The sequence below is a fragment of the Epinephelus lanceolatus genome, chromosome 8 (assembly GCF_041903045.1).
Source record: "Epinephelus lanceolatus isolate andai-2023 chromosome 8, ASM4190304v1, whole genome shotgun sequence".
NCBI classification, from domain to species: Eukaryota; Metazoa; Chordata; class Actinopteri; order Perciformes; family Serranidae; genus Epinephelus; species Epinephelus lanceolatus.
In genome coordinates, this window is record NC_135741.1 from 15,500,238 (window position 1) to 16,059,162 (window position 558,925).

General features: G+C 41.3%; 9 protein-coding genes, 1 long non-coding RNA gene and 1 pseudogene across 23 annotated transcripts; 4 read left to right on the forward strand and 7 right to left on the reverse strand.

Annotated features, from left to right (window-relative positions):
• The first annotated feature begins 1,075 nt into the window (after window positions 1–1,075).
• LOC117258412 (cadherin-4-like) lies at window positions 1,076–341,298 on the forward strand. Its single transcript, XM_033629314.2, has 17 exons — window positions 1,076–1,379; window positions 2,683–2,794; window positions 134,919–134,942; window positions 223,440–223,666; window positions 236,272–236,469; window positions 268,470–268,625; window positions 276,264–276,408; window positions 279,965–280,137; window positions 287,334–287,471; window positions 299,841–300,026; window positions 304,479–304,735; window positions 314,291–314,433; window positions 325,660–325,899; window positions 327,531–327,767; window positions 331,088–331,227; window positions 331,332–331,496; window positions 337,020–341,298. Exons 1-17 carry the CDS (start codon window positions 1,323–1,325, stop codon window positions 337,224–337,226), a joined length of 2,805 nt encoding a protein of 934 aa, XP_033485205.2. The 5' UTR covers window positions 1,076–1,322; the 3' UTR covers window positions 337,227–341,298.
• On the reverse strand, window positions 329,286–337,107 carry LOC117258413 (uncharacterized). Its single transcript, XR_004501758.2, has 3 exons — window positions 336,989–337,107; window positions 336,828–336,915; window positions 329,286–329,394 (listed from the first exon to the last, which is right to left on the reverse strand). It is a non-coding gene; the product is annotated as an uncharacterized LOC117258413 (long non-coding RNA).
• A 52,878-nt stretch (window positions 341,299–394,176) lies between the features above and the next one.
• LOC117258742 (transcription initiation factor TFIID subunit 4-like) lies at window positions 394,177–416,672 on the reverse strand. Its single transcript, XM_033629863.2, has 16 exons — window positions 416,408–416,672; window positions 415,486–416,244; window positions 412,260–412,414; window positions 410,458–410,577; window positions 407,041–407,181; window positions 406,768–406,890; window positions 406,501–406,590; window positions 402,949–403,170; window positions 402,688–402,823; window positions 402,259–402,370; window positions 398,551–398,720; window positions 398,315–398,445; window positions 398,096–398,221; window positions 397,797–397,853; window positions 395,754–395,873; window positions 394,177–395,626 (listed from the first exon to the last, which is right to left on the reverse strand). Exons 1-16 carry the CDS (start codon window positions 416,640–416,642, stop codon window positions 395,459–395,461), a joined length of 2,865 nt encoding a protein of 954 aa, XP_033485754.2. The 5' UTR covers window positions 416,643–416,672; the 3' UTR covers window positions 394,177–395,458.
• Window positions 416,673–418,816: 2,144 nt separating this feature from the next.
• lsm14b (LSM family member 14B) lies at window positions 418,817–421,841 on the forward strand. 2 transcript variants are annotated; one of them, XM_033629916.2, is made up of 8 exons: window positions 418,817–419,032; window positions 419,174–419,337; window positions 419,425–419,554; window positions 419,678–419,872; window positions 420,065–420,151; window positions 420,230–420,385; window positions 420,900–421,029; window positions 421,125–421,841. In XM_033629916.2, exons 1-8 carry the CDS (start codon window positions 418,912–418,914, stop codon window positions 421,288–421,290), a joined length of 1,149 nt encoding a protein of 382 aa, XP_033485807.1. In that variant the 5' UTR covers window positions 418,817–418,911; the 3' UTR covers window positions 421,291–421,841. The 2 variants fall into 2 exon arrangements, with proteins under 2 accessions (XP_033485807.1, XP_033485808.1); XM_033629917.2 differs by having other exon boundaries at window positions 419,693–419,872.
• Window positions 421,842–424,289: 2,448 nt separating this feature from the next.
• Window positions 424,290–437,330, forward strand: LOC117258903 (calcium-responsive transactivator-like). 4 transcript variants are annotated; one of them, XM_033630127.2, is made up of 11 exons: window positions 424,290–424,551; window positions 425,366–425,442; window positions 425,544–425,628; window positions 426,458–426,590; window positions 427,026–427,277; window positions 429,321–429,485; window positions 431,493–431,594; window positions 432,122–432,214; window positions 432,343–432,462; window positions 432,553–432,680; window positions 435,260–437,330. In XM_033630127.2, the coding sequence occupies exons 1-11, from the start codon at window positions 424,483–424,485 to the stop codon at window positions 435,284–435,286; spliced, it is 1,251 nt and encodes a 416-aa protein (XP_033486018.1). In that variant the 5' UTR covers window positions 424,290–424,482; the 3' UTR covers window positions 435,287–437,330. The 4 variants fall into 4 exon arrangements, with proteins under 4 accessions (XP_033486018.1, XP_033486017.1, XP_033486019.1 ...); XM_033630126.2 differs by having other exon boundaries at window positions 424,295–424,551; window positions 432,550–432,680; XM_033630128.2 differs by lacking the exon at window positions 431,493–431,594 and having other exon boundaries at window positions 424,296–424,551; window positions 432,550–432,680.
• Window positions 437,331–438,382: 1,052 nt separating this feature from the next.
• Window positions 438,383–442,190, forward strand: mtg2 (mitochondrial ribosome-associated GTPase 2). The gene is made up of 6 exons (XM_033628455.2): window positions 438,383–438,892; window positions 440,588–440,735; window positions 440,898–441,013; window positions 441,125–441,343; window positions 441,434–441,572; window positions 441,697–442,190. The coding sequence occupies exons 1-6, from the start codon at window positions 438,635–438,637 to the stop codon at window positions 442,089–442,091; spliced, it is 1,275 nt and encodes a 424-aa protein (XP_033484346.1). The 5' UTR covers window positions 438,383–438,634; the 3' UTR covers window positions 442,092–442,190.
• Window positions 442,191–448,594: 6,404 nt separating this feature from the next.
• Window positions 448,595–463,901, reverse strand: LOC117258066 (cadherin-like protein 26). Of its 7 annotated transcripts, XM_078169897.1 has the most exons (20): window positions 463,774–463,901; window positions 462,344–462,463; window positions 462,101–462,247; window positions 461,830–461,974; window positions 461,568–461,737; window positions 461,304–461,435; window positions 461,026–461,208; window positions 456,116–456,423; window positions 455,861–456,003; window positions 455,544–455,768; window positions 455,193–455,420; window positions 454,823–454,941; window positions 454,514–454,597; window positions 453,717–453,773; window positions 453,302–453,352; window positions 452,689–452,739; window positions 452,048–452,098; window positions 451,799–451,858; window positions 451,569–451,649; window positions 448,595–451,466 (listed from the first exon to the last, which is right to left on the reverse strand). In XM_078169897.1, exons 1-20 carry the CDS (start codon window positions 463,807–463,809, stop codon window positions 451,203–451,205), a joined length of 2,655 nt encoding a protein of 884 aa, XP_078026023.1. In that variant the 5' UTR covers window positions 463,810–463,901; the 3' UTR covers window positions 448,595–451,202. The 7 variants fall into 7 exon arrangements, with proteins under 7 accessions (XP_078026023.1, XP_078026027.1, XP_078026025.1 ...); XM_078169901.1 differs by lacking the exon at window positions 453,717–453,773; XM_078169899.1 differs by lacking the exon at window positions 453,302–453,352.
• A 12,723-nt stretch (window positions 463,902–476,624) lies between these two features.
• Window positions 476,625–485,079, reverse strand: LOC117258067 (B-cadherin-like). 2 transcript variants are annotated; one of them, XM_078169904.1, is made up of 17 exons: window positions 484,975–485,079; window positions 482,779–482,889; window positions 482,525–482,671; window positions 482,252–482,396; window positions 481,983–482,152; window positions 481,721–481,852; window positions 481,442–481,624; window positions 480,483–480,799; window positions 480,236–480,378; window positions 479,919–480,143; window positions 479,577–479,795; window positions 479,207–479,337; window positions 479,026–479,109; window positions 478,795–478,884; window positions 478,329–478,388; window positions 478,141–478,218; window positions 476,625–478,039 (listed from the first exon to the last, which is right to left on the reverse strand). In XM_078169904.1, exons 1-17 carry the CDS (start codon window positions 485,008–485,010, stop codon window positions 477,803–477,805), a joined length of 2,508 nt encoding a protein of 835 aa, XP_078026030.1. In that variant the 5' UTR covers window positions 485,011–485,079; the 3' UTR covers window positions 476,625–477,802. The 2 variants fall into 2 exon arrangements, 1 of the variants encoding a protein (XP_078026030.1); XR_013491931.1 differs by lacking the exons at window positions 476,625–478,039; window positions 478,141–478,218 and having other exon boundaries at window positions 478,617–478,884.
• An 11,066-nt stretch (window positions 485,080–496,145) lies between these two features.
• On the reverse strand, window positions 496,146–509,634 carry cdh26.1 (cadherin 26, tandem duplicate 1). Its single transcript, XM_033628382.2, has 19 exons — window positions 509,440–509,634; window positions 506,977–507,036; window positions 506,792–506,884; window positions 506,549–506,704; window positions 506,299–506,446; window positions 505,571–505,740; window positions 505,351–505,479; window positions 505,077–505,262; window positions 504,679–504,953; window positions 502,644–502,786; window positions 502,285–502,515; window positions 501,966–502,187; window positions 500,804–500,928; window positions 500,441–500,515; window positions 500,190–500,255; window positions 499,889–499,963; window positions 498,526–498,564; window positions 498,284–498,355; window positions 496,146–497,397 (listed from the first exon to the last, which is right to left on the reverse strand). Exons 1-19 carry the CDS (start codon window positions 509,464–509,466, stop codon window positions 497,179–497,181), a joined length of 2,511 nt encoding a protein of 836 aa, XP_033484273.1. The 5' UTR covers window positions 509,467–509,634; the 3' UTR covers window positions 496,146–497,178.
• A 12,017-nt stretch (window positions 509,635–521,651) lies between these two features.
• Window positions 521,652–544,732, reverse strand: LOC117258899 (dysbindin-like). 2 transcript variants are annotated; one of them, XM_033630123.2, is made up of 4 exons: window positions 544,209–544,732; window positions 527,827–527,976; window positions 527,584–527,733; window positions 521,652–523,878 (listed from the first exon to the last, which is right to left on the reverse strand). In XM_033630123.2, the coding sequence occupies exons 1-4, from the start codon at window positions 544,249–544,251 to the stop codon at window positions 523,586–523,588; spliced, it is 636 nt and encodes a 211-aa protein (XP_033486014.1). In that variant the 5' UTR covers window positions 544,252–544,732; the 3' UTR covers window positions 521,652–523,585. The 2 variants fall into 2 exon arrangements, with proteins under 2 accessions (XP_033486014.1, XP_033486013.1); XM_033630122.2 differs by having other exon boundaries at window positions 521,652–523,881.
• LOC144464166 (E3 SUMO-protein ligase ZBED1-like) lies at window positions 537,303–538,723 on the reverse strand (annotated as a pseudogene). The gene is made up of 2 exons (XR_013491957.1): window positions 537,865–538,723; window positions 537,303–537,692 (listed from the first exon to the last, which is right to left on the reverse strand). The product of XR_013491957.1 is annotated as an E3 SUMO-protein ligase ZBED1-like (transcript).
• Window positions 544,733–558,925: the final 14,193 nt, after the last annotated feature.

Sequence of the window (558,925 nt, forward strand, 5' to 3'; positions counted from 1 at the left end):
GTTTTTTTTTTTTGTTTGTTTTTTCTGCGATGAAGCAACCAATGAAATCTTGCCGACTAATGACCTTTTTGGTTGACTAATGTTTGGTCAACTATTATGGGGCAGCCTTGCTCGCCAGCGAAAGTAAAATCTCGTTTGGTGTTTTGTTTTGCTATATTTGAATTGTTTTTTGCTGCTGTAGTGTTTTGCCTGCTGTCTCTGATCTGGCACCTCTTTGCCACCTTTTGATAAAACCCCAACTTCACCTGTGCACAGTGGAGGTAAATGGGGGTACAAATTTCCCAAACACAGTAAATAAGAAAGAGGAAATACAGGCAGTGGAGTCTCTGCAGAAAAACACACACTCCTAGTGGGTGGATTACTTTTGTATGAGTCTATACTTTTTTTTTTCCAGGAAAATCCTGCATAGTTCATCTTTAAACATGTGACATATTCTCCACAGACTTATAGCATTATCATACAGGGACAAGCTTAAGAACCCATCAGTGAGATGAGATGCTTTTATGCTTTTTAGTTTTTACAGAATTAAGTAACTGGTGTTACAGTGATCAAGATGGAGCACAGTTGAGGGCTGGTGGTGGTGGGGGGGGGGGGGGGTGTTGGGGGGTTAAGGCATGTTTTTTCACTTGTGTTGATCACCTGCAGGTCAGGTGGTGCACCTACTGCACACATGACATGTGCAGCCCCTTGGTGTGTGTGCTAAGTTTGTGGAAATTGAACCGTGAGGGATTTTTAAATCAGAATAATGTAGAGCAGATATTAAACTTCTGAGTGCGTCTGCTCGATTAGTTAAGTGTCTAAATCTAATGATGCACATATCAGATGTTGGAGCTACAGTGTTGAAACTTTGACGGCTCATGGTTGATGACTTTGCCATACACTTGGGCACCGACACTGGAATCATGGTTTACCGAGCCTTTCATTTGAAACCATAAAACTGCGGAGCCCTTTTGCTCGCCACAGGAGATGGATTAAAATACCGGGGACCTCGGAAAGACGTCAGCGGTGTGTGGTTGTTTGATCCAAAGCTCCCAACCAGTGTTGCTTTAAGTGCGTGTGTGGAGTTTTCCTGCACCGGGTGATAGGAGGGGTTGGAGAGTGACGCTGGCTGCGCCTTGGTGCTGAGCGGAGCGCTCACCTGCAGATGAGAGAGCCGGGGAAACTCGGGGCAGAGCTGCAGCACACACTCAGAGCGCAAGGAGGGACGTAACGAACAGCCAGAATAAGAAGAGGGGAAATTACACTATTATCGGAGAAGATTTATAAATCTACCCTCTTTGTGGTTCCTCGTCCAGGCAGCCCTGGCTCGCTCGCTCGCCACGATGAGAACTGACTTCGCTCTGGTCCTGACAGCAGCCCTGCTTCTTGACACATTCTGGGTGAGATTGATTTCATTTTTTTTTTATTTTTTCAGAACAGCTTGTTCTGTGGAGAGGAGTTGTGAGAGTGCAGCGTCTCAAGGTGCAGTGTTTGAAAGCAGCAGCACAGAAGCTTGAATAAAGTCATGTAGTCGGATGGAGTCCAGTGTCAGTCCAGTGTGCTGCTGCTGCAGCGCAGCGCTGCTCCTTATTTCCCTACAAGTACGCTAATTGGTTCCCTAATGATTTTCAATGTTTCTGACAAAAAATAAAAAAGAAAGTAAGAGTTAACGACCCAGTATTACCCGCTCGCATCCTCGCCAGATTTCCTCTACATCGCTGCGGGTTCATCACAGGGCTGCAATATCCTACACAAGTTTAAATTACAGCACAATTTAATCACCAAGGATGATGCCTCTGTTTTTTCTTTATGAATCCAAATGCTTATTTTAGCAGAACATCCCACTGTAAGGCGTGCATGACTAAAACGCATTCGCCTACAATAAGTTAACCTTTGAAGTTGTAAGATGCTGTTCAACCTTTTCTCGCCATTTAATCAATAAAAGCTGAATTAAGTCGGCGCCGGTGGGCTACTCCTAATGGCGCACCAAGTAGCTCTGCTAAATCTCTCCCCCTGTGCTGCTGCTAAAGCCATTACTCTCATGTCATGTAAATTTAGGAAAATGACACACAGATATTTTACCCCCGCGTTATTCCTTCCCAAGAGGAGAGGACCTAATGCGTTATGCCTCCTCTTCATTCAGACTCCAGCCAGCCTTGGCACCAGCGTGTGTTTGTGCGCGCGCACAGTTACTTGTGTAGTGGCTGTAGTGGGTCAGATCCTTCAATTTAACCGACAGTGAGCACTAAATGTTGGGTGCGAAGTTTTTCTGCAGACCGTTAGAGTACTGTGCACACACTCACACATGCACTGCTCAGTTCCTCCTTTAGTTCTCTGGACCTCTCTGCTTGTGTAAAACCCACACTGAGGGTGAATTCTGCTGCATTCATGCAGTTTTCTTTAGCTGTGTGTCTCTCTTAACCCTGAGCACAATACTCTCAAAAATGTCTACATTTCAGCACAGGCTGCTCTCTGTGTGGAGTGAGTTACACACAACATTTTTTATCAGATGGTGTCTGAGTGTGGGGATTTAATCAGCAGCGTGCCTACCCAGGAGCATCTAGTTGATAAACTTGTTGAATATATTTCTGCTAACTGCTGTACAATACGCCGCCGCTCTCCAAGGCTCAGGGCCAAGGAGACGCGAGAAATCAATGGAATCCATGTTTATCGATGTCTTACATTGTATTCTCTTCCTTCCAGAGGAATAATGGGGAGCATGCTTCAAAAGGTCCCTGCCAACCTGGCTTCTCACAAAGCTTCTACTCTGTGCTGATTTCAAGGGATGTACTGCAAGGCCAGGGCATATGTAAAGGTAAGCCCTTTAATTGGCGAGTCACATTTTTTTATGTTTTGTCAGGAAGATTTACAAGTGAGTAGAAGAGCTCTTTCTCTGCATGGCAAGGCCGGTGAAAGGACATGTGTGTAGTGACGTGTTTTTGTTCAATGCCAGGCGCTGTGTTTTTCAGATTATGAAAATAGCATTTATGCACCTGGATGGAGGTAAAAGATTAAATTCTGTAAACTGATGCATGTGTTTGAAGCTAAGGATGACACATGCAGCCGTGTAAAGTTGGTTCATTGCTTGTAATGTGACGATGCAGTGGCTGAGTGCTTCTGACAAACACCACACAAACATGTTTTGAAATTTTAAATGTAAAAATGCACATGGATATGACACATGCTATTTGTTTCACTCCTAATGCTTGCATATTACATGCTAGAATTTGTTTTTGTGTGCTGACATTGTTCGACCTCTTCAACATTATTATTATCATCACTACCGTCATCACTATAATCTTATGTACTGTCACCTTCACAGTGCGACGTCTTAGCCGGTTGTATGTGTGTTGCTCCAATTACACAGTGAGCCAACCAAGTTTGAGGGCCCGATAGTGCAGGAAATGGAATCGACATCCTGTGTCTAATCTGGCACTGCTCCTGCCAATGTGGGCTAATTGCAATTCTCTATTGATCCCAATGGTTTTTTTCTCATAGCTCAGCTAAGCTGTATTGTTTTGCTGTGGGCGCACAATAGCTCTTTTGTGGGTCGACTGTGTCTTCAGCAGCTGCACAATATATATTTCTCACTCTCCTTAGCAGTGAGGGACCTGGCGGGGATACAGCTGTCTAGACTCTCTCTCTTGAGTGTGCACATAGACACACACACACAGGCGCGTTAGATTAAGGATATACAGTACAATAGGGTCCTGTATATTATTTTTTGGTTGTTTTCTCTCTTGTGTCTATATTTGTGTTTGCCCTTTGCTGGAGTGATATAAGTCTGCAGGAAGGTATCAGCTTGATTTTAGTGTTTCATTAACTCCAGTATATTGTAGCCCGGCTGGAAGTGGGATTGGATATGGGACATTGTCGCTGATAGTGAGCTCGCTCTCTGGTGTGGTAGTGATGTCTTCAGCCCAGCAGGGGGTGTCAACACAATCACAAACAATCACAGAATGAGCCATCACTGCTGCACAGGAGCCGTGTGTTTCAGAGAGCATTATTTATCTGGTTTGGTCTCAGAGAGATGAAATTGTCTCTCTACGTGTGTCTCCATTCAGACATAAACTAATCTTTAGAGGTCTAATAGGGTTGTTTTTAGTATTTGGAATTCAATTTGTCACTAACAAAAGATGTTTTAGTGTGATCTTACTGCACACTTAATTTTTTTTTTTTTTTTGCTTTTCATTAAGCCACACAAAAGTCAGCTTCAAACATTGCTGTGTTATCAGACCAAATAAACCAAGAAAGTCTCCACTCAGAAGACACCCAGACTTGCAATTAATTTGCAGCATTCCCTTGAATCACATTCACAGCATATGTTTTAATTTGACATGTAGCTTTTGTTTTCTCTGTGTTTGAATGGATCTTGCTAAAGTGACGTGCTCTTCTCTGCCGTGACACACTCACAGCTGCAATGTCATCTTCATGTGCGTCTGAGAGCACAGCTGCAGTGGCCAGACACACACACACACACACACACACACACACACACACACACACTGCACACACACACATCCTATGTGATTTACAGGGCTCAGGCAGTTGATTTATAGTTCTTAAGGGTGTCACTGGAGGGAGGCAGGAAGCTACTCTGGAAAGGCTTTAATAATAACATTGTTTAACCCAAAACCGTCAGATGGGGGCAGGAGTAATGACACCCACTCACGCACACACCCTTTCATGCACACACACATACACACACACACAAACATACTGTATATATATTCATGTTAGCCACCCGGGGAATAATGGGAAGGACAGAACTAGGACCTTGGCCATGATGGGGAGGATGTGTGGGTCTAGACAGGAGGTCGGCAGGGAGGAGGAGGGTGTTACATTTCACATTTTATCATTTTGAGTCAGTACCAAATTGCATAAAATGTAGAAGACTGCTGTAGTTATTGAAACAAACACGGCAAATGTGATGAGAGATCCGAAGCTGAGGACAAAACAAAGGCCAAATCTTAGTAAGATGATACTTTAACAAATGCAAACTGTATGAAATGGATTTAGGCTTTGTTAAAGAAGAACTAACTTTCCTATAATTTCTTCAGCATCTCAGTTTGCTCGTCATTTTCAGGCTCCTCATGAGCAATTTTCAGCTTCCCATGACTTTGTTTTTGACTAATCTTCCTTTAATGAGCAGCAGTGCTCCTTTAGATCACTTCCTAAACATTCTGGGTGTTCGGGCCCACTGAGGGTTTTCATTGATAAACACAGTGTTTCCAATAAACATTTATAAGTATAAATTCTCCACACTGCATTGTTCCTGCTGAGTGGATTGATTCGCTCTCTATTCAGCTGGAAAACCCCTGCCAGTTGCCAAAGTTAATGGCTGAGACGCACATAAAAACAGGGCACTGCTTTGCTTGTGCTGGTGAGACTATAAGGTCAGATTGCAAACTGGACATTTAATGGTTATTTTAAGATTTGATTTGCATATCGTACAGTGCAGCGTTGACGAATTTGGGTCAGATGGTGTTTTTATTTACACTTTAGCAGCAAATGGATTTGTGTCGTTATATGAACAGAAGAGAAACAGCAGGGGTTGAAGAGGTGAGATAATGGATTTAAGAGGTGAGAAGTCTCATTTATCTTGTGTGTGTCTGTATATGTGGGTGTGTGTACACGTACATGTACTTTATGTGTGACGCATTCAGTGCTGAGGGCGCCTGCTGCGTTTTATGCCTGGTTTTCATTAAAGCTATGACTGTCTTTACCACTCACACTCTGCATACCATTAGAGGTAGAGCTCCGCCAGGCCTGCTTAGTGTTACACAATGACTGATACACACACACACACACACACACACACACACACACACACACACACACAGGCATACTCAGAAAAAAAAGTTTCTTCTGCTGATAATCCGCATAACAAAGTTAGTTTTTGCAGTCAGAGTTCATTACTGTGGTCTGAAAAGCACAATCGGTCGTTAAAATAATGTGGAGTTTTGATTCAACAATAGATGCTGTCACGATATTTGGAGTGTTTTGTATCCCGCAGACGAGAGGGGAGGACTTGGGCCATGGCCAGACTCGCTCAGATAAACAGAGCCAGCTAACGTAACCTCATCCCATGTGTCCCTTCATCCCTCTGCTGATTCTGTTCCTGGTAATGAAAGCCAGGGATGGTGGTTTCAGCTCAGTGAGCCCACTCTGCTGACCTTGGATTTTGTTTGGGTTACTGGTGGTTTTGGGCAGCCCTCACTCTCTGTATATGCGACTGTGGTTGTGTTTGGCTGAGTGTGTGTGAGTGTGTGTGAGAGAGAGCCAGAGAGAGCGAGGTAAAGGGAATTGAAAGACAGATTTGGTCAATTCTGATGCGTACTTGTGCTTCTTTTGGACATGCCGGTACCTGAGCTGTAACAATGCTGACGTCCTCAGTGCAGCGTCTCAGAGGGAATTGGAGATTTTGTCTGCAGTCATCACTTTGTTTTTAGAAACTCCACTGATGCTTGGCTCCATTTTGAAAATTAGATCCCCTCCAGTAACTCATCAGCCAGAATGAATGGCCTGAATGTCTGTATTAAGGTGACCATATCTGTCCTTAACCCTGCGGGCTAGCCTTGGGATTGCTATTGTACTCGTAAATACATTTTCTGATGCACTGTAAGCACTTGCGCTGTCTCTCTCACCCTTGCATGTACACAATCTCTCACACTCTTACACACACACACTCAGTGTCTGTTGCAGTGTCTTAATATGCTGCCATTCAGGAGAGATTCACCTCACAGCTGATAGTATTTAAATCTATGCCTCACCTCTCTGACCCAGATCCCTTCCCTCTCCCTTCAGTGCCACCTTGTTTCTATCATATTCACAGAGTATTCTGGCTGTTGCCCAATAGAGGGATAACCAGAGCCCAGTAGAAATGGATGAGAGAGAGCTTTGCATTCTGAATAAAACAAATTGTTCAGAGCTGTAATTTTTCTCCAGGACAATATTTCCAAAAATCTCTTCCAGCGGGTACCCAGAAGGCCCCGGGTGATGAGTCTCACACGCTTTGGTTGGTGAAGCTTTCCTGCGAGGCTTTAGGTGATTTTTCAAAATCCAATAGCCGGGCTGTTACTTTGCTGTAGGCTTTGTGTTCTGAACATCATTTTGCAACTTGGAACGCAGAATTTGAAATAGAGTAAGTATCAAATTTAATACACATCGGAGAAAAAAATGACACTAACAGGATCCTCTTAGATGTTAATAACACCAAGAAGAAGAGTTAAATTACCGTCCTCCCTCTGCCCAAAATCAGAGCTGACATACACTCATCAGCAGCTCAGAGTGCTGGTGATGTGATGCGGCGACAGAAGTCCGCTTGGAAGGAGTGACTCATAGGAGGCTGAATAAAAGATGCCATTTCTTTTCACACGCTCCATAGGGATGGACAATACATCAATTTTCTCTTTCCCTTTACCCTCAAACAGAATTAGATTGTTTTGATTTGCTGTTTACCTTTTGCCCCAAATCTCATGATACACAGCCTGCAGTGTTATCTGGGTCGATAGCAGACAGGCGTCCTCATGGAGATTAGACATTGTTGGAATACAGCCTCCTTTGTTTCTTTCTGTTTCTGCCTAAATCACTCTCATTGTTCCCACTCATTATTAGTTTTGGATCTCTGTGTCTTACTTTATTCTAATCTTTAGCGAAGTCCCTATCTCGCTTTGATTCTTTCTTCTCGCTGCTGTGAATCATTCATGTTTTGTCTCCGCAGCCCCTTCCCATATAACCATCTAATCTCCTGTTATAATGCAAAATAACAACACAAATCCGTATTCTCTCTCTGCCATCTGTTTGAACTATTACATGGTTTATGGTTAATTTTTGCGAGGATATTCAGTCACGGAGACAGGCGCAGACACAGCCGCTTTCCGTGGTTATTAATTACGGAGACTCACGAGGCTGACATTTGTTGGATGTCTTGTGAAACGTCGAAGACGCTACAGACATACCGAGGTGCTGGTTTATGATCTTCAGGCCAAAGGCTAATCTGACCTGAGGGAGCTGTTACAAAAAGCCAGTTGACACATATTTACTTAACATGTAACCTTAGGCCTGATGTATGTGTCCAATAGTTTTTTAAGAATTGTGTGTGGACTTTCCAGAGGGGCTCATATAGATGATTTAGCCACATGGTGGAGCGTTTCTTCCCCAGTTAAGGTCTAGACATGAGTGGTTTATGGGATAAGCAAGGGGGGGCAGGCGTTACACCTGCAGGAGTTCCTTTTGATTAATATTGTTAGGCTTGGGAGCCCACGCTGTGAAACAGTTATGTGCTTTTGTGTGCTCGGTATATGCGTTTTGTGGTTGAATGCACTGTGTGCACTCAGGTAGCTGTCGTCCGGCGCTCTGTGCATAGCGGGTATTCGCCAGGTTTTTCCAAGCTGGTCATTAGAAAGGCAAGCAGGAGAGAATGAGGAAAGAAAGAAAGCAGGTGGAGGCCATTATTTTTTAATGAGATTTTTGACATCTTCTCCCTTTGTTTTGAGAGGAGGGACAAAGGAGACAGGGAGGGAGGGAGGGAGGAGAGTGGATGAACAAATGTGGGAGACTTCCTGCAGATTGAGTTACTCTGCGGTGTGTGTGTGAACTCTGTATCCTTGTCATCTGCTCGGTACATTAAGAGACCTCCTGCCTTGGTATGATGGGCCTTCTGGGGTCCTACAGGACCAAGGTTATGGCCCTCCTGAAGACATTAAACCCGTTTAAATACTTTGCTTGGACTCTAGCTCTTTAATGCACAGATGGTCTGCACGGGCTGTGAAGGGCTGTGAGATGACAAGGGGACACTACCAGCTCTCTCACACACATACACACACATACACACATGCACATTTTGTCTGAGGTTAGGAGGGTTTTTTTGTAGGTGGTGTCAGATTAAGACTCCACAGCGGCTCTTGTAAGGTGTCCCTGCTGTCTTTGGTAAAATAGTTTGTCACGAGCAGCAAGAGCAATGCAAGGCGCTCCCAGGGCTGTTCTTTTGCTGGGATGTGGTGGACAGGGATTACACCAGCAGGATAACGATAAGCCTACAAGGCTGTTTTCTCTTTGCTCGAGAGTCACACTGACCATGTCCTTCAGCGAGGCTACTGTCAGAGGGAGGGTGAAATAGAGGGTGGAGTGGAGGGTGATAGACTCTTCCCTCTCAACAGGGTAGAAGAGGAAGTATAAGATAAGGCTCTGTAGCCTGAAGCAGCAAGTACATTATCATATATGGTGCTGCTCACTGTTAGTGCACGTTCATGCAAACACACACACAAACACAAAAACCCATTATAGCACTCTGAAACAAATGGGATCTAGATTTCCCCTCCCAGGCTGCCCACTACTCCAGTATAGCTCTGGCCTGAGCCCAAACGCTGTGGTGTCCTCATCCTGCCCACTCACTCCTCCACTGCCTCTGTTAGTCTATGGCAGCATTTTAATTACAGCCTAATTGATTGCGTTAGGAATGAAGCCATGGTGAAAGCAACCAATAAAGTGATGATTCAGCTATCACGGTTCCATCACTTCTTATTTTGTCAGTGTGCCGTGATAAAGACAGGCAGTGGCAGTGGAAGAGACACGGGTGACATGATTTTGCAGTTGAAGGTCCTTTTGTCTTGATATTTCAACTTTCAATTTCTGTTACTGTTAAAGCACTGAGCAGATAAAAAATGCATGAGCCCAGTTTGGATGATTTTTCCTCCGAAACCCTTAACTACAGTTTCTTGTAACAAAACATAATTAAAGAGAAGCAAAGTTAAAGCTCATTTACAGCCATTGTTATGAAAACTCCTCATTGCAGTGATATAAAAAAGGAATGTGAAAAGTGGTTCAGCGTTCTCACCTCTAACCCAGCCCTCAATTATCTCTCCTCCCTGCCTAGTTTCCCCAAGACGAGACCAGATCGTTATTGTTAATTAAAGAGACTTCTGTCCATTCCTCACACTTTTCTAATCAACCAGCAGACGTGTATGATCTCTCTGAGAATGTGGGCAGGACAAATCCAAGAGCATTACAGCCTCATATGCTATTCCTTTTGCTTGAAGATCCCTCGTCTTTGTTAAGGAGAGGATGAAACGAAGGATGGAAGCCCTCAGAAGACATGGCTGTCTGGTAATCACTAATTGTGTCCTGAACTCCCTGTGAATGTTCCCCATTAAGTTCTTAAGTTCAGCACACAGCCGAATCATCGCCTCCGAGCAAGGAAGCCATGCAGGAACACGGGGAACAGAGGGAGAAAAGGATAAAGGAGTTGAGGGTCGACAAACAGTGCCAGTAATGTTAATTAATCAGAAGACAATGAGCAGTCCCATGGTGTCTGGCCCACGATATTCAACAGGCTAAAGGCTAATATGGGCTAAAAAGGCACCTCCAGAGGAACTCTGGTCTTTGGAAAAAGTGTCTGATGATTTTTGTCAAGATAGATGATGGCTTTCTTCAAGACATACTTTATTGATTTCCCCAAAAAGAGGGGAGGGAGTGTTTATAACTCCCTGTCGTCTGAAGCAGAGTTAGCTGGCTAGTTGGGCAGTCCTTTGAGTTGCTGTTTGAATGTTGATTCGTTACTCAAGGACACTTTTGGCAAAAAGTTGGTTGCGGGGGCATTTAAGTGACCTTTAAAATAAAAGCTTTTTTGATTGACTAGACCTCATTGATTGAGAGCTGCAGTTAACACTGGTTGTCATATAAAATATGTCCAGCTTCAAGAGGCCGACAGCAAGGACTACAGTGTGCGATGGTTGTGATGGAGGGATAGATTCACAAAGGGATGTTAAGACGACTTGTATGTTCAAATACATAACAGCACCAATCAGGGTCTGATCTGGCTAACAATAGTTCATGTCATCTTAAAGATATGTCAGTAACCAGCTATCCACACGGTCAGGGTAGTCAGTGCTGCTTTCACAGATTCCCTGTTCACATCTTTTAACCATCTTCAAATTTGGTTTTCTCTCAACATAGTGGAGCCGAGCACATAGCATATCTGAGTACATCAGGAGTCGTTAACTGAGGTTCTGATGGAAACCAAGCTTGCTCGGCTGTTATTGGAAAAGGGGCAGGACTTAGGAAGGGTCCCTTGACAAATTGATTGATGATAAAATGTCAAAATGGTGGCCGGTTACAATCACGTGTTTTTTGGATCTCAAATTGATGCCTTCAAATAAACCAAACCTACCATGTTAATATAAAACATTAAAGAGCATCAAATCGTCACATTTTATAAGTTTGAACCAGAGAATATTTTGCTTGATATTTGACTCAAAAGATTAATAAATTATTAAAATTGTCGTCCCTTTTTTGGCAGTCGACTAATTATGAATTGACTGGTTGTTTCAACACTATATGTTATATTACAAGTCCTTAGATTGCTTGGTGCAGCTTATCCATCGCTGTGTTGATACGATAGTTGTGTCGTAGCAGTGGAGAAATGTTCAGAAGATCAGAACACATTGTTCTCTGATCTTTGATCTCTGATGTATAGTTCAACTCTAATCTATCATTCAGTTCTCAAAAATGTTAGATTTGATGTGAATAATTGAATGACCTCTATGTGTATGTTGGAGCATGAATCCATGTGGGCATCCATAGATTTTCATGTCTTTCTTTATTGTATTGTAATGCATGCTGTTCCATCCCCAAAACTAAATGCACAAGGGAAGTAGCACGAAAAGGCTACAGATTCTTAAACAGAATTTATGGGGTTGTTGAATCTGCGTTGCTGTGACTAAAGTAAAGACTGATGTTGTATTTAACTGTAGATATCAGAATTTTTGAAACAGGGTTGTAGTAGTGCTGTCACTTCTAAACTAAAACACATGTCATTTTCTAAAATCACTGTTGCTGTTTGTATGGTCTCATTTATTTGTTTCGCTGGCTAATTATCTGTGAAGTTAAGTGTCAGCATGACATCACAATGTAGATGGTGCGCCCAAATTCTTTCTGTTTTTTTAATTCATGGGAGGCAGCAGGGGAAGTTCAAAAGAAATCACATATTTTAAGTGTGAAACTCATGTCATAGACACTTCATCGTAGCTGTGGCAAGGATTGTCATGGAGTGTAGTAAGTTGCACATTCTCAATTACTCAATTAATGCTGATGCACTTTTGAAGTGACCATGACTATATATGGTTACAGTGCAGTCCACAAAGCTGTATTGAGTCTGTTTTGGATTTCTGCTGCAGTGGTCACCGCAGTGTAGACTTTCCAAATATAGTGCTGTGCTGTGAAAATTCCAAACTTGATCAGCGGGAAACAGTTTAAGCAGTGATTTTTGCATTCAACAATAAGGCTTTACTTTACCTTAACACTTGATTTCTCAAAGAACCAAAGGAGTCAGAGATGTTTAGAATGTTCATAACCAACTGTAACATATTATAGGGGTGTGCCATATTATAATGTTAAGGATAACAATGGTGAAATTTCTAATATGATAAAAAAAAAAAATCACATTTTGCTAATGGCAATATTTAGTCATTGTCCTGCGTTCATGTAAATTCAAAATGGAGGAAAACTTCCAAGCGAGTCTATCATCTGGATGTAGTTTAGTTTCAGAAGGGCACATGTGCAACAAACAACTATCCTTTTGCAAAATATGCCATAAAATGGCTGATGCTAAAGGTAGCAGTACCATGAATCTGTTCCACCACTTCAAACATCACCCAGTGCAGAACACCACAGTCAGGCCAGTCTCCACCAAAAAGACGGTCAAACCAGCCCCCATGTTGTTTTGTGGAGGTTCATTATGGTAAGATCTGTGTAGTATCTTAGCTGTCCCTAGGACTGCACTCTTTTGGACAGAGACCTCAGATGTTGTACCTTGAATCTGCTGGAGCCACTCTCCCGGTTTGTGGGACTACCACTGGCACCACCGTTGCCTTTCCACCCCACATCTCTTCTTGGTCTTCTTTTAGCCCTTGGTATTTTTTGAGCTCGTCTTCCTTCTTCCTGATGTTGTTGTCCCTCAGGTTTTTTACATCTATCACCACTGCATTTTTCTATTGTTTGTCTAGCAACACGATGTCCGGTTGGTTGGCCATCACTAGTTTGTCATTCTGGAACTGGAAGTCCCACAGGATCTGACCAAGGTTCAAATCCCGGTCAGAGCAAGTAACACATATCCGGTCTGGACCCTTAGGCAAGGTTCATCATGCTGCTAGCCTACCTCAGGGATATATCTACAGTATATCTGTATAGTTGATATAAAAAAAAAAAAACCTACTGGGGAAAAAAAAAACGAGTAAAAATTTGAATATCAGTCAAATTTAATAATCAAACATCTTTTCTAAAGACCAGTCTGACTTCAGAGTGACAGTACCTCCCCTCAGAGAGTCACTCAGACAATAGCAGGACATTTTGATGTGGTGATGTGTAATCACACTAGTATGATCATATGGATCAAAGGGTTAAATTAAACAGTTATTTAATTTTAGAGAAAATATGAATATATACATTGTATATTGCTGCATAGGCTAAAAAACAATCGTATTTATCAGCCATATCAACCAGCCCTAAACTGTTGTTCATCCCAACATCAAGGCTTCATACTTATTCCATAATACAGTTAGTGATTGCTGTGAAGAACTTTAATTATACTTTGGCTGATATTCTATAGAGCTCTGAGTGAGGAGCTGAATGCTAAAGATTGGTATGTGACACTGCAGCATTGCTCTGTCTGCGAGGCTAAAAAGGCCTTGTAATACTATTGGTCAAACTCCATGATTAAATGTAGGCTAGAGAGCCAGCCGTTTCAAGCCTCGGGACCAACACGCTTTTAAAAGCACACTGGCCAGAATTTCTTTCTTCTCTCCTCTCCCTATCTGTCTATTGTCTTTTTCAGCACATCAGAGGAAGAGGCAAAGAGCAAGGGTAATAAAAGGCCCCGCTTTCCTCCTCTGGGCCTGGGAGAATGTAGAGAAGCAGATAAGTTGTCGAGCTCTGAATCTGAGAATGATCAAAAACAAAGTGAATCCTGTGGCCGCCGAGGGAACAAGCTCCTGTGAGGGGAGCGGGGTAAAGAAGGGAAGGGGAGAGAGGGAGGAGGAGGAAGAGAAGGGCTGGAGAAGCAGCCACACTCAGAAGAGAAGACAGTGTTTGCTCATCTCTGGGGTAGAAGGGGATGAGAAGCTGCAGACAGGTTGGCAAGCAGGGCTACTTTCTGTGCTCTAAGCTAGAGCTTGGATAGACAGAAAGATGGGTTCAGTCTATGCCTTTCAATGGTTTATGAAGTATGTAGCAGAGTGTTGGTGGTCTTGCATGATGATGGGCGGACTGTTGGCCTCAGTGCACAGTGGAGATAATGAGCGTTTTATTGACCCCCTATGAACTGGGCTTTAGGAAAAGTTAGTCACACGCAATCAAATGTTGCACGTGCGTAGGCTTTTATACATGCACGCACATATATTGTTGACTGTCCCTAGAGGCGTGAGGAAAAACCCTGGTCAGGAGGGGGTGATTGATTATCCTAAACACAGAAATGAAAGGATTACAAAGCGACGGTGTAATCCAGCTGTCAATCACACCTCATTAGCAAACATAGGTTTCAGGACCAGTGAAAGGTAGAGAGGGAGAAGAGCAGCAGGGGGTGGATAAACGGGAAAAGGCGAGGGATAGAGATGGTTGGAGTGGTAGGGGAAAGAAGCTAAGTAAGGGAGGAATGACGAGGATATAAGAGAGTGGGAGGAAGAGGAAACCAAAGAAAGAAGGGGAGGAGGAGTAGAGGTAAGAGCCTCGCTATTCTGCTCAGGGGGCTCTGCGGAGAGTTTTTATTAAGCTTTCATCTGCCTTTCCTCTCCTCCTTTACCTCCCTCTGCTTCCCCACCCCGGCAGCACTAACAAAAGCAGATGCAGGGAGCGCTAGCCATGTCAGTCACGTCTCAAACCCACAGTTCTGCTTGTAATTCCCCGATTAATTAAGAACAGTGATTTGTTAATTTAATTGTAGGTGTTGGGTCGTTTTTTTTTTCATCCCCCCCCCCCCTTGCTTTCTTCTGCCGCTTGCTCCCTCTCATCCTCTTGGCAGACTAATTTGCCCTGCAGCTTTGAGGAGGGGAAATGAAAGGTATAGCAGAGGAAGCCTTCAGATGGTTTATTAAGAATTGATTTGCCACGGTGGCACAGAGACAGACCGAAGGGAGATACACGCTGACGTGCCTCCCAGGCAGACACCCCCGGGCTGTGGGGGAGAAAGAAAGCAAGAGTGGGAGACAGAGAGGGGGCATGGGAGCATAAAGAGATTATTGTAATATTGCCTGGGTGTCTTCACGGGGTACATTTCAGAGCCACTGTTGACCGACCAAGACCACCTAACGAAATCCGGATTCACTGAACTCTCAGCAGTTTTAATTCTTCAGCTTGTGGCCAATTTCTTCCACATGATGAAGTAGCTGGCAGTCTGTTTGCAGTGGTAAATGAACAGGCGCTGTGTAAAAAAAAAAGTCGGCACACCCCGTTGTGAAATATTTGATTTCTGTTGTTTATAAATGCATATGCTTTAGATGGCAGTGGCAGGGCTAATCTGGACAAAATGACAAGTCTTGCACAGCAGCCAGCTAATATTTCCCTGTCGCATCAGAACAAAGTTCTTTTAATGAATTTACATTAGCATAGTCTGCCTGTTCCAAAAGACAGGCCCGGCCACCTTTCCCACTGTGAGTTGGCTACCGTGCTGTCACATCGTCTTGCCCATGAGCAGACGCGCACTGGACAGCATGGGAGGCAAGAGATAGATGACAGATCAGAGGCATTAGAGCTTCAAAGCTTCGGAGAGAACAGAGAAACAGAATCCCCCCCAGCCAGGAGAAATAGCTAAGGAGGCAGTGCATCTTATCTTTAGCGGCTCATCTCCCCACGTCTCCACAGAAGCTGCTGCCCCTTCATTTACAGCTGGTCAGACACGAGCCATGAAAGCTTATTGACTCTCCAGTCAGGTTTTTTCATCCCTGCGTGTTTCTTATGTCAGGTGAGGTTGTTGTTTCTATTTCTAATCTTCATGAGTTGATTGGCCACTGCTGCGTTCCATTTCCTCTCATCACAGAAGCGTGGCATTTCTCATTATCCCTTCACTTAATTTATGCACAAGTTATTCATAGTTTGGTAAATTACAAAGTTTAGCGACAACAATTTGACAGTTCCTGTTGTGTTTTAACAAAATGGGTTTTGGATTAGGGATGTGTCCTTTGTTTCCTTCTTTACGCATCACAGTGTGTGCGTATGTCTGTTTGCGTGCAAACAGGCGCAGGTGCACGTGTGTGCAAAATTGCAGGCGGCAGCTGCTGAAGATTGAACTTGAGGAAGTTTGTTTTCTCTTCCACCAAATGAGATGTACAGAGGAAAATGGAAATAGAAAAGCGGAGTAAAGACACTCAATGGGACGCTGATAAAAGACTTGGCCTCATCATGCTACAGCACCTCACAACAACAACATTGTCGGTATCTATGATGAAAAGGATTTACAGAACAGAGGAGGGATGTAATGACAATATCTTAGCCATGTGACAGGCAACATGCATGAGCTTGAATTAGCTGCCAGTCAGAGAGGCTTTATATAGCTTCACACATCCTTGTTACAGATGACCACCTTATTAGGTATGTAGCAATGTAAACATATACACACACTCTTATCAGCCACAGTAAAAGCACAGTTGGCATTTCCTTTAAATCAAGACCATCATTGAGTTGACAGGGCTGGTAAAGATGTGAGCTGCTCAAATGAAAAGACTTTTCAGTAGCGTCTTGCTGCCTGATGCTTGCTGTGACTATAAAGTACTTGTGGTTGACATGCTGCAGCATAATGACTCTGTTAAGTAAATAAGCATTTTAGTGGTTTGGTTTCTACCCGGCAACTGGCAACAATTCGGTCCAGAAGTTTGAATAGCTGTGGTCTTCTACCTTAACTGCAATCTCGTCTCTGGCCAGAAAAGCCCTAGAGGAGTGCTTGTCTTCTCAGAGGAGGGTGTGTGGAAATGCTGAGTCGGATGTGATACTCACTGGACAGAGAAAATAGAGACAAATGATACTGCATTGAAGGGCACGACTCTGTTCTATTATAGTTTAGAAGGTAGAATATTCTTCATAGACGCTTGCTCCGTCTTATAGAGTAGAGGTGGAAACATCTTTCATCCATTTGATCCACATTTCCACTCAGGCAGAGGCGAGGCTGAGGCGTTCTAAATGGAACTGTGCCATAGAGGAAAAGCCATTTTTCTTTGAAGCACACACACATTTGGATACACATGATTGCTGCAGTGTGCATTGCAGCACCACTTTACCATGTAGAGATCTATGGAGCGAGACGTTGCGCGGAAAACAATCCACAAAGTTAAATATGATGTCACATCGAATTCATCACATCGAATATTTTCAGCGTTGTTTGTCTCATGTCAATAGACTGCTTGCAAGTTTCGCCAGGCATGATCTTGTTTGCGTGTGTGCGGCTTTTGTATGTCAGCATAGAAGTGATTTGTCCTGCAGATGCAGACTAATGAATGAGGCATCCTGCTCGTGGGCTGATATTAGCCTGGGTAGCAGTTCCTTTGATGTGATTAGCTCCATGCACTCTCTTGACAAATTGGGCTGTCCTTACCTCACAGCTGAAACACTAATCTATGCCAAAAAACAAAGAAACTCCCTCCGCTTAACAGAACATGTAGCTCTATATGTGTGTGTGTGTGTGTGTGTGTGTGATGAATGGATAGAATTGAGTTAATAGTTAAAACAAGAGTCCACAGCCACACTAGTGGCTCTCTGGGGCTGGACTTAGGTACAGTGGTGCTTTCAAGGGATGGTCCCAACGATCAGTTTCTCTGATGTTTAATTAGAGGTTCAACTCTGACTAGTCGACTCGTCTGAGAGTAAGAAACACTCAGAAAACAGTCAAACTGTGCATGTTTGTGTTAAAAACAGAGAGAAAGAGCGAAAACTATTGATGATCAGAGCCAGTGTTCTCATATCTCGAGGTTAACTGACGAGTATTTCTGGTGCCGACTAGGGAGGGTAGCAAGGTTTTATCGACTAGTCGACTTGCTCTTGCTGTCTTTGTTCTCAATGCTAACACAAAAATGCCACCATGTTCGCAATGACAGTGGTAACCTTTGTTATCATGTTTACGCTATACAGCTGAGACTGATGGAAATGTCAGTAGTTTTTGATCATAAACCAGAGTGTGCTGGATCAAAGTGAAGGCCTCACCACAGTTCGGTAATTGATCCTGAAGGGACCATGAATGTCAAAGTTCCTGGTCATCCATCAAATATTTGTTGAGACATTTTCACCCCAAAACTCTTGAGATTATGAGAATTTCATGCCAATCATTCCAGTAGTTGTTTTGGCAGTCTGTTATTGCCATCCATGGAGCCATGCCTGTAAAGTGCAGCTAAAAATTGTAAGAGTGAGAAATAATCTTACTCACTATCATGTTCTAACACACTTAGTATGCTACACACTGATATATTTGTAGTTCTCCTACCTGAAGACAGAGATTCAAGTTATCAGTCGAAGAAACCAAAAAAAAAACAAAAACAAAGTTTTTTTGTCAGTTAGTGTCCAGTGCAGGCTACTTCTGGGAATGTTTCAATTGTTAGATTTAGCTGCAGAGTCCTCACTTTCACACTACTCTCTGGTACAGGTGGCAGCTGATGGGAGGAGAGGCTTTGCCCGTCAGGCTCCGAGATAGCTATATCTTCTGCGTAGAAGTGCTGAATTCACAGCTCATAGAAACTTAATACGATTGCGTAAATGTCACACTGAATGTCCCGCTGAACACCACTCAAACTTTGTATGGAAAAAAAGGGACAAAAAGTTGAATATTTCTGTTGAATAGCCAAATCTCAGTCGACTGGGGCGGCTGTGGCTCAGGAGGTAGAGCGCAGATTGGCGATATGATATCCGGCTCTTTCAATCTGTATGTCGAAGTTGCTGAACCCCAAATTGCTCCTGATGGCTGTTCCATCAGTGTGTGAATGTCCAAGAAACAGCAGGTGGCACCTTGTAGGGTAGCCTCAGCCACCAGTGTGTGAATGTGACTTGTAGTGTAAAAGCGCTTGGAGTAGTTGGAAGACCAGATAGATGCTGTACTAGTGCAAGTCCATTTACCATAGTTCTGAGTCGGGTAAAACTCTATATATTGATCTAGAAAGCGAAGCAGCCAGGCCAATGAGCAAAACTTTCAGGAGGGGTTTTGATTAATTTTAAGTGAGCGTCGACTCCCCACCTTGCTGTTTTCTCACCAGCATGTTGGGCATGTGTCCAGTCAACTGCAGGAAGTGTTCATGTTGATGTTTCTGTGAAGGGGGAGCACTCGTCCGTCATCTGCAGCTTGGATAAAGTCTGACCTAATTGTCTACAGAGTAATTTTGGTCTACACGTCGACAGCACCCCTAAATGTCTGAGCCTTGTCAGGCCACAATGAGCAAAACAAAATTTGTTAACTGTCTGTGTGAGAGGCTATTAGCAACTGCCTAGCTGACAAAAGTAAGGAACTGGATGGCAATTAGCATTATTGATGGATTGGATCAATGAGTGATTGTCCTCGGTTCCCTATCAGTTTTTGCCAGCATCTTTTTTCACGACCTGGATGTACAGAGGGTTTAGACTCCACCCAGTAACAGAGTTGGCCTCTTTCACTGTCTGATTCAGCCAGTGTGAACACGGCCTCTTTAACTGATATTGTGACTGTTGTTAGTCCAGTCCTTGTTGAATCCAAACACTTGGATCACCTTCATATTCTCTCCTCTGTTCTGTTGGAAATCCACCATCAGGTCTTGATGCGAACATGCACAAGCTTGCTTTCTTTCCTAACCACTGAATGTTTGGACAAAGAGCACCACAGCACTCAGGAAATTCAGAGCAGACTCCTAGCAAATAATTTTCTTCTTCATCTGTTTGCAGTCAGATTTATCTTGGAAATGAACACATAAAACATCTCGCTCCATCCCTCTAGCAGCTTTAGGGAGATTTTTCTAAATATTTAACTTTAATTTAGATACCAGTGCACAGAGGTAATTGTATTGGAGGACTTGCTCTGAAACTTTTTGAATAATGGAAGTCCATCAGTTCAGCCACTTAAGATAGCATTTAATGAATTAAGCAGGCCCTGGATGGGTGACCTGAGGTGGAAGACAAAGAGGTTGTATATATTACACCTATCTGATGGGACGTCTGCACATTAAGCATAAAGTATTCTCATGTCATCATCAGGGGAAAAGGGATTTGCTTATCTTAGACTTGGAGGAATGGGCTTCTTTTCTCTTTGTCGCCTATTACTGGGCCACAGAGGGAACTTGCCCTGGAATTAAAACGTGTGTTTGAATGTTCATGAAAGCAGTGAGACATGTTTGGGCCTTGACATTATGATATTCTCAATTGTTGTTGCAGAGATGAATAAGTGCTCATATGCACACCAGGATCAACATCACACCCATCTCCCTATTTGCTACGTCCCCTTTAGTCTGCCCCAGCCCCACCCTCCTCAGCCTGTACACCCCCCCACCTCAGTCCTTTACTGTGGCAAGTGGAGACTCTTATCATTGATTTTCTCTTTTCTCTCCTCTGTTCACTCACTGCAGCGCCTCCCAACTTATCTGGCTCCGGCAGAACAATGCTGCAGTAGGAGGGCACTCAAGGACAGATTAGATTGTTTGGGGATTCTCATTCCTCATTTTTTCATACTTCTTGGTCTATGTGTTTCTATTCTGTAGCACATTCCCACCCCTGTGATATTGTTTATCTGCATCTTTCACTTGCAATTGCAACGACTTCTGCTCTTCTTCTGCTTTCTGGGCTGAAGAATAATCTGTGCCTGCCTGCCTGCCTGCCTCGCTGTCGTGTATTTTCCTTGTGTGACTGTGTGCATTAGTTAAAACTGTAGTTAAGGTTAACATGTGTGTCAGCCTGTTTGTGTGTTTTGTTTTTGTTTCTCCACAGTGCTGAGTGTTTGTGGTGGTAGCGCCTCCTCTGTCTGAGCCATGGTAATTACTGTGCTTCACTGCCTCTGTAGAAGTCAATGAAGCTGAACTCATTGTCTCTCTCTACATGGAAGTCAACAATTGTGTGAATTCCCTAGTGACAACACAGCCACTGCTAAACCAGCTTCCTGCATTTTTTATCAGTCTCAATGTGTCTCAGTTTGTCCTTTGTCTCTCTTTTTCGCTCTCTCTGCTTCTGTGTGTGTGTGCGTGTGTGTGCATGTGGTTGTTGTTTCCACATCCCATTGACTTCTAGCAGGGGTAATTGAGCTTAAGAGTGTTATTTAATTTTCATGTATGTATTTCTGTATTTAATTTGAATCATGCAGTCTATTCAAAGTTGCTAACAGCATCTTAATCTAATTTCCAAACAACAGCAGCCAGAAGGCATCTCATTGAGAGTGAATGGATTTTAAGTAATATTTCTTTGCAGACTTTTAGTACTAACGGTCGGTTTTGTGTCTGTTTATATCTTTAAAACGGCATCCCACGCCACACTCAGCCTCCCCTTGGCTGTGTGTACAGTAACTGTGTCCCGGTGCTGCTGAGATAGAGAGGAAATGTTACCATTAACTGTGCTGAAGCTAAAACCACTGTGACCACACTGGCAACTTAATGGGAGATTGTCCTCAATCCCATACTCCCTTTGATAATATTTAACCTTCACACTGCACTGCAGAGCACACTCAATGGTGAATAGGTTAGCCTCAAACCCAGGCAACCTCAATGGAGTGTGTGAGTGGAGTGCAAGCGGAGCGGGGATGTGGGGTGTGCGTCGTAAAAGGGAGGTTAGTTGCATGGAATGTGTGTAATGGGATGGTGAACCAAAGTCAGAGATGCTGGATGTGATTTAGACCATGGTGGCTTGGGTTAGCTAATTGCTGTTTGGGATAGGATGAGATAAGATGGAAAGCGATGGACAGCCTCTGAGCACTTGGATGGAGGTTGGCTCCAACTGTTTTTGCCCTTTCTGAATGTGGATGGAAACCCAGCAAGCGATATGTTGCTATGGCAAAAACATAAGCCAACACTAGTCATTAATTTCTCCCACCTTCTCTTATACTAATAGATTCTGTTGTATGTAATATATCAGTGTATGTGTGAGACAGATAAGGGGAGAGGAGCAGGAAAGTATGTAAGGTAATACATATTAAACAGAAGATAGCTCAGTTTTTCAAATTTAAACCAATAGTGTAAACAGTGTGTTCTACTAGTAATGATGGAAAGAGAGGGAGAGAGTGTTAGAGTGGGAGCAGGGTATGGATTGAGGCAAGGAGTACAATGCAGATGTCGTTAATGCGATTCTATTGTCCAACAAATTGGCGAGAGTATACTTATGCCTGCTAAAACAGCACGCATGCAATTAGTGCAGAGACGGAGAGAAAGAGAGCAAGTGCTTTGCATGCCAGTCGCGTGCTGTGCGAGTCTTTCGGCACCAGTTAGCTTCTGTTGCCATGTTTAGAGTGTATAAATTGGTCCGCAGTCGTGTTGGCTCACAAACTGTCCTCCACAGTGTCCATTTGTTTCCATCATTATGGCTCCTTAATAGGCCAACTGTGGCATCTATCTTAAATAGCTTGCTTTGCAGAGGTTTACTTAAAGCTAATTAAAAAGATTTTTCCCCTTTAGGCGGTCTGTTTAACCTCAAGTATGCATAACGCCCGGACAGAACTCCACCAGTTAATAGTGCTGAGAATAGAGCTAACAGGAGAAGTAATAGGAGGCTGAGAATCTCAGCCGGTCTCTCGACTCTTTAGTCTGGAAAATTGGCAGAAGGATGAAGAGATTTTCTTGTGCTGTAAAAAGAGATCTGTAAAGGAGAGATTAGGATGAGGTTACCATCTCACTGAGGAAGGTAGAGGATGGTGTTGTTGTTACTCCGTGTGGAGATGCTTTTGTTTACAATGGCCTTTACTAGGAAATGTCACACAAAGCACTCAGGCATCAAGGGCCGCTCTCAGGGCAGGGCCCAAGGCTGCCGCGACCGACATGAACATGAGGCGCACAAATACTAAACCACCCACACATATGCACTGACATACACACGTACATGGATACACACACAGTTGCACAGGACTACAAGGACTTAGTCACAGTCTGTGTGATGTAACATATACAAAGTCTACCTAAAAGCTTGCGGCTCAGCACCAGCAATGCTTGTTGGAATGTGAAGAGGTTACAGATACCATTGTTGTTGTTATAAACACCCTTCTTTCCTCATGTATTCCTGTTTTCTTCAGTCTGTTGTGAAACAACATCTTAAAAGTGCTCTTATTGTTTTTGCAAATCAACCAGTGTTGTCTCAAAAATGACACATTTGCATGATCAGCAGGAGGCTTAAGTGAGACAAAGATCATTGTAATCGTCTCACATGACATTTGATTTATTTCTCCTGCTCCTGTTTGTATTTTTGCACCGTGGGTCTCAGGGGGGAAGAAGGGAATAGCCTGCTGAACTAGGCCAGCGGAGACACTGACATTTAGACTCAAAGGCTAATGGGATGCCTGAGCCTGCCCTGCGCTCGCTGGCTCTTTGTCAGGGTTCTCAGATCAGGACTGACTAGCCCAGGCTCCTTTTCCAGACCGTCTGGAGCCCTCATGCGCTCTCTCTCTCTCTACAGATGCAGCGTCTTTCAAATGTGCCAACTTTTTCATTGAGTCTCCTTGTCTGAATGGTAGTAGCTGAAGTCAGTATGGCTGTCTGTGTATCTCTCTGGTGGTTGCAGCTGAATACTCAAGTCATCTCACACTGGGAAAGGGCCGTGGGGAGGCCACAAAAGAGAATCTCATTGTCTCCTCTAATGGAGGCCAGGGACTCATGGAGTTCTGCCCTTACAGTGGTAAAGCAAGGCCTTCTACAGACCAGTCATTTATTCTGTCTAAAGGCTCATTTATTCTATCCCAAGGCTATGTTGTGAAAAACATCTCTAATGATGATAGTAATACCCAGTGGGTTAAGATGTTAGAACGATCTTTCATCTCCTGTGAGATGTCTTCGTGTGACCTATTCTGTGACCCTCAGGGCCAATGCTGCCTATTGGAGCCAGAAGACTCATTTGACATAGCTCAAAGGCTGTCTTAACCCCTGCGGTAAACTCATAGATCACCATCGCACATCCTCAGAATATTTTATTATCACACTGCACTTAAATACTTTTCTGCCACAGACATTGTGACACTTTAAGGTAATGGATAGCGTGGCCAAAGTTTGAACACACCTATTACTGTGGAAGAAGTCAGACATATTACAACCCTGATCCCAGAAGTGCAGGGACACTGTGTGAAACGTACATAAAAACGCAATGCAATGATTGGTATTAAGAACTTTAAACATTTCAATCTATCAAAATTATGCGCAAAAAAGTGGAATGACACCTGAAAAAAGTAGTGAGTGTTTGCAGTGAGAGCTTCAAGATGCTTCCTGTATGAGGACAGTAATCTCTCACAATGCTCAGATGGGGTTTCAGCACGTTCTTCCGCACACAGTCTTGAAATGTGTTTTTTGGAGGCCGGCTTCTGAATCTTGAGGAAAAAAATGTAACCTTCATAACTTCAGCATTTATCATCCTCTGTGCACAAATGCTTACTGAGTGTTGTTAAAAGAAAAGGTGATGTACAGTAACCCGTGGTAAACATGCCTTCGTTCCTACTTTTTCAGAATGTGTAACAGGCATCAAATTCAGAATGAGTGTATATTTACAAAAAAACATGCTCATCACTTTGAACATTAAATATCTTGTCCTTGCACTGTATTCAGCTTGCAAATCATAGTCTTTTTTTTTTATTATTAATCAAGACAGCATCCCAACTTTTTTGGAATCGGGGTTGTACAAAATTTCTGCATTCATTTTTTTAATTATGTATTTATACACATTGTGGTAAGGTTGAGTGGAGGGAGGACAGTACACTTTAGGCACTTAACACAGTTTCCTGTGCTGCTGCTTTGTTGTAATGCTTACAGTATATGTGGACATTTGGCAGCTCCATTAGATCAGTTAAGTGGTGTGTTTTACTCATTCATTTCCACCACCTTGACGCCTTCAGTCTGGGGACTGGGAAAAAAGCCTCACAGAGGACTTCGGAAATCTGGGGATTTGAGTTGGTGACTCTCTGATTCTTCCAGACGGCTGTTCTAACCTTCAGGACATTAGCAGGATGTGAAAGGACACCTGTTATAGGAGTGTTCTTAAATGTTAGATTTAAGTGTTCCTCGTGCTAATGGAATTGCTCTTTTCCCCCAAAAGGCAGTAAAAAATTTAAATATAAAAAGAAGAAAGAGAAAAAAAAAAACATTTCCACAGAGAGGGAGGAGAGACAGAGTGAATGAGAGGTTGTTTTGCTCTTGGAAATATCAGCGTAATTAGGAGTAGCATATCATTTACAAATCAGGCCTGACATTTAGGATGCTGGCAGGTAATAATGGAGAATCGTATTTCACTCGTGTGATGAGAGGAATGTCTTCCTGATTGGAGAGGGGCAATGTGTACTGCATAGCCCTTTTCCCAGGTGTCACAATCAGTCCTGTAGCAGCAGATGTTACATTAGTCACTCTGTCCACATCAAAGTTCCCACGTCCTGTTTGAGTTACAAACGAAGTAATGCAAACTCCCAGTCAGCCTTGTTGAGGTTTTCTTCAGTTATGAGTATGATGAAGAGAATTAGTGATCCCTTTCCTACTAGCCTGAACCTTGTGCTTCAAACATCACTGCTGAAACCGATTGCTTAATGAGTCCCACTGTTCTGAGAAGACTTAAGTAATCATTGAGGATTTGCCATCTCGAACGACTCCCATGTACACCTCAGCAATTGTCACCTTTTGTCCTGTCAGGCCTTCTGTTCTATATCAGGCTTTTACAGGAAGCCTGAGTGGTAGCGAGTGAACCTAGAACCATCTGTTCCAATCGTATCACTTCATCTGTGATCCAGTTACACTGTGGCATGTTACTAAGAGATGCGTCCCAGATAGAGCATAAAACATCAACGCAAAAACAGCAGTGCTACATCTCTCCTAGGCATACGCAGAGACAGAGCAGAGCAGGCAGACGTTTCTTATAAACACTTAGTCAAACCAAAGTAAGGGCTATGCTGGATGGGAAAGTGGCTACAGCCTCTGAACATCATGGAAATTGCCTTTGTGAATGAGAGGCCCCTAAAGGCACCATGGTCCACTTGAAAAAAATATTGGACGGATACTGAGACAGAGCAGTTCATCATCTATATTTGGGGTTAAATAAGTCGTGCTAGCTGATGGTGGTCTGATTCAAGAGGAAGATCTGTGGATAGCTTTGATCCATCCTCTGCAACCCCCACAGAAATGTACCTCCTTTACAGTGACATAACGAATAAGTGTACTCCCTTCAGTGTGTGAGTGATAAATACACATTACCCACAATTACTTCCGTGCTTTATAACTGCAGATTTGGTAATAACAGTGCACTGGGGTCTTCCCATGCTGTTTTATTATAATTTATGAGGGGCTCTCATGGCACCACTGCAGAGAATGGAGCAGTTATATATCTACTGTAGTGCGTGGCTGAGGGAGACTGCCATGCAGCCCCGGAGAGCAACGTTCCCTCGTTGCTTTGCTGCCAGTGATGAATGTCCTCGGATCGTAGGTTGTGAAGGCCCTCACTCTGGGTTAATCTCGGTATAAACAAATGTGAATAAAAGCTGCAGAGCACGATTTGTTTCCCATTTTAGCTATGCAGCGTGCACTCTGATATCCACACACCTACAGTACTTGACTCATTTAAAACGACAGCTAAAATTGAGCTCGCATATTCCTTTCAGTTGAACTGGATTGACAAATTCAGCATTTCTCAGACAGCAATGCTGAACACATTGCCAAGCTGTGATAGGTAATTTCTGAGGGAGCAGCCTTATCTGTCTCTTCCCTCTCCCTTCCTCACAGAAGAGGAGAAAAGTGGAAAAGAGAGGACAGGAGACGGGAGTAGTCGAGAGAGGAGGTGGATACATGTAGTGTGATCTGAGGTAGCTGTCTGCCAGTCTGCTGCTTTTGTCCTGCAGAGGCTGAAGCTTCAGCCCCATGCTAGAACCCCCTTACATCGGCAAGCACAAACCAGTTCTCAGATATATATCAAACACAACGACTACACTGAATCTCCATTAGACCCTATCAAGAATAATGAACTATTATTTATCTGCCAGTAGTGTTTAAAGGGATTGTTCAGGTCTTTTGATGTGGACTTGTATGAGCTACTTATTCATAGTCAGTGTATTACATACAGTAAAATGTCAGTCGGCATGCCCCACAGTTTGAAGAAGCAGGATGGAGTCTAACATGGAAGCTAGGGAATGTACTACTGTGGAGGGGGCAGCAGCAAAACTTAACACCACCTAAACAAAACGGCGATATCCAACAGGACACTGAAACTGATCTGTCACTGTCTTCAAAGCCAGACTCCAAAAAAAAACCCCAGTAATTTGAAAAAAAGAGTTGCTGGTTAACTGATGCCTCGATCAGTTATTTTGTTTGTGTTATTGTTGGACTTTGGCGTTAAAACGGGCTAGTTTGATTTCCCAAAAGTCACACAACAATACCAACTAACTACTGATCTAGGTCGCAGTAGACAAGCAACTCCCATGTTCAGCAAGCTAAAATTACTTTTTTTGTCAATGGAGTCTGGTGGCTTTGACAAGAGTGTAGATGGGAACTGAAGCTGTTAATTGCTTTCTTATCTTAACACGCTGTCTGACGGAAGGGGAAAATGGCAAATATACTCTCAATACAGTGTACACTTAACCTGTTATAGTTTTTGTTGGGTGGGAATTTTTTTTACATGGCTAAAAAATGTTTAGCTGCTGCCCGTGTCCACAACGGCACATTGCTTAGCTTCCATTGCAGTACTCCTGCCACTTCTACAAACTGGGGCGTGCCGGCTGACATCATCATTTATTCATACCCTGTTAGGGGTCATGGGTGTGCTGGAGCCTATCCCAGCTGACATTGGGGGAGAGGTGGGGTACACCTTGGACAGGTTGCCAGACTTTTGCAGGGCTGACACATAGAGACAGACAGCCATTTACATTCACATTCACACCTACGGACAACTAAGAGTCACCAATTAACTTGCATGTCTTTGGATTGTGGGAGGAAGCTGGAGTACCTGCAGGAAACCAGGGTTTGAACCAGGAACTTTCTTGCTATAAGGCAGCAATGCTAACCTGCCCCAATTGGCATCTACTGTAATACCCTGAATACGGTTAAGTGACCCATATATGTACCAATCTCAGGATATCCGAACTGTCCCTTTAAGGGAGGATAGAGGAAAAGAAAATGATGGGATGAATATTTTAACGTTCTCTCACAGTGGGCAGGAAAGAAGTTGCATGATAGTATTTATATTTACAAGGCCTCAATACGTACATTATAACGTTTTATATTTTTGTGCATGACTGTTTATACATGTATGTTAAGTATTCTGCTAAAATGTCTAGCTCTGATTTGTTTTTCTTGGTAAAAAATACACAACAGCTGAAAAAAAGGAGTAGCTGCCCACACAGCAGCTCCAGCGAACATCTGTCACAACCTGTTGCTGAACTGTTTGTGAAATCAGTCTCACCTTGTTTATGCATCTATTTGGAGGGATGGTTTTGGGGAAGGACACGGTGAAGCATCTTTGTTTAATTTAAATCTGTGTGGAGTGTGTTTGAGTGAGAGTGTACTCTGTGACCCACTATGTAACAAGCTGAGAATAGATCATTTGCCCTTTTCGCTTTAAAGCTCGAACACAGACGTTGTCACAGTATCACTGATGGAAACCACTGCACGCAGTTGAGGATGGGTGAACCAATTTGTATGCTCACATTCTTGCTCAGTATTAACATGGACTGACTTTAATCCATTGTCCATTTACATGCCTGACCGTACAGAATTTGGGCTTTGTTAAAGTTCATCAACCCCAAAACCTGTGCTGCATTGTATTAACAGTACTTAGTACCTGACCAGTCAAGCAAGCATAACTGGCTTAAGTTTGTGTGCACTGGTTTGACAAAATCCACTAAATTACTACTTTTTGCATTTTGGGTGTGTGACATTCAAAATGGAGGGCTGAAAGTGACCTTGTCCCTTCACACCGTTCTCTGCTGGAGTGAGATTGGGTTGTAGTATCAGCTGCAGGCGCAGAGCTTCAACAATTTGACATTTTCCCTCTATTGGGAGGTCATAGTGTGTGAGATGCTCTGACGCCAGAGACATTTTATTCAGCTCTGGAGAAAAAGTTATATAAATAGAAAATGGTGTTGTGTTTTTTTAACCCATCTCTCTCATTTAGAGGGGAGCATTCACTTTTTCATTCAATCAGCATCACATTTAGAGGCTCTACAGTTTCATATTCCTCACCGTATGATTCCATCATTTGGTCTTCATCAGCGAGACTCATCAAGCGACAGAGGGTCTCAGCATTAGCTGGTTAATTTGCATGCCACTCATGCTCCCTGACTGCGCAGTTTGAACAATAGAGAAAATTATGAAACTCTCCTTGAAATTAACTGCATGAATTGTTCAGAATTGATAATCTCATCAATAATAAAGCCTTGCTTTGATTCAAAATAAAGAACTTTTAATACACTTTTTAAAAGGAAAAGTGGACCTTTCATGGACCTTGCTTTTTTTCTATCCAATGCCTTTTCATTCATTTGCATCAGTTAATATTTCAGCCGAAAAATATGGTAGAATAACTGTAATGTGCATTGGCTGAGCTGCAGTTATAGCCCACAGCGGGTGCTGTTTTGATGTGCCCACCTGGTTAAATGGTTCACACATTCAGCAAGAGGAGTTCAGGGAGGATGGAGCAATAAACTCCACTAGCTCTGTGTGAGTGTTTGCGCTGCGGTGCATAGGTCAAGGCTAATTGCATGAAATACATCAGGGATTCAATAATACTGGTGGCCTTACAGGTTATTTAATTTTAATGCTCATGTACAAGAGTCCGAACTTCCATTTGAGGTGCAAAAGATGGACAGTTTTTCTACCTTTCATATATTATCACTGTAAATAGCATGAGATAATGGCTGCCTGAGCATTACACATATTTATTTAATAATACACCACTGTCCCCACATATTAGTTTTTTATAGAGATTTACAAGAACATACATTTAAAAGCTGTCTGTTGAATTGCTTGGGAGAAAAAAGAGACAAGAGGAAACAGATGATGCTGATTGTTCCCTGTTGACTGAGGCGTTTCTGAGAAACTGATAATCTTTTTAGTTGCGAGGAGAGGATCAAAAGGATGAAAAATGCCGAGAGGGCACTGCTATCTATCCATCTATTTATCTCTCTTTCTTCTCCGTCGCTGGATCTATCTCTGCATATCCCCCCATGTCCTGCCTTATTCTTTCTGGCCATTCATCATATTCCTGTGTCCAACTGCATTCTGATCGCTTTCCTGCTCCTTTGTCTTCCCATCTCGTGCCTTTCTTCTTTTCCGCACCGTCTCACTGTCTTCCTGTCTTATCTAACAGGCCTCTGGGTTTCTTTGTCTATCAGTAGAATTTCCCACTCATATCATTCATCCCTCCCTCCTCTCATCTGCCATCCCTTTCTCACTAAGTTGGCCTGGATGTGAATACAGCTCGGGGTATGCCGTGGCTATATCCCACTGCATCAGAGTGGTTTAGATGTGGCGACTCCTCCAGTCTCTAGCAGTGACCCTGTCAGCCAAGCAATGGATTTCCCTGGAGTGGCAGAAAGGGAAGCCAGTCATGGACACCTACCTGTCAGTGTGGCCAGAAAAGGAAAACCATGGTGTCACTGTAGAGCTAATTGCCATTCAGAGAGAAAATGTAATTCCAGTGAAACCACAAATGTAAGTCCAGTGAAACCACTAGAGAAGAAGATAGTGAGATTAGAATCAATAGAGGAATAGTGTGTGTGAGAAAGAGTGAGAGTAGGTGCGTTTACACTGACCGTAATATTCCACTAATAATCATAATAAAAGCCCAATCGGACAATAAATGCCTCATGTTACCACCTCAATCAGAAGAGTCTGACCAGATCGGAGGGAATCAATCAGGTAAAGAGGGGTAGTGTAAACATTTGATAATCCATTCAATAGGAACTTACAAGCACCTCACAATCATGTTAAAAGCTTAATGCGATATTATCTGTCTGGTTTGAAAAAATATATTCTTTCTGTGCATGTTTGCCCCCCAGAAGGTAACATTAGGTGACGTATCTGCTGCGTACACAGCAGCAGCACAACATGCCACAACAGCTGTTTGTACAAGCCTCCCTCTGCTGATTTTATAGCGAACCATTCATAAATCCAAAAAAAAATATTAAGCACTCTGCTAGTGCTACGTTTTTATGTGAGTGCTGTGATTAATAAATGTATTCTTTGATCTGAAACAGTAGCCTGATGTAATGCTCTTGCTACAGGCTGAATTGTAGAGTTGCTGGACATAACAATCATCTATCCCGACCACAGGTGGATAAAGAGAACTGAATATAGTGTTAGAGGCGGACACCCATTCATTTCTATGAAAGTTGCTCAGTTGCTCATGAAGCCAAGAAAGTGTGACTTCCCAAGTGTAAAATTACCTGGATCTTACGCACCATAGGACCCATAGAGCAGGCACACAGGAGACTTTGCCGGTCGAGCAGCAAACTTCCCCTGGCTGTGCCAGCTAACCTGCGGTTTAGCCCTCTGCTAACTTGAATGGGGATGAAATGATTTAATCTAGCAGCTTCTCTAGACTTTCAAAACAGACAGAATGGATCAAATCCCGATAGAGAAATGAGTCGAGACACCAATTCCCCAATGTAAGTCTATGGGAAAAAGTCTTTTTGGGTGCAATGGCATCATGTGACTGACCTGGAAGTTGTAGTTAAACGTTTTTTGGCCACTCTGTCAAATTGGGTTCAAAGTCAGTTGACTTCCTGGGGATGCCTGCAAATGAGACGCGTACAGAACATTGGTAAATTGTAGCATCCACTCTATTAACAGGTGAAACCACCTCTTCTCCTTCTATTCTGTATGTATTGAATTTAGAGATGCACCGATCCAGCTTTTTCAGTTTCAATCCCGATCCCAATGCTGTGGCTTTGAGTATCAGCCGATACCCGATACTGATCCGATACCATGGTTGACCTAAAAAGCTATATACCTTTACATGTAGAACAGAAAAGACTAGAGGCATCAGGCATTGATGACTACACAGTTCTTTCCTAAGATAAAATGAAACAAGATGAAACAGATTAATGCAATGATGAACTATTTATTTTTAACAAAAATAAACAATTGTGCAACAGCAGTTGAAATAGTGTGAAATACCTCCACACAGCAGATTCTCTCCTTCGCTCCATGATGTATGACATAGCTTGCGTCGCAATAGATTTAAAGGGAAAGGATCGCCTCAGGTATAGGTTGCATTTTCCGATACGCGATCCATCTATTTTGATCATAGCGGGGCCGATATTCGATCCAGATATCGAATCGGTGCATCCCTAATTGAATTAATTCAATTTTCTCTGCAAGGTTGGGGAAACAAAACTTTGGGGCATGTGAATGCACATCTTATTGGATCACTTTATTTTGCGTCCATGTAAACAATTTTTTTTTGTGTCTACCAAGGGTATGTACAGAGTTTGGCAAGCAAGCATTGCATGTATGCAGCTACTTATATATGGAATTTTCTGCAGAAGGACTTCCAGCTGCATTCATTGGTTTAGGGCTGCACGGTATATGCGGTAGACGGTAGAAATAATATAAATTTGGCCCACGGTAGAGATTTGCGCTCTAACATCCTATCGTCGATGACGTCTTCGCACCTGCCTCAGTGTGAAAATGGCTGCAAGCACAGAGACAGCGGAGCAAGAGGAGCTGGTTCACATCCGTGATTTAGCGTAGCACGTGCAACATGTGTTGCTGGAGAACTTGTGAGTGAGTGAGTTAATGTTTTATGAACAGCCCCGGACTTCTCAGACTCTTTTAGCAACTTACCGCTCAGAGGGAACTCATTCAGTGTCTCCTCTGGCAGCAGCACAGCGTCTCTCCCTCTCCTCTCTCGCCGTGCGCACATGGGAGTTGGTTTTCGGCAAGAGAGTTTGTCATAAACCTTTGGTAATGTAAACCTATGTGATGCTAGGGGCTCCACCAAAAACGCCATATGTGAATGTGTGATAGTTGTGGTATCATAACAGCCTGTCACAGGTTACAGCGTGATGATTAGAGGAGAAATGGCAGAGCATAAAGGTCCAGGTGGAAAAAACCCAACTCAGTCATTTAGGATTTTGCTAAAAGAAGGAAATTACCTTTTGATATAGATCCCAGGGGACATTTTGCACCATAGAGTACTGGGTTTTAATTTTGAGTTTTGAGATCTGCATTCTGCACAATAAATGCTCTAAAAAATACATTATATCTTTGCTTTTGTTGTTGTTTTTTTTATCAATTTAGCTTTGCTAAGGGACTACAAAACCCATTCAGAAACACTTCTATTATAACTTTTACACTTAAATTTATACCGTGATATATACCGTTACCGTGAAGGGATTCGATTTATACCGTGATATAAATTTTAGGTCATACCGCCCAGCCCTACATTGGTTCCTCTCGGCCATTTCAAAGCACTGGCGAAGGATTTTTGTACACAATCTGTGTGTGTTTTATATGGCTTGTTTTAGAGCTTTATATTTTTATTCTGTATTTTTGTTCTATGTTGTTGGTCTGTCGGTCTCTAATCAGAGTGATTTCAGTCGGATTGAAGAAATATCATCCGTGTAACTGGAGCACTGAGTGACACTGGCGTCAGAAGCACATTTGATGTTGCTGTCAACACTCAAGCTACAGTATTTCCTCAAGAGCTCCTATCCAGGCTTCATGTCCGCCCTTGCTTGTGCGCTCTCGGTCTGACATATTGAAAGAGTTGGAGCATAGAAAGACATGGAGGAGAGGAAGACAGAAAAGAGAGTGGTCATTAATACTAAGGGAATTGATCTACTCAGGTCTCCATGGGTTTGCCTGTCTGCCAGTGATTGTAGTGTGCTCATTATCCATCTCTGCTCCAGGTAATTACTGGCTTGTTTTGATCGGAAAGCTTTTAATTAGTTGCTCATTAGCATTGTTTAATTAAACTCACCCCATGCCTTTTATAACAGAGGAGTGTTCTTTCCCTTCTTCATTAGATGTTGTTGGATGAGGTTATAGTGGGATTGAGAGATAATAGGTGGACAGGACTGTATGTTTTTGTGTTATTAGCATTTAGTAAAGTCACTAGTATTTTTGCATATATTGTGTTCGAATGTGTCCATCCTTTTCAGAGAAACAGATTCTTCCTTGCAAAGGTGTACAGGTGGAGAAAAAGAGGAGGGAGGAGGTGTGAGAGAAATCACATATGCAGAAACTTTCCCCTGTGCCAAAAGTGTTGTTGGACAGTCGCACACTGAGGAGCTGAGGTGGCAGGAGGGGGTTTAGAGATGGAGAGACAAGGAGAGTAAGATGAAGTGGGAGGAAGTGGAAGAAAATGTTGGAGCCCAATGTGAAAGGCTATGTGAGAGGCCTCTGAATAGCGAGGCTGCACAGTTGAGTAGCTGGACAAGACACAGACAGGACAGCGAGAAGAATGCCAAATGCAAAGACTGATGCTCCACTTTTTTGTCCATCTTCTCCCTTTCTTCCACCCCCCGTGTCTATCGCTCTGTCTCTGTCTATTTCCCAGCTCTCACTCTATTCTTGTTCTTTATATTCCTCCATGTCGCCGTGCATCTTTCATGCAGCCTTCCTCATGAATTCTCTCCTACATATTCAATTCTTTATCTGAGCTTATTTTCTCGCTTTCTGTCTCCGTCTATCTCTTTGCTTCCCTCTCCCACCGTGCAATAGCTGACACAGTATTCTTCCAGCTGAGTAGTTTAGAGAAGGAGGGGTATGTGTGTGCGTAAGAGCGTATGTATTTGGGCCTACATATGTGTGTTTGCACATTGGCTGAGCAGCGACTGAACAGTCATAGTTTTGTTTTCTTAGCACGTCCTGGCGGAGTGTGACAGTGAACAAAGTGTCAGTGTGTGAGGGTGGAATGAAAGCCAGCCCCGAGTGTCATAGCATGGCCCAGATCTGACACTCTGGAGCCCAAAGCTAGGGACAGTGGCCGGCTGTCCGAACGATGTGGACGAAACCAAACTCTGCGGACTTAGGCCTCGTGAGGAGCGAGGAGGAAGCCAATGGGGATGTGAGGGACAGTAGGTGGTCAGGGTAGACTTAGCCTGTTGGTGATGAACGCTGTCTGGGCCTCACATGGCAGACTGACTGGGAAGACAGACGGAGAGCCACAGAGTCACCCTTCCCCTGACTGAGTGTCATCACTGCTGCCATACTCCACAAACAAAGTCATTCTTAGTTTATGATTGAAACATTTTGGACTCTGTTAACAGAGCTCCTGGAAATTCACCAAAAAAAGATACTTTTAATTTCTTATGATGAGGGGTGGGACAAAATATTGATACAGAAATATATTGGATTACTTGCAATAAACACGCCGGCGCTCTTAACCGATTCCTCATGCTAATTTTACTCACCAGAGTCACCACTTCATGACTCCTCATGGCGGTGCTTATGAAATGAATGAGGGGAAAGTGAACACAAGTTTACAAACTTGGTTCTAAGACAAAACTCACATGGGGAAAATGATGGACAGTGCAGACAGCGCTGGAAAACTAATCAGTCACCGTCTTTTTCAAGTTCAAAGTCTGGGCCCACTTCAGCCTTTACAGAACGGATGAGACAATAACGACAAAGACTACGCAGTATGTGAGAACTGTCTCATGAAAGTAAAGTACACGAGCGAAACAACAAACATGCATAGCCACATGGTTAGGGGTCTTTTTCTTCACCAGTTACAAAAGCAGAGTGATGGATCGTACATGATTGTCTTGCAGTGTATCATGTATTATTATGATACCATCATCATTATTTGCAAGGTACCGTGACAGTATCGTGAGTTACTACTACATATCATCAACAATACAGACTTTTTTTGTTGCTGATTAAGCCTTAAGGGCCAAAGTTTGCTCTGTGTGTCTCACTTCCTGATCTAAAAGGACTCGGCTTCTATTTTTGAAGTCTATACAACAGATGGTATGTGTTCAGCACAGCTATTTGTTGTCACTTTCCAAACAACGGCTCTAACAAAGAAAAAATTGAACGGTTTTATTTTCATCTGCTTATCTCTCCTGTCACAAGAAATCAGCTCTTTATGACCCCTGCAGCAGCGGCAGCATACAAACAGCCAGAGCGTGCCATCCTGAGCTTTGGGGCTGTACATTTATACTCGGGTAGTAATATTGAATTATCTTGTATTATGTCTCTCCTCTTTAGCTTTGAGATAGCCATGATGATCCCCCATGCAGCAGCTGCCCCCCCCCCCCATTCCTCTCCTTATAGTACATTTATATACATTAAGCTGCCATCTCCTTGGAGGTGAATTAAATCTCTGCACAATTCCACTACTCATTGCTCTCCACTGCTCTATCCTCCTGCAGCTCAATTCCCAGCGGTGGTTACCACTTCCGCAGCAGAGTTTGTCTCTGTAGGGGGAAAAAAAAGCACGGAGTCGTCAGCATTGTGAATGCTCCCAGAAAGCTAAGGGGGAGCTCTTTTTGCACCGGTACTGTACGCAGGGGTTCTGGCAGGGTGATTTGGACAGCCAGATCTAGGAACTGGAAGAGCTATCAAGCCATTAGGGAGTATGGAAAAGTTGCAGAAATGAGCCTACTAGGCATTGTGGGTAAAGAAGCGGGCTGCACTTAAGTATCCTCACAGGACAGAGAGGAAAACAGCAGCATGCCTCATGTGTGCGCTCAGGCACATGTGTGTGCAAACATACCTGTGCGCACATGCATGAATACGCACACACACGCTTCCACACACACACTCATATAAACACTGGCAGAGTGAGGATGCCCCGCTCGTCTGCTGGCTCACCGAGTTTAATGGAGAGCCAAACACACTGCCTCTTACAAATTCAGCTGAGTAGCACAGAGAGACAGAGGGAGAGGGCTAGATAGAGAGAAGACAGGAATAAGTCTGCAGGGGTTGGGGTGGGGGGGGTACAGAGAGAGAGACAAAAAAAATCAATGATTTTACTCCAATGTTTGAAAAAGGGAAGTGCATGGTGAGCGCAGAGATGTGGCCGACCTTCAGGTATCCTGGCGCCTCCCTTTCATGTGCAGAGCAGATTACCGAGTGATTTTCAGTGGGAAAAATGAACTCACTGATGCATTGCGCTAATTTCATTTAACATTTAAAGAAATGAGAAGAACAGGTCCCAGAGAGTAGCCACGGGCGAGGTGGAAGGAGGGATTCTGGGAGGGGAAAGGAGCTGTGTGAAATATGGTGCAGTCAGCAGTTTGCGTTGAATGGAGTGAGAATGAGAGATAAGCCGGGAGCCATCAATTCATTACTCCACACATTACTCATTTTCAACTATCCCTTTACATCTCTTGAACTGTGGTCTGTCACTTCTTCCTTAGTCTGAACATGGGCGTGATCCTGAGGAGTGTTGCACTTCACACTGAGAGGTTGTTTTTCTTGCTGTTCATCGACATGGCAGACTACACGTGTGTGTTTGAGGTCAAAGGGCCGAAGCCCAGTGTCATGGAGCAGGTTCAGGATTTTTCTTGCACCATCAGCACAGCTGTATTGGCTGTGGCAGAGATGCTTCTCAGCGATTTCTGCAACATAAAGAGTTAAGATGGCTGTGCTCTTGACTTCTACTAATCCTATTACTCGAGAGTGCTGCTCTTAGAGGGCTCCAACCTCACTTTTATTGGAAATCCTTTGCCGTTATAAAGCCTTTTAGCCTTTGGCTGGGCTATTGCTCTCATAAATCTAGTTCCCTGGCCTTTGGGCAATTCCCTCATGTTTGTATTATTGCAATGTTACTTATAGACATGTGTATACCGACAGAAACCAGCTCTCTTATTGTCATAATGCTCCTATCATTCACCTACACAAGCCTTTTATGTGCTTTTTTTTATCAGCTGACTTACAGTTCTACACTTTCATTAATGCCATTCCGACCGAAACAACTAAAAGTCAGACAGAGAGAAAGCTGGGAAACAACTAGGGCTGGCTGTAATGCTTCTAATTTCCTCCTTAGCTGATCTCTAAATGTTTGTGCTTTGTCACTGCCACTACACCACAGAATAAATTTACTCTTTCACCTCCCTGTGCCTCCTCCTCCTCGCTCTCTAATTCATCTCATTTCCACCTCGTGGTTGGTTCAATCCCCACCTCCTTTCAGTGCTGGCTCCTCCAGCGTCAGGCTAGCGCTGCTGGCTGCTCCGTATTCTGGGGCCGTTGTGTCTCCGGTGGAGAGTGATTGTGCCGGTGGCAGGGAGGTCAATTGGAAGAAATTGCGTTGCAGCCACCGTGGAGCTGAGGCGAGAGGGAACAAACTGGATATTAGCCCAATCCATGTAGGCTGGCGTGTTTACACCATCCACTGCTCCCCCCATCCCCCCTATGCCACCACCCTCAACACACACATGCACACTCACACATTCCTTCACTTTGGTCAGTGGCTGACTAAAGAAATGGACCCATGCCAGGGCACTATTAAACATCATCCTGCATTCGTGCAAATCCAAATTTCCATGTGTGGATACACTCACAGCACTTAGTGTGACAAAATACAGATTGTATTATTAAAAGGAATTTCTGCACTTTCTGCCTTGTGACTCTCCAGCATGTCCCTGCAGCCTTGTTAGCCAGGCCAGTAGAGTAAAGCCACACAGCTCAAGGTTCCTGTGTGTCGGCGCTTAGCTCAGGATTAAAGTGTGTAAATTTCAGCTTCTGGGGGCAAAACTCCAGTTGCCTGCTCACTTTGTTCTCTCCCTTGGTGGAAAACAATGTTTTTCAAAGAGTGTTTGTCAGTACGGGGTGTTTTTCTATGTCTCCCATCTGATGCTGCTGGATGGGGTAGAGGAGGAAATGCTTTTTCTAGGTGACATATAGCCGCACAGTAACCAGTCAGCCACTGTGTGATTTTACCTGTGTCAACAGGCAGGTGTAGATTCGGTGATAGACATACTGCATCTCAGTCACATTAAAATCTGAAAGGATGCAGTACACTCACTGCTGATGTGTTCAGGGGAAACACTTCATATTTTTTTTTAAATTCATACAACATTATGAACAAAAAATCTTTTTTAAAGTCATAGAAATTAATTTAAGAAACCTCCCTGTCCAAAAAAAAAAAAAAAAAAATCCATCTGTCACCATTTTGTGTGTGTCTGCAGACAACAAGACTAATCCTCGCCACACAGATGTCATTTCGATAATCAAGGCTACAAATTTGATATTGGTAAATAAACTAACATGGCCACGAATCGATGCTGCATTCACTCACGTCGTTGATGACCCCATGATGCTTTACCACCCAGAGGACACAGCGTACTGAAAGAATATTTTCTCATCTTGCATGAGATAAGGGCCCAAAGTCACAATTAGTAAAAGGACAACGTAAAAACTTTTCTTGGAAAGAAAAGAAGAAGAATATTTCTCAGAGTCAAACCATTCAATATATACAGTAGCTTACTTAAATTTTCATGTATTGAATCATACATACAAAAAATGCATCATTACATATATTACAAAAAGCTGATTTTAATATGGCTTAAATTATTCTTAAAAAATAAATGATGTTCTAATTTGGTAAAATGTGTGGGAGACTAGAAGGGAGAGCAGTTTACCACCACAGTTTTATCAGACACCTACTTAAATGACGACCTCTGGGTCCCAGCAGTGGCTCACTACAGTTAAAACCTATCAACACCTGGATATTGAGTGTCGATGTTGTTTGTGTTTACAGTATGCTTACATGCAAGGGTGCATCTTTTGTTATACTTGGATGTTTATACACCTAATGCAAAAGCAGGTTTGACTCCAGTATAAGAAGATATCACTATGACAGATTGTGAACTTACTTCACAATCAGGCCTTAAATATATTTAAAGAATACTTAACCCTCAAAATGACCATTAATGTCTCAGTTGTTCATGCTGTGTGACCTTAAATTCCTGAAGAATCCAGAAACTGCAAATATTATTGATTAATTGAAGTAAAACTATATCAAAATGTGTTTTCAAACTCTCACACAACTCATGCAGTTTAGTCCAAGTCTCATGTATCCAGTCGCATGCTCAGCGCTCCCACAACATGCTGCATCGTCTTGCCTTCAGCCCTTTCTGACCGGGACTAAAAGTGAAACTTATCTATGCTTTCACTTTTAGTCCCGGTCAGAAAGGGCTGAAGGCAAGACGATGCAGCATGTTGTGGAAGTGCTGAGCATGCGACTGGATACATGAGACTTGGGTTCTACTGCATGAGTTGTGTGAGAGTTTGTAAACAAATGTTTTGGTAAAGTTTTACCGTTGTTAAAAATTTGCTTCTACCAATGAACAATATTCTGTATTTTTGGATTCTTTGTTCACCGGAGGCATGTGAGGAAAACAAAGTTTTCTTCTTGAAGGTCACAGGGCATGAATAATTGACAGATGGTCATTTTGTGGGTAAAGTGTTCCTTTAAGCAATACTTGGAAAAAAAAAAAAAAAGATTATGATCAAGCTGAACTAAGTTTACAGACAATGAAAGGCATGGCAGCTTTATTTGTATAGCACATTTCATACACAAGGGCAAATCAAAGGGCTTTACAGAGCAATAAGATGTACAACATAATGAAGGTTTCAGAAAAGAGAATAGATGCATGTTACATTTATAATAAAGGAGTTGGTACCGAGAGAAACACCAATCATAGCTCGTGAATGCCTTGCCGACGACATATATGTAGCCGGATTTGTTCATTAATGTATCAGTATATCAGTTCTGTTGTACTGGGTTGGCAGCAGACGCTTCCTTGGCAGGTGTCTTAAAACTTTGGTACATGAAACTAAAACTTTCTGCACTCAGTAAATGAGATAATTTATGTATCTTGTCATTTACGTAGGTGAGCTACTCCTTGAATCCAAACACCTGTGCTGCACTTTGCTAGTTTGCCAACTTCGGTGAGATCCGGCAGTAAACACGAGCATTGCTATTTGACTCTTAAGCATCTCAGAAACTTTGGTTCTATTCTTCCAAAACCTTCCTGAATGTTTGCCTGCCAAAAATAAATCCACACATGCCAAAACACACCAGTTTAGCAATGTGCTCACCGTTACTCCGCTCTGTCTTCTGGGTCAACCAGGAGGGTGTGCTGAAAACTTCTCTAAAACAAGGTCTACCTCTGCCAGTTTAACAGAGTGCTACTTTTGCTTTTCCAATTCACACAAAGTCAGAAATGTTTACAATATTCGCCCAGGGTACCAAGTGTACCAGTGACATATACTTTATTGCACAAATCCCAGACAGCCTCTGCGAAGGAAGAGGAAGACGTGCCGCCACCCATCTGATCTGATATCTGCGAGCTTCATACACATACTAATGGAGGTTGGCATTGGCAATTTCCGGTTGAGACCTTTTGTTGTTGTGATGAGTAATTAACAATGGCCTACAAAGATGTTGGTGTGAATATTTAATAGTGACAAAGCGGGGGAGTGAGTAGACAGTGTTAAAACTACGACTCATGTATAATTCATAGTCGCTGACAGTGATTGGACTATCTCTCTCTTACTCTCACTTTCCCTCCCGCCCTCCTCTCTCTCCCTCTCCCTCCATATCCCAGGGTACACTGGGCTCTCCTTGTATAGAGGAGAATCCAATGTGGAGTGGCACTTCATATCTTGTTAGGCGATTTATTCATGGTAATGAAGGGTTTTAATGTACTGTACAGCACAGAGCTCCGGCTTTGGTTGTAACAGCGATGATCTGTGGGATGGATTATTTGAGCACTGGCTTTAATTTAGATTCAATTACAAGGCTGGTGTTGTAGGATGGGATGTGACCTCTAATGTCTGTCCATGCTGTCTCTCTCTGAGCCTCTACAGCCAAGCACGACACAGCAACACTCGTTCAGGCTTTACAAGTCTGAGACTGTATGTCAGGGACAGACAAGCCTGCTTTTCCTCTCAGAATTTCGTTTTTCCCATTCCTCCCTCTCCCTCTTTCTCTCTCCCTCTCTTCAACCCCTCCTTTTTCCATTACTTGGTCTGACTTGCTGTTTGCTGTGGCTCTCTTATCTCCTTGCCCTCGCCATCTCTGTCTCTCTCAGTCTAGGCTTGCCAATACAGTCCCTCATTTGTAAAACTCTTCACCTCTCCAACACACTTCTCCCCACAGATTTTTGAGCACATTCACAGATGCAATCTCACACACACATGTGCACACGTAAGCACACACGTATTCATACCCACACACCTTTTAGATGATGTCTTGTCCCCATTCATCCTCCCACTCTTTGCTCTAGAGAATAACACGTTTCTTCTCTAAAGCAGCCTTTCACCGGGCAGCATCACCGGGGTCCAGAGACCAGGTTTAGTGCTGTTGGTTTCCACCAGGCTGCTCACACATACAGCATATGCAGTGTGTGGAGCAAGATGGATGGAGTGATTATAAAAGAACACATGCTTTGACATTTATTAGTTGCTTTTTAGTTCAGATGTTTTCTCATTTCCTAGCAGCATTGGAGTTAGGTTCTTTTTTTTTTCTTTACAACTAAAATTGATTGCCTTGTTACTCAGCATCTTTCATTCACTCACACACATATTCTCTCTCAGTCTCTCTTTTTCTTTTTTGTCCCCAGCCAGTTGGAGGGAGTAAATAACTATTGATTTGGGACAACTGAAGCTTGCTAGCTAAGAAGCTATTGCGCTAACTGCTCCCTTTGTCCCCACTGTTGGTGTGTAGCTCTATCGTTTACCTTGTGCATGTTGGACCTTACAGAGTGTTCAGTTTGAGTTTGTTTTGAAATACTAACAGTGGTGGCTGGTGTGGCATGTTATCTATCTTTGTACGTCATCTCCCTGTGCTCAGGACACTGAGGAAAATAACAGCTAGTGTTTTGAACCGTTTGTGTGGCTATTTCCAAGGTAAGCCAGCTGAAGTTTGAAACATTTACAGAGGACCTACTATGCTTTGTCTCATTTTCTGTCATATATAATAATATAATGTTGGATGTTAATATTAGACGTAGATAGATAATAAGGTGAGTAAAAACCTCAGGCTGTAGACCGTTCTGAATACTGTTTCCAGTGGGTTCCACTGTCGAGACAAGCTTATGCTAAGCCTATGTGATGGATATCTTCACCTGATGATCATCATGTAATGATTATCATTTAATGGAAATCTGCTACTGGAAGTATTTACATTACGTACACTGCTACATGTAGCAACATGCTCACGTCAAGGAAACAGTAACCTTGGCTGCCGATGTTTTTAATTTCTCCCCAGTTTTGGTTCGTATTCCCGCTAAAACTATGGACTGTATCAATTAATGAAAGTAGCTACAATGATGCCATCCACTGGTTTGTTGACCGTGTTTTGAGGCCTTCACTTCAGCATTTCAGCTGTCGCCATCTTACAGTAATTTTTTGGAGCCACAAGTGACCATATTTGGACAAGAGGGTGGAGCTGTGCATGAGCAATGAGTAGATCTTACTCACTGACTGTTGCAAAGCTATTTTTATTGCCAGTTGGAGTTTAGAAATTAGCAGTCGGACTCAGCATTTGTGAACGCTGCTCTATGTGCTTCTTCTGGGTCCACACACGAAGGGCTGGGAAAGCTGTTTTAGTGGAGTGTAATCTGTCAACCAGCGGCAGCAACCAGCTGACAAAACTAACAGTATCGGCCTGTAGGACAAAAGCTATAGTAGCTTTTTTAGGAGAAAAATAATTACCTACACGGACAGTGATGTTCGCAGTAGGATTTTGCCAGAATCTGACATTCATCAGTTCTCTGTCTTATCAGTCTCCCCTGACTTGTGTTAAATTCGTATTTCGTATAGGCCATGTGGTCGTGGTGTCGTAAACACTGTTCTGCAGTTTAAATGTAGCGGCGTATCTGGTGTTTCTGCCAGCAATGGAAATTGTCAAATTGTGTGCAGACTCCGCCTACTTGGTGCACGGCAGGCGTGTGCTGGTGTAGGAATGGTGTGGACCCAATGTCTGACTGTCATTTTGTACTGAGACTACAACATGTACACCAGTGAGATGTAAGGAAAACATGATACTGGTTCCTTATAATACATGATGACATGACTGCCACATATACTTATAAAACTAAATTATTTAAATTAGTAAGTAAAATAATCAAAATACATCATATACAAAGGATAAACTGTTTCATAAAAGTGCCCGGCAAGTTTGTTAGGGGATTACTTGAAATACGGTTATTTTATTAAAGTATTTTTTAAATGCTTCAAAGACAGGAGGAGAGCTGCATTTGTGTAAATAATATTTTGGCAGCAGAATCAAATTGTTTTACAAGATGCACAGAATTCAGACAGAGCTAATCCAGGTCATATGACATGCTACTTCAATACAGTACAAATATTATTGGGACCACAACTGCAAATAAATATTATCCAGGAATTCACATCATAGACACCACTGACACATGATCAGGATGGTTGCACCTCTGCCTCAGTCTGAGTTAGCCTGTAAAAACCTTTTATTGGTGATTTTTTTTCATGGTAGAAAGTGCTGCTATTCTCCATTACAGTCATTCACCCAACTTCAATGACGGTGCAGAGACGCCAAGAGCACAGATGTGAAGGACCGCAAAATGCTGACCAGTCAGAGCAGACTGGGTTTTTTCAAGAGGAAGGCTTAAAGAGACAGGTGCTAAAATGGAGCGTTTCAGACAGAGAGTGAACACAGGTATATTCAGGAAGACAGACTGAGAGAAATGATGTGTATTTTGAACATTAAAGCATGTAAATATGCTGTGGTTAAAACCCCGAGTACAAGTATTAACCTAAAAAAGAGCATAATTGGCCACCTTTAAAATACTTTTTGGCCATGTCTCTACATAGTACCAGTGTTTTAACATCCAGAAATTTAGGTTTACCTAAGTTTCCTCTGAAAACAGTGGTCCGTGGTGCATTTAAATACAGACAGGGAAAATAGTTTTTCCAAAACAGTGACCCAGTATTGATCTTTTCTAGAGATCTTGACCTTAAACTGACATATCCTCCCAGTTGTGAAGAGTATGAGATATGTTGGTTTCACTCACAACCAGTAAGATGATTCCTAATTCCGACAACATACAGATGTCTGTGCAGACGCTTTATGGTGGGTGTGCTGATGTGCTTAATGTGCTCATTAAATCAGCGACAGCGACACATGTGTTTCTGCTCACTCTGCCCACATGAGGCAGAGTAGTAATTCAATCTGCAGCCTCCCTGGTTAGCCACATGTGCTAATGCCTGCACCAGGCCTTGATGCAGCCTGACACCGCCGCACTGGAGATCCAATCAGTATGAAAGCAGTGGTTGCCAGGATTGGTGCGGTGAGATAGTGAGTTATTGGACTCTGTGTGTGTGTATGTGTGTGTGCACGTGTTTGATGTTGGGTGGGGGTTTAAAAGAGGTTCGACGCCGGGCCACTTTTGGCCTCCTTAGCACGCTGGGGACATTTTTGGTGGCCAGAGAGATATCAGCCTCATTTGAGTTTTCATTTCATTTTTAATCAGGCAGTCCAGGGAGGCACAGTCATTAATAGAGACACACACTGTCCACCAGGATCTGGATGTCCTACAACAGGGACACAGAAATAAATAAAGACAACAACCAGAGGCAATTATGTTTTTTTCCACAAGGTTTTTTTTTTTTTATTTCTCAAGTCAAAACAAATTAACCTACGGCTGGCAAATGCAAATGGCTGATGTTTTTATGCCCAGCTTGAAAGGGTGAGTCATCCTTGTTATGGTGTCATGTCTGTCACCTTTGCTTTGGCGCACGCACAAGACAAATCTGTGTGTGCGTGACCTGGCACTGGCCTCACTGACACGCTGGTGATTGAGACAAGGAGACAATGGTATCAGCGGGTCATCTGCTGGCGCCTGTTAGAAGAGACAGCATCATTAGAAATTGCTTTGCATCATTAGAAATTGTGTCACAATTGAGTCACACACACATCCACTCCTCAGGCAAAGGAGTAATAGCTGTGGCTCAACATTTCAAACGCACTCTTCCGCCCTCTCCCTCCCTCTCCCTCCCGTCCTTTTTCCCTTCCCACCCTCTGCTCAGCAGATTCACCATAACACTGTAAACCAGACTGTTGGAGGCTTGGAGCCAGGAATAAATGGAAGTGACACCCCATGTATCCTTCCGTGTGACCTCAGGCCAAATTCCCTATGGAGTATCACCACCTCCACTGCTCTGTTGCCCGTCACAGCAGTTGAACTACTGCACTTGAGAGCTTTCTAAATCCTCTCTGTTGTTTAAAAGACCACAAAAAGACAACCAAGTTTCACTATCACTGTGATTCTCCTTCTAAAATAATGGAGATAATCTGGTGTGTAGGACAGGTGCCAAAGTTTTTGTTACAGGGAGTATGAGAACAGTGTTTTTATGAGATACGGTAGTCATAATTTAACTTATTTTCACTTACTTATGGTTTTTGTACCAGTTCCCTGCTGCAAGACAACACAGCTCACTGCAGTTTACCGTTAAAAAAAAAAGGGTCTCTCAGGCCAAGGACAGCTTAGAGTGTACTTCAGGAAAAATCAAGTGGAGAGAAAAACACTTGATGCTGCAAAGTTCAGTTATTTAAAAACCAGGAAACAGTGGAACCACAGAATATTTGTACGCCAGGTATTAACCTGAAACATACTCATAATACGACCTAACTTTCCGGCAGATTTTTGTCTTTTTTGTGTTTTGTATAAACATCTGCATTTTTCTTTACAAATAAAAACCATGGATGAAAAGACAAACTTTATATCTCGAAGACAGCACAGAATGATCCTAAAGTTTGACAGATAGAGAGAGAAGATGCAGATGTAAAGCCATGATGATGCGTTTAACCAAACATGTAAACTGCACCAATTTCCCTTTCCTACTCCTTGAATGAGTGTGTTTTGCTTGTGTGTGCTTGTAATGTATGCCTGACACTATGTGCGTGTGTGCACATATAGAGTCTGAGTAATAGAGGGTTGAGGATGCGGATCAGCAGGGTTCAGCTGCCCAGCGTATGGCTGAGTGATGCTCTCCGCCTGGCCGCCACTGCACTTCCAATACACAAACACCAGCATATTTCATAAACAAGCGTTGGCTGGTGTGCTCAGTCTCAGCGCCACCTCAGATCAACAATATTAATGCACTCCAAATATTAGTTTTCTCCCTCATTACCAAGCTGGGTGCTCTACGCCTGAACCCACAGCAGTCCTTGAGGATGGAGACAGCAGGATGTGTGTTTGTGTGTGCCGCGTATCAAGCCAATTACACTGTAATGCCTCTGGTTTCTTTTGCTCGAAGAGAATATTTTGCGCCTGTGTGTTTGCTGTTATTTGTTCTTATAGACACAAGTATCTGTATATTGCTGCTGACGAATTCATATCACTGCACTGAATTGTGTTGCACTTGTTTGTGCAGCAGAATATGAATGCATTTAGACAAGAGCCATGACAGTCTCGCTAAAGAGTTGCTTCTCGCTAAGCCTAAGTGGGAGAATAGTAAATAGAGAAGGAGAGGAGAGCTGTGCATCGTGAAATCCCCATCTGCTGTAAAGTGGGGCGCTGACACTTTCAATCTGTTCGGCTTCGCGTTCGTCCCTCCCTCTCAGCTCTCTCTCCCCTCTCCATTATTGCTCTCATCGTTGATCTTCCCTCTGTGTCTGCTTTTGTTTCTCATGGGCAAAGCCTCCTTGGTCTGCTTTATACAGTAATCACAGATCCATCTCAGTGACGAGTCCTTGGCTTGAGTCCCACAGTGTAGGTACTAGCTGTTGAAAGCAACCTAATGCATTGAATAAATTCTTAGCGTTTCATAGTCCTGGCCAGCATAAAACATCCCTGGTGACAGTCATCTAACATGGCAAGTAAACATTTGCTTTTTGACCATGCTTTCACCCCGTTGTAATTACATTGTGGGTATTCAGTTTTCCTGGAGGGATCATAGGAAATGTTTTGCACTGCGCGGACGGGGCCAACATGACCACTTTCTCCTGGGGCGCAGGAACAAGTGGTGCGATTATTTTCTGCTCTTAAAACGTTAGGCTCTTTAGCCTCTTCCTATGGTTAGAAGCACTGGGAAAGTTGTGGGTACAAAACCACTTCAGTACCATGAAATGTGCTTTTGGCTCTGGCTATGTTTAGGAAGAAGACGCTTAAAATAAGACTGAATATTGCAACATGTCCTGTACTCACAGCAACTGTGGGAACACCACGCGTTGGCTGTCTTTGTGAGAAAATGCTTCCCTTTGTCTCCCGTGCAGAGAGAGCAGTAGGTAAATTCATTCAATTATCAAGCTTTTCAAGCTCAGTTAGGTCAAGAAAACTGTTACATTAGATCCAATCAGAGTGAGATAGCAGGTGGATTCCTACCCAATTTGCTGGTCTAAATGTGATTTCCACACATACATAGATACATAATTCCCTCGTGGGGTTGTATTTCCTTTTTGGATTTACCTTAAAGAACTTGTTTATCCAGGAAATTAAGTGTGGAATAGAAATATCAGCGGGTCAGTGCTAGCTGCAACCTAAAAAGAAAATTGCCTTTTAATTTAGTTTTTCCCCCGAGTATTAATAGATACAGTATTTTTCAGCACTTAGTATGATTTATTTTGTATCACATTTTCTTAAATATGGTCACACATTACCATTACCTAATGTCCTGACCCCATAACATGCTGCTACTGCATCAGCTGTGGTACTACTCTTCCATTTTTCTCTGAGTGCTACTTATTGAGCTGGGTGTGAGAGACACACACACACACACACACACACACACACACACACACAAACATGTACTGCTGGTTAGTCAAGGGCTTTCTGTAAAGCTAGATTGAGGGATGAGGTTGTTGAATAGAAAGAATGAGAAACTGAGGGACTGCAAGTGAAAGAGGGAGTGGAGGGGTGCTAAAAGGGTCACAGTGGCAGGTCTGAAATGTACAACCACTTATTCATTTTTCTCCTAGTTTATATATAGGTGTATGTGTTTGAACACCTGCTGCTTTTATCAGGGCAGAGGCTTGTTCATACCCACACTGGAAGAGAACTTTTGCAGGTGCATATGCACATGCACATGTAGACTATGCCTATCCTCTTTCAGTGTGTGCATATGTGTTCATGTGTGCATGTGGGAATATGTTGGAATGCTTTAAAATATTTTACATTGTTAGTATAGTGATGGCTTCACCTTTATGAGGTGGAGGGCTGTGGTTAGGTGGTTGAGGGAGCAGGTCCAAACTTTGCTAGCGACATACCTTTTATACCTCAGAATTAAAGTGATAGTTTGGATCTTTTGAAGTGGGGTTGTGTGAGGTACTTATCCATAGTTGGTGTATTACCTACAGCGGCTGGTGGTCTGCATGATTCCAGTTTGGAGAAACAGGCAGGAGTATTGTCACAGACCTAAGCAATGTACTGATGTGTACAGGGGCAGCAGCGAAACATATTTTAGCCACCGAAAAAAAAATTAATGTCAGTTTAAGTGTACACTGTATTTAGAGGATTTTCACCTCCTTACCAGGCCGTCAGCAGCTCTTTCCGCCAGAGAGGTGAAGCCGTTATCTACACTCTCTTTAATGCCACCAGACTCCTTTGACAGCAACAATAATTTTACCTCACAGGGCACGGGAGTTACTGATCTACGGCTACCTCGGTTGGTTAGTTTCTCTGTGTTAATGTGTGACTTTGGTGTTTTAAAGGAGTTTGGATTCACCAAAGCCACACAATAGACCAGCAACTCCTGTGTTCTTCATTGAAGACAGCATAGCTGGATATAAAGGCTTTCAGTTCCCCATCAAAAGGGGCTATCTGATAGCAAGGAAAAGCAGTGAAAATATTCTGAATATAGTGTACACTAAGGTTCGGGCAGTATCACAATATTTCAGGATATTTTTGTCATAACAATATTCCTGACGATATAACAAATTAATTTAAGAACATAGAATTGCAGCAAAGTAAATGATATAGTTTTACAGTTTGCTTTCAAATACTTAGTAAAAACTAAACAAAAATAATCTCTCATTTCTTTAGTTTGTGAACAACAACAGTAACTCAGAGTGAGATTCAGATTCTGTATACAATATTAATAGTTCAACAAAATAAAATCTACCACAAATTACACATTTAAACAGCTCCCAAATACAAAAAATGTACCCTGGCATCTATATATATAAAGCAACAGCTGATTTCCTTTTTTTTTTTTTTTTTTTTTTAGCAAAATCCTAAATGATTAAGTTGTTGGTTTTCCACCTGCACCTTTATGCTCTGCCATTTCTCCTCTAATCATCACGCTGTAACCTGTGACAGGCTGTTATGATAGCACAACTATCACACATTCACATAAATGGAGTTTTTTGTTGAGCCGCAAGAGTCACGTAGGTTCACATTACCAAAGGTTTATGACCAAATCACTTGAAGACACCGTCTCCTGTGTGCGCACGGCGAGAGAGGAGAGGGAGAGACACTGTGCTGCTGCCAGAGGAGCCGCTGAATGAGTTCCCTCTGAGCGGTATCTCACTAAAAGAGTCTGAGAAGTCCGGTGCTGTTCATAAAACATTCAGGACGCCACAGTTTATTCCACACTACTGAAGCTGCGCCTCTTTTTGGAACCACTGCAGAGTCTGTAATAATTTCACTTTCAGCCATGCTTGTTGTTGCCGTGGGTAACAGTATGACATCACTGTCAACAAGGTGAAAAATCTGGAGTATCACGATAGAATTTTCATATCATATTGAAAATTATACTGCTAAGATCGTGAACAAGATGACATTGCACACCCCTAGTGTGCACTTAAATGGCTAAAAAATGTTGCTTCCATCACAGTGCTTGTACTTGTGTTGACCACCACTTGCTGTATTGTAACACACTGACCATGGATAAGTAGCTCATGCAACCCCACTTCAAGAAATCAGAGCTATTGCTTTAAGGTGCAGCACAATAGCCTCTGAAAATGGAACAATGAAGAAGAGGGGGACACAGAGCATAATCAAGGGGGCCTTGGAAACACCAAATGTATGGTCTCCAACCCTCTGCGGTACTGTATTGCTCAGGTGTAAGCACAAAGACGCACACTCTCACAGTTTTCCTCTTACACACAAACACCTTTTTCCTGTGTTGGACATCCTGAGGGAAAGCCAATTCCCCCAGAGACTGTGGCAATAAATGAGGTTGGGATGGCAGTGGAATGGGAGGGGATGGAGAAAAAAAGGCTAGGGAGCAAACAGGAGACACTAATGAAGTATGAAGGGCTGAGCATGGCTGCATGGTTCCTGCCAAGCTCCAGCAGCCCCTCTTTTCCCTGAGCTCCACCTGCCCCAGGACACATAGAGGGAGGTGGGTCACAAAGGACTGCAAAGCTCACGCTGAATTAAAAAGAGCAAAAAAACTATTTTAACAATTATTCTTCATCTTCTGAGCATTTTATTATAATTGCACTGCAGTTTTTCATCCACGGGGAACATTTAAAGTTTATTCCTCTCTTCTCAGCTTCTCACCCCTTTGTACCTGGCACTTTGTAGAGCTACATAAAAATGGCATTGCAAAAATGTCAAAGCTATTACTGCATCACTCGCACAGCCTGCTCTCAACTCTGCTCTTTTCCTGTTATTTAAACATGCCTGTCTTCATAAGTGCCCACACACTTGTGCATGCACTCAAGTCCACCCATGTGCGTCGCATGATCACAATACCATCTTGTCTTTCAAGCACAATTGTTTTATGAGGAGTCCAGCCTCCATCTTGCCTACACCCCCCACCCCCTTCTTTAACTCCCTTCCGTTCTATTAATGTATGCTCACCACTTAAGCAGGAAGTGAGCTTATTTAGCTGACAGCACATCATCTGTGTCTGCTTCATATCTGCTTCATCCTCTATCGTCGTATCACTCAGAAATTAATCATGTCCACTATTATTAAGGACATTCTAGCAAGAGACGAGGAAGCTTTCCAGAGGAGACTCGAGCGAGAAAATACAAGAGCATCCCTGAAGTGGTCATGGACACTCAATCTAATATCTGTTCCTGATACAGCAGCTGATTGAGTGGGGCTAATCAGAGCAGGACAAATAACAGCATCATCTTAGGCCTGTATTATCATCATGTCTATTATATTTTATTTGTGTACTTAAAATAATTTTAAAAATGTAGATGTGAATGACCTGAATCATGAAAACAATTTTCACACTTGTCTGGTCCACACTAGTTTCTAGAGTTGGGCTGCAGTTGACAAGTATTTTCAATGCCAATTAATTTATCCATTAGTTTCTTGGTCTATAAAATGTCAGAAAATGGTGAAAGACATTGATCGTTTTTTTCCGAAAGCGCAAGATGACGTTCTCAAATGTCTTGTTTTGTCCACAACCCAAAGATATTCAGTTTACTGTCATAGCAGAGCAAAAAACCAGAGAATATTCACAATTAAGAAGCTTGAACCACAAAAATTGCCTGTTTTTCTGTACTCACACGGATTAATCGATTATCAAATTAGTTGGCGATAAATTTAATAGCTGACAACAAAGCCATTAATTAATCCTTGCAGCTCTGGTGCTTCCTCTTTTCATGCTGTAGGACATGACTTAAAAAAACTAACAGCGTTAACTGTGCACCCTCACTGTTTTGACAGTACACCACATTTATCTGAACAAATACAAACTCACTGAGCTTATCCAGCTGTGCATCTTTATCAGTCACTGACAAACTTTCAGAGGAAGCTTGAGTGGAAGGTATGTCTCATTTCGCAAAATACATTTTTTACGAGTCCTCTCATCACTTCCATGGAAACTAAAGAAGGAAGTGGAGACGTGAGAAAACACACATGGAACGGAAACAGGAGATGTCTTCACTGTGTGTTTGTCAGCTGTGACGAGTGATGTCCAGTCAGGAAAAAGCTGCGGGCATTTGCATTTAAGATTGAAGTAGTGCCAGGTGTGTGCGTATATTCTTTGTGTGCATGCGTATCGTCCTGTGTTGCACTGCAGTACATACCTGTCAGTGTGTATTTCTAATATGCATCAGTGAGTCCACATCTGTTGTCATGGCTTTGCTGTGACATGCCCTGAACATGTCAGGAGAGTGGTCCTCGCCTGTCACCGGTCTGTCAGCTCTAAGTGACTGGCACGATCTTGATGTGTCCCTTTTTTGACCCCTAACTTTCCCATTTGGAGTAAAACAAAATCCAGTATTCGGTCATATTTATATTCCGTAGCGGACCATTGACTTCAGCTTCAACTCTAAAATAAAACGGATTTATTATTGTGGGTTTGAAGGTGGATATGAAACATAAATTGCAATGATCAAAACCCCCCAATGTTTATATTGCATTTCTGTGAGAGCGTATATGATGTGCATTCTGAGCTTTGACAGTGATGGTGGTTTGGAGCTTAAAAAAAGAAGCCTGCAGCTTCTGCTTGGCTCCACGCCAGACAGCGGGACAAATAAATCTCTAATGAGGACAAACATCCCACTGAGGATATGGTGCTAACATCAAACAGCCCACCACTCTTTGAATTGAATCCAGGTTTTCCTTAACTGGTCGACTAAGCAGATGACAGAAGTGAAAAATTAAATTTGCTTACAGTGCTGACTGCGATCGGTAATCGACTGCTGCAACCAAACTTCCTCTTCTTTCTCCAAAGATTAAAATTATCTGTGTACTTTTTTAGCATGTAAAATTTAAGTTAAAATTGAGATATTGTACCATGTGATTGGCTGTTCACAACCACATTAAAGGGACATAAACAAAAGTTGATCGTTGGCCCAGGACCAAACGCTGAGCTATTCTGGAGAGATCGCTTGGGCAAGCAGAAAATGCCACTTTTATGCCATCCAGGCAGATGCAGCAACCCCTGGGCGAGGGCTGCAGACACATGTTGTGCGTGTGTTTGTGAGTGTGTGACTGATGGAACATGGTCAAATAAATGGGCGAGTAGTAAAAGGTGGAGCAACTGTTTCTCTTGCAGTTTCAGTGCTAACTTGCCTGTTTTCCTTATCCCCTTCATTAAAATTTCTTTAATCTGCATTCTCTCCCTCTGTGCTCCCCCCACTTTCCTTCTTCTCTGTGTGTGTATCTGTATGTATGTTGTGTGTGTGTGTTTGTTCATGCGCCTGTGTACGCCAGCTCAGGACTAGGCCCAGGGAGAGATAATGAAATAATAACTCTTATCAAACCACTGCAGACTGAGTGCAGCTCTCTCTTTTGCTCTTTCTTGCTTCTCTGCCTGCTTGTCTTTGCTGCTCCTTGCTCTGCCTCAGCACTCGTCTCTCAGGCTGATTCCCTGACTGATTCTCCCTGCCACTCAGACGCCGCCGCTGCCAGTGCTCGTGACGCTCCCGCCGAAGCATACAGTGCTAATCCAGCTGCGGTGTACCGAGCGGACACAGCTGATTCTCAACCAGATGCTTAGTTGTGCTGTGGGGTCTCTGAGTGTGGCTGCACATGTAGATACAGTTTATAGAGGAAGAAGGTGAACTTACAATGAAGGTTGTGTTTGGCGATTTTAAAGCCAGGATAAGGGGTCTTCAGACTGTGGAAGATGAAAGTCTTCCAAACAGTGGCCTCTGCTTCATTATGGATCCAGAGCCGCTCCTCAACCTACAGATAAATTATTCACAACACGGCCCAAATGAATGATATTCTTTTTAACCCTCCACGCATCCCTTTATCTCTCCATCCCTCCAACCTGTCTTACCCACTGTGGTGAGGGTGTAGGAAGTTCTGCAGTGAGAATCCTTTGCCAGAACCTTAAATAAAGGACAGTTTGGTGTCAGCCCACTAATGAACAGTGAGGCTTTTTATTACCAAAGCTTTAATAGGCTTCCTCTGGTTGCTGCGTATCTCATTTGTGTTTCAACGCTGGTTTGATTAGTGGCCGGTGCGATCAAGATGCGCCACCCCCTCACTTTTATTTGTCTTTTTTCTTTTTCTTTTAGTCACAATAAAGTTTATACCATAATAGCCTCACGTAAGTCAAGTTTTTCTCTCCCAGCTTCCTGTCTCCCCTCTGTTTCCGTTTTTCTATGGTCTATTGTCTATCTCATCGCTCACTCACTGCCCATTTCCCACCCCTCTCTATCGCTGTCTGTCTGCACTGGCCTAACCATTTAAAAAAGAACATTAAAAAGAGATGGAAAGGGATAAGGTGAGAGAGGCTGGAGAAGAGGAGAGAGTGAGCGACGTGAAGAAGCGAAGGTGAAGGAGAAGGAGGAGAAGGCAGAGGTGTGAGGCAGAGAGCAGCGGAAGCCTAAGTGATGCTGACAGGGACACATTTGCTCCAGAGCTGTGGAATTGTGTTGTGTGAAATTGAAACGGCGGAGCATCAGGAGCAGTTATTTGCAATAAATTTCAACTGCTTCAACACTTTGAAGGCGCCCCCCTACCACCGCCATCCCTGCCATTCCCACTCCCTCATGTTTTTCAGTTACCTCCAGCTATATTCTCCCTTTCTCTTATTCCCTTTGTCTTCATCTCTATCTGTCTCAGTTTTATCTTTGCTGGCTTTTCTTCTCTCCTTCCTTGTCTGTTTCCCTTCTTCAACTGTCTTTGCACTGCTGGTATCCCTTAGGCCTGCTGAGCGTTGTGTCCAAGCTTGACAGTTGACGCCCAGGCTTGGCTTCTCCACCACAGGCCCCTCTCATCCTCATCTCCCTCCCTTTAGCATCACACTAAGCAGCAGTGACAGGCACTGAGGCTGTCAGCCAGTCAAAGAGCAGAATTAATTTGTTTAATTTCATACCTTTTCATTTAGCCACCCACCCAGTCAAGTCACGGGGTGTCAACGCATCCAATAAATTTAGCATGCATGCTATTTTTTGGTGGCTGTGGTTCAGCGGGGGGTCGGGTGGATGCCAACCCAGAAGAGGTGGAGGACCTAGAAAACATTAGCACCTTTCATACCGTTAATGTATCAGGATGTAATGGAGTGTTTCTAATAATAAAAGGCAATTTCCAAAATAATTTTCGCCAGCTGATTATACAAGTCCATTTGAGCTCTAGAGGCCTTGTGATAACATTGCCCACAGACCTGTTACACGGGAAATGGGAAGTGACATGATGTTTAGCAGCGTGACCTCTTCTGAGCCTGTCAGGTTTTTAAGGAGCTCACAGATGCTGTGATTAGAATATTAATTATTCTGAGTGCCTCTCATGGTGTGTGACCCCCCCACCATTCACCCATTGTCCACAAGGTAGACTGTATAATAAAGATGGATGACATGTCAGCTCTCCAAAAGTGAAGCCAGAACATCTCAATCACCCCCTGGTGGCTGGTTGCGGCATAGGTCATAACTGCCTCCACATGTTAGCAGATGGGACATGGACCAAACTAAAAGATCAAAGAACATGTGAAATAAATTATTCCTGAAGATGGTTTCTGTCATTTTAGTTAGATCTTATCACGCTGTTGTATGTTCAAATGTTTTTCTAAGAGGTTTGGTTTATTTGACACTTTTAAAAGAGGGTTTGACGCCATGATTGACAGATATCTCGGCCAAACAGTGTGCTGGAAATCTGTGGCACTGCTTGGGATTAGCCGGACGAGTGTATGAGCGTAAACTTGATGATGCGGAAATCACTATTGTGCAGACCATAGCTCCAAATGAAGTCATCAGTGTAAGATGGTAACAACTGTATCCAGGATATTTTGGCTTCATTTTTGTACAGGTCATTTTGTTTTCTTAGATTATTTTTTGGGCTTTTGCCTTCATGACAGAACAGCTGGAGAGATAAAAGAAAGTGGGGAGAGCAGCAAAGGGCCACAGGATGGATTTAAACCTGGGCCGCTGCAAAGGACTCAGCCTGTATGGGGTGCACACTCTACCTGGTTGCCCATACAAGTCATATTAAATGGAAGCCATGTCCGAGTCCTGCACAGGTCCATTTTTGATAATCGGCACCCGCCCATACCCGTAAAGCTCAGTACCAGAACCGACCCGTTACCTGTCATTACGTCTAGGTCAAGATTAAACACACACAGGCTACAGTCACTCACATTAAGCTTGGTTCTCCCTTCTTTGATTGCTAATCCAGCAGAGGAAAAGTCTCTTTCACTGGCTGCGCTAGATGCCAGGATGGCGAAAACATTCCATGCAATCACTGCCAGGTTAGGAAACATTTAGGCATGCCTTCACCACCATTAAACCTCAAAATGATCCTCCTTAAGCATCTTGAACTTGATGTAAGCTGCCACCTCATCCGTGGGCTGCAAAGTTAAATCACTGGAGTCCTCCACATTGATTACAAATGTGACGACGGGGTCAAAGTTTGGACTTGTGTTATTGACTTTCAAAATAAAAGGAATTGTGGCTCAATAATAGTGATTAAGATGTCAAAATAATACACATATACGCCACCATGTTTTGTTCTCATCCACCGCCCACCCAAGTGTACTTTATTTTTACCTATGCCTGTACCCATGAATATATATATATTTGTATTTTTTTTTTTACATACATACCTGACCTGGTGCAGGGCTGACCTGACACTTGTGTATGTGGGCAGACGTGATGCTCTTCAAATTTAAGTTAAGCTGGCTTCAACTTCTTTCGGCTCTCCAATGACACAGCAAAGCGTCAATCAATCGTTTGTTTTGTTTCCAGCTGTGGTGATTAGTTATTTCGCTTAGTTAGCTGATGCTATGCTAACTTACGCATTGCGGTTCACACAGGGATGGAATGGGGCGTCGGAGCGTGATGTTTAAATGAAGCGCAGACACTGCTTAAAACCTTCAATATGTTATTTACTAAATACAAACTTTAGATGACGTTCAGCTGAGGTGCTTTGTGGGAAGTACCAGATGCGCACAAGCCTATGACGACAAAACTAGGTTAATAAGTGCTTGAGCAACACTTCAACGGCAAAGCGATAATATTACTGGTCACATTGTTGTTGCTCATAGTGTGAACACAGCAAGAGTGGAGATGTTTTGTTCATCTTTATATAGAGTCAGTGGTACACACACATACACGCACACAAAGTCATGTCAAGTTTCTTAATAGCATATTTAAAAACAACATGCTGACTTAACTGTTGTACAAAGAGATAAAATAAAACCAAGAAATGATAAAATAAAACACTCACAGGAGAATATAAGCATGGAACACCTAAGATCTAAGGATTACACTTAGACACACATGTAACTAAAAACAAAGAAGAAGAAACAGATGTGCAATTCCAATCAATCCTCCGCACAACAATGGCCCCAACACCACTCCAGAGAGCCATTCTGAAAGCAATATCCAATCTAGTGGGTGAATTTATGTACTACTTGCAGCAGCATACGGTACAGCTACAGTTGCCCATTGGGCATAATGACACATTTGAATAAGATGTAATAAATTAGATCTATATTTACTCGGGGGACCTCGTCTCTCTTGGCCGTGGCAAAGGGATAGTTTTCACCAATGACACACTTTCCTGCTCTGGGCCTCGGCGCTGAGGCACGGCACTGAAGTGTGCATTTCACGCAATGATTCCTCCTGATTCAAGTGCCTGGCTGGCTGTGGGCATGTTTGACTGGCAGGGAAATGGGGGTTGTGGGGATAGTTTACCTCCAGTAAAGATGAATTATAAGTGATTCATTTACCCTGGGAGAGTTCCACAACACTTTGACTTAAGGGCAGGCGATACGGCCAAAAAACTAAATCTCAAATCTTTTCAGGCTTGGGGACAACTCAAGAATTAGATTTTTTTTTCCCCACAAAATACACGAAGACTAAGACATGATTGAAACATCATATGTTTTAGGATGTCATGTGCAAGGCAATTGAGTTAGAATATAGTGGTGCTTGTAGTGATTACGTCTGTTCGGGTCCAATTAATTTCTATGGGCAGATGATTATTACAATCAATTTCTATTGACATTTTGTATATAAAGTAATGAAACAAAGACAGCATTACTATTTACAGTGTCATCATCAACAGCCATACCCTGCCATTTCCTAAACACAATGCTCGCTCAAACCAGCCTATGGAAACTTTGAAAATACTTTCCCAGGCTGGCTGACACTCCTCTGCCGTCTCCCTCACCAAGGGCCCACTTCAGGGGCCATTACGTGACCAGGCATCACTAATCCACTGGGTGGCTTCAACCATAGGTGCTTTCCCTGTGCGCATTCGTTTCCTGTCTCCATCACTGGTAGCCATGACTAGTAGCCGTAAACTTTGAGGAGACTACGTTTTTCATTTAGAGGAAATTGCTTTCCTTTTCCTGTTATGATTTCAATGTGCATGCAGCAGCAGCCTCGAGTAGCCAGCTGGAAGTAGACTGCTTATCAAAGGAGCAAAGTATCATAAAAAAGTAACATAACAATAACAAAAAATTGAATTAAGTCAAACTTTTTTTCCATATATTGTCACATATATAGACCAGAAATGAACACTATAAGTGGAGTACTTTATAACTCTTAAGCAGATTATTTAAACAGCATTTGCACTGGAGTAATTCTGTCCCAGGCTTTTTGATCCACATAAGCAGTTGATCACTGTAACTGTGATCACTACAGTATATGCAGATTTCACCGTAAATGATCAACTCCACTTGGAAGAATGTCATAGTTAATGCTTATCCAAAATATACAGGTTATGGGTGCATTGTCCCAAACAGCTGTCAGTAATTCAACTTTCGTGAAGCAGACATTTTACACATCATGCAGCAATCTTCAGTTGCTACTGACAAGCAACATTAAAGCAGGTAGTGATTTATGTTTAATGGACTGAGTGTCATTTACTTAATCTAAGCTGTTTCCTGTGTTTAATATTACCACATCACAAAGCTCTTCTTGTGATCAAGCAGAGAACATTTCATTTGAGAATTCAGCTTTTGTCTGATATCATTCAAGCAGTTTGTGCAGTTGTGTCGGTGTGTGAGGTTACGTTGCAGCAGATGTGATTTTTGTCACAGCTCAAAGTCTCCTCCTACGTCCTTCATATGTATACTAGTTTGAGTTTTTATTTTCAATTTGTAAATGCACACAAGAGGCTCCTGCGTCTCGTTTGGATACATATAGTTGAAAATTTTATTTGGAGTGTGTGTACGTGTGTGTCGATCCGATTGTTTAGACTTAATTACACCATGTTACTAGCCCTGGGAACTCTCATTGACTCCGTGACTCATACATACTCCTAAGGGGAATGTTAACATGCAATATAAACTACAATCCTTTCCATTAATTATACCAGACCACAGAATCACTTGTATCAGCAGGCATTAAAGTTGTGTTAATCCACGCTTCTGTTTTTGTATTAATATTGATGTGTTCATAAAAAGCCGGGCTCTGATTAGTAAGACCTCCAGGCCTTTGATAGAGGGCTGTAGGGATTTCTGAAAAATGCATGAAACATAAAAGTAATATGAAAAGTTTATTAACTCTAAATATCCCACTGCCAAGCGTACATGTGGTTACACAGCGCTAATTAAAAAACACTTTTACATCCCTGTGGAATACCTCCTTTTATTTTACAAGTTTTTGTTATTTGTTCCTGCATTCTTTGTTTACTTAGTACAGTACGTTTGGTGTGACGGCGCACAGACGCCCTGTGACACCTGAATTCATGCATGGAATGTATTATTTCTTTAAGTTTTTTAATAAAGGAAGTAAACCAAGAGGTCAATTTGCATTTTTTCTAAGCACGCTCCCAGGAGTTCTGTCACTTTGTCCTGAGCGACGCTGGGGAGGAGGCAGAGGTGGCGCATCACTGACAGGCTAGCGCTAGCAGTTCTCTAAAAGCACTGCAGTCGCTCAATGCAGGGAGCTAATGTGTTTGACCCCTTTTTCCCAAAGGAAGTGCTTTGCTGCGCTTGCAGATGAATGAATCAGCATGTTTATAAGGGCTCCTCATCAGTCACACCATTTTCTTCCTTCCGTTCTTTTTAATCTTTGCTTGCTGTCTTCATGGTGTCCTGACACAGTGATGCTAAACAGTCATTAGCTGAACTCAATATATTGTCAGGGGGATTTAAGTTGAAGTGATATCGCGCTTTTGATTCTAAAATAAGAAACAGAGGCGGAGTCTGCACCCAGCAACGGTGAAATAATAGCTAAAAAAAGTTCCTGTAGTGGTCTCAGATCACTGTTCAGTGAACCATCTGGCCTGTGGGATTTATTCAGCATGACTTCTTAACCTTGTCTAAAGGCAGATATAAACTGTTTGTCACTCTTTTATCCCCTCTTTCTTTTGTCTCTTTTGAACCAGTAACTGGAGGCAGCCGTTTTAATATTCCCCCTCTACTGATCTTTCCTAAGATATTCACAAAGGCCCGTTTTTTTCATAGCATCTGCTCACATGGTGACAATAAGAGTTCATGAAATGTTAACTCTTCAGGCTCTCTCACTACGCTGCCCCCTGATCTCCCTCTATCCTTTTTTCCAAGGCACTCTCCATCTCCATTGTGATCCTGTCTGTTTGTCTCATTTTCATACATATTACATATTCACTGCTCTTATCCATTTCCTCCCTTGGCTCCACAGTAGCTCTTTTCTGTCTGCAGGGAATGGCTCTGGATACAGCCAATGGCATCAGCAATTTCAATGTGCGTGTGGGTACGTGCAAAATATTTGTGTGCCACTGCTTCTTTGTTGTGTTTGTTTGAGCCCATGCGTGTTTGGGATTGCACGTGGGATTCCAGTTCATTACAAAATGAATGTCGGATACAATAAGGAGGTCCTGGGGTCAAATTCCCGTGCTGGTCTTTTTGTTAGTGAGGTTTTCAAGCTTCCCCCTGTGGTTGCATCACTTTCTTTCTTTTACAGTGCAAAGACATTCAGTTTAAGTCAAGTGGGAAGTCTAAATTTAATCATAGGTGTCGGTGTGATTGTGAATGTGTTTGTCTCTTTGATAGACTGGTAATCCCTCCGCGGTGTTTCCTCGCCTTTCACCCAGTGCATGCCGGGATGTCGGCTCCTGAATAGGAATTAGCTGGAGCTGGACCAATTAATGATCAGCCAAAATTAGTTTGTGGATGATGCATCAGAATCGGCGCGTATGATAGCTGACAACAGCAAGAATAGCAACAAATTGCGTTACATAAATGCCAAAATTAACATCATCCCATAGTTTGACCACCAAAGAGGAGTTTGCATGTTCTTCCCATGTCAGCGTGGGTTTACTCTGGGTACTCCAGCTTCCACCCACAGTCCAAAGACATGCAGGTTAATTGGTGACTCTAAATCGACCGTAGGTGTGAATGTGAGTGTGAATGGTTGTCTGTCTCTATGTGTCAGCCCTGTGATAGTCTGGTGACCTGTCCAGGGTGTACCCTGCCTCTCACCCAATGTCAGCTGGGATAGGCTCCAGCTCCCCCTGCTACCCCTAACAGGATAAGCAGTTACGGAAAATTAATGTATGTCAAATATGTATTTTAAAGACTTTTGAGTGTATGTAATTAGTATTTGACAGGAGTGAAAAAAATCCTCAAATGTTATTTCAGAAAGTTACTTTAGAGTAATTTGTATTTTCAAAATGCTCAAACTTTGTTTTCCATGATTCATAAAACATAAAGATTGACTAGGTCAAAACCTGGCATATGGATAGAACGTGTATTCAGTGTTGGAGGGCTTTTATTTCAAAACAAGGGCTTTTAATTTGAAACAGGAAGTGGCAGAATGTCGCACTGGACCTGCTGTTTCGGTCCCGACAAAACAATCATGTAAATAACTGTTAAATTAAGGAAAAAACTCTTAGACACACTCACACAATAGAAGGGACCCTCTTTCTTTGAAGCTGTTTCCACTGATCAGCTCCTTTATGCTGCTTTTAACACAACCCTCCCCTCTTCAGTTCTGGTCCGCGATGTACGTCTTTGCGTGACCGGTGGAGGCTGAGCAGCCATCTGCCTCTATCAGAGCCAAGTTTCGCCGATAGCCACAGTTTGAAAATCGGCCTCTTCATCAGAGGTGAATATGCAATATAATATTTTGATATTACTTCATATACTTGGTATTAGACAGCTGTGGTATTTCATCCTTGCACGTCTCCATAGAAACTATATATGAACAGAAACAGAGCCTGAAAAACCCAGACTTTTCTGAAGTGTGCAAACAAGGTCAGTAGTAAAATGGCCAGCTCATGTGTCCGAGATGAAAGGGACACAGGTGTGTTTGTGCAAGCAGAATTCTCACAGAATTGCTTCTTCATCATTTTTCTGTTTGTGCGTGTTTTGAGAAAGTGCACGGAATAAAAAACCACATAGACACGTGGGCCAGGCTGAACACTGAACCTCGTGCAGTCCAGAGGTTTTGACTTCTCCATCCCCCCTCCTGTCACCGGAGCAATGAGCGATGAGGGTCAGTGCTCAGGTTAAATGACCAGACTCAGACCCGTCGTCAAGGCAGCAAGTCACCCGGTAACGGTTGCTGTAGAAAGAAGCATGCCCACAGCTCGTCGAATTCAGCCCTCACACACACACACTTGTTCGTATATTCACTCACACAGATGGAAAAAGGGAAAACAGTATCAAACACAACTAGAGATGGATAGAGATAGATACCTGCATTCACACACACACACTCACAGAAACACACATTCAGGCCAGGTAAGTGAGCCTATCCCCCTGCGGCAGTGGCTGAAAGGCTGCTCAGCGATCAGTGAAATGGAGTGTTGCTCAGCTCAGTCTGAGCTTTATTCTCTGGTCTCTCTCCCACTGAGACAGAGCCACGTCCACCACCAACACCACATAGATCCTCATCCTCATGGGTGAGCAAGTCCAGTTGACTCAGATAATTCTTTAGTAACTTTCAGGGGTGCTGCACTTGGTGCTGTTGTACTGGCTTGCATTGCAAGTGTCACTTTTATTCCTCCACCCTGACATACACTCTCAAATACATGATTATCTGCATCAGTGGACATACAGTAATAGCTCTTTTCCATACATGTGTGCTGGCCTGGCGTGACTCAGCACCTCAGCCCAGCGTGGCAGGGATTTGCATCTCCATTTATTAGGGGCTGCCAGCCAGAGGGTGTGTCTTAATGTGATCTTGTGCTTGTGAACTAACAGAATGTTGTTCTGTCCGCCCTGTTGGTGTTATTGTGGTCAACAACTTTCTTCAACTGTTGTCACAGTTTTTTAATTTTCTCTTGGCACTGCATGACTGTGCGCCGGATGTCCATCTTCTCCAGCTTGCTTGCAGTGTCTCAGCAGCATAGCAGTGCTGCTGGAGCGTAATGAAACAACGCTTTGCAATGTTTTTCTCCAAGTGAGGAAATATATTCGCAGTTGAAAATGATCTAAAAGTGCTCGAAGATCCAATAATCATGAAGCATATGTCATGCAAGAGAGACTATAAAAACAAATGGAATTGTAAAAGTTGTCATATTAACACTTAAGATGTGAGGAGTCTATAGCTAAGTGTATATGAAATATGCATCACTCTTCTGACGGTTTCTTTATTGGCCTTTTCTGCATTATTCTCTGAGTAAGGATGATGAAGCCCATCTGATGTAACTGCAACCTGCTTAGAGACAGTCGGCCTTGGCCAGACTCTAGAAATGGCCCATCTTGGCTGTGACTTGGTGCAACTCGGTGCATTTAAACTGGTAATGGAAACACAAATCAGTGCGATATGGTTTGATTCAGCCCGGCCAAAAGTGCCTGTTGTTGCGCAGTAAAAACCATGTTTCTTCACACTGTGATTGACATGATTTCACTGATGCTAGTGGTGTCAGTTCAGGGATGGCAAAGTTAGTCTCTGTGTCCGTCTGTTGGTCCACCGCTTTTGAACATAATGAAAAATCTCAACAGCTGTTGGATGGACTGCCTAACATTCATATTTGCCTCATTCATTAAAGCTACAGTGGGTAGGTTCAGGTGGCTCCTCCTTGCAAGAATCCACCTAGCCCGAACAAAAACAACCAATCAGACCCATGGGGAAAAAGCTCAATATCTTCAGGACACAACTTCTGGACAAGCTCTACGAACACAATGGCTGAAAACAACCACCAATAATGGAAAAAGCCAATCCCGCCTTTGCCAACAACAGCGTGCACGGCAAACACAAGTAAACAGAAAAAAATGAAAGCAAGTTTCCATCACTGGTCTTCAGTTTACTTGTCTCTGCTGGTGCGCTGTTGTTGGTTGCACAGCATGTGCACAATCAGTGATTGTCACTGAGGTAGCGACTGCTCCTGGATCTGATTGGCTGCTTTTGTTGGGGTGTGGTGGATTCTTGCAAATGACATTAGAAGCACTAGGAGGAGGCAGAAGAAGATGATTTTTGCACTGATTTATTTATTTGGATCCCCATTTGTCACCACCTAGGTAGCAACTATTCTTCCTGGGGTCCACAACATTACATCATAGAGTTAAACAAATATGTAATTAAAAACCCAAGGCAAAAAGAAACAAATACAACCCCAAAAAAACAGAAACCTACAAAACAAAAAACAAACAAATAAACAAAGAAAACAAAAGGAAAGTGACAGCTTATTTGCCCAAAAGAGCAAATATGAAATATTTTTTTCTATTAAAGTTACTAACTACAGCTTCCAGTACTTCCTTTTGCAGTTGCTAGCAAGTACTTTGGTTTATGACCAAATGCCTGTCATTCCCATCAGCCTCTGCTGTGTTTAGTGCTAATTAGCAAATGTTAGCATGCTAACATGTTAAGGTAAGGTGATGAACATGGTAAGCACTACACAGTTAAACGGTATGTCAGCAGTGTCATTGTGTTAGTATTTAGCTCAAATTACAGCCTCACTGAGCCACTAGCTGCAGACGTTTAGACTTGTTGGATGAAGCCAAACAATCACATGCTCCTCTGTGAGTTGAGGAAATGTTCCAACGTTAATTGCTTTGTGGAAGCACTAGAAAATGTCAAAATGCCTTTTAATTAAGCTTTTAAAGAAGGTCCTTAATATTTTGGAGATGCAAGGTTTTCACCTGTGAACAGCGCGTCCCTGACTGTGTCTGCATGCATGTTTTTTTGTTTGTTTTTTGTGTATCCTGTAAATGTGTCTCTGTGTGTGTTGGTGTCAGTATGTGTATCAGTTTGGTCTGTAGCAGAGGGCGGTGTCAGTTCTAATCTGGGACAAAGCAGGGATGGAAAGGTCAACTCTGCAGTGAAGCACAGAGAGATAGAGACGCACACACACGATATGGACAGAGACAAGCACACATATAGACACATTGAAAAGCAAGCACACAAAAGAAGATTTTTATGGGAAACATGACTCATGTGAAAAGGTCAAGAATCACACTGGGGATTTGCAGGTGTATGCCACCTGTATGTGTGTACATAGAGGTGCATTCATGTGTGCGTGAGCAGATACAAGAGTGAAAACGATGAGAGTGCCTCTGTGTGCTTTTTGGGAGCCTTGTGATATTCCTCATGGGAGGCAAAAAGACAATGTAACAGTGGAGCGAGAAGCGAGAGGGAAGCAGACAAGAGAGAGAATGGAAAGGGAAGAGAGCCAAGAGAGTTGAGTGTGAATTTCCTTAAAGTGCTCCATTTGGTGAGTCATTATTTTCACTAAAGCCGCAAAGAGCATTTTGTTCCCCAAAGGAGTCACTCCTACCCACTCCATCCTGCCTGTTCTTCTCCATTCCTTTCTTCCAGAATGCCAGCTAGTGTCTATCATTTGTTTGTTTTTCAGATGACTTTTCCGCACTTGGAGCTCGGGGAATGTCTATGATCTTTTAAGATTTACCTCAAATCTTTCAGTCTATCCTTCATAAATAAAACATTGTCCAAAGGACCAAATTAACATTCCATATTCAGTACATTGTCTGCTGCCCCTCCTTGCTTATATCCATTTTTCTCAGTGAAGACTGCTGATCTGAGCTGATAGATTATGTCTGTGAATTCATAGAGCAGTATTGCTTACTCATGCATATCTGTCATAGCGGTGATTGTGTCCTCTCTGTGGGATCTGGCTGCAGCCATACAATCAGCTCAGTGTGATAAATAGGAACACAGAGAGAACAAACCTTGCTGTCACTACAAATAAACATCTGTGGGGGCGCCTTAAGGCCGGCAGAGGCTTTCTCTTACACATAAACACACTCCGTAACACAGATCCAGAGACACACACATTGACACACAATCCGCCTCCTCCCACTGATTCAGTTGTTCAGAAGGTTACTATCCTCTCCTGCGTATTATTTCGATCTGCAGAAACAAACGCCCTCGCTCCCTCTGGATTTCGAGATAAGCAGATTGGTTTGTCTTTCGGAGAAGACAAAAGGAGCTCAGTCACCACAAAGGTTTATAAAATGGCACCACCACGGTGGTAGAGAGGAGACCGAGCTCGCAGGAGCCTCCAAAGCCTACCTCTAATGCCAGAAAATGTCACTTCCCATATCAACAATAAAGACATGCAAATTCCTACCCAGGTACTTTAGCCAGGGTTTTACATCTGGGTCTCCTGCTGGCATGTGAACCACCATGTGACTGCTCTGCAGGCTGAATAATTTTTTATTATTTGTAGGAGTTCTTTATTCATATTCAAAATCCCACCACCGTCTCACTGTCACCCACCTTTTTTTATTATTATTATTATTCAGGAGCAAGACATCAGTTTCTCTCCACTTTGGTAGTTGGATGGCAAACATTTCATTTCTGCTTTAACTTGGTGTCAGCTGTGTTTTGCTCCTCTGCCTCGCTCCCTCTGTCTCTCTTCATCTCTGAGAACAAGGTGAAGTTCAGCAGACTGCGTGGCTCCACCAAGGGCTTGAAATGCTAATCAGAATTGATCTGGATGGGGATATTAAAAAACTGGGGTGATTGCTGTCACAGTGCTCAGTGTGTGGCTGATTCAGAGCATCATAAATATTAATGGTGGATGCCCATCAGAGATGGCATGTCACTGGCAGTCCCATGATTACCCGCAGAGTGTTGTGCATGGCAACCTGTGCAAGTGATTGGTTCAGACACGCAGACAAAGTGTTGGGCGAGTGAGAAGCCTAATTGAAAGCATAAACAGTGGTGGCGATGTGTGTAGTGACAGGGTTGATTAGGCTGCACCCTTTTACATGGTTGAGCTTCATTGGGAGATCTAATGGAAAGTGTCCAGTCTCTTACTGGCACAGCTGGAGACACTCAAGGCAAGTTGGTGTGTGTGTGTGTGTGTGTAGATGGCTTTAGATTGAGGAGCCATAGACGTTAATAATGGAGCAACACTGACAAGAAAAATAGTAATGTGTGTATCAGTCTCAAAACCCACAAATGGATACGCAATTGACTGATTGAATTTTGGGTGGCACAAATATTTAGTTTTAGTTATTTATTAATTGATTTTTTTCCAACCCTTTTTATTAGAGTTAGGATCGACCATGTTTTGTGTTATTTAAACTAGGCCAGTTAGGGGAAGAAGGGTTGCCAGGTCTGGTAGAATTTGTTTTCACACCCTCTATGAATACATTTTCGATTGTTTTTTAATAACATGAACATAGAGAGATAATGAAGTTCAGTTCTGCTCATAAGTTTACATACCCTGGCAGAATTTTTAACATGTGTATCATTCTTTAAAGAAAACATGAGTGATCGGGCAAAACACATTTCTTTTATATTAAACTGGATATAAATTAAACTATAAGGCATCACAGAATGGCACAATCATTTAACAGTGATAAAGAAAATACTGAAAAGGTCTCTGTGTAAAAGTTTGCATACCCTTATTTGATAAAGGGGGGCACCGCCTAAATTAAGAGTGTGCTATTTCCATGGCCCAGGAAAGTTCAGTCAATATTTGGGAACATGAGCTGCTCTCTCTCGAAGCCAGAAAGCAGAGAAGTAAATCTCAAACTTGTGGTGTCATAGGATTTAGAGTCTGGAGCTGCTCCATAGACAATGAATTGGAGCCTCATTTTATTTATACCCAAATGAGTTTTAATCTATTGTAGTGTTCTCAATTCTGAAACAGAAAATGTACCCATATACTCAGATCGTTCCCCTGGGTGCTCTTAATGTCATCTAGAACATCTTTTCCAATTCATTGTCTATGACGCAGCTCCAGACTCTAAATCCTATGACACCACAAGTTTGAGTTATAGCACTGTAGTTTTTGGAATCAAGAGAGGATTGTTCATGTTTATAAGTATTTTTGTATGTCTCAGATCAGAGGAATAACGTAGGAATATGAAAACAGGTGTAGTTCCCCTTTAGCACTGTTTATTACCCCCCTTTAGCATCAGTGACGGCTTGCAGTTTTTGTGATAGTCATGGACGAAGCACTTTATTTTCTCAGGTGGTAAAGCTGCCCATTCTTCTTGGCAAAAAGCCTCCAAGTCCCATAAATTCGGAGCTGTCTTGCATGAACTGCACATTTGAGATCTCCCCAAAGTGGTTCAATGATGTTGAGGTCAGGAGACTGTGATGGCCACTCCAGATCCTTCACTTATATCTGCTAAAGCCACTGAAGGGTAGATTCTGCCTTGTGTTTAGGGTCATTGTCATGCTGGAAAGTCAAACGTGTCCCATGTGCAGCATCCAGGCTGATAGTTGCAGATTGTCCTCAATTTTTGTTTTTCTGATTTGTTTTTACTGATAAATACCACATTCATCCAGCAATCAAGTTTGAATAAATTCCCCGTGCTGCTGGAGCTTACACGCCCCCAAACATCAGAGATCCACCTCCATGCTTCACAGTAGCAATGCTGTACTTTTCGCCATAGGCCTTGTTGACTCCTCTCCAAACGTAGTGTTTGTGGTTGCAACCAAAGAGTTTTATTTTGGTTTCATCGCTTTACACTCCAAATGACTTTGTTCCAGAAGTTTTGAGGTTTGCCTAGGTGCTGTTTGGCATATTGTTAGTGGGCTGTTTTGTGGCATTGGCGCAGTATCGTCTTTTTTCTGGTAACCCCACCGTGAAGCCCATTTTTGTTCAAGTACCTCCATGTTGTGCATCTTGAAACAAACACACCACTTCTTTGCAGAGAACCCTTTACTTTAGCTCAAGTTGCTTGTGGATTTTTCTTTGCATTCTGACCAGTTGTCCTTGCAGTTGTGTTAGTCTGTCTGACCACACCCTACAGAACCCCTAATTTTCCCCTTTTTTTAAAACGACTGATTGGCATTTTTAAATCTGTGGCTATCTTTTTACATCCTTTTCCTGATTTATAAAGTTCTACCACCTTCTGTCGCAGATCCTTTGTCAGTTCTTTTGCTTCCCCTCATGGTTCAGTATCCAGCAGAGTCAGTATAGCACTGGATGAAGTGTGCAGGGGTCTCTCAAGATACTTTTTATTCACAAACTAATTATAATCAGAAGTCACAGGTGTGGAAACCTACCCTTAATAGCAGTTTTAACTAGTGTGTGCCAGCTTGTGTGGCCAGATATTCAAGAGTATGTACCTTTTGATTTGATTTCAGTTATTATATTTATTTAAAAGTCCAGTGTGTAGGATTTAGAGTGATATATTAGCATAAAACATTGTTAACATTAGTAATGACCTGAAAATAAGATTTTCTGTGTTATTATTACTTTAGAATGAACCGATTATATCTACCTGTGAAGCAGGTCCTCTTTCGTCTGCCATGTTGTTTCCACAGTAGCCCAGATCAGACAAACCAAACCCTGGCTCACGTTTTGTGTTGGCCACCGCAGTTCTCTCTGACATGCTTGACACACAGAAGTTTTAGTTGGTTGCAATTTACAACGTCGTCACTAGATGTACATACTAGACCAGGGGTCCGTAACCTTTACCACCAGAAGAGCCATTTTTGGTCCAAAAAACAAATTAATTAAATCAGTCTGAAGCTGCAAAATATATTGGAGCCTTGTAATACAGCCTTATTAAGTCTAAATAAGCTCATCAACATTACTTATAGGTCTAATCATTAATATGTCTTATCATTAGGTGGCTACTCTGCATTAAAATATTCATGAATATTTGTAACAAATCTGTCAATGCACTATTAAATTCAATATTTTAAGACTTTTGCTTTCTGGAATTGGAATCCACGGCTAGCTTTGTTAAGGTGACTCAAGACAAGCCACCACTCTCGACGTTGTTATGCTCACATTTTAGTTGGCGAAATTTTAAAACATTTTTTTTTAAATTTGATGTAGGCCTGTAGGTTTTACATTTTTACAATTGGATAATGTAAGAATCACTTTAAGCCTATAATGATAAATAAAAATTAAAATGTTCTAAAATAAGCCTGATTCATTTCCATGTAGCCTAATTTTCGGTCAAAGCCACAGGGAGCCATTGGAGAGGGACTAAAGATCCACATGTTGCCTACCCCTGCACTAGACTTTAGAGGGTGTGATAGTGAAAGGCTTCATCTGAGTACTATCTTTAAATAAAAGAAAAGTTTTCTGCATGATTAGAAATATTTTCAAACATAAAGAAGAGTTTTCACAAAATCTGCCAGGGCGATGTAAATTTATGAGCACAGCTGTATAAGTTGAAATACACTAAAAATTTGGCCACTATTTAGTTTTAATTTGGATTGTCTTAGTTGGAATTCTCTGCATCTATCAAATGTGTTTTTGTTTACTTCTCTGCAGAAGGTGAGAGACACATTCTTATCGTTGTTTCACCACAGACAAAAACATTCTCTTTCAAGTCTCAGGTTGGCTTTGGAAACATGTTATCTCTGTCAGTCTTTCTCACTTTTCTCAAATAACACACACGCGCACACACTTGTCCTTATCAGCTCCAAGACACAGGAGTTTCTCATCGACTCCAAGCCAGGGCAAGTAACGTCTTATAAGATGACCCCTGGACACAAACAGGCTCCCTCCTCCCCTTTCCTCCTTTTGAAGGGTGCCATCGGCTAAGCAAGGCACGTCTGTATTGATGCACATAGTTGGCAGTCTGCAGACGAGATCCACAGAACATCCAGGGCCATGGAGAAAATCAATGGTTCCCATCTCTGCTTGCTCCTAACTGATTTGAGGGCAGGGGATGGATACTGTTTATGACTTAATTATCTGCTCTGTCCAAATTATTCATTGAGGTGCAGCATCATAATCCACTGCCTCCTTAGGTCAGGTCTTATTGTCCATAGTTCACGTTACCATTAACTGCAAACTGTTCACACTGGCAGTGTCTTTTGGCATCAATGATAAAGGTGTTTTTTCCCTCACATCACAGCAGCCGAGCTCACTTAATGAAAGTTTCACCCCCCTAAAGCTGGAATGTAACATTTTGATTCTGCTGGTGATGGAGGAAAAACAACTTTGAGATCTGACACTTTGAGTTGATCCTATGATTCAAGGACATGACTAGAGAGAAGTTGTACACAAATAATTTGACATGCTGTTCAGAGATAACTTTTATGTGACTATGCTGCTTGATATGATGCGTTTCAGATCTGTCAGCACTTATATTCAGACGCACAGAGGCGCATTCATTTCGACAGAGAGTAATTCAATCAGTGATGCTGATACTTGTAAACAAACCTTGCGTAGATTGTCTACAGTCTCCCACCTGATAATGCTGCAAGTGGCTGAGGTGTCACCTGCCGGGGTAGAGAGAGGATGTATGTGCCTGTCGGCCTCCCTGCCTTCCCCTCCAGCTGTCAGCCATGGCCCACTCTAACGAGGAGAGGCAAGGCTAATTGAATCCTAAACACTTCCTCCTTCTGCTTATCCCCGTCTCTCATTTCCACTGCCTGTGAATCTCCTACCTTCACTGCAGGGATGGGTTAGAACTCGGGCTTCTAGGACAGCACGACATTAGGCTTTAGACTTTGTTATTATTTTAATGTTTTTCCCCATTTAGTTGTCGCTTTCTCTTTTTCCTCTCCCTGTCCGTACCTCTGCTCTCTCCTCCTCTCATCACTTTTATCTCTAGTGGTTCCGTCTCTCCCATGGCCCAGGGCTTAATTGCTGTTATCCTATTACTGTTTTAATGGTCCGTTAGCACTGAATTTGGTTGATGAAAATGTATGAGCATAACCATTAGCGCGTTTTCTCTCTCAAAGCTGAGACCAGCATAAACAGATATCAGCACAACGATCAATCTGCGCTGTTTTCCTCGCTTTTCTTTCTTTTGTGCATTTACAGAAATGTGGGCTTCAGCGGCCTGCTCCAAAGCTGTCGGGGTTGCGATCTCAATCTTGGCACAGCTTGCTGCAGTTTGCTGGGGTCCAAAGGCCAAAGCGCTTACTGAAGTAAAATAATTTTCAATAAAATAAAGTGCATTAATGAATAAAACAAGCACAGTAATTGCATCCCAGCTCCCTCTCAGCGCGAGCAAAGTTGAAACTCTTTGTACTTCTTTGCAGCCTTTTTTTTTTTCAAAAGTGGGTTTTAACCCCTGCTGTAGCAGACAAATAAGAGCTGCTTGAAGGAAACCTCTATGAATATCAATCGCACTTGGGAGTCAGAATGAGTCAAATCCAGCTCCTCAGGCTGTGTGATACAATGGTCAAGGTGGGCCAGATTACAGTTGATTAAAGTTCTGTGCTGCAAAGGTTTGATCATTTTTATGAAAAAGTAAAATAAAAATGGTGGGACCTTTAACTCTCCGTTACTTCTCCTCGGAGGAATGTCTGCATATTAGAGGACAGGAGAGCTTTGGTAGAGAGGGGATGCTTTTGCTCCTCTGTCCTGAGGGTCAACTTTTAAGTAATGACAGATGAGCCGAGGCTCCACTCTGTCCCCACTCGCTGCACGTTCTCTGATGTTAATGGCCTGTGATGCTCTGATAGACAGAAGCATGTCCAGAGATAAATCATTCAGAGGTCATCGGTGAAGCTGTCACTCATGCACTCTGATGACTGCCTGTCTGGTTCTTCTCCAGTTCCCTGTCTCATTGTCTTGCTGTCTGTCTGTTCCTTTCTCTCTACATTACACACTCCCTTTCTCTCTGTCTTTTCCAGTCTGTCTCTCTCCTCTCATTTTGGGCCTTTCCCCGTCTGGTCAGCTCTCACCAGCACTGCCCACTGTGCTCTGAGTAAGCTGCTAAGTCAGGCTTCAACAGGCTATAATGTCAGATGTAATGGGAACATTTCATTTCATTAAACACACTCTGTCCACTGAGAAAACTATTGTTGTTTTGATATATAAGGATTAATTATTAACAAACAGCGTTATGCTTGTTGCAGGCTGACACGCTGATGAGTACAAGCACACAAATTGGCACATGCACGTACACACGCACACACATGCGACACACATACATACACAAACACACACGCTGCAATTTCCCATGACAAACACATCTTATAAAATAGATTTCCAGTAATTACTGCTGTCATCGCATATTCCCCCTTCTCTTTATTTTCTCCTGGCTGTTGTGGGTTTAAGTGGCTGTTCTGTGGAACAAGACAAGCAGTGCTCCATAATGAAGTGTTTAATATTTGATGCCATTGGATTTCACAGCTAATAAAAGCTGCGTGTGTGCCTCCATTAGCCCTCTGTCCAGGCCTGAGAATAGTGCTGCATGGCTGCACAATGTAAATCACAATCTGTCCACTGCCAGCTAATGGAGCAACCCAAAAATCTGTCATGATAGAAAGTAACAATACATACACTATGCTAGAGTTTTACAATCACAGATTATAAATTATTCACACCCGTACTTTATGCTGCTTTGGCGCATGGCTGTTTGTGCCAGGGGATGTGGAGATATTTTGTTGGAGGAGATCCTCTGTGTTATCTGTTAAAGAATATTTGAGAGGTGTGAGACCGTTCCCAGTTACTTCTGTGCGTGTGTGTGTGTGTGTGTGTGTGTTTCGGAGAGAGAAAGAACGTGTGAGAGAGGGAGCAACAAGAGAAAAGAGAGGAAAGTGAAAACATAGGGCTTGATCTCTTGCAGTATTGATGCTGCCAACATTCAGCTGCCAATGCAGCTTTCAGCGGAGAAAAGAAATATAACAAAGCCTATATTTATAATCACATTCAAGTGGATGCATAATTGTATGTATTTTGTAATGCAATCTGTATTCATGGGTGTTTTTCTAACATACTCTTTCTGTTACATGTCTCACCCCCACCTTGATGACTTCTGGGAAAAAACAGGTAAGACTAAAATGATTATTTTAAATGACTATTTTCATCTCCCACTCTTCTTTGTGTTCCCTCTCTTCTTCCTCCATTGCTCTTTGTGCCTCCTACGTCCTTAAGCACCCCAGAGGAAATGGCAGAGGAAGTAAGTGGCAACAAATTTCGATGCTAACAGCAGTGTCAAGTCATGACAGTCATTGATTCTGGACTGAGAAGAGAACTGGTCGAGGGAAATGGTTGTTTAGGTGGTTTGGTATTGTGATGGGTTGAGTCAAGCAGGCTTTGTTGTGGCTTGTTTTGACAGGCGCTGTGTTTGTGTGCATTGTTACCTGGAGTGAAGAAATGCGGGATGGATGTAGTTTATGAAAGTACACAGAAGTAATTAATAGCTGCTTGAATACTGGAAATCCCAATCCTTTCTTTATATGCTGTTATGATTATACTGTCAAAAGTAACTCCTTGTGCATCCAAATGTGTCATCCTTTGTCTTCATACAGTAGGTGTGTCCGTGCATGCGTGTGTGTGTGTGTGTGTGTGTGTCACAGTAAACAACACAGGGGCTTCTCATGAAATGGCAGCAGCAGCGTTCACTGTTATGATGTAGAAGGTCTTTTATCAGCGAGAGCCACCGAGCCATACCTAGCCTAAGCTTGCATTTACTTACTATTTGGTATTCACCCATTGCATTCCCGTTTTTTTTTATCTAGAGCTCCAACAAACCACTCCTCACTGCAGGAAGATCTTAGCACCTGCTTCATAAGAGTCACAGAGCAATTCACACACTCAGTGCTTTCACAAAGCTGTGGCGCTGTGACAACTATTTTGTAGGATTCTTTATTTAGGATGCTGAACTGTCAGGCTATTGTATCCTGATAAAAGCAAAATGCTCTAAATCAAATCATCCAAAAAAAACCTCGGGAGTTGGACAAGAATGAATGATACGGTTATTCCCATAGTGTATTTCATTAGCAAGTAGTGACTGCATGTGTCTGAACACACACACAGCATAAAAATATGCTTTTTAATGAAAGATCCAATCCTAGAGAAATCTCAGTTTGCGGTCTGTGGTACTGATGCAATTTAATAACATCCTGCTCACCAAGATGCATATTAGTGCAGGTGACGGTAAAATGCTTAACCAAACCCACACATACAATCAAAGCCTCCTGAGCGCGAGCTGCATTTGAGGCGATACTGATCAGATATGCAGAGGGTTTAATTTGAAGATACTGGCTATAAAGACTCATATTCCTTGCTAAGGAAGTGGCGCTCCCCCTCCAATTATATTTAGATTACAGAGTTGGAACAAGCTGGCGTTAGAGCTATTATTTAGGGAGGAGTAAAGGTTAGAAAGACTCCCCGGAGTAACCACATTCAGCAGAGTCATTAGCTGGGGGACTAGGGGCATTACATTGTACGTTTTATTTTCCATTTCCTGTTCTCACTCTTTTACATTCTCTCCATATTTTGCATGAGGCAACGCAGCGCTGTATGATCACTGTGGACACCCCTGCTGATAGGCCAGTAATGTGGGTATATTCAGTGGAAATTTATGGCATTTTTATGCTGGAAGTCCACTATGATGACCACTTTTATTTATAGAAGGAGTGATTTATACATTATAAAGGCAAAAAGATGGAGTTCACATGCTTTGATTTGGTATGTATTACAACATACAAGATAGCTTCTGGTCTGTGGGTGTTCATGACATGCCATGCCTTAAACTTAAATAATAGATAGATAGATAGATAGATAGAGCCTTTCGTCTGCACTTTGTTTTTGTTCCAGCTGTGTTTTTGCACATTTTCTGAAAGCTTATGGACATGGACAAAAGCGGGGCAGTACCATCAGAAATCATGGGGGCGGTGCAGTGTCGTTCAAGGAAGATACGACCGTAGGACACGAGGAAGAAATTTTAAAAATGGCGGGACGGCTGAATAGGTGAAACGTATTCTCTCTGTCCAAATGTTTCGATGTATTTAATGGCCTCTACAATGCTGCCTCCTTTAAAAGCTACATTATTACGCCCTCCTCCACCATCACCAGATATCTTGTTGTCAGAAAATTTTGACCCCGCCCTCTTGTGCCATCTATCAGATGTATCTATGCCAACATCACAGACACGTAGAAGTAAGTGGGCAGTGACAGTCACAATTTTTAAAATGGGTGTATCTATTTTTGTACATATCCATCCATCCGTTTTCATCCACTTATCTGGGACCAGGTTGCGGGGGCAACAGGCCAAGCAAAGCACCCCATATGTCCCTCTCCCCAGCAACGCTTTCCAGCTCCTCCTGGGGGACCCCAAGGCATTCCAAGGCCAGATGAGATATGTAATCCCTCCAGCGTGTTCGTGCAGATGCCCGAACCACCTCAACCGACCCCTTTTGACGCGAAGGAGGAGCAGATCTACTCCGAGCTCCCTCCGAATGTCCAAGTCCGATCACATCTCTAAGGCTGAGCCCAGCCACCCTTCTGAGGAAACTCATTTCAGCTGCTTGTATCCACGATCTCATTCTTTCAGTCACTATTTTCATACATGAAGGGGTTATAACTGAACCTTAGGAGAAACCTGAGTTAGTCGCAGAGAGACAGTAAGAAGGAGGTTACAACTGAGGCAAAGAAATTCTGCAATACAAACACAGCTCAGCTCAAACAGTCAACCTGAGGAAAACAATCAGTCTGGTGAAAATATATAAGGCATGTGGGCAACTGCTAAAATATTGAAAGAGTTTGGAGAATTCTGAATGGAAACTTCAGAACACTTTGAAACAGGAAAAAAAAATATGAACCACGTCAAGAGGATGGGGAATTGAAAAAAAGAAATGGATGCAGCAGAATCAAGGCTTGCTGAAAATGAAGATCATGAAATGATTATCAGTATGCTGTTGATCCAAACTCAGCAGCGGCAGAGTCAATTGAAAGTAAAATATGAGGATGTTGAAAGCCGAGCCTGCAGGAACAATCGGAGGATCTGGTCTGTGCCTGAAAATTGTGAGGAAAATAATATGATTAAATTTGTGGAGAGACTGATACGCAAGAAATTGGAAATAGGAAGAAAACTTAACAACGGGCACATCGGACATTTGGACTGACAATCATCGCATCTGCTGTACATCGCAGAAGATTTCAGTTTGGGGAGTTAAACTGTGGAAATCTCTGGGGAATGATTTTAAATCCCTAAGAATTATGCACGTTAATACAGTGTATACGGACTGAATAATTAACAGTATGAGCTCGATGAGTCATATTTGTTTTGTCTTTTATTACTTGTATGTGTTTTGACGTGTGCATCGATGCATACGCAGACACAAAAGGTTATTAAAGCTTTGGCAGGCTGCATTGTGGGTTGTGTTTGATCCATGACAATGTGATAGCAGTATACATCATGGACACCACGTACTCTGCGGAGGGAAAATAAGGTGGATGAAAATTAAAACGTATTGTAAAACACCAAGACTGATGTCCTGTGATGCCTGGGTACACACTCTGGAATCCACCCTCTTCGCCAAGTTGACTGATTTGTCTAGCATCGTCACATGAAACAGTGTTTTTTTTGTTTAAAAAAAAAAAAAAAAAAAATCCAGTGAGCGCTGCAGGGAGACTAACGCCATTGTCAAGCTGTTGTCAAGCGTTGTAGTGGAACCAATGAGGAGTAATAACATCCATTGCAACAAGATAGACACTGCAGTCTGAATTGACATGTCGTCTCAATATTGCCTGACACATTGTAGTTTGTTTTTACTTTTCTCCGCTCCACTCTTAAAACCCCGGTTGGCATGTCCACACATCAGTGTCGACTTAAAATGATGTTAGATCCAGGTGGATACATTGGTCTTTTGTGATTGGTTAGGGATAAATCAAATCTCCCTTCCTCATGAAAATTCGTTCGAGTGGACACAATGTCGGACTGAAGATGGAAACGGAGTGTAACGAATTTACAGTTCTGTCTGATATCAGGCAATTCCTGCTGTCATGTTTCACATGTAACCAGAAAACCCCTCTGTCCTTGAATCACCAATGTTTGTGTGTGTCCAAGAGAGATAACCGGCAGTCTCAAGGGTTTTGCTACAACGGGCCAACACTCAAAGTAAACAATGACAAGGCGTTACATCAGCTGTCTTGCCAAGCTGTCAGTCAGTCACAAGTGAGCAGGATTAAAGATAGTCAGACCTGTGGGTCAGCGAGGGGAACTCAGAGTTTCCTGTCAGACAGAATTGAGTATGATTTGAAGTATGATGATCACGTGACTTTACAGACGGCATGAAGGTTTGTCATTACATGCTACACGACTCATCCGTCTGCTAGTGGTACAGTCACAGCAGATGTCCTGAGCGTTCCACAAATCCAGCATATTTTTCACCAATACTGTGACACAAGGACAACAGAGCGGCTGGAGGAAATGACAACAAACATTAGAGTGCGGCTGTCAAGATTTTGATTATGAATCAAAAATCAATTGAAATGAGCTTTTGATCTTTTAATCATCAACAGTCAAAAGCAGGATCAGACCCCCCCCCCCCAGCACAAAATGAAAACATTAATGGCATCCTCTGTAATGTTATCTAGCTCAGTGGAGGCAAGGTTCTTTCTGTGTGGCGCTGAGGTTGGCAGGGGTAGTGTGGTAGAGAGAAAATAGTCCCTCCATGAAACTACTCCCAATAAGGTCTGTGGATTATCTTGATTAACGAGGTCATGTTTTCTAGAACAAGACATCGCTGTTAAGTTTTTCAGATGTATTTTTTGTGCTTTGAGCACCACAAGCCGAGTGATATCTAGTTCCATTACATTGGAGAGAAGGTGGACATCTCTACAGCTGATATCTCCAACACTTGGCAAATCACAGCAAAACAATCTAGACTGATAAACAGCACTACAGGTAAGAGGAAAAATACGTATTTTTTAGGGCTGTCAAAATAACATGTTAATTTCAGTTAATCACAGAAAAAATAACGCATAAAAAAATTACCGCTGATTAATTTAATTTGTTGTGCCCTTTGACCCCATGCGTCAGTGAAGGCCACGATTGCTGTCACATTATGGAAGCAGACGAGACGACATTGCTTGGCCCTAGGAACGTAACATTTACATTTAAAAGCGCCCAGATGGAACTGCTGATATGACATTGTTATCTGCAGTTTCTGCAGTAAGGAATTTTCGTACCATCGGAGTACCGGTAGCATTAAATATCATCTCAACAAAACAAATTTAGCAGTGAACCCAGATGCCCAAGCTAGCACAGCCTCTGATGCTAGCACTAGCAGTGAGCCTCATTAAGCCAGACACAAACTGAGTACGTCTACCTGTGACCAACGAACTAAGTCTCTTGCAAAATGGATTGCAATGAACTGCAGACCAGTTTCGGTGGTAGAGGCCAGGAGGACAATTGTGTCCGAAATCCAGGAACCTTTCCACAACACATCTGCCAAAATTCGTTTGAACTGAAATTTTTAAAAAAAATACTTTAACAGCAATAATTGATATATATGATAAATTTAGATTAATTAATAACAGAGCATGTAATTAATTAGATTAATCTGTGTAATCGCATCACAGCCGTAGTATTTTGGGAATGAACTGTCCCTTTATACATCAAAAGTCAAATGGAATCATGGATTTGGAGAATCGTGACACCCCTGCTGTGGGGTGGAAGGATGTTTTCAGTATAACCTCTGCTACAGCTGACAAAGTGACAGTATGTCCACAGAGCCCTTCTGTAATAGAAGATTCTGCTGGTCAAACCTCAAGGCCAGAAGCCTTTGCAAAACATCACTGAAAAGAAAACCGAGCACCCCTGCAAAATCAATACATTGTGCACAGGTTTGTCAGCTTTAGAAAGGCCTTATGAAGGCCTTGTTATTTGGTATCACATCAGTGTCAGACTTAGTATCTTTAGAAGAAACATACATTTTGTCCCACACCAAGATGTAATTTGGAGGAACAGCCTGCCTACCACAGACTGTAACCACCAGGGACCACAGCTCTGTCCAAACACATCACACACTCAGTCATACTCAGTCGCACAAGGTTATTGTTGCCTCAGACATCAGCAGCTTCATCATCAGGCCCAGACATATTTTACATCAACTGATGGTCTCAGACTGATGAATGAGATATGTCATCAATGGTAAACAGTGTGATTTATGAAGGTGATTTCACGCTCTGCTTTCACTCACACCTCTTCTAACTGCCCTTTCTACCGCTCCAGTATTTATATAGATTGGAGACGCATAAAACACTGCTCATGTAAAGATTTGTTTACAGCCGTATGTACAGTTAGAAAGGTGACATATCTTCTCTCCTTTGCACTTAAGTTTAATATTTAATATCAGTGCTTGGCTCCTGCATAACAAAGCAGGTAAGCGGGCAATAGAATATGTTAATGTGGAAATAGTTATTCAGCAAAACAGCTCCCTAGGTAACAATGACTAGAGAGAGACTGAGTGAGGAAAATGAAGAGGGGAGAAAGGAGGGGGCTCGCTCTACATGCCAGAATAAGCACCTCGAAACATTTTTATTTCTCTGTTTCTACAAGTTGCATTTTCCCCCAATTTTTTCCCGTCTGTGCTCAAAATAACAGAAGAAGGAATCCTTGGTATGTAAGCCGCTATTGTGAGAGTCAGACATGAGAGTTGTGTGAGAAATCCCAGGACGGCTTCTTACAAAGAATTACTTGCATCGATGTGCGAGTATGAAGAGAAGGCAGGGGTGAAAGCGGAAATATGCAGTAAGTGGAGAAATATTAAGAGCTGCTATCTGCGGGTGCGGACGAATTTACAATTTCAGTTATTTATCGGACGAACTCGCCCCGGGATTAGATTGAGGGCATTCCGGTGGTGCAGAAAAAAACATACAAGCCTTCCAACAGGCATACGTGCCACCATATGTGTTGTAGGTGTGATTAAGTGTTTGCATTAAACGTGTGTGTGTGTGTGTGTGTGTGTGTGGTCCCTGAAACAACAGTGTGATTATCTTCTTGGCAGCACTTATCTGTGGCTTCCAGGAGATGATGACGAATGCCCTTCAGCGGTGCATTTGTCGCTGACACATCACTATATGCATATTATAGTATATAATGTAAAAAAAAAAATGTACAACTCATGCACACATATTCAATTACACACACACACACACACACACACACACACACACACACACACGAGGGACAGGGACAGGAAAGAGGTAGGAAAATAGGAAGGAAGGACGAGATACCTAATGCTTTCTAATGGTATAAATCAGTATTTGCTCGGAGGGATGAGGAGGACCTAATAGTAATTAAGGAACCGTCGAGTTCTGTTGAGTTCAACTATTGAACTCAGTTTAGTTGATAATGAGAAAATCAGTGACTGGGGAGGAAAAAGTGAGGTTTGAGAGAGGGTGCCAGATTGTCAGCTCCAGTACTGTAGCAGTAGCCCGCTTTGATTGATTGCCACAATTCCTCTCTAGGAGTAGAATAAATGTTTACCCACCATGTTAAGTGTGCAACCGACAAAAAGGCATGTGTGTTTGTACCAGTTTGTTTTTTTGTTTATGTAAGGTATTACAGGCATGAGCTGTGCGTCTGTGTTTGTATTCGCTCAGACTCCCGGGTTGATTTACTAAGCTTACTGCAAATTACCTTCAGAGTCACAAACTTATGCGTAGCCGCATGTTTTCAATTTAGTTGGGTGTTTACGAACACGGAAGATGCAAATGGGCACAGCCACGGTAGAGTTACTTTAAATGCACTTTTGTTAATTAAGACCTGGTGCTGGACTATTTACCGAAGAGAAAGTGCAGGATCTCTGCTAGTGAGCTTTAAATATTGGTGGAAGACACAAACATATTTGGAACTGCCGTCATGCTTTCCTTTCCATTAAGGAGAAGGGTGTACAGGAGGAAACAGCCGTAACTTCTTGCAGTAATCATAACAAAAACTAATAAATTGAGCTTGAAACCTTGAGTAAGAAGCCTGTCGAATTTTTAGTTATCTCTGATGTAGTGTAACTTCCAAAAACCGATACTGTGTCCTTTCTCAAATATATACCAAAAGGCTTGTCGGCTCTCAAGGTTTGGCAGAGGTTGAAGCCTCCCAGAATTATTAAAGTTTACACCAAGGGATGTTTTTGGTGGTTGTTCAGTCCTTTAATGTGCAGGAGCAAACCTCATGTCTGTGGTTGTCCTTCAGCAACATCACTGCAGCAAACAGATAAAAAAAATCCAGTAGGTAATGAGCTTATTCAATCAGGGTGTTTGGGATTGGACCTGCTGTAATCCACTAAATAAGAGGAAATAAAAAATACAAACTAGAGTGGAAGGCAACGGAGGGACTGTGGCAAGGTAAGAAAAATGTTTGTGTGAAAAATATCTCGAACAAAAGTTAGATGACCACTGCTGGTCTTTGTGGTGGTGGACATGCATGCGCATCACATGCGTGTGCGTGGGTGCGTGTGTAGGAGCTTGTGTTGCTCCTTGTCGGAATTGTAGAAAGAAAACACAGTAGCTCAACATATAATTAGTCAGAAAAGCAGAGACAGCAGCTGTGAATAATTTAAGATGGCAGTTTATGCAAATGGTCCAAATCTGGGACATGCTGCAGAAGGTGTTAGCATTTTACTGCTGACAGGATGAAACAGTGCTGAGTAGTATATGAGGTGTACAGTCCGTACACGGCCAAAACACTGCCAGCGTCACTCCATTAGTTTCACATTTGTTTTGGAAGGAAAATGTATCTTTTCACACGGATGTGGCACCTGTGCGCACGGTGCTACGCCGATGCCTTGTGCTAATGATGCATTTAAAAGGCAAAGAAAACACTTTCTCACAAACACCTGGATGGCCTGTGATCATCCCTAGCTTTTACGAGTGATTATGACACATTTAAATAAAATATATCTGTCATGAATCTTAATTTTATTTTGTAGTTTAGTTTTGATGGCCATGAAACACTGAAGTGATGGCAGATAGACACATCGCTGTTACCCAGGGTCATTCTACATCAGTCATCGGCAGGTCTCTTGATGGCTACAGTCTCTCTTCATGAAACAGAACAAAGCTGGAAGTCTTCTTAAAACTGAGCACTCACCTCTAGCACAGAAACATTCAAAGTAAAACTTGATCTAAGAGCTGAGCTGTTGGTGCCATGGCAGGATAGTGAAAGCACCTTCTCTTCTACCTTCAAGCGCCTCATGGGAGAAAAGTTCGACTTCTGCTTACTTTGCTCAGAGACGACTGCATTAGAGATTTGAGTAGACTTTATTACCTCTCTAATTAGACTCCAATTATGGAATTTTAATATGGATTATTACATGCAGTACCCGACACACATCACCACCTACTGAATTCATTTGCTGGTGTTTAGCCATGCTCAGAGGGCTGGCAGAATGGAATTCAAAATAGGAGTCGAGAGAGAGAGGAGGGTGTGTGTGTGCACATGTGCAAGATGAAGCAAAGCTACATTTTCGTGTGATATCCCAGTATTATCGAGCCGCTGTCATTTAAATGTGGGGCTGACAGTTTCTGTAACCAGAGACACGGCGTATTGGCTGGATATGCTCAATAATTATTGCCCTGTAGCGATCAAGAAGAGTGCTGAGGTTTAGCCAGCATAAAAGGGCCATTGTGGCCGTGTCTCAGATGCTGACAACCACATTGATTTGCATGAATCAAGCTTATATGCCTATGAAGCTCAAACACAGCACTGCACTGTTAATCTGCTCAATCTTTCTTCTCGTCTTTGTCTGTCTCTCTTTCTCTTTTTTGCTGGCTGCCTCCCTTTCCTCAGTGTTTTACTCCGGCGTCTCCCCCTCGCTCGCTAGCTACGCTTTTGTCTCTTGTGCTGTGCTAGTGGTTTTCTCAGTTTGACATTCAAACAGTATCCATTAAATATGCCTCCGCATCACTGCTTTGCCATTACCCAGGAATGCTATTTTGAATTCCAACTTGTCAGCAGAATGAGGTTAAAAACATCAATACCCATAAATCCCCAATATTTGAATATGGATCCCAGTACAAAGGGACTGACCACAGTAATAACAGCAGCAGGGCTAAACTGTAAGCCAAAGCAGAAACCCCCCTAACTCAACATTGCGTGCTATTATCTGTGTGTTTCAAAGCATGCTGGAGCTGAGTTATAGGGTTTTCTCAAGGATAAATGGATTCCAAAGCAAGATCCTTCCTCAGCAAACTGCTGTAGAATTCACTGTTATAAGTATATTCAGCAATACTGAAATTCATTTCCACTGTCAGACGTGGGGATGTTTTCCCATGAAAAGGCATGCAAATGTGGGCAGGAGGTAAAGGCAAAAGGGAGAGAGTGTTCAGGTGTAGAGTAGAAAGGCAAGGATAGATGGATGACGAAAAGAGAGAGGAAGTGAAGGAGAGTACACATTGTACCTGGCCTCAGAAATACTCACATTGGTAGATACCTGCTCTCTCCGTCTCTCTCCTTTGTTTCTCTCTCTTTATGGCCACTTCACGCTCACAACAGGGGGACTATTTGTTTCTCTGAGTGGATTTGCTTCTCTCATTGGGCATCTGAGAGAGCCAGAATGACAGAATGAGCACACACTCTCCCGGAAACGCGTTTACAGACAAGTTGAAACCAATAAACAGCACTCGTGATTTACACACACAAACACACTTGTGCACACACACGCAAACAAACACAGTCATACAACAGGAGTCCAGCACTGCCCCGTTCGGCTTGAAAAGTATCGAGGAGATGAGAACAAGCATGACACATTCTGTAGTTTTTAGTGTGATGAAAGGAGAACGCTTGAGTAAGACATGCAAAGAAATATGGAGAGGGAGCAGAGAGGTGATTCATTGAAGTGGAGACGCTCATTTAAATTTTTAGAATTTTTAGGATTTGTGATACTGTGTGGAGTGTGTGAATGCCAGACTGGCTGTCTGGCTGCCATTCATTCTTTAACAAATCATCTCCTGGAAAACATTAAAACCATCCCGAGCTTCAGGAGGAAGGAAGTAATACTCACATTCATTTACAGACATTGTTTTGGCTCAGATGTGAATAAAAATCTAGCTTTGTAGGAAATTGACTTTTTATTACAGATACAGTGAAACATGAAGGGAGCAGACACTCCTCATCACTGAGGATTAATAGTAAGATCTCTTCCAATTGTAGAATAACTGTCCAGTGAATTAGCCACTGTCCAGGGTGAGTCAGCCAATTTGCTGTTTTCAGGCCATTAACCTCTTGCACTCCACCCCCATTTTGTAGCAAAACCGCCTAAAATGACATACCCAAATTAAAATGACTGTAGCGTCTGAACCACTCTGACTACATGCATGCATGAGGTCTTGCCAGAAAGAAAACAGGTTTCTTGTGAAAGTGTCAGAAACACTCTAGGTGATACAGAGACAGAGTAATGGGCCTCTGAAGTCAGTAAAAAATTGAAGATTTTGCCTAAAATAAAATAAAAAATGTTTATCAGGATGAATAACTGTCTGTGGCTTCATCTGAGCAGGCAAATGACACTGTGGGGCTGTAGGCACACTATCAATGAACAGTTGTTTCAAATTTGAAGAAAATTGCTCAAAGTATGACCATTCTACAGTGTTTTTTCCATGAAAAGATCCAGGCGGAGCTCCAAATGACAAGAGCGCTCACTCCGCTTCAAAACAGTACTATCAGTGATCAAACAACACTTGAAACATTGTACCTTATTGAAATCAGGTGTGATTATGATAGCTGTGGTTGTTTATGACACAGAAACATCAGAAAATATCACCAAATAAAGCCATATGAAACGTGAAAGTTATGATCCCACCTACTAGACGGTATAGCTTAGCCAAAAATAGTGGTAGGAGTGAGACTCTTTCCTTTTATAAAAGATCTAAGTCTCCACTTGCAGCTCCGCTTAAGATCACGAGTAATCCTTTAACTTTTCCCCTCGAAAAACGGCATGACATGACTTGTCACCACTCATCGCCATTTTGGACTTTGTGTGTTTAGGCTGCTCTGGTGCAAAATCCATAAGAGATAAAAGAAAAACAATGTCATTTTTGAAAAGTCGAGAGCTTCCTGAAACCGGCAATACCAAACATCACATGGTTTGATGACGTAGTGTGCCTGGGAGATTTAACAGAGGAGGGAGGGAGCACGACGTGGGCGTCCAAGTGGAGTTAGAGAGGTTAAATGTCTTTTATCAGTGGTGATAGGCGTCGTGGATGTGGAATAGCAGAGGCTGCTACACCTACTGTTAAGTTGCGAAGGCCATTATCAGGCCATTAAAGGGTTGACCAGAAATGGCCCCGAAATCATAATCACCAGAGCTACCAGACTTGGTTTAAATACATAGTAACTTTAGTGTGTATAGAGCCAGATTGTTTTCACATCTAACTGGGTTCATTTAGGGTCTATTTGAGCCAAACAAGACTTAATGAATGGTAGAACAGTGGAAGTCTTATTTTGTTTTTGTTGACTTTGGATGAAGTGTATTTTACAATGATAAAATTACTGTTTATTTAAATGGTGTTAGCGATTGTTGGGCTGTTTCTTGTTAAACAAAAGGGATCTTAATCTTTCACAAAAATGTCTGTCTCTGTAGGGATCCTTTCCATTATATTATCAGACATTTACAATAACAATCTGAGCCTGTCAGTTACAAAAACAAGCACTTTCAGTAGATGTACATTGAGGATGTAAATGCCCCAACTGGTTACACTGCAGTATGTTTTCCCGCTGACGGCTGCTGGAGCCTTCTCTCTCAATACTGGACCAAATTAACATAAAGGTCTATCTCTGTTGGGATCCTTTCCTTAAATTATCAGACACTTAAATTAATAATCTGAGCCTGTCAGTAGCAAAACAAAGCACGTTCACCGCACAAGTGCCCCTAGAGGTTACATCGCAGCCTGATTTGCAGCTGCTGGCTGCAGTGGTGTCACTTAATACTTGACCAATTTGAAAGTCGCTTTGATGCAAAACGATGGGAAAATACTGAAGTTATCCTTTTGAAAATTCATCACCATATGTATCGTTTTTATCTGCCATTTTTTATGTATTTAAAGCAAACTGCTGTTGATGAAAAGATTGAGTGTTGTGTAGCTCAAGTCCTAAGTTATAACCATTTTGATTTACAACACTTCAGACACATACTGTGCAGTGGCCTATGTAGCACTGATGTAGGCTATGGTCAGCCAGTTTGAGGCTGCTGTGAGGATTTATAGTTAAGGGATTTATGTAGAAATGCTTCTTCTCCCCGAGCAACTCAGTGCACTAATACTCTCAGTCCCGTAGCTTTGTAGTACACATGAACAAATATTTTTTACACACACACACACACACATACACACATATGGTCTCAAAATGGGTAGGATATCAAAGATATACCAAGCCTGGCCTGGGGCAGAGCTCTGCATGTTGACCCACTCTGCAGTAAGGCCTAGAGGAGCACATCTCTGGTGCACTGGTTGAGCGGCTAATGAGAAACTAAGGATGAAATGTGTGGCTTTATGTTACGAGACTTTGTTCAAGTCAGATTAGGAAGGAAGAACTCTGAGCATATCCCTCAAACTATGCAGTATACGATAAAAAAAGAGGCAAGAACAGAGCCCAGAGCACTATAAAATAGACCCAGCATGTGTTCTCTTCTTTATCATGCTGCCAAGAGTATAGTTTCAGTTCTCTCACTCAGCAGAGACTGTCATAACCTGAGTGACAAGATATGGACATGAAAGGCCTGGTAGTCAGAAAAGAACGATTTAAAATAAATTGGGTTTAATATATTGAATTGAGACATTCACCACACTTTACTGTACATGCATTGCTTCAAAGGTTCCATCACAGGGTTTGATAAATATATATATTTTTCTTTTTTAATCATGTCACTGCTGAGCTGGGGCTGTGACAGGCGCATACTGAGTCGTAGAGGCATGGTTTGGCACACTGGAGGAACACGGGTGAGATGAACCAGTGAGGTGTAACTCATAGGCCATAATTGTATTTTCTCACTAAATTGCCCAGAGGACAGGAACAGTGGCTGGTTGGGGATTAATTCAGTCTAAACTGATTTAAGCGCAGTGCATTTCAGCAGTTGATTAATCATCACCTATGAGCTCTTGATTTTATATATCCATTAGCTTTTAATATGATTGCCTTGTTTTAGAGACGTAACCTTTTCCAAGATTACATTAGTTATCTGAGGCCACATGTTGTGGGAAATGAGAAGGAGAGAGCAAATGTGAGTGGAGATGTGGAGGCTTTACTTTGCCACTGCAGTCAAATAAAGGTGAAGCTACAGAATCTGATGCCGTTAATATGATGTTTTTTTGTGCAATGAGGGTTGAATTTTAAGTAGTTTGCACCAGTTCATGACTCTCTTCAACACTTCTGAGGTATCTATCCGATGTTATGCTGAGGTTGTTTGTGATGAAAGAGCAGTTTTATACTCATCACCGTCATGTGTGTTTGTGTTAGCGTCAGAGCTGCAACACACCCAAACGGTGAGAGGAGTCAAAACTTAAAGAGGAACAGAGTTTGCACTTTCTTCCTCTGAATAGTGAGTGTCAGGCAGCTCTTACTGGTTGTGTAACATCCACAGCAAGTTTCACTGATCAAACGAGACAGCACTCAGAGGGCATACAATTATACATAATAGAAAATGCTCCAAAAGTTTATATGCTGCAAAGACCTGTCTAAATTGCCACATGGTGGTACAATCTGTACAGAAACCTAGTTACGTCTTCCTTAGGGCCGTGACACACCAAGCAGACAGTCGGCTGTTGGTCAATATTGAGCTGTCAGTGAACATCTGTCACCGCATTTTTTGTCATGTGTCCCACATTGTTGGTACATATTAGCCTTTCTCTTCTTTATTTTTTGGCCAATTTAACATGCCAAATCAGCGTCGGACCAGACAGAGCTCGTCAGTGAATGAAATAACTCTGATTGGTAGATCAGTGTCATGCACAAGAAGAGAATCGGAAGTGAGGAGAGTAAACAAACAGCTAAAGTCAAGAGGGTGTGAGCTCGAAACAAACTCGTAATATTAGATAATTTTTTTCTTAGCAATTGAGCACATTAGCAGAAACGATTCCTAATTGTTTGTGTCACTGTTTGCTAGCGTATAATAAATATCTTTGTTCTTTTAACATCAGATTGCATTGCTAATGTGCTAACTGGCTAACAAGTACCTTGAATCCATCCTGTCTTTATTTTATTTTATTTTATTTATTCACATTAAAAAAAAAAAATAAAAATTAAATATTATATATTGTAGGAAAACAACCCTATGAAACAGAGACAAATGAGAAATCATGAACAGACTTACAATGTGAAATATAAATTCACATTTAATGTCCGAAAAGGAGTAGGAAGAACCAACATGCTTGTCTAGTCCTACCCCCAATCCCAAACTATACTAATCCATTACTAACCAAATTATTACATAAATACATTCTCCTCACCATCAATCAATCACACATTTACTCCATTGCACTTCTTAATACCTGATAACCAATATTACTCCATGCCGTCAGCTTTAGCCTTTGTGGTGTGTTTAAGTGCAACTTTTTTGCTGAGACACAATCAGATATGACACAACAGTCAGTCTTCCTCACCACTAGTTTTACCTTTATTGAAAAACTAATCTTTTAGAAAATTCAACCTGAGATGAATCTTAAGTAGAGGTTAACAGTGTCATTTAATCTTTATTTTCAGCAGTTTCTTTTTGTACTCACTGAAGGTTTGAATTATAAAGCTAAATAACGTTAACATAAAATAATATGACAGGGACATAAAAGGGCTATTTCTTTGACTCCCATTAGTTTTGTTATATCTTGGTCTACGCAGATGACTTGCGTTTTCATTAAGACGAGGAAAGGTCAAGGAGTTGACTTTATCATGCATAAGATGTAAATGCTCTGATAATATGCATAAAAAATCATATTACTTAATTTCAACTGAATGACCTTCAGGAAAGAAAAATTCATCTAGATAATGCAACATCAACGGTAAACAAATAATAATGGCCTATTTTATTTTTTATAAAACCCTTAAACTCTTTATGGATCCTCCCAGTAAAATATGGCCATTTCCAGCACTAGTTTGGGTGTATGTGTACATGTGCTTGTAAATGTACAGGTGCATGTGCGTGTGTGCGTGCGTGTGCGCCATGCCCTCACTAAAGGAGATCGACTGCATGCAGGTTTTTAATGAATAATTTACAAAAGAGGTTGAATTATTGAGGTAGAATTATGCTAGTCTGAGCCACCCTTAATTAGCTGACCCCTCAGTCCACTAATTTACCCTCCATTAAGGGTTCGCTGAGCGACCTGAACTCTGACCTCAACTCACACTCAGCAGTCTTCACAGTCCGGGCATTCTCCTCTTCTGTGTCCTGTTTCCTGCTGGGATTAATACAGCATCTATCCGTCTAGTGTAGCAAAGCCTCAACCAAACCTACACTGTCCCTTTGCTGCATTGTAGAGACTTTTATTAAGTCCCAACAATAAAAGACATAGATGTAGAGAGAATACAAAGTCGAACATAAAGATTTTAAGATCTGAGATTGTCTTAGTTCTTAAACCAGATTAACATCTATATATGTGATCAAGCGTGTAAGTACACTGTAGTTCCCTCCACCTACAAGCCTAACAGTGTTCTCTCATTTTGGTTTCATAAGGGAGCATGATGTTATGAATTATAAAGCATTTGTATACGCATAAATAAATTAGATAGCTGTCCTTGGCCTTTAGTGAGTCTAACAAACGACTGATCCTGAACGCCATCTGCCCTCGGTTGTTGTTGTAGTCCACATACTGCTTACTTTCTGTCAACTGGCTAATCAGTCTTTATGGACTTACTGGTCACTTTATCAGGTACACCTTGTTAGTACCGAGTTGGACCCCTTTTGTTCTCAGAACTGCCTTAATTCTTTATGGCATAGATTCAACAAGGTGCTGGAAACATTCCTCTGAGATTTTGGTCCATATTGACATGATGACATCACGCAGTTGCTGCAGATTTGTTGGCTGCACATCCCTTGTTTCAGTACAAAGATGCTCTATTGGACTGAGATCTGGTGACTGAATGTTCAAGAAACCAGTTTGAGATGATTTGAGCTTTGTGACATGGTGCGTTATCCTGCTGGAAGTAGCCATCAGAAGATGGGTACACTGTGGTCATAAAGGGATGGACACGGTCAGCAACAATACTCAGGTAGGCTGTGGTGTTTAAACCATGCTCAGTTGGCACTAAGGGGCCCAAAGTGTGCCAAGAAAACATCCCCCACACCATTACACCACCACCACCAGCCTGAACCGTTGATACAAGGCAGGATGGATCCATGCTTTCATGTTGTTTACACCAAATTCTGACACTACCATCTGAATGTGGCAGCAGAAATCCAGACTCATCAGACCAGGCAACGTTTTTCCAATCTTCTATTGTCCAGTTTAGGTGAGCCTGTGTGAACTGTAGCCTCAGTTTCCTGTTGTTAGCTGACAGGAGTGGCACCTGGTGTGGTCTTCTGCTGCTGTAGCCCATCTGCTTCAAGGTTGGACATGTTGTTGGTTCAGAGATGGTGTTCTGCAGACTTTGATTGTAACCAGTGGTTATTTGAGTTACTGTTGACTTTCTATCATCTTAAACCAGTCTGGCCATTCTCCTCTGACCTCTGGCATCAGATGCTCACTGGATATTTTCATCTGACCATCCTCTGTAAACACTAGAGATGGTCTCAGACCAGCCTGTATGGCACCAACAACCATGCCACGTTCAAAGTCACTTAAATCACCTTTCTTCCTCATTTTGATGCTGGGTTTGAACTTCAGCTGGTCATCTTGACCATGTCTACATGCCTACATTCATTTAGTTGCTTCCATGTGATTGGCTGAACTGGTGTAACTTATAAAGTGGCTGGTGAGTGAATATTGAATGTAAACTACAGTTTGACAGCAGCCAGGTCCTGAAAATCCTCAGTAGATTTTCCCAGCCTCGTACTTCAGCTGAACATGAACGAAGCTTTTTTTGTCTTTAACAAAAACCAAATGTAGCTTCACAACATCATCTGAATGACATGAAAAAAAAAAACAAGAAAGGAAAGTAGTCTGAGATTACTGTCTGTGACAGATTTTTGATGGAGCTGTTGTGTCAGACGTGTGAGTAGCCCATAACCAAAAAAAATGTTTTTATGTCTTTATTTTTCAAACTGCAAGTATTGCTCTTATTCACATAGAGAGACATTGTTTGGAACATTCTTCTTGTGAATGTTGAGCTTTGTCCAAAAACATTTCTGTTCTATTGGCTGCAAAATAAATGTTATGTTTATGCCATAGCAATATAGCAATATATATTTTGTACATACCTCTTGCTGTGGACTGATAAAGCATCTCATCCGTCTTCAGTCAGGCACTAAGTGCACTTGCCCACTCCTTCCTCTCTCTTCTCAAACAGAGTCATTTTGCAGCTCCCTCCTCAGTCCCCCTGTGATACCTCACTTTCCTTATGGAGGGTAAGTCTCAGAGGGCTGGTGACAGAACAACCCTCTGGATGACATGTTCTGTATGTGGAGGCTTTTTTGCTTGTTGCTGGGGAACATATTCTTATATGAAGTCACAGCTGCTGAGAGACAACACATCTATTTCATTTCACAGTCTGGATTCAGTAACCCATATGGTGAGACAGACAAACATTCCCACCAGAGCTGTTGCTGCAGTTAGGTGTCGTGTCATGGCTCTGTCCGCCATGAGAGTCAATACTGTGTGGCTTGATTCGATTGTCCTGAAGCACAAAGACAGACAACAGCTACTTGGTGTCCAGCTGTGTTGGAGTCTTTGTCTCAGTTGCAGCTCAGATGTTCCAGTGGCTGGAGGAAGACAGAGCCTGGGTAAGACGTCATCTACTGCTGCCTGTCCAGCTGTTCTGATAACTTAACTGCTGCTTAATAAGAGACACTCCTTGCAGCAGGGGCAGGGCAGCCTCATTTTCTGTGGTCAAGGACATGTTGCTTTGCCTCCCACACCCCGCATCTCACCAGTGATAGAGGAATTTATTCTAATGGCTCCTATTGAGGACTCATCCTTGATGCTCTTCCAGTTAATCTGAACTTGACCTGTTGTTGTCTCGTTCTCAGTTGGAGGAATACTGGTAGGCGTTGCCCATGTCATCGCCTGTTTGAGGACTTGTGGTGTAGAGCAGTAGCAAGAATTGTTTTTCACTTTAACTTTACAAGCCGCGTTATGATATATAATAAACCATTTCCAATGCTTAAGGACCACCCAAAGCAGCAATAATAATAATATTAATAGACTTTATTTATATAGTACCTTTCATACAAGAAATGCAGCACCAAGTGCTTTACAGTCAGGGTAAGATAAGCATGGAGTGCTTCACATGAAAATAGAATGAACATTAAACAGAACTGATTCATAAAATCATAGAATTGTAAAACTGTATATCATAAAATGAAGTAAGATTTTTAAGGAGCTGCAGCAATGTGATGTGTAAATGGAAAGTAAAAAGCGTAAAAAGAAGAGTTTCAGACCTGTATCAGGAAAGTCAGAGCTAGCTAAAGGCTAAAGTCAACAGATAGATTTTAGCTTTCTTTTTTAAATATTTAGTGAGCTAGCTTCCCTGATATCAAAAGGTAGTGTGTTCCATAGCTTTGGGGAGTCATTGACAAAGGCTACATCCTTCCTGTTCCTGGAAACCTCCAATAGACCAACCTATTCTTGGAGGCTAATGGTAAACAAGGGAGTTAGCAATGTAGCATGATCCCAGCCCATGTAGTGCTTTGTATACAGGGAGGAGCTTAAAATAAAATTTAAATGTAACAAGAAGCCAGTGCAGATCAGCTCAGACTGGCCTGATGTGCTCTCTCCTCTTGGTTCTAGTTAATAGCCGAGCTGCAGCCAAGTCTTAATGAGCTGAGGTCTCTCTGGTGTTTTTTGGGAGGCCAGTAAAAAGTGCATTACAGTAGTCGAGGCAGCTTAAAATAAAGGCATGAATCAATTTCTCAGCATCTTTTTCATTTAGAGATGGTCGTACCTTAGTGATGTTTCTGAGGTGAAAAATGATGTTTTCATCACCTTGTTAATGTGGGATAACACCAAGACTTGTAACCTCAGATTCAATCCAGGGTGTTAAAATCCCCAGATTATTAAGCAGCATTTCTCTTTTTGTTTTAGAATAACTATAAATACATCATTTCAAAAATGTTCTAACTCCAGTGGATGGAAGAGTCCATACCACAACTGTAACAACAACAACAACAGTAGCAAACAGTATCTTTGGGATCTTTTTCGTGTGATTAGATGAACAATAGAAAATCTGACAGCCAATCAAAATCCTTCCAAATTTCAATAGTCCACAACGGTTTACAGAGTGTTATCATTATAGTTGTCGTTTTTGATGTAGACAGCCCTTTCTTGTGGTTCACACTAACCATAGGAAACTAATTACTAATTAGCATGTTCGTTAATTCAATTAACTGCACTTGTAGCGTGCAGTGGTAATTGTGGCACCCAATTTAGATTGAGTTTTAAGGTAGGGTCACATACAGTACAGGCCAAAAGTTTGGACACACCTTCTCATTCAATGCGTTTTCTTTATTTTCATGACTATTTACATTGTAGATTCTCACTGAAGGCATCAAAACTATGAATGAACACATGTGGAGTTATGTACTTAACAAAAAAAGGTGAAATAACTGAAAACATGTTTTATATTCTAGTTTCTTCAAAATAGCCACCCTTTGCTCTGATTACTGCTTTGCACACTCTTGGCATTCTCTCCATGAGCTTCAAGAGGTAGTCACCTGAAATGGTTTTCCAACAGTCTTGAAGGAGTTCCCAGAGGTGTTTAGCACTTGTTGGCCCCTTTGCCTTCACTCTGCGGTCCAGCTCACCCCAAACCATCTGGATTGGGTTCAGGTCCGGTGACTGTGGAGGCCAGGTCATCTGCCGCAGCACTCCATCACTCTCCTTCTTGGTCAAATAGCCCTTACACAGCCTGGAGGTGTGTTTGGGGTCATTGTCCTGTTGAAAAATAAATGATCGTCCAACTAAACGCAAACCGGATGGGATGGCATGTCGCTGCAGGATGCTGTGGTAGCCATGCTGGTTCAGTGTGCCTTCAATTTTGAATAAATCCCCAACAGTGTCACCAGCAAAACACCCCCACACCATCACACCTCCTCATCAAAATAGCCACCCTTTGCTCTGATTACTGCTTTGCACACTCTTGGCATTCTCTCGATGAGCTTCAAGAGGTAGTCACCTGAAATGGTTTCCACTTCACAGGTGTGCCTTATCAGGGTTAATTAGTGGAATTTCTTGCTTTATCAATGGGGTTGGGACCATCAGTTGTGTTGTGCAGAAGTCAGGTTAATACACAGCCGACAGCCCTATTGGACAACTGTTAAAATTCATATTATGGCAAGAACCAATCAGCTAACTAAAGAAAAACGAGTGGCCATCATTACTTTAAGAAATGAAGGTCAGTCAGTCTGGAAATTTGCAAAAACTTAAAATGTGTCCCCAAGTGGAGTCACAAAAACCATCAAGCGCTACAACGAAACTGGCACACATGAGGACCGACCCAGGAAAGGAAGACCAAGAGTCACCTCTGCTTCTGAGGATAAGTTCATCCGAGTCACCAGCCTCAGAAATCGCAAGTTAACAGCAGCTCAGATCAGAGACCAGATGAATGCCACACAGAGTTCTAGCAGCAGACCCATCTCTAGAACAACTGTTAAGAGGAGACTGCGCCAATCAGGCCTTCATGGTCAAATAGCTGCTAGGAAACCACTGCTAAGGAGAGGCAACAAGCAGAAGAGATTTGTTTGGGCCAAGAAACACAAGGAATGGACATTAGACCAGTGGAAATCTGTGCTTTGGTCTGATGAGTCCAAATTTGAGATCTTTGGTTCCAACCGCCGTGTCTTTGTGAGACGCAGAAAAGGTGAACGGATGGATTCCACATGCCTGGTTCCCACTGTGAAGCATGTGTGTGGTGTGGGGTGGTGTGGGGGTGTTTTGCTGGTGACACTGTTGGGGATTTATTCAAAATTGAAGGCACACTGAACCAGCATGGCTACCACAGCATCCTGCAGCGACATGCCATCCCATCCGGTTTGCGTTTAGTTGGACGATCATTTATTTTTCAACAGGACAATGACCCCAAACACACCTCCAGGCTGTGTAAGGGCTATTTGACCAAGAAGGAGAGTGATGGAGTGCTGCGGCAGATGACCTGGCCTCCACAGTCACCGGACCTGAACCCAATCCAGATGGTTTGGGGTGAGCTGGACCGCAGAGTGAAGGCAAAGGGGCCAACAAGTGCTAAACACCTCTGGGAACTCCTTCAAGACTGTTGGAAAACCATTTCAGGTGACTACCTCTTGAAGCTCATGGAGAGAATGCCAAGAGTGTGCAAAGCAGTAATCAGAGCAAAGGGTGGCTATTTTGAAGAAACTAGAATATAAAACATGTTTTCAGTTATTTCACCTTTTTTTGTTAAGTACATAACTCCACATGTGTTCATTCATAGTTTTGATGCCTTCAGTGAGAATCTACAATGTAAATAGTCATGAAAATAAAGAAAACGCATTGAATGAGAAGGTGTGTCCAAACTTTTGGCTTGTACTGTATATTAACATTTACAACCTGAAATAGCCTTTGTGTTGCGTTCATTTGCTGTCATGTAAATTTCAAATCTCAGCACTAAACACGAAGTAGCCCAACAAACAGTAGGTTCGTCATAGGCCAAACCCAAACATCATTGGTAAATATTTATGTGGTAGCCACTCTTTAATGGGCATGTGATTGCACATTACATTTTTAACATCTACTTTTTATTTATTTTTTTAACTAATGAATTCCATGTAGTTCAGTCTTTCCAATATAAATTTACAAATTCAATTAATATCTGGGCAGGATACCAACACAGGATATTTAATTTGAATTCAGCGATGATTGATTTGACTGTTGTGTTTTTCCTGATTAACTACAGTTTGAGCATAGTGCAAAACTAATGCAAGTCAGAGTTTAGCCACTGCCATACAAGCTTCATTTGAATCTTTTCATTAATTTAAAATTAGCTCCCACTGATCCCATCCCCAGGTGTATGTGGAGGAGGCATGTCTCTATCGTGTGTCTACACAGTGGCCCCCAACAAACTCCAGGGTGTTTTAAAGGATTAACGACAGATTGAGCTTTGCTTGCTTGAAGCTAGCAGAAGTATGTCTTGTTGTGTTACAACGGCATCGAGCTCATCCCCATCTAGCTCCACGTCTTGCAGTGGTTTGTGTGCCTGAATGTATGTGCACGTCTGAGCACGACGTCGAATGTATATTTGTTGCATTTCCACCCCTGTCACTCATTCGGATGAAAGCGCAAAAGCCTCTGTCCGGGACCAATGCTATCACAGTGTCAGATCCCCAGTCTCCAGCACTGTGGAAAAACGAGCTCATGAGCCTTTACAGCAAGCAGAATAATTAATTTTTTATCAAAGGAGATCATACCATCAAGGGTTAAGAGTGGAGAGCTCTGGAGGGAGCATGTGTTAATGTCGTTTATGACTTTGCAAATTATGCATTATGGGCAAGAGCAGAGTGGAGACTCAAAACATAATTACATTGATTTCTCACTGATGGCTACAAATAATGACATTTCTCTTGATCCAGGGGAAGAACAGGATGGATTGTGAGGCCCGGGGGCACGCAGGCTCTTACATGCGCTTAGACTCCAGCTCATGATGCCTTTTAAAAACATTATATCACACAGGCATACACACATGCACACAGCACAACATTTGCCTACATACACATTCAGGTCATCATCTTCTCCCATGTAGCCTAGATACAGTCGAAACACACACACTGGCATGCATGCAGAACACAGACACACACATCTACACATACACAGAGACCCACACACAGATCTTTATTGCTTCATCTCCTCCGTAGCTCTTAGTTTCCCCTGGAGGGTTCAGTTTAGATGAAATGTCAGTTTTAATGGAAATGGGAATGGAATAACAAAAAGCACGTTTCTTGAATTGCATTCCTGCAAAGGTGTTTCTGCTAGATGGCACCACTCGGGCATTTACTAGTGCCTCGCATGGTATGTAGCATTAAATTCCACCCAAGGCAAAGGACATTGCTTTTATAGCTGTCATTTCAGAGTGGAGAGCAAAGTTAGACTGTTTTTCTGAGGTGCACTAAATTATGTAGAAATGGGGAGAGAGGTTAAAGTGTCGCAGAAATAGAACACACAAATACACTAAAGAGCTGGCAGACCAATCCACTTGTACGAGCCATCCTGTTTACTTTAACACGCCACATAGAGCCTGTAAGACGACACTATTTGCTGTCTTAGCAGTGAGATAAAACGTCATTGCGGTGCCGTATCTTTTCTTGCATAGACAGTGGAAAAACACAGCACAGACACTTGGAAGTGAAAGATCAAGAATAGAGAGGACAACACTGGACAGGTGTGTCAGTCTCCATAGATGCTATTGAGCAGATAGGTCTCGTCACAGAGACACAGGCTCTCATCTCTCACCCTTCTGAAACATGATAAGGGGGCGAGCTTCTCTGTACACCCGTTATCTCCACACACATACAGGATCTCCGCTCTCTCTTTGGACGACTGCCGTATCGCTGCATCTTCAGAAACACCCTTCTCTTTGAGAGAGGATATCTCAGGGGCCAACCTTATCATTTCATCACTCATCATCGCAGCTTCAAAGACCCAATCACATTGCAAAGACATGAGGAGAAGGACACTGTTGTTGCGGACTTTTGTGTATTTGCACGCCGGCAGTGGGCCTCTCTTTATGATACTGCATCTTTAAATGTCTTATTTCTCTCATTAATATCTGATTTTTGTCTCTATCCATGCGTGACCGTTCTTTGTAACCTTCCTTATCCCCGTCTTCCTTTTTCTTTCCTTATGCTCATGACCCATAGCGGCTATTGTGTGTCCCTCCAAGTGTGTGTGTGACACTGCAACACCAACTCGCCTTTCTGTTTGAGCTCCATTAACTCCTTTTTCTAGTATTTAGCTTTGTTTGGATTGGTGTCATGCCCCTAATCCCCACACCGCATGAAAATGGACCCCTTCCTCCTCCCTAATTCCCCTCTGCTCTGCTATGCTTTGCTCTTTTCTTCTGTTTCTTTTAGCCCTATTGTCCCGATCTATCAATCCTTTTCCTTTTGTGGCCACTTTCACTTTGATTTGAGCTCGTTCCACACTATAAAAAATGTGTTACTTAATTTTGAAAGAGGTCTTTTTTTCTGTGAAAAGATTAGTAAATCACAAAGATAAGTTCTCACAGTGTCAAAACAACTCCATTTGTTTTGGATTTTCCTTTTTAATTAGACATCATATTTTTTTTTTTTTTTAGTTTTGCCTCGGGATATTTACGCTTGTTTTGTAGGAAACAACCTGAAATCAAGTGAAACTGTATTGAAAGCAGGTGGAATTATCACAGCCCATTTGCCAGCAATGTTTCGCTCCTCTTAATTGAAATAGGATTTACAACAGATTTAAAAATGTATGTGAGACTAAATGAGCCGTTAAGGTGGACATTTTTTGCAGTGCATTCCTTCTCTCTCTCTCTTACTTCCTCTGTACATCTTTCTGCTCCACTAACCACCACTTTCACTCACGGCCCTGCTCCCTGCTCTCATCTGACAGTATCTGCTGAGGAGGGTGAAAGTTGGAGACAGGGACAGAGACCCTTCAATTCCTCTGTCTGTCCACTCTGCCCTCCTTATTCTTTCTTGGTTCCCTTAATTTTTTGTCTCCTTAGTTTGGTACTAAACTGTAGCACAGCTATGCCATACTACCATGTGTAAGATATAACACCCTCTGCTCCGGTCTGGCAACCCAGCAGGATGGTATTTGCTGTGTTTGTCTTCTCTCTGCAGTATATCACCCCTCTGTCCTCCTCTGAAACCGTCTTCTCCATCAATCTCTGCCTTTAATTCTCTTCCTCTGTGTCTGCCTCTTTCACTAGCTATCTTTCACTCTCCCTCCTGTCTCACTTTGTCTCTCTGCATCCTTGTCGCTGAGAATAAGCAGGAATCCCCCAGTTAGGCAGTCAGGTCGTCCCAGTGCTCCGTGTGCAGTACCAGGCCAGACACAGCCCAAGGTGACTGTATGTAGAACACTCCTCAGGAGATGGGGAACACCTGCTCGGACAGAAAGGCACACACACACAGGCATACATGCAACACAATATCTCCCTGTCTCTTCCCTATCTAAAGTAACAACTCATTGAAATTTGATTCTCAAAGCCAAATGAATCATCATTGAAAGCCTTTGGGTTCCTTTAGTTGTTTATCTAGGTGTTTATACAAAGAGACATGATTAACCCTGTCCTTTTTTTGCTTGACCATATTTTGAGCTCTGATCTTTATCTTCATATACCTTGATAAGGTCAATATGGGGTATGATAACCAGATTATGCAATATTGATTTGCTATTGAGCCTGATTGTTGCCAGACGGCGCCCAGCAGGTGGCCTTGAGGCATAATCAATTTATCAGCAACTTTAATCGACAAGGACCTCTGCAATAAAGACAGACAGTGTGTCCTCAGGTAATCCAATAGAGCCAGCCTTTGACACACACTGTTTTGTGTGTGTGTGTGTGTGTGTGTGTGTGTGTGTGTACTAGTTGTGTCTGTCTGTTTTTGTTTTCCCTTCTATGTCTGGATGAGAAACAGTGAGTAAGACGTGCACACCTATTTCATGCAAAATAAATAAATAAAATACAGTACTGATAGTATTCAGGCGAGGCCACCAATGATCCTCCTCTCCACTGTCTCTGCCTTTTTTTCCCACTTTCTGTCCTCTCTCTCCACCTCCACATTCACCCTCCATATCTTGTTGTGTAGGTGAAGATGAGTTATAGTGGTCACAGCGATGCTGCTGATAGATGAAGGTGAACTCAGCTCTGGCCTACAACAGGAGACTTTAGAGGACACTGAGGCTGCCATCCATCGTCCCAGCCACCTACATACGCCTAAACCCTCTCTGCACACTATGCAGTGCATACTACTGTGCGCAGTGTAGTTTAATGAAGTGCAGGGCTTGATATACCACGTCAATATCGCTGTTCTGGTTCAGTGCATTAATGTAGTCCAGGAGATCTGTGAAGAATTGGTAGCCACCTTTAAGCACACACAGAGCTATGATGCGGTGTCCCCCCATGTCCGGGATTATGTCACGGGCCTGACACTCACAGGCAGCTGTGGCTCAGAAGGTTGAGCGGGTCTTACACTAATCGGAAGATCAGTGGTTTGATCCCCGGCTCCTCCGGTCAGCATGTGGAAGTGTCCTTGAGCAAGATACTGAGCTCTTGATGGTTGTTCTATCAGTGTTTGAGTAGCCTTAGCCACCAGTGTGTAAATGTGTGTGTGAATGGATGAATATGACTCAAAAAAAGTGCTTTGAGTGGTCAGATGACTGGAAAGGTGCTATACAAGCGCAGGTCCATTTACCAGTTACCATATGCACAGTAGTGCACGTAAAATTCTCAGTTCTCCGTGCACTAGTACAGCTGTTACCGCTTTAGCATTGACTCACACTCACAATTGACGAATGTGGTATTATTTAAGTAACACAAAAACAATATTTTTCAATGCCTCCATTCTTACTCGCTAATACTAGTGAAAATTGAAAATGATTTTAAACATAATACTAAATTGTCCTCATGTAGCACACTTGTTTTCATTGTTAATGTGTAGTTCATTTATTTTACATAAATATTTTAATAGCAATAATGGCAGTTTTTTCAGTTTTTAGTGCTTTGTCTATTAAAAAAAACATGAATGATCATGATTTTTTTTTCTATAACTTTCAGTGTCCCATTTAGTTTCAGTCACTTTCACAAACATCATTGAAAACTGTCGTAATCATGAGGAGTTGACCTCAAAGTGTAGAGGTCAATATTCAATGAGTAATATTTATTTATGTATAAATTAATCAATAAATTAATACTCATACAAAATTAAAGGAGTCACCAAAGTAGTCCTTATATGATTTTTATTTTTTTTTAAGTTGCCATATTTGTTGAGAAACTGCCCAAAATGTTTCTATGACCAAAATGTGAAGTAATTTCACTGTACATTACTGTAATTTTGGTCAGACTTGTCCGCAGCCATGTGGAGGTGCAGATAAAGGACACCAAGGGTTCAGTAAAACTTTTGTGTGTGTGTGTGTGTGTATGTGTGTGTGTGTGTGTGTACGTAAGAAAAAGTTGCATTTAATTTTAAAAGTTATATGTACCGGTACATCTACATTTGCTTTGGTACTTTGGTACTAGTTATCATCATCGTCACACCAAGTAGCACCCGTTAGCAGGATTTTCATGCTGCAGCATCTACTTGTTTCAGCTCTGCCAGATATCTCTTTGATTAAGCACCCAATCCATTGGGCGCAGGGATGTGCATGTCTTTTTTTTTTTTTATCATTTCTTATGTGCCTTGATGCTTAACCAATACACTGTATCATCCTGGTGTACGTGTGAATACATTAAGAATGTGCTGCGGTTAATTTTTTTTTTCTGAAGAAGTGTCAGTAATGTAATCATTAAGCAGTATATAACCCTTGGGGTAAATTTCTGAATAATCTTTAATTTAGTGTGTCAGACTGTCAAGGCAATGCGTCGCTGTGTCTCCCTTAAATGTGATTATAAGCCACAGGTTTACTCTGCAGTGCACTCTATCTAAGGTATCATTCCCATGCTCTATGCATTGGAAAAATATTCATGACTTTGCTATATACAGCATGCCTTTACACTTCGCCTCTAAACTTTCCAGTACATATAACCTCATAAGATTTCAGTCAAGTCCCCCATTGAGCTCCAGTCACCGGTTGCTCTAATCAACCCAGCGACTCTTAACTCAACATATCCCAGCTTCAGTGTTCGGGCAGTTCATCTTGTCATGGTTTAAAGGACAACCCTTCTGCTAGTATTATCAGTATCCTACCTCGGTGCCACACCTGCTCCTTTATCAGCCGCACGATAGCAGGGATGGTGAGCAGCGCCGCTGGGAGAGCCCAGAGTCCCACTTCCTTATCCTGAGCGCCCAGGTGTGGCCCTCTTCCACATCCGCTATCGGCAGGAAATTACACGCACCTTAAGCCCATTACCACTTCAAAAGGAACAGGCACAGGGAAGCGGAGTGGAGTCTTCCCATTAGTGCCCTGCAGCATGCAGTTGTGCTGTACCTGTTCCCACTCTCAATAAATAATTAATAATGGCAAATTCATTAGGCTGGCAACAAATACCATATAGGTCATCCAGGGGTCTGTTGGTAGAGGTGAAGAAAGGTGACGCATGTAAATGTCAATATGTCTTATAGCATTCACTGTATTGAGCTTTAAATCTATTCCATCAGAACAGGTGTATGAGAAAAATCCTTCTTGGGATTTATTGCTTCCCTTGCAAAAGCTACGGATTAGAATTATTTATTGCTGTGCGTGTTGCATTTTTTGACTCATGAGTAGACTCCATTTTCCTGTCATCTGCAGTTCTGATGGCTCACCAGAAAGCCTGATGTTTATACTCTTGCCTGTAACTAGATATTTTACCACCGGCTGACATGCATTGCAGTTCAGTATCTAAGATGCACATCCATCAGTGCTAGAAATGTTTACATGTAAATGAATGGATGTGTGGAATGAGAAAGTAGGCACAGAGAGGGGGAGTTTGAGGCTCAGGAGAAGAACATTATCACTGCTGTCAGCAGAGTTGATCTGCGTGTCATCATGACCGCTACGTTAGTTTAGAATCCATCACTGCAGAGGAAATGTTCTGTCGCCGTCACTATGGAAACAGAATCAGGAAGTACAGACAGTGCTGCCCCAAAGTAGACAGAGTGGTGGTGAGCACACACATAAAATTGAAATGTCTTCCAAGTGAAGAAAAGAAATAGAAAAAGAGATGGAAAGATATGCTTGGTTGGACAAGCAATGCAATGCTTGACTGAAATGATTAAATTGTAACTGGCGGCTGAAGTGTGTGCGCGTGCATGTGTGCGCATGCGGGCGCATATGTTTTTGTGTTCCATGTGTGAGTGTTTATATTTTGTATGAGTCAGTGCAGAGGAGATGAAAGCATCCTTGGGTGTCATAAAACATTAAGGTCTTGTACTTATCTGGCTCTTATCGCTCTCTGTGTCCCAGCTAAACTGACTTGCCCCTGGGAGAGCCCTAATGCAACACACATGCTCAACCCGCTAAATATTTCCAGGCGGAAACTTGGTCCAGTGTTGGCATAAGATCCACACTCTGACAAAAGTGACATACTTGGCTTGTCATCATTAGGCAGTAAAAACTGAATTATGACCCCCTTAGATGGAGGAAGGATATCGGTACCAGATCAAACATATGGCTCAGATTCCAGGTGTAGCTGTAAACCAAACCTTGTCCGTCGTCTTACAATCCTCAACTCCCTGCCAGACATTGATCCAACTTTGGATATCACTTGAGAACTTTCAGTACAGTGTGTGAAAATAAAATAAAACTCATTTCCTGCAGCTACATAAACATAGCGGCCAATCTTCTCCATCAGCTCCTCCATCCGTCCTGATTGTTTAATGCCCATGAAGGCAGAGAGATGGTAATGGAACGGCTGGTCTTGGCACCTTCTGCTATCAGCTGATGGACTGTACTGTGCTGCGCCATGATTGTAGTATCTTTCATAAACAATGACAATGACAGAAATGCCTCCTCACAGATCAGGCGCTCTCACTCTGGGCTGTAACTCCACGTGAGGTTGATCCTGTGGGACAGACATGACTTAAATCTTTGTGAGGAAGGTAGAAGACTGAAACAAAAAGCAAAACACTCTTTCATTCTGGTTGAAGTTGGCTTTCACAAGATGAACTTACCAGTGTTTAGATATTAATAAAAAAATCTATAATGTATCTATATTGAAATTTGTTTCTAAATTTGCCTGTTGTTAATAGCTGCTAGTTCTTTACTGCCACAACACTGGATATACTGCTCATGCTACTGCTCAGGCCAAAATACCTCTAACCAGCTGACTGCAGCTTTATGCACACGCCTCATACAGTAACCCAGTGTTTCCTATATTGATATATTTAGTCTTATTGCACACAGCTCCTTTGCTCAGCACTTCCTTGCCCTGCTTCTTTCTCTGTTTATCGGACCATAAATGAGACATGAATTAGCTAGCTAGCCACCCCCTCACTCCCCGCTGCTGTGGACTGCTTCCCCGGGATGAGAGCAAGCAACAGCATGGAAGAAGGACCAACAGTCAGCATCTGTAGCACCTCGAAATTTGGCCAATGCAAACCCCCAGCGCCAGGTGTCACAGTAAGCTGGTGGCCAGCAGCAGTATGGGGCCAACCCTATGTAAAGGCAGCAACAGAAAGGTTGCTCATCTGGCAGCAGTTCAGGGCTGTCTGGTCCTCTGGAGCTGGGGTTTGCACTGATTAGATTTGGGTTGCTGCAGCTGCTGACTGGATGTCCGTCTTCAACTTTAACTTTATTTTGTCCCTAGTGGGCAATTAGTTGCACAAAAAGTAAAAAAAAAAAAAACAACACTTCACAAGACATAAGAGAACACACTCTACAATGGGAAGGAGGTAGAGGGAACCAAATACAGTGATCTGTAACAACAGTGGTCATAAACAGCATTCATCAATATCAACATTAACACCACCGTCGTCGTCATCATCATCACCCCTCACATGATCATAATCAAGAGTGACAATCAGCCAAAAGAGTGGCCTCAGTACTAAGTATGACTCAAAAGAGAAATGGCAGTAGCAAGCTACTGTGAGCTCTCCTCCTGCCGAGGTGGTGTGAAGTGGTTGGAGTGAGGTGGAGGACACCTTGTGAGTCAAGGCTCTAATGTTAACCACAAAATGTGAACTTAAAGCCGCAGCTATGAGCCTTTGACTCTTGTTAGCAGAAGGTTAAACTATTAGCAGCATTTTCTCTCCATCTCTAAAAGGCTTTGTTGATATTAACATGTGTTTTGTTTCGTTTGTCTGACTCTCTTTTTGATAAGTCCATCTGTTGCAGTGTAGGCAGTTGTTGCCACTGCCGGAAAAGCAACTTTCTCTGCAGGACTCTCTGCCATTGAATCACGCTTTTACTAAAAAGGTGCACGCGCATCTGCATTTGTTGAATAACCAACTCTCTCTCTCAGAAATGACCAGTTATTGGCCAGAGTGTCCCGTCATGGGCTTGATTTACTAAAGGCTAAAAACAGCCAAGACGAGGTGCAGAAGTCTGCTGTTCTCTCAGACCACGTGAATTACAATATGCTTGATGTTTATTATGAGATATTTGCCCGGCGATGCCAAAATTAAACTGCCTACCCCAGCTTTAAGGCTTTAAATGTGGCATCTGCTGTCATGTTTAACAAATGGTATCACATTGTGGTTCAAATATATGGTCAAGTGACAGTGAGAATATCAATGGCTTTTATCAAGTTTTTGGCAAAAGGACGAGGTCACTGTAGATGTAAATTCCGGCACAGAGCAGAGAGGACAGAAAACAAATCAGGTTACAGAGCAGTGTGGGGAGACAAGACTGTCAACATTCATTCACTTGGTTCAGTGTGGATATAGAATTTGTAGCACACAGAACGAGACCACATGGTGGGTTTGTATTTGTTTTGTGGGGATACAACAACAAGTCAAACAATGTATTTCCATGTTTCACAGACACGGGCAGGTCTGCCATAAACTGGAAGTACAAAACAAAAAGGAAAAGGACAAAAAGGACAGGCCTCCTGTGCTCCTATCATAACTGCACTGAATGTAATCAATTACAACAAAAGCACCTATAAATGCTTCAAATCAAAATATATATATATCCTTGGGGGCCTTTAATTATTTCTGCTGCACTGTACACTTCATTTATCACAAATGTTTGAGTTAATGTGCTGACCTTTTTACAGAGCACGATATCTTTCAGCACAGAAGAACATTAAGAGTTGTGCTGTCCTTGGATTTAGACCATTAGTAGTTAGCTGTAAAGAAGTCATGCCCTGTGCTGTATGTACAGCAGCGAATGCATTCAGTGCTCATTCTGTGAATCCACAGGCAGCGGGGATTATTAAACTCTGTATATCAATATGCTGCATTCTACAGATGAATTGTTAATATACCTCTTGTTGTTGATACTGTAAGATTGTTGATCTGCTGAACCCTGGATCATAAATCCTGTTTCTTTTGTGTTGTTCACACAAGCCAGGCATTATCATTTATGGCCGCGTCCATTTGTAGTCACATTCATGCAGCACTCTAGCACCTAGTGCTCCACTAAAATTGTGCAAACCGGGAGTCCTCATTCATTTAATGGAACTGCCTCTCGTTTCCTCAATAAAGAGAGGCATCAGCATCTTTCAGCTGGTCTGCAGGGCTCATTTAAAGGGCCCAGGGCACAAGATGCCTTATTTCTCCACAGGCTATGCTTCCTGCTGGTAATTATCCTACAGGCTTTGCACAACAATCCAACATGTTCTGCTCAACAGTGAGCCGCCTGTGGATTCTCTCCAGCTGTAATCTGTGATTCCTGTGTCTTTAGGGGATTATATGGTGGTGTTTCGCTATCTGGCTGCAGATGCATTAAAAAGGGGGGGCTGTGGACAAGAGTAGATGAGATTAGCCACATCTACATCAGCATTATCCCCAGTAGCCAAAATAGTCTATTGTACATTTCCTTGAAAAGGCAGATCGACGTTAGACGAAAGCACAGTGCAATGCGAGTCTGTTTCAACATATCAGCTTTGTTTAAATGTTTATAGTGGAGAGACAGGAAAATCGATTGAGGTAATACAGTATGCTGATGTCCGAGTGTGTTTATCTGGCAGTGGATACAGTCTATGGAGGGGGGCTGATGAGATGATCTTGATCTGTTATCTCATGCAAATTTCCTGTGTAATTTATTGTTTCTGGCACACACTGTTTTGCACACCAAGGTGTCTTGGCAGAGAATCTCTGTCATTGGGCTAATGCTTCCATGCTTTATTTCCCAAACAGAAACTGAGCTTATGTTTTTTGCCTTCACTTCACTGAGGGTTTATGGTTGGAGCTGCCAACCATTGTATATATTTAAAAAAAGAATCTGTCTTGAGTCTTGTATTTTACTTTGTGGCTACGATTTGGTTCAGGATTGTTAATAGTTAGAGCTAAAGCAGGCTTGTTCCTGTAAAGTCGTTTGAGACGAGCTATTACTCCCCACGTAGATTTGTACCCAGGATGTCACAGTTTTTACCCAGGATGTCCCCAGACCACTGCCCAGGGGCTTCAGTGGCAGATCTTTAATAAAGAGTGAGCCTCCTGGAGTGTTAGTTATGTTTTAGGGAGGAGAGATTGGAGGTTTGAGGGTGTTGTAACAAACCGCCATCTCCCTCCTTGCTCTCTGTGGGAGCTAAGCAGTGTGATGGATTAGGCATGAGGAGTGTCCGCTGGTTTAATGGCACGTCCAAGGCAGCCTGAGGAGATGGTTTTAATCATATTTGCCTCCTCATTACCCTCCCGTCTGCTGCCGTAATGCTGCGCTGGGATACCAATGGCAGCCAACTGCACCTCCCCACAATCATACAAGAACAACACACCTTCAAATGAGATACACTATAAAAGCTCCTTATGAGCTTGTGCCATTTTAGATAGCTTGACTGTGTTTACAGAATTCCCTTAAGTAGAAATACTGTGTAAATGCTGCTAAATGTGTTTACGCCTTAATAACTACTGGTCACCCATGAGATCTCCCTTGTTATTGCTGGTGTAAGAATGTCCATTGTGATGTCTGAAGGAAACAGCTCATTATATCAACACAGATTTAAAAACATTAGGTGGTGACTTTGTTCTGTGGCATCGAGATGTCTTGATACCACAAAAGGAAAGTAATTTCTTTTTACATTGCTGGAGGAACGGGAGTTTTGTGATTCAAAATTAGCTTCAAGGAGCGGTGGCTTTTCCATAATAAGCAGAGTAGCGACCTTGACAACAGTGTGTTGGGGATACTAGACAGCTGGTTCTTATCTCTAAGGAGACCTGCTGGAAGTCTGCTGTGTGACAGTGATGCCTATCATTCATTTAGCCATGACCTCATCCTCCTTCACGAACATCTCAAGAATTGCAATCTCACAGCAACTAAAGCTTGGAGGAGAGAAGAGCCTTCAATACCTAAATATACTTTATATTTATATGAAGGTCAAATGGTATTAATAGCCCGAGAACTCTGAAAAGTGAAGTAACTAAGAAAATATCTGTGTGTAGTTGTTTGTGTCAGGTCTGTCACAATATCGAGTTATAGTACGATATATTGACATGACCTTAATTTTTTTTTGCTAACCTCGATATTGCCCGTTGTGTTTACATTCGTGTTTGTTTAAATGAGAATGTCACATACATTTTAGCCAACATGACGCCAGAAAAAACAGCAGGGTTTTCCCAATCAGTGTAAGACTTGGGCGCAGCAGTTCTCCCTCTTTTTCTCTCCACCCCCGCCTACTTGCACGAGTCATAAGAAAAAATAACACTTCAAAGGCGTCACAGCGTAGCTTACCACCAGCCTGCAGCAGGACTTTTGGAGTGGAAGAGGCACAGTCCTGATAGTCATTAGCTTGCCAACCCCTGGCAACGAGCCAAACAGTCCATTGTTTGTAGTTATACCCTCCAACAACTTCATCCTCCACCAACAAACTGCCTGGCTCCCAGGCCGTCCGTCCCCTGGAGCCTACTGTTGCACACTGGACAAATCATGGAGGTATCTGTGGCGTTCCTGGAGCTACGCTAAGCTCGTCTATTAGATGCAAGAGGCATCACTTGGTTTCGTTTTTTGTTGGCCAGAGTTTGTGTTTAGTCTCAAACTGAGTAATTTTGGGCTACTCCTGTATATATTAACAACTGTTAATTACCTTTTTAAGATGTTAAAAAAATCACATTCTCATGTCTAGAGAGCTTAAAGTTCATTGCTGTTTGAAAGGGTGCACTTGCATTTTTATGCTATTTTTATACCATCATATCAGCAACATAAAATAGTCTCAAAATGACAATAATATCTTTTATCAGTTATTTCTGAGACATCAGTGGTTAGCAGTAAGGCATAACTAGTAACATGTTACAGTAATATTACTTTTTCCAGTAATGAGTAGTGTAAATACTAATAAAATTTCAGTGATAATACAACAATTACTCCAAAACCAAACAACTCATTACAATGTTATTTTTGTTACCACAACACTGCTGACTTGAAATAAAACATCACATCAGCAGTCTCATTTTAGTAATCATTGCGCTGCGCAGGCACATCACAAAGCAGCAAACTAATTTGGAGGATGGAAACACTTACCTCAGCAGCTGGAAATATTCCTATGACTTTGATTTTGTCGTGAGGAAAGATGGCAAGAACACTGTTGCTGCAGGTAGTCAGACTAAAACTCTTTCCATTGTGACAAGCACGTCCTCAAACCTTAGGTATAAAACACCTCGGCTACTATGACCAACAACACAACAATGAGAAGCTCCAGGAAATAAACCCAACCAAAGGTGAGCCCTCCTCGGTTGCAGAGGTCGGTGGAAAATACTGGTCAGAAGCAAAAAAGGAAGCTATCTAGCCTTAGCTGCATTTACCGGCTATTACCCTGACATTCACACAGAGGTACATATCTGAATTTTGGGGAGATACGCAGTTACCAATTTTATGGCGTGTAATGGAAAAGGAGTATATCAAGTAGTGTAATGACCTACTGTTGGCAGGGAGTGGTAAGTAAAGTAACGTTACTACTTTTGGAAAAGAGTAATGAGTAATATATTACATTTTTGGAGTAACAACACTGGACAACATATCATCAAACAAAAGTAGTTATCGTGACAGGCATAGTGACTGTCTTCCAGTATGCTTCCTCTTTCCTTGCACCACAGCCTTTAGCTGCTTCATTTCCATTCTTGGTCTGGGGACAAACAGCCCACTGTGTTTAAAATATATTTGTGCAGCTCAGGTCGTGGATGATGTTTTGTTGTCGGGGCAAATCAAAGAGTTTGTTGTGCTTCTGTGTTCAGGTTTGGGGGACAAGGGGATTTAGCTTAAGCAGCACTCACACAAAATAAATAGTTCAATATTGTGAAAATTGGAGGCTATTGTCGATGCTCTCTCCTCATATCTCAGTTGTTGATTTGGACTTACTCCATATCTCCCCTAAAATTAGTTCAGCCTCTCTATTATCTTGTCTTTCTGTATTTTCAGGGAGCGCATCATCCTTTCAGGTGCCTCTGTCATTTTTCTGAGGTCTTTTATTTTTTATTTATTGGAAAGTCTCCCTGCTTGTTGCCGTGAGCAGTGTGAGGGGGCTAATTGCATTTCCAGCAACCTTGTTAATGACAATGTTGTAATGGCTTTCAGCTATTATTGAATTGACTTTCCAACATTGCCATTTTAGTTTACACAACTGCCATTTGCTTAAAAGCTTTGCCTCTGTACTTCTGGACAAGCTGGCATTGTTTAATATGTGCATGTGATAACAGGCTGTGAATAAAATGGGTTTCCAGAAGACTCCATGGGGGCAGATTTTTCAAGTGTGTGTTTTGGCTTTGGTGCAGTGCACATTATTTTATGAAGTGTGCAGGTGTCACTGTTGTTTGTCAGTACAAATTGTACTTAGGGGGATGAAAACCTAAAAGACAGTACCCAAGGGCCATTAGAGAAGATTTCTGTTTATTTATTCACTGCTCGTGTTAGATTTACTTTATGCCTGAAGCAATATAGTGACTTTTCCTGAAAATAACTCAAGAATGAACTGCAGTATTTCTTAAAAATCTTTTGTAAGTAGTGTTGAGTTTAATGGTGAGACAGTGCTGAAATTGGTGAATATGTTTAATTTTTGCCACATTTCCAGTTTATGTCCATCAGCTTCTGTCAAAATATTTAAAGGGACAGTTCACCCTGAATTCAGAATCACTCTTTCTTTTCCCTTTTACCTGTAGCGCTATTCATCAGCGTAGATTGTTTTGTTGTGAGTTGCTGAGTGTTGGAGATATCAACTGTAGAGATGTCTGCCTTCACTTGAATATAATGGAACTAGATGGCACTCAGCTTGTGGTGCTCAAAGCGCCAAAAAATCCCATTTGAAAAACTCAACAGCAGTGTCTCTTTACTGAAATCACGAGTCAGTTACTCAAGATGATCCACAGACCTTGTTGTGAGCAGTTTCATGTAGGAACTATTTTCTTTCTACAAAATTACCCTGACCAACCGTATCACCATACAGACAGGAAGCATGCCTCCACATCTAGCTCACCTAGCACCGCTGAGCTAGCTAACACCACAACTCAGTTGAAGTCCATGGGTACATTTCATCATGCTAACATGTCTCATTGCTTCCCTTACTTGCTTCATTTCCTCGCATCCTAGTCCTGCCCAGAGGAGATGGGAGTGGAGGAAGTAAGGATGGGACGCAAGGACAAAGGCGCAAAAGCTACTCAAAGGGAACTCATTTGGTTCCATAAGCTACTTCGATTAAGGCCCTGACACACCAAGCTGATGGCGGGCTGTTGGTCAATGTTGGGCCATTGGTAAGTGTCTGTGGCCCTCATAGGTGTTGTGTCCTGCACTGCTGGCCCTCATCGGTGCTAGTTGGCTTTTTTCAGAAACATTTTCTGATAGTTTGTGTTACTGTTCAATATGCTTTGTTCTTTCAACACTGAATTGTGTTGTTGATGTGCTAACTGGCTAATAAGCATCAAGACGGTTTTCAGGTTTCCTGAGTACCGCTGTCTACTGGTGTGATCATGTGCAACTTTTTGGCCAAGACACAGGCAACGCAATAGGGGGCTTTCATCGCCACTAGTTCTCTGATGTCAAATTGGTGTGTCTTTTGCATATGGCATGCTACACAGGTGTTTCACCTTTCAAACCGACTGGTACGGATGTCCACAGACAGAAAAATAATTAAATAAGAATTTCAAAACCTTACAGTATCTTTCATAGATAGAGATAGATAGATAGGAACATCTCTTATAAGCCTATTAAAGTTTTGCAGATTCAGGAGGCCTTTATTCATTTAGATATGTAGCCTACATTTTTTAACATAACCAAGTCTTAGTAGTATTGTTACTGTTGTTGGTCCCATGGGCAGGACTAAGACGTGAGGAAAGGAGGCAAGAGAGGGAAGCAAGGAGACACGTTAGCATGATGAAATGAACCCATGGAATTCGGCTGAGCTGTAACATTAGCTAGCTCAGTGGTGCTAAGTGACCTAGCAGCAGAAGCACACTTTCTGCATGGTGGTGGCGGGTGTAGTTTTGTAGAAAGAAAATAGTTCCTTCATGAAACTGCTCACAACAAGGTCTGACAATTATGTGGAGTTACTGAGTCGTGATTTCTGGAAAGAGACATTGCAGTTGAGTTAATCAAATGTACCACAAAGCAAGTGCTATCTAGTTTCATTATATTTGAGTAAAGGCAGACATCTCTCAAGGCCAATATCTCCAACACTCGGCAGCTCACACCAAAACAGTCTAGACTGATAAATAACGCAACGGGTAACAGGACAAATATGTATGTTTGATTTTGGGGTGAACTGTTCGTTTGTAAGTCACCCAACACGGACATCATTCTGTTTTTTCTGTGACCACCATCACTAACCTCACTTTGATCACACACGTCATACGAATACGCAGACAGACATTTGATCCACATCTTCGGCTGAGTGTTCCTTTGTGCCAGTGTGTGCCAGTTCAATTCAATAAACCATTTAAAGAAGCGGGTGGCAAACAGAACTAACTGCTACTTTTATCACTCTATGACTCCTCCAAGACAAATCTGAGACAGCTCTAAAAGATGCAGTTCATGTTCTCACCTCTCTCCTACGCTGTTCCTCGATCTCTGTTTCTGCCAGGTATTGATGGAAGAAAAGAGCTTTTACTGTGTATGCTTGCACAGTTAATATAAATCTCTGTTTCACCTTTTTACCCAGTGGTCGCTCAAATTCAGAGAAGATATGTCAGACTTTGAAATGTGCTTAAAGAGAAATGTTAAGCTGAATGCTATCAGTGCAGTATTTTTCTTCATACTGGATATTCTAGTGCTTATGTGTACTATTCCTTATGGTGTGTGTGTGTGTGTGTGTGTGTGATTGACAGTGGTGCCTGTTGGGTGTGACAGTGTGACAGAGTGTGCTGATCCCACTGCTGGCCCTGCATCACCACATTTCTCCTCTATCCCACTTCACTCCCTTCATCTCCAACTCTATTTATCTTACTCATTCCACTGGGCATATATGTCTTGGTTGTCTTAACTTCCTGTCTTTTTGTTGTCCTCAAAGTGTTTTATTGCTATTAGCCACTCCACCATCATTTCTTGTCAACACGGGAGTGCTACAGTTCTCCCTGCAGAGGACAGCAGAGAGAGCAGATAGTCCTCAAAGAACAGCTGTGAAAGGATAGTTTCTCCCTCCTCAACCTTGCACACTGGTTACCTGAGTAAGGATGGATTGAGAGAATAAGAGAGAGAAGCATTCGATTGTCAGAGCCAAGGAAAGCAGCGGGAGGTCCACCAGTCTTCCAAGATCGCAAACGTTGCATCTGAGCTTCAATAGGACTCATTCACTTGATCTCCTCTTGTTGAGCGGTTGTCTGCTCGGCTCTTTCTTTCCAACTGACTAACCATTCTTTCACATGCTGGGCGATTTAAGGCTTCATTGATAAGATGATGGGCCGCAGGTGTGTCCAGGTCTGAAACCGGATTTATTCTTCTGCAGCAGGTTGTCTAAGAGGCTCCTGGAGGTACTATCAAATCTGACATACAGCTCCCAAAAATACAATTATGCAACAGAGATACTAAATGAAGAAAGGCTAGTAAATTTGGAACACCTTTTCTTTAAAACTAGACAACATCCAAGTTTCTATCTTCACGTTACTCATGATGTTAGCGTTAATTAATGACAGAAGATAAAACCTGTCATCTGCAATGTCTGTCATTTTAACAGTAAAAGTGGCGATCAGTGCCAACTAAAAATGAGAAGTTATTTGAATGTTTTTGTACCTGGCCTTTGCAAATGAGAAAGCGAGAGGAAAGAGAAAAGATTTGTTCACACAGCGAATATTTAGTATTTTGCTAATCCAGGTGTCGAAACTCAATCACCCATGGAAATCATTGTTCTACGAAGACACAGGTGCAAACATTTCCAGTTGCTTCTGCGTCCACCTGCCTAAATTTATGCTCATGTCTATTTTGCAAGTGTTGTTGGTACTTTTGTGATTGGCATTGGACGATAATGGCATGTGGCTAACAGTCATCCAAAGGGATAAGGAAATCAACACATGAGTCCATTGTCCTCTTTCCGTTTTCTGCTAGATGGCCAGGTCAAGATGTTCAAATGTAACCATCAGTAAATATTGAGGAAAAGATGGAGAAGATGGGCAACAACTATGATCTTGACCGCAAGAACAAGCAAGCATCCTGCTAGCCATTGTGTCCCATATCAGTTTTCAACAGGATATCAGGAATGATAATATCCTTTGTTTTACTGAAACTTGACTAAATCCTGGACAGTGCCATTAAACCAGGTCTGATGTGTCAGTGGGGATGTGAGATGCTGTCCTGTTCCTGCTCACCCTACACCACAAGGGGAATAAACACTCTGGATCATTTCTGTGCATTGTTCAGAGGTGGCTGCCAACCGTGCGACCATCTTTTTGAGGTCAAGATATGTAAACCAACAATGACACGAACCACCAGTGATGCAAGAGATGACAGCAATCAGAGTCTGGAGCATGTTCCAGAGTATCACAGTTGATGTCACTGATGACATTTATTAATTCACTGAGTCTGTGGGGTATTTAATTTGTAAAACAACAGAAGCAACTGCACCCAAAACTACAGTTAAATCATTACACAACCAGAGACCATGGTTTAGCAGAACCATCCGAAAAAACTGACAATTATTAAAAAGGCAAAAAAGGACTAAATTTCAATGCACAAATTCAGTGAGCTGACAGGATTGCATTTTACTTGAGTGGTACCTGATTGATTGACATTAGAATATTCACTCCCACTGTCCCCTTCCCACAACACAAAGTCCAGTATAGATAATGTATTTGTTATGAGCAAGATGTATCATCCACTTTAAATGTGTCAATACCTGTACTAGTGATGAGTGAAATGCGAAATCCTCATTTGGGTGGGTGTGTTCAGTCTATAGGTGTACTCGCTCATCCCTATAAAGAAGGTAACCACAGAATTCTTTAGGCATAAATAAATGCACAGCGCTGCCTAATAATATATGACACATCTATCTAATGTTGCAGTGCTGATATGACCACTATCACGTTAAATCCCATGTTCAACCATGAATAAATTCCTACGGGACGACTGAAGACTAAATCTGGCTCTAACAGCCAATACCCCGCAGCACTCAGAGTGGATTGTATCTTGCTTCACCCCCTCACCCTCCTCAAGCCTGGCGAGCTGTCCTCGGCTCTGAATTAGACATTCAGGTAGCAGCCACTGTCGCTCTTTCGCTGGCCCTGAGGCTGTTGTGTGGCTGCTTTTTCATGTTCTGCTACAGTGCATCCACAAGTGGTTTATAGAAACTCTGTCACAATGCCGGCGAGAAGTATTAACTGCACTTTGTCATGTTTTGATAGACAACGGATTGTGGAAATGTCTCACTGGACTTCACACTGACAGACAATCTGTTTTTACCTACTATTTTTGGACTTGAAGGAAGCGTGTCTAGACACTTTCTGTTCACTGACTCTCTCATTGACTCTGTGTATAACTAAAAATCACAAATGCCAAAAAAAAATCTTTTTTTACACAGTGGTGCCCACAGGCTAAGGAGTTAATAGTGGTGGTCATCCCAGCTGTATTATTCAGCACAGCATTCGCAAGAAGCAATTTCTCCAGTCTGCATGATTTCACATGAACTCACCAAACTTTGGTAACAACACACTGTCGGTACTCTTGGCCTTTTTTTTATTTTAAGAATAAAATACAAACATTCACAAATAACATTTTGACTTTAAATTTTAAGTAATGCACAGAACACACTGAAAGCTTAAAAGTGGACTTGACCTGACCAGAACCTGTAAGTCTGATTTGACTTTTCCACCTCACTGAATTGCATGTGAATTGCACCCAATGGTTTGTGAATTACATTCAGCTCAGGGAAGAATGACTCACACGTGTAGGTGTGTGGTAGTTTGGCAAACACAATTTCACAAGATTGGCTTCACCAGCTGCATCCTCCAACATCCCTGAAAACCAAAATAGACATAAATAAGCATTTAAATTAGTTGTTGGAGGGAGTAAAGTCAAACTTTTCGCACTAGAGTTGTTTTGTTTTTTTAATTTAACAGAAAACAATGGATTGGATTGAAATGAGTTTTCTTTCATTTCATTTCAGTCGAGCTATTCAATATGGAATTTTAAAAACTCAGTTGTTATCTGTGCTGGCTGTAGCATACTTAATGTATTCCCCAAATGAATAGGTTGGTAGCAGCAATAGAGTGTTAAAGGTTTCTGTATGTGGTTAGAATTTAATGCACGGGGCAAAATTAAACTGCCACGGAGAGAAAAAAATTAGCTAAAGCTGCATTAGTGGCACTTACTTGTTGTTAGTGTAATCTAATAAATGAAATAACAAAGCTTTGTGTAGAGATTTGTGTCTTCATTCTTTAGATAAAGGCCTGTTTTAGCAGATGATTGCAATGAACAAATCTGCTGCTGATTTCTTACTTGTCCATTTTACTTAAGTGTGTTTATTTAATAAGCATCCACAATGACTGTTTACATGTTTTCATGCTGCGTGTTATTTCATCAGACTAAAAGCATTGACCTTTACACCTCCCTAGTATGTAGCTTATTTAGCTTTTTGTCATATGTTAACAATAACAAGAATAGGACACAGTTTATGCTTAATATTCTCCTTATATTAAGTTCCCAAGCGTTCCACACAAACAATAGGCTTATGATGTGCTGCAGCTATACACCGTGAGTGCTCTGACTGAATGAATAGGTTGGAGATACACTATCTAGCCTGAGGCCTATGTAATTCTCTGTCTCATGCTCAAACCTCATCTTTATTATTAAGGCTCTATAGAGAAGTGCACCCAGGGTGAAAAGGAGAACATTTGTTATGAATATTTGTGCGCATATGGAATAGTAAGCAATAAAAAAGTATTTAAAAAAAGGCAGCAATCCACCCAAATGTTTTCTGAAAGCTATTTTATGGTACATGCTTCAGACAGATTATTGCATTGGATGTCATTTGAATATGAGCTCTGAAAATGAAGATTATAAGAAATAATGCTCTACAGATGTTCAAGCTTCAGATAGCTCAGTTTTCTTGGTTTGAGACTTTCTCTCTAACACTGGCTCCTCTTTCATGCTTTCACTCCTGCTCACTATATGAATGGCTAACTAACTTAAGAGCATCTATTTCTATAGTAGCAGCTGGTTGTACCTTTCATCTAAATAAAATGATGTGCAGCACTGTGTTTTTCTCAGTAAAAAAGACCATGGTAAATTCTGATAAAACAACAAGGTTATAAAAAGAAAAAGGCTACATCTTCTCCCGGCTACCACTCATTTGGTACAGTAACAGCAGCAAATGAAAACATTTGTTGTTGCTGCTGTCTCTGCTTTGAAATGGAGGCTTTCTGTCAGTATGTGCCGTCTGTGTGTTTGTGCTGATTATGAAAACAAAATTTGATTTCCTTCAGGATATTAAGTAATTTTTTAAGAAAGTGTCACCTGCAAAATATTTGTTATCAAGTAGAGTGGACAGTCTTCATTGCCACACAAACAATGTCTTTGATTGAGTCAATGCAACAGTATTAGTACAAGTCTTTTATCTCTACATCATATATAATGGTCACTCTTAACTATTGTTTCTTTTTGAATACTGCAATCAAAGTAGCCAAATTTAAGCAGCTCATCATGGCTCATTCACCAAGATAAAGAGGCTCCAACAAAGCAAATTGTGGAGAATGATAAGTTAGTGGTTTGTAATGTAAAGCCCAAAGAGTCGCAACGAGACAAAACTGTTTTACAACATTGCAGCAGGAAGTTGCAGCAGTGTGAACCGGACCATCTCAGCGCAACTCAAGCCGGCTGATTGTGTCATCTGCGACTCAGCTTGTCAAGTCGGCAGTGGCTGGTTTTAGAATCTAAGGGTGCTTTCAGACCTAGATTTGTCCTGCTTGAAAACTAGAAAACAATGTTTTGATGCATTGGATGTGCTGAACGTGCATATTAAGGCAGTACAGGAGGAGGTGCACATTAATAATCCTCCAGGACTGTAACATGCTCATGTTTAACTGAAGCAATGTGTAATGTGACTGCAGTTGGTTGGGATCGTGGTCGGCTACATCTTCATGTTCTCACCACAGATGTTCATTTGTAACCAGACCAAAACCACCTCTTCAAGAAGGTCTCAGTCCGGTTGTTTTGGTGCACACCTGAGTACGATTGCTGTGTTCACACCTGCCCAAACAAACTGCACGTAGACGGCAAATGAACTTGACTCTGACTGAACCGAACTAAACAGGGCATGTGTAAAAGCACCCTTGGGCACGTCACCTGTTTTAACAGCCAATCGTCTTGCAGTGAAGTCAGCTGGTCAAGTCAGTTTCAAGCTGTCGGCCCACAGCACGTTTGGTTTCTGTGGCATTCTCTAACAGCAGCCCTCCGTCTCCGCTGAGCCCAAATCTGTCTCATTTACATCCCCACTGCTGCTGACACATATGTCAGTCTCTGTCCCCATTGTGAGTTGGTGTCAGAGGGTGGTCTTTGCTGCTGCTGGCTGTATGTGCGCATGCCGTGCACACACACATTAAAAATAAAGTACTCTTTCAGTCAGTACTAGTACCTGAAAAGCTGAAAATCAGAACAAAAGTACAGAGAGTTGGGGCACCCACTAGCTCACCTTGCAGAGCAGGTGCCCCATGTACAAAGAATGTGTCCTTGCCGCAGCAGGTTCGCTATTCAGTAGCCTGTTGGCGCGTGTGATGGGGGTTCTCAGTCTGCCCGAGGGAAGGGTGATGCAGAGGGGTTGTCCTGGGTGTGAGGGGTCCGACCTTTTGTTTGTGGCCCGTGTGAGAAGACGGCCTGAGTGGATGTCACAACGGTTTGGTAAGGGGATGCCGATAACCCTCTCCGCCGTCTCGACAACCCATTTATTAACCATTTATTTGTATTTTTATGAAAAGAGAACACTTTTTTTCTTGGAACAGCATTAGATTGGATGTACAAAAACACCCAGTGACTGTTATACCAGTTGTGACAAAGGTATAAATGGCAAAAGTAACAAAGGTAAGAAGTGGATTACTGCCTCAAAAATTTACTAGAGCAAAGATTAGAAGTACAGTTCTAAAAAAAAGAGACACCAAAAGTACTCGTTGCTTAATAAAATGACTTTTTTACTCGTGTTGTACTTGTAACACATTACTACCCACCCCTGTGTAAACTGGCAGGTTTTCAGAATGATGCAGACTGGCACATTGCAAGTAGCTCCATCTCGTCTTGTCCTGAATCTTTGGTCTGAACAGGGCTTTACATAATCAGACATTAGGTTAGTGGCCCTGACAAAATGGGTTGACTAGTGAGGACGCGGCCGTGACTACTTGGATAAAGTGTTTCCTTTTATTCTTGTAATCATCTACTTCCCCTTCCCTTTGTCCCCTCTTAGATTTTCCTCAGTCATTGCGTTGAAGTGTCGTATATGCAAACCATGCTTCCATTATTTTTGCTCTCAAGAATCCGGCACTTCTGCCAGATACCTGCCAAGACAGAGAGGAGACAATGGGAAGAGGTGATGAAGGGAAAAGCATCAAGAAAATAGGAGCCAAATAAAGATAGGTCAAGGGTAGGATAAGGAGGGAAAGAAATAAAAATGGGGGACAGGAAAGTAAAAAAAAAAAAGGAGAGAAATCTCTTGTGGACAGCTGTGGGGGAGGCTTAACAGGGAGAGTAGATGGGGAGGAGGATGGAGGGTGCCACTACTTCTCATCCACTGTCTGATCTGTGGGTGGCAGTGATGACTGATGGAGAACCACTCAAACTGAAGGTCATATCCGAACCCCTGCCATTTAGACTGCCACTGTCGCAGGGGAAAGGATAAATAAAGCTCAGATTGTCGTGTTTATTCACCCTGCTTTCTCTGTGGCTTTGTCGATGGAGGAGCGAGAGACAGACAAATGAGGCAGGAGCAAGAAAATGGAAGCTAGGAATGTCAATTGATGATTCAGAGTTGTCTAAGTAGGATTTATCTTATTGTAGATTTTTTTTCCAACAAAAGACATTCACACACTGTCATCCTCAGATTAATATTCAATTTTAATAACAAAGACTTGATCCTCCTTGTTGTTCTGTCTCCCATCGTTTAATACAACACAATTGATGTTTCAAATCGCTGATTTTTTAAATGCAGTCCTATTATTTAATGATTTGTCTTTCCTCCAGACATCGCTACAATAGGGGTGGTGAGTGATGGAAATGAAAGGATAGCTTTTCTTCAAATCCAGCTAAGTAGGATTTTGGTTATCACTGTGATTATTTTTACAAGAGAGAACAGACAGCGGTAGCGATTACATAACCATTTGTCATCTAATCATGTACAGCCCCAAAAAGGGTGAAACAAATTCCTGGAGGAAAAATAAACTACAGCAGACAGCATGTTTCTGAGTTTGCTTTGCCCAGATTGTCACAAGGCTTAAGGACAGCAGTCTATCACTGCTCCAATGTCCTTGCAGTCTGGCTGGGACACAGAGCTATTCGTCTGGCGCTGGAACCAGAGCTGGAGCCGGACGTTCAGATGGGGCTGTTATCCCCCAGGCAGGGCAGGATTCTCACGGCCAGACGACCTCGCTGCCCAGACTCTAATATCTGATCAAGAACCATCTGCTGAGGCTGCCAGAGCCCACACGCCCCCCATACCCCAGACCTCTCCAAGGAGAGCCCAATGGGAAATCAAGCTATTAGCGGGCTATTAGAATGATTCTGATCACCATTTGAAAAGCAATGCAGCACAACAGAATCATCACAGAGAGGCCACTTTTGCTGCTGTATTGACTTGGGAAGGGGCATCGTTTTGGTCAGCCATTCCTGCTCCGTCCCTCTGTGTCAGCCTTTCTCGTTTATACCCTTCTTACAACTGAAACCCTTTTCCCACCAACCAACTAATGGATGCCAACTGATCTGGAATCATTGTTGTGGGTTAGGGTTAGGGTTAGGGCTTGGTACTCGTTACCTTTAAGGTTTCAGAATCTAAAATACTTTATTGATCCATGAGGGGAAATTGTGATTCGTTACAGTCGCTCCGATGTAAAGACTAGAGAATTGTAAGGAGTAAGAACAAGAGTATGAAATAGAGTTATGTAAATATAAAGCATTAAAGTAAAATAAAAATTAAAAAAAAACATTAAAAAATAAAGTATATATCGTCACTGTGCTGAGGCTGTGAGTGTAAAGGTTTTACTACAATTTATACATCAGTAGAATAAAACAAGAATAGAATAAGACTAAACATAAGAAGTATGTGCTTTTCTGTCCATTACAGTACAAGGTACTGACTGATAAAGTCCATTACCAAGTGGTAGTGAAATTTCTCCAGTCAAACTATACCTGCGTTTAATCCTTTTGTTACCCAGATCGCAGAAAATGTGACTTTGTGTGTGGTTTTGCTTGCAGCCAATCACAGCAGGCATTCTGCAGTGTAATGTGAGAAGTGATTGGCCCACTACCACAGCAGCTACAACCAGCTTACAGTCTGTGGTGTGGTGAAGTTGGGTGAGGTGTATTTAACAGCTGTTGCAGTTCAGTATGCCGGGATGCCACCAAAAAGGCATTCAGAAGTATGTCTGTACTACACGACTGTGGCATTTAACCCGAGTGAATGGTTCCATTCACATCATGGGTCTTTCTTTTGCTCTGGCAGATGTGTCCGGTCCCCTTTTGATACAATGATTGACAGAGGAGTGTCACTGGTCCAGATATGAAAAGTCATACATTACTCATTTCACTGCTCTGATTGGTGCAGTGGTTAGCATTGTCGCCTCACAGCAAGAGGGTTCCTGGTTCGAGTTTGCATGTTCTTCCTGTGTCAGCGTGGGTTTTCTCCAGCTTCCTCCCACAGTCCAAAGACATGCAGGTTAATCGGTGACTCTAAATTGTCCGTAGGTGTGAATGTGAGTGTGAATGGTTGTCTGTCTCTATGTGTCAGCCCTGTGATAGTCTGGTGACCTGTCCAGGGTGTACCCCACCTCTCGTCCAGTGTCAGCTGGGATAGGCTCCAGCCCCCCTGTGATCCCTAACAAAAAAAAAAAAGAATGAATGAATGAATGGATCATTGGTTGTAATTGCACCCAGTCGGCTTTATCCAGTGCGATGCAACAGGCTTGTGAAACACAGATCAAACTGTCTAGGCAGTGCTGATGAAATAGAAATCAGGATTCTGATACGACATTGCCTGTTTCTTGCCTCAGACGTTTGTGGAAGCACATTTTACTGTACTGTTTAGCTGTAATTGAGAAAATTTGTCACCTGGGCGACCTTTTTTCCTGTTTAAAAACAGACTAAGCACCGCCCCAGCTTGCATGTGTCATTGCTACATCACACGTTTTTTTTGCTCTGATTTTTTGGAAGTCAATCCGATTTCGTCCATAGGCATTTTTTGTCTGTACCTGTTGATAACCTCCCCCTAGAAATCAAAATGAACTGAGAGGTTCCAGACTTATTCACATTTGTGAATTAGTCAAGTGATGCTAGGCTAGAGATAGTATCAAAATAGTATCAAATGAACAACTCTCTTTCTATCAGCATCAGTTTAAGGATACTTGTCTTTTTACTGGAAAAGCAATTTTTGAAACAATACCCAGCACTAATGAGAGGACATGCATGAAAATAAGTTTGAACGCCTCACAAAAAGTATATAGAAGGTGGCAAAAGTGCAGTTCACATGAAGTTTTTAATGGCCTGTGCGAACAGTCTCTGCTCCTACTGTGTGCCATGCAGAACCATTCGCCAGGCCTTGATAACAGTTGGTTAATGGGTAATGTGCCACACAAGAGTGATGCTGCACTTTCTGTTTTCATTTTGTTGCTGTAGTGCAGTAATTAATCCAGCTGAACCCTTTGTGCTCACAAAATAAATGCTTTCCATTTTCATTAATAGACAACTCATTAGTACATAATGAGCAAGAAGGCAGCGCTCCCCACTCTCCCTGTGCAATACGTAGCAGATGAGCATGCGCTACACTCGGCTAATTAAAACCTAGGATTGTGTTCTGTCTTCTTGTTTTCTTCTGTGAAAAGAGCACAGGCACGTGCTTTTAAAACATTAGTTTAATGAGTCATGGTATGTAAGTGTTTTACATACCAGGGGAAAAGACAATAAAGCCAGTACTGTATGTGTGTATGGCATGTCCTACAACAACGTCCATTCGCAAGCTCTTAATTGCAACAAACTGCAATTCCTTGGGAGTTAAATTTCTAAATCTAAATTGCAGCTAATTTTAAGATTTTATTTGTCAACTGATCTAAACTTTCCCCTCGTCAGTCGTAAACCATTGATGGAAGTCCTTCTTCCATTAGCGGTTGAACACACAGACATTTAAATATAATGATTAAAGTAGTGACAAGCTGTCTGTGTGTCTAGATGATGGTCTTTAGCTGTCAGCGACTTTTCATCTGGACCGTAATTTGGAGCTTCCTGCTAAAGGGGACATCTTCCTGTTTTCTCCAGTCACCTGTCGTCACAGGTAGAATAACAGTGGTTTGGACTTCTCTCAAACGATGTGGAGAAAAATCATCCTCTGTGCACATTTAGGACGCTCTACTCCCGGGAGTGGATGTTGGCAACTTAGACATTCAAGGATGGAACGCAGCCAATGTGCATTTAGCAGGAACAATGTTTAGTTTGGGGTGTTTAAGCAGAAAACATATGAATTCAGTCCATATCATAGATGATTTCATATGATTTATTTACCATCACTTAGTCCTCCAAGAATCATTAACATCCAGGTCAATGGTCACTGGTGTCACCATCCATCACATAGTAGCTGCTTTAGTTCGTAACTTTAACTGATGAGCTGTCACTGTCCACCAGTGAGTGTGATTAAGAGACGAACAGCTACAGTGTTGGAATTTATCCTAATTACATTATAGAGATGATATATCAATAGTGCTTAATCATCTGAAGACAGCAGCATTTGTTTCCTCTGCAGTCTGACACTTTACTGCACACTCCAGTCCATACGCAGCTCACACGCAGCCACATAACTGCCTGTACTCACATTTGTGTGCATGTACATATGCAGTCATACTCGCACAATACATGAACACTTTCGGCTTCATTTGTCTTAATGAAGTGATGATTAGCTGTAAGGATTCTTCACTTCATGATGGGGATAAAATCGAACCCAATTTCTGGATGTAATTAAAACTATTCTCAGAGTGGACTGCTGGAAGGCCACAACTTTGAGAGGTCACTGGAAGACAGGATTCCAATAGCAGTCTAATTCAATCAGTGCAGGATGTATGGTGTATGTTGAGGATCAGGGGGTGATTCCTTAACGCTCACATACACTGAGCATGCATCTACAGTCTGAAATCTAGGCCTGGCTGCTCATCATCTGTAAAGGACCAGCTGCATCACAGGATGTCAGTGACTGCCGTGGGTCGATTTTAACTAATAATGCCTCTAAAACTGTGGTTTTAGTGTGATTTTAAATGCTAATTATCTGAGTGTTTTTATTCCGTGTTCACATTATCTTCAGTGTGCTGAGTTTAATGACCCGAGAGCATCCGAGGACCTCTGAAATCCAGCCGTATAAACTTTAGAGATGCAGAGCAGCAGTCAGAAAATGAACTCTGTTTCCATTAATTCCCAAACAGAAAATTTCAGAGGTCTTACAGGATGAACGGTACAATCTACCCCTTAGAAACACCGGCTCTACAGCATTTCCGTGTCACAATTATTACTATTACAATTGTTATTAATTACTGGAGAAGTGCAACAGTGTTTGTGACAGTAAGGGACTCTTCGTTGTTTATCAGACGGGGATGGCTGGGGTCTGACTTGTTTTTTGTTTTGTTTTGTTTTTCATCTTGACCCTCCCCAGAGCTACAAATATTTTTCCTTGAGCCTTCCTCAGTGACTGTGGGGAAAGTATGACTCTGCCTCCACCATAAATAACCATGTTTTTCAATACTCACACCAGACTCAGGTAGTGTTGGAGCCGGTGCAGCGATCAAACAGCACACAGGGAGTTATCACGGAAACAAACAGCTAATTTCTTAAGCAAAATGCAAATCCTCCTTACAAATCGCATCATCACACAAGCTGTGTGTACACTTCAGCAGAATGGGGGTGCATGACAGCCACACAAAACCAACAGAATTTAAAAAGTCTACACACACGCACACACACACGTCACAGCGTGGACTCAGCCAACATTAGCAACATGTACATATAATGACTGTTTTCCCAAATAAACTGTAACACAAACAACAGTGGCAGCAGAGGCCAGAATGATATTAGATACTTGGCACTGCAGCTGTTATTAGATTTTTAAAAACTTACCCTTTGGTGATCAGAAGTTAAAAGTTGAAATCAAAAACCTGGATTTGAAAAAAGCCTTGGTTTCTAACTACTGCCATAAATAATACATGGCATGAAAATTTTTTAAATGAGACATGTAGAATAAAGTGATTTTTGATTAAATATTACAATCTCAAGCTTGGATTTTGTTTCCTTAGGGCTGCCATTACTAAGAATTTTCCTTGTCAATCAATAATAATCATTTAGGGCCATTAGTCGACTAGTCGCCCGCATGTTTACCACATTAATTTAATTATTAAATGATATATTTTGGGCGGGGCAACACAGTGGTTTGAGTTGAAGGTGTGAGAAAGAATAGTATCAGTAACATTGTTAACACTGTGCTACATTACAGAGAAATACAAAACCGTACTAATGAACCTTCATTAATATAGACCTATATTTTATCTACAAGTGCACGTCACACACTGAGCGAGCCGCCTGTTAATGACGCTGTCGGCAAAGCAGTAACGATTGTGCTAAGTGGCTAATGGGCATGTAGCTACTTCCATGTTTCAGATGATACGTCATGTTTGTAGTCGACCAATAAAGATGAGTTTACATATCACCTTGGGTTCATCCTTCACCTTCTCAAAATGATCCCACACTTTGGATTTCCTGCTCAACATGTTATTAACTAGCCTGTGGAATAACCGCAGGTACCAGCCCTGGAAATTAGGGGCCGTACACATGCTGCATCTTTAACCACCTGGAAAATGTGAGGTCGGGCGATGAGTGCTACTCTCGTGCCTTTTTTGTTCCAACTTTCAAGAGCACGGCGGCAGGTTGAGCTGTTAATAAGTGTGTAGGCCTGTCGTCTGTTGGACAGATGTAAAGCTCTGGGTAGCCCTGCACTAACATGATCAACTTTTTCATATTTATCACAGACTGATATTTACAGAAGAAGGGGAAGATATCTGTCAGCTGTGATTGGTTTGTAACCTGTCTGACTGCTGAGCGTGGCCACTTCCTGTGTCTGTCCTTTCAACTAAATTTCCATATGGTTCAGTAATATAGGTTTTGTTTGTTTGTTTTTTTCTGCGACTAAGCAACCAATGAAATCCTGACAACTAATAACCTTTCTGGTCAACTAACATTTGGTCGACTACTAGGGGGCAGCCCTGTGTTTCCTGATGGAAGCGTTTGTTGCACATATTGTATTCAAGAACCATCAAAATATAAAAGTCTGACAATAATTTCTGCTTCTACACTTTCTGACTGTAATAGATGGTGTCATTTTAGCAGCGTTTTTAAGAAAACATGCCTGTCAAACCAGCAGGCGGGCTTGGGGGTTTAGGGGGTATTTACAATAAATACAAAATACATCCATTTAAAGTTGTATGTCTCTCCCCTAAGCCAAAACACCCCCACCCCTCTCATAAATAACGAACAATCCCTAGGCAAGGTTGAGCATGTGACATAAAGAAGATGAAAGCAAGGAAAGGGGAAAAGAGGAAAGGAGGGCAAAAGCTAAGAAATATGTACACTCAGCTGAGAGACGGTTGTTGAAGCTGCGCTCATCATCGCTGATGCTAGCTTTCACTTTGATCGTTAACTAAAGTTATATTCATCACACAGTGTTTATGGCCTCAGTCTAGTCTCGTGCAGGTGTACCAATCCTTCGGTCAGACATGCAGTAAGGGTAGAAAGAAGCAGCTTATTGGTCACAAAAGAGAGGAAGCATTCTCAATCAAGTTGAAGCTTTCCTTGCGTATAATATTCTATGTTTTGATGCTCACAAGTGACAGATGGCACAAAATGTGCCAAACTGTGCAGAAAAGTGCTGACAACAAAACTGCTGCTGACAATCATCTATGGTGCAACGTGTTCGGCAACTTTTACAACACAGCACTTTCTGCACAGTTTGGCAACTCGTGTGTTATTTGTTATGTGAGAGCATTAGAGTATAAAAATGCAACTTCAACTTGATAGAGAAATATTTTTCTTTTTTCTCTAAGACGAGTGTTTGTAGCCTCGAAACGACTACACACAAAGAAAGACTCTTGCTGTGGAGTGACATGAGATGATGTTGTAAAAGATGTAATGGTTCCTTCAACCACTGCTGCCTCCAGTCTTTCAAAAACAAACTTCCTCCCGCTGAGGCAGACTGAAGAGGCAAGCAGAGAGAGAATGGTTGGCACTTTGGTAGTGGTTCAGATTTTCTAGCATGCCACTTAGTGCGTCCATGGCAACCACAGGAACCACACTGGAGAAAACAATGGAGGAGTTAATTTCACTGGTGTCTGAATATTCCGAATTATATGACACATCTTCACCAGCGAACAAAGGTATGAAAGAAACGAGGTCTGGAGGAACTGAAGCTGAGAGCAACGGTGTTTATTTAATTAGTTACCTGTCTTGATTTATTCTTAATTGATGCGGGCCACAGGGGCAGCGGTGGACCCTGTTATCTCTCAGTCAACATGCGGCAACATCACACACATCACAGTGTGGCAGGATTACTGGCGCCTGCTGCGGGCACCAGTAATCATTCCGTCTTTTATTTATGATCCCTCTATGATCCTTTCAAGGGGTTCGGTGTAAACCTGTTTTCAGTGGTTGCCAGTCAGTGTCATTATGGCCTGGCCTTATTTGGAGCATTAACTAATTCAAGCGTAGACACTTCCCTGTCTGTGTCTGTGGGCGTACAGTAAATGAAGGCTGTCATTTAGAGCAATTTCAAGTTGACAGCTTTTCATGTCTTGATGTTTTACTTCTTCTCTGTCTATTTGCTGTCTATGTATCGGATCAAAAAAAAAGTAGTCGCAGGGTAAATAGATGCATTTTTAATGGGTAATGAATGTTCTAAACATCAACATGAATACTCTGTAGCCATGCCTGATTAGCTATTAAGATCTCTAAAATGTGCTTTGGTCTAAGTTTGCTTCTTGACTTGTTTTCTATTCAGACTATAGACATCAGATTACATTAGAGTCTACCGATAAGAGGGCGCATGTTTACCTAAATGAGTAGGGCATTGTCTTGGTGTCAGTCTTCCTCTTAATCACTCTCCTCTCCTCTACTTTGTTCATTCATCCTCGTTGGCAGTGAGAGGCGAAATTTATGAAAGGTAAAGCGCAACAGTTGATAGATGTTTATTTCCTTATTCTGCAATGTGCCTTAAAAAGTTGTTTTTACTGTCCTCAGGCATGCTTTTGGGCAGTCTTAACTTTACTGGGCTTCCATACATATATTGCAGTGGGAAAGCTGTATTGACATATGCCCTACTTTACATAATACTCAAACCCATAGGAGCACTGCTGCGAGTGCACGGGCGCATCAGAACACCACTCACATATTCACTGCAAATTAGTCTCCAAATCCATATAAGCCACTGATAGCTGGGAAGAAATGCAGTAATCAATGATGGAGGTTTTCTTTACCTCCCTAAACAGCAGAGTTATTAATGCGCACTGACACCAATCAGCATGGTGTCTCTGCTCCGACCCGGTGAGTACTAGAGAGATAAGGAGTGGTTTCTCATGATTATTTATTATAACTTAGCTGGTGTTCATTATTTATCATTATCAAAACAGTGTTAATAGAGAGCACGCTACCACATTTTCTTTCAATTCCTCTCCTACCCAATATATTATATCAGTGTGCGCAGAGAGGAAGTGACATGCGGTGTAGCACCCCGCTGTTTACTGCAGGTAACTGTGCGTAGGGGTAATTAATTAATCTATAATTGAGAGTATGCCTTATTATATTAAAATTAAATCACAGTTAAGTTGTGTTATCTCCTACGGTGCCTGGGTAGGGACATGGAGAGGGGGAGGGGGAAAATATCAAAGGTTTAAAAAAACAGAATATGTACTTCTGCAGGATCTCACAAAACTTTTTCAGAAAATGAAAGAAAAAAATAGCACCACGCACACATCTGTGGGAGAGGTTCATGGCATTTTATTTTGAGATTGGCCTCATGTATGAAGACATTAAATCAGTGCTTGGCAACAGGCATGGTTTCACTAGCACATTTGCCAGAAGAATGTCACATTTGAACATTTTGAAACATATATCAACATTGCAAAACAAAGTGATGTACTGTATGAGCTTACTTTGTCATCAGGAGGTAGAAAGGATGGTGGATGGAGTGATATCTTGGCGAGACACCTGCCAAGCTGCAGACCACTGTTCGAAACCAATAAGCAACAACACCTGTTGGTTTTGGCGAGTCGTTGTTGCGTTTCTAGCAGCTTTTTGGGTACTAAATATGGGTGTTATACAGTGATCCATTGCTGTCTATCCACTGGGAATAGTGCCATTAAAACCTGTTGTTTTTTTTTTTACAAGAGACACTGCTGCATTTCCAGCCGGGATAGTGCCACCAAAACCGTGTATTTTAAGCCGAAACATGATCTTTTCCTGACCATAACAAAGTGGTTTGTGTCCCTGAACATAACCACGTTAACCACAGTGTTGTTAAAACGTAATTTTTCAACGTATCAACGACATTATTATGTGCAAATGTTACTTTTTTGTCTTTCGCAACAACATACAATGTACCGGCAGTTGAGTTGTATTTACACAATGAGAAACATCCGAAGAGAATACTAGTGTGCCCTGCGGTCCCTCTGCCTCACTCCATGCCACTTTGAGAACACTTTGCCGGGAGGAGAGCTGGCGGCAGCTCTGGAGATGGACCTTCTCTTAGTGGTTGTGGCTCAAATTCAGCCAATGCAAACACCATCCTGGGATCATTTAAGGGATCATGGGATCAATATATTTGTATAATACCCAATTGTTTTTAAAACTGGGCTCAGTGAGTGACCCTGACCCGGAGAACCCATTGGTTGTTACTGGTTGTTGAACATTAAACTGTGGTTACTGTAATTTGAAGCATTCTCTGGCACAAGAGTTTCCTTTGGGATTAATTAAGTTCTATTAAATTTGAATTAAATTGAATTTGGGGTTTGATAAATGGTAAATTCCTCAGATTTAATGCCCCATATCACTATTTTCTAGCTACGGTAGCTGTCATATTTTGTGGGACCTGCATGGGAATGCAGCCATCAAGACTCCAAACTATTTTGCTTTTTGTGTGTTTGTTTGTGAGATTGCGTAAAAGTACATATTTTTTTCCCTCCATGATCCCTCCTGGAGTCTGTAGTCACCCCCCTTTTTTTTAGCCTCTGCAAGCTCTTGCCCAGAAAGCTTTTTCTTCTCATTATAGTGCAGTAAGTACTGTCTCTTTCTCCAAATTAAGTCAAGCTGATACTCTAGAGTACAGTTTAAGATAACTATTACTAACGAGTCTTCCATCGCAGCTTTTCTTAGCTGATCTCTTAATGTGCTGCAAAAATCATGTAAATGATGTGAGGTGCTAAAGTAAATGAAATGCCTGTCTGTTGTCCACCAGCTACCTGTCACTGTTGCTGTCTTAGTCGCTTAGACTTGTAAGACGTGTGGTTTTGGCTGCCATTATAATTCCTGTAAGCTCTTTTTAAGCTCTTTATCTTTAACTACATTGACGGATCCAACGGGTTTTGCAGTAGCATTACATAATAGTTTTATTTTTTTTAATTCACAGACATGGAACAATGTGTATTTCACAGGCTGTGGTCTGGCACATGTTCTGTTGATCATCATTTGGACTGTGGGTATGTTTTACTGTTGACTGATAAGGTTCAGCTGCTCTATATTGTTGGTATGATGTTTAATGTTCAGCACAGAGACCGGTAATTTTGCTCAAAACATTTACTGTTCTCCAAAGACACGTTTTATTTTACATGAGTTAGTGTACACAATGTTAAATGCTTAAGCTTAAAACACTAAAAAATATTTGTAATTCAATTCTGTGATTTGTAACTTTTAAATGTGAGAATCAGGTTTGTTTATCACCACAGACAACACAGGCAGTGAGCATCTCTCTCCTTTCTCTCTGGTTGCCTGTGTTTTCCTGCAATGTTTCATAATCTCTGTAAAACTGATCATCTACTCAGAGTAGTTATCTTCCAAAACTTTGAAGACACTCAACCTACACTGCTAGCGCTTGCCAGAACATTTCTGCCTGACATATGGTAGTCTTTGTTTTACATAACAAACAACAAAAAGAGTGGGATATGGGCCACTGATTGTGACGTGACGGGTAATATGTTATCGTCTATGCAGCTACCCTGAAGGTTTTAACAGTGGTGAGAGTTTGTAAGCCTTTGGGGTGAGAAGGAAATGGACCAAGGATTTTCTTTTAGTGATAAGGTTGACTGCGCCAGGCTGTGAGAGTGCTTCACTAACTAATTATTTGAAGCCTCCACTCAGATTAGGGTAGACATGCAGAGCTTATGGACAGTCGCATAGCAGACAATCAGACCATGTAATAACCAGCGGGCCAATATTTGCTCAAATCCACTGTAACACCTCGCAAAACAAAAGTGTGTAAAGCCCTAATGCTCAGTCCAATCCCACGCCACACTGCCTTGATAAACACCGAAGCCACCCCCACAATAGGCGCCATCTTTACTCTGGCAATTAGGCAGAGCTTTGGATTATCACTTCCTCAGCCCAGCACGCCACAAATCCATCCGGATTCAATTATTCCCCTCCCATGTCTATGGCCATTTGGGCTTCTTGGGCACATGGCCAGTAGAGAAATGTTCTAAAGGATTTCAACTGCTGAAAGTACAAAGTTATACAAAAAAAAAGAGCTTTTTTTCCTTCTGTTTTTTATTTATTCTTGCATCCTTGCAAGTTTGACAAGTCTATTAAATAAAAATGAAACCTTGGGAGCTTACAAGCACTGTCCCGGTAAATATTTTATGAGAACAATAAGCTAAATTTACTGTATTTTTCTCCTGCACAAATGCGCCTCCTTCTTTTTTTTTTTTTTTTTTTTCTGTTAATGTTCAGTGTTGTATAAAAAATGTGTTGCAGTACATCCTTCCCTTGAAGCAGCCCATGTTTTGATCCACGCCTTGTGGGCCAGGAGTGTCTCTAGTGGGCTCTGAGTAAGAACCTAAAATGCTTACTGAAAGGATTTGATTTGCTCTGTCTCGCTGCACCTCAAAGGCATTATTTTTACTTATTAGAAAGCTCACTCAGGGTAAATTGTGTAAGAGATCAAGGGTTTCCAGGGGTCTGGAGACTCTCATCTTTCTACTTGAGGCCTCTCTTCGATGTGTTTGCTCTGATGCTTTTTTCCCCCTCCACTTGGTTGGTCCTTTTGGAGTGGAAAAAAGGCTGCTGTGTGTATTACTCAGACACACCTACTGAATGTGTCCCCTATGTGTTTTCATATTCAGGCACAACTAAGCGTGCATGAGTGGAGTAAAGTGGATATTCTTTGCAGTTCTGAGATGAGAGACCCCCCCCCCCCCTAGTTGTGTACCCCCCCCCCCCCCCCCCCGTGTGTGTTTATCCTCCTGGGTGGCTCGTTTCCCTCCAAGCAAATCACCGCCATGGCTGTCATCTCCTTCATTTTATGTGTCTGCTATACAGCAGCCTGTCAGCTCCTAACACATTCTTCTGTGTGTCTCCTCTCTTTTATCTACAGATACCACGGTGTCATCACAAAAAGGTAAGACAGCACTCAATCAGTCACCTGTGGATCCCCATGCATTTTCAGATGGGTGGCGCGTGCACGTGTGCGTGTGTGTTTCTCCGTGTGTCTGTGTGCATTCTCAAATTTTTGCTAATGAGATGAAAAACATTTCATGGTGTTGTTGATGTTGATTTGAAATTGAGTCATTCGGTGTTTCTGCTACAGAACAATCTGTTTGATTACAAAGTCAATCACTCACACCCACTGACACCTAGACTAAATTACCCTGCTATCCCGCAATGATAGACAGCCCACAGTCTGTTTTGCATCGCTTTCTGTAAGTCTTATGTTAAGACTAATCACAGTTCTGTTTAGACTCCTCCACACTTTCATGTGTATGTTAATGTGTAGTTGGGGGAGGTGATTGTTTTGCATAGTGGCTCTTCAGGGAGAGACGTGGGGGATGTAGGAGGAGGGGGAGATGTTTGTAGGAACGTACCTGTAGGCTGTTTTGATTTTGTTAGATGATGGGGCCACACAGTCAAACTGTCTAAACAGCTCCGGGGGTCTTGTTCTGAGTGGCAGCCCGCAGGTGTATGCACCGAGCAGTCCCAGCCCTCTACTCTTCATAGTGGAGATACGGTAATGGCAGAGGGTGTGTCACGCTCTGTGATTGCAAAGCAGGAGCAGACAATCACTCAGGAGAACTCCCCGCTGATTTTGTTGAAACTTTCTTTGATTTCCCGCTGTGCTTATAAGAACTTAGGTGTTGTTTTGTGCGAGCTCGTACCAGAGCAGAACAGAAGGCAGTTGAAAATATTTTCATTGTCACCTGGATCTGATATAATGTGCACAACATGTACATCTGAAAAAAACCTAAACAGTTGGCTTGTGTCTATGGGAACATGTTTTCACCTCACAAAGCTTCAGATCTGTTAAAGCTGCTTGTACAGTGCAGGAGGCATTGATATAGTGCAACTGTGTGACAGGTTACACTTAGTGTGCCCTCACCCACCCACTCACACCCACACATACACACACATACATAGTGTTGTGAGGCCTATGTATGTGATGACTATGAGGTGTACGATGCTGTCAGATGGGCCTATAAAGGTAAGTGATGTGGGTTGCCTGAGCCCCGCTCTCTGATAAATGTTGAAGGGGAGCAGAGGCTGGCATGGCGTACATCATCCCTCCACAGCTGCACTCGCATATGTTTCTGAACGGGAGGGAGATAAATAAGGCCACGCAACCCTGACAGTGAATGAATGCCCACTGTTGTTAGCCCGTGTGTGTCTGTGTCTGACTTCTGTGTTTGTATGTCTTTCTTTTCCTGCCCATCCAAAACGTCCAATTCAAATCCGTTTAGTCGGAATCATCAACAAAAACATTCGCTGTCTCTCGGCCCCACACGTTGAGAGTGCCACAGAGAAAAAATAGACTGCCGTATTCATCCATACACTGTGAGTTATGGATGGCTTTGCGGTTATGACAGTGCCATCGGTACCGAAGAGCCATGGGGCCTTGAGGCAAAGATAGTGTACATAAACCATGTGTTTGTGTGTGCACAACGCTTAAAAGACTGGCATATAAGTGTGTGTGTGCATATGTGCATGTGCCTGAGCATGAAAGCTGGAGAAAGCAGGACATTTGTGCACACTGGCAGTGTCAACTCCCCACAGTCTCAATCTGTTAATATTCAACATGAGAGATGTGGGTCTCCCATCTGTTAAATGAGTACAATGCTACAGTACACGTGTTAGACTGAAGGGCAGCATATAGTATTTAGGTCCAGGTAGTTTTCAGGCCGTGGTTGTGTAACCTTTACTATTGTTCCTCACCAATATCATGATTAATACAGGACCTCATTATAATGTGACCTTATTCTTTAGTTCCCTACTTCTGTGGAACATCCCCACTATCCGCCCCCCTACCATGACATCCTTTATCCAACACCTCTCCACCCCCTTACACTCCTCCTCCCTCTCTTCTGCCAAATGAAGTATATTTATGGCACCTGTGCTGGAAAAACAGTCTCCAGGAGACGTCCCTCTAATTTCATTTTCAAAATGCCAGCAATAAATTTATCAAATGGGCTGAATCGAATCGGAGTCACACGCAGTGCCATCCGTCATGGGCTGTCCCTCAGGGGCCTGTGGGCGTACTTAAGCCGGCCAAAAACCTCCGCTGGCAGGAGAAAAAGACTGAGTGTTGGAAAGGGAGGGGGGTCCTGGTAGGAGAGAAACCAGATGAATGTACTGGAGAAATATGCTGAGAACAAAGATGTGCGTGCATATCTTTATGTGCTTAGATGCATATATGCAGGCATGAATTAGCTAGAGTGTGGATGCATATGTGTATGCAGAGGTCAGTGCTAATTCTCTGACACATAGGATCCTCACGATATCATCTGAGTTAAGCACTTTGGCTGTCAATGTGCCAGTGTAATAATTGATTAATTGCAACACAAGTTAATTGATTGTTTTGCTGGTTTTTGCATTTGTAAATCCCTCTCAGTTCAAACACCACTTTGAGCTTTATCTCCTCCCCTGCCTCTGAAAACTCCAGGTTCACACGCTCTGTGCCCTCCCATTCCCCCTCCCATCTCGCACTTCCTCATCCTTTGTACCTGACTTTGGCACCTTTGCCTTTCTCTTTAAGTGCCTTTGTCCCTGCTTTCCTTTTGTTTCACCCCTCTTTCCCCGTGCCCATCTTTTCTTCTCCTCTCAGCGTTTATCACTGTGCAGGTTAAGCCAGGCGTGAGTGAGGGTAAAGCAGCTTAGTACTAACAGGGCTAATGAAGTCAGGCCCCGTATTCCTCTGACGGGGATCAGTGGCGCTACTCTGTGAAGCCTGTCAGCGTTTAATGATTAGATGAAACATTCAGACACCCGCTCCGAGAAGACAGGCACACTGATATGTGGTAATACCCAACTGTGGTCTCTGTTACACAGATCCACAAACATTCATGCATGCGCACGCACTCATCATGCAAACACAAACCGTACGGTCACACACTCACATGTGCGTGCACACATGCACTCCCACTCCTCCCATTTTTGCGAAGGTGTTGATTTATGACTCAAACATGGCATCAAGGGTATACACTGCAAAGTGATTGGAAGAAAAACGAATGACAGAGACTCAGAGAACGAGCAATCTGGCTATTGATTCCTGTCATGTGCAGGAAGGTGGAGAAAAAAGTGAGCTGCATGTGAGAGATTTACCCCTCACCTTGATGAGCAGATTGTAAACAACTCCACACGCTCTATTCAAGATGCATGCTGTGATCCGTGATTTTCACTGCTTCTCAATTCTGCCTTAAAAAGCACGATAGAAAATCAATCAAAAAGGCCAACGTCTCTAAACCTTTTTGAACATTTCAAGATTCATCACTGATTCTAAATCCTATTAGATAGAGTTATCCTCCTCTGGATAACTTGCTCACTCTTGGCAGCTTAATGTGTGGTTGAGCTGGAGTATGTGTTGTTAGTATGTCAGCAAGTGTGTCAGTGTCAAAGTGGGAGGCTGTTTGTGTGTTTAAAGGCTAAAACTGAGGAATGGAGTGACAGAGGCAGTGGTTGGGTCAACAAGCTGCCTGTTGGAGAGAGTGAAAGGGTGCCTGCGAGGGCTTAGCCGCTTTTTGCCCCATTAGCCGCACATGCTAATTTACCTGTCAACTTACATCTACACAAGGAAACTACACGACTTCTCTCTCTGTTTCTCTTTCCGCACTTGCCTCCTCTCTAAATCCCTAAATCTCCAGATCTCTCACTCATTACTTTTTTCAATATTTTCTTTCCACTGCTGAAATGCAAAAATATTCCATCCTCACACCAGTAATTTCTCGATCTCATGTGAAATTACCTGTTTAGCTCTAGCCAAGGTGTACTAAAGGGACAGTTCCCCACAAAATCTAAAATACATGTTTTTCCTCTTACTGTAGTGCCATTTTTATTGATAATGATAATATAATGATAATAGAATAACCATACAGTCTATGAGAATAACTTAATTTACAAAGCACCTTACATACAAGAAATACAGCACAAAGTGCTTTACAATAAGGGCATTATAAGCACTGCGTCCTTCACATGTAAATAGACATAATGGACATAAAACAGACAAGGCTATTCAATATAAAAGGACATTTAAAACAGTTTAAAACATGGATTAACTTATTCATAAAGTCAAAGAGATTTGTAAAACTATAAATCATAAAATCGAGTAAGATTTTTTAGTAAAAAGAAAGAGTTTCAGACCTGTTTTAGAAAGGTCAGAGCTAGGTAGAGGCTAAAGTGAACAAATTTGTTTTTTGCTTACTTTTAAAAGTATCTAGCGAGCTAGCGCCCCTGGTATCTATAGGTAGTGCATTCTATAGCTATTGGGCATCTACTCGTGGAATCTGCTAACTCACCTGAGCCGGCCAACATTGCAACACAGCTGAGGAGGACACCGCTGATATTAACAACTCACACTGTCACAAACATGAGCCTCTTATCCAACAGTGGATGCACACTTCCTTCTGCATGGTGATACAGTCAGTGGGTGTAGTTCTGCCAAAAGAAAATAGTTCCTACATGAAACTTCTCACAGCAAAGTCTATCAAACATTATCTTGAGTAACGGGGTCGTGATCTCTGGAAACACACATTGCTGTGTGTTTTCAAATGTATTTTATTTGGTACTTTTAGCACCACAAGCTGAGTGCCATCTAGTTCAATTATATTCAAGAGAAGGCAGACATCGCTACAACCGAAATCTCTCCAACATTTGACAACCCACACCAAAACAGTTTAGACTGATAAACAACACTACAAGCAAGAGGAGACTTGTGTTTTTGATTTGTGGGTGAACTGTCCCTGAAGACATAAAAAATACATTCATGTGCATTTCTGCCACTGTGCAGCTGCTGTCATGTATCTCTTGGTTTAGAAAGCCTCTTTACTTGGAGAACCTACTTGGAAATATAGTTTAACAAGGATTGAGCCTAGAAATCCCATGTAGTCCAATGACTAGTATTTATTATGTAAATGTTCATAATTATATGGGGCACCTGGCTCCACCTGTTCACATATTCAATTGTCCTTGGTCAAGACACACTGACCCTGATCCGCAGGACAGTGCCTTACATAGCAGCTCCTTGGCCATCAGTTTGTGAGTGTGTGTATGAATGGGTGAATGAGAGGCCAATTGTAAAGCACTTTGTCCTTTAAGGTAGAAAAACACTATATAAGAGCAGTCCATTTACCATTTTATTTTATGCCTGAAGCTGCTGAGGATTTTTAAATCTATTAATAATTTACCTTCAGCGTTTCTTCCCTCCTCCTGTGATGGGTTGGTAACTTACCAATTAGCCAAAGGCTGTCTCTGACAGTACAACACATCCAAATAAGAATTAAGGATATCTTTACCCTAAATACATAGTACAGAAAAACAAGGCTTCTCGTTATTTCAGCACTCTAAAGGAGCACATCACTACTTAGCATAGCAATTAGAAATGCCCACAGCTTAATTCTCAAAATTGGTAACTGATAATCACAATGCAGTAATCCTCGTGTGATCTTCGCAGCTATTAACAGCCTCGTAAATCCAGCTCCAAAAAGCCTCTCTGACACCGCTGCCACACAAGAGTGTGATGAGTTTGCAGCATTGTTCAGAGACACAATAATAAACATTAAGTTGACTACTAGCTAGGGTGTAAATAATGATGTGTGAGAGACCTTGTCTGGGCTCATTAAAAAAGTAATGCAATTAAAACCTCATCATGCTCCCTTGATCCTGTCCTAACCACCTTTTTTATGTGGAAGTGTCAGCGCTCAGGAAGTCGTGGTCATTACCTAAAAGCTGCCATCACAAATCCAACCTCTTAACCTCCGAAGTTCTTCACACGCGTTGACATTTTTACTTTAATTTAACTAGGTTTTATTTAGATAAAGTCTTACCTGACTGTTACCACAGCACTAACACAGCTCCAGTTGAAGCCAGAAATAAAATGAGATTAAATGTGGCAGAAAGAACCAATTAAAAAAAGTCCAGTTTACATTTTGCCCTCGCAGTGGAAGGGTTTATTTGTGATCCTTTTTTTTCTGCTGAATGTACATATTGTTATTATGCAAAAGAGACTAAAAATTCATTATCTGTAATTATGCTTGCAATTATAATTGTAACACTATTATTAGTAATAATGGTTTAAAGGTCTAGTGTGTAGGATTTAAGGTTATAAATGTCAGAAAGGGAATATAATATAATATGTAGGATTTCGTAAGTGGATAATTACCTGAAAATAAGAATCGCCCTGTTTTCATAACCTTAGAATGAGTCGTTTAGGGGGTGGATCCTTACCCATGGTGTCCACATGTTGCACCGCCATGTTTCTACAGTAGCCCAGAACAGACAAACCAAACACTGGCTCAGGATAGTGCCATTCGCATTTAAACATCTGCCACCATAGTTGGCAACCCCTTTGTGAAGAGTTGAACAGCATTGGGAAAACACAGATTTTTAATGTCAAACTGCTGAGAAAGAGATCTCTGCGGATAATTCAGCTCTTGGTAAAAACCTCCTTAATGTCTGGATATTAAGTTCAGGGTCCGACGTTAAGGTTTTTTCCTACTTAAGTCTTTGAAATCTCTTTATTCTTTTGTTATCTCCTAGTTATTAAGAAATTATTATTAGAAGAAGATTCTTTATTGTCCTTTCTCAGCACATTACATACATTGAAATGAAATCTGACCTCTGCATTTGACCCATCTTACTGTATACACTGGGAGCAGTGGGCAGCTGCAGTGCAGCGTCCGGGGACCAACTCCAGTTCTTTTGCCAGTGCCAGTGGTCAGGGTCACTGACAGGAGTATTCACCTAACATAGCCTACATATCTTTAATTATATAATTATTTATATGTCTCTATGGATATGTTTACATAAATCCCCAATATTTAATTTGCCTTTAAAAAAATCCTCTTCCTTCAATTAATTTGACAATGTTTATTGTATTGTATTATATGTATTAATTCTCTACAGGATCTTGTATGTTCCTGGCGACAGAGCAGAGTGAACCATCTTTCTTCTCAGAGGATCTTTGTCCCATGAGAGCAGGCAGCATGCTGTTCCTATCTATCGCTCTGCTCTCCGTGTCCGCATTTAAAACATCTTTCGCTGGTGGTTTGACAGTCACTAGAAGCACATTATGACCTTTTGTAAAAGTTTCTGTGTGGTACCTGTGTTCTACATGAGCTAACGTTAGCGGGTAAGGACTGAGAGGCTGTCCGGTATGTGTGTGTGTCCGAGTCGGTGCTGCTTGCCCGATTGGGCATGTCTGCGCAGGGTCTGCTGGCCCGCCAGCTATTTTTACTTGCCCCGGGCTTTCGGGCAACCGTTAATGTCGGACCCTGAAGTTATCAGAGAATAAAGGTGAGCTCACATTAGTAGATGCTGGGCTAGCAGGCCAGTCTGTGATGAGCCGAAAAGCGTTGGAAAAAAATGCTATTTCTAATGTGTTATTCAATGTTCATGCAGGTTATATTCACCTGGTCTGCTTTGGAGAGGAAGAGACCTCTGCGGATAATTTGGCTCCTGATAAAAACCTCCTGAGCAATGAACACTGAAAGAATCCTAACTGAGAGTCATTTGGCACATGGGAGAAGTTTTAGCGAGTTGCAATCTGCAATCCTCACCACTAGATGCCACTAAATCCTACACACTGCTCCTTTAAATATCATCACATATACAGAGAGTAAACATTTCATTAAAAAAACATTTAACAATCATTACCCTCACCTATGGTCATGAGCTCTGGGTAGTGACCGAAATAATGAGATCGCGGATACAAGCAGCTGAAATGAGTTTCCTCCATGGGGTGGCTGGGCTCAGCCTTAGAGGTAGGGTAAGGAGCTTGGACATCTGGAGGCAGCTCAGTAGAGCCGCTGCTCCTTCACGTCGAAAGGTGTCCCAGTTTATTTCTTTATTTGTCATAGTTGCTGCCCAGCAATATGTATCCAAGCAGACTTGTTAACCTTTTTAGACTGTAAAATCCACTTTTCTTCATATTTTCTCAGCGGGGCATAAAAAGTTTGTTTGTCATTATTAATTAATGGCATCATTTGTTCTAAACAAATGTATTTATAACCGGGTGTTTTTATTTGATGAAAGGTAATTGTATTAACCTTCACAACTCTCTAAGTATACTTTATGTTAAGACATGATTAGAGTAATTTATTATCTTTACTACAGTTCTCTTTTAAATTATTTCTGCTGCCTTTGTCCTTTGTCAAGTAGACATGTAATAAATATATATTTCTTACAGTTCAATGATTGTTTCATTTCTATGGTTGTTGACTTAATTGGTTGGCAGTAATTACATGGTGAATATTTTTATGAAATCAAACAATAAATAAGTTGGGTACTGAGAGCAAAACAGACAAATAATAAAAACATAGCTGACACGTGTCACAACGTCCTTGTGAAGACACGAGCTGAAGTACTCATTTTAATTATTTTCAGACTCCAGCATCCTCAGCAGTGTGAATTTAAAGAGCTTTGTTGATCACATATTTATCATATGGTGATACAGGTGGTGCTTTGTTTTACTTTGATTCATAAGTTTTCCCAACTGCCCACACTGTAAGTGTTAAAATACATTGTCATTAATGTTTTGTTTGGAAAGGAACAAAAATATGTTTAACCAAAGCTGGCACTTGTTAACAATGACACACCCTTTTTAGGATGCAGGGATAGTTGTCTAGTTGTTCTAGTTGATAGTTGTACACTTGAGGATCTACCACTTTGGCTGTAATTAGTCAGTCACCGATATTTCTTTTATCAAAGGCTGCAAGTAATCACAGACAGTTTGCTTCCTATTCATAATGTTTCTTCAGTAACTTAATGATTTTTAGCCAGGCTTAGGTCATGGCTCTAAGGGTGGCACTGTCAGTCAGCTGGTTGGGCAGACCACCGCTTTAGTTCAGAATGAAATACCTTAACAGCAATTGGGTAGATTGGCATGGGGTTTTGCACAGCCACTCTTGGTCTCCAAGGTTTGGTGACGCCGTTATTTTAACTCTAGTACTAGCAGGCTGACATTTTTTATTTCTAGAGAATGGCTGCGGCTCAGAGGAAGAGCAGGTCGTCTACCAATCAGAGGAACGGTGGGTCAATCCCCGGCTCCTCCAGTCTGCATGTCGAAGTATCCTTGCACAAGATACTGAACCCCAATAAAAGCGTGTTGAGTGGTCGGAAGACTAGAAAGGCACTATACACGTGCAGTCCATTTACCATTTATTTTGAAAACTATCTGCATTTGTATGTGGAATATGTTGTCAACTATACAAGATTTTGGTATTGGTGTTTTGGTTTCCATGTGTAGTCCTTTTGTAGTCGCCGTAGTACTGACCAATCATATTTGAGCGGCAAGTAATCAGTACATGTAGAGAGCAAAAGAAGCGGAACGATTTGGCTGAAAAGCAGTCTCAGAACCCATCAGCTATCCTCGGACAATACAAATTTTATTAACTTTTTTAAAGTTTTATCTGCATCCATATGTGTATATCTGTTTATAGAGATAAAGCTGAAATCACTGGTGCATGGAAGAGGAAGTCTTGGCCTGGATATCCGCTGGCTACACAGAATTTCTCGAAATATTGCCCATTGCCCCAGAGGCTTATCGTCGTCAGACCTATAGGCATTGGGTTCCAAGATTTGAAAACTATTAGATGGTTTGCCATGCAATTTGGTACAGATATCCAGAGGTTGAATCCCAATGATGCTGATGATCCCCTACCTTGAACCAACAGGTCAAAGTTTTCACTTAATCAGTCAAGTATGTCAAACCTATTGGACTGATTAGCAAGAAATTCTGGACATACATCGTTCCTAGATGATGTGCCCTGACCATTTTGATGTCTTTTTTTTTGTTGAGAGTAAAATAACTTGACAACTGTTGGATGGTTTATATAAAAATTTGTTCACAAATTCATGCCTCCCTCAAGATGAATGGTAATAATTCTGGTTATCCATTTACTGTTCATCTTGCAGCATCATAAGGTCAATATTTTGTGCCCAAATATTTTGATTGACCATCAGCTGATCTGATCTACTGCACTTTTAGTGCTGATTAGCTAAATTCAGCTTGCTAACATGCTAAACTAATATAAGAAATACAGTAAACATTATAACCACTAAACATCTGTTAGCATAGTCATTGTATGTTAGTACACAGGTGTTAGCATTTAGCTCAAGGTACCACTGTGCCTAAGTACAGCCTCACAGAGCCAAAAGCATGGCAGTAGACTTAGTCTTGTTGTCCAGCTGCCACCTGTCACTATAGTATAATTGTAGTATATTTAATGACACAAGCCCTCCGTCTGTGCCAGATTGATTAAAATGAGGATCTGCTCTTGCAAGCCTCATAAATGGTTGTTTTTTTAAAAATCTAAATTCTATCACCAAAGTTGTTAAAATTGAATTTTAAGTTTTCAGCCCTGCTAAAAAAAATATGCTTTGGCTGTACAAGGCTGCCCACACAAAGAAAACACTACAATTTTAATCTAATTGACTGATTTGAACTATCATCAACCTACTCCCACGAATTTCTAAGATGCAGTTAAACTGCTCAAAGCCCTGTGTGTGGTGAGTGCACTAACAGGAGTTGCTTTCGCGGCTTCCTATGTAGCAGTAATGACTGAATGAGTATGAGCGAACATGCAAGGTTTGTTTCTGCTCCTTCCTGCACATGCTACTCTGGATGCCCATGACTACTTTGATCTTACACACACGCATACATATATTTATATATATATATACACACTATTACTTATATACATATATTAATTCTAATTCCGCTGTGTGTACTCTGCAGGAGACAGGGGTCAGGGTCGTTACAGACATGATCTTGTCTGTTGTCTCCCTCGGGCCAACTAATAAGGCCTGTGATATATGAGATATAAATGCCAACAGAAGACACTGTAGGTTCATGGCAGACCCCCAACACGCATAATTGAAATCTCCATGAGAAGATTGGTGAAAAAAAGACATAGGTTGTTATGGCGTCACCTGTGCATGAAGCAGAAAGTAGCTTTTTTCTGCAACATTGTGAAGGGCCCTTCGTTATTGCTCACCAGAGACTGATAATGCGTTTTGTTTGCCAGGCTAAACTCTGCAACATGTCCAATTGAGTGTTAGCCAGCGATAAAGATAAAGACAAAACCACACAAAGAGAGCCTCAGCAGACCCACATCTTAGACTCATTAAGGCTGTCTGGGCACTGAAACATTTCTCAGGCAAAGACAGAGAGCAGGGTAAAGCAGAGACAAGTATAACAAAAAGAATGGAGATGGAAGTAAACTGATCGCAACTCTTTCTTATAGAATCCTGTTCTTAAGTCTCTGCTGCCAATTAGATATGAGAGCAGCCTGTTCCCTTGACAGATGAACTTAATTTGATATTCTGTGGTCTGCTCAGCAGGGTGCAACACTGATTGCACTAGTGGATGGAGTTTCCAGGCCATCCATACAGGCTAAGTGTAATTGACTATGTAGAGATAGACCGCAGCTTATCATAACTGTTCTCTCCCTGGTAGAGCAGTTCCATTTAAAAGGTGCATCAGCTCTGTATCTGATGGTGTGTGGCAGGTATCTGGAAGATTAGAGCGCGGTTGCAAGCCCAGAGATGCTTGTGTTGCGGCGTGGTGTCACCCAGGAACAGAGCTGCAGTAATCCCACGGAGCAAATAATTCTTTGTCATGATTCAACAACATGTTATTGTCATAGGACTACCTGCTCCGAGTCACTTAGATGATTCATACATCTTTGTCTGTTTACTGACAAGACGCCACAGTTGGGCTCGAGGCCCTACGGGGCAGGCATTGCCAGGGAAGTGGGTGGCATATTGCACCCAGCAGGACAGCTCCTATGTGGGCCTGCTCGGCAGAGGGATTTGGCCAGCTTGGATTAGCTCAGCAGGGTGAAACAGAGGGATACCGACAGGGAGTGGAAGACAGAGTACATCAATCTCTGCTCAGTACATGGACACCTGAAAAACCTGAGAAAAAGCTGCTGAGAGTCATGGTGAGTCTTGTTCATAGACTGGTGCCCAGTACGCAGCAGTGAAACATGAAACTACCCACATCTTTGCCTTTTGCTTTAAACGCTGCGTCTCATTAATTAGACACATTAGATTATAACATAATCTTCTGCAATAGTTTAGCCCGTTTTCACACTTTTAGATTTCTTCTTTTTACATTTAAGTGCAGCCATAAATTTCCCAGCGAAGACATGTGAATATTCATCGAGATGCCCATAATGAGATAAACACATCTCCTGACTCCACAGTCACACTAATTAAGCAGGCTTTTTCCTTCCACAGTGCTGTGCTCCCAAACCTCGTCAACTGCTCAAAAGCATGTCACCACAGTAATGGCAGATGGGTATTCTCATGCCAAAAATTAATAACTAAGTTGAATAGTTGAAAACACACAAACAGGAAAGAATGCAGAGCCAGTTGCCTCTGACAGACTGCTGAGGAAACGTGTCTTTATTCTTTGCTCAGGCTGGTTCATTTCTGTCCGAGGGATGGATCTAATCCAAGAGTTTATTACCAAACTTCAGATGCAAAGCCTATTCGTTTTCTGACACCAAAGAGGGCCAAGAAAATGAATCGGGGTCTGGACAAATTGGCATCACCCACACAAGCGCAGTGGGAAGAAATTTTCAAATGTAGAAGTTGTCTTCCTTCAGCTCTCCTCCAGCATCTTTTAGACTTCCTCTGATAACTATTCTGATTTTTACCATTCACACATTCACAGCGCATTCTGTCGAGTAAATGTTTTACAGTACAGGCCAATGCACGGACACATTTAAAGCAAATCATTATGTTACTGCTGTCTTCCCTGTGGGCCTATGTAATACGATTATGCTCTATTAGAGAGCAAGAGAGAGAGAGAGAGAGATGAGCAAAGGAGGGGGTGATGAAGTATCACAGTGTGAGGTGTATTTGCTGTATCAGGTATTCAGGCCCCGTATTCCCTTCTCCCAACACCATAGAATTCCCAGGGTTCTCTCTCTGCTTTGAAACCAAACAAAGAAAAGCCCCGGAGGCGTTCTCGTTTGGAGTCCATTATAAAAGAAGACAACTATAAACAGACATCTTATGACCAAAAGAAGAAGCAGAAACAGATGCCTTTCAGGAAAAATGATATTAAAGTAGGGATGCACCGATATGGAACTAATACGCTGACCGATAATTACCTGCTTCTCATGGCTGATAACCGATAATTTCACATTTTTGTATTTTAAAAAGAAGTGTATAGCCTGTAGTTTATGTACACACACACATTAACACTCAGCTCAGAAAAACAAGTAGCTGTGTCTCTCACACACACAGCCAGAGATGTAACAATACAAATAATTGCTAACTGTAGCATCACATGGTTAGCGGTTATTAATAAGTTTAACAACAGAGCCTTTTAAAGCTTGGTGTTGGATGTTAGCCACTGCTGCTAATTAGCTCGTGCTAACACTCTGGAGACGGTCCTTTAGCGATCTCTCTAACCTGTTCGGCGGTCAGAGATCAGACCCTCTGCGCAATGCTGTTGTCTTCCTCTGGAACTGTAAAGGACGTCCACACTGTCCACAGCATGTTTTGCCCTCCAGTTGTTGTTGTTCTCCTTCTCTGCGTTTATTGGCAGCTTGCAAACAAAGTTTAAAGGCACATGTATTGCCACCCACTGTGTCTTGTGTGTAGGTGCTGCCCTTGTTAAGTCAATGAAAGCAGTCTGGCTTCATAATATCTATAATTTTAGTTATCGGAATAATGCATAGTTAAAAAGATGTCCCGTGTTATCGGCCAATAATTATCGGCCCGATATACGTTGTGCCTCCCTACATTAAAGGATTAAATATTTAGATAGAGAAGAAAGAAGAATCATTCATCACATTGTAATGACTTAACACAGGGATAAGGGTGAGAGGAGATGATGATCACCAGGTCTCTTTGGGATTGTTGCCATGCTCCCCTGCTCCCCTGATGGGATCAGGAATAACTTGTTGGCAAGTGATTAAAAAAATATCCGCAAAATGATTAGTCTTCTTCATAAACTCAGATCAAGGATTATTAAAAAAAAGCAAAACATTTGTTAATTTATTCATTTGAGATCATCCATGCGTGCCTTTTGGCTCAAGCGAGACAGCCAAAGCCCTTTGGTCACCTTCCCGTTGTGCTCACAGGGCCTGTCCTCCTAAGCTCAGGTCTTTGTACCACTTTAAGTAACCATTTTACACTCAGCAGAATTCAGGATAACAAATTATTGTGCAAAGCTACGTAAGTTTCCAGTCAGCCTGTTTACCCTGGAGAGAGACATGGCACCTAGGAAGCAAGATAGGCCCAGATGGATTATTCTGGGCTAATTCCGAGCACAAATCAGCTCGCAGCCATCAATAATTCATGTGGAAGTCTTTTGAAAAGTAAACACTGCTTAGCCCATTAAGAATCCAGATTGGCACAATGCCATAGTGGCACCAATACTGTACACAACTTAACTGCACATGCAGAGGGTCTGTTGCCACTACAGAAAAGTGCTTGTGCTCTATATGGAAATCCAATGCTCATTAGAAGGAGACTCTTTGCAGACCCATAGCCAGTGTTACCTGGTGCAGCATTAGCATGGAATTGATGCTAAAGATGACAGTAGAGGGAGGCAATTAGAGTGACAGCTGGTGCTGGGATGTGTTGAGTTTTGCAGATTGATCTTCTCTGTCAGCTTTGTTCCTGTAGACTTCAGACACATGGGAGACTCAAGCTCTCTTTCAGTCGGTAAATGCACGTAGCTAAATGTTACAGAAGATCACGCTCCCACTGTATAGTTCATTCTCACTCTTCTTTTTTTTCCCAATATCATTTGCACATTGACTTTCCTTCCCGTTTACCCTCAGCCAGTTTTTGCTTGTTTGTCTTTCATGTACTTTTTCAAGGTCTGTGTGTGGTACTGAGGCTGCGGGGAGTTGCTGGGTGTGCCGTATGTTTATGTTGCTTTTAGCTATTCCCCGTCCTCGGCAGCGTTATTCCCACCTGAGCAATACAAGATAGGGAGTGGTCTCTGTCTGTCTAATGCTCATTAGATAAAGAGAGGGTTCATGTACTACACTTCCGCCAGTGGTATCACAGTCTGTTTGTCTGTCTGTGTATTTTTCTCTGTCTTGCTCTCTTTCTCTCATCTTGCAATGCTCTGGAGATGGTCTACTCAGTACAAACAGCATCTGTCCGGGAGAATAATAACATCTATAATCGTTCCCCGGAGAGTCAGCAGTGGAAAACAGAGTGTTTCTTATCCTTCGTCTTCTATTTTCTTTTGCAACTTAAAATTTCTGATATATGATTTACAGACAGCACAGACTGGGTTTTCTCTAAAACCATTAGTTTAGAGTTAATAGCAAGAATTTTACATGAGCGCTTGTATGAGACTCTTTCTACATATTTTATTTTTCTCCTCCCTACATCTTTTGAAGTATAGCTTATCAGTCCAGGAGATGGGATTTCATGTATATGGTAAATTGACTGCACTTGTATGGCGCCTTTCATCTGACCACTCAAAGCGCTTTGACACTACAAGTCACATTCACCCATTCACACACACACATTCACACACTGGTGGCCGAGGCTTTTTCTTTTTCTTTGTTCTTTTTTTTTTTTCTTTTTTTAACACACTCACACACAGCCATTGGGAACAATTTGGGGTTCAGTATCTTGCTCAAGGATACTTCGACATGCAGACTGGAGGAGCCAGAGATCGAACCACTGATCTTCCGATTAGTGGACGACCTGCTCTACCTCTCAAAGTTCACTTGGAGAATTGCCATATTAGATTTAAGCTCAAAACAGGGAAGGTGCAATAGTATTTTTGTTTTTGTTTTGTTTTTCTTATCTTAAGGCGCTGTCTACATTTATACATATTTTTTTAATAACTGGTTAATTTGCTCCTCGTTTTGGCCTTGAATCCACATGCAAACAGACTTTCAGGTCAGTAAAAGAGTTTTTTTTTGTTTTTTTTTTTCAAAAGGCCTTCTGAGGTGCAGATTTTTCAAAACTCTGGTTATTGGTTATCCATGTGGACATGTAAAGCAGAGTGTTTGAGAAATGATGTAATCTCCTAGATTTGTGCATGCCTATTTTTGCTTTGTGTCATGAGTGTACGCAAGAAACACACGTTTTGTTCGCATTGCTTGGTCTGATGACACTTAAACTTTGTATTGCTGCACCACTTCACAGACAAACAGAAGCATCTGCTGCATGCAATGTTTTTGCTCTACCTCAATGTCTTCGGTTTAAAGTCCACCTGAAACTACGGTTTTGGATCAGGCCTGGTCAAACCAGCAGATGGTGGGGCGATTTCCAGAGTGCTATCATTGTAGATGCAGATTGAAAGGAAAACTTTTCTCATGTCCACAGCATTACTCATATCTTTAAGTGAGTTAATCAACGGTGATTAGGTCTCCAGTAGGTGTTTTGACAAAGGCAACATTGGCCTGTACATTTCACTACCTCTGTGACGAGGGGAGACTGCTGAGGGCGGCTAACAACGAGCATTTGGAGTCGTTTAGTGTGGACAGAGATATATTGGGGACAGTGATTCTTTAAAACAGAGGGGAAAATATACATTTTCAAAAATATCTTTAATGTGTATGAGAGGCTTATAGTTTATGGCACTCATTCCTTCCTTTAACCCCTCTTCGGATGTTTGAAATAATCCCTGAACACAACTCTCTAACAGGTAAATATCAAACAGCCAGTTCCTGAAGGGAGCGACTCATCTCTCCAACATGGTATGTGAGGGAAAAGTATATTCACATAGGATCAGGATTTTTATGGCAGGTTTTCAGGCATATGGATTTATGTCTGAATGCAGAGAGGAGGGAGATAGAGAGTTGGCGGGGTTCCCAGGTGGATTAAATGCTTACTTTGTACATATGTGTAACTGTGTTTGTAGTGAGTGTGTGCATAGGTGAGCCTGTTTGAGTGAACATGTATGTGCAAACTCCGGCGTATGAGCGTTATCGCTCTCGCTGCAGCTCACTCCATTAGCGGGTAGGGATTCCTGTGCTCTGCTCCTAGCCAGAGGAGACCAATTAAAGCCATCAGGCAGCGTCGGGGGAGCCGGGCTTCTCTCAAAGCCTGCGGAGCTGGAGAACAGAGAGTTTAGACTGGCTCCATCTTCCTCCATCAGCTCTGCTGTGTCTGCAGACAGTTAGTACAGGGAGATTCTGGGGCAATTACAGTTTTTATTATAATAATAATTATGATGAGCATCTTCACAGTCACAAGATGCTGGGTTGCAGCACACACCAGCAGAAGGTCAGGTCAGTCTATTATGGCGTTAACATATAAAGACAAGTTATCACTCATACTTATTCTTAAGGGCAGTTCACAGTCTCCAATCTAGTGCTGCTGGGCTGTGGGAGGTTGTTGACATTTCCCACAGGCTTTATGGGTAGTGCATACCATATAAATTCTACCTGTTTAAAATGTATCTCAGTTCTTTATAGAAAGAAAATAACAGAAATGTGCACATTTCTCTGCTCAGAATTATGCGTTTTAATCCAATGGAGAATTAATTCAGATTTAACTTGCTCCCAGGGTTCATAAGAGTGAAATTACGTCCTACTTTGGTAACTCTGAACCCTCCTTTTTGTACGACCTCATTAGACTGACAAAAACTTCATGATTTAAAAAGAAGTTTTCAATGCTATTAGGAAGCTCGCTTGAGTACTTTTGAAAACAATCCCGTCTCGGTAGTAGAAATGCAGAGAGAAGTAGCAGAGATTCAGCACAGTTTGAGGCCTTCCCAGTGGGTGTTATTATTGTGTGGTTTTCCTGCAGCCTTCCACACTAATGCTCCTCTCGTCAGTGATGCTCGACCATGCTTCGGGGCTTTGTTATAGCATGGAGGCCAGAGATGTCATACCCTGTTACAAAATAAGGCACCAAATATGAACTTCCTCTTTCCCTTCTCCACCCCTCCCCTCCTGCTCTCCCCCCTGCCCTGGGGATCACTACCGTAGAAATAGAGCCCGCTCCACATAGTGTCTACTCAGTAGGTAATAACTCGCCGTGAGGGCTCAGATAAAGAGCTCCATTCATTAAAGTGGCTGCTCTCTTTCTCCACACAAGTGACACCTATCCCCTGGGAGAGCAGCGGTGAACTACAGGGTTGAAGCTACAGGCACAGCCTTCGCCAGCCCTGATTGCCTCCGAGCTATTTGGAGGAGCCTAACCCCCTCTACACACCAGCTACCCAAGCCTCATTCTCCATCTGATCTTCATTTCTTTCAGTGGGAATCCCTAATCTTTTTTTTTAACTCCATCCTTCATTCCCCTGCCTTCCTTTTTATACACTAACTCATTGCCTCTATTATCTCCTTCGCCTTCACTTGCACATCTCCATCTGCTGCCCCCAATCGCACCCTCCCCTCCTTTCCACTGCTGTCACTTTGGTGGTTTCCCCTGACTCGCTTTGACTTTCTATTTCCAATGCTCATCACTATCAACAGCTTTGATCCTTTCTCTTTCCTCTATGCATCCTTCACCATCTCGTCTCTCGTGCCTCTCCTCTCCTCTCCTGGCCTGTCTCTTCAGCGCGTCTGTGAGGTCCCAAAGCACTGGAAGTCGCTGATGCGTGTACCGGTCAGCGGTACTCATGGGTAATGTGTAGATCATTCATCCTCTGGACAGGTATGTAATAGAGGCGGGACGAAGAGGAGAAAGGGGACAGTGGGAGATCTCTGGAGGTATGAGAATCAATTTCATCGGGAATCACCGGAGCAAAGAAGCAGAACCTTTCTCTCTCTTTGAGCTTCTCTCTTTCTTCCCCTCTCTTTCTCTCACTGTCTTCATTTCCCCACTCCCTACTATCTCATTCCTCTCTGACTGCTCGTACTGATCAGCTCACAAGACTCCTTAGCATTACACTAGCCAAGCAGCAGGATAAATCCCTACTCAAATTAGAACACAGAAGCCATTATTTAAGTCAACCCCCTTCTCTTGGCTCCAGCAAGAAAATTACAGTCTCGTGTTCAGAACTGCAGAATAAAGGAAACGCACTCTTTTTTTCTCCCTTCCACCAAATCTCTGTGGGCACAGTAGTGCATCAGAGCAAACAAAAAAAGAAAGAGCCAGAGAGAGAGAGTATAACCCACAGAGATTGCCCCTCTAGTGCTACTAAAGCTGGCCACTGCAAAAGGCCTGCCACACTTGGACTGGAGAGCCAGTGGAGACAAACAGCAGTAACATCAATGCAGGCTCATGCAGTCACCTGTGAAATCAAGCTTCGCTTAAAACAGCCCAACATGCATGCGCTTGGTACCTGTAACAAAGGCGTGCATGCTAATGTCTTTAATGGCATGACCAACCAGCACAGGTTCCACTTCATAAACCGAAATGAATGGCTATTGGCTGACTAACACACACCATTTGACCTGGCACACTAGGGGAAACGATGATGTGGGAGACAAGGAAAATTGCTCATCAATCACCACCATGGATGGTCAGGCGCTCTCATCTTGTAGTAGTAATGTTCAGTGAATTGATTATGGAATGATGAGGTGGAGTAAAATGCTGCGTCTCGCGCATTTATAGCAGACTGAACAATTTTTTTATTTATGGTCACCATAAAAGGTTTGCACAGATGTTAATGTTTCTACACAATGCCTGCAGCGGAGTGTCAGTTCTAAGTGTTATCTCTTATTTGGGAAGGAGACAGTGATGAAGTGATATAAAGAATGTGTGAGAATTAAAAGGAGAGACAGAGATTGAATGAGCGACAGAGAGAGCTAAAGGAGGTTCTGCCGAGTGGGTTTTCCACTCTACTAGTACAGAAATGATGCATAACTCCACAGTATGCCCTTTAATTGGTGCTATTAATATCAGTTAAAGTTTTAATACCTATTTATTAAAACTTAAACTTTTTTTCTGAGGCCTAATGTGAATAGCATTATGAATCTCAAGGGCTGTGCTCTATAAAAAGGCTCAGACATAAATTATTAATGCTCTACCACTTCATCTGCAAGATCTCACTCCTACAAGATTTGTTAAAAAGGAAATAGCCCAAAGGTCTAATATTAGGATGAATTTTCAACATTAAATACTCTACATGCGAGTTCCATATTTCTTGAATAATTCTGTTAAAACTGTACACGTCACATCCACATAGCTGGAAAGTTTTCCCAGGACCTTTAACCTACTCATCATTAGCCTGTGGAACCTGACAGGGGATGTCTAGTCCAAATTGGTCATGTATAAAATGTAAACAGAGTGTAGCGGAAGACAGAGAGGAATCCTAATGTATACAGCAGCCTAATTTGTCTGTTTGTATCATTAAAGTCCTTCCCTCTGTCAGATAATGTGTGATGTGAGCAGCCCGAGCACTTATCTGCTGGGGAAAAAAAAAATCAGCAAATATGAACAGAGAAACATTTTAGGAAGCTGCAGATCCAGTTATCCCCTGTTATTAGAGTTAATTACGGTTCAAAGATTAGAAACTTTCTGCTCTGACACTGAGTTATCTGTACTTTAGAGTTTGAACTTTACAAAAAAGTTTTTAAGTACAATCAGCGGGCAACGGAAGGAGCGGTTTGAGCTGCCCTCACATAGCCTGAGAAGGGAAGATGACAGGAAAAGATACAGGCAAAGCAGAACAAAGATCGAAGAGGCCATTTGTGAAAACACAGAAGTTTGTGTTGCCTTAGCATGAGATATCTCTTTCAAATATTATCAGTCCATAAAAGACTGTTATCACTACTATTATAATGCTTTAGATGGGACAAATAGGACCTACCAGTATGCCGGCATCGTTAAACTGTCACATTTTCAAGTTTTGCTTTCAGTGTTGTTAGGATAGGTGCCAAAACTATGTGGTCAGATTACATAAAAAAATCATATAGTTTGGGTTAAAATGAGTTGTAACATCGACTTTTGATGTCAGCAGAGGTGAAAGTCCTGTGCTTGTCCAACCCATGAAGCCACCCATGCCACCTCCCTTTGCTGGCTATGTCGCTCTTTACACTACATCATCTGACATCCTCCTTTGCTCCCATCATAATTACGAGGGTCACTAGGTGGCAGCCTAACAATAAATGGAAATGTAGTAGGTGGAATAGGGCCATAGTACAGTCCTCAAATCTCTGCTCCCAATGACAGCTGATAACGACCATTTAATGGGCTGATAATATTCTCAGCAGGTGCATTAGGAGGAACGATGGATCATTCCACTGGACTGACAGTTTCCTATTAACATTAATAGAAGAATATAAGATGCCCAACCCCCAGAAAAATGTTGGCATTTTATTTTTCTGCAAACCACGGATATGCTACATGTCTATGTTATTTTGCAGCAGATATGTTCAACTTTATATCTCTTTACGTTTCAACAATGCTGTGGTAAACAAGTGGTGAGGTTTAGGCACTGAAATCACTTGGATATGGTTGGGACATGATCATTTTTTGGCTTAAAATACCCAATTTTGGTGGCAAAATTTTGGCTATTAATGCAGCAATGTCTTGCTAAAAAAATATTACTTTTGTGGCACTATATCCCCTGAAGAATAAAAGCACCGAGACACTAATAAACACTCATGTTCATTGGCCAAAAAGCCACTGGAAACACAACGATGACTTGTTTAAACAGATTCAGTTTTGTTACTTGTTGGTCTTGGACAGTGGTCTGCAGCTCGGCAGGCATCTTGCGTAGATGTCACACCATTCACAGAGTCAGTTCACATACTGCATCACTTCAGAAACGTTGATATAATACGTATCAAACATATAAATGTAACATTTGTGGTTTGCAGAAACATACAATGCCATCATTTTTCTGTGGTGGCTGGGCTGTACATGCCCTTTGTTGAATGTAAAATAGAATCACTGAAACATGTTTAAGTGAACATATTATGTTGATGAAATGTATAATATGAGTGTTGTGTATCTTTTATGCAATTAAGGTGGTTTTTAACATAATTTGTAAGCGACAATTGTCAGATAATGACCCAGCTTTCATGGCATCGATGCTTTTGGTTGGAGTTGTCAATAGGCCGTCACCTCTTGTACATATAAAAGTATTTAATTGACTTGTCTGGTTGAACTTGCAGGCATAATGGCACTGGCATCTTACTCCTCCACGCTCTACTTCTTTTCCTCTTTTCTTTCTTGTATCCTCGATCAACCCCCTCAACCCCCCAGTATTCTATTTCATCCCTTTTTCATAGTGGTCCCCTGCACCTCCATCTCCACCTCATGGTTTCAGCTGGAGAGTATGAAATGAAGCTTGTATAATTAAATATTAACAGCCTGCTGATGAGGGGATTGAGAGCGAGGGTGGGAAGAGGAGCACACCACCGAATCCTCTGCCCTACTTCTTACTGTTAATGTCCACTGGGAATTATTCATGTATCAGCTAACCTGCACTGGCACCTAAGGAGGCACAGGGGTAGCAGCGAGCTGTGCCAGAGTGGCACTGAGTGAGCCAGGGTCAATCAACATTAATAGAAATCCTATTGGGGGAATAGAATTCCAGGGTGGAGGGAAGCTTTCATTATTAATTAGCCTGTCAGATGCTGTTCGTATCTGTTTGGATGAGAGTTTCAAAAGGGAAGTGGCTGCAGTATGAAGTTTTAGCTTTAGTGCAAATTGCAAGTGAATAGGTGATCGTCAACATGCCAGTGTCTCCGCAGACCAAAGAGTGCTGTACATATGTTATTTGAATCAATTAGCTCACACCACGTGTTTGTGCACCACACGCAAAACATGTCTGGATTAATAATCCTTTAAAATATGGCCATGAATAATTCTGAGCCCCAACTTTTACCCAGAATTTGATGTTGGCACTCATGAATAAAGCCAGATGACTTGTATGGGGAAGCGCTAATTTTAATCCACTAGCTATTATCATATTTGTCTTCAGCTGACTCGCAGCTTAACATGTACTAATAGCAGAGGAAAATGTGTAAACCCTCCTAAGGGACAATACATGTTCCAGTTTTGGTGTTTGTCGAGGCATTAACATACACAAGTCCTCGTAATCTCAACAATTAGACTTGATTAAACCAGGGTTTATGCAGTATCTGAGCAGTGTGAGTGGATCGGCATAATGTGCTGCACGGTCTTTTAGTTTCACTGGGCATCATCGTAATGTGTAACAGAGACGAGATTTTAGAAACGTCTCCCTCATTATGATATAAAGCATTAAAAGATGTGGTAAACTTGAGGCAGAGTCTTTGCTGAGTTGTGCTTACTGTTTGAGTGTTAGTGTTGCGTAGCGTGCTTAAGCTCTCTCTGGTACTCATTCTGGTCCAGTCAGGCTATTAGAGACCTCTCTGCTCACACCTCATAGAGCAGAGTGTTGGTTTGTGTGTGTGTCGGTGCGTTGCTCCGTGCATGCGTGCATCGAGGTTGTCTTTAAAAGTGGACACGGGCAACGTTCCCTGCCACGGCCCCTTAATTTCTCTCTGTGAGATGTCCATGTTCAGAGTGAACGCATCACGCAGCTCAAGGAGGCCGTGAAGCAATTAGGGCTCTCTGACGCCCCTGGCGTGTCAGCTCCAGTAAATAAAGGTCCCCACAGCCCCAGGCGAGCTATGATGGGAGACAACACAGAACAGACTTCAACTTCAGCCGCTCCTTGAATTCAAAGGAATGAAACACCCACTAACCTTCCACTCCTGCTCGACTGAATCACAGAGCCCAGTGGAGAGAGTGGGAGGTGGGCAGTGGCTGAGCATGTTTGTGTGGAGTGTGTGATCTTCCATCTAGAAGTGACCACCCAGTGAGGCTAATGGTCCCAGTGCTTTCCACATCTCCAGCTGTGTGAGCAGGTTAACCAACCTCCACACAACATCTATGGCATGACAAACTTGTTTTGGTTTCACTCGCGCTTTATTCCCACAGCTTTCATGTGTGTTTCTCAACGCAGTGAAGCAGATTCTGGACGTTGTTTTCATGAACCTGATGGCCTGTATGAGTGCGAACATAACAAGACTTGAAACTAATCAGATATCAAGCTACCGAAAATGACAGGCGACTTTTTCCTCTGTCTCTCACCTGCTGCTCCAGGCTGATTACCATTCATCTATGCAGACAGACACAACACCCAAACACTTGAGTCAAGTTTTTAAGCCTCATATGCTTAATGAATGTTGTCTCTGTTTGGTAATATTACATCCAACCCCTCCCACAGCTCAGTAGAAGAAAATCAGTTTTTCCATCACACAGGCTCGATTGAAGGTCGAGGAGCTCTTTTGTTCCTCAGTCTGTCACCCTTTTTAATCACCCAAATGGCCTCTGAATAGCCTCAGTTTACCTGATTTGAACACTGAATTATTTGATTCGTTGCACTGTAATGTTTAATGTGATTTGTAGCATTTGTTGTACTTATGTGAAACAGTAGGGTGGGCAAAAGGGGTTCCCGGTTCATATCCAGAGTGGGGGGTTTGAACCCAGGGTGGGGGAGCCCGTCTGTGTGGAGTTTGCATGTTCTCCCCGTGTCAGTGTGGGTTTTCTCCAGGTACTTCAGCTTCCTCCTACAGTCCAAAGACATGCAGGTAAATTGGTGTCTCTATTGTAGGTGTGAATGTGAGTGTGAATGATTGTCTGTCTCTATGTGTCAGCCCTGTGATAGTCTGGCGACCTGTCCAGGGTGTACCCTGCCTCTCGCCCAGTGTCAGCTGGGATAGGCTCCAGCCCCCTGGAACAGGATAAGCGGTTACGGAAAATGAATGAATGAATGTGAAACAGTTGCTGCTTTGGACAAATTTCAGTTTTTTTTCTCCTAACAAAGTAAAATCAAATCACACACTAATCATGGGGCGATATGAAAAATGAATGTTCTGATTATTTTGGCCAAAATAATCCTGATTAACATTATCCTGATAATCATCAACGTTTTCTTAAAACGTTTAAAATTGCACTAAAACATACTGGAACCACCCTACCCTACATTTTGTTGCAGGGAATATATTTTTATAGCATCGCATATAGGACACACATCTTTTTTTTTTTTCGTTACAAAAAATGTAAGGCTTTTCAACAATTTAAAATGGCATTTTACCTTTTAAATGTGAAATATGCCAATACTTGATTAAGATCTTTGGCGTTTTTTTTTAGGTAGGGGCGTATGCAGCCTGTTTTGCAGTGTCTTATTGTTGATTTCCCAGCAGTCTCTTTGGGTGCTGCTGGACACAATATTCTCCGTTATCCTAATAATGGAAATTTAATTCACCACAACTAACTTAGTGTGTGTGTGTTTTTTTTGTTTGTTTTTTTTGACAGTCCACAATAACATTGTATATATTGTCCCATCCCTAATGCACACACACACAAGCAATTTATCCTGCCCTGTGGTCTTCTGAAGGGCCACAAACTTACCTCAAACTTGAAACTTAAAATAGCTGATCAAGCCCCTCTGCATGACACCACATATTTGTCCCCCTTTGGAGTTTTAAAATCCAAATGTGTTCATTATTTGGTTTTTAAACGCCTCCCAGCAGCTCGCGGGAGGTATTTGTTATCTACAGTCTGAGGAACAAAGTTGAGCCAGGGAAGGAAAACACGGGGAGAGAAAGAAATTGGCAGTGAAAGGGAAGAGTAGATGATTTCCCCAGCTACTGCTCTGGCTTTAAAGAGTAAACATAATAATAGAGCTCACCTATTGGCGTCTGGGGTTTTGGCGACCCAGTCACACTCAGTATTACTATGGGATGCACTGCTCCAAATAGCTGCTTTGTTAACCATCTCCGCAGCGAGGGCATGGCTGAAATGAGGGTGAAAGTCTCGCATTACACCACTACTAATGACACCATTACTACCACTACAACTACCATGAATCATAAGCATGATCATTATTGGCATAGCCATTTTCAAAGCACATTAAGTGACTAAATGAAGACAGAAAAGATTAAATTAACAGGAAAAACACAAAAATGAGATGGCAACTTAGCCAAAATAGTAGTCATTAAAATAAAACATGAAAAGGCAGGTCAAGGACTATTAAGTTAAGATAATTACGTAAATGTTTGCTTTTTAAAAATGGGCTTTAAAAGATGATGCTGACGGAGCCTGAACTCATTAGGAAGGTCATTCCAAAAACAGAAATAGAAACTGATTGCAAAGCTTCAACAATCCCTTGATTCAAACACATCAGGAAACGTCTTTGACAACATATTTCGTATTTGTGTTCCCTTTTTTTTAATCGCTGTGATAGATCTAGGTGTGTATGCTGATGCCAGTACTTCAGAAGTGTTTTGTGTGGGTTTAGGAGCAATATCGCTTGTTTGGTGTTGTTGATAATGTGATTCTGCTAATGACAGTGGTAATTGCAGTGGGAGAGCGAGGACTGGCCTGTTTGTTGCTGAGCTTGTAAAAGAATGGCTGAACATGCACCTGCCATCTCCAGAGATGCTCATTAAAGAGGAGAGATGCCAAGTTCCAACATCTCAGTTCCCCTTGCAGGCACACAGTTGAAACTGTACACAGTGTAGTTACACACACATCCATACAAGCACACTCACACTCTCACACACACACACACACACACCCCTGCTAATCAAAATGGGATTTTTTTTTTTTTTTTTTTCATTTGATAAGATTTTAATTCTCTGTCCACATTTGCCAATTCCTCGGAAACAAAATTAAACATTTCTCTCTGTATTGGTTCCCCAGCTGCAGCGAGAGTAAATGGCAGGGATGCAAGTTAAGGTGTGAAATTACAACCTAACACTATCTCCTGCTCTCCAAGTTGAAATCAGGGCAGCAGCTAATGCCGTGAAGCACTGACTCACCTTACTATCATTAGCTATTTTCACAGGCTCCCCCAAATGTATACCGATTAAACAAGAGGAGATGAAAAAAAAGTATCTATGTCTGACTTAGTCTGCGGCCCTACCCTCGTAGGCAGCCGTGCAGATTGATATTGGCAGATCAAAGCATGCTGAGTGGATACTGTGTAAAGAGTGAAATAAGATGTGCTTGCTCAGTGCGGACATATTTGCCAATGGCTCCAATGAGATCACACCTCTGGTCATAATTTGCATTCGTTTGCATGTTTTAATTTCTGTTTCGTCCTCGTGCCACATGAAAGAAACACCTCTATATGTACATCGTGTGATTGGGGCAACTCAGTCTAATTAGGGTTGGGCACCATTTATAGTAGAGCTGATACTGGCACCAGTTCTGATACCTGGATTTCGGAATTGGTAGCCAGTGGTACCTTTTTGGTACTTTGCCTTTTGGAAAGTACCAAAAATTTGTTGTTCAGTATCTTGCCCAAGGATACTTCGACATGTGGACAAGATACTATCATGACGGATCGGTCCTGCAGCATTTTGGTTCAAGCAGCAGCAAGCATCATGCCCAGCTTCCTGGCTTCAAGGTGCTTCCCCCTCTGGTCTGAAGTTTAACCCAGCAGCTCTGCAGAGCTCTGTTGCCGGCCTTCGAGCTCCATTGCTGGCTTCCAGGCTCCAGGGCACCTCTGCCCTCTGCCTGAAGTTGAACCTGGCAGCTCCGCCAAGCTCCGTTGCTGGCCTTGGAACTACATGGTTGGCTTCCAGGCTTTGGCGCACTTTGTGGCACCGGCACCCAGCATTCTCACCCAGATGCTTTCAGGTACCAACGTTTGGCACCAGTGGCTTCAACGTGAATCGTTACGTGGTGTAATTTGGTCGGTACCCTTAAAAATACCAAGTTGGGTATCCAACCTGAAGTCTAATCAACCCAGTCTTGTTAAAAATCACATGTATAACAAGAGTTCCTGAGCCTGTACGTGAATCAGTGTGTGAAGCTTGAAGGTATGTGTGTGCTTTTTCATGAGAAGAAAGCTCATGAAGGCCAAGCATGTGAATGGAAAGAGGATTTTGAACTTTAAACCATTTCATCTAATTGGTCTGCCCATTCCTCTGACTTCCCGCTGCTTTTCTGCTCTACCACCACAAGCCCTTTTACTCTCGGTGAAATAAAGTGCGCTCTCGCTGAGTGTGTCACCTCCGCCTTTTACTGTCAATCACGTCTCTCACTTTCCTCTCCTCCCCCTTTTAACTTCCCTTATCTCTGTCTTTTAAAGCTCCTTGTCTCTATCACTCCCCCGGCCTCTCCCCCCACTCCGAATCATTTGTTCGATGCCTTTGATTTCCTACTTGAAGCCAGGAAATGAAAGGTTAGGCGCTGTGATTGTTAGCGGCTTGGTTCCGGTGTGGCCTGCTTTAGGCCTGTCAAACGACCTCTTTAAAGGTTCGACAGGAAGAGCAGGAGACACGGATGAAAGAGCAAAAGATGACATTTGTCTCTCACAAAAGTTAAGCATTGTCTTTTTTTCCCACATTTTACTGCGTTCTGTGTCGTGCCCTGTCTCTTGACAGCATGTTTTCCCTTTAACATCTTCAAACACTGTAACAAATTATAAGTATGTATCTGACTGAGTGTGTGATTGAAACAGTTTTCATCTTTAAATGTAGTCTTCACTTTCTTCCCCACTTCTCAAAGGAAAGGAAATGCCCAGGGATCTTTTCTGCAACCATCTTCACTGCTGATTTTCCTTCACATTGGGGGTTTGCAAAGAACAGATTGATCCCAGTCACTTTGTGTCTTTGTGCTGCCTCTGATCAAGACAGCTTAAAAACTGAGAATAACACAAGAAGGAAGTAATGAGGCACAGATATGGCAAACAGAGGTTAAGAATGTAAGGAATAAGAGAATAGTGTTCGAATACGGCATACAAAGCTTTGTATTTCAAAAGGTGTGTTATGCTTTTTTCTTCCGTTTGTGTGAAGTGCGTGTGTGTGTGTGTGTGTGTGTGTGTGTGTGTGTGTGTGTATGTGTATTAGAAAGTTAGAAAGTGGAGAACATTTCTGTCTGTTAGAACATTGACACAAATAGAGTGAAAAGGCTTGATAATAGATCAGTATGAAAGACTGAATATTACCAATGATGACTGGGCAGTATTGATTGATTTTATATCGATGTTGTGATACGAGACAAGATATCATTTCATTTTTTGAATATCATAATGGTGTTTTTTTCCTGGTTTCAAAGGCTGCATTATAGTAAATTGATATAAATCAATTAGTTAAAAATTTATTTGTCACATGAAGTCACACAAGGTACATCTCCAGTAAACTAGAGATAGGTACTGAAACTAAATCATCAAAGACATTAGTATTGATAAGCTCTGATGTTATTGGTTCTTGAATTGGTACCTTTACACATTTGGTTTGATTCATTATCATCCTGCAGCCTCTGACCACACACACACCTACACGACATGGTTACATGGTGAACAGCTGAGCGGCCACGGTGGAAACAAAGTGAAGATAACTCGAAAATCACTTGAGTTGACGGCCTTTATACTCGCTACTGTAAGTGCTATTAAACCATAGCGAGTAAAAAGTCAATACTTTATCAATACATGTGTTCAGCAAGCATGAACATGTTAACATGCAGACAGTGATATTCAATATGCTCCGTCCACAGTCCCTCATCCACCGCCACTAATGTTATGTCTTACACAGTAGTTTAGACAGCACGCTAGTTCGCCTAATAGCGCATTGTTGCTAATAAGCTAAAATGACTGCTGTCGGGATGTAGACGTAGTTTGCTACTTATCTTAAAATTGGGCAGACAACTTAGCTGCTGGCTGAGACAAACAGCCCCTCCTCTCTATACCAGCACTAATGCTACCTGCACACAGTGAATCACATCAGCAGAGAAGGAGCAGGACAGAGGACAGGAGGACAGAGGACAGGAGGAGTGACTAATAAAAACTAAACTTCACTCAGTATTGTGATGTCAGGACTATTATTTATATAGTGGCTTTGCTGTTGTTAAAATTACTGTTGCTGCTCTAGAAACAATAATAATTTATATTTCAAATATTCAGGTATCCTGTTCTGAATTTATTCTTCTTAAGTTAATATATTTTCTAAAAAACAATTATTTAGAAATGAAAAAGAACCAAGAAAGTACTGAATAGATAGTATTGAAGAAAGTAGTAGTATCGATAGAATCTTAACAATACTGATCCCTACAGTTAACTGCCATCCTGCCAGCTCCTTCAACTATCGCATTGCAGTTTAAACCCTGTGCCTCTCTAACATTGTGGGCTCCTGCTTTATACTTGCCCATGTTTCCCATTGAGCTGCAGTTTGTGTTTCTATGGCATCATAAATGCTTCTGGTAATCCATGGTTACTGGTTGTGTAGTTTTGGGTGCAGTTTCTTCTGTTGTCTTACAAATTAAATCCACAACAGACTCAGTGAATTCATTGATGTCCTCTGTGACGTCAATGGTGACCTCTTGGAACTTGCTGGGCACGCATCGTTATTTTTTCACGTCTCGACATTGACAAGATGGCTGAGCGGTGTATAGCAGTTAGGTGTGAGCGATATGGCCTGAAAATAATCAAAATAATTAGTTAAAAAAAAACAAGCTATGGAGTTTTTGCTCTTTTTTGCCATGGGTAACAGTATGATGTCCATATGTCGACAAGGCAGAATATTGCGAGTATTAGGATGAACTTTTCATATGATATCAAAAATTATACTGGTATTATCATGAACAAGATGATATGGCACATCTCTAATAGCAGTGAACCAGCGTGTTTATTCCCCTTGTTGCACAGGGCGAGCAGGAACAGGACAGCATCTCATATTCCCACTATCATACCAGGCCTTACTGACCATAAAGCACACACTTCCTTTGCTTTTCTTGCAAGAGATTTCTGCTGGTTCCGGATATCCCATTGGAAACTGATACGGTCACAGATGTAGTCCAGTTTATTTTCCACCTGTGCAATGGCTAACAGGATGCTAGTTCGGACGGTACCTGTTGTCTCAGTCTTTTCATTGATGTTTACTGATGTTTACATGTTAAAACCTTGAAATGGCTAACTAGCAGAAATGCAAGACAAGAGTTTATTCGGACGTGTGACTCACCATTTACTATCGTCATCCAATGCCAACCATAAAAAGCACCGCTAACACTTGCAAAATAGATAAAAGAGCATAAATATAGCATAAATATAGCCAAGCTGAGTCGACTGGAAACGTCTGCACCTGTGTCAATCAGAACATCAATTTGCTGAACTTACCAGATTGTTGCAGCTGTTTGCATTTACTGTTACCCACTTAGTCATTCTATCCACATAACTGATGATTATATATCAAAAATCTCATTGTGTAAGTATTTTGAGAAAGCACCAATAGTCAACTCTGCAATATCATGGTAATATTAGTATTAGGATATTTGGCCAAACATTGTGATATTTGATTTTCTCCTTATTGCCAAAAAAAAAGAAAGATAATTGACTCAGCAAAACATGGTCTTTATGTATCCACATCATGTTCTGGGAGCTTAATTGTTATTCAGTGCTGCGTTTTGGTCTTCTTATCTTGTTTTTTAGATGAAATCGAGGCAAGATCATTTTGCTGACATGGGAGCACCTTGTGCATCTTTCTCCATGCCCGGGTCCCCTCAGGCCAGGACTGGTCATTTGGCCACCATGGCAACGAGAACCTTACCCTGTTCCCATATCCGCCCCAGACTAGTTCACCCTGAAAATGTCATATCTAATATTGACTCATTTTAGCATGAAACTTTAATAAGCTGTCAGAGAGGGGAACCCAACCAGACACTGTCCATAAAGGGTATATCCGGTCTCAAATTATTGGCCTTGTTCTTCTTCTGCAGACCCATTCGCATTTATCTTTCACTTTCCTCTCTCTTACATTCCCTTAATGTATGGCTGTGTAATATTTCATAGCTGTGCATGAGTTTCTTCATCCCATGTTGCTTCACATTACAATTTCATCCTCTTGGTTGAGATTCAGCTTTTTTCTCCCCTCCATTCTCTTTTTTCTGTGCTGCTACTCCACCTCTCTGTTCCTTTGTTGTCTGTCCTCCTGCTGTCATCTGATTGATGCCTTTGCCAGTGTGCTGCGTACTTCATTACTCTGATTTTACCATGTCTCAGGTGGGCTTTGCACTGGGGAGACTGAAGAACTAGAAATGTGTCAGTGATGGTTGGGGGCATGGTGCCCTACTGAGCAAATAAAATCACCCAAATAACATCACAAAATTGCCTCCTGTCAGTGCTCCTGTGACAGAAGACGGGAAGAAAGGGTTGCATGGAGACCATTCGAGGAAACTAGTGGAGACAAATATTCACATAGACCACTGGGGCCAAAGGACCAATATGCCGCATGGTTGAAACATATATACCAACCCTCCTGGACACACAAATGATGTCCTGACAGGATTTGCAGATGGCAGAGGTGATACAGTATATTTGGCATTACTTTAGACTCAAATGCCTTTAACCCTTGCAGTATGTATTGGAGTGTTTTATATGGTGCTCTCAGCACCATGGTAAAAGAAAAAAGAAACCATCTCTGCAGACTTGTGTGCAGTGTAATTACAGAGTTAGTTGAGCTCCACTACTCTCTTATCTTCTCTATTGGGACAAGAGCCCCATGAATGGACCCCTCTTGTTCCCCATCCTCTCCAGCAAGCACCAAATCACTATCAGTAATAGATTTGCTCTCAGTCTCTCTCGCTCTTTATCTCTTTCTCTACCTCTTTCTCACACTCCCCCCCTCGCCCTGCTTCTCTTTATCCAGCTGCTTTCAGTCATGGAGTCTGTGCGGGGTTCATTTATCTGTTAAAGAAATGACTTTGAGGCTTTTGCACATAGGTGTTCGTCATGGAAAAGTTACATGTTGTGTCTGTTCTTACAGGCAGGACTGCTACAGACAGAGTGAGGGAGTGAAGTGTAGTGTTTTACAGTGAGACGGTGTTTACTGCAGCGTGGTGCTAAGCTGCCTAGCTCTCTAATCCTTAGCACTGAGGGGAAATATTTTCCAACTTTTTACTCAAGTAGTGTAGTTGTGCTACTAAAATGTCTCTTCAGAGTTCAGTCTGCCACTTGGAAACAATCTGTGTGATCAAAGAGCAGCACTCAGCAGCGTAATTTCCTCACCCGCCACGAATGGTTCAGACACTGTATGCAAAACGCCATACATGAGAGCATCATAATGTTGCGCTGGCAACGGGACCGCTTTTATTCATACCTGAGTCACGAAGAAAACGTTGCTGCAATGAGTAAACAAAATGCTTGAACACCTTTTACAGGAAACGTAATGCATAAACATGTGAAATTGTCAAAGTATTTTCTGATTAGGGTGCATGTCTAAAAAAAAGGACTTATGTATTGCTCTTTTTTCTCAAGTGTGTGTGTGTATTTTGTGTGTGCGCCTCACTGCGAGGTCTGCTTGTGCATTCAGTAGGAACTAAAACACAAATGGACTGTGAATTTTGTGTTTACAAAAGCCTTCACTGCTGTTTTGCCTCTTTCTTTCTGCTGAGGACAGCACTGGGTGTCAAAACATAGTGGAGTTTGACATCCTGACGCTGCTTGAATCTCAGGCCAGAGGCTGTCAGTTCACTGAGAGGGAGAGGGAGGCTCAGTGCCTCGTTTGAAGGCCTGTCTGTTTGACATCGCTTTCCCTCGCCATCTGACTGCATTATCTGTATTCTTATGCAAAGCCTGTATAACTCTGTCATTCAGAGCGTACAGCCACCGCGTTTGTATGCCTGTGTTTCTCTGTACGTGTGTGTCTCTGTGCTTGCACACCTAAAAAGCAGTGCCGAGACCTATGAAGTGTTAACACAGTGGTTTTATTCAGCGAGGAATCCTAACGAAGTATCGCTGCATGTCTTCTAGCCCCTCTGTGAAATTTCCATCTCAAAAAGAAATAGTGCTTCTCCATTTGAGGAGAAGCCACGGGAGGAGAGGTGGAAGTAATGCTGGACATGTCTTCCTCCGACATTCTCCTGACATAGCTGTCGTTTGAAATATCTATAATGGAAATCTTCTGGCTACACTCACAGTGTGAGAAGAAACATGTCAACTACAATGTCTGACATTCTCTAAGCCTTAATTAGGAGTCAACTGGTCAAACAACATTTGGGTACAATAAGAAAATCACATGTAGCAGGCTGTATGGCCACATAAACACACTGTCGCAGCCAGACCCAATGAAACTTGTTTCCTTGACTCCGCTGACAGCTTCCCACTTTCTGCTGCATAATAACTTTGACAATGTGCTAACAAATGCAGTATCCACCACAAAAACGTGTGTCACGTGATGGTGACGTTAGCCATGCCAGCACAGTGTTGGTGTGCAGCGTTTGCTGTCTGTTGCCACCAAATTGACAAAACGTGATATCAGCAGGAGGGGTGTTATCTTCAAAACACACTGTATTGTTCAAAGCTGTTAACCCTGTTAAAATTTGTGGGGATTTGCATGCTTGCTTTTTCTACTTTTTCTTATATTTCGAACTTTTTTTCTCTTCCAAGCAATTAACGTGTGAGTGAACTTGCCGCCTCTGCGGATTCCTAATAACCTGTCCTTGACTTACTGAAAAGATAGATGAAAAAAAAGTGCACTGGGTGTTTTGGAGAGCAGAAAACTGTTAATTGAAACCAGGAAAAAAGAGAAAGAGAAGATGTGTACAGCACATCACAGTTCTCTCTAGAAGCACTGTCAAACAAATTGTCTGTCGGCTAATAATGTAATAACACAGCTGAACAAAGCATTCTCTTCAAAGACATAGCAGAAATAGGATGAGGGAAAGAGAGTTGTGTTAGCTTAATTTTACCTCTTTCTCCAGACTTGACAGTTTTATCAACAATGCTTCAGCACGGATAAGAAAATCATGTTCATAGGTTCTGTGCTCAATCTGCCCTCTGTCCAAGTATTTGCTGAGCTGCGTAGCACATGAAATGAGTGTTTTCCCTCTGTCTAAACTTGCTATGCTATGGAAGGAGAGTTGTGCTTGCAGAAGCTTTATTTGAATTGCAAAAATTTAAATACATCACACTTATGATCTCAGCAATTGAATAAAAGAGGATCTGCCTCAGGGATGTATTTAAAGATTGAATCTGAAAGGCACAGTTAAATTGAATGCAATAACTTAAAAAGTGCTTTTCAAATTTGGTTTCCTAATTAAAAGTTCTTTCTCTCATTCTAATTTAGGTTAGAAGCTAGGTAATCTGGAAGCTGACTTCTTTGCATAAGGCACCTTTATTCATACTGCAAATTGTGTTTTGTATAAATCATGTGGCTTTTCAACTTTTTATTATAGATGTGTGATGAGAACTTGCATACACAGTGTCTGAGGAGAAACCTAAATACCTTGAAGAGAAAATACAAATGAGGATTGCTGTAAAAGCTGAGAGAATAAATAACACCAAACTAAAGAAATCATTCTGAGTGAAGGGTGTTATAAGCCCCTTTTACACAGCCTGTTCAAGACAGTGATGTCACACCATTATTTGACCTTGCTGTTCTGTATAAAAGGTACGTTTGCAGAGTGAGGGGATGAAGTTGTCTTGAGGTAGAAATAGCGCCAAATCAACGTCTGTGTAAAAGGGACAGGGGGCAGGACAAGTGCTGTGTTAACACCATTTTATGTGTGTGGCTCACAGCCGGTAGATTTAAAAAGCAGCTAGCAGCAGTTAGCAGCTAACTCAAAGATTAAGAGTTGTAGTTTTATTGTTGTTGCTACTGTTATTGTTGCAATGACTTGATGTTGTGTTGTTTTGCTGTCCCTTAAACCATTGTGTCATGAATATGTCTCTGATTCCTGCCAAGGGACTACAGATGAAAATTAGTTAATAGCAAACTCTGGTGCAGCTAAGTAGCCCGTGAAATAAATAAATAAATAAATAAATAAATAAATAAATAAATAAATAAATAAATAAAGAGAACATAAACTGAAAATGTCCACAAATTGGGAAGGCATTAAGACCCACAAGGTTAATTATTGATATTGCCATGTTATGCCCTTGTTATTGTTTAGAAAGCGCCCCCTGACAGGTACTATATGTCACACTAGAAGTCAACGCTGTTTTGTTACACATCACGCCAGTCACACCTCTATTGTTTCCAGAATACCAACGGGCTGTCTAACAACTCATGCTGAGGCGACATTATGCCTGCCTTGATTGGTTCTGTATGAAAAGCAAAGCTGGTTCAAAGGAGGGTCTTCGTTGCAGCCCTATCGCTGAATGGCGACAGGTATCCAGCCATGGGGTCCAGATTTCTCCTAAGTGGGCGATCACACAGAAATGAGATGCTAGAGACGCAGACGCTTCAAAGACGCTTGAAATGCTGGAAGAGCTTATTCGCTGTGCGCTAGCTACTGGCGTGTCTAAAAAGACGCCGGAAAAACCGCTGTCTAAAAAGACTCTTGAACGCTGGTCAGACGGGCCTATCATCGGAAAACAATGGTTTTACTGGCGTCGCGTTTCTAGCGTTTCATCTCGGTGTGATCGCTCCCTTAGTCATTAGTTAAAAGACCATACAGTTAAATACATTTAGGGTAATATTTGTGTTTGGCCATGTCTTTGAGCCGGTTTGCTGTCTCTGTCACGTAGTTGTCCGGTAGTCACTCATTTTACAGCAGGATACAACACTTTTCAAAATAAAGTGTGTTTTTAACAAACCTGTAACTTTGGCAAGTCACTTGCAATCCATTCAGAATGGATCCGCGACCCACCAGTTGGGAACCACTGGGTTCAGGGCCAAACTTGTGAGTTGGGTACAAAAATAAAACAAACTGTGAGACTGTGAGATAAGAAAGATCCATGCAATGGAAAGAAAGAAAAAGAAAGTTACAGGATAGCAGATGACATATACATATATTATAAAACACAATTCCAGTGTCATATATTAAAAAGTATAAATTCAGATGTTCAAGATTAATTGCAGCTATAGAGAATATTACACCACAGCTGTCACTTCATGCATATTATTTCTTCCCAGGTGTAAAATTAATCACTCAAAACAAATTATATTACATTTTAAAAATATATTTTCTTAGTGCATATTTGAAAAACACTTTAAATCCCTGCTCTTGCTTTCCAAATCAACTTCAGAAACAATGTTTCTTACAGTTGGTCTTGTTAAAGAAAACACATTGTGCTCTCACATTTCATTTAAATATGTGCATGCGTGAGCTGAACCAATGACGACCACACATTTTTGCAAAACCATACTTAATACAGTAGGGATCAAAAGGTTGGTTGTAAGAAACGGCAATGACATGCAGCCTGTTCAAAACTAACTTGTCAGAAGCCTGTTTATCACTGAACTTCCAAGGCTTTCCAACTCTGACAAATGGAGGTGATCGTTGTGCTGAGAGAGAGCAGAGGATGGCCTGAGGCAGAACATTCACCTTTGACATGGAGAATGTATTAGCTTAAATACGCCATGGTTTCCACTCCTAGCATACATCTCTTGCTTAACTAAAGGCAGGCAGCAGCAGAGTAGCTCATTAGAGCTCGTTCTGTTTTGCTGGTGGGTCTGGAGTGGACTGGGAAAATCAGAAGACTGTGCACGCTGCTGGATGTAATTCAGACTATAAGCAATATGCATTCTGATGGAGGAGGTCTAATCCATACATTTAATCCTTCCTGGTTCCCCTCAGATTTGTTGTTCTCTTTAATTAGCTTTTCATTGTAATTGGATTGTAAAGAACTTGAAAGAACTTTGCTTAGAGACATAAATAGAGAAGGACTGTATTCATGAAGAACTGCATACAGTGTGCCGTATAGCTCGTGTGCTGTATAGCTGTCAGCTGCTATGAAATCTGAAGGACACTCAGCTCCTTGCGTGTCATCTCATTCAACAGTATTTCTTCCAACCAGCATCAAATACACAGTGTCCTTACTATTCTCAGATCAGGATTTCTATACTACATCTTCTTCAGGAGAGTCCACTTGTTATTCAGACCATATCTGCAGATAGTGAACAGCATAGTGGCTGGACTGTATTCCTTTCTGCTGTGATGGAGAAATATAATGGCTGTACCAAAGTTAAAGCTGCCCTGATCAATAATTTTATATTAATGATAGCTCAAATGATTGTGTAAAGTGAAAGGGGTTGCGTCAGTGTTTCCCACAGGTCTGAAATATACTTGTTGTGGTCGCTGGCGGACACAGCCAGCAGCTGCTACATATGAAAAACACTGGCACGGTGGTTCATGCATGTTCTCCCTGTGTCAGCGGGTTTTCTCCAGGTACTCCAGCTTCCTCCCACAGTCCAAAGACATGCAGGTTAATTGATAACTCTAAATTACCCGTAGGTGTGAATGTGAGTGTGAATGGTTGTCTGTCTCTATGTGTCAGCCCTGTGATAGGCTGGTGGCCTGTCCAGGGTGTACCCTGCCTCTTGCCCAACGTCACGTGGGACAGGCTCCAGCCCTCCCACTACCCTTAACAGGAAAAGCAGTTACGGAAAATGATTGAATTAAATCAGTATGCTCTTTTCTAACCACAGACAGAGTTAGTCTTTGTCATCTGTTTGTCTGCTTGTATGTGTATGTGTGTGCATGTGTGCATGTGTGCATGCGTGTGTGTTTCTGGTCGTCTCCCTCTGTTTCAACTGATAAATATGGGGAGTAAGTATGTAATTTAAACATCACAATATTTTTAAGAAATATAGTAGGTGGTCAGATTTTGAAATGTCATTGTGTGGGGTTAAAATTGGGGGAATTGAAACTCCAGGAGAAGGGTAGGCGGGTATGGATTGCATTTTTATCATTTATCATAATCACATCATTTATATTATATATAATACATAATTGATATGGTTTATGTTAACAGTGTGTTTTCTTAGCAGATTTGTGTAGAAACTAGACGCAGAAACTGCAAATCATGAACAGGTGTTGTTTTGAAGACTGTTTCCCTTTTGGTGTTTCCCCCTACTTAAATCTGGATCAGATGTTATCCCTAATGCTAACCACAGAGAGGGGGGCACTACAGGAAGCATAATATTAACAGGAGGGGAACACTATTGGACACTGGCACTCTGGGGGGCTTTCACTGCAGCTGTAGTTCCAGAACAAACAGGTACGGCAGGGGTAGAGTGAGAGGAGATCGTTCACTAGTTAATCTGTTGTGGATGCCGTCGTTCTCTTGGACAGATTATAAAAAAGAAAAGTGCTGCTAAAGGTCACCAAATATACCTTGGTGTTAATATACCTGGGCAGCCCACCCAAATAAAGTTTCTGTGTTGGGAACACTTTTTAGCTCGAGACTTTTCACCTGACTCTTTAAGGTTGACTCAGTTCCACAGGGCATTAAAGCATCTTTCTGCTCATCGTTGGTTTTACAGGCCACGACTTTACTGTTTGGATTCTAATCAACCCTGTTTCTTCCCGCAGCAGGCAGCTGCTTTCAGCAAAAAAGCTCTGATAAACCCACTGTGCTCTTAGAAAGAAATTAGATCTAGTGAACATGATGTGTAACACTGGTGGGACCAAGCTTTACAAGTCACAAGTAAGTTTCAAGTCTTTGCACTTCAGTCCCAAATCATGTAACAATTTAAGACAGGCAAGCCCCAAGTCAACACTAACAAGTCCTAAGTCAGTTCCCAAGTCTTAAAACTTGAGTTCCGAGTCAAAAAACAAGTCATAATGTGCTCTTTGCCAAATGTAATGCCGTTTTTACACAAACGTAATATATAATAATTTTATAAAACTCTTGAATGCTTCTTAAAAGTAGTACAAATTTAAAAAAAAAAAAAAAAAAGTTTATTGCATCTCCATCTGTTATTTTTGATCCAAATGTTTTGCATACTGCAATTAGTTTTTTTGTTGACCACCATGCGGTTCTTGTACATAAATGAAATTAACATTGGTGTCATTTCTTTTTAAACTGGCGCTCAGTAACGTAGTATTAGTTTCTCACAGGTTTCTCCTTGACTGAAGGCTGTCTCACTGGTAATGAAGTGTCGACTTGTTAGAAATGAATAGTGTTGATGCTAATTGATTAAAAAAAAGAGGGGAAATGAACTGATTCATGGCTCACTTTTTAAATAACATACTTTTTAATCTTACAGTATTTGGGTAAGTATAAGTATTTGGAAGTCAGAAGGTTCAAGTCCCAGTGAAGTCTCGAGTCAGTGATGTTTTATTTTTAGGTCAAGTTTCAAGTCTTCTTTTACTTCATCAGGTCATATGGTTTGTGACTTTAGTCTGACTTAAGACAAGTCATGTGACTCGAGTCCACACCTCTGGCATGCAATACCATGATAGACCAGAGCTAAACAAAGAGAGGAAATATTGGACTTATGTTTGTCAAATGGCCGACTGAAGTGTTAATGTTGCTCCGTGTCTGCTATATGTGGAAACAGTCAACTGTTTGCTTTCACATTTGACACTAAAACTATACAATGCTGTGTTTATAGTTTGCTCTGTGGCCCCAAAGTGGTCAGAAAATCAATTATTTCTGCTTTAACCACACACAATGACATCTATGAAAAAGGCCTGTTTGACAGGGCAGCAATTGTTGAATATTTGAAACAATGAAATACATTTGTGAGGATCTCTGAGTGGGTTGTTGCTCACAGAAGAGGTATTACTAATGGCTGTGTTGATTATTTTTGGTATTGTGGGGTTTCAACAGGAAGCTGTGTGTCACAAACAGATGGAGGGATGAGTAAGAAAGGAAAGGAGTGATGGATAGACAGACAGACATACAGACACAGATATAAACACAATATTCTATACAGACTTACACACACACACTCACACTACTGCATCCTTGGACCAAAATATACACACTTCTGCCCTTCTCTGATTTAATCCTCAGATTCAGTGTGCGTATTTGTCATTTCTGGCCAGCACATCATCTGCTCTAATCTCTCTGTAATTGCATTTTGATACTACACACACAAACACACACACACACACACACACACACACAGTATCATACACATACAAACATAAGCCATAGCACCTGCATCAGAGGAAATCCCACTGCCCTAAGAGGCGCGGGAACAGAGGTGTTTTGTGGATTATGGAGTGCGTGCCGTCTCTAAGAGAAATCTCAGCTCCAATGAAGGGATGGAATGATAGAGGAGGTGTATCCAGGATATCCGAGACATACAGCCAGACTGGACTTAACCACTGCCACCACACACTGTACACTAACAGAGCAATCCCTCGATAGATCTGAGCAGCCCTGGAGATCCCTCTGTTCACATCTATCTTTGCTCGCGCGCACTCACACACTCACACAAACGCTTGTCCATCACAGTAGTGTCATGTTTCTGGAAGTCAGCATTTATCAGGCCAGAGGCCAGGCGCAAGAGTCCAGGGAGGAATGTGTGGTGGCCTGTCAGCACAGTAGGATCAGTCAGTATTGATTTCAGCAGTACATGACCCAAACTGTACTTCTGCACCACTGTCTTCCATTACCAGAGTCCTGGAAGGGCTACTGCGATAGAAATATGTCAAGACGGCACTTAGTGAAGAAAACTTTATTTATTTATTTTTTTTTTTTTTTTAAATACACTATGTTTGCAAGACTCTCCTCTGGGCTATGTGTATGTAAAGTGAAGTGTGTGTTTTGCTGTTTACAAAAGGTTGAGGCCAGACAAGCATAAATACTTGTATAATAGATTGACCGGTGAAAGAGCAGGGCGCATCAAGATGGCTAATGTTAGCATTAGGGAAAACATCATAGATTCAGCTGTACATGTTTGAGCCTCAAGCCCCTTTTCCACTGTCCTTTACCGTCTGTCTCCACCCAAAAAGCGTTCAAACATCACTCGAAAGTAGTCTGCACTTAGGCCTTGTTTACATGGATCCTGATACAAATAGAAACTAATTTTTATTTATCCCGTATAAAAAAAAAAATCCAGGTTTACCTGTGTTAAAAAAAAAAACAACATACACGTGCTAATTTTGGTGGAGAAGGGGTGTCAGTCAGACTTAGACTCAGGTGAGTACCAAAATCAGCAACTAGCAGACATATCAAAAGAGTAAATCTATTAAGCATCGTTTATTTGTTTATGTTATGTGTTAGCTTGTAAGCTAACTGGAAGTTGCTGACAAACTATAAGTGGTTGTAAAACATAGAGTATCTGCTTCGATCTTTGGAGGGGTTGTTTGAAGATAGTGGAGGGAAACTGCAGGCTACATCCCAAATTGTCACACTCTACCATGTTTGTTGTCGACACTTGCACTATGCGAATGCTATGTCTGTCCTGACTGGTCTCGCTCACCAGACCTTTCTTAAGAAAAGAAAGGTCTGGCTGGGCCGACTCTCACTTTAAGATTGGAGAAAAAAACGCCCCGGCTGCTTGTATTTCTTTCAACCAATCACAGTCGTTCTGGGCGGTGCCACAGCAACGGTGCGCTTGCAAAAATATTGCCGGGGGGAAACAGGTTTTGGCGTAACATGCCCACAAAAATATCGCCTACAGGACGCGAACCATGGCAGAAAAATGGCTACATCCCCGCAAGATCAAACACTGCAAAAGTTAGTAAAGGACGTGTTGAAAATGGTTCAAAACTGCTACGCAACCGGAGGTGGTAGGGCAGGACTTCAGCGGCTGGCTCGTTCCGCCCAATGAGAGGCTGATTTATGCAGCGAACTTCCGCCCACTCAGACTAGTCCTGACAAGTCCACTCTGTCCTGGACGTTTCAGGTTTCTTCGCTGGTGTTGTGTCGAAGTCTGTTTTCCAATCAGTGTGTTTCCCGTTTCAGACAGTGATTGGATTTGGTATTAGTCACGCACCTTTTCTAGATTACCTGGTGTATGCTTGAATCTCAGACTTTAAATAAATTCACAGACAGACATCATCCCCTTTAGTAGAGAAATGTTGAAACACAGTTGAGAGACAGTTTATTCAAAGTCATGACGTAAACAGACAAAGACAAACACAATGCTGAGTGGAAGGGGACTTTAAACTCTGCATGGCAACATAGAATCAGTGTTATCGTTTGGGGTCACATCCTTTGAAAAGATACTCTTGTATAGTAGTCAGTATCATGATGTTCAAAATAGGACTGCAATGATCAATACATTTTTTCAATTAATTAATTGCTTATTAAATAAAAGCAACATATAATTAGAAAAAAAATACAGTCACAATATTTCTCTCAACCAGAGCCTACAGCAAGTTCTTGAAATCATATGGTAGAAACAATAATTAATTAAATGTCATGTGGTGTAAAATAAAGAGAAACAAACACCATTTTTAATATAGCAAATGTTAAATAGTTAATTTCTACTTGAAGAATTAATCAGTTCTCAAATTGATCAGATTACATATCTGTATAGAACAACTAGTCAATTAAATGATAAGTTGTCCAGAACATTTGGCAGGGAGGAAAGCACACAACACACAATGATGACTTTGATCCAAATATTAATCAAAATCTAATAAATCTGTTGGTGCTTTTTTGCTTATCTGTGTGAACACAACCAGTTTAATCAATACTCAAACAGTCACCATACCAAATGAGTAAATTTTAATCTGCGTGTGTGCACATACATATCAGAGAGAGGGAGAAGCGGTGAGAAGAGAAATCCTGCTGAGGCTGCGTTTGTCAGGTAAATGGTGACGATGACAGCAATAAAATGGAGATACTAATGGTCATGAAGGCAATAAAAGAGTGTGTGAAGTAGCCTTCCCAGAAGACTCGGGGGTTGAGGTGATACTAAGACTAACTGCTTCAGAATGGTTATGGCTGTCATTACAACGCCTCTGCATCTCTAACAAGGATTATTGTACAGAAAAGGACAACCCAGGAGACACTTAAATCAGCGTGTGTGTGTATGTGTGTTTTTACAGTAAGTATCTGTATCCAAGTGTGTTTTATGTTCCAGAATCAAAGACTATGAGCTCCTATGTGTTTTATGTGTGTCTGTAGTGCTCTCTGTTTTTCGGTGAGCGCTCCCAGTAGTGTGTTTAAAACCGACAGCGCAGGGGAGAAAGCCTGGGAGCGATGTGTGCTAAAAGTACATGTCATCTTCAATAAAGGATGACAGAGTTCACAGGTCTACAACTGCATCCTGTTCCCTGTACAACTAGGCAGCAGCATTATGGTGCACACAGAGTGCCTCTTCACAACAGCGATGAAACATTACTCTATTCATGAAGCGCTGGTTTGAATGCTGCTGATGTCAGGGACGATATTATGATGTGGTGCAAACTGTGTTCACTTTGCCTGATGTCTGCGGGGAGAATGTGAGCCGCCCTTTGAAATGTTTTGCCTTCCTGCTCTCACATTTCAATTCTGTATATTTGCATGTAATCTTAGTCTGAAAAAAAAAAAAAATTTCAAACGTGTAAGGTACATTGTTTTCTGCACAGGAACAGAGCGTGCTAGTCCTTCAGCTCGCCATAGAAGCCAGACACTTATACACATACTGACAGGTTAGGAGAGACAAGTACAGACTGTGTAAGGAATAAAAACAGAATGAAGCTCTGCGTGAAGACTGCATCATATTGCCATCATTACCTCATCCCATTCTGCATGTATTAGGGAGGAAATTCTGTTTCATACCCTCAAAGAACACGTTGGCAGGATTTTCATGTAAGGAATGCACAGAAAGAGAAATGAATAATAGCTGACGAAATATTCGGCTCATTAATATATACATATATACAGGATTAAATCTGTGTCTAGACGGGTGACAACGGGAAAAACCTGAATAAATGAGTGGAGAAACAACATATGCTTCCACACAGGTGCACTGCATGGTACAATTAAGCAATTAACATCCAGTCATGTTCTGTAGCATGTATGGAAATGCAGAGCAGTCCCAGTTGATGCTGATTTTACATCAGCATGGCAAGAGGAAAAGCTCCGAGTGACTTTGAAAGAGGGTTTGTTGTTGGGGCATGGATGACAGGAGCTTCAGTCACAAAGACTGCGTAACTGGCTTCAATAGGAACAATGACTAAAGTGACATCTGAATTTGGGTCTATGGGAAAGACATCTGTAAATGGAGTCGGAAAGTGTAGTCAATGTTTGATGACCTTGATGCTTGTGCGATATGAAAAACAGCAGAGCAGCTCTTCCTCAAGTGACTGAGGATGCAGGAAGGGTCACTGCAAATCAATACAGAGTTCTTCACCTTTAACTTATGATGAAACATTTATATAGTGATGCAAGTCTTCTCTTCCAGGAAGACAGTGCTCCCATCTATAGAGCACTGGATGGTTTGATGAGTATAAAAATGATGTGAATCATATGCTATGACCTTCACAGTCACCAGATCTCAACCTAGTTAAACACCTATGGGAGGTTTTGTACTGACATGTTAGACAGCTCTCTCCAACACCATCATCAAAAATGAAGGAATATCTTCTGGAAGAATGGCGTCTCTTCCCTCTAGTAGAGTTGTAGAATCAATGTCATGACGCATTGAAGCTTTTTGGCGGCATATGGTGGGCCAACACTTTACTAAAGGCGGGCTCAGAATTACGAATGTTCCTGGCGACTGATTTCCCTGTCGACTAAATGAAAATTTTAATTAAGACTAGTCGACTAGTCTAAAACAGGAAAACACTCATTTTATGGTGAATGTGCTCCAGCCTGGAGGTTACCATTTTGCGTCCCGGCACGGTGAATTCAGGCTCGACATTTTGTTCTTGTCGCTTCCTGAAGCTTTTACCTCCAACAAAGTTAAGTGAAAACATATCCCGCGAGGTCATTGTCGTGATGAGCTGCATTTTCTTCTCAGACCAGGCGGGATCACAGCGTCTCCGGATGAACAGTGTCAAATTGGTCTGAGCAGACGTTGTTCCGTGCAGGATAACATCCAAATGCTTTGAGTTGACTGAGGTTGCACATTGCTCCAGTCAAGTGATTATATGCCAGTTTTTTCTGACACAGCCTACATGCTACCTTGTTTTCATTTTCTAGATCAAACTACAGCCAAACTGCGCTGGTTTTGCGAGAGAACATCTCTCCATTTTCCCACCATGCTGTTTAAAAACTCCCACGTTACCGCAGGGAGGGGGACTGCTGTCTGACGGCTCTGTAGCACCCACTAGTGGCGGCAGGCTGCATGACAGTTAAGCGGCCTTGTACATGAATAAAACATTAATTCGTTTTACCGACTCACATTTCTGGTGCCGACTAGCGAGGGGACGGACGTTTAATCGTTTAGACAACTAATAGCATGCATCCATACTCAGAATACAGGAGTTGGCCCTGGAGTCACCCCTCCCCATAATCGGAGGAGAAATCCGGACTGGGACTTTTGTCGGTACCAGTGTTCGGCCCAGATTATCCAGTAATGTGAGAGGTTTACAAATCAAATATTAAACCTCCCGAACTGCGCACAGGCTCATCAGGGCCAACCAAATAATTTTCTATAATATTTGATACTAAGGATTTAAAATCTGGATGATTGCAGTTATGATTTCATTGGTATGGAGAAGCTGATTGTGTTGCAACAGTAAACATTCTCACCCTTGAGGCTAACGTTAGCTAGCATACCACTGTTGACAGATATTAAAACTGACAGGTCAAATCTCACCTCCAGTTCCTGCTGGAAAATAGATGACCTGTGTTGACCATTTTCTCATCTAGACTTGTTTGGCCTTCTGATTTTTTTTCACACTGTAAAGCATTGCTAACATTAAAGCATGTTGTTGCGCTACGTCAGTGCCCATTTTGTTTACATCTGCTTCCCCATGACATCACGATGAGGTGTTGCATTCACGCTCCCTCTGTGATGCGCCATTGTTTTCAAATCTTGTAGTGTGCTCATGTTTGAGGATAGAGGGAAGAGCATATGTGCAGACTCTCTCTATGTGTGTGATGCAAACTGATTTCAAAGGTCGCTACAAATTTTAAAACTTATGTTGGTTTTCCTTTAATTTGTCACCCATCTGTGCAAACTACAAATAGAGAGAAAGCAAGCATTCCTTTATTAGTCTCTCAAAGGGAAATTCAGTTTTATTTTACACTTTACACCCACACATGCCAAAAATACACCCACACACACACAAACAGGACCTTTACACATACATTAAAGCAGAGATGTCAGAGCGAGGGTGCTGCCCAGGGACAGGCGCCCTGAGCAGTTGGGGTTTCGGTGCCTTGCTCAGGAGCACCTCAGCAGTGCCCAGGAGCATAATCTGGCACCTCTCCAGTTACCAGTCCACATGGGGACTTGAACCACCCGAGTCCCCACAGACTGAGCTAATGATGCCCTAGAATTCTTGGCTGCAATTTCTGTGCCACTCTTGTGCAACTACTGCGCTAGCTTTAGCAGAGTCTTCAGTACATATAATGAATACGTTAAGGGTGAAGAGCAAATGCCAGATTCCTGGCCTTTTTCAGATTACAATGTCATTGTTGCTCTGAGCTATTTGACCTCTGTCAGCTCTGTCTCATCTTCAGCATGTGGCTGCATTAAATGGTCTCTTTTAGCCAGGAATTCGAGCTCAGTGAAGCTGCCTCAAACCACTGATTATATGTACTAGCAATGGAACCTTTAAAAGCAAAACCATTGTTATTGCTTGTGCTTTGTGGTGTCTTTTTTGGAAGGCAAGATGAGCTCCCACAAATCAATCACAAGTCATAAATACTATTTAGAGTGACATTTGTCACTTTCAGAGCTGCGCTGAACATGCCAGACAGTTAATCTGCTGGGAAGAGCTGAGAGGACTTGTGAGGCAGCAGATAGCCACCTCTGGGCTGACAGAGCGTATCTCAGCTCTGTCTGTCTGCCCATGTCATCTCTATCTCCCTCTTTTTGTACTCTGTATAGCTTGTGTACACTGTAAAGGCTCACATACATATACACAGGCACACACTGACGGGAGGACACACACTTATGGTAGCACACTTGCCCCCAGTCTCCATTTTTCTGCACATGCAAGCAAACTCACACAGACACACACACACACACACACGCACACACCAGAAAATCACATACCTGCTTACAGTCCGCACTTAAATACACTCAGCAGCTGCCAAGCTCATCAGGGTTTATATCTTCTGGATCTTTCCATTTTAGAAAACATGTAGCCAATTGAAAATGGACAGATTAAGTTCTCTGGATGAATGTAAGCATGAGGCAGGAGCTGTGGTGTTTTTATCTGTATTGGAAAGAGAGAGAGAAGGAAGGAGAGAGATAGCGTCTGTATCAGACTTAGGCTGCGATTCATTTCAGTTCCTGGGGCCTGGTCCTATCTGCTCCTGTTTACTGTGTGCAGCTCTGATAGCATCTGGACAGGAGGCAGACTTAATTGTTCTGCTGTAGCCTGTAATTCTTTTGGCTCCTGAGATCTGTTGCAAGGACAATTAAAGAATGAATAAGAGCGTCATCTCTTCAATTAATCTCTATTCACATCATATAGATGGAAGAGAACAGACTGTTTCACTTAACGCCCATCTGCTTACCTATCTTTGAAGATAAAAGATAGACACTTTATCTGTTTCGTGATATGAAGCTGCTTTATATGCTTTCGTGATATGAAGCTGCTTTATATGCTTTTTGTAAAGTGGATAAGCGGATATCTGTATCCAATTTTAAATATATTTTGCAGATGAATATTTACTGTTGTTTAAGATTTAAAATTAAGATAATTAAGATAATGTCCACCAAGATATTCTTACCAGTTAATAAAAAGGGATACCTAGATAGCTTTATGGCTAAAACAATTGGTTCATTAATGGAGTGATTAATTAGTCATTTTGATGATGAGGGAAAGGGATAGTATTCTCATATTTGAAAAGCTGAAAGCATTTTTACATAATGAACGATTAAAGGGATACGTAGCCAATTCTCACTGATGTCTGTGCCACCTCCTGTGCCTCCAGCTCCTGGTGCTCCCTGCCTGTCCACCCACCAAAATCCATTAGATGGCGTAAAATGATGTGTGAGGGGGGATGCGCCTTTCACTCCCTCAAAGACCTGGAGATAGTCACCCACGCTCTCATCTCCTCCCGTTCAGACTATTGTTACTCGCTGTACACCGGTATTAGTCAGTCCTCTCTGTCCCGCCTCCAGCTGGTTCAGAACGCCACTGCCAGACTCCTCACAGGTACCCAGAGGAGAGACCATACCACACCTGCTTTGGCCTCTCTCCACTGGCTGACTCTAAGGTTCTCCTGTTTGTGTACAAAGCCCTCAATGGTCTGGCCCCATCCTACATCGCAGACCTTCTGACCCCCTATTCTACGCCCAGGTCCCTCAGGTTAGTTGACCTGGGGATCCTGGCTGTCCCACACTCCAGACTTAAGCTCAGGGGTGATCGTGCCTTTGCTGTGTCTGCCCCCAAATTGTGGAACAGCATCCCCCTCCCAATCAGATCTGCCCCCTCCATTGACTCGTTTAAGTCCAGGCTCAAAACTTACTTTTATTTATTAGCATTTGAGTCCCCTTGATGTGGCTTTCTTTGACGTATGCCTATGTGTTTTGAGTCTCTGAATGTATGAGCTGCGTACCTGACAGTTATTTTGCCTCTCACATATGCACTGTTAGCATTTTTTCCTTTTGTACCGCACTTTGGTGAATGTGAATTGTTTGTAAATGTGCTTTATAAATAAATTTGATCTGGTACATACTCCCCACGCTGCAGTGGCACAGATCTCACACACTCACTAAAATTATGGACACACCAATTCCATTAGATCCAGGACTTTTTCCTCCTAGGAACAAATTTGAAACTAAATCAAAGCTCCAGGAAATTTATCGATATAGCTCTTGCTGTTTCCAGGAAGTGTATTGCATTAAGCTGGAAGTCAGATTCCCCCCTCTCTATATCAAAGTGGACATCAGAAACGATGATATGAATGCCTCTAGAAAAGATCCCCTATGTCCTGAAAAACAGATAAGATGCCTTTTTAAAGATTTGGCAGCCTTTTATTGAACATATAGAAACATTACCTTCATCAGCTGTGGACTCACTGTTATCTCTGAACTGGCTCCACTGTAAGCTAATGGTAACTTTTTTTTCCTGTATTTTTTTAAATTCTTAATTATTTTAAAAAAACAAAGTTCATTTCATTATTTTTTGATTTTATTTATTTTTAATATTATTTTTATTTTTTTCCTGAGGGAATATGTTGTGATGTTCATGTTAAATTGAAAAACTTAAAATAAAATCTTCAAAAAAAAAAAAAAAAAAAAGAAAATCAGCAAAGTGTCCCTTTGATTGTTTATTATGTAAAAATGCCAAAGAGTCCAGCTTTGCAAATAAGAAAATAGAATCCCTTCAATGAAGCAAAAGTTTGCTGGATGAGGTGAAACGCGTCATTTTGTATCATCCGGCGGATTTTGGTTGGCGGATGTGCAGGGAGCTCTCGGAGCATTCATCTGCACACACTCCCCACACCATGTTGGCACAGATCTGGTTGAAAATTGACAAAGTATCCCTTTAAATGTTAATAATGTTAAAATGCCAAAGATTACTGCTTGTCAAATGTGAGAATGCGTGCCATTTCTCTGTAATATATCATTTGAAATTGAATTTCTTTAGAGATTTGGATGGACAAAAGTAATTTGAGGGCAGCACCTTGGGTTCTTAGAACTTCCAATGCACACTTAATATTTTTTAAAATTTTATAGGCTTAATAATTAATCAATTCATTCAAAAAAGGATAGATGGATAGTATTCTGTACATCCATTCATACATGCACACTATACATACACAAACACACACATACCCACGAGCCAATGAGCTCACTCGACCCCCTGCCATGTTCTGATTTAAGAGTAAATGCGGCACCATGTTCCCTGTTGCGATAGTGATGGGTAGCACTGCGCCTGCTGCTGCGCACTCCTCGTTTCTCAGCTCCCGATTCAGGGTTTAACAGGGGTGGACTTGGGGGCAGCGATAGAGGGGAGTAGGGGAATCGTGGGCTCCTCCATCATCTGGTTTACCTCTCAGCGCCTCTCCGCCAGCTTCACACACTGAATAATGATGCACCACTCCCTCCCTCTGATTACACTCCCCACACAGTCAGTGACCCACTGACAGACCACACACCCCCCCCCCCCCCCCCCCCCCCCGCCACTGCAGCACTCCACATTCCTTTCTCTCTGCCTTTTGCTTGTGTTCAGTGTTCATTTCAGAGTTGATCTGATCACAATGGAACACTCTCCATAATAAATATAGATAAAATAAAGCTGCCTTGCCTTTTAACAGGATCATCATGGGGAGAAAAGGGGGATAAGAGATGGCAGAAAAAATCCTGTATTATCAAGAAGAAATTCATTGCACACAGTCCCCACAGAGACAACTGGATATTGCACCTTTTGCCTTTTTCCTCAGCAGTGCAACCAAAAGTGTCCCAACCCCTACACCCTCATCTCATACCCTAGCCCCAGCCTTACAAGATGTGGCTTTTCTGAGCTGTAGTCTGGTATAATTTTTAATTTATAAGTCGCTATTTGTTGGGCAGAGGTAGGAGTGTGATTGTATTCACAGTGCGCAGCAGTGTCCAGCAGGTTTGTCAGTGACAGCTCAATTCTGAATTACCAAGTGCCACCAAGCCCTCAGAGAGAATCCAGAAGAGCTGGGTTGTCTTCCTCCTCTACAACAGCCATAGCAAAAAATCACATCCTTATTCCAGGAGGGCAACTGACTAATAGACAGTTCCTTCCACTTTTAGCTACTTATTGTTCTGTGCACAGTGTGTGTTTGTGGGAATAGGTGTGTTTTCACTCGAAGAGAAGAGCTCCGCTGGGACCATCTTCAAGTTTTGCCAGTAGTAATTGGTACTTAAGATTGGAGTGCTGCTAAGCAACATTAATTGGGAAAGAGTCTCTGTTGGCTCAGCCATGGCATTACATTTTATGTGGATGGCAGTACTGATATTGTGTGTGCATTTATTTTTACTGTCACTGTCATTTCCTGTATGTCGCTTATTGAATACTTTTGAGCTGATTTGTTATCTGCCTTACATTTTGGCTTCCTGAGAGATATTAAAGGACCATACCGGCGTTTTAGACTATTTATATTTACATATATTTTGTCACGAGCTGTGTTAGTTTTAGTTCATATTAATTGTTTTGCCCGCCTCACAGTTAAAATCTGCTTGCAGAAAGAATTGAAACTTGATTGGCAGTAGTTTGGTAATTCATTCAAGTCAGCATTACCTGACTTAACATTAAAGATAATTTTGCAGATAGAAAAATGAAAAGTTCCAAATCTCAGTTGATCTTGAACTCTTACGTTAGTGTTGTGTCGGTTGTGAACGAATCGTTCAAAAGAACGAATCTGTTGAGTGAACATACTGAACTGAATCACTTCCAGAACTGATTCGTTCATTTCTCAGTTCAGTTGAGCTCAGCAGCGAGCGTGCAGGCCGGGAGTGGAACTGCTGATTTGGTCCATGTGAACGATGAATCACTCGTGAGACTGCCAGGGTGCAGGGAGAAACTGCCTACCGAGTGACGAATCACTCAGTGAACGAATCACTCGGTGAGCGGCGTAACCCCGATCCCTAAGTGATTCAGATCATATCTTCTCAGCGATACACATTCATAGGGACTGTTTTCTCCAGGCTAACGGCTAATGTAGCCAGAAGTCAAGCCACATGAACACAATCACACACCTCCCCATTGTTTTAACAGACTTAGTTTCCAGATAAACAAACTAAAAACGTTAGGCTGGCCAGTAATGAGACTCACCAGTGCAGGGCAGACGCAGACTCAGCTCAGCCATGTATCAGTTCAGTGAATCGGACTACGCAGTACACAGTCAGGGCTCCTCCCGCCAAGCACTGAACGATTCGGTAAACAAATCTTTTGAAAGAATCTTTTTAATCAACTGATTCTAGTGATTCAGTAACACCTAAAAAACTGCTTAGCCCATCACTATCATACATTGATTAATGTTAAAATACCCACATTTCTACCCCTATAGGTGATGTCAATGGTTCATCTGTTAACCACCAAAGATATTTTTTAACAGCTTACACTTGTCAGTCTATAGGTTAATTTACATACGCACACACACACACACACACACTCCACTAACAGCTTGAGGGAGACCCGCTTCCACCAGCAGCACCATAATCCAACCTCTGGGAGGGGACTACCACTGCAGGCGCTCTCTGATACACGCGAAAACACACAAACAGTGTGTGCAGATGAACATAGAACATTAATTAACATTAGATTCTGACTGATCCTGTCAGCGTGTCTGGAGATTTGAATAATCAATGAAGTTAACGCTGCTGTGCCTAGTGCCTAAATGCGCACAGCGTCTCTCTTAATGGGGAGACACACTTATCGTTTCTGCTGCTGTGGGATCGCTGCAGCGGATATAACTGCAATCCACGCATCATTAATATACAATGCACAATATAATATACCTTGCTAGCTGCCTCCTCAAACTGTTTGTGCTCTGTGTTTACAGTATATGGGCACAATGATGAGCCTGGTCTATAAAAAACAAAAAAAAGGGCCTGAGCCTGGCCCAAATCAGCTCAGCATGTCCCGACGGACTTTCAGACCTCGAAACCACAACCCTGCACATGAGGAGAGGGAGGCGGGTAGTGAGGTGAAATGGTACTTGAGGGAAATTTCTCCATCTGTGAGAAGACATTATCTTTTGCAACAATGACCTGATCAAAATGCAGCAATAAACTTCAGCAAAGCCAACAGAAAATAAAAGGCAAGACGTTTATGGCACCAAACATTAAAATTTCAGCACCCCTAAATGGATAGCACTTCAAACGGGCCGCCAAAGCTCATTGAGTCAATGGAGGGAGCAGCTTCTGAATTTCACGTCATTTTGGGTTTTATTTATTTTAATTAACTGCTTAGTTACCAGTTAATGTGCGTCAGGCTATCAAAAGGAAAATTAACTGAAACTAACATCCCTATTTCCCATCCTGTATTGTAACATTTCAATTATTACCAGTATATTTGCTGCATTTTTCCTACAGCCTCAGCTGTGGAAGGATGATTTGAACTCTGTGTGCCAAATAGTTTTTCTTCCCAGCTTTATATAATAATCTAACTTTCCTTCACCTGGTGAGGCAGAGTGAATGAAGGTTTGCGAGAGGTGCACTGTATACTAAATATAGTATACCCACAGGGCATCATAAAAAAAAAAAAGCCTCAGCCAAACACAAGCAACGCCTTCCTTTGCCTCGAACAACAAATCACTAAATCTTCATTTGGTAATTGAGCCGGTCGCTAATCCTGTTTTGATCCGTATCAATTAGATTTTGCTTTTCACCCCTTTTTTTCCTTGAGCACTTTCAGAGTAGTCAACGCCTATTGTCTCCTTTCTTGCACACAAGTATCCTGGACTATAACAAGAAATAGCCATTTGGCTGATATCGATGTGGCCTTCTCTCCTCCCCTTCTTACCATTTATGGCAGCATAAACAAAAGTGCTGTTTTCATCTTCTGTCCGGCTGTGAAGCAGCTGAATGGACAGATCAATGATCCTATGAAAGCCGTTTATACTTTGTGCTCCCAGTGCGTATGTCTGTGTTTGTGTGTGTGTGCTCGTGCCTAAGTGTATGCAGGTTTCTGTCCGTGTCTTTGTACTCGTGTTTGTGTGGAATCTCATCCTTTCAACTGTATCGACAGTTTGTTTTGCACCCAGTAATTATGGCACAAAGATACACTCATTATGTCTCTGTAAGTGTGTGCCACTGCTCAAACCCACTGTGAAGGGAAAAAAGCAGATTAAGCAAGCAAAATACACAAAAAAAAAATGAGCACACAAATTAGGCTTCTACAGTTCTTTATTCTGTTATTCAATATTACCATTTAAGTGTGAAAATCCAATTCTGTGTGACTGGGGACTTGGTTTTCTAATGTAATTTGATTTATAATGGACTGCGGTGGGAAAGGGCTTTTCAACTTATATCGCTATTGTAGTAACCTCCCAGAGAGGTTTGAAGCCACAGGCCAGCACTGAATACTACCCACAGTTAAAAATTAATGTTTAAAGGACGGTGCATTATTTTTTGTATCCTGCTTAATGAAAAGCCTCACTTTTTGGTTAAATGCAGTGCAACACAAGAACTTGAAATGCAGGAGTTGGCTGAAAGGGAAAGGAAAAACAATGAGAGTTATCTGTGTGTGTGTGTGTGTGTGTGTGTGTGTCAAGGGGTGTCTGTAGTGTTTGGGGCATTAATCACCCACAGCCCACCCTCACCCCTGACCCTGCCTTTTAATTGCATCCACAGCTCCTGTTCCACTTCTGTCTCCTGCTGTTTTTCCTCACCTTCCTCCTGGAATGCTTCCCCTACATGGCCAAAGTGTCCGCTGCACCTATAGGAGATGATATCGACCAAGTTGATGTTTCTTTAGCTTCCTGTGTTCCCCGCCCTGTTTTTCATTGTCCCGTTTTCCACTTATTCCACCCTCTTTTTTCCAAACAACACCACCACCACAGATTAGCAAGTTTCCCTCCCTGGATGTGATGTCTCACATTTTGATTTAAGCCCGTCTGTCCTTCTTGAATAGTATGACCCTCGTCTGCTCTGATGAGAAATGCAAGGACACAAATAAATAGACTTGTTTGAGTACTTTCTTTTCACCCCATTATTAGAGGCTTTGCCTTTCAAAATGTCCAGTCGATACTGATTTGCGAAGAATTTCTTTGAGTGTTTGTTAGTCTTTCCTTCTCTGTGAACAGACAGGTGACAAATTGAAGGAAACCCCTAATTAAGTGAATGGAGGAGCATCAAGAATGTAGATACGAATCAAATGCTATGACCTTCGCAAACACCAGAACACTGTTTAACACCTATAGGAGATTCAATAGGAGGTGTTCCATCCTCCTTCCATCCTTCAATCCTGTGAGATTCCCACAGGATGGAAGTCAATTTCATTACTCACCACACAGGAAAAAAAGTCCTCAGGAATCAGCAGGACAAGAATCACGATAACAATACTGAGCTAGCAATGTCAAGTCAGCAGCTATTAGTTCATATCCACAGAGTACAGGAAATACACTTGGGTGGTATCTATTTTTTTCATGCCTTCATACCCTCCTGAAATTTCACTGGGGCATATGTCAAAATAAAACCTTTGTTCACCAAGTTAGACATGAAAATGCTGTAAAACTAGTCCCAGTTAAATGCCCAGTCCCTTTTACTAGCCTGGTGTAGCTACACATTTTCACAAATGAAGGCCTGTCTCAATTAGACACCTGGTCTGGTTGCCAAGCAGTTCATTTTTATACCAGTTCTTTGGATGTGTAAATCTGGGTTGTTGACTACCCACTTGAGCTAATATCAGTTAGCTGTTTAGATCATGCACACAAATATAAATGGTAAGACTTTTGTCTAAGCCGGGACGATTAATTGGAGTTTTATGGTATGCTGTTTTTCCCCATGGTCCTTCTCTGCTGTTGCTGGCCGGCTGTTTACAGTCCTGTGTAACGTTATCCCCAACCCTCACCACTCAGAGTAGCCATGTCTGTCAACTCAGCTGCCTTTTCCACCATTAGAAACTGGAGCCTGACCTCTGGTGGCCAGTGATGTGTACTACATATAATGAGTTAAATAGAGAGAGGACTGCCTGTAGTAGCCAAGCCCCTGGGAACAGCGCCAGTCTTTGAAGCTAATTTGACCGAGTGGTCAAACCGTGGAATTAGCAGATGAAAAACTGGAAGATAACTGCTCGGCTGTATGGGCCTGAGGGTGCAGTAAATCCCAGTAATTTTGTACCTGGGGAGTCGAACTTTTTTGGCTTCATGCACCACTGAGCAGCTTTCTTAGGAATGAACGTGACCCCGCCTTCAATGCTGTATCCAGTTCCCTTTATGTATCTATGGTATGAGCCCACATGTTGTTTCATGTTAAGCATGTGGAGAAAAAAAGGATAGTTTAAGATAATATTATTGCAACTAAGGTGCTAGCTTCTGTTTGTGCATTAATGGTAATTCCTATTATGTATTAGCATCGAGCTAACAGGCTAAGCACTTGTTATGTGCCACATGGTACAGTTATTCTAGCTATGTTAGGAGTTAGTTCAGCATTATGCACTATTGTGTTATTAAATATGCTTAGTTTTTATGTATGATTAAGCAGTTCTAATATGAATAAACACAAATTTCTTCACATTATTTATAAGCAAACCATGATGGTACAGGAGTCATTCTTCCACAGGAGTGAAAATCCACTCCAGTGTCTCCAAGGGCTGAGATTATATTGATTTTTTCTGACTGTGGTGAACGAGGAAGCTATCACTGCAATATTGCTGTTGCGTCACATGACCACAGTATTGCAATGATGCAGTTACTGTCACAGCCCGAGTGTCACTCTCTAGTGTTCTGCACCACCAGCCACCACCGTCATGCACATAATGAAGGAATATGTTTTTGAAACAATGGTGCTCATCCCTCTCGTCGAGTCAAGACACTTGTAGAATCAGTACAAAAAAACACCGAAGCTGATATGATGTATTTTTGTGGTGCAGGGAAAAAAAAGAAAACATGCAGATAGAAATATTACAGCTCTATTTTGAGGCAGCGCACTTTAAAAATCTGCCAGGGAAAGACATAAAGGATAAGTGAAGAAATGAAAGAAGCTATGGATGGAGCAAGAGGCAATATGTATAATGAGAGAGGGTTATGTGTACAAAATCCTCCAGAGGAATATGCAGAGATGCAGAGGGAGGCTTGTATGCAGACTCAGTAGCTTCTCTGCCAGGCAGACAGGTGCCAAACACTAGGGCAGAAAACTTGTTCTGGCAGTAGCAGACACCGCCACCTCCTCCACATGTCCTTCTTTGACCGCAGCCAATACTGGAATACACAGCATCTGGGACCCAACCCACCAGACATAAACACTGTCTCACACTGTCAGACCTCGTGCACCTGTGACTGACAGTTCTCTTTATGTCTTCTCAGTGATGTATGCAGTATTAATGTCTCATCTTCTCTTTCAAGAGCAGTATAAATGCTTAAGCATATTTTTAACATGGTTCAATCTCAAAAAAGTATGTCGAATTCTAAACACAAAACAAGCGCTGGCAGTTGAATGATCGAAATGCGTGGTTCAGTTCCAATTATACTGTCAGGAGCCTGCAGGCAAGGGTCATGTAACCAAATGAAAGAAGTGATTCCTAGCATCAAGACGATGCAAAGTTGTATGTTAGAGGAGGAGAGGTTAGGCGTACAGACAGGGCCTGGGGCTGTCTGACCTCAGGATCAGGTCATTAGATCCAAACCAGTCAGAGAAAATGTAACGGAACTAATAATGACGGATCCTACTGACCTCGAGCCCTCAGCCTTGCAAGCGAGAGCAAGAGAGATGACTTAGCCTTGACTCAAATGGTCAGGCATGGAGAATGTTTGAATATACAGCCAGCTTCCTAATGAGCAGCCTAATGAGGCACTGACAGGACTTTTGTCTCTTCCTGCACTGTTGTTCAGTCAGTGATCAGCTGTGACAGAGGCAGAGGACCCAATGACTCAGGGAGTGACTTGCCAAAATCTGATTTATTGAACAATAAACTTCTCTTCATCTCGGCGTCGTTACTCATATTAGCAGCTCGCGTGATGCGAAATATGACTCAGTCGTTGAATATGATATATATTGGAATTGCTCAGACAGGCGCATTGTGCTGTTGTCTCTAGCAATGCAGGCATTTCCATCCCCGCTTACACTGTTATTGTGCTCTGTTGTCACAGATCTAATTATCTGTTTTCAAAGCTTTGCACTTTATGATTTTTCATCCAGCTTATCGTTTTTCTGGTCCTCCCCCTCCTCCCGGTTGCGTGACTGTACCATTAAGTGTCGTCTTTACTGGTTTAGTCGTAACTAAGCATCTGTCGTGTATCTGATGCACAGCATGGGCGTTCACAGCCACAAATCAAGTTACAGCAGGACTTAAAATAAATGAGGCTCAATCTAACCCGTGGAGAACACATTTAGTGCTTGCAGTGTGTGTGTTTGTTTGTTTGTATGATGTTTAACAGCAGTGATAATTAGTACCAATCGTTGCTTTGATGGTTTCATTTGGTTAACTTTTCACAGTACGAATCGCAGCCTAATAACCAAATGCAGATTTCTTCTCTTTATTTTCTCCACGGCGGTCAAGGCCAGCTCACTGGGGTCCACACATTAAAACAGACTTTAAGAATTGCCTCCTACCTCAAATACTTCTCATTACATGCTCTTGGAGGGAAACTTTTCTCTTCGCCTTAATTGCTCGCAGCTTTGCCTTGCTGTAGTGTAGATGGAGAGAAGGTTTCTGACCACTGACACTCTTGACACAGTGTGAAAGCTCTTAGCCTCTTAGCTGTGTGTGTGATAATCAAGCGGCTGTATCAAATGCTCTTCTGTCATGTCCGCGGCGGACGCCTGGAGACTTGAGGAGTGCACTCTTTATACAGTTAGCTTACAAGCACATAGCCTGTCTTCCATCATACGGTCCTGCCATCTCCCTCCTCTTCCGTGTGCCAAGAGATGGAGCTTTAGGCCAGGGCTGACAAAACGGCGTCATTATCTTAGCATTTGCGTCTGCCCACGTTCTGCCTCTCATTCATTTCACAGCTAGCCTCCTCGCCCCAGAGGGAGAGATAGATCATGTGGGTGAAAAAACAGAGACCAATCAGAAGAGAAGGTCTCTTCGTCTGTGATTCTACCCTTTCTCGCTTCTTTGCCTTCTCTCCTGCCACTAGACCCCATCTACTGCTCCCTCATGGTTCACCAAAATGCATGATGCCATTATTAGGACTCCCGCTAGCACTGAAAGAAGCAGAGAGAGAAAAGGAAATGGGATGTTGCAAGAGAAAAAAAGAGGTTAAGCTCACCTAGTAGCTAAGTCAAAGGAGACTGTTGGAGTCTGTGAGGTGCAGTACTTTTTCAAACTAATGTGTTTTTTTTGTTGCTTCCATACAGAGTGATGCAAATAGGTTCATACACAGAAACAGAGGAAAACATACTGTACTCGGTGTGCGTTCACAAAAGCGTAAACGCTTGCCAAAATGTGAGTGGACACACTGAGCGAGGCAGGTCTAGTGGAGTGATTGTCAGCAGAGTGTCACTGGAGTAAGCGTGGGCAGGAATGAGAAAGGACAGGGCACAGCAGGCGCAGCCCTTTAAATCCAGCGGTGAAGTCTGAATCATTTGCTCTTTAATGGCAATCATAACTCATTGTGCAGTTGTAATGTGTTCCACATTAACAGTGTGGGAGCTGGCTGTGGCTCATCTGTGCCTAATGCGCTATAGCTACAGGCTAAGAGCGCTCATCAAACACTGTTCAACTATCACTTCCTCCTCTTAAAGTCTTTTGTTTACTTTGTGCACTCCTCACGCCCACACTGCAATGAAACTTCGAAAGGCCCGAGACACCTCTCGCAAGTGTATGGTTTCTGCTGCGAGTCTCTTGAGACCACGGTTACCTATATTTAGCCATTAGAGGTTATATTTGCTCATTATTTTGTGAGAGCACTGCAGTGAAGTCTCACTTGTCAGGGAGCAGAGCACCTTCTGATGCTAATGAGGTGATCCTGTGGCCATGTCTATAGGCCATATCCCAGGAAAGTGTCAGTCTGGGTGTAAACCTTTGTGCTCTCGCTCTACTGGAGGCATCCAAGGTCTAGGAATAGAAGCAGCGCAGGTGAGGCTTTGCAACCAGGCAGAGCTGCGAATGAGAGGCAATGTTTGTGTCAAAGGACTGATAGATAATGATGGATATGCCTGGATAGAGATGCTAGCGTGCACAGACTGAGCCGAGACAATGAAGCTATGCAAACACAAGCATATACAGTAGGTATGCTTTTCACCTGCAGACAAACACACATGCAAACATGCAATTCATTTTGTCCAATAAACACATACAGTAATAACTGGGTTGTCTATACTGTGATTTTATTATGGTGGTCTGGTCTGTACACACAATATCCATTGCATGCCTGTCCGTCCTGGGAGAGGGATCCCTTCTTAGTTGCTCTTCTAGAGGTTTCTTCCATTTTGGTGTCTTCCATTGAGTTTTTCCTTTTCTGTTGTGAGGGTGTAAGGACAGAGAGTGTTGTATGTTGTAAAGCCCTATGAAGCAAATTGTGATGTTTGACATTGGGCTGTATAAATAAAATTGAATTAACCTGAACTTGTTGCACCAAACCCGGGGCACCAACTGCAAAACTTTGTTTGATCTCTTCCACTTCTGATCTTGAATGTATGTTTCCATGCTTTTAATTTAACATACACTACTCAAAAAAATGAAGGGAACACTTAAATCATCCCGGTACCTAACAGCAGTCAGGGTACCATGAGCTATGACATGGAAGTCTGTGCCACTCTCCAAGGATATGCTTCCCCAGACCATCACTGGCCCAACGCCAAACCAGTCATGCTGGATGATGTTAAAGGCAGCATAATATTCACCACAGCATCTCCAGACTCTTTCACATCTGTCACATGTGCTCAGCGTGAAGCTACTCTCATCTGTGAGGAGAACGGGGGACATGCCAATTCTGGTGTTCTCTGGTGAATGCCAGTCGAGCTCCACGGTGCTGGGCTGTGAGCACAGGTCCCACTAGAGAACGTCGTGCCCTCATGCCACCCTCATGGAGTCTGTTTCTGACAGTGTGGTCAGAAACATGCGCACCAGTAGCCTGCTGGAGGTCATACTGTAGGGCTCTGGCAGTGCTCCTCCTGTTCCTCCTCACACAGAGGAGCAGATACCAACCCTGCTGCTGGGTTGATGCTCCTCTACGGCCCTGTCCAGCTCTCCTCGTGTAACGGCCGGTCTCCTGGTATCTCCTCCATGCTCTTGAGACTGTGCTGGAAGACACAGCAAACCTTCTTGCGACTGCACACATGGGTGTGTCATCCTGGAGGAGCTGGACTACCTGTGCAACCTGATTGGGCTGGAGCTACCGCCTCATGCTACCAGCAGTGACAAGGACACTAGTGGAACATAAAACTACAACAAAAGGAGAGAGCAGCTGTCTGTGGACACCACATGTAAAACCATTCCATTTTGGGGGTTGTCTTGCTTTTGCCTCTCCATTGCACCTGTTGTCACTTTCATTTGCACCAAAGCAGGTGAAACTGACTCACAAACACTTTGTGCCTCCTAAATGGACAGATTGATACCCCTGAAGTTTAACTGACTTGGTGTCATACTGTGACCATTAAGCTTTCCCTTGATTTTTTTTGAGCATTGTAGATTGGATGTACTTGTGACGACTATAGGTGCCATGCTATGACACATAGACACTCACTCAGTACATAATAAAACACTCCTCCTACCCTGGCCATGTTTCACCCACACCGGCACCATCACCCAGTTCAGTCCTCCCCCCAGGGTTAAAGAACCACCCCTTCACTCTCTGCACGCTTGTTTGCCTGAAGCGTGCAAGGATTAGCTAAAGCGATTATCACAAGCTTTTGCAGTTTTGTGAAGATGAATCATGGTAATGCTACACGGCGAAGCGCCTCATGCATTTCTAAACCCCTCTACTTGGTTTGTGATTTTCCAAACTCACGAGGAGCCAGTTGGCTTTGCCTCACCAAACCAGGTGCAGGTGAGTCAACTGTAGCCAAATTGGCAACTTATCACAAGTACATGTGTGTCCGCGTGTGCACATACTGTATGCAGACAAGTCGACCACACGCATCTCTGTGTCTCAAAATCATCTACAATAGAGCACAGGCAGATATGCGTGGACATGGAGCTGCGTGTTTATTTAACATGCTATACATAAATCACCAGATACTGTCACTAACTAATGTTTTGTTTTCTTTCACACTTTACAGACCTTTAACTCAACATAGCAGCTTTGTAATAACATGTTTGACTCTGCTTCACTCAGTCAAATAGAGATGTCACACATCCTATGGGGACAACCTGCCTTTGGCAATTTTTGACATTGCTACAATGCTGTACATCACTAGAGCATGTTTGCCTACAGGCTTTCTGACTTCTAAGTGCCATATGCTATTTTAGTATTATGAGTGAATAGTGTGCAAATGTCCAGACTAAATACAAAATCTTTTCCAGTCTAGTTTACATCCAGCCGTCTACGTAAAAACTTTATTCCGTTTCCTCTGGGTCCTCTTTTTCTACAGCAAAGTTATTTTTCCTCTTCCCTTTTCCACTGCTCATAGTTCCAACTACACATTAGCGCCTCTCCTGCAGATGGTGTGGTCTAATTGTGCAGGCTTTTTGCCGTTCTGCAGCCTCCCTCCCTCCATGCCATCTTCCAGGCTGAACAGATGATCACGGCCTCTGGTTTCTCTCCCCGGCCCAAAAGGCTCTGGAGGATGTTCTCATTAACAGGACTTGTCAGAGCAACCTGCTAGCACTGCTAATATATTTCCCCCGTACACACAAAACATACCATAAGCAGACCACACACACACACACACACACACACACACACACACACGTATTAAACTCACACTGATGCACATGAGCTTATTTGTGTGCATATCCCCTCTAACAAACACAAAGACACACACTTGCCCTCCTCTCATAAAAGCCCACACATAGACACACGCCACATGGCCTCTCCAATAGTGCTCCAGGGCCTTCTCCTGCTAGATTGCACAACAATTAGCTGCAATGAAGGTTAGTGCCGCATCTGACAGTCTGACAAATGATGTATGTGCATTTGTTTGCGAAGCATATGTGTTTGTTTGTGTGTACCAGAGGATTTGTTTTTGGGAGGTAAGGGAGAGGGTGGGCTGTTACACTGCTGTCTGTGTTTGTACCTCTGGGAGCCCTTCTCTGCCAGCCTCCTTCAGCCCACAGCTTCTGTGATTCTCTCCCCATGCTGTGTGTTTGTGTGCATGTGTGTGTGTGTGTTTGAGAGAGGCTTTAAGGGTGTTTGCCAGTGTATAGGTGTTACCTGACAGGCTCGTCATATCGGTGTGCACCTTATCAACAGTTGCAGCAAAGCGTTCCTGTATTTCACACTTTCACCCACAGGAGAGAGATTTGGACCGTTCAAAATGTGTGTGCACATAAACACACACACACACACACACACACAAACGCATTCATATGGACACACAAACACACTAAAACCACTCGGCTCTGTCACTCTTTGGGCTATGCCCTGTTATTGTCTATAAGCTCTAAGATACATTTAGCTGACAGTTTTAAGACCCATCTGTCACTTCTCTGTAAAGGCCACTCATTCAGCTCACAAGAAGGTTCAGAGCTGCTCCATAATAGAAAAACATCATGTACGCACACACATAATGACACAGATGTCCTCGGGAAGATGTTGTTAGTAATCATCAGTGACTAATGTTTCTCCTTTAGCTTGCTTGATGACACTATACTCTTGCTTACAGGTTTACACACACACAATCCTGTATGTGTCCACAGATGTACCCACACACACAGGTTACATGTGTCATTTGTTGATTCATAGTATTCTACCACAATTAGAGGTATACGTTTATTTTGACCAGAAGCTCCAGTAAACATCCAAGTCTGTTTACGGGCCCTGGGGAGTACCACTGCACATATGAAGAAGTTGTATGAAGCCTTTTGTGGCTTCAAAGAGTTGCCTGAAATCTGATAAACCATCTCAAGTGATGTGACTTGAGTCAGCGTCTGTTGGAGCTGAAGACTCCAAGTTTGACATGAAAAAAAATCTGGGGGTGTAAAGATTGAAAGAAGTTTACGAGACATGTAGCCCACTTCTCATCTCTGCTTAAGGCTAGCGGTTTGAGGCCACATTAACTACAGCTAGTATAACACACCAGGAAATGACGGTGTCTCTGGTTCTGCCGCATTAATATTGATTTTTTTTTTATGTCTCCGCGCCAGCAATAGACGTGGCCGGAGGCATTATGTTTTCAGGTTGTTCTTCCATACCTCCATACCTACAGTACAGGCCAAAAGTTTGGACACACCTTCTCATTCAATGCGTTTTCTTTATTTTCATGACTATTTACATTGTAGATTCTCACTCAAGGCATCAAAACTATGAATGAACACATGTGGAGTTATGTACTTAACAAAAAAAGGTGAAATAACTGAAAACATATTTTATATTCTAGTTTCTTCAAAATAGCCACCCTTTGCTCTGATTACTGCTTTGCACGCTCTTAGCATTCTCTCCATGAGCTTCAAGAGGTAGTCACCTGAAATGGTTTTCCAACAGTCTTGAAGGAGTTCCCAGAGGTGTTTAGCACTTGTTGGCCCCTTTGCCTTCACTCTGCGGTCCAGCTCACCCCAAACCATCTCGACTGGGTTCAGGTCCAGTGACTGTGGAGGCCAGGTCATCTGCCGCAGCACTCCATCACTCTCCTTCTTGGTCAAATAGCCCTTACACAGCCTGGAGGTGTGTTTGGGGTCATTGTCCTGTTGAAAAATAAATGCTCGTCCAACTAAACGCAAACCGGATGGGATGGCATGTCGCTGCAGGATGCTGTGGTAGCCATGCTGGTTCAGTGTGCCTTCAATTTTGAATAAATCCCCAACAGTGTCACCAGCAAAACACCCCCACACCATCACACCTCCTCCTCCATGCTTCACAGTGGGAACCAGGCATGTGGAATCCATCCGTTCACCTTTTCTGCGTCTCACAAAGACACGGCGGTTGGAACCAAAGATCTCAAATTTGGACTCATCAGACCAAAGCACAGATTTCCACTGGTCTAATGTCCATTCCTTGTGTTTCTTGGCCCAAACAAATCTCTTCTGCTTGTTGCCTCTCCTTAGCAGTGGTTTCCTAGCAGCTATTTGACCATGAAGGCCTGATTCGCGCAGTCTCCTCTTAACAGTTGTTCTAGAGATGGGTCTGCTGCTAGAACTCTGTGTGGCATTCATCTGGTCTCTGATCTGAGCTGCTGTTAACTTGCCATTTCTGAGGCTGGTGACTCGGATGAACTTATCCTCAGAAGCAGAGGTGACTCTTGGTCTTCCTTTCCTGGGTCGGTCCTCATGTGTGCCAGTTTCGTTGTAGCGCTGGATGGTTTTTGCGACTCCACTTGGGGACACATTTAAAGTTTTTGCAATTTTCCGGACTGACTGACCTTCATTTCTTAAAGTAATGATGGCCACTCGTTTTTCTTTAGTTAGCTGATTGGTTCTTGCCATAATATGAATTTTAACAGTTGTCCAATAGGGCTGTCGGCTGTGTATTAACCTGACTTCTGCACAACACAACTGATGGTCCCAACCCCATTGATAAAGCAAGAAATTCCACTAATTAACCCTGATAAGGCACACCTGTGAAGTGGAAACCATTTCAGGTGACTACCTCTTGAAGCTCATGGAGAGAATGCCAAGAGTGTGCAAAGCAGTAATCAGAGCAAAGGGTGGCTATTTTGAAGAAACTAGAATATAAAACATGTTTTCAGTTATTTCACCTTTTTTTGTTAAGTACATAACTCCACATGTGTTCATTCATAGTTTTGATGCCTTCAGTGAGAATCTACAATGTAAATAGTCATGAAAATAAAGAAAACGCATTGAATGAGAAGGTGTGTCCAAACTTTTGGCCTGTACTGTATGTACATCCCATCCTTGTGAACACAATATCTTAAGAATGCCTCAAGGGAATTTGAAACACATTTGGCACAAAGGTTGATTTGGATTCAACAATGAACTGATTAGATTTTGGTGGTCAAAGGTCAAGGGAGCTGTGACCTTGCATCCATCTCATTCCCATGAATATGATCTCTCAAGAACACCTTGAGGGAATTTCTTCACATTTGTCACGAATGTCCACTTTGAGTCAACAATAAACTGATTAGTTTTTGATGGTCATTAGTCAAAGGTCAAGGTCACTGTGACCTTGTCTGTCTCATTCCGGTGAATGTGATCTCAAAAATACCTTGAGGGAATTTCTTAAAATTTGGCACAAATGTTTAATTGGACTCAACAATTAACTGACTGGATTTCGGTGGTCAAAGGTCAAGATCAGTGTGACCTTGCATCTGTCTCATTCTCGAGAACATGATATCTCAAGATCACCTCAAAGGAATTTCTTTAAATTTGACACAAACATCCACTTGAACTTAAGAATAAACTGATGAGAATTTTGTGGTCAAAGGTCAAGGTCACTGTGACCTTACAAAATATGTTTTTGGCCACAACTCAAGAATTCATGTGCTAATTATGACAAAACTTCACACAAGTCTCTATTAGACATATATAATGAAGTGATGATATTTTATATCCATAAGTTCAAGGGTCAACTTCATAAAACACTTTTCTGGCCGTTATTAAGTGTTATAACTCAGGAACAGGGGAAATATTTTGTCAGATACTTAACTGGTGACACTCATCTTGGGTGCCCACCTTGAAACTGTGCTGATTGTATAGATCTTCTGTGCTGTTGGGAGAACAACAGGTGTGAAGCATCCATGTTTTCACAGACATGGATGTAAACTGTAAGAGAAACTTTACTGGTGTGCGGAGGCATACAGCCACGGGGCAGTAATTCTATTTTTTTCAACAAAAAACACAAGAAATTGAGGTTAGTGAAAGATCCTTTCAACACTGATATTGAACTGTTGACACTGGAAGGAAATTGAGGTGTAACATCATCTAATCCACTGGTTCTCAAATTATGGTACGTGCGTGTGTATGTATGTACAGTACAGGCCAAAAGTTTGGACACACCTTCTCATTCAATGCGTTTTCTTTATTTTCATGACTATTTACATTGTAGATTCTCACTGAAGGCATCAAAACTATGAATGAACACGTGGAGTTATGTACTTAACAAAAAAAGGTGAAATAACTGAAAACATGTTTTATATTCTAGTTTCTTCAAAATAGCCACCCTTTGCTCTGATTACTGCTTTGCACACTCTTGGCATTCTCTCAATGAGCTTCAATAGGTAGTCACCTGAAATGGTTTTCCAACAGCCTTGAAGGAGTTCCCAGAGGTGTTTAGCACTTGTTGGCCCCTTTGCCTTCACTCCGCGGTCCAGCTTACCCCAAACCATCTGGATTGGGTTCAGGTCCGGTGACTGTGGAGGCCAGGTCATCTGCCGCAGCACTCCATCACTCTCCTTCTTGGTCAAATAGCCCTTACACAGCCTGGAGGTGTGTTTGGGGTCATTGTCCTGTTGAAAAATAAATGATCGTCCAACTAAACGCAAACCGGATGGGATGGCATGTCGCTGCAGGATGCTGTGGTAGCCATGCTGGTTCAGTGTGCCTTCAATTTTGAATAAATCCCCAACAGTGTCACCAGCAAAACACCCCCACACCATCACACCTCCTCCTCCATGCTTCACAGTGGGAACCAGGCATGTGGAATCCATCTGTTCACCTTTTCTGTGTCTCACAAAGACACGGCGGTTGGAACCAAAGATCTCACATTTGGACTCATCAGACCAAAGCACAGATTTCCACTGGTCTAATGTCCATTCCTTGTGTTTCTTGGCCCAAACAAATCTCTTCTGCTTGTTGCCTCTCCTTAGCAGTGGTTTCCTAGCAGCTATTTGACCATGAAGGCCTGATTGGCGCAGTCTCCTCTTAACAGTTGTTCTAGAGATGGGTCTGCTGCTAGAACTCTGTGTGGCATTCATCTGGTCTCTGATCTGAGCTGCTGTTAACTTGCGATTTCTGAGGCTGGTGACTCGGATGAACTTATCCTCAGAAGCAGAGGTGACTCTTGGTCTTCCTTTCCTGGGTCGGTCCTCATGTGTGCCAGTTTCTTTGTAGCGCTTGATGGTTTTTGCGACTCCACTTGGGGACACATTTAAAGTTTTTGCAATTTTCCGGACTGACTGACCTTCATTTCTTAAAGTTATGATGGCCACTCGTTTTTCTTTAGTTAGCTGATTGGTTCTTGCCATAATATGAATTTTAACAGTTGTCCAATAGGGCTGTCGGCTGTGTATTAACCTGACTTCTGCACAACACAACTGATGGTCCCAACCCCATTGATAAAGCAAGAAATTCCACTAATTAACCCTGATAAGTGAAGTGGAAACCATTTCAGGTGACTACCTCTTGAAGCTCATCGAGAGAATGCCAAGAGTGTGCAAAGCAGTAATCAGAGCAAAGGGTGGCTATTTTGAAGAAACTAGAATATAAAACACGTTTTCAGTTATTTCACCTTTTTTTGTTAAGTACATAACTCCACATGTGTTCATTCATAGTTTTGATGCCTTCAGTGAGAATCTACAATGTAAATAGTCATGAAAATAAAGAAAACGCATTGAACGAGAAGGTGTGTCCAAACTTTTGGCCTGTACTGTATATATATATATGTGTATATGTATGTATATATATATATATATATACACACACATATATATAATGCTATCAAAATACTTTTCCAATTAATTTAGCATGAACAAGAATGAGGTCACACCTGTGTAATTCGTGTTGTAATCCAAGCCTCTGTTTTTGTTGTTGTGGTAAACGGCAATATTTGGCCATTGGCTAGCTAACTGCCAACACACTGCACTGCGCTCAGACAGTGGTTACGGGCTGTTACAGCTGATAATGGTGACAGCGTCGTAGCAAAAGTGAAAAAACACCAACCCTCTTAGTCCTCTCCAGGTTAACACCATTAGCTCTGTCATGGGATCCCTGAAATGTTTTCCTGTGAGATTTTTGTTTTGATATTAGCTTGCTACATCATCACGTTCATAACTGTAGTGTGCACATACATCCATGATTATCTCAAGGCAATTGAATCGAACGCAACTGGACTTGGTTTTTTTCTTAGAAGACGTTTCACCTCTTATCCATGAGGCTTCATCAGTTCATGCTTGTCTGACTAGGCTGGAACTAGTCTGACAAACTGGTGTGGAAGCACCCAGGTATTTAACCTCTGGGGAGGTCATCACAAGGCCAATGATGTCACTGGTTTGTTAGTGCTCCAATGGTGTGTCAACGACAGTTGTTGAAACTCCTGCTGCAACGGTTGTCACTGGAGTCGTTAGAGTCACATGAGGCCATTTGTGAACGACCGTTGTTTTTAGAGGTTAAGTTGTTAAGCCTCCTGGGCAAGGATGAAAGGACAGCATTATAGGTGGGGGATAGGTGGTGTCGCAGACCTCCTCCTCTATTGAGAGATGGCTTTTCCAATTTCACATAGATGGCTTCTTTTACACCTCTTTCAAACCATCGGTCTTCCCTGTCCAAAATGTGCACATTGCTGTCTTCGAAGGAGTGTACTTTCTCCTTGAGGTGTAGATAGACAGCTGAGTCTTACCCTGACGAGTTAGCCCTTCTATGTTGGGCCATGCGTTTGTTTAGTGGTTGTTTTGTTTCACCAATGTACAAGTCTGGGCATTCTTCACTGCATTGGACAGCGTACACTAGGTTGTCCAATGCAGTGAGGAATGCCCAGACTTGTACATTGGTGAAACAAAACAACCACTAAACAAACGCATAACAAGACAGACAAGCATGAACTGATGAAGCCTCTTGGATAAGAGGTGAAACGTCTTCTAAGACAAAACCAAGTCCAGTTGCGTTCGATTCAATTGCCTTGAGATAACTATGACCTGGATGAATGAGAATATCCACAGGCACATCCATGATTAGTTACAAGCTAAGCTGTGACATGATGCAGAGGTAAATAAATGGTATAAAACACTGCAGTGGTGGCTCCAAACAGGAACTGTTAGGAAGAGAATTGCAGATCAGGAGTAGAATACTTCGAGCAGCCCTGTTGAGACTACAGTGGATGACAATCAACCAAGTGCGAGTGGCTACTGAAGTCCGCACAGCAGCTGATGAGGGGGTGGCCCTTGCAGTGTATGAAAGTTGTGTGGTGCCAGTTTTAGTGCTATTTCATTGCGCAGGGTGGCTGTGGCTGACAACAGTCAACAATTCATAATCTTCAGGTTAGAAATAAACCTGCCTCCAGCCTGAACTGTCAGTGGCTGAATAGAGTAAACCTATGCTACTGTAGTTTAATGTTGCAGTGGCGGACGTTGAAGAGCCTAATATTTTCTAAGGTTGTTTGCATTTTTAGAGCTAATCTAAGATGAACTGTAGAAATACTGGGCTGTTTTGAGTTTTACCCATTAGAGCTACAATAGCAGTGACAGACAACAACTCAGATTTCATGAGTTTATAAGCTTTAAAAGTTTTTCTTTAATTAACCTCTTTAGTTTAAGTGGTTGATATAGGAGTAATTATCTTTTTTGAAAAGACACTGTTTGATCCAGCTCTAACTTAAAAGCTGGAAAATCAATGCACAGTAATGCAATTTTAAATGTTAAGTGTTACGTGTTAAGAAGTCAATGCATCATTTACTTTATGGTGTAAAAGTTCCACAATCACTGTTGATAATTACTGCTTTGCACTTCTAGTGTTTTTACTCAGTTTTGGAGGCGTGTCACTGATTTGCCCGTCTGTTGAACTTTCAGCTCAGTTCCTGTCTCAGTGAAACTTCAGACCCACTAATTGCATGGTTCAACCATCGTAGTCCACCATCAGCCCTGGGATTTCAGGGATCACAGCCTGATGGCTATTTTTCAAGGGGAAAAAAGTAGCGATATAACCTCTCACTACTGTAAAACCATGTTCCTTATCCTCCATACAGATTGTGTAATTACATGTATGTTTTTCCACGGTTTAAAGGCTAGAGGGAATTCTCTGTTTTATGCCTTGACCCCGACAATTGGAAAAACAGAACCTTTTCTTAAAGTTTTGATAGAGAGATGTTGATTAGATTTGAGAAATACAGCCTGTATTTCCTCCAGCAGTCGGGGAAAGCAATTTTGTGCTGTTTGCTTCCTTGGGGAAGCTTGAGAAAACAATATGAAAATGATTTCTTTTTCTTTACAACAAGCATATTTGATGCTTGCAGGCAAACACTGAAATAAAGGCAAAGTTGAAGCCTTTGTTTTTTATGGCCTGTACTAAGCTGCATTTTTTTTATACTAGTGTATCTGCATTTTTCCTCATGTTTTCTTGATGGTGTGACAGAGAATATAAAGCAACGCAGTGGTTGCTGTAGTGGATAGGGGCTGGATGGTGACTGGGAGCTGTTCCAGAGACGGCTGATAAATATAAGAGTTGAAGAGGAAAGGACACGCACACATAGAGGTGCTGACCTTGAGATGGCTGTCATAGACACCTGAATCTATGTGGATCCTGAGGGTGGACTGAACAGACAAAAAGGGGGTGGAATAAGGTTAGCAAAATTAGAATGCATGAAAGCAAACCCAAATCCTGCAGAGCCTGACTTGATGCAAATTGCTGACGGCAGCAGTCCCTCTCAGAATAAACTGTACACTCACAAAGACAAGACGGCCATCACCCCTCCTCAGCCTTACTCCAGCCTAGATCAACATCACCTCCAACATCATCTCTCACCCCTCCTCCTCCTCCATGAGCAGTCCTGCAGACGCCAGACCATGTTACACAAACACACACATGCTGACCTCAGTCTGCTGCGCAGGTCCTGATCGGACTGTATCAGATCTCTTGCTGCAGGGCTTTTGGCATTGCAAAGTACTTGTACATACAGTAGTGATACAAAATCTGGGCTAACCCTCAGATATACAGTACGTTTCCTATCCGTCATTGGATTTGTAGGCTATCGATCCAGAAAACTCACTGCACCACAACCACCAGAGCATTTTAGAGTTTGTTTTTTCCCTATAACCACAGAAAGGCAGAGTAAAAGGCCAAATGACTGCTGTGAGGGAATGAGAGGAGCGCAGGGATACGAGCTGTGGTTTGCTGTGTAAATACCTTTTGACTGTGTTAACTGTATGTGTACGTATTTGTGTGTATGTGCGTGTGTGTATGCACCAGAGCAACTAAGCTTGCTGTCCAGACCACTACTGTAAAGAAAGTTGGGGAAGTTTGTGCTTACTTTTATAATGCTGTTATTTCCTCTTCTTTTTTTCTACAAAGGGGCTTTTCTCTTCCTGGGAGAGGCTTTATTCTGTCTGATCCCTCTCTCTCTTTCACTGCCTTCTCTCCTAATCACCACTAAAGCCAGCCCTAATTGCCAAAAGACATGATTTTCTCTCCTTTTCTCATTCTCACTCGTTCTTGCTGTCTTGCTCTCTTTCTGTCTGTCCTCAGTTTTTCATATCTCACCACAAACACACAATGCAGACAAGAAAAGGTGGGATATGATTTTTTTCATTCATACCAAGAATGAAGCAATTATGAGTGGGTTCAGTTTGATAAAGCCGGAGCTGTGTACAGCCATAGACTATGAAATAATGGTCATAGCTGGCGACATCACCTTTTGGTTTGTCGACTCCTGTTTTGAAACTTCAAGTTAGGTATTTCTCCTGCCGCCATGTTTAATTTCTTAATCCAGAGGTGAACATATTTTGATGAAAGGGTTGATTTGACTCATAGACTGTGGTGACACTTAGCAGACAACCTGGCACTCAAAGCAGCCCCGCCCTTAATCATGTTTAACTTGAGTTGTACATAAATTGAGAGGGGGTCAATTCACCCCCTGTTTAGTTGAACAGAGAAATTAGCTACAGAGACCAAAAGTTGTTCCTGTACCAGGCTGTAAACATGTTTACTTCTGCTGTAAAGTTGGGCATTTTAAATGGTGGTCTATGAGGATTGACTTGCCTCTAGAGCCAGCCTCAAGTGGCCATTAGAGGAACTGCAGTTTTTGGCACCTCTGTGACAGCTTTATTTTTCAGCTCCGGAGGTTGCTGCTTGGTTCATATATAGCTTTGCCTTTCCTTTTTTTCTGAGTTATACAGTCACTTACACGCTGTGATTGTTTGGAGTCATGTTATGAGTTCAGGCAGTGGTTCAGTTCTCCTTGCTGTGAGAGATGGCTGAGAATTGATGAAGGCCAATCAAGCACTTCTGTGCTTGTTTAGAGGAATACTAATCAGTCATTAGAGAGGTGCTGATTAGTCAAAAACAATGTCTTTGGGGTCGGCCTCTGTGAATATGTGTTTGAATGCGCATGTGTCCTTGCGCATTATTGATTTGTGAGCTTATACATTCTTGGGCATGCATGCACTGTGGCGTACTCTCCTTGCATACTGTCCTCATATACTGTAATACAGAAGGGTCCTTTTAAGAACCTTTGAACAATTACATCCCCCCATACTATCACCTTGTAGACTGCACAGTTTAGTGAATTTTAGTAAAAGTTCTTATTGTCCTGCTGCTGTGAAGATTAGGAAAATCTCCACCCACTGTGTCTGTTACTGTCCAGGAGCCAGAGGTGGAGGAAGTACTCATACCCTTAAGTAAAAGTAGTAACACCACAGCGTAGAAAAACTCTGTTAATACAAGTAAACGTACAAAAATATTAGCATCAGATTAAAGGGTGTGCCATATCATCTTGTTGACATAGTGATCTTATACTGTTACACACGGCAAAAACAAGCATGGCTGAAAGTGAAATTATCGACTTCACGGTGGTTCCAAAAAGAGGAGCAGCTTCAGCAGTGTGGAATAAACTGTGGCGTCCTGAATGTTTCATGAACAGCCCTGGACTTCTCAGACTCTTTTAGCGAGTTACTGATCAGAGGGAACTCATTCAGCAGCTCCTCTGGCAGCAGCTCAGTGTCTCTCCCTCTCCTCTCTTGCTGTGCGCGCACAGAAGTCGGTGTCTTCAAGTAATTTTGTTGTAATCCCTTGGTAATGTAAACCTACGTGATTGCAGCTCAACAAAGTACAACATAAATGTGATAGAGTGTGATGATTAGAGGAGAAATGGCAGAGCATAAAGATCTAGGTGGGAAAAAAACCCCAACTCAAGTCATTTATATTATTTCATATCATCAAGAATATCATTATTCCAAAAATACCCAGAAAATCATAATATTATTTTAGGGCCATATCAACCCCTTATCAAACTATACTTAAAGTTCCAAAAGTAAAAGTGCTCATTAATTGAAATAATATCACAATTTATTAGTTGATTTGTATTTTGTATCAATAACCTAAATCGTCAGAGTAACTACAGTAACTAATGTGACAGTGGTTAGTATCTTAGCCTCACAGCAAGAGGGTTCCTGGTTCGAACCCAGGGTAGGGGAGCCCTTCTGTGCAGAGTTTGCATGTTCTCCCCGTGTCAGCGTGGGTTTCCTCCGGGTACTCCAGCTTTAGTCCAAAGACATGCAGGTTAATTGGTGACTCTAAATTTCCCATAGGTATGAATGTGAGTGTGAATGGTTGTCTGTCTCTACGTGTCAGCCCTGTGATAGTCTGGCGACCTGTCCAGGATGGCGACCTCGCCCAATGTCAGCTGGGATAGGCTCCAGCACCCTGTGACCCCAAACAGGATAAGCGGTTACGGAAATGAATGAAACTAAAGCTGTCAAATAGATGTCGTGAAGCAAAAGAACAATATTTGCCTCTGAAATGCAGTGAAGTAGAAGTATAAAATAAAGTACAAGTACCTCAAAACTGTACTTAGGTACAGTATTTGAGTAAATATACTTTCATTGCACTACTGCCAGTCAGCCCAGGGAAAGTCCAAAAACAAACAAAAAAAAAAAACAATTTAACTACATGTGTGTCAGCCTAACTGCTTCTCTAAACTGATGATGATTGGTCTGTGTCAGTGAGCAGAAAGTTTGGACAACTGACACACAAATCTTAAAGCTGTACCCAAACAAGGTGTTTGGACAAAAACAATTAAGTCTCTTAATAGCCAACATTGTGTGTGCCAAGTCTCCAGCAGCTCTGAGATCAGCCAGCCTGTTAGCACTAGTCGACCCCCTTCCAAGACTATTCAGCCTCAGCTGCAGCAGCAGCAGCACCTTCATTAGCCATCCAACAGCGCCTCGACTTTGAGAGGAGCCAATCTAGATACTCAGGTTGACTAATTCATTCATTTGACTCTGAATGTGTAGTGTGGTGAAGTGAAGATTCTCTGTAAAGCTGGCTGGCATGTATTAGTGCTAATTCCATACAAATTAGAAATACCTAACACCATTTAACGACTTTAAATGAAAGAAATTTGACTTTGCACTGCAACTCATAGATAGTTTACTTAATCCATATTAAAAACAAATGAGCTGCTGCAGAATTATCTATATAAACAGCACCATGCCTTCCTCGCACAGCATCTTTTTAATTGGTGTTTAACCAATGCTGACAGAGAGTTTTAAAATAAACGCAGATGTTTTTGAGGAGGCGTATGACCTCCACACTTGCAGGAGTGCCCCTGTATTTACAAAGCAGTACACATACATACTCCTATTAGTATCTTTGTGTTTGCCTCCAGCGCTTCCTTGTTTCTGAGTCTTTTCTCATTCATTCCGTTAAAATTTAATGTGGAACAACAGTAATAACAGATAGGATTTTCTAGAAAACCAATAGAGGTGTTTGGGGGTAAAAGTTGCCAAACTCTCTCTACAGCCTAATATCTCATGCTGACATTTTGGATTTTCACCCAGAGAAAGTGGAGCAGGGAAGTAAAGTGTACTGGTGTTCAACCAAACAAAACACAGAGTAAAGCTGCTTAATTTTACATAAGACACCACAGGCCATCCATATCCAGGACACAGGCAACATTCGCTTTATGGCACACAGTCTGCTGCTGTACAACAGTGTTGCTGTACAAGCAAGGCCAGGAAAGTTTAGAGAAACAGAAACTTGGAAACAACAAAGATGTTACATGACTGAAATTCCAAACAAGAACATATTTAACTGCCCAGAATGAAAGCATTATTTTTAAAAGCTAATGAGATAGCATTTTTCCCCCAGTCACAACAAACAGTCAGCTTATGCCCACAAAACAATCTCTTTTCCTTGCAAGTTCTCCATTTCCTCTCGACCAAACAAAGCCTCTTTCAATCTTTCTCACCACTGAAGTACAACAGTGAAACAGCAGTTTGTGAAACTGTGATTACCATTAGCTATCACAGTTTTGTCTGTGGAAACCTGAAAGAGTTAAAAACTCTCACCTCATTAAAAGTCTTTTTTTAATTAGTTGTGTCTTTGTAGTTTTCAAACATGACAGCTCTAATTCTCTCACTTTCCCATGTGCGAATGGACATAAAAAACATTAAACAGTCAGATAATTGAATCAATACAAACAGGTTTGAAAAGCTGAACTAATGTAATAGCTTTGCTTTCATGCATGTGTGACTGATAAGCAGCTTTTAGTTTTGTGGAATACTTCATACATTTGTAATCCTGTTTCTTTTCATAAAAGAACGTCCTATTACTGGACGATCATACAAACAACTGTCCAATGCATGTCTCCTGTCATACTGTGGGGGAGATGGGCCGAAAATATATGTTATGTTTGTTGACATTATGTCACGAAGAGACTGTGTGCTCAGACCAACTGGTGCTAGGAAGGGTTCTTCTCAGCATGTAAATATCAACACTTGTGCCCATCAGACATGTTGTTTTGATGAATTATTCTACACAGCTTCTTCTGTACATCAACAGGCGTGTTGGAGACAGGACACATTAAAAAGTGGTTCACACAGCTCCACGGAATACTATGAATCTCTTACAACTTCTCGTTTCGCTTATAACTCACTCGGGACTATCTTTCACCCTGTGAATCCTCCTAAACACTGGCCACGTGTCAGGTTTTTTTAAATGGACCGGCCAAAATGTCACCAGGAGCTCCACATGTTAAATTATAACACAGGTAAATGTGTGGCTGCAATGAGCAACATGATGTGTGATCCCTTCCTAGACGACTTCACACCCATTCTCACCTGAACCCATCTAACCCTAACGACACACAAGATGGCCGGGTGGGTCAACCACTCCAATATCCCAGCTGCACATCATATTTTTTTAAAATGGACTGGCCAAAATGTTGCCTTGAACTCCACATTTTAAATTATAATGCAGGTAATTGTGTGGCTACAATGAGCAACACAATGATCGAGATTGTTTGGGTTCAACACTAAAGTTTAAAAATTGCCATCCAATGTCCCAGACAGCAATAAGGGAAAACTCTCTTCAAGGTTCCTGAACTCTCAGTGCATCATGACCGGGAGAACCCAGTGAATAAACAGGTGAAAGTAGTTAATGTTAAACAAAGTTATGGTAACAGCTTTTCATCTGCCTACCTATAATAATGCATTCTGTCTGATCCCACCTCTTGTCCAAGTGTGCCACAGGTGTGCCCATGGAAGAAGGTGTGTTTATCCCCACTTCCACCAAGCAGTGCAGTACCTTACAGTTCAGTACGCTTTTTTCCTGTTTCCACTGTGAAAAGTTGTGGATGGTACCAATGGAACTGTTCCATACTGTCCCCATTTTTGGTCCCCCCTCTGTTGGGGTACCTAGCACACAGATCTGGTACTAAAAGGTGGAGCTGTGAACACTGCAGTCTGTTGATTGGTCAATAGCAGACGGTCACTCTGCTCAGGGCTGAGTTGTGGCTGGTTTTGAAGCTTGTGAAACCACTGTTCATACCATGGAGACACTTACATTTATTGTCATCCTCACTCAGAGAAAAAAAAAGCGTCATCGAGTGTTGTTCCTGTGGGCTACAGCAACACAAAACTGCAGTGCTTGCCTGAGAAGGACTAAATGCTATTTTTAAATATCCCATGGAGAGAGACTCTCACTGCAGCCTGTTCTGTTTTGGTGCAGACTTCCATCTGTGTCACCAGTAATGAGGAAATACAGCGAGTGCTGGACAGAGCAGTGAGTGACAACAACTGCCTACATTTAAGAGTTCTGTTTGAAGTGGGAATGCTAGGGTCTAAGTTACCATATCTGAAGGGTTACTTTTGGTTCTAAAGGTACCATACTGAAAGTGGCTTTTGGCACTCTCCCAACACACATGGCTGACTGTGATCTGGCCGCGCTGCTTGGTTCCTGATCCTTGACCCCCGTGGTGTCTTGTTGTGTGTTCAGAAATTGGGGGTGACAAAAAGTCTTGTTGTCCTTCCTATTCGGACACCAGTGGCCTGTATGTGCATACGCTCTGAGTGTTTTTATTATGTGGGCTGTTCACTGCCATCATGCATTGAAGGTTTCTGTGAAAGATGGAGGGATGAGCCTGTCCCCATGATTGGCTTCAGTGAAACAGCTCCCTGATGGCATTCTAACACTGCTTTAAACACCCTTCCATCACAAGTTTGTTCTCTCTTCATAGTCTATCAGTAGTGGACAGTGGACCTGGCTCTGTTTAGTCAGTCACTGAGGGCCTAGCCCACTGTAGAGCTCCGCTCTACTCTGATTAGACTGCACACTCCCCACGGTGCTTCTGATCAGCAGCCATACTCGTCTCTCACCATCCATCTCTTCATGCCGCCCTCTGTTTCCATCTCTCTGAGCTCCATCGCTCTCCCTTTGTTGCTCTTTTGCTCTCTTTTTCTCTCCTCTTTCATTCTATCCATCTATCCATCTGTCCCTATCTCTCGGGAGGCCAGCCCAATTAACCTGTTTAAACAGCCATCTGAGCATCCCATCCATTCCAATGTGGCTGTGTGATAGAGAGCCAGATCACTGAGCCAGGATCCCACTGCCAGGCCCCCATCCGCTGCCCTCCCCAGCCTCCACCTCACCTCACCTCCCATTCCTCTCTGCTCCTCCTCATCATCTTCATCCTCCCCTTTCTGCCTCCTCCTCTCCTGTCCTCAATGGGCCTGATTGTAGCCGAGATCAGGACTGGTAAGAGTGGTTTCTTTACTGTTTTGTAGGGCAGGGTGACATCTGATGCATTCAATGCACCCTACTTTGAACAATTTAAATGGCTGCAGCTATAAACTCTGCTGCCTCTGGAGATCTCCACTTTAGCAACCGCAATCTGCCTATGAGCTTTCTCTCCTCTTTCCTTTCTCCTCTTTAATGGTCTTTCATTCATTTCGCTGTCTCTCTGATTGCCACCTCCGCACACTCCATCCTTTCATCAATCTCTCTCCCTCTCTGCCCTTCCCCTTTTCTCTCCCCTCCCTCTCCTCTCACCTTCTTCTCTGTCACTCCTTAGCTCTCTCCCTCCCTTCTGACTGCATCCCTTTCTCACTTCCCTTTCAACACTTGTCACCTACTTCCTGTCAGGCTGTCCAGAGAACACCACAAGAAGGTCACAACTCTTTTCAGCATTGCTCTCCTCCTTGTCCTTGTCCTGTTGGAGGGAGAAGGGAACTTTAATTAGAAAAGTGGAGGAAAATGTGAGGATGAGGTATGGGGTGTGATATCATCCAAGCAACACTTAAGGCACCATTTCATCGCCTTCCAAGCAATGGTGATAAAGAAATCATGGAATATATTTCCTCCTTGTGTGGGACCACACATAGCATGGTAGCATTTGTAACATTTCTGTTGGTGTGACTGCTCACATTGACTAGACAGTGGAGAAGTGCTGGGCTGGCTGCTTGGCACACTGGGGTGTCTGTGTTATTTGCCAGATCAATGCACAACCTGGGCCCACTGCTTTAGATGACTTGTTAATGTGCAGCACTGTGCCGTTGGGCTTCATTGCTCTGTTGTTGGCCGATTTTATAATCTCTCTTATAGCAGTATCGACCCAACTGAGTGCAAGAGGAGCTATTGGTGGTTTGTATGTGTGTATGTGTGTGTGTGTGTTGTTGGAGGGGTAAAATTGGCACTGTCTTTTTCTGTTTCTTTAATTGGTGCAAGAACAAGACCCTCTGGGTACTCTTTGCGCAGCCTGTCACTCCATTTGTGTGTGGGTATTGGTGCAGTTAGTTCAGCTTGTCATTGTTGAGACATGCAAGCAATCATAGAGAATAAGTGCCTACATGCACACACACAGGAACCGATTATACGCCTACAATATCTACACTACTACTTACCTCATTATTTATTGGCTCATCAATTTTGTCTTTCACTGATTTTCACTGGAAGATTTTTTTTAACCAATATACAAAGTGAGCAGCATATTGAATCACCACAAGATGGATCATGGGTTTAGGCGACCCTATTTTCTGGCCTGCAGCATTACCTCCAAGTAAGGAATTGAGAAATGAAGTGGCAAGTTGCTAGTCTATCACGTTGCTGTCACATATAGACACACAACCATTCACAAACACACCGAACCCAGGACCCTATCACCACAAAGTCCTAACCACTGCAGCACCGTGTCACCTTTTCCCTTTGAGTATACAATGTTTGTGCTGAAATTCACCCAGTAAATTAATGAAAAAAATATTTTTTCAGGGTTTCCCACACATTCATTTATTTGTGGCGGCCTGCCACGAAACTTAACCCCTCTCTCTGTTGGGTCTAAAAGTTTGCATTCACTTGCAGCAGCCTCTCCTCTCCCCCATCCATCTGATCTGATCAGCTCTGAACAGCTCAACACATCAAATATCCACCCTGAGAGTCCAAAACTGCCACTGAGGGAAAAAATAACTAGGAGAGCTGCGCCTGTGCTGCGTTCACAGACCCACAAAAACCCTTAAGGAGTTAGAGAAGGGACACAGAATGATAATCCCCCCTTCTGATATGGTAGTTACAGGTATGCTATGCAGGAATTGCCAGTTACTATTTGTAAACACAGCATTGAAACTTTGCCCCTCTCAAGTGTATGCACACTGCAAGCTACTAACGTTGGAACATTATATGTACTGAAATGGAAAAGCCAATACTTTAGCAAGCTAATTAAATTAACTGCCAGGACCTACCTGTCCAACAGAAAACAGGCCAACCCAGCATCACTCTTAATCCCCATCCTTTCCTTCAGTGGTCGCCAGCAAAAGTGAAAGTAAAAGCCAATAAAAGCCCAGATTTGCTCCTGTTTTGGAACACTGTGTCTGCTTGGTGTTTCTCCTTGCTATATTTGCTTTTTTGGCTCTGTGTCCACCATTTTTGTAGTATCATCTTGAATGCAGACCGCTATTAATACCTATTTAAAAAGTAGAGCTTTAATTTTCTGCCTGCCGTGCTTGGGCCGGGACAGGCTGTAATACTCAGTATGTCCCCCGGGACTTGAATTGGGTCGGGTTTCCGCCAATTTACCAATGTTTTTTTTTTTTTTTTTTTTTTTTTTTTTTTGTCCTTTGGTAAAACTGGCACTTCTCATGTGTTAATGGCAGGAGTTGCATTGGTCTGAATCAACAGGGAAAGAGAGGGAAAGGGAGAGAAAGACAGCAGGGCCGGGACACTGAGAGACGAAGAGTGATGGAACAACAAAGCAATATAGTGGAGAACCAGGAAGGAAAGAAAGAGTGCATGAAAGAGGGGGACAAAAAAATGAGAGAAGGAGAGAGAGGGGGGGGAGGGGCTGCAAAGCTACCCCTTTTCGACAGTCATGGGCTGGCTTGGCTTGGTTTGGCCGTCAGCCCAGCACAGCAGGGATTTGCATTTCCATTACAACAGGGCTACCTGCTTGAAGGTGTGTCTTTAACTGATGATGGCTTGTTTTGAGCGATGACGTTTAAAAGCAGAAGGCTGATTGACGACTAGTCCCTTTATTTTTGCTGTATGTGTTTTCCATAGCAGGGCAGGTAAAAGAAGTTTATCTGTTGGAGGTGAGCCGTTTGCAGAGGTGCAGTGAGAGCCTGTTGTCTGCAGCTCTTCATCAACATCTCACTGTGGCTGTTTCTGCTTTAACTTTCCTCCCTGCTGTAGTATTAGACTCGACTTTATTGAAGAAAAGCCGCTGACAAAGTTCCACTAATTTGGTGATAACACAATTCATTTCCTATAGATTCTTCACAGTAAAAGTCCCCCGTTATTTTGTCTTGTATAAACTTTTATTTTGAAGCAGCAAAATAAGGAAATGTTGAGTTTTCGAGCAGCAACATCACTAATACAGCTGAAAGCGAACATGAAACAGTAAAATAAAGCAGATATCTGAAGTAAAAACAGGACGCGGCAGAGAAACTAAACTCCGCCTTTCTCTCTGGTCTCCTGCAAACAGAGGTGAAGGAGGGATGTCCGGGTTTGGTTGAGGTCAGCAAGATGTCACCGCTACCTGCTTGCAGTTAGGCAGCCCTGCTTTTGAACCTACTCTAGAGAAGGTCCATCTCCAGCGTGGCTTGGCGTGGCACAGCACATCTAAACTAACAATGGAAACACAAATCGGCAAAGCATGGCTTTACTTGCCATCTACTTACGCTCTGCCTCCCCAGCAGTGGGAGAGATGTGTGTAATATGCAGTGGAGAACATCATCTCCACACCACATTGCCATAGACCACCGTATGCTCTTGAAGACAGAGGCGCACAGAAGGGTGCAGCCCATTCTTCCAAACCTGTTGCGCGTGAGAGGAAACACACAACCCCTAGTTTGTAGTAAGTGTTTTGATATTAAAAAATATAGACTATGTATTTTACAACAGAATTCAAGTTTTTATTCAGACTCAGGCCCAAAACTGCAGCCGTGGTTTGGGTTCGGGTCAGGCTTGGACAGAAACTGTGTCGGTTCATGTTGGGTCAAAGCTCTATTATAAATTCCTGGCCTTACCCTAGCTGTCTTGGCTGGGGTCAGGGTCTCTGCAGATAAACACACCTAGAACATACCCCCCCTTGCTACCCTTCTCCTCAGTGTTCAGCGTCAGTCTACAGGCCTCTACAAGCCGTGAGCGCAACACTGCTACACTGGTGGCTACGTGCCTAGTTTAGAGAGAGGCGAGACAATAATTGGAGGACAGTGAAAGAAGGGACAACAGACCACCTGCTGCTTGTGTTTTTTCGCTGTGTTTGACTGTCTCACAGATACGACGTCAAGGACTTAGAAATAAAATAGAGCATGCTTTGAGTTTGATTTTTTGACTTTCCTATTGTTATTATAATCAGGCAGCCTTCCAAAACTCTATTTGCACGGACACATGTTTGCCAACTGGTGTGTTTGTTATTGTCTCCCCCCTCCCCACCACCTTCTAAATCTAATCTTTGAGAATCTCCAAAAATAATGGTAAAAGAAATGAGACGGGATTAGACAAAAAGGATGGAGAATGAGACAAACAGAAAACAGCAAGCAGGCTTTTTTAGAGGTTTGTTTGGGGTAGAAGTGTTGAGCTACACAAAGACAGAAACAATTGGATAAACAGCGGAGGCTTTTCTGCCTCTTGGGTTGATGTAATCCATCTCTTACGTCCTGTCTCCTCCTGTCTAGACCAGGACACTTGTGCAGCACCTGCTTCACTCTGTTGTTGAAGAGCTGTCCCCTCTGACTCAGCTCTGAGTGGCTGTCTGGACATCTGGCCTTAGAGAGAAGGGTACTGACATGATCACAGGCATATTTAGGGCCAGACAGGACAAAAAGGCGGATTTACTCACAGTTTACTTTCTGTAATGGAAGCCGGTTTCAGCTGTCGGTGAGATGTGGGTAGAGAGGAAGAGAAGATACAGGGGAGAGTTACGGCCTTCAGCTCAGGGTTTCCTACGATGTGCCGTCTAGACATGGTAATCCCCGAGAGCAAGCTAGGAAAGGCTGTGGGGTGCCGTTAGGAAAGAAGGAGATGGGGATAGGAGGTCAGTAAAGGCCACACTTGTTTGTGATTCATCTTCTCATATACTGAATAAAAGTCTCATAAGCGATCAAACACAGGAGTGCACTGACATTGCAGAAAGCTCCATGCTGAGCTGGTACTGTCTTAATTTGATAGAAAAAGTGTCTACACCGGAGAACACAGAACTCCAGAGATTTTCTCTCCTGCCTTGACCTCCCTTTGATTACTTCTCTGTCTGTGTACCGTGTTGTTCCTGGAATATCGTATCCCCTACTTATTGTATTGTACATAATGTTCAGTTCTCAGGGAGGTTTATGAGGACGTTTTTTATATTTTAAGCTCATTTGCCGCATATTAGCCACAGATTCCAATCAATACTTTGTGTATAGTGCAAGGATGCTCTGATGATTTAAGCTTGGGTTTCATTCAGCCCCCGCTCATACAAAATGTTGTTTTGGGTCATTTCATTTTCTGTTTGAGTATAACTATTATTTCTTTCAATCCAATCAGAGCCCTGTTTTGTATGGCGCTATATATGGTGTGAGTGTGTGTGCGCCTTTGTTAGGCATTAATTAAAACAGCCTTTGTCGTTCACACAAACGGACAAAATGTTTAAATGGTATAAATAAATATGCACATTTTTAATTTGAAATGCTCAGTCAGAGACATACACATACTTTTTTGGGAGGGAGTTTTTTATTATCCGCTGTCATATGCTGTACAAATTGAGGTGAATTTGGGATTTTTGCTGCTTTAAATAAAATGGCCTTGACTATATTCTGTATAGCAGAGCTCTTCAGCTATGTTGTTTGGAGGGCCACATTTTCAGGAAGGTAAGGGCCCTAAGGTCGAACATTTCCCTGTGCTGTTATTCTCATTATGTATGTACCCTTGACACAACACGCCACCACGTTTTCAGAACTTTTATTTTGCAACAATGCAGCTTACTTTTTCATCCATCCATTCATCCATTTTCATCCACTTATCCTTGGCTGGGTCGCGGGGGCAGCAGGCATAGCAAAGCACTCCAGACGTCCCTCTCCCCAGCAACGCTTTCCAGCTCCTTCTGAGGGACCCCAAGGTGTTCCCAGGCCAGTCGAGATATGTAATCCCTCCAGCATGTTCTGGGTCTGCCCCGGGGCCTCCTACCAGTGGGACGTGCCCGAAACACCTCCAGTGGGAGGCACCCAGGAGGCATCCTGATCAGTTGCCCGAACCACCTCAACTGACCCCCTTCGAAGCGAAGGAGCAGCGGCTCTATTCTGAGCTCCCTTCAGATGTCCAAGCTTTTACTTTTTACTTACCATCTTTATTTTTTACAACGTCTATATCAACCTCTCTTTTCCTCTTCTCTGTGTAAACAGCCTTCAGTTCAGTCGAGATTTCACAGATTTTTTTGTCACGACTGATGGCCTCAGCTGAGTCATTCATGGCTTCCCAGTTGTGTTGAGGAGCGCAGAACTAAATGTTTCTTTTTACAAAATCTGGTCAGTACAAGTGGTTTATTTTTGGCCAGATGTTTAAATGAGATAAGAGGAATAAAGCGATTTCTATTTTAAACTTAGATTTGATTATGTTTCCTGACAGAGGTGTTCGACACACATGATACATTCAAGGACCAAATCAAATGGTTTTATTTTGACAGCATTCAAGAAATCAGGCCTTTCAATCCTGCTGCCGAGTTGTTCGGTTCAGAGGTAATTAGGTCAATTGAACTGCTGGTTTGAAGGATTTAATGTAGCAAAATATCCATTATTCACGTTTTTTTTTTCTTCTTCAGATTTTAATGTTATTTATTGTAAACAGAACTGATTGGGATCCGGTCTGGCTTGATCCTTGATCCAGCGTTGGCCTTCAGGCTGCCAGCTGAATGAGCCTGTTGTGGAGAAACTTGCATATAAGCCATGCCCTCTGAGTGCAGGAAAACAATTCCCTGCAGTGTCATTATTAGCACTGACTGGATTAATGTGACTGTAAAAATGCAAAACGTTTTTGTGTAGTGGTCTATATCAGTGGTATGTAGGTTAAATCTCTGGTTTGAAGTTTTATATCTTGTTATACAAAAACATTGAGCCAAGAGGAGGACAAAAGTGGATTTGGGACATTAGGTGTGAGAACGTACTGTCTGAGAAAAGAGCGGAATTGTGAATCAAGATAAACAGACACGCTGTTCATATCAGTCACTTTCAACTACACCCTTGACACCCATCTCAAGCAGGTTTGACGTTTCCTTAAATACATTCAGGCTGTATGCTGACATGAAAACAACAGAATGGTTAGAGAAATGGAAAATGGATAGCAGCAATTTGATTTAAAGCAAATGGGCGAAACATCACTGAAGCCAATACATCCTCAACTCCTACCTAAACAACAGAATAGGTTGCTTGCCAATGACTTCCACACCATATGACCGTTGGAGAGAACCAGCAACAGGTGCACATTGTGAAATGGTCACGTGGTTAACATTGTAAAACAGTTTGGTTAGGTTTAGATGAAAGTCCTGCTTTGGGTCAAAATTAGTATGTGACGCAAGTGCGTTACGTTAGTAAGTAAGATAAGTCAACACTGACAAAGTCCTGTGTATGTTTGACTCATCCACCTATTCTGACCTCCTCCCTATGCAGACTTTGTCACTCTTTATACTAAGTCATCTGGGGCCGTATTCACAAACATTCTGAGAGCTCCTAACTTGGGCTAAAAATTTTTAGAAGTCCTAGCCTAGGTGTGATTTAGGAAAGTTCTCAGAGCAAGGAAGGGACAGAAAGGGAGGAGTGGTTGACCCCATTGCTAGGTATGATGCATTCTTTTAACAGATGTGATTGGTTGTCACAGACCAGCCCCTTTGTGAGCCTTCAAGGTGTGGACACCCAGTGGAAATGAGATGAACTGCTGACTGTGAAAGTGTTGTCATTGTTAGTGTGATCACTCTGCTGATGGAAGGTTGAGACAGACTCAAATCATCACTGCTGCACTCTTGCATTTTACCATTTTTTCCAGATATTTTTACTACAGTGATCATTTTATTGCTGGCGTTATAATGTTATTGCATTAGGTGGAAAATGCGTGCGTATCCCCAATGAGATCCATGCAAAATCTAATCTGTGGCCTTTCATTTACTCACTATCATTCTGTGGTTGGAGAATATTTCTCTAATCTCTTATTGTGTTTCCACCATTTCCTCCTCAGCTTTAGAAACTCTTAAGCCTCTTAAAAGTCCTTCCTGATCCAGTTTTTCACCTTAGGAGCTCTTTTAAGGTCTGAGATGCTTCGTGAATAACTTTATAAGGGGAAACTCTCATAAAACGTCATAATTCTAAGAATTTTCTTAGGAGCAACTCTCCTTGTGAATACGGCCCCTGACTTCCTCTTTTGCTCCCGTTATAGTTACTACAGCCACCAGATGTCACCACCTAATACTAAAGGTAATTTGGGATCATAATAAGCTGCTTGCATGGACAACCTACATGGCACTTTTTGGGGGGAAGACAGTTTGAATGAACCTGGTCAGGTCTCAGAATAGAAATGGTTCAAATCCTCCTGAATCCAATGAATATATTTTGCAGGGAGATGGTGATGTGACATGTCAAGTACTGCAATGAGTGTTTGTCTTTTTTTTTCATATATGTCTTCAGTTTATCTCATCTTAGAGTAAACATAAAATGTAGAAAGAGGAGGACGGGACGGCCTGTGCGGCAATCATGGTGAAGGCAGATGACCTCACGGCTGAGAGCTGAGTCGAGCTGCCAGAGATAACTGGGGAAAGACTAGAAATAGAGCGATTTGGCCTTCAGATTAAAAGCTTAAAAGCATAGTATTTGTCAGTCAAGAAAAAAAAAAAAGCATAGTACCGTTAAAATGCCACAACACCAGTGGAATCAATATTTCCTGACAGAACAGTACAGTTTATGTCTTTTGGGGGATATAAATGTACCATATGCAAATGAGACTGACAATTTGAATATTGTGCTTCTGCAGGTTACTGCCTGAATGTATCTTTTAGTTTCCCTTTTGTGTTTGGTGTTTCTTTAAAAAGCAGCCAATTTTTATTGGAATTACAACCAAGTCTCTGAAATTGTAGCTGTTAATTACTGCACGTTCTGCTCGGTCCGCTTACAAACAAATTCAAGCTCTATTAAGGCCAATTATTCAGCCCTTGTACAATAACAGCACACCACACCATCATGTGGCAGGTTTTCTTCACATGCAGCTGGAGAGAGCAATCCTCAGGGTCTCATCCGTGTGATGGTTTGGCCTATAACTAATGGAGACTAATGGTGAGATGCACAAGTGTCAAACCAGGCACAATGATATAGTACAATCTCTCAAAGTGGTCACTACTTCCTATACTGAATGTGTGTGGGCGTGTGTGTGTGTTTGCATGTCTGTGAGTAAGAACTGCTGTGTCAGCACCTATGTGCCACATGCCAAAACACACTTGTGTCTAATTCATTACTTAGCTGTCACAGAAATCAACTGCTTTAATGAATAGTATATTAAATCTTCTCTATTCTCCTGTCCACAGTGAAGTTCGATGACTGCATGGGGAATGAAGCCGTGGTTTTCCAGAGCAGCGACCCTATCTTCAGCGTGCGAACAGATGGCTCCATCTTTGCCCAGGGTGAGGGAGCCAGCCTGGATGAACCAGTCCAGTTTAAACTGACAGCAAGTGGTCCACACACACATGTTTGGGAGACCGTGGTCCAACTGGCCCTAATTGACCCACCATCACCTCAACAAGATGAAAATGAGGTGAGTTTTTACTCTTTACCGAGCACGAGCACAGACACACAAATATTACGCTTCAAATTCCAATTATCATCCCAGAGTTTCTTCTTCCTGACATTTTTTTTTCAGTGGTCTGGTGATAGCAACAGTCAGGAATCAGGTCAAAACTCCTTGGGGTTTTAGAGAGAGAGAGGGAGGGAGCAAGACTGGAGCAGAAAGAAGTAGCAGTAGCACATGGTTGAAAGTGATAGAATCACACTGCCACAGGGGGAGAGTATGATTCCCCCCAGCCATAAGCTGTTATTGGAAAACATCCTGTGCCTTGGATACCCCAGGGGTCCTGGACTCTTCCTCTTCTATTTAAAAGCTGTCATAGGTCAGACGAGGACTGAGCATCCTAGGCTCAACCGCCCCCATGACGACAGAACCACAGCGCCAGATCTGACAGTCAATATCAGCACATGTTGATCAGATTAGGTAACAACAACAACACACATGATTAGGGGCCTGTGTTCACTAACAGCACAATTCTAGACATCTTGTGCAGGAGGTGGGCCAGCCAGTTCCTGATGAGATCAAATCTAGCTGAGATGGATGTATCACTTAGGAGACTTAATGACTGACAAAGATCGAACAAGTCTTGGTAGGCAAACTGTGAACCAGCTGTGACTTAGAAACACACAAACATTTTGCTGCAATTAAAAACACTGAGTGAAAATAATTGATGGCATTTTAAAAAAAAATATGCTTGGAATAGCTATAATTAATGTGTTTTTAATAACGGATAAAATTATTGTAACATGAAGGGGGTCGCTTTTAGTCACAAGCCCACAGAGAATTATCACCTAACTTGGCAGTTCCCCCCAATTTTGGCAGCTGTTTTAGCATCAAAGCTCTAAAATCCAAGCAGAAAAATAAAAAATACAACTAACTTGAATGTTCCTCAAGTGACCACCTGAGTCTGGCTCCAAATGCAAATCAGTCCCCATAGACACCCAAATTAAAATGCCCAAGTTTACAGCGGAAATAATGATGCATGTTTACAGTCTGGTGCAAAAAATGGTTTGGGGATGAATCTTTATATAACTCATCCGTTTAAATTTTATCAAGGCTTAAAACTGTGCATAATTAGGGGCAAGCCGCTTTGAATGACAGGCTGTCTGCTCAGCTTCTCCACAGCTCCATCCTCTCATCCAAATATGGACACTTCTGGTTTCAGAAATACAATATTGGTAATAATAGTAATACATTTTATTTAAAGAGCACTTTTCATGGTACTCAAAGACACTTTACATTAGTTAAAAATGATCATGTAATAGACTACAATAAAATACCCCAGGTTTGGTGCTTGGTTCTGAGTGGTTGAGTCAGGAGGTTGGCATCAGAGGGGCGAAGACTTCAAGAAGGAGTATGGCGGTAGAGCAGGTCAGTGAGGTCGGAGGGGCCCTGGTTATGGAGGGCTTTGTAAGTGAGGTGAAGGACTTAAAATTGGATGCGTTGTGGGACAGGAAGCCAGTGGAGGTTCTGAAGGACAGGGGTGATGTGATTGCAGGAGCGGGAATGGGTGAGCAGATGGGCAGCAGAATTGTGGATGTATTGGAGTTTATTTAGGAGTTTGGATGGTGTACTATAAATCTTGCTGTTACAGTCGTCAATTCTGAATCTGATAAAGGCATGGATAAGAGTTTCAGCAGCAGTGGGGGATAGTGATGGGCAGAAACGAGCTATGTTTTTCAGGTGGAAGAAGGCAGTACTGGTGATTTGATTGACATGTTTTTTTAAAGAGAGGTTGTCGAAAAAGCGGGAGTCCATAACCAGTGGGTGACGTCACGGTGGCCTTTATCTTCATACAGTTTATACTAAAAACCCATTACACACTACCTGTCCAGCACCAGCAATCAGACAAAATTAGCTACTAGCTGATGAACATGGTAGTAGTGCCATAGTGGAGCATTTAGCAGCTAAAGAGCCAGATACCAAAAAGCAGAGCAAAAACAAGAGTGAACACAAACACGACTCCAAAAGCATGCTAATGTTTCTCTTTATGTGGTGGAAGAGTAAATAGGCAACTGTTTGCCATCTCAACTTCACAGAGTTTTCAGAGTTTTTTTATAGTTTGTTTTTGCTGCCTGTGTCTTTGCAGAAATACCAAATTTATCCAATGTTGCCAGAAGGGCTGCACAATGAATTGAAATATTATATTATTATTATAATTATACTATAATCACAATATTGCTAAGTGCAATATCCACAACTCATATCACAATTGTAGTATCTGTCAAAATAATTGCAATATGACTTTCTCTTTTGCATATCATGCAGCCCTAGTTGCCAGTCAGTATATCATTAAAAAACATTTATGCTCTGATGGATTGAATGAAAACCACAGTAGAAATTTAAGATGCAAATTTAGGGACTAAATTGAACCATTCCAGTTAAGGGTGATGGGTAGTTGCATCCTAGTTACACTTGGCCAGAAGACAGCAGAGTCCCTTTACAGGTTGTTACTTTATTGCAGCGCTTAGCCAGATACACATCCAAACCCTCTCACACACATAAGTCAGATATGTAAACACAGAGATTTTCACAACATTTTAGACGGACTTCAGAATCCATGTACTGCCGTCACTTTGAGTCTTGACTTAATCATAACCCAGCTGTGAACTTCAGATGTGTGTGTAAGCAAAAGATGAAAATAAAATCAATGCAATGCTCCTCTGATGCCAGCGAGGGTAGTTTGAATGATTGAATGTGTCTGACTTTTCCGATAGTTTAACTTTTTGAGTATTCAGATTTTCGGAGCTAGCACTTGAAACTATTTAAAACCAGAAGCGTTCAGCTGGATTTGTCTTTGTAGTGTGCACGGCCAGAAAAGAAGAAAAGATAGCAAAAAGTCAGTAATAGAATCATAGAGACAAATAGAGAGGCGGAGTGGGACATTGGCCAACAAAGGATCTATCAGTGGGAGTGGGTGTAAGGATGAGTATGTTGTTCTGGCTCGGAATAGGTTGGCCTTCGTTCTCACACTTTTGTAGTTTAGGCAGCTTCGAATGACTCACTGGTTGGTATGGTGTGAGCTTCAGTATTAAACAACAATGTGTTAAAAGGTCAAATGACTGGCTATTCTGCTTCAATTTCCTGTGAGTCAACTAATATGAAGATCCTCAGGAGCCACGAACAAACAGACGAACAATTAGAGAGCGAGACGGGGCCAGAGGTCAGAAATACGCTACACATTGGAACAAACATGTATGCAGCACGAGCAGGAGCAGAAAGCAGGGCGCTGAAACAAAATGTGATGTTTCATTATGGAAATGGCGCTTTGTGGCGTGCTCTGTTGAATAATAACTTCCAGATGTCTGGGTAGCCAGGGGCTGGCTGATATCAAAGCGTGCAGGGTTTTGGGGAGGCAGTGGCATGGAGGGGAAGAGCTGGGACCACCGCCAGCTGGCTAAGGCTGATGGCACCAGGGCTGGGGGGCCGCATCCATTTCACACTCAGTGACTCCTGTTCACATAGCGTTAGTGTGCGTAAGCGTGTGTGTCGGGTATGTGCGCGAGAATGTTATTTGTTTGTGCTTTATTTTTTTTTGTGAGAGATTATGTTGGATCAAGTGTGAATTATGCAAATGCTGCGTAAAAGTTTAATTGCTGTGTATGGTGGTCTACGTGTGGTCGCGTCTTTGTTTAGGGCATACAGTACAGTATCTTATGATTGGAGCCTATAGCTCTATGCTGAGTGCAGGGTTGCACGTCAAAGAATGTGCTCCTTTCTCTGTGTTCGATCGAGGCAAATAACACATCCTTTAAATCTCTGGAATCTGCCGTCAAAATTCTGACTCCAGTTTGCCGCTGCTCCTTATCCTCCATCTTTCATAATAGTTTGAATGAGTGCGCAGACATCTCCACTTAACCTGTTTTTTAATCAATTTCATCACCTTCCTGTTCTTTCTCTCTTTCTGTGTGAGTGTGAATAAGAAAGAGTGAATCAGAGCTGCAGGGTTTGATCAGAATTACACCATGGCTAGAGAAAAGCCCACTTAAGCCTTTTGCAGCAGTGCTGGGCACAGCTCGCGCTTTGTCTCTGTTTTTTTTTTTATTCCTCTCCATCTTTTTCTCTCTACATCTCTCCTTGGGGAGCTCACTAGTACCTGTTAGCATGTGTAGATAAAAGGATCTGGAGCATGACTTATTTAGGCAAGAGGATGGGAGGGGGGCCACATCTGTTTCTGACAACCCTCCTCCTCATCCCCCTCACTCCATCCCAAACATGTCTCGCCCCACCTCTGCCTCCCCACACGGCGCTGGTGGGATGTGGGGCAACCATCCCCTGCAGTCAACCCCACTAAGCCTTCCTCTCTCTGAAGAAAAAGAATACATTTGTCCAGACCCAGCTCACATCTGTCTCATCCCGCTCTACTGACAAACCCTGTTTGCGCACACAGACATGTTGCACTTGGCAGAGGTTGGTCTCCTGAATATGGACTGGATGCAAAGGATCATGAGCATGTTTCAGTGAACTTGTCACACAGCACAGCGAACATGAAATATGGCAACATGTGTGTTTGGATGACCAGTTTGTCTCTTATACAGACTGCCAACACAGTACAAGAGGAGGAGGATAGAGTATTGGTGCTTGGAGCGTGAGCGCAAGCTGCTTAGGCTCATAAGTATGAGCAAGTTTCAGGAGTTATAGCGCCCTCAGTGGCCGAAAGAGGACCTGCTGCTCTCCCCTTAACTAATAATTGAAGACAAACAATTTTAAAATGCTGTATTTAAGTTGTAATACTACATTTTGTCATAAGTTTATAGTTTACTAATGACACATTTTATTAAAATTGGTATTGACTGTAGTCTATTTACATCAATGCAGAATTTTTTCAAGCACTGTAAAGACTTCACCAGCTGTGTTTAGATTTAAGGTTCACCCTTGATCTTGGAAACAGTAGGTGACAAAACTTTTCATATATTTTTTTATACCGATTTCTCACAGTAAATGTAGTTAAAGCTGCTGGAACCACTGTATTTGTATTCTCGCATAGATCAGATGACTAAGTATATGTAAAAGATGGCTTTCATAGTGACAAATCCAAAGAGAATTATCACCCAGCTCTCCAGTTTTCCTCTTGCCTGGCAACCAGATGAATTTACAAGCTCATTTTTTAATTTCTCTGGCAGATGTGTCTGGTCCCCCTCCTGTTCAGACAGATTTCCACCCAGCCAATACTGGGCATGTTTCAGAAGATGACTGAAAACTTACAGAGCCTTCTTGCTCAATACAAAATACGAGACAATCGCATTGGGGATATGGTGGTAAGCATAAACCTAGCTTAAGGAAGGTTAGATCATTTTTTTCAATTCTGATCCGATGAGATCAGATGCTACACCATCACAGCTCGTCTCCACATCCTGTAGGCTTTTCAAAATTTCCGTTGCACAATGCTACGTAACATGTTTCATTGTTCTGATTGGTTGTGGGTCTAACCAGCTGTGTCCAGAGGTATTTTGACTTTTTGCTTTACAACTGTTGATATTGAGAGGTTCCAGACTAATTTGCCTTTGCAAATTGTTTGGTCAATGCCATGCTAGTTGCCCTCAGCTCTACAGAGCCGTTAAGCATTTTATAACTAGTTGTTTTGGTTATATAGCCCGCGATCTTGAAATCTATCAGATGGTCTGACACTGACAAGCCTTTGTGGGCAACGGCCAATATCGCAGAAAATCCTGTGTAGCAAGTGAATATCCAGGCTAGAGTTACGTACCAAACGTCCAAGGGTACCAACAAAGTTAGGCCTGTACTAGTGAGCACCATTTCACGCAAGATCTACTGTACCAAATTTTGGTGCTTGAGAGCGCATCTGCATGAGAGCAACGTGTTTATACAAAAGTGCTGCAAAGCCTCCCGAAGCCTGGAAGCCAGCTACATAGCTCTGAGGCTGGCAACGGAGATTTGCGAACTTCAGACAGCAGGCAATAGCGCCAGGAAGCTGCAGCTTAGAATTAATGTGGACCAGGGGCGTAAAGTGGAGGGACAATGGCCCCTTTGCTACTTTCTGCCCCCCTATTTCTGGCACCACACCCATATTGATGCTCATTTTGCTCTCAGCTACACATGTGTAAAGTTTTATCACTGCATCCTGCACAGTTGCGTTGCAATCACATTGACAAAACTGTCCAAATACAGACAGATATATAAACACAGAGCAAAGAAGGATAATCAAAATGGCTTCTGTGGTAGTTCCTACTACAATAGGTATCACCAGGACCACAGTATGCTGTGATGACACACACACAGACTCACAAAGGGAAAACAATACCAGCCATTGTGATGTTGGTTTGTAATTACAACCATTTGAGAGTCCAAATTTTGTAGGTGATTGTAGCAAGATTTTTTCACCCCTCATTTCCAGAGAGACAGCAGTGAACGCTGTCTTTCTTTCAGCCTAATGCCACCATCCTTTACCTGTGTAACCAGCTCTCCTTCTGCACTGTTACTAAAAGTGCCCTGGATTGCACAGTACATGATGTCTGAAATGTAGCGCCTGGTTGATGAAACTAAACATGACACCTTAGCCCATGCACCTCCACACCCCACACCCCAACCCACTCACACAAACACATACACACCATATGCCAGGTTGCTTGACACATTTCCTTTAAAGCAGCCTTAAAAGCTTTTCTCCTGGGCGTCCATCTAATGAAGTCAGCCTTGAAAGCATTGTTTCCGCTGGCAGATGCAAGCCAGCCCTCTGAGGGACGTTGACCAGGCAAGAACAAACGGAGAGAGATAAAGAGAAAACAGTTTTTATAGACTGCGTTGTACAGGACCCCTAAACTTTCAGTGTGTGCCAGAAGCCATTGCCATCTTCCAACACTGTAGCCTGCGCCTGTGTTGTATTTTATTTTTATTCTCAAATGTCAACTGCTGGGGAGGAACTGTAAGGCTATGTATTGCACAGAGGTAATATAAAATGAAAAATTGGAAGAGGTATTAAAAACACTAGCCTCTTATTATGTAAATGTATGGTGATTGAACCTCTTTCTCTTATGCTCCCGAATTCACAAGCCCAGATTTTTCTTATGCTCTGACATGAACACCCTCCCACTCACATACATGGAGCACGCACATATATTCTTCGCTCTCTGCCTCTGCCTGTGCTGTTTTCTCTACTGTAATGGAACTGAACAGTTTTCTCTATCATCTCTGGTGAGTGGTTTCCAATTGTATTGTTTTTTTCCCAACACCCTGTCTTGCATCACCACCTATTCTCTTTGTGTAGCACAGTACTGTTAGGGTGCACAGTTACACCAGGGTTACTAGAGTTTTCAATTTCGGCACTATCCTGATCCAGCATTTCATTAAAAGTTTCAAAAATGTGTAGTTTACTTGGAGTTACATTAGACTTCGAATTTATTCCAAGCCTACCAGTTAACTTAAGACCCACAACCAGACACATTATCAGATGCACTGGCTACACACTCCCTTGGCCATAAAGAAAAGAAGCCTTAAGGCTGAACAGATGTCTAATCACAGTATTTGTGATTACAAAAAGATGTAAACAACAGACTTTTTTATTATTGTTTTTTTCTTTCCTCCATTTTTTTTAACAGTGGCCAACTGCATCTAATTTAATTATGGCCTTAGCCATAAATTACAATCTAATATTTTTACCTTATTCAGACCCTTATTTTTTTTACCTGCAAGTAGCCAATTAGGCGCTGGAGCAGATGACAATTTTCAGCTAATCTTGATCCACATGTTAATACAAAGACAAAAAACTGTACATTAACGGCCATATTTGTTCATGTGTATATATATATATATATATATGTTATTATCCCTTTCACACATTTTGGTCACTACAGTAGACAGCTATTCAAAAGCCATTTTCTTTTATAAGCATGGGTTTGATGCTATGGTTGAGCATTGGGCATCATCTCATATACTGCCACCTGCTGGCCAACAATGTAAGTGCATCACAAATCTCTCAAAACCAAGATGACACTGTGTATCTCTTACGAATCCTGCCATAGTTGGAAACCCTTGCAGTCAACCCCATCATGTGTCGCTGGCTAGAGACCGTTTTCACTGAATTGCAGTGCTAGGCAACAGCTTTGGTCCATGTTTACTTCCTGTCAGCTGACAAGGAAGCTATAAAAGAAGGAAGGGTCATTAGTCAGTGACAGCATTCAAAGTTTTAATTGGTGTCAGAGTTTGGTGCCACTTCTGTTGAAGTTAATAGGGTGGGCATGGCATTTCCAACTATAACCTATCATATGTGTGACTGAGAAATGTTTCCACAAAAAAACAATGTTTTTATCTAAATATGCATGTATGTTTTTCTTGTTATTGGTCTACAGACAGATCACAGATCTGTTGTATGCCCCTATCTGCTCCAAGATAGCTTACACTACCTCATGGTACATAAACAAATGGGGCAGGTTGGACCCGTTATCATTACATGTGCATGTCAGTATGAGAAATGTGAGCAGTCCTTGGCAATTAGACCCCATCGCGATGTCATCTATTCCAGGAGGGTGGTAAAAACGTAGTAGTTTAGGGAACCCACCCTATGGAGTCTAGACACTGGTGGTGTTGATGAGATGAAGAGGGAGCTGAGGATCTTGATTTGAAGAGGAGTTGGCTTTTGATGAGCTCGTCCTGGGCTCTGTATAAGGTGACTGGAGGCGGAGGGTGCAACAGTGCTGTCTAAAACGACAGCTGACATTAGAGGAGAGGATAACAGATTTAAATTTTGGCAGTGGCAACATGAATGGCTGAAGGAGATCGTGGCAAAGTTTCATTTGCTAAGGAGAGGGAACACCCATAGTCAGCTGATTGATGGAATCTGTGGGAGTGGGATAGATAGAGAGAATTGTGAATGGATGTAGCTCAAAGAAAGTCTTCCTGATTGAATTTACGTGGAGCTCCATTAGGAAAAAATCTAGACAGAGTTTGCCATGATTCATGCATGGAAGGGTTAATCTATCTATCGCTAATTCAAAATTTGATTTAATGCTGGTTTGATGCCCTTTTAAACCCTTTCTCCGTTTTATCCTCATGCTTCATTTGCAGTCATATACTTGTTAAAGTTTGTCCAAATGTTGGAGTCTTTTTTTATAGTCCTGTGCACACAGAGCAGCACCCATGCTAGAGAGATTGATCTGCTGTCATTGGACCACGCTGTATCAATAAAGGTTAAATGAGTGAATAAAATTTGTCATTGCCTGGTGGTGGGAGTCTTTGCTAGGTGAAGCTCTGTGCAGCTTTTTTACCTTCCGGTGCACCATCAGCCAAACGCAGCTCAGTGCTCGAGGAATCACTGTTATTGAGACAAGCTGTCAAGGCCCACTGACTGGGAGGAGACACGGAGAAAAACAATAACACTGCAAGAGAAGGGCAGGGGGGGTAGCACGGGAGCAGGGGATAGCTCAGGGGAACGCGATTGAGACAGAGAGTGCAACTGAAGCATTGCTTCAGCGATGATGTTCGGGACTGAATTCTTGACATGTTTTCACTGGCTTGTAACTCTGAGATATGTTGGTAAACTTACTGTAGAGCAACTCTCCACATTATCAATTTAATGTAACCTTTAGATCAGTTATATACAGCATATCTACTATAGCCCATGGGACACTAGGCATTTGGTAGTTGTAAAGGAAGCCTCAAGATGGTGGACCCTATAAAACCTTGACATAGATACACTGATATGTTTGATGTGTTTTCATTAAGAGGCAACATATCTGATTATCTGTGCTTGGGCGCCTTCAGTAGCCCTGGGGTGCACAATTAAAGGCCTCTTACTGTATTTTCAATGACTTGTGTTTGCGTCTCCCTCTCTCCGGAAGCATCTTTAATGAAGCTGAATCTCCGCAGTTCACCTTCATGTGTTTTGCCGTATTTCCACATGAGGACATTAATTTAGATAGGTGATATGTGCGATAGTTTCAGCATTTGATGTAGCTCTTGTGACTCATGGGTGAGTTAATGTTCATGAGGAGATTGAAAATGGGCTCCTTTCAAGTTCCTTATTTGAGCATCTTTCAAAAAGACAGGTTTGTGGTGGTCATTTCTCTCTGCCTGCAGGGAGCGTGTGAGGGAAATGTATGATGGGAGAATATTGTATGAGTTAATAGGCTTTTTATCTCCGGTGTCTATAGTTTATGGTCTCCTCCACATATATGCACATACACACAAAGGATTCACAGAGACTTTACATGCATGTGCTCCTACTTGACAGCTCCGTCCTGCTCAGGCCTGATGCATGATGACATAAATGAACTAGTTTAGATGTTGAATAAACATCATATAACACTGTGTTTGTTGTTTGTGTGGCAGGCTGCGGACTGCAGATTTATGCCTTTGGAAATATCTCAATTAAGTGCTTATCAATTACATATGAACAAACAAAGTGGTAAAACGGAAGGAATTTATAGATTCATAAAACAGATGATTTACGTCTGGTTTGCTACAAGAGCATGTAAGCTTGTAATTTGTATTTAGTTTATGTTTTCTCACTGTAATGAATGTCCTAATTGCCATGCAGCTTCATCTAATGTGGTAAAGTTATTAAAACATCAATTACATGCCTTTTGTTCAGCTCATGGCCAATTTTGAAAATCTCCTAATCAGCGTCACTGCACACATTAAGTCTATTTAATATACACATTTATTTAAAAACTGCTTTTGTTACTGTGTCCTTTTTGTCTTTCTCTTCCCTCTTTTTTTTGTTATTATTTCAGGCATTTTAAACAGGGATTTGTTGGGATCTTATCATCAGAGTTAATGAGAGCCAAATACGAATAAAGAAAAGGAATTCAGCTAAACGGTATAGATGCAATATGTTCTTTTTCTCATAAGAATATAAGAGGTTATTGAAAAACATCTGTTGGTTATCCATTTATGCTCAGAATTCATTTTGAGTTTGATGCATCCAGGTAGCTTGATGCAGCATTTGACGAATAATGTTCATTGATTCACACATTTGATGATTCCAGTGGGTTTGCCTGTATAAAGACCCAGCATTGCATTTCCCAAACTTTAAAGTATGTTCACACTTTATGCACCTGCCACATTTTGCTCTGATTGTTTACTGTACAGTGTCATTGCTGTAAAGTTCTCAACACACAGAGTATTGGAGGAGTATTAGGAGGAGTATGGAGGTGTGTGAATGATCCTTCTCCTGGTTGCCAAGCTTCCTAATCGTCAGTTAGGTGCAGAAGCATTCACTGGTATAGTGAACAAATGAATTATTGAGTCAGTGAGTGAGTGACTGGATGAATAAAAGAGTGAATGAGTGTGAGTGGATCCGTAGCATTTTGTTTCTATAGCAACATCATGCACTCTCTTCAGTTACATTATAGTGATGACAGAAATACTGTAGGTTACAGAAACAAGTATTTTCCTCTATTTTAAGCCATGACCTGTGATTAAAGAAAAGTAGATAGCAGCAACCCGTAGCATATGGTGTAGGTTGTTAGAGGATCTGATGTGGAGTTGTGCTTTGCTGCCCCCCATTGAAAACATGGTTGGTACTTAGTCAAACAGCTTACTAACATATTCACTGATGAGGACAGAATTCACAGGAATTAACAGTTTGCAAATATTTCAAAGGGGAACAATGGGCATTTTTTAAAAAGTTGATTTAAATTTAATTTTGTTTATCTCCATTTGAATTATTATATTTTGTGGCATGGCTCTGTTCTGGGGCCTCTCTGCCTTTCCTTGGGCCTACACAGAAAGTCTCTTCCACGCACTTAGGTGGAAAGCCTAAGGTGGAGAGAGCACACCTCTCTGCCCTTCCACGTGCAAACAAGGAAAGCCTGAGGCAGAGAGTACAAACCTCTCTGCCCTTCCTTGTGCCTACATGGGAGAGCAGCAGCAAAGACCCAGGCTTTTTTTGTGAAACATTTGCAGGAACTTGTCGTGGGGGATTCAGGGACTTGTATAGTTTGCATGTGGTACTTCAAATGTAGCTCCTGACATTAAGTGGCACTATTTTTTTGGTCACTACAATAACATTTCGGCATGAACAGCCATAGTGACTGAAATAGGAGTACTAACAATAGGAAAAGGACAAGAATAAACCGATGACATCATGCACATTGTGAAAGATGCCCGGAGATGATTGGTCGTGGACCAACGTGTAGTCTGTCATGTCTATCGGCCAAGTCACGGCACAATTTTACGACTCCACAATCGCCTAATCTGACATAGTTGGTGTGAACCCGGCATTACATATACAAGTGCTGAACAACAACAGCAACTGAGGAGAAATATGTTAACATACTGTTGGCTATATATTAATATATGTTTAATTGCTCTAAAAATCTCATGAGCACATATAACTTAGTACTTTGCGTTCAAGGTGGGAGTGCATGTTAAGTACATGGGATTTATTGCACAATTTTTCCAACATGTTATATGGCCTCCAGAATAATATCAATTTTTCTTTACAAAAATGGCCATTGTTCCCCTTTAATCTGTTGAACCTGATTGTGAACACTAAAATGTCTCTCTTGTCCTGTGAATATCTGTTTTGAAACAGGAAAGACTCAGGCGTCACATCAGTTACTGTTATCATTAACAGCCCATCAGCCTACTAATTAAAGCCTTGTGTTGTCTTAAAGGTCACGGAGGAAGAGGGGAAAGTCGCTGAGAGAAAAGAGCGGAAGGAGGCGTCCCAAGCACCACCACCTGTCATCATGTTCTCAGGGTCCAGCCTGAACAGCTCCAAGGGTCTACGGCGGCAGAAGAGGGACTGGGTGATCCCACCAATCAACGTGGCAGAAAATTCTCGAGGACCGTTCCCTCAGATGCTCGTCAGTGTAAGTGACAGATTTGATGGGCCGCATCACTGATTTGTTCTGAATTTACAGCTGGGATTTTCTGGAGGGCACTTCACGGCTAACGCTGATTGGGGGTGTGTGATGGACGGTGGTAAAGAACAGAAATTTATTAGCATAACTGGTTTGTTCTCCACATCCTCACAGATGAGTATGTTGTGTTCCCCTTGGTGTAATTATAGCCACAAAATCTTAAGGTATTTAAACAGCCATGATTGGTCCCGAGAAGTTTTCCCTTCAGACACAGGACGGGCTCCGAAACAGCTAAGCAGCTAAATTCTCCCACAGTGTGAGGTCCATTGGGTTCACAGTGAAACGAATGATTATTTCTCCTCCTTCCTTTCCTTTATAAGGCCATTTCAGAAAGGTTACTTGAAGTTCAGTACTATTTTACTAGCTCCTTTATAACAATACAATTTGTCACAGAATCTTTACTGAAGCCATAACTCTGGGTCTCCTGTGAGATATAAAGAGAGAGTATGAAAAGCTGCTATTCTGAGGCCGCAAAGTACAACACAGTAGTTCATCCCTCATGCCTGGTAAGGACATGATGGTTTAAACTTAAACAAATCAGGGGTAATAACATAAAAAATAACACGCATTTATGTCTAAACAAGCAGGAATATACAAATAGTAACACTTCAGCTGTTGGAGCCTAATCATTATTCAAGAAACCTGTCCTCATTTAGCATTCAAGATTTGAATGTGGCAACAACAACAACTGACTGCCATCACTGCAAATTAGATTTCTGCAAAACTGCTAGTTTTGATAAGTACAAAATATAAACACAACATGTTGAGGGTTGGAGGTCGAGCCTGTACAAGCCTGTCTGAGAAAAAAGAAACATGAATAAATAAACGTTTGTGCAAATGTGCTGTTGTGCAAAGGCTGGAGCTGCTGAGTGCTTAAAATTCAGAGATTCTGTCACAACAGTATACGCAGTTTGTCTCTCTCTCATAGCAAAGCTCCAGACTCTGAGCTTGTGGTGCGCGCTGTAATTCATCAAAAAACATCATTCCAGGAGACCGCTGCTTCATTCCCTGCTCCCACTTTCCTCCTCTCTTTATCTGGGATATCTAGCCATCAGCTTTTCCTCGCTGTTTACAAAACTCTCACAGTTTATCTCTTTTGGGTCTTAAATTGTGCAAAAGAAGCATTTTTTTCCCCTTTGTTTCTGTTCTTTGTTTTTCTACCGGGTTTTATCCAGTCCCCAGGGAAAAGCCTGGGGAGCTGCTTGAAGGAAACTTTTTTCATGCTCCTTTTTTTTTCCTAAGTGAAACAAAAATATCAAGTCAAAGAGGGGAGAGTTTGTAAGTCTTTGTTTTGGAGTTGCAGTGCTTCTACAGCTGGAGTGTGTCCCATGAGCCTGGCACAACGTGGCACTCTCGTCTGAGCCCGCTGAGCCCCTCAGTAGTGCTACACCGGCCATAAACCGGTCAGACAGTTTTGCTGTCTCCATGAGCTGGTCAGAAGCAGAGAGAGAGACAGAGGGGACGGGGAAGGGAGAAAGGGAGAGGGTATCAAAGGGACATTTGGAAGTATAGTGTGCAGCCAAACACAATCCACTTTGTGCAGTAAATAAGTCCGTCAGGGGCTGGTGGATTGCTGAGAGTGGAGCGTTCAGAGCAGAGGAGAAGTGATGCGTGTTGATGCCTCTGTTGAGCTCTCAGGCTCCCGTCTTTCTCTTTAATGATGACTGGAGGGCAGGCAGGGCCATACTGAGAACTAGAGATTTTAACAAGGAGCCAGCTCTGGGGGGTGAATGGCATGGGAATGATTTTGCCGTGCTTATTGTTTATGAGTTTAGCCCACCTTTATAACCTCTTTAGTCCTCTGTTGAGAATTTAAGCTTGTTTGTGTCTGTTTCATTTCCCGTGGACAAAACTCACTCAAAAAATCCAGAGACATATAGCTTCGTCACTCTTTGACATTTAATATGTTAATCGCATTTTCAAGTGGTATATGGAACATGTTGCAACAGAGCTTGCGGTCTTTGTGTCTCTCATCTCCTCTCCTGTCGCCCCCCAACTGTGCCATTACTCAGTGCTCTGTGTGCTGTGGCTGTGTGATGCCTCTCCTAATGGCCTGTGAAGTCAGTCCCTTTCCTAATGGGCTGTTCTGTCATCCAGCGCAGCACTGAGTGACATGCAGGCAGCGGCCTTCCCCACCATCCCACCGCTTTTTCTCCCTGCCCTGACCAAGTTGCCATCAGTTGGACAGGCGGGGGTGACAGCAGCCCTCACCTGTATCTCCACAGGTCTGCAGCACTGTCACTTTGATCAAGCCAGCACAGGATCGGGCAGGTGTCAGGACAGAGGCCCTACTGACTGGCCTCTGAGCCTGCAGCCTGACAAGGCTCGGGGGAAATGTTGACTGCTTAGGTAAAGGCAGAACTGTACTCCCATTGCTCTCTAAAGCCAAGACAGTGTCAGAGCCCAATGAGATGTTATTGACTGCTTTTTATTAATAGCAGCGCTGAAATAATTGCTCCAGCGCTTCACAGTCTTCTCCTGTACATCAAGTAGTATAGTGTGCATGGTGTAACTCTGGCTTAATATTAGACCATATCAGCCTGTAGTGTCACAGAGTTGTTCTGAATGTAGCCTGGTGTTAGCGTCACAGATTTTCCCACCTTTTTGTCTTCCAAAATCATGGAGAGCAGTGTTGTGCTTCCTTACATCCACATGTGGGAAGAATAGAGTAATACTTAAGTAAATGTAGTCACCAGAATACCTAGTACCAAGTTAGAGATCAAAAGTATTTACTGAAAAAAACAGTCTGAGTAGGGAGTACCTTTATTTTTTACCAGCGCACTACTGTCTTTTTTTCAATTATTTTATTTTACAATTGACATATTTTCATATTTTCAACTACAGATGGTCTTCCTCTGTTAAAGGTAAAGAAGTGAACATATACGTATACACTGTATTCATGGTGAGTTTGTGATGAAATGTGCCATCATCTCCTGATTAGACAATCTGAAATACATACCCAAGGACAGTATGACAAATGAAGTGGTTAGTACAGTCACAAAGACGCACTCCATTAGCTCAGATGTTTACATTATGCCAGAAAGCAGGAGAAGTAGCAGTTTTGAAACATGATGCATGACGGTGCATGCTAATTCATATATATTAAACTTATTACCATTTATGCTGTTGGAATTCATGCTATTTGAAACAGAGCTTTGATTCTCTGCCCGAACCACCCACCGGGTCCGGGCCAGGCTGTTATTTCTCAAAATTCCCTGGGGCTTGTATCAGGTCGGGTTAGCTCCAATTTCCTGATGTTTTTTTTTTTTTTTTTTTTTGTGCAAATGCATACATTATAGTCTGTGTCATGTCATGAATAATGTATTGGCTGGGTCGGAGAAATGCTATACAATCTCAATTTTATATGTTTATATAAATGGCATATGACAGTTTTGGGCTGTGCTGAACATTCAGTAAAAGAAGGCGCATGTCTGAGTTTTTGTCATAAATATGTTACACTGCAGTGACTTTAGTTGACTCTAGCTTGTAATAAATATGTTAATACAAATTTTTTTGTAATTTACAATGTAATTTCTGGCGCTCGGCCCCAAAAACTGTTGCCATAGTTTGAGCTCGAGTTGTGCTTGGGCAGAAACTATGCAGGTTCACATTTGGTCGGGCCTAATGTTTTTTTTTTTGGCCTAATCATAGCTCAATCATAGTAAGCCTTAGACTGACAGTGGAAAAGGGAAAAGGCGAGGCCAAGGATACTTTAGCCCTTTTTACACGGAGATCACACTATAGGGCCGCTACAAAATGTCCCTTCTATAGGCCCGTTTCCACTGAAGAAGTTCCTGGTACTATTTGGGGGCCAGGAACTACTACAGGAACGTCCTCTTGCTCGGCCCTCTCAACCACCGTGTCTCCACTGAGAGAGCGGAGTAGGAGGAAGGTTCCTGTAAAGTTACCAGGCTCTGTATATGACATAATCGTTGCGTGACCATTGTGACTGGGGCGACGTAGGGGGTAGGGACGCCGTTAGCTGCTAGCGGTGTCTGTAATAACTCCGGTCACGATCCGTGAAAAAAATATTTTTTCCAGCGGATGTCTTAGTTACAACATGATTGAGCTAACTGGAGTAGTTTCATGTCATATCCAACAACGGGAGGCTTTTAACAGATGACGTCCTGATGTTAGCTTTGCTGCTGCTGTTAGCTGTCCGTGTCAGCTGATGCTTTCTAGACATCGTGATTTCCCAAAACTGAATAAATACCACACATAGCAACACAAAACTGCTTTGCTAGCTCAATCATGTTGTAACTAAGATATCCGCTGGAAAAAATATTTTTTTCATGGACCGTTTATTTAGTTATTACCGACACCACTAACAGCTAACGGTTAGCCCAGCTAATCTACGATAACCATGTTGTTATTTACAAAACGTCACATCCCGCCTTGAGTATATCCAATCAGTACCAAGTAATCCCCAAGCCCCAGCCAGGAGTGTCTCGGGGCCGTTCTGAGTACCTACTCCGAGGCAGGGACTTGTTTAGCTCCTGTAAAAGTTCCGGAACTCTGTCCTTCGGGGGTGGTTCCTGCGGTGGAGACACGCACCATTGGCCCCGGCCCCGTAAAATTACCCTGAAGTTCCTGCGGTGGAAACGGGCCTTATGTGATGCCTTTGTATTTTTACACACCATCATGCCACTCTGGTGTGTGATTTTAGAGAGCATGCCGGCATCACGGAAACAAAAGAGACGTGACATATAACTGAACAGTGTTGTGTGACATATGAAATACGTCTCAGCAGCCCTTTATAAACAATAACAATGGCATTAACATTACAATAAGGATCATTTACCATCCATGTTACATGGTGGTTGATCTTGTCCTCTGCCCAGAGGGTAAGGAGCTCCCGGACCTCACTGTTTTCCCAATTTGCAGACATTTTTGCCCACTCTTCTTCTTTGAGTTAGCTGCTAATTGCTGCCAGCTACTTTTTAAGTCTCCTGCGCTTGGGTCACACACATAGTACATCTTCAAAACATCACATTCATCCCATCCATAGTCCTGTCCTGCCAGCTGTTCCTTCCACACAGCCATCGTTTCAGCGCTGTTACCACCCCCGCAGATGGCTTAAAGATGAGACAACTCTGTCCCCCCAGTCTGCGATTGTACCATTTCGACAGAAGAATAACAGTGGGAAATTCCCATCTTCAAGAGGCAGTGTAGAGGAGACTTTTGTCTCATATGAGCTACCCTCTGCTCCTAAAGTCATTATTCTGCTATGAACAAAGTCCTGAAGGTGCGTGGCTGTGGTAGTAGAACAGATACAATGCCGTGCATAACACATAAGTGCATATTTTCAAAAACATCTACTCAACTAAGAGTAAAAAGTGTGCAGCATTAAAAGTAGTCCTATAAAAAGTTCGTCGAACTGTAACAGACTAAATGTAGCTTATAAATCCCCCCCTCTGCTGACAATATACAAATACAAAAAGACAAAATCTTTCAAAGAGAGCCATGTTGAGGAAAGAAACACAAGACTGTTCTAGAGAAAACAAAGGGAGGAAAGGATCCAAAAAGACTAAAACAAAGAGTGAGGAGAGCAATTTTTCACAATAAACAGGTGTTCTTTGTCGTTCTCTTTCTTCCGCGGCCAAACAGCCATCAATAGCATGTAAGGGACATTGATTTTTCACAGAGGCTTTTTGAAACCTTCCATTGATCCACACACTTCTCCTACGGCAGAGAGGCATCGATTTCTTCTGCTCCGGTAAATAAAGACTCAACGTAACCACCCCACCACCACCGCCGCCGTCACCACCACCCAACTCCCTCTCCCTTAACCCTCTATTAGAACAGCCGTCAGCAGAAAAATGAACAAAACCCTGATGAAACAACAATTTAGCCAAGGAGCAAGATAGGGTATGAATAAATGTTTGTCCAGTAAAATGCCTTTTTTATTGCACTGTTCGCTGACTCTCGTCTGTGAGATAATGGAAAGTGTGAGAGAAAGAGAGAGCGAGATGTGTTGTTATTTTTTTTTTTTTTTTCCAGTCAGAGTTGCTGGTGCAGGTGAAGTCATGGCACTACATCAGAGAGATGTTCTCATACACAGTGTCTGACTGTTGTCTGACTGACTGCCATGTGATGCCATTGGGCTCAAAAAGACTTATACTGAAAAAGAGACATCTGTAAATCAGTGGTTACATTTTTTTGAGGGTCACAACCTCGGGACTGACTCATTTCACAGTCAGGATTTGATCCCTTTGGTCCGCTAACATTCTTAAAGTTTCATAGACCTGCACGATTAAATCTTTGTGACCCCATTCCAGTTAGCAGAGCGCTTAACCAGAAGTTAGCTGCTCAGCTGGTCAGGTCTCTGTGAAGGGGTCTTTAACATTTTTTTCTTTATTTTACTTTCAGTATGGTACCTTTGGAACCAAAAGTGACCCTTTTGACATGGTACCTAGACCCTAGTGTTTCCACCGTAAACAGTACCCTTACATGTGGGCGGGGTTGTTGTCACTCACTGCTCCTTCCAGCACTCACTGTATTTCCTAATTACCAGTGACACAGAGAAACAACTGCACCTCGTTTATCGTCCACAGCATGAGACTGCACGCCCACATTTTCAGACCAAAATAAAACAGTGAGAGTCTCTCTCCATGGGATAAAAAAAATAGCAGGTTTGTATATTTGTTCCTTCTCAGGCAAGCTCAGATCGTCTGCTCAGATCTGTGTGCTAGGTACCCAAACAGGGGGGTGACCAAAAATGGGGACGGTACGGAACGGTTCCATTGGTACCATCCACAACTTTTCATTGTGGAAATGGAAAAAAAGTGTACTGAACTGAACTGAACTGTACTGCTCGGTGGAATTGGGGCATTAGACCCAGTTTAGATTCAGTAGAATGAATGGTTAAGTTTCACTTTTAGTGCACTTGAAGTTCTGCTGCTCCACCTGTGCTGAGAGTGCACACTGTAGCGGACCACCACATATAAATGAATGTGTGGGAAACCCTGCTACAGCCAGTGGTGGACTAGCTTAGCATTAAGATTGAAAATAGTGGTTTAGGTACTGCATAAATAAACAAGAAAGATATAATGTGTTTAAATGAGCTATAGACCAGCTGGCAGGTGGATTTTGTTACCTTTGGAGCCGGGCTAGCTGTCTGCCCCTGTTGTCTCTATGCTGTGTTTATGCTAAGTTACTGTAGGCTAGTCATCTCCTGACTGTAACTTCATGTTTCATGGACAGATAGAACGGTGGTATTGATCTTCTCATCTAGCTCTCGACAAAGCAGCGGCTAAGCCTGTTTCACAAAATGTCAAACAACTCCTTTGAGACTAACAAGATAAAATATGACTTGAAGCACTGCTAGTTAGCTTTTCCCTTACATGCGACTCTCTGAGGTGTATCTAGACATCTACAGAAAGTACAAAAGCCCCTTTTCATCCTTTTGTCACCCTCTCTTTTCTTGTAATTGTTCACCCATTGCATCATTTTTGTCCTTGTCCTAAGTCCTCTCTCTTCTTTTCAGCCGCTCTTCTGAAACCTGTTGATTCACTTCTAAGCCTCCGCTGCTCTGGGTAATATTTAATGTTTGTCTAAGAGAGATATTATTTTGAGAGAAGACATTTATTTTGAGAGCTGGGATGTGAAAATGTTTTATTGGATAATATTTCTTTGTGAGAAATTTTCTCTTTCATATCTATGTCTTCTTTTTCTGCCGGCTGTCCTTGAGACAGAGATGCCAGATATTCCGATAAAGTGTGGCTGCATCCCTCAATAATCACAGGACATTATATTGACAGCAATACTGGGGAGAGAAACAGCAGCTGTGAGAGCAATAAGCCAAATAAATGGGTACTTGTCTAAAGCCCTTTATTGACTGATATGAAGAGAAAGAGGTTTATTTGATATCCTGCACTTTTATCGACAAGTCATTAGTACCAGTAATTTGTTGTAGCCATTTATTTCCTGGTAGCAGCTTTCAAAGAAAATATGTCTAATGCCTGCATGTTAAACAGAACGCAAAACACCGACATTTGTATCTGATTTGATGTGTGTTGCAGTGCATCTGGTTATGTTTACTGTACTCGCAGCAGCACCTGTGCTCCAGTTTCTACATCTCTCTCCATGGAGCGCATCGAGAAAAGTGTTTTCTGAGCAGAATGAGAGACCCCCACCCCAACCCCCCCGCACCCCCTGAGGTGTCTGCTTTCTCCTCTGCGTACGTTTACCAGTGATTAATGACTGCTCCGCTTCACTGACAGACACGGCAACAACAGAAACACCACAAAGACAGACAAAAAAGAGAAAAAAAATCCAAAAGAAAAGGAGGAACAAAAAGCAACATACTGTACAAGTGAGCTGGAGCTGATTGCATTGGAGAATTTGAGGGGGGACAAAGACGGGTGCGTATGATTGAGAATGAGCAATAGAAAGAAAGGAAAAAGGAGCGAGCGAGGGAATGTAGGGCTAGACCAGGATTAGAGGCACGTCTGTGTTTGTGTTTAGGTCTGATAGACTTCCCGGAGAACTGCTGTTCATGGCCTCTTCCCTCGAGTCACCCACCACCCAGCCAACACCAGCACTGCGCTGCTCCAGTATGCCCCCTTCATCCTTTTCCGCTCCCTCCTGCTGAGACATAAGGTCACGAACGCACATCACAAACAAACATACACATGCATACACAAGCAGAGAGAAATGACTTGTCCTACACAGGCAGCAAACAAAGGATCAGTAAAGCACATGTGCTGCGTTGTTGCCTTTGTATATGCTCATTGTTTGGGGTTTTGTTTGGTCGCATTTCTGCTTTATCCCTGAACAAAGAAAAAGCTAAGCCAAAAACACAGGACTCCATCTTGTTTTTTTTAAACCTAGTCCACCAGAGAAACCGCAGGATGGCGAAACGCATGGATGCGAGTATTTAAGGATCAGAGTCCGATCCAGAGCTCGGTCACTAGGAAACCACATTGCTGCCCATATGGAACGCTTTACTAATGTTGAACTGCACAGAAGACGTCTTCTGGGCTAAATAAATTCAGGCTGTGAAAACACTGAAATGTGTGGTTACACTAAGTCTATCAAACACATGAACTGTACAGGATGTGCACTGCTGTATATGTATTCAAGCTTATTTCGTTCGGGGCTATGTTTTGTCTTGTCTTCTTTCGATGTTCTTGTGCACTGCTAAGGTCCTTTTCTTGGCAGGCATACAACTTCAACACACATACGCTCATTTCACACACTCACACTACATAAACTCCATCAAGCCAGGAAAGAAAAGAAAGAAACAATAAACTTCTTTCAGATTTGGGTGGACCTCCTGTAGAGTATGGAGAGGGAGGAAAAAGGAAGGCGAGACCTTGGTCCACTCTGGGGGAAGAGCGCAAACAGCCGGGTCAGCATCTCATTTGCTCTTTGTTTCACTCAGTAACACGTTTTGGCTCTTGGCTTTTTGTTTGATTTCCCCTCCTGAAGAATTCACACAAAGTAAAGTGAGTTTTCTTCCAGCACAAACAACCCCTGTTTGGAGACACTGCAAATCATTTGGCTAAATGTACAGTTTGATACTTATTGATCCTCTCTTTTAAGCCTTGCTTTTGTTAAGGCTCTATGGGCAGCAGTGTTTGCAGGCCGGTTGGTTGGTAAATCCATTGAATCCAGACTAAAATATCTCAACACTTATCAGATGGATTGCCAAGAAATTTAATACAGGCATTCATCATGCCCAGAGGATGAAGCTTACTGACATTGCTGATCCTTTGACTTTTGCTCTAGCGCCACCAGCAGGTTGACATTTCAGTTTTAATAGCATTTTATTCAGGGAAAATACCCATGCTGACATGCATATGTGTTACAATGATCAGCATAGGTTATATTTATGGCCTTTATGCTACAGATCAATTATATGACATGGACAGATTTCAAGATCAGCAGATGGATTTAATAGTAGTTTGGCTGTTGAAATAATAAAGCTGCTATCACATATATTTGATATGATAAAATCACGTGGTTGGTTTGTTTGCTTTCACCACAAATGAAACACATCCAGTCCACTTGGAAGGGGACCAGATCCACCCTTTCAAGATGTCCCGATGCACTTGTTTTGTCCACACCAGTGTTTCACATTGACCGCTTTCACATCAGCGCAAATGAACCATACTAGCCGGGCAAATGGACCCTTTTTTTGCCTTTAATGACAGCAGAGGATGGAGAGTAAAGGTGGGAAAGAGGAGGGGGATGACATGCAGCAATGGGCCATGGATCAGAATCCAACCTGGGCCACTGCAAAGGGCTACGTGGGGAGCACACCTTACCAAGTGAGCTTGAGGTTTCCCTGATATGAGTTTGTTTTAACCGAACCAAACAGATTAGGGCCAGTACATAGGCCATGTTGTTTGCACATTCCCAAGTGACGATTTTCCAGGGCATGATGGCTGTGCCCTGAATTAAACAAAGGGTGAACGATGAAATGAACATATCCATTTGGTTGGAACATGCAATCACAGCTGTCAGATATCTTTCCTTTCTTCCATAAATATCAGTAAATTTGGAAGAGAGGTTGATAATTTGTTGGTGCACTACCCAGAGCTTTACATTTGTCCCACAGACAATCTTTTAGGCTTAATACACACTTACAAAATAACACCTAGAAAAAGATCAGATCCAAACTTGGAATTTCAAAGTAGGCTATGATATGGTGCTGGTTGTGGTCGTTATTTCCAGGCAGTGTATGGCGCTGCACGTGTCACGGCCCTTATGGCCAGAACACATGAGATGAGGTCATGGTGCAACACGTCTGCAGTAGACCACGTCCATTATAATCCATTAAAGCTGCTACACTGACCACGCAAGCCGCTCTTGCCTGCACAGAGGCTGCTCAGTGTTAATTTTGTCATCGCTGGTCAAATCGTTTTCTCTATGCGGGGCTCCGCAGCCTTCCAGCAGGTACAAACTACATACAACTGTGAAAAAAGCAAGTACAATCTGTTTAAAATGTATAAAAGTGAGTATCTCATTGCACCAGAGGCAATGCAAAGCAGCAGAGCAACCTTGTGGGAGCTTTTACGTTTCACATTAGAATAAATCAATCAAATCAATGCATCCTGTTGTTAAAACGATCCAGCTAATTAATTCAGTACCAGTTAATGTAGACTATGCTTTCAAACCCTCCATAACCAACTGCATTATCACTTAGTAAAACTCAATACACACGCACAGTGAAGGTGGCAGCAACCACATGCTGCAAAGATGGGGTCTGTATAACAGGTAAAAAGCTTCACCTGTGTGACATGCCGCTGTCTGTGCCCCATATATTTCAGCTGTTAGTCTTGTTTACAGTCAAAATCTCAGATATCACCTTTAGTCTTGCTCGAGTACTTCATCCTTGACACATGCAAGTGCAAAATATAAGTATTCAGATACGAAATTTCTTGCTCTTGTGACAGCCTTGGGTGAAGCTGGACAGCCAGTCCTGACTCCTGATAGCAGGAGTAAAACGACAGAAGAGGTTCAGAGTGCTTTACATTGTTACTCGTGCTAATGGAGTCTTTGGATGGAGGAACATGTTCACTCCTGTCTTTTTTGACGAGTCATAAATGAAACATTTGAACATAAAAGCAATTTGACCATCTTCTGAAAAGCGTGAGACTCGGGTCTTCAAGAGGAGAGGTGAGCACCTGAGGGCACACCATTTCACGCAAGGAAGTGGTCGAGGGCAATCATGAAAAAGGGAGGAATAGCTTAACAGACTCTCCCAACGGCTCCATTTCTGTATGCTTAGATCTGATTCTTGTTTCTCTTCAAAGATCCACATTTTCCCTAAGAGCCCGAACCCTCCACTTTTTGTAGAGTAGTCCTGTCATGGCTTATAACAAATACCTTATGAACTTCATTTCCTTTCCTCTAATGAAATTAGTGAGATCAATGTAATTACATTTATCAGCCCCAGGAAATGAAGTCTCCCACAATCTCCTGGTATTGACAGGAAAAACAAATTGTTACTACAGTCATATATTTGTCAAGAGCATTTGCCCTTTTATTTTCTGTTGTGTTCAGGGAAGTGAGACTGAAATGTAATTTTCACTCTTTAATATCTCATTATTTTGAAATTAGTGGTGTGAAGTCCCGGTAAACATGTTCATCAGGCGTACTCAGCTACCATTTCATTTTCGAATTTCCAGCCATGGCCTTGTTTCGCATTCCCAGCCCAGAGCTGCTACTACCAAAGCTTTACAGTAACAAAACAACACAAAAAGCCTGCCTCCCACTCACTCATACAGGCACAGATGCACACACACATAGAGATAAGCACACACATGTTCACAAATCCCTCCCCCAACACATTCCTCTCTGATATGACATCAGGCAGCACCAGGCGGGTTCCCTCCTGGGTTCAGTTGGTGTTAAATTAAACAGTAAATCATCTCACCAAAAGACACAAGAGTTATGTGTGAGTCAAGGGCAACAGTTCTGGGCTCTTTAATAGGAGATGAGGAGGACTTTATGAAGGAGATAAATAACAGCTTAACAAACAGCCTCTGTCTGGTCCCCTGGAGGTTGGCCCCGGCGACCCTGTGGATCAGTAGGATGAAGGAGAGCCAAGATTCTCTTTTCCTCTGAAGACATGAAAAAATAATGTGCAGTGAAATTGGAAGAAAGAGGGGGACTCGGGGAGGTGGGGTCCAGTGAGGGTGGCGGTGATAGCTGGTGATATGAGACAAGGTCGGTCAAATAGAAAGGACAGGTCGTCAGAGGGATTGGCAGTAAGACAGACAGAGGGACAGAATGACTGTAGAGAAGAGAAGTAGATACATAAGAAATCGTGCAAGCAGATCAAGCAGAGAGGAAGAAAGAGATGGCAGGCATGGCGGTCGTTCCATCAGGTAATACTTTCCTCCCACCTCTGCTTGGTAATGTTTGCCTGAGAGACACACCTAACAGAATAAAATCTGATTCAACACAAAGCAACAGCATTTAGAGCAAATGAAAGAAAAGAGTAATTGCGAGGGGGAAAAGTCCCTGGGCATGAGATTGAATTGAATCGAAACGCTTTTTTGGATGCAAGTCATGTGATGTAAAATTCTAATCTCACTTAATGTGCTTGTATTTTTCCATTTCCCCCCTCTTTGGCTCTTTCTTTCCTGGAGGTAAAATCAAAAATCGAGGCCTGCACCAGAATAATCTGATCCTATTTACTTTGTCATTTAAAATGAAAGGCCTCCGTCAGAATCTTTTCATGCAAGTATAATGGATACTGTCATGGGGTGATGGTGTTTTTGTATGCTGGTAAAACCTTCCGAACCACACACACACACACACACACACACACACAGGGAGCACATAAAGACACTCATGAAGATCCGGTGCGAGCAAGCATGCATCAGCACGGTGCATGTGTGTAATAAAACTCCTCAATGAGCAATGAAATGCTTTACAGCATCTCAAGATGAAACGGCTCCTAAGATAAACAGTTTAGCACTGGATAAAAAGTTGCTGTTATTTTATAACTCGTCCTTTAAGTTTGCAGGTTGCTCATGGCTTCTCGCTTATGAGCATTTTTGGCCAATACTCCCTGATGCTGCTTTACACATTTTTATTTGCTCTTCATTTTCAGGAGAAAGGAACATTTCCTCCCAACGCTCTATAAACGCTTTAACATCCCACATTGTTCATAAAACCAGAGTGATGCATAGCTCTTTGCAGAGCGCCTGGCATCGCAGCATACAGGGGACAATGTTATGGTTCATCCGAGGCCGTGCAAAACGCTTCTTTATATAAGGTGATTTGTTCTGGTTGCTATGTAGTCAGTATCACTTTAAAGAGGACTGAGCATCATGGCAAGCGGCTGGGGCGGCTGGTGCTTTTCCAGACTTTCAGCAGTGTTTTCACAATGACTTCCGGGGAATAGAGAGAGGTTCGGTGAGACTGACCTCAGCTGGCTCTGATCCATTTTTCTGATCTGTATCAATCAAGGAATGACAGGCCAGCTGCTTTTGAAAAAGCAAAAGCCACATGTACGCCAGCCATCTGTGTGTCATCCTATGATGCACGTGCTTGTGCTCGGGCAAAAAATACACAGGCCTGAATCCACAGACACAGATGCATGGCTCCACAAACATACACACACACCTCTTCACTCTTCCAAGGTTCATTTGTCAACATGACAGCTGGACTCTTGCTGAGGTGGAGTTTGCCAAGCAGAATCCCTCGCTTGGTTAGTGGGAGCCAGAACATCCTGGGAAACATTCTGACACGCACTTAGAGGCTGCAGTGCTGCCGTATGTGTGTGTCTGTGTGTACATACACACACGAGTGAGCAAGTTTGTCTTTGTGTTTGCGTGCATGTACACGTGAATGTGCAACTTTTCAAAACACCCAGCAGCAGCATGGCAAGGTCCAGCCCCTCTTCAGTTTCTGCCTGTGCTTGGCAGGGGCAGGCTTGGCAGGGAGCAGCCCATTTTGTCAGGCTTCCAGTCGACATCAAACGTGCACACCACTCCCGCCTCTACCTGAACACCTTTCCTCCTTCGCTTTCCCACTCACATCTGGGTCCTTAGACATCTGTTTACCTCATGATACCTCGAAGTGTTTGGCCCCGTTGGCTGGGAGGAATGCACTGTATTTGCTTTTCCATCCAAACAACCCTTCAGCTGTGTCCACTGGAAATGTGTCCGCGCAGTGATGTAACTGACTACATCGAACAAGACAATGTGAGACAAATGTATTCCAGCAGCATAAGACCCCACAAAGGTCACATGTCTTGTCTAGGGGGGGAAACTCTATCCTCTGTCTCACAATACGGATTCATCCTGCCAAACGGACGTCCTGTCAAACAAGTCCTGGCAACTTCTCTAAACTTTCCGTTTCCAGCTTTCCAGCCAAAAGGGCTCATGCTCTGCCACAGAGTTTTGCTGATGCAGTCAATTCACAGCCACTTTCATTTTTTCCCCTCTAACTCTCACTCTCCTCACTTTCTTCCCTCCATTTTCCCTCTAGTCTGCATTTCTCCCCTTCACTGCTTGATGGATTTAGAAAGCGAGAAGAGGAAAAAGAAGGAAGGCGATGGGGAGAAGAGGGGGAGAGCAGTGTTTGAAAGGTGGACAGTACAAAAGTGTGTGTATGTGTGTGTGCATGTATTGGGGTTGGAGGGTGGTAAATGGCTTGGGAAAGTGCAATAGCAGCAGATTTTGTGCCACTGTCACCCCTGTCTCTCCTACAAGTCTCCAACACTCTTTCCTCTAATTACCCAGATTGGGTTTTCTGGGGATGAAGGGACGAGGGAGGTAAAGGGACTAACAGGGGGTCCTTGATATTGTCCTTGTCAAAGCTTAGCGGAGCGCCTGGAGAAGTCATTCATGCATCCATCACACTCCCGATTTCACAATTTAATCAATTCCCTAATGAAAGAGAGTGGCAGCGAGAGCGGGAGAGGAGGGTAATAGTAAGATGGTAGCCCTCACACTCTAACCCTGCTAAGCCCAAGCTAAGGGGTGCGGCTGCTCTTTGTTTGCTGCTACAATGGCTGCCTTATTTTTCATTCTCCCTGCCTGGAAGAGGGGAGTGAGGAGGGCGAGTCATTCCATTGTTACCTCCAGGGAGAATAGCACCTCTAATTTGCCATAAGCCTGCACTATTAAAGACCAGACTCTTTTCACAGTACAATAATTGGAAAAGTCATTCACTGCTTAACTTCCATTACTCCATGTTATTTTCACTAATGTGGAGGAAGGTCTTTTAATAATCTCACCTGTGTCAGTTCGAGCTATCATTCAAATGACACAAAAGCACATAGAGCACGCTATCTCTCCATTTCGTTCTGCCACACACCAACATGGACCGCTAAGCCAGATAAATCTGGAAACGCATCTTTTTGGCCCTCTGTCCTCTCAGTCCCCTCTGTAAATCTGAAAATGGCATTCTCACATTTTAGTGCAGACGGGTAAAACTGAGCTCTTCAAAAGTGATGACATAAGCTTGTCCAAACATGGCCGGGAGCTGCTGTGTGGCAGTTGAGTTAAAACGACAACTTTCTGTCACCTCTGACAAGCTCTGTGATCATTTGTTTTAACATGTCATAATAGTCGTCACACAGAACTGATACAGAGAAAATCCAACTTTTCAATATTTGGACCAAATGTATGGATATTGAGAAAATATGCGACTATTGGTGCTTTCACAAAATATTTACACAATGAGATTCTGATAAATAATCATCAGTAATATTAATATAATGACTAAGTGGGTAAAGGCAGTCTGGTCTTGTAAATTCAGAAAATGACATCACTTTACTGTAATGCAGTCTTTAAAGGCCCAGTGTGTAAAATGGGTTGAAAACCGTTGGAAACAGTGACATCAGTGGTCAAATTCTAGATTGCAGGGCTCACTCGCTCACCCCTCCCGTCGGGTAAATGACGGTGGCCTCATAGGGACAAAAAGCCTTGCGCACGAGTTTTTCAGGAGTAGGTCTATCTAGTGACGAGGTGAATGTTTATTTAGAAATCTAAACCATGTTACAACATTGTAATGAATCCCTCACGAGCAGGAGACCAGAGGAGCGTTCGGGAAAAAGGCCAGTTTATTTGAGCACTCCAGAAACTCCGGTAACACTCCAGGGGGTAAAAGACTCTGTCCCAAACTCTGACTCTTCTAGCGTAACAGACACACTTCATAACTTTACACACATACTCGTTTACGATACTGAGTGGGGACCCCCCTCCCCTCTCTGCTCCGCCAATCTCCAGCCCGCACACTGACTGACAGCGTAGCCGGTAAACAGTGCTCAGCTGTTTATTTAGCCTAGCAATATATCCGGACTATAGTAGCTGCAATGGACGACTTTGAACGTGATTTTGAAGAGTTTCTTGTAGCGGACACAGACCCAGAGCCATACCTGTTTGAGCTGGAGCACACAGATGAGGAACTCCATGTGTTTGATGCTGAGCGGGTGAGAAGAGAGGCTGAATGCACAGAATGTGATTCGGTGCTACTGCTGCCATTGTTGGGGAGATATATCACCAGGAGGAAAAGCGCCGCAGAGAGTGCATCACAAGGAATGAAGTTACGTCTTCTTTTCCTCGCAGATGATGGTTCGGGTTCATTCTCTCCTGTTGCGTGGTAAGTGTGGTCCATTCGCAAACTTTATAACTAAAAAAACTTTTCACTACTCTCTATCGACGAACTACTAACACTCTGCTGTTTCCTCCTCCTTCCTTCCTTCCGCTGTCTTCATTGGTTCATTTATACACGCGAAACGCGTTCTCTGGCTGGCTGGATTGTCCACTCGGTCTGCCGTACATACATGGCGGCGCAAGATGGCGATCTCTCTAAAGCAAGGCCCTTGCTATATACAGTACAGGCCAAAAGTTTGGACACACCTTCTCATTCAATGCGTTTTCTTTATTTTCATGACTATTTACATTGTAGATTCTCACTGAAGGCATCAAAACTATGAATGAACACATGTGGAGTTATGTACTTAACAAAAAAAGGTGAAATAACTGAAAACATGTTTTATATTCTAGTTTCTTCAAAATAGCCACCCTTTGCTCTGATTACTGCTTTGCACACTCTTGGCATTCTCTTGATGAGCTTCAAGAGGTAGTCACCTGAAATGGTTTTCCAACAGTCTTGAAGGAGTTCCCAGAGGTGTTTAGCACTTGTTGGCCCCTTTGCCTTCACTCTGCGGTCCAGCTCACCCCAAACCATCTGGATTGGGTTCAGGTCCGGTGACTGTGGAGGCCAGGTCATCTGCCGCAGCACTCCATCACTCTCCTTTTCTTTTTTTGTTAAGTACATAACTCCACATGTGTTCATTCATAGTTTTGATGCCTTCAGTGAGAATCTACAATGTAAATAGTCATGAAAATAAAGAAAACACATTGAATGAGAAGGTGTGTCCAAACTTTTGGCCTGTACTGTATATATATAAAAGCATAATTATAAGGCTACGAAAACCAAACGAATTTTATTTTATAGCAATCATACACTTGTATAAACATATTCATGGGTAGAATATTCAGATTCAGATTCAGATTGACAATAAACCATGCCAAATATTACACACTGGCCCTTTAAAACCAGGAAAAGACAACATATACAAAATCTAAGACAATATCTGGTCTCATCACTATAAATGTCCTGAGTTTGGCTTGATTGAAACACAGTAGAGTCAGTTGAGTGGATGAAGGTACAACTGAGATTTAATCCGTTGAGACTTAACAGAGCAACCTACATGCTGATGTGTAGCAGGTACACTGTTTAACATGTTCACCAACTTAGTTTAGCATTTTCTCATACCAGTATTTGTTAATTAGCGGTAAAGACAAAATACAGCTGAAGCTGATAAGAATGTCATTTGTTCAGCAGCTATTGCTGTGAGTGTATTGAGTTGGGATGAGATTTTTAAAAAGTAATTTCCATGTTTGAGTAATCGCATTGAACTATTATAGAATATTTGAGTACTCACAAAAAATAAATAAATAAATTAAAATGTAGCATAAGAATAGGAACGTAAATTGGCTGGAAAACAAGTACATTTGTACAAGTATTTGAAGTTCACTTACTGAACACCAAGGACTCAATGGCCTATTAATCTATAAATTCAAAATAAACATAAGAATAATTTGCGAACTTTCTGTTGCTGCCATTACAAAGGTTAGACGTAGCACTAAAGGACTATCTTCAGAGCTGCTCTCCTCCCGGTCAGTTCAGCGTCTGCCCGGTTAGCATGAGCTAACACAGCAGCAGCGGCTAATGTCCAACACAGAGCCACTGAACGAATACTTACGCCCAAATCTAGTACTCTAGTACCCATGTCTATCCCTCATATCTATGCTCCCAAGGTCCTACATTCTCCAGTTCAGTATTCTGTTATCACACATTAACTCTCCTATTGAGTTCATTCCATGTTCTTGTTATTCTTTTTCCCTGAAGCAGCTTTGGTTTACTCTACATATGAATACATAAGACTTATCAGACAAAGACACATAACGGATAAAAATGTAACACTGAAATTGACAAATGAGAGTGTGTGTGAAGGTTTTGAGCCCCCTTTATAGGTCTTTTTTTCCTAACCTTTACCTGTTTGGAATAGTAAGTTGTTAAAGATATCTCACCTTAACCTGACCTCTGAACCTGTTTATAAATGGGATTAAACCTGGCCCTAGACCTCTTTTCTAACCCTAAGCTGTCTTACATTTAATTTTGTTTTATTTTATTTTATTTTCACAGAGCTGGGGAACATTTTCAGTTACCCATTATGTGCTGTATAGGGCTGGGGAACATGTACCCTGGGAACACAAGACCCATAGTTATGTTCTAACTATGTGCCATATAAATCTGGGGAACATAAGACCCTGTGAACATAGGAATGACCCCCTTAATCGTCACAAACAACTAATCAAAATTCTTAACTGATGATGGCTCTAGATCAAAAGTTAGGGATCACCGAATTTTTTAGAGTTCATCCTGAGGGGAACATGAATGTCCAAATTCCATGACAATCCAATAGCTGTTGAGACGTTCACTTAAAACCACAAATGTCAGGGTCATGGTGGCTCAAGAGTATAAGTCAAGGGATCTCTCCTGTAGGGACCATAAATGTAGGTACAGAACTTCATAGCAAACCACCCATTAATCCGATATTTCAGTCTGGACCAAAGCGGCAAACCAGTGACCAACAGTGCAATCCCTAGAGCCACACCACTAGCATAAAGATGGATGTATCATTTCGGTAACTGTTTATCTTCTTAGGGATTGCGGAGGGGGGGTTGGAGTCTATCCCAGCTGACACTGGGCAAGAGGCTGGGTACACCCTGGACAGGTCGCCAGACTATCACAGGGCCGACACATAGAGACAGACAACCATTCACACTCACATTCACACCTACGGCCAATTTAGAGTCACCAATTAACCTGCATGTCTTTGGACTGTGGGAGGAAGCTGGAGTACCCAGAGAAAACCCGCGCTGACACGAGGAGAACATGCAAACTCCGCACAGAGGGGAACCCCCCCAAACTCTCTTGCTGTGAGGCAACAATGCTAACCACTCCAACACCATGCCGCCAAATGTAAACAGTGTTTTTATATGTAAGAGGCTCAACGTGGACTCTCTTTCTTAAACACATAGGCACGCCACAGGTATGTTTGTTCATGCAGACTCCATGCAATCCTTGCAGCTAATGAATACAAGATGTTATGCAGTTTGTGTTTCATGTTTGTTAGTAAGTACGTTCTTGAAAATCCCAACTTCAGACCAAGATACTCAACATCAATCCTGTGCTACCTTTTGAAGAGATACAATGCTTAACATCAAAGCCTGGGAAAAAGTCTGTGTTTTAAAAAGGCCACAGGAAAGCTTTTAATGCAGACACTTTGCTGACTCACAGCAAAACACACAAGGTGTCTTTTTATCTTACTGCGTGCGCCGGAGTGCATTTGACAGATGGAGTGTGCATGTGATATGCAATGCCACCTCAAAACCTTTCTCTTGTAGAGGCTCTTTCTTTTCAGAGTTAACCAGTTTGTTTGTGACCTGGTGGCCAGTACCTGTATTTCTTGCCTGCCTGTTAGGCTTTACTGTACTCTTGAAGGAACATATCTCTGTTTGTTCCTGTCTGCATTTGTATTGGGAGTCGCCATCCCTGTTTGTTGGGCTTTAGAGCCGTGAAAGGCCTGGCTTTCAGCTCTTTAGGGGTTTGCTGCGACTTTGCTGTCTACGAGTGACTGTTTCTGCTGTCCTACTGCTCACTGAACCAGTGTCATTCTCTGTACCAGCAGCGCACTACAGCGCACCTAATTGGCACTCTCATGACAGGCCTGTGTGTGTTTTGTGTGTGTATGCGTGTCTGTGTGTGTGTATGTCTTTTCATGTTTGTATATGGCATGCATAAGCCAGATAGTGATACTTTTTTCTTTGAAGATTTTCTGGAACTTCAACTCAAAGCAGCTTTTTGCATCATTTCATGGCTCTGCTTCTTGTGTTTGTTATCTTTGTACAATTTTTCATATTCACACACAGATGTACATATATGAAGGCTAAATATTTATGTTCATGATGTATATCTCATGCAGTGTGTTATTTCTTTTTATTTATGTTTTTCATGTTTTTGAAATCTTACAGTAAAATATGGCTTCATTCATCTGAAAACTGAAGGTGGCTTCTATTTTCAAACAGCTTCACAGGGGCAGCCGACCAATCATTTGAAGCTGTCGGCAAGATATAATGCACAAAGCTGCAAGGTGATTCAAGTTGAAAGGACACATTTCTTTTAATGTGTTTGAAATTGAAGTTTTTTTTGTAACCAAATGCAGACAGATTTCAGGAAATCTGTCGGTCCCACAGTATTTTCTTAGATGAGCCTCGCTGTGGTTTATGTTTGCGCCGTTGTCTGGCAAAAACACTAACATGCGGTCAGCCTGTTGCCATGTTTAAACCGCTGTCAGCCCCGTCTGATGTATGTGCCGTCTTATGTCATGTGCTTCAGTAAAATGGATTGAGGAAAAATAAAACTGTCACGAACACTAAGGCTGTTTTCTATTAACAAATCAATGCATGTTTTTATACTGTATCCAAGGCAGAGAGAATATCAGAAACTAATCCACTGCATCTGGACTTTAGTTTAACTGAATATGACGACAATCCAGAGTGAATCTGCTCCGACTGACCCGGCTCAGCGTAGGAGAAAGCTTAGCGGAGGTCATCGCCCCAAACATCAACACTTTCCCTTTTTTTCCTTTATGTCTTGAAGAAAAACACAACCTCTGAACCAACTTCCTGAATATACAGGGATCTGAAGTACCAAGACAGTTGTATAATTTCTATGGTAATTGCTTTTCACCCACAATGGCCCAAGAACATTATAGCAATGCATATGGTAATTCCAGTTCTCTGTACATGTTAAACTGCAGATTATCTTTAATCATACCTGTACTTCAAAAGCTTCCAAGTATAGGACAAGACCAATTATATTATGTACTAGATTATACTTTTTCTTTATACTTTATACTGGGAACATCTGCACATTGCACACTGCACATTTCTACCTACTAACAGCCACCTTCGAAAACTGCACAGCTCTTTTACTTCAACAGTATTAGCATTAGCACAATTTAGCATTGCGCTGGTTCCCGGAAGAGAAACTGAATGTGATTTTTGCATTGCGTTTTCGATTATGTCAGAAAATAAGCTCTGTGGCTAACTCAAGTTTATGATACTTACAGGTTTTGTTCAGCGAGATAATCTTCACATATGAACACCTTTCATACCACATTTGACGCTTAAATGCGATCACCAGAGGTAAAAAGCTAACGTTAGGCTTTAACGAACTACATGACTACTCCACGGTCGCATGACTCTTGACGTCACCGCCACTAAGCTTTCAACTGATTTCGGCCGCTTTATTTTAAAAACATTGTATAATGGGGAAATCGGACTGTTTAAGCTAAATAAGAAGCTGTAATGACGGACTGCCAGCACTCTTGCCTGTTCGGGGGTGATGACGTTTAACGTCCCCGACAGGGTTTGCGGTCGTATTGAGCAACTTGTTAGCAACCGCCTTTTTTACGACACGTAAAAGCTTCAAAATTCACAAGTAGGGCATTTACTGATGTGTTTTATGTCGTAGAACAAAACCTGAAACTCGCTTAAGCTTTTGTTAACCACAGACCTTATTTGAGGCATTTTACCAAAATCCCATTCAAAAAACGTATTGACTTTTAGGCGAGAGAACCCGAAGTGCTAAAAGCGCTAACGGAGTTCTGGGTTTACTGGTACACTCTGTTTCTTAATATTTTAATTATAACTTCATTCTATTCTATGTGTTTTGATTTTTGCACTAATTGCTCCAATTTTTAATTTTATTTTCTCTCACTGTGTTTATGTTATGCACCATTACACCAAAGCAAATTCCTTGTATGTGGAAACCTATTTGGCAGTAAACTGGATTCTGATTCGGATACTTCATATATTTTGGCTGTAGGGAGCCATCTGTCAGGGAGCCTGCAGATTAAGAAATGTTGATGAAATTTAGCATTTTAAATTGTTAAATTTTGCATTAGAATTGAGCAAAGCAATTATCACTGTGTGGTCTATCATTGTGGTCCATACAAAATACAGAATACACCAATACATAGTGTTTGAAATACTTTCCTTATGCACTGATTTTGACTCCGAGCAAATTGTTTCATGACTACTGTTTTGTCAGTGATATGAACTGCTTTTTAACAAGATTGATGGATGGATGGGTCACTTGTTTGATGAGATCATCAATCTGGCGGGCACACATTCGCCCGCTCATCCATCATTAATACAAAAATCTCTGCATTCTATCTCTTCGCTCGGTTTTGGGAACAAACACACCATCTCCCTTCTGTGAACACACAACCAGGGCTTGTTCTAAATCTTCCTCTGTTTTAATCTTCTTCTGCCAGTATCATCACTTTCACAGCGCCTCCATCCGCTGGTGAGGAGGACAGACCTGCAAACACCACGAGTGTACTGGCATAAACAGTGTCTGTGAAAACAGCAAATTCTATTTCGAATTGAGTATACTGGAGCCCTAAGCCTCTCCATGTTCCTCCCCTTTGTTTACATATAGCGCCTTCTCTCCTAATCTGCCATGGTGAGAGTTGCGTGGGCTGAAAGGCAAACAAATGCAATGGTAATATGCTCAGGAAGGCTCTGGTATCACACAAAGCAGAGGGGCCCATCACTGCCTGCGTCTGAACTTGAAACATCTTAAAAAAATAGAGCCAGCTAAGCCAAGCCAGGATAACTGGAGTAGAGCCGTTCTCAAGTTATGTTAGGGGCAGAGCAGGTAGACATAAGGTTTTAGATTTGTAATGGATGCTTTTGTTATTTACTCCACAAAAATGAGAAAATATAAGCAAGAGGAAATAAATAAATCATGCCATAAAGGTCCAGTCTGTAGGATATTGGTGGCATCTAGTGGTAAAGTGGCCAAACTGAAACTTCTCCCTTGTGCCAAGCATGTAGGAGAATTACACTGGCCGACATGAAAACACAAATGGCCCAATCTAGAACCGGTGTTTGATTTGTCCATTCTGGCCTACTGTAGAAACAAAATGGCGGCCTCCATGGGAGACGAGCTGCTGTGCATTCAAATATTAACTGCTGATTCTAAGGTTAACAGAAACACAGTGATTCTTATTGTCAGTTGATTATAAACTAATGAAATCAAATGAATATTATACACAATTTCTGCCAACAGATGCCATTAAATCCTTCACACTGTACCTTTAAAGGAGCAGTACGTAGGATTAAGGGGGATTTTGCAGCATGTAGTGGTGAGGATTACAAATGGCTACCAGCTAAAACTTCTCCTGATGAAGATTGTTTTAGTGTTCATTGTTCAGGAGGTGTTTACAGGGAGCTGAATAATCCACAGAGGTCTCTTCCTCTCCAAAACAAACTGCCCAGGTGATTAAAACCAGTAAAAACCCTGAATAAAGCAGTTTCATGTCACAAATCGGTGTTTATCCAACGCTGTTTGGCTCGTCTCAGTCAGGCCACTGGCTCACCTTTTTACTAATACAGACATTCAGAAGATTTTTACTTGGAGCCGAATTATCCACAGAGGTCTCTTCCTCTCCAAAACAAAAGGACCACGGGTGTTATTTAAAAAACAGTGCATAGGATCCATAATAAAAATGTACATACGGACAAAAGCCAAAAATGACATGCGCCAAAAATATTTGACATTTTCTACAATGAGGCTTCCACCTCACCATCTGCGTCACCTATTTCCTGTCTTCAAAATGTTCATGAACATGGGTCAAAGTTTCTCTCATCAAGTCTGTTTTTATAGATCTCAACTTTTACGTGTAAAGTGGCGTACGCCTCTTTCAGGCCTCGTTTTGTGCATACGCAACGTTTATAAATGAGACCCCTGGTGATTTAAATGGGTAAAAAACTTTGAATAAAGCAGTTAAGTTGCAAATCAGTGTTTGTTCCAAGATACTAGCCCAGCACCTGCTAACGTTTGCTTTTTGCTTTTTTTTTTCTCCAATAACTTAAGATTCAGATTTCAGAACATTTTTACCGGAAACCTTATTATCTGATTGATAGAGACCTCTAGTCTTTTCCTCTCCAAAACAAATGGACCCGGTGCTTTAAACCAGTAAAAACACTGAATAAAGCACTTTAATGTTAAAAAAAATTTCGTTGTTTTTTTTTTTTTTTTTTTTTTTGACAATGCTGGTTGCAGAGGGGCTGGTAACTATGAATGTGAATTGCTCTATCTAGAGGAAGTCTTTGGTTTGTCCATTCTTGGCTACTGTAGAAACAGAGCAGTGCAACATGGCAGACTGTGTGGTTGTAGATATAAACAACTTGTTCTAAGGTAATGAAAACAGAACAATTTTCGGATGATTATACACTATAAAAAAACATATTAATGAATATTATATACAGTTTCTGCCAATAGATGCCACTAAATCCTGCACACTGGATCTTTCAAAGAGGCCATGCTTATTTACAGCGGGTACAAAGCCACATTAGTATTAGTTTGGAGTGTCTCCAAGCCCAATATTGAGTCCGCTTTCAAAGCAACACTAGTACAGTCGTGAGAGTGAACCAAAACAGTAAAGTTGCATCTTAAAAACCAAAACATTGACCTTAAACTTGCTATAAAGCTGAGGGGACCTGCAGAGGTGGGCGATACTTCTTTGTATTATTTATTTGACTCAGTTAGAACGATGATTCAGTTTAATTTTTGAAGCTGTAGTTTGTGCTGGTATTTAATTGAATAGCCTCATAGTCGAAGGTCTTTCTAATATTTTTCTACCTCCCCTTATGTGATTAAATATTACAAGCTTACTTCTACTCTCTACTTCTGCTTAAATCTTTGCACATATCTCATGCTAATGTTACCCTCTCAGCATGCAGTATAGATCACCTAATCAATACATGCAATTTGGATTTATTTCATTTGAATATATACATCATTCTATTATTAATTTATGCAGTCGTGTGCATCTACAACAGGCGGTGAAGTCTCATATCTAAGTAGTACTAGTTTGATACATTTTAAAAGTGTTAGTTAACATGCATTTTTAAGTGAGATTTAATTCCTCTGCAACCCAGTAAGCGCGGTGGTAGAATGGCGCCTCTGTGTTATTCATTCCCCTCTCTTCATCTCCTCTTCTCTGTTTTCCCCGAAGACCCGGTGCCATGATAATTTCTCATTTGATTCAGTTTTGCCTGGCAGAAGGGAGCTAAGCTCACTGATAAGATCTCCTTAAGAAGCAGACAAGTTGTCAGTAATGAAGGGAATTGCTTTGATCCGTCGACAAATAGGTCATTTAGACAGTGTCTGGTTTCTGATGCCGGATGATACAGTCATGACTCTCTCTCTCTGCCTCTCTCCCTCACTCTCACTATCAATCTCTCTTAGCGAAGCGTTTCTCCTCCACTCTCTCCCCCTGATACACACACACACACACACTCACTATCAAGACAACAGAGGAAAAATTAGAAGGAACAAAAAAAAAACAAAAAAAGAGAAAACTGAAAAACATTTTTTTTTATTATTATTGGCACTCTTGAAAATGAATTCTTTTGTTATTTATTACCCAATGGAGACATTTTATGTGAGTGTTACTGCATGTTATTGTGTGAGGTGCAAGATAGCAGTGTGGCAAGAGAGACCGAGAGTTTCCCTCTTTTCATTAAGGCAAATAAAAACTACTTATGCGGTTATGAGAAGCTCTCCATGCTCATCTCATGCTGAGCTTTTTCAACACATTCCCTCCCTCTCTGAAGCGAAAATGGCAGAATGATAGCTGCTCACTATTGAAACAACATCCTGCCTGTCACAGTGTGCTGTGATGAAAGGAGGAGACTGATAACATGCAACAACAGCTAGCTAACGACCATTATTGGGTCTGTTAAAGGAGCTCTGTATGATATTAAGAGTGTATCTATGATTCAGAGGTTGTCTGCACACGGCTCTCAACATGGAGGTGGCTTAGTCAGTGGCTAGCAGCTAATGGTGTTTCTGGTTGAGAACCGGAGGGTTTGGTGTTACGCTTTGTGACACTGCCTTCTCGATACCAGCGGTAACCGCCTTATGTGTGTAGAGCAGAGCGTTGGCAAATAGCTAGCGAGTGGAATACACACACAGGATTGCCTAAAACATTGGTATTTTACCGGGAGGCAGTGCCTTACCTCCTGCTTCACACAGAGTGTTGTAAGCCCGATACACGTTCTTGTCAACAGTGTTGGGCTGTAACGAGTTACAACCTTACTTTTGTTATCACATTACTGCTGACTTGAAATTTAACGATCACATCAGTGGACTAATTTTTGTAATTGTCGCACTGTGCAGGCACGAGACAAAGCAACAAGCTAGTTTTGAAGACGGGAACACTTACCTTAGCAGCTAAAAATATTCCAGTTACTTTGATCTTCTCAGGTGGAAAGATGAGAAGAACACTATTGCTGTAGGTAGTCGTGCTAAAACTCTCTGTTGCGAAAAACACATCCTCAAACCTCCAGTCTGAAACACCTCAGATTGCACGCAATCTAGCCTTAGCTACACTTACCAGAAATGACCCTGACATTCACACAGAGGCACACATCTGAATTTTGAGGAGATGTGCAATTACCAATTTTATGGGGTTTAATGGAAAAGTTATATAACGAGTAGTGTAACGAATTGCTGTTGGCAGGGAGTAATAAGTAAGGCAATGTCATTACTTTGGAAAAGAGTAATGAGGAATGAGTATTACATTACATTTTTAGAATAACAAGCTCAACACTGCTTTTCAGTTCATATTGGGTAGTCTATTCACCTTTTGGGTAAGCTAGCAAAACTGGGACTCTAAGAAATTGTTTATTAACCTAATAGTGATAGTGATCCAAGTGTCCCGACATAAAAAGTTGTTTGTAAAAACGTCATTTAAACTCTGTTTTTAGCCTCATTGTAGCCTGTAGCTCTAACTACTTCTCTGTGCACCGCGATCACGTGTGCGCACTTGTGCAAGACTGTGAGGCATTTTTGGGTACACTATCCCTTTAACCCCAAGATTAAACCAACAGGAGACCTTATGCCTAACTGTAACTTCGACAACACTTAAATTTTTCAGGGTGTCTACAGGTCCTTAAAAGACTTAATGTTTTAAATTCAATGTTACAACCCTAAGGTCTTAAAAGTCATTAAATAGTCTTAAATTCAAATGTGTGCAGTTTTAACTACTACAGACATTTTACCTTATTTCATAAATCCATTTTTTAATTTCTTTTTGTGAAAATGAGTGAAGCCTTTCTATCTAAAAGTCCACATTTGTAATGTAATGTAGTCTTTAAAAACTATAATACTGTCATTTTACCTCATACTTACTTGTTGGCAAAATGTAGATCAACTTAACTCACTCTAATAACCATATTTCTTCACAGCACTTACCTCTGCACAAGACCACATGTATACTTCTTGCCTGTAGTGCTTACCTACACTGCTTAAATAAGAGAAACATGATTTGTCCAAAAATCTTGCCCTAAATTTGGTTAATAAGTGTCTTGAACAGGTCTTAAAAGGCATTACATTTAACTAACTGATACCTGTAGACAGCCTGTTTTTGCTCCTTGTGCTGCTGGCATGGCTCCAACAACAATTAGACTTCCCTGCAGATTTTCAAATGACTTTCAGATAAATTCTCAAATTAACCATCATAATGTTAACTTAGAAAATATGCACAACTAAATAGTAGCTGACATTTAGATGGACTCAATTATGTCCAACAAAGAAAATCTACTCAGATAGGGGGTCAGTGTTTGGATATCAATGTAATATCTTGCATCAACAGGTGTTCAGCCCAAATGAGCTTACAAGATAGACTATCAGTTTCCATGTGCGTAGGTGTGAGATCAAATGAACAAATTATAGGAAAACATGAATATTGTATTCTGTATGCCTTTGTAATAGAGATTACACACAGGTAAACAGGGTATACCAACATCTTTTACTGGTTGTTTATAGTATACCAACTTATCAGCCAAAAAGCCATTGGAAAATAAAGGAGAGTATATCCACTCATCTTGAGAAACCTACCCATCTACCTGGTATTACATCAGCTACCACTACACCACTGTTTGACATGCATTACATAAACTGACCTCATATTGTATGCCCGTATTATTCAGTGTGGTTTGCCTAATTTTCCAAGCTTTGTAAATAACTAAACCATCGTTTGCCACTCAGTACAACTTCTCATTTGCGTCAAACCAAAATAATTGAGGATTTTTGTTCTGCATACTCAAAAAGCGGCACACATGTTATCATATTACACTGGCTGAGACGCTCATGGAGCTCGCTGAGTCGTTCACTGCTGCGTCCTGTATAACCGTGCCCATCCATGTGAACCATATATGCATAGCTGGACCATAAAAACAAGTAGAGAAGCATGGTTTACGACACACACAGAGGGAGCGTGACCTCATTTTCTGCTCAGGACGCTGTTACTCCACTATGTCTTTACATAGCAAATAGTTGTTTGCTACTGTGTTAATGCTCTGGATGTTGTGTAGAGCTCTTTTAATCCATAGCTGTGCATATATGCATATTATTCACTACATAAAATATTAATCATGATTTATGAGCCAGACAGAGCAAGCAAATGTGCATATGTGTGCACATGTAACCACACACAAATATATACAGTTGAATATAAACAGATGAGGATAAGGATGCTGGCGCTGTCCCTCAACAGTTTTAAAGGTGTTTTCGTGAACGTTGTGGGAGGGAGAGCTAATTGGCTTCAATGACTGTGGAAACATGCAGCCGAATCCCCCCCCCCAAACCCCCAAGCAAGCAGGACAACTTGGAAACGGGTGGGAAATCAGGGGGGCGGGGAAAACCCAAATGGAATTATGGAGAGCTATCACTTCCTAACTGGTGAGGATTTATACGCCACTGCCAAGGCCAACGGATTGAAGTAATTTCATTTTTCATGCATGGCTTCTGTCCCCACAGAGACCTGAAGCGAAGAAAGAGAGAGAGAGAAAGTGATGAGCGAGAACAGCCGAGGGGAGAGATGTGAGGAAAGGGGAGGAGTGGAGATGAGAGAGGAGGAATTGGAAAGGAGAGGGGAGGGCAGAGGAAAGGAGAGACAAGGAGAGGGGAGGAGAAGAGGGGGATGAATGAGAGGGGGAGACAGGTTGGCAGCGGGATGTGTAATAATTGCTTGTATTTTCTAATGCGACAGGAAAGGTAGATGGAGTCAGTGTGCTGCAGCCTCTTTGCTTTGCCTATAGACGAGGGTAATGGCGGCACTTTGAGAGTTCAACTGAGCTGCTAGCTGGGTATTTGTTAGTTTGTTGGTGTTTAACGGGTAGAGTTTCTTTGAAGTAATTGCAGTCGATGCCTGCAGCTCGTTAATTATCATAGCTGTCAGCAGTAATTCACTGAGATATGTGCAGAGCATTCTGACGTTCTCCTCCCCCTATTCCCCAAAGAAAACACACATACAGACATGTACAAATAGCATTAGTGGGATGTTGTGACAGCTCCTCTTGCATTCTTACAGGGAAGGTGTCTATAACTGATCACATTTGTTTGATTAGAAAGACGCCTCGACCGGATCTTTCTAATGGAGAGGTGATGATAATGCCGGTGCTGATGAAGAGGAGGGGAAGCGAAATGGTGATAATAGAAGGTGTCGTGATGGTGACAGGTTTTTATTCCACCGGTAGGATGAGTCAGGATGACACCTGTCTAATACTGTAAGTCCATTCCTTGTTCTCGTTAGTTGCTCCAGCTATTTTCTCAGCAGGGCAGGATTCCTAGTGTGTCAAAAGTGTGGCTAAATTGGTTCTTCAAGTGGTGAAAGATGGAGACAACTTTGGACAGCCGTACTCTTTTGGTGCACTTAGGCTCTCCACTGAAATAGTCATTGATTAGAAGAAAAAGGTTGGCCCATTCCTCTGTGTGTGTGTGTGTGTGTGTGTGTGTGTACAGTATGTGCCCGCATACTGGAGTAAGTGTATGATTGAGTCATTTTGATAAACCGGCTGATGTTCACGGGTTGTCATGTAGTTAATGGACAGAGATGGGATGCTCAGAGGTTTGGACTCTATTTGGGCACCAAATTGAAAAATTCCTCCAAATGAGTCCCAATTACACAGCACTTCAGTCCAAATCACAGGCCTAGCAGTGCACTTAATGCACCTATTAGTTGTCAATCTGGAAGAGGAAAGCTGAACCAACGTAAACAGGCCTATTTCTTAAAGAACATTCTGCTTCCCATCTCCCACAGTCACTGAATAATTCTCTTGTGGTGTGCACCCCTGGATTTCAGACTGTTATTTTCTTCTGGCCCATTTTTGCCTCCTCAAAATTTGTTTATTGTCATGTTGCCTGTAGTTGCTTCCCTAATTACACAACAATTACGACCCCACTTTCCTACCTAATTGACACTTTTGTTCACAACCTGTCTGTATTCCCAGCTTGGCTCCAGCAAATCTTAATAAAATCTCTACCTGACTGTCAGTTAACAGTAAATATAGGTTGATTTCATTTCTCCCTCCCACCGAAATATTGAATTTAAATTTCTCTTTTGAAGCAGTCCAATTCTGCCAAACAGAATGCATAGCACTCCCTGCAGCAGCACTAATGGAATCCTTGAGTATGTGGTGGCTAGAAATGCCACACTGTGATGAATATGTGTGTGTGCGAGGGTGCGTGCCCCGCGTGTGTGTGTTTGTGTGCCTGTGCATGTTTCCAGTGAGTAATATGCAATATCAGATTTCTGAGGTTGTGTAAGGACAAAATTATTAAACTCCAAGGCCGTATATCACAAACTGGTCCTTGAATAATAAACACCCTGCAGTACATACTGTACCAATAGGTTTATGTTGGCTGTGGTGACTGTGTGTTTGAGTTTACTCAGTGCAAGAGGGGAGTAAAGTCACATTATGGGACTTCAATAAACACTTGATTGACCGATTGACTGTTGTTCTTTGTTTGTTGTGATGCAGATTCGTTCAGATCAGGATAAGGACATCTCCATCCGATACAGCATCACTGGGGTGGGAGCAGATCAGCCGCCCAATGAGGTGTTCAATATCGACCCGGTGCTTGGAAAGATGTTCGTCACCAAACCTCTTGATCGAGAACATCGCTCCTCTTACCATGTGAGTGTGTTTCCCTTTCTCTTTTCACACACACACACACACACACACACACGCACACACACAGAACAGCTCTGACCTTTGAAATAAACCCCACAAACATCATTATACTGCCAGTTAACCCTTTAGATAGAGAGACAGATACATACAAAAACACTCCTATATACAGGAATAGAGAAACACCTGACTAAAAACAGAAGTAACAGTCCAGGCACCAGAACTACTGTAAATTACTGTCACTATAATGAAGTATCTGCTAATGGACGCAGTGTGAGGTGGTTAACAGTGCAGGTATTGCAAATGGAGGGTGATTAAAAAGTAATTAAAACTTAAAACAAAGTGCGAACATGACTCATTAACCTTACATTTAACACATACGTCTTTATACGGCATCAATGTAGAGCTAAGTTCACACCACACGACTGTCAGAGTCGTCAGACTGATTGTACTGTTCACACTACACAACTTACCAACTTGTAATTGGGAGTCTCAGAGTCACTACGGTTTTCACACTACTTGATAGAACTACGAGATTTTTCACCGGGAGGAATCCACATTTAGTATGATGACTCCCAACCAGGGGTCAGGGGGTGCTTAGTAGAAAATATCAAGGTCATCAAGTGACAAACATTCTGAGTTAGGCACTAGGCTAATAACTGACAGAAACATTGCGTCCACCTTCCATCTTCTCTTCCCCTCTGTCACTTTCTCTCAAACACACACACCATAGAAAGCTCCGCAGTGCCACTTGGCTCTGTCCTCAGCCAATACTCTCATTGGCTGTAGTTCACCCACAAAGTTCCCGTCAGGTCCAGATATTTAGTCTGCAAGATATCTGAGGACTCAAGTGACGACTTGCGGGCGCCGAGCTGATGTTGATTGGCCTCTGTTCTGGTTCATGTGTTGTTGTATCTTGCAGTATTTACTTTCCATAACTTCCAATATGCATAAGATAACAGACAGTTGTTTTACATTTGATTTATTCTTCCCATACCACATTATGAAAAACAAATCAGCTTTAGAAATTCTTTAAATTATTTAATTATTTAAATCCATCCTATAAAATTTACATAACAATATTGCATTACATTGTTACATTAAACAGGAGCACACTGTAAGATGGCAAGTAGAAACATTTCCTTGAAGAGTTGTGTGTGTGTGTGTGTGTGTGTGATCACGGTGAGGAACAATTAGATGTTTAGCGTACACTGGTTATGGAATGAATGATAGAATTACCAATTAGCACCTTTTCACTCACATAGATGCAGCAGCTTTATGTGCAGAGCATCTGGATCAAGTGAAGTATAAGTCAGAGAATGTGTTAATTAATCATTAAGCTCCAAGTTTTAAACTGCTGTGCCAGTAACAGTGGCAAGTAGAGAGGAAGAAATTGGCTCAGCGAGTGGCAAGATGTGAATACAACATGTTGGCATATACTCGTATTTGCCGTCTTTCTGAAAATGACAAGAAAAGATCAATGTCATTCTTACTTAGGGAACTCTGCTTTCTTTCCAAGATTAAAATGAAAAGATACCACTCTCATGTTTGTGCGCTAAATATGAAGCTACACCCAGCAGCTGCTAGTTTAGCTTAGCTTAAAGACTGGAACCAGGGGGAAACAGCTAGCCTGGCACTGTCCAGAGTTTAAAAATTCTGCCTTTTAGGCCCTCAAAATATTACTGATTAACATCTATTTTTTTCCATCCATAAATAAGCAACGACAAGTTGAGATTTAATGAGTTATGTGCTGTCACTATTTCGGTGACTTAAGCCCAGTTTCCACCAAACACTTTCGGTATGGTACTTTTGGAACCAACAATAACCCTTCAGACATGGTACCTACGCCCTAGTGTTTCCACCACAAACAGAACTCTTAAATATGGGTGGGGTTGATGCCACTCACTGCTTCGTCCAGCACTCACTGTATTTCCTCATTATCAGTAACACAGATGGAAGTCTGCACCTCGTTTATTGTCCACAGAACAGGCTGCACGCTGACATTTTCAGAACAAAATCAAACAGGCTGCAGTGAGAGTCTCTCTCCATGGGATATTTAAGAATAGTGGGTTTGGGCGTTTAGTCTTTCTCAGGCAAGCTCAGGGGTTTAGTGTTGCTGGAGCCCACAGGAACTATGCTCCGCAGTAATGGTCAAAGTTGTCACAGTGATATTTAAGGTGTGTTGACTGATTCATATCATCAACTCATGCATTGAGTAACATTACAAGTTAATGTTCCACCTTAAAAGTCCCCAGCAGTCGACCCAGTGAATTAAATTATTTTTTCTCCGACTCCAGCTGCTGCAAGAGGCAGCAAAACATCCTTTCATTTTATAGTAACAGTTTACTAATAAAACTCTCCACAGTATAAACATTGGCTACATGAGCCTCAAAACCAGCCACAACTCAGCCCTGAGCAGAGTGACCATCTGTTATTGACCAATCAACAGACTGCAGTGTTCACAGCTCCACCTTTTAGTACCAGATCTGTGTGCTAGGTACCCCAACAGAGGGGGGGGGACCAAAAATGGGGACGGTACAGAACGGTTCTGTGGTACCATCCACAACTTTTCACACTGGAAACAGGAAAAAAAAGTGTACTGAACTGAACCATACTGCTCCATGGAAACAAGGCTTTACTAAGGCCTTGTTGTCTCACACACACACACACACACACACGTATAACCAGGTAAAAGCATACACAGTACCTTTTATATTACATTTTTTAAGTTAATTCAATCATGTAATATAATTATACTTCACGGAAAACATTGACCAGATGTCCACATTTTTGAGGAACAAAGCTTTGTAATATGTTTCTAACATCCCATTTAATTACATCAAATAACTTGAAGAAACTGAAATATTTAAACTTTTTTTCCCCAGGGTCTCAGGAGGCTATTAATGTGCCCCTGATAAAGACCTCCTGCACTGTTGCAGCCAGCAGTAGAGGACTAGCTGGAGAGCTGGAAGAGCATGTAAACTGAACAACTGGCCTGTCTCTTTCCTAAGTTCAAAATGAAACCTCCAAAGCTGACACACACTGTATATTGTTTGTTCAGCTGGTACATAAACAGTCATGTAAAACCATCCTCGGCCCAGTGCAGCATGCATGACCATCTTCGTTTCATCCATGCTGTGCTGCTCCAAAACCAAATTAGACAGGACACCTGTCCCGGCGCTACCTCATTTAAATCAAACTTCCAACAGCGCCTCTTGTCTCACCTTTGTGTTTTGCATGCTGGTCAAGGCATGGAAATATCAAACAGTTGGACAAAGTGCAATTAAAGTTTAGGAAAGTCCTAACTTGTCGTATTGCTGACTAAGCTAGTCTTTCCGCTAGTCTTTTGGAAGGAGAGCCCCCGAGGCTTTGATGTATTGAGCAACCACACTGGGTTCATCACTTTAAGTTTCTGTCTCTAGTTTTCTCAGACTCTGTAGCTGCCACTATCCTTGTATTCACATGGGAACCTCGTCTTGACTTACAGTCCTGGTGAGCTGGCAAGCCCAACCTTTCAGTGGGGGCCGAGCAGATTTATACCTGGGAGAAAGTCCAATCAATGAGGTGATTTGTTAAGAAAGGCGGAAGCTCGCTAAAGGCTGCTTAAGTTAAACTCCGTGTTTGTTGTAGAGGAAAAGTGTTTGTTGGTGTGGAATACAAATGGCAGGGAGAAACCAGATGAGACAAGGTAAAGGTGTACGTGCAAACAAATGAAGAAAAGTGTTGAACTTCGATTAAAGGCCTCTCACACTAGTTGCTGTAAGAGCATCAGGGAGGCAATTAAACAGGATTGTATAAAACATCAGCGTCCTCAATCTCAAGATTTTATTTACTGAGCAGTGTCATCCTGCAAAACTGCAACACACACACAAAGTTAGAATTTGACTTTGTGCTCCTTCTTTTGTTTACTTCATATTTCATGCAAGGACGGAACAAAGTTACGGTCTACTTCTTTTTATTTCAAAAGAATGAGCAGTCTGAAATTCAAACCCAGCCATGCAACAAGATGCATTCTTATGAGGGAGAAAAAACCGTGGAGCTTCTGGTTCTGCTGTTATCTTTATCAGGATGCTGCCTCTTTGCCAAATGCAGAGCGCTGCCTGGTATGGTCTGTTTTCTCTCCCTGCCTTTCAAGATAATAACTTTAATGTGGACCCAGAATTACATTTTGCCTTCTTTAAACATGGCGGTAATCTCTGACTCTCGCTGTTATTGAATTAGGGTGTGGGTGCATGCGGGATGGAGGGATGAGGGTGGGTAGAGATAAGGGGCCTGGCTCCTAGCCTGTTACAGCACAGCGAGATGGGAGATGCGATGGCAGTGCGCGGATATTGGGTGCAGGACAGATCAGACAATGCAGTGGAAAAAGTAAAGTCAAATTAACCTCGGGGGGACCCGAAGACGCAATTTTGGTGGAGGTGCAGACGTGGGAGCAGACGGTGGAGAGGAGAGGATGGGCAGCAGTGGAGGGGATCTTCACCTCTCCGAGGAGAAGGGGCCTATGGAGAGGGCAATTTATTCTATTTCTTGTCACAACAAGCCTTGAGGCTATTTTACTTATCTGGCTCTCGTGCTCTTGCAGTGGCCAGGTAACTGTTTTTCCATCAGACATGCTCACATGTAAAGAGAACCATTTTCCATACAGGATGGAGAAAAAAAAGTGTTCATGTTACAGTTTCTCATCTTTCTTCTTTATCTGTTCCTTACATGTTTTCATTTTTCCTTCAGCCGCTTCCAATTCTGTCACTTTACCTTTCATCTTCCTTTACCTTTCCTTTAGATGAATATCCATAACATCAAATAGGTGGAGGGTCCTTCTCCTGAAATTGATTGCTGACATTTTACCTGAATAAATATTTACCCGCCTATGCTGTTAGGAGCAGGATGTAGATAGTATCAGAATTCTGCTTTTTCCCCTCCTTGTATGATATAAACTAAACATCCCCGGTGCTTTCAGCTGACAGGAATATCACTGAATAAGTCATGTTCAGAGATATAAACATTCCAGGGTACGGTGAAGTGAATCAAAACAGCTTTAGAGAGAACCAAGGAGTTCATTTTGAAATGCTTTTTCATTCTGTTAGTTTGACCTTCATGTATGGAGCGAAAAAAGAAACGTCAAGTATTTATTTAAACTCAATATTTCCCTGATAATTTCAGCTATTTTCTCTGCTCTCATTTTCATTCATTCAGCCCCCCCCCCCCCCCCCCCCTCTCCAGACTTCATAAGAGAGAAAGCAGTCAAGGCACATTTTACAGCGTGTATTGATTCCAGTAATAACTCCATGTCCAAACTTTGTGAGAAATCCTAGTTGGTGATTCCATTGATCTGAGCACAGCTGAGTTGAATTTGAGATGGGCTGACTGTGTTTGTGGAGTCAGAGGGAAGTGAAGAGATTTCAGAACTCTCTTTCAAACAAAACCAGACAGAGTGTTGGCCTGGGATCCAACACAGTGATCCTGAAACAGACACCTTGCCTTTATAACAGAGCCAGCTTCCAATAAAATAAGATGTTTCTTGTTTTGGTTTATGCTGAGATAAAAACTTCCAGGGACTAAGTGTAAAAAAGATAAGAAGTCTGGAGAAAGTGCATGATCGCAAAGGCTATGTCTCTGCAAGAAAAATATCCAGAATTTTACTGCTGACCCTACCACGTATTGTTGTGTAGGCTTAGGAAATCTTAATCTTAAACTGCTATACTGTATAATTCAATAATGCAGATTTTTATCAGCCCGTGTATTCATGAGCACAGTTAGATGACAAATTCAGAAAACAGTGCAGAGGTGTTTTTCTGTTTGGCTTTAGAGGTTCTGTAGAAGTAGTCATCTTGAAGTATAAGAAAACTTTCAGTTTGTTGGTGTTTTATTTATGTTGCTTCTCCCTTTCTTTTGTCCACTCCTGTGAGCAGAGATAGTTGGGAATACACTGAGAGGATGAGGGCGTCTATCCCAGGAGTGATATAAAGAATTGATATTTAAACATGCCAACAACTATTAAAAGATGTTTGCGTATTTAAATCTCTAGCCACTAGCCACAGCTACAGTAATTAAAATTAAACATAATGAATAAAGCATGCAAAGACTTTAAACTGAACTAAAGTCATCTGAAATAAAAGTTTTACTCACCAAATCAATATTTGTTTCAGGAACACTGACAACTTCACTGATACTCAGCTGCAGTTTTTTTAACCAGCCGCACTGGGGACAGTCGTGGCTAGAGGCATTATGTTTTCAGATTGTCTATCGATCTCATTCTCCTGAACTACTTGAGGGAGCTTCTTCAAATTTGGCACAAATGTCCACTTGGACTCAGTGATGAACTGATTAGAATTTGATGATTAAAGGTCACTGTGACCTCACATCTTTCCAATTCCAGTGAACCTGATATCTCCGGAGCACCCGAAGGGAATTTCGTCAAATTTGGCACAAACATCCACTTAGACTCAAGAATGGGCTGATTAGAATTTGGTGGTCAAAGGCCAAGTTCACTGTGGCCTCACGGAACATGTTTTTGACCATAACTCAAGAATATATCTCCTAATTAAGACAAATTTTTACACAAATGTGTAATAGGATGAAATTTTATATCCTAAAGGTCCTAGGTCAGCTTCATTGTGACATCATGTTCTGCAAAAACACTCTTTTGGCCATTACCTGATGCCATAACTCACCAACAGTGGGGGAGACATTTATACCCTTTTCCATTGTCACTGTTGGCTGTGCCGAGTAACGTCATGCTGCACCGATTTTTGTTTCCATTGCCAGTTTAGACGCGCCATGCCATGCCAAGCAATGCCTGAGATGGACCTTCTCTGGAGAAAGTCATAAAGCCAGAGTACTTGTCCTTAAGCAGGTAGCTGTGACATCTTGCCAACTGCAGCCAACCCTCGTCTGTGCTGGGCTGATGGCACAAACCAAGCTAAGTCAGCCCATGACTGTCGAAAAGGGGTATTGGTCAGATACTGAATTGGTGACACTAATTTTGGTTGTCCACCTTGAAACTGTGCTGATTGTAAAGATCTTGTGTGCTGCCAGGTTGCAGACATGTTTGGAGCATTCAAGTTTTAGAATTTGTTGCTTCATTGCGGCAAAATCAATATTTGAAGCATCGTCAACTGTCTTGGCTACATATGAGTCTTAACAGAAGTGCATGTAAACTACAACTTGACTGGTTGGCAGAGGCAAACAACCAAGAGGCGATAATTCTAGATCATTAGAGTCATAAAATTACACACCTTTCACCTGTTAATGAAAACACACATTTCATGATGTCTCTTCCACAAAACACATGCAGAGGAAGCTGATTACTGTCTGTAGACATTGCCTGTCAGGTCTGACAAACGCAAACTGTACAAGGCAGAAACAAAAAGAGGATTTTGAAAAGCAGGAGGGATGACCACCTTCAGTGGAAATTACACCCTTGATGTAAATAAATGTTGCTAGATGGATAGACCTTTGTTCATTCCATGAGAAATTATTTTTTTCATCCATCAACCATCAAATGTTTACCCTAAATAATTTCCTTCCTAAAACCAATACAAGCACTCATCGCAGACTCATCATACATTATTTATCAGTTCATTACTTCCTGCGCCCATAATGGTTATAATCTAACCTCATTTCTTGTGTTTTTGTGTCTCCCAGCTGCGAGCCCACGCCGTGGACATGAATGGGAACCAGGTTGAGAACCCCATCGATCTGTACATCTTCGTCATCGACATGAACGACAACAGACCCGAGTTCAAAAACCAGGTCTACAATGGCTCTGTGGATGAAGGCTCCAAACCAGGTAATGGAGCATGGATGGATGGATGAAGGAAGAAGTAAAGTGTAAAGCAGGAGTTATTGCAGGAGAGAAGCATTCATTAAGAAAGATTAAAGAAATGTGACAAGGGGTGACATGTTTGGATATGGGTGGACGGAGGAAGAGCGACTAGTATATCAGGAGAGAGTGGTGTCGTTAAAAGTGTGACAAAACCAGTGAATCTTTGACGCAACAGAGAATTTTCTATTCCCCTTGATTTAGCAGACAGACGGAGAATCTGTCTCCTACAGTGGCTTTTCATTTAGCCGACTGCAGCAGCGGCCATAAACCAAAGAGGGTGCTAAGGCTGGAGAGGAGATTGAGGATTAAATGTACCACGCTGTAGCACCACTGGGTCATTTTATGTCTAACCTCAGAGCGGAAGAATCACGGAGATGAGCTCTCTGTGTGCATGCGTGTGTGTGTGAGCCTGATGAGCCAGAGTTTATTGCACCAGAGGTGATCTCAAGAGGTGTCCAGGCTCTCATTTCCTTTTCTTTCTGAGTTTCTTCTTTTTTTTCTCTCGCCGCTGCTGTCCCCTCCCCCCTCAGCCCGGTCCCACACAGCAGACAAGTCTCTGTGGCATGCATGACATTCAGCTGAACAATAATCATAAAAAAGGAGAGTTTTAGAGTTTAGAGCTCCAGTGGTTTCAATGGAAGGCCAATTACAGACTTGAATTAGTTTGCAAATTAAAGAGTCATTATGGGGACCTAATCCTGTCAGGCACAGCTTAGGACGCCTGTACAAAGGGTCCACATTAAACCCCCTAAGAGTGCAGCTTAATGAAATTACCCCGGCGATGTGTGACACATTGTGATTCTTCATCTCCGTCTCTCTATCCCCCCCATCTCTAAAAAAAAAAAAAAAAAAAAAATGATGGGTGGAGAAGTGAGAGTCACTCCACTTGGAATCAAACCAAATATGGAGTCTGTCCTCTATTTCTCTCTTTTCCTCTCCCTCCCTCTGTTCCTGTCGGCTTTTTTTTTTTTTTTTTTCTCGTCTCGCTGAGAGGCCTTTAGAGTGCTCCCTGTGGCCGAGTCATTGACAAATGTTGCTTTGAAATGTAATGAAGTTTGAAATGGGAGCTGCGGTTACAATTATCCTCGGACAGGGGCTGTCACTGGCATGATATCACTATCTCTGGCAATTAGAATCGGCTGCGAGAGAGGGAGAGCAAGAGGGAGAGGGAGATGGAGAGATTGGGTGACAGGCAGTGATCCCACAGAGTTATATGAGTGTGTGGAGGCAGCAAACAAGTGGTGCATTCATGGAAGGATAGTGGCTTATTCTCTCCAACAGAACTCAGTCTGCATATACTTTGTCTGTGCCTACTTGTGCTTGTAGGCGGCGTGATTATTATTTACAGAACAGGTTTCAAACAGTTCAATCAATGTAAGCAGGTTTTATCAAACGTCTAGACAGTTTATTAGCTTGTTTTCATGTGCATAGTAATCAGTATCAGAGTAATGTGATTAGCAATTCTGTCATCAGAATCTAAGTACAAGAGCCTTCCATTTTGGTCAGTGTAAAAGAAATGAATATAGCACAATATATGTGCAGCATGTTAAATGTCTCCTGTAAATGCAAAATATGATGTGTTATGTGGCCATAAAATCAGATCACAATTACATCTGCGCATATCAGGGCCTGCAGTGCTTGGAGTTATTCTATTCACTGAACAGGTGTGCAACATTTCTCTGCCGCTGGCATGAATATGTAAAGATCAATTATAGCAAGTGTTATCAAATTGTTATGGAACATCCAAGTTGTTTCATTGGCCGTGTTTATGTGCACATGAACCAATATCAGTGTGATTATTACCGATACTGTATCAGTTATTGTTATCTGTTTGCAGGGTGGTTGATTAAGCAGAGTAGTATATCATGTGCAGAGCATTTTGCACGTTCCCAGCTGGTGGGTTGCGGTCCAAAAGTGGGTCGTGGGTCCATTCTGAATGGACCGCGTGTGACTTGCAAACAAAAAACGAGTCAAGTTTGCAAAGAACACACTTATTTTTGAAGTGCAGTAAATGTCCAGCATAGAGCTTTTATTTTGAAGTGCCATTTCCTGATGTAGAGTGACAAATGGACAAGTTTTTGACAGAGATGGCAAACTAGCTTGATGACATGGCCAAAGGCAAGTATGAGGCTGAATGTATTAAACTGCGGACCTTGAACTAATGACTAAGGAGAAATCTGGACCCTGTGGCTGGACCAGTTGGGAACCACTGCTTTAAATTATCCAATAAAAAACACAGTAGCACAAAAGGATTAAACTTTACAAAGTGAGTCATTTATATGGAGTAACAGTCATATTTCGTAGCTATTATCATTACTGTCTGCCGTGCATCTCTCTCTTGGTCTCTCTCTGTCTCTCCCTCTCTTTATGTATAATTGTGTCATATGGATTACTGCAAATTTATTATGTTGATCTGTTCTGTACGACATCTATTGCACATCTGTCCGTCCTGGAAGAGAGATCCCTCTTCATTTGCTCTTTCTGAGGTTTCTACCATTTTTTTTCCATTAAAGGTTTTTTGGGGGAGTTTTTCCTCATCTGCTGTGAGAGTCCAAGGACAGAGGGATGTCATATGCTTTAAAGCCCTCTGTGATTTGTGATATTGGGCTTTATAGATAAAATTGAATGGAATATGTTTATAAAAATTAAAGTGAGACTACAGCCCAGGGATGTTCAATTTGCTTTGTGTGGGGGCTGCTTTTACAACATGACAGGAGGCTAGGGGCCAATTAATAAACAAACATCAGTAACTGATATAGAAATAACAAGCCTGGACCTCTGTTGGGGGGCTGGATGATCCTTTCTGAACTTTTTTGGTAAACAACCTCTATTTTGATGCTTCCTTATGCACTTTGGCACCTTATTTATACTTTGAATACAAAAAAAATCCCAGCATGAATTAGTTTATTTACTTTGTGAATAAATAAAATGGTCAGTGGGTCACCCGGCACTATCTTCTTAATTTCTTTTTGAAAGCTTGTTCAAGGTGGTAATGTTGTGCCAATGTCTGCCTTTCGTTCTGTATAAAACGTATAAACACGGCATTGGGGGGGCATTGTTGTTCTGCCGTTAAGCTGGCAGCTTGAGGTAGCAGCAGAGCCGAATTAACATTTGCGTAAAATGGGGGAACTGTCTTACTAGAAGCTGACGCTGTTGTGTTATGTCACACCTCTTTTAAGTCCGGAACACCAGCATCAGCAGCATCTTAAATAAGTTTCATGTAAGAACTCTGTTCTTTCCAACCATATCACTGTGCAGAAGGAAGAGTGCATCTACTCATGAACAGGAGTCTCATGACAGTATGAGATGTTAACATTAATGGCGTTCTCCTCAGCTGAGGTGTGATGTTAGGTAGTTCAGTGGTGTTTTGTGAGTTAGCAGTAGATGCACGCAATTTAAGTCTAAAATTAATCTATTCATACATATTTTATTGGAAATTGAAGGTGACTCACTTCCATTTTTCTCTTTTAGTATGTGGCTGCTTGAACATGTGCGCTGACAAATGTTCTTTCTTCACCAGGAACATATGTGATGCATGTGTCAGCGTTCGACGGTGACGACAACACCACGGCTAACGGAATGGTGCGCTATCGAATCCTGTCCCAGACGCCACACAGTCCCATCCCCAACATGTTCACCATCAACAGCGAGACTGGAGATATTGTGACCGTGGCACCTGGCCTCGATCGAGAGGTTGGTCTTCTCTGTCCCAAAGCATTCACACAGTTGTAATGTTTTACTGTGACAAAAATCATTTATCAATCAAATCAAATTGCAAAATGAAGCACAACAATCGACACAAAGAATGATTGTACCATACTTTAAGTCATTGTAATCTGTGAATGCTTGAGGAGTGTCGACACAGTCTGAATTAACTACAGCTGGCCAGATGATTCACCTTTGTTGTTGTGTGTGGAGCACAGTTCCTAACAGCATTGTTTACTCTGATGACACTCTGAGATGCGACTTACAAATGTTGTCACGCCATTTGTCAACACGCGCACACACGCTCATCTTTTTTTTTTACAGTAAATTGCCTTCTTCTGCGGTCACCTTGTTTATGGAGCTATAAAAGTTGTGACAAGATCCAAATGTGTTTATTCTTGCGACATGGATGTGCCAGTGACAACTCTGCAAAGAAATCTCCGAGACGGATCATCCTACCAAACTGTCACCGGTGACAGACCTATTAACAACACATCACGCTGCAGTGGGCTGCTCACGTTGTGTTGTGTGTCAGTGTGTGTGTGTGTGTGTGTGTGTGTGTGTGTGTGTGTGTTTGTGTGGTAAAGATAAAGTGGAAATATCTGAGATAGAATGCCCTTGACACCTGTCAGACAAACACAAAAGCCCATATAATCACATCTACACTCGATAAAACACAGGCAATTGAGGGGAAAAAAAAAAGAAAACTGAAGGGAGCTATAGAACAAAAACGGAGCTGGGCAGACGGGGTATTACAATGAGTTGGGAGGAAGTGAGTGTGAATTTGGCAATGAAATAGGGTGATGGAGACAGAGAGGCAAGATGAGACATGAGGGTGCCAGAGGGAGGGAGAGAGAGGTACAACATGGAGTAAAAATGTCTTAGCTGAACTGCTGCTTATTTTTACTCTGTTTTTTTTTTTGTATACTGCTAATCCAGCCAGTCACCCCTAATGTGGGATTAAACTCCAACCCCCACTATACACACACATGAAAACATGTTTGTACTACTATACTTGTGAAGACCCATAGAAACAGAATCCATCTCAAGCCCCTTAACTTTTTTAACTTCTATTTACTCAGGGTAGTATCATTGAGAGCTCTTTTTTTCACCGTCACTTCACACCTGGAAGATTCCCAAGTACAACTTTAATGTGATCTGTTCACCATTGAGCAGCTCCACTGGAGCAGATTTGGGTGTAGTGCCTTGCTCAGAGGCACTTCAGTAGTGGTAGTGAGGGAGGATCAAATGCTGCTTTTGTACTTTCACTAACCAAATGTAGACCCCATACAAAGTACCTCCTCGGGGCACCCGCTAGCTCACCTGGTAGAGAGGGTGCCCAATGCACAAAGGCTATGTCCTTGCCACAACAGCCGCAGGCTCGACTCTCCTGCCCTTTGCTGCATGTCATCCCCTCTCCATCCCCCCGGTTCACGCTTGACTTTCCTATCTAATAAAGGAAAAAATGCCCCCAAAAAAAATTCTTAAAAAAAGAAAGTCCCTCCCCTCCCACTGGACCACCATGGAAGCTTATTTCAAAACAAATATGTGCAGTACTCAGTACTTTTTTATTCCTTTTGAATTGTGCCATGAATTACAGTATGATGTTTGTCAGTTTAAAAGATAATTTTGAAGTATAAGACTGTGAAAATACTTAATTAGAAAGACCACGCAAGTTAGTAGGCTACATTACAGCTTTCTCTGGCTAAAGCTGCAATGCCTCTGTGTTTTGTACAGGGATGTACTGACATTAGCAACAAGATTTGCTGTTACTCCCACTTCAAGGCTAATATAAAGACCAGAAGTTTCTGGATAAAACACATCATGTTTAGATAAAGTTACATTTCTGCGTAGAACTCACATAAATTACACAGCTGGCCACCTATGGTGTAGTTGGCATATCGTGCAGGATGAGAGATGTAGTTTCACTGAGCAGTTACGGAAAACTTAATAGTACTTCAACACAAGGTTATTGTAGTTAACTAAAACTATACCAAAAACTAAAAGTAGATGTGAAAAAAATTAATTAACTGAATTAAAAATAGAAACTAGACTTAAGAAAAAAAAATCAATTGAAACAATGTTTTGTACTTACAAAACTAACTATGATAAAATAAAATAAATGAAAAGGAAATATCTCTATATTGGTCAAATTTGTTAATACAGCAAGCAAGTGGAGGCATTGGTGCATATGTTTATTGAGAGTGGGATGTCTACATGACTGTGATTCAGTTTTCTTCACACAGTATGTATTGTAACGCCTATTCTGACTTCTAAAGTCTTGCCCCTGAAATATATCCCACATATTATAAAAGAAAAAAACAACAACTAATACTGAAACTAATAAAAACTCAACTAAAACTAAACATTTTTAAACATGAAAAACCAAACTAAAAGGACGAAACCCACTCTGGAAACTACCTGAAACTAAACTGAATTGAAAACAGAAATTAAAAACAAAATTAAAACGAATAGAAAATACAAAACTATAATAACTCTGCTACGACAAACAGCTACTTTCTTGATTTGCAAAGTTCTGTTTTAAATTGACAAACATCATACGTGTAATTCATGTCATAGTTCAAACTGGAACAAAAATTATTTGTCACTTACTGTTGATTACTGCACGTTTTTCTGAAATAAGGTCCCATGAGAGAGATTTGGGGGGGGGGGGACTTTGCCTCTCTGTGTTTACCTGGCATTGATATGATTAATATGCAATCAACACTGAGATATCTTATCTCGGTAAGGATTAATACATTTCACCGCGAGTAGTTTGGAAACAGTTGATAAGATGATCAACAGAATAATATCTGAGGATAATCTGCTTTTTTCTGTTTTACAGTATGTCATTATAAATGAGATATCTGCATTAGATTGTTGCTCAGACAAAGTATTATGAAAATGTCACCTTGGCTTCAGGAACTTTGGCCTCTCCTTGTCCACAAGTAGCTGTGTCCTTGGGTAATACACTGGACCAGCGGTGTGTGTGAATGAGTGAATGGGAATCCAGTTGTAAAACGCTTTGTCCCTTCAGGTAGAAAAGCACCATGTAAGTGCAGTCCATTTACCATTTACCTTGGCAAAGGAACAATTAGTTAACCCCACAGAGCAGCATTGCCTCCCTTGACCTGGGATGAGCCATGTTTGGGGACAAATCTGCCAGCTCTGCCTGTCTAATTTGATATCATGTGATAACAAGGGCAGAGTTGAGTAACCAAGAACTTTTGGTAATACTAGGTGTAAAGGCAAAGGTCCATTGTCACATGATGTTATCCAAATAATATATTCACATGTTATATTAATACCAGGTCTTTGGGCCCTTTAGCCTAGAGATGCACCGATCCAGCTTTTTCAGTTTCGATCCTGATCTCGATCCCGATGCTGTGGCTTTGAGTATCAGCTGATACCTGATACCGATCCGATACCATGGTTGACCTAAAAAGCTATATACCTTTACATGTAGAACAGAAAGCGGCATCAGGCACTGATGACTACACAGTTCTTTCCTAAGATAAAATGAAACAAAATGAAACAGATTAATGCAATGATTTTTAATAAAAATAATGTCTGGGGCCACTCCTTTCTAAAGTGTGTTTAACACACCGGCGAAAACGGCCGGCAACAAAGCAACGCCTCTTGCATTTTTGAAAAGGACACGCCTTCTCGGAAATGTGTGCTCCTCCTTTTCTCGTCTGCAAGGAAACAAACACACAGAGAGCTTGAAAATGGATGCTGAGAGATTTAACTCCGTTTTATCAAACGTGTGCTCATCCGTGAAGAAAATATTTTTTTCCAGCGGATGTCTTAGTTACAACATTATTGAGCTAACTGGAGTAGTGTCATGTCGTATCCGACAACGGGAGACTTTTAACAGATGACGTCCTGATGTTAGCTTTGCTGCTGCTGTTAGCTGTCCCTGTCAGCTGCAGCCACTGATGCTTTCTAGACATCGTGATTTCCCAAAACTGAATAAATACCACACATAGCAACACAAAACTGCTTTGCTAGCTCAATCATGTTGTAACTAAGATATCTGCTGGAAAAGATATTTTTTTCACGGACCGTTTGAGTTATTATCTATTACAGACACCGCTAATAGCTAACAGGGCTAACAGCTAACGGTTAGCCCAGCTAAACGTGCACACAGAAATAGTAATGTTTGTTCAATCATTGTGTTTATAGACTTTACAAACATCGGATTAGTCCAAATGGTGATACAGTGATGTGAAAAATGTGATATATAGGCTATATATATAGCTAAAAGTTCTGCTGGTTTTCTACCCGGAAGTATTTGTAAACAACAAGGCGAGTGCCTCTATAGTCCGGCCGGATGGATGAGTCATGGCCTTGTAAAAGATAATGTTTGTTTCTTTTAGTTGGCGAGAATGTGTCGCCGCAAACGCGACAAACATCCACTAACTTTGACGGCGTTTTCTGCGAGCACGGCTGAGCCATTTTGTACCGCTACACGTGTTTCTAGTGGGACTATCTTTACAAGCACAAGAGTTCAGCGAGCCACCGAAGGACCGCCCTGCAGATTTACTATTGGTTCTGCAACGTAGGGAGATTTTTAAACTCTGAAATTGTATCCGCCCATCTAAACACAAAATCAGGGAGAAACTCATCAGTCTTTAGTTAAGCAAAGCATCTAAAGACTGACTTGTGAGTCTAGTAGTGACGGCACCACATTGCCTCGTTGAAAAGACAAAGGTTTTTCCTGAGGCCAGCATATTTTTTAAATTCTTCGCAATGCATACCTATTTACTTGTTGGTGAAGATTCTCAGTCATCCAGGTCCTTGAAATCATAAATGCAAAATTTTAGGCAACTGGACTTGCTGGAGTTTCTTGAAGACATTTCACCTCTCGTCGAAGTCACATGTGAGCTCTGAGTTTCAGAGTCATTAAGGTCACAAGCACTTGAGACATACGTATTTACACTGTGGCACAAACGCCATAAGTATTTACACTATGGTATAAATGCCAGTAGCATGACAAGGCACTGAGTGTCGATTCTACGTTGAGCGCTGCACATTTGCCATTTTTTTGTGGTCAGCGAGAGTTGAAAAATGTTAAACTTTGGGTAAAAGGCTGTGCTATTCAATGACACATTTTACCAGCCATTCAGTTACAGTGGAGGAAGGGTGGGATAAATAGCTTACCACAAAGACCAACTGTCACATCTTACATGTACAACTGCTGAACAACAACAACAATGGAGGATAAACATGTTAATGTACTGCATGTGTAATGCAATGCGTTTCCTTGCTTGCAAATCTCATGAACCCACATAGACTAGTACTTTGCGTTTGAGGCAGGGCATCAGGGATTAATAATGAAATTTGAATTTAATTTGAACGTTTTTAATAAAGGAGAGTATGTTTGAATACATGGGGTGTTTTTACTGCGGTATCAAATCGGGTATTGAGAATTGTGGAATTTTACTGGTACTGGTATTGACCGCTAAATTTTCTGGTACTGTGACATCCCTAATCTTAACCTAAGCCTAACACTAGCCTTAAAACCAAGTCACAACACTCAAACAACCTTTTGAAGAAGCCAAAATGTCTGCACTATCAAAGTCTAAAACCCGAATTGGTCTTCACCAAGACAAACGCACTAGAGCGTGTGCACAGACATAAACATGTATCTATTTCTCTACATTATGTGGTTGCACAGATGTATTTGTACATGTATTTTATAAATACAGTAATAACACACTCCTGCTTTCCTGCAGCATTTTTCTTCTCATAGAGGAGATAAGATGTACGACACCTGCAGGAAGAAAAAAAAAAAGCTTATGTATTGTACATAAACTTCACATAAAGATGCTACACAGCACACTGTGGTGCCTCCCTGGTCCACTTTTAGTCAGCACTTTGGCCCTTTGAAACTCTGAAAGTTTCTGCATCTCCCTTCCCTTCTTGGGCTGGGGTGTTGGAGGTGTTTGGTGCTACGAAAAAAGAAAGAAAGAAAAAATAAAGAAAACAGGCATCTATTTTTGGTAGTCCTCCTCCCTTGCGCCTTGGCTGCATCCCCTGCTGTCTCTTATCCTCTCCTCTGTTCTTCACTTTTGAAATGTTTTCTTCCTCTTCTTTAGAAACTCCCACACTGATTCTCTTCTAAAGGTTTCCACTGGTCTGCAGTGGAATTTTAAGAGCTTGTTGACAGTAACAGACCTCAGTCCTCCAGAGGAAGCTGGGTATGCTGCGGTGTTGTTGCAATGCTGAGAGGTTCAGAGGAGCTCTACATAATTACTCCCTTGTCTAATTAGTGAGAGTGTTGTGTACATGCTGTACACTGGCTGATGGGACAGTCAGGCAAGCACTGCCTCTGAACAATATATGGAGAAGAGAGGTGTGTGTGTGTGTGTGTGTGTGTGTGTGTGTGTGGGTTTATGTGTGTTTGTACGGGTGTTAATGAGAGTGTGTGTGCAAGGTTGGAGTTCAGCATATCGTCTAGCATCAAGATGAGAGGAACTGAGAGGAGCTGTCTAATCCTTCTGATGTGCCGTCCTGGCCTAATTGGGATATTTACTCGGTAATTAGCAGGTGAGAGAGACACTGGGAATGTAATTGGGAATCTCAGTGACGAGACGCATTACCCAGACAGTCGGCTCCCAGGCTCCATCCTTCCTGCAGCCCATTAACTGCACCGTGGGACAGAAGAGGAGATGGAGGATGCTAGTGTAGAGAGGGAGTGCACCCAAGTACAAAAATACAAATAAGAGAACCATATTTCAGCCTTCAGTGAAGTGACACTGTGCCATTTCAAAAGATGAAATGGCATTTATCATTCCCTGGTATTATTGCTCTGTAGATAGTCTATTAATCTCTGTCAGTTGGATCATTGTCTTCACATCTGTCCATCAGTGGCACTGAATAAGCAACGTCTTTGATGACATACCCATGGGGAGGCTTCACAGTGCAGCCCTCAGACGGTGTGAAGTCTGAATACGTTCCGCTGAGGAGGTTTCAACTCAGTCGAATGAAAGACTTCACCCTTGTGATTCTGTGTTTCAAATAAGACCATGGACAGCTACTATAGAACAGAACACAAGACTTTCTTCTCCTCTGGGAGTAACACTCTGCGGCTGTTGTTGTAGACCGGAGGAAGAGAGCAGCTTTTTGCAGATGAATAACCGCACGCTCTGTTTTTCTTTTCTGTTTCTGCCTTTTTACAGAAAGTGTCCCAGTATACCATCATCGTGCAGGCCACAGACATGGAGGGCAACCTGAACTTTGGCCTTTCCAACACAGCCACTGCCATCATCACTGTCACGGACATCAACGACAACCCTCCCATGCTGACCTCCCGAACTGTGAGTTGCTACAAATAAGAGAGTGGGAAAAGGGTTCAACAATTCGGAGGAGGAGAGGGTTTGGGTTCAGGGAAGGGGGCGGAAATGATTAGTGTGTTGGACAAAAAGAAAACAGGAAAGGCTAGAGAGTAGCTGTGGTTAAATGGACAATGTTTCTTCAGTCTTATAGAAATCATTCTGATCAGAGATTTCAACTTAACTATTTACACAGATGCTAAAAACAAGCCCCAACACATTTAATCAGAATATAACTTTTTGACTTGCTCGAAGGGATTCCACCAGCTTCGAAGCATCTCATCTGAAATGTTTGTTTTTCCAACCTCGTGAAGAAATTCTGATTTGTTCAATACATTAAAGTATAGAAGGAAAAGATGTGGTTCCGCCTGTCTGTAGCTACAAATTACAGATGTCCCCTAAATGTCTCACATGCAGGCTACTGCTACTGGTAGTTAGGGACAATTATGTCCAGCCACTCTACAATTCAGCCTGTCACAACAACGTTACACAAGGCTACTGTTTCAGAATCAAATGTAGCAGCAGAGGAGCGCTGAAAATGTGTTTAATTTATGAGTGATTCACTGTCAAAATCAGCAGAGAGAGGTGCATAGAAACAGCTGTGGCAGTGTCATACGTCACCTAATGTTACCCCCACATAGGGCAAATTGCGCAGGAGAATACATTTATTCCAACCAGAGAGAAACAATAGGATTAAGCTTTACATGGTTACCAGGCTCTAATATTTTCCTATTAAATGTCTTATCAAAGGTTTACACCACCACTCTCAACCTGATTGAAAATTCCCTCTGATCACACCAGTCTCTTCCAACTGAGGTGGTTACATGAGGCATCTTTACTCTGACTGGGCTTTTATTCTGATTATTGTATATCTTCAATTAAAAGCCTAGTCCCAGTTAAACACTCAGTTCATGTTACTAGCCTGGTGTAGCTGCACATTTTGACAAATAAAGGCCTGTCTCAATTAGACGCCTGGCCTGGTTGCCAAGCAGTTCTATTTTTAGAAGTTTTTTGAATGTATAAAACCGTATTGTTGACGACCAGCTTGAGCTAACATTAGTTAGCTGTTTAAATTACACATAGAAATATAAATGTTGTCAATATGAACATGCTACACATATTAGCTCAGTTGATTTCATTTTACTGAAACCATGAGCACCAGAGAACACTGTAAATCGTTCAGATTTACCTACATGACAAAAAGTCTGGTGACTCATTTCCTCTGAAGCTGTCACAAAGTCAGAATATGTGTCCATTCCTCAGTTAAGTTATTGATATTCCTGTAGTCCGTAAGGATCCACCAATCAAAGGAATCAAAGGGGTTTTTCGTAGAAATTAATCTAAGTTCTGAATATATGCCAGGTGCCGTTATCCTCAGGTGACGTGAAACAAGTGTCATAACATTACAATTCAAAGCCAAATTTTGATACAAGTAATGGTCATACTGGTTCAAATAAACAGTTTGATTGTATTTCTTGATCTTTGCTGAGCAACAGTTTTGTGTGAAAGGAATTAAAGGCCTGTCCCATATAGACACCTGTTGAGTTCAGTGATTTAGGCAACTAATAGCGCAGGCTATTAATTGAAGTTTTACTGTAGTATGGAATATTAGGCTCCATGTAAATGCACCTAGTGACAGACATTAAAGAAGAGAGGGAAGGAGGAAGAGATGGAAAGGAGAATGAAAAGAGAGGGAGGGATGAAATGAGGACAGGAGAAAGGAAATGACTACAACACAACCGTGTTATGTCATTACAAAGGAAGATTCACACAAGGACAATGAAGGAAGGTTATGAAGTGCAAAGGGTACTTGCTCATTTCCTTGTAGAGGATATATATATACACACACACACACACACACACACACACACACACACACAGGAGGAAAAACCAATCCATATTATTGACTTTCATCAGCAAGAAAACTAGCAGCTAGCAAATCGTTAATGATTGTTGTCGTGATAGTGATATTTAAAATGATGATTACACTACAGAAGGTCATCATTGAGAGTGAGATAAAAGTTAAAGTCCGAAGTAATGTACTGTATGTAATGTATCAGTGTGGCGCAATTCAGCAACATCAAATTATTAAAGGAAGCGGGAGATTTAGTGTTGTTGAAAAAGTTTACTTCAATTTATTCCACTCTCCCTTAACTTAATTTTAACTCTGGTCGTTTCTCTCGCCGCTGCGAAATGTTTAGATGTGCGGGTGGAACAGCTGAGGCGGCAGCAGTATTTGTTACCGGCAGCTGGAAAGTGGAAAAAGAGTTACTAGTTGCATGGTTTTTAATGAAATTCTCTGGATTCAAATATTTATTTCATACATCGAAGACATGCATTTGTTTAGAGCAGTAAAGATGGTCAACAGTGGAGTTGGTGTGTCCGCATTTCAGATTCATGTTATGATGAAAAATCTTCCGAGGTGTCAGTTTGGCCTCAGGTTATTCAGTATATGTGTGCTCTGCTATCAGTAGTAGTGATGAGAGCACGGGCCTGTTGGGTAGATAAGGTGCTTAACTCTGCAACTGCAGGGATAGCGTCTGAGGCGGTATCAGCACTACAGTCGACTCTGCTCTTTGAGGTGGTAGCAGAGGAGTTAGCATTAGCATTTGCCCTGGGGGCTATTAAGACCCTTATGATGATGAGTTAGCACTGGCGGTAAGCATGTGTCAGCCACAGAGCTCATCAGAGAGCTGCTACATCACACACAGCAGGAAATGTACAGAGAGAGGGCAGAGGAAGACAAAAAAGATACACAGGAGACAAAGGAGATGGTGAGCAAAAAGAGAACAAAGAGGGAGGAGGAGCTGATGAGCGGACCACCATGTGGACTCCAAGACAAAAAACAGGGAGGGGAAGTGATGAGAGAGTGATGGGGAGAGGAGAAGGAATGAAGGATTATTTGGTCACAGGAGCTATTTTGTAAAGCAGCAGTGATAAAGCATAGACATGCTCTGTTGTAAATCAAAGGGCTTTCCTGACTCGGCATCCTACTTTGATTTAAGATTCTCTACCAATGGTGGCGTATTGATGATAGTGGCCACTAATGGATTGATATTCTCTAACTATATTCCACCATGTTTAAGTGCATTTCCAGCATTGCCACAGAGGGAAGTTAATACTATCATGTATATTGATGATAAACTTTAGTGGAGGTTTTGGAGCCACGATGAGCAGAGCACTCTTACCCCCTCCCTTCATAAATCACCCATTTTAGTGGCGGGATAACATAAAAGCCATTTTGTTGAGAATGCAGGCCATTATGCAAATATTTAGTGTTTGCAGTAAACCCCATAGATCTTTCAACGTGTCCCAGAAATATAAAGTTTGGGGAATTTGTCTTTAATGTTGATGATTAATATTTCATCACGCCTATCAGAGGCTGCCCTATTTTTCAAGGCGGCAAAGGGTTGTGTATGTGTACGGATGTGAAGGCTGTGGATGCTTATTCAGGGCTGCATATATGCTTTGCATTATTTCTCTGATGCAGATAGATGAGATAAAATGAAAGAAGTTATTCATCTGTTCTTATTTGTTTAAGGCATGCAGCCCCCTGCAACAACAACCACTGTATCTCACATGATATGGTTCCTTTACAATCCCTACAAAGTTCCCATGATGAAGTTCCCTGTCACTTCCCCTTGCCTCCTTTAGTCTTTCCCCACTGCCAGAATAGTGACAGAAGGGTGAGGGTGTTGGCAAGAGGTGTTTTGTCAAGTGCTGTGAGAAAGCCAACTGCACTCTGTGCCAATCACAGTCAAAGAGCTCGCCCCTCCCTCCTTTTCTTTAGTCCAGCAGTTGGAGACACAATACAGTATCATAGAAAGAAAAACTGCGTTACCAGAAAGTCTTTCTGCTGAAAGACGCCACAGTCATACAACAATTCACTGTTCAAACAAACCCCACCATAGAATGCAGTACAATACAATGCAGTATTCAGCTAATACATCATTGAAAGAGTGAAAGAAGGAGAACAACCCTGAGGTTTTTACAAGAGAGATTGAAATGCTCACTGTTCAGAATCACAAATGTTGAATCATAGTCCGTTATTGACCACAGTGTCGCCGCACGTCAAAGCTCACCGTTGTAAGATAAAAGCTGGAGTCTTAAAGAAATAGAACAATCATTCAGTTGAAAGGAATATAATGGAGGTTTGGGAGGACCTGCTGGTTCTAGAAAAATGTTTTTCATTTTCAAGTCTCATTCAAAAGTTAACTCTTAAGTACAACCCAAAGACTCAGCAGAGAAACACTACTGTGGCCTTGAAAATGTTCATGTCGGTCTCACTCCACAACCTTTTTTGCTTCATTGTGATATGCTGAAAGCAGACTGAAGACCATATTCAATGTACAACATCTGCAACCCAACCCTCCGGGGGAGTCTGGTGGGATTTCCCCCCAGGAGAAATATTTAGAAACTTAACAAAAAAATAAACTGAGACAAAAATCCCAGATGACCCAAAGGTCCAGTGTGTAGGACTTAGTGTCATCTAGCAGTGAGGTTGCAGATTGTGTGTAGGAGAACTATAGTGACTGACGCAAAAAAGCAAATGGCCCTATCAAGAGTCAGTATTTGGTCTCTGTTCTGGGTTACTGTAAAACAACATGGCAGACTATGTGAAAGAGGACACACTCTGTGTAGACAGAAATGGCTTCATCTCAGCTAATGAATAATTCTTAGTTTCTGGCCTGAAAGCGGGATTTATACTTCTGCGTAGAATTGACACCATACCAACGCTGTAGGCTCTGTGTCGAAATAGAGCCTCTACCATACCCTGCGCTGTAGCCTGACGTGCACCTCCCCAGAAATGTGACTACACATTGCAGCAACGCAGACCTCTTGTCTACTTTTGTAAGCTGAAACCATTTCCGTCAGTCGAAATGAAGCTTTTATTTCAAAGATAAGAAACAATAAATTGTGAAGACAATAAAGCCTCCACAAAAATAGCATTTTATTTCTTGTCTGTGATTTATCCTGGCTTCATATGCTAGTTGCTACGCTAATTCATACAGTGTAAAATTCCATAGGCTTGTCCTAATAACGTTAGCATGTTGTATTTGTTTGGAAAACACTGTTTAGTTTTGTTGGTGAACCTTGTGAGTTGTTATGGAGCTGAATTTTGTAACGTTACCTTTGTTAAATGTTGCTCTGGTCCCTGGCTTCGTGTGAAATCTCCGCCGGCAGCTAAGCTAATTCATACAATGTAAAATGCCATAGGCTTGTGCTAATAACGTTAGCAGGTATTTTGCCTCCTCCAAGTCACCTGTGCCTGCCCCCCTATCATCACCTTCCCTCTCTCTCTAAATCATGTGGAGCAAATACAGTACAGGCCAAAAGTTTGGACACACCTTCTCATTCAATGCGTTTTCTTTATTTTCATGACTATTTACATTGTAGATTCTCACTGAAGGCATCAAAACTATGAATGAACACATGTGGAGTTATGTACTTAACAAAAAAAGGTGAAATAACTGAAAACATGTTTTATATTCTAGTTTCTTCAAAATAGCCACCCTTTGCTCTGATTACTGCTTTGCACACTCTTGGCATTCTCTCCATGAGCTTCAAGAGGTAGTCACCTGAAATGGTTTCCACTTCACAGGTGTGCCTTATCAGGGTTAATTAGTGGAATTTCTTGCTTTATCAATGGGGTTGGGACCATCAGTTGTGTTGTGCAGAAGTCAGGTTAATACACAGCCGACAGCCCTATTGGACAACTGTTAAAATTCATATTATGGCAAGAACCAATCAGCTAACTAAAGAAAAACGAGTGGCCATCATTACTTTAAGAAATGAAGGTCAGTCAGTCCGGAAAATTGCAAAAACTTTAAATGTGTCCCCAAATGGAGTCGCAAAAACCATCAAGCGCTACAACGAAACTGGCACACATGAGGACCGACCCAGGAAAGGAAGACCAAGAGTCACCTCTGCTTCTGAGGATAAGTTCATCCGAGTCACCAGCCTCAGAAATCGCAAGTTAACAGCAGCTCAGATCAGAGACCAGATGAATGCCACACAGAGTTCTAGCAGCAGACCCATCTCTAGAACAACTGTTAAGAGGAGACTGCGCCAATCAGGCCTTCATGGTCAAATAGCTGCTAGGAAACCACTGCTAAGGAGAGGCAACAAGCAGAAGAGATTTGTTTGGGCCAAGAAACACAAGGAATGGACATTAGACCAGTGGAAATCTGTGCTTTGGTCTGATGAGTCCAAATTTGAGATCTTTGGTTCCAACCGCCGTGTCTTTGTGAGACACAGAAAAGGTGAACGGATGGATTCCACATGCCTGGTTCCCACTGTGAAGCATGGAGGAGGAGGTGTGATGGTGTGGGGGTGTTTTGCTGGTGACACTGTTGGGGATTTATTCAAAATTGAAGGCACACTGAACCAGCATGGCTACCACAGCATCCTGCAGCGACATGCCATCCCATCCGGTTTGCGTTTAGTTGGACGATCATTTATTTTTCAACAGGACAATGACCCCAAACACACCTCCAGGCTGTGTAAGGGCTATTTGACCAAGAAGGAGAGTGATGGAGTGCTGCGGCAGATGACCTGGCCTCCACAGTCACCGGACCTGAACCCAATCGAGATGGTTTGGGGTGAGCTGGACCGCAGAGTGAAGGCAAAGGGGCCAACAAGTGCTAAACACCTCTGGGAACTCCTTCAAGACTGTTGGAAAACCATTTCAGGTGACTACCTCTTGAAGCTCATGGAGAGAATGCCAAGAGTGTGCAAAGCAGTAATCAGAGCAAAGGGTGGCTATTTTGAAGAAACTAGAATATAAAACATGTTTTCAGTTATTTCACCTTTTTTTGTTAAGTACATAACTCCACATGTGTTCATTCATAGTTTTGATGCCTTCAGTGAGAATCTACAATGTAAATAGTCATCAAAATAAAGAAATAAAGAAAACGCATTGAATGAGAAGGTGTGTCCAAACTTTTGGCCTGTACTGTATGTGATTGTCAGTGACTGTGTGTCTGTTGATAAGGTGATCAGAAAGAGTAATGATACACTTAAACTCCATTTTATTTTATCATGGTTTCCAAAAATGACACTATTCTTTCTTACCTCCTCCAAGTCACCTTTGCCTGCCCTTTCTCCTTCACTCCCTCTGTCTCCCACTCTGTCCACTGAGTCCACAAGAGTCTGCACGAGATTATTTGGTAAACTATGTAATGCTGTTCATATTTGAACGGCATAAGGCTACCAAGTGGATAGCTGTACCATGAGTTGAATGCAGGCTGCTGCCTCCTGAAGCTTTACGTTGACTGAATGCTATTAATATTTCTTTTCTCATTTACCTCCAAGCCTCCTCTGCTGCCATCAATCTCTTCTCCTTTTCTTTCGCCTGATTACAACTGAGTGAACATGCCATAAGGAGCAGAACAGCATGTGGTTAATATAAGCATAGAAACACAGCTACGCATCCATCTCCTCATTTTCACCTTTTCAACTCGCCCTCTTTTGTGGCTTATCAAAGAAAACCCTGATGTCCCTGTTTCTTTTCATGGATGTTTTTATGACTCCAGCACAGGTCAAACTGACAGCTGGAGGCTAGCGTCAGCTGTTTACTTCTATCAGTGGAGCACAGACCCTGCTCACCTCGGTGTCACTTTACTATTCAGCTTTTTAATATTACAAAAATACTAACTACACACTGCATACCAATGTGTCTACTATCCATCATACCTTTGTGTGAATAAACAGAGGTATGGATCTTTTCGGACGCACTGAGCTGTAATTAGCACGTCACTTCCTCATAGCGTCCTGTGGAGATGTGTAACCATGGTAACCTGTGGCAACCTCCAGTGAATGCCAATAAATGAAGTTTTACTCAATTAAGACATCTAGCGCACACTTTAAAGGAGAACACCACCCACATTAATGATTTCAGCATGTTATTTTCATGGCCTAGAAAAGTTCAATCAATATTTGTGAACATGAGCTGCTCTCTCTCAAAGCTAGGAACCAGAGAAGTCATCAAGTATAAAGCCTGGAGCTGCGCCATAATAACAATAATGATAATAATTTTATTCATATAGCACAATTCATGCATAAAATGCAACACAAAGCGCTGAAAAAAAAGACAAGCAAAACATTTGATAAGAGAAAAAAAGATGAAACAAACATATAATAATAATAAACATAAAAAAGATAAAACAACCATTAGTTAAAAAAAATACATTTCAGGAGAAAGCAATAGTAGAAAGATGTGTCTTAAGATGATGTTTAAAAGTTTCAACAGATATAGAGCCCTTAAGACCCTCAGGCAGACTGTTCCAGAGTTAAGGGGCGTAACTGACAAAGGCTGCCTCTCCGTGCCTTTTAGTCCTGACCTCTGGAACAATCAAAAGGTTTGAGTCACAAGATCGTAGGGACCTAGCAGGCACATTTACCTTGACCATGTCAGACAGTAGAGATGCAGCAAGGCCATTCAGTGATTCATTGTCCATAGAGAATGAATGGGAGCCTGAAAATGAGCTTTATTCTATTGAAGTGTTCTCAGTGCTGATACAGAAACAGAACATTTCCCTGGTTGCTCTCAGTGTCATCCGAGACATCCTTCCTAATTCATTGTCTGTGGAGCAGCTCTAGAGTTTACACTTGACCACATCACAAAATTTGAGTATAGGTACTCTAGTTTTTGGATTTGGGAGAGAGTTGTCCATGTTAACTAATATTTTTGGACTGTCTTAGACCATAGGAATGACATGTTTGACTTTTGAGAACAGGCATAGTTCCTCTTTAAGCAGACATTGTCACATAGAGAAATCAAGAGACTGAGATGTTACTCAGTGCACAATGTAGACCCAAACAACTGGTGATTTTCTCTGCTTTGAACCCAGATGTGGAATGTTGTTGCGCTGGAAATTAATGCTGATTGGTGCCAATTTTTATGCACATTATAAGAGCATAAAAAATAGTCAGACTATACACTATTGAGGGAGGTAACACAGGGCAGCTATGGCTCAGAGGCAGAAGTATCCTTGGGCAAGATACTGAGCCCAAATTGCTCCCAATGGCTGTTCCGTTGGAGTGTGAGAACATGTGAATGGTTACTGAGTAGCAGGTGGCACCATGTATGGTAACCTTGGCCACCAGAACGTGGATGTGTGTGCGAATGTGACTGTAACATGTAGTGTAAAAGCTCTTTCAGTGGTTGAAAGACTAGAGAGGCGCTATACAAGTGCAGTCATTTTAACATTTGAAACTTTCTGTACTTTTTCTTGAACCTCCCCATAGTGTATTCTAATCATGGCCCAGGTTGAAAGACATTTAAAGCTACAGTATCTGTCATATTCTGAACATTTCACCATTTCAGTCTAAACTCACAGATGATTTAATTTCAGTAATTGAAGGGTACTTACTGTTATGTTCTATGGGACAGTAGTTGACTTCCTGTATCATCTAAGGTTGTTATTTACACACTGTTGTAAGTTTCACAGTGAACTAAAATTAATTTGCTAAGTGGCTGTACTGACAATAGTTGATGTGTCGGGAATTTAAAAAGAAAAATCCGCCATGCCATGTGAGATTTCCAATGGGAAAAATAAATAAGACTTTTATTACTTGAGCTCCGGATGCCTGAAGTAAACCCACCCACTCCCCCACCCTATAAAGAGATAATGAGAAGAAATCTTAAACTGGGGTATTGGTATTAAGAGCTGTGGTGGACCCTTCAAAGTCTTTCATCATATCTGGTTAACTCTTGCCCTCACTTGTTACTGTGTGCTGAGGAAGAAGATGCTCAAGGGCCCTTAGGAGCTCAAGAGCCGTCTCTGAAGTTTTTTTTTATTGAATTGGCATCAGGGAGTCCCTTAACCGAACCACAGTAATAAAACCCTTCAAGCACACACATACACACACTCACTCTGACACAAACATACGACAGCCTGCCTACTTATCCAATGCAGGCAGTGCATCAGGACCACCCGGACTTGTCTGTTGTCTTAAGAATGTCATTGAGTCTCTGAACAGCTCTCCTGACGCAGCCCCCTAATCTGCCCGCTGCTGTCGGCTGTTTGCTGGGTGATGCGAGGGTTGCCAGGCAGGGTATTATGGTCTGTTGGAGTGTTTGGTCTGGGGCTTTGCTCTTTGATATCCTACACTCTCATAAGCGGCTCAGTGGCTCTTCCACGCCTGTTACCCATGGTGACACGGTGACTGTATGTTGCCACATGCCTGTTGCCTCCAGATGAGGTGACACGCCAACACGCTCACCTTCTGACCCCACGTTCTTGGTTCAGAGTTGACGGGTTGTCCATGTAGGAAAGGCTGCGGTCAAATTGTGTTTTACGGGGTAGCAGTGCAGTCGTTGCTGTTGTTGGTTCGTCTTTGTGGGCTTTATCCCCTGAGCCTGTACAGCTTTGATCAATCCCCACCATAACAGACATATGACAGACAGCGGCTCACTCCTCATCAGGCTTATCAGGACAAAGCACATGTGTTTGTACAGCGCGGGGACAACTAAAAGCCACTCATATACACTCAAACAGCTGTTTTAACCCTCCCCACTGCTGGCTCCTTTCTGTTCATCCATTCTCTCCTCCTTTGTCACTGTGGCTTTCAAAGGAATGAAATATTATTGCTTGTGAAGAATGGGCACTGGGAAAGCAGCAAACACTGAAACTGGAACAACGCCCCTGTGTGCATGAACTTGCTGGTGTGCAACTGTGTTTACTGCTTGTTTACTACTCCGCTGTAAATGCAAGATCATTAAACTTACTCTACCTGAAAACCTGAAAGGACTGGCTCTATAAAGAAAAAATGAAAATGAGAGACAGGCACTCTGTTTTTTGTTTTGTTTTGTTTTTTTTTTTGTAGAAATTGCCACACTCAAACGCCTCGATGGATCCCCAAAGACCTCAGCTACAATCACAATAAAGCTATTTTGAAGCAGCAGATCACAAGCAGTGGCGTCCCCAAGAATGTTTCATAGGGGTGGCCAGATGGAGGCCACTAAAAGTCTTGGGGTGGCACACCAAAACCAAAAGCCATAACTGGATTTAATGAATTCCATTATACTGCTGAAATGTATAGGCTAGTTGAAAACTATGTCAAAATGAGCGCTAAGGAATCACATTCTGATATACTTTGGTATCTTATTCTTTCAGTTATGTTACTAATTATTTGATGTGCATAAATTAATATTTGAGTTCCACAACAATCCTTCTTTAATCTCATGTATCTGTATACATGTTAGAGGATTCTTTGTTCTTCAAATAAGCTGGTTGTCCTTTTCATTAATACACAGATTTAATTTGAAGGAGTACATTAATTGTAAGGAACAAAACATTTAATGGGAACAAGCTTTCTCAAGTTTAGTAGAGACTTGTGGGTATCCATAGAACCTGTTTTCATTCAGATATTCCATGCTGTTTGTTCCCCTGCCAAAATTTGAAGTGTTATTTAGCCCCCTATCCAACAAACTATGCCGACATGGTTGGTACCTGATGCGCTATGTCGTCTACTTTCAAAAGATACCACTTGCTTTCCAGTAGCTTGAAAATTGAGCATTTAACAGCCTCTTGAGCCCAGTTCAGACCAAAGATTTGCAAGGAGACGAGTTGAAACAGGCAATGTGTTGTTCTCCACATTCTTAAATCCTGCCGGTTCACATCAATGCAACTAGATGAGATGGTGTATCATCTCTATGCAACAACTCTCTATACTTCTGTTCTGTTTCCAGCTTTTCAGGCTTATTTTGGCTGAATATCATTTGTAGCTTCTTAAATATGAATGAGGACAGTGATAGTGAGATACTGGCTACAGCTGCATTTGTTGTAGTGATGGAAAAGGCAAAAAAAACAACAAAACAAGCATCAAAAGGACAGTATTCATGATAAACACACCAGAATAATGTAAGTAACCAACGCCAATCAATCAGTCAGTCAGAATGTGTGTTGGGGGAGGTATAAGCACATACAGCGAGCAATGACAGCGTGCCACTGTCCAGCACACAGTGTGGACAGAAACAGAGGGCTCGACGGGGACAGAGCACTTGCCACAGCAAGCAAACACAGTCTGTGGTCATTTTGACTTGACCAGGAGACATCACCACAAGTCGATAGGCCGTTGAAATTGGAGACCTGCCTTATGTTCTAAAGCCAGAAAGACACCATTAGCCAGTTTGAGGCGAGCTTGGACCAGCCAGTTAACACCGCTGCAACTTTCTCAGCAGTAATCTAAAACGTTTTCATCTCATCACAAATCATTGGTCTGAACTGAGCTTAAAAGACAGTAATGTCGGCCTCCAGTTATTTTTGCCAGGTGAACAGTGAGTGGGGCAGATATTGTATCAGAGAGCACCACTGATCACAAGGTAACATTTTACTCTACTTTTTGCAGTTTTCCGGTGAGGTCCCAGAAAACCGAGTGGATCTCGTGGTGGCCAATCTGACGGTAATAGATGCTGACCAACCGCACTCGCCTAACTGGAATGCCATCTACAGGATCATCAGTGGAGACCCTTCTGGGCACTTCACCATCCGCACTGACCCTGTCACCAACGACGGCATGGTCACCGTGGTGAAGGTAAGACGCGCGCCTATCAGAACACGCTCAGTTTAGAAACAGTGTCATCTCTTTTTCTGTGCAGACTGTTGGATCCCCTCTGGATTCAGGCACAAGCAATAATAATAGACCACAGAGTTAAATGGGGACAGGCCGGGGTCTTTGCCTTTCATATGCCCCCTTATGTCCAAATGAGGGATTGGAGGCCGCTGCGCCCTTCAGAAACTGCTCATACACTCACACACAGACTTAAACACAATGGCTGGCAAGACCACTGTAGCAAATTAGGTATTGATTTCTCAATTACAAAGGCGACGGTTTTTATACACTCATAATGTTCTAGCTGCTGTGGTAAATGACAGCAACAACAAAACCATGTCTTGTAACAACCTGCTATGTTAGTGTTCAACCTCTCAGATGGAGGTTGTGAAGAGGGTTTTAACCTATTTGGGAGAAAGATATAGGAAATGGACTACAGAGTAAAAATCTGTAGGATATTCATCTGTTGTGTGTGTGTGTGTGTGTGTGTGTGTGTATGTAAGCTGTGTAGATGTGTGCCCTGTTGAATGGCCTTTAGCATTGTATTTCTGTGTTCATCCATGAGTGGCTCACTATAAATGTGCTTATCATGCCGCATGTGTTTTGTAGAAGTAACTTGCTTATTCGTGTGACCCTTAGGACCCAGGGGTATTCAACTCGTGCATCTGACTCCTGCAAATCACATCTCACATCCTACAATAATGTTTAAAAAATAGCAATAACATCGCCCTGTAATTCCCACAGCACCCTTAGCAATGAGCATTGGCATTTTGCTTCTCTTCATTATCTCTAGATGACTGCCTTTTATAATCCATTCCTCTCACTCCCTGATGTAAAATTCAGCAGGCAGCCGGGTAGCCACGAGCTTCCTTAGAGACCCATGGGAGGTTATCAGGAAATCATAAAATAAGAGACAGGACACCCCCTGGGAAGGAACGAGAAATAGACTGTCTCAACAAGTAAACAGGGGGGCTTCAGCTCGCTCCGGGAAAAGTGAGCCAGAATGGTTCATATCACACTCAATATGGGTAAAGTCAAGACGCCATAAGAAGGCTCTACCTTGGTTTTCCTATTTTTACCAAGGCATCTGTGGCTGCCGGTACAGACACATCGTATCACACTGACACCCAGGTATGCAGCAATCTCCCACGAGGGACCTGGGCTCCTCTGTAAACAAGGGCTGAGGTCTTAACCAGAACATGTCACACATTTACACTGCTCTCTGGGGACTTTATGAGACGCATTCTCATTTTGCCGTACGGTAATAGAGCCAGTAGACAAACAAGCACGCATAAAAATACACAAACAGAGCCGCTTAGTTCGAATGAGTCATTAAGATATGTAAATCACAGCTTATTATAAACACGGAAGATGACAGGGGATGTGGAGACGGGGAGAGAAGTGAGGCGAGGACAGATTTGTGAGGATTGAGAGATGCAGACTTGCAGGAGGGTGCACATCCCAGGGGGTGGGAGGGGGGGCAGAGGTGAGAAGACGAGAGGGTGGGAATTTGGAGTCCAGCAGAACAAATTAAGCAAGAGGGAAAGAGAGGAACGAGTGAAGCGATACAGAGGAGATGTAAGATGTCATGGCTCGTGGGCAAAAGATGGAAGCCGTGTTATTGACCTCTCACCCCTCTGGCTTCCCTCAGGGTGTGTGTGTCCGAGTGTGTATGCGTGTTTCAGTTAGCCTACAGCTATACTCTAGACCCCCCCCCCCCGTGCTCTGAATACCTCAGGCTGTAGATCAAAGAGCCTTGAGCGTGTTTTGCCTGTAAATGGGTTCCCAGTGTACCAGTGGGGTCACACACGAATACACACCTATACACTCACATCTGAGTGCATACACATATAAACTGTCACAGCAACTAGCACGCACACAAACACCAGTGCCCTTGTCAACAATGCGGCCTGATTAAGAATGCTTTTTTTATATCAGAGCCGTGCTGCCACACTGTCCACTGATAACACTCAGGCAATGCAACATACAGATGTGCTCAGAGTCATTAACATCACCATCAAACACCACAGACACAAGCCTTGCGGCAGTAATCATCACCAGCCTATTTAGAAATGTGCCAGCAGCACCTACGAGCACCGTATTTGTTCTCTTTTTTATTTCCTCGCTTGTTGTTGTTGTTGTCATTTGAACCTGATCGTGTAGTCTTCATTAGGAGAGCACAGAACTGTCACTCTGGTTTAGGCTCAGCCGGTAAAAACCCCTGTAGAGTACACATATACACACACTCACACTCAAAAGGCAGAGCCATGACAGCACCCTATGAATAGTCTAAGCCCTGCTGCCTCGTCTCAGGATGTGTGTATATATGTGTGTGTGTGTGTGTTGGTTAGTAGTTTAGAGGGAATATGGGTCCAATTCATCAGGGGAGCACTTGACACGGCATCTGTTCATTTATCATGTCCTTTATCGTCAACAAGGTTCAATGAACATTCCCCAGGCACAGGGGAGAATTGTTGACAGGAGCTTTAACACTATAATAAGCGTAATATATGCTTAAATACTTGACATGGTTTTCTCATAAAAAGTAATAATGATAATGATGCTTGTATGTGCTGACCGCACAACATGGAGAAAGGCTTTATCATCTTTAGGTTTTATTTATCTCTACCTGTAAATTCATAATGAAGATTGTAGTTTCAAGTGAAGAATATTTATTTTAACCATAATTAAATTTCATTAGATTATAAAATTAAATGTACAGGATGACATGATAAATACAGTCCAGAGCCATGATAAAAGTGTAGCGCCCCGTGATTTTCACGGTGTGGAAAACACAGATAAAGTTGCAGATTTAGGTAGTAAAAATGGAGTCAGCTGTAAAACGCTGAATATAATTCACCAAAATGAGGATGGAATTTATAAGAAAATGTATTTTCCCTACTATTACAAGCATTTTTCAGAGCGCCTGAGCCAAATTAACAGAAAAAAAAACTATGCTGCTGTGTTGAAATTTACAGAACGCTGCTTTTATCCTCTGCTCTCTGTTTCAACGAGGGAGGGCCTCAGCTCTTCCTCACACACTGGCAGTGCAGCCGACATGGGGAGGGACAGACATCTTGTTCTGCTCTGCCTGTTGTGTCTCCAACTTTACTGTTGGCTGCCTTCACTACACAGATGTGAGTGACTGCTAGCTTGACCGCAGTCTTTTTCTCGGACAGCCAGGCTGGGTCAAATCCTGTCCTGTGATTCCTGGCTGATCCAGAGGCAGCGCCTGATGTTTTGCATCAAGCTAGCCATCACTTGCATCTCCATGGCCAAACCAGCCGCAGCTGAAGTTGAAGTGCTCCCATACACCTGTAAATCCATTGAAATAGCCCAGGATACACATATGACTGTCAGCTTTTCAAAATAAGGTGTTAACACAGTGTAAATACACATGGAACTAAGATAAATTGGGTTACAGTCATGGGAAGTATAAAACACGTTTCCTGTGTCCCTCTGGCATCTCTCCATTTAATGCATGTATGGGTCCTGTTTGTGCATGTGTGTGTGTATTTCGGGCCTGTGTGTATATGTATATGACAACGGAGTGAAAACACTGAATTAATCCTTTGGGATTAATAAAGTATATAAAATTAAATTAAATTCAATTAAAAATTGTAAATAAAGAAGTTATCATAAATTATTTTTTAATATTGGAATAAAAATCCTGACAATGAAGGTTATTGTTGGACCTTACAGACGTGAACGTGGCCCTTTGTGATTCAAGTCATTCAAAAAAACAGAGCAATGCAACACTAACAGCTAAATTAATAGCAGAGGCTCAGATGTGAAGCTTTATAGCTGTAATTAACTGCTTTCTTTGATCAAAATAGGACATTGTTGTGTTCAAATTCAGTGATATTTGTGAAATTCTTAATATTTTCTTATTGAATTGTTGATGACAAAATGTCCTTAAATTTAAAACACAGAAATTGTGGGAAAAATAAATCTGGAAAAAATCAAATGGATTTCATGGGGACTTAAGTTGAATACCAAATAAATATAGTTTATAATGTCCAATATTTGTTCAGACTTTCACAGAGAAAGTTGATCACCTGTGTGATATTTTTTGAGGCTTTTATTTGTGGTGGGTTTGCCGTACTTTTATTAAAAGGTTATAAATGTTATTGTATCGAATCACTGTTTATTTATTTGCTGAATTTTTTTATTTGGGAAATCCTGTAATAAAATATGTGAAACTGGCATTTGTACCTCTGATAAAGAAGCACAGATATAGATAAAATACTACTATAAGGGGTGAAACGTTGCTGATGTACACAGTGCTTAACTTGATGCCTCATACTGGATTTCATTGTCTATAACCTTTGATTTTTTTACCAAGCAAAAACAGTTTTATAATGTTTAAGCTGCATGAATTCAGTTTAACTATCTCCTCTCACACACTGTCATTGTCTCCCTTCCTTCTTCCAGCCAGTAGACTTTGAGATGAACCGTGCCTTCATGCTGACAGTGGTGGTGTCCAACCAGGCCCACCTAGCCAGCGGTATCCAGTCCTCTCTCCAGTCCACAGCTGGAGTCACCATATCTGTCCAGGACGTCAACGAGCCCCCTTACTTCCCCACGAACCCAAAACACATCCGCTTTGAGGAGGGCGTCCCCGCTGGCACCAGCCTGACGACCTTCTCAGCCTCCGATCCCGATCGACTACAGATGCAGCAGACAATCAGGTACTGAGTGATGACAACAGATCACACGACAGACTGGGCTAATTCTGACATTTTTATAGCATGTCATTAATTTAAGTTTCTTCTGGTGCAAAATCATTTAGATCTTATCAGATAAGGTTTTTTTTTTATAAATGGAGCGTCTCTAGACCCATAAAAGTATAGTCTGATGAGAGTCTGGCTAGCTGCAATGTAAGTACATGCCTGGCAGCAGAAATCCCTCCATATGCACTAACAGCAGGCTAAAAGAATCTTGGATAGGTTCCATGTCAGTAGTTAGAGGTCAAAGTTCAACAAGGGGACTATATTTTGGCATCACCCATCTCTCAAAGTCTTACTGCGCGAAGTTTACGAGCCACCGGAGAACTCTTAGTAAGGAGGGTAAGGTTAATAGGGAGCAATAGCCTCTGGGGTAATCAGAAGTGTGTGCATTGTGTAGATCTCATGAGCACATACATGCAGCTGCACACACACACACAAGCAGCACGAGAGAGAGAGAGAGAGAGAGAGAGAGAGAGAGAGAGAGAGAGAGAGAGAGAGCAGGATGGAGGGAGGGGGAGAATAAAGAGAACAGCTGGCTCGAGCCCAAACGCCTGACACAGCATTATGTCCACCTGCAGTGTTCTTTCTCTGCGCTAAGCCTCCCTGGATTTTAAATGTAAACCAACCTTTGAATGACCAGCAGGCATTTTCGTCAGTCCTGCTGTCAGCTTGACAGTAGCAGGGACTGCATTATGGCCTTTCAAACTTAGAGGTAATCTATTAAGTACACTTTGCTCTGTATTGACGTTGCAAAGAGAAAGCTTTAGATTATGTGTGCTTCCACTTACCTGATATCAGACAGAATTGTCAACTCGTTGCACTCTTCAGTCCGGCTTTGTGTCCACTCTAACTGATTTCCATGGGGGAGTGAGATTTGATTTTCCCAAACCAATCACTTGAGACGAACGTATCCGCCTGAATCTAACATCAAATTAGGTTCACACAGATGTGTAACCATGCCAACATACCTGTTTTATGGGGGCAAGAGTGGAGCAGAGGGAAGTAAAAACGAATGGTGTCAGGTGATATTTAGAAGACATGGATTTAGAACAGCGTCCATAACAGCATCTATCTTGTCTATAGTACTTACCATGGTTATTATTACTCCTCATTGGTTTCCGGTGCACTGCTTGACAACAGCATTAGTTCCACCTTTGGAGCTGATTGGTTGTTTTTTATTTCAGTCAGTGAACCACTGTTTCATGTGACAATGTAAGATGAATGAGTCAACTTGGTGGAGTGAGCAGATTCCAAGGTCTTGACCCACCAAGGTCTATATCCACCGTAGAAACAGAATGAGAGTAGAACAGACATTTAACTGTTTGCCGTGGTCACTTGAATAGCTCAGAAAAAAATGGCGATTGTTGTTAGCTGTTATGGTGACAACACACAGTACTGGCTCCGTAAAGTGTTGCTTACTATTTTGAGAACTCTCTGTGCATTCTAATACCCATACTACCATACTATATAGTGTGCCAGAGAAAGATTCAGTATGTCCCAATACATAGTATGTTAAATGCAGCATGTCATAAATACCAGGATGTTCTACTACATCCAGTCCGCTTTAGCAGTATGCTTTTCTGCCCATTCTGACCCACAATGCTCTGCGCAGCGGACAATAGGTCACATCGACTGAGCTTCAAACAGATGACAGCTGACTGACGGCTCAGATGGCAGTGCATTCAAGTAACTGATGACCAGTCAAATAGTAATTATAGGAATATTGATTGCTTAAGTGAACAAAATAATCATAAAGATTACAAACAATAAAAGGAAATAACTATGGCAAAGACAATAACAATGACAGAGAACTGCAGATGTAATTTCACTGTCACAAATATATGTTAGAATCTACAATCTGTGCAGTTATAACTTTACAGTCAATCTACACACATTGCAAAGTAACAACAGCAGAGCTCTCCAGGTTGATCTCCGTCTCTGGCGAACTCCAAGGTAACGAATATAAAAGCAAGAGGGTCTGAGTTCAGAGCGTAATGTTATGAGACAGTAATATGTCCCCATTGTGTGCATACTGCATGCAACTGTACGTACGTTTTTAGGGCAGCTGCAGTTCATACTAAAAGAAAAAAGACAAAGTATGCGATTCGGAACGCACCCTCTGTTTTGGCCTACCGTACACACTAAGCCAGCAGTTTCATTTTGTCTGTATCTTGTTGACGCTCACTGTGTAGCTTAGGCCTATTATCACATTCATAATGAAAACTCAACTAAAATCTCCCCGACATCTGACATTAGAGACATGGATAACACAGCCAAACATCACCAAAGATTGTGATTCTCTTTCTTAGCGACAAACGTATAAAGCAATTGAATCCAGCAATCCTTAATTCCTCTCTAGCAGCAAGGCAACAGAGAAAGTGCACAGAAGATGCCTCTCCATACTTCGTACTGCTCCCCTGCTCATTTGGTCGATACTGCAAAAACCTGCCCTCAGTCAGTTTATACCAGTGTTGCTCAAGTGCAGTCCAAAGCCCAATGGCGGCCCTCAGAAACATTTTTGTGTGGTCCCAGAACTTGGTATGAAATTCATGCATTATATTTTAATCGTTTGTGATCCATTTCAGTACTTTCACTTTAAATGGCCGACATTTAATGCAGTACTAGGAGACAGCTGTGCCCCCTAACAAGCATCTGTCAGGTTAGGCATGACAACTACTCATTGCATAGCACCTAGTGGCACTTACCAGGAATTACATTCTGTCATCAATGCTAGTGCTGTTAGCTAAAGTTAGCGATTTTGGTGGACAACTTGCAACTGCAACCATAAACTGGCACTCGGTCATAACAACTTTGAGCATCCTGGTTTATACAGAAGTTAGCCCGCTACAGTAGGCAAAGTTATTTTCAAAGGCAAAATGGCCACCGCTCTGACCATCCTTATGTATTGATTTGAATGGGAATGTCCACTCTACTCTTACTCTATTTCTGTGGTTTCCACTCACATGTATCATTCTACATGTATCTGACCATAAGCACGACCCTCCTTATAGATTACAGTGAGTGCACTGGTGTAATTTATAATCAGCACAGTATGGTGCAGCAATTGAGTTGATAACACAGCTGTGACATTAATACCACCTCCTTCCAACCCTCACACTCCAACAGCCCCTTCCTTCCCATTTTCTCTGGGGAAAAGATCTAAACAAATTTCCCAGCTAATTTCACAGCAAATGAGAGTAAATTGGGTGTACATTATAATTTAGGAAGACGCCAAAGTCACCAGCTGGGCTCTCTCTCTCGAACTCATCCTGTCTCCCTGCTGAGTTTACTTTGACCTCTTTGGTTTCCTCCCTGTTTTTTTCCATGACCTGCACAAGACTGCAGTACTTTACATCTCGGAGATAAGTTACCCTTTTATAAGCACGCTGTGGTCTGTCACGGTCTCCTTAACACAAACACAAACTGAATCTCCTTCCTCTGCTCTCGCCACATGAGAAAGCAGGACGGGAGAGATGGCAAATCCACCACCTCATTCATTCAGATCCATCTGGATAGGATCACCATCAATCCCCCTGCTTTACAGCAGTCCCATAAAAGGTATCTCCTCTAGACTGTTATGCAAAGACACTAATCACAGCTGTTCCCTCTGTCTCTTGAATTCTCATTATTCTAAAGAAAAAGAAATTCAGGGGCTCATTCTTGCCAACCGGATAAAACCCTTTACAGTGTTTGCATCACCCTATTACACTTTCATTTTCAAACTTTTATCACACAAGACTGATCTCAGTGTGCAAGCCTCAACCCCCCATCAATCAAGTAGTTGGCTGACATGTCTGTTTGCACTGGGGAGACATTTAGACATGACACCACAGTTTGCATTACATCTAATTTATGGTGTATGTCTGTGCATAAGACAAAAAGCTGTATGTCTTTGTAAATGGATGCTGGAGATGCATAAAGAGAAGAGAGACGAGGGGAAGATTTAGAGCGAGCCGTTAAAGTCAAAAGTAAGGTGAAAAAAGACCAAAGGGATCGTGGAGGGAGCTAAGGATGGTGAGCTGACTCCAGGTCAAGGTTTGAACTTGAGAGGTGCTTATCAAAGGAGGGACAGACTGACAGTGTCCTGTTGGGATTAGGGAAGAGGCAATGTGGACAGGAGAGGGGTGAGGGGGAGCGGGAGGGGGAGTGAGGCATCATGCATCACCTGTCAGACACCAGACCAGTAAGGTCGAGACATGGGACTGGAGACACTGGCATAAATGATTACCCAAACCTCCTTGGCTAAGTTTGAGACATGCATTTTTCATCCTCAGGGTCGTGGGTTTGAAAAATAAATGTCATACCTCTCCCTGCTGCTTGCTAAGATCACTAACCTGCCAGGCCTAATCATACATCCAGCTATACTCACACACCGACCAACTCCCAAATGAGAGAAACCTTCGGGTGGAGGAGAGCTCGGGAAAGCATTGGAAATAAGCCACAGGAAGGGAGAGTAAAACTTTCACACAAAATATAACCGATTTTTTTATTCCAAAATAGCGCTAGAGTAAACAAGAACTGTTTACCTTTCCAAGAGGACAAAAAATTGGCCTAGCACTTCATTAAAAAGTTAGCGATGGAAACTGCCAATTGCCCACAGTAACGTTGTTGACAATTGGGACTTGTAAACAAAAACACTGTGGGTGTTTTTACAATCATCACTCTTAATGGCCAGAGTAGCCCAATTGCTTACTGAGCACTATCAGAAAAAGTGAAAGTGACTGCTTAAAGCCAGCCACATACTGCCCTCAACTTTTCTGAAGTTTAACTTAAGAAGTCAACTAATAATGCAGTGTATTAAGTCTGTTGGAAATTAGCTTGGCTGCAAGGACTGTTCACTCAGGACTTTGTTTGCCTCTTACAAGGTTTATTACATCTGCACTGAGGGCTGTTTAGGAGACTTAATTAAAGTGTAGTGGTGGACAGAGCACTCTGCTTTGTGAACAAACCTTTGTCTTATGGCTTTTATCATCAAAGAGCATACAGCCACTTGTGCTATCGTGCAGTGAAAGCAGGAACGAAGAGGTTCTGGTGGTATCTTATAGCCCATTATAGAGGAAAAACTCTTGCTCTCACAAAGTCACACACCACTTTCTACACTCTTCTTTATGCATTTTTCTCTGTTCTTGATTGTAAAGGGTCAGTTAATCCAAATTGCAAAAATCATGTTATCTCTCTTGTTATTTGGGCTGCCACAGAATAGTCGACCAAATGTTAGTCCACCAGAAAGGTCGTGAGTCGGCAAGATTTCATTGGTCGCTTGGTCAGGGAAACAAACCTATACCTAAAACCTATCAAAACCTACATGATTGGACCATGTGGGAATTTAATGTGAAAGGACAGACACAGGAAGTGTCCACGCTCAGCAGTCAGACAGGAGTCAGGTTAATTTCCAGGGCTGGTACCTGCGGTTATTCCACAGGCTAGTTAATAACATGTCGGGCAGGAAGTCCAAAGTGTGGGATCATTTTGAGAAGGTGAAGGATGAACCCAAGGTGATATGTAAACTCATCTTCATTGGTCGACTACAAACATGACGTATCATCTGAAACATGGAAGTAGCTACATGCCCATTAGCCCACAGCGTCATTAACAGGCGGCTCACTCAGTGTGTGACGTGCACTTGTAGATAAAATATAGGCCTATATTAATGAAGGTTCATTAGTACGGTTTTGTATTTCTCTGTAATGTAGCACAGTGTTAACAATGTTACTGATACTATTCTTTCTCACACCTTCAACTCAAACCATTGTGTTGCCCCGCCCAAAAATATATAATCTAATAATTAAATTGATATTGTAAACATGCAGATGACTAGTGGACTAATAGCTAGGGGTGGGAATCTTTGGGCACTTCACGATTCGATAACGATTACGATTCAGGGGCTACGATTTGATTATAAAACGATTATTGATGCATCAATTTAATTTATGTATATTGATGCACTTTTTCACAACACACATTTCTTTTTGTCTCACTGAATAAGCATTCAACACTTGCAATTTGTATTGTGCATTTGTAATAAGAAACAGTTGAATTCATTTCCATTATATTTTATTAAACATATAAATGGAAATGCGTGCAAACTGGAAAGTTACAACTTCGTTGTACGGAACCAAAGGTAACAACAGGTATCTTAAATCACAAGATAAAATGCGCAGTTAACTTAGAGTAACAAATGATTCGGTGGCGACAGACGTCCACGCATCACATGTAACTGCGTTCCTACCTGCCTTCAACAGCGAGGCCATGACTTCTGTTTTGGTTTGATGGTAGAGTGTCGGGATGGCCGTGTCGGTGAAATAGCATCGGGATGGGATGGTGTATCTGGGCTCCAATGTATGCAGCAGTGCTCGAAATCCCTGATTTTCCACAACGGAATAAGGACGCAAATCCTTGGCAATAAATGCAGCGATGGCCTTCGTAATTCGCTTGGCCTTTTCCGATGAGGGTGGCAGCTTTCTAATTGCTTCCTCGATTGTTCTCTGGTCGGTAGCGCCACTAGTAGCCGCAGCAACAACAGCCTGCCGTCTCCCTGACTCCTCCGTCAGGTGGAATCGAGTTACATGGCTTCTCATGTTTGTTGTGTTGCCAAAGTATTTTATTTTAGCACGACACAGCTTACATATAACGTGGCTCTTGTCCAGTTCGCTTCCGCCATCAACGTTGTAGAAGCCGAAGTATTTCCACACGTCTGCTTTTAAATTAGAAGGAGCTGTTCAGATCTCACGGCAAGGTGGGTGGCGGTCAGCCATGTTTGTTTTCCGGCGTGTCCGCTCCAGGTGCGCATCCCAAAGTGTCCCGGAGATGACATGTACCGCACTTCTTAGTTCTGCATCATTTAGAATCTTCTGTATTACTCTAATTAATCGAAATTTGGACGTTTGTGAATCGATTCAGATTCGTCCACGTCCAAATCGCGATGCATCTAAGAATCGGAAATTTCCCCCACCCCTACTAATGGCCCTAGATGACGACTGTTGATCAGCTAGGAAAACTCTTAGTTGGGGGCAGCCCCAAGTGTTATAGCTATGCAGATGATTCTAGTTTTATTTGCCCAGATTTCAAGGTGTCTGTCTCAGAGTTTTTTGTTTTAACCCCCACACACTTGAGGTAAATAGAAATTATTCTGTGCTGCTCATATTTAAAGGAATGGTTTGGCATGTTGTCGAAAGTTACATGAAAAGATCGATAACATTCTCTTGTGTGTATGCTAAATATGAAGCTGGAGCCAGCAGGCAATTCGCTTAGCATGTAGTTTCAACACCTCTTAAGTTAATTAACACATCGGTTATGTGCCAACCTATTCTTGGTCAAGATGTGTGATTAGTCACTAGGAAGTTGCAAGGCAATTTGCAGACTCCAGGACTCTAGTTTGGTTACAGTGCAAATAAAACAAATATGATGTAGTATGCCATGTTAATTTGTAACCTTTGGAAGCGCTGGCTAGCTGTTTACCCCTGCTCCCCATCTTAATGCTAATCAGAGTAAGATCCACAATGTGTGAAGATAATATAAACTAATTTAAATATCATGCAAAATTCATTTCCAGACACTGTATAAAACATAGGTCATCTATAAAAATGTAAAAAGACTACAATGCATCTATGTTGAATTTTGGTAATGATGCTCCCTTTAATTTTGTAATTTACAGCCTGCAGTTTAGTTGAGCAGAGAGCTGCATTCGTCCTGGGAGCTCTCTAGCGTCATATTTAGCATACATATTTAGCATACATATTTGAGACTGGAATCAATCTTCTTATCTTAAATGTTAAGAAAGAAAGCACATTTCCCAAAATGTCCAACCATTTTTTTGATAAATTGTATAGCTTTTCTTTCCAAGAACAATGTTCCTGTTATTTGGGTGAACTGACCCTTTAATTTCCGCCTGCTCAGTATGAAGTGCATCAGTTTGTCTGCCCTCCACTGGAAAGACAAAAAGAACATTTTTTCCCTCAGCCCAGACGGAGAGTCAGTTTGGCATGGCACAGCCAATAGAGATGCAGTTGGACACAGAGTAGCAGTAGGTATCAAGTCAGTCCTAATGAGGATATTAAAACCAGATCATACAGCCATGCTGCTACTTCCGAATGTCACCTCTCCCTGTCTCTCTTTCCCCACCCACCCATCCCTGATCATATTCCTCACTCTTTTATCCCACCCTCCCGCTGTGATGGACTCACTGTAGTCCTGGTGGTGATTTCACAGTCCGCCAGTTAGTGGCGGTGGGCTTGGCTAGCCCGTGTGAAACCGTCTAGAGTGTGGGAATGTCATCTCTGTGATCCCCTTCCCCGCACTGTGCTACGCCTGGGATCATGCCTACTGCCTGCTGGGAAAATCCCACCTCCCTAACTGCAGGAGAGAGATTATACTCTCTGTCCACCCCCCACCCTCCCTGCCTTCTCACTGCCACCCACCCCTCCAGGCTTTCACTCTCCTCCATGTGAGTAGAAATATGAATGCAGTGTTTAATCGAACAGGAATAAACAGGTTGGCTTCACACTAACTGTAAGTACACTACAATTCAATAAATATAAAAGCAAGGTTAAGGTCAAGTCCATTTCAATTTGGATGGATTTAAAAGCTGGGAGTGTTTGTCCCGTAACATGGCCTTATTGCCCAAACTGACATTCAGCAAATGAAATCGGATTGATGTAGAAACCTTGTTGTGTGAGGCCAAGGTGTCACATGTCCACAGACAATGTTTCACACACCAAAGTGAGATTGCAGCCAAGAGAGAAGTAGCAGTTGGTGAACTCTGCATCACAGAGGGAATGAGATGAGGATGAGGAGATACAGACAGGGATAAGAAAATGTATGAATACACAAGCACAGCAAGATGAGGTTGACGCGGCTTGGGTTGGGAGAGATCTGATAGAATTGAGAGTGCAGAACGAGCCGAAAGCAACAAACGCCCGAGAAACAAGAACAGCTAGATCAGTGTGAGATTGGGATTCAATCCTGAAGATGATCCCCTGTTCCTCTCCTTGCCCTTTATCCCAGGGGATGTCGCCACCTGCTACCACATCCGCTTTCCTGTTTGACGATCAGCACTGTGATCCTATCATCCTGTCTCCACCCTATGAGCAGACTCCCCATACACACGCTGACATTTGCAAACATGCAAGCACTAAAACATGTGTGTTGTATATAACCCTGCCAGGCAGTTAAGCACTCTCCAGCATAAGCAAACACTTCCTAGAATATGTACATGCAGCACACACACACTGGCAGTTGCAGCAGTGCTTAACTAGGGAGGTAATTGACTTCAATGCCTGGTACACAGGAGTGAAAAATGAGGTGAAATTGACTGTAGGCTGCAGGCTCTGGAGGAGAAGTCAATGAAGAATTAAACTGTGTGAAGGTCAGGCTGTTGTGATTTTGTGTGTGTGTGTGTGTGTGTGTGTGTGTAGACAGTCTCTGTATGCACAGATGCAAGAGAACATTTTCAGTTGCTTGTAAACACAGAAACGCCAGCGCTAACTTCTCCATCGATCTGTCCTTGTGTGTCTTTAGGTATTCAAAGCTGAACGACCCAGCCGACTGGTTGTCCATCAACAGAACCAATGGTCAGATCATAACCACGGCAATGCTCGACCGGGAATCTGTCTACGTCAAAAACAATATATATGAAGCCACATTCCTGGCCACAGACAATGGTAAGATTCTCTTTTAATGTTTCACACATCAGTGAGCATTTTTATTTAAAATCAGAGTAATCAAGGCTGCTCCTTCCAGTATGCTATTCTTTTCGTTTCTATGTACGTCGTCATTCCTACATGTTTAAACCTTCCTGCACAGTTATTTTTATATCCCCTAAAAGACTGAAGTTTAATCTAATTTATTATAAATTTAAGTACTATTATAATAACATGGATTAATGTGCTTATTTGGATTTACTAAAAAAAAAAAATACATTGCATAATTGGCACAATTGAGCCTCTACTGTTTTTGATGACAGAGAAACTATGACAGCTACTTTTTCTATTATTCTATTATGAATCCTTTTAAACAACTGACCATTTTCACATTTCATCATCAGAGTTTCTATCAGAATGTTGGCTGAGCTTGAAGACCAATAATGATAATTTAGTCGATTTCCCTGTGGTAATTTTTTACACCCAATAATTGTTCTTAACTGTAAGTTCTTTGTAGTAGGGGAGGGCAATATGTCGATTATACTCGATGTATCGCTGCTTGTTCCATGTGGGATGTATACAATTATTATACTGCGATCAATGAGTATGAATTGTCACATCATTTTTTAAGCCACTGGCATGAGACTCATTTTAGTGTTTTGGTTCTCTCCCACAAACATGATAAGTCACAAACACTCCCGCAGCCCATCTAAACCACTCTCACCTGGCCGATAGTGTATGAGCAGACTGGTGTGTGTTTTTCTGTCTGCATGGCTCCAGACGGCAACAATTTAGTCACATTTTCTGACTATGAAACACCAGTGGGACTTGCACCTACAACTACTAGCTGTTAGTTTCTTTCTACTTTCTGCTAACTGCTAAAAGCTAACTGTTGACCGAAGCTTCAAATTTACAGCAAAAACATCAATAGTTTCAGCCCGAGATGAGCCGGGTGCTTACAACATAAAACCAGTACTTTATTTATCTTTAAAATAATAGTACTTTGTTTACCTTTATTATTAGAGTACTTTATTTTAAAGTATGCAGATGACACAGTTATTGTTAGTTTATTGAAGGACAATGAGACCAGTCGCGGACCTATCACTGAGCACTTTGTCAGGTGGTGTGAAGAGTCTTATCTTCAGCTGAACACCTCAAAAACTAAAAACATGATTGAGGACTGCATCGTGGACTGCAAAAAAAAATCTACCTATGGGTATTTAATAAAGTAATCTGAATCTGAATCTAATTTAGATTTATTATAACACTACTTTGTTTACCTTTATTATAACAGTACATTGTTTAACTTTATGTATCGTGTGAAATAGGGTATGGTGAATGTGCTAGGAAAGGTAGTATCGACACGGTCACTACCTGGAGCTCGCATCAACAGAGCCTGGGATTGTTGAAGGTGGCAGTGCTGTTTGGGCTGAGAAAGCCTGTGAGTTTATCTTCTCTATCTCCCTTAACTTTAGCTCATATTGGAGTTATGTAGCATGTGAAATAGAGTATGGTGAATGTGCTAGGAAAGGTAGTATCAGCACGGTCGCTACCTGGAGCTCGCATCAACGGAGCCTGGGTTTGTTGAAGGTGGCTATGCTCTTTGGGCTGAGAAAGCCATGTGTAATGTAAGGTAAAGCAGGTTGTTGGGTTGGTGCGAGGAGCAGTGAGAGCTGGCATTAGGGGAGTGTCTCTGGGACGCCAGAGATCAGTGTCTAGCCTCCTGGAGGTGTCGTGGGACCAACTGAACGAAACACTGGCAAAAGGAGGTTCCCACCTGATGACCCCAAAGACGTGTTAGTTATCACTGCTCATTGGTCTGTATAGTTAAGCCTTGCCATAATAGCTTATCATAGGGCTTAGGAGGTTATTCACTGAGCGCTGATCCTTTATTTAGAGCACAAATTTCTTGTGTTTATTCGAAGTATGATAACAGTACTTTATTTATCTTTATTATAACAGTACCTGATTTACCTTTATTGTAACAGTGCTTAATTTACCTTTATTATAAAACTATGTTATTTACCCTTTTTTTAACGGTACTTTATTTAGCTTTATAATGGCAGTATTTAAACTTACAGTAATTATGTAACAGTAGCTGCCTCATCAGACTATATGTAACACTAGTTCATTTAGTATTTTTAGTATCAGGGTTTGGCCTAAAAATATTACGATATTATTCATAGACCATATCGCCCAGCCCTGCTTTGTAATCTTCAAAACAGTTATGATTTAGAAAGACAGTGACCTGGGATGATTGTTTAATATACACCTGAACAGAGAAAGAAACATCCCAGAAAGCTCACTGAAACTTGTCCTCTGGAACTGTAAAGCATAGCCTACACCGTGTATTTGTCTTATACTCAGGGCTTATGACTGGAAGGTCACCTGTTGAAGCCCCAAACCATCTGCAGACATGGGTGGGATGTGTAAATAAATGACCGCAACCCCTCAAACATAGCTGAAGTGTCCTTGAGCATGACACTCACTGCTGTTTGCAATTAAGTAGAGGTGGAGTTTAAAGCTTGAGAGTAAATACATGTAAGATTGAAAAATGTCAAAAATGTTGCCTGCTGTTTGATGAAAATGAAGACATTTGTGTGGATTTAGAGGGATATAAGAACATGGAGGCTCTGCAGCATTCAAGTGCAGTGCAGCTGGGTTAGAGTTAGAGAAAATCCTGGATTCACACAACCTGGTCACACTCTTGATCCTCTCCTCCGCCTTATCTTCTGTCCATGACTGCTTTCTACTTCCCTTTCCCACAGTGTGGCATATATATGTTTGTTCTGCCACAAAGTTGAATTTAAGTGAGCACCAACTCAATCACAGTAAACGAATAAGTTCCCTTTTTCTCAAGTGGAAGTGAGTGCTTTTTCTCTAGTAGAAGGAAATGCTTTTTTCACCCCTCCCAAAATTGCCTTATCAGTGACGTGCAGTACACTGGTGTGTTTACCTTAAATTGAGCTGGCTTTGAAACACTGGTGTATTTATAGGTATGGGCATGTGTAAAGAATGCAGTGATGACTTAAAACACATTTATGTGAGCAAATGTGTATGTTTCTGTGCTTTTTTAGTTTGGCGATGATTGACAATGTCAGACACCATGACATATAACCTGCTGTGTTGATTTGAAGGAAGAGGCAGTGGGATAAGAGGCTGACTGGCTTCACAACCCTCTCATTTACTCGCCTCTTTTCGTTCCCTGTGATTTTCTGGAGTTCTTTGTGATTTCAATACATTACCCATTTCCTCAAAGGACCTATAGGCCCTTACGGAAATTCGTTTTTTGTCCACCTGACATTTGCAAAGTGCACCTTTTAGGGAGCCATGCAACGGCAGTGTTTGGCAGATATTAGAACTATGTGACGTCCAAAAGACAAGAAGCCAGCATTTAAAGTTATGTGTGTGTGTGTGTGTATGCAAGTTTGTGTGTATACATCAGTCTGACTACGTGGGTGTTGCTGGAGTGCCAGCCATCATAACATGAGAGGGATTATGGTAAGAAGTGCTGTGAGACAGTAAGGATCGTAGGCCGGAACATGGAGAGGTGGTGACAGCATGGTGAGAAGTGCACTTGTATTGCTACCGTATTTTAATGTCGCCTCCTCGACACAATCTGACTGCCTCAGACCCTTCTGACACACAGTCTTCCTTTCTGAGCACCTATCGTATTGTTTGTGCGTTTATGTGCTCTTCAAAGAACATATGGTCGGCTTGCTACAAGTCTTTTCACCATGCCTCACATCTCTGAGCCGCCATCAAAAAAAGGAGTTAATACAAATCCTTTTGAGGAATTTACACAAACATAATTATTTATTTAGCTGGTTAAAACCCACATAATTCTCCTATCAGCTGTGGCAAGCTGCTTCCACATGTCCCCCATACATGGCTGGGATTAACAAAGCTGCAGAATGGGAGAGCCAGTGTGTGTGTTTGTATGTGCGCGTTTATGAAACACGCGTGCTAATGGTTTAGTTGTACAATTTGCATTTAATACTGTACATTTAGTATGTATATGCGTATAACCATATGTGCAAGAAGCCACTTAAGATAAACTTGTTGGATAATGTTGAAATAGTGACAGTCAAATAAAATGTTCTCTAAGGGCTGGTTAATGTATTTAAAGCTTTTAGAGGCTGCTGGATAATATTTTAAAAAAAACAACAACACATACATTAGTAATACGGCTGTGGTGAAACATTACGTTGTAATAATGTGTAGCTAAATATAATTTTTTCCATTATGACTGCTCTTCACTTAACATTTAAAATATGCAGTGAAGCACACTGATGACGTGACATTACATTCAAAGCGGTATGTAAGAATGCTTTCAGATGTAGCGTTCGCTTTGGTCCGAATCAGGGACCGATTTTGTTACGAAGTTGCATAATGGCCTAGAGTTGGTCTAAAATGAACAATGACAGCAATATAGTCCACAATGAGCAGCGCTAAAATCAACCTGTGTAGTTGTCCCTCTATTGTGACATTAGAAAATGTCACATTTATCTTGCAAGTGTACTCTTCTTCAACGTTTTACTTCCTGGATTTTTCCAATCAAGAGCAGCTTTCTGGTGCAAGGCATTTGATCTGGTCCACTTGTAAATGCTGCCGTGAGAACACGAACCAACTCTAGGCAATTATGCAACTTTGGAACAAAATGAGTCCCTGATTCGGACCAAATCAAGACAACTCTAGGTCTACGTCTGCTCTTGATTGGTCAGAATTTCCATGTGGGAAAAATCCAGGAAGCAAACAAAGCATTGAAGAAGAGTACACTTGTAAGATAAATGTGACACTTTCTAATGTCACAATGGAGGGACAACTACACAGGTTGATTTTAGTGCTGCTCATCGTGGACTATATTGCTGTCATTGTTCATTTTAGTCAAACCATACAGTTTGAAAACGAGGCGCGGCTCCAACTAGAAAACAATGTTTTGATGCATTGGATGTGCTGAATGTGCATATTAAGGCAGTACAGGAGGAGGTGCACATTAATAACCCTCCAGGACTGTAACATGCTCATGTTTAACCCAAACAATGTGTCATGTGACTGCAGTTGGTGTTTATCAGTTGTTGTTTTAGCAGAAACTGTTGTAGGTCTCTACCAGGGCTCCAGTGTCACATCTATCATTGATGACTTGGTCTGATCAATGATCAGTCCTGTCTCTGAGAAATTATGTTTACAAATGACTAATTTTAACAGGAAATACATTTTGAGGAAAACATAATGCCCAACAGATTACATCTTTTATTAGGAAATGTTGCTAATTAACGTACCTGGCAAGTTCCAAAAATGTTGATAGTGAACATATCAGCAAAATGTTCACTGACAATGTCTTCAGTTGTTTTCTGCCAAAATAGTTAAAGTTGTAATACAGAATCCAGTCGTAGTGACTACAGCATTGTTTTTTTTCTACTCTTTTTATTTTACAGAAATCACGATCTTTCCCCAACCTTAACCAAAGTGCTTTTGTTGCCTAAACCCAAGACAAGAGTCTGAATGTCGACTTGGATGGTGGTGGTGCTGGTGTCATGGTCCTGCACTCTGTACGCCCAACATCCTCCCCATCCACCTCCATTTAAAGCCAATGCGGCACATGAATGTAGTCTTTTGTTAGCTAAGAGAAACATTGTCTCTGAACATAATCCAGGCAGCGATTTCATTGCCACAACAACATAATTTGGAAAGTAGTTTGGTAACATTCAGATGTAATTTCTATGAGACAGGGTTGCAAAGACAAGTCTTCAATCAGCTGAACTTTATCCAGTGATCTACAATATTATTCATAGTAATACCAGCAGTGTTGGAGGTAACATGTTATGAAACTAAGGCATTGCGGTAATATATGACTTTAAGCAGTAACAAAGTAATATCACGTTACTGATAGGATTGCACCACTTCTGCCCTTTAGACCACCCAAAGGTTTTTGCGTCTTGTCATGTCAATATAGGCTACACAACAGAAGGGTGCCAGTGATCAGCAGAACATTCGGCTAATGCTGTCGAATATGGGTGAGCTTGTTGTATGCATTTCCATTCACATACACTACAATAGTGGATCAACGCGGACACACCATCCTGGTCGTATACACAGTTCTCTCTCTGTTGTTGTTGTGGTCGCTGACTGTGAACCCACAGGCAGGTCTTCCAGCTCTGGCATTTCATCTGCCCTCACCATATCATGATTGACTCACACACCAGTCCACTTATTTTGGACCTCGGTGTTTGTCTATTGTGTTTCATATTCATAAGCCTACAATTAAACATATTTATCTCTATCTCATTATGTATCATACTCTGATCCTTTGTCTGCCTGCCCATTCCTGCGTCCAAGGCTATTTGTTAATTTAAAGAGGTCTAGGCTATTTAATTGGTCCATATCATTACACTATTGTTAATATACGCAAGTGATTTTTGAAGATATTTTAGGGCTTTTTTTGCCTTTAATCGATAGGACAGTTGGTAGCGTGCAAGGGGGAAAGAGAGAGGGGGTGACATGCAGCAGAGGGATGTTGGCTGGAATTGAACCCATGGCTGCTTCGGCAAAGACAAAGCCTTTGTACATGGAGCACCTGCTCTACCAGTTGAGCTAATGGGCGCCTCAAGCAGGTGATCTTAATACAAAGTGGTATTCACTGTATGTGAATGCTTGAATGGGCCAGACCCATGCTCTGGCAGACAGCCTTCATTAGGCTGTGCAATATTGGCCACCACTGGATTTTTTAATGCTCTTCACTAAACAGCTTCTTTACTTTGAATTTCCACTCTGAAACAACATGGCCCTCTTCTATTTTATCATGCCTTGTCCTATTTCTGAGGTTAATCTGGTGAACACAAATGTGGTGTAATCAGTAACACTTAACGCTACACAGGTTTTAATATTATTAAGTAAGTTACTACCTTCAAATCAAAGTAACTAGTATTATGTAATATATTTTGAAAATAACTACCCCAGCACTGATTACCATTCAGACTGAGCTTAAACTGTCGACAGACTCACTTACAGCCCTTCTTTAACTGTGTTTCACTCTTGTGGCAAATGTCTTGCTCTGTTGCCATGTTTAATTGGCAGATCTGTCAGCTTTGCATAAATCTTTGTAAATTACATCGCCCTTATCTCATCCCGGAGATGGGCCCTGGGGTCGCTTGATTCCATCCAATGGCTCTGCTAGTGGGGCATGGCGGGGAAATGACTCGTAATTGGAGGCAGCTAAGGGTCGTCACCCCCTGACACACACTCAATAAACAGCTTTGAGCTTTATACTGCTAAGCGCTCTTTTTTTTTTTCTCTTCACATTTCTCTGGGCCACATTTTCATACCACACGTACACAGTCATGCATTCTTCTCCCACTCTACTACCTCACTCTCTGATTCTTTAAAGTGTCTATTCTTTACTCCCAATTCTCTATAAATGCTGTTGCTGATGGTCTGTTGCTCTGTTCAGTCAATGCAAAGGGTTTCAGGACTGTGTCTGCAGATGAGGTGTGTGTCTGTGTGCATTAGTGCATGTTATTACAGTGCAAGGCTGACAGTATTGTATTGAAGCAGCACCTGCAATGGTTGCCCACAGTAGCATCAGACCACATTTCTCCAAATGCCTTAACAATTTCCACAGACTTGCAACATGGACTGTGCTGCACCGTTAGTTTAAAATCTACAGGGGTTCATTTCAGAGAATATCTCAACTTTAATCGCTGCCTAATTAGCCACATCTGTAGGTACAGCAAGACTGTTGCTAAAATTGTATGCAGATATAATAAGCTAAACCAGTGCTATAGCAACCGTGTGTTACACTTACAGTGCCCTCCAAAAGTATTGGAACAGTGAGGCCAATTCCTTTATTTTTGTTGTAGACTGAAAACATTTGGGTTTGACATCAAAAGATGAATATGGGACAAGAGATCAACATCTCAGCTTTCATTTCCAGGTATTTACATCTGGATCTGATACACAACTTAGAAGATAGCACCTTTTGTTTGAACCCACCCATTTTTCATGAGAGCAAAAGTATTGGAACATGTGACTGACAGGTGTGTTTTGTTGGCCAGGTGTCTCCCATTTACATTGATTATTCAAACAATAAATAGCACTGGATGTCTGAGCTCAGTTTCAGATTGGGTACGATAGGTTTTGCCTGTGCAGACTGCATTTAGAGGTGGAACCAACATGAAAACCAGAGAGCTGTCTATGGGTGAAAAAGAAGCAATTGTGAATCTGAGAGAAGATGGACAATCAATCAGAGCCATTGCACAAACATTGCCCATAGCCAGTTCAACCATTTGGAATGTCCTGAAGAAGAAAGAAACCACTGGTGTACTAAGCAACAGATGTCGAACAGGTAGACCAAGGAAAACATCAGCAGTTGATGACAGAAACATTGTGAGAGCTGTAAAGAAAGACCCTAAAACAACTGTTAGTGACATCAGCAACAACCTCCAGAGGGCAGGAGTGAAGGTATCACAATCTACTGTTCGCAGAAGACTTCATGAACAAAAGTACAGAGGCTACACCAGAAGATGCAAACCACTCATTAGCAAGAAGAATAGGAAGGCCAGGCTGGAATTTGCCAAAAGGTACAGAGATGAGCCTCAAAAATTCTGGGAAAAAGTTTTATGGACTGATGAGACAAAGATTAACTTTTTCCAAAGTGATGGAAAGGCGAAAGTTTGGAGAAAGAAAGGATCTGCTCATGATCCCAAACATACAAGCTCATCTGTGAAACACGGTGGAGGTAATGTCATGGCTTGGGCTTGCATGGCTTCTTCTGGGACGGGCTCTTTCATCTTCATTGATGATGTAACACATGATGGCAGCAGCAAAATGAACTCAGAAGTCTACAGAAACATTTTGTCTGCTAATTTAAAGAAAGATGCAACCAAACTGATTGGGAGATCCTTCATCATGCAGCAAGATAACGACCCAAAACACACTGCCAAAACAACAAAGGAGTTCATCAGGGGCAAGAAGTGGAAGGTTTTAGACTGGCCAAGTCAGTCTCCAGACTTAAACCCAATAGAGCATGCATTTTACCTGCTGAAGAGGAGACTGAAGGGAGTAACCCCCCAAAACAAACAACAACTGAAAGAGGCTGCAGTGAAAGCCTAGAAAAGCATCACAAAAGAAGAATGCAAAAGTTTGGTGATGTCAATGGGTCACAGGCTTGATGCAGTTATTGAAAGCAAAGGATTTGCAACTAAATATTAAGTCTCATTCAGTTTAATCTATTTTAAGTTTATATGTTCCAATACTTTTGCTCACCTAAAAATTTTGTGTTCCATTACAAATAATGCTATCTTCTAAGTTGTGTATCAGATCCAGATGTAAATACCTGGAAATAAAAGCTGAAATGTTGATCTCTTGTCCCATATTCATCTTTTGATGTCAAACCCAAATGTTTTCAGTCTACAACAAAAGTAAACGAATTGGACTCACTGTTCCAATACTTTTGGAGGGCACTGTACAGGACAATTTGATCACATTTAGTTAAAATTAAACTTAAATTTCTAAAAATGCCATAATGACTTCAGGTTTAAAGAAGTATTTCACTGGTGGAAAGAGGGTATTTTCATCGAGCTTGGCTGTCTGTGCAGGAGAATGATGCAAATACTTTTGAAATTGGTGCTACATGACCAGGGAGAACATAGAAACAGGTCTGTGGCATCCATTTTGTCCAACAGGTAGATAACCTACGATTACCAGAATGCACTGCGCCACACTGAACCAATAAATGCTCCTGCTGTTGGGTCACAAGTCATCAACAGCCCCTCCCATTGCGGAAGGCCACCTCGGTCTGTTTAAACTTAAAGGGTTCCGCCAATGTGACTACCCTACAAGGCAGAAAATTGGGCACCTTGGATCAACTCGCCAATCTGGCTCTGTGTGTCTCAACGCTTGCAGCTTGCCGGCAAAACGGCCCAACATTCACGGAAAATCTGGCAGTGTAAAAGGGGCTATAGTTGTACTGCTTGTTCTCATTTTTTTCAGCCTCAGTTAAAAGTACAGGAAACTGTATAGCACCAGCTTCCTCTTCACAAATGCTCATATTACAGCAGTGCACTAAAATGTGTTTCTGGAGACATTTTAGCTGAGAAACAGGTAATACAGTAACATAATCCTAGTTTATGTTTGATCAGCACTGCCTAGTTTGTTTGATATGGTCTGAGTTTGAGAAATAGAGAAAGAGAGAGGTAGCAGCATATGAAAACACGGAAGACAATCCGTAGTTCGAGCAACAGCCCAAGAGCAGGATGACCTGAAAGGTGTCTTTTGGCAGATTTGAGCTGGGAGATGTGGGCATTAGCAAGATGTAGGGGAGGATATCATAGTTCATTTACACATACTACCAACATTGCTATGATACAAAGCTGGTTGAAAATAAAATATCCCTTTAAGAGTGGACAAACGTGATGCATGGGGTTAAATCTGTCACTTATCACAGAATAATGGAGTTTATAAATCTATATCGTCTCTTTTAAAGAAGCAAAATACATTGTTTGATAGGCTGCTATAGTGTGCAGTGTTGGAAAGTCACAACTGCTGTCACGCTGAGTAAATCATATTCATGAGTCATTGATTATGTGTGAGCAGGGAGTAATACTGTATATATGTATGTGAGCATGCAGTGATATATCCTCTTAACACAGAGGCTTGAAGTTTCTGCATTTACAAGTGTATTTAGATGATTATTTATGTAAGAGTGAAGAACTGCGTGCACCACAATGAGAATGTTCGTGTTCAACTTTCAGATATACATTGTTAATATTGCAGGCAGCCGTGCCTTTATCTACAGAATCATAGATGGCTCTCCTCGTTTTGTGTAAATACACACAGACAAGGACTTGTTTGATTGTGTTACAGTCATCATTATTGTACCTAAGCCGTCTCTAGGCGATTGGATGTACCGTGCCTGCATCTGGATCGACTCTGATGGTTTTGATTTGGCTCTGAGGCTAAAAGAGGAGCTGAAAACCACAACTGTCAAAAGTACTTCTGTCAAGGCCAGAAATTCTCCTGCAGTCCTACAGCATCTCTACCTCTAACATCACCATTGTGAATAGACGGAGCTCCTTTCACCTCTTCTCCTTTGTTTTTTGTTGGCTTTTATCCCTTGCCTCCCCTCTGTCGGCCTTCAACTCCTGTCCCTCTTCCCTCTCAATCGTCCCTATTACTGCACACATCTTCTCTTGTCATCTTTTCCTCCCGTCATGATACAATTTTCTCTTCCCTTCTTTCTGCTCCCAGGCTCTCCAGCAGCCAGCGGCACAGGCACGCTGCAGATCTATCTGATAGATATTAATGACAACCCCCCAGCACTCATACCCAGGGAGTCTCAGATCTGTGAGCGGGTGAACAAGAACGTCCACGGTGTCAACATCACTGCCGCCGATGCTGACACGGACCCCAACGCCGGACCCTTTGTCTTCGAGCTGCCCAACTTTCCCACCAGCATCCGACGCAACTGGACGATTTCTCGGATCAGTGGTAAGGAGATGTCATTGTAGAACAACCCCAGAGGATATAAGAAAATTAATTTAAATGATCAGCGCATATAATGGTTTAAAGTCACATCATACACACGTGTAGCAAAACACAGTGTACAGGGTCTGAAATATTTTTACTTGAACATACATGCACCAAGCAATTTAAAGGAAACACATTGGTCAATAATAAATTAACACATAAGACATAATTTTCTTTTTCCCACCAAAATTAGTGCAGATACCAGGAAAACCCACTAAAAACAGACAATAGACTTATTTTCCATTGCCAGAAGAGCAGAGCCATGAACCCAGCTCTGCAGTAGATGAGTATGTATTTCTGGGTTTTGTTTTGTTTTTGTGTGTCACGTTTGACGTCAGGAACACTTTGGAAAACCTGTTAGTCATCAGTAGAAAGCAGCATTGGAGACAGTAAAAATATTATTGTGGTTACTTATTTTTTTATGTCTGTTACTTACTCAGTCTCGCTTTCAAATTTGGTGCCTAATTCTGAATGATGTTTGAGTCCTGTTTGGATGGAGATTGACGGTATTTTGTGGCTGTGTGGCAGATTTAAGCTACAGATGTAAGACATTATGCACTTAAGCGATATTTTGGACATATATTTTTTTTAAATCCTTGTTAGTGAACACTTCCCTGAATTTGGCAGTACATCCAACCGGCCTCACAATCTCAAAATCTGTTATGCTGACGAACGGCTGTCAGGTCAAGACCCTGGTGAGGACGATAACATGCTGATGAGCTTCACTGGAACAGTTTCTTTTTTTTTTTTTAATTATTTTTGTGGGGTTTTTTGCCTTTAATTACAGGACAGAGAGTGAAATGGGGAGACAGAGAGAGAGAGTGGGGACTGACATGCAGCAAATGGCTGTGAGCCAGATTCGAAACCCGCGGCCACTGCAGCGAGGCAATGCTTCTGTACATGGGGCGCCGGCACTATCCACTACACTACCAATGCCCCCACTGGGACGGTTTCTGACTTTGTGCAGAAATTCTTCAGTTGTGCAAACCAGTTGTTGCAGCAGCTGTTTAGGTGGCTGTTGTCAGACGATCTTGCATGTAAAGATGTGGAGGTCCTGAGCTGGTGTAGCTACTTCTGGTCTGCAGTTGTGAGGCCGGTTGGATGTAGCCTACTGCCGAGTTCTCAGAAACGACATTGGAGATGTTTTATGGCAGTGAAATGAACATTCAGCTCACAGGCAGCAGCTCTGATGGACATTCCTACACTCGGCACGTCAATAGCACGCTCCCTTAAACTTGCAACAGCTGTGGCATTGTGTCGTCATAAAACTGCACATTTTAGGGTGGCTTTTAATTGTGATCATCCCACGGCACACCTGTGTAGTAATCATGTGGTTTAATGAGGATCTTAAATAATCTACCTGACAGGTGTGGCATATTATCTTGGAAAAAGAGAAGTGCTCAAAAACACAATTTTGAACACATTTGCAACCAAAATTTGAGAAACATATCTACTGAGTCCATAAAAAAGCTTTAGATCTTTAACTTAAACCTGTGAAAACTGGGAGCAAAAGTTTGTGCTGAGTATATATTTATGAGTGTTATGATTAATTACATCTAGTTTCTTGTCTCTTTCCTCTACATGCCACACAGGTGATTACGGCCGTCTAGGACTGCGGTACCAGGTGTACTTAGAGCCCGGGGTGTATGAGGTCCCTATAATTGTGTCGGACTCGGGGAACCCTCCGTTATCCAACAGGTCAGTCATCAAAGTGAAGGTGTGTCCCTGCGACGAACACGGAGACTGCACCACCCTCGGGGCCGTGGCGGCCGCCGGCCTGGGAACCGGAGCCATCATCTCCATCCTCATTTGCATCATCATACTGCTCAGTGAGTATCAGCTGTTCATCTCACATTCACCCACAGACACCTCACCACTCTCAGACATGTCACACACCCACACACTGTGTACAATACAGAAAATTTTAGCTGCTTGTGATTGGCTTTGATTTGCCGTTCTGCCAAAAGAATGCAGTTCAGGGCGCAGTCATTAAACATTCACCAGGCTGCAATACAACAACTTGAACAACAGTTTGTATAATGGATTCATGCCTCAACTGCTGGAATCGTCTCCAGCATCTCTCGACAAAGAGGTTTCTGGCTTCCCTTCCTGGTAGGGTAAACATCTGCTGCTATCTATCATGCCAGTGATTCATGCTGCTGGCTCACTTTGTTTCTGTGGGTTATATATACATATATAAAAGTCTTATAGACAGATTCACCTGCCGCTGTAGGGTTCATCCAGCTTATTTCAAAGTGGTGGATGGTATACTGTGTGTCAGTGAGCTTTGTTTTATACTTTTAGTACTGATACAAGATTTGGAAGTGACTCTCATGCTAAAAGAAAAGAGGAGAAAGAATGAGCAAGCTGTCTTTTGATCTGCCAGAGATATGGGTACATTTAGGTTAGGTTGATGATTAGGTTGTGATCCGATACTCTGAAGTTAACCTTCTCCGGAGCAGGATAGCTGTTCAGCGTAAGTTGCCACGGTGATTTATCTCAGTAAAAAGAGAACCAGCTTTGTGGTACTTAAATCCCAGAGTTAACCCTGAAGTTACCTCGCTAACTCCAAATACTGCTTCGTAGTACAGGCCTCTGGTCGCTACCTTTCTGAAAGGGCACAACCTCACCTGAACGCTCTTGGGGGTACACGTCCATAAACATCCCAGACACAGAAAATAAGGAAATACAGGCAGAGGGCAGAGTCTCTGCAAATAAATACATCACCACAAACTTCTCATGGGACAAAGGTGACGGTCGATAGGGTTAACTTCTGTATGAGTCTATACATTGATTTTTCAGGGAACAAAAACTGCACACTATACAAATACTTATATACTTTACAAATAAAAACCACTTGGGGAAGTTAGGGAAGCATCATGGTGAGGGTAAAAAAAATTCAACACTGACTGTTGATAGGAGCTGTGAACAGAAGTCTCATGTCAAACTCTGACTTTGGTGATCCTCTGAGTTTTCCTCTAGAGCCACAAGCAAGTCAAAGTTTTCACCTATCCTGCAAAATATCTCAGCATCTACTAGATGTAGTGGCACAAACTTTTGTACAAACATCCATCATCCTCTGGTACCACCATGAGGATTTTAGTTTTCCCTTTACAGTTTCTTTTCTGATTACTTAGGCACTATCTTTGAAACTGTAGGCTATTTTCGCAAAACTTTACAAACCAACCCCAAAACCTTACAGCAAACTAGCAAAACATTATAGATCTTTTGCAAAACTTTTTGCATCAATGCAGTAAATGCAAACCATCATTTGAATAAGCACACTAAGTGCTACATGCAGATAGTATAAATGAAAAGGAACTGTGGCTTTTGCGTTTTCTGTGTGCAGGGCATGTTGTTAACAGCTTGTAGAAAAGTTGTTATACATGAAGTAAAGACACATACACAGGTTTCCAAATGGGGAAACTTTTTCTTCTCTCAAAATGTTCCGACACTCTGTAGAAGACAACAAAAGCATGTGTTAGAAAAAGAAAAACTGAAAAAAGCGACATCTCACCTTTGTGAATCTGGCCATTAGATTTCATCCAATGCATCATATGTGATGGTGTCTTGAGCTAGGCAGCACGTGTCAATGTTGAAAGGCAGTAGGCAAAATATTGTTTCAAAGCAGAGACCAGCGTTCATAGGCTTGCTAGAAATGTATTATTATATTGTAACATGAGTGTAAAGCAGAGAATGTGCATTCAGTTTGGCACACTCAATGCATTGGCTACACGTGGTTTCAGAGACAGTGCTTCAAGAGTCACTGTTTGTGTTAAAGCATTCAGAGAAAAATAAGTGAAATAAGTCAACAACTGTTTCAATCAGGAGAAACTCGTTTGTATAATAGAAGAATATTCATTAACGTGCACATAAGAATTAAAAATGTGAAAAGTCTTTGGCGATTAGACCCCATAGAAATGGTATGATTTAAGGAGGGTGATGAATCCATAGTCGAATAGGTGAAGATGATGTGGAGAGGATGAAGAAGTGCTGATGATCTGGATGAGTAGAGGAATGAGCCTTTGTTGAACATGTCCTTGGCTCTGGATATGATGACTGGAGGTGAACGGGGTGGAGGAGGGTGCGACAGTTCTGCCTAAAATGACGCTGACAGCAGCAGAGGAGAGAGCAGATTTAACATGTTGCAGCCGCATTCTGATTGGCTGATAGAGACCATGATGAAGTTTGAGTGGAGAAGTAGAAGAGTGACCACCCATAGTCAGCTGATGAGAGGAAGCAGTGGGAGGGAGAGAAATGTGAATGGATGAGCACAAGTCTTCCTGATTGAACTTACACTGAGCTTCATTAGACAGATTGCCATACAAACTGGGACATGCATTCATGTCACCTTAAGATAAACTTTAATAATTTTGGTGAGCCGCCAAATTGCATTCATGACATTTCCATCAACCTCAGCTATTCTTTGGTTTGCTCCAGTTAGAATGTGACAATCCTAACATGCTAAACTAACATAGGAAACATGATACCTGCTTAAAATCCACATGTTAGCATTGTCATTGTAAGAATGTTAGGATGCTAACTTAGCACTTAGCTCAAAGCACTGCTGTGCCCAATGGCTGAAATACATGGGGCACGGACACAGCACGACCAAGACACACTTACTTTTGCGGGCTCTGCGTTGTTCATTGTTATTTTAAGGCAGCAGGTCTAGTTTTCTTTTTACTATGCACAGTCTTTGGTCCTCCAAAAAGGAAAAACTACAGAGACCTATGGAAAAAAGTACAGTCTGTTTAAAAATGAATACCTTATTGTTCTAAAGGCAATGCAAAGCAGCAGAGCAACCTTGTGTGTTTATACATTTCTCATTAAAATAAATCAAATCAATGCATCCTGTGGATAAAAGAATCCCGTTGATTAATTTAGTCCCAGTTAGTATAGCCTATGCTTCCACACCCTCCACAACCAGCTGCATTATCACTTGTTAAAACTCAATACACACACTGTGAAGCCAGAAGCAAACAAACCGCTCCACCTACGTGACGTGTTTCGTCCTTGCCCCTTGTATTTCAGCTCCACAGTTTCACAGACTTGTAGCTGTAGAGTCTTACATACATATTTCCTGACTGCATGTTTTGCTTTTGATGCACATTTTAAAGGATTTTCATGTTCGTGTGTGTCTGTGCAGGCATGGTGCTGTTGTTTGTGGTGTGGATCAAGCGGAGAGAGAAGGAGAGGCACACCAAGCAGCTGCTCATTGACCCCGAAGACGATGTCAGAGACAACATCCTCAAATACGATGAAGAGGGAGGAGGAGAAGAGGACCAGGTGAGATCCTGAGAGATATTAAACCAACACACACACACACACGCGCACTTTCCACAATGACCTCCTGTGCCAATTAACATGTGTACGCCCGTGTGGATGTGTAGGACTACGACCTGAGCCAGCTGCAGCAGCCTGACTCCTTGGAGCACATCATCAGCAAGCCACCAGGTGTCCGCAGGGTGGATGAGCGTCCCATCATCCCTGAGTCCCAGTACCCAATCAGACCTGTCGTGCCCCACCCTGGAGACATCGGGGACTTCATCCATGAGGTGAATTTACACAGTGGACACACACACACACGTTACATTTCACATGCACAAAGAGCTAAGCTGTCATTAGATTGTTTCTCCGACAGTGCGCTGGCCCCTCATTTAATGTGATTACTCATTTCTGGATGCTGTTCAATATGTAAACTCCAGCGTGGTGATGGGAACAGCATAGAGTTTTGTTTTACTTTACAGCTGCTCTCACGGCACCAGCTTTATTCACTCTCTCACACACACACACACACACACACACACACACACACACCTTCAGTGTTGGCACACTGATGCGAGAAAATGCTGATTGACAGACTCGTGACAACACGTTCACACTTGAGAGGTGTTGGCAGCTGTTCAGCTTTGATCCATCCAGCCTTGACTCTCCCTCTCTCTGCCTCTGCGTCTTTCTCTCCCCCTCTCTCTCCTGCTCACACATGTACTCACCTGATCTCGCTCCAGCAGTCTGGTAAAACACAAACACAGCAAACACATGGTGTTACTGCCACGCACTGTACCCCTGGGGGTTGAGGCTTTTAAGGTTTCTATCCGCAGCATCTCTCTGCATTTCAGTGAAGTGGATGATGTCCGTTCTTTTCACCTACCTAACTTTTAGGTCAGTGGCTCTCATCTGTCATTCTGTGAATCAAGTTCAGGTGTGCGACAGAAAACATGCAGATGTCTTTACATCGTATTCATGAAACAGTAACTTAATGTTGATGAATAGGGTTTGATCACAACTTAATCAAACTCAGAACTGGCCAACGCATCTCACTGGCTGCGTGTCTCATCTCTGTTCTGTAACTGCTGCTTTACTCAGGCTGCTCTTGCAAAAGAAATCCTGACCTCAGTGAGACTACTTGATTAAATAAAGGTTGTAATAATTTAGGCCTACTGAGCTTTGCTCCTGTGAAGGCTGTAGAGTTATTCAAAATTCACCAAAAGTAGATTGTGACAAAAATGATTTGCTGTAGTTCTATTTAACAATACAAGCACCGAGACACTGAAATGCAGTTATACTTAGTCACAGTTTGAGCACAATACACAGCACAATACAATATTAATATAGTATTTCCAATACTTTTTCATGCACAGTGCCATGTATTCTTTATTTATCTGTATGTGGTATTTGTTTTTTAAGCAGCTATGAGACTCAACATAGGGCTACGACGAAGATCGAATTAATAACCTCCAGTAGCAGAAACTACAACTCTAAGGTGCTTAAAGGGTAACTTCTGTATATTTCAACCCGGATGCTATTTTCCCATGTTTCTAACGGCAACAACAATTTTTGAAACTCTTCCAGTATTGAGCTTGTTGTGCTTGGTTTTTCCATTGACAGGCTTTTCTGAGTGTCCTGCACATTATGGATGGATGTCTACAGAGAGAGCTCTTTGTTATAGAGTGAGATCCTTTTGAAGCAGCGAAGAAGCCGCTATCGCAATTGCCACCAATCTTCATTTAACAAACAGTAATTTTATCATCAAAAAATACACTTCACTCAAAGCTGGCAGAAACAAAATAAAACTCACAACAATTGCCAACTCTGGTTTAGTTGAAATAAACCAACCGAGTTAGATGTGAAAATATGCCAGCTTTATACACACTAAAATTACTGTTTATTTAAATGGAGTCTGGTGGGTTTTGCGTGGCAATTTCGGGGCTGTTTCTGGTTAAACAAAAAGGATCTGTCTCTGTAGGGATCCTTTCCATAATGTTGTCAGATACTCATATAATACTCGATACTCAATCATAATCTGAGCCTGTCAGTGGCAAAAACAAAATACTTTTAGTGGACGTAAATTAACTGAGCGAACATACTCAGAGTGATTACATCAACAGCCTGTATGGTGACTGCTGGCTGCAGTCCTGTTGCTCAGTACTGGACAAATTAATGAACTATTGTTTCAATTAGTCACTTAGACAAAAAACATGAGAAAAAGGGGTCCAGTTTTTTTTAAAAAAAAAAAAAAAAAATACAGTTACCCTTTGAATATTACCATTCTATAGTATTCTACACCTCCAACTATCTACTGATATTCTACTTTTTATGCCATCATTTCTTATCACAGTATCTAGAAGTAGGAGATTGAGTTTTACATACAAATATCAGGTTTTTAGAATATTATGCATTAAACTGCCCACCAGTGTACAAAGAAAAAAACATATTTCCACCTTGACCAACACTATGAAGGGGGTCATTCTTTATAGTGAGTCCCAGTTTACACATAAAGTTCTGCTGTGTCTCAAATTGGTTGCGTCTGTACTTACACTTGCTGTTTTCAGTGTGAGTGCTTTCACACTGACAAGTATGGCAGGATGTAGTGCACTTTGAGTACCTGGATGGTGAACTCACAGCCAGTGTTGGGGAAGTTACTTTTAAAAAGTAGTGTTTGCTCGTTACTCGTTACTTCTTAAAAAAAGTAATCCCTTACTTTACTTAGTTACCCTCTGTGAAAAGTAACTTTTTACGTTACTCGTTACTTTTACGTTACCTTTATGGTGCTTGACTTTGGGTAGAACCCCATCTCATTTCCTAAATGTGAAAAAATCCGAGTTTCCCACTGGTATTTACCACTTTGGTGATAAAATAAAGATTAAAGAGTGAGAGTTAATTTGTGTTAACTAGGCTACATGAATTTGTTACATGACAGATTACTACTACTAATAGCCTATTTGCCAGACCTGCTGCATCACTGAATGAGGAAAATATTAATATTCACCGACACTATCTTTGAACAAATAGTGTCATATTCATGAATAAATCATTTTCTGTTCTGTTATTACGTGTGTAACTGTGAGACTGTGTTTGTGTAACAGACTCATACTTTGCAGTAAGCTACAGACCTGCACGAATAAATTAATTCATTTTCTCTTTTGGTATGGTATGGTAGGTACTTTATTAACCCCTCGGGGGGAAATTTCAATGTCACAGCAGCAATTTAAAATAAACAAAATAGGAGCTGCTGCAACAGGCTGCCGTTCACACAGCGCCAGGAAGGTAGGCAGGTTATGATTGTTCTGTTTTCTGTTAACACAATGCTGCATTTTATTGATGTTTTGGGGGTCGTTTTGATTTCCTTTGAGGTTCCGGGGTCGTATGTTGCCCATGCCTGAGGTCTGACTAGCGAGGTTAACGTTACATTAAACAACACTTACCCAGCCATACAAGTGCAGTTCGCTGTCAGTATATAGTTGGTCGACTTGTTAAGAATCGCCCAGGTCTTGTACATTAGTTAACGTTACTGTTTTGTGTCCTTGTCGCTGGCTCGGCAGTACTTCGGTCCATAGAGCACAAAAACCATCAGATAAATCCCAGTATTCAATATCTTGGACATGACCGCAAAGTACAAAATTATACACATCAAGGGATTTATATGCCTTGAGTTTTTCATGCGTATAAACGCTGGGTTTCTCCACAAGATATAAAAAAATGTCCGGCCACTGTAGCTTAGGCCATTTCATTGGGTCAGTGACCCACTGACCCAACATTAAGTACGGGTCAGGAAACCTCACTCTGTTGCTAATTGTTAGCTTATTACAATAAGCTAACCTGTCTTCGGTTGACAAACCATTAAAATAATCCGAGGAGGCATGTGTATCTTCCATATTCCTCATACAATTCTTGATTTTGGCGCTCCTGTCTGTACTGTTGACATGGCAACTGTCACAGGTCCTGCCTAGTGCACAGCTGAGGCAGACAGGCAGTGTCACTGTCAAATCTGTCCCCGGAAAAAGTAACGTTGTGCCCAACTGACAAAGTAACTACGTTCCGTTACCATATTTTCAGTAGTAACGCGTTACACTACTTTTTACCCAATAAAAGTAGTTACGTTACTGTTACACACAACACTGCTCACAACCGTCAAAAAGTTGAGTGTGGAATATTGGACACTTCTCACCCTCAATGGTCGCCATGTTGCCTACGTAGCAGAAGGGGCGGGACCACAAATACAAATTCAAATTTGTGAAATGTCTGCTGACTACTGCAGTGAACACTATGTGGATATTTCACAAAAATTATGTTTGGTGTTTATGCATGTTAAATTTCCGTCTTTACTGTGAAAGATTTTGGACTTGGAGTTTGTGGTCAGATGCTTAATAAGCTGTAAATATTCACAAAATGAGGCAGCTATCATTAACTCAGTAGATCAGCTGGTGGAAGAGACAGTCAGTATCAGCCATGGACATTCATGGATATGAAAACATACCATGACAGCACATTCATTTTTAATACAATAAATAAATAAATACGGAAGAAGTCAAATGAGCAAATAAGCCGATATAGCAAGCATATGTTTGGTGAGTGACAATGGTTCATTAAATGTTGGTGATAATGCTCCGCTTGATGGCGTTTCGCTGAGCAGAAGCTGAAAAGCTGTCAGATCTTGCCGTTGTCCATTAATTGAGCAATGACCATGTTTGATTTGAGACAACACTACCCTGTCAAAATTCGTTTGTAATAAATGTAAGCATGCCAACAGAAGTGTCTGATTTGAGACACAGCAGTCAGTTTAACGGTCAAGGAGCGCACTGCTCGGCCTGTTAAGAAAAAGTTGCATGATGTCTTCTATGGCTTATTGGAAATGACCCTGATATCGCAGTGATGTCAGCAGGAGTTTTCACAGCCTGGGCTCGTCAACTTTGTATTTATAACAAAAAGCATCGGTTACAAAATGTTAGGGCTGCCCCTGGCTCAGTATTTTCCTAGTCGACCAATAGTTGTCATTTAAGGCCATTAGTCACTTGCATGTTTAAGATATTAGTTTAATAATTAGATTATATATTTTGGGCGGGGCAACACAATGGTTTGAGTTAAAGGTGTGCACGTCACACACTGAGTGAGCCACCTGTTAATGACGCTGTTGGCAAAGCAGTAATGATTGTGCTAAGTGGCTAATGGGCATGTAGCTACTTCCATGTTTCAGATGATACGTCATGTTTGTAGTCGACCAATGAAGATGAGTTTACATATCACCTTGGGTTCATCCTTCACCTTCTCAAAATGATCCCACACTTTGGATTTCCTGCCCGACATGTTATTAACTAGCCTGTGGAATAACTACAGGTACCAGCCCTGGAAATTAACATGACTCCTGTCTGACTGCTGAGCGTGGACACTTCCTGTGTCTGTCCTTTCAAATTAAATTCCCACATGGTTCAGTCATATAGGTTTTGAGTTATTTGATGAGGTGCAGCTACTTATAGAGTTTGTATTGTTTTTCTACGACTAAGCGACCAATGAAATCTTGCCGACTAACGACCTTTCTGGTCGACTAACGTTTGGTCGGGCAGCCCTATAAAATGGGGAAATTGAGTTTAAATGAGCTTGGTATTTACCAGAAGGGAGGCTGTGAGGAAAAGATGTCTTCCATTGCAACATGGGAAATGTAGGATCCAGCTGCTCCTCTGCTGCTTCAATTTGGACCTTAAAAAAAAAAAAAGAAAAAGTCAAAAGTCAAAGAAATCAACTTCTCCACTGCAGGAATGCGAGTACTGACCTCTACCTCTCCTCCTCCTTGTCCTGTTTAGGGTCTGCGAGCAGCAGACAACGACCCCACAGCTCCTCCATACGACTCCCTGCTGGTGTTCGACTACGAGGGCAGCGGCTCCACCGCCGGCTCCGTCAGCTCCCTCAACTCCTCCAGTACTGGGGACCAGGACTATGACTACCTCAACGACTGGGGTCCCCGCTTCAAGAAGCTGGCCGACATGTATGGAGGAGGGGACGATGATTAAATCTGCCCAGTCACACAAACACACACACACACCCTCGTCCCGTCAGCTGGCCTGCCATGCTCTGTCCCTCTAACACATGGGGCTATTACACCCTTATTGAACACACGGTAACAATGACATGTTCACACTGACCAACTGACTGACCAACCAACCAATCAAATTACCCACCACCACAGAGGACCGGTGTCGTGAGTCAGTTTCGGGTGCTCTTCTCAACCGTCTCCTGCTCTAAGCCTGTCTAAGACTGAAATGGAAGCTCTGATTTGCAGGCTTCTCATAGTTTGTATTTTTAAATGCTTTTTTTTTAATTTCAGGTTTTATGCTAGATGTAGTTTTTAGTAGTCATTTTGTTTTTCCTTTAGTTTGTGTAGCTTTTTTTTTTTGTCCCCACTCCCCTTTGATTCGAGCCGTTCCTTATTCCTGAGGGTTTTCACTTTTCCCTCGTTGTCAGCCCCCGCCTGCCTCTCTGCAGAAGCTTTAGGTTGAGCTGCTTGCTTTGTCTGAGGGGAACAAAAGAAAAAAAAAAAAAAAGAAGAAGAACACAGATATGAAAGTCCTTCCAGCACGGAGGGCCCTGGTTTATTCTTTCTTGAACTTGAATTACTTAGAACAGAAGCACTGTTGTTTAAAAAGTGCCTTCAGTGGTGCGTATTTTAGCAGACTCCCGCTAACTCAGGATTGGTTGCCATTTTCTGGGCTCACATGCCCCCATATGACCCCTGACCCTTTAACTCAGACCTTCCCTTGTCATTTCTATCGTCCTGCAGGGCTGTGGTAGCTGCAGGAGATGTCAGTGCCGGTTTCAGAGCAGCATTGACTGGCTTACGAGGGCGCTTTATGTAGACGTACTGTACATAGGCCTACAGTGTGTCTGTGAGTTATGGACAAATCATTAACTGTTCAAGTCAGGCATATCTGTGCTCCTAGATCACAGCCAACTTGAATGTGATTACTGTAATCACACAAAACACATTATGGGACTGTCTTAGAGAAGAAATGCATCGCGTGTCTTTGTTTATTGTGGCTTCAATAGCAGCTGTGTTTGTTTTGAGCTCTCAGTATTTGCACAAAACTTGATAAGGCTTGTTACGAAATTTCGAAGATTGACAAGTCGTGTGTGTTACCTCTCTAATGTTATTGTATATGAAGTGCGTATGAGGGTTATTTAAGGAGACTTTGCCTTTAAGATCATTTAAGGATTGCATGTTTATCCCTTCACCCAAAGGTAATTAACATGGCACCAGTTATTGTGTGGTAAATGTGTCAAAGAAACTGTACAAACACGAGGGGAAAGAAAAATACCAGATGACTTTAAATAGCTCTAGTGTTACATACAGATTGGGGGGTTGTACAAGCCTCATTCTGAGATCCCTTTCTTTGTTTCACATTTTTTTTTCGCTTTTGTTGATTCACTGTTGTTTCTCAGCAAACTTTTAATATACAAACTTTGGTGCTGGTCCCTGTCACAGAAACTGGGGAAATTGAGCCTCAGCCAGGGATTTAGCGCCTTCGCAATCTGTCTCTCTTCAGGCAGCATTTCATTCATCTGAAATTTTCTCCTGAAATTTTTGGCTGCAAGTTCAAGAGGTTTTGAAAAGAAGTTAGAGGAAGGGAAAGTCTGTTATGAAGTTCTGCATTTTATCAAAGACGACTCGCAAAACTAAAGCTTCAGTAATAGCGCTTTAAAAGGCAGACATTTTGAAAGACAGTTTTGTTGTGACTTAATGAAAAAGCAGCACTACCCATGGGCTTTTGTAATCATATTTCAGACCCCCCGAACTGCATATATAGAGGACGGAGAAAAAAAAGAAGCTTTAGTCTTTGTATTAAATTATTCAAATATGCAAAACATTTCAAAGAGGGACGAGGGAGATGCTGGTAAATGATAGAAAGGTTTAATCATTCCTTATCTTCTGAGTGCCCAGTGAAACACTCCTTGGTTGTAGCCAGCTTCAGTTTGATGTGGAGTGACCAGATGTTCTATTAATTATGGATATGATGAATGCTTGGAGGAAATCTCAGTTAATGACAATGTTCTTAAGATGATGTGATGAGACGGATCCTCCACCTCTCCATTTTCTAAAACTGCTTTTCAGCCGTTCCTCACCTGCTCATGCTTCATAAGAACAGCTGCAGATACAAACTACCTTTAGTTTTCACAACATTTCAGAGTCATCATGCTATAACAGTGAAATAAGGGTGAGAGTTTGATTTGACTATAGACAGGAGAATGAAGGACATAGTATAATTAATAAGGTTAACAGGGTAGGAATCTCTTGATTTAGACGGGTACATAAATGGGTGTAGAAACCGTCAGCGGCCATTTTCAGGATAGCTGTCAGCTCACAGCAGAAACAGTAGACATTTAAAAATGGAGCAGTTCCCAAAGCTTGCTGCTGGATAAGCTCTTATCTACCCGATTGCTCCTCAGCCTACGGAATATCTTCACAAAATAAACACAGCTGTTACTTTCTGCTATCTGTGATTATTTCTGACATATAAATGTTGTATATACAGAACATTTTTATACATTTGGTAACATGATTTATCTGTTCCCGTGTGCATTTTCTTTCACTCCAGTTTTGTTTTTTAAGGAATATTCGGCAAGGTATATTTCACCACAAAAAGCCATGTGCATTTAAGAGAGTCTGTGCGATTCTATACGAGCTTACAGCCATACTCGCGTCGCTGTTCCAGTTTAGCTTCATCATGGTGAAAAGGTTCCACTTCAAACCAACTTGTACAGTCTACACTAGCACACACTCACTCCTCTAGGCCTTACTGTATATATGTGAGTGTTCTATATTATATATGAGCCCTTTCAGCATTGTTCAATTCAGCTGCAGAGCTCCAACTTGACTGAAGGCCATCCAGTGTTCACAGAATAAAGACGTGCTTAATGAAATGCTCAAACTCTCGGATCAGATGCTCAGACCGAGTTCAGGGCCAAACGCAGCAGAAGGCTCACACATACATACACACACACACACACACACACACACACACTTTACACAAGGTAACTGACCTTTATGACTGTGTCATACATAAATACGTGACACAATGCCATTATGATACTGAATGTTATCAATGACTCGCAAAGACACGTTGCAGCAAATCATCCGTGGAGTCGGTCACACTTGACCCCCCCGTTTAAATGCAATCTGTGAGGGGAAATGAAGGAAGATTGATCATTACTTGTTACATACTTGGTCCACTTGTCTTATTGATGTTCTCTTGCTAAAACGAGGGGAGAATTAGTGAATGATAGAATGAAGGAGGAAGTATTGCACTGCTGTAGTCCACCACTGTCTCCTGGCTGCCAACAACAGCTCCCCTGCCTCTCTGACTGGTGTTACTTAAAGGACACTTGGTCTCACTCGGGACACTGCCTGACCGTGGACACACACATGACGGGAGGCTCCAGCAGAAGCCAGACTTTTGCTCTGCTGTGGCCAGAACTACAAAGACAGACAGACAGGCAGCAGTGTTTGATACGAGTTCTCCCACAACTGCTCAAGTCCAAGTGTACATAATGTAGTATTTGCTTGAAGCTAAACAGACCAAGTTAGGCAAACTGTACCTGTACAATTGGAGCTTTTTGCATGTGTCTTTTTATAATGGACAGATGAGTTCTATTACAGTAACCATACAACATTTTAAAATGTGTCGCAGCCCGCATGACCGAGGTTGCAATCCAGAGGGGATTCTGGTGTACCATACTCACATAGTTTCAAACGGAGGAGAGAACAAAAAAGAACAAAAAAAAGCTGAAAAAATTATTGCACAGTTATCAAGTCAAAAGACATTTTTGTAAATTGTCAACAGCACAAATATTTTGTATTGTTGTTTGTACCATTTTGTAAGAAAATGAAGAAAAAAGCAAAAAAAAAAAAAAAAAGGGAAAGAATCTGTTGTTTCAAGCGTGTGTTTATAGTGCCACTGCAATCTTGGTTTCCAAATACAGTAAAGTAAATGCGCAGCCTTGCAGATCAACCTTGTAAAATAGACGCTGAGCTGGAGACTCCCTGTCAGCACCATATGTTATAAATAAAATTTCCCCTCCTTATAAGAACCCTGCCTCCTGTCTTTTTCTGTGTCACCCACGCAATTCTGCAAGCGATGCATTTCCTCACACTTGTGTTATTTTTAATGTGTGTATGTTTTTTTTGACCAGAGAATGTTCCTATCCCTCAGGCAACAATACATGATGTAAAATTTTGATTTAAAGTTTTACATCAGGTTTTACATATTTTATTTTAGTGATGAATCACACATTGATAAGTTACGATACAATTCAGTATAGAAAAGTCCTGACACATAAATCTCAGCCTTACCTTACAGTTTAAAGAGGATAGTTTAATGTAAGGTGCTTTTTTCAAAACACCCACATTTCCAGCAAACATACTGCCATATTTTTAAGTTGGCATTTTCACAGTAAACAACAATAAAATACGGTTTACTGAAAGAGCAGGCCACATGCTGTGCCCATTTGCACACCGCCATACATCTCATTAAGACAAACGCCTTTATTAGCTTTCCATGTCGCTGTAACAGTGCACTAATTGAAGAATAAAGCGTGTTTCTCACATGTAAATGCTCTTTCTAATTCTGCATGACAAGACACAATAATGTAGACTCGTAAACATTTGCATCATGTTAGAATCAAAAGGATTTGAAATTATGATTTGGTTCTGTTTGTGCTGGTTTAATATGTGGCTGATTAAGTTTCATATTCCAAATTAGTTTTAGTGCCAGCCATGAACAAACATAAGCTAAAATGATCAACACAATTAAGGCTGTTCATTTGTCAACTGTGCCTGTCAGGGCCGTCTTCCAAGGTGGAATAATGAAGTCTTCCCCAGCTGAAGCAGATGAGATGCAGCAAAGGAAAAACTCAGTTTGAAAATACAAAGAAGCAGATTTCCTTTTTCTTTTTGGCTGTCTTTTTTTTTCCCCATTTAATGCCATCTATATTTAATTTTGTTCTCCAAATGTTGTCACCATGGAAATCAGAAAGTCATAGTATAGTATGTAAAAGTCAGACTTTTTTTTTTTGTTATGCCATACAACACTATGGCATTTTTGGTGACAAACTACAGCAAAACATTGTTATAGAATACTATGACCTTTCTTGACATTTTTTTAGGCTATACTATACTATGACCTTTTTTTTAATATAATTTTTAGGGCATACTAATCTGCAACTTAGTATTTTTAAAATACTCAACTGACATTATATTTTAATACTTTTTGACATACATTGACATTTTTTTGACATTTCAACTTGACATACTAAAAAACTTTGTGCCGGACTGTGTTATGACTGATTTTTTCATTTTTTGTGACATGGCATACTATTCTGTGCTTTTATGACCAAGTGCCAAAATTCATATTACTTTTTTATATTTTTGGTGACATACTATGACATAAGGTCTTATAGAATATAATAAGACTAATTATAATTAATAACTTTTTTTTTTGTCATGACATACTATGACATTGTGTTATCACAATTTTGGAGATATACTATAGTGTGAATTTTTCATCACATTTTAGTCTACAAACCATACAATGACTTTATTTGAGATTAAAGTTAACAAACTGATACTTTTATTAATCAAATTTTAGACGACATACTATACAATGACTTTTTTTTTTAAAATCATATTTCGGATGACATACTATATTATGACTTTTTTAATCACAATTTAGTCCACATACTATATTATGACTTTTTAATCACATTTTAGTCGACATACTACACTATGACTTTTTTTAATCACATTTCGGATGACATACTATCCTATGACTTTTTTATCAGATTTTAGTCAACATACTAAGCTCTGACTTTTTAGTCACAATTTAGTCGAGATACTATACTATGACTTTTTTTTTATCATATTTCGGATGACATACTATACTATAACTTTTTTTTTAAAATCATATTTCAGATGACATACTATGCTATGACTTTTTTTGATCATATTTCGGATGACATACTATACTATGACTTCTTTATCATATTTCGGATGACATACTATACTATGACTTTTTTTCCTCATATTTCGGATGACATACTATACTATGATTTTTTTTTTTAATCACATTTTAGTCCACTTACTATACTATGACTTTTAATCACATTTTTGACAACATACTATAATATGCTTTTTTTTAATCATATTTCGGAAGACATACTATACTATGACTTTTTTATCACATTTTGGTCGATATACTAAACTATGACTTCTTCATCACGTTTGACGTCATACTATACTATGACTTTTTTTTTTTTTTTTTAAATCACATTTTAGTCCACATACTATACTATGACTTTTTTTTAAATCATATTTCCGATGACATACTATAACTTTTTTTTTTTAAATCATATTTCAGATGACATACTATGCTATGACTTTTTTTTATCATATTTCGGATGACATACTATACTATGACTTTTTTAAATCACATTTTAGTCCACATACTATCCTATGACTTTATCATATTTCAGATGACATACTATATTATGACTTTTTTTAAATCACATTTTAGTCCACATACTATACAATGACATTTTTTAATCATATTTCGGATGACATACTATACTATAACTTTTTTTTTTTAAATCATATTTCAGATGACATACTATGCTATGACTTTTTTTTAAATCATATTTCCGATGACATACTATACTATGACTTCTTTATCATATTTCCGATGACATACTATACTATGACTTTTTTTTTTATCATATTTCGGATGACATACTATACTATGATTTTTTTTAATCACATTTTAGTCCACTTACTATACTATGACTTTTAATCACATTTTTGACAACATACTATACTATGCCTTTTTTTTAAAATCATATCTCGGAAGACATACTATACTATGACTTTTTTATCACATTTTGGTCGATATACTAAACTATGACTTCTTCATCACGTTTGACGTCACACTATACTATGACTTTTTTTTTTTTTTTTTAAAATCACATTTTAGTCCACATACTATACTATGACTTTTGTTTTTATCATATTTCGGATGGCATACTATACTATGACTTTTTTTTTTTTTTTTTTCTTTTAAAAATCACATTTTAGTCCACATACTATACTATGACTTTTTTTTTTATCATATTTCGGATGGCATACTATACTATGACTTTTTTTAATCACATTTGAGTCCATATACTATACTATGACTTTTTTTTTTATCATATTTCCGATAACATACTATACTATAACTTTTTTTTTTTTAAATCATATTTCAGATGACATACTATGCTATGACTTTTTTTAATCATATTTCAGATGACATACTATACTATGACTTCTTTATCATATTTCCGATGACATACTATACTATGACTTTTTTTAAAATCACATTTTAGTCCACATACTATACTATGACTTTTTTTTATCATATTTCTGATGACATACTATACTATGACTTTTTTAATCACAATTTAGTCCACAAACTATACTATGACTTTTTTTTATCATATTTTAGATGGCATACTATACTATGACTTTTTTTTAATCATATTTCAGATGACATACTATACTATGACTTTTTTAATCACAATTTAGTCCACAAACTATACTATGACTTTTTTATCATATTTTAGATGACATACTATACTATGACTTTTTTTTTAATCATATTTCAGATGACATACTATACTATGACTTCTTTATCATATTTCCGATGACATACTATACTATGACTTTTTTTTTATCATATTTTCGATGACATACTATACTATGACTTTATTAATCACAATTTAGTCCACAAACTATACTATGACTTTTTTATCATATTTTAGATGGCATACTATACTATGACTTTTTTTAATCACAATTTAGTCCACAAACTATACTATGACTTTTTTATCATATTTTAGATGACATACTATACTATGACTTTTTTTTTAATCATATTTCAGATGACATACTATACTATGACTTCTTTATCATATTTCCGATGACATACTATACTATGACTTTTTTTTATCATATTTTCGATGACATACTATACTATGACTTTATTAATCACAATTTAGTCCACAAACTATACTATGACTTTTTTTTAATCATATTTCAGATGACATACTATACTATGACTTTTTTAATCACAATTTAGTCCACAAAGTATACTATGACTTTTTTATCATATTTTAGATGACATACTATACTATGACTTTTTTTTAATCATATTTCAGATGACATACTATACTATGACTTCTTTATCATATTTCCGATAACATACTATACTATAACTTTTTTTTATCATATTTTCGATGACATACTATACTATGACTTTATTAATCACAATTTAGTCCACAAACTATACTATGACTTTTTTTTATCATATTTTAGATGGCATACTATACTATGACTTTTTTTAATCACATTTTAGTCCACATACTATACTATGACTTTTTTATCATATTTCTGATGACATACTATACTATGACTTTTTTTAAAATCACATTTTAGTCCACATACTATACTATGACTTTTTTTATCATATTTCTGATGACATACTATACTATGACTTTTTTAATCACAATTTAGTCCACAAACTATACTATGACTTTTTTTATCATATTTCAGATGACATACTATATTATGACTTTTTTTAAAATCACATTTTAGTCCACATACTATACTATGACTTTTTTATCATATTTCTGATGACATACTATACTATGACTTTTTTTTATCATATTTCCGATGACATACTATACTATGACTTTTTTTTAATCATATTTCGGATGACATACTATACTATGACTTTTTTTAATCATATTTCTGATGACATACTATGCTATGACTTTTTGAAAATCACATTTTAGTCCACATACTATACTATGACTTTTTTATCATATTTCCGATGACATACTATACTATGACTTTTTTTTAATCATATTTCCGATGACATACTATACTATGACTTTTTTAAATCATATTTCGGATGACATACTATACTATGACTTTTTTTTAATCATATTTCCGATGACATACTATACTATGACTTTTTTTAATTATATTTCTGATGACATACTATACTATGACTTTTTTAAAATCACATTTTAGTCCACATACTATACTATGACTTTTTTATCATATTTCCAATGACATACTATACTATGACTTTTTTTTAAATCATATTTCGGATGGCATACTATACTATGACTTTTTTTTAAATCACATTTGAGTCCATATACTATACTATGACTTTTTTTTTTATCATATTTCCGATGACATACTATACTATAACTTTTTTTTTTAAATCATATTTCAGATGACTTACTATGCTATGACTTTTTTTAATCATATTTCAGATGACATACTATACTATGACTTTTTTTAATCATGTTTCCGATGACATACTATACTATGACTTTTTTTTTTTTTTATCATATTTCGGATGACATACTATACTTTGACTTTTTTAAAATCACATTTTAGTCCACATACTATACTATGACTTTTTTTTATCATATTTCAGATGACATACTATACTATGACTTTTTTTTAATCATATTTCGGATGACACACTATACTATGACTTTTTTAAATCACATTTTAGTCCACATACTATACTATGACTTTGTTTTATCATATTTTGGATGACATCCTATGCTATGACTTTTTTTTTTATCATATTTCGGATGACATACTATACTATGACTTTTTAATCATACTTCCGATGACATACTATGCTATGACTTTTTTATCATATTTCGGATGACACACTATACTATGACTTTTTAATTACATTTTTGAGGACATACTATACTATGACTTTTTTATCATATTTCCGATGACATACTATATTATGACTTTTTTTAAAATCACATTTTAGTCCACATACTATACTATGACTTTTTTTATCATATTTCTGATGACATACTATACTATGACTTTTTTAATCACAATTTAGTCCACAAACTATACTATGACTTTTTTTTTATCATATTTCAGATGACATACTATATTATGACTTTTTCTAAAATCACATTTTAGTCCACATACTATACTATGACTTTTTTATCATATTTCTGATGACATACTATACTATGACTTTTTTTTAATCATATTTCCGATGACATACTATACTATGACTTTTTTAAAATCACATTTTAATCCACATACTATACTATGACTTTTTTATCATATTTCAGATGACATACTATACTATGACTTTTTTTAATCATATTTTTGATGACATACTATGCTATGACTTTTTTAAAATCACATTTTAGTCCACATACTATACTATGACTTTTTTATCATATTTCCGATGACATACTATACTATAACTTTTTTTTTTTAAATGATATTTCAGATGACATACTATGCTATGACTTTTTTTAATCATATTTCAGATGACATACTATACTATGACTTTTTTTTAATCATATTTCAGATGACATACTATACTATGACTTCTTTATCATATTTCCGATGACATACTATACTATGACTTTTTTTTATCATATTTCCGATGACATACTATACTATGACTTTTTTTTTTTTTTAATCACATTTCGGATTACATACTATGCCATGACTTTTTTTTAAAATCACATTTTAGTCCACATACTATACTATGACTTTTTTTTTTAATCAGATTTTAGTCAACATACTAAACTATGACTTCTTAATCACATTTTTGATGATATACTGTACTATGACTTTTAAATCACATTTTGATGACATACTATGCTATGACTTTTTTAAAATCACATTTTAGTCCACATACTATACTATGACTGTTTTATCATATTTCCGATCACATACTATACTATGACTTTTTTTTAATCATATTTCCGATGACATACTATACTATGACTTTTTTTTTAATCATATTTCGGATGACATACTATACTATGACTTTTTTAAAATCACATTTTAGTCCACATACTATACTATGACTTTTTTTTATCATATTTCCGATGACATACTATACTATGACTTTTTTTTTTTTATCATATTTCCGATGACATACTATACTATGACTTTTTTTTAAATCATATTTCGGATGACATACTATACTATGACTTTTTTAAAATCACATTTTAGTCCACATACTATACTATGACTTTTTTATCATATTTCCGATGACATACTATACTATGACTTTTTTTAATCATATTTCGGATGACACACTATACTATGACTTTTTTAAATCACATTTTAGTCCACATACTATACTATGACTTTGTTTTATCATATTTCAGATGACATCCTATGCTATGACTTTTTTTTTTTATCATATTTCAGATGACATACTATACTATACTGTGACCTTTTAATTACATTTTTGACGACATACTATACTATTATTTTATCATATTTCCGATGACATACTATACTATGACTTTTTTTTTTTTTAAATCACATTTCGGATTACATACTATGCCATGACTTTTTTTTTTTAAATCACATTTTAGTCCACATACTATACTATGACTTTTTTTTAAATCAGATTTTAGTCAACATACTAAACTATGACTTCTTAATCACATTTTTGATGATATACTGTACTATGACTTTTAAATCACATTTTGATGACATACTATACTATGATTTTTTTTATCACATTTTAGTCAACATAGTAGACTATGACTTCTTAATCACATTTTTGACGATATACTGTACTATGACTTTTAAATCACATTTTGATGATATACTATACTATGACTTTTTTATCATATTTCGGATGACATACTATACTATGACTTTTTTAATCACATTTTAGTCGACATACTATATTATGATTTTTTTATCATATTTCGGATGACATACTATACTACAACTTTTTTATCATATTTCGATGACATTCTATACTATGACTTTTTTTAATCAGATTTTGACATACTATGACTTTTTTCTTTAATCACATTTTAGTCAACATACGATACTATGATGTTTTTATCATTTATGTAATATTTTCTTTAGGGCATTTTGCCATTAATGGACAGGTCAGCCAAGTGTGAAAGGAGGAGAGAGGGGATGACAAGAAGCAAAAGGCCCCAGGCGGGGCTCGAACCTGGGCCGCTGAGGCAACAGCATTGTACATGGGGCACCTGCACTATCCACTAAGCCACCAATGCTCTATGTTTCATCATAGTTTAGTTCGAATATTTAACTATAACTTTTTTCTCATGATTTAGTCGACATACTATAGTGTGACTTTTTAATCACATTTTAGTCCACATACTATACTATGACTTTTTTTTTTTAAATCACATTTCAGAAGACATACTATACTATGAATTTGTTTATCATATTTTAGTCAACATAATAAACTATGACTTTTTAGTCACAATTTAGTCCACATACTATGCTATGACTTTTTTTTAATCAGATTTTAGTCAACATACTAAACTCTGACTTTTTAGTCACAATTTAGTCAAGATACTATACTATGACTTTTTTTTATCATATTTCGGATGACATACTATACTATGATTTTTTTTTATCACATTTTAGTCCACTTACTATACTATGACTTTTAATCACATTTTTGACAACATACTATACTATGACTTTTTTAATCATATTTCGGATGGCATACTATCCTATGATTTTTTTTTTGTCACATTTTAGTCCACTTACTATACTATGACTTTTTTAATCACATTTTTGACAACATACTATACTATGACTTTTTTTAAATCATATTTCGGAAGACATACTATACTATGACTTTTTTTTATCACATTTTAGTCAACATAGTAAACTATGACTTCTTAATCACATTTTTGACGATATACTATACTATGACTTTTCAATCATGTCTTGATGATATACTATACTATGACTTTTTTTTTATCTCGGATGACATCCTATACTATGACTTTTTTAATCACATTTTAGTTGACATACTATACTATGACTTTTTAAATCACATTTTGATGACATACTATACTATGACTTACTTTTTTTCATCACATTTTAGTCACCATACTATACTTTGATTTTATTATTACATTTTTGGTGACATAATGTACAATGTTTTTTTGTTACATTTTACTTGACATACTATACTATGATAATTTTTATTACATTTTTGGTGATAGGCTATACTATGATGTTTTTTATTCTATTTTAGCGGACATATTATACAGTAATGTTTTTATTCCGTTTTAGTCGATATACTATACCATGTTGTTTTTCAAAAAATTAAATTCTAGTACATGTATTCCACTATGACTTTTTTATACTATATTTTTGATGAACTATGTATAGTCGTATAGCATGTATAGTATGGTATAGTATGTTACCCAAATTTTTTTAAAAAAATATCATAGTCATCATACATACTGTACTATACTATTACCTTTTTTTTTATCATGGTATGCTTTACTATTACTTAATCCTCTTTTTATGGCACAATATAGCGTCACTTGTTGATGACAAAAAGCTTGGTGAAACAAAGCAGGACTGTGATACAGAAACGCTCAGGATCTTGGAAAGCTACTTGGATAGTCTCAGGTCATGGGTTTCATCCCAGTTGAGGGCTAGCAAAATTCCAAGGCCCATGTCCAAAGGCAAAAGTGAACAGAGACAAAGCTGAACTGTGCAATCCAAGAGCTCAGGATGTTAGAAGAGACTGAGATTATGACTCCAGTCCCTGTTGAGGGCTAGTTCATTTTCATGGCCAGTGTCCAAAGAAAAGAGAGATGCTGTTCTTACATTTTTATGCCATACTATGCCATGACTTTTTACATGACATTTTTTTGTTATACTATAGAACAGCTTTTTATGACATGCTATACTATGATATTTCATGAGAGTTTCTTGGTACACTATACTTTGTGAGATTTTTGCCAATGGCAACTCAATCATCATTGTGGGCTAGCTAGTTTTCAAAGCTGGTGTCTAAGGGAATGAGTAAAAGGCTCGGAGAAAAGCAATGAACTATGTACTCCAATAGCTCTGATGGTTAGAAGAATGCTCGGGTTATGAGTTCAATCTCCACTGTGGGCAAATTTATTTCAAATGCCAGTGTCCAAAGGAAAGTTTGGAGAAACAGGTCTGAATTGTGTCATCTAGTAGCCCAAGTTCTTAAAAGTTTCATAGAGAGTTTGAGGTCATTGGTTTGATCCCTTTCAAGGGCTAGTAGTAACTAAAATCACAATATTGACTAGAAAAGTAACTAAAATCAATACAATGTTGATGTTTTACAATTTTATGACATGCTATTTTTTTCCATTACATACTACACTATGACATTTTTACCTTGACTGAGGAACCTGTTGCATTCTTCACATTTATGACATACTATGCTATGATATTTTTAAGACTGTTTTTGATGAAATGCTACATTATGATTTTTTTTTCTTTTTAATGACGTAGCATACCACTACTTTATGACATACAATACTTTGCCTTTTGACATTTTTATGGCATATATCCTATAAATTTATGTAGGTGCTATCACAGAAGTTATGTCTTCATAAAACCAATGACAACTATAAAATGAGGATTTTGTCCACTTCTTTGTGCAATTACTTTCTTTTTATTGTTTGTTGTTTTTTACTTTTTCTGAAACTTGTTTGTTGCTGCACATGGAATAACAACTTGTTTGAACTCGGTCATGTAAATGTTATGTTTTTAAAAGCTTTTATTGGATTTGCGTTGCTAGGAAACAGCAAACACTGCAACAGAAAATAAATCTGGGCACATTTAGAAAGCTTATATCTGCAACAGTGAGATGGGCACATGCAGACACTAAGAAAGAAGTAAAATAAGAGATTTATTTTCATCAAGTAAATGTCTAAAATCCATGCTTTTTTTCAAAGCACTTTAAATAAATTATCATAACAATGCTTTAAAACAGTAATTTCATTGGTATCAGGGTACCTAACCCCTAAAAAAAAAAAAGTTAAAATATCTTTTAATTTTTAGTTTCAAAAGAGTCCCTACAGGCGATGTCAAATGTGCAGCGAGGTAAAATAAAATAGACAATGGCGGCAACTTTTTTAATCTGATATGCATGATTTGTACTTCATGGGCTAAAACCACCAGTATAGTCCTTTAACAATATGCTGCAGGCACTATACCTTCACATGAATGATCACATACTGCTAGTTGACAGCACAACTTCTTTTCTGACATTTCAGCCTTGGGTAAAATCTTAATTTAGCAATGGCCACTACAAAAACATAACAAACCTAAAAGGTAGACACCACGGCTGAAAAGAAACTCAGTTAGCAATCAGTGCAGCCAGTCAAGACAGCACAAGGAGCAGGATGAGATGACCCTTACTTGCTCTCTTTTAGCACAGCAGGTCAATGAACCAACAGCGCACTGCATCTCCTCCTCATTGATTGACCTGTCAGAGCACGTCAATGCACACGCAGACAGAATAAGCCCTGCTGTTACACACTGCTCACACATGAACTCACAAATCTCTCTCCTCAAACTACAAGCAAACCGAGGTAAAGTGAAACCTGCGCCCGCCCTCCCACCGGCCAGACTCAGGGGTTGACAGGGTAAGTCAAGATGAATTAATTCAGGTAAAAGTCACATGATTACCAGAATTGCCCCATGCTGAATTCTAACCCGGCATGTTTATACATGTGGGTGGTTTAAATCTGATATTGATCTGTGCTTATTTCACCAGTTTTTCCAGCTAAGTTCTGCAGGTCATCACTAGCCCTGTGTGCCATCTGGGAAAGAGGTTAACTGCTGAGAATTACTGCAGTCCAGTCTGACATTATCGTCTCATACTGAAGCAATAGTTAAGACATCTGGGGAGATAGGCTTATTCGCTCTCTTGCTTAGAGAGCTCTCTTGCTTAGATCCACTACTTTTAGGCCCTGTGTCCACATAGCGCCTTTTTCTGAGCGCCAGAAGAAGGCCAGCGTCTTTTTTCAATTGTTCCCAATGAGGAGAGAGCGTCTGCGGCCGCCTAGGGAAAAGGCGCTGCGCCCAGCGTCTTTTTTCCGGCCGCTCCTCCTTTTTTGTGCGGCTGCTCCGAGCGTTTTGAGTTGAAAATCTCTGAACTTTTCAGAGGGGCGCTGGTGTCGTCACCGGCGCTTTTTCCAGGCAACCAATCATATCGCGGAACTTGTCACCCTGGTAACCAGAAAAAATGGAGGAGAAGCTGGTGCTGGCCGTGTCCGTCTATCCGGAGTTGTATGACATGTCACAAAGACATTACCATAACAGAGACTAATATATATATATATATATATATGGAGAGAGAGAGAGAGATAATAGTAGCTTAGTTAAATTAATTATTTTTCCAGCAATAGGCCTATATAAATTGAGAGATTTTACAGCAACACACATGTAATCAATTCTAACCCATACAGTGGTGGCAAAGTTACTAAGTACATTAACACAAATCCTACAAATAAAACATGATGATGACTTCACCAGCTGTAGCATTAAAAGATTAACACAGTATATGTATCATACGGAAGAAGAGAACGGCCATGTATTTTTTTTGTGTGTGTGCACTGTTATCTCGTGATAACGACTTATTATTTCGTTATATCGCCGGGGCGATTATTTCCTCATTCATTGCCTCAAGGAGGGACAGCCCTGCAGGCAGGGAGAGAGCAGCCCTCACGAGCTGCTCTCTCCCTGCCGGCTGAGGGACTGTTTGCGCTTTTACGCACGGGTCAGTGGTGAAGTGGCGCACATGACTCGTGCTACGGACGGACGGACGGACAGACAACTACGTATCTAAAACAGGTAATACATCTGGCTACATCTTTCCCACATCAAAGATCCGTGATCACCTACACCCGCGTGCGTAAAAGTGCACACAATTCCGTGTCCTCTCACCGCGGATGCTGTGATTTGATGGCCCGGTACTCGTTGTAGCCCACTCTTATAAGACCCAATAATAATAATAATAATAATAATAATAATAATAATAATAATAATAATAAGCTACTGTGGACCTATATGCCATGCCTTTTAATTAAATTACCAGAGGAGTTCGCTGAAAAGCAGGTAATGTCAGCCTGAATTACTCGCGTGCGTCCCCAGTGAGAATCGGCGTGCCCGGCGGCTAACCTAAAATAGGCCTGGAACCGGTCTCCATCTAACCACAGCTCTTGAACGAGGTGATGGTATTCACCGTATTGATGCCTCCAACGGTTAGTGTCATGCACCCACATCCTCCTTGCTCTACATGTACGTCTGTCAGATTGAGCAGTGACAGCAGGGACATCACTATTAAGCTCATCCAAACATAATATGAACGTAAGCATCTTCCGGTTGGTGCTCATCGTGAAAGAAATGTCAAACTATAGATAAAAAAACAAAGAGGCGATGCTGCACAACTGCGCAACTACAGGAATTGTCAAGATATTGTTGTCATAGAAACAAAAACACTCGTGAGCGTTTTTTTTTGGGGCGCAAAAAAAGAAAGGCGCTATGTGGACACAGGCCCTTATAGAACAGAATACAGTAAATAAAGCTATCAGTCAAATAGCTTAGCATAAGGACTTGGCACAGCTAGACTGGCTCTGTTCAAAAGGTGATAATGTCTTTAAAGCAAGGATGCTCAAAGATCTGAGTGTCAATTTCGGGGGGCAGCACAGAAAAATTGTCCACTGAAGTCAATGACTTTAGCTAACAGAACTAGCACTGATGACAGATTGTAATTCCTGCGACACTCATGGGGGGCCAATAGTGTATTTAATGTAAACTATTTAAAGTAAAAGTATTGAGATGAACCACAAATGATTAAAATATATTACATGCATTTTGAGCCACTCAAAAATGTTTCTGAGGGAAAGTTTCTGCCATTTGACACGCGGGCAGGAGGTTGGCATCAGCAGACCTGAGAGTGTGGGAGGGAGTGTGGCAGTAGAGGAGCTCAGACAGGTAGAGGCGGGGCCAGGTTGTGGAGGGCTTTAAGGGTGATGATGAGGAGTTTGAAGTGGATATGCTGGAGGACAGGGAGCAGGTGGATGTTATGAAGAACAGGGTTGATGTGGTCAAGGGTGCGAGAGTGTGTGAGAAGATGAGCAACTGAAGTCTGGATATATTGTAGTTTCTTGAGAATTTTGGATGATGAACCATAGGAGACTGCTGCAGTAATCAAATCTGGAAGTGATGAATGTGTGAATGAGAGTCTCGGCAGCTGAAAGGTGGAGGGGTGGACGGAGGCAGGTGATGTTTCTGAGATGGAAGAAGGCTGTTTCGGAGATGTGTTTGATATGTTGGTCAAAGGAGAGGGTTTGATCGGAGATGACACCATGGCAGCATCGCAGAATCAAAAGAATTCCTTTAACTGGCAAAAATACAATGACAGAAGAACAGCTTCTCCTTCGCACTTGATCCAGCACCACAAAGACGTCTGCATCTCTATCATTAAGCACACAAAGCATCATCGCAAATGACATCTCCGTCTGGTTGGGTTTTATTTTGGCGTCAGACAGTGCTCAAGCCCGGATCAGACAGACCCAGACAAAACTCACAAACATGCACAAATGGCACCGTGACTTCTGCCAGGGGAGGTGATATCGTCACATTAATGTGAGTGTGGGGGGGTTAAGTGCTGTATTTTCTCCCTTTGTGCACTTCACCAGAACATCCCATGATGCTAATGTCACTGACATCACCAGTAACTGCATTTTGTGAAAGCTTATTATATGTCTGCAGAATGAATGGGTCAGCATTAACCAAACTCGAGACTCCATAAAAGCACCAATTAATCTTTCCATTTTAGTAGAAGGGCTGCATTTTTTTAAAAACCATGTAGCCGAAAGTAATCTGAATTCATTCATGTGTTCTTGTTTAACAAATAGGCACAAAAAAATATTGGAAAAACTAATTCACTCCTGGGAAGTGAATGTGTGGTGCTTTGTTACATTTATCAAGTCAAAACATTTCTAAGAATACAAAGTGTGGAGAGAACTCCAATTTGCCCTGCAACAGTGTAACATCTGACAATGACTCTGAGACCGTGCACTCTGGCAAAGTGTTTTAAAAAATCTCCTCAAATTACTCTGGCTCATCTATTTTACCTACACTGGCTTTACCTTTTCTATCCTCTATGTCTAGTGTGTTTTGTCCCTGTGGATGACCTTTACGCACCTACATTGTAATTGAAATTATTCAAAAGATTTATGGCAAAAATCAGAAATGCCTGAAGAAACTTTAATATGTAAGTTGAGTTTGAACCATAGTCACAATCATATATTTAACACAAGTTATGCTTATAACATCATTAACTACACCAATTAATGCCTTAATTTCATTGTCAACAAACGTATCCTCATAAAACACATGGGAGATACTTATATTAACTCCATCTATTACAGTTGTGGCTCTAAGCCTGATGAATGAAAATGAATGAAATGAAATGATGTCAGGCTGAAGCTGCTCAGTATGCTTGAAGGGAAAAAAGGGCAATAAGTTATGATTTTTTAAATCAGAAACAAACCCTGTAGTCCAATTATAAATTTGTGCTACAGAAACATGTTTTTTTTTTCTATCTAATAAAGCAACTTTCAACCCCCTCAAAATTATTTCATCTCGCTACAAGATTCCAAGAAAATTATTTTCCTCATCACTAGACAAACATTTATACAGCAAGATGCTCTGAAATGTAATAATCTTTTTTTTGTGGGGGTGGTGGGGGGGGGGGCTGTGTTTTAATGATATTTGTAATGGTGAAAAAATGAAGTGAAGGTAGTTATAGCACTATAAACAAACACTCGGCTTTAAGTAAATGTCCTGCATTCAAAATACTTAAGAGGCAAAATGTACTTATAGTAAAAGTAATAAAGAATATGCATTCTGTGGGGAGATTGCCAAAGTGTACTTAAAGCCGTGTTTCCACCAAGCATCATTTCAGTTCAGTACACATTATGGTTATTTCTGCATTTCCATGGACAAAAGTTATGGATGGCACCAACGGAACCATTTCATACTCTCCCCATTTTTCGTCACCTCTCTGCTGCAAGTACCCCTCACAGCAATGTGCAGTTGAGGGAAGTGCTCAGTATGGGTAGGATCATCAAATCATTGGCAGCATATGAAGAAATAAAAACAGAATTGTAAACTGACCTCTTGGTTCTCTGGTGAAAAAGCAGAGCAGAGCACAGCATGGGTCAGCTGGAGGCTGCTTATAGGCTGTGGGACAGAGCCAGGTGGCTGAGAGTCAAGCCAGCGCCCACGGAGCATGCTGGAGGTTTTACCATTGCTGAAGAGGCAGTCATAGCAGGTGAGGAAAGCCAAGGCCTGCAGAGCATGTTAGAGGCTTCACATCCAGGGGTGTACGGACTCCCGCACTCCCTCTGGTTCTCTAACATGCTCATGGGCCCTGGCTCCCCTTTGACCCAGGCTTTGCTCTGCTCCTCTGCTAGAGAACCAGAGATATGGCACAAGGGCGGCGAAGTTCGGCCCATGGCCCTCTGTTGGCCTCTTCATTTGCGAGGGCAAGGAGGGCGTACAATTCCTTATCTCCCCAGCTGCTCATCTTTAAAGTGTCTGTCAGGTTTGTGTTTTCCTCTTGCTATTAGCTGCTCACTAATTCCTGCTCAGTGTTGGGTAAGGGTTACTTTAAAAGTAATCAAAGTACGTTACTGCGTTACTTTCTAAAAAAGTAACCAGTTACTTTACTGCGTTACTCCCTGAGTAAAGTAACTCAATTACCTTAAAAGTACTTCTAATGTTACTCCCTGAGAAAAGTAACTCAAACACTTTTAAAGTACTTTTGAGTATTCTACATTTCCTATTGGGCAATGGACCACAGGGTGCTAAGCCTACATTTTTTGTCTCCAAAATTAAAGTTATGGACCACTTGCCCTTCACTGAGATCCAATTCTCCCAACATTAACAAATAGCAGTGGGGCTTTTACTCACCACAACTGCAGAGGCTCCCAGCTTCATTTGAAACAAACTACATTATAGACGGTCCGTTATTTATTAATCCCTCTGTGTGTTTATATATTTACTTTTTATCTGCTCTGTTGTCTTTGTAAAGTTAACATATCGCACCGTCATTTCAAACTCAACACTTGTTTCAAATTAAAAGCTCCTTATAACCTCGGCTGAGAGAATCCCTCCATTTTCTAAATAGACTTTTATTCTGAAACATTTGTCAAAACTTCGTGTGGAAGATACAGTAGCTTGATAGTTTACTTATGGCACTTCAAATGTAGCTCCTGCCATCTGCTGACGCTTTTAGGTGACTACAACAACATGTCGGCTGGCACATATTTTTATACAGTCTATGGAACAGACACAGTTCTGGCAGTGACTCAAATAATAGTGAAAGTAATAAAAACAGGACAAGAATAACCCGATGACATCACACACACCGTGAAAGACGACCAGGGATAATTGGTGAGTACCAGCGTGTAGCGTGTACCAGGCATAATGATCCTGAGTCTGAAATACAGTACAGGCCAAAAGTTTGGACACACCTTCTCATTCAATGCGTTTTCTTTATTTTCATGGCTATTTACATTGTAGATTCTCACTGAAGGCATCAAAACTATGAATGAACACATGTGGAGTTATGTACTTAACAAAAAAAGGTGAAATAACTGAAAACATGTTTTATATTCTAGTTTCTTCAAAATAGCCACCCTTTGCTCTGATTACTGCTTTGCACACTCTTGGCATTCTCTTGATGAGCTTCAAGAGGTAGTCACCTGAAATGGTTTCCACTTCACAGGTGTGCCTTATCAGGGTTAATTAGTGGAATTTCTTGCTTTATCAATGGGGTTGGGACCATCAGTTGTGTTGTGCAGAAGTCAGGTTAATACACAGCCAACAGCCCTATTGGACAACTGTTAAAATTCATATTATGGCAAGAACCAATCAGCTAACTAAAGAAAAACGAGTGGCCATCATTACTTTAAGAAATGAAGGTCAGTCAGTCCGGAAAATTGCAAAAACTTTAAATGTGTCCCCAAGTGGAGTCGCAAAAACCATCAAGCGCTACAACGAAACTGGCACACATGAGGACCGACCCAGGAAAGGAAGACCAAGAGTCACCTCTGCTTCTGAGGATAAGTTCATCCGAGTCACCAGCCTCGGAAATCGCAAGTTAACAGCAGCTCAGATCAGAGACCAGATGAATGCCACACAGAGTTCTAGCAGCAGACCCATCTCTAGAACAACTGTTAAGAGGAGACTGCGCGAATCAGGCCTTCATGGTCAAATAGCTGCTAGGAAACCACTGCTAAGGAGAGGCAACAAGCAGAAGAGATTTGTTTGGGCCAAGAAACACAAGGAATGGACATTAGACCAGTGGAAATCTGTGCTTTGGTCTGATGAGTCCAAATTTGAGATCTTTGGTTCCAACCGCCGTGTCTTTGTGAGACGCAGAAAAGGTGAACGGATGGATTCCACATGCCTGGCTCCCACTGTGAAGCATGGAGGAGGAGGTGTGATGGTGTGGGGGTGTTTTGCTGGTGACACTGTTGGGGATTTATTCAAAATTGAAGGCACACTGAACCAGCATGGCTACCACAGCATCCTGCAGCGACATGCCATCCCATCCGGTTTGCGTTTAGTTGGACGATCATTTATTTTTCAACAGGACAATGACCCCAAACACACCTCCAGGCTGTGTAAGGGCTATTTGACCAAGAAGGAGAGTGATGGAGTGCTGCGGCAGATGACCTGGCCTCCACAGTCACCGGACCTGAGCCCAATCGAGATGGTTTGGGGTGAGCTGGACCGCAGAGTGAAGGCAAAGGGGCCAACAAGTGCTAAACACCTCTGGGAACTCCTTCAAGACTGTTGGAAAACCATTTCAGGTGACTACCTCTTGAAGCTCATGGAGAGAATGCCAAGAGTGTGCAAAGCAGTAATCAGAGCAAAGGGTGGCTATTTTGAAGAAACTAGAATATAAAACATGTTTTCAGTTATTTCACCTTTTTTTGTTAAGTACATAACTCCACATGTGTTCATTCATAGTTTTGATGCCTTCAGTGAGAATCTACAATGTAAATAGTCATGAAAATAAAGAAAACGCATTGAATGAGAAGGTGTGTCCAAATTTTTGGCCTGTACTGTATGTCTGTCAGCGAGTCCTACTCCACCGTAGACAACAGCAGCATTTCTCCGATCGCGTAGCGAGCCACAAGCTCCGTGGCTTCTTTCAGACTGATAGGTTTAACGTTATCTCCGTTATTAGAACCAAACGACAGCCGTTGCTGTTTCGGAGCTGAAGGACCAGCATTCTAAAAGTAACGGAAGTAACTGATGTCTTGTTTGAAAATGTACTTAAGTATTTGATTACTCAAACAGCAAACTAACGCGTTAGGTTACTCGTTACTGCAAAAAGTAATCAAAGTACTCTAATGCGTTACTTTGTAACAGTTACTTTGTAACGCATTATACCCAACTCTGTTCCTGCTATCAGCTGTTTCCTGTTTATCCACCGCCAGTGGGTCGCACATGCGGCATCATCAACAGCCTCTTCCGTTGCGGAAGACCGCCTCGGTCTGTTTAAACTAAAAGGGCTCCACCAATATGACTACCCTACGAGGCGGAAAATTGGGCTCCTCGGATCAATTCGCCAATCCGGCTCTGTGTGTCTAAACGCTCGCAGCTTGCCAGCAAAACAGCCCAACATTCGCGGAAAATCTGGCAGTGTAAAAGTGGCTTCTGTTACTGTCATTACACAGGTTAGACCCAGAGCTGCTACTGGTCACCAGCCCACTGTGACCTGAGTTGTGTGCTGAGTTAGCCGGTTAGCTCTGTCTTCGTCTCTCTGGATGTGCTGATTGTCCTCCTCTCAGCTAAAGTAGTCCAATGGGCCAAGAGTGAGGCTCATAGGAACCGTAGAGTAACAGCTAGCTAACTAGCAGCTAATGCAGTCAGAATTGCTGACGCAGGCCCTCTACTGGCCTTAGTAATTATTATGGAAGCGGGAGGTGGTGTGGCACGGCATAAAAAAGTACAAAGTCTGCATTATGTTGTACAAAGACAGCCAAGTGTCCCTATAGAGTAGGCAGGTGGTGGATGGTCAAACAAACACAGGACTTTCACTGAGGAGACTGGTGTTCACGTCCCAAAGTCAACGTTGATTTTCTTTTAACAACAACGTAGCTTAGTATGATGTGACATGATGTATATGATGCATGACAGTAAGTCGATCGTGTTGAATTCTCATCATCCGGATAACCATGTCCAGCAGCTCCCAAAAAGACTGCTGGGCAGCCAACAATACAAGAGACTCTGCAGAAACAGGCTGTGTACACACCAACTTAAATAAAATGCAAACTCTTTAGCAAGAACTGGCATTTTTCATATCAAAATATATTATGCCATTCTAAATTGTGGAAAAGCCAGGCTGTTCCAATGGTGGTGTTTTTATGTTCACTAAAAAAAAAAAGTGTCCCATCTCATGCAATAAAAATATTTATTTATGAACTAAACATAATTCTAATATGTTGAAGTGCCATTTTAAGAGTTTGAAGCATCAGGACAATATTGTGAATCGTAATTATTTTGGCCAGGATAATCGCAGCAAGAAATTTCATGCCTAGTATGAGGCAGTATATTTTTTCCTTGAGGGAGCTCTGTGGACTCGGTCAGACAAGTCATCCATCTATCCATACCATTTCCTCATATTCTCCATCGGTGAGTTTCATTTCCTCTATGATGGCCGGAGGATGTAAGGGACAGAAGAGGGGATGCAGGAAGGAGGGAATGGCCCAAGTCTGATTGGATATCTATCTAATGGCTGCTTTAGTGGACCGCCGGACCGCCTCTGGACCCAGACATAGCACACACAGAGTGAAATAGAGATGGCAGGGGCGGTCTGTGTTACGAGTCGTCTTCGAGTAATGCATTTATTCTCTGAATGATCCAAAGTACGCCGCTCTGTGTAATAAGAATAAACAAATAGCTGTAGCGCATTGGCTTTATTGTCTTACATCAACGTTGATTTATTCACAGCCGTGGTGGGCTGTTGTATGCAGATTGCCTGATGCCCCTGCAGTGAACTCCTCATCTAATTCTTTCAGGGAGTAACTGCACTGTAGGGGGGTAGTGGGCTCTCAAGAGGAATGAGAGAGGGTTCAAACAGTCAAGAGAACCACAAAACCACGCAGGGAAACAATCCTGAAAGTTAACACTGGCCTCTCCACCGGTCACATCAACAAAGGATATTCGATTCATACAGAGCTTTCTAAAGGAGCCACAGTTTGGATGGCAGCGGCAGGTAGGGTGAGTGTTATGATATGATGAGAGTCATTTCAAAGAGGCATAAAGGCATCTAAAAGCTGAGATTGGAAGCGATAATGTTTCCCCCTCGGGTCAGTGAGACCACACCCCGGAGAGAACAGCTGCAGCTGACCACATTATGGCTGGCGAGGGACAGAGATAAAGGAGTGAAGCTTTGGGCCCATAGTACTGCCTGAAATCAGATTTAGATTCCATTCTTACATCCAAATCATATTACGCTCCACAGCTATTCACAGAGTAGCTATCTATCACTCACATACACACACACTGTCAACATGATCCGACCATCTGTCAGTACTTACCTACACAGAGCTTCGAGATACGGCCCTGATGGAGCTACTGCATTAGCTGTTGCTTTGACATCCTCTCTGCTGTGTGCGTGCTTTGGTGTAGAAAACAGATACAGGGCTCTAAATTGTTGCATCAACGCATTCGGTGATATTAACAAGCATGAACATCAGCGTTTTTTGCAATCTTTCCCGTGAAATCTTTTCATCAGAAATAAGCAACCTGCATCCAGACGATTTATTTCCCATTAAATGCTTGCCAAAAAGTGGACTGACATGTTTGATTTATGAGATCTCAATGCGACAGTAAATGCTTTGCTTTCATGACTAAAATCTAAAATATTAATCTTAACATACTGTACTGGGAATTGGAAAAGTACAATGGCAGGCTGAGAAAACCCCGACAGAAAAAAAAAATTCTTATTGTTTTGCTGGGTGTGAAATGTCTTATATTCAAATCCCCTTTGTACTCTAACTCTCGGTTCCAAATCTTCCATTTTCTTCATTTCCACACAAGATAGGGTCTCTAGAGTTTACACTCTCCCGTATGGGGGACTTAACTAATTGAGTCTCTATCTTCCTTTGGCTTGTTTTATGTTACGACTGAGCTCTTTTAACTAAATTTCATGATGGTTTGTGTAATCACTGCAGCCTCCAGGACTGAAAGTTTCCAAGTTTGGAGTTTTAACACTGTTTTGTCCAAAAGATATCTATTCCAAAACTCTACTCTGCACAAACGAGACAATCTCCAGATAACCGATCCACTCTACTTCACCCCTCTCTCTCGGTGACTGCTGAAGACGCACGGATCAAACCCACGTTCTCCCCGTTGTGTTTATGACTGTAAAAGGTCAGCCGTCGATTGGTGCACTGCGTGACCACATAATCAAGGAGGAGGATGATTTGAGATGCCTCTAAAATGAGACATCATTTGCCTCACTGAATAATGTGCAACCGGTGAAGCTGACTGCAGTGATTTCTTTTTTTTCTTTTTTCTAATTTACTGCAAAGTTTCCCCAGCTCCCAGGGAAACAGTGATGATACAAGCATTGCTTAAAGATGCAAGTTACACATGCAGTTATAATAAAGTTTTAAAGTACAAATCAATTACTGCCTGTTGTTGGTCTGCTCCCAGGTAAAACGGAGTATATATTTCACATTTGAAAAATCTTTACAACCAGACAACAACCACCATCAGATTAAAGGGATTTCATTTTCGGGGGTGTGACGTAGGGATGTGCCACATCATCTTATTCATGATAATATGGGTATAATTTTTAATATCATAAGAAAAATTCATATCGTGATACTTGTGATATTTCAGCTTGTTGACATATTGATGTCATACCGTTACCCACGGCAACAACAAGCAAGGCTGAAAGCAACATTATTACAGACTCTGCTGTGGTTCCAAAAAGAGGAGCAGCTTCAGTAGTGTTGAATAAACTGTGGCGTCCTGAATGTTTTATGAACAGCACCGGACTTCTCAGACTCTTTTAGTGAGTTACCGCTCAGAGGGAACTCATTCAGCAGCTCCTCTGGCAGCAGCACAGTGTCTCTCCCTCTCCTCTCTCGCCGTGCGCACACGGGAGTCGGTGTCATCAAGTGATTTTGTCATAAACCTTTGGTAATGTGAACCTACGTGACGCTCGCGGCTCAACAAAAAACTACATATACGTGAATGTGTGATAGTTCTGGTATCATAACAGCCTGTCACAGGTTACAGTGTGATGATTAGAGGAGAAATGGCAGAGCATAAAGGTCCAGGTGGAAAAAATACAATTCAATCATTTAGGATTTTACTAAAAGAAGGAAATCATCTGTTGATTTATATATATATATATATATATATATATATATATATATATATACACATACACACACACACACACACACATACATATATATATATATATATATATATATCCCAGAGGACATTTTTTTGTATTTGGGAGCTGTTAAAATGTGTAATTTGTGGTAGATTTTATTTTGTTGAACTATTAATATTATATACAGAATCTGAATCTCACTCTGAGTCACTGTTGTTGTTCACAAACTAAAGAAAAGAGATCTTTTTTTTTTTTTTAGTTTTTATTGAATATCTAAAGGCAAATTGTAAAACTATATCACTCAATTTGTTGCAATTCTATTTTCTTAAATAAATTTAAAAAAAAAATTTTTTTTTTACTAATTTGTCATATCATCAACAATATATGAAATATTGTGATATTATTTTAAGGCCATATCGCCCACCCCTAGTGTGACAAATAAAGGGCACGCAAATGCAAAATACTCGCCTGCAAATGTTTCACATTAAAACTATTCATACTGCCAGCAACCCTAATTTGTAACCATTGCAACACTTGTTCAATAAAAGGTCTTAATGCGAATAGATTCACCAGCATCGATGCAAATTTGCGACAACTTCCAGGACCTTATTGACACACAGCTAGGGTTGGGATCCGGATCCGGTTCATTTTTGGAACTGGGTCCAAAGTTCCGGTTCCGGAACCGGTTCCATCACATTTGGCGGTTCCTGCAAACGGTTCCTAGATTGTAAAAAAAAAAAAAAAAAAAAGTCACGTGCATTTCCATTACAGTGCAGCACGGCCGCATATTTCTGTCCGAACCCAACCGAGCCCGACATTATCTAATCACTAAAGCACTGAGTTTGTGTCACACAGTTGTCATGGTTACAGGCTATTTAACAGGCCGGGCGTGCGCCGTGGGTGCTCAGCAGAGAGGGAGACCTCCGTGTTTGAGACGGGAGCGGGCGACGGGAGCGGGCGACGGGAGCGGGCGACGGGAGGTCCGATGCTTCCAGCGAGGGGAGCTGTAGAAATATAACAAAATAAGATAAAATAGAAGACACCTGTCTCCCTCTTTTATTTAATTTTCAGCGTTTAATCAAGGCGGAGGCTGGCAGCGGGAGGTCCGAGACTTCCAGCGAGGGGAGCGGTAGAAACAAACAGCCAATGTGTGTGTGTTGTGTTCAGGTGTTGTCACGTAAATAACAGTGCCCAAGCATGAATGCACATAAGTATTTTTTATTACATTGCTGTGGTTAATTTGAGGTAATATTGTTACTGTAGAAATCAGAGAATCACTTTTTGTTGTTATATATTCTCAGGGAGATGATACAAGCTCTAAATCTGAAATACACACCACACATAAATGTGTATTTTCATCTAATTGTACTGTGCAACAGTTAGAATAAAGTTTTTTGTATGATTGCATTTGTATAGTATATATTTGTATGTAAGTATAACGAATATAATGTAGGAATCGGTAAGGAATCGGAATCGTTAAAATCCTAACAAGTCCCAACCCTATACACAGCAGCGTCTGGCGGTCTGTTCGAGGTAAATAGTGGTACAGCCTAAGCTACTGTAAGCTATCTGAGTTTCCTTTCGGTGAAATGGTCCGAATTTGAATACCCTCTGATAAACAGATACACAGTGTATGTATTTAGGGCTTTTATTGTGAAAGGTAAGAACATAAGGAGTGGATCTGGTATGCACTGCCTTTGCCAAGGCTGAAAGGAAAAATATAGTTTATCATCTTGGTTCGGGGTCTCCTTGTTGTTGTATTATAATCTTCGATATTAGAGCTGCATCCTGATTAGTTGATGCCTTTATTTGCCATGCAAAATCTATTGTATTCTTGAGAAAATGTACATCGCTTTTTGTCAAGGAATATTCACGTTATTTGTGAAAGCCCTCAATGCAAAATTACAAGTTGAAATAAATATATTGACATGCGAATTAATGGCATGGACAAAAAACTGCCCCCGCTTTGTTACAGCTTTATGGTGTGAGATTTGTGTAAGAATCATTTGTCTACATCTTTGGGCAATTTGCAAATGAAGTTGCAGCAATCATACCGACCGAATAGATAGACAATAAACATTTAGTAAACATCAGTGGCTTGTTAAAAAAACAAGATCCTCCATTCAGAAAATAAAACGGACACCTGCACTTTAAATTCATTATTTTTTCTCAGGTAATCCTTTAACGGCATGAAAATGTATTTTCTCACTTGGTAGCTGGCAGCTTTCTGTCATTAGTGTGTCGTGTGTGTGAATGGGTGAATGACAGGCAAATTGTAGAGCGCTTTGAATAAAAGTGCTACATAAATGCAGTCCTTTTACCATATACTATTCATCATCATGATCTTTTTTTTCTACATTTCCGAAAACCAAATTACATTTTAGAGAGAGTGTACAAAAAGGATAGTTGATAACTTGAGAATTTGGGTTATTCAAACTTGCAGCAATCATTTTTTTTTTCACCGTTTGGGGGCAACACTATGTTCACACTATGTTCACCAGCTAGTCAGTGACTGTGTCAATCTGCAGTTTAGAGCTGAGGAGGTATAGTGTAGGCCTACAGTGGTCTTATTGAAAGAGCAGTGTGTAGGATTTAGTGGCATCTATTGGTTTGGGATTACAGATTGCAACCAGCTGAAACTTCTCGCATGTGCCAAGCCTAAACTACCAGTTAGGATTCCTTCAGTGTTCATTGTTCAGGAGGTTTTACCTTAAGCAAAATTATTCGCAGGTGATTAAAACCAGTAAAAACACTGAGAGAAGTAGTCTAACTTCAAAAAATCTGTGTTTTCCCGACACTGCTTGTCTCGGAGGGGTTTCTGACTACATTCTAAGGTAACAAAAAAAGGATTCTTATTTTCAGGTGATCATACACAACAGAAAACACACTTTTAATATATATTTTTTCCATTTCTGCTAATATCCACTGTATTCTACAGGCTGGACCTTTAGGTAGTAGGTACAGTAGGTCTATAAAGCAATACTACAATACTTTAATACATCCGCATATCCCATCAATTTGCAGATAAGGAAACTACTAGCACTTGCCAACTTTACTCGCTTGTTAGTTCTTCCTGCCACCAACTAGCTGCATATCCAAAAGACCAGGGATCTCATTTATAAGCATTGCGTACACACAAAACAAGGGCTGAAAGAGGTGTACGCCACCTCCCACGCAAAAGTTGTGATCCATAAAAACAGACTTCATGGGAGAAACTTTGACCCATGCCTACAAACATTTTGGAGACATGAAATTGGATGGAAGCCTGACTTTAGAGACTGTCGAACATTTTTTGGTGTGTGCCATTTTGGGCTTTTGTCTGTACGTACATTTTTAACACGGATCAGTGTTTTTCCAATGTGTTTCTGCTCATCGCAGATGTGCAACTAGCCCAATACCTGCTAATGTCTGCCCACCTTCGTATACCTTAAGATCCGGACATTAAAGAGGTTTTCACTGGGAGCCGAATTATCCACAGAGGTCTCTTCCTCTCCAAAACAAACAGAGGTGGTGATTAAAACCAATCTGTGTTTTTCCGACGCTGTTTGGCTAGTCGTGGAGGGGCTACTGACTACAGTGCCCAATGCCAAAATGCGAAAGATGCTTTCTAGAGCCAGTGTTTGGTTTGTCCATTCTCGGCTACTGTAGAGACATGGTGGTGCAACATGGCAGAATCTGTAGACAAGGATCAGCTCCCGATGCAGATAGAAACAGCTCATTCTAAGGTACTGTAAACCTGACAATTCTTTTTTTCCAGGTGATTATAAACTTAAATAAAACATACTTATATTACATTTCATATGTGCCAATACATCCCTTTGAATCCTACACACAAGACCTTTAAAACTGAAAACAGCTGGCTGCTGTGGCTGGGAAGGCTGCGAGAAGGACTCAAAACAGTTGTGAACTATCGTTTCCTAGAGCAGAGGGGAAGACATGAGTAACTCTCTGTGGGGTTGTGACAGCTAGAAACCCCTTTCACGTTACACACAGTCATTTAATCCATTAAAAACATAAAAACAGTAATTATTGCAGTTTAAAGTGTGATTATCTTTTCTCCTTGGACAGCACGTACTGTATTATGTTTAAAAAAGTATCTCTTCATTTCATCAGAACTTAAAGGTGATCTATGACCTTAAGTAGAAAATCTACAGTTGTTTCTTTATTTCCTTTTTTTCTTATTCTTGCAGATAATGGATAGAAATTTCCACCCTCGTCGTGCACTTAAGTTTAAAATCCCCCACCAGGTCAGCTCTGTACAGTCACTTTAAGGCAATTAACCTGTGCGACTACTCTTTTACAGCCACTTAACTTCTACCGTATGAATGCCAAGACTTTCTAAATGGCCATTATTGTCCAAGTCTTCATTCTTGAAGTCACTCTGCTTGATTGGTTGAAGGACAATGTCACAGCGAGTGTTCTCTCTCCCCTTCACGTGGTTGCAGGAGGTTGAACCAACAATGAGACCCTGCAGAAAGACTGCGAGGTCAAGCCTCGAGGTCCATGTACTCCCACAACGATCACATCTTAATTCTTAAAAGTGAGACAGCATTAGGCTTTCACTTACACTTACATTAAAGACCTTTCTCTTAAAGGAAAGTGCTTTGACAAAGTCCGAGCGGCCAAGTGGACTGGCTACCAGCAGACTGCGGCTGTAATTGATGGACACTTGGCATGCTCTGTGCGCCCGGCGATTTGTAGAATCCATAAAAAGAGATGTTGAGGTAATTATGTTTGTCATGATATATTGAAAGCCGGAATCGGCAAGCTAATCAGAATGGCTGACAGCTGTAGCATGCAGATGCTATCAGACCTCTTGTCCATGGCGATAAAATGAAAGCGGGTCATTTTAACAGGTAACAGCTGTTCATAGCTAATTTGTTCAATTATGCGCAGAGGATGCAGGCGGAGGTTGTTTCTCGGCCCTGAGGGACCTCCTCTCTCCTGTCCCTTCAGAATGAGCTGAGTAATGGAAATCCATATCCAACATATAAAGCATGGTGAGAACAGAGAAAACACCAGCAGGAACACTCGGGTCTGTGATGATACAGGGTGTTTCTTGTGGAACATTCATTTCACAGAGGACAAGTCAATGCTGATCACTGCCAACGTAATTATTTTGAGTGATCATCGGACTCTTTTATGACAGCGGTATTCCTTATAAATGATCAGCTGTGACCAGGCCTGTGAGAAAACGGCATCGTATGACATGTTCAAGAAACCACTGGATAACCGTGCCCGCCTTGCTGAGTGGAGTAATGCCATCCAATACACAAGAAAAATGCATTATGGGATGATGGTGATCACTCAGAATTGTAATGTTATTGTTAGCGATGAGAGCTTGTCTGGCTCCAGATTGATTTAATGCCACGAAGTTTCCTCTACAGCATGGGCTTACCCTGACCTTTTAGAGAAAAATGTGATTTGGGAACCTTCCTCCTGCATGACTGCCAAGTCACTGTGCAATTGTCAGTCCAGCAATTACCAGCCAGTAAAACCACTCCAACCAGTCAATCATCTGTGGAAATAACCAGCTGTTTCCAACCTGGCATGCCCAGAAAAAAAAACCAAAACACTTATTTTTGTCAAAAGATAATCAGAACACTGGGCTTTCATGATTTGTCGAAATATGTTGCAGAGGATTTAGTGCTTTAAAACAATGTTAATACACACTAATTACAGCTGCTGATTAATCAAATAGTTGATCAACAAAAAAATAATTGGCAATTATTTTGAGAATCGAATCATTTTAGTACATTTTTAAGCAAAAAGCAAAGCACAACTGGTTTCATGCAACGTAAATGTGAGAAGTGATGCTTTTCTTTGTCATACATGATAATAAACTGAAGAGATTTGGATTCTTGGACTGTTGTTTGATAAAACATACCATTTAAAGATGTCATGTTGGGCTCTGGGAAGTTACACGGGGCATATTTCACTATTTTCTGACATTTCATTGACAAAACGATTAATCAAGCCAATAATAGGCAGATTAATCGATGACTAGAATTACTATCTCGCAGCTGTACGCCTCCACCAACCAGTCATGTTGCACTTTACATGCATGTCAGATTCAGATTCATTCTTTACTGTCCTTTCACGGCCTGTACACAATCCAACACTAAAAAAAAAAAAAAAACAAGCAGCACTCAGAGGCAGGGTATAAACAAACAAGAACATCACAGCAATGCAACACAAGTTAGTCACATTGTGCCCAGGCTTTTTATTGGTCCAGATTTAACCCCTTTCCCACTGCACAAAAACCCCATCATCATCTAACATCTGCCTTTTTGATTCAATGGGAAAGGTTACAATCAAATAACTCTGCAGTAATCATGGGTATTGAACGGCTCCAGCCTCGATCAGCTTCCATCGTCAGTGATGGAAATACAACACCTGGACAGACGCACTAATTTTAGCCCCTTTGCCAGCATGATGCAACAACGGGTTGCAAGAAAATACCGCCTGTCTTCGTCCAAGCAGTGCTTCAACATCGTTCCAAATCAGTCGCATTGAGTTTGAAAGAGAAACTGAATAAGTAAAAGATATTAAAAAGAAGTGATCACTACCATTTTCACTGGCCTCCATGCTGCTCTCTACGGTTACCAACCTGTTTTCCAGCCTGTCTGTGAAAGCAAGCATGACACACCCATATAAAGTTTATCACCTATTTCTAGCAAGTTTTCCCTTGTTTAAAAAACAACTTGCACACACTTGCTAATTTTGGAGGAAAAGGGGATTCATATAGTACATGCACTGAAGACTTTGAAGGAGTTTAGAAGAAGGTATGAAGTGTATTTCGTAGAAGATCTATTCAATCAACACAGTTTTGAGTTTGGCTACCAAGATTAGTGTCACTAATATAGCATCTGATCAAACATCTCCACCTGCTTTTCCTGAGATATGGTATTTGATTAGGGCTGCCACGATTAGTCGACTAATCGATGACTAATCGACTATTAAAATAATCGGTGACTATTTTAGTAGTCGGCTAATCGGTTTGAGTCATTTTTCATAGAAAAGTACTATAAAAGTACCCCAAAATACTCTTAATGCAGCTTCTTAAGTTCAGATATTGGCAGCTTTATACACTCTCCCGTGACGGTGAACTAAAACCCTTCGGCGTGAGTATGAAACAAGACATTAGATGACGTAATTTTGGGGTTTGGGTGCGACAGACCAATGTTTTTTCAACATTTTAACACATTTTTCAATGAAATGATTAGTCGACTAATCGAAGAAATAATCGACAGATTAGTCGACAATGAAAATAATCGTTAGTGGCAGCCCTATATTTGATAATAGCCAGAGAAGTGTTTTTGAAGAACATCATGATGCCACTAGAAGCTGACCTTTGACCTTTTGGATTTAAAGTGTCTTCACTTCATCACTGTATCCTATTAGACATTTGTGTGAAATTTTGTCTTGATTAGCGTAAGAATCCTTGAGTAGTATGTTCTGTGTGGCCACAGTGACCTTTGAACGCCAAATTCTTATTAGTTCATCTTTGAGTCCAAGAGGACACTGGTGCCGAATTTGAACAAATTCCCTCCAGGCATTCCTGAGATATCGCATTCGCAATAATAGGATGGATGGAAAGACAGAAAGACAGACGGACAACCCAAAATGACGATGCCTCTAGCCAGGCTGTCGCTGGTGTGCAGGCACAATGAAAATAATTGTTAGTTGCAGTCCTAATTAGAGCCGATAATTCTGGTCTTTCATTACACCTTTTTGCCTTTCTCTGTTTTCCAAGATCACTTTGCGATTGCAGGAAAAACTTAAAAATAAATTTGCTTCCTACAAGCACATTGTGTTCTCTCACAGTCCCCCTCACACACACACACACACATACACACACAGTGCTGCCGGGTGGAAAGTAGCAAACTGTGCAAGTATTTAAAAGCCTGAATGTCTCTCATTATAATCCTAAACCAAACCTTTCAGATCTGACAGCTACGAAATGTCAAGACAGACTTTTTTTTCTCTACTGATTTATTAACTTGGAAATCAAACTGGCATTTCTGATTCAGTGAGATAATATATAATCTTGACATCTATCTGTTCATTTTCAACGCTTCAACGTCCAAATTCAATTTTAGATGTTTTCAGACTTTCTCCTTTTTGTCTGGGAGTTTTTTTAACACGCATATGCAGGAACATTTTACTTTTGTACTGAGCTTTTGCTGCTCTGTCTTTGCTGTGTATTTTGTCCAATTTAATATATCAACACACAAAACTTATTTATCAGCTTCAAGGCCACAAATAAACTAGAATTCATTTTGATTACGATTTTATATTCATGCATCTTTTAAAGATGATGTGTTGTGAGTTAAGCCCCACTGTGAGGACGGAGAGAACATCCTGTCCATTTATGTATTCATTATTTTGGCATTTACAACTTAGAGAAACATTGTTTCCCACAAGAAACATGAGGAACAGAGCAGAAAACATGAAGAAATATTAGCGAAAAAGTCCATAATTTGTCATTAAAATTACTGCAATTCATCCAAAACACACCACACTGTATGTATCTGCATACAGCTCTGGTGAGCAGGTTCAGCTCACGTCTCAACCTAAATGTTTTTACTATAAACTTTCTGATTTTGATGACAGCATCAGTAGCTCTCCTAATCTCTAAAAGTCCCTTCAGCTCACGGTGCTCAGTTTCAAAATGTCAAAGGTGCATCTGAGAGGAAATGTTGCAACTGGGAGCCCTGCTGGATGCTGCTGTAACAAAACAGAGTGCAGACTCCTACTGTATCTCCACCTGGACAAAATATTTAGAATATGGTTACAGTTCAAATCTATTAATTTCCATTTGGACCACTGGTGGAGTTCCTTTGGTTTTAAACTTAATATTTGTTTGCCATAAAAACATGACTCTCCTATAGCTGGAGCCCTCTGAACACCTTCCATCAAGGCTCAACCTGCACCACCTCCCTGAATGATGGGAGTGGCTGACAGATGTGAGGCCAAAACCTCCGGTACGCCTCCTGAAATCCTCTGACAGAAATGTGAGAAAGAAAAACAAACTCTGGCATTGGACCTGAAAGAATTTCAAACTCATGCTGAGTTTCTGCATAACAGGTATGCATGATGTTTTCATCTGGACTGTTGCTGCTGGGGACGTTTACTCATCTGCTCCGATTATCACGGCTAAGTTGACAACCGGCAGTTTAACGGTGGTAAACAACATTTAATGGATGACTTGAGTTTGGTGTATTATTTTGGTTAATGTTTTATAAAAACACTGTTGAGCAGAGCGCAGCGAGGGAAAGGGAAGAAAACATTGTCGGTGATCAACTCTGTTGATGATGATGCGGTCTAATGGCAAAGCCTCGCTAATACACACCAATAACTGGTCTGTGGAGTTTGTATTCATTCATTTTAATGAGTGGTGGGTTGCCACAGGAACAACAGTGGTTATTTCACAAGCGAGCCATGGTGGCGTGTGGCTCTAAGGCAGAGGTGTCATTTTAGTTTATAGGCCACATACAGTTCAATGTGATCTCAGATGGGCCAGACCAATAAAACCATCACACAATAACCTGAAAGTATCATCAGCTTCAATAGTTTCCCTTTTTTGTGTAAATAATTACAAGTATTATCCTAACGTCTCCCCTTTGCGTGATAAATGCAGGCACGCTTACCCATCAACTACGGCTGTGCCCCATGCGCTACTCCTTCTGGTCGCTTATATTTGACTATATATCAAAAGTTTATAGTAAAAAAAAAAAAACAAAAAAAAAAACGCCAGACCCTTTTCTCGCCATATTTGTGTTACCTGTGACCTCTGTCATTGATAATAACTCTGCTCAGGCTCTCTCTCTCTCTCTGCACTCTGCTAGCAAAACGCCTCATTCAGTATTACAACATTTGAAGTCAGAGTCCAGCTGCCCTTTCCACCAATGGCTGAGGAAGCTTGGCAACATGATTAGGGATGTCCTGATCCGATCCTCGGATCGGGTATCGGCGCCGATCACGTTATTTTTAGAAAATCGGAATCGGTAATAAAAGATCGGAGGAATCAAAACAACAACAATGGCCAGGTTTTTCATCTATATTGTTCACTGTTGCCTCCGCTTTCCAATGTATAAAGTGTGGCGATCCTGTATATTTTCTAAATATTTTTTTTTTTTATAAGACAGTCAGCTGATGGCTTGCTCACCTCCAGACACTGAGGCACCTCCAGACACACCCACTGGTGCTATCGGCCAGTGGGATGGCTCGATCAGCTGAGCCCAGGTAGACCGGCCCCTACATTATGCCACTCCTGGCAGTATGAGTCGCCGGCGAGTGAGAAATGAGCCAGAAGTCCTCTGCGTATTCGGCCTACCACGGCATTTTACACCGCTCAAAGTCTGCGAAATAGGTGCGCTTCCCCAAGGAATATCATCCATCCGGCCGCCGGCCTCAACTCAGAGATTCCGCCATGGATATCAAGGGATCCTACAGAGCCTCCACACCTGAAACAACGCCGGAGCGTTACGGCATTCACACACGGTCCCGTGAGTTGGCAAAAGCCGGGGGTTACTTTCCGTTTCACTATTCTATACTATTATTTGGAACGTTCGGGGCAGGTTGATTTATTGTTTTGAAATTTAACTGAGTCAGAGCCAACAGTGGATTTTCTTTACCTACATGGTTGCGGGAAAACCTGGGGTGGAGTTTTCTTTTGTTTAGCAAACTGTGTGGATTGAACTGAATTGAACTGTGAACTGTGTGTTATTTGGAAATCCCGGAGTGGAGTTTTTTGTTTGAACTGGATTGAACTGACTGAACGGAGCCGAACATTTCTTTTCTTTGGTGGAAAAAATATATACTTTCTTGAAACTGATTACTGTTGTATTTGTATTTTTGAAAATTGAGTATAATTGTTGTGTTCTACAGAAACCAGGTAAAAACAATTTAATTTTGGTGTTGAGGGACCTGTTTTATGGGTTTTATGTTTTCTTTGTGGGGCTTGACTGAGTAAAAGAAAAATATTTGTTTCATGTGTCAAACCGCTAAAAAAGATACAGGCCTATTTTGTTTATTGAAGACAAGAAGAAGATATTGACTTGGTTTACATTTTGTGCCGCTGAACCACAGATGAGCTTTTTGGATACTATTTTAATAAAAAACAAACCTTATGGGACAACCTGGATGCATTCCTTTTTTTTCCCCCCATTCTTAATGCTTTGCAAAGTTCGTATTGGACTTGGTATCGGGCTCGGTTTCAAAATAAAGGACTCGGTATCAGATCGGATGCAAAAAATCAGATCGGGGCATCCCTAAACATGATTCATATGGAAGGGCTTCGATATAAACTAACTTCCTGAAAATCTGGAAACCATTTCTTGACAAATGGTCTACACCCAAGCAGAAGTGAATTGACTCATAGCTTATGCTCTTGACGTTAGGTGACTAGGATCTACCCATGGTGCATTACACCCTTACCCATCACTTTGGTTGCCAAGGTGTGTGTGTTTTCTTTCTTTCTTCATTTCACCCCTTGTATACTAATTATTACTTTTGTTGTTTCCACATGTACTTTATTCCACTTTATCTATTTATTTTTGTATTGTTTGTCACTTTCTTGTTCTCTATATTTGTCTCAACTGGACATTACTTTATCTTGCCTTTGTGTGGCATTCAGATTGCTGCCCTCGCAATGTGCACATTATCTGTCCTCAAAAAACCCAATAAAGAGACTTGAAAAGAGACAGAATTACAAGTACTTTCAGTAGACATTAATCCTTTTACAAATCAGATGAACAGCCTGAGATGTCTTAAGAAAAATAAGTGCAATTTCAACAGTATGTCTCAGTTTTTCCATGTTGAGTTAGTCTACTTCTCACTGTCAGTACATGTGTATTTATGCAAACATTTTCTGACACAGATTCTTTTGAAATGAAGCTGCTGATTGACAATATTTTGCACAATGTCCATTATCTATCTATCCATCCACCCATCCATCCATTCTATCCAACCAACCAACCAACCAACCATCCATCCATCAGCCAAACAACTTCACACTCAACTAAAGCTCCAACTAACTAATTATTTGCATTATTTTCAATTATTTTCTCTATTAATCAATCAGTTGTTTGGTCAATAAAATATCAGAAAATGGTGAAACATGTCGATCAGTGTTTCTCAAAGCCCAAAATGACGTTGTCAAATGTCTTTGTTTTGTCCACAATCCAAAGCTATTCAGTTTACTGTCAGAGGAGTCATGAAAGCAGAAAATGTTAACATTTAAAGAGCTGGAATGTTCACGTAGGTATATAACTTTGCCAACTTCTTCAAGTTGCTAAAATACATGGTAAAACTGTTTCTAGGTCCTTGCTCTTTCAATGTGTCTTACCTTACCTTGCTCTTTTGTGCTACTCTTTTGTTTACCTGATTGTTTCCCTTTTTGTTTTTGTTCTGTTGCCTTTTCATCTTAAAAAAGTCACTTTTCTCTCTTGATTTTCAATATAATTGTGCCTCTTTTGTTCTTTGTTGCAGCATCATTTCCTCCACTGCTAAATTCTATATTTGTACATCTGGTCCCTGACTTGTTCTGTATATTTACTTCTGTTGGATTAAAAAACGAACAGCCGAAATGAGAGAATTTTGACTCTTTTCTCTTGAAAAATTATTCAAAGCAATCAATCAATTGTCAGATTAGTTGGTTATCAATAACTGATGACTAACTGATAAATCTATTGGATGTTGCAGCTTTGACACTGCACTATCTTCGGGTCCTTAGCAATACACTGGCCATGACATAGGTAGCCCCAGAGCAATGTGTACATATTAGTGAGCATCATCATCAACAGCTAGTTTGGGACCAGGCTATTTCCGGGAACAAAATAGTTAATTCCAAAAGATATATTACTGATGCTTCATCAGCACTACCCAGCATGCCGTTCAGCAGTTATTATGGCTCCCCTCAAAGGGAATATCTCCAGGTCCAGCACATTCTTACTTCGACCTCGTCACATATTGACATTTGGTCATAGACTTTCCACGTCCAGATACAACATGCAAGGTACCCTGGGCGTGTAGTTGTTGAGGTTCTGGGACACTGTGTCAACTTCAGCCTGTTACATGCATTGTCTTCTTTTAAAATACACTTCCGTTTTCACAGGAAATTTAACGTTTACATAGAGTCTCTTTCAAAATTAACGCACTACGTCAGTACAACACCACCAATTGACCTTTTTTCAACAACTAGCGCCCATGGTTGGGTTTACGCGACAAAAAACATGGTTAGGTTTAGGAAAAAAGAACAGGGTTTGGCTTTAGAATCATACAGGATGCGAACACGTAAGCGTGGTGCACAGAGAAGCAGTCAGAGCTACAGGCTACAATGAGGCTAAAAACAGTGCAAATGATGATTTTCCAAACAACTTTTTATGTCGGGGCTTCAGGACACTTGGATCACTACAGACTAGCAGTATGGAGATATTTTGTGGTTTCAATTTTGTGTTTTTGGACGTTTGAATCTGGTGCACCGTAAGCCTCCATTAGGTGAAGTTGTGTTGCTACCCCCTCTTCCCTTGGATCTCCGCAAGTGATGTGAGGACTCTAAACCAGCATGAGGGTAAGTAGATAATGGCTGAATTCCCTATCCCTTTAAAGGACACCTTTTTCTTTGGTTTCTGACTCCGGAAGTAACTGCCTTAGTGCCGGATTTCGATGACTTCGGAGTGAGACCAGGCTCCCAGGTCTGAAAGTGAAGCCAAGGCAAAGTGCCCTCAAAGCTGGATTCTTTCTAATGACCAGTAGGGGGCAACCCCACTGGTTGCAACTAGAAGTCAGACTGTATACAAGTCACAGAGAAAATGACCCTTCTACTCACCTTATTTACTACCTCAGTAAAACATTTTCCTAATGAATTCATGGTCTTACTTGCAGTGTTGGGATGCGTTACTATAATTCCACTACTTTTGGTGGTGACCGGAATGTAACTTATTACATTGTCAAATTAAATAACATAACTACAATTACTGAAATTGAAATGGTCGTGTTACCTGTTATTTTTGTCTTAGTCACAGCAGACAAATGAAGCCCATTCCCTGGACTTTTTTTTTCCAGTTTATGATCTAAGGTCACACACAGGGGAGCGGCACTGTCTCTGTCCTGTGTGTGTTTGAGAGGGAGTAACAGAAAGAGGCGAAGAGAGGGTGGACTGCTGCACATACTGTATGTCTTTTAGCCTATATAAGTTATTAATAGCTTACTCCGAATGCTACTTTGTCACTTCTTGACCCCCTCAAACCCGTGATATTTTCTCGTGAGCTAATATCACCCGATCCCGCTCGACCTGCACATCACCCGACCTTACAGCGGCACAATGAATGACAGCATCAGACTGTCACTGCACACAATGGTCAACAGTTCAAGCAATTTGAGCTTGCTGTCCTGGAAACATGGACTTTTTTTTTCCCCCCTTTCTCGAGATCAAGGACAAGTTTAGGACTACAGTAGTGAGTTTAAATCTATATGTGCAGGATCTGAATTACTACTAAGGTTAAAGTTTAACCTCAGCGTGTTCACGTTTGTGTTAATAACTTATCTTTTCAATTTCATTAGGTCGACTGTGATGAGAAATTACTGTCAAATGAAACAGATATTTCATTTTAACTCTGAGAAAAGATTATCAAAAACTGGCTTGTGATGCTGAAGGCTTGTCAAGGCAACATAAATAGGCCTATCAAAACATATCTACTGTGTTTCATTGTTCCACTTCTTTTCATCACGGTGACAATGGGTACAATCATAGATAAAATATGACAGCTGCATAACAGTCGTCCAGACTGTGCCTCAGCAACACTAAAAAATATAGCTATGTGCCTTGATGAGAGACTTGATGCAGATATTTAAAAGTAATTCAAAATTCACCTTCCCTTGTAACTAATGATTTTTATATGCAGTAACTTTAGTAAATAATTGACTTACTTTTCAGAGAAGTAACTGTAACTAATTACTAATTTTCAGTAACTTCAGACAATAAAGCAGCATATACTTCAGGGCATGGCTACCTGATGATGTGAATGTCAAGTTGCTAACACAGCAGTGTCATCAGGTTGTCATCCAGATCCACCCCTCACAGCTTCACCCTGTTGTACAAATATGGTCACTTCTGGCTCCAAAAACCAAAGATGGCTACGGCCAAAATGCCAAGCCCGAGGCTACAAAATGGGCACATACAGTAGATCTGCATTTCCTTCGGTCCTCAGCAATAAACCCAACAAGTGTGAAGTCGATCGGATGAATGATTGTCAAGAAAATCAAAAGGACAAATATACATACAGACAGACACCTTCCATTTTAGTTACATGTCTCATCAACCATTAAATGGACTGCCATGAATTTGGCACATACAGTCATGTCCGCCTCAGGATAAAATGTTATCACTTGCGTGATCCCCCGACTTCTCATCATCAGGTCAAAGTTTTATTTGTCCAATAATTTGGCAAATGACCAAGTACTTGCAGAACTAATGTCATTACCATCGGCCACAGCTTTACTCTGTGTTTTGTAGGGCTGCACCCAACTAAGCATTTGGCTGTTCAACATGAATACTTGACTCCTCATTCCTTTTTTTTCTTACAGAGTTTCAACAGGTTTTCAGTGGAACACTCAGTGTGGCAGCAACGTTCAAGTGATACAGCAAGTTAGTCCTCTGAATTAATGTATGTGAACTACACTAACGACAGATCATAAATGTGCAACATTTTTACCCGACATAAGATGTCAAACAAAAGCCAAAGACTGTATTGTATTGTGTTGCTGTGAGCTATAAACTCACCACTGTTAAGCAGAAGGCAGAAAATAACATAACACAGCTGCCTTCAACTCACTCAGAGCAGCGTCTGTACCCAAGAGCAGAGTCTGTACCCAGGAGCAGTATGAAAGCGAAGAGCACTCACTCTGCAAAACTGGGGACCAAAAAAGTCCCTAGAACAACACTTCACACAGACTAACAAAAAACATAACAAAACTGCTTGACTTGAAGACTATCAGTCGACTGAAGGGTCTCCGACTGATGATTAAAAACTCCGACTTTCAGGGGGAGCTGCCCATTGGTCCGACAGCCCATTGGTCCGACAGCCCATTGGTCCGACCATATTAAACCCATTGATCCGAAGTCCATTCCGAAATCATCATGATGCCCCGTGGTTAAGGTCTGGTCAGGTTTAGGCACAAAAACCACTTGGTTAGGGTCAAGAAAAGATCATGGTGTGGGTTTAAATGAAAAAGAAAGTGACAAACAAATAAGCTGTGAGCCTGCTTCACCTCAAGCCTTTCCCAGCTGCCCCGCTGCGGCGCACCATCAAGGCAGAAATACGCCCGCCGGGAGCCGTTCAGCACCGCGGACAGTCGGACTAATGGGATGTCGGACCAATGGGCTGTCGGACCAATGACGTGGACCCCTTTCAGGGGGCTGCCTTAATGTATAGTTCTTCTTAGCATGCTAACATTTGCTAGCTAACAACTGGTAAATATTATAAAAACATTATACGTGCTAAACATCAGCACATTAGCATGCTGATATTGGCATTTAGCTCAAAGTTCCACTGTGTAGCATGGCTGTAGAATCTTGAGTATTACACCACTGGAAAGATGGTCTTTTCTTAAAACTGGGCTGTTCATGCAGTATATGACCAGAGAGCACAGAGAAAAAGGAATGCGGCATCACTTTTCTTCAAGAGGTAGAGAACCTACCACTAGCAGAATGCACTACACCACACCAATTAACACTCCCACTGATAGGTGACATGATGTAAACTCATCAGTTTGACACAATGCCTGCCAGCTGGTAACAAAGATCTCATATTGGAATTAAATGGTTGGCTAAAACATGTTTCTGAACACATCTGAAGTGAGAAATATGCAGCTCAGTTACAGACTCTTGGTTTGTATTTGATAGGGAAAGGTTATGCCAGGTACTTCTGCAAACAAATCACTGTTTAACTATAAAAGAATCTGACATTCAAGGTTTTGCCAGGACGGTACTGTCAAGCAAACCTGATGCATATTCTTGATGAAGCTAATTAGAAGCAGATAATTTTATAACTGATAGGTTCATATTTAATTGCAAATATTTAATGTGATTAAGAATGATGGAAACCAAGTTTAAGCTCCATGACGTTAATAATAATCAATGGCCCAAGAGTTGACTTTCGCTTTGCATCATCACTTATTTCTGTAGCTCCTTATATAAATACATATTTTTTAACTCGGGCTGTCAGTGTTGAACTATTAGCGAACATTTCCATGTGATAAACAGGCCTCGTTCATCTTATTGGCTCGTTATCTTTTCACAGCAGCAGAGTAATGTTCCCTTTATTCCTGGTCACAAACAATAATCTATGTTTCAAAGCGCATACTTCCCAAAAATTTATGAAACTCATTTATAAGCACCAGAGTGCTATATTTAAACCACACGCAAGACCACGCAAGTGGTATCAGGACTCAAGGAAGTCTCATTCACCACATTTTGGCAGGCGTATACTGCACTTCCAGAATACATCAAAATGTGGGAAATTTATTCACTCATCTTCATAGCTGTCACTCAAAGACATTATCCTGTGAGCAGCCAGCAGCCTCTTATTATGCAAAATCAAACAAGACAGTGGAATTGAGTTTGGTGTCCCAGAGTAACATAAGCAAATATAGCCTGACAACTCATATTGGAGAAGACTTAGAAGTCTGCCTATGCTTGGATATCAAGACAACGAAGACAACGGTTTGGGCAGCGACAGGCATGAGATACCTTGTCTGCAGAGGGAACAGAACAAACAACTTTCTAAGCTTCAAATCCACCAAATCTGGAAGAATACGAGAAAGTGCTTTTGTGTGTGATCCTTAACGGAGATGTCCATCTGTGTCTATGTGTGTGTTTTGTGTATAAGATCCTCGGAAAAAAAATATCATAAAGCAAATGCAAATCATACAAACATATAGCAGCTGGTCTCCTTGGAGACAAAACTTACACATTAATGTGCATTTTAAAATAAACGACGGTTTTAATAAATACAACTCCACTGTTTTAAAACATATGGTGATAAATTAAATTCAATGCATGGACCCAGGTCATACAAGCTACATGACAGGCGACACATGTTCAGTCAGACATGACTGTGTTTGCTTCTAAGGTGGTGCGACAGTGCCCCCCTGTGGAGCCGCTCTGCTCTGCGTCTCAACTACAAACAGTAAAACCTGCTTTCCGAACTGACCAGAGACCTGCCAAGTGTGATGATGAATCACAGGCAATTCTTTCAGACTGTGAACAGTCACATAACAATGAGAGTTTGACATCTCCTTGAAAGGCCGTTAACAAAAGCAATGTGGACAGCTGTGCAGGGGTGGGACAAGTACTCTGACTGTTTACTTAAAGTTAAACTAGAAATACCACAGTGTAGAAATACTCTGTATAAAGGAGTATATCAGGTACCAAGAGCAACAAGAATCGTTTCTAAATGATTTGTTATTCCATCTTCTGCCATCTTATTAAAAAAACGTACTACTAGATATTACTGCCTGATGCTGTCTCCTTGGGACATGCACTTATTAACATTTTAGTGTCTATTTTAGCATCTAGTGTGTATTTAACACATGTATTAATTGTTAATATTTTAGCACGACACTCAAAATAAAAGCTCTGTGCCAGAAATTCACTTAAAAAAAAGTGCGTTTTCTATAAATATGACACATTCGAAAGTCGCTTGCCGTCCGTTCAGAACAGACCTGCAACCCACTTTTGGACTACGATCCACCAGTTGGGAACCACTGATCTAACCCATGCCAGAAAAAGTTTTTATGTGTGTATGTTTTCTTTTTTATTCTATTGTCCTGCATATAAAAAGTTACTTCAGATTTAGTATCAAACAAGTAGTAAGTATCAAAATGTGCTTAAAGCACCAAAACTAAAAGCATTCATTGCGCAGAATCATGTATATTTATAGAGTCATAATTACTGATGCATTATTAGTACATTACTTTAATATTGCAGCTGGTGAAGAGGGGTAAAATTTAAGTTTGTGATTTTCACCAAGGGGTAAATTCTCAAATTTCACTAAAGCCTTATCTTTATCAATAATAGAACATCACAATTATTTTTTTATTGGATTTTATAACAATAATATGAATCTGCTAAGTGGCCTCACTACTAACTAAAGGTATCAAATAAATGTACTGGAGTTAAAAGTACAATAACTCTTTCTGAGTAGAAGTACAAAGTAACATAAAATGGAAATATGCAAGTACCTCAAATTTGCTCTTATGTACAGTATATAAATTAAAGTATTTACTTTACACCACTGCAGCGATGATACATATAAGGAAAGAGCAATGATAGAAAGAGAGCAAAGTACAAGTACCGTTACTTTTCAGACATTCTACAAAAGTACAAGTAAAACTACTTGATGCACTCATGAGCAAAAAACAGATCAGTTAAAATGGACCATGGGTAACTGTTACTGCCTTGCATTCTTAAAAAAAAGACGGAGGGAGAGTAAAGAAAAAATGATAATGATGTTAGACCTATTACATTTAACAACAGTTATGCTAGAAAATAAACAGCATTAACATAAAGTTATAGCCTACACATCACACCACAGAGCCATAATATCCCAACCAGTATTCTTCTTTTATAGACAGCACTTTGCAACCTGTGCACACATCTGATTATCAATCACACAATCACTTTCCTAAGAGCAGCCTCGCAATAATCAAACAGAAAAGAGACTCAAAACTCAGACAAACAGCAACTGACAATAAGAGCATGGTGGACGCAACAGGCTCTATTAAGCCACATAAATTATATATAATGTCACTTCTTATAGACTCAACAGCAGAGGGAAACATCACCAAAGCAGACAGCACAACTCCACAGAGGATGCAGCCACAAACACAATTATCATCCATAAAATCACAGCTGCAATTTATGCACCACGTGAAGCGCACACACATGTACACAAGGCTTACCTGCATAGCATTACTGGTGCTCTCTCATGTGTGTATTCAATCAGAACAGTGGTGGGCAACCTGCAGCTCCAGGGACACATGCAGCACTTTATCCTCTCTCCAGCGGCTCCCTGAAGCTTTGACAGAAAATATGCAAAAGAAAAACAGTTATATGTAACATTTTAATTTTCATATATTGTTGTTGTAAACCTTAAGAAGCTCTTACATTCTCCAACTGTAAAAATGTGGCACCAAATCAGAAAAATCTTTTAACATACCATCAACTAAAATGGCCTGGCAGCTTTTCCTCTAAATTCTGCCAAACCTCAATAGCAGTAGCTAGTCTTGAGTCTCCCTATAGGCTAGCTATGGATTTAAAAAACAAAAAAGGTAAAGTCTTGGAGTTAAATAAAGTATTTAATAGGATGTGGGCAGGTTTGTTTGCTTTTGCCACCATTGCTGCAAAGTTCTGAGTAATCATAAAGAGCCCACTGCAGAGGAGCCACCATGTGGTCAAACATATTAATGAATGTTCATTTAAAACTATTAATGTTAATGTTAGACTTAATAGGCTTCATTACCTTCATATAAAGCTCAAATACACTCACCAGCCACTTTACTAGGTACAAGGGATGGACACGGTCAGCAACAATACTCAGGTAGGCTGTGGTGTTTAAACCATGCTCAGTTGGTACTAAGGGGCCCAAAGTGTGCCAAGAAAACATCCCCCACACCATTACACCACCACCACCAGCAGCCTGAACCGTTGATACAAGGCAGGATGGATCCATGCTTTCATGTTGTTTATGCCAAATTCTGACCCTGCCATCTGAATGTGGCAGCAGAAATCCAGACTCATCAGACCAGGCAACGTTTTTCCAATCTTCTATTGTCCAGTTTTCGTGAGCCTGTGTGAATTGTAGCCTCAGTTTCCTGTTGTTAGCTGACAGGAGTGAAAATCCCAGTAGATGAGCAGTTTCTGAAATACTCAGACCAGCCCGTCTGGCACCAACAACCATGCCACGTTCAAAGTCACTTAAATCACCTTTCTTCCTCATTTTGATGCTCAGTTTGAATTTCAGCAGGTCGTCTTGACCATGTCTACATGCCTAAATGTATTGAGTTGCTGCCATGTGATTGGCTGGTTAGCTGTTTGAGTAAACGAGCACGTAAACAGGTGTACCTAATAAAGTGGCCGGTAAGTGTATGCGGCTCCAGAGAGATTTTTTAAAAACATTTTGGTCGAAATAGCTCTTTTGATAGGAAAGGTTGCAGACCCCTGAGTTTGACTCATCGTTGTCATCACAATGAGTGTGTTATTGTGGCTCTACTCACCTGTGTGAACAAAGGACAGTCTGCTCCAGGTTCAACTTCTCAGTTCCTTAATCCTCAGAGAATCGTATTATCAGTCCACTCGGGTTTCTGTGTCAGTATAACCAGTTCAGGTTATTGTTAAAAACAGCAGAAAGACCGCACACACGCCACCGAAGGTAAAAGGTCCTTAGCGTGTTCGCCAGTGCGCACCTGTTGGTCACGTGCTCGCAGGGTGGCGTGATTAATTAACTCCACTGGTCATAGAGGGTTGGAGTTTTCCAATTGGAAGTTGCTCTTTTAAAATGAATAGGCCCTACGTACCCTATTTCAACAAGTTGTTTGTAAATTATATATACTGAAAGACTGTTTAAATGCTTCCTCATAAATATCTAATGATGAATAAGGTTAGAGAAGGTGTCCTTCAAATGTATTCATAAATAAAATAAATAAATCACCCTGCCAATCACTACATGCATTAATACAAAAAGGACATTAACTGCTCTTTCTGTGATGAACATCCTGAAACTGTTTTACACCTTTTCTGACATTGTTCTCACACCAAGAAATTCTGGAAGGACCTTTGCAGATTTATTATGAACCACATCTCTAAAGACTTCACATTATTATGGGGAAATATGGTGATTCGTTTCCTAAAGCACCCAAAAAATGAAGACATTTTCTTTATAATAAACTTGGTAATGATTCTGGCGAAGTATTTCATCCATAAATGTAAGATTAGCAGTAATAAACCTCATATTTTTCTGAAGGATGTTGAACACTACATGAAACTGCTCTTTGATTCGACCAACAAAAAGGATATTAAGACATATATTTGACATCTGTATGTCTCATATGTTTGGGCAGTATGGTATCCACCCCGGCAATCATAAAGAATGATTAGGAAAATAAATGAATAAAATGAAATTAAACAAAACTAAATCAATTTAAGTAAAATTAAATTAAATTGAATTGAATTAAATGGGGCCATCATCAGGATACTTTGCAATCTTCAACTACGTCCTCCTTTCTTTTGTTGCCTTTTCACAGTTTATCGAGACTGTAATGGAGGAAACTTGAAATGTGACCAAGTAAAGGTAAAATGACTGATTTTTAAGGGGAAATACTGCAGGTGAAAAGGATCAAACATTATCTGCAGCAATAAATATCACCATGAAGTTGATTACTTACACTATTTATTGATTTTGTTAACGTTAACATTTAAATATGCAAATAAGATATTGTTAAATTAAACATTTACACACCTTTCCGGAACATAAATCTGCACTGGATACGGCCAGGTTCAAAATTCTTGTTGCATTTCTGAACATATTACAAGTCAAAGGTTTTTACCAAGGGAAACTGGCTGCTTTTTTTTCACTCCATAAATCAGAAAATACTGTCAGCAGCCATTTAAAAAAAATCCATTTTCACCATGCTTTCAGGAATAAAATGTTCTTTAAATCAGACTATGAATGATACATGAACAAAGCCCTCTGTAAAAAACCTTCAGAATTTAGAAAGGAATAAAACTAGAAAGTCTGGTGAATGTAAGTGCTACTGAAGTGGAGATTTTTGGCTCAGAGTGTGAAAAAGGAAACTCATTCTGAGAAAATGGTCTTCAAAGACATGTGTTGTAAAATCCCATACATTTTTAGACAGAAATACGACACTACAGGTGACTAGAGTAATTTTCCCCAGTTGTCTAATTATATTAACACAATTATTTATTATTGTATTATGAGTTTTCTGAAACTTTATGTTTAAATATGCAAATGATGCATTATCCAATTAAATATGCACTTTTCGCAAAACATTTCACAACAGATATCTGAAATTGAGCATAGGGTTAGTTCAGACAGGACACAATGTCAAGCTCAGCTCACATCCCAGCTACATCAGCTGATCTCAAACAGCCCAGTCAACTGATGGAGCAGCTGACTGATGAAGGGAATCAGCTGATAGATCACATGATTCCTTTCTATGCAACCAATTTGCAAATCTCATTCAGGGCGCCCTATTTAAACTGCGTTGGCCTGCCTACTGTCGTCGAAATCTGGCACCTGGGCTGTGATTTGTGGCATCAGATACAAATGAAAAAATGCGTCTTTTAACATTGGCATGATACGTGGCCATTTGCGGCTAAGGCGGCTAAAGTCTGAATGGGGCGGGCAGGACATGTGGTGGATGGGTCCAACAAACACTAACCTTCACCAGAGAGAGTGGTGTTCACGTCCCGAAAGATTCTAAAGCCAAACCCTGTTTTTTCCTTAATCTAACCACCTCCTTTTGTTGCCTAAACCCAACCATGTGTGTCTGTTGTTGAAGGAAAAAAAATGTCAATTTGTGGTGTTGTACCTACATAGTGCGTTAATTTTGAAAGAGACAGTATGTAAACATTAAACTTCCTATGAAAACGGAAGTGTATCTTGAAAGAAGAGAACTTGACATGGTGCCCCGGACGTCAACAACCAATGCGCCCAGGGTACCTTGCACATCGTATGTGGACGTGGAAAGTCTATGACCAAAACGTCAATATGCATGGGTTGGCTTCCTCTGCAAGCTGCTTTGCAACCTACCTCCACCCCAGCTCTCTCTGCCTCAGGCTTTCCTCTTTGGCATGTGGAAGGGCAGAGAGATGTGCTCTTCCTGCCTTAGGCTTTCCATGTAGGCGCATGGAAGGGCAGGGAGGTGTGCTCTCCCTTCCTTAGGCTTTTCACGTAGGCGCATGGAAGAGGCTTTTCGAGGAAGGGCAGAGAGGCCACAGAACAGAGCCATACCACCAAATATAATACTACAAATGTAAATGAAGTTTTCTACTGACTACAGTGTTCCTCACTGGTCTAAAATAAACAAATATATATTCTGGACATTTTCTTTCCTCTAGGATAAAAGAAGATCTGTTAAGGAAACAAATTATCCAGAGCATGACATGTTTTATACCCGTAGTGTCTCCCCTGTATACTGTACACATGACTTTGTTAAAGTAATACAAGTACATGTAATTTGTCTTCGACCCCTTGTAAACTGTTCACATTGTTTCATAGGAGTTTTATTATGAGCCAATGTATGCTGCACTCCATCTTTGCATCGATGTAACACCACTGCCAAGGAGCTCAAAAGGCCTCCCCTTCACACTGCGCAGTAGATCACTTTAAAATATCCCATATCCATAAAATGTCACACCAGCAAGTGAATAATGACGGTGGAATTCTGTAACTATTGTACCATGAACAGCTTCATCCACTCAATCCCAGGACTCATAAATACATTTTTATTGCCCGGAATAGGCTAAGACATTTTTGTGAACATGATAAGACAAAGGACCTGATGATTTAGGCCCGTTTGTCACAGAGGTATAAAGTCAAGAGGCAGAGAATGGATTAATAGTGATGAAAGTGCTCTTACTGTATGGGCGATGATGCAACATTTTTTGGCTCATACTGTGACATATAATTGTAATGACGAATCCACAACTCTTTGGTTTTACACACTGTGAACTCATATTGTGGTACGCTTCCTGTAAAAATGAAACTGAGGAAAAACATGAAAGGAAGAAAAATAAGTCTGAATCAAAGTGTGTTCTGTGACCAAGGTCAATGTGAATTTCAGACTTTCTCCACAGCTCTAAAAGTTACATCAGCACAATGAGACGACTGTACCTGCATCTAAAATACAGTTTTCGGATCTGAATTATTCACCAAACTCCTGAACCCCTAACCTTAAACCACTTAAATCACACTGATCGGCCAGTTTGGTTCTCCAATGGCACAAACCTTGACCCTAATCAAAGACTGCCATTACCATCCTGCTACTTGTCATAAAAGGAGGTAGTGGGAAGATCGTCATAGCCAATGATTAAAATCTTATTTAAAAAAAATATTGATCATGTTTCAAGGTTAGAAGGAAATTCATTCTTAGTTCTTATTCAGCAATAAAGCTCCTAATTGCTTCATTTTTAAGGACTTGCCCTCATCATTCTCCTTCTGTGGTACTGAACAAGCTTCAAGCACAGAGTATTAAAAATTGTTTTTTTAGAGGAATGTACAAATAATTGCATCTTGGCAATTTGTACAGCCGCTAAAGACCCTGATGGCCTTTTATAACACAACATATCTCTTTTTGTGGGAGGACGTTTTAGTTTGTGATATAATTCTAATGAATTTCATGTGATAATGACTTTTTTCTTTTTGAGAGCACTGTTAATGATGATCATTTTAGGAATGGAAAATATGATTTTAATCACAAGGCTTCAGAAAGTGAAGAATGGAACATTTGAAATGATCAGCTATTATATATCATCAATATTCATGTGATGTTTCTCTCTAAAATAAAAATGCAATATAATCCATGCAGATGATCTTTCAGGCTTTGCAAGTGATTTTGTGCTTTTTAATTCCTGCCTTTCTAACAGAGCAACTCAGGGGACTATAAAAAAAATAGAAAATATTACACCAAAACGCTTTTGCATTTAATGCACAGTCGCAAATATATGCATTTCAGTCAGGAAGGAACAATCAGAATCATCATCTTTGGTGTATTTGTGTCAAATCTTATTGCTTGAAAAAGTAATGATTATAAGGTGCAAACTAGTAAGTATGAATACTTTGCACCATGGATAGGTCTGATTTTTTTAATGTGACATACCATAAAACTTCAATTAAAAGCCTGGTCCAAATTAAACACCCAGTCCTTTTTACTACACATTTTGACAGATAAAGGCCTGTCTCAATTAAGATACTAACTGGCAGTGAGACTGATGCATGGACACATCAGTGAACAGAAGCTATGGATAAAAATTTTACAAATGAAAAGCAAAGGATAGGACCATACTCTCTCTGACCTGAACACTTCAAGGCTTCCCACAAATTTTTTGCCAATGAATTTTCAAAATATTTCCACAACTCTTCCATAATATTTTACCTCACTTTGATAACTTCATTTCAAGGTCAAGTGTGTGAGATTTAGGACGATTTAGCAGAATGTAGCAGTGAGGCCTGCAGATTGCAACCATCTGAAACTTCCTCTGAGTCCTTCAGTGGTCATTGTTCGGGAGGTTTTTACAGGGAGCAGAATTATCTGCAGAGGTCTAATCCTCTCCAAAACAAATGGACCAGGTGATTAAAACCAGTGAAAAAATGCTAAATAAAGCAGTTTACATTTTTAAAAAATCAGTGTTTTCCGACACTGCTTGTCGTGGAGGGGGTTCTGGCTACAATGGCTGATATTAAAACAAATGTCCCTGCTCCCTATGTAGATATAAACAGCTCATTCTGAAGTAACGAAAACACAACGATTCTTACTCTCAATGTGTATGTATGTTTGGATTCTAATTTATTTCTTCCTAAACAAACTCTTAATGTATAGACGTATAGATGTATGTCTAATAATTGTTTTGTGACCTTGCCTGAACCTTAATTGAAGTTGTTCGGCATCATGTCCCTTCAGTCTTGCCTCATCCAAGTGGATCTGTGACCCAAAAGGGGGCGTGGCCTTGGTGATGGCACAATGCCTGTTTGGTCGATGTGTATCATATAATATTAGTGACGTTTCAACAGTCACACAGCACAGCACTAGATTTTGAATTAGTGATACTAGGAGTATATTTCACATGATGTTAGACATGTTTGTGGATTTTCTGAATATATTTTAAACAATAGCCAAAACAATGTGTATTCAAATCTTGTACTACTACTACTTCTTAAATGGTTTAAGTTCACGAATACTGTAGGTCACAGTAAACACAGGACAATGACTGAGTGGAGACAGTGTTGCCATCACTCGAGTGCTCTCTGAGTATTTTAGGCTCCAGTGTAAACTTCCGTATAGACACCTGAAAGACCAGACACGCCACAATAACACTGACAATCAAGACATTTGTTTGTTTTTTTTGTTTTAATAGAGATCATACTCTTTCAATCCATTATAAAATAGCAATTAAAAACTTTTTTTTTAAATTCAGATATTTACATATAAACAAGAGGCTGTGCAAAATGTACAAGATATTGGCAAGAAAGAATCATATATGTGTCTTATTTGTCATATCTACTGCTTATGAAAAGTAAGACAGATTTGCCCGATTTGAAGTCGTCAACGGATAAATCTACAAATAGCAAACTTAAATATATACAGTAAAAAAAACTGCTGATAAACATTCTTTCATAAAATGACAAAGGTATAAAGACCAAAGTTAGTATGTGCACTAAAAATATAAAAAGTTATAAAGTGGGTATGTTCATCAGATCGACTAGTTTTTAGAAAAGTGATCTGTCAAAGTGCAGTCCTCGTTCTGCATTACATGCTCCATGTTTACCAACATGACCTCCATCATTCATAAATATAAAAATGTGGACAAACAACTGATTGGAAAATGTGTGACTCACTTAAATGACTAATTATTAACATTACCGGGACTCATTTCTCCAAAATAAAAGTTTCAAAATACACATTATAGCCTATGAACTACACAGCCTGGATACTTTACATTACTGACAACCACTTCATTTAGACCATATTATTTTCAATATCTTTTTATCCATTTAACCATCCATTTCCATTATCTTTTTTTATTATGGTACAAATGAAAAGACAAAAATGTGCTTGAGATTCATCACAGTGAACATCCTGCCCAAGGATATTTCAGTCAAAGCTTACTTTAAAGTCTAAATCTCTTTGGGTGACACTTATGAAAGGCTGGAAAATGACTTGAAAGCTTCTTGGCAATTATTCAAGAAACACAGAGCCAAATCTAAATGATAATTTTCATAATGTTAATGTTTCATTATGCTTGGATCTTCTAAATCAGCAGGCAACGAGGTTTCAGTGCATTTAAAGGGGACACATTATGCTCATTTTCAGGTTCATAGTTGTATTTTGGGTTTCTACCAGAACATTGCTTTAATGTTCAAATTGTCTGTGCTGGGACACCTGTGGTCCCCATAAAAAAAAATGGATAAAGCTACTGTGACATCACCTGTTGGTTTGTGGACTCCTGTTTTGGCATTTCAGCTGTCGCCATCTTGCTTTTTTTGGGCCAGATGTGACCATATTTGGGCGAGAGGTTGGAGCTGTGGAGAAGTGAGGGGCGGATCTGACTGAGAAGCTGACAATCAATCAATCAGAGCTGCCATGCCCATAATTACACATAACTTATGTGTATTAGTTATATGCCTTATTAGTTATATAAAAATTAACACCCAGTACAGTTAACACAACAGAGGAAATTAGCTATAGACCAAAAAAAAAATTGTACTGGTCTGTAAACATGTTTATTTCTGCTGTAAAGTCAGGCATTTTTAACAGGCGGGTCTATGGGCATTGTCTCCCTGGAGTCAGCCTCTAGTCAACAAAACAGCAGTTTTTGGCACTTCCTAAATCTGTCAGCCCCGGTGGTTGCCGCTTGGCATCTATCCTCTATCTGAAACACTCTAGTTTAGCACCTGTCTCTTTAAGGCCTCCTTCTGAAAAAGTCCAGTCTGCTCTGATTTGTCAGTGTTTCTTGGTCTTCCAAATCAGTGGTCTCAGCATCTCTGTACCATCGATGTATTAAAGAACATCCATGCTCTGCACCATCATTGCAGTCTGCGAACGCCTGTATAGAGAACGACGGAGTATAGCAGCTCTGCCTCAGAACCAAAATCTTCATAACTGGACATGTTCCAACAGGACTGTGATTCAAAATCAGGGAAAAATGAACATCGCAAATAAGGGGCCGTACACATGCCACGTTTTTTGCGCCTTCAAATTCACTGTTTTCAATGTAGACGTGAGGCAGGCGCACACAAATGCCAGAGGGATGCAGTCATGGCACGCATGCGTTCCCAAGCGACCATTTTTCAAGGCGAGACAGCTGCGCTCTGAGATAAACCGAGCTCAACTTTTGGAATGTAGCAGCAGTCATGTGACAAGGACGAACGAATCACAGCCGACAGACATCTTTCCCTTCTTCCGTAAATACCAGTCTGTGATAAATATGGAGAGGTTGTTTATTTTGGTGCAGAGTTGCCAGAGGTTTTCATCTGTCCCAGGGATGACAGGCCCATACACTCAGGATTTTTGGTAAACGGGCTATGGTACCTGCTGACGCACTCTTGAAAGCTGGCACAAAAAAAGGCACACAAGTGGGGCCCAGTGCCGAACATCGCGTTTTCCAGACGGTTAAAGACACAGCATGTGTACGGCCCCTAAGATTACATCCCTGATGTTAGCATAAAGCTACATGTAGCAGTGTTCGTAATGCAGCACTTGCCTAAAGCAAATGATTATATGAAGAAATTGGTTACAAGCTGAGTTCAGCTTTTAGCCAATGCAGAAAAAACATTGTGATGCCTGAGGTTTATGCTCACAGGAATTACTTTAACATGAGTTTACCTCATTACTTGGAACTTTGGCCACGTTTAATATGAGCATCCAACAATGCAACATTATATACATGACAGGAAACAAGGAAAAGCATATTAAGCCCCCTTTAACACACTAGAACATCTGCAGACTTTTTGTGTGCAATGATAAAGTGGGAAACAACAACCGCCTTGGAGAGAATGTTCACTGTGATAAAAGGTTCAGTTGCATTTTCTACCATCGCTAAAGAAATGAATGGTAACTGCTGACTGCTGGCAAGGCGAAAACAAATCTCAGCAAGTGTGCTGAGCTTCAGAAATGATCGATAGGAATGTAAAGTATATCCCGCCTTTGTAGTAAATGTGCTACAATCTGAGTTAAAGGTGAAATGTCGCTTTCAGCAACTGTGTCAGGAACTCGCACAGTAAATTAAAAAAAAAAAGAGCTTCAGTAGCGAGAGTTTGAAATACCAACACCTGTGATTACATCATGCACAACACATGACACAAAAACAATCATTTTTCTTTCCAATCAAGCAAAGACAAACAAAGGAGGCGCACAACAAAACAACAAAGCAAACATCCCACAAAATCTGGAGAGAAGTGTTGGAAAGATGAAGTCACTGAAGCTGATCAACACATTCTAATCCATATGGCTTAATCTGTTAAGAAGGCAACTCAGCAGATGACAAGGCTAGTCAAGATTAGTCTCTGGAAAAAAAAATCCACAGGCGCTGAAACTGTGCTAAAATATAGTATAAATGTGTGATAAATTAAAATCTCTGTTAGGAACTTAAATAAACAGAGTGCTCATGCTAACATGGTGAAGAACATTAGCATTACTGCAGTTTTGTAAGAGCAGGCTGTTACACCTGATTGTTGCATGGAACCACTTCACAGAGATTTGCTGCTACAACACAGACGTCAGTGCAAATGACACCGACAAGGTCTTCGGATTTGAAGTGCTCAGTTCAGTTTAAGACATTTTTTTTCCTTGTGTGCAGCATGAGGCAGTGCATGAGTGAAGTGTGGTTGGGTGCAACTGGTCTCTGAAGAGCAAACCGAGCTGAGAGGCACGCTAAAATCAGAGCCGAGTTCAAATATTTGCTCCTCTGAAAATACAAAAGACTTGTGCTTGAGGAGGCTTTTAAAAGACGACGTGTCTTCAGTGTTCCAGATAATTCTCCTCCCACAGACAGACGCCTCATCATTCAGCAGTGGGTGATCAAAGGAAGTACCGTCAGAAAGGGTCTGAGCTGACAGTCAACTCTGCTTCCTTAATGCCACTGAGCGAGACTAGTCATTTTAGTGCGGGTGCTATTTGAGGAAGCCTTTATAGAGCAGGTGTGAGTGACTGGTCCCTCTTTCATTCTCCAGGCAGAAGAGCAGGTCCCTAAGGTTGACTCTGGTGATGCGCTGTCGCATAAACTGTCTGGAGCCTGCTCCACTGGGGCCTCCAGGCTGAGAGGGGCCTGACCCTGAGCCCTGGGGCATGAGACGGAGCAAACACACGAAAGACATTTAGTCTTTTATTGACCTTTTCTTTGTAGAGTTGACATAATTCAAAATTAAGCACAACCTTTTTTACGCCAAATGCTTCCATATTGCTCACCTCTGCGCTGGCGCCCCGAACAGGAGAGTCCATTTTCCGTTTCTTCCTCGGGCCGATTGCTGCCAGCGCCGTTAGGTTGGCTTCTCTTTGTCTGATCTGAGCCAGCTCCTGCTGCTGCATCTGGAGGAATAACAAGTCATAACACACAGATGAATCACACACAAGAACTCGTCATAATGCTTCTCAAAGACAGCAATCATGTAGTCACTTATCATTAGGCCTGTCACAGTAACTACTTTTAGTGGACAACATATTGTCTGGGAAATAATAAATGTCATTTTAATTATTGTCATTTTAAAGTCGTCATGAAATGAAAAATAAATGTTTCCAGTTTATATCCTGTGTCCCTGTGTTAGTTCTTGTTATATGCCAAACATATGTCACAAAAATAATATCAGACTGTGTCTTTTCTCTTTAAGATTAAAAGGTTTCAAATGTTTGATGACTCATCCTGCTTTCAGGGACATTTACAAAAGTTCATCCAATCGAAAGACTTTGTGCGACTAGCTATAACAATAGGTAAGGTAAGGTAAGGTAAGGTAAGGTAAGGTAAGGTAAGGTAAACTTTAATGTCCCCGAGGAGCAATTTCAGATACAGACAGTAGTCATGAGTAAAACAAAACAGACAGTACAATACATAACACACAGAATCCAGTATCACACACTGTCAGGGGTAAATCATGGACATTAGTGGTCACTGCTGGTTAACATAAGCGATAGCAGACGGGACAAAGGACAATCTGTAACGCTTAGTGCTGCATTTAGGGAGGCAAAACCTCCGTCCTGATGGAAGCATCTGAAACTCAACATGAGGGGATGTTACGAGTCTGAGACAGTAGACGCAGCTGTAGAGGTGACCCTCTCTTCATACAGATGCTGTAGGTTATTAAAAGTAACACCAGTGATCTCACAACACAACTTGACCACTTTTTCATCTTGTCCTCAGCTTTCTTAAAAAGAACAGGCGTTGGTTTGCCTTCTCACAGATGCGTTAGTGTTCACATCAAAATTTAACTTGTCATCTAAGACAGTGCCCAGATACTTGTACTGCTGTACTGCTGCCATTGGCTCACCCTTGATCACAGAAGTAGCAGGAAGACAGGGCCCCCACGAAAATCAATAAACATCTTATGTGGGTTTAGACACATTAATCTGGAGGAAAGACTGGTCACACCAATTAACCAGTTAACAAATATGGAGGGGGATAGGAGGAGATGTGTGTTTAGATATCAGAGGGCATAAACTTCATTTTCATTTCCAAAACACTGGCTACAGTTACATGATGGCTTCTCATTCGGAATGAAATAAATCTGAATGAAATCATTCGGAATTAAAGTTTTTCCAGGTAGTTTACATGAGAAATATTCATTCCAAATGAGGGTTTACATGGGAGAGCAGTTCATTCGCCTTTATTCAGGTCTGCGCAAGGTTTGGGGCAGGGAAGGTTTTTGATTGGATAGGGGGCGGGGCGGATGTTACGTGTTTACGTTTACTGAAAGAAAACACTGTAGTCCTCGTTCCGGATAACAAGATGTTTGACGACGCCGTTCTTAGTGCCTTTTTCGGGCGTGTTTTGCTTATATTCTTGAAACAGCAGTACGAACAACCTTGTTCTGCTAATGCTTCATCTGTTGAGGAGGAGAAGGGAGATAGAAGACCGTGCTGTGGCGAATGGAAACCTGTTAGTGCAACAAGTCCGACTGCTCTATCTCAGCCCGTTGCTATGCAGCCCGTTGCTATGCGTGCTTTAGACATCATTGCGCCAGAAGGGCAAGGAAACGAGCATGCGCAGAAAGACCGGAATGAACAATATATACAAATTAAAATATTCTAAATGGGTGGTGCAGTGGTTAGCATTGTTGCCTCTCTTATTCTAGCGTCATGTTGGCTGAAATATTGTTGACATTCTTTTGTAAACAAACAGGCATGTAAAGACAAGGGCAAGAATTTACAATATATGGACATGACCTCATGACAATTTTTGCTTGATGAGTGGGTAATGTAATTACCATGACAGGCCTACTTAACGCAGCATACACTTACCTCTTTGGCCTTTTGTTTAAGTCTGAGCTGCTCAGGGTCCTCTTGCCGTGACCGAGACTGCAGTGAGGTAGAGGACATTTTAATATTTCAACATGGATGTGTTCAATTTAGTCAATCAATTGTTTTATTCATTCACTCTCTCATTGTTAGCAGATCTGTCCTCTAGTGTCTGTTGGCAGCAGAGGAAATATATACTAATGACGCTGACCCCAGATCACTCACGCGCCTCGTCTATGCAGTTATGACAGTGTGTAGGGTTCTGTCAGTGATGCTGTGTGACCTTGTTTGTGTTTTGTTACCTTTGCAGCCTTTAGGAGAATCTCCCTCTCCTGCTCCTCCTTCCTTTGTTTCTCCATCTGATCCAGCTGCTCGAAGAATTTAAGCTGGGCTCGCACATCGCTGACCTGCTCACACCGCTCGTCCTCCTGAGGTATGTATGAAGTGAGATGTTTCAAGGAAGGTGCAGAAATGTGCAACAGAGTCTCGCCAGCTCTCACATTGCTGTAATTAATACGCACCTTGAAGGTTGTGTTTTTCTGCTGTGCCACTTGTGACACCTTTTCCAGCAGGTTTTGTAGTCGCTGCTGCGTAGCGTGAGATATGTAGTTGATCACGTCCGTGCCAAGCTCACTGACGCCAAACTTCCTACCTGTCACAACAGCAGGAGCGTGAATGAAGAATTAAGACAAAATGAGATGGTGTCGACCGTCGAAAGCCAAGAATGTGCTGTACATTTTTCTGTCATGTGTCTCACCGATCTCCAGAGCTCTGCGGGTGAGTAAAGAGGTGGAGAGGAAGGTCTCGTCCTTACAGGAACGAGTCACCGTGCCGACGAGCTCCGAGTTGGTTGCTAAGATACGGGCGCTCTCCTCAGACAAGTTGACTCCTGCCATGGACGCCACATCATTGATATCATCATCGTCCCTGGACGAAACAAACAGGGATGAGTCAGATATACACAGAGGCACAGTGTTCACCCTTTGTGTGTAAACCTGAGATCTCCTATCATGTCTGTGTGTATTTCTATAAAACATCTCAGTAGTTTCACTGAGCTGCAGCAGTCTCCAACAGCTAGAAAAATGAAAACACTCACATAATTCATCATGCACCCTAATAACTGGGTCTGACCTAACAATGGCACTTATAAAACCATCAGTGCAGTTCATATATCAAAGCCTAAGACACAATTGTAAGCTTTTTCTAAGGCTATTGTGTGTTACATTTGCTTATTTACATCTTTGTCGCCCCCCAGTGGTAGCTTCATAACAGACACCATGGCCAACAGCAACAGATTTATGGGTAACACTCTTACATCATGACATTTAGATGAATGTGATGAAAGCAACAAAGACTACACCAATTTAAGACCGTCTCATTTTTCCTACAAACACAAACTATTGAAATAACTTCTCTCTTTTAGACAGACACTGTGTGGTTACTCTGTTTTATCTCGGCAGTTTAAACCTTTGTGCTGCTGACACTTAAAACATTCTCTCCTGAATATATTGAAACACACAATACAGGTATTCTCCTTGAACAACAGTAACTAAGAGTGAGATTCAGATTCTGTATACTATATTAATAGTTCAACATCTACCACAAATTACACATTTAACAGTTCCCAAATGCAAAAAAATGTACCCTGGGATCTATATATATATATATAAATCAACAGGTGATTTCCTTCTTTTAGTAAAATCCTAAATGATTGAAGTGTATTTTTTCCACCTGGACCTTTATGCTCTGCCATTTCTCCTCTAATCATCACGCTGTAACCTGTGACAGGCTGTTATGATACCACAACTATCACACGACACGACTCCTGTGTGCGCACGTCGAGAGAGGAGAGGGAGAGACGCTGTGCTGCTGCCAGAGGAGCTGCTGAATGAGTTCCCTCTGAGCGGTAACTCACTAAAAGAGTCTGAGAAGTCCGGGGCTGTTCATAAAACATTCAGGACGCCACAGTTTATTCCACACTACTGAAGCTGCTCCTCTTTTTGGAACCACAGCAGAGTTGCTAAATATTTCGCTTTCAGCCATGCTTGTTGTTGCCGTGGGTAACAGTATGACGTCATATGTCAACAAGTCCAAATATCGCGAGTATCACGATGTGAATTTTTCATATTTTCATATCATATCCAATACCTGTATGATAAGTCCTATCTATATCTTAATTTACATCACTAACTGCTGTCTGTGAGCCAAACTGCTCGATAGGTGACATTTAAGATTTACTCTCTTTGCAAATGTTCAGCTTTTGTTGCCATTGTCAGAAAAGGTGTAACTACCATGATATATTACCCATATCCAGGTATGATTATGAGGTCGTTTATTAAGATAATTACTGCATAAATTAGCAAATGTGTCTGTGTTAACCAATTTATCATTAAACAACACGAGGGTGATAAAATATGAAGAGAAACCAAGACAATAAAGTCAGCAGGCTGAAATCTCACGAAGAGAGACTTTTCAAGTGCACTGCTCTTAACCAGACTCATTTATATCTCACAGTGGCCTCCTTATGTAGTTCTTTACTGTCAGATGATCGAGACATTGTGGACACATATATATAAATGTGCAGCACCACGCTGGTGAAGTTATGTCACACTAAACACCAGAGGACGTAGTAAAGCGATATAAAAGTGAGTCTTAATGTTGGGCTTTTTAGTCTCCCACAGTCTGTTAGGGCTGAATCCTTTCTCAAAAGCATGGTGCATTCTCAATCTGTGTTTGCTATGTCTTTTCCCCCCCATGTGAATGCACAGTTATGCCTGACTATGGGACTGTATCATATCACAGCATACCCTCGAGTATAAGAAAATAGTTTTCCACCTAATGACACTTTAAGGAGCGAGGTCCACCAGGACTTCTAGATGAATATAATTACCCACTAAGCGGAGGTATCTGTGGTCTTAACGTTAAACTTTTTTAAAACTTTGTATTCCTGTGGGATGTGTTCCCAAAAATAGACGAGCAGGATGACTTAATATCCTGTGTATAGTGTACCATGCTGGTGAGAGTAATAATGCCCCTTTCCCACCAGAATTAGCACGTCTATGCAGGTTTTTAAATGCAGACAGACGAGTAGACGAGACTGATTTATTTTTACTGGTGTGTCACATTTGACATCACAAAGGCACTGGAAAACAGAGTCAGTAAACAGTAGTAAGCAGCATAAAGGCCGGTGAAAAGGTCATGGAGGTTACTTCTTTTTATATCTGTTACTTATTACATCTCTCTCTTAAACTTGGTGTCGGCTAATTTTGAATGATGTTCGAGAGCTGCTTGGACGGGGACAGATGGAATTTGTGGAGGCGTGCATTGCAACACTGGAAAAGGGGCAGAAATTAGCGTGTACACCCCGGTGTCATGTTTCCATCACTACTGACCAGAGTCAGAGCTGATAAATAGCCACAACCACTGCAGAGTCAGATATCTCGGGTATTAACGGGTTAATGGGTACTGTTCAAATCAGTCACTCAGTAAGGCAGAACACCTTCATCTCAACCTTGTGATATCAGTAAAAATTCATGGCTGCAACTAACAGTTTCATTACAGATTAATGTGACAGTTTGGACTATAAAATGTCATAAAACACATGGAGAAAAATCAGATCCTTTTTTTGTCCAACCTATAGCTCAAAACCAAAGATATTCAGTTTACCATCACATGAAATGAGGAAATAAATGCAAATTACTTTTAAATGTATGTTGTGGGGCGCCGGTGGCTTAGTGGTAGAGCAGGCGCCCCATGTACAAGGCTGTTGCCGCAGCGGCCCGGGTTCGACTCCAGCCTTTGGCCCTTTGCTGCATGTCACTCCCTCTCTCTCTCCCCCTTTCACGCTTGTCTGTCCTATCCATTAAAGGCTAAAAAGCCCCCAAAAATATCTTTAAAAAAAATAAAAATAAATGTATGTTGTTACATGTGTAACAAAGTGAGACCCTGCTCCCACAGAAAGTGTTTAAGCAGCTGTAGGCGCCATTTTGTAATATTGTTTTTGCAGTTTTCACGTTGCGACACCCATCGCATATTTGCACTCTAGGCGCCTGACGTTTTTGCTGGAGCGCTCTGAACTCCTTGAGTTAAAAAAAACACTTCAACTCAGAGTGGAAAAGCGCCCCACATCATCCCTTTTTTCGACATCTTTTTTCCCATTGCCCAATTGGGTGATTTGAGAGGCGGGCCTTCTGTGGTGGTCATGACAACAAGTTTATAGTCAGTAAACAATGGAGGAGAAACTGGTGGTAGCAGCTGCTGGATAGCCAGAGCTATACGGCCCGACGATAGTCAGCAGGTTGTCAAACTGCCCCCGAGTCATCCTAAAATATGCCTGGAGACAACCATTATCGAGGATGGGTGATATTTCTACTACTGGCATTAACTGAAATTAAGAACCTCTAAAACTATTTAGAAACTAGTATTTAAGAGACACTGATGATAATTATCTGAATGTGTCACAGACCTGAAGGTTCCCCCTCCTGCTTCCTTCAGCTTGTTCTTCTGAGCAGCAGCGAGAGAGGCCTGACTGATGACTTGTACTCCTTTGACCCCTGGTGCCAACGTCTGCTTCACAGCTGGAGTCAGTAGAGACACACAGAGACAGAAGCAAATGACTGACTGAGAAGAAGATGAAGTTGCTGCTGTACAGTTTAAAACATACACTGTGACCTGAAACTAATTTCTCTTTTTTTTCTAAATGAAATTTGGCATCTTTGTCAGGGCTCAGTATCCTGTAATTACAAGGAGTATCCACATGGTGGCAGCACTTCCATACTGTATATGGTAAATGGGTGAATGCTCAAATACAGACAAACTCACAGAGACTCAAGTGCACATTCAGTTCACCATAGAGACGAAATAAAAGAGGTGTAAGTGACTGTTAAAAACATACCTGTCTGTAGCTGTTTGACCACCTGCGGCTGGCCCACAATGATGCGGCTATGAGATTGTCCTCTGAGTGTTACCATGGGAGACTGAGCCAGCGTCACCTGTGGCCTCACAATCGTCCCCTGTTGCTGGGGCACTAACTGTGCACATTCAGAGACAGAGAATGAAAAAAAAAACGCACAGACAAAAACAGAAGTAAAAGCAAGGTTTCTACTTAAGTGTGCATGCCAGTGGCTGAACTCAGACACAGGCAATGATAAATTACCAGTCCAGGTTTACTGTGAGGCGTCTGAGTGAGGCTGATGACTGTGGTTTTGGTCGCTGCAGTGCTGGTGGCCGCAGTGGTGGCCGTAGAGAGAGGAGGTCGCAGTACCACAGCGGTGAGGGCTGTGGAGGCTGCTGCAGTAGTCTGAGTGCTGGGCAGCAAGCTCTGCTGGATGAAGGCCTCGGAATCTGGGGTCATCTGACGCAGTGCTGGGAGGCTTCTCTGCAGAAAGACAGAAAAAGTGGACATATGTTCAGTAGTATGGGACTCTTTCCACACAGGATAGATTTTGTTTTACAGAAGATGAAGCATCATAAACCAGATGGATTTGGTGAAATAACGTGATCAATTTCCAAGGGACTTATATTTAAAAAAAAAACACAAACAAAAGGGGAAAGTAGGAAACAATCTGCACCCAGTCTCCAGGTAGTTTAGCCTACTTAAAAAGGTGCCATCAGACATTTAAGACTATGTGCTGTGCAACTATTGCCTGGAAAAAAAAGCAGCAGTTCAAAAATTCTTGAACTGTTTGATCATGTAAACTCAAATCACCACCATAAATGAGGGAAAGTGAAGCGAAATCCATAAAGTTTTGTAACTAAACAGGACGATGTGGCATTTCACCAAACTCTACGAATGGTTTCACTTTTCGTTCCACCTTACTCTCCACTCCTCAGCCCCACAGAGGAATTATTCTCCTCTTGGACATGGATAGTTTTTGACCATCAGATATCCAATATTATGTCTTCACTATTAGATTTGCTTTGACTGATCTGGCTCTCTCTGTTTGTTCCTAAGTTGATGGGTGGGTGGGGTTGTCTTTTCTGTCCTTACTGGTTCTGTGTTTGACACTCAAACAACAACACTACTACAACTACTACTAAGAATAATAATACTATGCATGATTAATTCATAATTCTGCTCTTCCACGACATTTTATTTTAGACATTATGCTTATTTCGTTTCCAATTAACCTGCTAAAAGCCATCCTTTAGTTACAACTTTGGGAAGGATGACATGCTCAGTTTTTTGGGCGTGGTGGTGGTAGAAGATCCTTAGTGATCTATGTGACAGTGAGGGGAAGAATTCCTGTGCATATCACTATCTGTGTGCACATACACTCATTTTGGTGTGCACAATTGCGTTAATGTTTGTACAATTTGTAAAGAGGAGTATCAGGAAGCAGTACCATTCTGCCGTACACAATGCTCAGACAAACCACACCGTGTTCTCCCTTTGAGAACTTTGCACGCCTATTAGAACTTCAGAAGGATTTCAGAGCCTGCTGGGTGTCATGCAACTTTAACACGCAAACCTTGTGTTTGATGCAGGATAATAAACCCATTGTTTAACCCGTTACACCACACCACTGTGACGGGTTAATTCCATGGTCAGAACTGTTTGAACAAAACCTGTTTCTGCTGCTGCAGTTCCCTACACAGCCCCACTAACCCACACAATTATACCACTCTCTTTGTTAATGTGTTTGCTAAATAGAGTTGTTGACTTTCACTTCATTATAAGTTATTGTGCCAGTGTTCACACTTGAGGAGAAGCAGTGTCATATTACAGGATTAAATTATTTGGTCATTTTATGAAAAGTAAATGCGACAGCCGGCACTCTGTAACAATGTTCATGTATTGTATCTCTGACACTAAAGAGAAAAGAGTGTGTGGTTTTGTCTCCAAGGTCTCTGACAGTATTATAGTAAAACCATATTTGTTTAGCAGTAACCATTGTGGTGAGTGGTGAAGCCACGTCCCCAAGTTGCTCTACAAGTCTGCATGATGCACTGAGGCACACCAAACTTTGACTCATCCACAATATGGAGTGGGTACATGTCAAACAAGATCTGAGTTTACACAGCCTGTAACATGCAGCATTAAAAGGATACTTCATCTATCAATTGCTCGCCCAGTGTTATGTTTAATTCATGAAGGTATCTTCATTTTTCTCATATACCTTCTGTGATCCAAAAACAGGTTTAATTTGTAGTAAGAGAGGTCCGCGTTTAACAACAGCAAACTTATATTAAAATGTCCATTTACAAACCCTCACATAGCTCTTGCAATATAATCCAAGTCTCATTAATCCAGTCGTATGCTCAGTACTTCCCACACAGACAGCCCTTACTGAAGTGGAACTTAAGTAAATGTAAAACTTATCTATGGTCTCTACAAAGCCAGACTCTGTTGACAAAAGCAGCAATTTTACCTCACTGAACATGGGAGCTGCTGGTCAGTTAGTTTGTGTTATAGTGTGATTTTAGTAAGTCCGCACTAACCCTTTAAAACGGTGGTTCCCAACTGGTGGGCCGCAGTCCAAAAGTGGGTCCTGGGTCCATTCTGGATGGACCGCGAGTGACATGTCAAGTTTGTAAAAAACACTTACTTTGAAGTACAGTGAATTTACCCAACAGAGCTTTTATTCTGAAGTGCTGTTTCCTGCTGTTGAGTGAGTGACTAATGTTCACACCGGGTGTGAATTACAGGTAAGGTGTAAGGCCTCGCTGCAGCAGCTCCGGGTTCGATTCCAGGCTGCAGTCCTTTGCTGCACGTCATTCCCCACTCTCTCTCTCCCCATTTCACACACTGTCCTGTCCATTAAAGGCAAAAAGCCCATAAAGATAATCAAAAAAACAAACATGATTAGACATGAATTCCCGCCATGTGGCACAATGGACAAGACGCGAATGATGCTAAATAGGTAAATTAACCTGCGCAAATAAAGTGAGTAGTGCAATTTCGTGTCATGCGCTTATCCGCGAGAGCTGAAAAAGCTGAATTTCAGGGACCAATGTATGACGCCAAGGACATACCAGTGGAAGTTCATTCATCGATCCAACGATTTCACGGGTGTATGACACAAATTATTCGCGCATATGAAGTGATTCAACACAAAATATTCTGACGTTCAAACTCGCGCAAGTAACATAATCGCGTTTGGTGTGAACACAACATAATGGACAGAAACTGCAAACTTGACGACATGGCCAGCCACAAGTATGACGCGGAATATATTAAACTGTGTGGACCTTGAACTAATGACGAAGGAGAAATCTGGACCCTGTGGACGGACCAGTAGTGAACCACTGCTTTAAAACACCAAAGTCACACAATTACACGATTGAGGAGGTGGTAGACCAGCTGCTTTTATGTTCAGTGAGGTGAAATAACTGTTTTTGTCAATGGAGTCTGGCTTTGAAGAGAGGATAGATAAGTTTTACTTTCAGTTCAGTTCTCTGTCAGGGCTGTCTATTTGGGACGTACAGAGCATACGGCTGGATAAATGAGACTTGGGTTATGCTGCATGAGTTGTGTGAGAGTTTGCAAACAGGTGTTTTAATGTGGTTTTACCGTTGTTAAACACAGTCACCTATGACTTTAATTCATAAAGAGCTTTCTCTATTTTCAGATTCTTCGTTCATCTGAGGCATGTGAAGAAAGGTTTTCTTTAGGAATTAAACATAACGTGGTAAGTAGATGATGGTCAATTTGGGGGATAAAGAATTCCTTTAACTGCTATATCTGCTGTTGTGTCACTGATCTCACCTTCAGGAAAGGCACAAGGTACGGCTGTGGTGAGGAGTTGAGTTCCCGGTATAACCGACTGGTGAAATCTTCAGGCTCTATCTTTGCTTCCTGTTGTGCAGTAAACACAGAGGATGGATCAGAACAAAAAAACACAAGTTAAGAAAACAGACTGAAGGAAAGGTACAAAGAGGACAGAGAGATCAGGGTTTAACACAGTGATGGTGAGAGGAAGAGACAAGGGAGATAATGGAAAAAGAGTAAAAGAGGAAGAGGAAAGAAATGTACCAGCAAGTTCTTGACCAGCTCCTTGACGTTGGCCGTAGTCTCAGAGGACTGTTTCCCACTGGATGCCAGCTTGATCAACGTGGACAAAAAGTTTTTACACTTTTTTACATTCTCCAGTGTCTCCTGCAAACACACACACAACATGTTCACATCCAACACACATTAGAAATGAGAGGCAGAACACAAACCACCCTAAAATTAATACATGTCTGCATATTTACTTTTGAAAGATGACAGAAACAAAAGCTTTCACGGTTAGTACTTCTCTCTTACAGCTGTGATAGCTGTTGGAGTGACAGGGGTCCCAGTTACCCTCTGTGTAACTGCTGTGGCTGCAGATCCAGGCTGCACGGTGGTCGGCGTTCCTAGCGGCTGTCCCGGGGTGGCGGCAGTCCCTCCCAGCATGATGGTGTTCTATATGAGTCAGAGAATATGCAGTCATGAGATGAGACTCAGGAAAATGACAAGGTCAGACGAACAGTTTTGACATGTCTGGTCCCACGGCACGGTACATTCAACTTTACTGGGACATCATTTTTTCCCCGAGCTTTATTTTTCCAGGAAAGAGTTGTGCTGGATATATTGTGTGTTTGCTATCACAGAACAGTCAGTGATATTATTATACTACATGTACAATGCTCAAAAACATGACGTGCAAAACAGATAATGAGAACATGTTAATGAGGTTCAGTAAAATGAACTAACCTTTAAAGATATACAATGTAGGATTTCTCTAAATGTATAGACTCACACAAAAGTAATTTCTCTAAATCATCACTTATGACCCACTCTCAGTGTGTGGGGTTGTGTATCTATCTGCACAGACTCTTCCCTTTGCCTGGATATTTTGCTTTGTTCAAGACGTCCCTGGACGTGTGGCCCCGAGCCAATGACAGCTCACAAGTGAGGTTGGGACTTAAAAATAAAAAGGTAGTGATCATGTAATAGCAGCACACATCCAAGAGACACCTACAGAAAGGCCAAGCACCCAAAACACAAGTCATTACTTTCACTGGTGAGCACTGAAGGAGAGAATGAAGAGGATGAAGACATGGGGTTGGTCTGTTTTGCGTTGGACACAATGGTGGTTCTGGCACATTTGGTGCCCGACTGAAACCAATGTTTAAAATAAAAAAAATGCCAATAGCTAATTCAGGTGTATCTTTTGTTTTTCTGTGCCAATAAAACAGAGAAATCTACACTAAAAATAAATAAATGAACAGTTTTAAAGTCATTTAGTCCTTCATTACACTACCTTAGAATGAGCACAAATTCAATAATGTGAATTAATCAGGGTTTTCCCTGTTTTTTTTCGAGACCTAGGTGGCAAAGGCCTGTGGCGGGGAGCATCTTGGCAGCTGTACTTTTAGATACGGTCCCCCCCTCTATTAAATATGAAAGGAGGCCCCCACATGCTTGAGCTTTACACTGCTGACTTGTATAATCAGAACAGACATGTCCTGTGATTTTCAGCCTTCTATGATTATATTTACCCTTTACAGCAGGCACATCCTGACAGCTGAGAATATTACTGTCAGGTATTGTCCCCCCTCTATTAAATATGAACGGAGGCTGAAAATCGCAGGACATGTCTGTTCTGATGATACAAGTCAGCGGTCCTGAAATGTGTGTTTCTCTTCTATAATACACATTCTACATCTCGGAGGTGACGTCTTTCCACATACGGGCTTCCTTTGCCTTTCAAACGGGGGAGAGCTCCGTGGGAAACAGTAGGAGAGACACAGCCCGAGGGGGAACCAGGATCTGACACAACACCAGAGGGAGAAGAAGGAGCTGTGCGCTGGACGAAAAAACAAGCGCGTCACACTGAATGCACACCGCTACGGCATCGCTTTGGGTTGTAAGCGCGCATGACGCGCGTCTGCATTGAAAGTAATGGGTTTGTGTACGCAAAAGACGCTACATCTGTACGCCCCCCATGCACACACACATGCTTTAACCAAGGTGGCGGCCAAAATCACACAGACAGCCCGCCTTTGTCTTAGATAGGCAGGGAAAACCCTGTTAATGAAACAACATTTAACACAAACTTCTTTGACATGAAAAACATGTTTTAAAAAATTAGCAAAAAACCTTTTTACTATATGATGCATCATAATCCCCTCTCTAGTATCTATTTTATTGTACTGTGAAAACATTAACGAATTTCCCCACAAGATTACATTGAACACATCATGAGAACATTATAATTTACCTTCGCCCAATGCTAATATTTATTGAATAGAGCTTGAGCGCTTCACAGCGTAAATCAATGCAACCTCTGTGGGCTGTTATTTAGTGGGCTTTGCTATGTAGTTATGTTGTTGTGGCCTTATGTAATATTTTAAAATAATAGAAGTAATAGTAAAAGATAAACTTTTTTTCTCCTTCCCCCATTTGTGGCATCCTCTGTGGATGACAGCGTCTTTAACATTCGCCTATACTGTCTATGCCACGGGATGGCTGGCACAAGTTGGACAGGTACATGCCGGCGTTCAGTTCGCTTAGTTTGCTACAGTATCTGTTTTTCCATTACGACAAATGTAACGTTCCTACAATACTAATTTGCAGTATATGTACATGCAGTGTGCGGAGGAGACACCAAGGTTCAATGTTGTGTCACAGTCAGTGTGCAACATTTCCTGCATAGTATACCTTTAAGAGGATTTCCACGGCAACCTGAACAATCACATGTCACAAGAAAGTTTACAACAACCAGCAAGGTTTTTTTAAGTGAGTAAATAAACCAGCCATCCAGAAAATATTCTGAAATTAGAACAGATGTAAATAAAACCTATTCTTTTCACTTCTTTCCACTCCATGATTAAGGGGAGCTGCAGAGCTGTTCTCAGACGGTGGACAATGACAGGACAAAGGAGTGGAAATTCGAGGAACGATTCATTTAAAATAGCATCTTTCTTCAAACACTGACTGGATTCAAACTTATTCTGCCTGCTTTTGTTTGTGTCCTGAATATTCATATTTTTTTCAGAGTATATTGTTGGCAAGCTAAACCGAAGCAGAGGTCTTTTGAGCAACGCCAAACCACAATGACTGAAGCAAAATTTGTGGACTAACTGTGTGAGGTCAGTGGACACAAGAGACATTAAAAAAGCTACTTTGGTTAAAAAAAAAAAAAAAACTTTAGGAAAAGGGGAATAGGTTGACTGGTTGGATTTTATGAGGTCATGAAGACTGCACTTAATGTCTGGAGTGATGTGGGCAGGGGAGAGTAGTGGGGCAGTTATGATGTTGATGTCAATGATGTCATTGGTCTCTCTGAATAACAGAGCAGAGTGAACTGCGCTCTAATTCTAGAGGTGGCAGGTAAAAATTATGAGTGTCAGGTGGAAATTTTATCTACCCGTACTGCAGCTGGCAGAGATAAAACTTTCAGACCCTGTGAAACAACTTTTATGTTTGTGGCTAAATTTAAGCCACATGAATTGCTCTCAAAATGTAACAACAGGCCAGTCAACAGCACGTTTCATACAGAGCAACTGGTTTAACTTCATTGTCTGACAGTTACACAGTAGCAACATCAATCAGGTCTGGTGTAATGGAGCTCAGTTCTTTGTGGTGAGTGACCTTCACAGATCGACCTGACAACTTTTAATAGCTTTAAGTGGTTAATAACGTAAACCCTGCATAGGGAATTAAATATCCAAAAGGGATATGTGGTGGGGTTACCTGCAGTACAGGAGGCCTCTGCAGTGTCGTGGTGGCCGTCACAGTGGTCTGGACTGTGGAACCTTGTTTAATAATGGTGGTGGGCGTAACGGGACGGGCCAGCAGTGATGCGCCTGGAGCCTGCAGAACAGCAGGTGATACAAAGAGGTGTTATACATATGACTCTGTGAATGGGACACTTCTGGAACAAATAATGATGTGCTCCTTTATTTTTTTTTTTTAAAAAACATTCTCAATATTTTTTTTAAGTTATTAAATCTTAAAACATATATACTGTTTTCAAAGAAAAATAGAGTTTCTCTTTTTATTCACTTACAACTTCCAACTCTCTTATTTCTTCACTCATTTTAAAGTGGAATTCAAAATTTAATTAAATCAGTCCACTCTGAGAATTGTTTTAATGGGTCATTTCACATGCAGGAAGGGTGTGCACATGAAAGCACTGACCAAAATGTAATTAAATGCATTATTGTTGTAGAGACAACTACAATTTGTCAAAAAAGGTAATTTTCATTTCCTATCAGACAGTGTAATAGTATATATTGTACACTACAATGGGCCTAACAGCCGAAATACATGGGGCACAGACACGGTGTGTCGCGTAGGAAGGACAGTGTTTCTTAGTAGCGTCTGATAGCGTGCCAGCTTCACTGTGTGAATATCAGCGTGGTGGTACTTGAGGTCAGTCTTGGTCTTGAGACCCATCTCAAGAGCACTTTTAAAGGTCTCACCTCTGACTCAGTCACACTTTTACTCAGTCTTGCCTCTGCCTCAGACAAAGACTCAAGATTTTATTTTAAGACCAGTCAAGAAGACAGCTGAGGGGATATCACTACATTGCTTGTGCAAAAAAGGAGTGTTGAATAAAGATGGCTAAGCTGCTTTCAGCTCCTTGGTGTTTGTATTTGTTTGCGCATAGAAAACATAGGAAAATTCCCACACATAAAATCCAGCTCCTCACTGCCTTTTGATTATTTTATCAAGATACTTCTCACGGTACACTTGTACATACACACATATACACAGTGTGGCAATAACAAAAGTGAATGAATCTTCATTTGTTTTTATCTGTGGATGTTTTTATGGGAATGTGGATCTTTCAGATCACTTTGAGGAGCTCCTATGGTTTGCATGTTCCACATTTTATCATAAGTGTGTCACACAGTGTGGGATTCACCGGATCAGTGCCCCGTGTATTTTAGCCATATTGACACTGGAATCTTTGCAGGGTGATTTCTGAAAATGTGTTACTGTGTGCAGCATTACTGTACCGGGATCAAAAGATGATCAAAAGATGAGTCTGAGTATTATGGATGCACCAAACCCACTTTTTCTCATCCAGTGACAATTCAGATACCTAAACTCAGGGTATGAGCTGATTTCAAGTAGTGATGCAATGCCAGTTGTCTTTTTTCTTTTCATTTTCAAATCTACCAGTGGTGTGGAAATGATTGGGATCATCTTTCTTTATGCAATATAATAAGAGACTGTAACTACACCTCACTTCTAACTATAAGTGAAAATGTTACACCAACATCCCTGTAAAGCTTGTGTTCATTTTAATTACTTGGCTTGAAAATGGTTTGAAGAATTGAGCCATTACTCAGGAAATATAACAACAGTGATACAGAAAGAGTATTTAAGGTGCATCAGTGACATCTGGCTGTTACTCGCTCTGTTAAATAAAGTCATTATCCATATAAATGCTGATCCAGTATATCAGATCTATACGTCTCTACCTAACATGAATGAGTCACATTTTCTGTGTGTGATTGTGCCCATGTGTCCAGCAGTCCTGGTACCTGTAGTGAGGTGATCTGGACAGGTGGAGTGCTGGTGGGGGCTGCAGGCCGTGGTGTCATGGCGCTTTGGGACTGCGACTGAGCCTGCATCTGGGCCAAGGTTTGCTGGTGAATCACCAGCAGCTGCCCACTCTCGCTGCGGACCAAGACCATGCCTGCAACAGGCAAATGACGTCAAAGGTCAAGGCTTTTCTGTCCTGATCAGTGTCATCAATATACTGTGAGTATGCATGGAGTTTCTAACATGAGGGGGTATGAATTACTCATTTGTAGGCTACTGATGCATGGGTGTCACCTGAGCTGGCATGTCTATGTTCAAAGATTCCCAGCCAGTAAGCCACCGGTCAGACCAAAACAAGCCACAAACATGGTGCCATATATCAAAACATTTTAGGGCAAAGCACAACATGTAATGAGATGTTGTACAACACAGTGCAACAGTGAAGTAAAACTTTTCTTGGCACTGATACTTAATTGTAGGCCAGTGTATTACTCTGCACTGGAGTCTGTTGTTTGTTACTTCTCCATCAAACAGGTGACTGGCTGTGTGACTGTGGGCTCCAATACGTACATAGTAAAACACTGGCCTTCAACAAAGTATTAATAAGTTACAAAGAGTTTGTCCAGGAGAATTAAGCAAAGCAAAAACTTTTGTGCTAAGTTTAGGGCTGTGCAATGTAGGAAAAATCGTATTGTGATTATTTTGGCAGATATTTTACGAAATCGGCCATGATTTTAATGGGAACGGTAATTTTTGCATTTTATTTTCACTAAAAAAATACATAAAAATAATGATAATGTAATTTTTGCTGGGGTCTATACCAAACAAACATGTTCTCTTAAGTCTCTTAAGTGTGATTTGCCGGCCAGGGCATCTCTGTGGCACCACCATGCTTCATTTATAATATGTTTTGACTCAACTGACATTTATCAAACAACTGCAGTTGTTGTGATTTGGAAACTGCTCTTGGCCATATTGTGATTTTGATATCATTCCAAGTAATTGTGCAGCCCTAGCTGAGTTGTAGGTAGATGCATGTTACTGAAAGGTATGAGAAAAAAATTGGTTGTTTAAAGGAACAGTTCACCCCCAAAACAAAAATTTATATTGTTCCTCTTACCTGTAATGTTGGAGATATTGGCCATAGAAATGTCTGCCTTCTCTTGAATATAATCGAAGTAGATGGCACTCAGCTTGTGGTGCTCAAAGTGCCAAAAAATACATTTGAAAAACTCAGCTTCAGTGTCTCTTTTCAGAAATCATGACTCAGTTACTCAAGATAATCCACAGACCTTGTTGTGATTCAGTTTCATGTAGGAACTATTTTCTTTCTACCAAACTACACTCTCTAACTGTATCACTGCACAGAAGGAAGTGTGCATCTACTCATGGACGAGAGGCTTTATGTTTATGACAGTGGGAGATGTAAACATTAGTGGCATCCTCCTCAGCTGAGCTGTATTAGCAAGCTCAGTGGTCCGGGTTACGTTAGGTGGGGCATGTGTCCTTCTGTGCAGTGATGTTGGAGAGTGTAGTTCAGTAGCAAGAAAATAGTTCCTACATGAAACTGTTCACAACAAGGTCTGTGTCATGATTTCAGTAAAGAGACATTGCTGTGAGTTTTTCGAATGTATTTGTTGGCACTTTGAGCACCACAAGCTGAGTGCCATATAGTTCCATTATATTCTAGAGATGGCAGACATCTCTACAGCCGAAAACTTCAACACTTGGCAACTCACACCAAAACAATCTAGACTGATAAAGAGCACTACAGGTAAGAGATAAGAAAAATATGTATTTTCAATTTGAGGCTGAACTGTCCCTTTAAGCAGCTTGGTTTGTTCTAGCTTATTTCAGTCTGACCATTTGTTCTCTTATGGAAGCGTATTGCATTCACTTGACAAATAAAAAAAGCCCTGATTTTCTGAGTATTTTTTTCTGTTTTTCGTGGTAATTTTTTTTCCTGAACGAGGAGACAAGATACTTCAAAATCTCGCAAGAAGCTCCCACCTGGCACCTACAAGTGACCCATGCTTCCATGGTGACTCCTGCTCATGGATGTATTTTGCATCCATGCTCCTGCTCCTAGACAATTTAAACTACGGGATCAATAAAGGCACGTAATTAGTTACACACAGGGTATGATAATCATGCCCATACAAACGTGTATGGGCATGATTTCAGTTGTCAGCTAATGTTGTTGCAACCTGTTACTAACCTAACCTATTACATTGAGTGATAGGCCTACACTAGAAGGATGCAGTCGAAAACATAGCTAGATTATACTTATACCTATACTATTATACTCTGTGTGTAACTAATTCCGTGCAGGAGACACCATGGATGCAGGGGTCACTTGCAGGTGCCAGGTGAGAGCTTGTCGCGAGATTTTGAAGTATGTCGTCTCCTCGTTCAGGAAAAAAATTACCACGAATAACAGAAAAAAAATTAGCACAAAAAAAAAAAACAGAAAACAGGGGAAAAAAAATAAATTACATCAAAAAACAGAAAAATAAATAAATTACTCCGAAAAACAGAAAAAATTACTCAGAAAAACAGGGCATTTTTTTATTTGTCAAGTGAATGCAATATGCTTCTGTAGTTCTCTGGCTGGATAGCTCTAAACACAAGACTAATTTCCATGCATTAATGATACTACATCGGAACAATTCATACTTTCTTATGCCAAAGAAATGATCACATTAATAGCCTCTGAGGGTAAAATCAAAATACCAAAGTACCACTGCAAAACCTTGGAGTGATAGGTGAGGTCAGGGACACAGTCTAACAATTAACCTCTGCAAACACAGAGGTTAACACAGACACACACAAGCAGGATAGACACTTGGCAAATAGAAGCTGATATGAGAACAGTTAACTATTGTTTCTGACACCACAAAGTAATAAGAATCAATAGATTACAACAGAGTGGTAGTTTGATATACTATAAGAGGTATAAATTGGCCGACTGCCCTCAAGGCTTTTAATCTGATCTGCTGTTAGAACCTTGTTCACCTCTAATCTGTTTGTTACAATCAATTGTGTCCTGCTTACTACAATATGTCTCAAAGCATTTATTCTCTACTCACATAAGAGCAGCTAAGACACACATAGACACAATTGTGTTTGATGGCAACAAGTTGCTGCAGCTTGACACAGCCTAAAGACTATTACACATGTAAGGCAGAACTTCCAGATGCACTTAAACTGTTAGCTGTGAGTTACCTGGAGGGAGCTGGATGTTTTGGATGTTTGGGGCGTTTGGTTGAGGCTGGGTGAGTCGTGGGGCCAACACCTGTGGAGCAATAGCTCGTATTCCAGCAGGAGGAGTGGCAGCGATTGTTGACGGTACTGAAGTCCTCAAGTTCTGCAGAACAGTCGGGCTCCTCAGGGTCGCTGTTGTCCCTGTCGCAACAGTTGAAGCCACGATGTGCGCACCAGTCTGCATTATAGTCTTTGTGGAGTCAAACTTGTTCACAGCAGAGCCAGCAGTGCTCATGACACTGACGGCTGCCGATGTTAAAACTGTGGTGGGGTTGCCGCCGCTTTGTGAGGAGTTCGTGGGAGTTTGCATAGGTGGCCTCACCAGCGTGACAGTGGGTACAGTTTTCACAGAGGGCTGAGAGGAAATCACAGCACTCGCAGTCGTCGAAGAAGTTCGTATAATAGTACTGGGTGCTGCGGATAAAACTGTTGCGCCTCCTTTGCTCACTGAAACAGGTCCGTTGTTGACAAGCGTGACAGCGGGCTGTGAGCCGCCTCCCGTGACATGACAGTTCATCACCACGGCACTTCCATTCAAAGTTTGAGCACCAGTCGTTACAGGTTTCCTAACATCAGACACTACCGTAACGACTCCGCTAGCTGTCCCCGGCTTGGACTGAGTCTGAGCGGCTGTCATGCTCGCTGTGGTCCCGGCTGCTCCATCCATGCTTGAACCGTGGGACCCCGTACTGTTAATGACACCTCCTTGCACTCCTGTCCCTACAGCAGCGGAAACACATGAAAACAAGGGGGGTGTCGAACAACTCTCCGTCTCGCATTAGTTTCGGAAAACACACAAGTGAAGCCAAGTTAGCTAAAATCAGTTCAACAACGTGACCAAAATTAGCTAATGTTAGCTAACCGGAGTGGGCAGCTATCTTACCTGCTTTAGCAAGCTCTTGTTGTGAAAGTCCCATTTTGCTGCCCTGAACATTGGAATTACTCCCTACAGCTGAGTTGCCGGTGTGATTTGCTGCAGACTGGACCCTGGTCGCTGTGTTGACTTGCCCTGCTCCTGTTAGCTCAGACTCCAGAGATCCGACTATATCACTAACTACTTTTTCGTCCACCTCTGTGTTGAAGAAAACATCATCCAGCAAATCGGAGCCCGCCGCCATCTTTGCCCAGCTACGCTCGCTCGTGAGACGCATGCGCCGATTGGATGCACCCGCGATGACGCGACCTCGCCGGGCGATTGTGATTGGCTCCTCGAGGAAAATAAAGCTTGGAACAAATGGTCGCGAGCTGCAGTGTAGAGTGTCTGCTCCGTCTGACAGCTCCACGGGAAAACAACGATACCACTCGCTGAGCTGCCCCTGGTGGGACTTTATCACACCGAGGAGCGTCTCTGAGAGAGTTTCTGTGCTGTGCAACACGTCTTTGCAGATCTACACACAGTATCGAAGCATTTAGTATCAATTTGACTTTACCGTAGACGACTCAAAATGGCTGCGTTGTTGCTATTTTTTTCCAGGAGACCCGCAGCAGCTGCCTCAGCGCTCTCAGAAAGAGAGCAGTGATGTTAGGCTGGATGTCAAAGTCTGGAGAGTGCAGATCAGCTGTTGCCAGAAAACATAGTTTTGGAGCGCTCACGCTTATTGACACCACAGAAATACATTTGTTGCATCTCCTTAAAATAAATGAAATAAAATAAAACTTTCTGAAACGTAAATAATTGTCAAAACAAAAAAACACACACTTTCCAAATAAATGTAACAGATAATCATAACTGTCAATGATGCTAATACAAACATCATGAGTCATAATTGAGAAGTTCAGGACAGTGACTGACATTGAATTTGGTGTCTGATTGCCTGATGCGTTTAATGCCTGAATTCATATAGTGCCGAAATAATCGGAAAAATGGGTTTCCGACTGAAAATATTCACGTGAACACCCCTTAAGTGAAGCTAAAATTTTGGCACACCAGTTAGACCTCGTTACAGAGATCATATATATTATTGAGAAACATGGTAGGTTACAAAGTACCAAGTAGGTTAAATTTATGGTTGATTGTGACAAACTTTTTATTGATTTAAATATTGCATGTAATTTTTTGTGACATAACAGTTAGTTGCTATCCACATATAGTGAGCTAGATTACTTAGAAAAGTATTTTATTAGCATTAGTCAGATTAAACAATATTTTAGTAGATTAGTTTTAGTGTAGGCATGTCCAAAGTCTGGCCTGGAGGCCAATTGTAGCCCCTAGACTGATTTTAATGGCCCTCTGCTTGACTTTTAAAATATAGGCTCCTATATGTGGCCTGCCACACAACATTAATGGAGCAAGATCACTTCATTTTTCCTCTTTACCTCACAACAGCAGGACTATCATAAAGTTTGTAGACAAGTAGGAACTATGCAGGTGGAACTTATATGTTTTAATAATTAGATGGTCATCAAGCAAACAGAATGGTCACCTAACGACAGATGTTTCCTGCTAGGTAGCACACATGGCCACAGCGTCAATGGTTAGGACTGCTGCCTTTAGGAATAATGGAAGGGAACATTTCCACTGCTGAAAGATGAAACAGTTGCATTTGTGTCCATCCATCCATCCATCCATTTTCAACCGCTTATCCAAAGCCAGGTCGCGGGGCAGCAGGCCCGAGCAAAGTATTCCAAGCACCCCTCTCCCCAGCAAAGCTTTACAGCTCATTTTGGGGAATCCTGACGCATTCCCAGGCCAGACAAGATATGTAAACCCTCCAGCGTGTTCTGGGTCTGCCCCAGGGCCTCCTACCAGTTGGAGGCGCCCGAAACACCTATAGCTGGAGGTGCCCTGGAGGCCTCCTGATCAGATGCCTGAACCACCTCAACTGACCCCTTTCGACGCAAAAGAGCAGCAGCTCTACTCCAAGCTCCCTACCCTATCTCTAAGGCTGACCTCAGCCACCCTTCTGTCATTTGTTTGTAATTTTTTTGATAACCCGTTTCATATGAGAAGCAGGTGGTCCCCAAGTATTTTCACCTTATCTAATCTGGCCCCCATTCAAAAAAAGTATGGACACCTTTGTTTTAGGGGACGTACTAGTGCAGCAACAAGTTTAGGACAAAATCACCTTATAATATAAAGCTTTAAACTGTTATCACACTCTGAGCAACAAAGCGCAACACGTCTTTTTTTGTAGTGTCCATGTTGTTTCCATATCATGATTTAAAGCTCATGAACACACCAAAGTCGGAAGAATGACTTACTAACTCGCGAAATAGGACCATCCGAGGAGCACCTGAACGCAGCATAAGCCTCAATCAGTGGGCGTGGTTATAAGTCACCTGTGGACGCCGATAAATTGTTTCCGGTCGCTCCCTGTCTGGAATGCTGGCACCTGAGTTCCTGCTGCAATTTATAAGCTAAGATATTGTCCTGAGTCAGCCTTAGCCATGAGTTCAGCAAAGCCGTACATTGGCTGTAAGATAGGGTTAATTTCAAAAGCTCAGAATCGGTATGAGGGGATTTTGTATACAATTGATAAAGTGAACTCCACTGTAGTGCTGGCTAAAGGTGAGTGGTGTGGGCCTGTGCTTGACAGCCTGTCAGCATGTCCAAAATAACATGCTTTTTTTGCAGACTTTGAAACATAGCAGCACAATTGAAGCATGAGTGTCACTCTGTTGGCTTCATCAAACATTTTCTCTCAACTAGTTAAGTGTTTTGGAACTGAGGGACGACCCACTGACAGGCCAACACCACCCAAAGATGATATCTATGAGTACATCACTTTCCGGGGAAGTGATATCAAGGACATCACACTGTGTGAAGCTCCAAGATCTCACCACGGCCTACCTGCAGATCCTGCAATAATACAGGTAAAGGAGAACTGCACGGCTTAAGTGGACGGAGTACACAAAGACCCAGATGATGTGTGTTAAATTGTCTTAACATCTTTTATTCAGTCATCCAGTGCAGGTTCTCCAAGCGTCTACTCAGCTCTTGGACCATTTAGCCCTCTAAGAATGCCTGCCTACAACCAGCTTGCTGCCAGTTCTCTACTTAATCACCAGTACGCTGCAGCTCTTGGCCTTGGTGAGTCAATTAATGCAAATTCATTGCTAGTAAACTGACCATAATCCCACACGCTTAGTGTAGCTGAATACTTTTAAGTGGGTTGTTTGCATACTACAGTTATCAGTTGTGTTCTTCATGCAGGGCCTGCACTTTCAGGCTTGCACATTAGAAGGGGCCCCATGGTGGAGAAGGCTGTTCAAACCCTCCACGTGGATAGATTGAGGCAGAGGGGAGGCCTGACTGCACCCCAGGAGTGGGAGCAGCTGTGGGAGAGGAAGAGGCCCCAGAGGCCCAGAGGAGACAGTTCCCAGAGCAGAAGGGGCACTGCAGCCACCAGTAAGTAAACAGACTTGCAGTGATGAAAGGCAAAATAAAATATAATGTTCGGTAATTGTCCTGAGAGTGAATATCTTGGACTCTTTAACAGCCTTGAAATGTTTACGACTCTGCTCAGAGGGGTTCAGGGAATGTCCATCTGTGTAAATGTGAGCAACATAAAAAGTGAGTGCAAATGTTTTTACATTTCAGTGAAGTCAGGCCCAGGTGCGCCCAGCGCTCAGCAGGAAACTTGGCAGCAGAATAACGAAAACAGGCCGCCGCCCAGGAGAAGACAAGGTAACTGTGAAACATTCCAGTTTGTACAAATCTGAATTTCATTATTATTATTCAGTGCGTTTTCTAAATCAATCCTAGGAGCTCGGAGGCGCAGGAACCGCAGCAGAGGCCAGCTGATGGTGGCCAACGTTCCATCTGCCGTCCTTAAGTTTGACACAGACTTTGATTTCGATTCCTCGAATGCGCAGTTTAATAAGGAGGAGCTGGAGAAGGAGGTGCAAGACAAGATGAAAGGTTAGTTCATCAGACACTACTTTTTTTTTTTTCACAAGCCCAGTGGAAGGGGAGGTTTTGATCGAGAGGGGAAGGCTATTCTGAAGCATTGGGGCAGCTACAACAAAGGCACATGATCAGTTTACACCTCACGTGTCATAGTATACACACAGTTAATACTGTGCTGCAGATTAAGCCTTAAACTATAGGTATTTGCTCCACAGTAGCAAGAAAGACTCTGGCACCACAGTGGCAGTAACATGATCTATGATATGGTCTGTCTTTTCTGTATATGTGTGCAAAGATTTGTTGGCGCAGGTCCTTGCAGTTTTTAAAACCAATTTAAAATCAGGAATTGTCAAGTGAGACGTAGAAACCAGAATGCTATTACTCACTGTGTGATTTCATTCTGGAGTGTAGGATTTTGTATCATATGAGCTGAAAATCATTGAATCCGTCTCTCTTAAGAAACCTCCCCCTGGCTTGGTCCTCCATAGTGTATCCTGGTGTTTGCACTGCACTTTTCTGTCTGCAGATGGAAATCACGAGGTAGAGGAAAAAGAAAAAGAAGACTCCACTTCAGAGGATGATTATTTCGGCCCAAAATGCTACTACGACAAAGCAAAGTCTTTCTTTGACAACATCTCGTCTGATCATAAGTTCAGGTACACTAGTCATCTTTTTATTCTCAGAATTCGAACCCTAGTTTCTCCTGTGTGTGGTGCTACAGGCTCACGCTTGTTTTTGTGTCCACCAACAGTTTCAGACTGACATGGGCAGAGGAGCGGAAGCGCAATCTGGAGACTTTTGGGGTCCCTGGGCGGTTCCTGAGGGGCCAAGGCTTCAGAGGGGGATACAGTGGACGAAGAGGACGGGGCGCTGCTCAGAATCTACCTGTTCACAGAGCCAGGAATGGACAGCTGTGAAGGTCAGAGGCTGATACCAAGTTGCCAAAGCAACACTGTCCTCAATGATGGCAACTGTTACCCATTATTAATGATTGGTTAAAGCAGCTATGTTGTCACTGTATGAAGATGGATGGTTTTTTTTGTTGTTCTCACTGAGGCAGTTTCCTTGCCCTCATATTTCCAGGATGGTATTTTTATTTATACCCTCTTTGTCATTTGGCCCCATTTTGAATATGAAGCATGGCTCACTTAATGGTCCACTGTGTGTGACGATAGTTTCCCCCCCTAAGAATATTTCCCTGAAGAGGTTTTTCTTTTCTTTGAATTAAATGGAAAGTGAGCGTTTAAGGTTTTTTTTTTTTTTTTTTTTTTTGTTACTTGGAGAACTTTCACTCCCAAACGTGTATTGGTTGTGTTTAAGTATCTGGCTTTGCCTCTTGGAAGTACATTTAAATGTTGTAAATATTACCATGAACTAAACCTAAATGTATTTAAAGGCTAAATCATTGCTTTGTTCTGTCATGTTGAAGCAACAAGCGAGACTATATGTAAATAAACTGGATATTGCTGGTGCACTTGTGTTACATCACATTATTTCATCATATTTACATGTGAGCTTTAAACAGGTGAACCTTGGGTTGGACTGTCCATCTATCATCCACACATGGGGGTGGTGGTGTGTCTTCCTCAGGCTTGGGTCCTCTACCAGAGGCCTGGGAGTTTGAGGGTTCTGTTCAGTATCTTAGCTGTTCCTAGGACTTCACTCTTATGGACAGAGACCTCAGACGTTGTACCCGGAATCTGCTTGAGCCACTCTCCCAGTTTGTGTGTCACAGCCCCCAGAACTCAGATTACCACTGGCACCACTGTTGCCTTTACACCCCACATATTTTCTTGGTCCTCTTTCGGCCCTTGGTATTTTTCAAGCTTCTTGTGTTCCCTCTTCCTGATCTTGCTGTCGATCAGGATTGCTACATCTCTCATCACTGTCTTCTTCTGCTGTTTGTCGGTCAACACGATGTCTGGTGGGTTAGTCATCACCAGTTTGTCAGTCTGGATCCTAAACTCCCACAGGATCTTGGCTTAGTCATTCTGAACACCTTAGGAGGTGTCCTCCATTCTGAACTTGGGACTTCCACTTCTATCTATATCTAAGTGTTTTAAGTGTTCTGGTTAAAATCTCTCTCGCCAAATGTCAGCTGGGATAGGCTCCAGCACCCCTGCGACCCCCAACAGGATTACGGAAAATGGATGAATTAATTCATGGTTAAAATCTATTGTACAAGCGGAATAGACTGTCATAGCTACTGTTAGCACAGCAAGTGAGACAGACAAGCAGCCTGTCTCTGTTTAACCAGTAGAAAAAGGATCCCTTGTAGCTTAAGGACCCCAGGAGCAGCAGTTGTTATTGCGGTAAAAACTGATGGGGATCCTGAACAGGAAAGAAATACAGAGTGCTTATCAAAAGTAAATTAGTCTTTGGGCGAAGCTAAGCTAACTTGCAACATTGACTTCCCTTGTCTTTTAATAAGGAACAGGCATTTTTGTTCAACACACTGTTAAATATAAATTCAGTAATGTACAACATCACAACAAATCTTCTGTATGGATCTTCCTATAGGTGACATAGGCAGCTGGGTGCCAAAATTGCTTCAGTAGTCATTTTGCAGCCCTTTGGGTTGTTTCGCCCCTTTTCATGGTCTTTGGGAGTCTGTTTGCAGCTGTTTTACATCTGTTTGTAGACATTTTGTGTTGTCTTGTGGCTATTTTAAGTTTTTTCGAGTGACATTTTTGCAGGTGAAGGCTGATGGGGACCCTGACACTTTATGCCCTTTGTTCCCGATAAGCCTGTTAAGTAATCCATCCAGACCATATTTTCTTATTTATTACGGTTTGTCGGCCAAGTTGTTCATTTGTGTTGAATTTTTATAAAGTCTAATAATTAATACAATAAATCTAAAAGAAAATACTAAGGATAAATCACATCTCCACCTCACCTGCATCACTTGCACTCCTGACTAGACCACTCCACCCAAGATTATGAAACTCCAGCCTTCAGGCCTGTGACTCTCCTTTTCCCTTCCAAACATGCCAGGTAGAAGAAAATGAGGACTGATGTGAGTGCACATGAACTCATTACTTTTCACTTTTATAATGTTTTAATTTGTTAATCCTGTATGTTTTATTTAAATTTAACAGATTGTTTTTGTTATTGCTCTAATATTCCTAGGTTTAAACTGTTGTTAAAAGAAGAAAAAAAGAGTAACACCATATTTTATTAATATTATTTTCAATATTAATATTGTTTAACATTATGCAGAGCTGTAACATTTCCTTTTGATATTCATTGTTATAGAAAAAATCACCCGACAACCACCACTGAACTGCTCAACTATCTGCTATAAAATGATGAAACGGCCCCCTGGATCCTGTGTTTGAATGTGCACCCCATCATCAGATGTTCTGTGATACAGTTTTTTCATGGATACTAGTAACCATTATAATAATAATAATAATAATAATAATAATAATAATAATAATAATAATAATAATAATAATGATAACACATTGGGGGGGTCAGGGTGCCTTGGGCGCCGAATGTGGTAGGTCCGGCACTGCCAAGATATTCTTTATGAGCGCTGTGCAGGTAGGCGTCCTTGACTTACAGGAACCTAGGATAAAAAACACTCGTCAGGTGCATGATGATATTGTAAGATACATGAACCTGACTCTGTTGTATCATGATGTGGCATTCACATTTTTCTGCAGGTGTTAAAAACAACTTTTGCAGCCGCTCTCCTCAATTGCTCGGCGGCGCTTTTGCGCACCGAGCGGCGCGTTACAATGTGGACTGATTGCCTTTCATGAATCAAAGGATCCCCCGTCTACAGTGAGGGAAAGTGGTAGGCTACTCACTGTCCGGGTTATACCAAAAACTGAGGGAGAGGGATTTTCCCCTATCACTTAACAACTTATTATCTGTGCCATTATTTACATGCGCACCTTAAATAGCGCTCAGCAAAATGTTATGTTTAATTGCTTCCACACAAATCCAGCGTTTTCTTCTTCTCCTTCCTTGGTGACATAACGATGTTGGCGTCAATCCCCCCATTTCCTGGTAATGGACAAACTATGTAACCAAATAGAGGGCTACGCTCAAGATAATAAATATTAGAATAAAAGAAGCGCTTTTATTTCCCATATGACAAAATGTCGGTGGCGTTTTCATCGGCGCGCCCCAGGAGTAAAGGGGAGGTGACACAGCAAACCATTCAAAAGGTAACAATGTTGATGCATCGCGGCGCTTGTGATTAAATATTCTAGTCTGGATGGGAGTGTGCGGTCCGCCGCCAGTGCAGGGAAAGTAGCCCGTGGTGTATATCACAAGAAATGGCAACTGGTAGGCTATTGTAACGTTAGAGTCTGCTGAAGGTGCGAAGCAAACAAAGCCAAGACGGTGATGAGGCGACCGCTTTGTAGGCTTGAGATGTGTGTGTGTGTGTGTGTATGTGTATGTGTGTGCGTGTGTGTGTGTGATGCTGTTACTGTCGCTGCTCTGTCCTGCTGAATGATGGATGTTTTTATTGTAGTGAAATAGACACCTACGGAAGCGCACTGCATATTTTCTGACCTGTTTGACAGAAAATTAAAGCACAGCACCTGAAATGGTTTTATAGTTAATTGTCAGACAGTCCCATTAGGTTTAATTGCTTATTATGGACAGTAGCTTTGTTGCAAAAACATACCTAAGCTGAGAAAGGCATGGTGATGGATGGAGGGAAACTGATCAACACAGGACAACCCTCCTCAGACTGCTGCTTTTATCCTTAACTGAACCGTTTATCCGGCTCTTTGTGATAAGAATGCATCTTTAAGACAGGGACTTTGAAACCATGTCCTAAATAAAGACTGAGAGAGGCTGCTGCTTCCTTTGGCTCCATTAGCGAAAAAAAACTGACCCAGAAAGAATGTTCATAGGTTGGTTGAAGTTCTGAGAATCCAGGACATCTCTGCAATGTCTTAATAGGGCATATTTTAGTGTATAATGTTCCATGCACTGTGACTGATGAACTGATGTTGTTGTCTCCCAAAGATGCTGGATGAAAATCATCACTTAATACAGTGTATAATGGATTACCAAAGCAAAGGCAAGACAGCTGAATGCACACAGTGAGTTGTTTTTTATTTATTTTCCAATAAATTCCTGGTGCCATGTCATATTCCGGTAAACATGAGTTGATAAAGCTATTTTTCATTTCTCTTTCTGACAGGTATCAGCAGATCCTGCACAGAAATCTTGTTTACTTGGCCACAATAGCTGATTCGAATCAGAACATGCAGTCGCTACTACCTGCTGTGAGTCCCTCATGAGGTTCCAGGAACAAGTAACATCGTCTTCATTATGATCCTGTCACCCCTCATCTTCTTTTCATTTTGACAACATAGTATTTGGGTAGACTAAACATCCACTTGTCATGTCTATTGATGAATCTAGAGAACATACAAAAAACATTGCCATTTAGGAGATGGTATAAAATAGATGAGGCGGCAAAGGGGCTCAAGTATCTCAGGGTCTTGTTCACGAGTGAGGGTAGAGTGGAGCATGAGATGGATCGGCGGACCATCGTGGTGAAGAGGGAGCTGAACCAGAAGGCGAAGCTTTCGATTTACTGATCCATCTACATCCCAACCCTCACCTATGGTCATGAGCTCTGGGTAGTGACCAAAAGAATGAGATTGCGGATACAAGCAGCCGAAATGTGTTTCCTCGGAAGGGTGGCTGGGCTCAGCCTTAGAGATAGGGTGAGGAGCTTCGGCATCCGGAGGGAGCTCGGAGTAGAGCTGCTGTTCCTTTGCGTCAAAAGTGGTCAGTTGGTTTGGGCATCTGATCGGGATGCCTCCTGGGCGCCTTTTGCTAGAGGTGTTCCGATCACGTCCCACTGGTAGGAGGCTCTGGGGCAGACCCAGAACATGCTGGAGGGATTACATATCTCATCTGGCGTGGGAACACCTTGGAGTTGGGGAGAGGGTACTTTGCTTGGCCTGCTGCCCCCGCGACCCGGCCCCGGATAAGTGGATGAAAATAGTTGGATAAAATAGATGAATGAGGACATAACAAATGGCAATTAGGACACAAAGTCTTTTAATAACCGTTTTAATTGATCAACTGTTTTTTCTTTCCTAGCCCCCCACTCCCAACATGTCCATGGGTCCTGCAGGGATGGGCCAGAGTGGGGGACACGCTCCAAGCAACCTCAATGACAACATGGCACCAGGACTGCCCCCCACATCAATGATGCAGAGCCAAATGAGCAATGGTGAGATTTTACATATTCCCTTACCCTCCATGATCATCATTTTCCACACAAACCCAGACTTGGTGTGCACACGTACAGCTCCATCTTGTTGTCCGTGCCCTGTCTTGAGTGCTCGTCTGATCCCGACTTTGCTGCATGTTTGTCTGCAGAAACAATACCACTTCCTGTCTGTCACAGTGTCTCTTGTCTTTATTTCCTGCAAGTATCTGATGATGTTATGCTCAGCTGATGGTCTGATAGTCAGATTTGTTTGCAGATATTGCAACTTTTTCCTTCTTTCTGTTTCACACACATCACTAACACTCATCACTAAATCCTTGTACAACCACGCAAGCTTCCTGTAAAGATGAACTGAATGTGGGCCCATGTTTAACATGATATGGCACCACATGCAAACGTGTGCTGGCTGCTCTGACTGTGCGTGTGTGTCGTCAGGCCCCAGCCATGCCCCCTTGCAGCAGCAGTCTGGTCAGGTGCAGTCGGCTATTCCCTCCGCATCCCTCAGCCTGCCAGCCAGCAGCTACGGTAGCTCAGCCTCCGGCTACAGCCACGCTGCGCCCTCCTCCCAGGGCAGCATGATCCAGGGCCCTGGGCCTGGCTATGGCTCTTCTTCCTCTTCTTCCTCCACATCCTCATCCTCCTCTTCCTCCTCCTCCCGCAGCAACCTCAACATGCAGTCCAACCAAGGTGAGCCAGGTATAGAGTAGCCTATTCATCAGGACTTTTGGTCTTTTTTTGTGGGAAGGAACACCTTCAGGCTTGTGATCTGGACACGACAAAACACTTAGGGCTTCATTATCATAAACCACACTCCTAAAGAGATCGTCCGGATCTTTTGAAGTGCGGTTGTATGAAGTACTTGTCCATAATCAGTGTATTACATACAGTAGATGTCAGTCAGTATGCCGCCAGTTTAGGTTGTAGAGTAGGTTGAAGTCTAACATAGAAGCTAAGCAATTGACTGCTGTGGATAAAGGGCGGCAGTAAAACACATTTTACCTTACCATCAGAAAGCGATTTAAATTGGTGAACAGAAGCCATTATATTGCTCTCTTCAAACCAGACCCCACTGAGAAAAACAGTGGTTTAACATCTCTGAACACAGAAGCTGCCGGACTACTACTGCCTCGATCGGTTGGTTGTTTATGTCATTGTGTGACTTTGGAATTTAAAGGGGTTAGTTTTGGTTAACCAAAGTCACACAATAACACAAACTAACTGACTGATTAAGGCAGCGGTAGACCAGCAGCTCCCACGGTCAGCGAGCCAAAATGATTGTTTTTGTCAATGGAGTCTGGCTGCTTTGACGAGAGAATAGATGGAAAACTGAAGCTGTTAATGGTTTCTTCGTTGGAACGAGCTGTCTGACGGAAAAGGTAAAGCGGTGAAAATACTCTCATTATTGCATACACGTAAACTGTTCTAACTCTTTGAGGTGGGACTTTTTTCTTGGTGACTAAAATACGTTTTTCTGCCTCCTCATGTCCAGAGCATTGCTTAGCTTCCATGTTTGCACTCCTGCCTACTTTTCCGAACTGGGGGCAACTGACTATGGATAAGTACCTATTACAACCCCACCTCAAAAAATCTCAACTAACCCTTTAAGGTGCAAGATTTATTTTTATTTTGTGATTCAGGAATGATGCAAAATTTGGCACTTAACCCTTTAAACCTGAGCAAATTGGCTTGGTTTCTGTCAAAAACATTTGAAGAAGGCAATAAGCAACAGAAGAAATGACCCATAAAATTTGCAAGAAATTAGTAAAAAGAGAAAATTAAAATCAAGAAAACTAGTTTAAAAAAAAAGGATAAAAGAAAAGAAAGTTAAAAACAAACAAACAATCAAGAAAATGACCTGGAAAAAATGCTTAAAAATTATAATAATTCTGTAACTTAATTTTAAATAATAATAATAATGATAAATATTGTTTTTCCCAAGCTTTTTTCATTTTTTCCCTAGCCCTCTTAAAATATTTTTTTAATCTATTAATTTTTCGCAATTTGTGGAACATTCCTTACCACATTGCTCACTGCCTTTTTTTCCCCTGTTTTTTTAATTTTTTATTTTATAAAGAAATTGCACAAATTTGCTCAGGGTTCAAAGGTTTAAATATTTTTTTTTCGAAAGGCGTCTAAGAGCAGCACAAGAGAAGGAATGTTGCTTCAGGTTTCAAACTGTTAAGGAGGGGAATGATGAAAATAATGCAGCAATCATATGATAAAACTGCTGGGTGATTTTTGAAATACCTCTGGATGTATTAATGACTAATGGCCCCTTGATCTTGCTTAAGGCATTTGCTTACGTGTATATCTGCGGTGCACCCATCAAAATAACCAAACACATTCAGTTCATCAAAGAGGTTTCCTGCCTCCTCCCTTCTTCCTCCTGCTCCAAGCTTTACCTCTCCTAATCTCTGACTCCTGACCCTGAGATGCAGCCCTCCTCTCCCTCGATGTCTGTGTGGATATCTCTGTTTCTGCACTGACTTCACTGGCTTGCACTTGTACTTGAAAGCACCTCTTTAAAAGAGACCCCCTGACTGCTATGGACCCCCTTTTTGGCTTGCAATGGACCTCCTTCTGTATTTGTCAGTTTAATTATGCACATTCCTGCCAGTCTCAGCTCTGAGAATGCTGTGTATGCTGTTGAATGCTCATTCTGGTATGAGTGTGCCTGTGTATATTAATGTATGAGATCTCTCCCCCCCCATAATCACACCTCCCTCCCAGTCTCCATGATGCATCAGCAGTCTGCCACTCCACACTACTCCTCAGCCCAGGCTGGGGGCCAACACTATCAGGGACAGCAGGCCATGGGCATGATGGGTCAGGGCAGTCAAGGAAACAATATGATGTCTCAGAGACCTATGGGATCCTACCGCTCCACACAGCAAGGTAGGTGGCAAAGACTATTTGTCTTCATGCTCAGCCCAGTTGCCAGAGGAAAATGTTGACATTGTACATCCGCAAACCAAGGATGCATTACCCTTGTATGTTACATACTTATCATATCAATGTCTCTGAAGAGATGTAGTTTTGATTACATGTACATGAGCTAACCTTGTCATCCAGAGATGGAAGGGCAGGCGGGGATGGTGGGGAGTGGATGGGGGATAATGGATGGCGTGACATTTAGGCCAGAAGGCTGCCAGGCTGCGGACCACTGCAGACCACCACACACACAAAGGTTGTTAATTAGTGAGACATTGCAGTGTTTCCAGCAGCGTTTTTAGTGATACATCATCAAATATGAGCCTAAACTGGGTATCTTTTGGTGGCACATCATGGCATTAAACCTTGGTGTTTTTAAGTGATGCAATGCAGCCTTTCCAGCCTCAGTTTTGTGGGTATTTTAAGCCAGAACATGATCTTTTCCTAACCATAACCATGTGATTTTTGTGCCTAAAAATAACCACGTTAACCACAGTGTTGTAGAAATGTTAAGTTTCACGTTTAACAAAACGTTGCATATCTATTGTTTGCAGAAACGTACAATGCCAGCATTTACTCTGCTGATTGGGTTGCATGCTAATGTGGTCTGGCAGTGGGTTCAAAGGATCTGCTTGTGTTTGTCTGTGTGCTATAGTACAAAGATTGATGTGTGACTACAGTTTGGAACCGTCTGGACTGAACTGGTCAACCGGTTTCCATTACATGTGGCATTGGATGCCAGTCTCACAGCTACCAGATTGATGGAAATGCTAAGTTTGCTGCTGATGTTTTAATACTCGCATGGTATTAGTTTTTGCCTTCAAAGATGTGATATTGAAGGTCTGCAAATGAGTCTATCTCAGTTTCCTTCCTGCAACTTTAAGGAGCAGACTGGAGATGTATCACTCTTGTCACATTAGGTTCCTGTCTCTGTAAATCACTTAACTTGTGCTGTGTCAGCATGTGCCTAATAATAGCTCCACCCTGTCCTGTTATGCCTTTTGAAGGTTGTAGACTAGACACGTAGTAACTCAGATATATAAAAAGGACGGGATACTGTTTCCAGGGCAACAGGCCATGATTGTATGTCCTCATTCACCCTGGTGGACTATTATCCTTGCATGACTGGGTGAAGTATTTCTAGATATAACTGTGTTATGGAATTGTCGTGTCCATAGTTGAGCTGCTCGCTCACCAGCCACTCCCTGATTGGTGGTGGGGGCTGTTGCTAAGGCTCCTCTATCAACTGCGGCTCCTTGGTCATTTTGGATTATCAGATATGTTACTGTGAAATTGTTTTGCTATAGTTGCAGAAGTTAAGATGACATTTTTTTTCATGCTACAGCTCATATCTTTTGGAAACTTTTGGGCCAGTTGTGGTCTGTAAAGGAGATTAGACTGTGCACGGCTCTTCGATGCATCTTCCAGGGGGGGGGTTTGTTCTGTTGGTTTTTCTGAGTTTGCGAGATAAAATTGAAAGGGAAAGGGAAGGAGTGGAATCTGGAGTTTCTGCACACCACCGCCAAGCAGAGATCAGATTCTCCCTGATAACTGGCTTTCTGTAATTCTCATTTTCTCCTCTAAAATTACATCTCATGCAATTTGTCATAGAATTATTCATTGTAATCGCTCCACTTTAATTAGTGTTTCCAAAATTTGGGTTGGGCCCGGAATAGCTCCCTTCACAATATTATTTCAACCAACAGAGAATCATCACCAGTGAAATTCTACAGTAAGTTATAAAGAAAATTCTAATTTAATTCACTTTATTCATAATAACAAAACAAAAAGTTGCCCAAAATGTCTGTTATAATCTTTTATTTTTGTCTTAATACACAACTATGCACACACACATACCCTTAGGCTGCTTAAATTGCCCAAATGTTCTGGCACAGCCCCTTTAGTCTCCAACTCAGCGGCCAATTGGTCCATCCAACTGTTTAACACATCGTGGTGTCGCCTGTCTTGCAGGATCTGCACAGCAGTACATGGGACAAGACGAGTTCTACGGAGAGCAGTATGGACACACTCAGAGCTCCAGCGAGCCCATAAACCGGCAATATTACCCTGATGGTAATCGTGCACATCCATAAACTTCATACACACAGCTCTCAAACACACAAAGCCACTTTATAGGTCATGCCATTTCCTTTTAGGACTACCCCACAGGCCTGAGCCAGATTTACTGCAGTGCTTCAGCTCGTCCTCCCAGTCATCGTCTCTTTCCCTTACTGTGGGAGATGAAAAGTATTGAAAGAGAAATGCAAAAGGCTGACATTGGTCTCAATTCTGTTTCCTCCCAGTGTGTCTGTGTCCATACTGTCCCCTTTGGTGTGCCGAAATTTCAGATTTCAGAGAGTGCCATAGTGTGTGTTGAGAGGGGAGAGCGCAAACTTCCTCCAGGGCGTTTCTTTGCGCTTTGTGCATAATAATAAAGCGAGAAGCCTTGGAAATGTTGTCTGTGCTTGTAATTTTGTCATTGCACATGTATTATAAATGCTTTGGCTTCAGACTGTGAGTAATAATTTATCTTTTGTATCTAAGTGGGATGTTGCCTTTGCAGAGGAGTGTTTGCATGTGTTGAAACGTGTTCTCTTCAGGTCACGGGGAGTACTCGTATCAGCAGTCTTCATATGGTGAGCAAGGCTACGACAGGTCCTTCGATGAATCCTCACAGCATTACTACGAAGGAGGTAACAGTTTATCATTCTATGATGTAAAACCATATATCTTCCTCTACCTTCACAACCTCAGTTTGTCTGAATGTGTCCAACCAAAAGTACAACACAATAATAACTGACATGTGTACCTGTACCTCCAGGTAACTCCCAGTACAGTCAGCAGCAGGCCCAGTATCAGCAGGGCTCAGGCCAGCAGCAGCCCTTCAGCCAGCAGCAGTACTCCTCTCAGCAAGGCTACAGCGCACAGCCACAGGGATATGGTTAGAACAACACATACAACCTATTAAGTGGATCCACACAAGCATAAACATAAATCAGCACATTAATTGAATGCAACCTCTCTGCAGCAGGTCCTGGCCAGGGTGGATCCTCCCAGTATTCTCAGTATCAACAGGGTCAAAGCCAACAGTACGGCTCCTACCGCTCCTCTCAAGGTGGTCCTGGAGCGCAGACGCAGAGGCCCTATGCATATGAACAGGTACATCAAATTAGATCACAATTCTCAGATTTCTTGGAGTCTTTGAAACTGCCTTCGCAAAACTGTCTAATACCCATTTAACATGGGAAATATGTATATCCTCCTGAGACCTGAACTTTTGTTTGGAATGCATTTTTAATTTCTCCTAGCTATTTGGGATCAGTAGGACCTGATAAGTATAAAAACTAAACCTTGTCAACGATAAGAAAGTCCCGACATCCACAAATGAGATGATAGTTAAGTCCCAATGTTCTCAAACGAGAGGATAATAAAGTCCAAAGTCCTAAAACAAGACGATAATAAAGTCCCAGTGTCCTCAAACAAGACATTATTAAAGTCCCAATGTCCTCAAACGAGAGGGTAATAAAGTCCAAAGCCCTCAAGCAAGACGATAATTAATTCCCAATGTTCTTAAATGAGACGATAATAACGTGCCAATGCACTCAAACGAGATGATAATAAATTCCCAGTGTCCACAAACGAGGCGATAATAAAGTCCCAATGTCGTCAAACGAGACGATAATAAAGTCCTAATGGCTTCAAACCAGTACTTCCTAATTAACAGTGTCTTAGCTTGTTACTGTTGCTTAAATTGGTCAAAGTTGTTGCCATATCAAACTACAAACATTATTAATCTTAAATAAACAAGACTCAACCATAATATGTGATCAGGTTTTTGACCTTGTCAACTTTTGTGTCAGGATCGGCTGCGGACTGACTCAGCAGAGATGGCTGCCATCTTGTTTTCATATGGATTAGTGTATTGTCCTAATACTTCCACTAGATGGCACAAAGAAGTGTCCATGAGCGAGGACAACAGGTCTATAGGAGCCAAATATGTTATTGGGAGGTTTGCTTCTAACTGTGTAATTCACTGTGTGGGCATTGGAGGGCGCTGTGCTGTCACCTGGTGAGTTCTGGTATTTTAGGATGTGACCTCACTATGGTCATCAGGTATTTGACCGGGAAGGGCAAAAGGTTTTTGACCGCTGTGGCGCTAACTGCCGGCGTTTTCTTTGTTTGATCAGTTGTCAATAAATCGGAATGTTCATTATACTGCATCGGAAGACCAGCGTCCGGACTCCTTTACTGAGCATCAAGAACGGTAACGTTAGGGTGAGAAACCAGTAAGTTAGCGAGGCGCATCAACCAGGTTACTCTGGGTCAAGCATCTCAGTAGCTTGAAGTATAAGACTTAGCTCCCACAAGGTCTACGTTTTAAGTAGAGTTAGGTATAAGGTCAAGTAAACCCAAAATATGATGTTCGCATACAAGGACACGGGGTCTCAGGAGGATATATATTTTCCTAAGGCTTAGTTTTGGATGGAATTCCCCAGTCATTATTATTTATTAGGTACGAAAACAATAAGAAAATAATGGCTGACATCATTTGCTTGCCACAACAGGAGCCTCATACTGTACCAGACTTATTTTTTGTCTGATGCTGCTAACCTGTGATTTACCCAATTCAAATGTATGCTGACATAGTGCAGTGTGCACTGGAGTACACATACATGCACACATGCACTAAAACAACATTGACACTAACATATTTTCATTTTAAAGGTCCAGTGTGTAGGATTTAGGGGGATATATTGACAGAATATAAGTATGAATATAAAATAAAATATAAATATAAATATGTTTTCTTCAGTGTATAATCACCTGAAAATAACAATTGTTATGTGTTTTCGTTACCTTAGAATGAGCCGTTTATTAATACATGAGTAAACCATGTTGCACCAGCATGTTTCTACAGTAGCCCAGAACAGACAAATCAAACACTGGCTCTACATATGCGTTTTCGACTTGGCTACTGTAGTTAGCAGCCCTTCCAAGAAGAGCCGAACAGTGTTGGATAAACGCTGATTTTTAAATTAAAACTGCTTTATTTAGGGTTTTTACTGATTTAGATCACTGGGTATGTTTGATTTAGAGAGAAAGAGACCTCTGTGGATAATTCAGCTCCTGGTAAAAACCATCTTGACATCTGGATCTTAAGTTAGCAAAGAAGAACGATGGGTACACGGTAGCAGGTGCTGGGCTAGTAGCCCGTCTGCGACAAGCTGAACAGCATCAGAGCAACACTGACTTTTTTTTTTTATGATAAACTACTTTATTAGGTGTTTTTTTCCTGGTTTTAATCACCTGGTCCATTTGTTTTGGAGAGAAAGAGACCTTGGCAGGTAATTTAGCTCCCGTTGAAAACCTCCTGAACAATGAACACTGAAGGAATCCTGACCGGGAGCTCTCAGGTTGTTGCAATGTGCAGTCCTCACTGCTAGATGGCACTAAATCCTACACACTGCTCTTTTAAAACACAGCTAGCCCCCAAACTATTCAGTTGTGATAAATAATAATCGTAAACATCGATTCTTGGCTCTGCTTTTTCAAACCCGACTCTTACAGGATTAAGTGTAACACATCAGGAAGGTGGATGCAGGCAGGAATAATATGGTAACTTTAAAAAGATATCGTAGTGCTGTGCGTTTGTCTTGGTAAAAGAGGGGAAAGAGAAAGTAAACAACACACTGTGTGAAATACAATCTAATCTCTGTGTAAATCACATTACGTTACAGGGTCAGTACGGAAATTATCAGCAATAAGATACCACATTGTTTTCCCGCTGGAAGAAAATGAGAAAGGAACGGTTCAACAGCGACGTGCCGGCTCAGCTGTGGATTAGAAGATGTGGCTGCATCAGATTTATTATCCTCTCATTAATCATCATTCTAGCTAAGAATACATAATATAGTCCAGCGTGATGCTTCCCTCATCTGTTTTGCTCACTACAGGGTTGTAGCCGGTAGCTGAAGGTGCGACGTGCTACGGGCCACCCTGTGAAAAGTAAGTCAGGGTGCTTGTAGAGTCAAGGCAGTTAATATAAACCTTCCATATGGATTAAATAGGGTGCTTAAAAGGAGTCATTAAATGAGCCTCAGCAAATTGCCTGTATCCCTCACTTTCTTTTCCGTCTTTGCTTTTCACTTGTCTTTATCCCATCCCTGCCTTTAATGTTTATTTTATTTTACAAGCCTCTTTTTTATTTCTTTTCTTTTTGGTGCACAGAGTTGGGCAGTGGTTTGTGAGACGGAGGCTATAAAAAGCAAATTAGCCTTGAAGGAAATGTTCCTTGATATTTATCTAATAGACTAGGTCCAGCTCTTGCTTTGATTCCTAGTTGAGGCGCTGTTATATCTCACGATAAGGGGAGTTAAGTTTTATGAAAGCGCTGGTCCTTAAACCTGACTCGATCGGGTGGTTTTGTCCGTGTTAGTCAAACTGTGATGTGTTGCTGTGTGGTCTGTGTTTTCACTCTCTGCATACTGTATGTCTTACTGAGGTAGTAGACACAATAGGTAGGTGACTGATCCAGATTTTAAAGTGTGTGTCATTGTCCATGATAATCATACATCGTGGTAGTATTTCTAACACTTTATTTTAAGTGGCATTGCTCTGCTCGGGTGTTTTGTTACTGTGCAGAGTTAAGAGGAGCCATACGACTCTGATGCCAACCATTATTTGATTTTAAATAACATATTGCCACTTTTCCTGCACTTTATTTTCAGTGACAGTGTTTGTATTGTCTGATATTTTGTATTGTAGTGCAATTCAGGCTGTTTTTAAACGAAAGATCCTCAAAAAGCCAAAGTAACACAGGAACAGAAGGACAACTTGTCCTGCACCTCCACTTCAATAAGTGCAATACACTCCGTCAGTCGTGTCGAGGTTGGATCTCACGGTGAGCTCACACTGTATATCATTATTTGTAGTTTGTTGCAGCGATGATAGCGAAGACGAGGGCTGGTTTGTCTTATGTTGCTAAATGTTATGTTGCAGGTTTCAACTGACATGTCATGTTTAAGAAATGTATTTTCTGTATGGTCAAATTTTGTGAGGTCTTTTCATCACAAACGTAAAGCTCAGTATTCTTTTTTCAGTGAAAACTTTTATCATCATCTTTTGTATTAGATGAAGAAGATAACGTATCTATCTGTGTGTGTGTGTGTGTGTGTGTGATTACAAAATGGACATATATTATGTTGTTTATTTACTCACCGATTTATTTAGAATAAGTCAGACAGCACCTCTGGTCATTTCATTAGTCGCTGTTTCTACAGTTTAAGCAGTAATAAGGATTAGTAGTGTGGCTGTCGGGGTCCAGCTTTGCAGTATGTACTATAATAACTTATCTCAGAGGGGTAAAATAACACAACAGTTGCATGGTTAATCAACAGTGGGAGATACCTGGCTGTCAAACAGCTAAATAACTATATAACACTCAACAGTGACAATCACACACTTCTCTACTCTATTTGTATCAGTGTTTCATTTTACCTTGAACTGAACCTGTATGGCCAGTTTTCTAGCTCTATATGTAGTGTGTCATCACTGATGTAGGTGGTGCGCTGTATGTGTGTGTGTGTGTGTGTGTGTGTGTGTGTGTGTGTGTGCGTGTGTGTTTGCATGGAGGGCCATGTAAAAGAAAGGGAGAGAGTGACAGTGAGTGTGAGAGAGAGTGAATTTTGCTGTGCATAATCCAAATATGAATGTCATCTACTTATCTATTGTAAGACTGCATTGCCTGATCTTTTCTGCTGTCTTTTGTTACTGTTTGTTATATAAAAATAAACTGATACTGACCTCTTATATGTCTGTGTTTTGTGGATTTATTAAGGGCATGTCAGAAGTCACACATCATGATAAAGATGCTATCATTATCATATTTAGTATGGTTATAGTGGTCAATGTGCAGACTGGTTTTAGTATTAAAATTTAGATGGGTTGTAGCTGATGTGATGTTCAGCAAAATATGACACAAAGCAAAATTCTGTACTTTTTAATGATTTTTTTCTCTGCTCCTGAGAAGTATTCAGACTAAATGCATTACAGACATGATTAAATGAACTAAAATGTTTATTGAGACTGTATTTAAAAGGATTTACTGATGGCTTTTTTTAGATTACGGAGACAATTTATTGAGACCAATAACCTATCAACCATCTCTCCAGATTAAAAATCAAGCCTCTGTCCTGTGCAACAGATGTAGGCTAAAACCTGCCCCCCCCCTAATTTGTTCTGTATGTGTGCTGGTGCCTCTGTAACGAGTAGTCAGTTTATCCCATTTACAACATTAGTGCGCCTACCTGCCCTGCTTTAATACGAAATCTTGTATATCGATATAAGTGTTGGCTCTCTGTCTCAGAAAATGGTATCATCCAGGCCTTGGCTAAACCTGAGCAAAGGTCAGTCAGTCAGGTTTTCATCGAGATTGTGGGGCCACTGGCTCTCCAGCTTGTGGGTGCAGTTTATTGAATTTTGTCTTTTTTTATATGTATTCCTTGTCTTTTATATGTATATAGTATTTATTATATCATATTTTGGTATTATTTTTATGTGGCTATTCTCCCCTCGTGACTTTTTTTTCTCATTTTCTTGTATTTTCATATTAGTTACAGCAAAAGGAAAAAATAGTGACATGTAAACATATCTAATTGTACTTGTCTTGTATTCACAAATATAAGATAGTAAAAAAAAAAGACAGCAATTATGCTCTTCTTTCTCCTCTCCTCTCCTCTCCTCTCCTCTCAATATAATACACACTCCCGCACAGTAGGGGGCGATAGAGGACCATAAACACCAACAGCGATGGAATTCGTATTTAACAATCGCATAACAACTTTTTGTCCTTTCACGTATGCCGTAGTTGTCAGAGTACTTGCACACCGACAGCATGTCGTTGGTAGTTAATGTGTTATTGGACATTACTATACAAGTATGCAACAATGGATGTCTATCGTGAATTAAAGTAATAACTTTGTCAGTTATCTTCCCGGAACTATCGCTCTCTGCTCGCTGTCACTGGTGTGTTCGGAGGCAAACGGTCGAGGTGACTTTGTGAAACCGTCGTTAGCTACCTAACTTCAGTCACAGCTAACGTAAATACCGTCTGTATGTTGAATGTCACAATGTTGGCGACGTTGTCCAGAGTTAAAAGCCCTCGGTGGCTTTCTCCGGACATACTCTTAGGATACATGTTAGGACAGGAGGTCAGAAGAAACGAGCTGCGCTTGTTCAGTCACAGGTGTTCTCCGGTATCAGCAGCGTGGAGACAGAAAGTCACCGGTGGTGTCAGAGATGTCAGCACCTCCTGTTCTCTGTGCGCTAAGGTCCGAGGAGGAAAGAAGAGAGAGATGTCTGAGAAGAAGCTGGTATGTGTCACAGCTACATTTAGGCTATCAACTCTCCCAACGTAGGGTTTGTAAGTGATGGATAGAGCAATGGATATAAACAGAGACAATTAAAAAGCACACAAAGAGGTCCAAGTGTAGGAAGGTGTCAGTCCACTACTTTATATGTGTATGCAGGTTTCTTCAATTGTACACACACTTGTCAAGAGAAAATACAATTACAGTACTCTACTTTTACTTTGTTACTTGCTTTCAGAACAAAGAAAAATAAATACTGTATGAATGGAAGAAAAAGTGGAAAATATAGTTTCTGTTTTTAAATCCACAATACCCACATCACAGCAATATATATTTATATAAACACACATTATCCAATGCCTCAATTCAATTTAATAAGCTTTATTGGGATGACATTTCTCATGTGTTGCCAAAGCACAATTATAATTTAAGACAGTGAAAATTCACAAACAATTAGCCTAACAACAATGTACTTTTACAGATGCATAGACATACATTTTATAAATTACACAAATCATAATTTGCCTCAGAGGGCGTTAAGACATCCCTCTGTCCTTTGCCCCCTCACAGCAGATAAGGAAAAACTCCCCCCCAAAAACCCCTTTAACAGGAAAAAAATGGTAGGAACCTCACAAAGAGCCACTGAGGAGGGATCCCTCTTCCAGAATGGACAGATGTGCAATAGATGTCGTACAGAGCAGATCAACATAATATATTTACGACGAAATGAGACATATATCCTGTAGATCAGTGGTCCCCTAACGTTTTTCCAAAAGGGACCCCTTTTCTCATTGAAAAAAATTATGACCCCTAAATAAGTGACATACTTCTGATTTTTTAAATATTATTTTCAATGCATCACAGTAACAGTACAGTGCAACTGATGAACTGCACAATTAACTTTAATAGTGAATGCAACAGTCAATTTGGATTAATTTTGAGCCGAGTATTTCCTGTGAAAATTGGATCAGAGATTAGTTTTTCTAATATTTCAGGAACTTTTTATTTTGGTTCTCTGTATCATAGTATTTTTTATTTTTTAAATTTTATAATTAATAAGCTTAGTTTTTTGACAAGGGTTTTTTTATCTGATGCTTGGCCATTGTGCTGTCCGCATACTTTCTAATGCAGGACAAGGCTGTTTAACAGAGAGTGAAGGGTCTGTGAATATAACTTGTGTTCAGGTCTTCACAGTGCCCTTTTTTCTGTGATTTTTTTTTAAATAATATTATATCTTTAAAAATAATCCAGACTTTAAAAATAACAATTTCATTTAGCTTTTGTAACAGAAATGAATGAATTGTTGAGATGTAGGCGTACTGTGTGTTTTTATAAAGAGTTTTCTTACACCCCTTATAATCGAGAAGGCTTTCAACCCCCTGTGAAGCTTTGGTGCTCCCGTACTGGGGGTCAGGACCCAATGCTGGAGCTAATTATTACTGACATATTTAGCACCAGCTGATTTTATCTAAAGTTATGACAGTTCTCCATCGGGAGGTCTGTAAATATATCCCTGGGTTATGATATTTCTGACATTATATTGTTATATTATTGTGAGAAAATGTTACTGTCAAATTAGTCTACTACTGATCTTCCAACTGTAGAATTCTTGTTGTACATGCCTTGTTAAATCATTAAAAATGGTAATCCATCCTAGTGTTGTGCTGTTGATGACTCGCTGTGTGGTTTGGCCCATAGACCCGTCACTTTGTAGACCATCGCCGTGTGAAGCTGACGGCCGGATCAGGCGGCAGAGGGGCTTGCAGCTTTCACAGTGAGCCGCGAAAAGAGTGGGGTGGACCAGATGGAGGGAATGGAGGTGATGGAGGAAGCATCATTATCAAGGGTAAGTAGGGTGTCCAGCTGGTTCAAGGCATGTGTGCTGCTGTCACTAGTCTGTGTGCCATGTGTATTTCCCCATCCTGTCTTGAGACATCATGTTTTGTTTGTCAGAATTCAGGACTGCAGAGCATGCTTCTATCATTAATCCTTATTTACGTGCTTTCAGCTGACAAGTTTGTTAAATCATTGGCACAAGTACTTCCTGTTTACAAGGGAGAGGATGGACAGTCAGGGAGCAACAAGAACTGTTACGGCAGGAATGGCAGCCCTTCATATATTACTGTGAGTCCATGTATTGGATCATAAAGGGTTATATGGATAAACACCTTTTCCACATTTTTAATCTTAAACCTCCTGCCTAACTTTGCCTTTGATGTTTCTCTATTTCTGAAGGTACCATTAGGCACCGTGGTGAAGGAACAAGGAAAGACAGTAGTGGACCTCTCTGAGCATGGCCAGGAGTATCTGGCTGTGTTTGGAGGGGCCGGTGGGAAGGGGAATCGATTCTTTCTGTCCAATGAGAACCGTGCCCCAACGACAGCAACCCCGGGGATGGCGGGCCAGGAGAGGGTCCTTCACCTAGAGCTCCGCACCATGGCCCACGCTGGACTGGTGAGACGAAACTGCCTGTGTTTGAAAACAACATTGGCATTTGCTTTTCAGTACCACAACTGTAATGATCTAATTTTTTTATCCTGTCAGGTGGGGTTTCCTAATGCTGGGAAATCATCACTGCTGAGAGCCATCTCCAATGCCCGGCCTGCTGTGGCTGCCTACCCTTTTACAACACTCAACCCACATGTAGGAATTGTCAGTTACAGGGACCATGAGCAAGTTGCAGGTAAATGACTTATTATCATTCTTTATTTTACTACATCATAAAGTTTAATGAGATCTTGCTCTGTATAATTTGCAGGTTTTTTATGATAACATATGTGTTGCACTTTTACCATTGCTCTGCGTAGTTGCTGACATCCCAGGCATCATTCGAGGAGCCCATCTCAACCGGGGCCTTGGCATCTCTTTTCTGCGTCACATAGAGCGCTGTCGTTTCCTCCTCTATGTCCTGGACCTGTCGGCTGTGGAGCCCTGGACCCAGCTCCAGCACTTGCGTTATGAACTGGACCAGTATGAACCCGGTCTGTCTGAGCGGCCTCAGGCCATCATAGCCAACAAGATGGATCTACCCGAGGCCCGGGAGAAGCTAGAGACTCTAAAGAGCCATGTCACCGAGCGGGTCATCCCTGTGTCGGCTCTCACGGGACAGAACACAGAGGAGCTCATCCTCCACCTTAGAGAACTGTATGATGGCTATCTGCAAGGAGGAGGGAGCGGGGAGAGCAAACCAACAAGGTGGTAGTAAAAACTGTTTCCTCCTGCTCTACTGATATGACATAAATTTATACCGGTAGAAAAAGAGTGTATTTAGATTGTTTAATAAATATAAAATGAATCAAAATTATGTGTGTGTATTTATAACTTGCAGCATATTGCTCCATACGCTGAAATATTTTTGGGATATCTTTAAAACATTGAATAAAGCCTCTAACAGCTTTATCCTCTGTTGTAATGTGTTTTGATTCGTGTGGTTCTGTGTTGAAACCACAGCTGCAGCTTGGTAATAAGAGTAAACATAGTCCCCAAATGAACCAGCAGAGGGCATGTGTCTCATAATTTTGAATAATTTACATTTCTGATTTGGTCTCTCTGTGAATAAAGCTTGATAGAGTCAAGACGATGACTTTAGTGGGCAGCTGCTGCCGCTCTTGACTTGATTTCCAGCCTACACAAGCACAATGACTCAGATTTGTATTTGATTTGCCAGCAGCCCTTAACTGATGTATGTTGAACAGTGACGATGCTACTGGTGTATTGTATCTGAGCAGGTCTAATTTGTTATAAAAAGAACCACATAGGGCATAGATACTTTGTATTTTGATGCTGTACTCTGCAGTAATCCTGCACTCAGATAAATGGCAGATTAAAAGAGAGGAGTAAGAGCCATTCTGAGTGTAAACCATATAAAGGAAGTGCTCACACTTTAAACAATTGTAAGGGAAGGTAAATGAATAGAGACACTGGAGAATAAATGGCCTGAACTGTGGTACAGTTATTTTTGAGACGTAAAAACGTGGTGTCTTGCTCTTTTTAACGATGGCCTATAGTTTGTCAGCCTCCTACTCTGGGGCTGATGTTCTGGAGTCTGCAGTGTCACATATCCTCTGTTCGTGGACCTTACATGACTGCTTTCTTTACACCTATAACTTGCAGGGGCAGCCAACAGGATGCCATCACTACTTCAGAGAGTTTCTCTGGCATCATGTGTATAATTTTGTTGAGCTTGTCTTTGGTGGTGTGGCTCTCTCCCTCTCTCCACAGCCCAGCATGTGAGAGAAATGATGAGGAAAGTGTGAAATGGGCCAGAATCCCGTGCGACTATTTTCAAAGGTGTGGACTGTCATATGGAAGAGATATTTGTGTACTAATTTGTAAAATGCATAAAAGAAAGTTATCACCTCTATTATTAATTTCAGTTGTCAGATTGTGCATCATGTAGAAAAAACAGTTTTTTTTAAGAACAATTTACAAAACAACAATCAATTCTTACTCCAGAATTTTTCAGCTGAAAACTTTCTATAAAGTTATTGCTACTAGAAAACAACTTCATATGCTTAATATTGAAAAATCATCACTATGTAGATTCTGCAGTGAGGAAGAGGAAAACCCGCTGCATTTGTTTTTCTACTGCCCATATGTTTCAGGTGTCTAGACAGATATCCAAGGTGTGCTGGGGCCTCTCAATATTTCCTTTAGGTATTTTATTAAATATGAATATTTATTAAATATTCTATTGGGAGTCCTGGATGAAAACTGTCTGCAGATAATAAATACAGTTATTCTGTTGGGTAAAATATTTTTTATTTAAAGCTCAAATATGACAAAATTTTATTTTAAGTTTCCTGAAAAATACTGTGCAATGTCAATATTTTATAGAAAAATATTATTGCTACAAACCGTTGTAAAGTAGCACAACATTACATAAAATTTGCTCTAGTGATATGAACTGTCATATAAACTTTATGTATTTATTTATTTATTACTAGCACCATTGACTTAATCATTTGAATTACTAATTTGATCCTACTAACTTTTGTTTGTCTTTTCTTTATCCACTTAGGTCTGTGTAAGTCTAAGTCTTGTATTATACACTAGTATTTGAGCACCATTTTGTGGGAAAAAAATCATGTTAAAAAATGCCATTATAGTATTTATAGCTTCATGACCAAGATGAAGGCAGTTGAACTCCACAACTGTCACATCTTTGACATATTGTGGCCACATTAAACGACCATACTGAAGCGGATATATGTTTCTGGTAAATATATTAATGTAAGTAACGTGTCTGAATGTAAGTAATTATCCTTTTAGTCCAGGTTTAGAAACTCCTGATAAAAAACTAGATGTTTTGTTTGCTAGCAAGTCAACTTTTCTCACCAGCTAGCTAACATTAGCTGGCTAGCATACGTTAACGCTACGAACGTTAGCCTACATTAACGTCAGCTGCTAGCTAGCTTACTGTTGCCTGTCAGCCGTTGAGTGTTATAACATAAACGTTAGTTTATTGTACGGTTGGGTTAACTGAGCTTTTATTTTCTTGAAAAAATTCGCTCCTGTTGAAAATTGAAACTTAACCACACAGTAAATTTATCAGCTATGAAACAATACGAAGAGAGGCTAAAGGCGTTGTAAATTGCAAACTTAGCTAACGGCTAACTGCTAGCTAAAATGCTAATGTTAATTCTCTTGACAGTGAGCTGAGTTAACGTTACTGCAATGGAAGGCTTTCACATGCTTCATTTTGTTATATGTTAATGTAGAATTTTAGTCAGTGCACATTTAATTGCCTCCTTATGTGATAACAATATTCAAGTTGAGATTTGCTGTTGATAGTAGAATGCTTTTATGTCCTCAGAGTGAGGTGATAATTGGCCTGGGATGTCATGACCTGCAGGTTGCTGAGAGGTCAGCTGCTGGCTCCCTGGCTGCTCTGCACTGGCAACCTGGGCAAACAGACTGCAGGTCAGTGTGAACATACTTATTCCTGTTTTGGTAGTTAGTTACTTCTTTCTTTCTGCCTTTCTTTCCTTCCTTTGGTAGCATAGATCCATGACATACACCACATCATTTATAGCCGAAGCTATATTGCAACAGCTGTATAAATACACACAACTCAACAGGAGAGCACATAAAAACAGCATGGAGCTCAAACATCAATACAGAGAAAAGTCATGACAAGCACCTGATCGTGACTACGTGCCTGATTTCTTTTTAAACTGTTTCAACTTGAGTTGAGCTTTGCAGGTAAGGAGTTAAACATATCTGTCCCCAGAATAGAGATATGTTATTTTTTCTTTCTTTTATCACACACACACAAACACTCATATCTTTCTTTAAGTGATGAGCGGTGCATATTTCACATAGGTGTGTGTGGACCAGATCAGAGGCTGATGTTTTTCTGGATGTGCCTCTGCAGATGGGGGTTCCCAGGAGGAACATCTTGCTGGAGACTGATGCTACAAGCGCTGGAGAGTCCCTAAGGAGAGGAATATTCCAGGTGGGAGACCTCTAGCTGTGCCTGTAAATGAGTGTGGCAGAACAAAGGAAGCAGCAGAATATGATGGTTATAATAATTTTCTCAACTTAAGACATAGATGCTTTCTCACTTTAGTCTGTTTAATATTTGTTGGTTTTCCCACTTCCACTGCAGCCTCCAGGGTAGTGTTGTTTTTGGCGGCCTGTTTTAATTTTAGTTTTAGTCTAGTCTTTGTGTCAAACTGTCATTTTAGTTTTTATTTGTTTTAGTCACGTTCATACTCTTTTTTGTCTAGTCAAGTTTCAGTCAACTAAAAGTCTGAGCATTTTAGTCTTATTTTAGTCAGAATAATCCATGACTATTTTAGTCTCGTTTTAGTCGATGAAAACTGATGATATTTTAAACTAGTTTTAGTCAATGAAAATTGTATTTTAGTCTCTTTTTAGTAATGCAATTCTGTTATACCCAGTCAATATAGTATGCGTACCTAGTATAGTATAACCAAACCAAAATTTTCTTTTCTAAATTAGCTCCCAGTTAGAGCTAAATATATATTTATTTATACAACAGTTAGTTCCGACCGAGTAATTTGATTGGACGAGAGGCATTCCGTGAGTGCTGATATAGAGTATAATATCACTGGGACATGTAACAGTAAAATCACTCCGCTCACAGGTGTTATAAATATAAATACAACCGTTAATTTACCAACTGTCACACTCGCTACATTGACACAGACTGACGCTAGCGTTACACCAAGAAGATGGATATTTTCCCCAAAATTACATTTGAATTAAATTGAGTGGTCGTCAGGAGAGGACGAGGAAAAGGAAAGCCAGGACTCTTCTGTGCAGACCTCCAGGTGTGTTTGTGTAACATCAGCCGACCTCGACAAACTGGAGACCACACTTAGTTTCGTTTTTATTCATCAACAATATTGCATTATATATTTAATTATAGTTATCGTCACATGACCACCATTTACGTTGTGTCTCGTCTCGTTTTCGTCACGTGATAAAGGTTCGTTGACGACGATATTTAGTCATACTTTTCGTTGACGAAAGCAACACTACTCCAGGGTGATCGTGGTGCAGCAGCCCTTCATGGAGCGAGGGCTTTAAGCCACCTTTGTGTGTCAGTGGCCCAGCTAACAAGGTGGAGTTTGGACTTGCTATTATGACTTCACCCCAGTCAGGAATCTGCGAATACCCTTACCCCACTGTTAGCACAGCCTCTGATCTCATCCGTCATATGCACGGTACTGATAGTATCACTGTATGTGATAAAAATGGACTGGTGTCTGCTTTTATATGCAATTTAATTCATGACTTCTTGTTATTTTGTTTTTTTTATGGCCATTTTGTGACAGTGTGGTGGAGAGAAGTCAGGACTATGCTCCCAAAGGCCTCCAGGTGGAACAGCAGCTCCCACAGTGTCCTGTCTGCACACCACTGGCTCCTCCTGCCTGCCACATCAACAAGTAAACAACACACACTGTATTAAGTGGTGCAGATAGTGCAGTTAGTTGTTAAGCAGGTGTGATTTTCCAGTCCATTCCAAGTGACATAGAAATACTGTGGGTGAACGAAGTGAATGTGTTCACTGCCCATACTGCATTTCCAGATTTGTGAATTCATAAGGTAAATGTCACTCCCATTTAGATAAACTTTAAATATATCTTTATTAACCATATTAAAACTACAATACTTGGTTAATTGGTGCATGGATCATGGGTACAGATTGTGTCATTGTCATTGTAACACCACAAGGAGTCAGTATTTGACAGGAAAAAGATTGCTATAGTAGATAGCTATTTTCAGTTTTATTCTCAGGAAGTTAGGCCTAATTTTGGTTTCATTTACGGCATCAGGCATAAAGGTAGACATGTGTTTGTGGGAATGTATATCTTGGCATGTGCATAGTACATGGCTGAGGGTATATGCATTGCAAAAAAAAGCAAAAAGTTGTTTCAAGTATCTCAAAATAAATAAGGTTGGTTTACACAACCTTTTTAATAATATAGAACAGGCCTGTTCAATCGACAGCCTGTGGGCCACGTCTGGCCTAGATGCAACCTTCAAGTGGCCCAGGTGGGGATGAGTACCTAAACCGGGTACCAAATGGCTCCGGGACAAAATGATTAAAAATGATTAAAGACTGTAGTATTGATAAGCTCTGATGTTATTAGTTCTTTTCAAAGTTTTGATTTCATTTATTATCATGGCCTCTCTTCTGCTGTCTGCATGTCTGGGCAGACTTCCTACACATACAGTCACACACACACACACACACACACACACACACACACAGAAACACACACGTCAACGAGTGAAGTCAGTGAACAACAGAGCAGAGACCGTAGTGTTCACACAAGCCCAGTGCGTAGTTTGGCTATAGCGCATTTTTAAAAACAAGCTAAAACAAAAGCTGTCTGTATGTAGTCTAGCTGTCGAGCTTAGTTTGCCGGTGGATTCACACAGCAGCAGAGGACAGGAGCACAGAGAGCAGGATGACTGACTGATACTGACTGATGTGTGTGTTCATCCTTTATATTTACTTCACTCAGTATAATATGCCAGGAATATTATTTTGCTGTCATTTTAGACTCATTTCAAGTGAGATATTGAGTTTACATAATGACTTGCTGTTGTAAACATTACTGTTGCTGCCACAGACTGTATAAAAATACCATGTATTTTCCTGAACAATTTACCTCAAAGTAAAACATCATGAGGTGAGGTGTGTGCATGTGTGTGTTGAAGAGGGTGGGATACACTGGTAGAGAGGAATAGAGTGTGTTATTACTGATAGCTCTTTTTTATCCTATTCTATATCTGCATTTTATGATGTGCCTGGGGTCAGACATGTGAGTAAAAAATTATAACATTTTTATTTCAAATGTGAAATAATAAAAAATGCTATTTTTTACTATATTGATTTGCATTTGTTTAAAATTTGTCATTGCTAAAAGCTAAAAAAAGGTTATGAATAGGCTGTTTGCTGCAAAAAATGTCTGGCCCACTGACATCTCCTGGTTCTAAAATTGGCCTAATTGAATTCTAAATGAATAGCGCTGATATAGAATAATTCATATGATAGTTTTTTTATTCAGAGATATGTGAAAATGAGGTTCATACATGTACACACTGACCTCCCACAGGACACACAAACACACACAATCACGCCCACAGTCCACAAACTGAAACCGGTGTGACAAGTTAGCAATGATTGGCTGAATTTATATTTAACTTATGGCGAGACAGATGGCGTCAGTACTTATCAGGCTTCCTTGGAAGTGCTTTATTGACACACCTGCATATTTTTGACATTGAATCAGAAGATGTGGTTTGGATTATCACCTCTAAAAAACAGTTTTAACAAGCCTGACTAAATGACAGTGGATCTGTGACAAGCTCGTTCTGTACTATGTATCTATCAGCAAAGGCTAAAACAGTGCATGACAAAACCTATCCTAAAATAACCCCTAAGATATCACCATGAAAAGATGAACACCTATTTCTCTGACATTACTGTAGAGTAAGGAAGGCAGCATTACCTAACACACGGAAGTGTTGCCCTAAATTCAAATGACTTTCAGTAGAAATGGCACTGTGCATAAAAACAGGTTTAGTAACATTTGTAGATAGAAGGTCATGCAGGGTGAAATGTTTCAGTTGCTAACAAAGGTCTCTATAGCAGTCTGACTGAACTCTGCTTGCCTTGTCCTGTTTCCAGCGTATGTTTGTTTTTGAAGTCATGCAATACAGTTTCAACATAGCGATCACATGAATCATCCCACCAGCAAAATATTAACAAAGAATTGATGAATTGCATTAAAGACTGGCATGAATTCAAAGGCTAAACAAGCAAAATTCATGTGAAGATAAATGTGATAGGCAGCCATTTTCCCCATAGCAATATGAGACATGTTGCACTTTCTCTTACTCTGTGTGCTTGTTGTTTTTCATCACAGTTAAAATCAGTGCAGTTTGGATCAACATTCTTTCTTAACTCTTTGTTGCCTTTAGAGAATGTATTCCTTCGTCTTGTAATGGTAAACGATCACAACAGCGTTATCCTCAGGACTCTATCCCAACCTCAGTCTGACTTTGAACACACAGTGATCATCAAAAAGCCATGAATGAGAATGTGTACATTCAGTTGTCTTCAGGTAAAGCAGTAAAGGTGCTTAAGGTTTTTCCATTTTAGTTCAGGAACTGCAGTTGTTAAAGCTATGTTTACAGCTGTACACTCCAGGTCCTGTGCAAATGATCCTCATTGCTGTGTTCCATTTTTGGCAAAAAAACAAAAAGTTTCCTCCTAAACAGTGCCTGTGTCCACTCCACACAACAAAAACCTATCCAGACAGAGAGTGTCATCCCAAAAACAAACACCAATTGCTCAGAATTCCTGTTTCTCTGGTATATATACACTCTCCCTGTCATGAAGAAGGTTGCTTTATAATGTTTCATACCCTCTGTCCCCTGGTTAATTGGGAGCATCTAAAATTCATATATTGTTACTGGCTCGACTGCTCCAAACATCAGGCCTGTGATCTGACAAACTCAACTGTCCATGAAGACACATGAGTACAATGTTATTCTTTGGTGATTACGCCCTCACTACCATCATAATATCACTGCTGCGTGGAATGCTACATAATGCCAACTAGGGAAGAAGGATTGTTTGATTAAGGTCTGACAGAGCTGCTTGCTAATTAGCCACATGCTATTTTCATCACGTTCCATAAAAAACAGTTAACGTTAGCAAGTGCATATCAGCTACATTAGCATCTTTACATCTTAACATCAATATTCCAGCCAAACCAAATGGATGAAAATGTTTCAGATTTTGGCAGCAAGCTAGCTATGACCTGGAGGTGCGACATTAGTTGTTACAAAGGATTTGGTCAAACATACATTCACAGGTAGAAATCTCCTGAAATCGAGGACGGTCTGAATATTTTTCCCCTACAGGTACATACTGCAGGGGTGTGCAAGCATTCATAAAAATTTCCATGCAAATTATTTGGGCCACAATCTGTGCTCTAAGGCAAAAAATCAGCAAGCCAGAAAGTGGGTGCTATGCTTCCATGACAATGCCGTTCCGATATCAGCAGTAACCATCGAATGAGCGCAATGCAGATTGGCAGCGATGAGCTAGCCAGTCAGCAACACTCACAAGAACTCAGATGCACCAACATGCATGCGCAGCTGTCACGGCTTACCACAACAACCCACAGAGAAGCTCGGATTGCAACACACACGGAGGAAGCGCGATTTTCTTCTCTGCTCAGGACACCATCACTCCACATAGCAAATAACATACTGGAATTCTTGATGTAGGTGGTGCTCTGAATGTTGCATACAGCTCCTTGAAGCATTAAGTGTTTTAGCTAATTCCCTGTCCACCATCAGCATTGCTTGCACGAGATAAGAAAATGTAAACATGTCCTTTAAACACCCAAAATAAAGTCAAGAATGATAGTCCAGTTGTATCCAGTAGAAAAAAACAAAACATATTTGACCAAACTGAGTGTACCACTGGCCAACTCCAAAATGAATGAACAGTTTTTCTTCGTCAGTGTTACATCTGTGACAAAGTAGAGCCTCTGCAGGTTTGTGTAACACGACTTATGAATAGTGGAAACTATTAATACCTCTAAAGTGTGATAATGTGTGCCTGATGCTAACGAAGTACTACTTGTGATATTTTCTCAGACACAGACATTCGTCTCCCTGACAGCACTGACGGATACAGAGTCTATAAAAAATCCTTCAAGCATGGCTACACGTAGCATAACTTGCTGTGAGGCACCAGAACAATTAAGCTCTAAATCACCTTGTTGCGTATCCAGGTAACATTTATAAATTACGATTAATAACGGCAGTGTTCTTTTTGGAGCAGAGTCGCTGTCTCGTGTCTTGTTGTTCTGAAGGCAGTGCTTTCACTCGGCATGCAGACTGTGGCCAGGGTAGTGAACTTGTGATCCAGGTCTGGATCAAAGTTTGGATCAAAGGGAGTGTCAGAGATGGAGATGGCATCAAGCTCAGAGTTGGTTTTTGTGTCTCCTTCCTCAGCATACACATGAGGAGCATAATCACCCAACTCCTCTCCTGGTGCCTGCTGGGCGTACAGCATCTACAGTTTACAGGGGAGGAAAAAAGAAAAGGAGAATACACTTTGAAAAAAGAAAAGAAAATTACTCTATCTTTGCAGGATTGATTAAATTCTTGTCATTACCTTATTTAATACGTTGAGCAGAACTGTACGTTGCACAGCATTCCCTAGATCTCCAAAATATCTACTGTGTCCAGCCCAAGTCTGAGAAATCAGAAACAGATAGTTGTATAATTTGAGTTGTTTTAATTTACAAGATAATATTTAATAGTTAAATGCCATGGCTATTAAAACATTTAAATAATGAACAAATTTCACAGGAAAAGGGTTTATAGTAGTGTAGATTGCAGTACCCCACGCATAGAGTTTCTGTGCTTGTGTCTCATTCCCATCGCTGATGATGCACCCATTGACTAGAAAATCAAGCATTTCAGTGGTTAATACTTTACATCAAGGGAACTTTTTAAACATGGTAGGATTAAATTAATTAAATTCTTGACGTCAACCTCTACAAACTTGTTTTTATAATAATTACAATAACAACAACCAACCACCACTACTACTACTAATAATAATGATGATAATAATAATAATTTCAGTACCTGACGCATTGAGTTCCCACGTGAAAAGTTTCGCTGCTGTGTTGAGCCACTCTACGGACAGAAAGCATGTCAAAGGCATGTCTTCACTTCACATTACAGTACTGCAACTTTTAAAACATGGTAGAGTTCAGTGAACTACAAAATGTCATGTAAAATTGTTGACATCTTCCTCTTTAAATGTATACTATGCAGGATTTTTACTAAAAAACAATGTTTAAATGCAAACAGAGGTAATCCACTTATGACCCACTAGAGGTGCGTGGCGGTGAGACTCTGCCCTCTGCCTGTCGTCTTATTTGCATTTTATTTTCGGTGTTCAAGACATTTATGGGCGTGTACCCCCACAGCAATCAGGTGCGAGCAGGTGCCAGACTGTAACCAACAGGCATCCAAGAGACACAATGCAAATATATTGAGGCAAAACACCAAACAGGAGTGAATTTGGGGTTGGCTTCTGTTGTCACTTTCACTGGCAAGTGTGTCAACAAACAGTAACCAAGAATCCTGCATAGCATACCTTTAAACTTGGGGACAATACTCAGATTCAATGATAATAATAATAATAATAATGATAATGATAATAACAATGGTAATAATAATAATAATGATAATGATAATGATGATAATAATAATTTCAGTACCCAGCGCATTGAGTTCCCACGTGAAAAGTTTTGCTGCTTTGTTGAGCCACTCTAGGGACAAAAAGCATGTCAAAGGCATGTCTTCATTTCACATTACATTACTGCAACTTTTAAAACATGGTAGAGTTCAGTGAACTACAAAATGTCATGTAAAATTCTTGAAATCTGCCTCTTTAAATGTATACTATGCAGGATTTTTACTAAAAAACAATGTATAAACTCAAACAGAGGTAATCCACTTATGACCCACTAGAGGTGTGTGGCGGTGAGACTCTGCCCTCTGCCTGTGTCTTCTTATTTGTTTCTTATTTTCGGTGTTCAAGACGTTTATGGGCGTGTACCCCCGCAGCAATCAGGTGCGAGCAGGTGCCAGACTGTAAGCAGCAGGCATCCAAGAGACACAACGCAAATATATTGAGGCGAAACACCAAACAGGAGTGAATTTGGGGTTGGCTTCTGTTGTCACTTTCACTGGCAAGTGTGTCAACAAACAGTAACCAAGAATCCTGCATAGTATACCTTTAAACTTGGGGACAATACTCAGATTCAATGATAATAATAATAATAATAATGGTAATAATAATAATAATGATAATAATAATAATTTCAGTACCCAGCGCATTGAGTTCCCACGTGAAAAGTTTTGCTGCTTTGTTGAGCCACTCTAGGGACAAAAAGCATGTCAAAGGCATGTCTTCATTTCACATTACAGTACTGCAACTTTTAAAACATGGTAGAGTTCAGTGAACTACAAAATGTCATGTAAAATTCTTGAAATCTGCCTCTTTAAATGTATACTATGCAGGATTTTTACTAAAAAACAATGTATAAACTCAAACAGAGGTAATCCACTTATGACCCACTAGAGGTGTGTGGCGGTGAGACTCTGTTGTCACTTTCACTGGCAAATGTGTCAACAAACAGTAACCAAGAATCCTGCATAGTATACCTTTAAACTTGGGGACAGTACTCAGATTCAATAATAATAATAATAATAATAATAATAATAATAATAATAATTTCAGTACCCAGCGCATAGAGTTCCCACATATAAAGTTTTGTTGCATTGTTGAGTCAGTTGTCACCTGTGGAAAAAAAGCATATCAAGCCATAACAATACTTCACTTTTGAAATATATTAATAAATGTCTATTTGTCACTATAACACATAAGAATAAGGCTGGCAATCTATTCTATATTTCTGTAGCTGTCACCAAATCTCATAAACAGACCAAAAACAAGCTCACTCCTTCCTACTGAAAACGTCGATAACACCATGTTTAAAATCATATATACCAATACTCTCGGAAAACAGAACATTCTTAGCACATAACTCGAGAATAAATAGTATTGAAGACTATTTTCAGTTGGCGATGTCCTTGAGTGCCATGTTGAAGTTTTAATTTTAACAATAAAGTTCTGTGATACAGATGAATACGCTTTGTCAATTTCAATAAAGTATCTATTTATCTATCTATCTATCTATCTATCTATCTATCTATCTCAGGCTTTGGCGTTGCAGAGAGTTTTTGTTAGTTTGTTCAGTTAATTTCTGGTTTTGGTCTCTTCATTGGATTTGTCCACAATAAAAAAAAAAAAAAAAAAAATTGAATATCACAAGACTCATCATTTAATTGAGGGTATGTTGCCATTTTTGTCTAAATAACAACAACAACAACAACAATACTACTACAACTAATAATGGTAATAATAATAATAACTGCAAAATTAAAAACAACAATTAGTGACCATTTGTCATGATGCATGACAGAAAAGTGTGTTTTATAAGCTTTTTGATAAATTGATATATATTTTTCATCACTTACTTGATTCATAGCTAGAAGTTCAGACATTACTTGGGTTTGTTTCTCATTCTGAATATATTCTTTGTTTAATGGCTCAAAAGCCACCTGTTGAAAGAAGAAAGGAAAATGACTTTCTAGTTAACAGTGCTTTTTTTAATAATTATTCTAATGAGCCTGAGCACATTCAACTTTAGACTGAATTTAACTTGAAGAAAGTAAAATACAACAAATGCAGATAAGTGTGTGTGTGTTTATGTGTGTGTTTATGTGTGTGTGTTTGTATCAGTCAACAGTAATAATCAAGTGCTTTTGCTGAAAAAAGTAATTTACTTTGCAGTCAGTTCCCTTTTCCTCAATGTTACTGTTCATCAGATGTTGTCCTGAATCGCCATCTGGGATCGGTATTTTCTCTCTCTTACATGACATCAGAAAAACCAAAAGTAGCACACCTTGGACACAAAGACCACACTCACAAATCAAAACATGCAACAACACATTTTATGTCTCACATGAGGCTATTAGTCTTTTACCATTTGAAGGGTTTATGCAGAATACAAAATTCACTTATTATATGTTTAATTTAGAGGATAGTGTGTGACTGTGAAAATTGTCTTTGCTTTCTTTTTTAACTTTTCACACAAATAAAAGACAATTTTCACACGACATTAACAATTCAAAGTATTTTTGACATGCGTCCTACCTGCAAGCAGTAGAATGCCTAAAAAAATGATCCCAAGTGCTCCTCCTCCGATTGTGGAGCCAGCAGCTTTGCGAATACGACAGTTAGGCTTCGCTGGATCCATGCAGTTACACACAGTAACCGACAGGTTGTGTACGGCTGTGTTGCCCTGAAGGTCGGACATTTCCAGCAACAGCTCATAATGTCCAGAATGAACTGTGTTCTCTTTCACCAAGTTGACTGAATACCCTGTAAGATTCATTATGACATGCTGTGTGAAGTAGACTTAGAGGTTTGTTTTAATAGTGGTGACATTATTTGCTGTTATTGATCTTGGCTCTGTTTGAAGGAACTGTCAAAGTGAGAGCTTACCTCGTGTAGGGTCAAGCTTCCAATACCCCTTCTCATTTCCCTGGAGCTTAAAGGTGAAAGGTCCACTATAGGGATCTTCATCTAGGTCCATGGCTGTGATGTTGGCCCGAGAGAGTCCATCAGATTGGCACATGTCGATTGTGCCTACAGGCAGGAATGGAGCATTGTCATTCTTATCAGAGACATGGATGGTCAGGGTTGCAGTGCCTGTCATCAGAGGTTGACCTGTTGAACAAAAACACATGTTGTGCATTTACAGTGATGTGATAAAGAAACTGTGATTAATAACAGCGTGTAAATACTCCTGTATGTCATACCATTGTCAACAGCCAATATTGTGACTGTATAGATATTGTTTTTCACATAGGATGACTCTCGGTCTATGATCTTCGTTGTGGTTATTTTTCCAGTCTTGGTGTCCACTGTAATCCAACCAGCTGGATCATCTCCTTTTCTGTATCTGAAACACACATAGTATGTGTGTGGTGTTAGACATTTTCAAGTTCTCCACTGACATACTAATGATTATTGTTCTGTAAGATGGACATGTAGCTAGTCTCCCCATGACTTACACAACTGTGTTGGTGGCATCAGGGTCTTTCGCTGTGGATGTCCACAGATACTGGCCCACATCGCCATTCTCAGCCACCGAAACCATTTTGTTAGGTGGTTTGAAGATTGGAGCCTCATTGACATCCTCCACAGTCACTGTCACTTGGCGGGTGGACAACCGTGTTGTCTCTGTCACAGTCTCACCACCAATAGTTTCTACTTTCCAAAGACTACTGCTGCGACTCACCACTTTGCATGTTTGATAGGGGATCTCATTCTCCACACTGATAGTCAAGGTCCTCAGAGAGCTGTCTTCATAGTTCAGATGCTGTAAAAGAGGTGAGAATTGAATGTTGGTTTAATATTGAAATTTGTGCCATAATGTAACGTCATATCCAACACATTCTCACTCCCAACTCATCAAATACCAATGCTTGGTGACAGCTCTTTTGTTTCCTGTTTTGGATGTCTTTCCCTTTAAGGAGGGAAGCAGGAACTTCATCATTGATTAACTTATACCATCTGTGCTGCTGCTCCTCAGCTGTATAAACTGCTATGTATAAGTATTCCAGACATCCCTCTCCCCAACAATGCTTTCGAGCTCCTTCTGGGGGACCCCAAGGTGTTCCCAGGCCAGATGAGATATATAATCCCTCCAGCGTGTTCTGGGTCTCCCCCGGGCCTCCTACCAGTGGGATGTGCCCGGAACACCTCCAATGGGAGGCGCCCAGGAGGCATCCTGATCAGATGCCTGAACCACCTCAACTGAGCCCTATCGACGCGAAGGAGCAGCAGCTCTACTCCGAGCGCCATCTGGATGTCCGAGCTCCTTACTCTATCTCTAAGGCTGAGCCCAGCCACCCCATGGAGGAAACGCATTTCAGCTGCTTGTATCCGCCACCTCATTCTCATGGTCATTACCCGTAGCTCATGACCATAGGTGAGGTTTGGGACGTCGATGGACCAGTAAATCGAAAGCTTTGCCTTCCAGCCCAGCTCACATGAAAAAGACCCAAAGGTTGTGATTTGGTCTTTTGTGAGCCCTTGGAAACATTGTTGGAACAATGTACTAAAGAGCAATGGTTGAAGATGACTGACCATTATAACATTGAAATTGGGGCAAACCGTCAGAAGGACACTGAAGAGCATTCTGAAAGCCAGTCTGATGGAAGGGGGGATTTGGTAAGTGAAAAACCTAAGCAACTGCCTAGTGTGTCTGTCTTCAATGACTAGTCTAACATTTAAGCAGTAAAAAGAGCTGTTGGTGATGCAGCTGTAGCATGGAAAAGTAATACAACAGAGAGAATTAGAAGTAAGTAATCAAACAAAAAACTGAGCAGGAAAAACTCAAGACAGAGAAATATAAATGACTTGTTAAAGGAAGGAAAAATGTCAGTCAGTGAGTTGATTGACCATTCTTCAGCTCAATGACAAAGACCCAGATACATACTTGTGTATGTTTGAGCAGCTTGCAGATTATAGAAATTGGCCTGATCAGGACCGCACCTTAATGTTATAGTGTGATTTTACTGGTAAAGCCCAAGGGGCATATGCAGCTTTAACAACTGAAGACTGTAAAGACTACGCTAAGGGAAAAGCCGCAGTCTTGAAGGCCTATGAATTGGTTCCAGAGGCTTACAGACAAGGTTTAAGGAAGTAGAAAAAAATCTAACTGGCAAACACGTGGAATTTGCTTGGGATTTGGTTATGCAGATGAGTCATTGGTGTTCCGCATCCAGTGTTGGTTCATTTGAGGAACTGTGCAACCTGGTTATTCTTGAACAATTTAAACAGTCCGTACCCAGCTATATTGCGACAAACATCAATGACCGTAAGGCAAAGACTCAAATGAATATGTATTGACACAAAAATGCATCTTTGGTAATCAGAAACAGAATGTCTTTGGTCCAGAAGCTATTGCTGACAGGGCTCGTCTAGTTTTGATTCAGCTTTTCCTAAGCAAGTTACAGACTCTCGTGAAAAATGATAAAATTTGTAATTACTAAAAAGGTTGGACATTGGAAAAGGGAATGTCCATCTTTGAAAACACAGGAAGGCTGGTCACAAGCTAAGTCTACTGGATTGACTGTGCTAGTGGCCTCAACAAACAATTTGGTGTCTCCTTTTCAGATGGAAACTAAAACTTTGGGTGCAGCAGAGATGCAGCAGGATATGCACCATTCATTTCTGAAGGGTTTGTATCTCCAGTGGGCAGTGATGAAAAAGTTGCTGTTAAAATACTGTGAGATTCTGGTGCCCTGGATACTTTTGTACGAGAGTCAGTTCTGCCTTATTTATCCCAATCAGACATAGGAAGTTGTGTCCCTGTTCAAGGAATGGGTTTAACAACACTGTTTGTTCCTGTGCATAAGATGTTTTTGTTTTCTAAATTTGTACGGGTGGACGTTGATGTTGGGGTGTGGCCAGAGTTGCCTGTCAAGGGGGTTGATGTCATCCTAGGTAATGATGTTGCTGGTGCACGTATATGGCCTGATGAGCAAACAAGGGCGCGTAATATTGCATCTTCTGAAAATCATCAGGTTTTTGATGCACTAAATCAGATAGTATCTTCAGTTTGCACAGCGACACGGTCCATGACTGCCTCTGTAAGTGAAGTGAAATCTAAGTTACACAAAGGCAATGTCAGATTTGCTTTGTCCTTACTATTGTCTGTGTCCCATACAGAACTGAGGCAACTGTTTGACTGTGTAGTGCCAATGTATGAGGTGGAGAAAAAGTCTCCAGTGTATTTTCGTCAGGATGTTCTGCTAATGAGGAGGTGGGTCCTTTTATGGGGAAAATGTGGCTTGTGGGTTTGTGTAGCCGGTGGGTTTGCCCATGAAGTATAGACAGTCTGGGCTCAAAACTGCTCACGACAGTACAGCTGGTCATATGAGTGTGATGAAAACTTATGACTGAATTACTTTTTTGGCCACTGTTAAAAAGGGACATTTACACAAGCATTAAGACCTGTCACATCTGTCAGTTAACAGGAAAACCAAATCAAACTATTACATCTGTGCTGTTACAACCCATTCTGGTAGTAAACCAGCCATTTGAACACCATTCTGTGTTCTGGCCGTTGGTCTGCTGCCTCAATCGAAGTCTGTCTGTAGCTATGTGCTAAAAGTAATGTGTCACACCAGTAAATATTCATCTGCTTATCCTCTGCATACAATCTCTGCAAGATCTGTGGTTAAGGCTCTCACTCAGTTCATGTCTGTGTTTGGGGTTCCCAAAATAATTCAGAATGATCAGGGCTCCAACTTTACATCTCGACTATTTGAGCAGGTTCATAAACTGCTCCTGGTCAAAAGTCTTTAGTTTATCATCCTCAGAGTCAAGGTGCACTTGAGCGATTTCATCAGCATTTGAAATCTCCGATTTGTGCTTATTGTACTGAGCTAAGAGCCAATTGGGAGGAGGGGCTGCCTTGGGTTTATTGGCGACTAGAAAGGTTGTGCAATAAAGCACAGTTTTAGCCTTATTGACCTTCTCTTCAGGCACACAGTGAGTGACCCTCTGGCCATTATACAAGATAGATGGAAGTCCTCCAGACCTGAGCAAAATGTGCTAGACTATGTAAATGGGTTTAAACAAAGGCTTTATGAGGCAGGTGAATTGGCTTAAGAAAACTTGAAAATTGCGCGGGGAAAAATTAAACGACTGTATGATCGCAAGGTTGAACAACAAAGATACGGCCCAGGTGATGAAGTTCCTGCTCTGCCATTAGTTGAGTCAGTGGACCTACACATCAAAAATATGACTCATAGGTATCCCTCCTGCGTCAGTTCTTAATGCTAAGGGACAGGGTATCAATTTACGCTTGATAAATGAACTATATTTTTCACAGGAAAGGAACAGTTTCTGCTAGTTAAATGCATATTGGTGCCTTTTCAAAATAAACTCAGGCTGTAGAAGGTAAAATGCTTTGTTTTTAAGTTTACTTCCTTGGGTTTAGGCAACAAAAGCATGTGCTAAGGTTTGGAAAAAAAACATCAGGGTTTGGTTTAAAATAAGTGTTTGTTACTAACATAATATAACATCATGTGACATATGTCATGAGCATTGTATGCTACACATTAGGCTTGATTATGGAAAAAATCATAATCACGATTATTTGGGTCAAAATTGAAATCACGATTATGCAAACAGTTATGCGGCGCATGTGATGACTTACATTGTTTCCACGACGGCATGTCATTTCTGTCTCTACATGGTCACCTGCCCCTGGCATTATTCATAGTTCACCTACTTGACTGGCTTATGGAGTGAAGAGAGGAGGGGAGGGGGTAGTATTGCACATGCGTGGCTTCCGTAGAAGACAAAATAACATCTCCAGTTTACCCTTGATTTCATTAATTTTGCAATTGTTTGACCTCAAAATTGTAATCGTGATCACCAGACGATTATTTGTCCAGCCTAGCACACTACATTATTATTAAAATAACTTAATTGACATTTGGTTTTACACGGGACACGAACAGCGCCCTCGTGGATGAAAGTCCCCGGGTCTGTTTGACCCACTCCCACCCACCCTATGCAGACTTTCTTGCTTGTTTGCTTGTTGATACAACAGCAGTTGCCGGAATGTTCAAAAAATGCTGCCACTGTCTCATACCGCCACTTATGGATGCCTCTGTGTGTTGGTATCTGATGCTGAGGGCTGCTGATCAAGCATTGGTATTTCAACGAGTGGGGTGCGAGACTGGGTAGTCACATCATTCATCACAGCAGGTAGTTTAAATCCACTATGATTGACTGTGCATTGACATAATGCTAAATGTTTCAGCTAATGTTATTTGTAGATACAAAGGTTTTTAGGAGCTTGTGGTGGTGCCGTGCATTTTTTTCAAAACGTAGTTTCAAATGATTATTGTACTGTAGCTTAAAGAGGTCAGTGTGTGTATGATAACAGTCAAAAAAATACCTTTTTCACGTAGAGTAGTCCCTCATTTGTTTCAGGATCAGTAGTGATATTAAAGTTGTCGTCTTGGTCTCCTAGGATTTTATATTTAGCTCTCCAGGCCGGTGTACCTTTGCTGTCTGCGTCTGTAACTTGCAGACGTAAAACAAGAACACCTGTCTGTCCTTCTTTCACTCTCCCTGGACCCTGGTATAATAAATATATGAAACTTATTGTAAAATGACACTGTTGTATTATAGTCATTGCATTCCTCGTGGGAATTGAAAGAAGTAATTTCTCACTGTTTGTCCAATGATTTGAGGAAGGTGGTTATTTCCATCTGCTATGTTGATTATGACGGTGCAGGAGCTGGAGAGCTGTTTTTTTTTCCCATGGTCTTTGGCCTCCACTATAATGGCATATTTCTCTGCTTCCTGATTGGTTCAAAAGAACAGTCACTTTACAAAGAAATTATTATCAAATGTATTTGTATTATTCAAATTCAAGATGGAAGTTCCAAGGTCATTGATTTGAGAATTATGCAGTCAAGCAGCGAGTCCTCTCACCTCATGGTCCAGACACCCTTTAAATGAAATGGCTCCAGTTTGAAAGTTCTGGGTTAAGTAGAACTCGAGATCAGATGGCTGAGGAGTGACTGAGATTATATTTAAATCAAATAATCTGTTGTCCTCCTCACTGTCATCATCCTTCGCCATAACGGTAGTCAGTATAGTGCCTGTCAGTATCAGAGTAGGAGTTGTTTTATTTTATTCCAACATTTTATAATAACAGCCATAAAGATTACATGAGAAAAAATGATCAAATTACCTTGTGATGTTGCCTCTGGTATGTTGATCTGGTAGACGTCACGGCCAAACTTTGGAGGGTTGTCATTTGCATCATTGATCAATATCTCAACACCAAGCCGTGTGTCTATTACATGCTTTTCTCTATCAAATGCCTGAAACGTTAGCTGTAACGCAAAGGCAAGAATTGTGAAATAATGAAACTGTGCTTCACATCCCAAGCACAATTACTGACATACACAAACATCCAGGAGATCATTGTAGAAATGCTTTCTTAGAAAATTCCTTCAAACCTTCAAAACTCGATATCTCTCATAGTCAACGGGGCCGTGGACACTGATTACCCCTGTGTTTTCATCTATTTGTAATATGCCTTTCGGTTCCAAATCCACACCTTGACCATGGATCTCGTAAAAGGTCAATTTCTTTTCAACTTCAATCTGCAGGGAGTCAAAACAGCTTTTGTAATGATCTTCTTGCATCTTGACATATGCAACATTCATATCTGTGCATTGTGACTCTTGGTAGATACTCACTTTGCCCAGTATGTATGGGAACTCTCGATCATAGTCTTCATCAATACTGTAAGAATCAATGATCCAGTTTCTTTTTTGCCGATTCAAAATTTCTGAAGATGACCTGTGGACTCCCAAACACTGCAGAAACATTACATTACTTGCATCAGATAATAATTCACTTGAGTTAAAAAAAAAATGCTATTTTTTTTTCCGGAAACCTTTTTCTCATAATTCTGAGATAATAAGCTGGTTAATTCAGAATACTGAAATAATAATGTTATAAATTCAGAAAAACAGGGCAGATAATGGTTTTCTGAAGTGAGTGTATTCTGTGCAGTTGGGTTGTTTTTGAATGTGCTGATTATGATCATTATATACAAAGATTTTTTTTTAAAAATTAAACTCTGAACATGTTGTAAAACAAGTAACTCCTCTAGAGCACTACTGTGCAGGTCAAAGGGACCAGATTAGGCTTGGGCAGTATCTGTTTCTTCATACCTGACATTTCACATATGGTATATGACAGCAAGTCATTGTAACATGTTTGTCATTCTCTAGTCTATAATGCTATGTTTCTAATATGCGATTAGCCTGCTTAGACAAATCTTGCTGGGTTTGGTCCATATAATAATGAATAGACAGGAAATAAGCGCCCGTCTTGCTGGAGGACCCGTTGACAATTGTTGCCGTCGACATCAGTGGGCTGACTGGAGATGGTGTGTTAAGTAAAATCATTTGGCAAATAAACTACTTTTATAGCTGGATGACATCACCTCAAGATAAAGTTATATGTTGCAATACTACTTTTTTACTAGTCCTGTAATGTTACCCCACCACTCACAGTCGCTCTCTTTATTCAGCTCAGCTGCCTGTTCCACATGTAGAGACTGATCCAGGTGCCGTTTAAGACAATACACCCACTCAATACAGCATCTCCACATCAGTTTTTTTTTTTTTTTTTTTTTTAATATTTTTTGGGGCATTTTTTAGCCTTTATTTGATAGGACAGACAAGTGTGAAAGGGGGAGAGAGAGAAGGAGTGACATGCAGCAAAGGGCCACAGGCTGGAGTCGAACCCGGGCCGCTGCGGCAACAGCCTTGTACATGGGGCGCCTGCTCTACCACTAAGCCACCGACGCCCCGAGCATCTCCATATCAGTTTAACAGAAAGAGGAGCATCTGTATTTTTGATGGTACTGAAAATCACACCTTTGGGATTTCTAAATACCTCTACTAGTGTACTATAATAACTTGATATCACTCAAGCCCAGATCAGATCTATAATCTATGTATATTCTAATGTTTACAGCCGTGACCTGCATCTGATGCGTTGTTAGAATCAGTTATCTGAAAACATAGTACCTAAAAGCAATAAACCATATTTGAACATAAGGCAGTATGTAAGTGAAGAAAATACTGAAATACTGCCACCAAAGATAAATTCTTACCATCATTAGGAAAAAAACGAAGTGTATTGTCTCCATAGTATATCCAGATTGTGCGTTGTTATAGAAGTTAGTTCCTCAGCTGATAAAGTGTTCCTTGGATGCACCTGAATAGAAGTCAAACTGCATGCTGATGCAGGTTCTGGCTGCAGTATATCTGCGAGTGGGAGGGCCTGTGACGTGATAAATTATCTCACATAAAGATCAGGTAACAAACTTCATAGCGGCAGGGTGTGCACAAAGTACTGTGTATGTGTGTGTATGTGTGTGTATAATCATGCATTAATAAAGGTTTGATTTGTAACACAGACAGAAATACAGGTTTTCATTTCACTGTACATTACAGAATGTAGTAATGATCATTATCTTTATTTAGATACAGAGGACTTGACTAATGATTTATGTAAAGGGAGCACGAGTAAAACAACAGATGTCCAGTCAAAATAAAAGCACAAGTTAATCTAAATATATCTTAAAAAGAAAAAGTAGGTTTTCAATAGTACTTTAAAAGCAGTTAGCCACTATAGAGACCCACACTGTTTGATGTTCCATGGATAGCTTAAACTTTATTACATTGTGTATTGTATGATAGTGTATTATATATTATGTTATATATGTTTTCCCAAGTAACTGTTTTATTCCATAATGCCACCCTTCATCACTGTCAAGACAGGATGAAGCCACTCATGTCACTGACCTTTGCTTTTGGCCAGTACTAGACTTTGTCATTGCGATGAGAAGGGGGATGATTTTATAAGATTTTACAATAATGATCTAAGTTTGAAAACATGTTTGATAATTTGACAATTCTGTGATTATATTATTGATATTAGATTTGATGATTTCATAATGGGTGAAACCTTCAAGTTATTTCAAAGCTTGTAATCCCTCTTAATGTACTGTAGATACAACACCTTGTTAACAAAGTAGACTACATTGTGTGTGTGTGTGTGTGTGTGTGTGTGAGTGAGAGAGAGGGACAGAGAGAGACAGAGAGAGATGATTGTTATCTTTCTCATTTTCATACTCTATTTCAATTTTTACTTTATCAAAAGTCTGTTTTCATTTCCTGAAGTTAAGTTTCATACTCAGTCATTCCATTACAACTCACCTATTACCACTAAACTTGACCAGACTCGTGGGCGCCCTGTTACAGTGGCTCACCTGTCAGAGCTCATACCACAAGAAGGCTTAAAAGAGGAGAAGTCACGTGGTCATATGGCATCATATCATTGGGGTACATTACATGTGCAGTAAAATCTGATCTGCACTTGCCAAAAGGCTCAATAGCTGGCACACTTATCACAGAACATGAGGATGAGTGATCATTTTTTTACTGAGACGCCCGCAGTCAGTCTTGGGTAATAATATAATTAATATGAAAAATAAAGATACGGGTGAGAATTACAATTCTGCAATTATTGAAAAAGTCCCCAGTAAACCTTAAACAGGCTAAAAAGCAGCTCCAGTCACATTGCGCATATTTCATACCCCATAGCTCCATGGGGACAACGACCGTGTTCCAGCCTTCGTTTAATAGCCTTGGCGTCCCATTAAAGCCTTACAGCAGTGGCCTGGGTTTGAGTCTGGCCTGGGGCTCTTTGCTGCTTTAATATATTTGTCACCATCACGATTAATTTCCTGTAGTAGTAGAAGAGACTGACAAACAAAGTTGGCTTTTTCTGCAGGGTTCAACGCTAAGGTTTTTTTTCACTTGCCCGGTTGGGCAAGTTGGTCAGAGATCTACTTGCCCGAAGTCAGTTTTTACTTGCCCTATAAAAATTGTTTAATTTAAGCGGCTATCAAATAACAAAGACTGCAGTTATTTTTATGTTATGTAATCTTTATTCACACTGTATTTATTAATTAAAACAACATATGTCATGTATTGTAGCTTAATTCCTCCACAACAATGACAGTGTCAGGGCTTAAAGTGAAAAATTTGTCAATCGTTCTCCGTCTATAATTTTGCGCCCTACTTAAGCCATGCCCACCTCTATTTATTTTTCACCCCTCTCTCCAGTTCTGCTGTATTAACACCTGGTTTAATATATTTTGCTTCCATCTCTCTGCCCTGCTCTACTCTACTTCAACGCTACTTAGCTCTCTCTCTACTCTACCGGTAGACTACAATATCCACCTGTTGCACAAAACGCACATAGCAGTGTTTCCCCTAGGATGGAGTTGTAGCAGCGGAGGTGAAGCACACGCATGAAAAATAATTTTCACATGCGTGAAACTTTTTTGTATGCTTGCAAAGCACAGCCTGCTGGGATGTTTGTATGTATCTACTGGCACCAGAAGGGCTCTTTAGGACTAAGTACATACAGTACATTTTTGCACAGTAATGAGCAGGTGAAATGTCTGTCTAGCTTACATATGAGGTGTCTCAAGATTTAGGAACATACAATTTTATTGAATATAATAAAGTAAAAAGTCACTTGACATGCTGCTGTTTTGTGCAATGACCTATTTAAGTGTTGGAAGTTGTTATTTACGTGACAACGCCTGAACGCAACACAAGCTCAGCACGAGTGCCGTGCTGAGCTGCTGTGCGAGCAGCGTGTTTGTCTGCGCGTAACAGCAGTCTGTTGGTTATTTACACACTGTCCATTTCAATAACTTTGTCAGCTGACAAACTGCACCGGGCTCGGGGTCAGGTTTGGTCAGGAAAATGCGGCCCAAGCCGCTCTAGCGTGCTCACCTGTGTGTGTGGCGGTGCGGAACTCCGCCGTGCGCGATACAGAGAGCAGAGGAGAATTGTTAATGTGTGACCATGTAGAGACAGAAATGACATGATGGCATAACACCATAAATAGTATATTGTTATGTTATTATATGAAGCGTCCGTCGCGCAAAATAATATCATTGGGGGCTGTGGGCAGGACACTGTTACACAGCTGTGCCTGTGACTTCAGGCAGAGAGACCGCTGCATCAGAGCAGAAGAGCATGTTTTAGTGTTCACAGTCCTAATAATGCGCTTTGTTTTTTGGTGCTTACATATATTTCTTTTTTCCAGGTCATCAACAAAATCTAATTCATTGTGTATCTCCCTCCTTTTAAAAAGCATAATGTGCTGTCTGTGCTCGTTGTGATAGCAGTGGAAATATGCCGACTGACAACAAAGTGACTGACAGTTAATAAAAGACACTGGCCCTCATTCTGTAAGTTCCATTTGCTTATTTGCTACACAGTAAAGCATTTAACATAACCTGGATGTGCCAGTTACTGTATACAGGAGTGTTTCATGTCACTTCAGTTATGCTCCATTAATCTGTAGTTAAATATGTTGGTAATATGTATTGAGAGGTTAATTATGAATTAACATGATACATTTGCTTATCAGGTATGGTTGTCCACTCGAGGACAGTGACACTGTCTAATGTAAGGTACCTCTTCATCATGTGGACAAAAATCTTCCGAGACAAGATCTGGCAACCAGGCCAACTAACATTGCTCCCATGGGAGTGTGAGAATGAATCATAAGTTGATAGTGCTGAGCCTCTCTTTTATCTGCAGCAGCAAAACAAACAGACCATAGCATGGCACATCAGTTGTTCAGCTTAGGAGGAGTGCTTAGCAGGAACTTGCATCATTTACATGTTAGAGCTTGCATCACAATCATCACTCCTCCTCAAGCAAACGATCGGAAACCTCTTACCAGCAGCCTCAGTGAGCTCACTTCTCAAGAAAAATGATAAGAACTGTAATTCAATGGCACCTTGCACGCGAGGTTTAAAACAAGTATATCAATAGAAGCTGGGTTTCCACCCACCCACTTCATTTGTCAACACATTCTCACTCCCAACTCGCCAAATACTGATGCTTTGTCAGAAGCCGTACATGTCAGACTATAGCCTCTTTTGCACTGCCTTTAAAAGGTGGGAATTTTGCACGTTATTCCGCCTTGCAGTTCTTTTTAAAAGGTGCAATTACAGAATTGGGGCGCAGCGTTATCTCAACTTTAAGCCAACAGTGGAAGTAGTGACAACACTGAATCAATATCAGTGTAAAAGCGAAAGCTGGCAAGATGGCACCATGAAAAGGACAGGTGTGACGTTTTGACGACGTGTTATGTGTGCAACCTTAAAATTTAAAAGCAGCTACAAGCAGTTAGCAGCTAACTCAAAGAAGAAAATCAGTGGCCAAAATGAGGTTATGGAGCTCCTTACCCTCTGAGCAGAGGACAAGACCAGCTGCCATATAACAGGGACATTAAATGGTTGTTATTGCGATGTTGTGCCATTGTTATTGTTTCTAAAGGGCTGCCGACATGTATGTTATATGTCACACTGAAGGCCAATGCTGTTGTGTTACATGTCACGCCCGTTAACCTCCTTTGCTTCTGCGATGCCGGCAAAATCACACACTGATGTGGCAAGATGCTTGGTTCTGTGTAAATACTGCAAAGGACACATAAAAGAGGGACAGCCCTATAGCATGATATTTGTGTGTAAATGGCTTGTGATGCTCTACATGCCCATCCAACATCAGTTTCGGATACTCAGTGGTGGCGTAACAATTTATACTTGTTACATGCGTTGTGCCTTTTCAAAATGAACTTCCATTTTCAAAGGAAATGTGCAGTTTCTGCTCATTATATGCATACTGTCTCTATTCAAAATAAACTTAGCTTAGGAAGAAAACTCAAAAACGTTTATTTTCTTAGGTTTAGGCAACCAAAGCATGTGGTTAGGTTTGGAAAAAAACATAATAGTTTGGCTTAAAACAAGTGTAATTGTTACTACGTAATGTCATGTCATGGGACAGATGTCACTAATATAGTATGCTACACATGCCAACACACTATGTTGTTATTAAAATAACTGGATTGACTTTTGGTTTCACACAGGACATGAACAGCGGTCTCCTGGGTGAAAGAGTGTTTTTGACACATCCACCTCAAACTCCCACCTCCTCTATGCGGACTTTCTCTCTCTTAATACAACGGCAGTTGCTTGGAACGTCAAAAAATGCAGCCACCAAGTACATCTCATACCGCCACTAAAGTTAATAGTGCCGAGGGCCGCTGATCAAGCATTAGTATTTAATGAGTGGGTACTGAGACTGGGCGGGAACTAAAAGTTTCAGCCCATTGTTGTCTGCATTCCCACTGCGGTCTAGACCTTTGAAGATTGGGCAAATTAGTCTGCTTATGTATGAAAAAGCAATGGCTATCTTACATGTCATTTTTGTGTGCAACTATATATAAACGATGATGCCATATTTACACATAAACCTTATCATAATGTCCCTTTGACTTAGTTTAGAAAGAAAATTGACAGTGCGTTACTTTGAATTACTTTCATACCACCTTGTTTTCTTTGGTGTTCATCACTCTGTGTAATGTGCTTTGTTATTTGGTGCTGGCATATATTTCCCATTTCCATGAAGCACTAGTATGGAAGCGAATCATGACTAATATTTAAATTAAAATGTATTTGCAGAAATGCTTTTTCATTTTAAGAATGTGGCTGCATTATTTGACTTATATATAAAATTAATCATCAATCATCGTATTTGCATTTTAATTTTCTTCTTCAAGACTGCTCATTCGTTTACTTAATTAAAGGGCCAGTGTGTAAAATGGGTTGAAAACAGTGACATCAGTGGTCAAATTCTAGATTGCAGGGCTCACTTGCTCACCCCTCCTGTCGGGTAAATGACGGTGGCCTCGTAGGGACAAAAAGCCTTGCGCACGACTTTTTCAGGAGTAGGTCTATCTAGCGACTAGGTGAATGTTTATTTAGAAATCTAAACCATGTTACGATATTGTAATGAATCCCTCACGAGCAGGAGACCAGAGGAGCGTTTGGGAAAAAGGCCTATTTATTTGAGCACTCCAGAAACTCCGGTAACACTCCAGGGGGTAAAAGACTCTGTCCCAAACTCTGACTCTTCTAGCGTAACAGACACACTTCATAACCTTACACACATACTCGTTTACCATACTGAGTGGGGACCCCCCTCCCCTCTCTGCTCCACCAATCTGTAGCCCGCACAGTGACTGACAGCGTAGCCGGTAAACAGAGCACAGCTGTTTATTTAGCCTAGCAATATCTCCGGACTATAGTAGCTGCAATGGACGACTTTGAACGCAATTTTGAAGAGTTTCTTGTAGCGGACACAGACCCAGAGCCATACCTGTTTGAGCCGTAGCATACAGATGAGGAACCAAAATCCCATTCTGTGCATTCAGCATGGGATTTGGTGCTACTGCTGCCATTGTTGGGGAGATATATCACCAGGAGGAAAAGCGCCGCAGAGAGTGCATCACAAGGAGTGAAGTTACGTCTTCTTTTCCTCGCAGATGGCGGTTCGGGTTCATTCTCTCCTGTTGCGTGGTAAGTGTGGTCCATTCGCAAACTTTATAACTAAAAAAACTTTTCACTACTCTCTATCGACAAACTACTAAAACTCTGCTGTTTCCTCCTCCTTCCTTCCTTCCGTTGTCTTTGTTGGTTCATTTATACACGCGAAACGCGTTCTCTGGCTGGCTGGATTGTCCACTCGGTCTGCCGTACATACATGGCGGCGCAAGATGGCGACCTCTCTAAAGCAAGGCCCTTGCTATATATATATATATATATATAAAAGCATAATTATAAGGCAACGAAAACCAAACGAATTTTATTTTATAGCGATCATACACTTGTATAAACATATTAATGGGTAGAATATTCAGATTCAGATTCAGATTGACAATAAACCATGCCAAATATTACACACTAGCCCTTTAATTTTCAAAATATGCCCCAACAAATAGATACCAAAATTCAATTTGAAATGTAAAATTTGAAAATTAAAATGCATTTGCAGAAATGCTTTTTCATTTTAAGAATGTGGCTGCATTATTTCACTCATAAATAAAATGAATAATCAATCAACCTATTTGCATTTGCATTTTCTTCTTCAAGACTGCACATTTTATGCCATAATCAAAAAGAAAACAAAGAAGACATTGCTATTTCATTTTCATGGTCTGCCTTGCAAAATAGTGCCCATAATTTGAAAATGATTTGGCAATCTGAGTGGCTCAGGAGAGTGACGTCTGGAGCCGCTCTTCTTCAGCTGACTGTGCTACCCATCTAATACGATAGGGGGCGGTGTGCACATTTGATATATGGATGCATCACAGATCATGGCGCTCCCTGAGATTGTGCTTTCTAAACATCGTAATTTCCCAAAACTGAATAAATACCAACACAAAACTGCTTTGCTAGCTCAATCATGTTGTAACTAAGATATCTGCTGGAAAAAATATTTTTTTCATGGACTGATCATTGAGTTACGGTGTTAATACGTCTGCTGACTTGGCAGTCATTTAAGCTAGTAGCAGCTTATACTTGTACTTATAGCTCATACTTTGTAGACATCGTGATTTCCCAAAACTCAATAAATACCACACAGTCCAGCAACTTTTTCGGGGGAAACCCTGTGACATTGACACGTTAAATAATTTTCATACATACAAAGCTGCCTAATATAATTTAGATCTGCCCTGTAAAAGTGTGTGTATAGTGCACTGAATGAGTGTTAGGTGTGAAGAGGACCTTACAAGTGAGCGCATTGTGTTTTCTTATGACAAGCGGTAATAACATCTTCGCACCAAACACTCATTCAGTGCGCTATACACACACACTTTTACAGGGCAGATCTAAATTATATTAACCTAAATATTTAAGATGATTACTTATGTATGCAATGATTTATTGATATTAAATATATATAGATAATATAGATAAACATACAGTCCAACAATTCCTTTGATCAGTGGATATTTTTTTGCTTAACAATTTAATGCAGAACAGCAAGATGGCATGATGCAATTTAATTTCTATCATGATCAAGATCATGCTGAAAGCTGAATTAATAGTAGTGTAAATATATCTATGAAACGTATACAAGTTTACAAGGGTCTTTGTTGACTGCAGCTTGTTAGCTATGGCCTCCAGGCTTATTACACACTGATGTCAATAGGTACTCCATATCATATCAGTTAATCTTAGCTGTGCGTAAATTATTAATTTCACGAGCAGATTCAATATTTGACAACCATATTGTATGGGTTAGAATCAAACCAAGGCAGTATGTATGAAAATTATTTAACTTGTCAATGTCACAGGGTTTCCTCCGGAAAAGTTGCTGGACTATTATTTAGTTTTGGGAAATCAAAATGTCTACAAAGTATAAGCTCAAACTGAGTGTATCAGCAATCCAACTACAAAAATGCCAGTTGAGGGAATCCGAAGCCATTTTAAACTCATGTTGGTGTGCAAACACGAGGTCCTCCATGGTACGCTTTGAACACTTTATTGACTTACAAAAACGTTCAAAACACCTACAAAAAGCTGAGTGTAAAAAAGACTTAAAACGAGCTCGTGCGAAAGGACAAAAATACTACGATTATAACGAAAACCCATTCACTCGACACACACACAGACACGGTCGAAAAACTGTGTGGCCTCCCCTGATTCTCATTCCATAACACTGATCAACTGTGACTCCCCTATCTAACCTACATGTGACTGATCACCACCTACGCCCACAGCTGTGCAGGAACCCGTAGCAACCCTAGTGCCTACTAACACTGAGAGACACGGCACCTGCTACCAGTTTAAATGACTGTCAAGCCAGCGGACGTATTAACTCCGTATCCTCAATGAACAGTCCATGAAAAAAATATTTTTTCCAGCAGATATCTTAGTTACAACATGATTGAGTTAGCAAAGCAGTTTTGTGTTGCTATGTGTGGTATTTATTCAGTTTTGGGAAATTACGATGTTTAGAAAGCACAATCTCAGGGAGCGCCATGATCTGTGATGCATCCATATATCAAATGTGCACACCACCCCCTATCGTATTAGATGGGTAGCACGGTCAGCTGAAGAAGAGTGGCTACTGATGTCACTCTCCTGCGCCATTCAGATTGCCAAATCATTTTCGAATTATGGGCACTATTTTGCAGGGCAGACCACGAAAATGAAATAGCAATGTCTTCTTTGTTTTCTTTTTGATTATGGCATAAAATGTGCAGTCTTGAAGAAGAAAATGCAAATGCAAATAGGTTGATTGATTATTCATTTTATTTATGAGTGAAATAATGCAGCCACATTCTTAAAATGAAAAAGCATTTCTGCAAATGCATTTTAATTTTCAAATTTTACATTTCAAATTGAATTTTGGTATCTATTTGCTGGGGCATATTTTGAAAATTAAATCTCAAATGACTTTTTCTTTTTCATTTTAATTAAGTAAAAGAATGAGCAGTCTTGAAGAAGAAAATTAAAATGCAAATAGGATGATTGATGATTAATTTTATATATGAGTCAAATAATGCAGCCACATTCTTAAAATGAAAAAGCATTTCTGCAAATGCATTTTAATTTTCAAATTTTACATTTCAAATTGAATTTTGGTATCTATTTGCTGGGGCATATTTTGAAAATTAAATCTCAAATGACTTTTTCTTTTTCATTTTAATTAAGTAAACGAATGAGCAGTCTTGAAGAAGAAAATTAAAATGCAAATAGGATGATTGATGATTAATTTTATATATGAGTCAAATAATGCAGCCACATTCTTAAAATGAAAAAGCATTTCTGCAAATACATTTTAATTTAAATATTAGTCACGATTCGCTTCCATACACCAGCACTTTTAAAGTCTTGAATTATTTTATTTTGCTGTGATTATGTTTATGTTGCCTGGTTGCAAAAAAATCCCATGTCTTGTATCTTCAGTTTGATCTAAGTCATGTGTGCAGATCAAATGAGGTCAGAGTGCTAGATTAGCATTTTATTACTCTTAACTGCCTCTGGCATCTCTACTTAGTTCATGCAACAAGTACACTTTAACACACTGTAACTGTCAGCAGCAGCAGCTTACAGAGGAAACATAAAGCCAAAATATCTAAACTTAGGTCAAATAAAATCACAAAGACATAAGATTGTTTTTGGCAGCAACATGGGGAGTCGATATGAACAACCATCTTGTGGTCGTAATTTTCATACAGTACCAACACTGTTGACAGCTGCTGTCATTGGTTTAAAAACACTGTGTTCAGAAACTTGCTCGAGTGTGCTAAACATTTTTGATGGGATTATGACTGGAATTATATGCAGGGTGAGAAATCAGTGAACTCGACTCAACTGTTCACCCCTCTAACAAGCTGTGTGACATTTCTACTGCCACCACTCCCTCACTGACAACCTCTTCACCTAGCTTGCAAGTGTACAAGAAGAATTAATAAAACTACTCATAGTCATTAAAAACGCAGCCCTTAGATTATAGCATACATGGTGTTTGGTATAGTTTTATTGTAATTGGTTCAATAATTGCTTGCCTCTTTTTTCCCTCTTTAAGTAAAATGGTTGCTACCTGCATGTTTTTTTAGTGATGGCGAATACAAATCTCTTTCCATTTCAATTTGTTTTTTGAGTGGATGCAAGTTCAAGACAGCAGATGCAAAAATGTACACAAGAAAACAAAGCAAGGAATGAATATTGCTGAAACACAAGTTGTGTAAATTCAACACCACTGTATCACCATGCCATTAGAAACCAGTCAGAATTCTGCTGGTCCATATCAGGGATCTTTTACAAAACGGTACTGTTTTGAGAGTGATAGGCAGAAATAAAACATCCTATATACTTTAAAATATTCCAGTTTTCACAGATAAACTTACAGTTTAAAGATAAAAAGAAAGACTGCCCTTACAAAACCTCTAGAGTTACAAATGATGTGCTGCTAAAAGCACTGAGACATGACAGCCAAAAACAAGCAAACACACCCATTCACTTTCGAAACATAACAATTCAAAATCACCAGAGCATGACAGTGCTAATTCCATCTTTGACTAAGCAAAACAGTCTCTTCAAACATAATCCTTGTTTCATGGAGAGATGCCAGTGTACATTACCAGGCTTTAGATATGTGAGATGTTTAAGATTGAGATGCACAAATACGAAATCCAATCACTGTTATATATCTTTTCTTCAAAGATCATCTGAGATGTGATGACTTGAGCGTAGGCTGAGAAAGGGGTTGTTTCTTTATGAGCCTTCCTGTTCACAGAGGGAAAGATTGTGCCCTTTTGAAGCCATGTTCAATTAATATTTGTTGTTTTTCCCACCTCCACCGCAGCCTCCAGGGTGCTCACGGCACAGCTGCCCTTCATGGAGCGAAGCGTTCATGCCACCTTTGTTGGTCAATGGCTTAACCATGTGGACCTTGGGCGTGTTATTGTGACTTCATCCCAGTCAGGCATCTTTGAGAACCCTCACTCCACTGTTGGCACAGCCTCTAATCTCATCTGTTACATGCATGGTACTGTCGGGGTCATCCCTATATTCCCCGGTTCTGTGTTCCCCGATCGGGGAACATAGGACCCTTTAAAAAAAAAAAAAAAATGGTCCTATGTTCCCCGCTTTCCCCAAAAGGAAATATGTTCCCTGCTTTGTATGGGACCGGGGAACATAGAACCCCTTTTAAGAAAAAGGGTTCTATGTTCCCCGCTGTTGCCGGGGAACATAGGACCCTTTTGAGAAAAAGGGGTTAGGGTTAGGGTTGGGGTTAGGACCCTTTTTTTAAAAAAAAGGGCCTATGTTCCCCGGGTCCTTTTGGGGAAAAGCGGGTAACATAGAACCCTTATTATTAATAAGGGTTCTATGTTCCCCGGTCCCATACAAAGCGGGGAACATAGGACCCTTTTGGGGTCCCATACAAAGCGGGGAACATAGGACCCAGGGAACATAGAACCCGGGGAACATAGGTACGCTCCCGGTACTGTCTATCACTCATCTTTTAACACTATCACTGTATGTGATAAAATTGACTGCTAGCTGCTTTTAAATGATATTTCATGTTTTGTTTTGTTTTCATGGCCATGTTGTTTAGGCATTGCAGAAAGAAGGTCGGACTATCCTCAGAAAGGCTTCTAGATGGAACAGCAGCTCCCACAGTGTCCTGTCTGCACACCACTGGCTCCTCCTGCCTGGCCACAGCAACAAGTAAACACACACTGTATTAAGTGGTGCAAATAGTCCAGATAGTTAATAAATCCAGAGACCCCATGCTATTATATTTAGTTTCAAGAAATTACACAAAAATACTGTGGGTGAGCAAAGTGAAGAATGCGTTCACTGTCCATACAGCAGTTCCATTTGTGATTTGTGATTTCATAAGTTGAATGCCACTCCCATTTACATAACCTTAAAAATGTACCTGTTTTTACCTTATTAAAATTTAAAAATGTACCTTATTATAACTTTAACTTGCTGAAATGGTGCGTAAATCATGGATTCAGGAGAAGTCAGTATTTTACAGGAAAACAGATTAAATTATTTTGAGTTTTATTTTGACCCTTTGATGTAAGGTCTAACTCACATCAGTGCCAAACGTTTGATGTGAGTAAAAATAAATGAGGCCAGTTAACATATTCTTTTGGATGATATGAAATATATGATACATTTTATTTCCAGAGACATGGAAGTGTACTCACACAGAGGCTCATACATGTACACATCCACAGGACAGACAGACATAAAAACACCCAGAGTCAACAAACACAAAACCAGCCTGACAAGGTGACAGCGGTTGACTGAATTTATGGTGCAACAGTTGGCATCAGCACTTATCATGCCTCCTTGGAAGTGCTCTGACTTCTCCCCTCTGAAGAGGGGAGAACATTATTGTGCAAAAACAAAATTACATACAGTGCAACATTTGTTGAGTGTTTTGCAACTCTGTGGGTTAGAGGTCACTGTTTAAGTTTAAACTTTGCAAAACTGTCAGGTGCCTCAAGCGGTTGGTACCTTGCTCAAGGGCACCTCGGCAATGCCCAGGAGGTGAACTGGCACCTCTACAGCCACCAGTCCACACTCCATATTTGGTCCAGACGGGGACTTGAACAGGCGACCCTCCGGTTCCCAACCCAAGTCCCTATGGACTGAGATACTGCCACCATGCACTGAGTGCTTCACATGAAAACAGACAGAATGGACGTAAAACAGGCTAACAAGGCAATTCAATAGAAAAGGACATTTAAAACCAAACAAAACATAAGATGACAATAAAGTATATAGAAGATAGAAGATAGCGCAGTATTTGCAAAATCATACATCTTAAAATCATTAAATCATTAAACCATAAATCATAAAATCAAATAAACAAGCTTCAACCATAAGGTTTGATCAGGTTTTTTAACCTGTCCACTGTTTTTACATAGATTAGTGTATTTTACTCTTGCTACCACTAGATGGCACGTAAAACTGTCCACTAACGAGGACAACAGGTCCAAGTTAAACAGAGTGAAGTAAAAGGTGCAGCTCTCCCAAAATCAAATGTGCTCAAGCCCAGAACAGACAAACCAAACACTGGCTCTAGATAGAGCCATTTGTGTTTTTGCGTTTGTTTTGGAGTGGAGTAGGATAATTCGTCTCCCTGTAAAAACTACTGAACAATGAACACGGGGAAGCTGCCTGCAGTGTGTAATCCTTACTGCTAAATGCCACCAAATTCCCTAGGTGTTACATACTGAACTTTTTTTTTTGTTTAAACCTTCATTCAATAACAAATTCTGGCTATTACAACATCAAGTTGATAATAAAGTAATAACAGTACAAATTGCAGACTGAACATAGAACTCTCATGGAAAAGAAACAATACAATGAAATAGAAAATAAATAAAAGGGTCCGAGGTGTAACGAGAAAATGATATATGAATGTTTCTGTAACTATGCAAAGACACAGAAGGTCATGCAGCATGAAATGCTTCAGTTGCTAAAAAGGTCTCTATAGCAGTACAACTCGAAATCAGTAATTCATTTTTGCCCCTGACAGCATTGACAGATACAGAATCTATAAAAGATTCAAGAAAATAGACAAATCCTTCAGGTGTGGCCACACGTAGCATAACTGGCTGTGAGGCACCAGAGGCATCAGAAAGATTATGCTCTAAATCACCTTGTTGCGTATCCAGGGAACATTTATGATCAAGGATTAATAGCGATGGAGTGTTCATTTTGGAGATCAGAGTCGTTGTCTTAAGTCTTGTTGTACTGTGAGCAGGCTTTCACTAGGCATGCAGACTGAGGCCAGAGTATTGAACCTGTAATCCAGGTCCAGGTCCAAGTTTGGGTCAAAGGGAGTGTCAGAGATGGAGATGGCATCAAGCTCAAAGTTGGTCTCTGGGTCTCCTTCCTCAGCATACACATGAGGAGTATAATCACCCAGCTCCTCTCCTGGTGCCTGCTGGGCGTACAGCATCTACAGTTCACAGGGGAGGAAAAAAGGAAAGGAGAATATAATTTTAAAAAAGACACAGAACTACCATAGATTTGTAGTAATTATTAAATTCTTGTCATTACCTCATTAAGTCTTTCGATCACCATTTCACGTCTTACATCATTCACTTCTCCAGAACATGTTTTTTGTCCAGCCCAAGTCTGGGAAATCAGAAGCAGAAAGTTATTTGATTTCAGCTGTTTTAGATAACATCATAAAATGTAATAGCTAAACTCTGTGGCTATAAAAATAGTAGTGTAGATTGCAGTACCCCATGTATAGAGTGTCTGTGTTGATGTGTCATTCTCATGGTTGATGATTCACCCACTGACTGGAAAATCAAGCATTTCTCTGGTTAATACTTAACATGGCGTCAACGTTTTAAACATGGTAGAATTAATTTAACTGGAAAATGTCACAGCTTAGCATAATTCTTGACATCTAGGTCTTTAAACTTGGGTGCAATACTCAGAATCAATAATAATAATAGTTTCAGTACTAAACATCAGCGTGGGTCTAACGTAGGTTTAATTTGCATCGGCAGATCCACGTTACATACATCTGTATCATCACTGCAGTGTATTTTATACACCATGATCATCTGGTCACATATCTCGCCGCATCCAGGCTCCATCTTACTCCCTCTTCACTTCCTCTCTGTGCAGTTCCCATACAAGTAAAGTTACATCCAGACTACTTTCAGCAGAACATATAGTAAATAATAATGGTTTCTGTACCAGATCCAAATAGTCCATTCGCCGCTTAAGTTTTTCAGATTGGCATGTGGCGTGCTCTGTCTGGGCATCTACCACTGCCTCACTTGTTGACTGCAAAGAAGCAATTTCATAAGTCAGTCATGACCACGTTAGTTTAAAAAAAGAGAAAGAATTATTGACCATTTATCATGATGCATGATAGAATAAGAAATGTCTGTTTAATAAGATTGTTATTAAATTTCCATCACTTACTAGCTTTATCTGTGGAACTTGAGATACTATTTGGGCTTGTATCTCACTCTGACTGTATTCTTTGTTTAACTGCTCAAGTGCCACCTGTTGAAAGTTTGAATACAGTTGTAAGAATCAGACAAAGGAAACATTGCTTTCTGTTTAATCAAGTGCAGGTAATTTTGCAATGAAAATGATTTACCTTGCAGTCTGTTCCTGGTCTCTCAATGTTACAGACCATCAGATGTTGTTCCGAACCTTCAACTCTATCTGGCAACTGTACAGGTCTACTGTCTCTCTTACAAGACACCAGAATAGCCAAAAGTAGCACACCTGGCACACAAAGACCACACACAAATCAAATCATACAGTTTTATGTCCTAAATGAGGCTATTCATCTTTTACCATTTGAAGGGTTCATGACCAAAGCATAAAAACACTTATACTATGTTTAATTTAGAAGATAGTGTGTAACTGTGGCTTGGTGTTTTCTTTTTTAACTTTTCATCACAGGGATAAGACAGTTTTCACACGATACTAGCAATTCGAAGTATTTTGGATATGTGTCCCACCTGCAAGCAGTAGTATGACGAAAGCAATGATCCCGATTGCTCCTCCTCCGATCACAGCTTTGTGGATGTGACAGTTTGGCCTGGCTGGGTCTATGCACTTACACACAGTAACTGACAGGTTGTGTTCGGTTCTTATACCTTGAAGGTCAAATACTTCCAGCAACAGCTCATAATGTCCAGAATCAACTGTGTTCTCTTTCACCAGGTAGATTGAATGCCCTGTAAGATTCATTGTGACATACTGTGTGAAGTAGACTTAGAGGTTTGTGTTAATAGTGGTGACATTATTTGCTGTTATTGATCTTGGCTCCATTTGAAGAAGCTGTCAGAGCGAGAGCTCACCTTGTGTAGGGTCAAGCTTCCACTTGCCCTTCACATTTCCCTGGAGCTTGAAGGTGAAAGGTCCACCATGAGGGTCTTCATCTGGGTCCATGGCTGTGACGTTGGCCCGAGAGAGTCCATCAGACTGGCAAATATCAATTGTTATTACAGGCGGGAATGGAGGATTGTCATTCTCATCGGTGATATGAATGCTCAGGGTTGCGGTGCCTGTCATTGGAGGTTGACCTGGTGACCAAAAACACATGTTGTGCATTTACAGTGATGTGATAAAGAAACTGTGATTAATAACAGCGTGTAAATACTCCTGTATGTCATACCATTGTCAACAGCCCATATTGTCACTGTATAAATATTGTTTTTCACATAGGATGACTCTCGGTCTATGATCTTCGTTGTGGTTATTTTTCCAGTCTTGATGTCCACTGTAATCCAACCAGCTGGATCGTAGCTTTTTCTGTATCTGAAACACACAAAGTATATGTGTGGTGTTAGATATGCTCAAGTACTCCACTAATGAATATTGTTCTGTGAGATGGACATGTAGCTAAAGTCTACACGACTTACACAATTATGTTGCCACTGGTGACGTCAGGGTCTTTCGCCGTAAATGTCCACAGATGCCAGCCCACCTTGACATTCTCGACCACCGTAATTTGTTTGCTAGGTGTGTCGAAGTATGGAGCCTCATTGACATCCTCTACAATTATGGACACTTGGCGGGTGGACAGATGTGTTTTCTTTGTCACAGTCTCACCACTAACAATTACTACTTGCCAAAGGCCAGTGGTGCTGCGACTCACCACTTTGCATGTTTGATAGGAGATCTCATTCTCCACACTGATAGTCAAGTTCCTCAGAGGACCGTCTTTATAGTCCAGATGCTGTAAAAGAAGTGAAAATCAAATGTTGTTTTGATTGAGAGTTGTTCTGATACTATTTTGTCCTTCTCAATACGGATTCGGATAACTGAACTTGTGTATCGGCCAGTACTGAGTACCGATGCAGTACCAATGTGTTGAGGAAAAATTCAACAGCTGTATACTTCTAACCCTGTATGGATGTGAAATCATTGCCATCATTATTGTGTGGCATGGCTCAGATTAAACCCTTTGTAAAACATGAAGAACATGAACAAAGAATTAAAGCCAAATAACTTCTTTTTATTGTCTATTTTGATGGTCAGTCTTTGAATTTTTTTTTTAAATAGTAAAGTAACAAAACTGCCATTTTGTCTGGGTATAAAACTACTTTATAGTTTATTGATAGATTAATAAATAAGGTATCAGATTGGTGTATAGACATGAATACATGTCAATACCCAGTCTAGCATTTTAGGCAGTATCAGACATCAGACATTTCCAACACTGGTATCTGTATCAGAACAACTCTAGTTTGAAGACAAATATTGAACTTTGTACCATAATCTGATATGACATCCTACATCAGACGGGTTTTTACGAGCCAAATAATTATTGCGCTGTAGCTTAAAAAGATTAGTGTATGTACGATCACAGACAAAATACCTTTTGCACATACAGTTGTCCCTCATTTGTTTCAGGATCAGTAGTGATTTTGAAGTTGTTGTTCGGGTCTCCTTGGATTTGATATTTAGCTCTCCAGGCCGGTGTACCTTTGCTGTCTTCGTCTGTAACTTGCAGACGTGAAACAAGAACACTTTCTTCTCTTTCTTTCACTCTCCCTTGACCCTGATATTAAAATATAAAATTAGACTTATTATCAAAAGAAACTGATTAATAATAGTCATTGCATTCCTCGTAGTAGTGAAAGAAGTAATTGCTCACTGTTTGTCCAATGATTTGAGGAAGGTGGTTATTTCCATCTTCTATGTGGACTATGACGGTGCAGGAGCTGGAGAGCTGTTTTTTTTCTCCACGGTCCCGGGCCTCCACTATAATGGTGTATTTCTCTGCTTTCTGATTGGTTCAAAAGAACAGTCACTTAATAAAGAAATTCTCATCAAATGTATTTGTATTATTCAAACTCAAGATGGAAGTTTGGAGATCTGATTAGAGGATTATGCAGTCAAGCAGTGAGTCCTCTTACCTGACGGTCCAGACACCCTTTAAATGAAATGGTTCCAGTATGAATTTCCTGGGTTAAGTAGAACTCCATCTCAGATGGTCGAGGAGTAACTGAGATTATTTTTAAATCAAACAATCTGTTGCTCTCATCAGTGTCATCATCGCTTGCCGTAATGGTAATTATTGCAGCGCCTGTCAGTATCAGAAGAGAGGAATTGTTGCTTTTATTTAATTATAGCATTTCATAATAATAGCAGTAAAGATTACATGAAGAAAAATGCCTCAAATTACCTTGTGATATTAACTCAAAGATGGTGACCTCATAGATTTCCCGTTCAAACTTTGGAGGGTTGTCATTTGCATCGAGAATCGATATGTCAACCTCCATCGCTGCGCGTATTTTTTGATTATCACTGTCAAATGACTGATAATTTAGCTGTAATGCAAAGACAAGAATTGTGAAATAATGAAACTGTGCTTCACATCCCAAGGGCATTCACACACACACGCACAAACATCCAGGAGAATGTTGTAAAAATGCTTATTTAGCAAATGTCTTCGAACCTTTAAAACTCTGTATTTCTCATAATCGACGGGGCCGTGGACACTGAGGATTCCTGTGTTTTTGTTGATTTGTAATATGCCTTTTGGTTCCTCATCCACACCTTGACCATGGATTTCAAAAAAACTGGCTTTCTCCTCAACTTTAATCTGTAGGAAGTCAAAACACAGCAGCACATAATTTTGTAATGAGCTATTTGCATCTTGTCATATGTACCATTCATATCTGTGCATTGTGACTCATGGTAGATACTCACTAGGCCCAGTTGGTACGGGAACTCTCCATCATAGCCTTCGTCAATACTGAATATAGCGTTTCTTTTTTGCCGCTTCAGAATTTCTGACGATGACCTGTGAGCTCCCAAACACTGCAGAAACATTACATCACATTTGTTACATCAGATAATAATTCACTTGAGTTAAAAAAAAATGCTATTTTTTTTCTGGAAACCTGTTTCTCGTAATTCTGAGATAATAAGCTTGTTAATTCAGAATACTGAGCCTCATTTGGAATGTTTCTGAATGTTATGATTATTATTTACAAAGACTTTTTAAAAATAAAAAAGTAATAAAGCTCTGAACACATTATTAAACAATTCACTCACATGGGACAACACTTACATTTTATCTATAATCAAAGTCAAGTCAAGTCAAGTCAAAATTTATTTATATAGCACATTTAAAAACAACCTCGGTTGACCAAAGTGCTGTACAGTTCATCCAAAGAGTGAATGAATAGCAAAAACCACAAAAATTATCAATAAGATCAACAGTAGGTTTAGACAATAAAACATCAACACTAGAGTACAGGTTAAATACAAATAAAAGCTGTAAAAGACATATCTGTCTCAACTAGAGGTGAAAGCAAGCGAAAAGAGGTAGGTTTTTAAAAGTGATTTAAAGTGTTCCAAAGTTCGGCCTGCCCTTATATGGAATGGTAAAGTTTTCCATAAATTTGGCGCCACAACGGAAAAGGCTCTGTCACCCTTGTTTTTAAGTTTAGTTCTGGGACAGGCCAGCAGCAGCTGGTTGCTTGATCTCAGTGCTCTGGCTGTCGTGTGAAGCTGAACAAGCTCAGATAGATAGGATGGAGCTAAGCCATTCAGGCTTTTAAAAACAAATAATAAGATTTTAAATTGAACTCTAAACTGGACAGGGAGCCAGTGCAAGGAGGCCAGTATTGGGGTGATATGATCACGTCTTTTCTTTCCTGTCAGCAGTCTGGCTGCTGCATTCTGGACAGCCTGCAGGCGTTTCAGTGACTGCTGGTCCAATCCAGCATAAAGAGAATTACAATAATCCAGACGACAGGTAATGAAAGCGTGAACTGCCCTCTCAAAATCAAGTGGAGGGAGGTAGGGCTTTGCCTTACTAAGTAGCCTTAATTAAAAGAAGCTTGATTTGACTACTGAACTAATCTGTTTTTTAAATTTAAAGGCACAGTCAAAAATTACTCCTAGGTTCCTTGCAGCAGGGTGACTGTAGGAAGCCAATGGGCCAATGGCACTGTCATAGCCATCTAAAAGGTCAGACTGGCCAAATAAAATAATTTCAGTTTTGGATTTGTTTAGGTTCAAGAAATTTGAAGCCATCCATGTGTGAACATCATTGAGACAGTTCCGCAGAGCTGGCAACATGTTCTCATCCCAACTCGTCAATTATTTTGTCAGTGGACCTACATGTCAAAATATGACACACTGGGTACCTTCCTGTATCAGTTTTGGACGTTTAGGGATGGCATGGCAATTTATGCTTGTTACATGCATTGTGTCTTTTCAAAAGGCACTTTTGTTTTCAAAGGAAATGTAAAGTTATGCTTGTTACATGCATACAGTTGCAACGTACATAAAACACTTTGTTTTTAGGTTTATTTCCTTAAGTTTAGGCAACAAAAGTCTGTGGTAAGGTTTAGAAAGAAACATTATGGCTTGGCTTAAAATAAGGACGATTGTTACAAACATCATGTAAACGTCACTCGCATGTCACTAGTGTAGCGTGGTACACATACTAGCACACTACGTTGTTAGCAACTGATCTCCTTTGACTTTTGGTTTCACTAGGGAACTGAACAGCGGGATCCCTGGTGAGGGCCCAGAGTCTTCTTGACCAATCAATTTCCACTCCCCCCAACCCTACACGGACTTTCTTGCTCTGTATACTACGGTATTTGTTGGTGGTGTTGCAAACTATCGCTGGCCAGTGTGTTTCATACAGCTGCAAAGTATGCCTCTACGTGGGTATACGGGGGTACGTGACGGTATTTGACAAGTAGGGAGTGAGAATGGGTGAGAATGTTTACAGATGTAACCTGTGTCTGCTGCATTTGTAGAATCAGTTGGATGAAAACATAGTTTTAAAAGCAAAAAAAAAATATCATAGTGCTATTTTGCGTACTTAATCAAGTATTATGCAGAATAAATACTGAAATACTGCCATCCAAGATAAATTCTTACCAGCATCAGGAAAAGACTGAGATGTATTGTCTCCATAGTATATCCAGATCATGTGTTGTTATAGAAGTTAGTCCCTTAGTTGATAGAGTACTCCTTGGACGCATCTGAATGGGAGGTCAACTGTAGAATCTGACTTAAGTATATCTGTGAGTGGGAGGGCCTGTGTGTAATAGATGACCTCATATGAAACTAAGGCAAGTGGCTTCTTAGCATCAGGGTGTGCACAAATAACTATGTATCTGTACGTATGTGTCAACATACATGACTATACCATTGGTATGTAACACTTTCTGTCACAGAAGTACTGTTTTTCATTTTACAGTTTGTTGTTGTATGGTAGGCTGACCAAACGTCCTCTTTTGCCCGGACATGTCCACTTTTCACGTCCTGTCCGGGGCGTCTGGGGGGTGTTTATAAATTGATGATAATGTCTGGTTTTTCTTGTGTGTGTGTGTGTGTGTGTGTGTGTGTTAGAGTGTGGCACGGGCCGCATATTTCTGTCCGAACCCGGGCACGGGCCGCATATTTCTGTCCGAACCCGTTTTGTTATGTCCGAAACCGAACTGAGCCCGACATTATTTAATTACTAAAGCACTGAGTTTGTGTCACACAGTTGTTATGGTTACAGGCTATTTAACAGGCCGGGCATGCACCGTGGGTGCTCCGCGGAGAGGGAGACCTCTGTGTTTGAGACAGGAGCGGGTGGCGGAAGGTCCGAGGCTTCCAGCAAGGGGAGAGGTACAAACAAACAGCCAATGTGTGTGTGTGTTCTGTTCAGGTGTTGTCACGTAAATAACAGTCCCCAAGCAATAAACAGGACAGACAATAGGATTTTATTTATTTTTACACTACATTTTCACTGAAAGCTGACAGAATCCAACCCGAGCCCGAATACAATTTATACATTTTTGACCGAACCCGGCCCGACCCGTCGGGTAGGTCTACCGTCGGGATCCGTCGGGCTCGAATCGGGTAGCCACACTCTAGTGTATGTATGTGTCCCCTATCTATAGGGGCCTATCTGAATTTCTGTCTTTGAGAGATATTATTTTGTAATATAACTGAATTTTCTATCCATACATATAAACTTTAAATATATTAAAATTATAAGGCATCTTTGAGTAAACTGCGAGTATCATTTAAGTAGGCTATCTCGTGGCCGGCCAAGTGTCCTCTTTTTTGGAAATCAAAATATGGTCACCCTATATGGCACGGTGGTGTGGTGGTTAGCACTGTCGTCTCACAGCAAGAGGGTTCCTGGTTCGATCCCAGGATCCCTCTGTGTGGAGTTTGCATGTTCTCCCTGTGTCAGCGTGGGTTTTCTCCAGGTACTCCAGCTTCCTCCCACAGTCCAAAGACATGCAGGTTAATTGGTGACTCTAAATTGTCCGTAGGTGTGAATGTGAGTGTGAATGGTTGTCTGTCTCTATGTGTCAGCCCTGTGATAGTCTGGTGACCTGTCCAGGGTGTACCCTGCCTCATGCCCAATGTCAGCTGGGATAGGCTCCAGGCCCCCCCCCCCCCCCCCCCCCCCCCCAAGACCCTCAAGAGGATAAGCAGTGGATGGATGGTTGTTACAGAATGCAATAGTGATCATTAGCTTAATTTAAATAGCTCCCTCCATTATAAGGTTACAGAGTGCTTCATGCACAAAAACTAGTATTGGCAGTAGTAGCACAGTAGCAGTAAACCAGTGATTGATGTAAAAGCAAGCATGAATAAAACAGGTGTACAGTCAAAAATACTGTCTAATACACACAGGCCGGGAATACACACACACATGCACAAACAGGACCTATATATGCATTAATAGAGAGATGTAAGAGCAAGGGGGATGCCTTGGACAGGCGCCCAAACAGTTGGGGGTTCAGTGCCTTGCTCAAGGACACCTTAGCAGTGCTCAGGAGGCAAACTGGCACCTCTCCAGTTACCAGTCCACACTATATATTTGGTCTGGTCTCTCAGGTTCCCAGCCCAAGTCCCCATGAGGACTGAGCTGAGCTACTGCCGCCCCCATAGTATGAAAGTGAATTATATACTGTAAAATGCAATCTATTTTCCCCCAGTGACTATTTCATTCCATAATGCCACCCTTCATCACCGTCAATACAAACAGGACAGAGCCAGTTATGTCACTGACTTTCATGTCTATCTCAGTGTCGGTACTGAACTTCGTTATTGTGAAAAGAAGTTGGAAATTTCGTAATTAAACATTGCGTCACAGTTCACTTCAAGTTAAAAGTGCTCATGGTGCGCCAGGAACTATGAAGCCTGCTGACACATCGTATTAACCTTTAGCATTTCCCAGAATTTCCTTTTAATCATCAGTTTGCTGGATAAGGCAGGTCTGGCTGAATTGTGACACTTGAGTGACTGGTTGTTTTCACTTTGTGGTTTCTCTAAATAATTTAATGTAGGTTGGTCACACAGAAATGTGTTTTTGGGACAGTTGTCCTAACACAATTAGCAATTAGTTTTATTGAGAGGAGTTTTTTTTCAAGTCAAATATGTGTTAAATTTAGGAATGTATTCCAGCTGTCCTTTTGCAGTTTATTTAATCCAGTTTGGTGCAGAACTTTCTTAATAAGACAAAGAGAGAAGCTTTATTGTGTTTGTATAAGAAACTATTAATAACAAGGCCTTTCATACTCACTTAATTGCATTCGTATGAAGATTCAGCTGAACCTTTGTTGACTTTGAGTTACTTTGAATCATTTCATGCTCCCTTGTGTCTTTTATTGTTCATCAGTGTTAATAATGTGCTTTGTTGTTTGGCTCTTATATATATTTATTATTTCCAGTTCATTAACAAACTCATTCATTCATTGTGTATCTCCCTCCTTTTAAAAAGAATAATGTGCTGTCTGTGCTCGTTGTGATAGCAGTGGAACTATGCTGACTGATAACAAAGTGACTGACAGTTGATAAAAGACACTGGTCGTCATTCCATGAGTTCCATTTACTTTATTTACTACACAGTAGAGCAACTGACATTTCCTGGATGTGCCAGTCACACAGGAATGTTTCACTTCTCTTACGTTATGTTCCATTACTACGTACCTCTTAACCAGTTCACAGCAGAAAATATTAATTAAACTGTAGTTTTATATGTTGGTAATATGTATTAAGAGATAAATTATAAGTTAAGATAACAAATTTGCTTATCAGAGAGGTATGGCTGATCACCTAAGGACTGTAGCACAGTCTAATTTAAAGTATATCTTTAACATGTGGACGTAAGTCATATTATGATAATACTGAGCCTTATTTTTTTACCACAGGAAAGTGTAGCTCAGCACATGATCATTTAGCCTAGGAGGAGCTCTAAGCAGGAACTTAACATGTTTTAGTCAGCACCATACTAAACACTGTGGGATATTTATTAGACAGAGGCGGATCCAATACCATTTACCACACATGTTGATGAACTCACTTCCAAAGAACAGATAAGAACTGTTACTCAGCAACACCCTAGATGGGAGATTCGAAACCTGTGTTTTCTATGAAGCCAGGTTTCAACCCACACACACTCCCTTTTCAACACATTCTCACCCCCACCTCGTACAGATGCTTAGTCAGCGGCCTTACAGGTCAAACTACGTAAAACTAACGAAGTACCCTTCTAGTGTCAGTTTTGGACGCTTGGCGATGGAGAGTCAGTTTACACTTGATAAATGCATTGTCTCCAAAAAAAATAACTTTTCTTTTAACAGGAAATGTACAGATTAAGCTCACTAACTGTGTATAGTCTCTTTTCAAAATAAAACGTAGAGTGCAGGTAAAAACCTTCATTTTAATGTACTTCTTAAGGTTTAGGCAACAAAAGTAGTTAGGTTTAAAAAACCCATCAAGATTTGGCTTAGATTTGTTACTATGTTACATAACGTCACACAAGTCACTATTGTAGTATGCTGCACACACACTAGGTTGTTATGAAAATAACTGGTTTGACTTTTTGTTTCACACGGGACACGAACAGCAGTCAGCCGGGTGAATGCCTCAGAGTTTGTTTGATGCCATCCTGTGAATCTTTGTTGTGAGTACTTGACCAATCTGCGCTGCAAACCCCACCCCCAAAGTTCCTGTACTTTCCAGAGCCTTTTAAGATTATTTTTTTGGGCTTTTCAGGCCTTTAATGATAGGACAGACTAGCATGAAATGGGAGAGAGAGAGAGAGAGGGAGCGACATGCAGCAAATGTATGGGGCACCTGAACTAACCACTAAGCCACCAACGCCCCATACCAGAGCCATTTTGAGATAGAGTCGCAACAACGGAAGTTCAAAATGCTTGATTACCACGTGATTAACGTAGACTTTGGATAGTTTCATGAAGTTATTGGCAGGCAGTTTAAGTACATGATACAGAGAGACAGACTTTTGGTTAGTAGAAGTCAGTAACTGCACTGATTTATAATATTTATGTAACACATTATATGTAGTTACATCAGTGTGTTTCTTTTTAAAGTAAAATGTGCCAATATATGAGGATTAGTGTTAACAGCTAGGGTTAGATCGGACTTTATCAATCCCACACCCACAAAATTTAAATGCCGCAGCAGCTCAAGAGTCATAGTTGTCAGTAGGGATGGGCAACACAAGCAAAAACACTGTTCGAAAATCGTGGCAAGTATTCGACAATTTTTCGAATAATTCCCCCCCCCCAGCCACACACACAGAGATCCATTCATCTTTAAAGGGCCGAACATACTCGGGCGGAACGGACTCCACGGAGGTCCGCGCGGACTCAAAGCGGATGTCCGCAAGCCCTGTGCGCGCACACCAGTGACTGCTCGGCATGTATTTTTCACATCGCGGGGAATTTTTCACGGACATTTTTACAGGAAACTACAACGCGGAAGTGCGCTTGACTATGAAAGCCCGAATGACTGCGGACATACCTCACGGAGTAGTAGTCTCTGCAAGTTTCTCCTGCTTGTAGAAGAGCGTCTCACACCGCTGTAGCAATCCTAGACTGCCCTCGTGCGGTTAGGAGCTGAATTGCATGTCAAATAAAGGGGGGGAAATAAGACGGCGAATAGTAATAGTCGCATTAAAAAATCGATTTTTCAAAAATAAAACGACTATTCGAAAATCGTGACCCATCCCTAGTTGTCAGGAGTTTTCTTTTTACTATGCACTTTGTTACTGCAATAATTTAAATGAATAAATCTCGAATAAACTCAGAAGCATGAATAGCCCATTCTTGTGTGTTGTCCTCTCATAAAGTCTCCACATTGGTTTGTGGTGCTGCGCAAGGATTCTCCAGTCATTTGGAAAAAGGGGTACACATGCACGGTTCCTCCACTGACACAGAGATGAGAGATGTTGGCTAAAGTCAGCAGGAGCAATTTTACACTCACTACAGATTACAACAACAACAAAAAAGCAAAGCTATCACTTTCAAAAACTGCATTAGGACCTCTTCCGTGAACAAAGACCACACTGTTGGTAGTTTGGGATGCCTTGCAAAACCCAGGGAGTTGAGACTCAGGGTGGGGGCACTGTCTGATTGCAGGGGGTCTTCAGGCTCCATTGAATCCCCCTGTCATTCTTGTGCTAAAAGAGACGGAGCATGTGACAAAAAGACAGGAGACAGGGTTTGACACACCTGTTTACGCCTGGGTGGAAAATTACCTTGGGAGATGAGGTGTGGTCTTTTTTCCCCAACTGAAGTTATGTAACTTCATTAGTTGAGAATGTTATGTATATGTAGAGAGTGTATATATGTCCAGTAAATATAAAGTGTCACTCTCCAGGCACATTTTGAGGCGGACCAGTTTGCCAAGACCCAATCTGGAAATCCATCGGTAAAAAAAAAAAAAAAAAAAGCACAAAAAGATTAGCCAAGATCAAACAGGGCAAGACTGGGCTTGAGCAGATGCATTTCCCACCATCTTTGTGCATTGGGCTGTAGTCAAAAAGGACAGGGCCCCTGCACCACAATGAACTCTTGACCTGTAACATCATAGTCATCGCCACTCCTGACCTGTAACATCATTGTCATCACCACTCCTGACATCAGTAGTCCTCCCCCTGCAGATGATAATACTAATCCTATGTTCAGTTTGATTCCGGGGTATGAATGTGGATCAAACAAGGTCAGAGTGTTAGATTTGCATATTACTTTCACTGCCACACCCTAACCGTGTCTGGCATCTCTACTCAGTACATGAATTAATTAGAAAACAACAACAAACACTGTAACTCTCAGCAACAGCTTGCAGAGGGAACACAAAGCCAAAATATCTAAATTTATGTCACACAAAAAACACAACTTGCAGGAGCATAATTATACACACATCACGTAAGTGCAAGGCTATCAAAAACCAATAGGCCCGTTTCCACTGCAGGAACTTCGGGGTAATTTTACGGGGCCGGGGCCGTTGGTGCCTGTCTCCACCGCAGGAACCACCCCCGAAGGACAGAGTTCCGGAACTTTTACGGGGGCTAAACAAGTCCTTGCCTCGGGGTAGGTACTCAGAACGGCCCCGAAAGACTCCCGGCTGGGGCTTGGGGATTACTTGGTGCTGATTGGATATACTCAAGGAGGGATGTGATGTCAACAGAAAGCAACAAAATAGCCGGCATTTTTAAAACTCAGCAGACGAGGATTAGCTCGTTCATATAGCTTCCTCTGCCATGTAAAAAAAAACTCACTAAATGGCCCGTGAAAAAAATATTCTTTCCAGCGGATATCTTAGTTACAACATGATTGAACTAGCAAAGCAGTTTTGTGTTGCTATGTGTGGTATTTATTCAGTTTTGGGAAATCACGATGTCTAGAAAGCATTAGTGGCTGCAGCAGACAGGGACAGCTAACAGCAGGCTAACACCAGGACGTCATCTGTTAAAAGCCTCCCGTTGTCGGATACGACATGAAACTACTCCAGTTAGCTCAATCATGTTGTAACTAAGACATCCGCTGGAATTTTTTTTTTCACGGGCCATTTAGTGAGTTATTACAGACACCGCTATCGGCTAACGGCGTCCCTACGTCGCCCCGGTAAATGGTCGCGCAACGATTACGTCACATCCAGAGCCCGTAACTTTACAGGAACCTTCCTCCTACTCCGCTCTCTCAGTGGAGACACGGCGGTTGAGAGGGCCGAGCGAGAGGACGTTCCTGTAGTAGTTCCTGCCCCCCAAATAGTACCAGGAACTTCTTCAGTGGAAACGGGCCTATTGCACATGAAGGAAAGATGTTAGCATGTCAGCATTTTTCAGGCCAAGGAACCTTTCGCTGATACAGAGAGATGAAGCAGGGACCTAATACATATCTTGTATAAAACTGAGTTGCACATGAAACTGAGCATGTTATGAAGTATGAACTTGTTTTTTATTGTTAAAAACTTAAAACATGTCCGAAAATACACATTCACATGAATTCAGCATATTATTAGCAATGCTAATTTGGCCTGTTTTAACACAAAAAACATTTAATTTTCAGTACACAACATTGATGACTGACTAACTGTTACCCATGAATCTTTGTGCAATCATGCTAGCTAGCTAAGGATAAATCACTGTGCAGCACCTGTCCATAACAGCATGGCTAACGAATTAGCTTACAGTGACATGCCATTGAAACATATTGGCCAGTAAGCTTTATTATTATATCAAGTGTACGGACATTCTTGTGAGCAACAATAGTGTCAGTGATGTTCAAAAAAACTTTTGAGCAAGAGACTCCAAAATACTGTCATGGTGTATAAAATATAAACCTTTATTTATACAAATTATTTTTTTGATTATTTGAAAAGCTTTGTATTGTATGCACCATAAAAGGTTGTGTTTATACATGACATTTTAGGCCACGTTATTGTAGGCCCAGTTTGATATGCAACTCAGTTTGATACAATGTAGGAGAGGGTCCCTGCTTTACTCTGTTTGAGCTAAGAGGTCCTTGGCCTGAAAAATGTTGAAGACCCCTTCACTTACTTAATACAATACATTTTGTGGACTGATATATGAGATGATGAATTTTGATATAAAGTTTTATTGATTAAGATATATGTTTGATATTTTGTATTTTTCGTTTAATTGTTTTTTTTTTTCAATTGTTTTACCACCCTGAGTGATTGAGATGGTTAACCACACCTGCCATCATAGAGCTTGTCAGCCTATTGGTGTCCATTACGTATAAATAGTTTGGACACACCTTCTCATTCAATGCGTTTTCTTTATTTTCATGACTGTTTACATTGTAGATTCTCACTGAAGGCATCAAAACTATGAATGAACACATGTGGAGTTATGTACTTAACAAAAAAAGGTGAAATAACTGAAAACATGTTTTATATTCTAGTTTCTTCAAAATAGCCACCCTTTGCTCTGATTACTGCTTTGCACACTCTTGGCATTCTCTGGATGAGCTTCAAGAGGTAGTCACCTGAAATGGTTTCCACTTCACAGGTGTGCCTTATCAGGGTTAATTAGTGGAATTTCTTGCTTTATCAATGGGGTTGGGACCATCAGTTGTGTTGTGCAGAAGTCAGGTTAATACACAGCCGACAGCCCTATTGGACAACTGTTAAAATTCATATTATGGCAAGGACCAATCAGCTAACTAAAGAAAAACAAGTGGCCATCATTACTTTAAGAAATGAAGGTCAGTCAGTCCGGAAAATTGCAAAAACTTTAAATGTGTCCCCAAGTGGAATCGCAAAAACCATCAAGCGCTACAATGAAACTGGCACACATGAGGACCGACCCAGGAAAGGAAGACCAAGAGTCACCTCTGCTTCTGAGGATAAGTTCATCCGAGTCACCAGCCTCAGAAATCGCAAGTTAACAGCAGCTCAGATCAGAGACCAGATGAATGCCACACAGAGTTCTAGCAGCAGACCCATCTCTAGAACAACTGTTAAGAGGAGACTGCGCGAATCAGGCCTTCATGGTCAAATAGCTGCTAGGAAACCACTGCTAAGGAGAGGCAACAAGCAGAAGAGATTTGTTTGGGCCAAGAAACACAAGGAATGGACATTAGACCAGTGGAAATCTGTGCTTTGGTCTGATGAGTCCAAATTTGAGACCTTTGGTTCCAACCGCCGTGTCTTTGTGAGACGCAGAAAAGGTGAACGGATGGATTCCACATGCCTGGTTCCCACTGTGAAGCATGGAGGAGGAGGTGTGATGGTGTGGGGGTGTTTTGCTGGTGACACTGTTGGGGATTTATTCAAAATTGAAGGCACACTGAACCAGCATGGCTACCACAGCATCCTGCAGCGACATGCCATCCCATCCGGTTTGCGTTTAGTTGGACGATCATTTATTTTTCAACAGGACAATGACTCCAAACACACCTCCAGGCTGTGTAAGGGCTATTTGACCAAGAAGGAGAGTGATGGAGTGCTGCGGCAGATGACCTGGCCTCCACAGTCACCGGACCTGAACCCAATCCAGATGGTTTGGGGTGAGCTGGACCGCAGAGTGAAGGCAAAGGGGCCAACAAGTGCTAAACACCTCTGGGAACTCCTTCAAGACTGTTGGAAAACCATTTCAGGTGACTACCTCTTGAAGCTCATCGAGAGAATGCCAAGAGTGTGCAAAGCAGTAATCAGAGCAAAGGGTGGCTATTTTGAAGAAACTAGAATATAAAACATGTTTTCAGTTATTTTACCTTTTTTTGTTAAGTACATAACTCCACATGTGTTCATTCATAGTTTTGATGCCTTCAGTGAGAATCTACAATGTAAATAGTCATGAAAATAAAGAAAACGCATTGAATGAGAAGGTGTGTCCAAACTTTTGGCCTGTACTGTAGGTGCTGTTTCAACTTTTCAAACATTCTGACCTGACGAAGATCTGAAAATGATCAAAACATTGTGTTCATTAAACCTGTGTGGCATGTGGCCAAGTGTGCAGGCATCACTTCCTTCCTCAAATAAAATGACGAAGACGTAAGACTGTTTTTGGCAGCAACACAGAGATGATAACAACCATCATGTGATCATAGTTTTTATACAGTACCAACAGTGTTGACAGCTGCTGTCATCAGTTTAAAAAACTGTTGAGAAACTGACTCAAGTGTGCTACACGTGTTAGGTGGGGTTATCCCTGAAATTATATTGTGGACAGTGAACAGTGAACCCGACCTAATTCTACACCCTTCTAACAAGCTGTGTGACATTTCTGCTGCCACCACTCCCTCACTGACAGCCTCTTCACCTAGCGTGCAAGTGTACAAGATGAATTAATGCAACTAACCATAGTTGTTAAAAATGAAACCTTTAAATTATAGCACACATGGTTTTAACACTGTAACAGTATCTTGTTTGGTATCATTTTATTATTCATCATCTTCCTGTTACGGTCCGGGAGGCAGACACCGTCTCCACATTTAAGACTAGACTTAAGACTTTCCTCTTTGAAAAAGCTTATAGTTAGGGCTGGCTCAGGCTTGCCCTGTACCAGCCCCTAGTTAGGCTGACTTAGGCCTAGTCTGCCGGAGGACCCCCCTATAATACACCGGGCACCTTCTCTCCTTCTCTCTCTCTCTCTCTCGTATCCTATTACTGCATCTTGCTAACTCGGCCATTCTGGATGTCACTAACACGGCTTCTTCTCCGGAGCCTCCACTGTCTCTCAGATTAACTCATATCGCAGCGGTGCCTGGACAGCGTGACGTGTGTGGTTGTGCTGCTGCCGTGGTCCTGCCAGATGCCTCCTGCTGCTACTGCCATCATTAGTCATTAGTCATACTTCTACTGTTATTATACACATATGACTATTGTCACACATGTATACTGCCAGATATTAATACATACTTTCAACATATTGTACCACAGTAGCCAGAACTATAACTATAATATTATTACTTTCAATAATGTTGTTGTAACCTACTGTCATTACCTGCATCTCTCTCTCTGTCTCTCTCTCTGTCTCATTGTGTCATGCGGATTACTGTTAATTTATTATGCTGATCTGTTCTGTACGACATCTATTGCACATCTGTCCGTCCTGGAAGAGGGATCCCTCCTCAGTTGCTCTTCCTGAGGTTTCTATCGTTTTTTTTCCCCGTTAAAGGGGTTTTTTTGGGGAGTTTTTCCTTATCCGCTGTGAGGGTCATAAGGACAGAGGGATGTTGTATGCTGTAAAGCCCTGTGAGGCAAATTGTGATTTGTGATATTGGGCTTTATAAATAAAATTGATTGATTGATTGATTGATTGATATTAGTGCGACAACAAATGAACACTTCCTTTCCCCCTCTCCAAGTAAAAAAAAATTCACCCACAAGGTTGCTACCAGCATATGTTTTAGTGAGGACAAATGCAAGCTCTTTCCATTTCAATTTGTTTTTTGAAACACATATTCAAAGGAGCAGTGTGTAAGATTTAGTGACATCAAGAGATGAGGATTGCAGATTGCAACCAGCTAAAACTTCTCCCATGTGCCAGGCGTGACCTCCCAGTCAGGATTCCTTCAGTGTTCACTATTCAAGAGGTTGTTACTGAGCAGATTCAGGTACAAATCATTTGGTCTCTGACGCAGCTCATGCAAACAGGCCAGTAGCCCACCTGCTAATGTGTGCCAACCGTTTTTCTCTGATAACATACAATCTCAGACATTCGGAAGGCCTTTAACGGTAGCTAAACATAGTAAACATTTAAACGACTTAAAATGTGGAATAAAGCAGTTTAACCAGAACCAGATTCTGGGATGTTCTATAAAACAGGACTCTTGTGAGAGTGATAGGCAGAAATAAAACATCTTATATACATTTGAAATATTCCAGTTTCCACAGATAAACTTACAGTTTGAGACATAAAAAATAAAACTGCCCTATAAAACCTCTAGAGTTACAAATGATGTGCTGCTAAAAGTGCTGAGACATGACAGGACTTACTCATAAAGTAGCAAAGCAAAAAAAACAACAACAAGCAAACACACCCATTCACTGTCGAAACGTAACATTTCAAAATCACCAGAGCATGACAGTTTGTGCAGTGCATTCATTCCATCTGTAAGCAAGCAAAATTCAGCCTCTATAAACACAATCCTTGTTTTGTGGATAGATGTGCGTGTACAATATCAGGCTTTAGATATGTGAGATGTTTTAGTCCGAAAGGCACAAGTACAAATTCCAGCGATCGTTGTTTATCTTTTCTTCCAAGATCCAGAAAGGTCACTCCATATTCATGATCTCAAACTTGGAGCACAGAGCAACTTGCTTCATACAAAAATCACACTGCAGTGGTGCTTTTTAGAGCTGTATGTTTTTTTCTGTAACTGTCTGCTGACAGATGGTTCCCAAGGTCTTGAACTTTGGCCCCAGGTCATTCAGAAACATCATATCGTCTCCCAGGTTGCTGAGTGACAGCTTATCCAGTGACTGGCATTTGCTGCCCTGTCCCTCGTAGGCATACTCGTAGGGAAGGTACATTGGGTGGTCTGCATGAGTTCCTTCAATCACGTGCAGCCTCTGTGGGATTGAGGAGTCATAAAAAGATTTCTGAGTCACTTTGTTAAAAACTTATCATAACATAATACAAATATAAAGACTTTCAGCCTGGTTGTGTAATATTGTAGTCATTGCATTAAAGGGCGCGTCCGTATGAATTTTTTTCCGCGTTCTTTAAATGGAAACGCCTACTCAGTGGTTAGCAGAAAGCAGTGACACAGGTTGCAGTGCTGACACCCTCCCCTCCCTTACCCCCTCCACATATGCTGTTCAGAGTAAGCATGGAGAGTGAGGACAGTGTTAGCTTGGAAGATCTGAGCTTGGAGGTGAAGGATGGTTGTTTTTTGTTCTTGACCTTGCTGTCAGAATTTCTTTCTGAGCGGGAACTGAAGCCCTTTTAAAGCTACCACACTCTGTTGACAGAAACTGTAACAGCAAAATGGAGGTTGCTGGTTTACCGCCTTGTCTGGTTTTGTTTGTGTTATTGTGTTTTTAACCGAACCAACGTGGCACCGTCTACAGCAGTATGCGAGTTTGAATGTAGCAGTGCAAATACCTATGTCAGATCATGTGTGAAAATGTTTTTAGATACCATTTTGACGCTAAAACATAGATGACCAAAATCAGAATTTTCAGATTTGAATACATAAGGAACACTACTGCAAAGCAGTAATAAGTAATGAAGCCTCCTTGACTACCTCTATCATTGCTTCAAGCAGATGCGAACACCCTAATACAGCACTGTCATCCATGTTATGTATATGAGCATTTCAGAAGTTTAATTTGATTGCTTCATTTGCCTTTCATTCGCACAAGCAGGTGCAAAGTGCTGCTCTGACCATCAGGAGCAATTTAGGGTTCAGCATCTGGTCACACTTCAACATGTGGATGTTAGACAAATGCTTACCCTGTCGATGTGATCGGAGATGTTATGACTTGAGCGCAGGCTGTAAGAGTGGTTGTATTTTGATGAGCCTCCCTGTTCACAGAGAGAAAGATTGTTAGTTCCTATAGCCAAAATATAATGCACATGTACGGGCTTCCCACTGCTTAGTTAACATACTATTTATGCATTAGACAGTGCAAGAAAGAGGTTTACATTTCAACTTCTTCTTAAAACCTGTTGATTCAATGAAAAGCACTACTCACATGGTAGGTGCTGGACCTGTTTGTATTCCATGTAGAGTACTGAAATTAAAAAAATAAACAGATTCCGTCTTTACTATCCTCACTTGACCTCAGTGTATTTGTGGATCTTTTAAAACTGGAACCAGACAGCATTCAGAAAAAGCAGACTAGAAATTTTCTTTAAAGTTGCATCAGGATTCAACTCCTTTAATTCAGTAAGGGTGGACTTAAAGAGACAGTTCACCCCAAGATTAAAAATACATTCATTTGTTTTGTGAGTTAACGAGTGTTGGAGATATTGGCTGTAGAGATTTCGGCCTTCTCTCAAATACAATGGAACTAGATGACACTCAACTTGTGGTGCTCAAAGAAGTGGCGCAAAAAAACATTTGAAAAACTCAACAGCAGAAATCACGCTCCGATTACTCAAGATTTACCACAGACCTGGCTGTAAGCACTTTCACGTAGGAACTATTTTCTTCTAACCAAATTAACATTCACCAACTGTATCACCACGCACAACGAAGCATACATCTACTGCTAGCTCACCTAACACCACTGAGCTTTACATCTAGCACTTGCATGAGCCTCTCGTTCATGAATAGACCCATGCGTCCTTCTGCACTGTGATACGGTTGGTGGGTGCAATTTGGTAGAAAGAAAATAGAGTTTTTCAAATGTATTTTTTTTAACGCTTTGAGCACCACAAGCTGAGTGACATCTAGTTCCATTTTATCTAAGAGAAGGCAGACATCTTTACGGCTGATATCTCCAACACTCGGCAACTCACACCAAAACAATGTAGGCTGTTAAACAGCACTACAGGTAATAGGAAAAATATGTATTTTTTTATTTTAGGGTGAACTGTTCCTTTAATAATAGAACGACATCTTGGTATAAAGCAAAGCAATAAAATATATATATATATATATATATATATATATATATATATATATATATATATTTTATACAAGCAGATATAACATCATTAAAAAGAAATTTGTAAAGATGTTCCAAAACCTCATTTTTTAAAATCTGTCCTCCTACAAAGGATTTCAGGACATTCTTTCCCTGTTTTGAGATATAATGTGAACATATAGACAATAGACAGAGAGAAACAAAAAGACTAAAATGCAAACAAAAGGGATCAGACAAAAAACTGCTCATACTAGGTGTCTCTGCAACACAGGCTACAAAGATAGGCATTGCTCATGTTGCATTAAAATACAGGTGGTGGCACCCCCTTGTGGATTTAAGGAGGCAGTGTGTAGACATGCTACAAGACACACCTATCAGGGCAATGAGATGCAGCGTGATAACACATTCATCAGGAATGACACCCTAAAAAGGGGCAGCTATTTTAATCACGGCTGTAGTCACTCACCATGGCCTGCCCTGCGCCCTGGCTTCTGACAGTGTCGTGACGCTGCATGCCCATTGAGTTCATGTTAGAGTTCATCTGCAGGAGATATACAGTAAAGTTAATCAAGGTGGAAGGGCGTTGTAGAGGACAGCAACCAGCCCTGCTGATTTTTAGGTCATATCTGCACATGCCACTGAACACTGTAATTTGTTATTTGGAAATGAAGTCCCACTGCTGTAGACATTACCCTAAATCATTGTAATTATTTGCCTTGTAAAAATACAAACACACAAAGGAGGCTATTTAAAGAGCTGTTACTCACCGTGTTGAATACTGAGCTGTTGTACGCATCCACATCCTGGGCCATTACTGGAGCCGCCTGAGACATCTAGTTAATTATAATAATAATAATTTGATCAAACAAAGCAAGTTAATGAAGCAACCCTACAAGCAGGGGCAAGAAAAAGGGAATTCTATTTTTGTTTGCGGCATTTAAGAAAGCATTTAATCAAATGTTTGAAAAGGGAAACACAGCCCTGGGGGGTGGGGTGGGGGGTGGGGGGAGAGGAGTACCTTCATGGTGCCCATTTTTATGCCGTCTGTCACTGTCATACTGGTTGTAGGTGTCAGGAGCAGAGTGGGCTCAGTCTGGCAGAGAAGACAAAGAAAAGAATAAATAGGTTAGCCCACCGTCCCCAAAAATGGGTGCGATTGGTGGAGTAATATATCATACTGTCACTGTCTTACGACATTTGGTTGCTTTGTGTGGGTATTGAGTTTGAAGTGATAATGCGGTTGGTTATGGGTTTAGAGGCGTATGCTATAATAACTGGGTAAATTACCTGGATTGTTTCGACTCTAGGATGCATTGATCTGACTGAGTAATTCTGGCCGTTACTGCTTCTAATCTGCACACATACAGCACAACCAACACACCTTGCATTCCGAGCCCCCTCCTTCTTGGTTGTACTTGATGAGGGTCTGGTTGCCCTCATCCTGCACCATGGGCATATGTTTGAAGTCCTTTTCTCCACACTGACACAGGAAGATGAGCAGCAGCACTGCAGACACACATCAGAATAACACCGTTGAATATACAGCGTGTACACTGTTCTCAGGCTTCCACATAACTGCCATAGGCAATAGTGACCTAGTTTAACCTGTAAGATTAAGCTGGGTGTGGACAGTGTACAACCTGTCTTGAAGAGATTCAGTTTGTATAGGACTAAATTGCATATGGAGTACGTTTTGCCGACAGGGTGATCATTATGTTAAACGTTTCTTTGAGTTACTGAAGAGAAATTAAACATGACATTTATGTACTGCCCTGGATTGGCAGAGTGACACCAGAATCTCAGGTTCTCGTCCACTTTGGTTGAGCTGAAGGAAAGATTGTGATTTCAGGTGCCGCTGAGCAAGGCCCTTAACCTCCAATTGCTCCAGTGAAGCTGCTTGGTGGCCAACTGATGAGACCGGTTGAACTGGGAAGCTTCTAGGTGTTAAGTCATGAAATTGTATTCAGGGTGTTCCTTAAAATAGGAGTGTTGCTCTCAGTGAAACTTCCCTAACTAAATAAAAGCTTTTTTTTTTTGTTTAAATAATTAAGTGATAGCTCAGATATACATATTAACACAGGATCAAGAGGAGCACAAGTTAAACACACAACTAGCAGTTTGTAACATCTGTTTTTAAAAGTGCTATATAAATACATTTATTATTTATAATATTATAAGTTAAGTTATGGCATGTTTAACACCTGCACAGCAACTCCAATACACAAATTTGGTTTAACTATTTGAGACAATATCATGAGATGTAATCATTTTAATTTGAAGGACATTCAGCAATTATAAAAAAAATGTCTTGTTATAGATAAATTAAGCTATTTGACTGGTTTGTGTTCACATACTAAATCCTCACCTCTCTGTTACTAAAATGACTGCTTGAGATTAGTGTGGGTGAACAGTCTTGACCAGTTTTATGTGTTCATTTGTATCTAACTTGCCTGCCTTGACTTGCCACAAAAAAGGGTGACTGCAGGTTAATTTAGCGTGAACTTAATGATTTTGTTAATGTTGCCACTGACTGTCATACTCACACAAAAATAATAGAAGTCCTAGAAAGAGCAGTCCAATGCCCGCTGGCCCAAGCCTGGAAGAGGGCGGGTCTTTGCTACGGCAAACATCTCCCCCTCCACAGTCACATAACATCACTTCCACAGTGTCACTTCCACTCGTGCCCTGGTGGTCACTGATCGTCAGGGGCACTGAGTAGTTACCATACGCAAGTTCCTTCAGCATAACAAGCCCACATTCGTCACCTAGTGAAGGAAGGAAAGAAGGGTGTGTAGTGGCTGTTTGATTTCAACAATTTTTTGTTTCGGTTTTTGTAAGGAGACTTTAAATATACGAACTAACCAAAGGCAGGATCTAGTTTCCATCGTTGTTTTAGAGTTTTGTCATCACCCCCCAGCTGGAAGGAGAAGGGCCCACCGAAAGGATGTCCATCTGCGTCCTTGGCAGGCACCATGACTTTGTTATTCTTGTTTCCACACAAAATTATGCCTTTGTTGACCAGCGTGGGGATGTTGTCATTGATATCACCGAGGTGGACCACGACAGTGGCTGTTCCCGTGGCTGGAGGCTCACCTTGGGAGTGATAGCACAGGCAAAAAATCCTTTTAATTCATCCAGACTATATTATTGGAGGCATTTAGTTCACCAGTGGGGCACAACATCCAGCTTTTGTTAAGGTGTATAGTTGGGCTTCTTCATACCATTATCTATGGCACCAACGACGATTTTGTAAATGTAGTTATCAACATGAGGCGACTCTCTGTCCATCTTCTTAGTTGTTGTGATTTTTCCTGTTTTCGCATCGATCTTCACCCAGTCAGCTGGATCCTCTAACAGCACATGCCTGGTCACAAGAGGACAACGTATGAACTGAAAGCACCCAAAATGGTAGAGATAACTACATAACTACAAGTTTTACTGTATGTTGTATGCCACATTATATATCAGGTAATTTCACATAAGAAATGTGATTCTATATTCTCTGTTAGGCCCCGATCAATGCATTGGCAGTTAGGTTATTGCAGATATATCAATACTGAGTAGCTGACCAACACTAAGCTGGCAGTATAGACATGTGGAAGATATTTTAAGAACAAGTGGCACCCACTGAGGCTGACAAATGAAGCCAACAGACGTGCCAAAAAAAGCAGTTTCTCATATGGCCGCTCGACGCTGGCTCCAAAAGGGAGCATTTAAACCCATGTTAAAATGCCCAACTTTACAGCAGAAATAAACATATTTACAGCCTGGTACAGAAAACGGTTTTGGTCTTAATAGCTTATTTCTCCCTTCATGACAACTGTACAGCGTTGAATTTCTATATAACAATCTTTACATTTTATGGAGGCTTAAAGTTATGCGTAAGTAAGGGTGTGGCCACTTTGAGTGACAGGCTGTTTGCAAGGCGTTTCTACAGTCTGTGAGTCAGATCCACACCTCGCTCCTCCACAGTTCCACCCTCTTGTCCAAATATAGTCACTTTTGGCTCCATTAAACCAAATGCCAAAGCTTCCAAACGTGAGTCTGCAAACTAGTGACTGACGTCACGTTCGCTTCGTCCATTATTTTATACAGTCTGCGATTTAGAAACAGCGTCACCATTGCAAAGTATGTCAGTCAGAAAGCATGGACTATTTCAGTTTTTCAACGATAAAATCTTCTGTTCTTTACACATCTTCTTTGATAACCAAATTGATCATAATTGTTTGGCTATGGTCAGGGCTGTAGCTGACTCGACCCAATACCAATAGTCGACCGTTAGTTACTTTTTTCCTTACAGAGTTTAAGAGTTTAAACAGGGTTTGATGGAACTTAAAGGGTTACAGTTAGCCCTCGGAGCTAATGCATGCTAACTACACTAGCGACAGTTCAGTCAGGAACACTCTCGTCATAGATTTAACCATTTATTCCAACAAATGGAAATACAGCTATACTTGGCGCTGATGGCTCTACTCTTAAGATGCAGCATGCTAAATCAATACAGGAAGCGCAATGCAGAAAACCCTCCAGGGTGTACAAGAGTGGGCCCAAAGCAAGACATAAAATACCCTTTTAACTTTTAATCCATTAGGACTCTGAATTAGAAAGGTGGAGGCTGGGGTGGAGGAGGTAAAGTTTGCCAGCAGCAGCAGCAGCAGCAGCAGTGACTGATACGAAGCCGTGATCCAATCAGCTGGCTGTCAGCTTGTTACAGCTGGGGTATATGACTTTCATGCCCTGCATGAACTAACGCAAAGCTTCATATCAGAAAAGTGCAACATTTTTGCCAACACTAGATTTCAAACAAAAGCCAGGGACTGCAGTGCATTAAGTCTCTGTGAGTTGTAAATTCCCTACTTCTAAGCAGAAAATAACGTTATCTCAGAGCCTGGCCGAGATCTCTTCCCATAGGTAGCTGCCTCTGTCTCACTCAGATTCACCCTGGCTCTGGGTCTGCAGCTGCCTCTACGGGAGAGCAGCGTAAAAGTGAGCAGTGCTCACTCTGCATCTACATCTGAAGATGTACGCTGCACACTGACTGACAAAACAAAACAAAAAGACTGCTTGACTTGAAGAGCCTCAGTCGACTTAAGGGGTCTCCAAATGAAAATTAGAATCTTCAATGGCTGCCCTAGTTATGGGATGCATTTATTTTAGAAATAAACAAGAGACGATATATTGTTCTAAGATTTTCTTTTGTAACTCTTGCATGTTGATATTAACTACCGCCTGAAAAATCAGTATCTAAGCACTAACCTGATTTTGGATTCGTCTGAGTCGGGATCTTTAACTACTGGAGTGAACAGCACATTTCCAGGCTCCTCCTCTTCTCTCTGGTACACGTCAAATTCAGTTTTTGCATAATAAGGGGGGTCATTGATATCTATCACTTTCATTGTGACGCTGACTTCATTTGGAGGTGGAGGTTTGTCTGTTCCACCAGCTGCTTTATTTTTGCAATAAAAAAATTCCTCCTCATTCTCCACTCTGATCAGCAGAGTGGTATTAGTTGTCATCTCGAAATCTTTGCCCTGGAAGAAACACACACGGCTAGGTCACTACTGATGCAGCTGCTGTTTATGATAAAAAAAGGTTGATGGAAATTTAGCTTGGTCCACTTGTAAATGAAAGAAGCGTGAGAAAAGCAGAATTACCTTGATGACACTCAGAATACCCTCATTAGTTTCAGGGTCAGTTTCAATTTTGTAGTTTTCTCCCTCATTCCCTTTAATGATGTAGTATTTGGCACGCCAGCCTGGAGTTTTAGGAGTGTCTTTGTCATCTACCCCAATCCTCAAAACATTGTCCTTGGTGATCGATTCTTCCACCTGGCCGTAGTACTGAACAGGCAGAACAGTTTCATCTTTAACATCATAGCATAACTCTGAAAAGCAAGTATTAATGATAATAGTAATAAAAAATCTGTACCTCCTTTTCCTTAAACGTTGGTTGATGGCTGTTTGTGTCATCAATATTGAGAGTAACAACGGCAGTCGAGGAAAGGGACGGAGTTCCATGATCTTTTGCTTCAACAATAACTTCATACTTATTTACTTTCTGAAACATATATATTAAAAAAGATATTTTAGATATTGTATTTTGTGTGTGCATGCAGCTGATGTAGGTACTGTAAGTCACTGAGTCTCACATCATAGTCAAAACATCCTTCAACGGTGAGTTGGGCCATTCTGTTGTCAATCTGAATCAAACTAATCTTGGGAGAGTCCGGCTTCTGTGAAAGCACCCTGATGGTGACTTTAGAGTTGGATGTGTTCCTCTGATCGATGTCAGTGACCAACAGCTGCACCGGCAAGTACGCTGCAAGAAAAAGGAGAGATTGAATGTGTTATAGAAAAGTAGGAAGCGAGGAATGGAGCAGAAAAGTACACAGGGTTAAAGATGCAGCCTGGGTTTGAAATGGTTTTGCTGCTACAATATTGGTGAGGCCACACCCTTGTTGTTTGTTTTTAAAGCCCTGACAAAGCTCTACAGTTGTTGAAACCAAGGTTAGTAAAGTTCAACTAAAAACTGAATCTAAAAGTGAAGTGAAACAATACTGTATACTTACAAAACGAACTTTAAACAAATGAAATCTGTGGGAAATGTCTGCAGTTCTAGTCTTTTGGAGTGGCTGAGTTGCTCTCCTGTGTATCCCGTTTTTTCCCTGTTTTCCAAAAGCATCCAACACTCTACGTTTGATCTACGTTTGATTACACTGTACATCTCTTTTTCCCCTAATTATTTTGGCACGTCTCTGTTAAAGAATTTATGAGAACTCACTGTAACTTGTTTTCATTTGTTTGATGTGTGATACTCAGTGACTGCAGGCACAAAATATGCATCCTGTATGAGTCATTTCTGCAACCGTATACTCACCGTCTTGGGTACTTTCCTTTACGCTGGCTTTCATACGAGAGTGTTGAAATTTCGGTGCATTGTCATTGATGTCCTTTATTTCTACATTGAAAGCCAGTTCTTTGTCTATTGCCGTATCCGTCTTTTTGCTCAAGATATCAAACTTGATCTGTGGGTGGAGGTACAATGAGGTGAAGTTGTCTTTTGTGGTTAAAAAATCTACACATATGTATTTTTCATCAGAGGAACTGGCAATCCAGCATGAGCTTACTTTGAAGAGATCGAACTCCTCTCTGTCAACAGATCTATGGGCATAGACGACTCCGGTATTTTCATCAATGGAGAACACTCCCAGCGGCGGCTCAGTCACACCCATTCCACTGATTCGGTACTTCTGCCCCTCGTGATGCGTCTTGTCATTGAACATCTAGTGTCAAGACACAAAACATTGAGCAGTTATTTTGTGCATGTTTGGCTCAGTCAGGATATCTCATTTAGAAATTGATGTCCTCACCTGAGAGATTTCTTTGGGGAATGGCCCATTATCTTCCTCCACTATTTCAATTGTAGACAAAACCCACCTTCTTTTGGAACGCGCCAAAAGCTCCTGTTGAAACCAGAATGTTGAGCAAACATACAGTTGTTATAAAGGCAGAATAGTTTGGCAGGAGTTTGCATTCCAAAACATCAAACAGTTACCCGCTTGTCACGCTTGATGTGGTTGCCTTCTCCACACTCTGCCAGGGCTGCAAATGCAACCTGCAACACAAAAATGGATCATAATACCTGTCATCATAGAGCAGTCTAAAGTATTTTTTAATCCAATGTAATGTATGCCTTTTATCATGCATTATTCACTGCTCATTTACTCTCCCCTGTAGTGTTAGATGTTTCACTGTGGTCTTACTGTCATACATTTACTTCACTGTATTTTGCTCCTGAGATAACAAACATGTTTTTTTTCTGTACTCATCCTGTGTCAGGGAGAGCTGCAGAAAATTCCAGCATGCATTGGGGCAAGAGGTGATGATACACACCCTGTCAGGCTGCCCTGACCACACACATACAGTAGAAACCCCTTCACGTGTACGGGCAACTAAAAGCTTCCCGTTCATCTAATCTGCATGTCTTTACACACAATGAGATGAGAGAACGGGAAACGGCAGCTGGTTGCGAACCAGGAACTATGTAGTTTATGGTCTCCTTCTTCTTATCTTAAATTATTTGTCATTTATCATTATCATTTATAATTATTTTCTCAGTGTTTTGGCAGATCTTGCCTTCTTCCAGATAAAAGCTACTAATCAACAGACTGACATACAGTGTATAAAATAGGTGGTTTCAATCACTGTGATGACAGGGCAAACCTGATATCGCTTGTAATTCAGACTAAGAGCAATTGATACATTTTGTTTGTTAAAGATAATTGTAGATGTTGCCAGTGATTCAGAGGTATAATCTTCATGAACCACCTCAACTGACGCGAAGGAACAGTGGCTCTACCCCGAGCTCCCTCAGGATATCTGAGCTCCTCACCCTATCTCTAAAGGTGCGGACACACCAAACCGCCATCAAAGAACTAGCAGCGACGAAAGCCAACCGTTGCGTTGTCTATGTCGCTTCACGTTGCCCTGTGTCAGTTGCATTTGAACACACTACACGGACTACATCCAACGGCCAAGTAGCACGTACGTTCTGCGCCTCCGTGAGAGGAAATAATGCAAAAAGGGAAACTGGAAGTCCAAGGAATGCATAAGATAAACAAAGTAGCGGAGTCCTGTCAGCCGAGGGGTTTCCTATCTGTGCAGCCGAGCACCGCAGCACCTCCACGGACTATTATGTCCAGACGGTGCCGGTGTTTGAAAAACCTGAACAGCCAATCAGAGTGATTTCTCTCACCGACAAGCTCCGCCGCCGATTCAACATGCTCAATCAGCCGAAAAGCCGCCAACGGTGCGGGACACACCGCAAAAACTAGGGCGTCAGACGCTCACCGACGGCCTGACTTTGGTCGACGGCCGGCCGTTGGCTTGGTGTGTCAGGGCCTTAAGGCTGAGCCCAGCCACCCCACATAGGAAACTCATTTCCACTGCTTGTATCCGCCATCTCATTCTTTCGGTCACTACCCAGAGTTCATGACCATAGGTAACGGCTGGGACGTAAATGGACCAGTAAATCGAAAGCTTTGCTTTCTGGCTCAGCTCCCTCTTCACCACGACGGGCCGGCGCAGGGCCCGTATCACTGCAGAAGCCGCACTGACCCGCCAATCCATCTCACGCTCCCTTCTACCCTCACTCGTGAACAAGACCCCAAGATACGTGAACTCCCCAATAATAACTCTCCCCCAACCCGGAGATGTTAAATAATGTGCATTGTCCCTTCTTAAAATAAAGAAACATAAAATAAACATTTCTTTCAGACACTGGGAGCAAATCATTCTGTTGAGGTGTCCCATATATGGTAGCGGCTGCAGATTCCAGGTTGTGGCCCTTTGCTGCATGTCATCCCCTCCCTCTCTCCCCCCTTCACGCTTAGACTGTCCCATCTAATAGATGCAAAAAGCCAAAAAAAATAATCTTAAACAAAGATCTTAGTCATGTCCCAGTGTCTCAACTACTGTACAACTGCTTAGGAATATTTTTTTAGGAAATGAAATAAATTCTCCAGTTGCAGCACACTGTACTGTAAAAGATGGGACCGCAGTGTGAAGTAAGTAAATCATAACATCACAGGGTTCGAGAGTGACGCTGCAACTCACTGAATAACAGGAAGAGATGTACATAACCCGATCCAACAACTAGGTTTAAAATATGTGCTGTGTGGTACTCCATTAATCCATCGTAAGGATCTCATGTTACTGTGTCAACAACCTGTATTTCCATTATATAATGCTGAGAACTGGTTTTGCGTGATGCCCTCATTAATGCACATTTGCCTGCAGACTTACTAAACAGTAGAACACCTGGTTAAAGGTATAAGTGCTATGCATGTAGACATTCTCTGCTGTTATTTCCAAGTTTTACAAGTCATCACAAGCAACACAACTCTCTCAGAACAACTATTTTCTGCTGAAAACATTTGCTTTGTTCTTCAACGTTAACCACATCTTTTCTTTGTAAACGGTGTTAATGTAACTAGATAATTGTAGAATATACGCCTACCAACAGAAGCAGGGAAAAGGTCCTCATCTTGGTCCACTCCGTGTTGTATCCTCTGCAGGAGTACTCTGAAAGAGTCAAAGGCAGCCTGAATAAATGTGCATGTAAGACAGCCCACAATGCCTGCAGGCAGCAGGTTGACTGACTTTGCAGTTAACAAAAGGCTGTTTGTTCATGCGTGCAGATATTTGATATGTTAATTGCCGATCTTGAACTTACAGTTGTGTGTAGAACAAGACCAGTAGGTGCCGTGCTTTGTGTATACCCGTGTATTTACGTCTTAATCCGAATCTATTTTGTTAGGGAGTGTTTTAGTTGTCATGATAGTGTGGACTTTTATTGGGCTTCCTGTCTGTGCTGAGAAACAGAGCTCGGCTCAGGTGTACACCCCTCCACCTCCGAAGCTCATATTACCATGTTTTATTTATGTTTGACCTACATCACATGCAGATGTAGCTCAACTTAATAGGTCCTGTAAGGTTTAGGTGAAGTGACTGAAATGTCATTTTAAATTCAGCAGTACAGTATACGTCATGCTCACGGTCATTAAACCAGCTGTCAGTCACATGCATCAGTACATTTTGTCCTCATGCAAATTCCCTCGTGCTGAATATATAGATGCCATTTGGCTCTAGATTTGTGTTTATTTTTCTTGTGCTGTCTTAATGACACATCACTTATTACTCAAAGGATTCAGTTACACATAATGAGGCCATGACTGTGTCCATCTCGCCAAAGGCAACATTGATTGGCAAATTTTGGAGTCGCTCCCTTCATGTAATGTCTTAATCTTTCAACATGAACATGACAGCTGACAGACATCACAGCGCAAAGCTGTAGGTAGTACTTAAGTCTTTAAACAAACAAAAATCAGCAACACACACGCATACACACACACTCACACACACACACACAAAATTTCCTCAGTGTATAGCACAATCACGATGCACTCACACTACCCTACCGCTACAGTGTGTCTCACTGTTGGACTGATTTATGCTGAGTTTGTTACATATCGTTATATACTATACTGTAATATACTAAACTGTACTGTACTGTACTAATCTAAACTATAGAGTTAGAGTTTGTTATATATTGTTATGTACTGTTACACAATATACAGTACTATACTATGGTAAACTATGCTATACTATACTATACTATACTATACTATACTATACTACACTACACTATACTATACTATACAGTGCTCTTGTACTGTATCGTTTCTACTTTTCCTTCTATCATCATGTAGTTTTATTAACATATTATTATTGTTATTTTCCTGTCTGTTAGCAGTTCATTTGGATAGTCCACCTACAGATAGTTTATATTATTCGTTGAGATTTAACAATTCAGCTGTCTTGTCTGTAGATGTTTATAGAGTATATGTGACAATTCTCAGAATTACTTGGTTGACCTTGAATGAAAAGTTCAACTAAATTATTCTAAGAACATGTAGTTATGTGAATGAATTGTATCATATACTTAATAGATAATTCGTTAAACATCCACAGAATGAAGCAAAACAGTTGAACTGTTGAATCTCAACAAATAAGCTGATGAAATGTTAAAAGTATTATATAAACTATCTCTAGGTGGACTATACAAATAAAGTGTTGCCTGCTTTTTTTTTCTTCTGTATTCTGTGCGTATTCTGATTTTGTGCTGCTGAAAACAAAAAGCGTTTTCCCTCTGGGGATCAACAGAGGCCTTTCTTATCTTTTGTTCTCTTCAACGAGCACAGGCACATTTAGAAATGCTGAACCTGAACTTAAAAATAAATGCGGTTAGTAATGGTTAAGTACAAAATAGTGAAGTAGGGAAGACTATGACCAAATTGTGCATAATATATCATACTGCAATATAAGAAATACAATATTAAAAGCTAAACAAAAAAATTGCCTTTGATCATTCTGAAATGTATGACTTGTTTCAGTGTCAAGGATTTATTTTCCATAAATATTAATGACTACTTTTAATAAAATTTTATAAACTGACCATATATTTAAAAAAAACAAAAAACAAAACCCAGAACATCAGAAACAACAAAACTTATGTAACAAATTGTACATTTTCCATTGCTAAACAGCATATGGCATTGTGTGCTCATTGTGTATGTTTTTTTGTGTTGCATGTCCAACAAGAATATATGTTTTTTCATAGTAGTGGAAAAAAAACAGCTCCTCAGTTTAAAGCCATGCTATGATAGGATATAACAAAGCTTTACTTCACTATCTCCTGATTCCCTCTTTTTTTTGGTTCCTTCACTTTTCTCAGTCTGATAAATACTGTAAGTTATCAAAATGAATGGGTGCCTTGTTTGTCAAGAAAAAAAAATGTGTCTCACAGGCACAGTTGCCCACTTAATTCCATTTGAAAATAGAGACAGCAGGTATGTCTTGTGTTTTTTTTATTGTACGACTCAGAGACAGTTTCGTGTTTATGTTCTCCCTGCTGGGCCGTTTGCAGTCAGTCTACAGTGAGAAACTCGAGCCCTGAGGGGAAACACAAATGACCATGGGAACACATTTGCAATCCACACACACAGCTGTGTTTTAATTTTCCATATTATGACTGGTAGATGGCATACTTATACAAGTTTACTTAAAATTATTTTTATGCTCATAATTCAGCTCCTTACATTGATATAAGGCATCTATTTGTAAATAAACAAGTGTTTTATGATTTTGAAAGCCTAGAATCTGTAACATATGATAATTAAATCTAAATTCAGTATAAAGATGGTCTCCTTGTAAAAAACGTCTCTGCTAGCCTGTGTACTGACTGTGTGGGAAAGTAATAAACTTTAATTTCATATCGACGCCGCATGCAGCCGTTGTGCAGTAAAGCTCTTGGCAAAAATATAAACAGGAGAGCTCCTCCCTGTTGGATTTGGCCTCAGGTCACCTTATGATTCTTTTGTTTTGTCATGCATTGAGATGGTACTAATAGCTGGGGTTGTTAACCTTGCAGACAAAAGTTTATTACGGTCTGTTGAGGTAATATGAAAAGCAGTTATATTGGAGCCTATAGCAGCATTATTTTTCATATACGCAAGCTTGTGGAAGCTTGTAGAGTCTCTTTGCAGTTTTAAGGATCCAAACCATAATAGGGTTGTTTAATCACAGAGATTATGTTCTTAATGTCACCTCAGCTATTAAGTATTGTTGACTCTGAGACCAGTCACTGAAAGAAAATGTTGGCGTTGGCATTTCTGTGCAGTGCCAAGCTAAGTTATGTACCATACCAATGTTTTTAAAGTAATCAATCAATCAATCAATCAATTTTATTTATAAAGCCCAATATCACAAATCACAATTTGCCTCACAGGGCTTTACAGCATACAACATCCCTCTGTCCTTATGACCCTCGCAGCGGATAAGGAAAAACTCCCCAAAAAAACCCCTTTAACGGGGAAAAAAAAACGGTAGAAACCTCAGGAAGAGCAACTGAGGAGGGATCCCTCTTCCAGGACGGACAGACGTGCAATAGATGTCGTACCGAACAGATCAGCATAATAAATTAACAGTAATCCGCATGACACAATGAGACAGAGAGAGAGAGAGAGAGAGAGAGAGAGAGATGCAGGTAATGACAGTAGGTTACAACAACATTATTGAAAGTAATAATATTATAGTTATAGTTCTGGTAGTACTGTGGTACAATATGTTGAAAGTATGTATTAATATTTGGCAGTATACATGCGTGACAATAGTCATGTGTATAATAACAGTAGAAGTATGACTAATGACTAATGATGGCAGTAGCAGCAGGAGGCATCTGGCAGGACCACGGCAGCAGCACAACCACACACGTCACGCTGTCCAGGCACCGCTGCGATATGAGTAACTAAAGTGATTACATACATATGAGCGGACTTTGTCACCAGGAAGTGGTGCTGATGGTTAATAGCATGACACCTTGATGAGATGGCTGCCAAGTTGAGCTGTTAATGAACGCCCAACATTGTATCTATCTATATGGTAACCACCATTTTTACTGAGACATTTCTGCATTTCCTCTGGGGATTGTGGCACCAGAAGTGGGTATTTTAAGCCAAAACATGATCTTTTCCAAACTATAGCCAAGTGGTTTTTGTGCCTAAACCCAACCACACATTAACCACAGTGTTGTTGTGAAGAGGGGTGAAGTTTCAACATATCCACCGCATGATAATGAACAAATCTAATATATCCGTGGTTTGCAAAAACGTGCACTGCCAGTATTTACTGTGGCGAGTAGTTTATTACTGGTTACAGGAACTCCTTTTGACTCATTTTGATTGAGAATATTGAGGTTGAATGAGGTTTATGTGCCTCTTGGGTGACTTAAGAGTTGTCCTGGCATGCATGCTTCTAGACAGTAACCCAAACTTCAAGTCAATGCCTTCTTATTTTTCACAAGTTCGGGAATGACAGTTAATTCAGGCTTGGGGCCAGAGGTGTTTCCTCCAGTTTTGAAAATATATTAGTGGTTGATCTTGATTAGAGGAGGCAAGAAACTAGTGCTGCACGATTTGATTAAAAATGTGCGATTGCAATTATGGTGGACAATATCGCGATTTGTGATTGCGATTGCGATTACAATATAATTACAATAAAATATAATAAATAAATGGTATCATGAGTCTTTTTGCTTGATTCAGTGTTTCCCCTACATTACATTAGGGGGCACTGACCTGACATAGTTATTGTTATGGACAGACAGTGTGTCAATGACCATCAACAGACTGAGCACGGTCAAACACGCTGCTCACACAGCAGCGCAGCACGGCACTGTACATACAGCGCAGCGAGCCTGTGTTGCGTTCAGGCGTTGTCATGTAAATGACAGATTCCAGTGCCATAGCACAACACAGCAGCATGTCAAGTGGGCCGAACGCGAGCAAAATTGCTCAATTTTTCATTTGTTATGGAGTCCATGATTTCCCTGTGACACTTACAAATTTTTGCTTAACTGTGCTTGGATGTTGTTTTATGAGGCTCTGGCAGCTTTCAGTTGTCTCATTGTCTTTAACATTACACGGCTCGGCTTTCTCTCGCATGCACTCTTCCTACTTTTCCCTGTGCTGTGGTGTCTCAAGTGTTGATATAGATTGGTCGTGTTGCCGCGGGACGTGGCGACTTTAACTTTTACACTTGAACAGCACGTCTTTCTGTTCAACGTCGCTGTACCTGAATCCAAAGTATCGCCATGTAACAGACGTTTTTTCCACCACCAACTCAGCCTGTTCATGGTCAAGCTCATGCTCTTCTTCAGCGTCTGTGTTGGTCACTGCTGCACGCCGGCTGCACGCACCAGGATAGCTTGTGGGCGTGATGTCAACAAACTCCACAACTCCACACACTACAGGAGAGGCAGTCACATTCACAGGCACATTAAATTGCAAATCGCAGCCTTTTATGCGGTTATATAATCGCACAGCCTGACATCGCGATTGCAATTGCGATTAGATTAATCGTGCAGCACTACAAGAAACCAAACGTCTGTTGACACAATTATGTGGTCAGAGACAAAGAGTTTGATAAACTGATCGTCTGGGCTAGAGGTAAGAAAAAATGATCTAGTATGTTCTTTCAAACTTTCTAAGGACAGATATTTGAAATGTCTGATATGGGCTGAGATGGGCCAGAATCAGTTATATTTAGAAATGACAGCTTGGTAGGGGTGGGCGATATATATCGTTAACGATAATATCGTCATTGTTGTTTTAACGATGTGCAAATTTACATAATCGAGTATGCAAATGACTTCACAAAAACAACTGAAAACGCACATTGAAAGGTTAAAACCCCACACATTCACTGAACAATAGTTAGGTAACTTGCGTGCAGCAGCACGCCACGGTACGCCTAGGTGGTCACATGATCTCTCACAGGCATCTTCCCGGCAGGTCAGCCTGCTGCTAAACAAACATTAGCGAGACAACATAGCAACACCGCCCACGGATGCTCCAGCAGCTTTGGAGGACGTGGGTCAGCTGTAGTGATAGGTCCCAGCCTGTCAGGCTAAAGTTCGCAGTACCGGAAGACTGTCTACTGAGCTACCTAGCCTAGCCACAGTTAGCTGAACGAAGCAGCAACATGGCACAGTTTCAAGTCTCCCCGCCGCAGTTCACCTTCAAGGCTGAAGACTGGCCTAAATGGATTAAACGCTACGACAGATTCCGCATTGCTTCTGGATTGGAGACGCAAGCACAAGGGAATCGCAGGAATGTGATCTTTGAGAGAGTAAAGTTTAATCAGCGGCTTCAAGAAACGGGCGAGACGGCCGACAGTTTCATTACGGCGCTGCACTGCCTGACGGAGCACTGCGGTTACGGGGCTCTACATGATGAGATGGTGAGGGACAGGCTTGTGGTGAGTCTGCGGGACAAACGCCTATCTGAACAGTTGCAAATGGACCCGGAATTGATGCTACAAAAGGCCGTCACCAGAGTCAAACAGAGAGAGCAGGTAAAAAAGCAGCAAGAAATGTTAAGAACATTTTTCCATTAATATCATCCATGAGAAACAATTAATGAGCTATAACTCAGGCTGTTAAAAACACATATTTAAAAGAATATCGTCTAATTATCGTTATCTTCAAAATCCCCCAAAATATCGAGATATTATTTTTTGTCCATATCGCACACCCCTACAGCTTGGTTACCTTGAGATCAGAGGACAAAAACGGTGGTGATGCAATGCAACACAGTGAGTAGCAAGGATTTCACTGTAAGGGCCCTGATACACCAAGCTGAAGGTCGGCTGTTGGTCATTGTCAAGCTGTTGGTGAGTGCCTGTCTTTTCGCGGTGTGTCCTGCTCCATCGACCCTCGCAGCCCTTTTTGGCTTATTTCATAGGAGAAGGCAGATCCCATTGATGAATGAATTCATGTAACAATTAGATTTAATCGATTGACTGAATTGAAGTAATTGGTATTGTTTATGTGCTTACTGGCTAACTCGCACCATGAATCCATCCTAACAGTCTCCTTGTTTCTGTTTTTGAATGACGAATACAGACTACCACTGCCTGCTGACAGGGAGAGTTATATTCTGTAACGCAGGCGCAGAACGTACATGCTAGTTGGCTGTTGGCTGTCGTCTTTGAGGTGTATTCACGTGCAGCTTTTTGGCCGAGACACAGGTGACGTGAGGTGACAGTCGGCCTATGTTGCCACTAGTTCTTTGATGTCAGTTTGGTGTGTCTGAGCCTTATACATTCAAAATCATTTAGGCTGAGGCAGATGATAGATCGACACCGGCCACAACCAAGTGTGTTTTTGTCAGTGTGCCTGTAAGCATGCCACATAAAGGGCTAAGTAAATTTCATTTTGATTAATTATGGTACATATGTCTGTCTTGTCGGATGTTGTTATCGCAGCAGGAGGTATTTATGAGATACTGTGCTCTCCAGAGTTGGAGGCCAATGAATGAAGGTGGTTTATAGAACATCCTCTGTAAGTTTTGGCCTGCCCTGGGTACAGAGGTACAGTACAGGCCAAAAGTTTGGACACACCTTCTCATTCAATGCGTTTTCTTTATTTTCATGACTATTTACATTGTAGATTCTCACTGAAGGCATCAGAACTATGAATGAACACATGTGGAGTTATGTACTTAACAAAAAAGGTGAAATAACTGAAAATATGTTTTATATTCTAGTTTCTTCAAAATAGCCACCCTTTGCTCTGATTACTGCTTTGCACACTCTTGGCATTCTCGATGAGCTTCAAGAGGTAGTCACCTGAAATGGTTTTCCAACAGTCTTGAAGGAGTTCCCAGAGGTGTTTAGCACTTGTTGGCCCCTTTGCCTTCACTCTGCGGTCCAGCTCACCCCAAACCATCTGGATTGGGTTCAGGTCCGGTGACTGTGGAGGCCAGGTCATCTGCCGCAGCACTCCATCACTCTCCTTCTTGGTCAAATAGCCCTTACACAGCCTGGAGGTGTGTTTGGGGTCATTGTCCTGTTGAAAAATAAATGATCGTCCAACTAAACGCAAACCGGATGGGATGGCATGTCGCTGCAGGATGCTGTGGTAGCCATGCTGGTTCAGTGTGCCTTCAATTTTGAATAAATCCCCAACAGTGTCACCAGCAAAACACCCCCACACCATCACACCTCCTCCTCTATGCTTCACAGTGGGAACCAGGCATGTGGAATCCATCTGTTCACCTTTTCTGTATCTCACAAAGACACGGCGGTTGGAACCAAAGGTCTCAAATTTGGACTCATCAGACCAAAGCACAGATTTCCACTGGTCTAATGTCCATTCCTTGTGTTTCTTGGCCCAAACAAATCTCTTCTGCTTGTTGCCTCTCCTTAGCAGTGGTTTCCTAGCAGCTATTTGACCATGAAGGCCTGATTGGCGCAGTCTCCTCTTAACAGTTGTTCTAGAGATGGGTCTGCTGCTAGAACTCTGTGTGGCATTCATCTGGTCTCTGATCTGAGCTACTGTTAACTTGCGATTTCTGAGGCTGGTGACTCGGATGAACTTATCCTCAGAAGCAGAGGTGACTCTTGGTCTTCCTTTCCTGGATCGGTCCTCATGTGTGCCAGTTTCGTTGTAGCGCTTGATGGTTTTTGCGACTCCACTTGGGGACACATTTAAAGTTTTTGCAATTTTCCGGACTGACTGACCTTCATTTCTTAAAGTAATGATGGCCACTTGTTTTTCTTTAGTTAGCTGATTGGTTCTTGCCATAATGTGAATTTTAACAGTTGTCCAATAGGGCTGTCGGCTGTGTATTAACCTGACTTCTGCACAACACAACTGATGGTCCCAACCCCATTGATAAAGCAAGAAATTCCACTAATTAACCCTGATAAGGCACACCTGTGAAGTGGAAACCATTTCAGGTGACTACCTCTCGAAGCTCATCGAGAGAATGCCAAGAGTGTGCAAAGCAGTAATCAGAGCAAAGGGTGGCTATTTTGAAGAAACTAGAATATAAAACATGTTTTCAGTTATTTCACCTTTTTTTGTTTAGTACATAACTCCACGTGTTCATTCATAGTTTTGATGCCTTCAGTGAGAATCTACAATGTAAATAGTCATGAAAATAAAGAAAACGCATTGAATGAGAAGGTGTGTCCAAACTTTTGGCCTGTACTGTATGTTATGTCAGTATGTTTCCCACTATGCTGGGGGGGTTTCGTGATGTGTTTTTATCAAGTTAAAATCTCAAAGCGTAGAAACGCCCAATTCATCACTCATTGGTGTGCGATTAAGAAACTATGTTCAAACTCTTTGCCAAGAGGAAAACGAAGACAAATAGTCTGTGTCAGAGTAGATGTCAAAAATAGAAAGCTGGATGCAGTGCAGCATCCTGTAGCTTGTCAGCAGTTCAGTGCAGGCAAACAGCGCTGCACTACACTGGTCCTTGCTCTGATAGAGGGCACATAAACATGCCCAAAGATCACAGTGCTATGTTAGAGAAGGCAGTAGGAGATGAGTGAGAGAAAACTACGAGTAAACTTGTAATACTAGAAGAACTAGAAAGCTCAGAGAGAAACAACAGCCATATGACAGTATGAATCACTACTTTAAATCCTTATGATAAATTATATTTCCTTTCAATTCCTTTCTCCCTTGCACATGACCATCCAGGTGAACACAATGTTGGGCGTTCATAAACAGCTCCTGATATGTGTGATGGAGAGTTAACCTGTCACCTGTCACTTTGGAGGGGTATGGATCACAAATGTTAAAAAAACAAATCAGGTTCCCATGTAAACATTGCAGCAGGTTTGGCTTGCTGTAATCATTCCTCCTGTTCACACTGGCTCTAAATGCCTTCCTGTAAATGATGGGGAACAAAATCCAGTCTCTCTTCTGTTCAAAAAAAGTGTGGGTTTCTTTGTGGATAAAGGTTGTTTAGAATGAAATTCCCTTTAAACATCCAGTACGAATAGGAGGAATGATTATAGCAAGCAAAAATGCTATCCCTCTGCATATAGACCTCGTAAGCATTGTTCAAATTGTTGCCAACATGTTTATAGTTCCATTTTGTTTGTAACATTTTAGTATTAACTACTCTGTGAGCAAGAGGTTTAGAAACAGCAGCACAGTAGACTTACAGGCACAGTTCGGATATTAAGAAATGGGGTTGCAAGAGGTACCTTACATAGTGTATTACATACAGTAGGTGGTGGGAAGCTAAGCAGTGTACTGCTGTGGAGGGGTCAGCAGTAAAACATATTTTAGACACCTAAAAAATAACCCAAAACATCCCAATTTCATATCAGTTTAAGTGTACGCTTTATCCAGAATATTTTCACTGCTTTACCTTGCATCAGACAGCACTTTCTGATGGGCAATTAAAGCCATTATATCACTCTATTCAAAGCCATTGAAAAATGGAGTTTAGCTCGCTGAACGCAGGAGCTGTCGTACCCCTTTTCGGCAGTCATGGGCTGGCTTGGCTTGGTTGGTTTTGGCCATTGGCCAGGGATTACCATTTCCTTTACAAGGTGTGTCTATGACTGATGGCGGCTTTATAAACAGTGGGCTGATCCACAGCTGAAGTTCCTTGTTATTTTTGCTGCATGTGTTTTTCCACAGCAGGGCAGGTAAAAGAAGTTTACCTGTTGGAGGTGAGCTGTTTGCAGAGGTGCAGTGAGAGCCTCTGTCTGCAGCTCTCTATCAACATCTCACTGTGGCTGTTTCTGCTTTTACTTTCCCCCCTGTGGTATCATTAGACTTGTGTTTATTGAAGAAAAGCCGCTAAGAAGGTTTTGCTAATTCAGTGATAAACACATTTCATCTGAGTTTGCGAGCAGCGACTTCACACAACTTCTAATACAGCTGATAACGAACATGAAACAGTAAAATAAAATGGATATCTTAAGTAAAAACAGGACGCAGGAGAGAAACTAAACTCTAAACCAAAAAGATTCACTCAGAAGCTACAAAAGTACAGAGAGCTGAACACAGAGACTTATAAAAATGTCTTTCTATCTGGTCTCCTGCAGACAGTGGTGAGTAGAGTCTTGGAGCACATACGGCTTGTTTGTGGGGTAGAGGCGAGGTCGTTGGGGGTTGGATGTGGTGAGATGTCACTGCTACCTGCTTGAGGGCGGGCAACCCCCCCAGAAGCGCGAATCAGTGCAACACGGCTTGAATTGGTGCGGCCAAAAGTGACATTGTAAAAGGCCAATTGGTCTGCTGCTGCTTCTAACAGTTTGTTTGTTTGTGTTATTGTGTGACTTTGGTGTTTAAAAGAGTTAGGTCAGATTCAGTGAGCTAAAATCATTGTTTTTGTCAATGGTGACTGGTGGCTCTGATGAGAGCAAAGTTTGGAAACTGAAGTCGTCAACGGCTTTGCCGTCATAAAAGGCTGTCTGCAGCAAGGGAAAGCAGTGAAAATACCCTCAATATAGCACACATTATTAATATTTTATTGATTTATTTTGGGTAGGACTTTTTAGGTGCCTAAAATATGTTTTGCTGCCGCCCTCTCCGCAGCAGCACATTGCCTAGGTACCGAGTTGGTATTCCTGCTGCTTCTCTAAACTCATCCTGGTCTCGCTCCAAACTCGTGAAATATTGACACTTCGTCAGTGGCCTGTTGGCATCAGACACCGAAAAACAGGGGCACTCTTTAGCAGCGGTATGAAACAACCCAGACAGAGGCATTTGCTGATGCTCCTGGCATCGGCTGTAATATAAGAGCGAAAAAGTCTTCATAGGGTGGGTGAGAGTGGAGGTGAATGGATCAGACGAACTCTGGACTTTCGCCCAGGAGAGTGCTGTTTATGACATGAGTTGTTTTAATGATGACATATTGAGCTAGTATTTTTGTATTTTAAGTGTTTTAAGCCAAACTACAGTATGATGGGTTTTTTATTCTTAACCTTTTGTTGCCTAAACCTAAGAAAGTGAACCTTAAAGCTAAACCAAAAAGTTTTTTACCTTCATTCTAAGTTTATTTGTAAAAGAGACTGTATGCATTTAATGAGCAGAAACTGCATTTCCTGTAAAAACAAATGATTATTTTGAAGAAAGATGATGCATGTAATGACCTGTAAATTGACGTGCCATCCCTGAATGTCCAAAACTGACGCAGGAGAGGTGCTGACCGATATCTACTGTAGGTAATACACTGACTATGGATAAGTACCTCATACAATCCCACTTCAAAGGATGCAAACTTTCCCCTTAAAGTCTTCTGAGAAGAAAGCAGAGAGAAAAAAAACCCAGACACAGGCAAACATACAGTAAGTTCAGCGGTTTTAACATCTGTTTCACTTTTATTTAGTTCATTGCAAGATCTTCAAACGGGGAACAAATACACACCATAATGAACACTGTAAAAAGGTTTTGAAAGTAGCTTTAGGTTCAACCAGGGGAATACCTGTTGTATTGTTATATTAACCACCCACACCCTCACAAACACACGCACACATTCACATACTCTAACACCCACACAAACACACACACTGTGCAGAAACAACAAATCTTTGTCAGCTGAATCATAGTCTCACCGCTTGTTTAAAACTCCCAAGTTACACCTCACATTGATGAGAGGAGCTTCTTGGCATTATGTTCTGGCGTCGCCTGCATAGTTCAGCAATGCAACCCTCTGCAGTTACATAATAACAAACATATAGTCATTAACAAGAACAAAATGGCATGCGTTTACAGACACAGTTCCATAGTATACACATGCACGTGGCAATAGATTTATGACGATTGCTCCCTTGAAGTCAGCCCAGTCAGATTGCTCTTTAATACATGCATTCACAGATCTGTCAGTCTGAGGCCTCAGTGTTTGTAATTCTCATTGTGGTGCTATCTACTGTAATCATAATGCCAGTAAAGAAGAGGAAACTCCAAAGTCCTCAGAGTTCAGGGGCTGGATGCATAAAACACTGTAGATTTACGACGGAAACTGTGTGTACGCACAATGGCAAAAATATGCATGTGTATTTTGAAAGACTGATAACTCCGTGTGTGCCCCTGATAAATCTCGGTTATTGCGGTGCTAGGCGTACTTGCACTAGCATGATTTTCACACCCACAGGTTGCATAAATGGATTCAGAAACGCCCCTACACAAAAATTTGCATATTGATACTTGTGTTCGCTCCACCACTCGTTGGACCTGTTCGTAACAAATCAGGTACAGAAAGTGTTTTTTCACCAACTGTGTTACATCGTGAGGTTCTCCAACGATGCCAGAGCGCACATCTGTGGATATTTGTAGTGACCATACCAGAAGTTCATCACATTTCTGCAAACCATCATCATGGCAAAATGTCAATCGACATTTTTAAATGTGTGAAAGATGATCAGTGATTCAGTCATACTGCTTATGTTGTAACTGACTTCATAAAGTGCTTCACAGGGTAACATTAAACGATCATTAACAGGGAGATGCACCCTTGATTGACATTTTACAGAATGCAGACAGCAGAATGATAAAACAATTAGCAGAATTGGCAAACTAAAAACAATGTTACACGTCTCTCAATTTATATTTAATCTGCTCCTTACCATATCACCTGCAGCACATTCCCACAGCACATTACGCCTTCATAAATACCAGTGTATGTGTGGGAAAAGGCTTACGTATGGTTTGTGTGCGTACACATGGTTTATGCATCTGGCTCCAGATGTATTATAAATTAAAAATATTTTGCACCTGGTTTATTTAAACTTGTGTTTTACCCAGAAAGTCTGTAAAGCAAAGATGCACTGTAGTACCTTTCTTTCTTACTCTGCTGTTTGGCGCCTGTGCTTTAAAGACACAAAATGGGCAGGAGAGAGGTTTCCCTCTGGCAGTGAGAGGAACAGAACTTGAACTGACATCTTGCTTTGTTTCTTTTTAACTCAGCCAGAGCATGTCATTGCATGGGACTAGGATGACTCAAGGTATTTGCATATAGATGTAAGAAAACCTCAGACACCACTGCCAAAATTTCAACAGACAATTTCAACAAGTAGAGTGTTAAACACTTACTAGGAAAAATAGATTTATAGTTGTAAAGGAAAATCCAGTGTACTCAGGAGAACATTCAAAAGACGCAGCAAATTACAGCCAGGTCAACCATGCTAGGATTTTTTTTTCCCAAAGGAAAGGATTGCTAATGTAGAGACAGAGAGATTTCACACTCTTTATACACTCTCTTTATATGTCTACAGAGAGTTAAATTCAGTCTTTATGGCGATTTAGTTGCAAGGCATCTTTCCTCCTCGTCCTCCTCCTCTGTTTCTTCATCCCTGGCGTGGGGAACAGAGGTCAGCAGCAGAGTGTCAGCATGGACTTCTTCATCGTCTGACTGGATCACAGGTGTGTCGGCTCCAGCCCCGCTGGTATCACTGGAACCAGATGATGTGGAGGACATACGAGACTTTGAGCCGCGGTTAATTTCGTCTTGCCGTTTCAAAGTTGCGCGCTCCCTGTAGACAACCTCTGCATCTTCATCCTCTTCATCCTCTTCTTCTTCTTCACCTTCTGTGAACAGAATCTGTTAGAACATGTCTGTGCCTGATCTGTAAGAGCTTTCGGCAGGATGCACCTGCATTACTGAATGTTTCCCATATATACCTGTAAAATTTATATGGATGATCCGTATTGAGTGCTGTTTGTGAAGTGTCTCGCACTGAAATTAACAGCAACATTTTGCCACATTTAGCGTCAAACGATGTTTAAAAAAGTGGTGTGAATTTTTTAAAGTCACTTTTTATCACATTTACAGCAATATTTGAAATATGATAAATATAATGTCACAGTTAAATCTAAATATTAAATGTTAAACCTAAATGTTAAATCCAAATTTATGTTAAATCTAAATGTTAAATGTTGAATCTAAATGTTAAATCTAAATCTAAATGTCAAATGTTAAATCTAAATGTTAAATCTAAATGTCAAATGTTAAATCTAAATGTTAAATCTTAATGTACTTGTTGAAACTAAATATTTAGCTAATTATGCAAATACACACTGCCGGTCAACAGAAGTATAAACATAAAAGCCCGGGTGGTCAGACTGTGTTTATAGCATCAAATAACAAATTAAAACCAAACTAATCGGAGAAAATGAACACTTGAACATACATCAGCATGATAAGAACTACCTAAAATGACAGAAACCATGTTTGGGGAAATTTTATTTGACTTGTACATTTAACATTTAGATTTAAATTTAACATTTAGATTTAGATTTAGGTTTAACATTTAGATTTATGTTTAACATTTAGATTTAAATTTAACATTTAGATTTAGATTTAGGTTTAACATTTAGATGTAATATTTAGATTTAGATTTAACATTTATATTTAACATTTAGATTTAGATTTAACATTTAGATTTAGGTTTAATGTTTAGATTTAATATTTAGATGTAGGGAAAATACCTTTGAGTTTTATAACATATTTACTACTAAACTACCAACTATTACTGGAAACTTGGTGCATAACAACAGCGTTGGAGGCTGTGTGGGAGCACGGAGGCTGACTGCTCACGTATGTTCTGGAACTGTGCAAAGATAAGTCTACGTTGACATGCAAAAGTTTGGGCATCCCTGGTCAAAATCTGTTTACTGTGAGTAGCTAAGTAAGTAACAGAACTGATCTCCAAAAGGCATGAAGTTAAAGATGAAACATGCTTTTCAACATTTTAAGCAAGATCAGTGTATTATTTTTGTTTTGTACAATTTTAGAGTGAAAGAAATGAAAGGAGCAGCATGTAAACGTTTGGGCACCCAAAGACATTTGAGCTCTCAAACAGCTTTCAACAGGGCCTCAAACCTTAATCATTTTGTTAGGACTGTGGCTTGTTCACAGTCATCGTTGGATGAGGCCAGGTGATGCAAATTTCAAAGCTTTATAAATACTCTGACTCCTGAAATCTTGTTCCGCCAATCAACAGCCACAGGCTCGTCTAAACAGCTGCCTGCAGTCTGAAAACTAAAATAACTGATGTCCACAAAGCAGGAGAAGGCTGTAAGAAGATAGTTGAGGTCTGGGAGACCAAGAAAACTTTAAAAGAGAGCTGCTTGTAGAATTGGTAGAAAGTCAAAACTAGGGGTGTCGGTGGCTTAGTGCTAGAGCAGGCGCCCCATGTACAAGGCTGTTGCCGCAGCGGCCCGGGTTCGACTCCAGCCTGTGGCCCTTTGCTGCATGTCTCTCCCTCTCTCTCTCTCTCTCTCTCTCTCTCTCTCTCTCTCTCTCCCCCCTTCACACTTCACCATCCTATCAATTAAAGGCAAAAAATGCCCATAAAAATATCTTTAAAAAAAGAAAGTCAAAACTAAACTCCTGTTTGACTCTGGAGTGGTGGTGCACTGTTCTACTGTGCTGCTACACCTGCACAAATATGACCTTTATGGAAGAGTCATCAGAAGAAAACCCTTCCCTGTGTCCTCACCACAAAATTTAGCGTCAGAAGTTTGCAAAGGAACATCTGAACAGGCCTGATGCTTTTTGGAAATAAGTGCTGCGGGCTGATGAATTAAAAGTAGAACTTTTTGGATGCTATGAGCAAAGGTATAATCGAAGAAAAAAGTGCAGAATTTCATTAAAAGAACGCCTGTTAAACTGTACAACACGGGGCTGGGTCGATCATGCTCCGACTTGTGTAGCAGCCAGTGGCACAAAAAAATTTTCACAGGTAGAGGGAAGAATAGATTCAGTTGAATTTCAGCAAACTGGGACACCCAGATGCTTGGTGGGTGGAGCAGGCATCCCATTTATTTCCTTGCTGCAGTGGCCACAGGTTGAATCCCAGCCTACAGCCCTTTGCTGCGTGTCAGCCTTTCTCTCTCCCCCTCTCACACTTAGACTATCCTATCTAATATAGGCAAAAAGACAAAAAAAATTACAGCAAATTCTGGAAGCAAACATCATAGCATCTGTAAAAAGGCTGAAGATAAAGAGAGGATGGGTTCTACAACAGCATAATGATCCTTAACACACCTCAAAATCCACAATGGACTACCTCAAGAGGCACAAGCTGAAGGTTTTGGCAAAAATCTCAGAGCTAGAAGCCTTTTGCAGGAAGAATGGGTAAAAATCCACCAAACAAGAGAGGCAAGACTCTCTTAGCTGGTTTACAAACAGCAATTAGAAACTGTGATACTTAGGAGCAAGACTTAAAAGACTGAAATTAAAAAGTAATTTTGCTTAAGATATTAAAGAAATGTGTCATAATTAACTTCATGCCTTTTGGAAATCAGTTTATCTTCCACTACTCACAGTAAACACAGTTTTGACCAGGGGTGCCCAAACATTTGCATGCCACTGTATACTGAAAATGTTACTGCAGTTGTTAAAACATATTTTGGGAGATGAAACTGTATCAGCCCTGTGATTTATCTTGGGAACATTACAAGTATTGTGATGGGAGAACTTGACCCAAGTAAGAAAGCCATGACCAGACACTGGCTTGATGTAAAAACTCAAATCAGAAGGCTGGAAATTGTCCCAGACATTTTTGTTGACATACATTTTAAAAGAACTGGGAAAAAAATAAATGAGACATGACACCAACTGAATAAATGCCTATAACTAGAATCTATACTGAACAAAAATTTAAGATAAAGATTAGTTAAAGATCCATGACTTTTTTTATACACTCGGCTGAATATTTCTTTCACATTTTGGTCACAGATTTATTAGAAGCTGTATTGGTGAGCAGTTCTTTTCCAAAACAACCAATCCACCTGACAGGTGTGGTGTATCAAGGTGCTGATTAAACAGCATCGTTACTACACCTGTGTGCCTCAGGCTGATCACAATAAAAGGCCACTCTAAAATGTGCAGTTTAATCACACAACACAACACGTGCTCTTTGTTCTCAGAGTCTTGACACAGCAGCAGTTTGTTGTCTTACCAACATGTGCAGTTATGGTGGTATTTAATCAGCACCTTGATATGCCACACCTAGTAATAAAATGTTTGTTTGGTTGCTCCTGATGTAAACAAACAAACAAGACACACAAAAAAAAGATTTGATAAATGAAATAGTGAGTAATAGTTAAAAGCAAGATTTAAGCTATATCCAGAGTATCAATTTTGACATTCTGGGTTGTGGCACCTCTTTTGACACGTTAAATGGCCTGCTTCTGTAACATCTGTGTGTGAAAACTGAATACATAAATGGCTTTAGGAAAGTGCAATGGCAGTAGATCGATGCGGCTCGGAGGCCATTAGTGCACCTGGTAGCGGAGATGCCAGCGCGCCCTCGTCTGCTCCTGAGCCTGAGTTGAGGAACACGTCGAGGGCCTCCTGGTCAGAGATGTCCATCAGGTCCATCTGTTCCAGGACGTCCACGTTCACCTCCATAGAGGAGATACTTCCCATGGGGGCTGCATATACAGGCATATATAGCAGACATGCACACTTTCATTTCAAAAGCAACACATTTCATTTGAATCTTGACACCGTGGACCGTCACTCACGTTTCCTGCAGTCGACCTGTAGGTGAGAAGAGGGCACGTAGTTGTCCACGTCATGCTGGTAGACCTCCTCAAAGAAGCGCTGTCTCTCCCTCAGCTTCAGGTGCTGCGCAGAATCATTGTCCAGCACCCGCTGAGAGATGTCTGTCTCAGCTGACCCCCCAAATGAGACACATACAAAAAAACATTCACATCAACTGTCTTTCACTGCATTATTGTGTCTTAGAATTTAGTATTTCTTGAAAAAATGCCAAATATATGCATCTTGGGAGGTGTGGTCTCTATTCTCTCCCCTGCAAAAACCCCCAACAACAATCAAAAAACAAAAGCATTTCTCAATAGCAAATAGAATAAGAATGATCTGTCTACTTCTGCCTTACACTGTGGAACTGACATTTTAGTGTCAGATGTTAGAGGCCTATAAGGATTAAGGCACCAACCATGAACTGCATCATTCCTGGTTTACATCCACGCAGGCTACGCCGTAATTATAATATATATTTGGGGACACATTCCCCCCCAAAATATATGTATATCTATTAAGTACCAAGCTAAGACAGGCAACCATGCACCGCCGTCCGACACAATCATGACCATAATCATAATCATCAATAAATTAACAAATTGCCTGTCTAATTATTAAAACCACTGGCTCTAGTACTATGGTGCACCGCAGTTCTGTGTGTGGTTTGTCCAAGTGTTGCCAAACCCAGCAGAAGCCATTGCTCGACTGCTGTGGGAAGGTACAATCAATGTCAAAAACTGGACTGTTTCTATTTCATTACTTTCAATTGTGTTAAAGAATGGAAAGGTAGAATGTTGTATGAGTGTTATGTCAGCTATATCAGTCGATCGTAGTCGTATATCATAAAAAGTCATAAAAATGTCATGGTATAGGATGTCATAAGAAAGTCATTAAACTGTCATTAAAAAGTCAAGCTATAGTATGTCATTAAAGTGTCATGGTATAATATATCAACGATGTCATGCTATATTATAAAAAAAATCATTAAAAAGTCATAGTGTAGTGTGTTTCCTGTGCGGCCCTCAATCATATGCTGGCTCCCTACAATGACACTCAGTCATTAAAACTTTTAGGACCCCTGAGCTAAGATTTTTTGTTACAAAACGCTGTAAAATGGTCAGTTTAGCTGTTTAGTTCTCTCCTGCAGGACACTCCCTTCAGATCTCTGTAGAGTGAGGGTCCAAGTGGTGACCTCAGGAGCTGAAAAATGAGGCAAACTTGCCAGAAACAGCAGTTCTTAAATGGCCAGTTGACACTGGCTCCAGAAGCCAGTAAATTTCTATAGACCCCTAACATGTCTAGAGCCTGGTACAAGAAATGGTTTTGGTCTGTACAGCTATTTTCCCCATTCATGACAACTGTACAGGGGTGGATTTTTTAATGACTTGTTTACATTTTATTGAAGATTAAAGTTACGGATTAATAAGGGCAGGGCCGCTTTGAGTTCCTGGTGTCACAACAGTATGAGTCAGATTCACCCCTTGCTCCTCCAAAGCTACACCCTCTCGTCCAAATGGGGTCACTTCTGGCTCCAAAATAACAAGATGGTGACGCCGAAATGCCAGGCTCCACGTTTGAAAATGGGAGTCCAACCAATGGATGACATCAAAGTAGCTACATCCATTATTTTATACAGTCTGTGGTTCGGTCACAGAAAGTGTAGGTGAACCCCCACCCTTGCCATATGAGATAGATATTTACGGTCCTGTGTTGCATGTCATTCCCCATCTTTCTCGAATTGCTCGAGACTGTCCTCTATCACCAAAGCCATACAGTGTACAAAACAGTTAAAAAATAAAATAAAATCTATGATTGAACTCTTAAAGTGAGATTAAAAGGTTCCGAAGATGTTTGAGGTTGTCTTGACCTGTTTGACAGCCTTTAACCGTAATGTGTTGGGGACGCTGTTACCAAACCTGCTAATAGGTTTGGTTTCTCAACCGCAGGTCAATTTTTTTTGTGATCTAATGTTGATTTAACGCTGTGCCAAACAAGTCACCTCACATCATTAGCTGCGGGCTTTAATTTGTTTTTGTTCAGCCTCAGATGTGAAGCTACCTGTCAAGCAGCCGATGCGACAATCAGTCATCTGAAAGAAAAGCCGAAAACACCCGCCAACTGTTAACAGATTTATCAGATGTCGTTAGTCTTTTATGAATTGATTCGATTTTTCTACAACAAAAATAAAAGCCCTGTTTTTTGAAATAATATATATTTAAGATAAATGCAGCAACATTCTCTTAGATCTCTCTGATATTTTCTCTTAATTTTCTTTTAAGAGAAAAAAGTTCTTAGCCATCCAAATCTGCTCTTACCCAGATGTATTGAATCATGAATCCCACTTGATTGATATAGGTAACAGCCCCTAATCACAATATAAGGGCTGGTGTTGTACCCTGTGTACTGTTAAATACACTTAAACAGAGTAAACGTGATTTTCCAGGGCATCAGTACTGGCGTTACAGGAAAATCCCAAATGTAGCAACGGCATAACCTTTGTGATGCTGTAAATGCTGTATCTGCATCAGTGGTTAAGGAAGTATTAAGTAGAAGTATGTATACCACACTGTAAAATACTGATTTACTAGTAGAAGCCATGTATTGAAAATGTTAAGTAAAGGTATGTAGGTACAGTCAGGAACAAGTATTTAAGTATTGAATGTAAAAGGAATCAAGGCAGAAAATTTTAAATCAGTTTAATAAATTGAAAAAATTATTAAAATAATTTAAAAGCTTTATTTGTACAGCACATTTCTTGACGCATCCAATCATTTATTTGCTCAATACAGTGACACAGGCGTTCTACGGGTCCATAATCACCTGGTCAAAACGGTATCTATATTTGCATGTCATCTGCATACATGGTAGGCTGCTTAATTATTTTGTATGATCTGGCCTATTGGAAGCATAAAGGGATTAAACAAGAGAGAAAAAAGAAAAGCAGGACGTCCTCATATTTGAGAAGCTGGAACCATGAATTTTTTTTGCATGAATTATGACAACAACAACTAATGAGATAGCTGTGAATTAATTTTCTAACCTAAATTTGTGGACTGTGAAAACAAGATGTTTATCTCTTATCTTGGTAGGTGTGCTGTCAACTTCTCGCTAAATGTTCTCTTACCTAGGAAAAGAACAATATTAAGAAAACATCCGTGAATCCCAGAAATCATAATAACAGAGATAACAAATAGTGGATATTAAAAAATAACATAAGAGAAGATGTGTTCGTATATCCCTTCCTGCATGAGGCCTGTTGAGGCATGTAAACTCAGATTCAACATGACTCATTTGTTCCAGCAAATAACTCGCACAAAATCTGTTCATACTATTAATCTCAATATTGTTGTGTCCTCTGATCTTTTAATTTCTTCTCCTGTCTCTGCCCTCTCTCCTGTCAGTCAGCCCTTTCTGTGACGCTTCTCAAGGCAAAGAAAATGTTCTCATGATATCAGTCTGACCTCTAGTGGTCATATTTAAACACACATGCAGTTTGAAAATCAATCTAACAGCAGGTGAAGATTGGTATCGACAGCATCACATAAACTTTGTGATTAACCAAATATTTGCTTTAATATCTGCTGCGACTATATTTTGAAGTACTAATTTGTGCAGACCTGCCCAAAACTCAACAGTGCTCTTAATCCTACATTTTAACATTACAGTAAGGAGTGTGTTTGACCCTTAAATATCTGTGCATGTATGCAGAGATGCGTCTAACTGCAATTTACAGTACCTCTGGTTTATGGTGTGCTGAGACAATGGATGCTCTGACAGAGTGGCTTTTGATTGGCCTTCAGAGTGTTGGCTCTAGTCTGTGTTGTCAACATATTTCGTTACTCAAGTACCAGCTATTTGAGCTGCAGATAATCTTTTCTTGGTGGGTGCAGACTCATATGTATGAGCAGAAGGGGAACAGAAAAGTAAGAGTCAGCTGAACATGCTCTAGCTTGCAGCACATGACATTACTGGAACATATATATTTTTTTCTTTCAGTGTGTGACGATACAGACATGTTGTGAAAAACAAGAGAGCATCTGTCCTTAGGTCTACCTCCAGCATCGACCTCTGCCATGCTGACCAGCTGTGGTTGTGTAACCGTGCTAAATCCTCCTCAGCACACACTGTGCCTCTTCCAACTGGGCTCCACGAGCTGACACTTTGACTCATGTCACCCGTGTTTTAATGTGTGTGTGTGCGTGTATGAACGAATACAGTGCAAGCGTGTACACATAAACTGTATGAGTGTGCGCTTATGCATTCATGCTTGTGTTTGCATGCCTTTGGTTTATGCTCAGTTTGTCACCCAGTGTGTGTAGCATGCATATCAAGCTTCCATGACTAACATGTTTACATGATGGCAGCAGATGGATCCAGTATGCACAGTGACAACATTCACTTTACTTCATCTACAGACCTTTTGAGTGCTACTTTTCCACTGTTTGAAAACAAACATGTGACCCAGTTTCCCTCTTCAGACAGCTCATCTCTGGAGACTTACAGTAGTCAATCTGCCAGTCACTCTTCCACAGCCCTGGAGGGGTGTGTGTCTACTACCATGCACTAACAACAGCCTTTTATTCTGTCACTGAAGCTGTCTGTGTGGACAGAAAACCACTCTGCGGTTCACAGTCCCCCTGGCTGATATTTCAGTTGGCGAAGTAACTGGGAACAAAGTCAATGACATAAAGGTTACAGTGTTCTTCAGTATAAACAAGTGTCCAGACATGAATGTAAATAATGCAATTGTCACCAATATCCAGCTAGAGAAACTCGTTGAGCTGGAACATGCTGAGATATTTATCTTAAAGGGTACGTTTGGTATTTTTCAACCTGGACCCTATTTTCCTGTGTTTTTATGTCTAAGTGACTTCATGGCAACAGTTTTTGAAATTGGTCCAGTATTGAGCAAGATTGCTGCAGCTGGCAGTGGCAAAACAGGCTACTACGTAACTACTTGGGGCAATTGCACACTGTCGATGTACATCCACTAAAAGTGCTTGTGTTTGCCACTGACAGGTTCAGATTATTATTTTAAGTGTCGGGTGATTGCGGAAAGGATCCCCACAGAGATAGACGTTTTTGTTAAAGAGTAAGATCATTTTTTGAATCGCCATCACTATCCCCACCAGACTCCATTTAAATAAACAGTAATTTTGTCACTGTAAAACACACTGCTGTTCCAACAATTACCAACTCTGGTTTGGTTGAAATAAACCCTTAATTCACCCACTTATATGTGAAAAAAATGCTGGCTCTATACACGCTAGAATTACTGTTTACTTAAAGGGGGTTTGGTTAGTTTGGAGACAGCTGTTTCTGGTTAAACACAAAGCAGCTAACTCTTTAACAAAAAGGTCTATCTCTGTAGGGATCCTTTGAATAATGTTGTCAAACACTAATAATAATCTGAGCCTGTCAGTAGCAAAAACAAGCAATTTTAGTGGACATAAACTGAAGGTGCACAGTTGCCCCAAGTAATTACATTGCAGCCTGTCCCACAGCAGCAGCCCCCTTGTTCAATACTGGACCAATTTCAGAAGTTATTGCTCTCAATTATTGTTCCCATTAGTCACTTAGACACAAATATGTGGGAAAAAGGATAAAGCTTGAAAAATACTGAAGTTACCCTTTAATGCTCTGGGTGCTGGTAATTGTAGCATCAGACCACCAAACCCTGAGATATACTGGGGAGTTTCTCTGTATCTAACCTTTAATATGCTCATTTAATTAGCACCCCACTTTGCTTTGAAACTTTTGAGAAAAGCAGCCAATCCAGTTTCAGTCAAAAAGGTTTCCTGGCACGTTTTGCTTCATTTATTCCTGCTCTGATTTCCATAAAACCTGTCAAAATTAATATCAATTTGATCAGCCAGAGGCAGGGTACACCCTGGACAGGTCGCCACACTATCACAGCGCTGACACATAGAGACAGACAACCATTCACACTCACATTCACACCTACGAAAAAATTCAGAGTCATCAATTAACCTAACTGTGGGAGGAAGCCGGAGAATCAGGAGAAAATCACGCTGATACTGGGAGACCATGCAAACTCCAAACTCCTCTTACTGTGATGCAGCAGTGCTAACTGCCCTACCCTGCTGCCCGGGGCTCTTGTAAATGCTGATTTATTTCCTGTCAATTGACTAATGACTTACTATTGCAGATCCAACAACACCATTAGCACACACCCGTAGAATTACAGACGCGGTACTGCATAAGTGTCCACTGCCACAGCTGTGTCCCATCAGTCTAGCAAGACAGCACACAGCTGAAAGGACAGTGTGAGGGAGTTACCCGTGACCATTTTGTTGCACAGTATTTGGCAGTGCAGGTCAAGGCATGTCATCACTAAGAGACATACTCTATAAGGACAACAACATGCCAAGCTGACATGCCATCAGTGTCACCTACCAGTTATTGTATGGTAGCAGTGGCAGCTTGAGACAAACAAACTACTACAGGTTGTTACAGCAATGATGACGCTTCTGATAATGATGATGACAATGATGATGATGATGATAATGAAATTATACAGCTTACATAAACCTCAACTTTGCCTGCTGGCCTCATGGGAGTCTCTTTGTCTCTCTCTCTGAGTGTGTTTCTCTTTCTCTCTCTCCTTGTCTCCTTCTCTAAAAATCAAATTTTGCTACTGAAGTTGCCAGTGGACATGCCCAACCCACGCGCAAGCTCAGCTGCATGTCTCCATCTGTCTGCCCCAGCGTGAGAGAAAAAAACATGTATGTAAAAGGCTGACTCATCCACATAACCTCTGAGTTTTCTAGCACCCTGCTGTGGAAGACGAGTGGGAGGTCTCCATGCAAATTGGTTAAGGTTACATTACTACTGTCGCTCTGTGTGAGACCCAGATGGTGTTCATAGCCTCCAAGGGGGAATCCCTTGCTTTTGACAGGGGTTATTAACCACCAACGATCCTTATGTGGCTGTCTGGCTCATCAACTAAAGTATTTTTGCCACTTTTAATCGTATATAAGTTGAAGCCTCTCAAAGGCAGTCCAGAGGGGAAAAAGAATTCATCGTCAGGAAATGAGCAATCGTTGCATAATGAATAAGAGCAAGTATGAACACTGACTTCCAGCAACGGGGTGACACTGATGTTCAAGACAAGTTTGTGCCAGGGTTGGCGAGCACAGAGTCTGATGAAACTGTGTCAAACGAGGCAGCCCATTCATTTTTTCGGCTGCTGCTTTACCCTTATCTAGGTTACGAAATACAGGTCACATGGAAAGGATTTAGTATGGGTGGGTCAAGCAACAGAGAACAGCTGTGATGGCTGACTGTTGCTTTGTTAGGGAAGTGTCGGCCTCAGGATATTCAGAGACAGAGCTTATAAAAGAGGAGGAAGAAAATAAAAGAAATACAGTAAAGGAGGGGAAAATAAGCAGGCTTTAAATGTGCTGGTTCCACACTGATTTACCAGATGTAGTGTGTGTCTATGAATGCTGACACTGCACTAAAACACATTATGGCTTTGTTACAACCATCGATGGACAGTAAAAACAATATCATTTGAAAAACCCATAGAATTAATAATTCAGTATGACTGCTCTGTGCAGAAAGTGGCCCTGGCAGTGTCTTACATCTCAGACTCATTCTGCTGATGGTTACCCTGGGACACAGTAGCAGTCTTGTAACCCTTACGGCTGCATAACAGGATCCAGGAATTAGAGTCTAAGTACAGGGACCACCACTCCTTTCAAAGACAGAGCAAACAATGTGAAGGTGTAGTCTGAGGACAGCAGACTTCAGCTCTGAACCTGCATCTCCTCCCCTAATGAGATTGTGGTGTTATACTTTTGAAGTTTTAGTTTCTCAGAAGTTCCCACCCTTATGATTCGTTAGCACCAGTGCCAGCCTCTGAGAATATTCACTTCCTCACCTATTCACTTGAGTTGAAGCCTGGGTCACTGACAGATTTAAGGATGGGGTTTAATGTGATCTGAGTCTGGCTGAGTTTCTTTCGGAAACAATGCTATTTTACAACTGTTGGTAGTAAGCTAGTTACCCAGGCATGCTAATGTTTGGAGCATAGACTGTAAAAATAATGGACGTAGCTATTGTGATTTCATCCATTGGTTTGTGGATGTTATAAAGCCTTGAGCTTGGCATTTTGGCTGTCAGCATCTTAGTTTTTGGGAGACAGAAGTGACCATATTTGGGTGGGAGGCTGACGCTGTGAGGGAGCGTGGGGTGGACCTGACCGAGAAGCCGAAGACACCATCAGTAGGAGCCCTGTCTTTCAAAGTGGCCCACCCTTAACTATGTAACTTTAAGCCTCAATAAAGTGTAGACAGGTGAGTTATATAAAAAGTCACCCCCCTCTCAGGTGTTCTGAAGTAGGAAAATTAGCTATAGAGTCCAAAACTGTTTTTTGTATCAGACTGTAAACATGTTTATTTCTGCTTGTTAAGTTGAGCATTTTAACATGGGGCTCTATGGGGACTGACTGGCCTCCAGAGCCAGCCTCATGTTGCCGTTGAAAGACCTGCAGGTTTTGGCAGTTGTTGGCTTTATTTCTAAGCCCTGGAGGTTCCTGCTTGGTTTGGAGCTTATGTTAAAGCAGACAAACTCACAGTTTAATTTATATCCAGTCATCAGAATTAATGTTGGCTTTTCTGCAAATCACAGATATATATTACATTTGTATGTTTCATACAGTACGTAGTGGATATATTGCAACCTTAAGTTTCCTTTTATGTTGTGACAATGTTGTGGTTAACATGTGGTTTAGGCACAAAAATCATTTATTAATCATGAGGAAAATATATTTTTTGACTAAAAATACCCAATTTTGTTGCTGCACAAAACATTCTCACTCTGACCTCATCACATATCACTGCATGGTTGTGGGCTTTCCGTGACTACATATGACGTGCAAGGTGGCCTGGGTGCTTCTGACGTTCTGGGACACCATGTCAACGTCTGCCTGTTACATGCATTGTGTCTTTTAAAATATACTTCTCTTTTCACAGGAAATTTACAGTTTGCATACTGTGTCTTCCAAAAACACACTGAGAAATTGACGTCTTTCTTTCTTTCAACAACACACACATGGTTAGGTTTAGAAAAAAAAAAACAGGGTTTGGCTTTACAGTAGGGCTGCACGATTATGGCCAAAATGATAATCACGATTATTTTGATCAATATTGTAATCACGATTATTAATCACGATTATTCATTATGTTTGGTAAAACATGTCTTTTTATTGCACTTTCTTTTTTAAAGAAACATTATGTGGACAAGTCTTCAAATTGAAACTTAAAATAATCATAAATCATAAATAATAAAATAAAATTTACCCAAGATAAAGGGCAAAAATTAAATATGCCAGTGCAAAGTGCAATCATAAAGTGCAAACACATGAAAAAAATGAAGCCTATGCAGAAAAGGCACATACTACAAGGAACAGGAACATACTAGTACAGGCCTACAGATTTTTGGCGAGAAACACCAGCCTGTCAACACTTTCTGGTTTCAGAGATGACCGAAGGCAGGTCACTATGTTTCCCCCAGTGCTGAAGACCCTCTCGGAAGGGGCACTTGTTGCAGGTATGCTCAGATATTTTTTGGCCAGCTTTGACAGTCGCGGGTAGACTCGCTGATGTTCCCTCCACCAGTCCAGTGGGTTCTCCTCACTATCAAGGTCAGCACACTGCAGGTAGGACTGAAGCTCAGAGGCTACAGCTTGGTGAGGAGGATGGGTTGGGCTGGCTCTCTCAGTGATCTTGAAGAAGCTCCCTAAGGTCTTCTTTTTCTTGGATGTGCTGGGTGTATCCTCTGCCCTGTCTGCAGTCCCACCATCACTTGGGCCCTGCTCCTTGAAAAGTACATGGTAAATAAAATATGAATAATAAATTCAGTCAAATGAAATATATTTGACATCCACATTCAGAATGTAGATTACAGCACATTTATTACTTTTCAGCACATTTCAATCCACTTAGTTTCTTGAATTTATGATAAATGGTGTATCTACAATTATTACTTACCATGCTCACAGATGCAGCCATCTCAGACACAAGTCTGACTTTGATTGGTTCTACCCTGTCCTCACTTGCGTATCACAGCTTGAAACGGGGATCCAGAGCAGAAGCCATGTCGAGCAGCTCTTGTGTCTCAGGATCCTTGTATTTTTCCTCCAGGTAAGTTAGGATTTTTGTCTTGATGGTGTTTGTGAGCTCTGAATCATCATCGTTCACTTTGAGGATGGAGGAGCTGAAGAGATAGAGGACTGGCTTCACAAAGGAAACACTGACATACTTCTCACTGGACAGTGCATCAGTAAACTCAGTCAAAGGGTGGAGGGATTTGTGGATGGCTTCGAGGATCTCAGTGTCCTGCCATGATGGGATGAGATGTCTGGACTTTCTGTCAGAAGACAAGACTTGAGAGATGGCCCTCTGCTGCTCCAGGACTCTTTCAATCATTGCCTGTCTTGACCCCCACCTTGTGGGGCATTCTGTCTTCAGCCCATGTTCTGGAAGCTTCAGCTCCTTTTGAGCCCGTGCTAGCTCCTTTTTACGCCTCCAGCTGTAGGAAAAACTGCTCACAAGTTTTTTGCAGATCCCTACTGCACAGTCAATCTGAGGATCTTTCATTGCATTCTCTGTAAAAGAAAATGAGATTCATAATTAAAACAAAACAAAACCTTGCATACACTTCCTTTTAAATCTTTTATTTTCATGTGTTGTTTTAAGATTGGATTGAACTGAATTGAACTTTATTGATCCCCGAGGAGGGAAATTAGTTTGTCCCAGCATCACATGAAATAAAAGGCCAAAAACTGTACATAAATAGATACAAATCACCTAAACACACACACAGTAAAATTTTAGTCAGTTAAGATACAGATGTTTTATTTCTTATTTACTTGTTTATTTTATTTTTTTTACTTATTTGTCTGTTATTTTATCTGGTCATTTCTAAAGCATTTTAAATATAAATAAAATGCCTACACATTTGATGACCAATCTCCATCATATTAGCACAGAATACATAGGTACCATTCAATTATGTGTACTTTTTTAAATTGTCGTTTTTATTGGTCCTACTCACCAATTGCTAAATGGAGCCTATGGCCAAAGCGCTGGAGCCTCATCCATTTATTTAGAAAAGCTGCCTTGACGACGTTAGATCCATTGTCTGTGGTGATGCAGACTTGTCTCTCCTCTTGCAGGCTCCATGAGGCCAGTGCTTCCCGCAGTCCCTGGGCTATAGCTTCTCCTGTGTGATCTTGTGGGAAAAATGACGTCTGCAAGCACCGACTCTTCATTGTAAAATCATCGTCAATATAGTGAATTGTCAGGGACAGGTACGGCTCCATTGTTCTGCTGGACCATAGGTCAGTCGTAGTTGCGAAATACTCGACTGCTGTTATTTCCCTCTCTATTTCCCCCTGACATTTTCCATACAGTGCAGGTAATGCCACTTTGGAGAAATAATTGCGCGAGGGGATCACATATTTCTTGTCCAGTATTTTGCCCATGCTTTTGAAGCCTTCGTTGCTCACAGTATTTATTGGACACGTCTTTGGCCAAATAAAACGTTATTGCATCCGTTATTTCAGCGTGTCTTTGAGAGGTGGATGGATATGGTGTCGCCCGGTGCAGGGTTGCTGTTATGGTTGCCTGGGTTGGCGCTGAACACAGACGGGGATTTGGTGGACCAGCGTTAGCTTTGGCCTTCATGCATTCATCATATTTGGGTTTGTGGTGTTTTTTCAGGTGGTTGAATAAGTTTGTTGTGTTGCCCTGTGGCGCAGACACAACGCCACACCTCCACACAATGGATGTTGAGCCCTTACGAGGCACAAGCAGCTCCTCACCTCTAGATGCTGCTCCCGACATTGTGTCTCACACCCGCTCTCACACTGTTGAATCATTTGAGGCTGCCGCTGCTGCTGGGTATGCTCGCTTGCTGTTTAGGCAGCTTAATGAAGCCCTAACCTTTCGGTCGCCCCCTGGTGGTTGGCTGACTATTGGGTTGAGAAAGTGCTTGATTTGATATGCAACAGAGCCCACTTTTTAAATGTTAAAATCGCCGACGATCATCTTAATTTAATCGTGGCAGCCAAAATCGTGATCGTGATTAAAATTCGATTAATTGTGCAGCCCTACTTTACAGTTATACAGGAAGTGAACACCAACCTCCTAGGTGAAAGTCTGAGATTGTTGGACCCATCCAGCACCCCTCCCACCCACTTTACTCAGACTTTTCGCCCCTTTAATTGACATTGTTGTATGGCTACGTTTCCCCCTGAGGCTGACTAACGCCATAACACACTGACAGCGCCTGGCTGCGCATTATGCCGCTTGAAAGGATGGCTTTTTCTGTTGGTGTCTGATGCAGAAGACACTGCCTAAGCTCTGGTAGTCTATGACTTTAGATTGAGATCGGGTTGTGCTACAAGCAGAACTGGACTTGTCCCAAACTCTTGTTAAAAAAATATCCACTTCTGTCGCTACAGGCACAGCTGGACTTGTCCTGAACTCTCATCAAAAAATGCCCATTTTTGTCACTACAAACACAGCTATACATGTCCTGAACTCTCATTAAAGAACACCCACTTCTTCTGATCTTGAACAGTAGTCTGCTGCTGTCTCCATCTTATAGCAGCCCTCTTGCCAAGGTGTCACATCATCCACCATCCTCTTCTCCTCATGATGAGAAACTCTGCCTATAAACATGTAATCTGAGCTACATCATACATATGAAATGTACAAACATAAAATATCTATAGTTTGCAGTAACGTACAATGCTAACATAATATCCTGGTGGGCTAGTATTTGGTCATAAAGGCTACAAAGAGGATAACGGTGTAGCAAACTGTCAGGTTCATTGTCTGGAAGGCTAATGTGACTGTACCTTTAGCCTCAGAGAGACCACTGCTTATTGTTGACTCCTTAAATTGGAAGTTTACCTCCAAGAAGTTGGTTAATATGAAAAATTCTAAATTCTGGCTCATTTCTCAGATGCTATTGGAGGTACAGAAGAGGCTATACGTCTCCGTGTCTTTGTCCATCTCACGCTGCTGCTTGGAAAAACACGTAAGAAACAAGACCTCACTCTGGCCTGATACGGAAAGTCAAGTATTTGTAGGCTGCTAACTGAGTCAAGCTTTACTTTAAGAACTGCCCTTTGAAATTCCATAACACTTGTGATCTGTCACAGGACCTATGCCCCTTACCCAGAAATCCCTGCTCTGTCTCAGCCCACACTGAACCATAATTACCTAGGGCTTACTGTTATATAATGCTGGTACAATCCTTCAGCTGCACACCCTACAACACTGGACTCCCACTGCATTGTAGTGCACGATTACACAGCTCACCGCCTTGGTTTGTGTGTACATGCATGTAGGATGTCTGTGTTGGTTGAGTCTGTAGGAAAGGAAGGAAGGAAGAGAGAAAGAAAGGAGTTTGTTAAAGACGGGAGAATGCAGTGTTATGCAATCTAAGCCTGCTGTGCATTATTCCCGGTATAAAGTAGCTGTAGTGTCAGTGATTTGAGGCAAAGAGCTTTACTGGGCCTGCTTGCCTCAGCTAAGTCTCATACTGACAAAAACAAGGGTGCAGCGGCGGCATGCATTTTGTGCATTTGTTGTGTGTCGAGGCAAAGACACACTGAATAGAAAGAATTTCACTGGCTTTAGAACGGCAAGAAAGCCTTTCTTTTTTCCCTATCCTGTTTGTAGTTCACATTTTCTCAACCAACCAGGGTCTATTTCTCCTTCAGATGTTTTCACTCTTGCAATGCTGTAGATCATCAGCAGTTCTTTACAACCAGGAATCTGATGTAGAGGTGGGTGTGTGCAGTGTTCCAGAGGGGGCGGGGGTGGGTGGTCCAGCGCCGGAGGTGACAGTTGAGCTGAAGCACATGATTTTTTCATCCTTGTGATTATTCTTCCACGGTCTGATCCCTTTGCCACTCTCACTGCTCTGCTCCTGTACTCCACACTGCTAGTTTTTATATTCCCTTTCATATATAACAAATGTCACCTCGGCCTCTTGGATTGTTTTATTTCGCCCTGGTATGCAATGAGCATTTGTTCCTCACTTCCTTATCAGCATCTTTTCTATGATGGAAACATCCAGCTCTGAAGGTATGCGTCATTAGCTGCTCTGTGTCATTCTAATGGTGCAGTCATACATCAAGAGTCCTGGGAACTGCAAAGGAAGCAGGGAACAAATGCTCCTATTGAACCAAAGAGTCACATGGTGAAACATTCAGTCCCCCTGTGGCAAGTTGAAAGAAATCCCATGATCATTTTTCTGTTTGTAGTGAACAGACAGTCTGTGTGTGTGTGCGCGTGAGACAGAGAGAGTTACAGTAGTAAGGCAGCTGCACTGCATGGCCGGTCACATCTGACAGCCCATCCATCTCAAACTCCACCCCTCCTCTCCCGCAGCTCCTGATTCCCCCTGAGGGCCGATGGTGGTGTCACTCGGCTCTCAGCAGCGTACAGCCACATCATTGTCAGGTATTACTGCTTTTATTTACCGAGCCAATCGCTCTCCTCTGCCGGCCTCGTGGCCACAGCAGTCCATCAAGCATAAATCATTTATGAGTGAGATCACTGCACCACAGCAGCCACCTCCCCCGCCATGCATCCCCACTCCCCTCGCCGCCCTCACACACGTATCTGTAAACACAGAGCCGTGAAGTAGAAAATAAATCCAGACTGCTCATTTATGAAACCACCTCTTTCCACAACGCACGCTGTCAACATCGCCACGTTACGTCATACTGCAGGAGGCCAGCCCAGTCGCCAGAGTACAATATTGTTATTGTTTCGTTTTTGCGTTTCATACGTATCATATCAATGTTTCTAAAGTGACGTAGTTGTGATGACATGTATATGAACTGGCTTTGTTTTTGGCAAGACATTGGTGGCATTTCCAGTGATGATCATACCACCAAAAGCAGGTATTATGAGCCAAAACATGATCTTTTCCCAACCTTAATCAATTAGTCAATATCAAGTGTTTTTTGTGCCTAACATAACCATACATTAACCATAGCTATAGTTTCAGCATATCCGCTACATAAAAACATACAAATGTTACATATCTGTGGTTTGCAGCGACGTACAACGCTAGCGTTTATTCTGGTGATTGGGTTGCAGGAGCTTTACAAAAACGTAACATGAACACATCATTTCAATCAAGTCGTTGCACTCCTTCACTCTCATCTTCAGGTTCCTCTGATCCCAGCACTGCAATTACATATTGACCCTTGTCTGACCACCTGCTCCGTAAGTGTCTGATCAGATTGTGTATTCCCAGGCCGTTCTCCCATTCCCATTCCCAAAGCCATTAAGGCACTTCACTCTGGGCTAAATGCAAAGATGACCTCCAGCCATGCTCTCGATTTAGGCCAGTCATAACAGGGCTTTCAGTTCTCTCCGCAGAGCTCATTGCTCTTCCTTTACGTCTGTGCACATTAAGAAACACTCACATGCACCTTCACATGGAAAGTAGTAGGAAAAAATACCAGATCGACACTCAAACACAAACAAACAGCTCTTATCTTGTGAGGTCGTGTGTTCAGTTAGAAAGCAAGACAGTGTCTCTCTGAGAGCAGGTAGCAGTTAGCCTGTCTTCCCTGTTTCTATATAAAGACCTTCTTCCTGTAGCTTAGTGGGACTCTAAGAAGTAGTTGTTATCCCTTCACTGTGATTAAACCCCATGTACATCAACAGCGGTGCACCACCATCAAGGCTTTCTGGGTAATTTAGTTAAAAAGAAAAAAAGGCCTGCGGCTGTTTTTTATTACGTTGGACAGTTGGATTTTTACAGTAGTTGCTAATGAGGCTCAGTTCAAGGCTGGACCAAGGAGGAAAAGTATAAACTGAACATGAGTTATAATAATGTGAATCCTTCAGGGACAGTTTTCAATAACATAGCTTGGAGAAAAGTATGTAACAGCCATGCAGCATTATATGCACTGTACGTAACATAAAGTACAACCAATACGGATTTGTTATCCTATGAAAGAGCTAACTAATGCTAAATTAAACATCTCTCATGAACTGTTTTGTTGTGAATGGTGAGTCATGTACAGTAGATCTAAATCAGTAGTAGTAGTATAACAAAACTTTCCTTTGCCTGCCACATGCACAAACATCCTAAGAGACTGTTGTGTGTATATTAAAGTAGTAAACACCTGCCCAGGCTGAAAAAGAGTACACAAAGTGTTCAATTACAACAACAATGCAGCGTAAATCCCCACACAGGACATGAAGTTATAGTATTACTGTAGAGTACCGCAAGTCTTTGTACCACTTTCTCGCCAGCTACATTTCTGTTTACTCATCCACTGTTGGTTACTTACATGCCAGGCGCTTGTTGTGGTTGGTTGACCCGGTAGACGACATGATCCAGTGGACGTGGGACTGGTTGAACAGAGCGTTTTGCCTTTGAGTGTGTGTGTCTGTGTGGATTTTTCTTGTCCCCCCACCTCCTGTCAAGGCTCCAGGACAGGATGCTGGTGTGTGTAGTGGCTGGTCATCTAGTCATTGCATCTCTTGACTTTGGCACCAGGACTGTTAAAGATAGTACGTTCACATTTACACTTTATCTCCCTCTTCTCTTCTCTTCTTTTCTCTTCTCTTCTCTTCTCTTCTCTTCTCTTCTCTTCTCTTCTCTTCTCTTTCCTCCACTCTGCCTTTTTTGCTGTGTTCACTGTCTCCCTCCCCCCCTTTTCTGATCTCCTTTGCTGTTCTTTCGAGGTTTTCCCTCTCAATGCTTCACACTCTCATCTCGGCTGCCTCTCTGTGTTTCTCACACACACATAGACACACACGCGCGCTGTCTTTGCTCTCTCTGTCAGACAGGCTCAGTAGGGTTGTAGGGAGCTGTGCAGCTTAGGGAAGGGGGGAGAGTGATAGTGGGCTACGGCATTGTGGCCTGTACCAAGTGGTGACGACAAGGGGGTCAGCAGGATCAGGAAGTGTACAGGCTTTTTACATAATACTGAGGAATGTACCAGGATTAAACCCCTCCTGTCTCAACCATCACTGCTTTACATGTTTTTTACTTATTCACTGGGTAGGATGAAAGCTTCAGAAGTGAATTGTGATAATAGAAGAGGTGCTGCATGTTAATAAATCACCGCAGTCTCTCTCAGAATGAAATAAATCAGATATTTACAGCACTGACTATCACATTTCATACCATTTTCCAATGACGTATGCCAGGTATATATGGTTTAAGCAGTGGCCTTATTACAGAGTACTCTAGGAATTTATTATTGCACTTCCATATTGAAGGAGACAGTTTAAAATACAGTCTCTACAGTCATGCTAGCCACTCTGTGAGGCTGCACTTAGGCACAGCAGTGCTTTGAGCTAAATGCTAACACAGCCATGCTAACATGCTCTCAGCAGGCTCTCAGGAAAGCAGCTCAGCATTGTAATAAGTTTTTCCCAGTGATCACAACAAAAAAATTCTTTGCAGCCCAAGACACATTTTTCCCACAGACCACCATTGTAAAATACAAAGAAGGATTAGGGCCATGTTAAAGAAAAAAAAAAATCTTAAATTCCCAGAACAAAGTCATAAATTAGATAACGAACGGAAAGTTGGGTAACATGGTATAAAAAGTGTGTGCAAACAGTGTTGATGGTGACAGTAATATGCGTTTTAGCTGTACTGAAGTAATGTGTTACTAACAGGATTTCAGGTCATATTAATACATTTACAATGTCACGTAACGCATTACCACCTAGAAACTGTTTATTGTTTCATTTTTCATTAATCCACATCGCTCCACTTCTGCCAGTGCGCCACCAGAGACAATATCATCCGAAGGTTGTTGTGTCATATTATGATTAGGGATGGACCGATATGGATTTTTTAGGGCCGATGCCGATACCGATTTTTTTCCATCACCCTTAGCCGATGACCGATTATGGACTGCCGATTTTCTTGAGCCGATATTTGGGGCCAATACTGCTTTTGCTCCCTCAATTTACATCACAAAAATGACACAATGATAACAAATATTACAGGTCTCAAGTTTAAAATAAGAAACATTTATTGAACAGTAAAAAATACTAAAACAAGATGGAAAGTTGAGGTAGAACAGGTAGAATATTATTATTATTATTATTATACATTCAAATAAAAAAAAGAGTTCAGTGCTCTTAAATCTTCCAGTAATGTCTTTATAAAATAAACAAATATTTAAGCTGAAGCATAAATAAAACAACTACTGTACACAGTAGGATTCGCTGCATGTGCGCTGCAGGGTCTTCCGGCAACACAGAGCTGCCCGTGGATGCCTGTCTGTAAATCATGCCAGGGAAAAATAAATTCGCGAACCCATGCGCGTATTGGCCGATGCCGATACAAGTAAAAAACTCAGATATCAGCCCGATATATCGGCCGGCCGATGTATCGGTCTATCCTTAATTATGATTTACATTACAGAAGGGTGTCGCCAGTGATCGCACATCTGGGTCACGCTGCACTGTGCGTTATCATGTTCGGTGTGTTTTCATTCTTATACCTACAATGCATCCCGTTGTGCTTTGCATCAGTTTATGACTTCATTCTCGAAATCTATGAATATTTTTTTCTTGAACATAGCCCTAATCCTCCTGTTGACAGGACACCTCCATCTGCATACAGGGTCAATTATGAATCGTTTTATTCTGAATTGTTGCGCTATAATTTTATATCTGTTAACCTTTCCTTGAGCTAGAAAAGAGATTTCAAAATCTGTGACATCATCACAATGTATTGTCTATGAGCCGAGCAGAAACTTGCAGGACCAGCAAGAGAAGCACTACTGCCCATATTCATTACGCAAGTGAACCAGGCATCTAAAAAACTTTGTTGGCCTATGCGCCAGGCAAGCAACTTCACTGGAATGAACAGGCGCCATCTTGGCATCTGGGGCTGGTTGCACAAAGCACTTGTAGTTTGCTCCCTAAGTAATACACAAAAGGCTTACATGAAAGTCCTCGCCAATAACTGACTGGAAAGATCTCGCTGCATAAAAACCGCAGTGCAATCATTAATTTTAAAGGGCTGGAATAAATGTATAGTGCAAAATCAATTGCTCATCATTAAGCATGTCCATCGGGTCCTCCTGGTTGTGAAACACTCCTCTCAGGATGCCTTTATTTTTTTCATTTATCTCCATAAACTCAGCCATGTTGCGGTTAAGATGGAGTCAAAGGCACTTTATGTTTTTGTCTTTTGATCACTAAGGTTCTGTGTGGGTTAAATGAACTTTAAGCAACTCCTAGAGTATAAAACCAAGATTAGGAGAAAAACGTATAGCCTTAAGTAAACACTTTAAGGAAAACGTAAGGAGAAGACTGAAGGATGTTTTGTGCAACAGATTTTAATTCAAGGAAACCTTAACTTGGACTTTAAGGAAAATCGTCACCTAAGGTGCTTTGTGCAACCGGCCCCTGGTAACTAGTCGTCATTATTAAAATCTATGACTCACAGTGTCAATGCTAACATGCAAATACAGGTATAATGTCAACCATGTTTACTATCTTAGTTTAATGTGTTAGCATGCTAGCCATGCTATTTGCTAATTACCACTAAATACAAAGCACAGCTGAGGCTGATGGGAATGTTATTTGATTTGCAGATTTGGGCAAATTGACGTTTTTTTCCTGTTGATGGCGCCAGACTAAAAGTCAGGGGATCACCAATGTTTATGCTTTTGGCTTCGGTGTAGACTTCAGGAGGGATGCAGGGGACATGTCCCACTCCATATTGTCTCCTGCCAATAAAACAAAAAAGTAGTCGAGGACTTTTATTTTGACAAAATTAGAGACATTTACATCATAAATAAATGCAGAAAAACAGAAAGTGGTGCATAAAAATTGACCAGCATGCAGGAAAGTAAATGTATGATGCTCAAAATTTTCTGGCGAACGACCCCCAACCCCCTATGTGACCTTCCAAATGTTCAAACAAAACATATGCATCTGGCGCTAGGGACCTTGACTTGCAACTTTTACAGCATTTTAAATGGTCAATACTGAAGCGACTTTTCAAAACTTCCTACAATCTATGTAATGTATCTTGGCCAAACAGTTTCTGTAATCTCACGTCCAAAACTCACTTAAACCACCAAAACACTTGTTTGACTGTAACACTAGCTACAGTTCTCATTTAGAAAGCATACACTATCGTATATAACATACTGATCTACAAAAACCACTAACATCACAAAACATTGCATAATTGATGAATTTTCATCTTTGAAGTTTGAATTATTTTTCATATAAATCAGTGTTTCCTTGCAGAATAAAAATAACACTACAAAAAAATTAATATATAATAAAACAAATCCAGAAATTCCAGGGCTTGTCTGTGCTGTCAATCCATCCAATTGCTGTTGAGACATTTCACCCTGGAACAAAGTGCTGGACACACCAACTCGTTATTGAGCCCCACTGCTATCCTACATCTCCTATAATCCAGCTCAGAAGCCACAGACATTACACAACTCTTCTCACAGGCTGAGTGGAATTTTCAGCGATGAGTAAACTGATTGATGAGTAACATCATTGAGGTTCCCCTTTAAACTGTTTTTAATTCACCTTTTATTTATGAATTGATTAATAATGGTACATTTTACGATCCCAGGTAGTGGAAAACCCATTTGCTGGTGTACAGTGAACTCTCGCCCAGCATTGCTTTGTCTTTTAAGTGAGCATGTGAATTCATTAGTAGGACCTGTCTAATGGACAGTGTGACCACTTAGCTTCTGGAAAAGAGCAGCAGAGCATCAGCACAACTCAGTAACATCTACATCTGCAGGCTTGACAGCTAATTAAAAGGTGAGAAACCCAGTGGCCTTTATTAATGACTTGACAACATTTAGACTTGTTGGCTTATTAGATACTCCGTCATTAATTACGTATTAATAGCAGCAGAAGGTCTCTCCTGGTTCCTGATGTTTCCACCTGTCATCCTTTGCACTGTAAGTTTGCAGAGATTTGTGGTTGCACATTATTTGGAAAATTCAATTCTTTCCTGTTCGCACAACTGATCTTCTTGCAGTGTTTGTTAAAGAAGTCTCTTGATGCAAGCGTGAACAACAGCATACAGAAGCATGCACTGTACTAACATGCAATTAAGCACACACACACGCTAATACACCATTAAAGGTGCACATATCGCCACAAATACACACACTGCTGCAAATGCACATTGTAACAGTCACATATGGGGGAGCTAATAGGCAGTTAGCAGCATAGATTCTTGCAGGTTCTGACTCCCTCTTCCCTAATAAGAGGCTTCTAACAGCCAGTTACATCACACTTCAGCTGGAGGAGGCTGCTCCAGTCTAACCACATGTCATGGAAAACTCATCACAGACTACGTGAGGAGATAAAGAAATACAATATGAAATGCTGTTCTGTTCTGCTTCCTTTCTATGGTCATCTGTGATCTCATACGCCTTTCGACATCTGATTGCACTGTTGAGTATATTACAGTAAATCTCAAAGGCTCCTGAGCTTTGCCTCATTGGTGAGTCAACAGTGGCATCTGCTGGTGAAGATTGTGTATTACACTTTAGCTCACATTAAAGGAGCACCTGCTGTGTGCAGTTCACTACACAAGCACAACAATTCCCTCAACAAACAACAACAACAAAAAGGCTCCACTTCTGTAAGTGAAATGCGGTAAATAAGAATCATTAATACTCTGTAACAGTATCATGAAAGTCAAGTATTTTTCAGTTTGCTGTCCTTGACTAGCAACCGATCAAGTGTGTGCTTTTGATGAGACGTTTCTTCGGTAAATGAAACAGAATCACATTTCAGAAATTGTATTTCAGGTTTCACATACTCCCAGGTTTAATTCATTCAGGTGAACAAAAGGGGATTTCCAGTGACTGTTACAACGTGTTATTGTGTGCGTGTGTGCATGACTATGTGTATGAATACATGTGTGTGTGTGTGAGTGTGTCTGTGTGCTGTGCCTGTTGCTCTCTCAGCTCTATCAGTGCTGGCTTCCTCTTTGAAACTGTGTTGTCTCAATTTTCTGCAGCACAGTCTCTGATGTGGCTTGTGAGTCATACTGTGGTAAATATACACATTTGCGCATACACACACACACACAGACATACACACACACTCACTCATAAGGACACACACATGTATTCACATCTACACATAGTCTGTTTATGGTCACTATAGTTAGTATTCCCTTCGCCTTTATGTTACACTTTGATTGGGCAATACACAGTAAGCCTGCTGACATAAGCTGCTGGATATTCTCTGGTGAACAACACGCAGCTAAGCCTCAGTGACAGACAGGAAAAAAAAAATAAAATAAAGTTCACATCTTCACTTTGCATCTTCACAGCCGCACCAGACAGTGAAGTCAAAGCCCTCAAACTTTATTAAAAATATCACATTGTGCTGTATGGGGATATTCTGGGGGTCACCATGGCAACAGACATCCAAGTGCCAAATGCACGAATGTGCACACCTGCCTGCCAGTGTTCCAACTTGTGCCTCTGAGCCTCCCTGTTAGACAGTATCTAGGTGCTGTTTGCTAAATGTGGCAGGACGGAGAGGCGACAGTAGCAATGCCTTTGTTCTCAGAGAAAGGAGCACGCAGCTCTGTCAAGGTGTTAATTAGCCATTGTGAGACAAGAAAGTTGTTAGGATTGTGCTTGCTTCAGCTGTGAGATACACAACCTTTTGTGTGAAACAGAGCTTTGTCTCACCAGACTTTGTAAAGAAATGCAACATCCTGAGTGACAGGTTCTTTGAAAGCAGCAATGCTTCATAAACACAACTGCCGCATTCAGTACTCTCTGTTACAGTATATCTACCTGTTATGTCATTAAAACTTTCTGACAGCTCAGTGTAGCGTGTCATGTCTCGGCTCTGTTGTCTCTCTGCTCTCTCTGGATACGCATGTTGCAGTTCACTCATTAAGGTCTGAAATTTGAAATAGTCACAGCTCTTTGATTGTGTTATGCGTCTCTGCGGACAGGCTGTGAAAGCGTGCGCTCGGAAGGATCAGTTTTGGGTTAACATGATGGTTTGTGATGTCAGTTTTGCAAGTGTGTGTATGCAGTGTTTTTCAGTGTCTAAATAAGATCTAGTGACTCATGTGGAGAAAACAGGCTGCCTGGACTGTGTGACTGACAGTATCGGTTTGACTCGTCATGCTGAGCCGTGCCACTGATATACAGCAGTGAACTTAGTATTTTCTTGTGGATATTAGTCATTGTCAGATAAAAAAAAGAAGAAGCAAACCGCACAGTAAAATGGTTTGGGTGACCCGTAAATATAAAGGCCATTTATATTTTGTGTTTCTTGTCCGTGAAAATGTCAGATCATGTGTGTGTGATATTCTGCGTTTTGTGAGTCAACACAACAACAGCCACAGCATATTCCATTGTAGGAAGGCGTTTACACTTATGTAACAGTGATTCAATCTGTGACTGCTACCATAAAGCAGTTTCCTGAAATTATTTTAATCTATTTATCAGCATACTAATGAGAACTTGTGATAGGATTTGCAGGGTGGTATTATAATAAGAAGATAAAAAAAAAGGTGTCAATATGTCACACTTTATTTTAAATGGCTCTATTATCTATATGTCTCCCTGGGGTTTGTGTGTGTAATAGTTCGTGTTTGGAAATAAAAAAGCATTTGAATGTTTGTGTGTGCATGTGTGTGTGCGCGTGAATATATGCATGAGTATGTGAGTCACGCACCACTATCCAGCCCCCTGGGCTTCGAGTTCTGATGCCCATCTTTCAGCTCCTCTACTGCACACTGAACCCAGTGAACCTTCTGCTGTTTACACTCTCCCCCTCCTCCTGCTCGCTCTGTCTCTATTTATCTCTCTCACACACTCTCATGCTCATCTATTCTCCCTCCGTCTCTCTCTTACTTTCTCCCTCCAGCTCCCTACAGTACATCTCTCTTTCTCACGCACTCACGCTCTCTTGTGTTCTTAGTCTTTTCTCTCGCAACCCTTCCTCCGCCTCTCTTTATAACTGTGCCTCTGTGTACCTACCTCTGCAGATCAAGACTTATTCAGACTCAGACAGTCTCGAACTCTATAAGGTTCAGACAGACACTCAGGGTCTCTCTGTGTTAGGGTTGTCTCTTTCAGCGTGGAGATGTGTGGCCAGAGAAAGAGGCAGACAGCAGAGCGGAGGTGATGGAGGGAGGCGAGGAATGGGAGATGCAAATGGAAAGAAAAGGATGTTTCAGACGTTTAAGCATCTCACTCGAGATGAAGCCGAGGATGGAGTCGCCATAGCTATCACCCTCATTCCCAGCCTCCCTCCTCCACATTATCTCATTTCCATTGCGGCCATCAACGTCCTCTCAGACACAAACACACTCACTCCATCAGGTTGCAGAAAGTCGAGCAGCTGCTGTGTCGTCAGCCCTCTGCTGCCCACACCGAGCCCCTTCTGTCTGTTACAACTTTCTCCAACAGCAGACTGCTAACAATGTGGCTCTTTTATCTGTTTGTCTGCATGTCTGTGTCAGCAGATCTTCTTTTTTTTTTCTCCATGAATGAGGATATGTGTGTGTGGGCATGTGCCTAGGATAGTAAGGGAGGAAGGTACAGGAGCAGCAGGGGGTGGGGAGGGGTATGTCAACTCTTCTAGGAGGTGTTTTGAGTCTTTGGTTGACGTAACTTTACCCCTCACAAAAAAAAAAAAAAAAAGAGAGCACATCATCTTTGGCCCCAGAGTTCTGAATTGCTTGGCTTGCACTTCTCCAGCGCATTGTGGAACTGAAACACGCTATTAATAATCCTGGTTAAGTGTGAGTTGAGTGTGAGTGAGTGAGTCCATTGAGCTGTGCGGAGGGAGGTAAGCGGAATGTGCATCACATGGCATGCACCTCAAAGGAGCACATCTCACTGCGGCAGAGAACAGTTTGTCTCTGCGTGTGTGGGTTCGCATGTGTGTTTCAAAAGTGTGCGCGAGGTATAGTGTGTAGTATGTGCACCCCATGTGTGCGTGTGTCAAGGTGCTCACAGAGTGTGAGATTGCTATAATGGGAATTATGCACTCACCATAAGTCACAGGTTTCATTTCCATGCAACAACTCAACCACCTCACATGCTTCAATCATGCATTAAAATAACATGCTTGTCGCTTTAGCACATGCTTGTTGCTTGGTCATTAATTATGCTTGTTTCTTGGTGTTAGATAATTCTGATATACGGGATTGATTCTATTTTATTTTTGCGCGCTGTAATGCCTTTTCTCCCTGAGGCTTAGCAGCCTTTCTTGGCAGCGTTTCTTCACTCAGTGACACACGTTGGGAACCCCAGGCCTGGTCACGGATAGCACAGATACACTGTAAACGGCTAATCGGGTATCAAACCAGCAGAGAAGAAAAAGCGCCTCCACTCCGTGTCTCATTCATTATTCACAGCCAGCAAATGAAGTTGGTACAGTGGGAGCAATCAATTATAGATGAGAGAAGGTAGGAGGGGAAAGAGAGAGCGAGATGAAGGGGATAGAGCGGGGCCTACCTTGCATGCAGCTGAGCTTTAGCATGTCAATGAACATCACAGTGGCTTTCTGCATGCACACACAGAGAGCTGCTCAGGAACTCTCAGAGAGGGAACTCTTAAAGTGTGCATGCACCTTTCACACCACACCAGAAGCATTTATTTGACAGTGACTCAGTATGCTAACTTCATAGTCCCTTGGCTCACTTGTGTGTGCTTTCCTATGGTTGGCTGCACTGACACAGTCATAGCGAAACTGCATCGGGTCTTTTCATAAATGTCGAGCAACAGTCATAGCGTCCCCTCTGTAGGTTACAGCTTGCTCTGAAACCAGGATATAAAATTGGTCCAGTTGCAGCATTGTAGAATTAACCTGTTCTTCAGATCTGCTCTGTGTTTGAGTCACATTGACCTTTTGTTTGTCCCGTTCAGTCCTAATAACTACACACACTAAACCACAAACTGATGTTCTGAGATTATATCGTAGTGACTCTAGGAATAACATACACATGAACACAAAATGGCTTCTCGTTGCCATCCATATTGTTGCTCTCTGTTGGATCTTGTTTCTTTCAGTGATTTTTATCTGGTTGAAACTAAAGGCTTTGATCACATAATTTCTGGGACTTTCCTGGACAATCATGCGGCCCATAACCTCAGGCTGATGTTCATCTTCTTCTGTGCCAGTGAGCCATAGAGGCAGTTTCACAACTCCAACCTGTGGCACTCAAACACTCATCTGCATTAGTAGTGGGGCCGTCCCATACGGGCGCACACACAAATGTTGAGATAACGCACACCACTGAGATTGACATAAATAGCACAGAGGTCACTTTTGTCTGCGCTCGGCCACAGCTCTTCATACAGCGGTTTTCAATGAGCCCCCGTTGTTGTGACTGGAGAGCTGATCTATGGAGATGTAAAGTGTCAGTTGGAAAATTTGTATCAATCTCTCTGTCACCTCACTATTCGTTAAATGTCAGATATTGGCTTCTGGAAACTGCTCTATTTGTGCCGTCTGTATTTGGTGTTTGTGTGTTAGTGTGTGTGTGTGTGTGTGTGTGTGTGTGTGTGTGTGTGTGTGTGGGCAGAGAGGCTGTTTGATGTGAGTCAGATCCAAACCCAGGCTGGTTTCTCTCACATGTGTGTGGGACGCATCCAGATGGCTTCGCAGGACTGCACAAATGTCACTCTGATAATGAGAAAACAGGGCCTGTTGAAATACAGGTAGAGGGGCTGTGGTGCATGCTTTTACACACACGCGCGCGCACATACACACATGGGGGAGATGGAGAAGTGAGGCAACAGAAAGAAAAAAGAAAAAGGGAGGCAACACTGAACACAAGAACAAACGAAAACCACATTTAACAAATACAAAACATGTACAAAAAAAAAAAAATGAAATGTGTGTATATAAAAAATATATATCAATGGTCTGATCACATTTGCAGACAGGTTTATGTGCCATGTTGTTAAAGATACTGGTAACGCGATCCACAGAGAAACATCTTTGTCTCCGAGGCTGATTATCGACCTCAGCAGGGTGACCTGCAAGAAAATGATGAATGTAATAATATCCGTCCACTGACCTGTGCTAAATGACAACTTCACCTCCGTCCCTCTCTGTACCTCGGGGGTCACCGCAGGTCGCCGCTCAGTTGCCATGGGAACAGGAGACACGAAAGGGAAAATTCTCCTGAGCACTAAACAGTGACACCTTACGCCGTCTCCGACAGACTCGGTTGAGTTGCACATCAGGTGTGAAAGCAGGAGTGAGAAGTTGTTGTTTATTTAATTTCCTTACGAGTCACAAGAGTGGCCTGTCAACCCCACTCTTTTTCGCACTCTCTCTTTCTCTTTCCCTCTCCTGCATAAAAAAACCCATTTTCACACGTAAGCCTCGTGGACATTTGCTCGCACATATTTTCTTTGTCTGCATCACTCGGCTCAGTAGTTTTCTCACACAATATATTCCTGTTATTATGAACAGCAAAGCACAGGTGCAACCCTGTCTGCGTCTGCGTGTGTGTCTGTGTCTGTGTGTGTAAGTGAGATAGTATCTATTATTCCAGCTCTGACTGCTGTGACCTAATGTAACTATTGCACCTACACTGTCAACCCTCCAACAGCTCAGTCAGCCTCATGAGGTTACTGCACCTGTTTGTCTAACATGCACACAAACACACTTTATATATCAGCCCACAGTCGCAAATACTAATCCACTGACACCATTATGATCCAAGGCTTATGGTATGTGTGTGTGTTCAGTGTGTGTGTCTGTGTGTGTGTGGAGTGTGGAGTGGGCGGCGTTGCTGCTGTATCAAACACTGTCCACTGCTGGCAGCAAATTTCCTCTGAGGTGATCTGTTATAGTGACAGGGCAGCAAGTATTTTTAGCCAGTGAGAAAGGACAAATAATGAGGCAGGAAAGACAGAAGGAGACAACAAGGGGACGAGGAAAGGAGAGAGCAAAAGAGGGAGAGAGGGAGGGAGAGAAATGGGGGGGAGTGAAATCTGAGGGTAAACCAAAACCACCTGGATGTTGCTGACTTGCTGCTCTTGTGTTTAGAGCACAGTCTATATACATCATATTACACACTCACATACCCACACCTCATGGTCATGCACATGCACGCAGGCCTAAACACGTGCATAAATACAGAGACACGCTGTTGTTGACAGCTCAGACGCTGCCAAAAATGAAAGGATAATTCTGGTTAATTACAAAGTGCTACGTTTCTATCAGTTATGAAGCCTTTTCTCTCACAAAGTACCATCTTAAATATGGGAATATGGAAATATTGCTACAGCAAATTCAGATGGGACAAGAACGATCGGTTAAAATGGACTGCGTGAACTGCACTTGTACAGCACCTTTCTAGTCTTCCGACCACTCAAAATGCTTTTACACTACATGTCACATTAATCCATTCACACACACATTCACACAGTGGTAGCCAAGGCTACCGTAGATGGTGCCACCTGCTACTCAGTAACTATTTACGTGCTCTCACACACCAATAGAGCAGCCTTCCCCCACCCTCCGCTCTCTCACTAAGCAGCCTCCCTCTGTCTCCTCTCACTCAGACTCGTTCAGCCTCGATCTCGTCAGCATGCTCCACACACGCGCTGTCTCCCCCCCACACCTCGCGATTGCATCATCATTTAAAAAAGACATTGTGAAACAACTCTTCTATCGCCGATGGGCGATCCGATCGCCCATCGGCACAACCCTAGTAAAAGCAGCAACACATCAGGGTAAAAATACTCCAGTATCCTACAGTGGGAGTTGGAACTGAGCAACAACATTTCTAAAATGGGCTTAAATTGTACAGAGTATGTCCAGCTCTATCATTTAGAAGCATTTAATTTTGTAGCTACTCAAAATTAAGCAAATTTTAACTGCTTTTTATACAGTCAAGCAGTTTAATCTATATCATTTAATCAATTATACATCACATTTTATAAACCGAGCATAGACATTGCTAAAAAAAAAAATAATGGTCACAGTATAAAACCGAGTCAGTCAAAATTTAGGGATATCAGTCTGTTCATTTAGGATGGACAAGTGATTGTGAATCACGTTCACCTACTTTGGTGCAAATGAAAGTGACAACAGGTGCAATGGAGAGGCAAAAGCAAGACAACCCCCAAAAAGGGAATGGTTTTACATGTGGTGTCCACAGACAGCTGCTCTCTCCTTATCCTTCTGACTGATTCTTCTCTAGTTGTGTGTTCTGCTAGTGTCCTACTGGTAGCATGAGGCTGTACCTGCAGCCCAATCAGGTTGCCCAGGTAGTCCAGGTCCTCCAGAGTGGCCATATACGCAGTCACAAGAAGGTTTGCTGTCTCTCCCAGCACAGTCTCAAGAGCATGGAGGAGATACCAGGAGACTGGCTGTTACATAAGGAGAGCTGGACAGAGCCGTAGAAGAGCATCAACCCAGCAGCAGGGTTGGTATCTGCCCCTCTGTGTGAGGAGGAACAGGAGGAGCACTGCCAGAGCCCTACAAAATGGCCTCCAGCAGGCTACTGGTGTACATGTTTCTGACCAAACTGTCAGAAACAGACTCCATGAGGGTGGCATAAGGGCCTGACTTCCTCTAGTGGGACCTGTGCTCACAGCCCAGCACCGTGGAGCTCGATTGGCATTCAACAGAGAACAACAGACTTGGCAGGTCCCTCATTGGCGCCCCGTTCTCCTCACAGATGAGAGCAGGTTCACACTGAGCACACATGACAGGCGGAGACGCCGTGGTGAACGATATGCTGCCTGTAACATCATCCAGCATGACTGGTTTGGCAGTGGGTCAGAGATGGTCTGGGGAGGCATATCCTTGGAGGGGCTCACAGACCTCCATGTCATAGCCAGCAGTACCCTGACTGCTGTTAGGTACCAGGATTAAATCCTCATAGTGATTGTCAGACCTTACGCTGGTGCAGAGGGCCCTGGGTTCCTCCTGGTGCAGTGGGCCCTGGGTTCCTCCTGGTGCAGGACAATGCCTGGCCTCATGTGGCCAGAGTGTGTAGACAGTTCCTGGATGATGAAGGCGTTGATGCCATTGATTGATCCCCTTGTTGCCCTGACCTAAATCCAATTCAGCACCATGGTTATGTATTGGTGCATCTGAGGTACTTTCTGATCCAATTCTGGGAGATCCCTCAGGACACCATCCAGCCCATGATTTAGATTTTTCACTCTGACTTTTGGTGTGATTTTGAATCCAGCCCTCAGTGGGTCAATGATTTTGGTTTCCACTGACTGTTGTTCCATCATTTTACTCTTGACAAACTACACAATATACATCAGTTAAGATTTTCAACTTGAATAATTTGTTCATCAAGACCTGATGTGTGATTAAAGTATTTCCTTAATTTTTTGTATTCTGTTTGTGAAGCCTTGATCTGCAAACTAACCAACGCTGTCAGATGAATGGAGTGGAGCGAAAAATACAATATGTGTCTCTCAGATGTAGTGGAGTAGTCGTAAGTAGCATAAAAAGGAAATAAGGATTTATTAAAGGATTAATCAAAAAATAATTTAAGAATAATTGTTATTTACAGTTTACTACCAAATAAGTCTATATCATCATGATGATAACTTGTTTTAAATCCGTCTGATCACCTGACTGCTCGTGATTCTTGCTGCGTCTGACTTCTGTGAATAAGTGTCACAGCACTGACAAAGCATTTACTCGGAAGACCAAATGAGGAGTGAAATAATACAACTAAAAGTAAAAAAGGAGGTAGACTTCTACTTTTTACTTCCCCTTTTTTCTCAATGGAATTCTTACAAGAGTAAGACTTTGGTTTTTTGCTTCCGTTGTTACGGCAGCAGGCAGCTTTGGCCTTAACCTCAAAGTGGCGGGTAAAACAGCATAAAGTGCTCAGAGTGGTGGTCGGGACATTCTGGTTTGCACACGCAAGTCGTGAGGCCTCTGTGTAGCACAATGTCCCCTCTCTCTCTCTCTCTCTCTCTCTCTCTCTCTCTCTCTCTCTCTATCACACACACACACACACACACACACACACACACACACACACACACACACACACACACTGCCT

Bases quoted from the DNA above. Each gene is read 5' to 3' on its own strand.
- LOC117258412 (XM_033629314.2), top strand. From the start codon at position 1,323: ATGAGAACTGACTTCGCTCTGGTCCTGACAGCAGCCCTGCTTCTTGAC. The intron at 134,943-223,439 runs GTAAGACAGCAC...TCCTGTCCACAG, and splicing joins CACGGTGTCATCACAAAAAG to TGAAGTTCGATGACTGCATG. The intron at 268,626-276,263 runs GTGAGTGTGTTT...TGTGTCTCCCAG, and splicing joins AACATCGCTCCTCTTACCAT to CTGCGAGCCCACGCCGTGGA.
- LOC117258742 (XM_033629863.2), bottom strand. From the start codon at position 416,642: ATGGCGGCGGGCTCCGATTTGCTGGATGATGTTTTCTTCAACACAGAG. The intron at 416,245-416,407 runs GTAAGATAGCTG...CCGCTGCTGTAG, and splicing joins ACAAGAGCTTGCTAAAGCAG to GGACAGGAGTGCAAGGAGGT. The intron at 397,854-398,095 runs GTAACAAAACAC...ACCTCACTGCAG, and splicing joins TTCTCCTAAAGGCTGCAAAG to TCTCGGTCACGGCAAGAGGA.
- lsm14b (XM_033629916.2), top strand. From the start codon at position 418,912: ATGAGTTCAGCAAAGCCGTACATTGGCTGTAAGATAGGGTTAATTTCA. The intron at 419,555-419,677 runs GTGAGTCAATTA...TTCTTCATGCAG, and splicing joins CGCTGCAGCTCTTGGCCTTG to GGCCTGCACTTTCAGGCTTG. The intron at 419,873-420,064 runs GTAAGTAAACAG...TTTACATTTCAG, and splicing joins AAGGGGCACTGCAGCCACCA to TGAAGTCAGGCCCAGGTGCG.
- LOC117258903 (XM_033630126.2), top strand. From the start codon at position 424,483: ATGTCGGTGGCGTTTTCATCGGCGCGCCCCAGGAGTAAAGGGGAGGTG. The intron at 425,629-426,457 runs GTGAGTCCCTCA...TTTCTTTCCTAG, and splicing joins TGCAGTCGCTACTACCTGCT to CCCCCCACTCCCAACATGTC. The intron at 426,591-427,025 runs GTGAGATTTTAC...GTGTGTCGTCAG, and splicing joins GCAGAGCCAAATGAGCAATG to GCCCCAGCCATGCCCCCTTG.
- mtg2 (XM_033628455.2), top strand. From the start codon at position 438,635: ATGTTGAATGTCACAATGTTGGCGACGTTGTCCAGAGTTAAAAGCCCT. The intron at 441,014-441,124 runs GTGAGTCCATGT...CTATTTCTGAAG, and splicing joins GCAGCCCTTCATATATTACT to GTACCATTAGGCACCGTGGT. The intron at 441,344-441,433 runs GTGAGACGAAAC...TTATCCTGTCAG, and splicing joins CCATGGCCCACGCTGGACTG to GTGGGGTTTCCTAATGCTGG.
- LOC117258066 (XM_078169897.1), bottom strand. From the start codon at position 463,809: ATGGAGACAATACACTTCGTTTTTTTCCTAATGATG. The intron at 455,421-455,543 runs GTAAGCTCTCAC...TGAATCTTACAG, and splicing joins GAAGCTTGACCCTACACGAG to GGTATTCAGTCAACTTGGTG. The intron at 454,942-455,192 runs GTAGGACGCATG...TTTGTGTCCAAG, and splicing joins AGGCATTCTACTGCTTGCAG to GTGTGCTACTTTTGGTTTTT.
- LOC117258067 (XM_078169904.1), bottom strand. From the start codon at position 485,010: ATGGAGACAATACATCTCAGTCTTTTCCTGATGCTG. The intron at 478,885-479,025 runs GTAAGTGATGGA...GCTTCTTTGCAG, and splicing joins AAGTTCCACAGATAAAGCTA to TCAACAAGTGAGGCAGTGGT. The intron at 478,219-478,328 runs GTACTGCAATCT...CTGATTTCCCAG, and splicing joins ACAGACACTCTATACATGGG to ACTTGGGCTGGACAAAAAAC.
- cdh26.1 (XM_033628382.2), bottom strand. From the start codon at position 509,466: ATGAGGACCTTTTCCCTGCTTCTGTTG. The intron at 505,263-505,350 runs GTACAGATTTTT...CTGCCTGTTCAG, and splicing joins CAACGTTTAAGGAAAAGGAG to TACTACGGCCAGGTGGAAGA. The intron at 499,964-500,189 runs GTGAGTAACAGC...TATCTCCTGCAG, and splicing joins ACAGCTCAGTATTCAACACG to ATGAACTCTAACATGAACTC.
- LOC117258899 (XM_033630122.2), bottom strand. From the start codon at position 544,251: ATGTCGTCTACCGGGTCAACCAACCACAACAAGCGCCTGGCAT. The intron at 527,734-527,826 runs GTGAGTGACGGT...CTGTATATGCAG, and splicing joins ACAGGTCGACTGCAGGAAAC to CCCCCATGGGAAGTATCTCC. The intron at 523,882-527,583 runs GTGCACTAATGG...TTCTGTTCACAG, and splicing joins GCTGGCATCTCCGCTACCAG to AAGGTGAAGAAGAAGAAGAG.